The sequence below is a fragment of the Onychostruthus taczanowskii genome, unplaced genomic scaffold, assembly GCF_017590055.1.
Source record: "Onychostruthus taczanowskii isolate IOZ18803 unplaced genomic scaffold, ASM1759005v1 scaffold49, whole genome shotgun sequence".
NCBI lineage: Eukaryota > Metazoa > Chordata > Aves > Passeriformes > Passeridae > Onychostruthus > Onychostruthus taczanowskii.
The window spans coordinates 5747924-6195867 of record NW_024502458.1 but is presented as its reverse complement, the minus strand read 5'-3'; the positions used below and the strand labels follow the sequence as shown (position 1 = coordinate 6195867).

General features: G+C 40.6%; 7 protein-coding genes and 1 long non-coding RNA gene across 21 annotated transcripts; 4 read left to right on the top strand and 4 right to left on the bottom strand.

Annotated features, from left to right (window-relative positions):
• The first annotated feature begins 2883 nt into the window (after positions 1–2883).
• LYVE1 (lymphatic vessel endothelial hyaluronan receptor 1) lies at positions 2884–11758 on the top strand. The gene is made up of 6 exons (XM_041415237.1): positions 2884–3012; positions 6288–6447; positions 6554–6693; positions 8924–9229; positions 9994–10072; positions 10773–11758. Exons 1-6 carry the CDS (start codon positions 2931–2933, stop codon positions 10957–10959), a joined length of 954 nt encoding a protein of 317 aa, XP_041271171.1. The 5' UTR covers positions 2884–2930; the 3' UTR covers positions 10960–11758.
• A 2991-nt stretch (positions 11759–14749) lies between these two features.
• On the top strand, positions 14750–26881 carry RNF141 (ring finger protein 141). 3 transcript variants are annotated; one of them, XM_041415239.1, is made up of 6 exons: positions 14750–16028; positions 16458–16657; positions 18154–18262; positions 19232–19413; positions 22406–22513; positions 24091–26881. In XM_041415239.1, exons 2-6 carry the CDS (start codon positions 16473–16475, stop codon positions 24239–24241), a joined length of 735 nt encoding a protein of 244 aa, XP_041271173.1. In that variant the 5' UTR covers positions 14750–16028; positions 16458–16472; the 3' UTR covers positions 24242–26881. The 3 variants fall into 3 exon arrangements, with proteins under 3 accessions (XP_041271173.1, XP_041271174.1, XP_041271172.1); XM_041415240.1 differs by having other exon boundaries at positions 14832–14850; XM_041415238.1 differs by having other exon boundaries at positions 15916–16039.
• Positions 26882–29549: 2668 nt separating this feature from the next.
• AMPD3 (adenosine monophosphate deaminase 3) lies at positions 29550–62474 on the bottom strand. Of its 4 annotated transcripts, none has more exons than XM_041415234.1 (15): positions 62349–62474; positions 59070–59295; positions 56406–56601; positions 55844–56009; positions 53570–53789; positions 50975–51104; positions 42985–43179; positions 42607–42738; positions 41567–41730; positions 40286–40412; positions 39315–39478; positions 37143–37263; positions 35074–35247; positions 33946–34056; positions 29550–33007 (listed from the first exon to the last, which is right to left on the bottom strand). In XM_041415234.1, the coding sequence occupies exons 2-15, from the start codon at positions 59288–59290 to the stop codon at positions 32831–32833; spliced, it is 2298 nt and encodes a 765-aa protein (XP_041271168.1). In that variant the 5' UTR covers positions 59291–59295; positions 62349–62474; the 3' UTR covers positions 29550–32830. The 4 variants fall into 4 exon arrangements, with proteins under 4 accessions (XP_041271168.1, XP_041271167.1, XP_041271166.1 ...); XM_041415233.1 differs by lacking the exon at positions 62349–62474 and adding an exon at positions 62126–62338; XM_041415232.1 differs by lacking the exon at positions 62349–62474 and adding an exon at positions 61968–62083.
• Positions 62475–94701: 32227 nt separating this feature from the next.
• Positions 94702–97611, bottom strand: ADM (adrenomedullin). 2 transcript variants are annotated; one of them, XM_041415241.1, is made up of 4 exons: positions 97491–97611; positions 96796–96906; positions 96358–96498; positions 94702–95860 (listed from the first exon to the last, which is right to left on the bottom strand). In XM_041415241.1, the coding sequence occupies exons 2-4, from the start codon at positions 96891–96893 to the stop codon at positions 95557–95559; spliced, it is 543 nt and encodes a 180-aa protein (XP_041271175.1). In that variant the 5' UTR covers positions 96894–96906; positions 97491–97611; the 3' UTR covers positions 94702–95556. The 2 variants fall into 2 exon arrangements, with proteins under 2 accessions (XP_041271175.1, XP_041271176.1); XM_041415242.1 differs by having other exon boundaries at positions 96796–96909; positions 97491–97600.
• Positions 97612–103515: 5904 nt separating this feature from the next.
• On the top strand, positions 103516–335795 carry SBF2 (SET binding factor 2). 7 transcript variants are annotated; one of them, XM_041415217.1, is made up of 42 exons: positions 103516–103649; positions 148433–148518; positions 202589–202726; positions 215312–215425; positions 217000–217110; positions 219411–219516; positions 236741–236873; positions 237867–237975; positions 238695–238808; positions 239595–239672; positions 241368–241481; positions 242011–242139; positions 242877–242975; positions 245219–245423; positions 247614–247723; positions 249223–249372; positions 270583–270651; positions 285937–286107; positions 287054–287310; positions 288548–288720; positions 288974–289047; positions 289419–289614; positions 290278–290405; positions 292582–292757; positions 293665–293810; positions 297593–297791; positions 299363–299559; positions 303489–303626; positions 304563–304658; positions 307996–308067; positions 310494–310678; positions 312478–312654; positions 315521–315622; positions 316766–316951; positions 323424–323550; positions 324406–324533; positions 325053–325286; positions 329467–329571; positions 330633–330826; positions 331324–331411; positions 332796–332927; positions 333197–335795. In XM_041415217.1, exons 1-42 carry the CDS (start codon positions 103595–103597, stop codon positions 333293–333295), a joined length of 5700 nt encoding a protein of 1899 aa, XP_041271151.1. In that variant the 5' UTR covers positions 103516–103594; the 3' UTR covers positions 333296–335795. The 7 variants fall into 7 exon arrangements, with proteins under 7 accessions (XP_041271151.1, XP_041271155.1, XP_041271152.1 ...); XM_041415218.1 differs by having other exon boundaries at positions 103528–103649; positions 148430–148518; positions 297599–297791; XM_041415216.1 differs by having other exon boundaries at positions 103528–103649; positions 148430–148518.
• A 53732-nt stretch (positions 335796–389527) lies between these two features.
• SWAP70 (switching B cell complex subunit SWAP70) lies at positions 389528–424461 on the bottom strand. Its single transcript, XM_041415049.1, has 12 exons — positions 424289–424461; positions 415359–415499; positions 411579–411752; positions 403665–403892; positions 401000–401146; positions 400638–400746; positions 399146–399327; positions 395644–395751; positions 394346–394512; positions 393394–393592; positions 391864–391960; positions 389528–391541 (listed from the first exon to the last, which is right to left on the bottom strand). The coding sequence occupies exons 1-12, from the start codon at positions 424385–424387 to the stop codon at positions 391432–391434; spliced, it is 1761 nt and encodes a 586-aa protein (XP_041270983.1). The 5' UTR covers positions 424388–424461; the 3' UTR covers positions 389528–391431.
• A 24-nt stretch (positions 424462–424485) lies between these two features.
• LOC121341512 lies at positions 424486–441644 on the top strand. The gene is made up of 4 exons (XR_005953439.1): positions 424486–424556; positions 431861–432014; positions 432210–432346; positions 441524–441644. It is a non-coding gene; the product is annotated as an uncharacterized LOC121341512 (long non-coding RNA).
• WEE1 (WEE1 G2 checkpoint kinase) lies at positions 434809–445283 on the bottom strand. 2 transcript variants are annotated; one of them, XM_041415047.1, is made up of 11 exons: positions 444583–445283; positions 442411–442619; positions 441846–441912; positions 441590–441762; positions 440559–440680; positions 439837–439983; positions 439350–439445; positions 439183–439268; positions 438916–439086; positions 438683–438828; positions 434809–436227 (listed from the first exon to the last, which is right to left on the bottom strand). In XM_041415047.1, exons 1-11 carry the CDS (start codon positions 445141–445143, stop codon positions 436077–436079), a joined length of 1929 nt encoding a protein of 642 aa, XP_041270981.1. In that variant the 5' UTR covers positions 445144–445283; the 3' UTR covers positions 434809–436076. The 2 variants fall into 2 exon arrangements, with proteins under 2 accessions (XP_041270981.1, XP_041270982.1); XM_041415048.1 differs by lacking the exon at positions 444583–445283 and adding an exon at positions 444243–444330.
• Positions 445284–447944: the final 2661 nt, after the last annotated feature.

The following is a 447944-nucleotide window of genomic DNA, read 5'->3' as shown; positions in this document are numbered from 1 at the left end:
GTGTCAATGGATAAAGTGTTTGGAAACAGGCTCATCCCTGCCATGCCCTACAAACCAGCTGAGAGAGGAAGCTGAAACATCCTGGGAAGAGTTTAACTCCTGCTTTGGAGGGAGGCCACGTGTGCCGGAGGAGGCCGAACATGGGAGTCACAAGGGAGATCTGTAACCCAAGGATTTGGGGTGAAAGGTCAGGAGTCTTTATTTGCTTTGTGCACTTGGGAGCTCTGGGAAGCCTGGGTCTAGTGGGGAGCAGACTTGCCTGACCAGCAGGTAGGAGTCAATCCTCAAGTTCTGAATCTCTGACGGTCTCTGCAAGGGGACAAACTCTAGGACATCAGCAACCTGGAAAGGAATTACTGTTTCCATGGAAAACCCTGATATTTGTTTTTTCTACGTGAACATTTTTTTTTTTTTTGTTTCCTCTACTCTTGTTCAGGTTTCAAGGTTCCTTTTGAAATTATTGTAGAGAACAGTTACATGTATTCTGCCTTAACAATAGTTTTCTGTTTAGTAATCCTCATCAGCATTTTAAAACATGCTGACATAAAAGGTTGGGAATTTTTCATATATGTTACAATAAGTACTTAGGTCAAAGACTAATTAATCATTCAGTACAGGTCTGTTTTTTTTTACCACACTGATTATGAAGAGGACACCAAAAGGTTAAAGACCTTTTGTACTGTTACAGTCCAGATAAGTGATCTTCCATGCAATTTTGGAGCAGCTGAACTATAAAAAGGAAGAAACACACAAAAAACAAAGTTATTTCAGTCTTGCCTTGTCATTCTAAAATTCTGTTCTCTCTCTCCTAATCTGTAAGACCTTGTGAAGTAGCTCATATTGTTTGGTGTTGCAAAGGTGTTTATCTCATTTTTACAGCTAAAAGTCCCACTAAACATCAAGAGTTTGACTAAAGGAACTTGACCAAGGCACAAAATGTTAAGATCTGGCAGGACAAGTAGCACGCAATTTTAAAATGTCAGAAACCCAGCTATTTATTAGTCTTCATGGTAGGAAATATTTAGCAGTTCAAGGTAAGCATTTTCAATGGAAAGATTTTGTTTGATGTTCTCAGTATTTTACAGCCACAGTCTATAGTCCATGAGAGTTACAGAATAGCTAATAATTAGTTTCTGCTTCCACCTTGTAAATGCCAGTGAATCCTCTTACAACCTTCAAGTGAGAGCTAAATCTGATTGCAGTATCTGACTTTGCCGTGGCTTTGCAGGGGCAGGTAAGTAGAGCACAAGAAGGGAGGGAACAGAAATTGGGGCTAGAACTTTGTCTAAAGATCTCATTGAGTTTTACCAAATTCATTTCCAAACTACAACCCAAACACAACACAATTTTCGTTTCATCACTGCTGATGGAGACATGATCTCACTGACCCCCAGCATTCTCTTCAGGCCCTGTCTGTGTTACAGAGCAGCATCTAATAACCCTGTCACATGCTGCTGCAGGAGATGTGCTTGTGCCCCATTAAAAGTTAATGCTATCTCATATATTAACTGGGGACTTTCTAAATGCAAACCACAGTTTAAAGAGGTAACTTTACTGTTACACTTGAGTTTATAGGACTCTGAAAACAGTCTGGGGACACTGGACATCTAAAAGTTTGCTGAATCACAAGTTGAACATGATGTAAGAAAGTCATACTGTTGCAAAAATAAAAAGACTGACACCATTCTGAACTGTAAAGCAGGTAAAGCAATTTATTAATTAGTCTTGACATTGGCAAGGCATCACATGGAGCAAGAGAGTGAGGCAGCAGGGGTTTCTTAGCTGAAAGAAAACTGAAAGAGACACAACTCTTTAAAACAATATAAAATAGTAACAAAACATAAGGGAGTAAACTATCTTCCATGTCCATTGCCAGCAGGAAAAGCAATGATAGGTTTATACCAGGGAACAGTTGAAGTCAAGTTAGTGCAGGGAACAGCTTTCAACTGTAAAGAATAGTGAGGCACTGAACAAGAGCATTAAAGGAAATGTTAGGAATCTGTCACTGGAAATCTTTGAGGACAGGTTAGACAAACATCTGTCAGGAATAACGCAGATACAGCAGACATGACTGACACTAAAGGAATTAGCCCATCCCTTGAACTCCATTCCTGCTCTGTGTTTATTGGAACCTCTGAAAAAAAAAAATCTGCTAAGACTTCTTGAAGTTTTTTTAAACTATAGCTGTGAGGACCATCTGTGTTTTGAATCAATCCAAAGGAATCACTGTTTTTTGGAATGTCACAAAAGGCAGCAATGATGGCAGTGGCTGCAACCTCTGTACCTATGGTCTCAAAAGGAATCCCATTTACAGTAGTGTATCTGCAAATCTCTTAATATTTAAGTTTCATATTACGTCTGTGTTATAGGAACTAATTTTGCATTGGAACTCTAAGGAAAAAAGTAAAACTACCCCATCAATACTAATAGGACAATGGGGAATAGATGCCCTTCCAGTTCCAATAAAAAAGAACAATTCTGTGTGGCGTATTGTGATACGATAGAAGATTTGTTTTATTTACCAGATGAATAGACAACATGAATAATGATCTGTTCATCAGTAAAACAGGAAAAAACAGCAAAAGAAAACCTTCTTTCGAAGTGTTTACTGACTTAGCAGTGTAACAGCCTTATCTCCCTTCCTCAGCCGTGCTTTGTGAATCAGCAGCAGTGACATTTTCCAGCAATCCCCACATGAAAGCCAGTGGAAAGGGTGATGAGGGATTTCCGCTCCGTGACCTCGCCCTGCAGTGGGACAGTCACCGCACTGGCTCTGCCATTCTTTCTATGAAGCACTGCAGTGACAGCTGAAGTTGCTTTCCAGAAGTCATCTCATCATCTGACAGCATCCAATACCTTAACTTTCCTTAGCCCAGGAGACAAACTACCTTGAATTTCCTACTTTTTCTGAGTTTTCCAAGCTGGTGGCAATGGCAAATTATTTTGGAGTTACCTCAACAGTGTCCTTCATCTGGGTTATGACATTCCTGGCTCAAAATTACTTTGTAACAGGTATGTAAAGTTCCACTTTTTCAAGTCTTGAAAAAAGTAGCTGGATTTACAAAAAAAAGTGGGGAAGGAGCATGTGTAAATGTGTTTCTGGCAGAGGAAGCCACGGGGCTTTAAGAATACAGTGCAACAAAAACTGGCATATTGGGTAAACCGTCGTTGTTGGTCTAATTCAATTGCTGAAAATGCTGAAGTCTTTGAATCTAAATGCCACAAAACTGCTTATTTTAAAGATCTGGTATGGCATGTAGGATTAAATTCAGATCTGTTGAAATGTAACTTCATTTTGTATCATTTTAAATACCAGAGCAAAACATGACACCAGTTCTCTTTCAAATTCCATTATTAACTTGACATAATCCATCCTTACTGCTGCTGGGATATCTGCAGATGCTCAGTGCACACCAAAAGCCTCCAGATGCTTTTCTGTTTTTCAAGGATTTAATGCTTGTTCTATTTATGTTAAAGAACATATACTGTTATTGCAGACAGTTGATTTTCTCACCTACTAAAAGACTTCCGGAGTGAGTGAATTAGATGCTCAAGTCCTGTTGAAATTCCACAGGACTGGAGTACCTAACAGCAGTGTCCTCCAGCAAAACCAACACTGTGCAATTTCCACTGGGGAAAAGGAGAGCTTGAGGAAGTACCCTTCCTTGGAGCACCTTCTCATGCACCCTCATGGCTCCAAGAGCTCCAGTTAAGTTCAGGACTGATCTCCAGCTGTGTCTTGGAGTTGTTTTGTGTAGTGGTTTGCTGTCTGGGCTTCACATACAGGCTCTGGATTTAGGCTGTAGGTAACCTTGTCTCCATGATAGACTTTAGGTATGTGTGGAACCATCTCCTGCTGTTCCCAAATGTACTTTCTCGATGTCTGACTCGTTGTCTTGCTCTTTGGGTGGCAGTGAAACCTGCCACCATCCCCACTGTGCTGCTGTTGAGGTGCTGTGTGTCTGTGCCCTGGCTGGTGAGGACACTTTCCTTGTGGAACAGCCTCATGCTTGCTGCTCCCTGACACCAGCAGCCAAAGGGAACTCTAATAAACCAAAGTGAAGGTTAGACACAAGGCAAAGAGAAAAACAACAGCTGCACCGCCCCCCCCCCCCCCCCAAAAAAAAAAACCCCAACAAAATGGGAACTAATACACAACAGGGCCAACATCCACAGCTTACAAAAACTTAACAATTTTCTTCCTGTTCTATGGCAACTTTGTCTTGCTGTGAGATTCTTCTGTCTAGGTCTTCTCACTCATGTCAGTAAACCCAATTTGTAACCCAAGACTAAAATACTGAGCAGAATGTGCCAGTACTAGGTTGCCTAAATAGAGCAGAGCTTAAAGTACAGCTATGTGCAGCTCGTGGACCAAAAAGGATAAGGTACTTCTAAAGGATTAGTCTGCCTCCTGTACAAACTCAGTCATCTTTAGAACAGAGTTCAGAGGTGATTTAATGAACTACTGTTCTCTTTTTGGATTTCTTCCTCACAGTGTGAAATTCATAACTTTTATAAAATGTATCAATGAATCATTGTTTTGTTTTAAAAGGCCTAGCAAATTTTAAGACACAACTTTGGTCCATATCTTAGAGTCACTTTTCTTATAATTTGCAACCTAAGTATCTGGCACTGAATTTCTATATTATGCTGTCTGTCTATCATGCAAGACACACATGAAAATATTTGTCCTGTAATTGGATAACTAATGAGTGTAGCAGTACCTAGGCAACTTTCTAAGATTTTGTTAAATTCCTTTCAGTCAGCTGCTCAGCTTTATTTGAAATTTGTAAAACTGGTCATTGAGAAGCTTTCTTTCTCAACATTACATTTTTTAAAAGTTGTGTTGGCTCAGATCTGAAGATAGGAAAATAATAGACTAAAGAAGGTAGATTTGAAGTCCTTGCTAACAACACACACCCCTTCATTGAGCACCAGGGCTTCTCTGCATCCCCCTGCAATGTGTTTGGGCCTGACTTGTGTTCAGCTCAGGTCTGGATGCAGCCACAGTTTGTCTGAGGGGACTGCTCAAGGGTTCAGTGGCTTCCCCTCTCTGCTGAGATAAAGCCACCCGATTCAAAGATTACTCTTCCAAATATCTAACTAAATGTAAGGACAGCAGAGATGCTTCATTTTCCAAAAGCCATTTCCAGCCCACCACATCCAGTGGGAGCAGGAGTTAAAAACCTGGTTTCTTAGCACTCCACACAAGCTTAGTCACCTTTATCCCCTTCTCATCACAAAAGGGGCTTGGCTGCCAGTTCTATCTTTTAATTCATAAAATTTAGTTTAATTTGTCTTGTTGAGTGGTCATGGGTGGATTTGGAGGAATTACTTCATCTTGCCTTGAGAGTTTATGGACTGCCTGTATTCTGAAGCACAGATTTTATGAAATGCACATTAGTGTACACACCTAGTGAATTCAGTCTGACAAGCATTGAGCAAGTAAGTAACACCTGTGGCTGGTGATTGTCTGAGATGTCTGTAATGAAATGCTGAAGTGTTTCATTTGACAGGACAATTACTGCATGTAACTCCAAAAGAATTTTTTTTTTCCCAGTAAATGCTCCCAGTAAAATACAAAAGCAAACTAGTAATAGCCTTTCTCCTTATTGTGCCAAGTCCTGAATTTTGTCCCATGTTTTTAACACAGATGAGAAAGAAGAGCAGGTGTAACCTGAGCTATGCACTTGCTGGTGCAGGTGTCACAAAGAGTGTGCCAGCTGTGGCTGTTTAAAAAGCTGGATGAACTGCCTGGAAAAGTGTTAACTTCACCTGGCCTATGTCCTCTTTTCCTGCTCCCTGCCAGACACAGTAAATGGAATACTTGACAGTGGCTGGGGAATGGAACCATCATGCAAAGCTAGGAAAAAAAACCCAGGAGGAATAAGGAACATCAGAAATGATAAAATATGTTTATTTTCTTATTGGTATATTAAGTCAATGAAAAATTATGTGTAACTCCTTTGTTGTTATATAACTTACCATCTCAATAAGAAGGGTGTAATAACAAAATCAATGCTTTGGTGCAACAACTAGCTTTAATTTATTTTTAAAAAGAAAAGAAAGAAAAAATGCTGTATATGCATTTAGTCTAATGACAGTCAAGCCTCTTGAAATCTCAGACTATTGTGTTTAAAAAATACATTCTATTTTTAAAATGTCTTTTGTGCTAGAAATTAGTTTTCTGCTAACTTTTAAAAATGTTCAGTTATCTTAAATTCTTCATGAGGAATAAATGTTAATATTCAAATACTAACCTTGGCTATTATATGGCTTAATTACAGGTTCCATTAATTCACCTTGCAGGATCAAGGGTATAGGAATTTATCTTGATCAGAAAGCGAATTTCTCAGAAGCAAGTAATGGATGTAATCAATTCAACCTAGAGTTGGCAAGTAAAATACAAGTTGAAGAGGCTTTGAAACATGGCTTTGAAACATGCAAGTAAGTGCCATCACTTGGTGACCCACTATCTTTAGTAGACACCTTCACCTACTGCTGAGGCTGGTGACAAATCTCATACTAAAAGCACTGATCCTTTTTATTGTAGCTATGGATGGGTGAAAGATGGATTTGCTGTTATTCCTCGGATAACATCCAACCAGAAATGTGGTCAGGGAAAAACTGGAATAGCACAATGGAATGCTGGCAAGGATAAAAAATTTCATATCTACTGCTTCAATTCCTCAGGTAAGTAAGCATGACAACTGCATTTTCTGTGTGTTTTGGATTATATTAGATTTTTTAAAATCTGCATGAAAAAAATCATAAAAGAGAGTAATTTCCTATAATTTGTTGACCCTTTCCCTCAGTCTTAAACATTGTGAAGCTGTTCTTAGCTCAGAAACTTCCAAGAAATGCAAAAGGTAAATTCAGTTAATCCCAATTAATAATGTGGTGCTACCATTAAAGCTCTTGAGGAAGAGTTGTTTTTACCATTACTTAATCCTGACACAATGCTTTTAATATGTTTTGATTATTTGGGCATGATAATTTAAAAGAGAGTGACTGAATCTTTAACCAGGGTGTCTGTGTTTAGTGTGTCTGCTCTTGCAAAAAAGGCTAAGAGTGGGGTACTTCAGAAAAATTTGATTTTTTTTTTTTTTTTAATAAAAGGAGGTCTATCCGTTAAGTCAAATTAAATTATAAGCCAGAACTGCCAAGAGACCATAAACTTAATTAGATTCCTAATCAGTAAAATCCAACAGCTCTTTTAAATTTAAATCACCCTAAGTGTGAAAAGACCTGCCCTTCCCCTCACTGGCTATTTATAGACTGAAGTCCAACAGTAGAACTTGATATAAGTTAGATCTCAGCACAACAGATGAATATTGTTTCTTAATGGCTTCTACTAAAAATAAGTAGCTAGAGATGTTGTGCTTCTACTTGTGTCCTATCTCTATGGTTATTACATTATAAATATCCCAATAATTAGACCAAATAAAGGGTCATTTCATTATTTATCATCAGTTGTAGACTTTGCCAATGAGTTTTAGATAACAAGAGGATATGTTAAAAAACCCTGAAAGTTTTCAGCAACACTGTGTGAACAAGGGTTGGAAAGCAGGAGAAATATGGAGATGCAAAGATGTAAAGACCTGACACCCTGCCTGGTGACTGTGAACATTGGAGGCTCCAAAGAGACTGAGGATAAAGCTGTAGAGAGAAGGCCTGTGCCACATGGTGATTCACTCCGTGAAATGTGTTATTCTGCATCAAAAGTGTTGTGTAGATTGGGTAATGCTACAGAGGCAGCAAGTAGCTCCAAATTATTTGCTTTGTTTTGCTTGAATTAAAAGAAAGTAAATACATATATGCTGTTAGAGTGTGTGAAGGAAGTTAAGCTTGCTCAATGGTTAGAAAACCATTTAATGTATATTTCATATTGGGATGATTCTGCAGTCCTTTATCTTAATTTCCAAACTGTTGCCTGTTCTAGGCATTTCTATCCATTTAATTCTGAAATATTTGTCAGAAGCTCATTTTGTCAATTTTCTTGTGCCAAAAAACTTGCCAAAAGCTCTTGAAAAACCATAGTGGAAAAAGTGTCAAGCCCCTGCTCTTTGGCATTTCATTCTGTGAAGGTGACTGCGTCATCAGACTCCCCACAGGGATTCACTTGGAAAACAGCACACACATCTTTTCCCCGTTATTTATGTTAACCTGGTTGTTACTTCAGTGAAATTTTTATAGCTTTACAAAATACAGAATTTCACTAGCAAAGTAGAATTTTCACATTTTCACAGGAGCCCGATTCAGTGCTCAGCTTCTCCAATTCCATATAAAAACTTCACTTGCACCTACATTTTTATATACACAACACCTACTTCTATTAAATTACTTAATTTCTGGAAATTACTTATTTTTCTTCAAACCTGAAGTTTTTTACTTCCCATCCTCTCCTCCCCACTTACAATCAAATATTTTTATTATCTCACACTGGTGCCTGATTTATTTGAAACTTTTGTGGGCTACATTATTTTACCGGAAATCAAATTATTTTTTCAAGTATCAACAGCACATGCATGTATTTTGAACATATATAGAATGTAATTGAAATATTTTTGAATAATGGGTACTCTGCTCTGTGGGAGGTTATACTGTTGGGTTTTATGTGCAGCATTACTCCAAGTGGTGTTCATGAGGGATATAGTCATTGGTATGGAATCATAAAATGAGTACCATGGTTGCTCAAAGGAGTGTGTAACTGTGTGAGTAATGATAAAAGCTGTATAATCTAGGTTGTAACCACATATTTGAAATAGGATATATTTGCCAGGTTTGGGTAAAACTTTTGTGAACAAAAAAAAAAAAAATTCCAGAAAGGAAAGACTGAGGAACAATTTCAATAATTGTGTGTGCAGTAAGTACAAAACTGGCATCCAACATAAAAGTTATGTATTTATTTTCCCTGCTGCAGATGTCCGGATTAATTCCTGTCAACCAGACCCAGCTACAACCACACTTCCTTTATCAACTGCATCAAGAGACTTAGCTTCATATTCAGCCTCTGATTTGACTGAGAACATCACAGCAGTGTCTGCTGTGACTGAGACTGAGTCAGAACAGCTCCCGAGAAAGAGATTTCGTGTGGTGTGCGTGACTGAAACACTCTCACCAACAGAGGGGCCCACCACCACCCCAGTGCCAGAGGAGCACTCGGCCACTGACTCTCCCAAGCACACTCCCCACCTGGCCTTTAAGAATGATGCTGTTGTTTTTGGAGGTAAAGGCCTTATGTAGCTGTTATTTAATGAAAAGAGCTATTTATGTAGAAATCAGTAGTCAAATTGTTCACTGCTATTTTTGTTTGCTTCTCCGGTGTCCATTTTGATATAGCTGAACCCAGAGGCAGAATAGGAGTGTTTTGGTTTTGCAGAACAAGGCTTATGGAGCAGAGGATTTTAAAATAGTTTTTAAGAAGAACTAAGATCTGCTTTTATACTTTATGATAAATTTTAATGTGAAACTGTGTAAGTTCATTCTGGGTAATGTGAATTGGAGTAAAAAAAATTCTGAAAAAATCTTGGCAAACACTCTCAGTGTAATGGTAAACTCACCAGGCTCTTCAAACTTTCTTGGCTTCTTTTGGTTTTAAGGAGAATTGCTCTTGAGATACGAGGTGTGAGTAAGCAATCCTAACACACAGCAGTGGAGAAACAGAGAAATATGAGGCAAGGCATGCCAACTGTAAGGATAGTTAATAACAAGAATGTGCTCTCCAAGCAGCTTGTAAAAACTCTCCAATGAGCAGATTAGACAAATATCTCTCAAGGATTGCCTAAATACCAGTTTTAGGCTATCCTGAAAGAAATGAACAGGAGTAACTCACCTTTTGATCTTCCTAATATTCTATTCTTCAGTTCACGTGTATGTACTCTCATAATAGGTTGGTTTTAGAAGAATGTGTATTTTTGCTCTTAAGCCTTCAGGACATCAGCTTTAAGTACATAAATAAAAACCCTGTGCTTGTATCACTTTTATCTCCAGGTATCCCCACTGCACTTCTTGTACTGGCAATCATCTTCTTCATTATTTCTGTTGTTCTAGCCGTCTGTTATATCAAAAAGTAAGTTGCCTTTTTTTTTTTTTTCCCTTTCTTGGAGTGAATTAACTAAAGAACAGAGAAGTAGCAATGATGACATAATAGTGTTGCACAAATTTAAAAAATCTTGAACCTTGTTTTTATGCAGATCAGTTTGTTGTTGCTGTTGCCACTCCCTGCTTTAGAAAAGAAACACAAAATAATATTGCCTACTTTTAATTGGTCAGTCATGCCTAGTGTGAAACATTTCCAATTGTGTCAAAATAGCAACACTGAAATGTGCATCTGTTCATACATAAACCAGTTTTATCCTTTCTTTTTCCTATGTCACACTCAAGGTGAAAGTTTTTATTATTGCACCATGATTTTGCTCAGAAAAAAATAATTGTTGAACTCATTTGTCAAACTGAAAGACCTTCAATACAGTGCATCATTAAATGCTACTAAAAAGTGTGCAGTTCTCCCACCCCAGCCCAGACAGCTGTATCTTTGTGTACCACAAATCCTGAACATACATTGTCCGTTTAAAAAAAAAACAAAAAAAACCAACAACAACCAAAATATTTCTTTAGAAAGCACACTGTTGGAAAAAGCACAATGATGTAGCATGCCACTATCCTCTGAGAGACTTCTGCTTGAGTATGGTAATTTCATTCTAGCTGTTTGAGTGATGCTACCAAACTATGTCACTATTTCTGCTTTACTATCTTTTTTCTTTTTAAAGGTACAAGAAAACCTTACCATTTTTAAACAAGAATCAGCAAAAAGAAACAGTTGTAACTACTGCTCTCAAAGAGACAAAATCAAATGACCAAACACCTGAGAAGGAAACACAGAATAATGGAAATAAGGTAGAAGAGTGTAAAACTAAGCCTGAGCCAACAGTAAAATGTCTAGAAGCAGAAGTTTAAAGGAAAGAATGTACAGTTCTTGATGGAAGTATAAAATAAAGCACACAGAGCTTAGTAGTGGTTTTAAACATAAGTGATTTGTAAATACTTTTATTTTCTCTACCTTTAACATATGAAACCTTGGTTTTTTAATAATTACTTCTTTGGCAACAAATATTCTTGCAGAAGAATATGATATCCTATTTACTTGAAATAAATTCTACAAATCCATATTACAGCTCATCTTTCATCTTTAATAAAGAAGCAATTTGGAATATGCTATTAACAACATGCACTACATTAACTATTTGCATGGAATTTAGATCAGTATATAATGAAAAGGTTTTTATATCTTGCTGGAGGATGTCTGCTAGCCTAATGCCTAAAATAAAAACTGGCACTGTAGTTCTTCCTCATGTAGATTAGCTTATTTCCATTCAGTAGTTGCATGCTGCTTTAAAAAATGTCTGTTTACAAACAGAAGAAACAGTTCTGTTTACAAGAGAGTGAAAACTCAAAGGATTAACCCACTGTCATTCAAATGCCCAAAGCAGGGTACAAAAATGCTGAGATGTGTGTGTGTATATACACAGCAATGAATAACTTACTTTGATACATTCATTGTATCATAATTTACTGTTTTATTTATTGAAACCATTATCATTCTTCTGCATGAGATATTTGACAGAGTGGGACAAAAAAAATCCTTGAACAAGACTTATACTGGAGATCTTCTGTGTGCATTTAAGTGTGGCTTTCATAATAAAGGTGATATGGGATGTCTGTGGTGCTCCCTAAAAAATAAACTGTGGTGAATATATTTGGACAATTTATTCTCATGAAAACTGTCTCATGGTAAAAAGAATTCATGTAACCATAACATTACAGAAGTAATTAGTTGTCATAACAACGCTAGGAGTTTATCAAATATTTTCCTGAATAAAGAATTTAGATAATTTATCTTTAGGTTTGAAGGAGGTTGTTATGCCAAAGGAAGTCTTTTTTCCTCCATCAGGCAGTTTAAAAAACATAGTCTTAGATAATAATAATAATTTTCAAAATAGCAAAATAGCAATACAACTGGTCACCTATATTGTGTTTTCAACAGTGTAGGATACTGGGTTATGAACTTGGATATTTTTCATTCACATAAATTTTAAAATGCCCAGTGTTTATACGTTCCACTAGTAATGATTTATAGTGCATTTCTAGCATTATACTTAAGAGATTTCCTGGGTTGTTTTTTGTTTTCTCTTTTTTCCTTTTTTTTTTTTTTTTGGTAGTTCAGAAATATTTTATGGCTCCAAGTGATTCAGTGCAGCTGTAAAAACTGCTCATTTCAGATGTCCATCAGCAGAATTTTACAGAAAAATGTGCAACAGAGGACAGCACTAGACACAGCTTTCCCAGCCAGTTAAGGTACTCCTCTCCTTGCAAAGCATCACAGGAACACCTTGTGTCCTGAATGGAAGTGCTCTGTGAGGAGTAGACAGCACAAGTCAGGCCATCAGGAAGAGCCACAGCCACCAGTCATGAAGGTGCCAGAGTAGCAAACGGGCCTGAGGACACAGGCAAATGTGGTGGATTCCAGGTAGTTTGGGAAACTTTTTAAATCTCCATTCTGCCTCTCTTTTCCATGTTTTAGAGATTAGAAATTACCTGTTTGTGTTCTTTTCCCTACAGCCAAGAGATAATTATAATGTTTCTTCTGTTTTAGAGCTAAATAAGGGCACTTTTTTCCCCCTGAAGTGTTTACTTGCTTAAAAAAAATTCCTATTTTAATAAGATATTGTCTTAATCTCTAAGTGTCTTATTTTATCATGTACCTTAAAAACTCAGCATTCATCCTGACCTTCCCACTGCTACCTGACCAATGCACATGGTTTGATCTGCCCCTCCATTCCACTACACAATTTATCACAGGGGCTAAAGGAGCTGTTACACTGCTCTGTATGGAACAAAGGCAGCTCTAAGTACTAATCAACAAGTACTCTATTTGATATTGTCTCTAGGTAGTCAGCACAACTCAGTCACATTGGAATTGGAAAGTACAAAACATTCCTGCTCATTGTTTAATGGAATTGCAGGGGATGCACTACTGCAATGCAAACAGGAAACATTTAAGTATGTAGACTAAGAATGTCAAACACCAAACCCTTAACTAGAGGTAGCAGAAACTTAAGAGAAATTCTTCATTATGCTTCAGATTTTTCCTTAAGTGTTGTGCTTTTTTTTTTTTTTTAACAAGACCTTCTCAACAGTTCTGAAGCTCCTTGATGTGCCAGAGCTGCTCAAGCACCTTGGACAAATAACTCATCCCACCGAGCAGGAGAGCACAGTCAGTACTTGTCACTTGGTGCTAACACCGCCCAGATTCCCACACTGAGGCTACAGATGTTTGCTGACCTTAGGCAAAAGGGGTGCTTGGCCTGCAGGAAATACAGCAAAGGTTTCCAGTCCAGCCCAATCCCTGTCTAGAATATGGGAATGCCTTTGGCGTGGGAAGTACGTGTATCCATGTGTGAACAGAAGCAGGCAGGAAGGGGAAGTACTACTCCTTTTCTCCTCTTAAAATTAAGGAAAAAAAAAAGAGTAGAATTAAATATTGCAGCATCAGGATGTGGATGACCCAGAGGATGTTCTGGGATGTCTGTTTCTCAATGACTTTTTGTCGTTTATGGGTGTTGGGGTTTTTTTGTGAAAAGGTCAGTGAGCATTGGCCTTTGCCACTCACATCCACCGCCCACATCCTCCCTGCAGACCAGGATTTGCACCAGCAGCTGTGGCCTGGCATGATCCCCTGAGCCAGGCACTCAGGTCCATTAAGCATCATTTAAAGCACTATTTAATAGAGCTCATAGTTAAGAGTGAAGGCACTATGAGTCCAGGACAGTGCAGCACCAGTGTGTATCTGCTGAGGGTGCAGCAAGGTGAGAAGTGATCCCAGTTTTGTCAGGGTCAAGGTGAAAAGTGTCCCGTTTATTACAGAGTGTTTCTTACACAAACCAGCTCTAGACAGCACTTCTGCTGTGTGTCAGAATGGATAATAGTGTGGCCAGCAGGAGCAGGGCAGGGATTGTCCCCCTTTACTGGGCACTGGTGCAGCCACACCTCGAGTGCTGTGTCCTGTTCTGGGCCCCTTTGGAAGGACATTGAAGGGCTGGAATGAGCCCAGAGAAGGGCAACAGAGCTGGAAAAGGGTCGGGAGCAAAATTATGATAAGGGAACAGGGGCTGTTTAGCCTGTGGAAAAGGAGGCTCAGGGATGACCTTATCACTCCCTACAACTGCCTGAAAAGAGGCTGTAACCAGGAGCGGGTCGGTCTTTTGTCCCAGGAAAGCAGCGACAGGATGAGAGGACATAGGCTGTGCCAGAGGAGATTCAGGTTCGACAGTAGCAGGAGTTTCTTCACTTGAAGGTTGATCAGACATCGAAATGGGCTTCCCAGAGCGGTGCTGGTGTTTAAGGAGCGACTGGACGTGGCACTCCGTGCCATGGTCTAAGAGCCAGGGCGGTGTTCGGTCACAGGCTGGACTCGATGATCTCGGAGGTCTTTTCCAACCTAACCGATCCTGCGCTCCTACGGATGTTCTGGCGGGGCCCGCTCCGCTCAGCGACAACGCCACCGCCGGCTGCCCTGGGTGCAGTGGCCTTGCAGCCGGGATCAGGACGGAGGGAAGGATGCCGAGGGCTGTGAGCGGCGCCGGGGCCGCTGTGAGAGCGGCGGTGAGGGCAGCGCCGCCCGGGCCCCGCTCCGGCCCCGCGTCCGCCGTGTCCCGGCAACGGCGCGAGCCGCGCGCTTGGCCCGTCCCGCGCCCCGCGCTGAGGGCCGGCACCGGGAGAGGGCGGGCGGGGCGCGCCTGGGCCGTGAGGGGCTGAGCTCGGGGCCGTCCGCGCCGCTCGGGGCGCCTCGTGAGTCTGCGGGTGACGCGGGGTGTGGGGGGTCTTGAAGGGTGAACAGTAGGGAACATTCCGTAGAGCCTTGTTGGAGGGGACCCACAGGGATCAAAGTCCAGCACAGCACACCCCAAGAGTCACCCCATGTGCCTGAGAGTGTTGTCCAAACGCCGCTTGAACTCTCTCAGGCTTGGTGCTGGGACCATTCCCTGAGGAGCCTGTTCGGTGCTCGACCATTCTCGGCGTGAAACTTTTCCCGATACCCAGTTGTGCAGACATCCTCGCAGGTGTTTGTCCCCGATCTTTTCAGTGCTGGCTTTAGGCGCTGAGCTCGGCAGGCCCGCAGGAGGCACGGTGCTCCCTGAGAAGCTCGGGGGGGCACCAGCCCGGGAGATCCGGGAGGAGCTGTCTGCAAGGTGACAGGTTGTGCTGTTGACGTGTGTGGCCTGGGCGTGTGCTCACCAAACACTCCCCGGAGAGAGGAGGCGACTGGAGCCTTATCGGGAACGGGAAAAGTGGCTGGAGGGGGAGCATATCTGTGTGGGAGCAGAAATTGGTCACAATTCCAGCCGTACATTGGAAGCTTACTGTGGTGAAATTGCATAGTACTTCAGTATTGTTGCTTGGTGTGCTGTGTTTTTCTGGCACCGTGGCGAGATCTCAACAGCTGTAAATTTTGTTCTGGGTGGGGTTAAGCCCAGGTGCTGCTACAGCTACCTGCAGGGCAAAGTGCTGCTTTCTCTGTGGTGTCTGCCTTCAGGAGTTTGTAACGCAGCTCCTGCCAGACTGCTCCATGTGTGAGTTTAGGTGGATGTTCTGCAGTTCGCTTGCCCTCACACACCTCTAGCTGTAGAAGTCTTAAAAGGACCTGACACAACTGGTTTGTGTGATGAACAATGAGCTCTACAAAGAGGCATTTTGGGGGAAGTCAAATGCAGGGGGATCAAGGGGAGTAAGTAGATAAATACTCAGAGGGCATGGCATTAATCCTTCGGCAGACTTTTGGGGAAAAAGATTTGGGTGTGAAGGAAAGATAAAGTAAGTTGGAGACATTTGAGCAAGTCAGTTCTGTAATACAGCCTCAAGTTGAGCGTTTTGTGCAGATAGGGAGCTCTCTAAATTGGTTTATACTGACATGGATTCCTTGGCTTACCAGTTTCAGCATGCTGTGGGAGTTCTTTTGATCTGCCAGTGTAAGTTTGATGTAAGAAAGCTGATTCCTAATGTGATGTCTATGTATAAACAGACATTGTGTGCTTATTTGCAGACATTCTGATATTCACGTGCATAAATATTTAGAATAAACAAAGATTGTCATAAATTACCATTGTCATCTTAAGATTTTTTTTTGCATTCCTTTGGATGTATTTATATATGTGTGTGTTGGTGCTGAATCTGTGGGGAAAGTTATCTCCATTTAATACAAGTATTGCTGTAAGCAAAATAGTTCATTTTTAGCAAGAGTATAATGCCACATTCCAGACTCTTTGTAGTGTTCTGTGGTGTTTCTGATCTAACTATTCAGATTGTGTTACTTGTGGAATAATTACTGTAGACTAAAAGAAAGTGAGGGAGTAGCCATTCATAAACACACAAATGTAACTCTCAAATATTTTTGGCAGAGACTCTACAAGTGAATGAGAACTTCTCTCTACAGAATTGAGGTGAAGAACTTCACCATGGGTCAACAGATTTCAAACCATACACAAACTGTAATTAACAAGTTGCCAGAAAAAGTAGCAAAGCATGCCTCTTTGGTTCAAGAAAGTGGTTTCCTAACCTATGAAGAGTTTCTGGGAAGAGTAGCTGAACTCAATGATATGTAAGCCTTACTTTGCTTCTTTTTCTTTTCTTTTCTTTTTTTTTGTGTTTTACAGAGACCTTGTATGCAATATATTATCATGTGCTGGCTAAGCCAGAACTGGCCCAATTTTGAAATGGTTTTGAAATGTTTCCTTCATTTCTTTATGTTTTTATAATGGCTGTAATTACACTTCAAAACCAAGGCATTTTCTCCTCCTTAAATGCACTTCTCTGCAGTACTCTTCTTCCAGCAAGTGTTGCTCCCTCTTAGAAGTTCACAAGAGGTGATTTAGAGTCATCTTTTTGTTAGTGTCACCTGTGTCCCTTATTGTTCTCCCTTCCACCTGAAGATGCAATGCTGCTTCCTCTCTGCTTGTCCCTTTGGGTAGGAAGGAGCAGTAGGAGCCTGGTAGGGACAGCAGGTCCACGTGAGGAGGATGGCACCTGAGCCAGAACTCTTGGTGACCATCCCTGCTACCTCTGCAGACATGCCAGGCTGCTCCTCATTAAGGATGAGATGTATCTTACTGTCCCAAACCAGTGACCTAGATAATCCCAAACAGGAGGCTGCTTTTTTGTCAGATTTTTCATAGCCTGCCTTTTGCTAGACCAGTACAATGACAGTAAAAGGAAATGAGAAAAAAAGTAGTGTTGTTATTTTTAGCCTGTATTTATGGTATACAATGAGAGTGATAAAATGAAATGGAAACACACACACACTGAATAAGGGATTTGTAATGTTTGCTGTTTAACTAAAATTTAAATTTGTATTCAGTTTAGAAATTATCTTGGAGAGGGTCATACTTTAATGAATGACCTTGAAAAACACACAGCTGTCTTCTGGGTAGACATATAAATAGATTTTGAATAACCTAACCTGATGTTTTGCCTGAGACTCCAGGCATTTATTAGTATAATTCATTCCAAACTACTGTTAATTAAGTGGTTTCTTTCTTTCTAGTGTTTACTTAAGCCTGAGTGTATTCTGATTCTTATGGAATAGAATGTTGTGTCTGTGTTCCATTAAAGAAACAAATCTTAGGTCACCTGACACGTTCACCTGACTACCTCATTATTAATATATGCTAACAAAAATACATCTCATCAGCATATGCTGGTACTCACAGGCTTTTTTTTACATACCTGTTGAGGAAATAACCTTTCCAGCTTGGAGAAGAGATTGTGTGATTAGTGTAATAAACAGTGAGAGTATATATGAATTTCAGTGACTATACAGTACACATGCTTGCTGATGCTGGATCAGAAGACTTGCACAACATTTCCTGAAGTTTGCTGTGCAGTTTAAAGTGAAATGGATTCAATTCAAATTCAGTGTATTCAATGACATGCTAAGCAAGTCATTACTGTATAATATGATGCTCCTGGGCAGTATTGCTAAAATCTCTTTTAAGGATGAAGAGCAGACAGGTGAACCATAAATAATCCCACTTGGCTGAGGCTGCTGATTTTTGCAGGTCCAGCACATGGCGTTAAACTGATGTTGCTTTGTTTCAGTACTGCAAAATTGGCTTCTGGACAAGACAAACATCTGTTGTTTGAAGTGCAGCCTGGGTCTGATTCTTCTGCTTTCTGGAAGGTGATCGTTAGGATAATATGTACCAAAGTAAGTGTGAACATTTTAATTTGATGGCCAGTTTGTATGCAAAGATTTGAGGACTGTCAGTTTTACTTGTGAAATCCAACCCTGCTACATGTGTTTTGATACAAGTGACATATTCAGAGATGCTGTTGGAGATAAATTAAGTCTAAATTCTAAGTTTCTGCAAAAAGCATGGCAACAAAAACATTTTTATAACTAAGTTTAAAGGTGTGATGCCTTCCATTGGAGCACTTACGGCCCTTTAGTTACAAATGCAGGTGATTTGTGAGGTCAAGTAGTTGAAACTGGCAATTGTAGATTTTGAAATTAGTAGTAGAAATTAGTCAGGTCTTTCAGGCATTATTAGTTGAGTTACTGTGCCTGTACATAGTCTGATCCCTTAGAAAAACAATCTAAAGATTAAATGTTTTAATTTTTAAAAACTTACGAAATTTGCTCTGTCTAATGAGGAGATTTTCCCCTCTCTATCCTATCATTAAAGGTAAAGTCATTTAATGATCCTGAATCCCCTGAGCAATCTTAACATGTGGTTGAACAAGCCAATCCTCAAACTCTGTTTGAAACCAGCAGTAGTTGTAGTTAGTAGTTTTCTGTTTACTCCTAGTTTTCATTAAGGCAGCCATCACTGTAGGCAATTTTAAGTTCAGATATCAGATGACTGATTTTCCTGGGCTTGGTTCTAAGTTCAGCCCATTTCTTTGGGTGTTAGGTCCCTGCTCACACCTGAATCCACTTCAGTAGTGATGGCAATTGCCTTGCCCTAAAATTGTGGTGCTGCCTGTGGTGTTCCTCAGGCTGCAACAGCTGTGGGCAGTCCTGACTCTTGTTGAGCAGATTACAGCTTGTGAATGTGATGAAGGACACTTAGGAAGTGTCATGTACTGCCTTACATGAGAACTGCAGTGCTGTACATTCTGAGCAATGCCAAGTTAAAATCTGATAAGTAATTGTAAACAATTCTCATATCTTAAGATAAATAAAACAAGTGGCATCGTGGAAGCTTCCAGAATCTTGAACTTATATCAGTTCACTCAACTTTATAAAGACATCACCAGTCAAGCAGCAGGAGTTCTTGCACAGAGTGATACTTCTGAAGAAGCTGCTGAGAGTTGGAGGTCTCTGTCTTCGTGTCAGGCCAGCTTGTGGATGGGAAGGTATTTTGATACACAGTTGCAGCATAAGCATTTTGGGCGTTGTGCTTCAAACCTGAGCTACAAATACCTGCTGATGAGAACTGCTTGTGCTTGATAGCTGTAGGCTCTGTACCTTCACAAACAGGGACAGACACCTTCCCTTGCACCAAGGGAGCTGCAGTGCACTTGGGTGAAATCCTGAAATATGGTGCTACCATACCTTAGCTTCAGAGCAACCCTTTTAGAGATCAGTTCTAGTAGAAACATAGTGTATGTTGAATCTCCTGAATAAGGGAACAAGAGGAAACGGAATCAGCTGCAGCTACAAATCCAGGGGGTTTGACAGTGTTTGTTTAAACAGATTTTGTTATTGTTCCACTTAAACTTTCTCTTCCTCTTACATTTTGGCATGTGAAAGTTCCCATCTGTTGCCACTAGAAATCCATCCATTATGGTAATAATTTAACTTGCAAGACTGGAAAAATGTGAATTGTCTCACTCATGTTTGACCTTCTGCTTTGTTAACCAGAGGAAAAACAAAAGACTGAGGTCAACACCTGCAATAACTTGAGTTCAAACTGAATGTAAAAGCAAGAAGCCTGTCACCCTTTCCCTGTGTGGAAGTGTTGCTGCTACCAGTAATTCCTTACTTTTCCTGAATAAGTTCATGGTTCTAACTCGGTTTAAGTGAGGTAGAGCTACATTTTACAAGAAAAGGTAGTAAATGGTAGAGTTCTCTATGTTCACCAGTGAAGAGATGGCAGCCAGGTATTTTCATGAAACAGCCTGAGTGTCACACTTCAGCTGTTGAAATGAAAAAGGGGTCACCCGTGTTGTCACACCACAGAGCCCTCTGGTTTTTTTAAGTCAGTGGATTGCAGAAGGTATTATTTTCATTTCATTTAATTTCCTGTAAATTGTGAACATGTTTGAGACAGAACAGAAAAATTGCTTTCTCAAGGTTATATCAGAACACACATTTTTCTGGAAATGGTCTTTTGCTTCAAACAGACAAAAAACACAGACCCCAGATGCTTAGGCAAAACAACTTTATAAATTGCTAAAGTCAATGAGAAAAATAAAAGATTTTCTATGTGAGTTTCTTTTTCATGTTTTCAGACTTGGAGACAGAGGAGATGAGCATCCTTCTTGTTTGTAAACTGCATTACATGAGGCAGTATCAGTCACAAATAAAAACAGAGTATACTTTGCTAATATGATGCAGTTTGGTGAGCTTGTGTCTTAGCCAAGTTTTTCAAGTTACTAAGGAAAACAAGCTGAAGCACCTTCAAGTATTCTACACCAATGAAATCTTCTGTATATTTTTCTGTGATAACCACCCATTTGCCTCAGTTCTTCTCACCTTCAGACATTTTTCAGCTCTGCAAAGTTAGCCCTCACTGTCTAAAAATAGCAAGGGTTATCTGTTCAATTCTTCTTAACTTTTTCCCCTAGAATAATACCCCATATCTCTACAACATCCACTTCCTATTCAGAGCATTCAAAACATGCCTAAGTGGTTTATGCTTTCTGATAACAAAGAGCTAAGCATTTCCTTTGTCTGTCACTCCTTTATTTTACTGTTTCTTCAGGAACTTAGTGACTAAAGCTGACTTTGCAGGAGCTTTATAAATAGGCCTTTTATAATTGCTTGTATAGACACCTACAAATCTCAAAAATTCAAGTGCTATTAAAGGGTAGTACTCAGAATTGCATGGTGGAGGAAAATGAGAAGGGAACAGGTCTAAAGAGCACAGTGAGCAGGCTTCTTGGAAACTATTGTCCTCATTGTATGGAAACTACCATCTGAAAAAAAAATCTGTCATTTTAAAGTAATTTCTCCAAAAGCAAATTGAAAAGGAATCCCCAAGGACCTACTGAAAGATAAAACAAAGGCATGTTGACTGCTATTCAGTAGGTGGCTATTCTGTGCAGATCAAAAATGAATCTGTATTTGACAAGCTCCCTTAGATGCCTAAGCAAAAATGGTCTGGTCAGTAGTCATTAAGGTGAACTAACTCCTGAAATGCCATTTTTTTCTGGATTGCTATCTGTCCCTCAGGTCAGAACAGGGATTCCCACATTAGGGTTTTTGGAAAACCCAGGCAATTTAGAACACTTCCTTGGTTGTTTTGGAAGTGAGCTGTGACTATAAAATTGCAAACTTTACATATCTGGCTAGGCCAGTGAAAGCTGAGGATTCTCTGCACCTTTTTGCACTTGAGAAGTCTTGATGGTGCCAGTATTTGAGATACTCCTGATAAGAACATTAGATAAAGGTATCTAATATTTGGCAAAAAGATATAAAATGTCAACATCTATCTTGGGTAGTGAGATAATTTGTCAACTTCCCCACCAACAGAAACACCTGGAAGTTTAACTGGAAAAGCTGTGGTAATAGTCATCTTGGGAGTCCTAATTTGAGGAGCACTCATATGGAGCATATTGCAAGCTAAAATCAGCCTTTTCAATCTAGTGAGTAGTTCAGCTTCTGGCATTTTGATGCCATGAGAGATGAGTGAACCTGCATTCTGGTAGTGATCCTCTTGACATGCATGTTTTTGTCTAGGATATAAACCAGCACACAGAAATTTGGCAAAGTTCATTATGACATAGTTCAGCCTAAGGTGCAGTGACAGGAAGGCAGGTTCTTCTCCTGCCTTTAATGTAAACAGTGTTTCTGTTCTTCTGCCCAGTCATGTGAGACAAAGCAGTTACAGCTCCTCATACTTCCTTGTTAATATGAAAAGGGATTTACAGAGCCCTTGACAGCACCAAAAGCACCTGACACAAATACTGACAAAAAAACCTGACACAAAAAATAAATGCACATTCTGGCTTAGTTCACTTCACTGCTGGCATAGGCTGGGATCACATAAGTAGTCCATTCACAGATTAAAAGCACAGGTGTTTCTGGCCATCACTAATTATTATGAACAATGTAGTAACTGGTGTAGTTACTGGGGCATAAATATGAAACATCTGGAAGAAAACAGTGTCTTCTCTTCTGCAGGGTTAAACAGCTGACAGATGAAGAGGAATGTTGCATCTGCATGGATGGGCGTGCTGATCTAATCCTGCCGTGTGCTCACAGTTTCTGCCAGAAATGCATTGATAAATGGTAATATAGATGAAAGGACATTTATTATTTTATAGTATGCATGTTTCAGTTTGATTTGACAGATTCTGTAGTTGCCATATAATTTAAAATTGAGTAAAAGCAGACTGAAGCAGAAGGAAGGCAGGGCATTTTGTAAAAAAGAGATGCGAAAATGCTGTTCAGCATTTGTTTTGTAATTTCTTACCTCTTTTTATTCTTCTAAAATTGAGTTGTTACAGTCTTGCTCAGAAATTTGAGAAGATGGTATATGCAGATGCTGGCATGTTATGCTTCACAAATCTCATTTAAGGCTTGTTAAGACTGTGCAAATATGAAGGCAAATTGGACTGTCTGTCACTTACTTGGGAAATAACTATCAGAGGGTTTTTTTCCCATATGTTGTGCTTTCACTTCAAATAAATGGCATATAATTTACTGATTTAACTATATCAGACTCTTCCAGAAAGATATTTCTTCTCCATGGCAGCACCTTCAAATTTACATATATAACATGTAGTGTACAGTGTTCAGCTTAACAGTAAATTGAACACCTTTTCAGCTTCTGCATCTCTGATACACCAGTTCTTTGAAATGTGGGAGAGAAAAATTCCTTTGTGGAGGAACACAGCTCTTGTCTGGCCATGCATGCCCTCAAGGACTAGGGAAGTGTCCTGGCAGTCTGGCATTAGGGGACACAGACCTGCTCTGTTAAAAAAGGGGTTTTTTTTGGTTAGTTAACTCAAATGGGTTTGCACATGATTTGTGCATAAGTATTTGTTTTGTGGCTGTTTGAAAGACTTATGGAAGAAGTTACTCTTGTAACAAACACCAGCCTTCCACAAGTCAAAAAACACAGTAAAAATCACTGGATCTCAGAATACAGCAAGTCATTCCTCTCTTCTGGGAAAATGTCCTAACATCTATCAGCAGGACAGGGCTTAGTTTAGTGACTGTGCTGGAGAGTGGATTATATGCTGCTTTGGCTGATGAATCAGCTGAACTCCTCACTGACTTCCAGTTGCACCATGCCTTTTTTGCTCTGTAATTTTTAAGGTTGATCTCTTAATATAGGTATAACAGAGGCTCTCAGTTGGAACATAAGTGTTGGGGACCCCCCAGATGGTGGAGTGGGTTGGGACTCCAAGGGACCAGTTCTAAACCTCTGTGAGCTGCATGACCCAGGAAAAGGCTCCTTCTTCTCTTTATCTAGGAAGCCTGCGGAGACTGGTTTCTAAGGAGCTCAGCTGAATTCCTGAAGATAGGAAGAATTAATTTAGACAGTGAATTTCCATTTAAACTTTCTAGCCAGGTAGCCAGATGCATCCTGTCTGACCTGAGCAAAGGACTAGGAGGAACATGATTCCAAATTTTCACTCAAAGAATGGAGCTGCATTCAGAAGTCTTCCTCACAAGAAAAGAAGTTTTTAAACAAACAAAATAGATAGATGGCCTAATCCAGTTAACGTGATCATTCTTGAAGTTCTCACTGGGTTGATTCTTGTTTGGGTTTTGTTCGTCCTTTTGGGGGCTCTTTTGGCTTTGTCTGGCCAGCAAAAGACCATCAGTGAAAACCACTCATTTCTGTGCCTTCCTAACAGGAGTGACCGCCACAGAAACTGTCCCGTGTGCCGCCGGCAGGTGACTGGGGCAGGAGATTCCTGGGTGGTGTCAGAGGCCCCCACAGAAGATGACATTGCCACTTACATCCTTAACATGGTGGATGAGGCGGGGCAGCCGCACAGACCCTGACCCTGCCCACCAGGCTGATTGTGGCAGAACCACTTGAAGCTTTGTTTGCCCCAGCGTCTGGTTTTACCCCTCCTTGTTCTTCCACAGTCTGTCCTTTCCTTCTCCTCTTGGCTGTGAGTCTGCGCTGCTCTCCTAAAGCACAGGGTATCTGAGCAAGTCTCTGTGTGTGCAGTCCTCGTTATTGAACTGTTCTTTCAGCAAACTCTTTGATGATTAACACAGTTTACTTTAACAACAGCGTTTGGTATTAATTAACAGTTCAACTACTCGATGAAGCAACTTGTAACAGCACAACTACAACTACAAACTGCTGTTTGAGCATCACAGCGTACTGCTGCAGAGATGAACCATGGCAGATGGCTTGACCTCACAGTTCCTACCCTTAAAAGCAACTTTATTCACAACTAATGTGAATAAAGATGACGAGTTAGCACTAGTGGGTATTAATTTGAAATTTTGCTGTTGAAACTTGAAGATGTCCCACTGCCTGTTCTTCAGTAGGAAGTTATTGCTGCTCTTAGTGTTTACAGATACTTAATCTGATCTGTTATGACTTTTAGTATTAATTATTTTTAATCCGTTTTCTGTGTAGGCAGGTCTGTAAATGTACTTGTGCATTTCCCCTTATTCTTCTAACAAGAATTTTAGAATATTTTTTTAAATATGATATTTGGCATAGTCTTATTAGCTTGGAAACATTAAACAGTTTCGTACACAATCCTAAAAACAGTAAATCAGCTTCTCAGTAGTTTTTGATAAAGAACAGCTAATATTATTTCTAAACATTGGGCATATCTGAAAAGAATGCCTTTATTTGAATTAGCACTTAAGGTGTAGTTTAGTCTGATGCTGTGGCTTTATCTGCTCCTCTTGAGTTTTTGAAGTGATGAGATCAGAGTTAAAAGGTATACGAAGAGTTACAAGTGATAATCTAAGTAAGGGTGCTCTACTTCATATCTACAAGTGCAATATGCTTTTATGTAGCAGAGGGAAACTTCTTTAACAATAATGTGGCTTGGAGTGAGATGCACATGTGACAGCTTGGAAAAGGGATCTTTCAGCTGGAGTGCAACAGTATTTTGTGTCTAGCAGAATAAAGTCTTTAAGAGCTGAGTTTAGACAGTCTAAAATTGTTAGTATTCAGGAAACCCATCTTAAGCCTCTTGTGCATAAATAGTGTTATGGAAATGAATGGCTACTGTAGAGAATTTTATCTATATATATATATATATATGTATATTAACAAATACTGCTTTTTCTCACTCAGTAACCTCAAGTTAAAATATTCAAGTGTAGCATTTGAGGGAATAACAGCATAAATCTTGCTTACTGTGAGACTGCATTTTTCCTTACCATACCTGTTAAAATTCCATGATGCCATAAGGCTTAAGTCCTTTTGTCACAGACAGGTTCTGAATTAAAAGGCATGTGCACATGTAGATATGCACATTTAGGTTATTTTTCTTAATTGGCTACAAAATAACTTAATTACATCGATTTGTTAAAGAATGTGCACAGAGTATAGCACCTATTTGAGCTTGGCTTGTGACACCATTGTCAAATTTATCATAGGTTATAAGACAGAGAAGCAACATACCCTTCATGTGTCTGTTATCTGAGAGCCAGTGTGGCTGAGTGTGTAAATCTGTATTTAGCTGTGGAAAAATCCTTTTAGGAGTGTATATAGTTGAGAACTCTTTTGGTTTTGGTTTTTTTTTTTTCCCCTTTCTTAAGCCATTGATAGCAATGAGATATTCTTCAGTAAATGTATGGAGTGTTTGGTTGCATAAAGGCAGTTGTTGTTTGGGCTGGAGATTGCTACTGGCCCAGGATTTCCCACTAAAACATGTGCAAATATTCCTGATCATGCACCAGTTTGGTTTCCTTTTGCTTTTTGAGCTTGCATTAGTCCATGTTCAGAACTTGCAGATAATCTTTGAATTTTTTAAACTTTTTATATCACTGGAACAAAAAGAGCATCTAAATGAAAGACTCAAGCTAACTTTATTTTTCAAGTACTTCAAGAAATATACTTCTGAACTGAGATTTTATAAGCTGACTTTCTGCTGAGAACTTACATGAACTTCTTAAAATGTAATTTTATAATGATGCAAACAGGTTGTTAATTGCAGCATAATGACAATTACAATATAAACTAATGCAAAAATTATTTAAATAGTGAAAAAGTAAACTTTGTATTCTGTACAGCTTTTTTTAAATTAAGTTGCTGTAATTCACACTGCTGTGATGTAGATACTGTAATGTGTGCCTTGTAAAATATATGTACTGTATGTTATATGGAGAAATAGACACTTTAACAATGAAAAACTAGTAATTTGGTACTGGTTGGTATTACTTAGTCTGAAGTACAACATTTAGCAAACAATTTTGGAAAAGGAATCCATTGGCATGGACATAGCAATGAGTTCCAGAAGCTAGACCTTGAAAATGTGAATTGCTGCAAATAGCTGTTGGTGGGGGGCATTAGAATAAATTAACTTTCTTGTGTTAAGTGAACATTTCTTACAGGTTTAATGTAAAATTGTAACTTAAACATTAGAGATTGTATTAATGGCTAAGAACATTCCACTATATTAAACTTTGTGTATGAATTGTGCAATAAAGTTACTTTGGAAGAAATGTTAGAGTTCTTTTAAGCTTAAGGAATATCCTGGCTTTAGTACCACAGAAGTCTGAAAACTGAGTTGTGATCCAAATTAAATTGCATTGTACAGGTGGTGTGGTTAAAAGTGTGGCACTGTGAGTCAGAGCTCTCTCAAACTTTGAAGGGTTCTATCAACAAGGTAGCTCAATGCAGCTCTGCAAAAAAAACCCCAAAAACCTGGCTCTGATTTGACCTCTTCTAGGTACTCAAATAAATTGGAATGTTCTGAAGTGATGGGAAAAATTAAACAACTCTAATTCTTAGAGGACAATATTGAGAAGCGTGTTTGTTTGGGGAAAGGACTTTTATTTTCAGAGAACTGTGGTACACTTTTTCTCCAAGTAATTTCATCATGTTTCTGATGATATTTTAAATTTTAAGAATGCTAAGGTTTGGAATATTTTTTCTTGATTTTTCCTTGTTTTAAGTAAGAATTGAAATACGTAATTAATGTAACTCTTTCCTCTGTCTAGTTACTTGGCTTATCTGTTTGGATCTTTCGAAGCCAAGGCAGAAATGGGAGCAGAATTCATTAACAGATCAGGAAATTAGAATGGATAAAATGACCAGTTGACAGGCACAGCAGTTGACAGGCACAGCAGGAGGTAGGTGTACCAGAGCAATTAGCAAACCTTTATATTTACTAGTTTAGACAGCATATCAGTGTGATGGGCATGATTCTTTTTTTCAGTGGGAAATTGTATATTTCCTTATCTTTCCTTTAAAAGAAAATTAGAAAGGTTTTCTAATCCATACTCTTTCCAGTTCTGGAAACCAGGGCAGCCACTGAGATCTCTGTTACAGGTTTGAACTGAGCTGTTCAATCCCACCCCTGTAGAGCTGTATGTGCCAAATGCATTATTTTTGGAAGGGACATACTGGCCATGGTTCTTTGTGCTTTGCATCCAGCTAGATCCTGGAAGAACAGCTCCCTCAGGGAGCCCTAAGGATGTCTGATGTAAGTAGGAGCTGCATGTTAACCTGGCTGGCCTCAATCCTTACACTGCATATACACAATGCTTTAATTTTGTATTCACACACACTCTGTAATGGAAGTAATATGACAGTAATTAAGTATTTTCTTTGGACTTCTGTTGTTAAATCATCCCTGATTATAACTTGCCAGAGCTTTTATCCTCACCTGTTTTAAGTGGTTGAACAGAATTTTCCTTTATGAGTGTGTCTTAAACATCAGTCATTTCAAAACTGAATTTTTGTTAACTGTCTTTTCTTTCAATGCTTGATTCCAAGGCATAGAATTTATCATACAACAATATTCTTTAAGGATTGAAAACTTTTCCTGCTGGGATGTCACTGGAAATTAGCCTGGATGGGGCTGTGTGCTTTCCAGTGACCAGTGTGTGACCACCAGGTAACGTTTCACTCTGAGCCAGCCAATGTTGCAGCCATGAGGGATGGGACAGCACATTCTGCTTTTGTGTCTGAGCTGCCAAGATGTTCATTAGCAGATCTTTACTTACCTCACTAAGCCATCAAAATCCAAATAGTTAACACTGGGCATGGGATTTGTAGGTTTAATATTAGAAGGAATTATCAGTTTTGTGAACTTGGATAGAACTTTGCACTGTGTGTCTGCTGGAATGAAGAATACAATCCAAGAGGTGATTAAATGAGCACTCTTCTTTAGTTCAAAGCACTATTTAAAAATGCTAGGTGTTTTCACAAAGTAAACCTGAAGTATTTGGAAACCTGCACCTCTGAAATTTTTTAAGTGTAAGAAGGTAGGAGTTTGATACAACAATCTGTGCTTCCATGCTGACCCATTTTAACAGAGCTTCAAACACTACTTTTTATGTGAGACGTGTCAGTCACGGTGAATGACTCATGAAGCAGTGGTGTTGGTGTCTCACTGTTACACAGACTGCCTCAGTATTACACAGACTGTGCTGTTTAACAGTGGTGCTTTGAGAGGTGTGGGGGAGAAATGCACATTGCTCAGCTACAGATGAACCTGTACTCCTGTGCTTCAGCAGTGCTACTCGTGTACAGAAATAAAGTTTGTGTACTGAAAGGGATGATGTTTTAATCTTCATCTAAAAATCAAAACACTTCTTACTGAAGTGTTTTGTGTTATGCTATTCCTCAAAAGTCACGGTGACTATAGCAGGATATCTGTGTTGATACTGTTTAGTTAAATCTGTCACTTGTTGGCTTCTTAGTTGGGTTTTATCAGACGAATCTGTTGTGTGTGCTCACAAAATCAGTGCACCTTGAACTGCTCTGCCCTGAGAGTCAGGGCTGCTTTCCTGCTCCCAGGCTGGGTGTCTTGACTCTCAGCTCAATATCCACAAGGCTCCAGGACCAGCAGGAGCTGCTGCGTGCCCTGCCCTGGTGCCCAGCTTGGATGAGCAGGGAAGCAGGGTGGGCACCAAGAGATGGCAGGAGCAGCAATGCAATTTCACTTTCAGAACTTCATGCCAGGTCTGAATGGTTGGTTTGCATTAACACTGAATTGTTTTAAGCCAGATAAGCCTTTAGCCTCTTCTCCTAAATAGTGCTCACTGTCTTCCCTATTTAGGTTTAGTCAATTTAATTGCACATGGTTTTAGTTCTCCTTAAATGTGGAGATTGGGAGGAGCTACTTTTTTTTTGAGAGATATACACACAAAATCCATAACCATATTCTTTTGCAATTCATTCATTAGTGTAATGTTTAATGCTTCCACAAGAGGCAAAAGATAAACATCATGTAACCCAGGCACAGAAAGAAAAAAGCAGTTTTTAGAGACACCTTTTCAGACTTGGATTTTAACTAGGCAAAGAGAACAGAAATGTTTAGCCACACATAAAGAACAATGATACAAGACAATAAGGTGGCTTTGGGCTGTGAAAAAAATATGCATTCTCCAGTAACAGAGCAAATGCTTGAAGTTTGCTAAAGTAACAGAACAGAAAAGAATTGTTCAGGTGGATGGGTTGTAAACATCAAATAACCATAATTAACCATTTCAGGCTGAAAGTATAAAATGCTTTTGAACCAACAGATTTAAGGAAGCCTTGAATAATGTTTGAGCCTCTCTCCTAATGCAGTAAAGAGCAAGTAGGTTGTTCTTCCGTCCTGCAGCGGTTCTTACCCAGTGGCCACCTGCAGTGATGTTCTTCCATCCCCTGAGTCAAACCAGCTGTGCTCTAAGCAGGTTTGACCTCAGCACAGCTGGGGTATCAGCACTGTCCTGCACTGGTGTCTGTGTGCACAGCAGTGACGTGGGCTAGATCTGTCTTTTCATTCCAGCCACAGCCTGAGCCCTCAAGGTTACTCTGAACAGCCTCACGTCAGCATGAAAGTGCAATTTTTAGAAAAACAAATCAAGGCAAAGCTTAAGAACTGAACTTGGGAGTCAGTAACATTTGCCCAATTAAAGGATGACCAGGAGAAATGTAGTGATGGAAGCTTGAAAGGATGTCTGTTTATATTTCCCCAAATATAATACTATAAGCCCAATTTCCCCTTAAATGCAGCACACAAGAAAACACAGAAAGCAGAACTTGTGGTCATGACCACTTATGTGTTACTGTGGTTATTGTCAGAATCCCAGTTACTGTCCATTCACTGAATATGCAAATCCAGTTGGTTTTTTTTTCAATAACAGCTACAGACCTATTAGAACCTGAGGTAAGGAAAGCCGAAAAGGTATTAAACATATACACAAATTTGGTGTAATTTTAAGGAAACTAAAAAAGACATGTAGGTGACAACAAAAGCAGCACTAATAGAGATCTTCAGGTGAAACAACCCAAGTAAATCAGTTGGAATTATTTACCCAATGTTTATTAGGTGGAAATACTTAAAACTGAAATTCTTCATACCAAGCATGTTGCTTATTTAGCCCAGATGCAGATGTTTTTCCCAAATAATGTTATGTTGGTAACAGTTTATTAGGAAGTTGTACTGATGAAAACAGACATTTGCATTTGATGCAGCTTAAACCACTTTCTCAGACTTATCCTAAGCAAATGGCACCAATCCTGAGACTGCATTCTATGAGCTGCTAATGTTCCTAGCAGTGAGGCCAACAGGGGCTGCTAACTGAGAACTTGGGACAATTTTACTCTCATATAGCTGGACAGCATAATGTGGTTTCACATGATTTTAGGGGTACAAGGAATACAAAATCTGGCACATTGCAGACATTAGGCTGGAGCACTGAAGAGCTGAAGTCAAATTCCCACCACCTGTCTGCAGCCCCGGTTTTGGATGAAAAGCCTCTGCAATCACTGCAGTTCTCTCTGCATGACACTGGCTAACTGTGATGGTGAGTGGATGGCCAGAGCTCTCCCTCTTGTGCCTTGGACTCCGTCAGAGCAGCCTTAATTCCAGGCTGCTTCCTGACATCTTTAGGTTTATCTCTCTCGGTGGGTTCTTGCAAGGCTGCACAGCTACAGGAGGTGATAAGGAATTTCTCCTTCCCCTACTTTAGTGCCATTTCCTTGCACAGGAGAAGGGCCTAGCCTAGGAAATAGAAGTGGCACAAGACATCTGACTGAGTGCAACATGCAGGGTTCAAAGTCAGGTGAACCTTGATGGGCCAGTATCACTTACTGGCTTTTTATGCATTAATGCTGAATGCCTGTTTGAAGAAGCCCAGTGTCCCTATGCAGGGTATTAGAGAGCAGTGGTCTATCCCTGGGCTCAGATCCTGCCTCAGGGACTGCAGGCCTTTGAATTGTGGACTCACAGGCAGCCACGCCCTCTGCTTCCCCAGCCTCAAGTCTTTTTTGGTGTGAAACTGTGCAGCTTCTACAATACATAGCTGCCATCATGTTATCAACCTTTAATCCTTTCTGAAGTACTGTATCATAAAGATGATGAAACAGAAAGAAGATTAAAAGTGATAAATACTCCAGTAGCTGTACTTTACTAACCACTTCCTCATAAATAAATAGTTTAACATAATATACCATGATTTGAAATGACAGATTTCAAGTGGGCTGGCTTCTGTATAAATAGACAGCTTGACTTCCTATTCAGCTGTAGTTGACTAAAATACAGACTAAAACAAATGTGTAAAAATATGTCAGAAGTAGGACCAGAACCAGGTCTGGCATTTCTACCACTGATTCATAAGAACACTTCCCTTTTTCAAGTAAAAAATTTCTTTTTATATGCAACCAGAATTATCTGCATAAATTTCTAAGTAATTTGAATGGGCATATCCACATATTCCCATTACAAAGCAATAAAAAATGTTCTCAACTTTCAAGGCAAAATTTTCTTGATGTAATTAGACTCATTACAATGTATAATAGTGATTTTGACACCATGTTTTCCATTCGCTAGATTAAAAACCATTCATCTGCAGTTCTTCCCTGACATCCTACACAACAACAGGAATTAATTAGTCATTGAACAAGATTACCCAATGTTGTTTTTTCTTCTTTTCCAATGTAACTGCCGAAACATTGAGTTAAAAACTGTGTCAGAACACCTTCCAGAATGAAAGGGTGGCCTCAAAATTCTGCACCCCATAAAAACTGCTAACGAAAAAAAGAGTTAAACTTAAAAGTGTTAAAAGCCATGACTGGTACTGAGACTTGCAGGACCAACCCCGGTGGGTGTGTGCTGTCAGCATCTGCGGGATCCTCAGGTGCACAGCACAGCCGCACTACAGATATTCTCTCTGGTTTCCCAGGCTACACAGCAGGGCACAGTTTAGACAGTATGAAACAAATAGTACATGATTCTGAGTTTGCATTTAATATTTACAGCAATCTTAAAAAGCCTAATGTTCGTAGAAACTGAAATCTTTGCAACGAGAATACCGCAGTTTACCTTCCACAGATACTCCCTTTGTCACTGGACTGTTCAGTTATGTCTCTGTAGCATCAAAGACAGGTGATTTGAGGTTAATTAGCATATTATCCTGCTTAAGAGGAACATATTCTGGTTTCGCTTGAGTTTGTAACTACTTGGACAGAGTAGAAATATCTTCTGTTCTCATGGCATCAGCCAGGAAGCTGAGTTCATTGCACAGAGTCTCGTACCTGAAGGCCATCCGGATCTGGGCAACATTTGTCTTTCGAATGTCATTTCCCTCAGGCCCTTCCTTGCAATAATTCACCCCCAAGAATTTCTGCTTTTCCTGTGAACAGGATTAAAAGTCAAAAGGAAGAAGTCAGTTCAACTGCTTTGACTTATTGCAGAAGTAAGTGTTAGCTGAATGAGTCCAGTACAAGTGAAAAGAGCAGTTTCAACCAGCTGGCCGTTGAACTCTTCCTCAGAGTCTTAACCAGTTTAGGAGATTTTAAGTTCAAAGTTTATGCATATAATCACTCAATAGTACACTCAATCTGGCTTGCTAAAATCCCTCTGTGTTAGTGTTCAGCCTTCACTGCCACATCTTGCATGTGAGAGGGTGAAAAGAGGCTTAGGTTTCTTTTGTTGGTTAAATGTCACACAAGAGGAAAATGAGTAGTTGTCAGCAGGGAATATTGGAAGAAACAATAGAATATACTCCTGAAGCCCCTTCAAATACCAGTTCCCTCAGAGAAATGTTCAAAAGTGGCACAGAGTAGAGAATGCTCTAAAGTAAGTCCTAGAGAAAGCCTTGGCTGTATAGAGTTTTGAAGCCAGAAGGGAATTTAATCTAATCTGACAGCCTATCTAAACGAGAATATTTTCTGTAATACTCCCTTTTAAGTAAAAAAAAACACATGTCTTTCTTATGACAGGCAGTTTGTTTTTACTTAATGCTAAGACATGATGCAGAAAATCACTGGCAGAAGGCTATCACCCAAATAATTAGAAGTTTGTAACTGGAAGAAGAACTGAGTATAAACAGACATCTGGTCTCTACATATTTTGAGAATTCCAAAACAAAGCTAATGGGGAAAAGTAATATTAATACTTTACTTGTAATGTAAGACTGCATAGCAGATAGCTTGTGACTATTTATGGAAAAGAGGACAGGGATGTGCACAAATACATCACTAAGCACCTTCTATTCAGTGTTCAGACTATTGATTTCTGGGTTCCTACTTGGGTTAATATTTACAGGAGAGATTTTCCAGCCATACTTGCCTTATCTGACAATCCACTCTGTAGAACACTGTTTCTTGCTATTTCACACAAGTCACACGTGCTTAGTTTCCACACCTGAGCAGCAATAGCATATTCTTCCATGAGAGCTTCCTGCAGCATCAAAATACATTTGATAATAAATTATATGTAAATAAGATATAAATGGGGACACGTACTCATTACTAATTAAGGCTTTTATACATGCTCTTTAGACAGCTGTGAAAAATTAGAAGTTTGAAACTTTAAAATCACAACTCCTATGAAAAGAATTGTTCATTTCAAATTTCCCAAGGACTACTGGTTAATAATTAATAGGCACTGGTTATCCAGTTGGCTTAGTCTAAGAAATTGCAGCCTGCAGTCCAGATCCTTGGAGGCATTTCTTAGGCAATTCCAAAGGAGCCCCCAGGGCACACAACCCCCCTGGAGCAGCCAGTTGTAAAGCCTGAGTGGTTTTGCACGTGGACAGCTACCAGGGCAATTTCTCGCTCGGCGCTCCCACGCGGGGCGGGCGGCTGCGGCCCCGGACCTTGCAGGCTCCGTGTCCCGGGCCGGCCGCCAGCCCGGCCAAGGCTAGCAGGGCTGGGCTTGTCCCGGGACACGGAGCTGAGCGACGGACGGGCCCCTCTGGGCACAGCGTGGCTCACATCGGTGCCAGCTGCACCATCACAGCTAGTGACCAGGCACTACTGTCCTGCCAGGCCACCCAAGGGCAGGAATCTGTTCCAGCTCACTGAGCAAGCAGCTCGTATGTCGTCTTGAGATTGCACATCGTGTTTTTGTAATGTACTTCCCCAGACTTATTAGAGTAAGGAAACTGGACTTTCCTGGCACTCTAGAGGATTGTTTATGAAGGCTCAAACCTCCCTTCAGCCTCATCCTTCATTTTATACTTCAACAGCCAACACTGGAGAGGCAAGAGTACAAAAGAAACATAATTAGGAAATCAGACATTTCCTTCTGAAGCCTAACAGTGAGTGGTAGACAGAATGAGGAGGGAGAATGAATGAAGTGACTGAAAGACATGACACTATGTCCTAAGCAATGAAATAAAACAGCTTTCAGGTCATTCTGGACCCATGTGGTGCTGTTGCCAAATTCAAAGCTGATGCTTTTTGCAATTCCTACCTTTGTGTAATGAAACTGCATAGGATCATCTGTGGAGAGGGAGACGTGCAGGCCCTTATGGAGAAACTCCCGTAGCGGATTTTTGGAGTACTCCAGGAATAGGCTGTTGTTACTAAGTGGGGACATAGCAATGGGTATTTGTGCAAGATAATACAGATACTGGAGGACAGGACTCTGAAAAACAAAACACAGTCAGCATTTAATGGTACTATGGGATAATGAAAAAGAGAACTGTTTCCCTTGGATAAAAGGGAAATAGCAACACAGGGGGAAGACTAAGATCAAAAAAAGAGGTTGACCATGACTTCTCCAGGAAATATTTAAAAGTCTGAATTTTATATCTTACTGATCTTTATAAAAATAATTTATGGTCGTAGTCTGTTTAAAAATACAATGACTAATATTACTGTAGATTAGTAAGTATATATATGACCGTTATGGGCACTGCGTTTCATATCAGCTGCATACCTTCCCCCAAAATCTGAAAGTCACAGAAGACAAATGGTCAAGAACTGCTATGCAATTTTTTATTTCCAAAGCTGCAGACCAATAGATAAAAACTTTTTAGGAAAAAAAAGTTTTAAGTTATGAGAAGTCATGTGTTGCTGTTGTACATAATTTAAATAATCTATGTCCATGTCATCTTTATTACTGTTTGCCTTAGCCAACCTATGAACCTCACAAGTGCCTTTATTACTGTTACTATTATTAGTGCCTGCTATGCCATCTTATCACACCAGGCCATGCAGGAGAGAGGGAAGAGGAGAATGCTTTGGTCACACACTGCTTTAGTGCTACTCTGTCTGGATCTAATTTTATGAATTACTATTCATGAGCATAGTACCAGACATGATTTTAGGTATATTTTTTTCTTTGTTCTTGGTTGTGTTGAAAAGTACAGAGAATTTTCCAGCATTAACCAGAAAAAAACTCACTTATAAGGGAACTCCTGAAAAATTATAGTAAACTCAGTACAAGTCTGCCACCCACTGACCAATTATTTTAATTATGAAACAGTGCCCTAAGGACAGGCTGAGTGATGGTTTTCATTAACTAATGTGCCAGGAATTGCAATATTTGTTCTGTCATAAAACGTTTGTTCTATCTAAAATATTGTTGTGTCAAACAGCTGTGTTGAATTTCTTGTTCAAAATAATCAAATCCTTAAAGAACTTCTGAAAGAACCCTGAAGTACAGAAATGCTAATCAGAGAAAATTACTTTTGTCCCTGTAGAGAAAAAATGAGAACTTTCCTTAACTTCTTCTAGGACTAAACCAGGGAGCAGTAGCAAGTCTAAAGTTTTACATTTTGTTCACATAATTTTAACTCTGCTTGGAGTAACCACATATGGGTGCTGCCCAGTCTTTGACATATCTGAACACTTGATCTTCCTTCCCTGTGAAGACAAAGCTGTCTTTTTGTAGCTTAACAACAGGAAGTTCAGTTGAGCTTATTTATTTCATTGAATCATGAAATAGTTTGGTTTGTAAAGGACCTTAGAGATATCTGGTTCCAACCCCCAGCAATGGGCAGGACACCTCCCACTAGACCAGGTTGCTCAAAGCCCCATCTAACCTTGAACACTTACAGGGATGGGGCAGCCACAGCTTCTGGACAACCTGTGCCACGACCTCACCACCCTCACAGTAAAGAATTTCTTCCCAATATCTAATCTAAACCTACCCTCTTTCAACTCCTGTTTGTCCTATCACTATCTGCCCTTGCAAAAAGTCTCTCTCCAGCTCTCTTGTAACCCCCATTTAGCTACTGAAAGGTGCTAGAAGATCTCCCTGGAGCCTTCACTTTTGCAGGCTGCACAACCCCAATGCCCTCAGCCTTTCCTCCCAGGAGAGGTGCTCCAGCCCTCTGAGCATCTTCATGGCCTCCTCTGGACTCCCCTCCAGCAGGTCCACATGTTCTGGTGTTGTGGGGGTCTGGGTGGAGTTTCTGGGAAGAGTTACTTGTGCCTTGCTAAGGAAGTGAATTAATGAAAAATGTCCATTTGGTTCCTTCTGTTTGAACCAGTGATGGATGTCTGAGCACACAGTGATTAGTTTAGGAGCAATACCTTCTTCAGGAGCAATCCATGAGAGATGTTGTCTGCTGTCAGAAAGGCAGAAACAAGGTGTGTGATAGACCCAGCTTCTCCACAGTGAGGTCGAAACAGGAAGGTGCACATGCCTCTTTCCCTGAAGAGACCAAAAGCAAGTTTCACTTAAAAGAAATCACTGTTCTTTATCTACTTGGTATATAACTGCCAAAAAGAAGAAAATTAAGTTACAGATTCTCATACAGTTTGATGTGACATCTACCCAGGCCTACTTTTGGTGGGCTGCTCAAAAGGGCAGGTCCCTCTACCCAAGCTCCTTCTACCATCAGATGTATTTGTGTCTTCTTACCTTCCCCAGTTACATCTCATTTAGCAATTGTCTACCCACTGGGTGAACAGCTACTGAGTGGATTTCAGCGGAGTGAACTGACAGATGGAAAATTCAGTAAACCCATGCAATCTGTGGCTGCAGAATTCCTGGTTCAAAATCAGGGAAGAAGGGGAAGCACATTGCCAAGAGTTAGCTAACAGTACCTAGGGTGATCAGAGCCTGCCATCTCACCAGGTTAAGTGTAGCATAAAACCACACCTTCAGAAGCAGAGGTGATCTAGGAATGTTAGTTATTACACTAGACTTCCACTATAATTTCTAGAATACTGAATTAAAATTGAATTAAATAAAATTAAATAGATTACTGAATACCTGCATTAAAAGTGATGCTGGGTTTGAGGCTATAATGGACCCTGTTACTCAGTGCAGAAAAATGTCCCACAAGTATTTGGAGATGTTCAAAACACAATTTCAACAAGGAGTGTTAGAATATAAGGCAATTCTAGGGTGGAAGTTAGTAACATTTCTCCTGATGTGAGGATGTAATCCATCCTTGCTGATATTACCAAAAATATGAACAGTCTTGTCAGGGCTGTGTTGACTCAAGCACTCAGATTAATAGGGTGAACAGTTAGTGACTCATTGGTGAATTCTGTCAGTATCTCAGCTGTAAAGAATATTTAATGATTATCTGGGGGCATTTTAATACAATAGTCAAAATGATCTTGAGGTAAAAAAGAAATGCATTAGTTCTGGCAGAATCTTTCTTTGGAAGAGAAAAAGCATGTAGACTACAGAGAATGTAAAGGAAGTCAGGAGAAGGGGATGACTTTCCTGCAGCTATCTGCTGTGTGTCCTTTCCATTATAGAATTAAAACTAACAGCTACACCTGATTGTTGCACATATGAGGTAGTTTAAGGTGGGTGTTTGCATTATGAGTTTTGATCAAATAGGATGATAAAAAAATGCTTGAAGTAGCAGTGGGAGAGAAGAAATAATATTTTGAATGCTAACTTGGATAAAACTGTAAAATGACAAATCTGTGCACCTTCTATAAGAAAATCCCAAAACGTTTTCTAAATAACTAAGATAACCTAAATAACTAAATGAAGTGAACCAAATCCTTTCAGGGCAAATGATGACACTCTCACATTAGTGGATAACCTCACTGTGCCTTGGCTGGAGTTGGTTGTGCAGGGCACTCAATGAGTCAGCTGCAAATTTAGTAATATTACCTCACATTGAATTTCAGGCTTTCCTGAGCCTGATGCCAAAATCTGCTCTGACAGTCTGATGTCACGTAACTCCCTGCATTACTTCCCCAGACATTGGTCCTAAAGTTGTAAAACTGAGCTGAGTCAAGAAGCCTGCTAAAGGAAGTTAGCTGGATGTGCAGTTTGTAATTGTGTCCTACTTGGTTTGTCTCTGAATGCAGCAGCCCCAAAGCCAGCTCAGACACAATATTACTTTGTGTCTCTTAAATTACCAAGAGATAGCCAGACACCAAGAGGCAGTTACATTGTATTTGGGAATCAGCTGCAAAGCCAAGCAAAGGACAGTAAGTGGCTTTGTGGGGTTCCTTCTTTTGTTTTATTTGGTATATGCAGCTTTAAGGAGTTAAAGAAACCCAAAATACACAAAAATATCAAACCAAGGTATTAATCTGATGCCTCTACAATTTCTGAATTTTTTGTTTGAATTAATTCTATCATTAGTATTTTCAAAATATCTCAAGTACTCAAGTCTAAGTAATTCAAAATAACCCTTGCTTCAGAAGATCTGTAATCTAGATGCTGACAGTCTGAGAGAAAGATACTGATTTTCTGGGAGCTTGTAAAATAGAAGAGTGTCTACTTACCTCCTAAGGTTGTTTAGCAACATGATGTTGACATACATGTAATACAAATAATAGCTGTATGGGGGATTCTTCTCACTGGTCCAGAGGTCAGGGTTAAGGCTCTTGTCAGAGAACATATGGCCACTGTGTTTGGATTCATCATCAACACTGTCAAAGCCAGTCACCTGGTGGGAGAAGAAAATCACAGAAATAAGGGGCTTCCAGAAGCAAATTTACTCTTCCTTCAGGACTTGTTTGAACAAGCCTCCAGTCTCTCCTCCTTCATCTCTATCCCTATCCTTGCAGTCCTGCTGCTCTGCATCCTACCATACCATGCACACAGCAGCAATAATAGGTTTTGTCAAAGTTTTACCCATTTTTTTTCTCCTGAGACAAACAGGAAGCCCAGGTGCACAAAAGCCTTCAGGCTCCTGTGGGGGTTTACAGAGCTGCAAAACTCCCTAAGATGCAGACTAGAATCCTTTGAACACATCTGCTGTCTTTGAGAAGCAGCTGAAAGCAAGAGGCTCCCAGCAAACCTCAGAGCTGTGATCTGAGGCACACTCAGAAATGTCTGTGTTAACCTTGTCCCAGCAGCTACATCCCCACTTCTCTCCTGAGATCTATCACAACCTACACAATGCTTCCTTCCAGCTGCCTCCTTCTTGGAGATCAGTTCAGAAGCAGCTCAAAGTACCCATCCTGGATGATGATACAAAAGAGCATGCAGACATTTTTGGTCATTAATGAAAGGACAAATAAATAGCTGCTGAGCTGTTTCTAAGGAAATAAACAGGTTATGTGAGAATAGGACCTCACTCACACTTGTACTAAATTATGTGTCAGGGCTTTGAAACAATAATAATACAAGCAATCTGTGGAGAAGGAAGCTTTTTTAGTGTCTGGGAAGAGCTGTGGACAAAAAAAAAAAAAAAGCAAAAAAGCAGTAGAGGATCCATTTCACGTGAGAAAGAAAACACAAACATACTTACATATTTGAGGAATAGGTGCAATTCTTTGTGGTCTTTGGGATTGATTGTTGCTTCAAACAAAGGTACAAAGATATTCTCCAACATCTTCCCAAAACTAGGCAGAATATTTTTAGACCTAAATATGTCACTGAATGGGAAAAAATAGACACATTCTTTAATAAGCTTGTATTGTCCTTCACTTTCGTATTTTCTGTTATTTGTGTACATTCTAGAGCTTCAGTTCCACCAGGATTCAGAAATTCAAAGTTTATGTCAGGGCAGATTGTCTCTGTGCTCTGTTTCCTGCACTGCTTCATCCAGGCTCTCTGAAGCTCTCAAGTGCTCCAAAAATAGAGACAGCATGCAGGAGGAGATGCTGCCTAAGAGCAGTGGCCGTGTCCTTTACAGACATCCACGTACTACCACGGGAGATAACAAGCTACCTCTCATGAAGGATTCTGCTCTCTGAAGCTCTCAAGTGCTCCAAAAATAGAGACAGCATGCAGGAGCAGATGCTGCCTGAGAGCAGTGGCCCTGTCCTTTACAGACATCCACCTACTACCAGGGGAGATAACTCTCATGAAGGATTCCGTTTCCTAAAGTTGTAACCACTCCAAATGAAAGTAAATGCTGTGCTCTAGTGAGCCTTTCAGAAAAAAGGGATAGTACTTCCATGTGCCACTAAGTGCATGGCTTATTCCAAGTGCTGACTGTGCCATGCACGTCAGAAATTGCTATGTAAGAAATTGAAGGAGAGAAACTTTCTCCCTGGTGAAAAGCACACTCTGGGGGATATATGTGGCTGTGACAGCTCCTTCTCTACTCATACCCCAACTGTGACATTTCAAAACTTAAGGCTCACCATCAACCATCAGTCTGGGTTGCTTCCAAGTTCACTGTCACTTAGTCACTAATCTTGATGGTAACAATTTGACAGCATTTTATACTCCTTCATGGAATTCAAGAGTTGATTTATTCTTATTACTAAATTGTATTTTAATTGGCCTTTGAATGCAGCTTGATTTCACCCAGTTATAATTTTTGGTTTCAATGTCTTCAGACTTACAAATAATTCACAGTAGTTTTGAATAGCTTCATAAAGAGTAGATTCAATCCCCATCTCCTGTCTTCCACCCCCAGACTGTCAGGAAAACTGCACCAGTGGTCAGAAATAAATCTCCCAAGCTATTGCTTATAAATAGAACTACAGGACAGCTAATAAGCCATCTAAATATTATCAGAAATTAAGTCAGTGGTAAGATTTCAAACTATTAAGATTACCAAGAGCTCCTGATTACTTACTAGATTCTGGGAACCTGAATTATCCAGCGCATATTAGGGGAATAAACTTTATGCTTAATGAACCATTTTGCCAAGTTCAGCCATTCATCTGGAGACCGTCCATAAATGGATAAGCGGGGTTCTGTGTACTGGTACTTACTTTCTTCTAGTTCACGGGCTACTTCCTAGTAATAACAAATATATTTGCTTTAATATGGACACTGAGATAATTTACAGCTAGAAATATACTTGTCATTTTCCTCAGAGCAGACATAACTGTATTGGCACCCTTTAAAAATAAAGGGAATCTCTTGTCTTTTAATCCATTATTTTATTTTAGGCATCTAAATACTCTACTGCAAGCTAGCTCAAATATCATGTGAGTATAACTTAACTATACATATAACTGGGAATAACTCTAACACCTCCTTTTGGAGGACAATGTTCTTCTACAGTCATTACTAATACCTTTGTCAGACCTATATTTAAGATAAATAAATCAGAATTAGACTATTTAAACTACAGCAAATGCCTACACAAAATATGCAGGACAATGGAGAATCTGACCCAGAATCTATGGTAGCAAGCAGTTTTACAGCAATTAATTTTAGACAGTACTTCTGTATATTCAAGAAGAGCTGACATCTACATCACAAAAACTACTAATTTTTTTTGTTCTAAGAAATTGATTTGAAGCTGTTGCATGCTTGTGCAGATGCAGATTTATGCAGAGGCACTTCCCTAGCTCCTCCTTCCCTAGCAACCACCACTAGCCAGCTAAATCCTAACTAATTGACCCTTAGTTGCTCTCCCTGTTTAAAACTACCCACAACTCAACTTTCAGCTCATACACAGCTTATGTGTACATTTCTATTTCATAAAACTGTTCAGAAAGCAGCAGGGGCTGGCTTAGCAGAGGTCTTCCTCTAAGGAATTGCTAGAGCAAGCCCAATACTTGGAATCACTTAACCATAGTGTTAGGTCTGTATACAGTTATGACATCACAAATCTATTACAAACTTTCATTTCTCTACAGCTGGAAAAGCTTTAAACTTATTTACCTTGACCATACGAGCAAAATATTCACCACCAATATAGTTCTCAGTCTTCAAATACAAGTCCCTGAGCTCACTGGCACCAACTGGATTGTACTTGGAATTGAATTTGTCAAATCGATGGAATGTTTGACGTCCCTGGAGGAGGAAAAAACCCAAATAACCGTAGTTTTAGGAACACTCAATAGTTCATAAATTAAATTGCCCAGCATTAAAAGGCACAAAAAAGAAAAAACCTGTGATAACTTCTTTCAAACATGCACTGCAGTGCATGAAGTCAAATTCTGATTTAGTACGTTATCATGCAAACATTGTAGGAACTAGAATTTCACAATTGGAAAGCTTAGCTTTTTCCCATTTGTTTTGTCATTTCACTAGACTTACTGCATGGACATCTAAAGAGTCTACAGTGAGGTCATAGGGGTCCATGTGAAGGCTTTCGAAGACTTGCTTTAAAGTCATCTTCTTGCCTTTTTTCTCTGCAACAATCCTGTCAGGCTCCGTTTGATAGGTGTGCTTAATGAACCTCAGTAAGTGCTTCTGGTTCATGCAGGCAGCAGCATGGATATGAGTGTCAACCTGAAATCAAAAGGTTATTTATGCTTATCATCCATCTACGTGGATTTAATTAGCAAAGTGTCTGTCACTGACAACAGTAAAGCCTTCTAAAATATTCCTTAAGCAACAAATGCATTAGTGTCTGAGCAAATCAAAATGTTTCAGAACCCTGAGATTTTGATTTTGGTGGAGTTACTCACTAAGCAGAACTGTAAGTAAAGTAGCCCTCAATTAGTAGTTTCCTTTTTAATTAGGAACACTTTCAACAAGACACATTCTAAGTGCTAATCACTGACCCTGGGTTCAGATTAAACTTGATACTTCCTTAAAGGACCCTCTGACCCCTTAGTATCCTTTTACTTCATTAATGAATCAACAATGCCTCTCTAGTTATACACTGTGGTTATAACTATCCTCACTGACAGAAGGGACTTGGAATTCTCAGCCATTTCCAAAAGCAGAATTCTTTTTTTCAATGGTATTTCAACCATATGAAACATCTTAGGTCACTAGAACTGAAGAATATACATGTGAGATTTTTGTCACCATTTTTTCCAAGTTTAATTATAATACAGCAACTCATAACACTGACAGACTGTTCAGATGTTTTTTCTTAGATCTCTTCACACACTAAGGGAAGTGCAAATTCACAGAAGGGCTGAAAGTACTCCTTCAAGTTTTGTTGAAAAAAAAAAAGTATTGACAAGAAACAAATTATTTCCACAGGTCTTCTTTGTTTTTGCTCAGAAGCTTGCACTGCTACCTGAGCAGCCTCTATTGGAACACAATCCAAAGAAACAACTCACAAGATCTGGGGGTTGGTTGTCATGCAAGTTTTCCCTGTGTAAGACCTTAGTAACACTAAAAGAACTTCTCAAATAAACCAAATACTCCAATAAGCCAGCCATAAGGAGCCACTGAACCGAAATGTCTGAAAGGACTCTCATCCAGGACTCCTCTGCCCAGGAAACTGCAAACATGGACACGAACAAAGTGAGCCCAGCACATTCCCCTTTGTGCAGTAACTCTGCAGTTCCACATTCTGCCAACAGAACTAATCAACATCTTTATCTGCTTTTAAGGATCAGCAGGAAACACATCACAGAGCACATGAATAAGCCACCCTCCTGCAGTGTAAACCTGGGTTTATGCCATGACATCCAGGCCACAGGAATGCCACTGCTTCACTTGGCACCTGGAGTCATTTTATTTGCATGTTACATATACACAAGTTGTTGCAGCTTCTCCCTGTGAATGTCAGTAACATAAATAAAGATCAGGACATAAAACTGAATCCTAAACACTTAATTGTTAATCACTGTCTAATTCAAATATACCAGACACATTAAAGCTAAATGAAAAAGCAAGAAACATATTGCTGTCTCAAAGTACAGAACACAAGTACATTATTAATGCACAGGAAACAATGTGTATAAGCAGTAAATACAACTCCACACAATGTATTCTCACTCCCCTCACAGTACTTGTACAGATATTTGAGCCCAAGTGCATTTTATACATGTGCTTACTCAGGTTAGTAAACATTCTCTGGGTTAGGCACTAATATTATTTACTGTAAACTCTTCCTGGAACAGTGAAACACTACTAGGCTTGGTCAACTTGTACACTGAACAGCAGTGACCAGGCTCTAAACGCTAATGAAAAGCAAGCCATAAACAGAGAATACATGTGTAGGGACCCTGAAGAAGTGTAGTTTATTGAATTTCAGAATGCAGTGGTTCCAGTTGTAGCTCAGCTACTGGAATTAATGAGTCTTGAAAAAAGTCAGAACAAAACAAAACACAGCAGTTCCTCCTTATGTAAATCAGCATGAATTCACTGCTGGTAGGAGCACGAGGATGGAAAGCAAGGAGGCTTTTTGTTTCTTTTGTTTGCCTGTGAGCAAAGATCACATTGCTTTCAAAATCCTGCTTCCTGTTGAGAAATAATTCTCTGGAGTGTGCCTTTGCTGTTGAGTGAGCTCCTGTGACATCTTCTCCAGTCCCCACAAACACATCACACACAGCCCTAGAGCTGAGCTAACCACAGTAGGTTCATTCTGAGAACAAATATCTGCCTTTATGTTTCCTTTTTTTTTTTTTTACCTCTTCCTTCAACCTAAACATACATATCTGCCTAAAGTTAAGAGACCTTTCTGGAATCTCCTTCATACTTTTTCCAGAGAAGATTCACTACTTTAGCTACCTTTTTTTACTATCCAGTATAATTTGACTTTTAAGCAAGCAGCAACTTCAGTAACAAAAAGCTATAAAATACTCAAGTCTAAAGTCATAAGATTATCACACAGCTTTTCTTCTTTACTGTTTTTTAGCATAAATGCAACATTTTGGAAGGTTTTAAGGACTTGAGCTTTGAGCTACCCTAGCATATAGTTAGTGTGTATGCTCTTGTACATTTTTACCATGCAGGGTGCAATCCTACTTAAATGAAGTATCTGAACACAGAATCCTTGGGCAGAGCTTAAGTGGGCTGATTTGGTTAGGCAGGTTATTGTCATTATTGTTGTTATAATTATGTGAAATGTTATAATGTTAAAATATTGTCATTAGTTTTATGATTACATATTATGAAAGGCTTCTACTAAAACAATTTGAACAGACTGAATTCATATAAGGATGACAAATATCCCCTTTGCCACCTTCCTCCCCCCAAAAAAAGACAAAGCCACTCCCAGTTTAAGATGTTACTATTTTGTTTCTCATACAATACATAAACTAAGCTGATACTTTTCTGGACCATGAGTAACACACCCCCACCACAAGGTTTATTTGTTTCTATTTGCAAACATTCTGCTTGCATTTTCAAATTCACTGTAGTGCCATTCCAGCCCAGTTTTTCCTTAGTGGAAAAAAGCCCCGGCTGCATTCCCTTAACCAGATTTCCTATTGCACTGCTTATTGTCCCCTCCCCCAGCAGAAAACCTTTCACTCAAGGTCACATTAATCTTCAATGGAAAGAAAAACAGAATGACTGACAGAAGCCTGTCTTGGAACACAATATTATACCTTCAGTGAACTCACACTTTTAACAAATGGAAACAGTTGTTTACATAAAGGTTACATTCTTGTAAGTCCATCATTCAAGCAATGGTGGGCCTCAGCTTTCTTGCACTTAAAGGATGGTAGAATTCCCTTCACTCATCAATTCTCCATGTAATGAAGCCAGGCTTTCTTTCTCTGCAGATTCCTACTGTGTACAACTTACAGGTTGAAGGAGTTCTCATTGCCCTCCACATCTAACCAGCACCAGCCTCCCTCAACCACTCTGCCTCCTCCCTTTTCTTCCTGCATTCCTTCTCTTTCCTTCCACTGTTGCTCAGAACTCCACAAAACCTCCATCTCAGATGTTTTATGGATGTTTATCTGTGAATATTGCAGGCAGTGCTGCACTGAATTGGGCATATGAGCTAGATTCAGGGTGCTAAGTGATAAATCAAAAGCAAAAAGAAATGCCAGGGCCAGCCCTTTGAATAACACTGAACATTTCCAGGGCATGGATTAGTAGTATCCACAGCTGTAAACTGCCACATTTTCTAGACACATACACTTCCATTTGTAAATACTTCTAACCCAATAGCTGTGGGCTTCAGGAACTTTACACTGAATCCTCTGCAGGCTTTACTTCAGTGCTGAACAGAAGGGAAATCACTCCTCATCCCACTGCTAGATTGCCTGCTCATCAATACATTCATAGTGCATCAGCTTTTCTGATAGGACGGAAAGCTTTATACACTGGGATTGATTTTCTCCTTGCAGTTCTTTGACAGGCATGAGAGGCAGAGACACAAAATACTCTGTCCTCGGGTGGTGCAGGAATGCTCCTGGCAGCAGAAATAGTCCCTAGAGCTGTGCAGAGCTCCTTGGAAGCTTGTCTAATTCATATTTATGCCATGCAGAGCAACCCAGAAACCAGGAGACAAGAGGATCCCTGCATATGCAGCTTCTTGTCTGGCTGCAGAACCCAATCCGAGTGTTTGTATTCACACAAATACAGAAATACACAGCTGTGAAGAGAAAATCTCTTGTTCTGTTCTTTTAATTACTAAAAGAAAGGTGAGAGGAAAAGCTTTCCTTATGGTCTTGACAGAAATGTTGCATTATAATCATTGACGCTTTTATACCTGATTGTATTTTGTGCTCACTTGCAAAACTGAGGGTAGAGACAAGAATTTGCCTCAGCATCTCTGCAAGGCAGGAGAGAGAAGCAGCACTCAGCTCTGAAAGCACAAGAGCCAGCTTTGCTGCCAGCTAACAGTGGCAAGGCACCATTCCATGTCATGCTGAAGGGGCATTCCCTTTGGGTCTGATGCTAACCCCTAAGTCTTCACATTCACTGTCATTTTGGTTTATATGATGAAACTATTTCATCACCAAAGTCAGTTAAGTAGTTACTGAGGGAAACAAAAGAAACATTAAAAAAAGCAAACTTGGAATGAATTAAAGCTCAGAGAAGTTGAGGTATAGGTTCGCCATTCACTCACAAGGCTTGTAATCAAATGTTTAGAAAGCGAACATCTGCTAATTTAATTCAGTATTTTTGAGATCTATAGGATTTAGTAGCATTTAATCCCACTCTAACTTTCCTTCTTACAAGTACAACCAGTGGTATTTCAACTCTGTGGTCATAAAAAACAGCTAGAATTTACTTCCTCTTTGTCTAACCAAGAATTTAAAAAATAAAAAATCAGTTGCAACACCCTCATCCAATGGATGTCACAGCAGTAGCCAGTTTATTGCAGCAGAGCATTCAGCGGGGCTATAAATGCAGAAACTGCATTCTCCCATGCACAGCTCCCCACACAAGGTTGGGGCACCTGCACTAGTGAGCTGCAGGCAGGAAAGTGATGGGTAAAAGTCACTGCTAGGACATATGCTCAGGTCTGGTTTGCTGACACACTGAAATAGTGGCTACAGAAAGAAAGAATATCCAAAGAGGCTTAGGCTGTGATTTTTTTCATCTTTAGAAATTGTATCAAAGCTATTTGCAGTGAAGGACACCTGCCAATGCAATACATTGATAGCCATTACAAAGGTAGCAAATAATGCCAGGCAAAAAAAAATCTCTTGGCTTCACCAAAAAAAAAAAAAAAAAAAAAAAAAAAAAAAAAAAAAAAAAGTGTCTGCTCTGAATTATCTGAGGCTGTTGGGCACAGAGGTCTACAGGAAGCCCTTCTCAAACAAACCCCACATACAGGACAAGACACCCTGGTATACCAAGGTTAAAACTCAGTTCTGAGTTTGTGTACCATAGAGCTAAACTCTTGTTCCTTAATTTCATTCTTCATGCAGGCAGTGTTATGTGGGAAATGTGTGTTGCCTGCATCAGCTGGAGGACGTGAGGAATCCTGCTGATGGCAGACTCAAGAGTCTCCTCTAAAGTTAGTGTTTTCCTCACAGACAGCTGTTGACCTCCTGTGGAGAGCCAAGGGGAGCCAGCCATGCTGTCTCACCACCTGTGGGTTCTTGTCTGTCTACAGAAATACCTGTGTCCTTAGTAAAGGGCAATTTTCCAGGTCCAGCTTGCAAAAGTGTGCAAAACATACCTTGGGCTGCATTCCAGTTAAGTTCAATGTGCAAGATATAAACATGCATGTCCCGTATTTAAGAAGAGCCTTAGCCTGGGTTTTAAGAATAGATGATCTCACTGGAGGAGAACTCCTATTAAATCAGGAAAAAAGTGGGGAAGGGGGCAGGAGGCTGGGTTGTCATGCTAGCAATTAATCCTGGCCAGCTTTCTACTGCACCTTTCTAAATGCAGCAGTACACGTTCACTGACTGACCTTGCCACTCCATTCATATCTGTTCTAATTTTGGCATTTTCCATCCGGTACTTTGGCTCTTTCATATAAGCAGATTGTACCAGGACCTCCACACTTGTGTCAGAGGGCTGTGATACACAACTTCACCAACAGCCTTTGGCAAGGTGAATCCTGTTCCTTGCTTTCCTTGTAAGCAGTAAGCACTTCTTAGGATGGACTTAACAGAGAGACATCCTGAAAACATTGGCTGAGAAGTGTGGCTTTCAAATGTTTCACTGCTATAACTGGTATTAGCAAGGAAGCACTCCAAGGAAGTTGCAGTTCCAAACATTACTGAGGTTAGCAAGACAAAGGGAAAACAAGATTATTTGGAGGCTTACAGGAATTGTGTCAGCAATGCAGTTTACTTTCCAGAGTGCTTCAGAAAAATACTACTTGTGAGCTTGTTTCATAAAAATACTTTAAGCAAGATGAACTTGGAGCAGGATTTTTTCAAGGAGTACCTGGCAGTAGGAATGGTCTCTGGCAGAGCAGAGCAGGCTGGTTCCTGCTCTCTGGAATGTGCTCATTGCCAGAGGGGAAGCAATGCACATTTTGGGTTTTTGAACAATATGAATCATTTTGTAGAGTGGCTTATTAAACAGCAGGTAATTAAAAAATAACTAAGATATGCCCAGAGACACTGAACATTTGCTTTTAGATCAAAAGCTTAACTTAGCAAGAACAATCCTGTTAATTACAACTTCTCACTAATCAAGCTGATTGTGGTAGTTACCTGATCCACACCTCTGCATGTCTCAGTCAGCATGTGTTCTATTATTAAAGTCTCTGTCAGCTACTGAAGCGTTTTCTCTGAACGTGGCACGTAGCAAATGTCTTTCTAGGGTTATGCAGGAAAACTCTCAGGCTGGGAGCTGAGTCTCTGCTGAGTGAATTAGCTGACATCTCCCATCTATATATTTAACAGTCAGAAGGGTGAAATCCATTAGAACTTACATGACAACTCGTCTGCTTCCACCCTTGTGATGGACTCTGGGACAGTTTATTACCACAACAGTAGCCAGCAAACACACTGGGCATTATAGGGAAAAGCCAAGAGGACTTTTTGATGAACTAGTGCTAACCAAAATGTAAAAAGAAGGATAAGTAAACCCTGAAATTACAAAATAAGGATTACCTCTTCCAGTTGTGTAGAGAAACAATGCAAAATGGACCCAAAGTGGTTAAAACCACCAGCAACAATTGTGAAGAAATCTCACCTATCAAAATGAAGCAGTAACTCCAGTAACTTCCTCTCCACTTCAGGAAAGGGAAGCAAACGAAGCAGCCTAACACTGTTGCTTCCATGCTTTGAAGAGAACGCAGCTCCCTTGGGTGTGAATATATCAGGAAATTAAATCAGCTCCTTGATTCCCCTACCTGTCTCCTAATTATAGCCCAGTGTGTCTCACAGGGAGCCACGACTACAACTCAGATAATCTTTTTACTTAATATATTACAGACTTTTTTTACCAGATACTGATGGCAGCACGAACCCTCAGTTTAGTTTCTGTGGGAGGTCTTTTGACATGTATTTAAACATCTATTTTCAATATGAAATTAAATTATCATCTGAAATCTATGCAGCTGTTCCTACTACAGTCTAGTAGGATGTACCTACATGAAAGCACAAAAATGCACTTGAATGTCTTTGAGTTCATTAAAATTAATTAAACCTTCATAAGGATATTTTTATTCATAATCCAAGTGAGCTTCATTTGATTAACTCTGTTTCACTCTTTTAAAGCAATCTACATACAATTAAGCCTCTTTCATTCTGAATAAGTAAACAAATTAGTTTAGCATAATCCAATTAACCCACGCACATTCAAGTTAATTTTCCTAGAGAGCTCCCATGTAGAAAAACATTAACATTCTTAAAATAACTTAATTCAGTTGAGTGGTATGCATATCATTCTACACCTCCCATAAGAAAAGCAAAACTTCTGGAACTCCTACTAAAAACAGTGTCATGCCTTTCATCCTTCTCACACTTACCTTTCTCACATTATAAAAGTCTCGATGGGGATTACTCTTCAGTTCTTTAAATTCTGACATCTCGTTTAACATCTCGTGTAGGCTAAATTTAGATTCTAAAAAGTTAAGCCTCCGATGACAATATGTTTTTCTGTAAAAAGAAAACAAAAAAAAATTAACTGTAACTTAAAACTAGTTGTATTTCAAATTCAAAAAGAACATCAAAGTTTTCACAGTAAAAACAAAGTTGGGGCATTTTACGAGGTCTAAGACAAATCCATTCTTTTTATCCTGCTGGTTAACCAATATGTAAGCAAATTTCAGACCAAAGTTATTAGTGAAATCTTCAACAGAACTCCACATAACCATGTTATGTCCTTCAACTTGTCCAAGTATTCATCACTATATCTGTGCATAAACTGCAGTCCTTTTAGTAATAACAATCAAAGCATGAAACCAATAATGAAATGCATGTAAGTTGCAACTTCTCTAAAATGGTACCTCCAATAGAACAATCTTCTCATATATAACAGAAACAACTTGTCATCCAGCCTTACTTATTATGAATTTTTTTTAAATCCTCCAAATTTATTTGATTTTTCAATTTAATGTGAGAAGTCAAGATAAGATCCAATATTCTTTCATCTTTCATGCCTTGAGAACATATATGTTGTGTGGAATTTTTTTTCCAAAATAATTTCTTGTGCCCTTTATAGAAAATATGCTTTTTTGTTCCTGCTTGCCTACTCAGAGCTCCATCTTCACTTTCATCTTCTGTCATGTTTCTCCTTCTATTTTTAACCAATGACATGGTTTCTCTCTTCACCATCTGTCAATTCTTATTGACTCCACAATATTTTGGTAGCACTGTTAATGTAATAGCCTTCTTTTTCCTGCTTTATTGTTGCCAATCTCTCCTCAATAGAACACAACTCCCGTTATGGTTTTGGAAGCCTGTTTCAAACCCAGTCTCACAGAACCAAATACTAACCAAGACCTGTTTGCCCATTGCAGGAAATCTGTTGGGTCATACTGTTATCCAAAAGACAACAAGCCTGAGGGATGAGATTTCATCAGTTTACAGCAGCAAAGATTAAAGAACAGTGGCTCTTGACCTCTGAGCAGCCCCACATGTGATGGGCATAAATGACAGGAAAGCACTTGTTGCAAACAGGGAAACAATACCAAAAGAAGAGCTTATGCAACAGGATTATGGGAAAGACCTTTTTCTTTTGAGCTGTGCACATTTATTAGAGAGTGTGGATGAGCCTGCAAAAGCTTACTCTGAATTAGTGAAAGGAGCAGGTGACTGACCTACATTCAGCATGGTGTTGAGTGTTCTGACTTATCCTACCACAGCCCCTCTTACTGAGGGCTTGCTGTTACAACTCCAAGGTCTAAGGTTTAAGTGCAAACTGCAAAAGAGCCCTTCAGCATGACTCTTGTTGCTGGTTTTCCTCATCATTTTATCTTCTCACTGTCTGTCTGGGAATATAACACACTGTAACTGGAATGCATTTGCCCACTGCTGACTGTAACCAAAGCCTGCTCAAGCTGGCACTGATTTGGAGCTGATAAGGCTGGCACAGGCACAGGAGGTGGCTCCTGAGAAAGGACTTAGGGAACAGGCCAGGCTTGTTCTGCCACTGTCACTGCACGAGGCAGACAGACTGACACAGCTGTGAGAGACAGACAGGGGAAAGAATGCACCAGGTGGGGCTAACTGGGCACAGTGTCAGTGATGATCTCTCCCAGGCAGGAGGACCAGCAATGCAGTGCTGGCACACAGGGGAAATAGCTCAGAGGAACAGTTCAGGTTCCTGCCTAGTTCCATCCTAGAGTGGATTCTTTTCCTTTCCTGGTGTTGAGGCCATGAGAGATGGTGCTGTTTCCAATCCTCAGCTAGAGAGTAAACTTAAAACTGGATGCACATGCTTTCATCATGCACCAGGCAAGGACATTGCTTTGTCATGAGTATCACTGACTATACTACAGTTGTTACATTTGCAGTTTTTAGAGACTTCACAGGAATTTGGTGGTTCTGGGAAATTTTGGACTTATTTTGATTGTGCATACATGGGTCAGTTTTGCAGCATATGAGCAGTTAATTAACATCTGGAACAAATCAGACTGAATATTTATGTTGCTGAGCTGATCTGTATGCTCTGCACATGCAGGGTTTTTCTTCAAGCAGCCAGAGCAGAACAGACATGAAGGAATTTAGGACAACTGTTCAAAAACCTCAGGATCAGCATAGGCAAAAAAAAAAAAAAAAATTTAAGTTTCAGTTCCCATGCTTCAAGGAGTTTGGGTCAGATTTGACTTAAATGGAAACATTTGGCCAATTCCTTAATATTTTTCTGTTAACCCCCTTTTTTTTTTTTTTTTTTTGCCATGGTTGATGCTAAGAAAGCAAAGAAATGAGAGGTAGTCATAGGTGGCATTGTATTTCTTCCTCTTTAAGATTTTTCATTGTGCATTAATGCCTGAGAAAGGCAAAACAAAACACTACTATAGAATGGGTATGCTGAGGAATTAAACATCACAGAAGCGAGAAGTACTAAGCCACAGGAAAGCAGCAGCCTGAAGGGGCAGAGTAACAAAAGAGGAACATACGTTGGGCCATCTGCAATGAGAGCAAGAACGTGGCTCAGGTCAAGGGTGTAGGTCTGCAGGTCAGGATAGGGCAAACTCCGAGGCTCATTGAGCTCCATCATCTCTTTGCTGTCATAAACAAAGGGAATGCCACCTTTCAGCTTGATAACATAATCCAAATTGTCTGGAGCATCATCCAGATTATAAGGATCTTCATTTTCTTCTGGGGGTGAATGGAAATCTGAAAACAAATTTACATTAGTCAGAAGAAATAACTTACACAAAAGGCAAAATAATTACAAAAAGAACTTCCTGCTTCTGTAAAGCTTAATTTCTAACAGATCTCAGTATTTTCATTAAAATCACATTGAGTTACTATAAAAAAATCTGCTGTTACAACAAAGCTTTTTTCTGACAGGCTTTAGTTGCAGCCTCTCTCTAAATTAAGTGCCTAGCTTAATTCAAATGTTATGTGTTATTAGAGTTCTCTGAACCAATGCATACAGATTTAATACTATTCTTCATTAATGTGTGTTGGAATGAGTTTGAAAATGAGTTTGCAGAAGTATTTAAATTAGGATGGCTGAAGTACAGTTGAGATTTTTGAACAATAAAATAGTTGTTGACTTCATATCCACCTTCATTATTTTCTTTACACCTTTTGACTCACTGTAGCAATTTTGGAAGTTCATATTTAAGCATAGAATCAGTTGGGTTTGTTGTGTTTTGATTGGGAGTTTTTCAGTTTGTGGGGGTTGGTTTGTTTATGTGTGGTTTGCTGTAGTGAGCATTTTGTTTGAGGTTTTTAATTTTTTTTTAAATAAAGCATAGAAACCAAAAATTGTACAACACAAATCCATTTTGTCTCTTGGCCTTCTGATCATAAATAAAATCACAAAGCACCAGAAGCACAATTGGGATTTGTTCAGTGCAGTTTTGTAAAGCCTTTAAAAAGGTGTAAAGCTTTTTCCTAAGAATCAAGTAATCATACACACTTCTAGGAGATTTGGGTAATGTGAACACTCGAATATTGTCACTCCTGTTATGAACAATCATCACTTCTTTTACAATATCTTACTAATGCAACCAGCACACAGTGTCCTGACTGCATTTATGTCAACTTAACTATATTCTTTGGCTCAATATTAAAAGATTTCTTCTTTTACCTGTTCAGTTAAGCCATGACAGAAAAGTAATTACCAGTCCTTTTATTCACCTAGAGCACCTGAATGTATGTTATGAACTGATACCATCCTTTTCTCTAATAGTAATAACTATCTAGCTAAAATTTGTGCTAATTAAGACATTGTGTAACAAGATTTCATTTTTTGTGTCGTAAGTTTAAAATCATAACTGTAAGAAAGTTATTAACCTAATAATAACTTGGAAATAGCTCCCTGGCAGCTGTTCCAAAATATCTTCCCTGTCTTGAATATTCAGTATACTGTCCTCCTTACACTCTTCCTGGAAAACAAACACTTGAAAACATATTTAGTCATCCTCTTTCAACCACTAAGCCAGTAATTGATTTAAAATGTCACTTCAAGGCTGAAAATAAGTTGTCAGCAATGTGGACACATTTACAGTGGCCCATCTGTACAGACTGAAGGTTGCTCCTCACAGCCTAATCCAGAAATGAGCAGTGCAAACAGTTTAATGCACAAGCAAAGCTTTCAAGACACAACCCACCTAAGAGACAAAAATAATTTGTGACACACATAGTGGGGGAATATGCTCAACCTAATAAGCCTTGTTGAGAGATCAGTTTATTTACCCGGGCAGAACGCCCAATAAATATGACTCTACAGCTTGCAGTCTTGACCTGGCAAGTGTAGCCTGCCTGTGAAATTCCTGACTCAGGGCTTGCTAACTGGCATGTCAGTATCATGCTTTACTTTACGATGTAGATGAGCTCATCACCCCTCTTAGTTCCATACGCCAAGATGAGGAGGAATGACTTCACTTTAAACCACAGCCATACAGCTTTTTCCTGGGGGAGCATAAGTATGCTACTTAACATCTCATTTTCTTAGGAAATAAAGTAATCAATGAGTGACTAGTCTTGGTTTTTAGGTTTTGACAGCTTCAAAGCTCCAAATTAGATACAGGATTTATAACTCAGGCCTGTCAGTGATTCTCCACTCAATAACAAAATAAATTACAAAGACAGTCAGAAGAGATCATCACAAAAATACAGATTTCCTTTACTACAGTATTTGTTGGTTTAATTCTGTATTTTAAAATAATGTTTAAATTTTTTAGAATGTAATTGAATATTTTAAAAAGGGTATTCACCTGGGCACACCTCATCTTCAACCTTCCATTTTTGATCCCGCATGCTGCACAGGTACTGAGATGTTGTCCTCGGGAAGCGGTGGTAGGCAAGACGTGAGTACTTCTCTCGGATGAGGAGAGCTTTCACCAGGCTCTTGGCAGCTTGTTCATAGTCATCAACTGTAACCTGGAAGGAAAACCTGGATAAATACTGGGAAAAACAGCAGTTATAGCATAGAAGTGTGTGGGGCTTGACCATAAGGATCTTGCCCAAGGAGTCAGTAAGCCAGTGACAGAAGCAGAATCCAAATACAATACACAAAACACACACAAATGTTTTTGTCCTGCCATCTATTACCTATTTATTGAACATCTGATTATGTTTTGATCCAATTTATTATTAAAAAGAGTATAGAACAACCTGACCTTGACTTCTAACTGTCTAACAAATCACTGTATTCACAAAGCAATTTAGATTTTGTTTCAGAGAGCCATTATATTGGCATTTTACATTTCATGTACATACATGGGACCTTTTTTACACCCTCTAGATACAGAAAGTGGGAAAACAATAGTTTCTTACCCCTGCACAGTAGTCCCCACTAATTGAAACTCTCTGGAATTCTGGTACATCATATGGCACTTGGACTGGCACAAAAGCACTTGGAACAACTGGTGTTGCAGGAGACAGGACAGGATTGGCTGGTGGTGCTTTCCATTCCTGAGGTGGAATTTGTAATGACAAAGACTGGGATCTAATCATCTTGAAACTTTTCTTCCTAAGAATTCACGGTATGAAACATAAAATAAGCCATGGTATAAAAGAATTAATACAATGGAAAACTGATTACAGCAAAGAAATCACCACTAGGAAATTTTACTAATGCAAAATACCACAGAAAAATGCTGTTTCTCTCATACCACAGAAAAAAAACGCTGCTCAGAAAGTACTTGTGCTTTTAGCTTCTCTGTATTGACATTTCACATGATCTACATCACACACAATTGCACTTACCCTCTACATGAGTCCAATATGCCACAATTTATTTACAATCACTCTAAGATGCCCTAAGGTTTTTGTTTCACTTCTCACAACTTCAGTTGCAGCAAGTCACTGTCAGAAGGAAAAGGAGATCACTCTGCTCACTTCAGTAAGGGTCAATTCTTACAGACTGACAGCATCAGAATTTGTGAAGGATCAGACAGAAACAAGTCAATGTTACATATGGAAATTGTTCTAAATTATGCTGTTACACACACTTCCCATTCTTCCCAAAACTTGCAAGACCTAAAACTCATCTAGTTGTCAGACAAGACTCAGCAACAGAATTTCACATACAGTCATTCAGTTCGACTTGTAAGGAAAAGGAGGAGCACCTAGTTATTCCTTAGGCAGTGTTGGATGAGACTTGAGGCTGATGTGGTCATCAGAGTGATATCACAGCATGGCTTTGATACACAAGTCCATTCCTCCCTTCAGGTGGAACTCACCTAAATTTAAAAATACTGCCTTTTCTCATCAAAGCTGTAATAGATGTGCACTTCAGATAAACCAGCTAAAAAAGAATGCTGTGCTTTCCAATGAAGTAATTGTAATACCTCAAGTGGAATATCACTGAAGCTGTAATTAATTTTCCTTACTCAGCTTAAATGTTCTTAAATGTATTTTAAATAGTCATATAATATATAAATAGTATGTTATAAACTACCTGTGATAACAATTTCTTTTGCACTGTGGAAATAGTCTCTACTTTTGTAAGTTAGATACCAAAACCTTAAAATGTTAGTAAGAATCACTAACAAAGAAAAAGGAACACTGGAACATTCTCTGACAGCTGCATATTACTTCTGTGGTTTTCTTAAGAATAAGAACATGCAGTACTGGTACAATTAACACCCAAATTTCATCCTCTGAAGTACTTGTAGCCACCTTGGAAATCAGCATCAGTTCTGAAAGGCAGCGTTTGATCAACTGAAACTGGAAACAGCACGAGCTGTACTTGTGTCACTGTCCCTTCAGTCCTGCAGGACAGGGATGAACACTTGTTCTGTTCCTACATGTAAACAAAATACCTATAATACCCCTTCCTAAACAGTCAGACCTGTACAAAACCTGAGTTTGTTTCTGTGAGACAAACTTTCCAAATTAAAAATGAAACACACTAGTTCAGGAGGAAATATATACCAAACATTTGTTTGACTGGAAACATCTGGTTTTCCCTTCTGTGCCTGTTTATGTCTATGAACATGCCAACTGGGAAATCCACTTGCACAATTCCAAACCCAAAGTCTCAGCTTGTATCATCAGTGAGTCATACCTTAATTTAACTAAATTGACTCTTCTCCCTTCTGTTCCAGAAACATGATTCCAAGTGTTGCCCAACTGCCTTTCTGCAGCTAACCAGGTACATGTGTTTAGCTATCACTTTCAAATGCTTTCTTGCCTGCCTGCTTTTTGAAGAGTCTGTACACGTCCAACCCATTTGGTGTCAGGCTGCTGCTGAGCTCATGTGACTCCAGAAACAGCCCAGCAGTCCTGTGAAGGCAAGACACTGGAACAGCCTGACATCAGGGGAAGGCTGTCTCTCTTACAGAATAAAAAAAAACCCCAAACTCAAACCAAAGCAAGTCTGCCTTCATTACAGCCATGGGTAAACCAAAGGTAGAATGCAACTGTTTTGTTTTGTTTAATGTGCACTTTTGTGGTTGACAGTGGTTAGATTTTATCTCTGTGAGTAAAGGAAACCTACAAATAACCTCATTATGCCAATACCCCTTTTCACCTTACCCCTTGATCTTAAATATAAATTCTTTGCTTTCATCTATTTTTGCAGAGACTAAAGGAAGTATCATGCCACTGTCATTTTCTCTGTGTTAAAATTTTCTGTTTCTCTTAATGAAACTAGAAAAAGAGGGAGCAGTGTTTCTTTTTCTGACTCTTCTTACATTAAAGACTCTTAGAGTTTTGTTCATTTCTACCCAGCTATGCTGTTTATTAAATTTGCATGAGCAATATCTGTGCTATTGCTGGGAACACAGCTGAGACAACCTGCCCAATCCAAGCTCCCTGGGGCCCATCCTGATACCTCCTGCACAGGACAGAAGGACACCGCAGGGGTGGCCCTGGTGCCTGCTGCTGACCTTTCTCCTGGAGTAGTAAGAGGCAGAATGCTGTTTGCCAGGTATTAACTAACTCAAACTCATTTCAAAAACTATTTTCCACTAAGAAAGCAACTACAGAACAAACCTTTTAGCTGTTTCCACAGACTGCTGTTCTGCCAGCTCCTTCTGCAGCTCCCTCTCCTTGGCCTCCTTCTGCCCAATAGGGCAGTCTTCAGGCACGGTGAAGAGCGACAACGCATCCTTGCTGTCTTCTTCTCGCAGAACTTTGGCAAACACCTTCTCTGCCAGGAGCCGCACGTGCTCGTCCACCTCGGAAATGTTCAGCTTGGGAAACTGCCGGGGCATCTCGCCTGATGAGGAGCACAGGTGAGAAAGTTAGAGCTACAGGATGAGTGAAGATGTGCGAGAAACTGGGGGTTTTTCCATGGCATGCCTAGCAAAATTCAGAGCTTGGAGCAAAATCAGAAGAAAGTGGAACAGCTCTGCACAATTTAAACTAGCATGCAGTACACAAGAACCACAAAGCAGCTCTGCTTTTGGAGCCATGCTAATTTGTGCATCAGGAACCTTGTGGTGTACCCACAAAAATTCCTGAGCAATTTGTGTAGAGATTTACCAGGAGATTCCACTTACTTGCAAAGTCAGACAGACAATTATTTGTGATACAATGGATACTCAGGTGTGTGTCCTTGCACTAAACCTGGAAATCACATTCACTCAGTTGCTTGCCTTCTTCCTTGCTCAGTGACTTCAAGCCAAGAGGCAAGTTAGAAAAGAAGGTTGTACATTTCCACCTCACCCCATCCCTTGCACAAATCAGAAAGTCACGGAACTGCTGGGAAGCGGAATAGTTGCACAACAGGAACAAAGGTAGTATAGTTAACTCTGACTTTTTCCATTTGTAATAGTTCATATCACATTTTCGAATGCACGTGGGAAGCAGATAGGTCATGGACTTGCATTTTTACTTGGCATTTAAATATTACTTTTCAAAAAGAATGTTTTATGTTTTAAAATTTTAAGTAGCTAGGCTTTCAGAACAAAATATTTCCATTTAATACTAGCATCACTACTAAAATGCCATCTTTATTGTTTCTTCTGTTGTTTCCTGGCTTTACTTTTATTCCATTTTCATACAATCTAGAATGTGCATTTTAGCACAAGTGGAAGCATTCCAGAGAGGAAAAAACATGATGCTAATAAACTACAGACCAGCATTATTTGTTGTGTAGTATAAAGCTTTCTGAATGCCTTCAGTATGATGGAGTTTATAACAAATAAGATTAAATTCTTATTACATAAGTTAAAAATAGCCGCAAACATGTCACAGCAAATGGATCCAAGCACTGCCAGAATGTGAAGTCAGGGTCCAAAATTGGCATTTCAGAATTTCTTACCATTTTTTGGTTAGAAAAAAGCAAATGTATTTTGTGAGATAGCATTCATTTAAATAACAACATACCCTGGAAGGCAGCATGGAGCGTGGCAGTTTTTTTATCTCTCCAGACACAACTTATCAGGACCCCCATTACAGTTTTTCTGTAGGCATGCTGCAGGTTTCACATGTTGATATGTGATCCTGTTTGTTTCAGCCTAAAAGGCTCTAATTAATGTCCACCTTTTTTCACAGTTGCTTTGAGAATATTTTTGCTTTGATTTTAAAAGCAAATGGAGTATGAAAAGGTGGCGAGAATGAAAATGGACCATAACGCAGCAATTTAGTGTTCCCCTACGTTACTTTGCATTCTTATTTTATAAGAACCCATTCACATCCCAGAAGAAAAGCATCTCTGTTTTTAAAGAACTGTGGTTCTGACTGTGCTGTTTTCTGTACAGGAGAGTATTTGTTTTGCAATTAGCATTAAGTCTTTGTAAAAATACATACATGTTTAGCTGAATAATTCAGTGGCAATGCACTACCATATCTAAGTAGCATCCAAACTTCGGTTTGGTTTCTCAGTGTCAACCCCCAAGGAAGTCATGGGAGTCTGCCCGCTGACCTCAATGAACACAGTTGTCAGCAGCAGAGCCCACCACACATGTGGCTGCCAGCAGCAAGAGCCTTTTGAGCTGCTTCAGCCAGAGAAAAACTCCCTTTATACTTACTCAACTACAGTAAGAGTGCTAACAATACTAGTACAATGTGAAATAATAACATTTTTTCCGCTGAGCAGAAAATGCTGAGCATTTTCCTAGTTTAAATGAACTTTTTCCTAGAGAATTGTGATCAGAAACAGAAGTACAGTAACAAACATGCTGCATGAGAAACCACGCTGTGTTTTAAATCCTTACAATAAGGTAGTGAAGAGACAGAAAGTATAGATGTAAGTACAAGCCTTTACTAACACTAAAGTTTTTTTTCTTTCTTACAGAACCCAAGCTCACGTTCTCCACTTAAGCATGAGATGCTAAGGTACAGAAGAGTTTGAAATGTACATTCACCCACATTACTGCTAGCTCATGGTACCAAAATGAGCCTAACAAACAAAATAGTCATGAGGCACCTCACGCAATACTCGTGTGAGCTGTGCCATCCTGAATTGGAAGAGGCTCTTGTATCCAGTATCCTTCTATTGAACTGCTGTCCTTTGCACAAGGTGAGCAACAACTAGACATTTTAATTGGATGGGGAAGGGTATGAATGCCACCTAGTAAATGCTCTTTTCCTAAATATCTCAATCTAATAGAAAGGTTGCTTGCTCTTTAGTTTTGCACCTTTGCAGAAGAAAAAAAGCTATTTCCCTTGAAACATGCTGCACTAAAAAAAAAATAAAAATAGATGGAATGATTACTTAAAAAGCAATTATCGATCAGGCATTTAAGGGCCTTGAATCTATACCCAGCACATGCCGTGAAAGCCAGAGCCGCCTCCGAGCTCCGCGGATGCCCCGCGGGCAGCGCCGCATCCCAGCGCCGCGAGCAGGTGGGGCCGGGCCCGCGGGCGCTGCCGCCGCAGGAGCCCCGCACGGCTCCGGCCCAAGGTCACCGCCAGCGCCCCGGGCCAGCCCGGCGCGGCACTTACCGAGCGCCCCGGGGAGAGCCATGCTGGGGCAGGGCCGGGCCGCCGCCGGCCGGAGAGACGCTGCCCGGAGCCGCCGGCGCAGGAGGCGGCGGCGGGGGGAGGAGCCGCTCCCGCCCCGGCGCGGGGGGCGAGCGGCGGGCGGGCCGCCCTGTCCGTACCTCTGTGAGGGCCGGCGCTGTCGCTGCGGGCGCCGGCTGCACCTGTGGCGGGGCTCGGGCGGCGCCTCTCCGCGGGGCCGCGGCCTCAGCGGCAGCCGGAGCAGCGGGCAAAGTGTGGCCCCTTCCCCTTCCCCTTCGGCGGCTTGAAGGCAGAAGTCGCGCTGTCACATGGCCCCCGGCCGGCGCGGCAGGCAGGGAAGGAGGGGCGGGAGCCCAGCCCCACCTGGATTCGCCTCAGCGGTGCCGCCTTGCCGAGCGCCTGCTTCAAAACTCCTCGAAAAGCGCTTTAACGTAAAAAACTTGGGTTCGAGACCAGAAAGTCGTGAGGCTAGTACAGAATGACAGCCGGTAAGTGCTGGCGATGTGTCCCAATCAGAAGTGTTTTCAACAGCGTCTGCCCTTCGATGTAGCAAGGTAGTCCAGGTGCTCGTCTATATTGAAATATAAACAAACAAAACCCCAAGAAATTTTCCGGGTAGATAGACGAAGGCTAATAACTAAAGCTCAAACCTAGCGTGACTCAGCAGGAATGAGGATATTGACGTGTAAAATCATTTGACATTATTTTGAGAGATTCTGGGCCCTGAAGCTGAAAGTTCTAGGGATGTTTTTTGTCAGTTTGGGTTACAGTACTTGGAGACTAACCTTGAAAGCATTTAGATATAAAAGTATCTCTACAATGCAGGGAAGCACTGGGAATGCAGTGAGTGAAGGTAGTTGGTGTAAAAAGATGAGCAGAGTTAAAGGTAGCTGTCCCAAAACTGAGGGATCAGGTAGTTCTGTGTCCCCCCATCTTGGTAGGCATAGAGATGCTTCACGTGTAAACCTCAGGGGATTTTGGCTTCAGAGACTCTTTTACTTCACACAGCTAGTGAAGAAATGAAGTGAAAAGAAATGAGTTTTCCATCCCAAGTCCGAGTTGCAAAGAAGAGCAGATGTTTTGACTCTTAGACAAGTGGCAGCATATTCACCCTCATGTGGTCATAAAAAAGGCTAAGAATTATGGCCAAAACTGTTGTATGAGACACGTAGCAATCCAAAGCATTCAAAAATGAGTCAGCCATAAAAGAAATATTTAAAAACAATATTAATACTACAAAAATAGGCATCGTTTCTCAGCCTAGAAAAAGGAGTTATGCTGCGCGTATGTGCTTTTCCCACAGTAACTCTGGATGTCTTCATTAGCTGCTGCTGGCAACACCCTGACAAAATATCTGCCACCCAGAAAACCACATACTGTAGGTGTCTGTGCCTGTGACTCAGAGCTGCCCTGCCCACTGGGGATGTGAGTAAAGCACACCTGTTGCTGCTGGCCATTAATACACCCCTCGATTCCTGACCTGTTAGTTCTGCTTCCTTCCTTTCTCCCAGCCACCTGCCTGAACTTGCTCAGACTTGCTCAAACTGCTATCAGGGCAGTTTGTCTGGAAGTTTAAGCTTGGTGTCAATCATATCATTATTGTGCCCTGCCTGCTGGATTCAGGTGTCCCACAGCCTTTTAGTTTTCTGTCCTCAGCTTGGCACATCAGTCTTGCCTCTGCACTTGATTTAATCTCTTCTGTGGGATGCAAGAGCTTGGCAGAGTTCCCTCTCGTGCTTTGTGCCAACGGCAGTGAAAAATAACGGTGTGGCAGATAACTGTTTCTCAGCTTTCTTACACACAAACGGGCAGCTCCACGTGTCCCCAGTGAAGAGAGAGAACGTTGCAGTGTGAGCTCACATGTTAGAGAAGCCAGAGAATTTGCACGGAAAGGAGAACTTAAAATGTATTAGCAAAGAAAAGGATTCTGTGAGCGCTGTAGAACAAATCCCTAGGTGTATAGGACACAGGGCACTTGTTGTAGGTAATGAGTATTTAAATGAGCTTTCCTTTTGTAAGAAATTGGAAAACTTCAAAAGCAAACTGAGATAATAGCTGAGTAAATGCATCTGCAGTAATTGAGGCATTAAGAAAATACTATTGCAAGATTTGTAACAAGAGCAGGGTGGATTGTAAGGGTAGGGTAATGGTAGCAAATTAACAAGAAAATACTTCAAGTTCCTTCACATTTTGCAGAAGCAATTACTATGGTCAGTTACCTAAGAGCATACATTTGACTGGTGGGTCTAGTTTCCTGTCCTGTCTCTGCTCTCCTAATGAACAGTTCACATGTATCCTTGGGGAATGGCAGTAACACCGAGCTGACAGTGAAATAAACTATTTTCAGTTCTGAAATTTTCTTTTCACAGATGTCGTTGTACTCTTCCATTGGCACCTACAAAACATAAACCACTAAACCTTAGAACACCTCAGTGATGCCAGTCAGCACCTTGTCTGCCCCATGAGGAGCCTGTCTGCCAGCCCTGTTTGTAGGTAGGTTGTACTTTCACACACCACATGCTGAAAGTAGTGCAAGTGTCTCCAGAGTTATTTTAAATGTTGGGATTTCCACTGTAAAATGTCCATACTTTCTGAAGACACCTGGGTGTCTGTTGTGCAGCCAGCACTGGTTCTCTCAGGTAAATTTTGCACTCTGTAAAAATGAATTTGTTTTAATCTTTTTAATCTTGCTATACAAGGAAAAGTTATACACTTCTTACAGTTGATCACATTTATTTATATTATTTTTTAATATGTATTTCCATTAAGTATTCAACTTAGTTTTAGTCTTACTTTAGAGACTATTTTGGTGACAGTAATACACTCATGATTATTTCAGTGCACATGGTATTTTCTCTTCTGCAGTCTGTCTATTTTAACAAGAGGAAATGCAGTAAAAGTTTTAAATGTCAACATTTACAGAGGAATGGAACAAAATAATAAACCTCCCCTAAATTTACATCTGTATTATTAACATTTATTTTTAGAAACAGACAAATCTTGTCTGGGAGATGATTACTGCTGGAATGCATATTCATCAAAATAGTCTCTCATTTTCACTTGTAATTGTTTCAGCTGTTGTAAGAGACTGCTTTCATTTGAGCAGTGCCTTAAAAGCTGAAGGAGTTTGAATTCATTTTGTAAATAGATTCATACAGCTGCCTGTGGTATTGATAACAACAAAACAACTAATGGATCAAATAAATTATTTCCATCTATAATGTACCCATTAGTGGCACCCAAGTGCTATTAGATCTAGTACTTGCTTTCCTGATCTTCAATCAGTTCAGTTAATGATATGCTTGGCACACATGCATTTACTTACTGAAGACTTACTAATATTCCAACAGAAAAAAAATCCCTCACAGTTAAATGAAGTTATCTCCAAAAGCTAGAGGGGAGGTCTTTGCCAAATGTGAAATGCAGTTGAATCGTGTTATCAAATACTCTTCACTGTAAAGGAAGAATGATTCCTTTTTTAAGCCAAATAATATAGAAAATTGTAGTATTTCATAAACTGAGAAAATTGCTCCACTGAATGATTGAATGATACAAAGCCAATCATATCTGTCAGTTTCATGAAGTCAATAAATCAAAAAGCATCATATTTCTTATCCATAGCTTTTCAAAAAGCCTGCTGAAATTAATTTGGCATATGAGTATTCAGTCCTGTAATTGAATTAGAGCAGCTAAGAACTCTTGGTACAGATGATTTGGTCTTTCTCAGTATTGAGTTAAGGAGGAATTTGTAAATCTAGAAGTTTGGCTCCTACTTTAAATAAAAACAACAAATTTTCTGTGTTTTGGAGATTGTTCAAGGCCATTCCAGAAAGTGGGATGTGAGATGAGAACTAAGAGGAGAAATTTTGATTAGACCAAGCTTTTCCATATACTCCATCTTCAGTAGCTGGAATAGGTACATACAAGATACTGCTAGGCTTATATAAAATGCAAAATGTATTTTAAATTATTTGTACTGACATTAGAACTGAGATTTGTAGGTGTGGAATTCACTTCCTGGGAGGCTTTGAGCCAAGTGACATCCTCCCTTCTGAAAGGACACCTGTGAGCATAACTGTCCTGTAGTATATTATTTATAAGATAAAACACATGGAATATGCAAACATAAACCAGTTTGTTTAAAACCAGAAATGGAAGTGAGAACCACAGAAATTGCAAAAGGATGTGACTGTTCAGCCTCTGCTTTAAAAATAAACTGGGAAAGTACCCGTGCAGTTCTAATAATTAGAGTCTGAAGCAGCATAAAAGAAGTTTTCTGTCAGTTTATAAATAGAATACACTGTAATTCTTTGTTGCACAAGAGAGGTTTACAAGCAAGATGGGACTCTGGCGTGTATGGAATTGTAAGTCATCATGTGGATGTTTGGAAAGATTTCTTTCCAGCCACTTGGCAAATTCTTTGCTGGCATCTGCTAACTGCCTTTGGCACAACAGCCATGTGAAATGCTGGTTTAAAACCAGTTTGTCTCAAACCTGCTTAGCTTGGACTTTGCAAGTAGTTACCCCAGATAGAAGGCTGCCTTTCTCTGACTTTATGCATAATTTATCTGAAATTCTGGAACTGTTCAAAGAAGGAGAGATCTGAATGCATCAGACAAACCTGTATGTGTAGCTGAGTGACCTTAAATCTGATTTATAAAACAGAATTTCTGAAAGTTACATTTCAAATCTGTTATGTGCAATGTAGTAGAAATAGTTTTTAAGCACAACTCTAATGTACAATGCCCTTTTACTCAACTTTGTTTTAAGAGAAATTTTATTTGCTCAGAATGAACACAAGATAAAATATTCAGCAAGCAGCAATCTAATAAATTAGATACTGCCAGTACATGATAAATAATAAAACAGTGTAAGTACAGCTCACAGAGGAGAAAAAAATATTCTAAATTAGGTGATTTCTGCAAAAATCAGTACAGAAATCCAACCTGCATGTTTAGAATTAGTTTACATATTATGTTTGTAGGGAAATGCAAATATACAATGCAAAGTGTACAATAATACAAATGCAAAAACTGAGTGCTACTCGGTTCTGCATTTGTGTTGTTATTGGCCATTAAGTTTTCTGTAGTCATTTGTGATAAGGGTTTACATCTGGGCTCTTTGGCCCTCACATCGGAAGTTTCCTTCCCAAAGATCGGGTATCTGTGGGGTGCAGATGGAGCACATAACTGCTCAGGAACTGGGAAATGCAAGAAAGGGTTTAAACATGACTTTACACAAAGGTCACATATTCTTAAATAAACCCTGGCCTAGGTGTTGTTGAACTTTTAGCCTTAAATAAACTCCTGGCTAGGTGTTGCTGAACTGCAGCTTTCCTGTCCCCAAATTATCCCCCGTCTTCTCTTTGTTTTACAAGTGTGTTTTCCAAGTCTCTCCTTTCACAATTGTCAATGAAACTCTGCAACCTCCGGGAGTTCGTTTGTACACGGGGACTCCTAGTGACCATTTACAGCCCAAATCAACTTTTTCTGTGTTCCTTGCCTAGTGCTAAGCAAGCAGAGTTGGCAGAAGTCCAACAGAGAATTTTCTTCTTTTCCTGTAGAAACTTAAACTTTCACTTGGAGTGGGAATTGTTTGATTATTTTTATCCCATCTGCCTGTGTAAAATCGCTGTGGCCAGGCCTGTCTCGTATTTATGTTTTCATTGTTTGGATGGTCAGATGTTGGAATGGGCTGTCCGGGGAGGTGGTGGAATCACCTGGAGGTGTTCCAGGTGTGTCTGGGTCTGGGTGATGTGGATTAGGGGTTACATGGCAGCGCTGTCATGGAGGACCGGATGATCCTCAAGGTTTCTTCCAAACTTGATGCTTCCCTGATTCTATATGAAAAACTACTTCAAAACCGCCTGTCCTCTTCCCATAAAGCCCACCTAAACTATCAGCTATGGGAATCTGCAGTCTGTGACATCGCCCATCTTTTTTATTTCTTTTCCTTTGGGCAGAAACAGCGCTTTTCCTTTGCGGCGGGGCGGGATGTGCCGCTCCGCTCCTCTCCTCTCCTCTCCGCTCCGCCGGTGCCGCCGCTGCCGCTCTCCCCGCTCGGGGGCCGGGGCCGGGGTTATGTAAAGAGCCGAGTTACGCAAGGAATGCAGATTTTCCCTTACGTAACCGCCCGCCCCTGTCGGAGCCTTCCCTGTCCGTGCCGGCGCTGCCTATACATTAACGGAGGGAAAAGCGGTGCTGGCGGGGTGGGAGCATCTCTGGCTCCATCCACACTGAGCTCTTAGCTGCGTGGCTCTTCCCACTCGCGTTTCGTGAAAGTCCCGCCTCTTCCTTAACCTGCAGGACAGTTCCTTCCATTAAGATAATCAGCACGCATACCTAAGTCGTATTTGTGCCCTTTCCTGAGTTTAGGAAAGACTTCATTAATTCCCAGTTATTGCATGGAATGAAGTTAATGCAGTGTGGACAAAGGGAAGTTACAAAGTTCTGCGTGCTTCCAGCTCTATGTTTCAGCTGCTGCCACGATTGAAGGATCTGATTCCAATGCCTGTGTGCAAAGACAGATTTCCAAGTCACTTCAGTGCCAACAGGGCTAGAAAAAAGAGCCCCATAGGTCAGAACTCTGTCTTTAGCTGATATTAGGGAAGATTGCAGAGATGGTGAGGCCTGTTGCTGTTTGCTTGTCCCCTCGTGTGCAGGCAGAGCATCATCAGGTGGGATCATCCCTTGGGATGCTTTCATGGAGCAGTAGATGCTGTCAGGGCTTCTGTGCTTGATGCCTTACTGAGCTCCCTCTATACTGATTTCTGATCCTGCAACTTTACATGCCTTTCCTTTCAGATTTAGTGATCCTGATAAGTTGGGGTGGGTAGTTGGCTCAGGGATTTTTTGGTTGATTTGTTTTATGTTGGTTTCAGGGTTTTTCCCCCTTTTCCTTGCCCTTGTTTCTCTATGGAAAGGCCTTGAATTCCATGGACACCTTGAAGGATTGGTGTAAAGGAGTGCTCTGCTCAGGGCTTTGTTCAGGTTCTCTACTTGGACATTTTTAACCATATACCTTCATACCCCTTTCCTTTTTCATTTGTTCCTAAAGCCCAGGATCTGTGGGGAAGGTCTCTGCATGTAATAAACTCTTTGATGGATCATGTAGTGGAAAAGAAGGGATTTCCACAGGGAGCAGCTCCAACATGGACAAATCTCTTGGGAGTGTCAGGTAGCAATAGAGGTTGGAGCAGATGGCAGAAGGTGTGGAATGGAACGTGACCTGCTGGATTAGTCAGTGTTTGAGTGGCTTGTTCCTTTAATCTCCTGTATAATTAGCTGATGGTAGGGAAACAGACAGGCTTCTCAAATCTAGACTGAAGTGGAAGAAAAGAAGAGGTGTTGAACTCAATGCCTGCCTTCCCTAATATTTAATTTCTGAGTTTCAACAACCTTTTGTTTAAAAAACAGAAATATCAGAGGAATTTAGAACTTAAATGAGTACATAATTAAAAAATAAACCATCATATTAGCATTTCTTCAACTTCGTTTTTTCAGAGTAACTTGTTTTTCTTCAAAACTCATATGAATGAAGTATAAATTTTAAACTTATATGTGCTACCCCAAAACAATGGGGAAAGGTAAATTTGCTGTATGCAAGCATTCATTCAGTAATCTGGTACTGAAACTGGATATTTCCTAAAAGAGCAAGAGTAAACTTCACCATCCCTCAAGATAACTTTTCAGCATTTTGCAGTCAGCAGGAAGAAATGAGTGCTGCCATGACTTTTCCTTGTGCCAGTGTGACACAGACAGCTGCAAAAGGTTGGAAGAGCATATCAACAGCTTAAAACCACTTTTGGGCCAGAACCCTTTGTTTTCCATCCTTAGGCACCTGCAGGCATCCTGTGGATAAAATAACTGTGAAAATTCAGTATAATACAGTGGAAAAACTGAAAGGCTTTTTGCCCCTTGCATGAGCTATCAGTTCCATATTGCTCAAAGGATGAAGACAATTATTTTTTCCTTTTTTTCTTCTTTTTTAAAGTAGTATCTATGACTGTCAGTGGAACACACTCTGAATGGTATTTACTTTTCAAAACTCTGTGCAAGCTTGGGAAATGCTGCATTTAAAAAGCCAGTGGAGCCATCTAGCGTTTAATAATTGGAGTTCCATGGTGTTTGGACTTGTGTGTGCCAGACAACAAGTACAATCCTCATGGTCAGAGAGGGAAAACAACTCATAGAGTTTTGTATTAATCCCTGATAGGCCTTGATTCTTACAAAATGTAGTTACGGGTTCCAGAATTGTCACTGTTAAATTGCATGTGGTGATTTCCATTACTTCACTAGAGACACCCAAGTCTAGACAAAAAGGTTTTCTTATATTTATGCTCAGCCACTTTCATATATCATCATTTTCAGTTACGTTTTCATTTCTGCTTGGCATTTAGAGCCTTCCAATACCTGTGCTGCTCCCTTGCCTGCTGTTTCAGGGCATGCACACAAGACACATTCACACAGCTCACAATTTACATTGATGCTTTTCCTCATAATTTCTTGTGCTGGACTCAGATATAATTGCTCAAGATTTGTCAGCTGCAGTCCTTTCCCCCATTACATGTTCACATGGTCATTTTCTGCATTTGTGGATAACTTCTAGAGACAAAGAAACACAATTTTTGTATGTTTAAATTATTGGGCTGGCTTTATTCTCCTAATGTAACATAGGAAGGTGATTGCAGATCAACTAGTCAACAAAAAGACAGAAGAGAATTTTGCTGCCCTATGGAGAAAAAAATGGGGCCAAAGCAGAGACTGAGCCAACCTATCAGCTTCTGCTGGTGTGGCAGATGTAGGACAGAGGGCAGGAGGTGTCACACCAGGAAGAGCCACTGGTGTTTCTGGGACAAACCATCTCTTCCTGGGTCCATGACAGAAGTCAGTGTCCCATCATAAACCATCTCTTCCTGGGTCCATGACAGAACTTTTTTCTTTTTTTCTTTTTCCCTGTCCAAGTCTAGTCTGATAATACAGATTTGGCAGACATAATTAAGTGATTAATTTAAATTCTAATGTCCATATAGTAATCTTAAATATGTATAATTCAAAGGTAGGGCACACTTTGCTGTGGGAGCTGACCTGATCTAGCTTTGAATGTTTGAAAGATAGTGGCTAAATTTAAGCTGGTGTTCTAAGATTCTTTATAGTCCGTAAGAGGAAACAACAAAAGGGTTTATTCAGATCTCCACATAGGTGCCTAAGAATGCTGGAGCCAATCCCACATGGCCAGCAGTAACTACTGAAAATCAGCTGCTTACCAGGAATCTCAGAGTGAGTCAGAGTTATCGTAGCTCGTTTGGAAGCTACTTCTGGATGGCCATCTTAGGCAGGAGAGGCATGATTCTAAGAATCACTCAACAGATGGATTCCTTTTAGTAGTTGCCCAGTGTGGTCAGGAAAGGAAACTGAGCCTTGTGCATAATAAACCTGTTTTAGTTATTAATGGTGGTTCTTCTGCCCCCTATACATTTTTAAGATTTTAAAACCAGAGTTTCTTCACTGATAATTTTGCCAAAAGTAAAAATTAAGGCCCTGATAATACCAGAGTGCACTACTGCTGTATTGTATTTGCTGAATCCCTTCAAAGGGACTATCATATAATCACTGTGACCTCAAAAAAATGTTAGTCTTGTTTAATCATTAGAACAAAGAGCTGGAGGCCAGAAAGTTTGTAATATCACAATTTAGGACAGAGGAGAGCCAACAGTGTGGTTTATAGAAAGGAGACCAGAAAAGACCTGTCTGAGTCAGTGGAGTGTTCCCATTTTCCCCAGCTGATGTAGTGCACAAACCCATGATTATCCAGTTTCTCCAGACTTTCAGTTTACATTAAAGCAGTCCTGTGCCAGGCTGTCCTGTTTACAAAGCTTCTGTCTACACAAGGAAATCAACTGATAGAGCTCTCATGGCATAAACTGAGATTTTCTAAACGCTGTAACTAGTTATTTAAGAGCAACTATTGTGGAATAGCTTATTCTACAGTGGTTACACCCATCACCTTCCCTGGAGAGAAGAAAATCCATTACAATATTCTAAACATGAACTCATTGTACACTTTTGCAGCATTTTCTTCAGGACTCTACAAATAGGCAACTTGAAATAACATTCTGAATGACATTAGTTATCTTTGAACAGTTAACTCTAAAATCCAATTACATGCCTTGGAATGCTTAGCATAACTTTGATTGGAGGCAATTAGAATTAAGAATGAGAAGAAAGCTGAATTATCAGAGGGAGGAAAGCTCCAAGGGAAAGGGAATGAATAGCATCAAACAGAAAACCGTAAAGGGGAAAATCAAAGCCAGAATTAACAGTCAAAATGAGAATGTTTCCTCAGCTGAGAAATTATGGTGGTTGTAAGCCTGAGTGAGCTACAGCAGCACAAAAGGATAGGGTATCCTCTAGATCTTAATGCCTGTTCCCCACTGATATCAGCGTGCACTCACTGGCTTAAGGGCATCACAGACTCCTAAATTCAGGCAAGCAGTCATTAAACGTGGAATCTGGCCTCCTCTGCAGAATGACTTTTCATACCCCCAAAGCCAAGGCAATATTTTCCCCACATCATGCCCGTGTTTGTTCTGCCAGCCTTTTCACTGCTTGCTTCATTTATTCCCAGTATGTCAGAGCCCAAGTCTGACATTTCACTCTGAGGATCTTTTAAAAGATCTGGGATTTTGCATCTGCTTTGAACAGGGCAGAGCAACTTGCTGGTTGTTCCCCTCCCTGTGGCAAACACTTCTGTCCTCTAAGCAGACTTAAATACTGTGACAGATTAAAGGAAAAGTGTGATATTTCCAGATGTGTGGCAGGGGAAATGACAAGGACCCAAGCTGTGCAACAGGAGCCAACAAGGACAGAACAGGGCAGCAGAGCCTCCTCTCTCAGACCTGCCCTGAGAGACTGTCTGAGCTGGTGTGCATGAGTCTCAGTTTCCCACACAGTCCATGGACAGGATTTTAAATCCTTGAAGGATCAGGAGCTAAAGTGATTTTACAGAAGTGTGGCTTCTTTTATTTTCATCATTCTGGAGCAGATAAAATGTTACCACAATCAAAAAATATAATCGTATTTGTGATGTTTGAGGGAATGTTATCTATGTAATGGAAAGTTTTCTCCCTGTTTTTAATGTTCAGGTGTGTTTTTAATACCTGTGCGTTAATGCGCATCCACATCTGCTAGGAAAGCCTTTCTTTCTGAGATTAGGAATGAAAGGGAGTCCTTTGTTTTAAACCTTAGTTTGACCAAGTTATACAAGGAAATTAGTAAAACAATGAATGTTTTACTCTGTTTCTTCAGGGGAACAAAACTTAAAAGAACTGGAAACATGGGACATAAAGTCTGAATTAGCTGTGGGAAGCTCCACCTGAGCAAGTTGACTGGATAGGAGAGATTCTTCCTGGGGCTTTCAGAGCCAGGTTCTAGATAACTCCAGACAGTGTGGAATGCTAAATGTATCTAGTTGTAACAAGTGACTTAGGAGGTGTCGGGGAAAATACACACTGTATTTCTTGGTTTATCCACATGAAGAGCCCTAAAGTGCTACAAGTGACATGAAATCCAGCACAAAAGTTTGGGGGATGCACCTTGGTGCAGCTTGGACAGGTCTGTGCGCCAAGGGTGAGGAGATTGCTCCACAAAGAATTCCTTTGTGTGAAGTTATCACAATGTAAGCACTCTTTAATATTGTGGAAAAAGGTAAAAATGAGAGCCAAGGGCAGCAGGGGGAAAGCAGAAAATTCAAATGAGAGGCTTGTGTGCTGCTTAACAGTGTGTGTGGTTAATAGGTGTTGAGGAAGGTGCTGATTTTCCACCTCTTGATGTTCCCACTCCAAAGCAGTGTACCTTTCTGGAAGCAGTGCTCCAGCTGAGCAGAGCTGTGGATCTCAGCACAGTAATGAATGGGTAAAATGGAATTAATGCCTTCACAAACAGGAGTCAAACTCAAAGAGCTGTCGTTTCATCCTGCCTTTAAATTCTCTCAATCTGTGAAATTTCTTAGACAGTTTTGACTTCCTCACCCGAGATTTCATATTGCTTCTTTCTGCATGTAGTTGAATGTTCTAAATTTGTGCCTGAAGGCCAGAGGTGCCTTTTTTGTTCTTGTTCCTTAAACACTAACTTGAAGGCTGAAAACATTCCTGTTTTTCCAAGTCTGGAAAAATGCAAAATGGTCATATTACCAAAGGGAGAGAGAGGAGGGGGAAAAAAAGAAAAGGAATACTGTGTACCCAACAAAATAGAGGCAAGAATGCAAGAATGCAGGAATGTAAATGTGTTACAGGCTGTTATTAGGATTTTGGATGCAAAAATAAAACTTAGAAAAGATGAAGATTTGAAAAAGCTTGATACAATCCAATTTATTTCTACTAGAAATTGCCCTCCCTAGATTGCTAAGGTGACAGGAAAAATTATTAAAAGAAGATAATCATATTTGTTTTAAGTCTGGCAGTTTCCACTGAAATCCCTCTCTCTCTATAATATTTTTTTTTGAAGGAAGTGCCTTGGGGAATTACTAGAAAAATGATCTTTATTAAGTGTTCATGGCCATCTGAACTATCCACCCATCCAGTATAAATGTGTTCTGGCAAAACAAGTGTTTGTGTTGCCATGGCCTTTCCCATGATGTTATTTTCTTAAGCAAAAGCATTTTTCTAGCTGAGATCTTAACAAGGACACAGGCAGGGCGCCATGATTCAGTCCTTGAAGAGAAAAATAATGATTTGGAAGGAACGGTGCAGGAAAAAGATGGTCTCAAAGAGGGCAGAACGCAAGACTTAGATATCTGGTGTCTCTTTTGCCCAACAGAAGCAATGATTCCTTTCACTAATCACCTCAGTTGTGCAGGAGAGCAGTGCAGCCTCCACCAGCCCTGCAAAAATGCTGATGAGCCCAGTGCTGAGATTCTCCTGAGGCATCCTCAGGATAGGGAAAATCTTCCTTTAAAATAGCAGCTCAATTATTATTTGCTGAGCAAATCACATGCCTCAGATACAGGCTTCTAAAAATCAGGTCACAGGGCCCTGTGCTGTGCAAAGGTACAGGGATTCTGCACAAAAAATATTTTCCCAAGGTCTGCGTAGGTCTGTGTGTTGTGTTTGCAAGGTTTTAACTGTTCTGTGTGCTTGGGTTTGGGTTTTTTCTGCCTTTGTCCTGCAAAATCTCTTTGGGAAGGTGCTGCCTAAGGGTTTCAAGGGTGCTGCCTAAGGATTTCATTTGCCAAGGTGCTGCCTTGGTTTCTGTTCTCTGGTGAATATCTCTACAAGTGAAAGTGATTGTGAATTTTACTTTGTTTGTGGATTTATGCTCTGGGTTTAGATTAATATCAAAGTGTTTTAGCATAAAAACAGGTGAGCAGATCTCATAAGCATTGAACAACGTTATTATAAAGTCACAGTGATTAAAGCAAAACTAATGGGTGTTTACATAAAGTGAACAAGGAGAAGGCGGGTGTTGAGTCCCCCTTTCTCTGCATATCTTCCCAAATTCCAGTAATCATCACTTTCTGAGGCAGAGGTCATCTCTGAATCCGTCTGCTTCCCATTCACCAAGGGGCCACAAATTCCTTTCAGAAGGAATAAAATCCAAAAAATGAAGAACAGCAGGACCAAAGGCTGAGGCTTAGCTCTCGTGGGGTTTTGATGAGATTTGGGCTTTTTCCTGCCTTCAGCTTCTGTGAGACACCTCTCTCAAACTGCTTTCATAGCCCTGTAGCTCCACAAGTCACATCAGAATATTGATCTCAGTCGAAAATATCAAGGGAATAAGGTCCATGAATGCTGAATGTAGGTCTAAATCCAGTTATGTTTCCATTTGTAGAAGAGAACACATTACAAAAAAAAACCCCAAACCAAATCAAAACAAACAGAAAAAACCTAACAAGTAACAAAAAATAAAAATAGAGTAAGCCTGTAAAAATAGAATAGGAAGGGTCATCATGAGAGGGTGAGTTCACATCTCACTGATACCTGAACACAGCACCATTTTAGCAAACAGGTCAGTTACAGAACTATGGCAAAACAAACAAAGCAACACAGATAATTTTATTTGCCATTAAATGAAATTAATTAGTGTGACACTAAGACAACAAATAGTATTTGATATAAAGAATGGAATATGTTAGAACTTTGCTCCAGTGTGTAATGTGTTCCCCTGACTACTGAGACCCATTCACTCTCATGCTCCTGCACTGAAATTACTTTTCAAAATCCCAGGAGCAGAGCTCTGCTCCATCCTCTGGGAAGCAGTTCCTCAGCCTAGCACCTCACAATAACTTCTTCTTGTTCAACTCACCACTTTCCTGCTATCTCACTGATATTGCTGAAGTATCTTTGATAACATCTACTTGACATCTTTCATATTCATACTCACTGAAAAAAAAATCACAGCATATCTAATCTAAAGCTAAAAATCCACAGAAACAACATGAGGGGCATGAACTAAATCCAGTTTGCTTTATGCAACTAATTCCAATGAAATTAAAAGACTATTTTGGGGGGGAAACAAACTTAGAGCATTACATAACACCAGTCATATCTTTTTTTAATATAACCTTTTGAAATTAGATTAGACAGAAATTTCCAAGTTAAAATTGACTCAAGTAATTCTCCTGCTCTTGCAGTTGGAGAGGGATATGTCTGATGCATGAAGCAATAATGGAGCTGCATGCTGGGATGGATCTGGCTCATGACTAAATCCTAGGTGGATTTAGTTGTCACAGTGTGGTGCAGGGAGCTTGCAAGCCCCATTCAGCAAGAAAAGAGTTGACCTGGGTAGTGATTCTGGAAGAGAGGGAAAGGGAATGAGCTGCAGGAAATGACAAGGCTGCCAGGAGAGCAGCAAAGATCACCCAGAATGTATCACTTAAAGGGAGGCATTCCTAAGTTGATGCTGACAGGAATTCAGAGACATGGGTGCACCAATAAAAATCTATGGGCTGAAGCAGCAAAGATCACCCAGAATGTATCACTTAAAGGGAGGCATTCCTAAGTTGATGTTGACAGGAATTCAGAGACGTGGGTGCACCAAAAAAAATCTATAGGCTGGAGATAGGGCTCTAAATTGAGTTTACTGGTGCTTATCTGCTGCTACAAACATTGACAGTAATTTATAGGTGTGCCTATAATTTATAGTTGTCAGGAAAAATGAGTTAAAATAACCTATGAAAAATGAAAGCTTGTAAATTAGTCCACCTTCAACAAAATGCTGGAGAACACAATGTAATTACAATTTACTTCCAAGTATGTGCTTTATTTCTATGAAAATTAATAATCCATTTAATTAATACAGAATCATTAGGAATGACATGTTTTACTGAGGAAATAATGATGAATTTATGAATATTACATATAAGTTATGTGGTTCCTGTGATAAAATATTTTAGCTGTTTATCTTATGAAAGTATTTAGAATTGTCCCAGTTTCTTTACTGGTAAATAATTTATTTCATGAAATACTTTAAAACTGTTCTTCCATAACTTGTGGAGAGTCCTCAGACTCTCCTCAGACAGTTCTCAGTCCATGTCCCTGTTCACTCCTCCAGTCCCTACTTCCTGAGTTTGCCTGTGAGGATGTTGTGAGAGACAGTGTCCAAAGCCGTTCTGAAATGAAGGCAGACAAATCCACTGCTCTCCCCTCACCCCTCCAGGCAGTTGTTTCATCATCAAAGGCAAACAGGTTGGCCAAACATGAGTAACCCATAGTGAATCCACCTGATTCCACCTTCTTGTGTTCCCTGTGGACAGAGATGGCCTCCAGAATGAGGCTCTGTCTTCTTCCCAGGGACTGAGGTGAGGATGACTGGCTGATAGTTTCCTGGGTCCTCCTTCTTGCCCTTTTTGAAGACAGGGGTGACATTTCTTCCAGCCCTCAGACACCTGTCCTGATCACTGGCACCTTTCAAAGATGATCATGGGCAGCCTCACTATGAGGTCTGCCGGCTCTCAGCACTTGTGGATGCATCCTGTCAGGGCCCATGGATTTGTGGATGTCAAGTTTACCTAGATGTTCTGTAACCCAATCCTCCTTGAGAAAGGGAAGGTCTTCCTTCTAACATTCCTTTACGCTGGTCTCAATATTCTATGAGCTTTGCAATTTAAATTAAAATTTTAAATTTAAATTATTCAGAATTCTCTAATTATACAATGTGTTAGCTTCTTTCCAATATGCATGTAGGACAAATCAGACCCTCAGTTCTCTTCATATTTCCAAATAAGCAATATGATTCAAAATTTAGAGTAACATTTGAGCCAGAACCTTGTTTATTATGTAAATGAACAGTAAGATAACTCTTTTGCTTAGGACTTGAGGATGGGCAGTGGGAGATGTGGATTCTGATTTACAATCTGACTATTACTCCTGAAAAAGCTGTTAAGAACCAACATTTATTTGATGTCTTGATTGTTTGTCTGTCAGTTAATTAGCTGTCCTTTATGGTCTACTATCATGGCCCTTCTGATGCAAGCTGAATGGCAATAGTCCAGTTGTATATCTCTTATGTTTTAGATAAGAATGATCTGGTAATGTATTTCACTTTTAATTAGCAATTGAACAGTAAAGTTCATTTTCCACTGCTTTTTAAATGCCAATGCATGGTGTAAATAGCTTAAGAATAATTGTCATCATTGGTCTGTCACAGGGAGGTATTATTCATGTCCCGAGTCCTTGGAGGAATTAAATTGTCTGGTCAGATTCATGAACAATAAGTTGTTAACTTCTTGGCATGGAAATTAAGACAGCTGTGAACACCCAGTTGACAGTGGGATTCATCTGCAAGGAGAGGCCTTCCCAATGCCTATGGTCACTTCTTCCAAAGATTTTCACCTCTGCTGTAGGGACAGTTGAACTGCATTAAAAACTGGTCCCAAACCACCACACTCTATAGCACAGAATCAGTGCTTTTAGAGTGGAGCAGCTTAGAAACCATAGAATCATAGAATGATTTAAGTTGAAAAGGTACCTTAAAGATCATCTGGTTCCAGCCCCTCCCCATAAGCAGGGACACTTTTCACTAGATCAGGTTGCTCAGAGCTCCACCTAGCCTGGCCTTGAATGCTTGCAGGGATGGATGGATTTATTCTATTTCCCTGTTGTGAGATGGATTATTCCATTTCCCTGTTGTGGGAAAGAGCAAAGGACAATCTTAGAGACAGGCAGCTGAAGGCCACCATCAGTTAATTTTGCCAACTGCTACGTGTACTGAATCCCTGCTTTTCATGAAGCGGCTGGGCATGGCCTGCTGTTGGGAAGTAGAGAATTAATCTTTTCATTTTCCTTTGCACACAGCCTTTGGTTTTGCTTTATTAAGTTGCCTTTACCTTGATCCACAAGTTCTGTCCTGTCTTTATATTCTCCTTCTCTGTTCTGATGACGAGATCAGTAATAGAGCAACTTGGTGGGCACCTGGCTGCCAGACAAGATCAAACTCCTGCATTATCTGATAGATTTTTTGGAAATGTTGTGATGGATTTTATTTTGGTTGGATGCATTTTTTATACCTATAAAGACTGTGATAAGGCCAAGAAATGGAAGTGCATTCTTGTCCAAATTCTGTGTTTATCCTCTGTGTTTGAAGGGCTGAATGACATTTGCCAAACTATTCAGTTGTTGGTCAAAAGTTGGAGGAGCTACTAGAACATGCTCCTCTAATATTTATGAAAAATATGATTTCAAGCATCTTGTTGGCAGGGTTTGAAATAGTGCTAAGGTCTCTAAATCTCTGATATAATCCAGAAATTAACTAATTGTGAATCTAATCAGTTACAGAAGGAGATCAACTACCTTAGAACACTGAGGCCCCTCATTGATGTTACTCAGAAAGATGTTTGTGGCAAGTAGTCTCTGATTTGAGACTCCTAGAAAGGATTTGAGAACAGAGGTCACAGATCTCTAGCACAGTGGTGAAATGGGTGAAGAGGGTGTTTCTTTGCGGGTTTCTTATGTTATTTTTGCCCTAAACCAAGTTAGCTATCAAGGTGTTACCAGTTTTGTGAAACAATGAAACCTCTTGTTCTGGTCTCTGGGATTTCCTGTAACTGCATGAATAGAAGGCAAAGAACAGGGGCTGTGTACATTGGAACCTTCAGGAAGGGGACTGAGGCAGTGGTGGTGTCTCCTCCTTGCAGGAGACTGTGATGTGGTGATGAGACCTGGAGATTGGTTTGAGTTCCCATGCTATCTAAGAGACAGCCATTACGAAATGAAGCCGCTCAGGTCATATCAGTATTGGTGGGCACTAGACAGCCACACTGCTTGGTGCTGGGCCATTCTTCAGAGAGATATCCCAAGGATACCCATGGAGTATGAAAGGAGCAATCAGCCAAGAAAAGCAGGAAAAAGTGTTCTTCTGAAGTGGGGGAAGGGATGCTGTTTGTTTTCTGATTTTAATCTGCAGGAGTCCAAGAAAGGGAACCAAAAAATTACAGAGTGGGAGGACTGAACTGGAGGGGAGGAGAGTAAAAGTATCTTTTTACATCAAGAATAGCCAGACCACTGTTTAAGCCTTGGAACTTCATTATTCTTCATCCAGCTGGCAGCCTGTTAGAAGAATCCTTCTGACTCCTGGGTGTACAGATTTTGGAGAAATGCAGGTTTTCCCATTTCCACTGTTGCAAGAGTAACAATTTCCTTTCCAGAAACACCAACATTGGAAAAGCTATGTATATGGAGCCCTAGGGTAAGGTCAGAGAGAGCTCAGCTGCTGCTTCAGGAGCCCAGAGGGGACATCCAGGACAAGGCCAAGAACAGCCAGTGTTGGTGTTAAAGACAGATAGCCAATTGCACTGTGTCTCTGTGCACAGAGATTCCCTCAAAGTGCTATATTAGCCAAAGCCTCTGCTGTACTGTCCAAGTCAGAATTCCAAAGGTTAACTGCTCTCTGCCAGGAGAAACTGCTTTCTGTCTCCTGGTTTCCTGCAGAGCTTTCAGAAGCAGAACATAAGTGTGTCACCGGAGCCGCAGGAAGCATGTGGTTTGTCCTGCCTGGCAGCCCCTGAAAGCCCACATCTTCCCTGATGCTTTTTGGCCCAAGTGTTTGAAAACATGCCACTGAAAGATGCTTGCAGGCAATGGACATTTCTCTTTACTGCTTCAGTAAAAATGTCCATCCTGGCAAACTGCAATGAGACAAGCTGTGGTGCTGCCTGAAGGAGTACCAGCCAAGGCTTTGTTCAGTGACAAGGGCAGCAGAAATTACAGCTCTCAAGGTAAAGTGTCTGCATCTTCCTTGACACAGCTGATCCAGGCTGAAGTGTGCCTTGATATTGGTGTGAGACCAGGAAGTCTTTCTCTTTATTGTCTGTGTTATTTTCAGTGCCTTGTAGTTACCAAAAAGACAAGTAAGAGACTCATCCAGTGGCATATTATAGAGAGAAAAAGAAGTGTGGGGCAGAAGAAGACTTTTCTGGAGAAAAACTGGGGAGTGGGGGAGGTAAACTGACCTTGATTTTGTTACTTGTGTTGAGTTCAGCAACATAAACCACAAGGCTGTAACTTTAAAATATAATACTCTCTATTGTGATATAAAATAGTCTTTATGAACTCTCTTACCACTTTGTGTTTCAAGACATTTTGAATTTTAAAGTCTTCAGCCCAAGCAAGAGCATGTCCACGTGCACTACCTAACCTATTTGACCATGCATATATGCAACTTTTTAAAGAATTGTATGTAGAGGGGAACTAACCAAAGTAATAAAAACAGATAGTCCTGAAAACTTAACACAATAGATTCAAAATTTATGCATTTCCCATTTTCTTACGTTTCCAACCAGCTTTTTTCCAAAGTAAAAGAGAAACATCTTGACACTGCCATACACATGTAGATTTCATTTGGAATTTTCAAAGGTCAGCGCAGGGCAACTATGTACTTTGGAAATCCCTTTAGGGGCACAGATACTATTCTTAGGTAGTACACAAATGAAGATGGACTTCTATGCCTCTAGCTGAACATTCCACAAACTTACAAAGAAGTCCACACCTAAATATATCTGATACTAAATATTGTGGTATTCTGGGATTCTATATATTTTATCACTTCTTAGATACATTTATTTAATTTTTGTTATCAATAAAAGGTGTCCTTAGTCAGATGTGTCATTTCCCAACTACTCAGATCTTCTAGATTAAGCATTGTTGTTCATAGTGTGTGCTGTTACATGCACTTTTTTTTTTTGACAACTTTTATTGCACAAGGAACCTGTATTGTTGCTCTGTGAAGTGTACACAACACAGGAGTACAAGAAACAGGAAACAATGTCACCGACCACAGTAAGAGTAAGGTTTTGGTAAAAGAAGTAACTTAATTCAGGGACAGAGATGTCCCCACAGACAGGGGCCCCATACCAGCTCATCTGTCTGATTCTGTAGTTTGTGAAATTTTCATCAAATGTAGCTGTGCTGAAGATTGGTACCTCAATTCCTAGGTTATCTGTGTAACCACATTCTTCATAGGTAGCAGTGAGGCAGGAAAGTAATTGTAGTTTAGCATTTGAGAAGTTGGCACTCACTTTTATGTCAGCTTCCCTTTTTAGCTGAATGCTGTTTCAAAACTCTTCCAAGTTAGACATGGATAAAAATAACTCAAAGATTGGAGAAGCTTTTCAGACAAGAGTCAACAAAACAAAAAATCCTGCTCTATCTCTGTCTAGGACAAGCAATATTTGAATATTCCAGGCATTTTCACAACAGTTGGAGTTACAGAAAATCTGTACTGGACACAGACCATAATCCTTCTAATGGCATGTTAAATTTGTTGAGCACTCTGGCAGTGAGCCAGTTGTCTGGTAATGTTAGGAAGGGGTTAGGTCAGAATGACCTGGACACATGCAGAGAAACCATTACCTTCCCAAGGCATTCTGCTTGGGATAATCATTCTGAAACCTCCAACAAGGAATGCCATAGCAGTGAACTTAGGAAGGAACATCTGGGCTAATCAGTGAGAGAGACAAAAGCCCTCTGCTCTGAGGGTTTCTGATATATTTACTTTTTTTCTCTTGTTTCTGTGGCACTAAATATTTGAGAGAAGTCCCAGGAAATCCAGAATAAAACACTAAATGTGTCATGGCAAGCAAAAATATTTTTCCCCTCCTCTTGATTCCAAGGCTGTGAGCTAAATCAGGATATTTGCTTTCCTTTGCCATCCACTTCTAACACATAAATAAAGCAACCACTCCTCTGTTGCAATGTGTCTGAGGTAGCTGTAATCACCCTGTTGACTGACAGCAATTGGTATTTGCTTCGGTCATCTTTAAAGTCATGCTAATTAAAACTGATCTTCCTACTTACATAGTGAAAGAAACCAGTATCTGGAGGCAACATCATCTGGGGAAAATGTTAATAAATCCTCAGGCACCAGTGTCTGCCTCCCTCTGAGCTGGCAGCAGTGGCCTTCCTGTTCCCAAAGAATGCTTTGTCATGGTGCTGTGGTTTCAACCCAGCCAGCCACCAAGCTCCAGGCAGCCGCTCGCTCACTGTCCCATGGGGTCAGGGAGAGAATCAGAAGGGGAAAGGCTGCAAAACTCATGGGGTTGAAATAAAGACAGTTGAATGGAAAAGCAAAAGCTGTATCAAACACAAGCAAAGCGAAATAAGGAATGAATCCCCTCCTTCCTGGGGGCAGGCAGGTGTTCAGCCATCCCCAGGAGAGCAGGGCCCCCTCACGGCACCAGTGACTTGGAGGGGCAGAGGCCATCCCTCCAAATGTCCCCCCACTTCCTTCCTCTTCCCCCACTTTATATACTGAGCGTGATGCCGTACAATATGGGATATCCTTGGGTCACTTGTGGTCACAAGTCCTGGGCTGTGTCCCCCGCCAGCTTCTTGTGCACCTGCAGCTCCCTCACCAGCAAGGCCTACGGGAAGCAGAAAACCCTTGGCTCTGGGCAAGCCCTGCTCAGCAGTAACAAAAACATCTCTATATTTGTGTTCAGCACATCCAAAGCACAGCTCTCTTCCAGCCACTGTGCAGAGAACTACCTCAGCCCCAAAGCAGCACACATCTTCTCTGGGCTCTTGTCCTCTCCATGTGCATCAGTGATTCCTCTGCTAGGAGCAGGAAAGCTTATTATGCTGTGCAGCAAACCAGCACATATTGATGGCCAGGACTATGTGAAAGCCAAAGATGTTCACTATTTTTTCTGAAGTTTCCTTTCTCCAATTCTTCACTGGAGCATTTCTTGACCATCTCCAGAGACTTGTAGAAGAAGGAATAGAAAACACAGAGAGAGGAGGAAGAACTGGGGAATACAGTGTGCAATTCCTCAGGTGTGGGCTTTAGTCAGGACACTGGGATCAGTATGAAATGCCCAATAAACTCTTTAATTATGGCATGGTTTAGCACTGCCTTGAGGTGCCTTCAGCAGTCTGTGGCAATCCTAGTCAAGCTGGTTTGCTATGGAGTCAGCAGGACGTGCTCACCTTGGAGCGCAGCACGCGGCTGTGCTGGTTCAGCTGGTGCTGGCCAGCCGGTCACTCTCTGGCCACTCCTGCTGGCTGAGAGGAGACTGGAGTCAGAGGCTGCCCAGCAATAGCATGTCCTTGTTCTACAACCTCTGTAAAGGCTTCAAGGTGGTTTGAAATCAAGCAAAATAGTTTTCAGAGGATGCCTTGCAGTTTCATAAGATGTTACATGCTTTCCCTTGCAAAAATGTGAAATAGCTGCCAGGAAAAGTGAAATAAAGAACTTGAAAACCAGATTAAATAGATACCAGTGAATTTTCCAGGACTCTTCCATCCTTCTTTTTCTAACTTGTTAATACAAATGCATTGCAAGTAGGTCAGCACTAACAAGAAAGTTATAGTGTTTGCATTTTGTCCAGTTTTAGCTAATGCTATGTTATTTCATCAGTGTTTTTTGTAAACCACTGATAAAACTAAAGATGTACTTGCTTCAACATCCTCCATAAGATGTTGCCAAACTCACATTAAGTATATACAAAGATTTTGTAACTAAATATACATGTGCATCAATTTATGTATGTTATCATTTGACAGCATTGTCATAAAATGCTATTTTTAGAGCCACTGTTGTCTCCCTTAGTAATTTTATTTTTTTGTTATTCTGGCAAATGCAAAACTTGTCAGAAAATATACAAAGAACCACAAAAATTGTAGGTTCCAAATGACAATAAAAGCTACAAGTTGTCATGATTAATCCAGATTTACAGCATGAATGTTAGCTTTTCATTACTCTTAGTAGAAGACCATACAAAGAAAATAAACTTATTATGTTGGTGTCAGACATTTTGACAGCTTAGTAGACATTGCATTCCTATTTTCTTTCCTGTCTCATGTGGCACTGCTGTCTTCCATACCATTTAGCAGTTGCATAATTGTTCCCTTTCAAGCATACAAACAATGAGGTCAACTTGAGTCATGTCAAATAACTGGAGCAAATACCACATATGAAACCATTTAAGATAACAAGTCATGTAATCACATATATTACCCCTTGCCTGGATTTTCTGGATCATGCTAGAAGTGTGTTAGAATGCACAAAAGCAACAGAGCTCACCAGCTGGCTGTTTTGCCTATGATAGGCAACTAGTGAGCAGTTTATTGCAAAGTATTTAATACAGACAAGCTAGAATTAAAAGTTATCTTCTTCTACATCACCATGCTGCTTCTTTGCTCTGACCTTTTCAAGGCAAAACCTGGGTTTTCCTGCAGAAAAAAAAATATATGACAGGGATGAAGGTTTAATTTTATTTTAGTGGTTTTAATAACATTCAGCTATGTTACATTTTAAAGCTGCCTAATTATCAGATGTAACATCTGGGATACAGTATCTATCAGACTGTGTTTTATCCAAACTGGGCACAGATACAAGAAAGTGTTATTTGTATTTATTAACTGGAACACAGAGAGAAAGGTCAACACTTTCCCTATTCATCCTTCATCAGCAGAGAGGCTGGTAAGAAAGCAGGGTAAAAGTAAAACCCTTCATCAACAAAATCTTGTGCCTTCAAAAATATGCAAGACACATGAAAGCAAAGAAGAAGCTTCTTACCTGTGCATTTTTTTTCTTTTATTGAATCATTCAGCTAAGCTATAGGTCATGTCACAGACCTCTTCTGTTCTCAACTGAAGCCAAAAGAAGTGGTTTCTCTCTTGCTACAGAGGTTGACAAGAAGCACTGACACACTGTTCACAAACAAGCAGCAATTAAGAGATAGCAGAACATGGCTAGAATAGTTCCTATTCATATGTTTTATTCCACTCTGCAGCATTTTTGAAGTAGTTAAACAGTTGTTTCTATAATCCTCCCAAATACTTGTGACAGTAGTAACAATTACTGACTCTTCAATGCCAGTTGTTCTGCCTCCAGAGATTTTGAGTCTCTTTTTTTATTTGCACTGCAAGGCCTCACTGAGAACAGGTAACTTTCTTCTAACCTTTCAGTCCTAGAGAGTGTCAGGCTGCTGGTGGAGCACACAGCTTGAGCAGCCCTGTTGGTATCTGTTATGGTGTGTGTGTTTCTAATCCCACACACCCTTGTTAGCCAGTTTCCAGTCATCTGCTACAGCCCAGCCAGTATTCACTCTCTCAGTACAGCACAGCAGAGTGGCTTTTCCTGCATGGAGGGGATGCTCAATACAGGGGCTTTATTCACAACAACAACAAGTGTTGTTAGACACTTCTGACTGGGTTAGAACAGCAGCCTGGCTGGGGCCATGTGTGGTCCAGCCTCCTGCACTGAAAGGAGGTACAGTTCAGGGACACTGTGAGAACCTGGCCCCTTCCTGTGGTCTGTTCTCACACTCTCCCAGCATCACTGCATTAGGAGGAACACCTCTGCCTATTGCTTTGATACTGTTATCTGTGATACCATTCCCCTGCCAGTGTCAGTGCCTTCCCCACCTCCCCAGCCCCGCTGTAATATTGCAGGATTGGATGAGTGACACTTCACTTTCATTCACCTCATCTACCATCTTAATGATTCTCAGTACCTTTTCTGATGATGTCCAGCATACTGACTCCTTGCTGCTGCTGCTGGACACTGAGCTGGAAGGTCACTTCTCTCCCTCAGCATCTCTGATATGACCTAGCACACAACTCTGGTCCCCTTCTCCATCATAGATTTTTTTTTTCTCTCCACCCCATTTACCTTGAATACATGAGAGCTGTCAGAGTTAAAATCCAGTCTAATTTAGCAACTGGTGGCTTTAAAGTTCTGTGGTTTTAGTCAGAAAATAAAATGGAATCCTAACTGGAAAACAAAACAAGACCTAGAACAGAATTTCAAATAGCATTTTGAAACCCTTTCTGGCCATACTTTTATATAAAAGCTACTATTTCAAAATACTAATTTGACTGAAATCTGGAGTCCCCTAGCAACTGGTTTTGCAGTAGAAGGACTGTTTAGACTGGGTTTTGCACAGGCCTTTGTTTCAGGACTGAAGGAAGGGTGCCCTGGCTCCTGAGTGCTGCTCTTTAGGTGCTCAGTGGGCTTTGGGTTCTCACGTGGGGGCCTCCTCCAGTGACCTCCAGGCTTTGATGGAAGAGGTCTGACATATGTGTGGGTTGCGTGGTTATTACTGGAGGTGACAGCAGTCCTGTTTCTCAAGCCTGGGCAGGTGTGTTTACTTGTCTGTGTTTCTGTGCTTCCATGTGAAGTCCATGAAGTAATGTCCTGGCTGAAGGCCCATGGTGTGCCCTAACTAGTGAATCCCTGTGTGTCCAGGAGAGAAAAAAGGTAACCAGCACTGATTTCAAAGTGTTTCAGCTACTTATTTTAAATCCATTATGAAAAAAGGGTTGCATCTTCTATATCAGCATCATACAAAAGATAATTTTTGAAGAAACTCTACAGTCATAGAGATGAAAAAAACTATGTTGATGGAAGGTCCATTTTTCAATGCCTGGTTGAGTTTCTAGGCAGGATTAAAAATAAAATTTAAAAATCCTCATATGAGCCAAGAGATCTTTACAATCTTTTAAAAGCCATTTCTGCTGTCTCTAGCTTCCTCAGGTAGAATTCGAAGCAGCCTTTCATACAGATATGATACTTCCTTCTTGTGTGTTTTTGGATTATATGTTACAATGAAAACATTTTGCAACATGCCATTCATTAAAATAATGGTACTTGTATTATATTAAGTGTGTATAAGTTACATATTGTGTAGAGTAAATACAACTGTGATTTCAATCCAGCATATTTTTTTTTTTTTCTGAAAATAATCCCTTCTGTTTATAACAGTTAGATGTTCTTTGATTGTGGAAGCTGACAGCTCATACCTGACTACTGCTGAGGTGGTGTTGTTTATGCCTGAGGCAGAGAAACAGGTCAGTCTGACTCAGCACACTGTCCTGACTCCTGCCTTTGAAAGAGCTCTGTGTGTAGAAATGAAGAGCATGTGCACATCTCTCCTACCGTGAGTTCTTCTGAAAAGGCACTACTGGTCTTTTCTAACTTCAGCTTTCTTTACTCTTCAATAAATAGGTCCTTCCTGCAGCACAGGAGCCAGTGTTCTCCTTTTATCTCTTCATGCCACACCTTGAAAGCAGTATTTTCTCAAAAAATGCTGCTACTGTTCTCTTGGTAGCCCTGAGTGGCAAAAGTGGTATCAGGATAGTTCCTTTCTCCATCTCCTCAGAATATGTAAAGGTATTGTGCTGTTCCTGTTTTTTCTGAGCAAAGCTCAGGAGGAATGAAAAATCTGAGTCTCTGCCTTACTCAGCATATTGAGTAACCAGCCCAGGGCAGCTATAAAACACTTTTAAAGCCAGGCCTCCCTCCCCACTGGCAGCAGCTCCGTGCCACTGGCATCCAGCTTTCATTTTAGAGTGATTTGTTTGTCTTCAGGAGGCAGCAGATGGCAGCAAAGTTGTACAGATGCACCAGGAGAAGGAAAATATCTTTGTGCACACACTCTGACAACATTCCATGGAAAAAACGTATCATTTGTTTCTGTCTGTCTTGCAGTGTGGTTAAGACAATAAATCAGGTTTATTGGCCCTCATGCACTTGTAACATAAGGGGTTGTTTTTCCCCCATTACCAGGAGTTAATTAAATCAGTTTGGGGTAAGAGGACATGAACTATTTCTCAGTAAATCATCTTCATCTCTGTAGGACTCACTTCTTTGTGCAAATCTCTTTATATCCTTCATTAAACAGATATTGATGGCCTTGTGCAAATATTATAACAAAGTGCTGGTGTGTGCACTTTGATTGACTGCCAGTCTCTGCTGTGAGCTATGGAATTCCTCTCTCACTTGAGCTGTCCAGATACATCCTTTTCCAGCACTTCAAAATAGGTAGCAAGATTTTTTTTAAAACATAAAGAGAAGAAAGAGGAGGAAGGAAATGCTACTGTATAAAGTCTTACTGTTTAAAACACTCCAAAGTCCTACTGCATAAAATAAAAACTGAAGCTTGGGTTTTGGACAAGAGCACTGGAAGTTTGTGGGATTCCATCCCTGCTCATGAACACATTTAGTGACACACTTGACACATGTATGTTTGCTGAAGTTGTCACTGCCAGCAGCACCACATCCACTCAGAGCAGCAGCAATAAACATACATTGCTGAACTAATTTCAGATTAAATGGAGTGTCTGGATTTGTGTTGCTTCTTTTTGACAGGGATCCCATTCCTTACTTGTATCTTTTAGTAGTTTCTTCAGTGTTCAAAACAAGAAATTGGGAGTAAATGAAGTATAAATCAAAATTTACAGTACAGTCTTTTGGTACAAAAATAGACATGTTTTTGAAAGAAAGCTGGGGCTTAGATTTTCTTCTTGCTGAAGTCAGTAGAAGTTTTGTTTCAATTAGATGGGATCAGTCTCAGGTCTGGGATTTGTTGCTAAGATTCCTATCTGGTTCACCAGTTCATCACACCAGCATGTCTGATGTCTGTAGGCAGTAAGGGGACTATTGATATATGCCAGTTGCATATTTTTCATGTTGTTTATCAATAAAGGCCAGACTATGAATGTGTTCCTTATGCAGAATGAGATGCAGGGCTGCACAGCCTCGGGAAAAAAAAAATTACTTAGGAAAAGGGACTTAAAATCCCTCACTTTTTCCTTGTCTCTAAAGAGAACAGACATATTTTTATTTATTATATTTTACAAGGTGCAGCTGTCCTCTTCCAGCGTGCAGTCAGAGCTGCTCCTGAGCCCTCATGGGCAGGCAGGGAAGTGTGGTGGCCTCTGAGAATTTGGTGCTTTCCAGCAGAGAGACACCAGAGCTGGGTCACATCGGGGGAAGCGAGGAGCGCACACACCCTCCTGTGCTGGGCTGTAACAGCAGGGGGATGAATTACACGCTGCCTTTCAGCCTTGGAGTGATTCAGCGTCATGGAACTCCTGTCCCAGTAAGCACCTCTTAAAAGGACAATAAGCATGTTTGTTTGATGAGCTGCTCAGTGTGCTCCTGAACTAACAGATAAGATCCGGTTTGTTTGTTCTCCCATTTCTGCCCATACTGCTGGACATCAGAGATTAAGACCCAGACATCTGTTTGTTTGTTTTTTACACCATGTTAGAAAAGTATGAAGAAAATGAAAACCCTTTTATAACTGATGGAAAAGTTGCATGTAATTTTCAAAGTGACAACTTACAGAAAGTATTGGAAGAATACTTATTTTGCAAACCTCTTCTCAGAGTCAGAATTTATTACAAAATATGTGCCTTCAGTGGGTACAAAAGATCTTTCTTGAATTTGGAAAACCCCAGGATTTTGTAAGTGGATGAGAGACTCAAGGAGGTCTAGTTAAATGTTTTGTAAAAGTTATCACAGAATCAAAAAAAGTTTAAAAATTCATTTGGCATCCTCATTGCTGTTGTGTTTGCTGGGAATGTTGCATGCAAAACACTCCAGTCTTATCAAATCATTAACATTGATTCTAGTCTTAATGGGACCATTTGTTTTTCATTTGGAGACATTACCAAGCATTTTGACTAGTGTACATAGTTTGTAGTAAAAAGGCTTTTACATAGCAAAGTTTTTTACCTCATGAACAAATTATGCTCCTTCTTCTCATGAAGGATACGTGGCCTCACTCCAAAGAATTAAGTATTTAAAGACTAAAACAATTTCAAAGCTGACACAAATTATTTGGGGGGAAAAAGCCCTGTTCCTTAAAAAATATTTGGATAATAAAAGCAAACCCTTGTGAATGTAATAAATAGATTTTAATTAGGCATAATTGGATTTACTTATTGGTTGTACTCAGTCATGCTGGAATTCTTTCTCCTGATGCCTGTGTGCTCCACACTACTTAAGTATGATGTGAGATAATATGAAACGGTGAATTGACGGCACAAGGAAACTATTTGGACGGCTGTCTGGAGTTGCCATTATTGGCTTTAATTATGACTTGCTGTCCTTGGGGTACTCAATGAGCCAGAAAAGGCTTCATATGTGCCAAAGTATTCATTAGTATTCCCCTTTCTGTCATTGTGCTTGCAGAAAGACTTTATATCTGGCACCTGACTGCAGTTCCTCTTAGCATGGACTGAGATGCTTTGCAGATTTTGATAATCATCTGAAAGTACACCAGTGTCTCCACTTTTTGGATGCAGTAGAAGTTGTTCCTAGGTAACAGTGGAAGAACTCACACCACTTTCTGATGTAACTGGAGAACAAACAATTTTTGTGGTTGTTCATGTGACATGGCTGCTTAAAGAAAATGTTGTGGTACCAACTGGAGAACGAAAAATAGTTCCTTGTTTTTCTCTTCCAGGTTAGGGGACCTGCATGAGGGCTTCATGGGGAAGTCCTTGTATATATCAGCATTTTAGGCACCTTGCCATCATTCCATGTAGAACTAATAATGAAGTCCAAAAAACTTTCTGAAATAAAAATAGCCTTTGGAATCCATTTTGGTAATGAAAAATTGTCTGTAGTGAAGAATTTTGGATAGAATAGAATAGATTAATAGAATAGAATAGAATTAGATAGAATAGATTTTTTTTGGCTGCCATAGGGTGTCCCTAGGGTAGGTACAAAACAGAGTAATCACTCCTAAAGAATACTCCGCAAACTCTTCTGACACTTTGCTGTAGAGGCTGTGCTGAGAATGGTGACCACTCCTTTGGCATCTGCTCTTGAACAGACTGGTGGACAAGGATGAATTCCTGCTCCAATACATATTTACCATTGCAAAACTTAATTTTAATTTAGAACCTTGTTTGAACTTCAAGTCATGTTTTTAGCAGCCTTTGAAATACTGTCCTGTGGGACACCAGACTGTTCTTAGAAACTAATATTTTAACTAAGGTGGTGTGTAAACAGATACTCCTGATTTTGGAGGCATTTGATGACATCTTCCACTTCTCATCTGACACATTACAGCATAAGCTGGCTTTGACCTAAGTACAGAGTTCTTCTTGAACTTCTGCTATAATAGGAGGATGCTCTCTTTCATGTGCTGTTTCACAGTCTTGCTCTCCCTGAAACCCCAAATCCTTACACTTGTCTGAGATTTTAATCTAAATCATGGATGAACTTCAGCCACTGTTTAAGCATTCATGCCCAACATTTTGCTTTATGGGATGAAGTGAAAAGATGCGTCCCCAGGGTTTGTCAGTATCATCTCCTGCTTGGGCAGGAGGAAGAGCTTTCACCTGGGCAGCTTACACCTGGGGCTGGTGCAGAAATGGATGAGAAGAGAGGATGCTGTCTTGATATATTCTACCCCTTATAAACCCATTCCCTGAAACCTAGAACTGAGGCTGGGGTGTGGGAAAGAGTCCCTGCCTGCCATTCTCCTGCTCTGCCATTCTCCTCTAGCTTATCTAGCCTAGGTTAGCCAAAATCCTGACATTGTGTTTCCAGGGTTTCCTTGGCTGCTCTTTACACTCAAAGAGTGTGCCATCTTTGGGTGCTCACTACTTTCGGACATCTCTCCTTCAGCAGGGTCTGCTTTAAAACACATGGTTTCAAAGTTTGGGTTCAAAGAATGGAGGGAACTAAAAAAACCCCAATCTTTCTTTTCTTTGGTTGCTGTTTATTGCAGAGAGTTTTGCTTCTCCTTAGAGGCGCGGCAGGTGGTGCTCTTGGTCCTTCCAAACACAAGTTGCACTTCCTAAATTCCAGTCAGGTCAGAATTGTGCCATCCTGCACCAGCTGGCTGGTTTGAGCCCTGTCTGGTTCTGGGCAGGGTCTTTGAGCTTTGAGTGAAGTGTTTTCCATCAGTGAAAAAGAAAGGAGGGAAGAAAAGGTACTCTACGTGGGGTTTTGGCAGGAAATGAAGAAAAGATCGATGCAAACAAAGGAACTAGTTGGCAAGTACATACTTAACCACACTGTAGCCCAATCCAGCCTTCTGTCCCAAATTTAGATGGTAAAAGTACTAACTGTGGAACTTACAGGGAAAACGTTGTAGCTATTAAATGGGATGGTTCTGTTGCCATTGTCTTCTTGTGCTGTGTACATTGAGTAGGATCACACTTTCACCTACACGTTGTAATTTCTCAGTGCAAGCACCACAAAACTTGTAACAGCAACAATTCTAATTTCCAGGTTCCACTTGCTTGTTTCTCAGCTGGCAGCTATACCTTGTCCATGCATTTTGTCATCCCTTACATCTTGCAAAATCTGGATCAGAAGGCCAAGGGCAGGAGACAGCTGTTTTCTTCCAGCTCTTAACAAACAGGTAATTAAAACTGACAAAGTGTCATTATCTTTTATTTTCTTTCTTTTTTAAATAATGTTTCAAGTGGAAAACCCACCTCTCAGGATTTCAAAAATCTTAGTTTAAAGTGTTTAGAAAGTAACTAAAAACAGGCAATTCTGAGCAGAACTTAAAGTTTGGAAAGAAAAATCGTGATTACATGCCAAGTATCTCATCAAAAGATCCCTACCCAAGATTTTTGCCGCGGTTTCCTGGAAAGGTGTCATTGCCAGTTCTTTTCAATTTTTCTTGTAAATATATGTTCTTGAGGAATTTAATATTAGATTTAAAAAAATTAAATCCCCACTTCATTTATTCTAAAGGCATTGAGTTCTGCTGTTCCCCAGTCCTCTCCTCTATATGTTAACCCTGTTCAGAGATATGGTGAAATAGAGGAAATGCTTCATTTCACCCAAGAAGTTATTCAAATACACTTGTTTAGGTTTTTAGGTTTGTTTTCTTGGAGTGCAAGGAGTGACACCAGTAGATGGTGCTGGTGGTGCATTAATAAGGTTCAGTTTCACATTTGTTTTCTGGTCTGTGCTTAGAGAGAACAAAACAAAACAACAAAAAAGAACAAAACAACAAAATCCCTCATGCTAAGCTTTTATCCAAAATGTTCTCCCCACACTGAACCGGTCACCGTTTAACTTTAACCTGAACTGTGGCCCAGGAAATCCTTCAACATAAATAACCTTGGAAGCTGCCATGACCATTTTTGGAACGTGCTGCCTCAATAAATCTGTTACTTTGTTGTGCAATGTTGAAGTGTGCAGTTGTTTCTCTGATTAATTAGGGCAAAAAATAAACTTGCACGATCAATCCAAGCTGTGACACGTTTCAGCCCTGGCTTGAACGTGGGCAGAAAAGAGCCTTAGAGCCTTCTCCACAGACCTGCCCTGGAATTTTAGGATACGTTTCTGGCTCGGAGTTTACTCCATTTGATGAGATAAGGTGGCTGCTAACAAAGTTTGCAAGGGAAGAGTTTTGGTGTGTCCCAGGACTGCCATTCTAGCTTAACATGAGTAGGGCTGAACACAGTGAGAAATGATTCATCTTGACCACTGCCCCCACTAAAGACAACATAACTGAAGTGTTTTATATAATTGTGTTTATTTTATTTCACATATTACCCATGGAGAACAGCTGATACATTCTCTATATCTTTCACCAGTCTGGAATGCAAGATAAAAAAAGGTATGGAAAAAGAGTTTAACGTTTGACATTCATGATATGAAAAATAGAGGGGATACAATGTTTTAAAATGCCCTTATGCTATATATATATATATATATATATATATATATAAACCGTAAAAAAAAAAAAATTATTTTTTAAAAAAAAAAAAAAAAAAAAAAAGACATGGCACAGAACAATCTTAAATACCAATGCATATCTCGTGATCCACACACACCGCACTTATAATTAACAAAAACCACGTACAATTGCACTTTTCCTCTCTGTGACGTTCAAGTATATCGCAGTCCCCGCAGGGACTGAAGAGTGTCCGATTCCCTGCCGGGTGCACATAACGCAGAGGGTAGAGCAGAAGTGGGCGGCCTGTCCTTGCCCGCGGCTGACGCGCACCCTCCAGCCCTCGGGGGCAGAGGGCGAGGCCGGGGCCCGTCGCCCACCGGCGGGTCCCCCCCTGAGCATCCCCTCCTCGGGGCTGCGGGGCGCGGGAGGGCGGCCAGGGCCGCCCGGCCCCCCGGGAGCAGCGGCGGCGCCTTCGCGTCGCGGGCGGCGGCGGCTGCGGGAGCCGGCGGTGCCCGGCCCGGGGAGGGCCAGAGTCCGTGGCGGGCGGGGGGCGCGGCGTCCGCTGCCCTTCTCAGCTCCCCCGGAGGGCGCGCCGGGGTCCCGCCCGGGCAGGCGCTCTCCGCGAATCCTGGCGGATCTCAGCCCGTGCCTCAGTCCATCCGTCGAGGCGGCCTCGGCCGGGTCTTGCGGCGCTTCAGACTCCGAGGAAGGCGGCGAGGGGCTGCGCCCGGCGCGTCCGTGGGCGCCGCCCGGAGCTGGGGGAGCGCGCCGGGCTGCGGCGCTCGGGCAGGGAACGCCGCCGGCGGCCGTAGCCCTGGGGGCTGATCTTGTTTGGGGGGGCGGCATCGTTCCTGTCGTTGACGGCCGCCCTGTGGAGCTCGTCGACCAGCCAATGCACCGTGCACGTCCCGAAGCGGCACGCCTTTGTTTGGAAGTGGGGGAATCTGTTAATGCTCTGGCGGTAGCGCTTGACGCGGATGTGAGCATCCTCCCGGTTGCTGCAGGAAGAGAGAGAGCGGGCATGAGAAGAGCGCAGGGGGGGCCCGGAGGGGGGGACCCGGTGGGCGAGGGAACGGGAGGGTCTGCAGGGCAGGGAGCCCCCAGGCTGGAGAGGGGCTCGTCCCGACGGTGCCCAGCTGCCCCTCAGCAGTCCCGGCTGTGCCCTCCGCGGCAGCGCGGAGCAGAGCCTGCTGCCCATGCGAGGCGAGGCCCCGCCGGTTTACGGCTGTTACTCTTTCCTATGCTTCCAGGGCTCAAGTTACTATTTATATCTGACTTTCGCAGCAAAGGCGCTACTATCTCCCGCCAGCTGAAGAGCGCGGGGAAAGGAAGGCGGGAGGCTGCTTTCAGCGCGATGGGCAGCCCGGGCAGGACCTGCCTGTGGGGCGGGGAGGATCGACAGCGAGAATAACCCTGAACACCCGGAAACCAGGGGACCCCGAAACTTTCCACTGCCCCGAACAAGTGCCCGAGCCCAGGAAGGGCTGGTATTTACCTGGGAGGCGAGACTCGGGAATCCTCCTTCACGTCCTGGGTGCGTATGAGAGGCAGCACGTCGGCGGCTGCCCCCAGCCCTCGGAGCAAGCCCGCAGGCTTCACGTCCCGCTTGGCTCGGCTTAGTGCCCATTTCGTCCATCTGAAAGAGCACAAGGGAAGAAGAGAGCCTGTTATCGCAAGTCTGCAGGGCGGGAGCCAAACCAAATAGATTCGAGGGGCGAAAATCTTTGCCAGCGCCGAGATTTTTTCCCTTTTTTTTTTTTTTTTTTTTCTCTCCTCCCCCCAGTGTTTCCTGAAAGGGCAGAGGCCTTTAAGGAGCTGAGCAATTCCTGCAGGGAATCCAGTGCCTCTGAGCGCTGCCGGAGCCAGGCGCGGGGGCTCGGCAGCTCCACGCGCGGCGCGGGGCGCTGGCAGAAGGGCGCGCTCCGATACTTACTTTCTTTTGAACTCTGTCGCTACGTCCACTCTTGCAGCATCCACCCCGAAGAAGGCCACAGAGCCGAGATAGAGCAGGGCTACGTGAACTAGTTTCATTCTGGCTGGGCTCCTGCTGGAAGGAAAAGAGAACTATAAGCATGCTTGCTAATAAAAGTCAAGTAAGGACTGTCCTTTATTCCTGGTGATTCCAGAGAGCTCCTTCCCTCGCAGAGCCCCCAGGCTACTGGGGACTTTGTGTCTGATATGAACCAGAAGCTAATATTTGCTCAACAACTTATCACAGAGTAAATAACAGAGCCTCCAAAGTTTACGTTTGTCGAGAGTTTAGTTGCAGAGGCGGCTGAAAACCAGCAGGATTTCCAGAATACCCCCAGCGGCTTGCACTAGGATTTAGCAAACCCGTAAGATCAGAGGGAGCTGGCTATCGGACGCATCGTTTCCAAACTCCAGCAAGTGTTTTGCTGCCGGGAAGTTTATTCCCTGATAGCTCCTCTTCCCACTTCACACGCAGAACCAGCTAGTTCTGGATCTTATGTTGTAAACTGCAGCTGATGCCAAGAGCCAGTGCAAGACTCCACAGCATAACTCCAAACTCTTCAAGACAGTCCAAATTTAGTAGAGTTTTACTTGCGTTCCACCTCCCCTGAATCTTTTGTTGCTGCCAAGGACGGAGAAAAAAAAAATAGTTCTTACCTGACAGTGAGGATAATCCACTGAGACAAATGTTTTTGTAGTAGCGATCCGAGCTTGCAGGGTTTCCTGAGGAGCGAGAACTCCTCCTTTGTGTGTGTGTGTGTGTGAAGTAATCACTGCCGAGCTCTGCGCTCCACTGCTCGCTTTTATAGAGCAGCGCTGAGAAGTGGGTGGACCTTGGCGTGGCTGGGCGATCTCTCCTTTGGCACCCCCCCACCCCCACATTTCAAGCACTCCTTAAGCATTCTGACCTGGATTGGGGGCAACATTGGGGGGGGGGCAATAAGAGGATTATTGAAAATTATCTTAAACAACTCCCGTGGTATTTTGTTAATTATAACGGCAGCTTTTGGGATTCTGAGTCATGGCACAACTTTCAAAATCCGATGAGCCCCTCAGCCTGTTTTACTGGGGACAGAGGTTTTAACCGCCGAAATACAATTATATTGATGTTGTCTGTAGGATAATTTCTCCTTCTAGACATATTAGCTTCAGGTGGGTGAAAGCAGGCGAGTGGAAACCAGATTCAATCCATTCCAAAATCCATGAAAACCCATCAAATATCAAAGTTCCAAAAATAAACCCATATTTGGACAACGTGAATTTATAATGAGTAACTGGAATGACAGCCTTCTTTACAAAAGTAATGAGGTGGCAAATCGAGCATCATGAATATTTATGACCTAACTTGGGTGTATTTTTTTATCTAACAAAATGAATTTTATTTACTTGATCGATTCAAGTAGATCACGATTCAAATGGTTTTGGCAAGTGAAGGTCAGAGCCCAGTTCTCTGCCTCGGAACAGAGCAAGTGGCATTGCTTTGGGGCAAACAGGGAGTCACTGGAACGCCCGGGGTTACAAGCGCCGGGAAGATCCGCCGTGCCTTGTGCTGTTCCCAATCCGCAAACCTCACGGGTGTGAGTGCAGTTACTTCCCGGTCAGAAAGCTGAACCAGTGCAGGATCGGGATCTCTAACAGCATTTTCTCGGCTGGCCAGCAGCAAAACCTTAGTCTGACCACCTTGCTGTTGGGTTTTTTACAGTCTTTAACGTCTTTGCTCCGTGGCGCTTCAGAAACGCAGAGGTCCGGCTTCGCGGGGGGTGCTGGAAGCCAGCAGCGGATGCACCGTGTCTCCGCTTACTTGTCGCAGTAAGTAAGCGACGTCACCGAGGGAAATGCCCCAGGAGATCTGCGCCCTGGGGCGCCAGGGTCCCCGGGCCAGCGAGAGACACTCGGCAGGAAGGAATGAGCTGGTGAGATGTTTCTCTCGCATCTTGCCCCAAGCAAAGTGTTTCAAAAGTCAGGTGAGTGAGTGTGTGCTCGTGACTGTGCCTTTCTAGATAACCGCGGTGTATAACAACACCCCGGAGTGGTATGTGCAGGGGGATGACGGAAACTTTCCTGTGCGCGGCTCACTCGGTCTAAGGTGCTCTCTCCCTCCCCCCGCTCTCCAGCAGCGTCCAGACATCTGGAGCCTTCTGTGTCCGGCATCTACCTGTGCGGGACAGGCTGGCCCGGGAGCTGCCACCCCCCGGCCGGCGGGGAGGGCCAGCGCTGCCTGTCGCCGCTCCCCTCTGCCCCGAGCCCCCTGCGCGGCTCCGCGGGGCGAGGCCGTTCCCCCGGGCCGGAGCCGGGGAGGCGGCGGCGGGCCCGGAGCGCCGGCAGCCAGCGGGGCCGCCCCGGGCTCAGCCCCGTCCCTCCCGCCCGCAGCTCCGCCGAGCCGCAGCCCCGCTGCTCCGGAGCACAAACGGGAAAAGCGAGAGGTTGGGGGGGAAACACAGGGAGGAAGAGATGGAAAATAAGTGGTCTAGAACGGGGCCGTATCATGACCGGAGCTGCACGGCTGCATCAGCCCGCGATGGCTGGATTTTAGAGACCTCATGAGGCAGCTCCAGCTCGTGCGAGTTCAAGCATTTCCTTGATTAGCACAAGTTGAAACTGAATCTAACTTTTTCCGAATGAGAAGGCGGGATTTTATGTGATAAGCATTGCTTTGACTCAAATTAAGTCTCCCATTCCAGTAAAAAAAAAAAAAAAAGTAAAAAAAGTCACACATTTCCTCAAATGCTGGAAAATCCCTCATTAAAATCTTTGGCTTAAACGGGAAGTGTGTTTTATACACTCTAAGTCAAACAATGCAGAAAAAAATCCTATGTTGATTTAGAAATAGCAATAACAGTAGTAACACAACTCTCATGTTTCTTCCATACTGACTGTAACTATCATCTCAGTGATACAAAGTTACTTCGTGCAAATTTATGAGGTGGCAAACTCTGACACATAAATGATCAGTTTGTTGCTGATGTGATTTCTGAAAGGGCGTCAGCAGGTAAAGCTGGTTCAAATCTACCACAAAACATCATGTTCTTTGTTCAGATGCTCATTTTGTTCTTTCTATGAACTTGCATTCTCAGGCAGTTTGGGAATGAGCAATAGTCACTGAATTGGTACTGTGATGTAACAGTGACCAATTTTTTTAAAAAAATTATTATTTCCTTTAAAAAGGAAATTGGAATGAGCAATAGTCACTGAATTGGTACTGTGATGTAACAGTGACCAATTTTTTTAAAAAAAATTATTATTTCCTTTAAAAAGTAAATTGTTATTTCCTTAAAAAAAAACAAAAACAAAACAAAAAAAAAAAAAAAAAAAAAAAGATAAAAAAAACCCCAGTTCCACAGAATGTTCCATAGCAATATCATTCACAAGCTGAGTCTGAGGCAATGCCAAGCAGTTCAGCAAGACCAGTGTGTGATGTGAAGTGCAGGGTGTCCTGGATGCTGCCTCATCCATGGTGGGAAGCTGGCCTGGAGGAGCAGCCAGCTCCTTTTTACTGCTTATCCTGGGTGTACCATTCAGCCTCTTGGTGCTCCCATACCAAAGACCCTACAACAAGTATCTGCTCTGGCACGGACATGGTGACGATGAGTAGCTGTTTATAGAGCATTTTATTCAGGCTGAGATTTATTTGAAAAGAAAAGGTCTAAAATCTGTGGGTAGCAATGGGGAATCAGTGTGAGTCAAATATTCGGTGCTGATTATGGAAGAAAACTGTTGTTTGAAGCCAGTGGAAGTGCCTTTGCATGTTTCACTTTGTTTAAACAAATTGTTCTGAATTCATATGCCATGAGTATGAATAGACTTGATTGTATTTCAGGCTGCGTGAAATCAGCAGAAAGATAATACTAATAGAAGAATGGCACCCCCTGAAGGACCTAAAACCTCAGTCAAGCTCCACACAGAAAAACCTCACTGCCAGTGCCTGCTCTCAGCCAGTTCTCTCTGTGCCAAGAGCACAGTGACAAAGGGCTGATTCCATTTCGGTAGTCCTGCTGGAGGTGCTTTGGTGAGCCTTTTGTCTGACAGGTTTGAGTACACCAAACAAAGCCTCCGAAGTGAGTGGGGGATGTCTATTGGTAGGGGAAATCTGGTCAGGGTCATGGCTGCCCCCTGTTCTGGCATGGGTTGGGGTGGCACTGGATAGAGACTGCAGGCAGAGTGTGAATTCCCTGTTTCCTGAAGGAGGAGTGAACTGTAGAAGGTATTGTGGACGTTCACACCTTGTTGTTGGCAAGTGCACAATGTGAGGGTGGCAACATTGTCCCTTGAGTGCTTTCAGGCTCTTGGTGAGGCTGTAGCCTTGCAATTCTTCCCCTGGAGAAAGCACATGACTAGGTGCTTGTGGAGACCTGTGCCTGGTGTCCTATGTGAGCCCCTGCTCCTCCTGTGAGGAGCTAGGCTACCCTGCTGGAAGTGAGGGAATTAAGGATGAGTGATCTGGATGAGCATTCAGTTTCACTCTTCATTAGAATTTAGGTGAACAAACACTGTGTCTGCTCCACTTCTTCATTTGTCTTATAAGAACGTAAGACTGCACTATACTTAAGGGAAGCTGCCCAGAGAAGTTGTGGATGCCACATCCCTGGAAGTGTTTGTGGTGTGGTTGGATGGGTCTGAGCAACCTGGTCTAGTGGCATGTGTCCCTGCCTGTAGCAGGGGGGTTGGAACAGGATGATCTTTAAATCCCTCCTGACCCAAACCATTCTGTGATTCTGTGAAATAAATAAGCTCAACTGAACTCCCTATTTCTTCTTTAAGATGTGCCACTTCTTATGAACTTTATAAACTTTGGCTGTACTGATTTAGATGGCAAAAGGAGCAAGGCTGTAAAGTGAGCACTAGCATTATTAGGAAATCAGTAACTAAACACCTTGCTCTTGAACCAGCATTATAAGTGCTCTGGGAAAGGTGTGAGTGATTCTCTCGTGCTAGAGGAGCTGTGTTACAGGAGCAGTGAGGTTTTGCTATTGAGAATTGTTATTGCATATTGACTCTTTTTATGAGTGCAGATATGATAACTCTAAGGTCCCATTTCAGATCCAAATTAGATAATTTCTTAGTGTCTTTAAATTCTCCCTTCAGGTTTAGCTGTACAGAACATGATCCTTTGCTATTGTGAACTGTTGTTATGTCCTGCAACCAAAACGTCTGTGTACAACTGAACAAAGATATTCCTACCTAACTCTTAAAGTGACTGACCCCTCAGAGTGCATCTCTTTCTCAGAAAGTACGGTCAATCTTTTTGATGTATATATTACACATTTTTCTTTACTCCTAAACAAGGAAATGTATTAGGATTGGATCCTTACACATGTCATTTGCTCCAAAACAGCTAAATCACGAAGCTGATGATTCCGAGGAGATGTCAACCTCTGCCCGCCACTGAGAAGGCACAAGCGGAACACTGCTTGAAGCTTCCTGACCAGTTTGCATCTGGCTTATCAGCAAGACACTGCATCACTATGTCCCAGCAAAGAGGTGTAAGAACGGCGTGTTTGAAGCAGAAATATCTCTGAGACCACTAATGACTGTCTGCTGGGTCCCTCTTCAGGATGGATCGTCAGGAGCGAATCCAGTTTGCTGCATTTCCACACCCAGCTCGATACCCACGACTGCTCCTCGCTGGAATGCAACCCATGTTCTCCACGCTGCTTCTTCTCTCTGCGCTGTCAAACACAGAAGCTTATCAGAGTGATTTCTGCAGGCTCTCCAGCTACCCAAGCGCTGTACTGTCCGCTCGTTTATCCTCAGCATCTCCGTGACTGCTGGCAAAGTCCACCGTGCTTTCGAGGGCCACGGTCCAAAAGGTGCCTGCCTCATCTGCACGTTATAAATAGCACCACGGCAGCGCCCCAGCGGCCACCGCCCGTGCCCGGGCCAGCATGTCCGAGGCCACGCGGGTCACCGCTGGCCAGTGCCCCGCCAGGCTCGGCCCCGGCGCCGCCAGTCGCGGGGAGCAGCAGGGCCGGGCCGGGCCGGGCAGCACAGCCCGCTCCGGGCCGCGGGTGCTGCTGTGAGGGGGCCGGGGCCGAGACCCCCGCGCCGACCCTCGGCACCGCCACAGAGCCCAGCGGGGCCGCGGCACGGCTCCCCCCGCGGCGGCACGTCCCGCACACCCCGGGCAAAACGTGACCGGGATATATGCTGGAAGCGCAATCCCCGATTCCCGGGCCGGGCTGCCGCGGCCGCCGTTATCTCGCCGCCGGCTTCCATTTCCGCGGAGCTCCGGTGAGGGCGATGCCCGGCCCCGGCAGCTCCTCGCGGGAGCGGCGAGGTGCAGCCCCGCTCAAACGCTTGGCTCTCCCCGGGCACGGAGAGCGCTCCGACCCGCCGCGAGTGACTTTTGTGAGGGGAACATGCTCCGGACCCGCTGCCCCCCGGTCGGCCACCGCACAGGGGGAGGCTGCCGGGAGACAAAGCCCCGCTCGGGCGGGGCGCGGACCTCCCCCGCCGGGCCCTCCCCGCCCGCGGGGGCTGCGAAGGGAGGCCGCGGCGCTGGCAGCGGCGTCCCGGCACGGCGGTCGGCCCGGGGCAGCGGCACTGCGGGACAGCCGGGCCGGGCCGCCCCAGCCCCCGCCCAGCCCCGGGGTCACGGCGAGCGGTCCGGGCGGCGCGCAGGCGCACGGCGTGCCCGCGCCTCCAACATGGCTGAGGTGGTGCCGTTCCTCCTGCGGCGGGCGCGGAGCGGAGGATGCTGAGCCTGCCCCGAGCCGCCGCCGCAGCCGCTGGGGTGGTGAGGCCGAGGCGCGCCCCGCGCAGCCATGGCCAGGCTGGCCGACTACTTCATCGTGGTGGGCTATGACCACGAGAAGACAGGTAGGTGTGGCTGCGCGCAGCGCTGCCCCGCCGTGCCTGGCCGCTCCCCGCGCTCCTGCCCGGCCCCGGCCCCCGCCCGCCTCCGGCCGGGCCGCGGGAGGAGGAGACTGCGGCGCACACGGGGCGCGCGTCCGGCCGGGGGAGGAGGGGGTGAGGGCAGCGGGGCGAGCCAAGGGTTAATCCCCCTTTCCCGAGGGGGGAAGCGGAGGGGCTCCTGCACCGCCCGGCCGGGGCAGCCCCGGCCCGCCCCGCCCGCCGGCAGCGGCTGCGGTTCCTCCCCCAGAGCGCGGGCAGGTTCAAACGGGGCCCGCGGCCGTGCCGGGCCCGGCGGCCGGAGCCGCGGGGCAGGGCCGGGGCCGCCGGGTCCCCACCTGTGTCCCGCCGGCTGGGGCGCGACAGCCGCGCCTCCCCGGAGAACAAAGGCTGCGTTGGGCCAGCAGCGGGGTTTGCCCGCCTGGCCGCTCATCCATCCCTGCTGAGCGCTGCCGCGTATCCCCGGGCAGCGCCCCAGCACCGAGTGGGGGAGGAATGGGTGCTCTTCCTAAAGCCTCGGGATGCGTTCTGCCTGCTGGGGGGAAAGGGAAGTGGTGTTATCTGCTGTCGTTTTGTGGGCAAAGAGAGAGTGGTTTGTGTTACATAACTCTCCGTTACGGTACCAGCTTTGTTGCTGCAGAGATCTCAAATCAGTGTTTAAATTGACTGGAAAACGAAGCGATTGTCAACTGGAATGTGTTTGTGCTGCGTATTTCAGAGCGCTCCTTTGAATGTATGCTGTTAATAAACAATATTTTAAACAGTCGAATGTTCCCTAATTTATTTGACTATGCAGAAACCAAACAACACTCAAGTTTGTTACTCAGAGTAATTCTTTGAAGTAGCAGATGCTTGTAGTCTGTATTTGTTCATTCAAAAAGTGCAGTTAATAAACTCGGACTACGGGGTTTTTTAAAAAGAAACATAATTTTTAGGGAAATCATTATATTTGTGTGTTTAAAGGTGCAGTGTCTTGCAAAGTTCTGCTAAGGATGTCTTGGATTTTACTGTTCTGCAATTATTATTCGGTTAATTACATCCTGGTTTCCTCTCCCACCCCATTTGATAATAGGTTGGTTGTAATTGTACTGTCAAAATCCAGCCATGTGAAGTGGGAAGTATTTTATTTAAAAAATAAAGACCTTTCCTTTTGAAACCTCTCTCCTGTTTGGAACATTTTCCCTGACAAAATTAGAGAGAACCCAAATCAAAACAAAAAAGCAACCAAAAAACCCAGATGTGCTTTTAAGAAGACAAAGCAAGTAGGCTGCTTGCTTCATGGCTATGATCAATCTGACCAGAGTATGTGAAGTGAAATTACAGATTGCATTGGAAAGCTTTATGTCTGTAAAATGTCTTCATCTGTAGCATTTAAGTACGTGTTTAACTTCCCATACATAAATTGTTTCATGAAGTTTGGTAGAATTGCTTGCATGGGTGAAATTGAGCAGATTCAGAAATTGAGCAGATTCAGAAATAACTCCTGAACCTTAATTTGAAAAGGTCGTGCCCGTGTTTAGACTTTATTATTTAAATTACTTGTTGCTACTTTAATGCTTCATAAGAAAAATGCTTGAAGGAACAACATTCTGTTGAAGACTAGGCATGCATTGTTTTCCAAATTCCTTTACCCCCACATGCAATCCCATAATACATGGAGTACTGACCTTTATTTTTCTTATAAAACTGTAGTTTTTTGATGTGTTTATTATGCTTCCTTCTATATGAAAAGCAGGGACAAACATTTCTAGGATTATAGACTAGCTACCCTTGAAGCTTTTATATTTTTAAGTATGTTCCATTTTTTTCTTTCCTATTTTTTTTTTTTCATCTCCAGCTACCTTCTGGCTTGGTTTTCATGTGCTTGATTTTAATGCTGAGTGTAATTACATTTTGTAGTGGTTATTTTTCTTTTTTTCCCCAGGCATAATCTGTGGAATAGCTTTGTGTAAACAAGCAAACAAAGATGCTGTACCCTTCCCCCCAACCTGTGTGTCAGCAGCATTTGGATGATAAACACTTGTGGTTTATAGGGAAGGGTGTTTACAGTGGTGACTGCTCTCCCAGGAAAGCCCCACTGGGTCTGCTGGCTCTCCCCTCACTGCTTATATGGATTTATTTACATGTGCCAATATCTTATCCCTGAAAATGTGGTTAAGGTGCTGATTTTTTGGCTTTACTCAAAAAACATTCATTGTAAATATCTAAAATGCAGTGTTTATGCAGTTTAGGAGCAGATCTGTAGATTTTTCTCGTTTTGTAACAATTTTGTTACTGATGCTACAAGTTTTTATCCAGCATAGTCTGCAGGGGAAGTGATTATTGTCCTCGAATAAACCAGATAGTGTCCTTTGGGAATCAAGCATGTGAAAGTCTGTTCCTGTTCTGGTTTAGGCCTGTGTAAATTGATGTTACAGCAGTCCTAGTGCTGCCATTCCTATTGTGTTAAATCTTCCTTTGGATCCAGCTCACTTTAGGATGCTGACCTGTCCAAAAGACTTTTCTTGCTGGCTGTGTTACCTGTGTTGCTGTCCCTGGATTACTTTTCTGCTCATTTTTCAAACAGTGTTGGCTCACCAGGATGTCAGATGAATGCCAGTTTTGGCATGAAGGAGGGTCAGGAGCATGCTGAAAGACACATCAGTGCACCCTGAATTTAGATCAGCCTAAATGGTCCTAGAGCCTTGGGCACAAAGAAGTTAGTGAGGTGCCTTAGTGTCCTGCATGCTCCAGGGAAACTAATGGGAGCCCTTGGGTAATTTGCCTAACAGGCAGCTCATTCATGCTTGGAAGGTTGCACAGAGGCTCAGCCTGAGTGGAGAATGAGCTTTGCTGTTGAGAAGTGTCAGAAGTGTTGCAGGCACTTAGGAGTTGAGGAGCCTGTGTTGTTGAGGATGACCTGATTCACCCAGCTTTTTCTGTCTTTCAGGTACGCTGGTCTGTATTCCCACTTAGGCTGCTCAGTCTGTGTGTTTCTCACCATAAGACAGCTTCCATGGATTGTAGTTTTAATGGCAGTTGTTTATTTTAAGAACTCCTTCTGAGCTACTGCATGTTAAGTGTCCTGACAGATTTAGAGAAGCCAGATTTTTAAATCCCCCAGCTTTACTAACCCCCCTTTTTTTTTGTTCTAACAGTGAAAGCATGAGGGATTTCAGTGATACACAGAGTAAAGCAGTCAACCTTGGTGTATTTTGCCTTCAGCTGAACCTTGGCTGAGGCAGATAACCACCTTTTCCCCCAGCATATCAGCACAGTATAAGGCTGTTACATAACTGGCTACAAAAGGCACTTACAGAAGTCTCTGAAAGGAGCAAAGGTGCTACCAAATGTAGGCATTCTGGGCTAACAGCTAGGAGAAATCCCAGGAGGCCTTACTGTTCATGCATTTTATTTTTTCATGGATTTTGAAGTGTGTTTGATGTGCTTCAGCAAAAAATTCTCATTTAATATGTCTGGATAATGGAATGTGGATGGGATTTAGGAAGAACACAGATGTTTGCAAAGATCACAGAAGAGCATGAGAAAATGCATTTTTTGTTTTGTTTGGTTTTGGTTTTGCTGGTATAAGCCCTAATCATGAATCTATCCCTAGAACCTACATGCAGTGCTCCTTGGAAAAGGTAAAAGAGAGAGCATTCTGTGTCTTCCTTAGCTCAGCAGCTGAAAGGTAAGGATAAAGAAGAGAGGATCCAAAGACTGGATTTGATAATTTCTCATACATCCACAGCAGCTTTCCTGTAGGATGCTGTTTTGTACCCAGAAGTTAAAGGAGAAAACCTGTGAGGTGGAGCAAGATGTTTTCTGTGGGGTTTGGTTGCTCTGGGAGGACAGAGGAATGATTTGTTCTTGATTCTGTGTGCAGTTGCAATGTGTAGGACAGAAGGCTTCCAACAGTATAGCAGTTTTATTTGGCTGTTGTCACAACTGATAAATGGTGGTATAACATGTGTAGGCTCTGTTGTGGTTGTTTCTCTTCTGATTTTTATCAACTCCTCTTCAGGGAAGCCTTTATTGTGTAACATAGCTTTGTATCTCAGAGGATTTTGAACAAGACAAGTGATTGTTGATGGAGTGGGAGAAATTTCTAAATGGAGTTGTCTGATTCTTTTTTGTTTTTCCTGTGAGCAGATTTTGCCTGTGAAGAATACAATATCATGAGGATTTTCTGGTGTATTTGCTGTATATTCATAATTGGGCATTTCACTGAGCTAGTGTGTGTATAAGGAGTGGATGATTGCTTGATGCCATAGCATCCAATCTCTGTAAAACAAAATGCAGAAAAATAAGGGAATAAAGCTGTTACTTCAGTGGCTTTCTTATCTGTGCTGCAGCTTAATTTGATTCAAATGCAATCCAGGGAAATCTCAAAGGGATTAAAAACATGACAAAACCAAAATCCTTCTTGTGGCAGGGGAATTCTTGTAGCTGTATGCAATGAAGCATCAAGTGCAGAGCTGGAAGTGGAGCAGAGTGCAGGATGCCTGTGTGCTGCTAGGAGGTGGCTGCAGTTGGCCATGGCTGGGCAGGGCATGGCAGCCCAAATACTTCTAGACAAATTAGTTGCTTCAGTCAATGAAATGATCTCTTCCTCCAAACCTTGTGCTTTACTTTTCAAATACAACAGATTCCACAATACTTTGCAGAAACAGAGTGAGGAAAAAATATTTCAATAACATGTGATTTTTTTTTTTTTGTTTTGATTGTGGTGGTGTTTGTTTGTTTGATTGGTTTTTTTTTGGTGAGATAAAGCTGTCTTGAAAGTCTGCTTGGAGGACCCCCAGTATTTTTGGTAGCATGTATTCCTAAAAGATATTCAAGCAGTATCTTCTAGTACATAATGTTGACTTAAAAAATTATTTTGATTTCGGTTTATGGATTTGTCATTTTGGAGAAATCATAAAATCAACAGAGATCATGGAGATCTTTCCCTCACATGTCTGTAATGAGTATTTCTAAAGAACTTGGATTTCTGACTCTTTACTCACTGTCTTTCATTATAATAGCAACAACAATAAAAATACCTCTTTCTCAGCCTTTCATTTTAAACTAAAATATTCCTGGAGGCTGATTTTTTTTCTCTGTAGGCTGTCTTCATTTGTTCTGAAATACGAGCACACAGATTATGTTGAGGGAAGTTTAAAGGAACTCTCTCTTCCCTATTCTGTCCTGGATTAACTTTGTGGATTATCTGACAGAAAGACACTTTTCCTGCAGCCTGTTCATGGCAAACAGTTTGTTATGCAAGCCTGAGTACTGTAAGCCCTGGCCTTCTATAACCACAATCATATTTTTCAGTGGAGGGACAATGAGACTGACATTTAACTTCTCCAATGCCCGAAACGTAACAGTCTTGTCTTGTAACAGCGAGGCAGAGAATGACACTGCTGTGGTAGTTCTCTGACATCAATTTAAAGTACCAACTACCTCCCCAGTTACTGGTGCTCACAAAGGAAAACCACAGTCACTGTGGCATCATTTGTAAAATGTGTAACAGCAGACTCACAGTCCAGCCTTGATAACTGTCAGTGAAAGTTGTATCCTGCAAATATCTACTGGTGAGTAGGAGCTTCTCCTTTGGTTCATCTCTCCTCTTACTCCTCTTTGCAGTAGCATGAGACTTTCAGGCTCCTTTCTTCTCTAGTGAAAAAAGTGATTTCTAACAATAGCATTATCGGTATTGATGAAATTAATTTTCTTCTGCTTGGCGTTTTGGGAATTGTGTTCCATTTATATGTGTTTGTTGAAATAAATTACTCCTCTGGTGTCAGTGGTATGTTCTGAAGTCAAGGACAATCCAATTAGTGTTGATTGGGATTTGGCAGCTAAATCCCTGCTCACTGAGCCAAGAACATGCTGGTTATTGCTTATCTGCTAGTGACTAGATAGATCCTGATTTCATGTCTCTAATGTTTACAGTTCTCAGTTTTCAATCTTCTACAGATTGAATACTATGAAAAAATGCAGTCGTTGAACAGAGCTTGAATTCTTTGTTTCCTTTCTGGTAGTGTTGTGTTGTAGGTGTCAAAGTAGCCACAAAATTTCCACTGAGCTGGACGCGGGTGATGGGCTGTCACTGCCGCAGCCAGAACCAGCACTTGATGACAGTACGGTCTGGGGCTGTGTGTAGCTGTTGTGGAGGAAAGCTGAGAGACAGAAAAAACAAACTCATCGTAATTCTGGATACAAATTCAGGATAGTTGCATGAAAAACCCCATTGGACCATGGGAGACCTCACCGGATAAAAAGAGACAAAGCAATGTTACTGGGCTTACAAAATCAATCACTCAGAAAGAAATTCAAGGGGGAAAAATAGAAGGTAGGAATAATGTCCTTATCATGTCCTTTTACCGTGGTTCATGTGTTGTTTTCTAGGATTTAAAACCCCAGAAAATCCATTATCTGGCACTTGGATTGATCTTCAGCAGGACGGAAAATGTCTCTTTTAAATGTTAGAGTGTCGGGTTGGGTCTCTGGAGTAGCAGCTGGAAGGAAGATGAGACATTCTGGCAGAGGAGTTCTCAGATGCTTGTGGGTGAAAAGGGATGACAGCTCTTCCTTCTGGAACCTTGACTTCGGTTGTGGAAGGTTGTGGGTTTTATTGAGCTCCTTTTGCCAGCTGCTGTGGACAGTGATGCCAGGAGTACGGAGCGTTGTCAGACTCTGTAGTGGACTGCCCTTCCTCGTGGCTTAGGAACCCTTCACAAGACATTGGCCACTCCTCCTGCTTACTCTTGGACACATTCTGCTATTTTAGAATGCTTTCTGTCTTCTAGGTTTACTCCAGAAGAATCTCTGCCTTATCATCTTTCTCACTTTCTCCTTCCTTCTCTCACTGTCAGTATCCATTTAACTCTCTTTATCTACTCCGTGGTTTTCTGAGATGAAGTCCTGTTGGCCACTCAGTCTGATTTTTTTATGGTTTTCATCTTTAAATAAACACATTCCAATTCATCACACAAGCATCAGGGCCAGGTTTTGTCCCTTCTGTAAATTTTGGCCCTAAAAGCATGTTTGGTAGAATTTTAGTTTAGGCCAGAAAAAAAAAATCCTTTTCTCCCCAGTCTTATTTCTTGGAAGCAGAAAAAGTATTTGGTGTGAAATTTTGCTGAAATAATTGAGCTGGAAACAGATGTCAACCATTGAGACTTTATATGGCGCATTTAGTTTAAGTAAAAAATAATTGAAAATAGTTAAAGAACAAGATAGAGCACCATTAGTGATGCCTGTAGCTGTTATTTGTGCATCTAAAAAAACATCACACTCTTGTTTCTTAGTTTGTTATAACTGCACCAGTTAAAGCCAGTAAACCTTTTAGCTTGACCACTGTGTTGAAGTCTTCCACAGTTTAAATTTGTACATTTAACATGTGTGTTTTTGGTTTGGACGAAGAAATGCGGACGCTTGTCCTTTTTGTGACTATTGTTCTCTGGACTGTAAATCTAATTCCTGAATGGCAGTAAGAATAAGCTGTATGTGTGACTAACAAAATGCTCAAGACTTGAAAGACAAAAGTTGTGACCTTGTCATAAATTCAGCTATAATGGAATTTTAATTCTTGAAATATTGTTGAATGGGCGTACTGTACTTTTAAAAAAAATAGGAAAGCTGTGTTTTTTTAATTCTATTACACAGACTGCTTTTCATAAACATGCAAATTGCAATTGCATAAAAATAGAAGAAAGCCACATGCTTTGTTCCTGCAGAGCTGTTTCTGCATAATTAATCTATTTTCCCAGAAAAACACATATTAGTTTTATGAAGTTTGTGTGATGACTGGGCTGTTACTGGTCTATATTGTTGGTATATGCTATTTTTAAACTAGGTTTAATACAAAACATTCCAGTAGAACTTACAAGAGGATTTCCATTTTCTTTCTTCTTGTTTTATTGTTCATGAAGAGAGAAGTAGTAGGTTTGATATTTTTAAAGAATATAGAATTTTTTAAAGAAGGTTTCAAAGAAAAATTTGTGATAAAACCAATTTTAAAAGCCTTCCTAAAACATGGATTTAAATCCATATTTCCCCCCGTATTTTTTTGGGTAATTTAATCTATTTAGAGTCTTCCTCTTTTAGGCTGCAAGTTCTTAGGATCTTCAGTCTCTGAGTTTTTTCCTTTGGTGTATTTTGTTCAGTGGGCTGCCAGACAGAATTTGCTTTTTGTCAAGTGTCTTAGCCTGGGGTCTCTGCCTGAGCCATAGGTTGTGCCCAGCTGCAGCTGAGGAACAAGTTGGAATTTCCTGTAAAGGGAGGGAAGAGCTGCTGCCTTGGGATTCACCCTACATTTCTTAGAAGTGCAATTATTGAATTATTCTTATTTTATGCATTTCAGGAGCTGCTTGCTTTTGCAAAATTGGAAACTAATTAGCCTGTGTTTCTCATGAGCAGTAAGTTTCAGCAATGGTAGAAAGCCCAAGGTTTGGAATGGATGCTTTTAGTGGTATTTCCAAAACAAATAAGATAACGAGGTGTACACACAGAATAAAAGGATGTTTTCTGTCATAATAAATATTCAGTTTGTGTTCAGAAATCCATGCAAGTGTTCAAAGCATTGTAGAGTAATGTTTCTTCCCTGGGTAATTTATAGTGACTGAAACTGAAATGCTTGTTTTCAGTGATAAATTCTGGTCCGCTTTGCTGGAGTGAGTTCAGAGAACACCTGTGAAGATCTCAGATTTGCCCTTTAGCTGCAGGCAGTGATTTTAGACCCTGGTGCCAGTTCTGTGCTACTCCCACTCACGGGCTGAGGTTTTGACTCAAGCTACCTGTAAGCATGCTTGAAGCTGAGGCACCTGGCTTTGGAGTGACACTGTGTGCTCCCTTTTCCAGCTCTCAGGGCTTGGTTCTTTCCAGCAGGGAAGCAGCAGAGAGAGCTGGAACATCCCAAAACCCCTCAGCAGGTTGTCCTCAGCCTGCAGCTGTGATGGCACTGCCCTTCAGCAGGACAGCCAAAGCAAGTGGCTGTGTTGTTTCAGCTACAGACAACTGAAAAGAAAACAAAGCCACAGAGAGCCACATGTTTGTGATTTGGAATTGAAAACTCTTCTTTCAAAAGATTCTCTTTCCTGTTTGATTAACGTGCATAAATAATGATACCAGGTTTGTCACTGAGTCAACAGCGTCGGGTCAAGTCGTGACTCTTCTGTTAGGTTGTTGTTTCAGCACCGTGTTTGCCAAATATTTTGTTTATAGTGTTTATTATTAAAAGAGATGAGATCATACATGTTTAGCGAAGTAATCTTGTGGAGGTTGTTTTTTATCATTTTGTTCTCTTTTGCCACATGGCATCTTTTTGGAAGAGGCAAGACTGTCACTCATTTTTTGTGAGAGAGTGGTCTTGAAAAGAACTCAGAAAACATGCTTTCTGCCTTTCTGACCTTGTAAGATGTTTTTGCATTCCTACAGAATTATTTACGTGCTTGTTTATGGGTTTCTTTATTATTTTTGTTTTTAATTTACAAAAATGTGGCCAGTGTTTTATCAAATAACGTTTTTTTGGAAAATTGCAGGTCAAGAACATGTGATTCCCTAGACTTGTCTCTAGACATAGTTATTGATAATCAGAGCTGCTCTCTTGCTGATAGCCTAATAGAAGGCACAAGGTAGCAGTTTGCATCCTACTTAGTTCTAATAAAAATGAGGATTGTTGCTCTTTACAGTGAGGTAGGATTTGAGAGGCCTAACTCAGAAGACTGTTGTTTTCATAATCTGTTGTTTTCTTGAGAAGATGCCTACCATTATTTGAAGTTAGAAAACCCAGAGGTAAGATTCAGATAAAAGTAATAATAATTTTTTTAAACAAAGGCCTTAACTGGTCTGCAACTCATTGTTTCTGTCTTGTGGAAAAAACCTTAGAGATGTTTATTTCCCAAATTTGAGATGGTTAAGGATAGGATGCTGGAAAGTAAAACCTATGGATCTCCTATCTTCCTTTGTAACTGAGTTGTGTGTTCTGCTTATTCTCAGCCAGTGTGCTTAAAGTTATAATAAAGTCAGTGGGTTGTTTCCTATCCCTAATTTCTTTTCTCCTTCTCCTCCCTGACTCCCCAAAAATCAGTAATTCTTCTTGTTTTAGGTTTAATATGAAAACAAGAAGAGTCATGGCTACTAATAAATACTGAAGCAGAAGACTCAGAATATAGTTCTGTTTAAAAATCCCCATATAAAGTCTAGAAATGAGCAGTAGAAAATCCTCATTACTTACTGTCTAAGTCTGGTATGTACTCCCTACCTAGTCTTAACTGTTCTCTTAAAGCTTTGAAAATAGATTTACAGAGACCAAAACATAAATTGTCTGTTTTATTAGATTTGATTTATGGTTTTATGAAAACTCTGGGTTTTTTTTTTATTCTTTTGCATTTGATGGTTACTAAGAGAAGCTTTGGAGTTCAGTGATCTTAATGTAGTTGTATAAAGCACCATATGCTTTCTACAGTTTTCACAGCAGATGGACCAAGGTTTTTGTCAACATGGTCTTGCCAAACTTAATTAGCAGCAAATTTTCGTGTCTGAATCTGAGCTGTTCCTGATTTAATGGTAGGAGTCTCAAGAATTATGTATAGATCAAAGGATCATAGAATGGTTCTGGTTGGAAGGGACCTTAAAGATCCTCTGGTTCCATGGGCAGGGGCACCTTCCACTGGATTGGGTTGTCCTTCCTCTGCTGGGGCCCCCAGAGGTGGTGGAGCGCTCCAGGTGGAGTCTCAGGAGAGCAGAGTAGGGGGAGAGAATCACCTCTCTTGACCTGCTGGTAAAGGATGGGTCCAGGTGGTCACTGTTCTTGGGCAAAATTGGTAGCATGGACTCCCAAAATTAATTTTGCGGACCCTTTTTTGTTCAACCTGTAAATATCAAGTAAAAAAGGAAGTGGAATACTTAATGATTGAGACTTGCAGATGATTAAAAGAAAGTAATTAAAGTAATTCCGAATAGCTGAATCTAAACTTGTGGTGCAGGGCTCCAGAGCTCATGATACTGAGTGATTAGAATGTTCAAATTTTGGATTAAATGCAGTTTTGATAAATACAAGCCAAAGTACATTTAGTGGCAAGAAAGAATTCATAGCAATGGTCTCTAATTTAGCTATTGTCACTTAGTGGAAAAGTTCTTGGAATTTGTTGGGACAGTTCTCTGTAAAACTTCAGCCTAAAGTCTGGTATGACATCAGTAAACTCAGAAATAAACAGTGTGGAATTGTGAAAAAACCCGCCCAAAACCACTGTGGTGTTGGGATTTGCAGCTTAGGGGCCAGGAATGGGTTAGGTGAATCCCAGAGGTCCTGCTCAGCCCTGTGGTCTGTGTCTCTGTGATCCAGAACCCTAAAGACTGCACATGACATCACTCTGAGCTTTTTATTTGTTTTTTTTTTAGCTCTCAACATCACAACACTGAGGGCTACTTTATGGTCTGCATTAACCTCTCCATCCCTTTCACCTAAACCACATTTTGGCCATCCCCTGTATGTGCAGTCAGGTGATCTGACCTAACTCTGCAGCTTTGCAGTTCTCCTTAGTCACACTCTTAACATTTTTTGATAACTTTTTTCCTGGTCTTTCAGAATCACTTTGAATTCTTATCTTGTCCTCAACTATGTTTATTATCTTCATTTTCAGAAAATAAATAATTTCTGTGTATATGTGTATATATATACATATATATATATATATATTTAAAGTATTTTTGTATATATATATGTTTATATATTAAAAGAACAGGTGCAGTTATGTTCTGTGTTTCAGCCTGCAGCAACTTCAATCAAAACCAAACCAAAACCCACTGCAAACCGAAAGCCGAGCGTTGGACCCCACAATGACTCATATCACGTCTGGGAGATAGAATTAATGCTGCTGTAAATATGATTGAGTGTGTGTAGTGAATAAATTTGCAGAAAGCACATTCAGTTGATGTCCCTAGGCATACTAAATTTTGGGTTGTTTGGGGTGCATTTCAGTGGGCTGATATTTTAAGTCAGGGACTTTGAGAACCAAATTGGCCAATTATTTCCTAAACAACAGAACTAGTGACGTATTTCTGCACATTTTGGTCTTTTGTCTGGAGTGGCCCTGGTAGTGCTGCTACAGACAAGGAACAGGGTGTCTTGAATACTAACTTTTCTTCAGATCAGAGTCACTGTGTATTTATTTATTTGGGTTAAAGGCCATTGGTCGCACAGACGTTTCTGTAGGAAACCTCTCTGCAAGGAGCAGCTTTACTTGTGAGAGCACCATTCACTGTCACTTAGGAGAATGTTTGCCTGCCTTTGTGGCAGACACATTATAATATGCTCCAGTTAAGATTCTGGGCCTGCCACAGCTTCAGAAGGGAGAGGTTATGTTCTATTAATTAATTATGGGCCCATAGTCAACTGGCATTTAATTGTTTGCTAGGACGTGGATTTGTCTCTGTTTTCTTTGTTTGTGCTCTCATTTCAAACCACCAGTTCCTTCGGTTTCTTGCAATTGCAAAATATGCATTGAGGAGTTAAAAAAGTACTATTTTTACTGCTAATGGTGCATGCCCTGGAAGTGCATTTGGATGTGCAAAATCTTGGCAGCGTAGCTTATTTATGGGGCAGGAGATGGCAGTAAGGAAATAGGTGATTTAGCACAAGCACAGAACCATACTTTATTCTTACATGATGGTTTTAAGAAAACTCTCAAAACCCTTGAAATACCATAGTAATTATTCAAATTTACACATTTATATTTATTTTGTGCCTTCCTGTTTGATTTTTTTTTTTGGGTTTTTTTCCAGTCAGGTGGGTATTTACCAGAATTTGCATGTTGTTTAGCTGTGTGTGGAGATCAGGTGAGATATTACATGCTGCATGAGCAAAATGCAATTCACATTATGCACAGTTCAGCTTTAGGGAAGACTGCTGGAGTTAGAAGTAATACAAATACACAGTCACACTTGTAATGTTTCAAAGTTTATGTCTGTGGATTTCAAAGAAGTTTGCATACAGCATTATTTTTAAGAATTCTCATTCTTTGTGTTGGTTCCCACTTAATTTAAGTCGCTCTGGCAGCCGTGTTCTGTGGGCAAGGAGGGAATGAAATACTATTAACCTCTGCGAGCCAGAACACAAACAAACAGTGTTTAACTTGTGGACGGCTGAGGGTGTTCCAGACAATGGTGTTAATTTTCATTGCCTGTTTGAAGTAGCCCCTTGCTTTTTGTTCTCGGTTCGGAAGCAAAACATGTTGTTTGGAACTTGTCTACAGCTGTGAAGAACAAAGTTTGTCATGCAGGAGCTGAGCAAGATGACATCAGGAGATGGTGGTGGCTGCTGTTTGCCCCTGTGGAAGCGTGATCCCTGGCATGGATTCCTTTCACTTGGGGTCAGGCAGGCAGGCAGGGCTGGAACTGTGTTCTGTGGGGATTTATGGGACCCTTGTTAATAGGGGCTGCTGTTATTTTGGCCTGGGGGCACTCGGGCTCTGTTGCAGTGTGTTCCCCAGGTAAGAGCTCCTGCAGGGCTGTCGGTGGGCAGCTCAGGGTGTTGGGGTGGTGACACACCAGATTTTGGCAATTCAGGCATGACAGGAGGCCAGTAACTCTGGAGCCTTGCTCACATCCCCAGCTTATGGAGTGCTGAAGAATCTGGAGCAAAATGTGCCTAAACCCTCAGAGCCAAATTCTCTTGAGGGAGAATAGTGCTTTAGAATCGTGGCTTGCACAGTGTGGGGTTAGCTGGTCCCTGGGGTGAGCAGCCCCAGTGTTGGCATTGGTGCCATTCAGGCAGGTGGGTAAGGAGCTGGTTTTTACTAAACACATGGGCTGTAAGATAGGCTCAGCTTACTGGAAGCTCTTTGTTTTTTTGCTCTGTTTTTAGTCTATAGTCAGTCCAGACAAAATATTTGGCCTACCAGGATATGTGAATCATTCTTCTTTGAAAAGCATCATTTATCATCTGTGTTCTGAAAGTGTTTTGTATGAGGAAAACATTGAATACACTCAGAAATTTTTATTGTCAACGTGCGTTTTTACAGCTGTTGTATAAAAATCTTGCTTTGTTGAGATCAAAATATTATTTAATTGTTTTAGCCTATTGGAATCACAGGAAATATACAGGGTGGGAAACTCCCAGATGACTTGTCACTCTCCATCATCTGTAGGTGAGCAGTGGCACGCAGACTTAAATAAACAAATTTTAGCAGCTGGTTAGTTCTGGGAAAAAAAGAGAAAACTTGCTTCCTCATCCTTTATGATTACTTATGTGTTGAGTAGAAGAAAAGCTTTGAAACTTACTCAATCAATGCAAAAATATATATACAGTACAAATCTGTTGTTAAGGATTGAGTGGACAGGTTGAAATCGACTTGTGTTGATTTTTTTGTCCTTTTAGTCTTGTTTTAAATTAAACTAAGCCAGGTTTTGAAAGAAACTAATGCACGTGAGGAGGGTACTGTCTAAAATTCTGCTTGGACTTCCAGTGAGCATCTCAGTACCCAAAGATCTGTGGCAGCTGCTGTGAAGTTGAGGGCAAAATAATGTTGTAGTAGACAGTTGAGACGGCCTTCCAGTCACAAAATTCTGTTTGAACAAATTTTGTGTGATGCAAGGAAGTGTGCTGACATGTGATATATGTGAATTATACCTGCTGGGTGTGAGCATGTATGGATCCATGTTCCAGTTCCTCTCATTAAAGGACTGTGGCTCTGCAAATGCTTAGAGGCAGGAAGCATTATGGAAAAACAGTATATATAGATATATATATACACACACACACACACATATATGGTATTTTAAATAACAAGAAGGAATAGAAAAGGGCAGTGGAAGAGGAACTGTGAGATGACATTGTCTATTAGAGATCAAGAGTGCAGTGTACAGAGGAAGAATCCTGTGAAGGTGGTGGAGAGGGGACAGGGACTTGGAAGTTGAGGCAGCTTCTTATTGCAGAGGATTGGAAAGTAGATCAGGAGGAAGTGAGTTGTAGAGCTAACATCTTGCATGTTGAGATTTGCTAAGTAATATTTACAGGTTGGCCTGAAGATGTGGGTAGCTTGTGCAAGCTCTGGGACAGGAATTTGCAGTGATGTGTGATATGAGACTACAAATACAGACTGCATTTAAGGCTGAAGTGAGGGAGGTGGAGAAATGAGTTGTGTGTTATCTCTGCAGCGCTGTCGCTGCGTGGGCTATCAGAAGGACTCTTATGAGGAGGATTCCTTCTTCACACATTTCAGATTTGAGGAGGATTGTTTTGATCTGAGGCAGATGAAAGAGAGATGTGTGTGAATATACAGCTTTCCAAAGAAGTGAAGACAGAGGGGATTTATCTGTCTCTGCTGCCCGAGTTGTGTTGTTCACAGCCCTCGGTTGAAAATTTCTAATGAGCTGGCTTAGTCATATATTGCAAGAATATCTTGAACTTACCGAGATGTCAACTTTCAACACAGTTGGCAAATAGTATCCAAGAGTAATTTTAAATTTTTGGAGGTCGTGATAATTCCCTCGCTCTAGAGTGACAGTGTGTCCAGTGTAAAACAGCATTAAGTTACACTTATGTTGCAATTTAGCAGGAAATGTGGATCTCTCACGTAAGATCTGGGTCAAGTGTGTATTTCTTTGATTCCAAGCAAGTGCTTTTTACTAAAAATCAATGAGTTTGTTTTTAAATATTATGGAAATATTATTTTTATTGATCAACTCCCCAATCTTGAAATGCTTTTAGAAGTGATGATTGTTTTGCTTCAAAGTGTGTCACACCAACTTTAAGGAGTTACACTCTGCTGTTTATGTGGAGCATCTTTCTGGTATTGAAAACATCAACCCACACCATGTCTAATCTTACAGTAGACTGAGAGCTTTGGAAACCTTCACCTTGAAAATTTCAGAAAGTTCATTGCCTTCTGTATAAAGAATGTTATTTACAAAGGATTTTTGCATGTATTTGAGAGCAAGATGCGTGCTGTAATGCACGCTTACTTTGTTTTCTGCTTTCTTGGCTTCAAGGAGGAGCTGCTTTTCTGCTTCTGTATCTTTTACACAGATGTGTGTTTTGCTTAATTTTACTCTAATCCTTCATGTACTCTTTTGATGACAAAGAAGTAACAGATCCTTCTTTACAAAGTATTTAGATGCTTTACTGTGTACCCAAGCATCACTTTGAACTCTGAAAAATTAGTGTAATGAAACAGCTGAGTTCCAAACATGTCAGAGTTGAGCTTGGGAATAAACATTCTGCATTTTCAGCTGCTGTGTGCAAAGACAGCCTTTCTGAACATGAAATATGTGATTACTATGTGTAAGAAGATATAAAGCACTTTTTATTTGATGTAAACACTGTCCTAATGCTCCGTGTTTTACTTTACTCCAGTGTTTATGATTACACTTTGTATTATTTGGTAAGGAGTCATAAAGAGCTTCTAAAGAAACATCACAAAATAGTCCAAATAATCTCATGGATAAAATTGATTAAAAACCAGAAAAAAGCCTTTTCCTTTTCAGTCATTAAGCAGACATGAAACCCAAATCCTCTGTTGTAGGCCCACAGTGTGTGGGGATTGGGAGTGGGGCTGAGCCTGATCCCCAGTGGGTGCAGCTGTGCAGAGCAGGTGAGCGGTGTTGAAGGCAATGAGCCATGGGGTGCTGAGGTGTTACTGACCAACCACCAAAGGGAGCAGAGGGCACACAGGGGCACTGCATGAGCGTGAGGGCTGTGAAAGGCTGCCCTGGAGGACAAGAAGGGCAGAGCTTGCAGCCTTCTGAGGGGAGATGGTGTTGCTCTGTATGGGCAGGCACCTGAAGCCTTCTGATGTGGTGTGCTGATACTCTGGGTGGGCTGGTGCTTTCTGAAATTGTTTGATGATGCTTTGTGTATTGTGGCTCTCTCAGCTGTGACTTACGCTGTGTGCTGTTGTGACACTCTGTCACATCAGAGCTTGTCATTCTGCTATGGAGGGGTCTGTCGAGCTTGTGGGCGCAGTCCAGGGCAAATCCTGCCCTGTCAGTGGGCTGGTATAGAGGGACAGCTGAAGGAATGTGTCCTGCAGGATATGCCTGCAGAAGGGCTCCACTGTGGGTGTTGCCATGGGGGGATACAGTTTGCTTGTGGAAAGCTCTACAGAAATACCTAGAACATCTGGTGTAAAACCCTGATCAGTTCCTCTCTGCCTATAAAGATGTAGCTCTGAGGTAGCAGATGCATTGGAATTCCTGGGCAGTGCCCAAGAGAGTCCCAGGAGTGTGTTGTGTGTTGCTGTAGGTGAGGGTACTCTGCTGCAGGGGGAGGTTGCTCTGACTGTTGAGAATTGCTCTGGTAGATGTGCTCTACATCTCATCTTATCCTGTAAGTAACGTGGGTTGAACTTTGGGCATTCAGGCTGCTGAATTACAGAATACATTCTAGGCCTTTTATTTTTGTAGGGCTGCCTTGTTAGGTCTTGCAGCACTGAACTGATGTTTTGTCCTAGTGGGGAGCATCAGAGGAGTGGCTTTGGCTATTTCACTTTAAACTGAAGCTCATAATTAAACTTTTTCAATAATTGTTCTGTTTGGTTATGTTCTGGTTTGAGTCATGAAGGAGTTGCTGAGTTGCCTTTTTTATTTATTCTGATGGACACAATAGAGTTGGGGTCTGGTAGGATTAGTAAGACAAGAAAAATTCTTTTTGGAGATACATCCAGAAATGGGAATATTTTTTTTTCCCCCTGGAGGAGAAAGATGCTCTTAAAAATAAATCAGAATCCAGACATTTAGCAGAAGTTCTGTTTTTCCTTCTTTGACATTGAGATTACTTATCCTACTTCAGGTACCTGTATAATAAAAATTGGAAGTTTGCCATTTTAGTTCCAAAGCAATGGCTAAACATTCTAAAGTTTCTCTTAGTGCAAACATTATAGCATTTTTTTTTCCAGATTTTGAATGTCAGTTTTAAACTTTGAAAGTACTGAAGTTTGAGTACTCAGTCTTCAGCAAGTTCTTTTCTCCTCTGCTTTTCTATTGACAATCAATTTAACAAGAAGGTCCATGAGGCTAAGGCTAAATAAGAAAAGACAGGTACAAATCCAGGATAAGGGTAACAGGATGTTGTGTGCAAACCCTGTACCTCTTTTTTTCACATTTCTATTAAAATAAGTAGTTATTAAGTAATACAAGTCCTCAGAGACCTCCTCTGTATGAAATGTGTATTTAGCACTTGAAAGTCATGGTGATGCCAAAGAATATAGGAAGTTGTATTAAAAATTAACACCATTTACTGTATAATAGGGCACAAAATGTACTGTAAAGCCAGGGATACAGTTTCATAATTGCTGAGTTTTCAGTGTATTATCATTTGAGACTTCTGAAAAGCAGCTTTTTACCAGCTGCTAATAAATGATTTCTGTATGACTAAAACAAGAGCATGGCAACAAATTATGAAAGAGAAGATACAGACCTGCTACTGAATGATCTTCAGGTGTTCTCAATAATTGTCAAAATACTTTTATTCTTGTGCAAGTCAAGTACACTTTACTTAGTCAAGTAACTTTCCTATGCTGCCACTTGAACAGAAGTCAACCCCAAAAGCCAGCCCTGCTAAGCTGCACAAAACCAAGAGAGAGACCTTGAAGGCAAACAAGTACACAAATACCACCTCAGAAAATCAACCAAACAACAAACCACCACCACAAAAGACTGGTCAAAACAAAACCAAGAAAAGTCCCCAAACAAAAACCCCCAAACCCCCAGGGAATAACTTCTTTCATTTCCTGCATGTTTTCTATAGAAGTTTAGGGCTGTCAGACCCACAAGTGGGTTCTGTCACTTAATTTGCTGAAGTGATGGGTACAAATAGGTTTGATAGTGTTTGTGTTCAGCCACTTGAGGGGGTAATGCATGGAAAGCATGAGGATGAAAAGGTAACACCTGCTTCTGCCACACAGGAGGGTTTTTACCTCTGCCAGGAAGAATTTTTTGTTAAACACTGTTCAGTGTTGGGGCAGCAACGTGCATTGTCTCGTGTTGAACTGCTCTTCTGCAAGCTGCATAATGAAAGTTTGTGCCTCACTTGGTGATCTGAACTCTGCGTGGAAATTGAAATAGTTCTGTGTTTCCAGGATGGGGGAAGGAGAAAAGCAGTAGAAATTATATATATATATATGTTTGTTTGTTTTTTTTTTCTGGTGTGTGTGCATATGAGCTGCCTTTTAGGGAATGTTTTGGATATTTTCCTGTTTAATTTCATTGTATCTCTGAATTGAAATCTCTCTCACTTCTGTTAATTTCAAGTTAATGTGTTGTATGATTGTATTGTGCGTAAGTAGGGCACAGCCCAAAACCTGGCTGGAGTAAATGGAAAATTACTTCAGTTTAAAGACAAATGATTGCTTTGTAAGGTGCACCTTTGAATATTTGTGCTGCCATATTAATTGTGGTTTTGTCATAGTAATAGATTTGGTGTGACCAAGTAAGTCTGTCAAGGGCCACCTTGACTTGCTATCCACAGCACTTCTAGGATTTAAAGAAAAAAATCCAAGTCATTGGTGGACTTTTTCCTGTCTTACATTCTTTCACAGTTTATAGGAAAGTAACAAATGATGAAGCTAACCTAGAGAGTTTTTTTCCTGATTAATTTATGAATCAGGAATTAATAAAACTAATTAATTTTATTTGGTGCCATACCAGTTAGAGATTAAGAACTGAAAACCAGGTCTGAAATTGTAACTCTGACTTTGCTGTGGCAGGGCAATAATAGTTGCTCTGCCGTGGGGACTGCACGAAGGTAAGGAGATGAGTAATGGGATGGGTTGGGGAAGATTTCCTTGGGTAAAGTTGACACTGGGGTTAAGTGGGAAGCCAAGAGAAGTCAAAAACAGAGATGTGCAGGTAGTGTGTGCCTGGGGGAGCAGGGTAGGTAGAAGCTGTGCTGTTACCTTAATAACAACTGAAATTAAGTGCATTTTGTACTTTCAGGTAGCTCCTTCTGTTTTGTTAGTATTGATGCTCTTCAGGCTCCTCTTTCATTCTGACAGAGAGGTTCTGTTTTCCCCTCAAGTCTCCATGGAGACTTTTGGAGTTGAAGTTAGGAGAGGTTATGTACACACAGCGTTGTCTTGTCATCCATAACTTCTGCCTTCTCTAAACTAATCCCAAGCACTCAAGTGTGTGATGGCTCGAGTGCAGCCCTGTACGTAAGACAAGCCGTGCTGGGGAGGAGAAGGCTGCTTGTCTCAGACAGTGCTTTTCTGCCACGCTCATTTTTTGGTGTCAGGCTTCTGACTGATGACAAATGCTGGCTGGATTAGTAAAAAACCTTGCAGTTTATAAATTCAGAGAGTAGCTTTCGTACGTATTTCAATTATTTGGCATAGTAACCAGAAAATCAGACAAGGAAATTTCGAAGTGCTGGTACTTTGGCTAGTAAGGGAGTGATAAAACTTTTTACTTTGGCAAACAGATTGGTTGCAAGGTAGAAATTTTTCTTTTGCTGACAATATTGATCACGTACATTACCTGTTAATTCTTTGTTGTTGTGGTCCAGGCTTATGTGCAATAATGCCTTTTATACAAGGGCCAGCAGAAACAATTTTCAATGTATTTCCTGAATTCTGAGTCATAAGTTTACAATCATTTATTTCAAAAATAAAACTAAAAATACATATTTCTAAAACATATGCTGTGTATGGATGTATTTTTGAGTAACACCTGAAAATGCTGTTATCCTGAACAAACTAATGGACTGTAGTAATTTTTTTCTTTCCTTTCATGGTGCCTGTATGAGGTATTCCAGTAAAAGAGATGTAGTTTGTGCAGTTTATCTGTGTTGTGAAGGGATTTTTTTCTCCTCCCCCAGTCTTTCCAGTGGCCACTGGTTATGTAGAGAAGGAAAGGATAAACCTGAAAGTGTAGGGCATTTTCCTGACATTGTAAAAATAATTTCCTTAATGAATAAAGCAGTTAAACAAGATCTTGCAGGTCCAGTGAAAAGAAATTCTGGCTTGATGATGATGACTATGGAATTATAAAGCTGGAAGCTTTCACATTACCTCAGAAGTAAATGTGGCATGGAATACCCTGGTTGTCAGTGGATTCATTAACTCAAAAAGGAGAGATTTCACACTGGCTGCTCTTGCTGGTGTGTTTGGTTGTAGTTCAGCGCTGGAAGAGTTCTGTACTCAATTTGTCAGGTTAAGGAAGGCAGAGGGCTGGAATTGTGTTGATGCACAGTAATTTTATAGCTGATGGATCACTGCTGAAAGAAGCTCTTGTGCTGCAGTGCTGTCCTGGCAGCTCTCAGCTCTGTGAGCCACTTGAAGGGCGAGTCTAGGAACTGCCCTTGGGCTTTTTGAGCACAGCACCGAGGCTTGGTCTTATTCCTACCAGGCAAAGGGTAGAGGAAGTGGAAAGGTGGCTCATAACCAACTTCCACTTGCCCTCTGGTCCTGTGCTGCTGCTCTGGGGCTCTGGGCCAAGCATACATAATGTGGAAGACGTGCTAGTAAACCACATCATTGAAGATAGGGAATATATGCAGTCTGCAATTTGCAACAATTTGTACAGATTGTGGAGGAGGCTGCATTTAATATGTAGCTTAGAAACAAAATTATGTTACAGACTTGTTTAACTGTGTCAGTATTTTGTAATAATGGCCAGTTTGCACCTCTGTAGTCTTAAAAAAAAAATCATCCAAGTACTTCCAGACATGTTAGTCTGGTGTGACAGACTCTTCATTCATCAGGAGTTGAAATCTTGCCTTTTACCCTCACTAGAAAGTAGTAGCTGCCTTGTCCAATCCCAAAGGCATTGTGCATTCTAAAGAATGTGGAAGGTATTTCTCAAAGTAAATTCTTTTGTGCTCAGAGAGAGTGTTTACCTTCTCTGTTTAAATGTTTAAGCTTGACTGAAGAATGAAATAATATTTTAGGATGATTTGTAGTTAACTTGGGTTGTGTAATTTTGGTTGTTCTGTACCTCTCACGTGCAGGACTGAGATGGTTACCAGTGGAGTTTTATTTTCAGTGTATCAGGACCTAATTTTGCCTTTATTCATGGTATTAATTTGTGTCCTTTGAAGCCAGTCTTTAAGTGTGTCGTGTCTCTGGCATGCTTAGGTACAGAATTAGCTGTTCTCCTGAATGTAATTAAATGATTGGAATTATTGCTACTAAGGGAAAGAAAACATCTACCGTTCACCCAGAAATAAAACATTATAACAATTCGAGCCAAATAGGATAAATAGCCCCAGGCTATTCTTTTTAATATGTCTAGGTCAAATGCCTGAGCTTTAATCATGAAACTTGTTGGTATGTATGGAGATATTTACAGATATTTCTGTGTTTTTCTCTTCAGACCTGACTTAGGTTTGAAGGTTTTTTTACTGTTACTGAAGACAATAAAACTCCATGTTGGTATGCATTGGTTTAAATGTATAGCATATTTATGTAATAACCCAGCTTTTATGGGTTTGTTTTCTTGCTTTTGTGAAATGCTGTGTGATGTTAAATAATATTCTGATGCTTTTACTCGTGCGGAAGAACTCCAGAAGGGCTGCTGAAGTTGAGTCTGTTGCAGTTACTGTGCAAGCTGGAGTTGAGCCAGTAGAGAAATCCTTGAGGTACTCCATCAAGTTTATCAGAATCCACAAAGTTGCTAAAAAAAAAAAACCTAATAAGGAGTAATTGCATCACCTCTAAAACAAAGAGAGATATAGGTGAGAATTAAAAAAAAAAAAATCAAAGCTTAAAATTTTTGGGAGTTAAGTCCATTCCTTTTTTTGTGAACTGAAAAGAAATGGAAAGTTTCATTTCTGAAGGTAATGTTTGCTTTTAAACCTATGGCAACCTTCCTCTACAGTGTGCATTGTCTACTTCAAAGCAGCATTAGATCATTCATTCTTTCATTAATGAATCACTAGAATTATTTGTTCGACAGTGAATCACAAAGCAGGTTTGAATGAAACTTATTGAGGAGTGTATTATTATCAAATTTGCATCACAATTGCTGCAGCATTTATTTCATTTGGGTTCACTGACTTCCTGATCCTATTTTTCCCAGCTGCTCCTTTCCCCCCACCCTGCCTCATTTTATCTCATTCTCTCAAAGGACAGCTGAAATTCAAACTTATTGCCTTTGATAGCTGTTTGATTTTCTTTTCTATTGGTTTGATGTGATAATTTGCCAGTCCATTACTTCTGTAGATAAGACTCTGTCTTGGCTATGAAGTGCATCATTTACGAACAGTATTTCTTGTAAGTAAGGTTAGAGGTAGGAATGATTACACTGAAATTACCTGGGTGGATGTTCAGAAGTGTATAAAATGCAGAATTTTACAGTATGAAATTAGCCAAGAATGTAGATACAATTTTCTGAATCGCATTAAAGAAAATATGAGGTGCTAGTGCCTGGAAGCAGTCTACACTTCTGTGTAGTTTGTGGAAGTATATTATTCAAGTTCAGTTATTATTAAGAGTGGTTTCTAATACTGCCTTTTTGGGGTTTATTTGTATCATAGGTCAGTTTTAATGTGTGTCAGAGTTGAGTTACAGGTGTGTTTTGACTTTCAGTAAATTCTGTGTTATCTTCACAAGCTTTGTTCTGTTCTCCAAACTTGCAGTAGTGTCCCTGTTGTAGCAGCGTTGTGGGTGGCACTAGCAGCACATCACATCTGTGAGAAGATGACATTCTGAATGTGTTGGTCCACTCAGTAAACCCCCAAAATACATCTGTCCAGTCGGTTCAGCTTCTCTGGCTGTTTCTGAATGCACTTGATTCTTGAATGAAGAACATTGGCCAAGTGGAGTGGTGATTGTGGGGTGTGACCTGGAAGTTCATAACATGCTGAGTTCCTCATTTGTCCTGCTTCATGTAGTGTGGTTCATAATGCCCTGGGTAGTTGGCTGGAGGATGTTCTTGGTGGCGTAGTGGGGATTTAGTCCTAAGGACACATTCACAAGAACTGCACAATCTTTATTTGCTTTGGTATTTGGTTGAGTTTATTCTAGGTTTTGTGCAATTATTTGGTGGTTTTTCCTTTTCAGAAGAGGAAAAACTTTAAAAATCAAAATAACAGAAGACACTCAGCACAATATAGAATTTATGGGTGAACAAAAAACCAAATGTATATGTATTATGCTGATAGGCATTCAGTTTTGATTTACTGTGTGGCAGTATTTGAGTTTGTGTTTGAACAGGAGTTTTTTTTCCCTGAAAACCTGTGAGCTGAACAATGTGTTTTTCCCATGTTCATACCCTCATTTTGTTTCTCCATGCACTTGTCAGGATGTACAGGATGCAGCCCTGGAGATGTAGAGCTGTTTCTGAGTAGGTGTGAGGTTTGAGTTTGCTCCTGCTAGGCAGTGTCGAGGAGCACAGCAGCAGCCTCTGCTGCCCTCTCCTGCTGTGCTTTCTGGCTCGTGTGCTTGGAGCAGCCAGTGTCTCTCAGGATGGAGCCAGGACAAAGTGGGCTTTCAGCTTTGGAAATTGATAGGGTAGAGAGTTCCCTGCACCCTGATGCTCTTCTATGAAACAGAAATATTTATAGCTTAACACAGTTCTCCAGCCTCCTCCTCAGTGTTAATTATGGGCTGGGGAGAAAGTCCTCAAACACATTACTTAAATTACCATGAAGGTAAATAAAAACCATGTGAAATTCTCAAGGTAGTTGTCACAGTGATGTAGTTTCTGACACGTAAAGTAGACTAATCTTGCATGTTCAGGGACTGGTAATATTTCTTTGTGCCCATGGGTCACAGGTATTAAAAAGCTGCCTTAAATATATTAGTGGTACAAGAGAAAAAGGTACTGAGTATATAAGTTTGTAATTTGGGTGATCGAGACAATGTTTGACCAGATGCAGGCTAGATTAGCAGTTTACTTTCCTTTTAAAAAAGCCGTAATCTGTCATTTCATGTTTGCATATCTGGATATGCACCAATAAGGGAATAAGGAAAAATTTATTTATTGAAAGGTTTGAAAATGAAAATTCTATGTAAAAATATATAAGAGATGAAAACCTCTCTGGTAATTCCTTCTCTAGAAATTAATTTCTCTGAGGATAGTTTGTGGGAGCACTAAGGAAGGGATTAAAAGTGTCATGGAATAAGAGCCATGTGGGATTTTGTATGTATGCCATTAAATGGTTTGACAGTATTTTAAGGGCTCCTGTTTTGGATAACATAGAAACACAGTTTGGAGAGAGTGCTTGAAAAGTCATTTAACTGAGCATTGTATATAATAATATATGGACTAAAAACAACTGGGACTTGGATGACATTGCACAGGACAAAGAGTACTTAAAGTACAGAGCTCTGTGGTGGAAGTAGTGTTTACTTCAGAAAGCATGGGCTGCCAGTTTGATAAATAAAGTTTAACTGGTGTAAATTGCTGTTATATAAGTCTCCTTATGTGAAGGTATTACTGGAATTGAACTGTGTAGTGAAATCTTTCTGAGTAGCTGAATCTGAGATGGTGAGTATGTGTTTGGTCCATTTTATGCATTTGTCTTAGCCAGCTATATTACAAAATGTTTTATTTTTCCAGCATACTTTTGGCTTTCAAGTTCTGGTACAAGAGGCTGCAGCACACTTTGCTAATTCAGAAAGCATGTGTCCTATGTGGAAATTGGTCTGACAATCCTGAAAATAAAAATACCTTGTAAGTTGTTATCTCTCCTCTGGGGAACATTGTAGGTGCATTTATGATGTTATCAGTGGCTGTTGGCAGGTGCTTGACTGAGATCACAGGATCATGTTCTTCCCACAGCCAGACAAGTTTGTTTTCCTCTGTGCTGCGGGTGATGAGGACTCCTCCAAGGGATTTGGGAAATCTGAACATTCTACAGTAGGTGTTGAGTCATTAGTTGGGTGCATACTGATTGACACTAATTTTCTGAGTCTGATTTGGGTGAAAACTCATCCTAGAAGAAAAGAGTTTTGATGTTTTAAAAGTAAAGCTGGGTAAAGTCATGTTTGACTCAAGGTGCTTTGCTGAACAGTTTGACAGTGCCTGTTGCTCGGTGTGCTGTGTCCAGTTCTGGGCTCCTCAGGACAAGAGACACAGAGCTCGTGGAGCAGGAAAAGGGAAGGGTGACAAAGCTTATTCAAGGCCTGGAGCATCTCTCCAGTGAGGAGAGGCTGAGGGAGCTGGGTCTGTTCAGCCTGGAGAGGAGACACTGAGAGGGCACCCATCAAAGTCTGTCAGTGTCTGCAGGGAGGGCCAGAGCATGGAGCAGGCTCTGCTCGGTGGTTCTGGGCAATGGGACATGAGGCAAGGGCAGAAACTGATGCAGAGGTTGGTGTTGCCATCTTGTTGCAAAGGTTTCATACCTTTTTGGTGATTTCTCATGGGCAGCTCCTCACAGCACTGACTCCTTCTTCTCAGCACAGCCAACAAACTCCATCCAACCTTCCTGACCAGCCAACCTGCTCTTTTACAATGTCCCTCCTAATTGGATCCAGCTGTGGCCTATTAAGGGCAGGCCTGTTCCTAATTCTTGATAATTAGCACAGCTGTAACTCCTTGGGGGTGAGATTACCTTCACCACTATCTCTATTCTCTTACATTCTATCTGTCCACAGGTTGGTCCATGTGAACATGAGGAAGAACTTCACTGTGCAGTGACCAAGCACTGGGACAGATTGCCCAGAGAGGTTTTGGAATTTCCCTCACTGGAGATGTTCCAGAACCATCTGGACTCAGTCCTGTGCCACATGCTCTGGGATGTCCCTGCTCAAGCAGGGAGGTTAGACCAGGTGATCAGCTGTGGTCCCTTCCAGCCTGCCCCATCCTGTGATTCTGTGACAGCATTTGGTAGGTTTAGGACAACTCTAAAACTGAAAAAAAATCCCCACTGAAGTAAGGTCATAATGTGTGAGGAAGGATATCTTGGAACAGTTCAATGTGGCACTTGCAGCATGCACAGGAATTCTTGCCTCTTTATAGTTGTGTTGATCTGGAAGGATACACTCAAGAGCAGTTGGAAGTAATTTAGCAACTTTGTGCTCAGACTGTACTACACATGCAAATCCCACAGGATTTCAAAGTTTGTAGGGCTTTTGTACTTCAGTATCCTTTTGCATGTGATGGCAGGGCTGGATAATAGCACAGTACTTGACTTTGGAGGTTACATATTAAAGCAGTGGTGCCTGTAGCCCCTGGAGGTCTTCAGTGATAACCTTCTAAAGCAGGAATCTGTGAAACAGCGCCATGCTGGTTTGCTCTGATTTTGATTTTAGTGTTCTAAAAACAGAAGAGCTACTTCTGATTGAGGATTTCTAGTGGAGTTTCAGTTTTGTGATAGAACTCTGATAAAAGCAGTTGAATACCCTCGAATGTATGTGGTTCTGGGAAATGATTTAACATTTCTGTCGAGTGTTATGGTTGTTGTATGTGCTGAATGCAGTTAATTGCAATTATTGTTGACTTGTACACATAGACACTCAGCAATGGCCTAAAGATGAGCTAGAAGGTGTGCTGGAGCCACAGCCAGTAGTGGGATTGGATGTGGTAGTTTGTCTGCAGACATGAATGCTATTTTTTTTTTTTCTTTTTTGTTTGCAGATAGCATAATTTTAATAGTAACAAATCTGGTGTGCCACAGTTCTTCACCATTTTGCAATATGTGCATATGGGTTAGATACAAAAGTGAAGCAATCCTTGCTTTTCCTAGTCATTAATCATTTATAGCACTCTTGTGGTTTTTTTCAGCATGTTTGGATTAACAGTTTAGAGTTTAAGATGATTCTAGCCTAAGTCAGTGCTCTTTATATACAGGTGATTCCTGTTTCTGGAAGAGTTTTATAATAAGTTTTTCCACAGTTGAACTCCTGTCCAGTGATTTTCCTTTGAAACAGTTGCAATTTTCATTTAGGGACATCAGAGTGGAGGCTTGGCTGTGGTTTCTTTCCTAGACTAGCTTTTTTCATCCCCCCCTTTTTTTTAAAATTTTTCTAAAGTGTTCTCTCTAGCGGCTGTGGCTTGTCACTGATAGATAGGTAGCTCTCCCAAATTAAATATTTAAACTTTAGTCATGTTTAGTCATGTAAGGCAGATATTGCTGGAGCATGCCAGAAGGAAAGGACTTACTCTGATACATCTGGTTCTGTTTCAGTATTGAAATTCTTGTAGGGTTCAAAAATAAGAACAAAAGGTAACAGAGAACACCAGTACAGAACAGTTGTCCCTGGTTGTAACTCTTTGTCCTTTGTTCCAGAGGGGTAAAAATCCTTTTGGGCAGAGTTGATAAATTTTTTTTATAGAGTTTGTTTAGAAGGAGGGCTTCCTCAGACTTTGAGTAATAATATTTTTTTTTTAATAATACATTTTTCATTTTAAGTTCTACAGAATTTGTAGTTCTGTATTTGAATGCGGCTCACATGAATTCCAACATGCTGCTTACACTTGCAAACTTGAGAGAGGAGAATATTTTCCCTGTGCAAGCTCTGTAGATGGAACATTCATGCTCCATGCATGGAGAACGAGAAAACACATGGACACATTAGCTGGAATGCATCTGGCACGGCTCTTCCTTGGGGAGATGGAGTGTTCCATAGCTGTGAGTTGTTTTCTTTTCAGAGTGGCAGAAAGTTGTTCCGTATTTGTTCTTTTTCCAAGATGTTCTGGCTTCCCAAATTCTTCTTTTGCGACTTGAGAACTGACTCCATCTTGTACTCCACGTGTTGGATCCCTCTTACCACAGAGATGGAAAGGTCAAGGTACTCCACCATTCATCTTTCATCAAAACAAAAGTGGGTACGATCTTTACCTTGGAAGATTTTGTCCTTGAAGGGGCACTGAAAGACCTATGGATGTCTCAAGTTGACATCACCTAAAGTCAGAGCCTTTAGCAGTGTCTTTAGAGGCAGGCAGGTTTTTGTCAGCCAGCTCCTTGGGTGCTGCTATCCTAACAACTCCAGTATTGAGAATATTCCCTGTCTACATGATGAATTTGACAACTGTTCAGCATTGGGTTATTCAGTAAAATCCAGAAAAACAAAGTTAATGTACGCTCACAATGCTCTGTTCTCATGTCTTGGAGGATGTGGCTGCTTGTGGCACGGACATGGAACTAAGAAGCCAGAATTGTGACAGTAGCAGTTGTCCTCATTCCCTGTGAGTTCTAGATATGCCTCCACAAGACTTGTGTTCCTTTTCTGTGGCTACAGACCAGGCATTCAGCCAGTGCACATTTGTACAATACACTTTCACAGAGAAAAATAGTAAAAATTTACTTGAAGCAGGTTTATCTTTACTTTTGCAACGAGAACTCCCCACTTCCATGGAATTAGTACCTCAGAACCTTTCCAGTGGTCAGTGTCTGTCAGAACCATTATTTTGTATTAGAGAAAGGTGTTCTGCAGTGATGAAACTTGCTTAAATGAGCAGTGGATCCTACTGAGGAGGAGTCCCTCAGTGTGGAAGTGGAGCCATGCTTTGTGGTCAAGTTCTGTTATCTGCCTGCAGCCTGGGTGTCGTTGTCTGCAAAGGAAATCTGAATAAACCTGCTGAATCTTCTGCGGTGGGTTGACCCTGGCCACTTGCTTGCTCCTCTACAGCAGTACTGGGGAGAGACTCAAAAGGACAGAAGTGAGGAAAAGCTTTGTGAGAAACAAAGAAGGCCTTGATGCTGCGCAAGCAGCTCGAAGTTTGGTTTATTATCAGCACTGCTGCAGTCACCTGTCTGAAAGACAGCACCATTCAGGCTGCTTGGGGGGAAATTCACTTCTCTGCAACTATACCCTGGACATTCTGTCCCTGAAAGTCTCCAGATTTTGTTACTTCGCTGCTCCTGGAGTAAGTGGGGAATACCTGTTTCTTAAGGAAGTGAACACTTGCTTTAATCCTTCTTCTCAGCTAAACCCCCCCAGAAGCATTTGCAGCACGAGGCTGATTTCAGCAAAGGCATTTGTTCCTTTGCCTCATTGCAGTTGGGCTGTCAGATTATTTCACACTGCTTTCTTGAAGTGACCAAGCTGTTCCTCTTTGACTTCCTGCCCACTGAAACCAGACAGAATTACTGCTTCTTCCAAATTGTCTCCAGGGCATTTCTTCAGGAGTTGTTAAGAGAGCTAGATGATACTGCTCTGTGAAGTTTGCTGTTGTGCAAAAGCTTGAGCACTGTACCAGTGGAAGTTGTGGAGTAACTGGATGTATTCTTGATTCCTGAGTGGGGAGAGGTCTATTTCCTGTAAAACTGATAGCAGTCTGTAAGTTTGGTTCTGTGATTGCATACTCAGCTAACCACTATGGTAAATCAGAATGTCCTCCTTCTAAAATAGATGACCCATTTATCCTACGTGACTCATTGCACCAAATGTTACCCCAGATGACTTGAAGTATCTGGAATCATTCTGAGTCCTTCTGGCAAGCATTCCTTTGGTGAGTGGGTCAACATTGTTCAGATTTGTTGTAGTAATACTGTTCAGCACTTGAACTTCCCTGAATCCTCCAAAAAAGTGACATCAGATATGTTCGTGACAGTTGGAAGCCCATTTTCAGTGATGTTGTGCAAGGTCTGTGGTCGTGGTTGGAAGAGACATTTTGCATCAGTGCTGTGGGGCTGTGCACTCTTGGAAATGGGTGGGCAACCTCACTGCCTAATTCCAGATTGACAGGTAACATTATGCAATCATTTCTCTTTTAATATGAAAATTGGGGTTTGGGATAGGTACATAGAAATTCACTTGCCAGCAATGCACCCAAGTGAAGCTTCAAACTCTCATGTTTAAATTTGAGATGTCTGGTTCCTAAATCATGAGCAGCAGATTCTAATTAAAATGTAGAAAGTGAGGTATCAATCTGTTTTTCTTCCTACAGCAACTGGAGGCTCTTCTGCTCCTTAATGAGTTTGCAGGCAAATGTTCTTGGATACGCTCCCAATTACATCAGGGTGTCTGGCCATATTTATGTTCTGGTTCCACTGTTGAAAATCCTTCTAGCCCAAGGAAAGACTGTGTATAGCACTGGTTATCCATTTCTTTTTGTATAGGTGAGAAAATGTTGATATTTAGGCCTTCTGCTCTTTTTGTTCAGTGTGAAAGAGTAGAGAAAATTCAAGGCCTTGCAAACCTTTGTGGTCTTTCATGTGTATTTATGTGCCTTATTTTTCAAGACTGGGTGAATGTATTTCTTACTGTATCTTAGAATGTTCTCAGACTCAGGTGACATTCAGCACTGTATGAACACTGCTTGGGTTCTGGTTCTTGATCAGTGAACTTCCTGTAGAGTTATTCCATCTCCGTTTCCTGATATTATGTGTGGAGTGTAGAAGACTGTTTCAGTCCCAATAGTTTGCCTTATTCTGTGTCAGGTAACTGAACTGTGAGGCTTTCTATGATTCATATTAGGATTCATATAATTTACATCCTGGTAGGAATTCAGAGGCATGTAAGAGTGTTCCTGGCTGATGTTTTCTTCAAAACTACTGTATAACCAGGAATGTTATTGGAGAATCACCATGTAGTGCCTGTCGTATCACTGAATTCTTCTGCATCTTCTGTATGTGGCCTACGTAAGAAAACCACAAAACTAAAAAGAATTATGTGTTAAAGAAGCTCTGTTATAGGCCACAGTTGAGAGCAGCTTATGGCAAGAATGGTTTTCTGTATAGTACTAATTAATAAAAATGGCTTTTGTAAGAGTTCCTCTGCGTGGGCACACAGACTTACACCCTTAGTGGAGATATTGCAGTTGGATGTAAGTAGCTGTAGTGCTGTCATTTTTGGTGTTCAATAGTTAATCTTTCACTGAGAATAAAATGGGGATGTCGCTATTTTGACAGGTCATCTGTCTTTGGCTAGAAGTTTTGTGATACTATGATGGAAAGTATTTTATAAGTTCAAACATTAATTTTGTGTTCTGACATCTGGCACAAGGAAAATGTCATTTGAGAGCAGCTGTTAGGTTGAAGAAAAACTAGTAGTCAAAAACTTGAAAATTAAAGTGTCTCTTTAAGTGTGATGGTCCAAGACAATGATGTATTTAGTAGGCAAAAAAAAAAAAAAGTGGGAGTGATTAGGTATTAGCTTCTGTCTCTGTGAGTCACCTATGACAGAGGAGCCTATTGTTATTATTATTATGGACACTTTTTCTTACACCTCATGATGTGGCCACTGCTGGATCATACCCAGTTTTCTGCCCAGAGGTTCAGGGCTGCATCTGCAGTTGGTGTGGGATAGGTACTTTACATCACACTAATGAAGCACCCCAATCAACATGGCAGCTGTCATTGTGAGATCTGGACATGAAGCTTTGTTTTATAGGAACTGTAGTAGATCATACAGATGCTGATCCTTTATATAAAGTTACCAGAAGTAAAATGTTTTGGACCTGAAGCTGATATGATTCTGTTCCTGTAACAAAAAACAAATTCAGTAACCACTGTTGGATCTGTTTGTGCATGTGTTGGTGCAGTTTAACTAAAAGGATCCCACCTGTTATAGTTTGTAAGGTCATGCTAATCTGAGGAAAATGAAAGCTGAGGGATGTTATCTTACAGTTCCTTCCTACTTATGAGTGCTGAAGCACTGCATATTAAATCTGAACCTTACATTTTTGCTTCTGTTACTTTCTAGATTTAAAACGGTGCCTTCTTGCATTCTTTCTCTGTGACTCTCCTTAAGAATCATAGAATCCTGGAATGGTTTGAACAGGAAGAGACCATAAAGGTTGTCTATTTCCCATAGCACCACCATAGACAGGGACACCTTCCACTAGAGCAGGTTTCTCCAAGTCCCATCCAGCCTGGCTTGAACACTTCCAGAAATGAGCCTCCACAGCTTCCCTGGGTAACCTATTTTCACCATCCTCACAGAAAAGAATTTCTTCCTAATACCTAATCTGAACCTGCTCTCTTTCAGCTTAAGGCCATTCCCCCTTGTCCTGTCGCTACATGCCCTTGTGAAAGGTCCCTCTCCAGCTCTCTTGTAGTCCCCTGGGGTACTGGAGGGTGCTGTAAGGTCTCCCTGGAGCCTTCTTTTCTCCAGGCTGACCAGCCCCAACTCTGTCTCCATAGGAGAGGTGTTCCAGCCCTTGGAGCACCTTTGTGGCCACTGGACTCACCCCAACAGGTCCATGTCCTTATGCTGAGAGCCGCAGGGTTGGATGCTGTGTTCCATCTGGGATCTGAGGAGAGCAGAAGAGAGGAGCAGATTCACCCCCTGTCACCTGCTGTCCACTCTCCTTTCAATGCAGCCCAGGACACTTTGGCTCTCTGTGCTGCAAGTGCCCATTGCTGGGTCATGCTGAGCTTCCCACCAACCAGCACTCCCAAGTCCTCTCTCCTCAGGGCTGCTCTCAGTCCGTTCTCTCCTCTGTGTTTGTGCTTGGAATTGTGTGTGTTCAGTTTAAAACAGGAAAAAAGATGTCTGCTGTGTAGCAAAGATTAGTCTTCAAAAATAGAGTCCAGAGCTTCTGTTGCAAATATGTGAACTTGGCATATCTAGAGCTGTCTTCTGGTGCTGTGCTTGCTTTTCCTCGTGGGATGGAAAAATCTTTAGAGAATCATCCTTTTGTCTCTCAAAACTGTCCTCTCTGCTCACTTCTCATGGGTCTGTTGGTGAGCCCTAGGTTGAAATGCAGATATCAGCCAGCTCTGGGAAGTGCTTTGCTTACTCTTTTGCAACATTGCATTCCCTGTTAATTAGATAGATCCGACTCTCTGGTGCCTTTGAAACAAGTCAACGCTTGAGAAGACACATTTGGTCTTGTGCAGTGACAGTTTTTCTCATCAGCAGAATTTTCAGGTGATAGTTCACACTGGTAGTCTAATTTTGTCTTTTTTCAGAGGTAGAATGTGGTAGGGATAAGATTTTTCTTCCAATCTCAGTATTTACTTGAAGTTCTTCTGAAAGGGTCTAAATGATGTTATACAAACTGTTATAATTTTTCAAGCAAAAAATATTTGTGTTCTACTTCATGCTTGTTAACAGGGAAAGTGTGTAATTTCACATAGCTTTTTGAGAACCCATTTGCTTGTCATTCCTTCCACTTTTTATTTTGAGCTACAATAGGCATGAAGACCTTGTCTTTCCTTTCAGAATGATCTTTCCAATCATTTTTTATGAGACATTTCATTTCAGAGCTCTTTACTTTTTGATTGAATTTTAACTCTGTGACCCTCTCCCTCAAATGCAACCACTTGTTCAGACTACTGGATACAAATGTGAGCTTCAGGGGAAGTCTCATTGTTTGCCTCTAGAAAACTGTCTTTGTCCAAGAGTTTACACATCTTTTACAACACAAGATCCAACCCCAAACTTGGTGTATGCTTATTCCACTCTGTACTCCCAACTACTACTAATTTCCTCTCCCAAAGAGACCAAATATAATATTTTTCTGTTAGCATATGCATCAGTTTTGGAAGAACTTGTTGAACTCAAGCCCCTGTCTCTGTAAAATAATTTTTCCTTACTCTAATCTTAGAATAAGCAGTAGAAGAGAAAGTGTGATGATGGGTTGAACTGAACAGCAACTGAGTGATGTATTTCATGGTTTGTATTCCTGCTTTATTGTAGGTGTGTTAGTGGCTGAGAGCTGAAGGGATGGGGAGAAGCTGTGGACTGACCCAGTGTGCGCTACAGAAACCTCATTTCCTTAGGAAAACAGCTGAGGGAGGGTGAAGAGATCCTGTTGGAGCAGAAGAGCTCAGGGTCAGGAGATGAGTTTTTGGGAAGGAGGCAGACCCAGCAGCAGAACTGTGCAAGTACTCAAAGCCTACAGAGCAGTAACACTGGAGCTGCACACCAGGCTGCTGCGGCGCAGGTGCTACAGGGACAGGAAAAATTGATCAGAGCCCCAGACTGAGGTTTTGGGAGGGATCAAGACCTTTAGGAATTTGGGCATCGGTAGCTTGGTGCTCACGGTGTGACTTTTTCTTCCTCCCTTCATCCAGGTTTGGTTTTTTTTCCCCTAGTTTTTTGACTTTTTTAACACCCCCCCCTACCTTTAAATTGTTATTGAGCACTTTTAAAATGCAAATGGAAGCACAATATTAGGAAGCTTCTTCAGGCTTTTTGTGGAGGATTTAGTCTGCAACTTTGCTATATTTTGTAGGCCCCGAAAGGGCTTATTCACATTTTAATTTCCTGATCAGATATATGGGTTTTCCAAATGAATAATTTATGGTGCTGTAGATGGCACTTCAAATGAAATTACTTTGAGCATAATTTAATTTTTCACTTTGTCATGTGACTCTCATTTTCCCCCAGAATGTCATAAGAAGGATCTCTTGTTTATCAGTGTTCACACAAGTGTGAGTGAGGAGGATTTCAAAAAACCCTTAAACCATATTATTAACATTTTCAATAGAGCACAGTAGCATATTTCCATATTCAGTGGAATGTGCCAGAATTTTGTTTAATATTGTAATCTGTATTGTGCCTTGCATAGATCTAATTATGACTTTTTCTGGCTAGCACCAAACATGATTAGACACTTCCAGAAGTTATTTTGTGTATCTGAACACATAGTGTACAGTCAGTAAAATGATAAATGTGGGATTCCCACCCCATGGCCCCAGATTATCTCTGTATGCTCTGCTCCTTGGAGAAAAAATTACTTAATAGGAAAAAAACCCAAACCATAGTGGAAGATAAAACATGACTGTACTTAAATAGTAAACCAAGCGTTTCAACATCTTTAGTGTATGTTTTAAGTGTTGCATTTAGACCTGAATCTTCACATTCAGGAATCCTGTAAATAAATACTGATACAGAAGAACTGTTGCACATAGTTTTCTTTACCTATTATAGTCCTATAAAGTGATTTAGAAAAATAAGTTTTAGCACATGAACAGACTTCTTTAAGATAAAATGTAGAAAGCCTTTTCCTGAAGTTGTTTGCTGAATTTTAGAGTATGAATGACTTTCTTTTATACTCCACAAAATCAGATTACAGTAACAGCTACTTACATCTCTGAAGTGTAAATATCTGAAATCTGATTTTAACCTTGCCACCTATGTTTGGTTAAAAAAAAAAAAAAACATAGAAAAAGTAAAAAAAAGTATAAAAAGTATTTGCACGGGCTGTTTTTTCTGATGTATACAAATTTTTCTATGCTGAAATGGGTGCTGATTAAAATGTTGAAATAACAATATTGAAAGTGTAAAATTGTTTTGGTAAAATTAGAATCTTACTGTTATGTTCAGGAAATTTCAAAGTGGAGCTTTTTTTTTAATCATTTGGTTTATCAGTTAAAATAATACCAAAACATGGTTGTAGAAGGAAGATAACTTATTGAAAACAGTAGTCATATTTAGTAAATAGGACAGGGTTATTTTTAAAGCTGTGCAAGTAAATGTAATTTGTTAGAGCTGAGAAGCTGCCTGAATTTTTTTTTTAAACATTTAAGACATGGATTCAGAGTACAAAGCTGAGTATGGTTTTGGTATCCTGATTTTTCTACCTTCCTTGAAAATAAATAGCAAATATTTTCTCCGAGACAGCTGGGACGCCTTTTTCAATTTGGTGTGTTCAAAAGTCTGTTTGTTTAATATAGAGTGTTTATTTGAAGTCTGATCTTCTCTTCCTATGCAGAAGCTGGCAAAAGTGATTTGTTTGCAGACAAGAAGGGGAGTTGTTGATGGGCAGGAAACTTTCTCCCTGCCACCTGCCCAAGCTTTTTTACAGTTTCTTGAATATTATGCCAACTGTTGGGTAGGGAGTTATTTGAAAATTATTTAACATTCATTGTTGTTTTCTTATCTGTTATTTTTTTAAGGCTTTTGCAAAAGCACTTTACTATCCACCTCGCAAAAATACAGCGTTTGTCCAGGAGTGTGTTACATCCCAAACTTGTGGCTGGAAGGAAGGGTCCTGAGGTGCAGCTGTTCCAGCCAAGCATTCATTGTATCATAGTACTGTGGGAGTTGGAGTCCTGCTGAAAGGTGGGGGATGATGGTATGAGAATGGTTCTTCAGGAGCAGCTGGCACTTCCATAGGTGGAGGCCAGCAAAGCTTTTTAAAGGACAGCTGGTGCCTGTGCAGAAGTTCCCACTCAGGCTCTTGAAGATGAGAGATGCAACGGCAGCAAAGTCCAGTTACTTTTTACAGAACTCTGCCAAGTGCCAGTGAGTTCATTGCCACTGGTCACCGAGGTTTGTTCTCAGAAGTGACTTTCAGCACGAGGCAGCACTTTGCAGGACAGTTTTCCAAGGACAGTTCTGGGTTTGTGGCGTTTGGCATATTTCATCAGAAGGGCTGTCTGCTGGGGGAGGCTTGGCTGACCAAAGCCCTGGTGCAGCCCCAGGCAGGGCTGCTGGGCTCTGTCAGCTGAGCAGCATTACAGGGACACTGCTGCAGCTCAATAGGCCTCCAAACTGTGCTGATGTTGGTAACATCCCTATTCATTCCCTCTTCTTCCTCCTCATTCTGCTTCCCTTTTCTCCATTTCCTTCCTCTTCTGCTTTTTATGATATTTATCTGTTTTCATTTCAGTTGGCACTGATACAGCTTCAGTGGATGGAGTTCATCCCCAAATGTGAATTTCCCCTAGAAGATCTAGTTTAGAGTACCAGTGCCTAACCTCCCTTCAGCAGAAACATCAACTGATTTAGTGGAGTGAGATATGGCATGTTTTGCCATATTCCCACTTTACCTTAATTAAAATACAAGCTAGAATATATTTCCTCCTTTATTTACAAAGCATAGAAGTGATTTCTGATAGCCAGGAGCAAGGCAAATGTTGGCCTGCCTAGAAGAATATATGTTGCAATAGTGGGGAGGATGATCCTGCAAATAAGGTGCCAATCCATGATTTGGGTGTTAATGATTGACCCTATTTCTTGTACATCCCTTTGTTTGTGCTCTCCAAATTACAGAAGTACAAAAATCAAATACCAAGACAATTCAGGATTTTGGACCATCCCAAGTATTTCAGGTAGTCCTGACTGCAATGCCAGTACGTTTGGGGGAAGACTGAAATGCTACTTTTTTTTTTTTCCCCTGTTAAGTTCAACAAATTTGTCCTGTTTACAAAGAAAATGGCCTTAGGGTTGCCTTATCCCATTATTGGCTGTATCCTTGATGGTACTGCCAGCCTCCAGAATGGCTGTTGTTCAGATTCCCAGGATTGTTGGGTTGTTGTGTGCATCTCTTTGACCTGGTTCAGATGAACTGACTGAGCTGTGCCAGTTGTACAAAGAGTGTCCTTGGTCTTGGTGGGAAGCCTGTCTTCATTCCTAAACGTGCCAGCATTTTGTCTGACCTTTTGTGGCCACAGGCTGCAATAGTCTTTACTCTCTTGAATAAATCAGAATTAAATGCTCTTTATGTAAACTTCCATGTCCAGGCTACTTCTGACTTTAAGATGCACATGGCCTGTGATGTGCTGGTGGGGGTTGGACAGATGTTTTCAGAATTTAATGTATTTTAGGCCTATCAAAGAAACATTTTTCTTTCTAGGTGTTTAACATTAGCTCTCCTTTGGCTTCTTGTTCCCTTTTGTTTCAGCACTGACTTCTGTAAGGGACTGAGTTAAAATGGGGATATCTTCTGTAGTATTTTCTGTCTTCTGGCATCCAGATTTCTGTAGTGATGTTTATAAAGGTACAGGGAGGCTTCAGGTCCATTTCTGTTCCCAAGACAGAACAGGAGTTGTCTTCATGCTTCCATGAAAAGCATTTCCCAAACACCTAATGGTGACAAGAATCCTGAATAGTTTAAAACTCCTGCAAGGTTCAAGTTAAGAACCTTGCTGTAAAAAGAATTTTACTTCAGAGCAGATCTTAGTGATGTCTTTAGTACTGGGTCCTGTTTTGAAGAGGATCAGAGGTTCTGTCCTCTGCCACCTGCCTGTGCATCGTTCACACTGACAGTGTGTTCCTAACTCTGAACATGTAAAGCTGTATTTCTGAATACTTGAAATTATTTCTCACCTTTAAATTACCTTTGCATCACCTTTACATCTACAGTGATCATTTTGAACTATTTTCCGTGGCATAACCGCTGATGTTCTTTGTGATCTGTTGTGTGTTTCTTCTTCAGGCCTGAAAATTACACCTTTTTAACAGATCACCAAAGTGCTTCCATTCAAAGCTTTGCATGTTAACAATGCTTAGTGCTCAGATGCATTTTTATCAGGGATTTGTGAGTGAAAAGACAGAGTGTATCACAGTCCTCATTAATTTGGAATGTAAGTTACATGAACAGCTTGCTTCTGGAATTTCAAGGGCGAGCAAGAGATGGCATGTGACCTTTCATGGGGAAAGATTTATATAAGAAGGGAGTTTAGGGGACTAGGGTTCAGGAACCAGCAAATTGTGCCAGAATTTTAATGTGTTACATGTTTGTATTGTTTAAAGAAAAAGATGGGGAAAGGAGAAGGAGAAAGAGGGCAGATCAGAAGAAATTAGCTGGGAAGAAAAGTTGCTTGTTCCTTAGTAGCTTAAAGTATAGGCTGCTTGTTCAGGATTCTTACAGGCTGAAATTTGGGCTTTGGTCTTGGCAATTCACTTGGTGTATGTGCTATACATGGGCAAGAATGTAATGTCTTAAAATTTGAAGCCTAATTTATTTTGTGGTTTATTTGGCCAGTTGTGATTCTTAATGGATTAAGGAGTTAAGCCTTGTTAAAGGTAGCATAACTCTTGGATAAGGATGATAGTGATTATTTTAACTTGATCATTTTAACCTTTAGTGAAAATGAAAATGCAATTCATTGCTGTAGGTGCCAAATTACAGTTTTGAAAAATGGCTGCAATGTTTTCACTTTTGTGCTTCACTTTATGTAACAAAACTTTACAACAAAATGGAAGAAAAAAATTGCAATTCAGTTGAAATACAGGAATAGTTTTGTTTTTGTAGGAATGACTATTAATATAACAATGTGAGTGTTTAATAACAATAATAATAATGGCAGTGGTTTTGTGGAAATATGTCTCTTGTCACTGCCAGGCATATTTTGTATATATAATTAATAATGAGAGCAATTCCTGTTTTACATGGACCATGTTGTTAATGTGCAGTTGTGCTCTGCTCACACACACAAATACTGCATTAAGTAGATTGTCTGAGTGATGTCTGGAGTGTATCTGAGTTGAAGTGGTTTAAAAAAACCTCCAAAAGCTTCTGTCTGACCAGTCTGAATTCAATGAGCAGTGCTGGCCATGTGCTGATGATGGTTTTGGTGATAGTGGTTTTTCCACCCATGGTTTTGGGCAGCTTGCACATTATTTGAAAGGACACCAAAAGACAGACATTATTTCATTGCTGATACAGAGGCTCTTCCTGGTGGCTGTAGTTCTCTGAAGCCATTGACACTGCAATGAAATTGTTTTCCAGTTGAAAAACAAGGTGTCAGTGTTAATGAGTGTTAATGAGTTAATCAGTTCACAGAATCACAGGTTGGAAAAGACCTTTGAGATGATTGAGTCCAACCTCTGACCCAACACCATGGTGCCAAGCAGACCATGGCACTGAGGGCCACATCCAGTCATTCCCTGAGCTCCTCCAGGAATGGTGGCCCCACCACCTCCCTGGGCAGCCCATTCCAGTATCTAACCACCCCTTCCATGAAGAAATTCTTCCAATGTTCTTAAAACCTCTGAAACCTTGGTAGGTCTGTAGAGCAGATACTATCAGGCACAAACTGAGGAGGCTGCTGCTGTTCACTGTGTGCATGTTTTTAATGTGGTTTCACATTCGTTTAATTATCTTCAGTTAACAGGAATTTCATCAGGATACTGAGGGGATGTCCTTTGAGTGTTAAGAATTAATAAAAGGGGCTTGAAAGAAAACTGGATACAGAGTGAAGGGAATGTGGTCAAAATGTGAAGCTATTAATGGGAAAATCTGAATCACCTTTATAATTTTCTTTCCTCATGTGGCTTCAATATTTTTGCCAAGTTGTCAGTAGTTATCAGTAGCATATACTGAAACAAATGATAGTTGTTGAAATCCCATGACCTGATATTTTTCTGTTTCTTCCTGTTGTGCTAAAGCAGTCAAGAATGCAAATTCACTTGGGTGTTGAGTTGCAGCCACCTCTTGAATAATCTGTTATCTTCAGACACAACTGCTCTGCTGAAAGTTGGATGATTTAATAAAAGTCAGCTGAAGGCATATAGTGTCCACACCCCCTCACCCCAAACCATGGGATTTAGGGACTTACTGTAATTCTGCTCTTATTTTGCTGGTTGGATTGAAAAATGTCAACAGAGAATCAACAGTAATTGCAGTATAAAGTATTGGGAAAATGTGGTGAGCATATGGTACTGGATTGGGTTTGTTATTGAAGGAAGTGCAACTGCTGGGCCTTCCCTTGCACAGGAGATCCTTGCAAGTGCTCTGGGTCTAAACTTTTCCCAAAGAAGGCAACTTGCAGTTCAGTAACTTTTGTAATTGAAAGGAATAATTGTATTTATTTTCAAAATTTATCAAATTACAATGAATTCTGCCTTGTGGTTGCAACCATAGAAAACTCTGAGATCATGAAGAATTGCCCTAATTTTGAAGGAGTGTAGATTCATTTAAAAAAGTGAACCCAACAATCCCCCCCCCAAGCCAAACCAAATTTTAGTGGGATGGAAAGAGTGTTTCCTACCTATCTGTATTGTATTTAACTTAAGAAATCATGTGAAATAGTTAAATTTTATGCATTATAAGTAGATTTGTAAATCTGTATCACAGGACTTTTCTGTTGAAGGATTAACAGTGCTCTTTCTCTTGGTGTTTTGTTTTTATTTTTTACTCTTATCTGATTGGTGTGAATACTTTTCTAATGCTCATATCTTGAACACAGAACTATTCACTTCCCCTTTTATCCCCTTTAAAATGTTGCATTTCTGTGATAGATCCTTCATGTACTGTTCCATGAACTTTTGGAGAATTTTAGTCTTTTTCTGTATTTAAGTAGATGATTTCCTGAAGATTCAGCTTTGCTGCTGTTGGCCTTGAGTTTGACTGTTAAACACCTGGAATGTTTGTGAGCTGTTCTGAACAGGATCCTTTTCTCAATTTTTTGAGGACTGGGATACCAAATCAGTTGGGGCTGAACTAGAGGTAGACAGAAAGCATTTTTGGTTTCCAGGTGTTTTCCCACCAGTGGAGACAGGCTGGGTCTGGGGACGTGGTGCTGCACCTCTTGGAGCACATCGTGGGCTGTGGGGAGTGGTTTCTCTCTGATCCCAGAGGTGACCTGCAGTACAAGTTCAGGCAGCATAAGAAGTTTGTGTGGCTTTCAGAAAATGCTCAGCAGAACATAATTTTCTTCAGGGAAGTTCCTGTGGAGGTTTAGAATCCTTCTTGAAAGCAAAATGGAATTAGATGCAGTTAACTCTAACACTGGTGGCCAGCAGTAGTGGCCTACTAAGGAAAGCAACCTAAAAACTTGGTAAGCTTTTGACATAAAGGAGAGAATACTAAAAACTTTTAAAAGAAAGTGAACACCTCTCAATTCTGAATTAAGAGCTTCCTATACTGTAATGTAGGGAGAGTCTTTGTGGCAGTCAAGTAAAAAGAGAACTGGAAGGATTGATAGCTTCAAAACATGATGAAATAGAAGAAATTTTTAGCTGCTTTCCTGGATGTCATTATTTATAATTGTAGTTGGTAGTGTCAGAGGTCTCAGTTTTTTGTAAACTGAATTCAGAGTTTAAAAAAGTCACCTGTGTTCCCACAAGGAAACTTAGGGAGCATACACATAGCAGGGACTGTGTGCTGCTGCAACTCTTTGATCTTCCCTTTCCAGAAGTCTGGATACCTCTGTTCAGCTCGGTCCTTCTGCCCTTTCTTGCAGGCTGAGCTCTGCCCGGAGGGTGTTTGTGCTCACCCCTGCCTTGGGTGCATTTGTTTGATGTCTCTTTTTTGTGCCACCTGCCAGCCCTAGAACAACTGGAGGAGGAAGAGATTTGGCAGAGATACGACTTAGGATAAGCAGATAATGTGGTAATTTGAGACTTGAACTCAATAAGGGGGAAGTTCTGACACTGAGTCAATGAAGGGACAGCCCCTTTGTGCAGTCACCTTCTCCACAGTCACCAGTGCTCTGCTTAAAGGAGTGGAAGTGCCTTGATGGAGTACATGAGGGGAGCACTTAACAGTGGATCAGAGCCTGGTGACCCTGTTGAGTTATTCAGTCTAACAGAGAGCTCCTTTCCCTTACAGAAACTGCAGCTGGAGCCATGTCTGTATTTGTTCCTTGGCTTCTGGTACATCCTGGCTCTGCCTTTGACCATCTCTGCACTCTTCTATAACGTGATATTTCCTTTGGCTTTTACTTGCTGACCTGATGCACAGAGCTCCCAGCTAACCCAGTGTGATTGCAGTGTGTCAGCAGGCTGCCCTTGGCAGTCACACTCTGTGCTACCTTGGGGGTGAGATGGCTTTTGGGAGTTTGTATGGCCATTGTACCAAGAACATCTGTTCTGAGATTATTCCCAAGAGACAGTCACAGAACGTTAAGTGTAAATATGCACAAACTGGAGAAAATTCTTCCTACTAACTCATCAGATTGGTTCTGCCCAAATGTCTTGTAAGCTGTCTTGTGGGTTTTAAGACAACAGCAAACTCAAACTGTAAATTAGCAGGAAGCTATGAGGAAGTCTATTTTTTTCACTGTAACACAGATTTATGCTAGCAGACTTGAGTTGTGTCAGACTGAAAATAGTTTTTCATGGTAAAGCCAGGACAGTAATGTATTCATTGCTGCTGCCTGGGTGTCTGCAGAGGAGGCAACACATATGGACTGCTACTACTAATGCATGAGTTGGACTGCTTCGTATTATCAGAGTGCAGCTTTGAGAAGATGATCTGTGAGAATATTTTCTTTGACAAGAAAATGTTAAACAATTCTAATGCTTAATCTCAAATTTTTTGGATGCAACTTTAGAGAAAAGATGATTCAATTAGATACGATGGGTCAGCTATTAAAAGCTATTTTAAATGGTTGCAAATTTCAGCTTTGCTCTTCATCTATGGACAGACTGAAGAATGAGACCCTGGAGGGCAGCCTTATGAAAGGGACCTGGGACCACTGAATTTCAGCTTCTTCATGAGGAGAGGAGGAGGGGCAGGCACTGATCTCTTTGGTGACCAGGACCTGATGGAATGGCCTCAAGCTGAGTTGGGGAGGTTAGGCTGGATATCAGGGAAAGGTTTTTTCCAGGATTTCAGAAGGTGGAGAACAAAATTCCTGTTTGTACGTGCATTCCTGTTCCATTCAGGATGACACAGCGCTACAATTGTGGGGTATTTGTGGTGTTTCCAAAATTTATCTATAGCGTTGTTGCTTCCAAAAAAAGGAACATGTTAAAAAAGAGGACAGTTGCATCAGAAGAGTTACCAGAAATTACCAGCTTTTCTTCACATCTTTCTGTGTGGAAAACCACTGCTGACTTGTCCAAGGAAATCAGTGAGAAATACTGGCAAAGAGCTACTCTGTCCTGGATTAATCATGTGGAGTTCTAATCTGCAGATTTATTTCAATCTGTAGGCTTCTTTTGGAAGACTGCTTCTTGAGAAACTATTGCTTTATTTTTTAAATATCACATTATCCATTATATTAAACTCAATGCTTTATAGAGAGACGTCTCTCTTTGTAGAGACACCAAAATTATCAATGTCATCTGTCACTTTGAAAACGTGCATGAGAGGCAGAGGCTGGGTGCAGCTCGTAGCTTCATTTCATGTAGTGATTCCTGGTGTTACTGCTGGAAAATGTTAAGATTGTATTTATTATATGACTTGCAAGACACGTTTGAGGAGTGTGTTCTGCCTCTTGTAGTGAAAAACTTGCTAATATTGGGTATATTTTGAAAATATTCTCAAATGTACGGTGATTTCACTTCCACCAGTTTGCCTTTAAGTAATTGAATTTTATCTTTCAGCAGGACCAACAGAAGGTTTGGGGAAAATAATACAAAGATTTCCCCAGAAGGACTGGGAAGACACTCCTTTTCCACAGGGAATAGAGTTGGTAAGTTTGCATGATATTTTGCAATTATTAGCAATTCTTTCACGTGCAGACGGAAGATACATCTGCCTTCGTGAGATGATCTGTATTATTTAACCCAACAGGGCATGGGTAGAAATTAGTGAGCACAGGGGATAGATAATAGGTTTAAGAACAATAATTTTGCTAACAGAAGATAATTTTTTCTGGTATGCACAGCGAAGTAAATATTCCTAGAATATAGAAAATAGTCTGCTGCAAATTTATAAACAGTGTGTTTAAAATTTGTTTGTGCTCCTGTGTTTTTTTGAGCAGCCTTCAGATGGCTGATGACTTCTCATTGTCATGTTCAAATAATTACAAATGCATATTTGTATAATGTAGATTTAAAACAAATTAATATAATATTCCAATAAACTGGATTTATTAAAATGGTCAACAAGGCTGGTGTGCAGGGAGCTGTTTTAAATAGAGAATTCCAAAGGTGCTGCTTCTTTCCCTTCCTTGATCTCTGCTTGTGGGATGCAATGAAAAGATGTCTCTTCCCCCCTCTGGATCAGGGATTCAACATCTTGTCTCTAAAAATCCTGAAGAGAAACGAAGGACTGTGGTCATATTCTGAAATGAGGCTTCTGAGAAGTCAGAGTGAAACTTTTACTGCTGTGAACTGAGCAACCTCTGGGACAGGATGAGCTACAGGAGGAGATGGGCTCTGGGAGATGTCGCAATAGGAGTCCTTGCTGTGGGGCACAATCAGCTGCGGAGGACAAAGACAGCGACTCTTCCGCTGAGTTCATTGCACAGATACAGCCAACAGAGCAGGCTTTTCCCAATCTAACACCTTTCAGGCAGTGTCCAGCTCCTTGCAGTGCTACTGCCACGTGCTGTGGAAGGACAGCGAAGGGGACTGGGGCTGGCCGCTCCCTCCCGAGAGGTGCGTTCGCTCCCTGGGCTGGCGTACGCGCTCGTTTTCTCCTCCTCTGGGCTTTCATTTCTTCACAGAGAGCTCCAGCCTGGGCTTTCAGGGCTTGCCATGCCCTGGTCTTTGGGGTGAGCAGGATTTCTCCCCCCTTGATGGAGAATTGCAGCCTTTCGGGGCACTTGCATAACGCCAGGTTTGGCAATGCCGAGCTCTGCTGAAATGGGGAAGCTCCAAGGTTCAGCCAGGAGGGTTCCTCTTGCCTCAAACAGCCCCAGAGGCTGAGTCATGGTGAGATTTGCTGTGGCCCACAGATCTTCCTGACCTCGTTCAGAGAAAGCAATGGGTGTGACTACCCGTGAAGATGTGAAAAATAAATAAATAAAAGAAATAGGCACACTTTCTCTTGAAGCAGTGACTCTTAATCTGTGCCCAGGTGCTATCCCCCATTTAAGTTCAATTGTAGGATTTTAGCACTGCAAGAAACACCTTTCTCAAGGAAGATTTTTTTTTTTTAAAATGAGACAAAACTATTTCTTGTATCAATTCTCAAATGACTCATTAGGCAAAGCCATTAAGATATTAAACTTTCCAAATAAAACAAAATCTGACAATTTAAGGACATTGATTCAGCCAGTTGGCAAAATCAGTCAAGTTTTGATCTGCTTTCCAAGTGTGGTAAATAAAATTTTAGTTAATGAAGATTGAGGAGTTAGAGATACTGCAAAGATCAAGTACTAAAGTAAATCACTTATGAAAGTCAGATGTTGGCAGGAAGTTTTTTCAAGGTTTTAGATGAGTCTAACAAAAATCAGCATTAATTCATGGAAAGAAAAGAAGAAAAGCTGTGTTACATGTTCTGTTTGTCACCTTAAGGGCAGATGTAATATCAGTAAGGGCAAATGATATTAAATATGTATTTCCTTAGGCAAACCTTAAGGAAAAAGAGATGGGGAAAAAGGTAAGAACAGAATAGTTGACAAATGTATATGAGACTGAAGAGAGACATTTATTAATAGCACTTAGTTCTGTGATAAGTTTGAGCTAATATCTTCTTAAATGTACTTCCTCTTCTTTGAAAGATCTGTTTGAAATTGTATGGTTTCTGTTAAATGGAAAAAAAGCCGTGGTTTGTATCTGAAAAATGTGTCAAGCTCTCTTCACTGTGTTCTCATGAAAGAAAAAGGCCAAGGCTTTTTGTGCTTAATGATAGGATTGAAGGGATATTTGCTGTTCGAATCTTATCTTCTGTCAAAGGTGGTTCTCCTGCTGTGAAAACCTTCAGCTGATTATTGGTGATGATCTCAGTGTGCCACTGACTTCTCCCCACCCCTCTCAGCTCTTTTATGAATTCTTTGCCTGAGAATTTAGACATTTGTGACATTTTTTCAAAGGTGTTTTTTTTTTCCCAGTAAGATAGGTTGAATCGGGTATTTGTATTGACATGTAGTGGGTGATAGATCCACAGATCACAGAACAGTCCAGATTGGAAAGGACTTGGAAAAGTTCTTTGGTCTTTCATGGGAAAGGAGACATAGCTGAGATTGTCCTACCACCTTCCACCCTGTCCAGTCTCACCTCAAAAACCTCCAGCAGTGGGAACTCCACTGTCCCTAAATTGTCTATTAGTTATGTCCTATTCATGTTGTTAATGGCATTTTATGAAACAAGAAAAGGGGGAAACAGTGGAAAAGGCCTATGCACACCCCCACCCCTCAGGCTTTAGTGCTTTAAGATGGAAAATACCTTCTGGGAACCCTTGTGCTCTAAGCAGCTTGTAGAGATGCCATTAATCCAAGCTTTAGCCAAAAACTGATAGATGAAAATCCTCTGAGAGTTTTTTAGAGGGCTCTCCTCTTTGCCAGCCCTCCAGGCCCCACGTCCTTGTGGGCTTGAATAAATGTGGTCAGATTTCTGAGACATAATTAAGGCAATGTAAAGAGTGGAGATGTGTGGGTGATTTTAAAGTTAAATAAGAAAATCACATTGAATTATATTTAACAGTTTCTTTTGAGCCCAGTTTTGATAAACAGGCACCCATGGGACAAACTGGGCCTACTGGACCTGCCCTTGACTGAGTCAAAAGGGATCATTTTGAGAACATCTTCCCTAGGAATGATGACCCAATTTCACCTTTCACTTTGACTGTATTTTGTAATTTTGGTAGTTTGACAAAAATACAGAGAATTGGGTCATTATAAAGCATAATTGCAGTCTGAACATCACTGAAGGGTGTTGTATTTGGTGTGTTACTCAAACTGTGTCTGTTTTTATGTGAGCAGCATCGTAGCTGTCTTCTGGGCATAAACAAATACATGAGCTGGGAGTAAACACATTGTCCAGAATTCAACAGAAATATACTCTATTCAATGTTATTCAAGTCAAGTACTTTAATTTGTCTTGTTTGATGAATTGTGTGTCTTGTGGTTGTCAGTGGTGAGGAAAGCCATGAGTCTCTGCTGAGAGAATGATACTGGCAGGAGGTGTTGTCAGGGTTTTCTTACTCCTCTTACTTGTCTGCATCCCCTGAAATTACCTAAAGAGATTTTTCTTAATCTTTTTGCATTTGCTATTTCACTAAAGACTTCACAGCTCTAAACTTTGTTCTGTTTGTAACTGAACGCAGAAACTTTGATAAGCCACCTGCGAATTGCTGTGAAACATACCTAAAGTCTTTTGCAATGGGTTATTGATAATTACAGTAGCTGCTAAGGGCCTGAAGACTTTTTTATCATTTGTTAAATTGTGCAATGTAACCGTGAATAAGATATGATATTTCTTAATGTTATATATCATATATATTGAGTGTTACTTCAGAAGCAATAAAATGCACTTCTCCCACTTGTTAGAACCTTTTGTGGGCTATTCAAGAGAAATTTAAGGAACAATTTCAGTTCAGAATCTGAGCATCTTCATTTTACTGACAAATAGTAGCCTATGTGTATTTTATTGACAAATGCAAGTCAGAGTGAGTTTCTTTCAGTTCCATGGAAGTAAGCTGTCTTTGAGGGGTAAAGAGAAATTTTTGCTCATTCTTAAAGTTAATAAAATATTTGGCTCAGAAATGTGGATAGATAGAATGTAGGAAAATAGAGATAGTGGTGAAGGTAATCTCACCCCTAAGGAGTTACAGCTGTGCTAATTACCAAGAATTAAGAACAAGCCTGCCCTTAATAGGCCACACCTGGATCCAATTAGGAGGGGCATTGTAAAAGAGCAGGTTGGCTGGTCGAGAGGTAAGATGGAGTTTGTTGGCTGTCCTGAGGAGGAGGAGGAGAAGGAGTCAGTGCTGTGAGGAGCTGCCCATGAGAAGTCACCAAGAAGGTACGAAAGCTTTGCAACAAGATGGCAACACAGAAAAGCATTTCAGTCATTGGTTTTTGAAAGAATGCAGTTAGAACATCCTAATCTGACAGCTGCCCTCCCCATGGTATTTTAAATTATAGTTTTTAGGTATCCTTCTCCATAGTCTGTTTCTGAGAAGTTTTTTCAGATGCAGCTTAAGTGTAAAAATAATCCTGTAAAGTCAGGTGAGACATACAGAGCAGTGTAAGGTTAGGGCAATCAAACTTCTTGATCTTGCTTGTAGAAAGAATGCTGGAGAGTTGTGTTGGTTGAATGAGTTAGCTGTAGATTTCTGCATATTTTTCTTATTTCTAATGCAGTTTTAATTTCACTGTGTAACTTTCTAGACATCATAATTAGTTACACATCAGAGGAAGCTTTGCTATGTAATGTTACACTGTAAAGTCATTTTTGTCCCAGGGCTAAATTAGCTAAACTAATTTATCTGCATTACTCAGTGTTGGGAGGCTGCTCTTAATGAGGCCAGGGGAAGTCATACCTAGGAACAGTTACATTGTCTTGAGTTTGAACTGGATATGATGTGTTTCTGCAGTTTGTGAGTGGCAGGGAAGGAAATTTCCCATTGTAACTGGTGCTGGTGTTAGCAGTAGTGTCATGATTCAGTAATTTGAATTTCAAGTGTGCTCAAGTATAGAAATTAACATGTATTTCTAGACAAGATAATCACCTATCCAAATAATAACTTAAATTGTAAGATTTATTTTTTAATTGGTAAAAAGTACTGTTTAATACAACCATTTGGAGACCACTTACACAAGTTATGAGACTAAGAGAGAAAGAAAGGCTGCATGTTCCCTGGGATCTGGAGGTTTCCCTGCTTCCTTCAAAAGGAGGAGTTGGAGTTGTTGGAATCAGTTTATTCCTCCTTAGTGTACAGCCCTTGCTGTGGAGCTCAGCATTTCTGCACCCTTCTTTTGCTTCAGACATGAACTCGCATGGATGTGGAATATGTCTTTTATGAAAAACTGGATTCAACTTTGAAATTCCAACTAACCTGAGATACAAAAACCCATGAGTTTTGTAAAATGAGAGGAAGAAATGGTATTTTCAAAGTATATTTGTATTCTGACTGAGCTAGTTGGTCTTGTACAAATTTCCACTTCATTTTTACATGCATAATTTATGAGTTACAGCTCTACCTCTGAGATCTTAAATGGTATTTACTTCTGTTGGAGTTTTACAGTTGGAATAGGAAGAAAAAAAATTATCAAAAAAAAAAAAATTATCAAAAAAAAAACAACAACAACAAAAAAAAAACACCCACCAAAACCCAGCTCATTTGTCTTCAAAGTTGCACTCTACTGAAGACATTTAAAAGAAGGCCAGATTTTAAAGTGGAAAAGTTTTTCAGAACTCCTAAACTTCTGAAAATTTCCACTGCAGAGTCTCTGGAAATCATTACACATTCAGTCAAAAGCAATACTTTTAAAATTCAAGTGCTGATCTCTCAGTATTAGTTTTGTTTTGCCACCTTGGTATAAGGCATCTTTTCTGGAAAAAAAAATCTGATGCTTGAACATTTCACTACTTATTTTAAATAAGACATAAGACAACTAGGGTTGCAGATTAGACAGTTAAGGCCTGAAGTGATTAAAGTTTTAAAGGAGTTAATCTTTAAATGCTTCAGTCTTAGCTAGCTGATCTGTAAGCCAATTTTTCTCAAACATTAATGCTTTTAAGGACCTGAATAAGGAGTTGTCTACCACATCCATTTAACTTTCAGTGCACCTGCTCAGCTGCAGAGATTTTTGTTTGGTGGGGGATTTTTTGGTCTTCTTTCCCCTCAAACTTTTTTTACCTCTCAAGAATCATTACATATGTAGTTCTTCAGTGAACAACTGCACAGCAGAGCTCAGCGTAGCACTCAGAAATGTGTTGTGTTGTTTTTATGCTCATATTACAGAGCAGGTGCTTTCAGCACCTAGTAGGAAACAGATGATAGCAAAAGTAGGGTTTTTTTGTTTTTTTTTTTTTTTTTTAATTTTTGTCAGTGTTTGTGGACTCAGCTTATATTCTTTGGACCTATTGGCCTCCACTAGACAACTCAGAATGCCCTTAATGTGATGTGTTTTATAGTTACATTTCTGCTGTGCTGTAAAACAGCTACATTCTGCTTTTAGAATCTGGTCTTACTGAATGGATGTTAGCTTCTGCATTTTGTAGAATAATGCGATAAAATAATTTGATATTTGTACCTAAGGTCTTGCAAGTAGTCCTTGTGTGCCATAACTTTGTCTCACTTGACTAGGTGCTGTCAAAGGGTTCAATTAACATGCTTTATCCACTCTTAGTTTTGAGTTGGAAAAATAACCACATCAGAGCACTCTACAGTCAACAGCTTTGGTAGAAATGGTAAAATATTGAAGGGACACCTGTTTGGAATTTCAGCTCTTTTTCAACTCTCTAATCTTTCAATGGAGTATATTGAAGTGTAACCATTTTTGCATCTATCAGTGTTTTAAGATCCACACACTTCCATTTTAAGTTAAATTCAGATCTTCTGGAGGAGAAAGCCATTTTTACAAGCTTGCTTAAGAAGTGCAGATCTTTTTAGACTCACAGAATGATTTGTGTTTGTTTTCTTTGTTGTTCATTTGTAATCTCCACAGATTATCCTTGATTGTATGAGATGGTCTTGTCCACCCAAGCTTTGTGTGTGATTCAGCATCTTTCTTACCTCTCCATACGTTTTTCTCATCTTGTTTAAAAATTAGAGGAAAGATTGCAATGTGGACTTCTCTCAGAGCCTCTGCTTTGGGGTTTTTGTGTAACAGTCTGTGGAGGAGATTCTGAGACCCCCAGTTCAGCAGTTCTCAGAGTGTCTCGGTATTTACACATTATAACTTACAGTAAGTCTCCTGGGAGACCCTGCTTTTCCTGAAGCTTCTGAATTTTAAATATTGAATATTTATATACAAGTATTTAATAATACAATTTATTATATGAATATATTATAATTCTATTTATATAATTATATTATTATTATAGAAATATAATATCTAAATTTTGGTTTTCCTTGGGTTTTCTTTAAGCTCTTGAAAAACTCTTGGCTAAAAATACATCTCAAACACATGATATGAAAATGGGCTGTATCTCCAGAAACCAAAACTGAAGAGCAGAAATCCTATTGTTTTGTATGTGAGAGTGAAAATTATGAGGAAAAATGATGGTTTAAATTATTTTCAACTTTATGATTAGCCTGGTTACCGATGTGCTTTGTGTTTTTAAAAAGTGTTAGTTTATGCTTGAAAGTTAACTTGGATGAATGCAGCACGTGACTGTGGAGTGACACATGTTCTTTAAAAGCTGAGCATGTCCTTAGGCTAAAGATCCTCCTCTGATGCTAAGTGACCTATTCCACTTTGGACTAATCATCAGTGATTATTTCAGAATAATTCTCTATGAACAGAAATCCATGGAAGTTCTGTTGCTGTACAAAACTCCTGTTTGCAGTTTTTCCTCGTGCCATGTACAGATGACTGTACCTCTCTAAGTTAGTTGTGTACAGTGTCCACATTTCCCCATCTGTTGTCTCCACAAATTACAAAGTTGTGCTCAGCATGAATCAAAGAAGTTTAACTTTTGAATAAAGGTAAGCACTATTCTAAAATGGCCAGAGGTTAGACTTGAGACAACTTCAGATAAAAAAAATGAAGAGGATAAACTGTTCTCCTTGTCCTCTGAGAATATGGTGAGCAAATGGATCCTCTAGCAAAGGAGATCTGGTGTAAACAGGAGTAGATGTTTAAATAGATGGAGCTTGTGCTATTTAGTATGAAAATTTTGAGCAGTCTTATTTGTTTCTGATGGAGTATGACATGTGTGAGGCTAGCAGTATGACATGGAAAGGGGAATTCTTTGGATGATCTCCTGGAGTTGTTCTTAAATCTGTTAATCTGAAAAGCAAAGACCCTGGCTCTCGTGTGTGCCTTCTCATTTGCTTCTCTGCAGAAAGAGCCATGCCAAGGGAGCAGGCTGGGACATCAGAATGGAGATGAATGAAGAAATATTGTGGGTTACCATGGGAGATGAGACCTGATCCCTGGAGGGGATTGTCAGGTGTTTGCCCTCACTGTTAAGTACAGCAAACTTTGTCACCACCGGACCATCTTCCTGTAACTGCCAGACAGGAAGAGAGAGAATTGGACAAATGTAACAATCCTGAAAACCATTGAATTACCTCAGAACCACTTTCCAGTTTGTTGTTTAAAATCCTATGTTTTGTTTCAGCTCCTTATTACAGATTATCTGCCAGCTTTCTGTAAGAAGCTGGAACTTCTTTTACTCTTGAAGTCCTATAATTGAGACAATTTTTGGACTGACGTTTCTGGGGTTTTTTGTTTGGTTGGTTTGGTTTTTCTGTGTGTTTGTGCAGGGAGCTGAGAATTGGTGTGGTTTTGGAGAAGGCCAGCCAGCAGGAGTGTTGTGTGTTGGATTTATAACCATATATCCAGTTGTCACAAAGAGATGCTCTCTGGGGTTGTGCAGAAAGGCAGATGATGTGCAGCTAATCAAACACAGCCTATTGGGCTGGAGACAAGATTGTGAAACTTGAACTGGGTCGTCGAATGTGTTCTGGGAATCCAGAAATAATTTATCTGTGAAGTTGATTCCTATGACTGTAAATCACTTTGGAATGTTTTCCAATAGTTCAAGAAAACAGATTAATGGAAAATAAAGGGTATTTTACTTTTTTCTGAACAAATTTGTTAGTGGTTTGTTAAAGCTGATACTTTTCTTGCTAAGAATTCTAATCAGTAGTACTTGTAAATCATTATGGTCCCCCAACTACCCAATTTGACTGACCTTTTAGATTGTACTCTACATAAATTGTTGTGTTTTGATGCAGGTTTCTTCTGCTGGCTTAAATCATCTTAGTGGTTTCAAAGCTTGGCTTCTTAAACTTGAAAACTTTTTTGAAGCCTTTATACAGTGTAAGTGCTTTGTTCATAATGAATTATAAAAGATGTGTCCTAGTTGTGTTCACCAAAGAACAGAAAAGAACATTAACAAATCTTGTGATGATATTCACAATTCTGTGCATTCTGTGGGCCACAGCTCATTTTGTTGTTGCATTATCCACTTCGAAGCCAAGCAGAAGGATCAGTGCAGAGGCTTTCTGCAGTTCCCAGCTGGTGCAATTTCTGATTTCCAGATTCCAGGAAGGTCAGAGTGGCTCCAGGCATGCACCTGACCCAGCACCTGTGCAGAAAGCAGCTGATTCCAGTGCTTCAGTGCCTGACTGGGGCTGTGCCATGCAAAATTCCTGGGAAAGGACTTGGAGGCTCTTTACCAATTTATTTGATTTCTCCCCCCAAAAGTAGCCTGTTGGCCTCCAGCACCACCACTAACTGAAGTGTCAAACAGAGCTTACTTTATGAACCCTGAGGCTGAGATGATGTTTTGTTTGTTTATAAAGCAAACACTAAATATTGTTTCAATACAGCATGGTGGTGCTGAGTTTTGGGTGACTGCATGGAATTGGCAGAACCACTTTGAAATTTGCAAGTTTTGTTGTACAACCTTTTTGGACTCTTGTCTGTATCCCAGCAACATGTAACCAATTGTTTTCTTTTATACAAAACCTGGCATTTGTGGGTGGAAAAAGAAGTTTATGAATGAACTTCAAGGTTAGAAGATACAAAAGTTGGCTAGGTTCTTTAGATGGCCTTCTTCCTCCTGTATTATTCTTTAGTAATAAAATGGTATTTTATACTTTCTGGTATGGTTCTGATCCTAATTTCAGTATGGATTTGGTAAATGACTATGAGAATTTCACTGAAGAAATCTAATGTTAAGTAGAAATCAATAAGTAATAATTTTCTATATATTTGTTGTAACAGGAGTTTGGGTTTGGTCATAATAAGGTAAAGTAAAGAAATAATGTACTTTTATATGCAAAACACAGTTTGTATTAAGAGGAAGAAAAATATAACTATAGTCAGATGTTATTTGTAAGTGCTGATTTTAGGGCTAGTCACCAAGAAGAATTTTTGCTTTGAACTTCTCCTGAGTGGGGATCTGCCACAGGCATGGCTTCTTGTAATGAGTTCCAAGTGTGGAACCAGTAGTTTGGCCAGCAGTTTACCTGGACTGCTCCTAGCCAAACCTTCCCTTTTTTTCTGTCCTCATTGCTCTGTGCGTGTCAGAATTAAACCAGTGCAGGCCAAAACCCTCAGAAGTGGCGGATTTTTCAGATGAGTGCTCATGGTGCAGCTGATCCATGGAGTGTTAGAACTTTATTAAATGTTGCTAAGAGAGATCTCTGTGGGCTCTCTTGGGTTGCAGTGGCTGTGTTTTTCAAGGACACACTGTCAAAGCATCTCTTGAACAGGTGCTTTTATTTAGCTGTCATGGATACCAGCATAAACTAAAAAGGGGAAAAAAAATCAAAAATAGAGTAATAAATGAGGCATTTCAACTGGCTGCTAATGTGGATCAATGAAGCTCCAGCTTGCAGATTTGGACAGGAGGCACTTCAGACTTTACTTGTGGCTAATGCTGCTTGTATGGTGATCCTTGCAGAGTTTGTAGCTATTGCTCAGCCTGCAATTAATTAAACCTGAGCTGTGGAGTGAACCTGGGCAAAGAGGGGGAACTCTGACACCCAAATCTTCTCTTGGATGGTGTTTGGAACTCGAGCTTCCCTGACTGGATATCACAAGTCTTGCAGGTTTGTATCCTTTAAAATATCACCTGCTCTCAGCATGTTTCCCTAGAAAAAAGCAAATAACCCCTGCTCCCCCTCCTGCCCTTCTTGGATTTATGTTTCTAACATAAAGGTTACTGATGCTCTAAGGTACTACTGATGCTTTTGAAGAAACTTTGATGTCCAGATTTTGTGATAAAGTATCCCCAAACTGCTTGCTCACCTTTCCTTTCTACTGGCTGGTTCCTTCACTTGGATGTGAAATGATCTTTTATTTATGTCAACAAAAGGAGATCAGAAAAGCAGATCATGCCCTGTTACTGACCAGTATTGGTTATCCTCAAGTCAAAAATGTCTTTTTGCTTTTTTTTGAAAGTATATTTCTGATTTGAATCTCTGCCAAGTTACTTGGACAAAAGCAACTAATACATATATAAAATTAGGACTAAAGCAATTTTAATATAATCTATAATATGTAGTCACACCTCTCAATAAAATGATCTGCTGTTTTACTGAGGTGCTAGTATTTCTGTTGTCAGTCTGCCATAAATTGTGGGGAATTTAATATAAGAAATGGCTTTGGCTTTCTGCTCATGTCCCTTTCCTCCTTCTCCCCTGATCTCTGTCTTTCAGAGCTTATTTTCAGCTGTCTATCTAAGTAAAGGCAGTTCAGCACACATGCATTCCAGTGTGTGTGAAACAGACCGGTAGGACAGGGCTGGATTATGTAACTGCTTTGTGTGGATCGGATTATAAGCAACCAAAATATTCTTTTAGTAATAAAATGCCCAGTGCACTTATGATTTTGGTGCTTTTTCTTATGCTTATCTGTGAGCTAGGAGTGCAGGGAGCATTATTCTAAAAAAATGTAAATAAATTCAAAATTTTGATCTGAGAGAGAAGCTCTGTTTTTTAGTTTACTGACAAATCTGTGGTATGATGTAGTATTTTAAAAACAAGCAATACTCCTGTTATGTACATGGCATATGCAGAATCAACCTCACTTCATTTTTTAACTATATTGTTTCCTTTTTGACATGTGTTCTAGCAGTGGACAAGAGAGATGTTCATTAAAATCACGGCTTATAAGCTTAGAATGAAGAATGAATTAGATTTAATGTCAAAATAGTGGGATAAGAAGTGAGTACTAAAGTTACAGCGTGCATTCGTGACCTCGATGTTTTTAACATTCCTGGAATACCAGATTTGTCCAGTTCTCTGCATCACCTCATGATTATTTGCTATAACTGCATACCAGAAAACCTTATTTCACAAAGATTTTCCTGCATTCTGGCCTGGTAATATACTTGTAGAGACTTGTTGGCATTTGCAATTTTGAAGATTTGTTGTTGGACCATTTTCATATCTGGTTCATGTCTTGTATATTGGATTTGAGCTGCTTCTCCCAAAAAGCAAACGAACTGGCAAGAACTCTCAAAAAGTGGGTGGAGAGTACATTCTCCCCCTCCCCCCAATTTAAATATTTTGCTCCCATGACCAGTGTGTGTTCACAGCAGCCACTTCTGCATGAACAGCTTTTCAGCATCCACAGAGAGTTATTGGATTGGCACTGAGGAACAAAAATTACTCTGAAATGTCACTTGCTGCTTTGGGTTATGGCTGAATTAATTTGTATAAGCATGGCTGAAGTCTTCCAGTTTGAAATTCAAGATTTGATTGTTGTTACACTTTCATCAATATTGTTACTTAAAAGGATGTGTTTTGGTCATTTCATGTCTGAATGTCTTTCATCCAAAAGATTAGCAGCATTTCCAGCTGTGTAGTTGGGAAACTGTGACTATTGGAATGAATATATATCTGCAATTTTCTGTGGGTTTGGGTAATACAATTATGAAAAATTCCCATGATTTGGGAAACTTATATAACCAAAGAGTGATGAAGTGAATGGAAATGCATTAAATAGCAATAACTTTGTGAAGTTTGATCAGGCTTGAAAGATTGTTGATATCAGTTTTTTGTACTAGTGTGCCTTAGCTGGAGAAGGTAACTATTTGTGTTGCTATGCCTGAGAAAAACATTTTGCAGTAATAACTTCTGTGGAATCATATGCAGTTAATAAATAATTAAATATATTTTAGCTTGATTTAAAATGAAAGCACACCAGTATTAAATTTAGTTTATTTTGGCTGCTACAAACATAATTATATTTGTATTTTGTGTGGCAAAGGCTAAGTAGATAGTGAAGTGTTCAGTAATACATTTTCCAAAAGGTTTCAGTTTGATCCAAGGTGAACAATTATATAATTAAGGAAAATGTAATCAAATGTCAGATTTTGTGCTGACTTTGGCTTTAGACTGTAAGAAGTATTGTGTGTAAGAGTTCAGCTAAAGGCACCTAACTCCAGCCCCTGAGTTCAGACTGAGAATTAACAGAGATAACCTAAGTGGGGGGATGTTTTAATTGAATTATTTCTTTAGCTGTTGAAATGGAAAGACAGAAGCAGTTTAACAAAAAAAAAAAAAAAAAGAACTTAATTAACTTTCTTTCAAAATTCATCATTAAGATTTCAAGAACACTTCAGAATTACAGAAAATGAGGTTTTCATTGGCTCTCCTTCCTTTTTAACTACTTCTTGCAGATTCTGAATACATTTAATGATGCAAGTATTCTTTAACAGTCTGTATTTGTAGTTTGATAATGAAAAGAAATGGTTGGAGTTACCTGAAAAGGACTATTTGGTGGCATGTTTTATGTGTTGGCTGGGTTTTTTTAAATGAAACATTTTGAGCTTATCAGCCACTAAATAAACATCTTTTCTAAGTATCCTAATTTCTTTTGTTAAATACATAGATGGAATCTATGCTGAAGCATTTTAGGGTGTGTAGTAAGGGATAATAGTTGACATACTTCTTATATTATTAAGGTGTGTCATTATTACAGCATATGCACACCCTCTTATGTCTTATTGCTTAAATATGATAGTGCTTATAAGCTTTCCTTTTAAAGTATGAATTTACTACGGTGAGTTAGGTAACAGCATTTTTATGTGCACTATTTCACCTATTATGGGTAATACCTTACGTGTCTGTTGCAAGAGCCTCACTACAGGGGAAGCAGTATTTAAATGAGGGATTGAATTTAGTGGTGGTTTCTGAAGTTCAAAGAAGGAAATGTAATGACTCCTGTCTCTTCAGATGACTGGCTTTAAGTGTGGCAGAAAAGAATGTGCTGTTTCAGTTTCACAAGATGAGCTCTGTTGCAGTGAATGAGCAAGAAGGGGGTGCTCAGGAGTTGTCTGTCGTTTCCTTTTCCTTTGGGGTACCCCTTCTTTGGGTTTCCCTCTTGGAGAGGCTGCAGTTCTCTGACCAGCCCTGGTCCAGAGGGAGAGGAGAGAGCCAGTTAGCTACTTTGAGATGCCATCTAGAAACGTGTAAATGAGATTTGCCAAGTGCCCCTACGTGTTTCGGAGCCCAGTGAGACACAGGGGAGGTGTGTGCTTTCTGCTGGGACTGCAAAAAGCAGCAGGGGAGGGAGGGAAGGGATTCTTCCCCTCTGCTCTGCCGAGATCCCACCTGGAACACTGCATCCAGCTCTGCTTCCCTAGCACAGGAAGGACATGGAGCTGTTGGAGGGAGTCCAGAGACCACCAAGATGATCACAGGGTTGGAGCACCTCTCCTGTGAGGAAGGCTGAGAGAGCTGGGGGTGTGCAGCCTGGAGAAGGCTGAGGGAAACCTCCTTCTGGCAGCCTTGTGCTGAAGTGGTGCTACAAGAGAGCTGCAGAGGGACTTTTTACAAGGACAGGTAGTGACAGGACAAGGGGGAATGGCTTCAAACTGAAAGATAGTGGGTTTAGATGAGGTGATAGGAAGATTCACTGTGGGAGTGGTGAGGCACTCCCAAGTTGCCCAGAGCAGTTGTGGATGCTGCATCCCTGGAAGTGTTTAAGGCAAGGCTGGATGTGGCTCTGAGTAACCTGGGATAGTGGAAGGTGTCCCCGTTTCTGTGCAGGGAGTTAGATTTAGAAGATCTTTAAGAGATATTACACTGTTGATAGTTGAGCTAATGTGGTTAAAGTGAACCGTGTTACAGGTTCCCTTTCCCGAGTGCTAACAAGAAGTCTGGTATTGCATGTGCATCTTCAGGATTCTTTCTTCATGTGCTTTAGGTTCCTCTTCTCAGTTAGGGAACTGAGTGCTTACCCAATTGCTTGGTATTGTAAGACCCTCTCATGTACAATTACAGAAGACTTTAGTATTGACTATTCCAGATTCTTTTACTGTCCCCAGACTCGATGAATTTACTGTTGGATGTTTGTGATCTGTTCAGAAATTATCTGTAGAAAACAAACAAAAAACCCCCTAAGTCAATCAGCCCCCTATGGCACATGCACAGAGCCTAGCAGAGATCTAATTTGCATCTCTTGGGGAAAACCAACCATTTAGTCTTACTTTTAAAAATAGGTTATTGCTTCAAAAGAGAACTGTTCTCCTATGCCATGACAATTTAATTTGATTGAGAGTTTTTTTGAATGTTCCTTCTAAAAGACTTTTTACTAAGTGACTATTTTGTTGAGTACATCCATTTACTTTTGTTGAAGAGCTGTTAATAGATGGATGATTTATGATCTAGCTGTAGAGAAGCCTTTCTGATTATTTTCCAGTGTAATTTGCTTTTCTGTAGGGTTACTAGTTCTTTAATTTGTCTTCTGCACATTTGCTACTTGCAAGATGGATTTGGATTCTGGATAATGCTTTTATAAACAGATTAAATATTTTCCTACTTCCAAAAACCCTAACTTGTCTTGTCTTCAGAAACTCACAATTTAGAGTTATCTAATTTTATATTTTGATTACACAGAACACTTGGAATCATGTTCTCTGATGCTTTGATTTTCATTTTCCAAAATCTTTTCTATCTTCCCCTCCAAAATACAGTTTTATTCTGGGAACTTCCCCAGGAACCCCTCTGAGAAACTATAACATAGAAAGACTTCTTAGAGGGTTTTTTTTTCAGTCCTCTTTGAGGGACTTTACTCTTGCTCTTATTTTAGCTGTTGTCATCATCAGTTTTTAGAAGCTTTCTCCTGATGCGTGATGAAACATATCTCAGTAGTAATTGAGGGGATTGTCCTGTTCTGCTCTGCACTGGGGTGGCCTCACCTCGAGTCCTGTGTGCACTTTTGAGATCCACAATATAGAAGAAATATAAAGCTATTAGAGAGTGACCAAAGGAGGGTATGAAGAGGAGGGGCTGGGAGGTGGGAGGGGAGGCTGTTTGAGGTCACTTGGGCTGTTCAGCCTGGAGAAAAGGCTCTGAGGAGAGACCTCACTGCAGTTAAATCTTCCTCACAAGGGTTAAAGTTATTAGAGAGTGACCAAAGGAGGGTATGAAGAGGAGGGGCTGGGAGGGGGGAGGGGAGGCTGTTTGAGGTCACTTGGGCTGTTCAGCCTGGAGAAAAGGCTCTGAGGAGAGACCTCACTGCAGTTAAATCTTCCTCACGAGGGTAAGAGGAGGGGCAGGCACTAGTCTCTTCTCTGTGGTGACAGTGACAGAACTCAAGGTCCTGGCCTGAAGTTGTGTCAGGGAGGTTTAGGTTGGGTATCAGGAAAAGTTTCTTCCCCCAGTGAGTGGCTGGGCACTGGGACAGCTCCCCAGGGCAGCGTCACGGCACCAGCCTGGCAGAGCTCAAGAGTGTTTGGACAATGCCCTCAGGCACATGGTGGGACTCCTGGGGATGGTCCTGTGCAGGGCCAGGAGTTGGATTTTGGTGATCCTGATGGATCCCTTCCAACTCAGAATGTGCTATGATTTGATGATTCTTATCTTCATTCCTTAGCAGATTTCTCTACCACGTTTCTCAATCATTTTCAAATGTGGTTTTATATGTAACTTGCTGGAGTTTTTGTGTGCTTCCATTTTCCTTGTCTTGGACGGGACATTTCTCCCTCTGACAGTTAATTGATTGTTTTCAAAAGATAATTATGACTGCTGAGTGGTGCATTCTGACACCAACAGACTTCAAATTCATCACCACTTCCTAGACCAGAAGCAGTCAAGTCCACGTGAGGTTTATCACACTGACTTCCAGCAAACAAATTGCTACAGGTTCTTGCTGGTATCAGCTATAGTCCTACTCCCCTGCCTTTGGAACTTGCTTTTCCTTCCAAGCTGGGTTCATTCCTACTGTGAGAGTGTCCTCTGTGGAAAGATGGTCAAGGCTACTGGTAGGGAATATCTTGGAATAACGCTGTCTTCATGTGAGACTTTTCTGTACTGAGAAAGAGCCAGGGCTTGGAGCGGGTTAGTGTTGAGTGGCCTGGCTGGCCCAGCACGGTGTGACCTGCTGCTCTTCTGGCAGAGGAACAGCAGCAGCACATTCCAAGGAGCAGAGCCTGGGCACAGCTCCCCAGGGGAACTATGTGGGCCACCACTGGGATGTGGCAGGAGGAGGAGGAGGGAATAGATATTGTGGATGCTGATCTTTCAGTTTTTATGTACTTGCTGTCAATTTTTTTCTTGGCTTTTCAATTTCTGTCTGATGCAGGAACATGTAATTAAAAAGTGTGGAAATGTTGAAAAAAACAAAAGCGTTTTAATGAAGTTTTCCAAGCAGGGATTTTGTCTCTAAACTTTTCAGTCAAGCTGGCAAGAGTGCTTTAAAAGCCTGTGGCCAGCTCGCTTGTGTTCATTTGGAACAGAACTCTGGAGCTTGGGCTGCTTGTCACTGCCTGAATGTTCCTAAGTAGGAAGAGTATTGAAATTCCCATACTAAACCTCCCGTGGTTATCCTTCCTCTTTGAAATTAGTTTGTGGATGTTTTCACTGCATATTGTATATTTGTACTGTGTTTACATTTGGTTCAGGTTTTACTTGAAGATAATGTACCTTTCCTGAAAATACCTGAGGTGATGAAAAGGATGCTAATTTTTTTTTTCCCTCTGATAGGTATTTCAGGTATTTTAGTAAAGGAACATCACAGATATTTTCATAGCAGAGTGGAAGACTGTACATGGTGCTGTCAGATTTGAGTGCTTGTCTGAACTTGTTCATACGTCCTCTTTGGGATGCAGCTGTGCCACACTTATGGTGGGAAAACAAAGAGATTTTACTTTAAAGCTGTGGCAGTATTGGGGCACAAAAGTACTGGTTTTGGGGACTTTGGGGCTTGAGGGGGTTTGTTTCTTCTTTTAAGATTGCAGGCTCTAGTTTCACTGCCACATGCCATAAATTTTGCACAAGACTGCAATTTATGTGCAATGTTTTCAACTACAGTAAACATTATTAATAACCTCATCTAGGAAAGAATTAAAATGCTCTGAGGTCATGAACCTAATCCTTGGAACGCCAAGGGTCGCAGTTAGAGTTGACTTTAGTCAGTGTGACTGAATGAATATGTGTATGAATAGATGTAAAATAAAAGTCTGACAGTTTTTATCCCTTACTTTTTAGAATTCTGGGTTGTGAAAGAGGCAGTGACTTTGAAAGTTTTATTGTGTTTTACCATGGCTTTTAAATTGCATATAAATAAGTAATTGCATGCTTGACATGGAAGCAACGTCAATGCACAGAGTGCTCTTTGCTATTTTTGTCTTACATATCCTGTCTCAGTATGTTGTATTCAATGAATACAGTAATTAATTCACTCTTCAGAACAGTAGCCAATATTTTATATTTAATTTGATTTTATTTTGTAGCAAATCAATCTTGGTCTTGAGCTCTGTTTAAGACAAGTTTGTGTAATACTATGGAGCAGGGGGGAGAAGCTTGTTAAAGGTTGATGTACATTTGATGTAAATGTTGATGTACATTTCCACAGGGCTTTGTGAACACTTTCATGTGGATTCATTGCAAATGACCAGGCAGAGTATTTTTCTTAGGTTTTTTCCTTTCAGTTGGCAGTATTTCCTTCTAACATTTTTTTTTAAAGATTTTCCTTTACTGAGGATACCGTTTATATTACAAATGCAGAAACCTGCTGGCTCTGGAAGCAATTATTTCAGATGAGGCTTTAGAATTATAGATAAATATAAACACTTCAATTTTTTCTCAACTATGAACACTTGATAATTTACTACCTATGTATTTTGAAAGGTAAGTTTACTCATTACACTTGATATTATAATTTGCTCTTTAAAACATCATTATTAGCATCAGTTTTGCAAATAGGTTAACAGGTGTTATGGGAGTCAGTCATGAGTCCCGGGGGCACATTTTTTTGTAGCATGTAGTGCATTCGTGACTATAAAATTCTCTTGTGCTTTTTCTGTTTCTGGTGTTGGCATTAAAGGCATGCATTTAGTCAGGTATTTACCATCTAAGTTTTATTGTTTTCACTGTCTCATTTCAAATATCCGACTGGTTGGTGCTCCAAGCCATGTCTTGGTTGAAGGGAATTGACATTTAAGAAGGTCCCTGCTGCAGGAGCCAGCAGAAGTTGGTTAGCACTGGTTACAGGAAGAAACCACAAGGCTCTGGCTTCCAGCAGATACTGGAATCTGGTGCTAGAGGATGTTTGAGTCGATACACTCAGGGGCAGGGATCCCGTACAGAGAGCTTGTACAGGCTGGAGGAGTGAGCCAGGGAAAGCATTATGAAATGAATCAGGGAAAAATGCAAAGCCCGTGTTTGGGAGGGAAGAACCACGTGTCGTGTTTCATGTTGGAGACTGGCTGGCTGGGAAGGCTCTCTGCTGAAAATGACCTCGAGGTCCTGCTAGACAGCAAGCTAGACGTGAGCCAGAGTGTGCCCTGGCAGCAGAGATCTCCAGCAGCATCCCAAATGGCATTCAGAGCATCACAGCCAGGAGCCTGAGGGAGCTGAAGTCCTTTACTCAGCACTTTACAGAGCCCATCCAAAAAGCTGCATCTGGTTTTGGCTCCCCAGTACAAGAAGGATGTCCATGAAATGGAGCTGTTCTGCAGGAGGGCAGACAAGAGGGTCTGGTCAAGGCCAGAAGACTTGAGGAGAGGCTGCAGGAGCTGGGAGAGTCTGCAAACTGGAGGAGAGACATCTTTGGATGACTGAACAACAGTTTTCCAATGCCTACATGGATGCTGTTGAGGTGCAGCTAGGTTCTGCTCAGTGCCATGTGATGGCAGAACAAGAGGGAATGGATATAAATTAAAATTATAAAGTAAGAGGGATTGTAAGCCAAGCAAGGGAAAAGCTTGCATCATAAGGAGAGTCAAGCATCGGGTTAAGTTGTCCAAGAGACTTCATGGTCTTCATCCTTGGAGGTTTTCAAGACTGATTTTATGAATCCCTGAGCAATCTGGTCTGAATTTTGTGTTTATCATACTTAGAGCAAGAGGTTGGACTGTACAGCTTCTGAAGTGCCATCCCTAGGACCTCCAGCTGTCAGCAACCTTACGTATCACAGTGTGCAGAGGTTGATGAGGAGAAGGAAGATCTGCAGTGAGATCACATCTCAGTTCAAGCAGCTTCTGCTGCCGGGCAGGAGGGGCGGAGCTGCATCCCAGCCACGTCACACACATCCTGCACAACTTTGTTGTACAAACACAAACAACTTTGTAGTTGATTTCTTACAGCTAACTGAAGAGTGGTTTTCCACCTCTCTGCCCAACATCCTAAGGCTGCTTAATCTGGGAAGTAGTTCTGGATGTTGTTGTCTGGCCCCTGGTAGCAGGAGATGTTCTTCAGCTGCTGCATTCGCTGATAAAAAAACCAAAGTGTGCATTCCACCTCTTAAAAGACTTTGTTGGAAATAATTACTTTTTAAAAATGTAGGAGACAGACCTGTTTATTGCAAGATCTCCAGTGTTTTGATCTAACTGGTGGCTTAACTGACAGCTCTGCATTTGAAAAAACATGGAGAAGAAAGTGACTAATTTTAAAATATGTTTTTTCATCTTGATATTTAAATTATTGATGGGCTGTGGTATGGTTTTCATTATTCCATCCAGTCACTTGGTTTCTGTCACTTTCTTATGTGTAGAGCCAGATATGCAAGATGTTTTCATTGTAATTTAGTGCCTTGATTCTGTGGTATTCGTCAACAGCATCTGTTTTATAGCAATGTGCAAGTTCCTAGAAACCTGTAGAAGCAGAAAAGCCACTTCTGACTTGTCAGATCTCTTGATCAAAAGTTATTAAAGGCCTGGAAGTTCTTCCCAGTAGATCAGCTATCAGCTCTATCTGGAAACAGTATATATGCTTCATTAACTCAATGTAGCTGTTCTTCTGATAAATCATTCTGATTAGCTGGTAGATGGTGTTTGTTGGGTGAGCATCGTTGTCTACTGAAAAGGCAAAGGTGAACATGGCAAAGTTAATGAACAATTGGTCTGAATATGTTTTCACATTTTGCTCTAGAAGGAGTGCATGTTTTCCATGGAAGGGGTGAGGGAGGTGGTCGTGTACAGCGTGGCCTTTCTGTGCATCACATGTGTATTGCTTTTAGCACTTGGAATGTGAGAAACAGCAGCTGCAATGAATGGAAAAATAAATTTGTCTGCTTTATCACACAATCATTTTATTTTTCAGGAAAAGAAATCCTAAGCAGAAATTTGTTTCAATGTCAGCGTGTCAGTTGGCTCATTTTCTTTACCCCTTCTTTGACAGTTTTTTTTCTCTATAAAAATATTAAACGATTGCTGTGTTCATCCTTCATAACAGTATGTTTGGCCTTCACTAAATGCCTATGTAAAGTCCTGTGGGAATTGTTTTGAAAGATATCTAGATACCTTAGAGATGTAAATTGTGAAAATGTCTTCTTGAGTCCTAGAGTGGAAATCTAATTAAACTCATGTTTTCTTCGAGTTGAAAAGTAGTAGTTTTTTAATATGCTATCCTGAAAAAGTGTAATTAAAAGTGAAAGTACTTCAATGAAAACATCTCAATATTCCATTTGTTAGTACTAAAAGATTTCTTTTACCACAGAAAGGAAGTGCTCAGCTTCAGGCAAGACTATTCCAGGCTTAATTTGTGTTTCAAGAATTTCAGTGAATTAAAAGTTCCATGAGGGAAATGAAAATGAAACTCAGACTTGCACCCCCTTGCCTCAGACTGTGATTTAGATAAAGGCAACGTTACGGGTAATCTGCAGTTCATGGAAATTTTTTTTTTAAATCCGCTGTGTCTCTGTTTTATTCCATGTGAGGTTTGCAGGGCAAACCTGGCTGGGGGTTCAGCAGATAGTTCTGAGTGGAGGTATTTATCTGACAGAGACTGCTTGACTTTTTAAACTCTCCTCATTGTTCCAGCTCAGTCCCAGCTGTAATGTGGAATGCAGCAGGAGCTTCCGGGAAGTGCTGGAACTCTGCTCCAGCACAGCCTCGATGGGAGGGAGCATCATCACTGGTGACTAAGGGCAGCTGAGCTCAGCTTAGCAATTCCTCAGTTCTTTTTTGGTTTCCTGTGGTCTTGGCAATGGCTGTGGTGATAAAGGAAAGGAAAGGTGAAGCAGCTCCTGGAGCAGGAACTGCGGGAGGCTGTGTTTGTTTCTCTTTCTTGTTTGGTAATGAAATCTGTTGTTGCAGTGAATAAGCACGAGGCAATGACATGCAGAATCGCACGTTCTAGTGAGACACTGACCTGCCAAGATTCCTCTCATTTACAACACATTCCAGAAAAAACTTTAGGCCAGAAGCATCGTGTTACTGCTTAGAAAGCTCATCTTAGAACACGACAGCCCAGCATTTCTGAAACTGTGGTTTTACATCTTAGTGTAAGAAGCTGGTGTGATGGTTATAATCAGAAGAGCTGGTTTGTTTATGTACTGTTGTAAAAGTCAGTATTTTACATGTTGTTTTAGTTACTACACTATGTACTACTTATAGTTGTAATATTTGATCACATTGTAGTAAACCTGTGAAAGTTTTGATTATTCCACTACTTTAGCATCTTTCACGTGACAAATGGTACCTTTTATTTTTCTTTGCACCTTGAAAGGGGTTATTTTGGTGCTGTTTTTACTGATGATTCATTAGAGTTGGAATTCATTTTACTTGATAGATGTATCTTGCAGATGGTGAATTAAGTCTTTTATTTATGTGAGTAGTAATGCTTTCATGACACAAAAGAATTTATGGCTATGTGTACTAGCTGCTTACTTTCTCCTAGTAATACACTTACTGCTTACATATTTCTAGTAATTAAGAACACAAAATCATGCAGGAAGGACATCATTACATAAAATACACGGAATGATTTAATAAGTACTGTACATGTCAGGCCTTAATTGCACAGGTGATTAGAGCTCTGGATGGAGACTGAAATGGGCACTTTTCCTCAGAGACCACTTAGTGCATTCCTTTTGTGTTAATAAAAAGCTTCAAATCTTTGAAGTGTGCGCACTGAAAAGATGGTAGAACTTAACCAGAACAACTAATGAAACTGATCAAACAGCAGATTATTTTTTTTTTTAAAATAAAAATAAAGAAGATATCAAAGAAGAAGTTAATTGTTTCAGAAAGGAAAACTCCCTGTGAATCTGTTCCTGTTTTAGTGCACATTCAGAACTGGATCCAGCTGCACTATGGATGGAGAGACTGCTCAGTCCGTGCAGCTGATCCCTTTATCTTGTGACCTGGAGTGTGACACATAGGATAAGGGATTCATTCCTCTGTCCTGCATTCCATTTTAGTAAATCCTTCCATGTCCAGCACCTCATCCAAAGCACTTTTTTTTTTTTTTTTTTTTTTTTCCTTTTTGTCGGTTTGAAGTTATTTAGGGAAAGCCCAGAAACAACGTAGGCATAAAGGAGGATGCATCCTGCTGACATGTTCTTCCTCTTCCAGGAACTGACGTTCTCCTCACTTTGAGTGACACACACAGGGGATATTGAGTTTTTAATAATCCTGTGAAATAAAATCAAAAGGGGCAGAGGTGGTGGTGGGGGGGGGACTGCAGTATTTGGGAATTTGAAGGGGAACTTCAGTTCCAGTCTCAGAAGTTGTTCCATTTTTCAATCAGCCTGCCAATTAAAATATGCAGTTTTAGAGAACTGTACTGAACAAAATTCTCTTGGTTTCACGAAGCAAAACTATGCCTTGCTAATCTATTAATATTCTCTGAGTGCATAAGCAAACAGTGAATACAGCTGAATCATTGACATAGTTTATTTGAAGATTCCACGTCCTTTGCCAAACCCCTTCAAAATAGGTCAAGGAAATGACAAGGCAAGGGCCAGTCAGGAATCAGGTGCTGACCAGGAGAGCTGAAAGAAATCAAAAGGTGCAAAACCGAAGTGTTCATCACAGCAGAAGTGTTCCTTGCCAGAGATGAGAATGTTTATATGTAATAAATTTCATTTACAGGATTAACAAAATTGCTGGTATTACAACTATTTATCCAGTTGGGATCAGAGGAAACCCTTGGGACAATTTTGTGAGTGCAGATTAGTTGGATGAGTAGCAAGATGGCAGATGAAATTCAGTGCTGATGAATGCAAACCCATGCATAGTAAAGAAAGTAATATGAAGTGTGCATAAGGTTTGCTGTGTTAGGAATTAATTTGACAAATTTAGAATACATCTGAGCAATGTTTTGGACAGCAGAGTTGGAGATCTCTGGCTCAGTAAGCAGCAGTTTATGAAAAAAAGCAAAAGCTAAGATTTGTGAAATGTAGAATTGTGGAAATAAAATGCATAAACAAATAGTTCCCCTCTTGTGTGGAACTGCACAAACAAGAAATTGGGAATGATTACTGGAATGACAAGGTAGATGAAAAGCTTGTGGAGATGTATAATAAATATGCTGGATATGTCTTTCTTCATCTTCTGGGACCTGGTATATTTTTCTCTCTTGTAGAACACAAAAATCAGAAAACAAAAATTGTAAGCAATGTTAAATGCTCAGAGAAACTTTTTTTGGACAAGATGTTTGTAGGAGAAGAATAAGTTCCTTCTTTTCACCAACAGATTCTTGCATTTCCATTTTCATATACAAAGCATTCACAGTAGTTTAAGGATTTGCAGGTTAATGAACGAAACCTTTTTAGTTCAGCAGTAGTAAATATTTCCAAATCCTTTAACTCTGATAAATTTATTTTTGGAGAAATTCCACATGTAGGGGAATGACTTTTTTTTTTTTTGGTATATGCTGTACTTTTGTGAGAATATGTATTTGCAGTGAGGCACCTGTTTGTCACTCAGGCTGGAGCTGAACTTTGTTTTCATACACTGCCTCCTCAATCTCTTATTTAGTTCTCATCCTTTAGACTGCTGGTGGCCTCTTAATTTATAAGTTGCAGTTTATTAGAGGAATTGTATCTGAGCATCTCAGGCAAACATTAATAAATGTTTTTCCTGCTTGGAAAAACTAAAGCAGAAATCCTTTTACAAAATTACACTGCTAATCAATGAATGGGGTGCTTTTGATTTAAATCATGCCTATATGTAAATCCTTTTTAATACTAATCAGTCTTGGTAGATGCATGCAATTAAATTTGGGATTCACAGTGAATTTTAGGAAACAGCAAGATGCAGCAAATACATTAAATTCATTTCTGAGCAGCAGAAGAACTAGTTTAAAAGGCTTTCTGGCTCAAGTGAATTTCTGCCAACAGGTGTTTTCTGGTTGCCTTCTCAATGCTGAGAATGCTTGTTATTAAAAAATACACTGAGTGCCATGGCTATTGCTTGTCCTTCTGATTCAAGAGTCACACTTGGCATCAATGCCAAAAAAAGCAAAGCATTGTGAAGATGCACATGATACTGTCTTGAGGTAATTCTGAGATGCAGATATCTCTTACTGATGACTCTGTTGTATGCATTTCTGTGGCATAGATGAATTAAGCATTGTTTCTTAGAAGTTTTCTGGTTTGGAGCAGAAAAGGGATTTACAGCTGTGTCTGTAGGAAATTACTCTGGGATTAGTGTGACTCTGTGATACATTAGATAAGTACTAGTGACTGAGTTTTTCAGAATAATTTCTCATTATTAAAAATAAATGTTATTTGTATGTTTCTAGTGGATACAGGATTTCACCATTTGGATTTCTAAAAATTTGTATCCTAAATGGAAAGTTCATTTTTGGTGTGTATCTTGGTGACATTTTTACACAAAGGTATAACTAGTAAATTAAAAGTTTGGAAAAGCCATTGCTGCTTGATTTTGGCCCAAGGTTAACATAATGTCTGCCAACCTTTGTTTCTTAATAGATTTTTTTTCATCTAGTGTCTACCTTTGCTAGTTAATTTCAATTTTAATGATGACAGTACTTCTTCTATGTGTATCTCTTCTAAAGAAGCTGTAGGAACTCAAAACCTTTGGTTCTGGGAATTGCTGGGAGTGTAGCTCTTGCACACCTAGCTTTAAGGATGGCCTTCATTACTCAAATCCTTTTGTAATAATGAGTAGATTTGTAAGGAGAGAGAGACTGCTTCAGTTTTACCAGCAATTAACCTAGCAGGGTGTGATAGACAAAAAAAGCATTTCACATAAAACTGGATGGAATGAAAGTATCATCCTAAAACACAGACCAAGGTGTTGTAGACCTTTCTGTTCTGAAACTGTGGAAAGGAACAAGGAGGAACACATCAGGGAACATTAAGTCAATCATCAGATGATTCTGATAATTACAGGATACCATTGCTCTATGTTTGGCAAGTGAAGGGAACTGGTGATTGCAAGATACTGTTGTACAAGACATTGTGGCTGGGAAAGAAGAGAGATGGTATCTGTGTGGTTCTGATCACTGGTTGCTCCTTCAGTTCCAGTATCCTCAAATTACCCTAAAAAACCCAGGATGCGGTTCACAGAATCACAGATTGACCAGGTTGGAAGAGACCAAGATCATCGAGTCCAATCCATGCCCCAACACCTCAACTAAACCATGGCACTGAGGGCCACATCCAGTCTTTTGTTAAACACATCCGGGGATGGTGACTGCATGACCTCCCCAGGCAGGCCGTTCCAGAATTTTATCACTCTTTCCATGAAAAACTTTTTCCTAATATCCAACCCATACTTCCCTTGATGCAGCTTAAGGCTGTGTCCTCTGGTTCTGTCAGTGCTGCTTGGAGGAAGAGCCCAACCCCACCTGAGCACAGCCACCTTTCAGGGAGCTGTAGAGAGTGTAGAGAGTGATGTAGAGTGAGTCTCCTTTGCTCCAGGCTGTGCACCCTCAGCCGTTCCTCATAGGATTTGTGTTCCCAGCCCCTCTCCAGCCTCGTTGCCTCCTCTGGATGTGCTCCAGCATCTCAACATCCTTCCTAAACTGAGGGCCCAGAACTGGACACAGCATTCAGGGCAAGTGCAGGGGAAGAATGACCTCCCTGCTCCTGCTGGCCACACCATTCCTGATCCAGGCCAGGAGCCATTGGCCTTCTCGGCCCCCAGGGCACACTGCTGGCTCATGTCCAGCCGGCTGTCCAGCAGCACACCCAGGTCCCTTTCTGCCTGGGCACTGTCCAGCCACACCGTCCCCAGCCTATAATGCTGCAGGGGGTTATTGTGGCCAAAATGCAGGACTGGGCACTTGGACTCATTAAACTTCATGCTATTGGACTCTGCCCCCATCCAACCTTTCCAGGTCTGTCTGCAGAGCCCTCCTACCTTCCAACAGATGGACACACGCTCCCAGCTTAGTGTCGTCTGCAAATTTACCGATGAAAGGCTCAATCCCCTCATCCATGTCATCAATAAAGATATTGAACAGAGCTGGCCCCAGCACAGAGCCCTGAGGGACACCCCTGGTGCCTGGCCCCAGCTGAATGCAGCACTGTTCACCATCACCCTCTGGGCCATGCAGCCAGTTCCTAACCCAGCCCAGAGTGCTCCTGTCTAAGCTGTGGGCTGCAGCCTTTCCAGGAGTGTTCTGGCGGAGACAGTGTCAAAGGCCTTGCTGAAGTCCAGGTACACATCCACAGCCTTTCCTGCATCCACCAGCCAGCTCACCTGCTCGTAAAAGGAGACCAGGCTGGTCCAACATGACCTACGCTTCCGAAACCTGTGCTGGCTGGGTGTGATACCCTGGCCATCCAGGGGGTAATGGACAAAACTCTGAGTTCTCAAGCTCAATGAATCCCTCTATTTGGTGCTGTAAAACTGCTTTTGATATCCCCAAAGTCAGGTTACTTTTCAGAGTGTCTTTTCTGCATTTCACAGCATGGATTTAACGTATGGAATACTGGAACATGTTTTTGAGAAAAGCAAAGCCTGCTTATCCTGGATAAAAACTACAAAAGCAGTAGCAAGTGCAGAGATTTGCAGTTATTAATAATGCTCCCAGTGGTTTGCTCAGCAGGTGCAGGGTGTCACCTTCCCTCTGCAGGGGCTGGGGACTGAGAGCTCTGTGAGTGCCCCATCACTCAGCTCAGCTCTTCAGTCTGCAGCAGAGCTCTGACACTTCTGTCCCAAGGAAGCAACTGCTCTGAGCAGCCTCCTGTGCTCCTCACTGGAGAGCTCCCCCTGCTTAGGTTGTCAGCAGTTTCCTAAAGAAGGTACTGGCTCTGCCTCTGTGCCTAAAGCTGGATGTCCCTAAACACCAATCTCTTTTAACATTGGTAATAACTATAGTAAGGGAAGTTTTTCTGCAGGAAGGGAGGAAGTTATGTCAGCATGTTACTGTCTCAGAGGCTACAAGTTAAAAATGCAACAAACCAGGAAAGCCTACCAGCAGCAGCCAGAAAACCCTTAAAAATCCTCAAGGCTTTCCCAAGCCTCATTAGGCATGGCATCAGTAGGAGAACTTAAGGGTGTGCATGCAGTGTGTGTGCCAGAAAAGGAACTCATATGCACAGGTACGTGTGGAATATTTAACATCTCAGTTGGGCAGCACAAAAGCGTTGGTAAGCAATGGGTGGCAAGTTAGCTCAGGATTTTGGTGTTGGTTAAATGCATTTGGCTAGGAGTGCACAGGGAGCTGTTTGTTTGTGTGATAAAGAAATTCTTTGGCTTATAAAGCTGAATTCAATCTATATATGCTTGTGTGTGTTTAAGTCATGCAGAAATGATCAGTCTTTGTGACTTGCCACCTGTTTTGAGTTAGAGGAAATCTAAGGTTGTCTGAAGGCACATATTTCAGGCCTCATTTTCTTTGGCAAAAATGCAGGCAGGAGATGCGTGTTCTGTTGTAAGAATACTGCCTGCTTACATTTAGGCATTTTCTTAAATTCTTGTATACACTGTATTTAACTACATAGCAAAACTTTTCAGTCTTTTCTAGAAGACTAAATACTTTCCTCTGCAGAGCTGAAAAATGTCTTTATCCTTTTGTGAATGTATGAATTTCAGTTCTGCCATCTAGAACATTTATTTGTGAATCATGTTCAGATGAGAGTATCACATTCTAACTTTGACTTAATTGACAAATTTAGGATATGAGAATACATCTGTATGTGTAATTTCACATATGTCTGTCTCTCTAATGCACACTGTTATCAACCTTTATTAGTGACAATATTTTTAAATATTATAATTACATTTTAAAAACCCAATCCTCCTTTCTGTCTTACGTCAGTTTCAGGCAAGAGTGACTGCTACTAAAAGTGCTCTGCTAATTAAAAATAACTTCTCTCTTTAAATGCTTACAGTGCTTCATCTTGTACAGATTGGTGATTTGCACTGAGGTGATCATACCAACATTTTCATGCTAGTGGTATATTTTAAACACCTACATTGCTTGGAGGATTAAGTGTTCCTTATATCATGAAGCTCTTCATAAAACAAACAAATAAACTTCAAGGCTTGGAATGCAGTCTCTAGTATCACATTGCCTGTTTGTCTCTGTACTTCTTATGCAACTGCTTATGCATTGTGCTTTTTTAGTCAGAGGAATGTATGGTGGTTAATTTCAACTTTTGTTTTCAATTTATTTGTTTTATAAGTCTAACCCAGTTATTTGTCCTTTTGAAAGAGGAGAAACTAAAGATACATATACAAAAATTAGAACTATGCTTTTAATGTACTGTACATTAATGTACATGGCAGAACCTACTAATAAATTGTAATTTACTGAATTATCCCATATGTCTCTGTTTTTCATACTGAAACTTGTCCCTGTTGCCTAGAAAGAGATATATGTTATGTCCATCATCAAAAACTGTGAAAAGCAATGTCTGGGGAAGGCAGACTGCAGCACAGTCAGATTTTTAGATGATGCAAAACTGAGGGGTGCTGTTGAATGCAGAGATGTCATTCAGATCAACCTGGACAGGCTGAAGGAATGTACTGACAGGAACCCCAGGAAATTCAGCAAACATTTTTGTATGGGTCATCTCTGTAAGTTTATAGAGCTAAAGGAAGCCACCCTTCATGTCCAAAACCTCTCAGTGTTACGCTCTGACACCTGGTTCAGTTACCAATTCCATGATAAAGTTTTTGGGGCAGCTCATCTTGGTTTCTTTATTTTGGGGTATAGAAACCTGTAAAAGTGTCCTGCCGAGTTGCTGTCCTTTTTCAGAACAGCCCCACTTCACTGATCAGCAGCTCCCACAGCGTAGGCAAACAGCTGAAGGTGCCAAACCCTTTGGCTTTTCTGGGACTGTTCAAAGCCAGACTGGATGGGGCTCTGAGCCACCTGGTCTAGAGGAAGGTGTTCCTACCCATGGCTGGGATTTCAACCTAGATGATCTTCAGGGTCCCTTCCAACCAAAACTATTCTATTTTCCTATGAAATTTTATAAACTGTTGGCTGATAGGTGTGCAGTGTCCCTGTGTAATTCTTCATAGAGACCCAGTTTCACCTTTTCCTCTCTTGGGTCTGAGTTTATTCTGTCCCTTCAGCAGCTGGAGACCCAGAGAGCAGCATGCCTGGTGTTGCATGCTTCATCACTGATAGAAGGCACTGTTGATGCTAATAAGTAGAGATTTCTGTAGCTGTGGATGGTTCCCATTAAACAGAAGGACTTTTGGTTTGACTGACTGTCTGATGTGCAGAATTTATGGTCACGGTGTAATTTTTGAATTTATAATGCATTTCTGTTGATACTAAAAAAAGGAAGTTAATTTTTCATCTAGATATACTGACCTTGAAAGTTGCGGAATGTAGTAAAGATTACAGCAAGATTATGACATTCTTAGTCAGGATAAATATGCACCATGATGGTTTTATGCTTTAGTAAAGTCTGCTAAACCTTCAGCAGCACATTGACAACCATCCAGAGTGAATTTTCATTACACTTATCCAAACAATTTTTATAATCTTAGCAAGCATACTCCATCTCGAGGTTTATTTAGATGAATAATGTTTCAGATTTAGCTGATCAAGATAAGTGCTTGGGAAAAAAATAGCTCTTTATGTGGAAAGATTGCTGTCCTTTTCACTGCTTGTCTTGTTGTTTGCTGGTACTGGGCTCAATAAAAATAACCTTCTTCACCACTCCTCACAGGGTAGGTGTGCGTTTCAGAGACCTGCAAGCCCAGCTCCCACTGAGTGCAGAGCCAGTTGTAAGGATGCACGTTCTTCCAGCTCAGGGAAAATTTCCAGAGCAAACTGGAAATCTCTCTGTTGTCTCTTCACAGAATGACTAGGTTGGAAGAGATCATCGAGTCCAACTCAGCCCCAACACCTCAACTAAACCATGGCACTGAGGGCCACATCCAGTCTTTTGTTAAACACATCCACACTGGGGTGGTGACTGCATGACCTCCCCAGGCAGGCCATTCCAGAATTTTATCACTCTTTCCATGAAAAACTTTTTCCTAATATCCAGCCTGTGTTACCCTTGCTGCAGCTTAAGACTGTGACCTCTGGTTCTGCCAGTTGCTGCCTGGAGAAAGAGCCCAACCCCACCTGAGCACAGCCACCTTTCAGGGAGCTGTAGAGAGTGATAAGGTCATCCCTGAGTCTCCTTTTCTCCAGGCTAAACAACCCCAGCTCCCTCAGTTGTTCCTCATAGGGCTTCTGTTCCAGGAGCTCTTCAGCTCTTCTGGCTGTTTGGACTTTTCTAAATTTTCACAGGAAACTTCCCCATTGCTGCCAGTTTTCCAGAATTAATCTGTGGGCTGCCCCTGGTAGAGCACTTTAGGATTTTTACCAGGGAAGATAGCTTTAGCCTCTCTGGCAGACTCTAAACTTCAATGTGTGGTTCAGGAGATTATTTTTCTACAGACATTTTCTCAGTTTGAAAAGAGAAGCATATTCTTGGGAAATGCTGTTGTTTTCAGGACTTGTGCCTAGAGGACTTTGCTGTCTAGGATCACTTGGGAGGATGGGAGGTGGCAGAGCTGAATGATTTTGGCAAATTGGACCGTGTTGGAATGGTTCTTCTTTCAGACTGGCTTGCTGTCCTCTGTTGTCCAACAGAGATTGGGGTTGTGACAGGGAGAGTGCTTGTTCCTGAGGTCACTTCTGTTCAGGACTCCAGATATTAGGGTATTCCTGCTCTTCCCGCTGGTGTGCCTGCTGGGCCACCAGGAACCCTGTTGTCAGCTTTGGTGCTGCACAGGGCTGTTTGTATTGCCAAAGATAGATGGCTTTCCAAAATTGCAATTTGAATAATCAACAGGAGGCAGGTAGTGAAATGGTAGATTTCAACTGTGCTGGGGACCTGAAAAATAAGGCATGGCAATTTTATTCTGCATTCCATAAAAATGGAAAAGATTCTGGTAAAGTGGCCTGATTTGCATCTCCAGAGATCTTGTCCTGTTTACATTTTATTCACAACAGAAGAGATTCTAATTCCTGTACTGTGAGTGAAGTTAAACTACCTTGCTGAGAAGCTGAGATTCTTTTTCTTTGTGTTCTTATATCCATGTTTTATTTCTTAGAGTTTTATGCCACAGCTGTACTGCTTTGCAGAGCTTTAGTGATTGGTGGTACATTTCTGAAGGAACAGAATTGTTGCATTTGCCAGAGAAAAGCAATTTAGGACTAAAAAGGATTCAATGCAAATAATGTGGAAGGTTCCATATGATAAGCTTTTTCCAGAAGGGAAGTCACTAATTAAAAATACAGCTGTTAAAAGCAGATTTATATTCAAGGAAACTTGACAATGCTACCTCAGATTTATCAAAAAGATATGTACCTCTCTCTTTGCATACCGGTTTCTTGTTATGGCAGGATCTTGGATGTGCTTCCAAGGAAAGCAGAGTGAAAATGCTTTCCTGAGCTGCACAGGTGCTCTGACACTGGACAGTCATATCCCTGCACAGAGCTGTCCAGGCCTTGAGCATCGAGTTACTCATTACCTGTGCCCTTGCAGTTCCTCTGAAGTGGTCACTTCAATGTTTGCCTGCTTTAGGAAGCAGTCCCAGCCCTTTCTGCCTGTGGAAAGGGGAAGTGATGCTGCCCTGGGGCTGATTCTGCCTCAAATCTCTTGGGAAGTCTGTGTTGTGTTTCTAAATCCGGAGCAGTGGCACGTGCAGCCTGGAAATGATTGCAGCGGTTTCTGCGTTGTCAGCTGCAGCCTCTCTGGGGTTGCTACGTTCAGATATGAGCTCAATCCCTGAGAGACTACTCCCACAAAATTCACTTCCCAATGTTCAGACTCAGTCAAGCTGCCTGGAATTGGGGTTTGCTCTTGAGTGAAATGAGTAAGTCCCACCCTGGGGACAATGTGAAAGTTCTCCCCAAATGGCAATGGTGTTATGAGGCTTATTGATCTGTAAGAAATTTTGTCATCAGTTTGTAACCTAACAGGGTGAAAACCAGAAAACTTGAGTCTCTGAGTGAAGCTGAGGGAAGGTTGTTGTTTTGTTGGTTTGTTTTTTTTCTCTTTTGTTTCTGGGCTTAGAAAGGAACGTAGTCGATTGAATTCACATCTGGTTGGCTGATTTTCTGTGTGGAAAAACTCCAAATTCATTGTGAAGATTAGAGTAAGCGTTTATGGGTTTTCAGGATTTTGAATGGAATTTGAAGTATTGTGTTTTCAAGCAGTGGACAAATCAGTTTTCTCATAGGTATTTGTTCATGTTCTAATTTTGGCATTTCTTTGTCTATTTTCTAATTCTAAAAATTGTTTTATGCTTCGTGTTGTGTCTTGGGATTTCATAATGTGCTTGCTCTTTTTGCAAAAATGCACACAAATTCATTGAAGTTCCTCATGACAAAAAGTTCCTCATCTAAAAATTGTTGCCAAGTTAGTTGGAATCAACATATTTATCGAAAATAAGCTGCTTGTTAATGAAAGTGGAATTTGCAAATAATAAAAATTGATGAGTGTGTTAATATGCAAGATTTGCTTTAAAAGAGTACAAACACGCTCTCGTACTGTTGCCTTATTTTCTTCATAATAATGGTTAACAAATGTATCTCAAAGAGGTCTCGTGAGCAAGATAAAGAAAAATTGGTTAGCCTGTGAAAAGTACTTGGCAGCTAAAAATGTCTTTTCTCTCAAGCTTTATCAATCCCCTCTTTTGCATTTAAATGCATAAATTGTATTATATAGGTTTGGGGAGTTTTTTGTGCAAATTCCTCTGGAATTTTAAATGTCTAGCATTGCAAAACTTCAGAGTTTTTTTGTAGTTTTGGGTGGATGTTATTGAGTAGTTTCTGCCATATCTCTACATCTTTATTCATATTTATTTCCTATAATTGTACTGTTTTCCAAGAAGCTCAGATACTGGAATCTCCTGGTAGAGTCTTCTTGATCTTCTCTGAAAACTGAAATTTTTCCTTGATTACAATTATTTCAAAGTATCACCTCACTTAGATTCTTGTGCTTTGTGTTTCAGATATTTGTTGTTTTAAAGTATAAGACTATGTAGAAGTTGTTGTCTGGTCCACGCATCTCTCTGCTTATACTGTAGCCAAAAATTGTGTTTGACCCTTGCTGCCGTTTTATGCAGGCAGACCAGTTAGGCTACATTATTTCATTTCAAAACCCAACCATTTGAGCCATCAGACTGATAAAAATCATAAATATCTTTATAAAACAAAGCACTTGTGTGTTAAGGATGTACAAGAGTGGAATGCAGGTATTACTAATGTACCTAATTACTCATTTTAATAATTGTGGAGCAAATGGCAGCCACGTAAAATGATTATGTGGTCTCTTTTGAGATTATAATTGGTTGATTGAAGACATGTTGTTTATTTTGGCTAAAGAATCACAGAATCACAGGATGGGGCAGGATGGCAAGGACCACAGGGGTCATCTGGTGCAACCTCCCCGCTCAAGCAGGGTCATTCCAGAGCACATGGCACAGGATTGCATCCAGATGGTTCTGGAATATCTCCAGGAGGGAGACTCCACAACCCCTCTGGGCAGCCCCGTTAAATGCTTGGTCACTGCACAGTGAAGAAGTTCTTCCTCATCTTCAGGTGGAACTTCCTTGTGGATCAGTTTCTGCCCATTGCCTCTTGTCCTATTAAAGAGGATACATCTTTGATTGGAAGTTAATTTCCTAAAGAGCCCTGACAACTTTCTGGCTTTTTTTCAGACTATGTTGTCTCTGGTTTCAACAGGAACTTGAATATTGTCAACAGCTTGTTGCAAAACATCTGTGCACCTGAAATCTGAAGACTTAACTGCAGTTTAAAAGTCTGACTTTTGTCATCTTTATATTCCATCTGAATTCCCTATTTTCTATAAAATGTTTCTAGTAAAATCATTAGCAAGTGGTAGTCATTTGTTCAGGGAGTTGAGTAATTTTCCACTCCCAGCTTTCTATTACCGGGAAGTAGTAGTAGTATCAGCTCATACCCTACTTTCTGGAGTTTGGAAAAGTTTCCAAATCACTGTGGAAATATTGGGTTTGAAATAGTTCCCTGGTTTTGTATGGCTTTCTGATATGCTGAAAGATGCAAAGTATGTAGCTGAACATCTTCTTGTCTCCTTAAACTTGTTTTGAACTGTAGTTGTAAAATATTTAATAAAAAAAAACAAAAGAAAAAAGAAAAGGGGGGGAAGACATTTTATAATTCTATAATGGTTTTAGAGTAGTGCAAGGCGTTAGAGCAATTGAAAACAGTTATTGTTGCATTTAAGTAGTGCAGGAGGTTGATGACACTTTGCATGCAAAGTTGATTATTGAAAATATTAAGTAAAGGGGAAGTATTACAGTGCAACTTTTAAATGTATACTGAAGATACATTTAATATTACTTGAAGATTCATAGCTTTTTAATCCTAAGAATATTGGCATCAAATCACAAAGTGCATCATTAAATCTGCATTTCACTCATGAAATGTGTCTGGTAATTACACAGCTGTTAGCAAGTCATGGGGTTTACAGAAACAAGGATATGATCCAGGCTTTCTGTTTAGCTTTTTTTTTTTCCTTCTAGTAACTTGTTTTGTGAAATGTTGAGTTGCAAGCTGTCATTAATACTGGACACTTTTTTAAGGTCCGTACGTAACTCAGATCTATAATTTTATACATCATTTACTCCCTCAGCTATTAAATTTCTACTTCACTGTGGACAGAATGTAAACTGTTAGAAACTTGGAAGAGTACCAGTCAGTGTAAAGATTCCCAATTTTTTTGTTTCTTTCCTAATTTAAATGCTTTGTAAACCAAAGTATCTACTTTTGCAATTTTCTCCTTTTCTACTCTATTATAAACAAGATGTTGTTCTTGATCTTTGTTTTCTGCTGTACTTTTTACTTTATCCCTCAAGCACAGCTTGATTTGCTGTGTAAGCTGTCTTGGTGGCTGGTGCTGAGCAGCTGGAAGCAAAAGGAGAAAAAGGGCAGTAGAGTGGTAGTTTTGAGGAAAAAGTGGACTTGAAGAATATTGAGATTGGAAGAGCAACTCTAGTTTTAATTGTAACCACATTTATTGGCTGTCATGCTTTAAACATCACTGTGTCTGGGGATTTCAATTAAATCATGTAGAAATAGATTCATTTTAGTTTAGAGAACAAGACCTATTTGTTTTTTTTGGTGTGTTTTAAGACACGAGCTGCTGCCATTGCACTGGTAGCTGTGAATACACTATAGAATATGCCACATTCTCTTTGCTATGTTTCGACAACCAAGGAAATCAAATAATTAAGGAAAAGCCTTTAACAATGGAAATTAAAGATGTTAGTGAAGATCTGACTTATTTCATGCAAGAATATTAAGCAAGTGTTCCTAAAATAGAAAAGCCTTGAAGCATTTAGCTGAGCACAAATGCACCTCACTGAGAGCAGAGTCACCAGGGCAGGGAAGGACGCCCGGATTGTTCAAATCCCCTCCTGTCATTCCAGAAGTTGGAATCATTGTTGTTCTGGTTACAGGGTGCGGTCGGTGCTTCAGGCACAAGGTCACGAGTCACACTGTGCTGTGCCAGTTTGATGGAGAAGATGGGTTTGCATATGTGTCCAGCATCAGGCAGTTTAAATTGAACATAATTTTGTTATTAATGTGTGTTGGAAGATCAGTGTCTCGTGTTCTACAGCTAAAGAAGTACAAAATGTGATGGCGTTCGTTGCTTATTGTTAAGATTTTGTGTTTAGATTTTCTGGTTTTCTTTCTGCAGCACACCAATTTCGCCTTTACAAGATGAGAATTCTATTAAGGAATTGTTAATCTCTGAGACTCTTTGAGGTAGGGTACTCAATATATGCAAAGAAACATAAAATAAAATTTACAATAGTAGAGGGAAAAGGTGACAATTCCCTCAGGACTGAGTTATAGCTACAGCATTGCTGTCTCTTTGTGCTTTTGGGGGAATATTTTTGGAATGGCAGCTTTCATTGAGACAAAAAAATTGCGATATGTCCATTTTAGGCACTCAAGACCTGTCCATGCAAAACTAGGGGTCTTATCCAATTTTTTTCCTTGTATTTCTTTCTCGAATAATGACGTTCTGCCTACATTTTCCCAGCTGCTTTCCTGTGAAGTGTGTTGTGTCCAGCTTTAAAACAGTTTTGAAATTCCTGAATTGAGGAAAAGATTTCAACAAGGGCATATTAGTTGCTCCTCATAAATGGGATGCCACCAAAGTCTCTGATCAAAGTGAGCTGTGTTGAAACTCAAGCTGAATTGAATTGGAGAAGGTTGTGAAGAGAGTTCTTAAGCTTTCCAGATAGTTACAAAAGAAGAAAATTAAGAACATTAATACCTGCATCAAAAAATGGGTTATTCTTAAGTGTAAGGGTTTGTGAAAGGGGTAAGTAAATTCTTGATCTAGGTTTTAAAGTCTTAGCATGGCTGTCCAAAAGATAACACAAGAAAGAGGTCTGCAAAGGAGCTGATGTAATTGAAGCAAAGAAAGTTGCTGAGCGGGATTTTTAAGAGAATCAGTTCAAATGATAGTGCTTTAGTTCCTCAGCCTAGTGAAGAACTTATGTAATTATAAATAGAATATAGAAGAAAGACATTTATTAGAGGTTATAAAGGAAATGGTACAAGATAAAGAAATTTTAGTGTCAGAGGTAAGTGAAGAATGGGTCAAAAATATGTGAGTCAGCGGTGACAGGAAGAGTAGGTGGGCAGCTATGGCAGAAAACTACATTTTCTTGGATGAGGGTGAGAATACCAACTGAAAGACTGTGGATGGTGACTCAAGGTTTGGTCTGCCACTCAGTCTGTACACATGTTTACATATCCAGCTCTCACTCCAAAGTGTTGATAGATCTTTGTACATTGCTTTTGGGTTGTTGGTTTTTTTTTTGATTAAAGGTAATGAAATAGATTACATGTCTTTGACCTTTCCCTTTTCCCTTAGTGTTGCTTTTTATCTCACTGGTTTTGAAGGGTAAGTTGTCTGAATCCATTGGTGCATGGAGAGCAGGGAATGTCAGTTCTGTGCCTGGCAGAGTGGAGGGGGCTGTGTCACTGCCTTGCTGTTCCATGTGACACTTGATGGCAACTTCTGTGACTCAGAGGTGCTGCTTAGGTGTGATTTACAAATGAAGAGCACCAGCCTGTGAGCTCTCCCATAACCTACAGTTCCAGAAAATGTTGTCTAGATCCTGGTAGAACTGACCTCTCTGTTCCCTCTGCCTCATTTTGTTCTGGTATTGTGGTATGTTTTTCTTTCCTGTATCCGGTGCTCATCCGCTTAAGTCACTTTTCTTGTGCTTCACTGGTAATTTTAATTTTTTTTTGAAAAACGGATATATGGAGGAATGTTTTTAAAATGTGTCAGTTGTTCCATGGTAATAGCAATGAAATATTTTCTCGTTTCATTATGAGAAGTGATGAGAGTTCAGAACTTTGATAATGTAGTAGATTGCAGTAACTTCTTAGGGAAGGCTACAAGGATTTTGAGTAGGCTCATGTGTCAGTCAGTCTTTGTTTGCTGTAATGGATTCCTTTCCAAATCTGCAGGGAACACAAAGTAAAACTAGGTCTTTAAAAATCACTGCACAGCAACAAGAAAGTCAATGTACTTGTGTGGTTTTCTATTGAAAAATCCTTCCCCAGGCGAAGGACTTTGCATTTCCTTTGTTGAAGCTGATGAGAACTTCTTTATATATGAATTGATTCTGGTCACTTTTTAAACATCACCTCCTAAAGGGCAATGGAGCAGCAATTCCCAAATGTCACAAGTCAAGCTGATGAGGCAGAAAACTGGCTTGGCTGAGCAGAATCTTCTCTTGGAAATAAGGCGGAAAAAGGGAGATGTGTGCAGAGTGGAAGCAAGGTCAGGTGACCTGGGAAGAATACAATGGTACTGCTTGCCACTGTAGGGAGAAAATTCTTGTGGCCAAAGCTCAGCTGGAGTTGAAGCTGGCCAGAGCTGTGGGGGACAATAAGAAGAGTTTTTAAAAATGCATTAACAGCAATAGGCAAAATAACTGACCCATTACAGGATGAGGATGATCACTGCAAACAGGGCCATGGGCAAGGCTGAAGTGTTTAATGCATTCTTTGCCTGTGGCTTCAGCCAGGATGATGGACCAGGGAGTGTGGTGAAGGGTCTGAAGGGGAAGCTGCATGAGGAGTGCTTGAGGTCGTTTGGGCTGTTCATCCTGGAGGAGACTGAGGGGAGACGTCACTGCAGTTACAAATTCCTCCTTAGGGAAAGAGGAAGGGCAGGCACTGACCTCTGCTCTCTGGTGACCAGCGACAGGACCTGAGGGAATGCCCAGAAGTTGATTCAGGAGAGGTTTAGGAAAAGTTTCTTCCCCCAGAGGGTGTTTGGGCACTGGGACAGCTCCCCAGGGCAGTGGTCACAGCTCTGGCCTGGCAGAGCTCAGGAGTGTTGAAGGATGCCCTCAGGCACATGATGGGACTCCTGGGGATGGCCTGTGCAGGGCCATGAGCTGGACTCGATGGTCCCTGCGCGTCCCTTCCAGCTCAGCATATTCTGTGATTCTGTGACATATTCATGAATTGAGCTCAATTAAAAAGAAATTAACACGTAGTTCTGGCTTTACATAACGAACGAACAGAATTCTGTTTGTTCTGGGTGAGCTGTAGTTTGCAAAATGAAGTGCAGTGACTTTCTGACCATTGCAGAAATGTGTAGGCCGGTGTTTATGACTCGAGCTCTACACCAGTGTTTTCAAGCTGTAGCAGCTGAGATTTTCAAGGACATAGTATCCTAAATACCTGGGGGGTAGGAAATACTCTTTTGCGAAGAAACAGCCTGTTGGTTTCTATTTTGGTGCAAATCTGTGCATAATCAAAAAACCATGCTGGCAATCTACTCTGAGTTCATCTGTGTGGGCCAAAACTGTTTGATAAAGTATCTACTGCCTGCTGCACCTTCTTGTAAGAAAATGAACGAGTTTCTTAGGTCGCATGGTGTTGACTAGGAAGAATAGGAATAGCAGGAAATTTTTGTAATGTTTTACAGGGTCCTTGAATCCCTAATTACTCTGAAAGATTCCTTCTTTTCTGTGCTGCTGGAGGTTGTGCGTAGGACACTGTTGTTTGCTGTTCAAGTGTCGTAGGTCAACACATGTTTCCTGGTATGCAACTGTTGAAAAGGGGGGGATGTTTTCTTGTTTTTTGGTTATTTTTTTTTTCTAATGTAACCCATACACACATTGTCAAAGCTCATCTATTATTCTTTTAATGTTTGTCCAGTACTACATAGTTATTTTCAAATTTTCACTTAATTTGTTTGGAGTTTACAGCGAATACTTTTCGTATTATTTTTCTTTCGTATGATCTGTTTCATATTTGGGAGACTCAGGAATGTAGGAAACATTGATGCACCAGGAAGTGCTGCCTGCACTAGGGTATTTCTGCTCATCTTGTATCATTTCTCCTGAGACAAATGAATGACTGTGCTAATATTTGTAGGCAGCCCTGCAGCCCTTGCTGCTCAGACAAGACCATCATGTCTGCGATGTTGTCATTGTCGGCGCTCACGCCGTGCTCGCCATCCTACCGCCTGTGTCTCAGACTTCCAGCCTTCCTCATAAACCAAATTTTTGTTTTACTAGCCTGAATTTTAGTGTTACTCTGAGTGCATTGCTAAGCTGTATGTTATTGTTTCTCTACTGAAATGTTACCAGCCATTTTCTGTTGTGTAAAGCAAAGGCTTCAAACTTCTTGTGGCCTTGTAGGTGTCCATGTTGAACTCCTAATGCATTTTAGACCTCGGGTTTCAGTCTCCTTTCAAGCCAGACCCGAGCAGCAGTGGTCTGCTTGGCTCTGGATAACTTCTGACAGTTTTAGAGTCTTTTAAAGATGGCTTTTGCCAATATATTAATATTTTATTTTAGATGAGGAGAACAATAAAAGAGCCAAAAGTAGCTCAGTGTTTCACTGAACCAGTGTAGAATTTATTTTTAGTAGTTAAGAAAAATCCCAAACGTTTTCAGGTGATTTTTGTGTTGCCTGTATCATGAAGGAATAAGTAGTCATTCTTTTAAAAGAACATGCTGTCCTTTTGGATAGCTGTATTGCACAAGTGATGTCTGAGGCAAAAGAGTGGGGTTTTTTTCTTGTTTTACTTTTTATTTTTCCTGCAGATGGCTTCCTCTTGGGTATAATTTGGAATAAATTTCAGTACTGTTAAGTGTTTTGGCTCTTTATTTTATTCAAAGTATGTAAGACATTACAGATGCCTTGAAATATTTCTATTTCCTCTGTATGCTTGTGGGACAATAGAAGGGAACCCCCCATGGTTGACTGGTGTTTCTATTTTTATATATAAAAGTACCACTAACATTTGATTAATTTGGGGAAGGAAACATGTCAGTTATTTAATTTTTTTCAAAGAGATTGTGATATTTACAATGTAATTTTCCATGTATTAATTCCTACTATTCAATAGTGTCTTGTATTGTGTAGTAATTATTTGGTAATAATTTGACATGCATAGTAATAACAACAATAATGTATTTTCCCCACCTCTTGTGCAATTTAGATGATAAAGATGTGGTTTCTATTTCTGCTCCTTGTATTTTATGAGAGGATCTGTAATTGTTGATGTTCAGTAATGTTTAGTTTCAAAGAACAGTAAGGGCAGCCCAGGTCCCTTTGGATATAAGGGACTGGAATTCTCCCACCAGTAAAGAAGTAAAGAGAAGGCCCTTTTTGGGCATCTTGTCCCGGCAGAGGGCACTTTGATGCAGCTGAAGTGCAGTTCTTATATTTTGTCTGCACTTGTTGACGCACTTGGGACAAAGGGGGAAATGCATGGTTTTTCTAAACAGTGAAATTACCTGCTTATATTTTTCAATTCTCTTAACATGGCATTGTTTTAATTAATTACCAATAAGTGGTGTTTATAAGCAGTAAACCCTTTTGCAAGTATAATTTGCAAGTATAATTTGACCAGTTATTTTGCATTAAATTATGAGGACAAGATAGAATTATCTAATCCCTACCTAATTCATTTGAAAAATATTTATTCCTTCATATGCAATCCTACTCAAATCTTTCCAAGAACTAAATTGTGTGATATGAAATGATATAATGTTTTGGATATGTTGCACACAAGCAGTGAAGTTTGCTTTCTTTTTAAAACATTTCAGTTTATTTTTAAAAACTAAAAAACCCCCCCCCCCCCCCCCTTTTTGGCTTCATGGAGAAGACCATATGTGATACATCAGCTTATTTAGTCTGACCAGAGTCTATTAATTAGCACCACTGATTTCTGATACAATGTCCAGGAATTCTAGTTATTCCAGCTAGTTTCAGTCCTGTCCAGTTTGATAGTGTTCTTGAGATTAGGATGAAACCAGAGCATCTCCTGAGCTTAAGGGAATTGATTACACTGATGATGCTAACGTGCCATATGCTGCAAAGGAAAACAAACAAGTAAAATAAATCCCTGAATCCCTCTCAGCTTGATTTGGTAGAAAATTCCATCTCAGCCCTTGATTTGGCATGCAGTTTATAGTCACATAAGCAAGACAGGCCAGCCAGACTTCTCTGCAAGTACCTGCCAGCCCCATGAAGTGCTGGATGGCTGCCACTGGCTCTCTTGCAAAAACTCGGATGTCCAATTAGGTATCCAGGTGGAAGTGCTGTCTAAATCTCCATGCTTGAGTGGTTGAAGCTCTGAAGTATGAGATCTGATTATAGCTGTATAATGATGGAAAGCTTCAAGTGTTACGAGCACGTTCAGCCCATGAAGGTTTCAGAACAAGAGGTTTCATGTACAGATTCCCAAGTCCCTCACGGGTCTGAACTGACTTGTGCTGACACACATGGACAAAATAATTTCTTCCAAAAGCTGTTCAATTTTACTTGAAGGACTCCAGCTCCAGCTGAGGAGAGCATAATGATTACCCTGATAACCTGACTCTATTTTCCATACCCTTCACTGACTAGAGTATGAGATCTTATTTTGAGATTTGAATTTTTATGATAATGAATTCTGAACCCTTATCTGAAATCCTCTTACTAGCAAACACCTTATCTACAAATAACCACTGTAGAATGTGTTTCTCAACTCTCTGCAGTGAACTCCAAAAGCTGAGCTCTTTTAAACTCATGGTATGACACTTGTTTTCCAGCACAAGTGTTGGGGCTTTTTTTTTGTCTTACTTGGAAAACTCTCTTTGTATTCTCTACACCATGTTCCAAAGTGATTTTTTTGGCAGGTCTGTGCCTGCCCAGTTAGGACACATGGGACAGGATGAGGCTTTTTAGCTGGGAGCAGGGCTGGGTATTAGATAATGCCTCTTCAGTAGAGGTGTCTTCACTGATGTGTGTCTCTGGTAACAAAGATGGGTTATCTTTTCCAGTCCCTCAGCAGGCTTGTCTTTAATCTATGGAATGTATTTTTAAAACATAATTGCCACAAAGCATAAAATAATTTTTAAGAAAGAAAGAAATCCAGGTATACTTATGTGATTATGATTGTATTTATTAGCTGCATTGTATTGCTATTACCCTACCCTGAAAAACCATTTTAATGCCTTGTTTTTTACAGAAACATATCAGTCATCATTCTGTTTGTATCTTCATTTTGGCTCTGATGCAGCTTTAGATTACTTCTGCTAATTTACATGAGTTGACTGTTGTGCTGTACTAGTCAGTAATTTCCTATGGACATTCTTTTTTACCCTCTTAAAGCATAAAAATTATGCCTTTGGTGTCTGGGCCTCTGGAAATTCCTCCTTTTGGAATACTGAGTTTAGTGGTGAAGAACTCCTCAGTCCTTTTCTGCTGCATGCAAGTTGCTTGAGCCTTGCTTGAAAATACTGACTTTTATCAGAGGTGCTCACATTCTCTCTACTAATTTTTTGTTGTTGCTGTTCCAGTAACTTCTTGCGACAGAAATCTGTTCCCCCATAAAAACTTGTGATGCTCAGTTTTAATTGCCATGTAGTGGAGATCAGAGCACATGCAAGCTGCAGTCTTGTGGTGATTGTGCAAAGCTCCAGTTTAGCATGTTGTCCAAACGTGGAGTGCTCTGGAGAGCTGCCAGAAGGGAGGAAAAGTGGCTGCCATGAATAGATGGGGACTTAGAAGCACAAACTTCCTCAGTGCCAAACCTCTCTCAAGCTTCATTCTGATGAGTTTTGGAATCTCAGAGTGCAGAAACTGCTAAATTCAGCAAGCCTACCTGGAGGAAATAGTCTCTTGCTCCAAGTAGCTGTTTCCTGGCATGCCAGCTGTGCACATGGAAGCATCTGCAGTGGCACAAAGGCTTTTTGTTTACTCTGGGGCTTTTGGCAGGCACGCTCTCCTACCACAGCCCTGAGAGATATCCTGTAGTGCAGGCCAGCACTAATGCCCACTGCTTATGGGACAATAATAATAGAGACCCCAGTGTTGTGGGAAGAGAGGACGAGTATGTCTCATGTTGTCGATCCCAGTTCTCTGCACAGGAAACTGAAACTCAGTGGAAAGCACCAAACTTTTCAGCTGTCTTTTCATGCTACATATTTTGCTTTGTTCCTGGTGAGAATGCTGACAGGAAATACATTCCATATTTTTCTTCATTAGCACTGTGGAAATGCAGAATTCAGTAGTAGCAACCAGTGTACAGAACTTCATTGGTGGAATATGTTCATATTGCAATCCAGTTGTTTGGTATTTTTTTATTTTAGCTCCCAGCCTAGTCTTTCACTTATATAACATGTTTCTTTGTGAGATTTTTAGTCACATTTAATTTTTCTGTGTTTATGTATGTACTCTTCTGTTTCCTTGTAGAATCTCACACCTGCAAAAGGGGAAATCAATTGTGACCTTAAGTGGGAAACAATAATATGACTCATGTAAGAAGTATTGTTAAATTCCCAAAATTAACAGACCAGCAATGTACTGCCTTTCTATAGTTTCCTTTGTTTATTTTTAATTTAACTTCTCCTGGCTGAGTCAAGCTTTTGGTGCAGGGAGCTGCTGTAGTTCTGTGTGTCCTTTGCATCCCTGTGGATCTGAGGTTGATGGAGCAGTGTCAGGTGTGGTGCTGCTGGGAATGGCTGCATGTGACAAGGTGGAGGTTTTAGGAGTGTCCTCCCTTCAGACCTTCCACCCCTGACATGGCTACAGAGCTCCTGCTGGCCTAGGCCAGTGCCAAACGTTTTAAACTTCCCCAGTTGTGTCATGAAGGGATATATTTCAAAAAGAAATCAGTTATCACTTTGCGCTGAACACTTTTTTTTAGGGAGTTTTAGGTATGTATTACCCTTTTTGTGGTTTCCTCCACAAGTATTTGTTCCAGTTGAATTTCTGCTGTTTTCAGGGCAAATTCTGACATTGAATTAATTTGCCTGTTTCAAGACTTCCTGTTCTGTATTCTGTCATCTTGAGGCTGTTGGCCTCTCTTTTGAATCTCCTAAGTCCATTTTGCTGCAGCAGTCCCAGGCCTTTTGGTGGTTGGGTCTCTCAGGTCGCATCCGTGTTCTTTCCAGAGTACACAGCAGCGCCGTGTGCTTACACACACTGCCCCCAACTCCCACATGCTTTTTCTGAGTGTTGAAACTTGAATCCATCTCTGGCATATTGTTCTAAGGAGTTTTAAAATGATGGATACAAAAATCCTATCATATATTAGCACAAAGCTGCTTGTGCTTTTTTATGATTGCTAGAGAGCAACAGACTATCTCCAAACTCTAGCATGGTATTATCAGGGTGGTTTAATGTCTGATTGTGCAGGTGTGAGTGATAAAAATGAGATAATGAGGACTTTGTGTATTATGGTAGTATTTTATAGAACATTTACCTGGAGTAGTATTAATCATTAACATAAAGCAAAATTTATGTCCATGTAAATTGCTTGCTGGGTGCCAGTTGTAATTGTTGAGTGATATGTGTTCATTACCTTGCTATATATTTATTTTTTTGACATTCAACCAATGCAATTATTGCACATGCTGTATGTATTTTAAAGCTAGGTTACTCTTTATCTAGTAAATGAGTTGGGAATCACTGAAGACTGGGGAATGTTTATGGCTGCTGTTGTAACACAGTGCTACTACTGCCAAAAGAGAACAAGAAAGAAGGAAGAAGAGAGATAAAGGAGCAAAAAGAGTGCAATAGGCAAGGTTAATATTTCGTGCTTCACTGATATTGTGCATAAAATACTCGATTGTGTTTGTAAATAAAAACTGTATTTCTAGGCTTGTCTATCTCAGATGACTACTGATCTTATAAAATGTCAGGGGTCATTAAAAGTAGGAATAAAACCAAGCCCCAAAGCAAAAAAGCAAGCAAAAAACCCTTCCCAAATGAATTAACTATTAATATAATGTCACAATGCATTTTCAAAACCACTTCTGAGAAACAGTTGTTGAAAAGGTTAAGAGGGACACAGATGCTTCTTTATCTACTTTGTGATGAAAATTAAAACACAAGCACTGAATATAAGGAATCAGTTTCTTTGATAGTGTTATTCTTTTATAGTCCTTCTTTAAGTATTCTAAATATCAGAAATCCTCCTTCCACACTCTCTTTTTGTCTATGACAATCACAGCGCACACTAGAACTGTATTATTCTGTATTCACTAACCTGTGACTGAAGTATCAATTGCTAAAGTCATGTCTTACTCGGATTTATTGCTGTGTTGTAATTGTCTTTTCTGCTTTCATGTTGAACAATTAATTTCCATACTTCTTTTATTCCTTTGACCTGTGCTACCCTGGGCAGCAGTTACTGCTGACCAGCCAGGATAGCTTTGTAAAAAGAATTCTGAAGGCAGGCCCTGTGTTCCTGAATTTCAGGTGTGAGACCCAAGTTTAAATTTATGACTTCTTAACTGTTTGATGAAGTTTAAAATGTATGTTTTTTTTTTAAAAAAAAAGTACCTGAAATTCTCTGGTGTAAAGTATGTGCTTTAAAAACCAATGTATGGATAATTGGGTTGCCATGCTGATGTACATCTGAGAATTCCTGGTTGTTGTCCACAGCTGTCTTGCTCACTTCACCTGAGATAGCTCAAAGCAGTGTTGGGTTTTACTCTGGGTGGGTGTGGTAAGAAAAGATTCTGGGTCCAAGGTTCTCAGAATTTTTTAATTTCCATAAGATTATTGTGATAACACTTGACTGAAAACAACAGGATGGACCAATGTTTAAATAGGTTAAAAAAATAAAAAATTATTTGCGCAAGCCTGCCAATTCCACATTCTTACTAAACTTCAATAGAATGGAGATGTTGGAAGTTTGTTTTGTGAAGAAAACCCATTCAATGCCATTATTAGTGCTGTACTATTTCTGAAATAAAGGCTTTAGCTTGCAGTACTTACTCACAAATCACCATTTCTGTAGACTAGCCTGGTTTTGTTCAGAAATGGTCAGAAGAGTATTTGACAGCTTTTTGTTGTTGTTGTTTTAAATAAGCCACTGGAATGGCAATACTAAGTGTTCTGAAAACACAAGAAGGAACTGTTTTCCCAGTGGGTGTAGTTTTCTTTCTAAAAGCCAGTTCAGTTTGTTTTATTTTTTCAGAAGATAAAACAGGAGTACAGTTGCTGCACAAATGATTTTTACAAATTTGAGTTTTCATTGTAGCAGCTCATTCAGGAAAGGTGTTTAGAATTACACAATGTTACAAGGTTTTAAAAAGGCAAAGCAATGAATTTGAAACTGATGTTTTTTCCCAAGTGCATGTGTAGATGTGCACCCAGAATTATTTATTTGCTGGTGTATGGGGGAGGTTAACCTTGGTGAATTTCAGAAAAAGACTGCTCTGTCTTTGACTTGGGAGGATGAATTGACTGGTTCTAATTGAGATGTTCCTGCATATTTTAAGTTTTCTGGCTTTGTGGAACTTTGCTGCAAGTGACAAGCTTAAGCAGCTGCTTATTGAGGATCGCTTTAATGTGCAGCTCCAATGGGAGAATTCCTGGTCTGTCCCTTATGCAGGATTATTGCCACTGAGAGATCTTTCAGCCTTGGGAAGCTCAATAATGTGGTTGTGGATCTTCCCTCTGAAGGGAAATGTTTCTTAGTGTCTGTTTTTACGTGGCTTTAAGGGTTTGAGTGAGGAGCTGGTGAGGAAATGTTCCCAGCACCTGGGCAGAGGGGGAAGGATTACTCACCTGTAATATATATAATTCACAGGCAGCACAGGTCACAGGTGCCTCAAGGTGGTTATGTAAAGGGTCCTCTTGGAGAATGCTGCATTTCAGTTCATTCCAAGGTAGAAATTTTAAAAAGGCCTTTATTTTCTATTCCTTTAGAGTTTTAGGATTGAAAACTATTGTTTTGTTTGTGGGTGAGTTTGTTTACAGTTGATCACCAGAATATTCTGCAACACTGCAAATGGGCTTTTACCTGGAAATAATTCGGACTGTGTTTTAAGTGCCCTGGTTTTATTTTAGACCAGGATAAGGATAAATACATGGTTTCTTGGATACAAGATATTGAAAGGCAGGAAGCTGTTACAAAATTCAGTCTATATTTTGTGTTCTGTTTACATCCAGAGTTATCCAAAAGCTCCAGGCGTTTCTTCATATTTACAGCTTCATAGCATTGCTTTTTTTATCATGCCAATGAGCATTGTAATTGTTTTGTTTTAAGTAGAGGTATGCATCTGAGAGAGAAAATTCCCTTTGCCAAAATTCCGTACATAAGTGAATGGAGAAATGGTGAAATACTCAGCAGCTGGTGCTAGGTCATGCAAGTCCAGATGGAACAAACTTCCTTCACATAATGTCCAGAACATGGTTCTTTATTTTTAGGGAGGTTTGCAGGAAAGATGATGATGATACATGTTAAAAACAAAGCACAATTACTTGAATAGTAAGAGCCTACAGAAGCAGGCTTAATAAAATTAATCTTTGTGCCCAGAGTGATTCAAGGGAGAATTCAATGTTTGGTGAAAGAGTTGAATTAGAAAGGAGAGTGGATATCGCTGTCAGATGTTTTAAATTTTAAAATCATTTTGGGATCTTTTAATTCAAGTTTTGTCAATGGAGTTCAAGTGTTTTCCATTTTATATGCATCCTAGATAGCTTTGGATTTTATTTGATGAGGAACAAGTGCACAAATATATTTTGAAGAAAAAAATAGAGCATGAGAAAACATCTTAAATATAATTATTCAAGTGCAGGATTCTGTCACAGAGCTTGTCTACTGTTCTGTGTAAACCATTCACAAAGTGCTTTCAAAGGATGACTTGCAAAGGATGTTTCATGTTGTAAAACTTTCTGAGCAAGCTTTTTTCCCTTTCTCCCTTGATCATGCCATCAGAGGTGGTAGATTTCTGATGGAAAGCTGACCAGCTGACTGATACAGCAAACAATGTAAAGTGCAGAGGGAGCAGTCTGTGGCTGCACAGACCCAGCTAGAATATTGGTTTGAGTTTTTGTTGTGGACTTGGTTGTGCTTGGGCTGCAAGGCCAGAAGAAAATGATGAATTTCTAATGTGCAGTTCAGCAGCTGGGTCATTTCTGATCTGATTTCTGAGATATGGATAGTTTTGCCATGGTAAGGATTCCAAGGACTGAAATTTTTCTTCAGTGAAACTTGAACACTTTACCATTACTGTTCATTATCATGATATTTAATCTTCATACTCACAGTAACCAACAAGCCTTCTTCCTAGGAATTCTAAATCCTCCAGTGCTTTAATAGACATTGTGACAATTTCAACATTTTTTTCTTCAATTTTTCAACAGACTTTTAAGTGCTCCTTGGGGAAGTTGTCATGACCTCGAACCACTGGGTGTTCAAGCCCATCTTTGGATAAAGTCCAGCATCTCAATGTCCTTTTTCAAGTAAGGGCACTCAGGAGGATCTGCTCCATGACCTGTCCCTTTCCATTCAGGATGTCCTAGGATTCTGGACACCAAAGCTGTAGGGGATATGCTGATTTATGCAAATGATTTATATTAATAGAGAGGGACAAGGCAAGGCAGTAGCAGTACAGCTGTGGCTCTAGGTTAGAGCGAGGGAACAAATCTATGAATCAAGCAAGGATGATATGTTTAGCGTCTAAAAATCAGAAGAAAGAAATGTCACTTTTAAACCGATTAATCATGTCTAGTCTTCAGCAAGAAGGCTTGTGGTGATGACATAAAAATTTTTTGAAGGTAACAAACCCAGTTACACTGGTTTGAAACACCATGCGTCATTTTAAAATCTGTCTGGTTTCTTGTTTAGTCTGAAAACATTTGTGGGAATTATTAAGAGAAAGTTCTTTGCTTCAGTGGGCACCTGCAGTTTCAGACAATGCCTAAAGTGTAATTTCAGCACCTGCAGTATAAGATGTGTTGCATATTCTTCAGTGCAATTTCTGCATATCTGCAGCAAATTTTAGAAGGCAATCACTTCTGACATGGAGTGTGTTGGAAGCACTCGCCCAGCATTAGGGGCTCATTCTTATAAATTGTAAGCTGGACATTCTGCTTCATTCTTATTTTCACTGCCTTTGATAGAAGTTGTAGTCTGCTTCCAAGAATTCTGGCAAATAAGTGAAACAATATGGGAGCGTGTTGGTTCTTAAACTGTTGAGGTTTTTCTTGTTTACTGGAGGAGCCACATGACCTTTGGCTTATATTCACAGTGATGCTTTTGTCTGTTTTGGTAAAGCATCTGGTTTGGTAAGGAAATATTTTCCTATTCTTAGTAGCCAGAGAGTGCTGGTAATCATCCTGGAGGGTAACTTGTATTTATACTGGTTTGGAAAGTTCTTCTCAATGTTGCTTGCATTTCAAATATTGCGCTAATATTTATTACCTTCTTTTAAGGAAACTGAGAAACAGTCATTGTTTAATCTCTTGGGGGAGCCTGTTGTCTTTATCCTCAATCTCTTTATTTATAAATTCCTTCTAGTTTATTCGAAAACATGGATTCTCTGTGTAGCCAGTGGCTGTACTCTACTTCAGCTGTTTTCTTCAGCAATCACTAATTGTTGTTTTCTAGTGAAATAGTTAAATCTAGAAAACATGTTTTGATGCCTGACGAAGGCTGACCTAGGACAGAGGCTATATGGAGTTAAAGAATAAAGTAGGTATTTATTAGAAGGCCTCAATGGACACACCTTGGGCAGCACAAGAGCCCAGCCAGGGCTGCATCTAAGATAAACCCAAAATAGTCAGAAAAAGGACGAACGGTCACGGGGTCTGTCACTTTTGTAAGTTCTGCTCCATTTGCATATTGGAGTTAGTTGTCCAATTATAGCTTCAGCTCATGAAGTCTCATCCTTCTTGTTTTTCTCTATTCAGTCCACTGCTGTTTATGCTCTTGGGTCTGAAATTTGAATCATTTGTCCTTGGTCCCCAGCTAGAGAAGGAATTGTTTTGTCTCCCTGCTCTGTGAAGAGAGATTACCATCCCCTAATAGGAACTACACACCAAAGTATGCAGAACCTGAAAAACATAAAAGCTAAAGCCTGAGGCATCATTTTGTGCACAAGATCACTTGGAAATTGAGGAGAATTCTTACCTGTGACATGAGTAGGTTTTAGACATTAATAGATTGAGAGGTTGCTATTGACAGCAGCATGCCCAGATCCAAAGTCTCCTCTGGTAGTTCAAAGTTTAGCTGTAGGGTTTCCCTTTGCATTTTCCAGTTTACAGGGCAGATGTTGGAATAGGTTTTATGCAGCAGATCTGCTAATAATGCATTTTCCCAATAGAAAGAATTGTTTTCAAACAATACCAAAGCACTTCTGTGCCTTTAGTAAGGTAGGGTTTGGAATGGGCAGAGTGGGGCTTTCTCCAGGAATTCCAGACTATCAGAAATCTGAGATTGTTGTTTCCAGGTGTGAGGTGGGGCATCACCTGTAAAGCTGAAAGGCAGTGGCACCAGCAAGGAGCTCCTGTGATAACTGGGAGATTTGGCAGATCTGAAGGAGTGTTGAGGTTGTAAATTTGAGTGTTTTGGACCTTAAGAAGCCTGAGCTGCATGAACAGCCTTAATTTGACCTACCTTGCAGGAATAATTTGGGTTTAATGGCATATCATGGAAAGGTTTAATTTATTATTAGGCTCTTGCTGCATTATTTGCATTTTGGCTCATATTTGTTGAGCAGAGAGTAATTCACAGTTTTGGGGGTTATCTTGTTGAACTGTGGATTCCAGGCTTCATTTATTACACAGACACCCATCAAACTCTGCAATTCATGGGGAACTCTTAATGATTTTTATTGTCAAACTTTTTAATGGTGTTTTTGTTATAATGTCTGTATATATTTGCCATATTACATTATCTTTATAGCAGTCCTGCAAGATTAATAGCAGTATCTTCTTATTTTTAACTGACATGGGATGAAAAACAAAAGGAGATTAGGCCAGTATTATCAAAATCATGGACTAATACTAGATGCTTAACTTGGAATGACTAGGATGTCTTTTCACAGAGTACTTTTTGATGTTCAGAGCAGTTATTCTCAGATGTAGAAGGGAGTGCTTAGCACTTCTAAGGATACAGACTCACAAGTGTTAAGCTGACTATCTAGAATTTGAAGAATGTAACATGAGAAAACTTTGGTTTTGAAGATTTTCCCAGGATCATAAAAGAAACTGTATATCAGAGGCAGAGTTTTAACTGGGGTTCACCTAAGACTACCCAGGTTTTATGGTAGAGGTTCTAAAGATGAATCTGTAGAAAATGTTTGTTTACAACTTATTCTTCATGCTCTTTCAGTCTTTAACATCTGTCTAGAGGAATGAAGCAATTCTGGAAACTTGAGATTTTGACCTATCTGTTTGGTTCCTTTGGTATCTGCATTGTTTAACAATTCTAGGAATTTATTGTGGGGTTTTATTATTGTTATTACTCTAATACATAAGGGGTTATTGCTTTTTTTGTCTAGATTCTAGGTTTATAATTTTGCTATTAGAAACGTACTTGTGATTTTTTTGTGGATGTGACTTTAGCCTTCAGTAAAAGAAAGGAGGGGTACAGTATTCCATAAAGGCCATCTCAGGTATCTTCAGCAAACTGATCCCTGAATTTCACCACACTCTTGCATTAGAGAGTATTCATTTAAAAAGGGAAAAAAACCTAACAAATTCCACTGTTGAGCTGCAGTTCTCTGTTTATACTGCTTGTGTGTGTAAAATTTCAAATGTCTACAATGACATTTACAGAAGTAATCAATAAATAGGTGAAAAATATTGTTCTGTAATACTCTTTTTAGGAATGAGTATTGAAAAATTTTGCAAGCTGATGCAAGTAATATATATCTGTGCTTGATTAGATAAATTATTGGTGAAATAAGTGAAGAAATTAAAAATGTAGAGATGTTTTAAGACACAAGAATTTTAACTTCAGATTCTAACCTTTAATCCAGATGAAATCTGCTTCATGTGCCAATTTATTCTCGTTATTTCCTGTTCAACACCGCAAAGATGCTCTTGAATGCTGACTGTACTTAAAGGAATACATTTTCTTGTTATAGTGTTTATTCTCTCCCTCGATGTTTATAGAGCTAAATTTATCTCAGTCTTACCAAGTCCAAGACATATTGGGTTTTCCCCATTTTCTTCAAAATTTGCAGCCCTGCATATGTTCACTTTAAACAAAACCATCCTTGATAAGGCTGAAATATTTTCATATTTCTGAAAACAGCTGGTGTCACTGCTTACCTGTGTCTGTTCCTTTGCTCCCTCAGTTTTGCCAGCCTGGAGGATGGCAGCTCTCCAAGGAGAGGAAACAGCCAACGTTCTTCGTGGTGGTTTTGACTGACATCGACTCAGAGCGGCACTACTGCTCCTGCCTGACGTTCTATGAAGCAGAGATCAACCTGCAGGTAAGAGATTTACAGCAGCAAACAGAAATGCAGGAAGAAGTGCCTATAAACAATGGATCAGTGTCACAGAGAGCAACTTGAGAAAATATTTTGCTGTTCCTGCTAAGGGTGCATTTTTCTTTCCTACAGAAATCCTTGTGTTTTTGAAAAAGGCGAGCTTGAGGCACTTTTTTTTGTGTGTTTGGAGTTTTCATCTGCTTTGAAACGAAAAAAACCCAGCCAAAACCATGTCATAGAATTTCCTCCCCCCCGCCCCAACATTTTCCTTTTCAAATGGGATAAGCAATATCGTGTTCCTTTCATTTCCTTTCATGTTTGACATAGCATGGATGAGTCTCAGCCTTGTTCTAGGAAAAGGTTTGTTAACTTCTGCTCCCTCTGCTGGCCTGCTCCATCAGAACAGATGTGCACAAGGATGCTGGAGTGTGCATCCATATTTCTGTAAGGGCATTTATTGGCAAGATTTAAAAATCTGATGGAATAACTATTCAGTTTTTAGTTGGGTCAGATTTGAGATGTCAGCTACTTGGCACTGTTTATTTTTAAACATGTATTTTAATTATTTTTTGGCAACCTCTGTCTTTCAAAAATAGACATTTTGTTCCCCATTTGATGTAAAGTACTTCACAGAATATCTGCTGTGACTTAATACTTGAAATCTTGAGAGTCTAGAACCTAGGGAAAACCTAATCCAATATGTAATTGCAGACTGCCTTTGTTATGTTTTGAAATATCTTCTTTCCTACATGAAAATTAAAGAAATAAGTGAAATCTTGGCACTAGGTATAATGGAATTAGCTAAGATTAAATAAATAGCTGAGTAAAGTAATTTCTTGTTCTTTTAGTGAAGGACTATATCATTATTGATTATTTTAAGAAAATGTTTTTAATAATCCTAGAGCACTATGTTCATTTAATACCAGAGTTGAAAGATTACCCTATTTGTAGAATAATTGAAAGACGTGTTGTAGTAATAATAATAATGGTGTGTTTTTTCTGGGCACAGTTGGAAGCCAGAGAATAATAATTATTCTCATTAGTGCTACAGTTTAGTTGAATGTTTTTGTGGACTTTTACAAGGATTTGAAAGCAGAAATGTACCCCAATATTAGATGTGTTTTAGGCTTAAGCTTTAGTGTAGATCAGCTGACACATTCCTCTTAGAAATGTAATGTCTGTCATATTTCCCTTATTTTATAAGTAGAGAGTGAAATATTCTATAGTAATTCTTTCCCAGCTGATAAAAATTTACAATGGCTGACTCTTCCTCCACTCTATGTATTTCATAACATAAACTAAATTTAGCAAACTTGTTATTTATCCTGTGGTTTCTAGCAGCTGCTTTTGATTCCCTATCCACATCTTTGAAGTAATGCTCATCACAAAACATCCAGTATTAACTAAAACTTTTTTTTTTTCTTATATTGCCTAAGTATTAATACAAATTAACCCAAAGTAAAAAACAATAAAAAACTGAGTGCAGCAGGATGTTGGTTCTCATAATGCCATTCCTGGCTGTGTTGTAAAGAATGCATATTTTTCAGATGAACTTGCTGTGGTGAAATTTATTCTATGACTGCATTGTTTATAGCAAAACTTCCTGTTTCTTTCTGAAACCCAAAGAGAATAATTGAACGTGCCCTGTTTCATGGTCATTAGACAAGAATCCAGCACGTGTACAATCTGTAATGAAACCTAAGCTCAGAGCATTGGGCTCTGACAGTAATATTGATTTAACCATTCAGATGCATGCTTAATGAAATAATCTATGAAACCTTGTGCCCAGGACTTGAAATGAAATCTAGGCGGTACTTTGCACAGATAAATACAGTTCAGTTTTTCCTTAACTGACTGATATAACTTACTGAGGCAAAAGGAAGATTAAATTTCAAAAAAACCCACAAAACCTCTTCTTTCCCAGTAGCCTTCTCCAGGTAAACCTTGGTGATACATGAGGCTGGTCAGAATTCAGCCAGAGCAGCAGATGAGATGTTTGGCTTGGCAGAATCATCGCAAAAAAGAAAAAGAAAATGGAATCAACCACTTGGAAGTTTCTGTGGTTAATTAAACTGGGAATTGAAAACAAACTCATTTCTCAGCCTGTGAATGCTCCAAGAGAACCATCAAACCTTTTTGGAACCTTCTGCATAGTAATGCAAACCCTTTAGACACAGTTGAGTCTGAGAAGACTCAAGGGCAGACTCCAGTCAAGAAGACTTCTGTTGGTTTGGTTTAATCCATCCCTGCTTCAGTTGTTTGTTACAGGATAATTTGCAAATAAATGCTACCAGAAGTGTAAGGAGTTTGTACTCACATGGAATACATAAGTGATACCATGATAACCCAAGGTGCAAGGTTCATATAGCAGCTGTACAAACTACACAGTCTGCAGGAAAAAAGTATCCTCCCTGCTATCCCTGAGAGTCCTGGATTCAGTGTAGTCTCTTGGCAGTTGCATGCCATAACAAGTTTTCCAGAGGAAAGCACAGGCTGTAGTAATCAATCAGCTGATGGCCTATTTTCAACTTCTTACTCCTGGACAGAAAATAGAATGCTGTTTTCTTTGGTGGCATCTATGAATCTTCCTTTGCATTGTTGCAGTTCTGACTGACCCAGAATTCATTACCTGCATGGGTGCTGGTCAATTTGATTAGCAATCAGCTCTGAAAAAGGTGATAATATAAAAAAAGATTGTTGTTAACTTTAGCTGATTAATACTCCATATCTGTCTGTAGGCACAAGTGAGAGAACACACTCCATTAAACAGGGGAATGGAACTCGCTTGGTGCTGTGTGATTTCCGGTGACACAGCTTTGCCATGGAGTCCTTCATGAGGGGTTCTGGTTTAGGATGCTAGTCTCACTTATTTGTGTCAGTAACATTTGCTAAAGCTAAATAAGGATGTGTTCTTCATCTGGGTTTAAAATGACGCATTAGAAAGTTTGACCTTAAGAGCAAAATAAATTGGATTGTGGGTAGACACTTCTAGAGGCAGTTCAATTAACAGTGATAAAGCTGCTGTCATTTAGAGGCATTCTGAGCATGTTGCAGAGCAGTTCTATGCAAGGTTTCTCTCCCACCTCAAGTTCCTACATGAGTGTAAACAAATCTGAGATACTGCTCTGGTTCTTGGTTCTTCCAGCTTCTTGTGTTTCCAGCACGTGCTTGGCTGTATCCACATTTCTGTCTGGCTTAAGGTGCTATTTACATACTCTAGCAAACAGAGCTGGGTGCCTCATTCACTTCCATGCGCCTGCAGCAATTAGGAGGAGGAGAATGAGTCAAAACATCCCTATTTCCCTTCCTCTCAAAGTGCCTTCCAAGTTGGTTGGTTTTTTTAGGGGGACTGGGAGGATGTGGAGGTGTGTGATGTCCCATTGCTGTATTTTGATTGCTTCTGTGGACTTGAAACCTTATAGGTTTGAAATTTGAAATGTCAGTGATTTGGAAAAACCTTGTTTTATCAACCAAAAAAAAAAGTCTACTTAATTTATTTTTCTGGCAGCTGAAGCCAGAAGCTGTTGAGCAGCCAAAGGGTGTTCAGAAGGATCATAACTAACATTCACCCATAAAACTCAATGTCTCTATGTTTGTAGCTTTATTGATCATTAAAAAAATGTATATTTGTATACATATACATGCATGCATTAGCATGTTTAGTTCTGTGTGGTGTACACAGTTTGCTAAAATGAGGTTCTTATTTCTAACAGCAATTTCTGCATGTTACCACTTAGCAGACAAGGACTTGATTTAATACTTTTGACTCAGCAGATACTTCTAGTGACCTCAGTTGTGCTTCTTACCAGTTACACAGTTAGAATTTATATTAACAATGTTTGGAAGAGCACCACTGATAGAATCTTTCTTAAAAAATGTTGACTCAGATAATTTAGGAGCATAATGGTCAATTTGTACATTGCTTTGCACTTGGAAAGAAATTTGCCCTCTCTTCCCAACCCCACCATCAACAAATTAGAGGATGATTTATGCCTGCAATTGAGCCTGTGCAACTGCATTTCTTGCATTACAGAAAATCTGCTCAGTGAGGTCAGCACAACACCCCAAACATTTGTTTATACCAATCTTATTACAAGATTGTCTCATGCTTGTGTGTTGTCTCAAGAGTGTGTGTGTTAAAACATTGCAATCAGAAATGTAGGATTAAATGTATTGCTCTGGAAAATGGACATAAGTAATAATTCACAGCTCTCCTGTTTCCTGCTATTCACATTCTCTTCCTCTCTCTGCCCTCCCCTGTAAAAGGAGGAAAAAGAACTTGTAAAAATCCCAAACCATAAAATGGCAGATTTGCAACAATCACAGATATTTCCTGAGTCAAGGGAAAAACTGCCAACAAAATGATTGTGCTTCAAAAAGTTAGGATTTTTCAGCTGGAGAGTTGGTGATCCTGGTGTGCTCAGGCATATGCTGCTCAGTGAGTCACTGATGTTTGGGTTCTACCAGAGGCTGAGAACACTCAGTTCAGTTGTACCTGTTTTGTGTGGGAAATCTGACCCCTCCCTTGGATATTAAATGAGCATGTTCTTCCTAAAATGAAGTTTAATCATTTTTTGTTAGTATCCCAAATGCTAATTTTATTCTGAAAGTTTCTGCATATAGTCAATGCCCCAAAGCACATTTTGAGTAAAAAAACCTCCCAATTTTAAAAGCAATGTTTAGTATGTTGCATCACCATCTTTCTGAATCTACTGAAAAATGGCTGTTGTGACATTGTATAGAGATTTAAGTGATGCCTTATTTCCTTTCTAGTCTGGTGTAAAGGCCAGATTGCAGATAATTGTCTATATAAGAAACAGATTTGTATTTTAATGTCCTTTTTTACATTTAAGGTCCTCTTTAGACCAGAATTTAAAGTTAAGATGAGAACAGTTGTACAGAGGAAATCATATTTCCATCTTAATAACTCTGGCAATAATTTCTCCTGCCCTGTTCATCCCCTGCCTCGTGCATTTGCACACACATCCCCAAGCTGAACTCATGCTTTTGCAGGGTACAAAAACTTGTGTTGGGTAAAGGTCACCTTGTCCTCTTAACTCCTGTGTTGTTGAACAGAGGCCCCAAGTTCAGCTCACAGGACAAGGAGATGCTATCTTTTAAGCAGAGGCATTTCTTTGTCAGTAGAGATCAGATTCAGCTGACTTTCAAACAGTAGTATAATACTAATTCAGCAGTTCACTGGAGGTCTTTTCAATGCATTTCCCCATATGCAATTCAAAGGGATTAACTGTTTTAATTAACCAAAACAATCTGTGTCTGTAAAATGTTGCCTTGGTGTATGCCTACATATGCTGTTCTATATTCTTTTTCAAAAACATTATAGTGAATTAAAATAGGATATGAATTACAGCATTCTTAGATTTGAGTTTTGCCTTTTGTTCTCCACGTGTTTCGTAGGTGTCTGCAGTTTTCTCACCTTAGTTTTGAGCTGTGTGAATTCATGGATCAGGTTAGCTGCCTTTTGGAAAGTTCAGAAAGGTTTAGTAAACCTGAAGCTCTGAAATGATGTTTGCTTCTGCATAGTTCTTGCTAAGGACCTAGTATTGCAGTTCTTTGCCGTTCCTCAGGGAAAAATTAACACAGTAAAAGCAGTTGCTTAATGCTATTGATTACTGATATTCCAGCAGGGCAACTCAGTGGCATCATCTTGGACTTCCCAGATCCTCTGGAGCTTGCACATCCTATTCCAGACACTTTGGCTGGAAAGCTGCACTGAAATGTGCAAAGTGTAGGTGTGAGGTTACTTTGGTTCCAAAGTGCTTTCAATGTTTTTATGTGACAATCCTTATCAGCGCCTTCTGGAGGTTTTCAAAGTGAGGGCATTAAATGGTAAACATCTCATAGATTGTGGTGGTGTCAGTTGTGTGTAACGCTGGAAGGTGCCTTGCAAACTCTTTCCTATCACATTTGTACTCTGAAGTGTCAGTAGTACATAGGGAGGGAACCAGCTGACCTGTCATAAAACCTCGAGATTACTCTTTTTGATAAGTTTATGATCTTCATTCATTTTCTTTGATCCTTATCTTTTTTTAGTTGATAGGCTCCTTACTGTGCATTACTACATTGCATTATCCCCATTTTGAAATAATTAAATCAAGATAATGGCTTTTATGCTGGTTTAATTTTTTCCAGTATAGGTTTAGCTGCAGTGCACACAGGCAAGCCACAAAGCAGATCTGTTCACCTGTGGTTTTAGCTCACTACTGCAGATTGTAGACGGGCTGCAGATTTGACTTCTGGCAGCAGGCAGCTTAGTTTATTTTAACTTTCCTACATGTGTTAGAATTTATTGGATACATGCATTTATATACTCTGGCAAGTAAATAAAATTAATTGATGCTGAATGTTTTTTGGCCTTTGATTGTTAATAAAGCAGCTAAGCGTGTATTTGGCTGCAAATAAGACAAACAGAGACCAAGTCACATAAGGAGAAAGGGATCTGTCCCAAATGAGTAATTGGCATAAGATTACTAAAGTAAACTCCAAATAATTTTTCCTAAAATAAGAAATTGAACACGGTCTCTAAATCTTTGCTGGGCAGTTAGTAGAAAAACAACAGGCTTGGTCAATTTGGCATCATTTCAATGCAAAACTTTGCATAGGGCAAACTGGTTTTTGACATAATGAAGAACTGGAGAGCAAGTTTTGGAATGAGAGAAGTTCGTTCTCTTTCTAAGGGTGAACGAATTGTTAAAGCACAACTCTAACTCCGGTTTCTGCTCACATTTGATTTCCTCTGAGTTTCAAGTAATGCCTGCCAGCTTCCACCCTCAGAACAGCACAGCTACATCTAAGGCCTCGTGTTTTCTAACTTTCCTATTAGTGCCTCTGTTTAAATTGATTTTCTTCCCTCTGACATGAGGATAAAGCTAATTTTTCTCTGCTTAAGATGAATCAGAGCCAGCATTCCAGATTCTGAGGGACTAGGGTGAAAAGATAGGAGAAGGGTGACTGTGGTTCATGTGTGCTGTAATGCAGTTGCATGTTGATGGAGCAAATGATAATGCTGCACTCTGTAGTAGGGAGAATTTTTTATGACCATATTGGTAGGTCCTTTTGATCTTTCATAATTGACTTTGGTTCCTAATGTTGATTTTGGCTAGATGGTTATCTTTAAGTTAAATGTCAATATTTAGAAGCAGAATTGACATCTTAAAATAATGTGATTGTTATGGCAAAATCAGGTTTATAAAAGTTCAAAGGAAGCCTTAAAGTTTGAAGGCTAGATCATGGCAGTTAATATCTCTGTTTAATAAAAGAAGATAAGGTTAATATGAATAAAGTTGTTTTTTAAAGCTTTTTTTCTTTTTTGGCTGCCACATCTGTTGCCTTTAAATGAGTTACGGTTTTTCACTGAAGTAGCACAAAATCAGTCACCTTTTTCTTCTAGAAGTTCTAACAGAATTTTTTAAGCAGAAGTTGACACTTGCCTGAGAATATCTGGTTTTTTCCTGATTTGCCCCATGCAACATTGAAACCCATCCAGTGTCAGCCAGATGTGGCTTACAGGAAGTGGAATTTCATGGAAGTGAGTGGGAAGCAGAGAGATGTTCCATAGTCCATTGCCACTCGATAGAAAACTTGGAGTGTAAGGTCAGCCTTGACCAGACATCAGGTCACCCACAAATATTCTAACTTGGACATAAATGTACATGAAATGAAAAGAATTCATGGCTGTGAGCACCTATTTTCTTGTTACATGCATGATGGAGTTATTTATTTAGTATTTGTTATATTTAATGTATTTAATATACATTTCACTGTACAGCAAGTATTTTGCTCTTGATTGACTCCAATTTATTTGAGGGAAATATGCAATATTTTATTATCATAATTACCTTTTGTTTAATACTTTTTTTTTCTAATACCAAGCTTTCAAACTCTTATCTCATTACTTGATAAAATGCTGCAAACTTTACACTTTTTCACTTTACACTGCTCAGCTTTACACTTTTTTATAGATGTGGAGGGATTTTTAGAGCAAAAAGACACTGATTAAACAAAGCAATACCTTACTTAATGTGTATAAACCCCACAAGTGTTCAATTTTAATTGCAATGATTGAGAAGGTACTAAACCTTTTTCTAGGATCTGGGACATCATGCCTGATCTGCTGGTGACTGCAGTTGTCAGTTACCTTCCTCATTAAAAAATGTTTAAATAATAAGGCTGAATTTGTCTAGTTTGGGCTTGATGCCATGTACATCCCTTGGCTAATCCAAGGAACAAGTTGTTTTCAGAAAACAAGGAAACAAATAAATAGCAGAGTGATGATGAACAGTGGTGATTACAGTTAATTTTTCTAACTGTTGGTCATCAGTCAGGGTTCAAAGCTGGTTTAATGCATTTATTAATTCAGCTGCTTTTATTGTTATTCATAAACTCTGGAGTGATGCTGTTAGTTCAACTGGTTGGTTATTGCATATTTTAATTTACCCCATCACTTGAGGTCATAATGCTCAGTGGCTGCTTTTCCTATAAAAGAAGAAAGGCCAACAGGTGCACTCTCTAGTTCTGTGCTCTCATTTTTATAAGAACCTGTGAAACTGATTATTGTGTCATTCTGGGAGTTGTGTGTGTGTGTATATATATATATATGTGTGTGTGTGTGTATATATATATATGTGTGTGTGTGTGTATATATATATACACACACGCGCGCATATATTTTAGTGTAGATGTGTATGTGCACATTTGTTAGAATAGATGAAAACACTTGAGTTTAAATATATGTATTGGTGTGCTTTAAGTGTACTGAACACACACACACACACTTTGGCCAGTCTTTTAAGAGACCACTTTATAGCTATTGCAGCCAAGGTAAGCAAAATGAAATTGCATCCTGTGACGTTCAAAAGAAGTTTCACCATTTTCCAAGTTTGTGTAGCAAATATTATTAATGCAGAAAAAGAGAGACGGAAAAAAGAGAGCAAGTAAATAAATCATTTTGTTGTAAAACCAGGTAAGATTTTTCTGTTCAAACTTATGATATATTTTCAACCATGTTCTACCTATACAAGAAATAATTGCATTTTAATTTTTCAAGGATTTAATATTATTTTTAGTTTTAAAATTGGTTCTCTTAATTTTTCCTATACATTTTTTTGATCTCATGTGATATAAATGTTAACATTCAATAGCGTCATGTTGCATGTAAGTTTTTGTGATAGTTTGCAACACCCAGGAAATTTCTGGGGAAAACTTCTCTAAGGACATAAGTGAGCCGTAGTTTACAGATTATATTCTTCTTATAACTTCAGAAACCAAGTCAAGGTGCAGAAGAAAAGAGGATTCTGGGTGTGACAGGCAGGGAAGAGGACCCTGATGGGCTTTGGTCATGTCTAAGTACACAGGACTGAATATTTTAAGCTTGGTGAAATCATCTATAACCACAGCTCATGCAGTTCTGTGATTCAGTTAGATCAGTCTCTGTTACCTACTCTGTAGCCTATGGAAAAGTCTTTTCGAGGACTTTATTAATTGGATGGTAAAAAAGAAAATAATATTCACTTGCCTTCTCAAGGCACAGGTATTTCTGGATTAGATTTTAGATGTTTATCACCTGTTAAATTAAATGGGTTGTTAAGGATCTGGAACACTGGTTTGCTCTCTAGTGGTAAATTTTTCTAAATTCATCTGTTCTCAAAGTTTGCTTATTTCGAATAAATAAAAAGAGAAAAATGGATGGGGAAAAAAAAAAAAAGGAATCTTTTTCAATATTAATTAACCAAGGCAAATTCAGGGAAGGGCAACAGAGCTGGGGAAGGGTCTGGAGCACAGGTGTGATGAGGAGCTGCTGGGGGAGCTGGGGGTGTTTGGCCTGGGGAAAAGGAGGCTCAGAGGGGACTTCAGCACTCTCTATGACTCCATGGCAGGGAGCTGTGGCCAGGTGGGGACCAGTCCCTTCTCTCAGGCAATGAGTGACAGGATGAGAGGACACAGCCTCAAGGGGAGGTTCAGGTTGGACATCAGCAGGAATTTCTTCAGGGAAAGGGTGACCAGACGCTGGAATGGGCTGCCCAGGGAGGTGGTGCTGTCACCATCCCTGGAGGTGCTCCAGAAGAAGCTGGACATGGCACTCAGCGCTGTGGTCTAATTGGCAGGGTGGTGTTCACTCAGAGGCTGAACTCAGAGGTCTTTTCCAACCCAAATGATTCTGTGGCTCTGTGATTCTGTAATTTAAATTAATCTTTCAATCTGTGTATCCTTAGCAAGGTTTTCCATACCATCCATTTATTCTTACTTAACTTGTAAACTAAATGCTGCATATATAAAATAAAAAGTTATTGTAAAAAGCCCCCAACATAACAAACTCTTTCATTTTGTTATTTTTTATTAGACAATATTTTTTCCTTAGATGGAAAAAGGGATAAAGAAAGATAAAATGTGTGTATGTGTGCGTGTGTGACCAGAAGTGTAAATACAATCACATTTGTGGCTTTAGTGCTCTGTAATTACTTTTGGTACAGAATACTTATGCTGTTAATACTTTGCTTGAAAAGTAGGTTAAAAGTCATGTGTTTGAAATGATTATCTACTTAGTCTAGTGACTCCTAATAATGTGCCTGTGTGCCTGTCAGAATGTTGAGCTGGGGAAGAAACACAGCAGTCACATTGCATTTTTCTGTAACTCTTTTATGGAGTAGGAGAGTGGTTTGAGAGTATAAATGCTTTATCAATCAGTATTGTGCTGCTGTCGTGCCCCGAAAGCTTTAAATCTAATTATGAATTAATTCAAGACTTGGTCTGAAGTTGTGTGGATTTTACGAGAAAGGTCTTGCGTGGAAAGCTCCTCCCTGCCTGAGTACCCTGAGGTTTCATTATCTTAGCACCATGTGAATATGGAGGAGCTTCCATGTTCCCTTGCTTTTAGGAATGTGGAATGTGTTTTATTTTCATATTTCCTAATGTCAGAGCCCACCATTTGTCAGATATCCAGAAACTGTTGTCTTTATGCCTAGAACTCATACTTGGTCTTTGGAATGGTTGATACAGTAAACTTCTGCTGATAATTAAAAAATGTGGGGATTTTGGGGGGCAGAGGGAGGGGACTGTAATTCCTGTAAAAGCTCTCCCTGTCAGCATTAAAATGGATGAAAATGAATGAACCTGTGTGGGATGTTGAGTTACTGTGTTTCTCTATTCGTGAAATTTGTGAATCACAATTTTATCTTAGAAATGAGGTGCAGTCTCAGCTAAGCACATACAATGCAAATGCATTGGTTGCCATTTAAGTAAAATTTAATGTACAAAGCCAAGTGTTTGCCCATGTGTGTACATGTACTGTTGAACCAACCGGTTTTATTTTAGTATGAAAGTGTTATACTGTATTAACCAAGGTATTCCGATTAAAACCCAAGTACTCTCTTCTTATATAATTTTATCTTGAATTCTAAATTGTGGGTTAGCATTTTCCTAAAGAAACTCTACATTCTGAATTGAAGTTGTGAAGTAAAGCTCACGAACTTGCAGCATTCCTGGCATTTAAGAGCATTTTTATCAGATTTCGTCCATTTAGGAGAAATGTTGGATTTTTTTTTTAAGGAACTGAAATGATGAGTAGTAATGTGACAGAAATAGAAGGCAGATACTTCATGTTGTCATATGAAAATGGACATAATTTTTCTCGTGTTCCTAATTGAGATAATAGAGTGATTTTTGCTTGGAAGAATGCTTGGTCAGAGGAACAAATAAAAGAAATTTGGTGGGTGGTGCGGGGTTGGAGAGAATTACATCCAGAAATTGGAAAGCAAGGGCATTCTGTCATCTGAAAACTTAATTTGTCAAAGAATGTATGGAATTTTAGAAATGAAAATATTTAGTGACATCTTCAGTTTTGGCTATGAATAATAATAAACTATTTGTGATTGAATAAGTTCTGGCAAGAAGGTTATAGCCACTTGCACAATATCATGAGCAACTACAAGTTTATCTGCACTGTGCTGTTCTCTCTCTTTTTTTTTTTTTTTAAATAACCTTAGTGGTTCCTAAGTGTGAGGAATTTTTTTGAGAATACTTAACCAGTCTTCTGGTGAAGAAATTTCTTTAAATTCCAAATACACTAGGTCAGGCTAGAGATGACATTACAGATAATTTCAGCTGTAATGATAGTGGGAATTCTGTAAGAAATTGAATTGTATTAATATGAGGACGACAACCATTCTTTTGTGAAATGCGTGATCTCTGTATTTGGAGAGATTGTAGATCAGCTAACACTTTGACGTGGAAGGATCCTGTTCTGTGATCCCCTTCACTGTCTAAAATGTGCCACAGGGAGTATTTAATGTGGAACAGTGTCCTGTTAAACTGCTGTCTTAAGAGAACTTTATTTAGGTGCGTTGGTGCTTGACTTCCCAGGGTGAGTTTTAATGAACTGAATTACATCTAGAACCTTGAGGGAGTTGAGGCAGCCATTGGAGTGTGCTCCTGTTACTTGATTTTGTTACCAGTTTCAAAGAATGCAGTGCTTTTCTGAAGCTCTGAGAAATGTTAACTTTTGGTAAAACTGCTAACATTTTGGTTTGAGTTTTCTTCCTGCTTATTAATTGAAGTGTTTCTGTTTTCAAGGGAACCAAAGAAATTGAAGGTGAAGAGGAGTCTGGTTTAATTCAGCCTGCAGAAGTATTTGCTCCTAAAAGTCTGGTGCTGGTGTCCAGACTAGATTATCCCGAAATTTTCAGGGTAAAGAACTTGCAATTGCTATTTACAATGTATCAGCAGAAAAATCTGATTTTAAATGGGTAACAATGACTGTTCTTTTGATCCAAAATATCTCACTCAGGGTTGATTTGGGAATTTAAAAGCAAAAGTAGCTTTAGATTGAACTTAATAAAATTCACCATCTGTGACAGTAAATAGCCCCTTTAGGTTCAAGTAGTGCCTTTTTACCCTCCAAGCAGTTTTAAAACTACACAGAAGGAGTGGTAGAGATTTTTCTGGCCTCAGTGTACTCTGTAATGAAAGAAGTTATTAGGACAAAACCAGACAATATTTGACTAACTATATAATGGTAAATTAATAGTAAAAATCTAGTTCTCCTCCATACATAAAGCAAAATGTCTGAGCCTCTTCCAGACCAAATTAAGATGCATGACCAAGATTCAGGACCTTGGATTACTTTCAGCTGGTGAAATATGACTTATCTGAGATAAATGAAAAGCTTAAATTTCTCCTAAGCTAATACATATTAACAGAAACAAATAAAGTTCAGTTTACAGATGAAGGGAGGAAATCACTCAGCAGTTGTCCTTAGACAATGAGGATGACTGCACCATGTGAGATTAAAAGTCCTTGTAGCCCAGGATTTTGTCTCTCATAGTGGCCCATGGCAAGTGGAAAGCACAGTGGGTAAGAATAGGGCAGGCTGTAGAAATAGTTCTACAAAATGCTTTCCTCATTCAATGTGAATAATGGTTAAATGACATCCTGAACCAGAGGTGTTGTTTCTGTGGATTTTTCTATAATTAGTTCACTTTCTTAACATTCATATTTTACAATCCACAACACAAAGTTTCACTGTTTAACTATGTGTGATATGAAAAGTTACTGTTGGAATTATTTCTAAGAAGAGAACTACTAAAATATTTGCTGATTTATCAAAGTTACAGCAGTTAAAAGGCAAAAGATGCTGTGGAGGAGTTATTTCCTTTTGTCCAAAGGCTTCTTAGAATGTCACGTTGATCTGGATTAAATTATTAGTAAAAACGCTAAAGCTGTATCTGTGATTTCTCAATCAAAATTTGATCCGTTAATAAAACATGCTGAAATATTAATATACCATGAATATAAAATATATTTACATTGATATAACAAGATAAAGAATGTAAGCTAAAAAACATATGGAATTGTTAGTGATTGATGCTGTTCTTAAAATGAGCCTCTGAAGCTCATTGATTAATCAGTGTTCTACCCTGGAAACCAGTCAGGTTTAAGTACTTTAGAGTTCAAAGAACAGATGAAACTGTGTTGATTTTTGTAACTTTTAAGAGTAGCTTATAATAAAGCACTTCTTATATAACAAACAAAGCAAAAACGTTATACCTAGAATTTCGTTTAAAAAAAAACCATACATCCCTTGCAAGTAGCCAAGCTAATTTTATAAAATGAGTTATTGCCTCTGTGGCAAATTACTTTGCTTGGAGGGTACTTCACTGCAGTAGTAACTACTAATAACTATTTTTTTAAAGATTATATACATAGATCTTTGAATAATTTGACCTGTATTGCAGTCTGATATATTTTGTCAACCTTTCTAGGCTTGCCTTGGCTTGATCTACACCGTGTATGTGGACAGTGTGAATGTGTCACTGGAGACTCTCATTGCAAATCTCTGCTCATGCCTTGTCCCTGCTTCTGGAGGGTCTCAGGTAAATGGGGAGGGGGGGCTAGGGGGGAAAAGGGTATTTTTCCAGTTAATTTAATTTATGAAGAAAACAAAAAATAAATTCTTGAGATATTTTTGAAGAAAAAAAGATCATAGTTCAGCTGAGTGCTTTCCCTGTGGCCTGTGAGTGCTTTCCCTGTGGCCTGTCTTCTAAAGACAGCAAAAATTCCTTTCCAGGATAAGGTCAAAGGGTTAATTTTGTCACTGAGTTGGCTTTTACAGGGCACATTAACAAATTAAGCAGTTTGTATAAGTTTAGTTTTTAAATAATAACGTGTTCAGGAATATTTTTGCTTGTTACAGAAATTTTTTAAAGACTTTTTTTTCTTTACCATTTTCTAACATAAGCTTCATATCAGTTCATTTATGCATGTTTTTTCTTTGATGGAGTTCAGGATTCCACTGGTCATTTCTTTGATAACTCATTTAAATTTCTGTTTCCATAATTTGTTTTTTAAATGGTAAAAAGTAACTCAAATGGGGGATTTACTCAGAGGAATTAAATATTGCAAATGGCCCATGCATTCAAAAATTAAAATAAAGTTTTCTAGCAAGTAGACTTCTTTCTGCTTTTCACTTGTGCTTTCTGTGAGCAGAAAAGTCAGGTTTGTTTCTTGATTTACTTTTTATAAATTATTCCTATACATTTGTGGGGTTTTGATAAGCCAGTTGAGTCTTCTGTGTATGGTTGTTACTTTATGCTGTGGCAATGATGGGAAATTATGGTCCTTACTATGAAACATACCAGAAAACTACATGTGCAGGTGGCAACATTTTAAAGTCAATTACACACACAGCTTCCCACTCAACCTATGGATTTTTAACCCTCTTGAAATGCTACAAGTTCCTAATTCTGTTCTGGTTTTGCCATAGCCCAGGCTGCTGTGGGACTTCCCTTAGTGTCAGGGTGTCCTGTCAGCTCAGTCAAGCTCTGCCTTGCTGCTCTCCAGGCTGCCACGTCTCTGGTTTTTCTATCCTTGTTTTTGGTTTTGAGGGGGAGTAATGAGATTTTATCTCCTCATCAGAAACCCTCTTTTCCAGTGATATTTGAGCCTCTTGTATTTGGTTTTGGTGATCCACTTGAGCTTCTGGCTGTGCTTCTCTCCTCTCTTTTTTCTCCCTGTCCAAAAATGCAGCTTTTCTCTGTTTGCTCTGCTAGAAGAGGAAGGAAAAGTCATGCTGTTCTTCCTTCTGCTTTCTCTCTTCAAATAAAATGCTCACTCATTTCCAGCTTAAGTTTGCTACTGTCAAACTGTCATTTAAATCAGAAATTCAGTGTTTGTCTTTTCTTTCTTCAGCCTTATGCTTGCAGGGCTGAAGGTGAATTATAGTGAATTATATCTCTTAGAGTGATTATAAGAAGAGAATTATATCTCTCTTGCAGCATTTCTTTCCAGAAACGGTCAGCTGTGAAATGGGTCACTGACCTGCACCCACTGCTGCTGCAGAGCTGGGGCAGAGCATCTCTGCTACAGCTCAGGCACTTGTTTGGGTTTACTGGGGAGATTTTTAAATACCTGCTGTGCAGCAGCCAGAGCTTGCTGCCTTCCTGCATTCCCCACCTTTGCTGCCATACAGAGTGAGGATTTGCACACAGAAATGCCCCCCAGCCCATGGGAGTCTGCTTAGAGGGAGCTGCTTGGCATCACTCGCTGCCTGAGTGCCATGTGGATTTGCTCACAGCAAAGTGAGGGTGTTTTGCAATTGCAGAGCTGTTTGGGATGCGAGACTCAAGTGCACTCCTTTCACTCCCACTTCCTGCCTCCCTCCAGGGAGGCTTCTTGTGCTGGAAAGGTAGCTGAAGCTGTAATTGTACTTTATTGTGCAGAGCAGGAGCACAGGAATGGCAGAAGTGCCCTCTTCAGTACCCACATGTCACGAGTAGGTTCATACTTAATACATGCCTGGGGATGGGAGACAGCAAAGAAATTCAGTTAGTAATACTGCACATTTTTCTGATTTAAATGGATCTGAAACCTTTTTCGTTCCTGGGAGGTTTTTTATTGTATTAATAGAAATGTTTTTATTGTATTAATAGAAATGTTCTATTAACTGCCTTCAAAGCCTCAACTATTTCACTAAGTCAGTGTAAATGCAAGGGTGACACTACCATGCTGTACATTCAAGCAGACATATCACTGTCCCCAAATTATATTTCAGATCTCTATTTGACTTTAAATTTCTGTATACAAAACAAATAATTTTTGCAGTACGAATCACTTATCTGTATGATGACAGCTTGTTCCTTCTATATAAATTAAAATTTAAAAAATTTTTCTACAGAAGTTGTTTTCTTTGGGAGCTGGAGACCGACAGCTGATACAGACTCCTCTACATGATAGCCTTCCTGTTACAGGCACCAGTGTGGCTCTTCTCTTTCAGCAACTGGGTATGTCTAGACCTGCTTTGAAAAAAATCTATTTTTCTAAATTATAAAATGAGGTCTTTTCTGTTCTAATTCAATTCTAATCATGTGCCAAGAAAGCTGCATGGTAAATATTAATTTCTTTCAAATGAAAGAATGACTGACTGTGCTTTTACCCCCTAATCAGACATTCAGAGCACCTTTTTGTGCAGCCTGCCTGTGGTAAGTTATCTCCAGCATTAGAGAATCATGGAGTTGTTTGGGTTGGAAGGAACCTTTAAAGCTCATCTAGTCCAATCCCACCATGTGGTATCTGTAAGTTCCTGGGGGCAGAAGTGAGTGTGGCCCCTATGTAGTCACAAAAACATTCCTGTAAAAAGATTCCCTGCTCCACTGCCCTAGGATACTGTACAAACTCCAGAGAAAACCAGGGAGGTTTGTAATAAAGGTGGTGTGACCAAAAAGTTTCTATAATGCTGTTGTTATCTGTTACTCCCAGTCTTTCAAGAAGATGCTCCAACACAACCCTCACCAAATGTTTTCTTGCTCATTACAATTACAGTGTTGCATCTCTGTTCCCTGGGTACCTCAGTACTGGTCTTGTCTGCCATTAAATCCTGACACTTCTAGTCTTCATTCCATTGGTTTGTGAAGTGACTTTGAATCATAAACTTGTAGCAGCACTGGATAATGGCACAATTAATAATCTTTTCTGAACCTGTGAATCTCAGTTTTACTCTCGAGCAACCAAATGGCCTCAGGATATGTGTTGTCATCCATTCTTCTCTCAAACAGGCAGTAAAAATGGATGCAAACCAGAAAAACAATAGTGAACAATACTAAGCTTGTGTCACAGAAAGCAGTATCAGATCTGATGAGCTCAATGCCATCTCCTACTAGGATGATTTAATTGTATCCTTCCAAAAAGAATATTATTCCAAAAGGAAGATATTAATTTTTTAAAATAGTAGTTCAAGTAAAAGAAAAATTGTGGCAAACATGGTGTATAGTGCCACTTAACTTCATCACAGTCCTGAGATTTTACTTGGCTTGTTATGTCAAGATTCATTAGGATTGCTCTGATCAGATTGCAGGCATTATTTTGAATGTGGACAGACCTAACATTTTTTCCCCTTTTCTGAAGACATAAAATGTGGTGTGAGGTACCATAAGTGCAGCAGGTTGCACCATGTGGTGTGGTGTGTTGTTCTGTAAGTACAGTGTATGTGATAACTAATTTGAGGTAGTTTTTTAATCAGTTCTAGTGAAGGTAGCTGTAAATGCACAGTTTAGGAAATGTCAAAGAAAGTGAGGCTTTCAGTTAGTTCTTAGGTAATTACCCTGTCTTGTGGCACCTGGCTTTTCTGTGGAAAATTTGGATTGGAGTGTTTTGTCACAGGACCAGGCTGAGGAAAACAATGAGGACAAATCTGAAAAGTCATTGCATGCATCAGATTTATAGAGGGAAGCCATGAAGATGGAATGGGAATGTAAATGTATGGAAGAGAAAACTGAGGCCAGTCTTTTTCTCTTGTCTTACTGAGAGTATATTTTGCAGGGCAAGTTTTTAAAATTCCTCTTGTTGTGTATAGAAAGGAGTAATAAAACTTTCATACGAGAATTTAGCATTTCTTTCCAACACATTCAGTTTAATTTAATATTGTTAACCACATGTTATTGGAGGGTTAATATATACAGATGGATGTCATGTAAATTCCTAAATCTACTGTAGCAGAGTACTGAAGAGTTTGGAGTTTAACCAGGACTAGATTGTTGTGCTAGCAGTCAAAAATCCTTTACCTTTATATTTTGAATTTTTGTCATTTCTTATTAGCTCCCTTACACTTTTCAATAGCTATACCCCCAATTTACTCTTCCTCTACCATCTCATCCTCCTTTCCCCACAGTCCATTAGACTTTTTGCTGTCTGTTTTCTGTGGTTTTGCTGCTCTTCTGCCTTATTTTGTCCTCCTGACTTCCAGTAAATGTTTGGAGATTCTGTATTTCTTGCTTTTCGGTGCCTTGTAAGAAGTGTGAGTCAGTAAGCCCGTGTTCACCAGATGTCCTTTCCAGGGCACATAAGGATATGAAGATCACCAGAAGGAGGGGGAGAGAAAGGGAGATAAGGAAGGAAAACTCGGTGCTCAGATTTCTAGTTAGTGATGCCTCAACTGGCCTGAAGAAGGGAGAGACTGAAGAAAGTGCATGGTTATAAAACTTGGCAGATCTTGTCACGAGAAGTTTATAGGCTTACATCCTGTTTCCCTGAAGGGGATCATGCAAGCTCATGGGCAAAAAGAAGAGTTGTCTCCCTTCTTTTTTGTTGCAGCAGAACTTTGTCTTTTACAAGACTATAAGAACAATCAGAATAGTTGGTCTAATGGCCTTGTGTGGGCCCTCTTGTTGTGTCTCCCTATTTTTTGGTGTGGCAAGAGTGGTACAGCTGCCTGGGAAGGGGCCTGGTGCTAGTTAAGGAATGTGCAATTAAGTTGACAGGTAGATTTTTTTAAAGCAAGTACTTGAACACTTTATAAAGGGCTGCTTTTCCCACCTCCTATTTCTGATCACAGATTTTTTTTTGTTTGTTTCTTTGTGTTTTGGGGGGGTTGTTTGGGATTTTTTCCCATGTGTGCCTCAATTTCCAGCTGATGTATCTAAGCATCTGGGGATACAGCACAATGGTAGAATTGTCTTGTGTCTCAAAGGACACAGATTAGAAAATGTTTGTGTTTTCATAGTCTACCTCACTTTCCAGAACAGCACAAAATTCCATTCCCATGTAGGTGGTGGGCTGTCATCATGTTCTTAGTGCCAAGGCTTGTTAATTCCAAGTTTCTGTCTGGATTTACTAAAAAAGAGTTGTTAATACAGCTACACGTGCCTGTTTGCAATGGTTGTTAACTGCAAAAGGAGGACCAGGAAATATCAACAGACTGTTTTAAATAAATTCTCATTTATTCTCGCCTTTCATGTAGTCTTACGAAGAGTTAAAGGCAGCGAATCCAGAAGAGTGTGGTAGAACCTACTGGCTCATCCTTTTGAGAAAGTTTATTTTCCTAAGATAAGGCCTAATTCTTTCTGCTGGAGATCACAGCTGAACTTGTCAGAAGTTTTTGTGCTTCTTGGAACAATAGTCACCCTTGCTTTGTTTCTCTTGCCTGGTTGGAACAGGAGCTTAATGTGTATTTGTCTCTACAACCTGGACTAAAGCTTTCTAATACTTTTTTTTTCAGTACTTCAGTGGCAGCTGTTTTCCCATCCAGTCTCAGGACACAAATATTGACCAGAGCCTTTGTCCAATAACGACACGTTCAGTTATTTCTCTGCTGGCACAAGGCACTTCATCCTATCTCAATTATTAATAGAAAATTGAAGAGTAGCTAGAAAAATATTTGTGCACTGCATAAATCACCTTTTTAAAAATAGCTCTTTCTTGGAGGAAGGTGGGCAGCAAGACAACGTGTATCACTATGAATAGATACAAAAGTAATTTCAACATTTATTTTGAGAAATATTGTGCAATAGTAGCCTCATCAAGCTTTTTCTGCTTGGCAGGATAACAGCATGTCAGCAGATGACCCTCCCTGTATTACCAAGTGCACAGCATATCTGGAAACAGACCTTATTTGTGCTTAGGCGTTAAACTACAGTTGGGAAAAATATCCCCAAAGGTTTTAAGCTTAGTAATAAGGAACAGCAGTCTTTGACATTTTAAATCATACCTTCTTTTTTTATTTTAAAAAGCCTAATATATAGAAATAGTGTGACAAAAACCAGGCCTGTAGCTGGATCACTAGAAATTATTCAATCAATAAAGGATTAGGTAGAAAAACAGCAATCATAAAGTTACTTTTGGAAATAATGTGTGGTAGCAAGAAGACTTTCAGTGCTCTTCTATTTCTTATTGTGTGTTATATGTCTATATATATATAGCTTATATACATATATATATATATATATAAGCTTCTATGGTATCTATAGAAGCTTCAAAATGTAGTAGCTTTCTTCAGGCTCAAAGGAGATTTAGGTTATGTTTAAGTTATATTTAGGTTATATTTCTCTCCTGTCTCACTGCATTAACTGTACATTCCTAAGTTTCTGCCTTAAGCTCTTTTCTCCAGACTCCAACCCTACTTGCCTTCTCCATGTGGGTATTCAGCAGGGATGCATTCATTTGTTTGAGTCTGAGACATACACCTCCATCTCCCCAAGAGGCAGCTTTTTTTCCAGAATAAGTCAGGACAAAAAAATTAGTGACCTAAGGAGCAAAACAAAAACCTAAGGTTTAGCCATCACTTTTCATTTTTGTACATTTCAAGGCCTGGTAGCATGAATCACACTGCTAAGCTGAGCAGAAATTATGAAAACTTTTTTTCTGAAAATTTTTTCTCCTTTCCAAATACTTAATCAGAGATGAAAGAGTTTTCCTTCCTTTCCTTCCTGTTTAGTCTCATATCAGGTCTGTTTTCCTATGTCCTTATTTCTCCTGTTCTGCTTTGTTTGCCTGTGCTTGTTTTCCTCCTATCTTAAATTCACCACTCAAGTATTTTCAGTAAAATCATGCAGACTTTGTTCTAAAAAGAAATTTTTTAAGTGCTGAAAATGACACTTGGAAGTAAATTCTGCTTTGAATCTTCTGGACAAAGACACAAGGCAAGGATGCTTCGGAATCCAGGGCTGTGTAGAGTAGAGATTAAAAAAGTGGAATGACACAAACATGAATGGTCATGGTAGGTGGAAGTTTGCTTGGCAAACTTGTCTTTGATTTGTCCAACTTTGTCTTTGATTTGAAAGTGTTAAACATGATTATCCTTCAGCCTTTTTATGTGTCTTAAAATATTTTAAACTAGAAATTATGTGTTTACCATTAGACAGTATATGGAGCCTCTAAAAAAGAGTCCTCAAAAATAATACAGTATAATTGAAAACTGCAGTGTCATTAAATATCTTTAATTCCAGATCTCAAAAGTGATTGATTGATTAAACTTCTAAAGATCATTACAATTGCACAAAATATAAATACTAGGGCAGATGTTTGTGGTGATGGGGGGGTTGCTAAGCAGGGAAGTACTTCAGTACAAGCACTTTAAATGCTCCGCTCCAGCATTGATGTATTTTCTTAATGTGACTATTCAATTCCAAATTTCAACACTGTGACTTGGGACTCAGGAGTTCAGAGTGTTCTCTGTCCTTTTGTCCTGCTTGCATGTTCTTGCCCTTCTTTTGCATCAGAGCAGATATTTCTCTGATACCACAGAGAGCTGCTTAAAATTAAATAATTAAACAACAAGAAGCAAGCAGGAAGAAGTGAATTATTTTCCATGTGTCCATGGAGTGACACCAACAGAGATGAGTTTTGTTGGTTTAAACAGTCATGGAGCCAAACCCTTTTACTGTTACATGGTGATAAATCCAGTCAAAACATAATGATTGGATTGTATATTATTTGTCATACCTGTTTAGAATTTTTTGGACTTGTGTATTCAAGTGTGCAGAAGTAAAAGAAATTATGTATTTTCTATTTTTCAGATTTGCTAAAAATTGATGAAGAATGGTGGAGATTTGGGTGTTTTTTTAAAATATAATGAATATACTGTAATTATGTTCAAAAATTTGTTTGGACAATATCTTAATTGCAGCAACATTATTTTAATTATTTTTTAATTGAGATGTGCTGCTCCAACTCTGTTTGGAAGTAGATATTTGTATGTGCCAAGGGATTTTAAACTGACAATCTTGCACTTTACAGCTTTGGCTAACTCATGAAAACCACATTTTTAGGATGGTTCTGTAGTTGTGCCAGTATCGTAACGCAGATGTTCTGCTCTCTGAAGAAATCTGTGCATAGGCTGGGAGCTGAGCAGGCTCTGTCCTTGGTTCTTACAAGTCCCATTTCCTTTGGAGCTAATGTCATGGCACTGGGCAGCCCCAGGGCCCTCCTGGCAGGGCTGGGCTGTGCTGTGCTGGGGGCAGCACAGCTGGGCACAGCTGCACAGCTTTGGCTCAGCTGTGGGGGAAGAGCTCTGTGAGACATGGCAAAAGGAGGGGCTGCTTGGCCTCTTGGCTTGGCTGTCGTCCTTAAACTCAGCCCATGTCCCCAGGGCCAGCCCAAGCCATGATTGTTGTGCCCTCTCTGAGCAGGATCCTCTCCCCTGGGCTGCTCCTTCTGCCCTGCTCCTGGCCCGTCCTCACCCTGGCCTGGCCACTGTCACTGGCCTTACCCTGGCCTGGCCACTGTCCCTGGCCCCCACACTGACCTGGCCACTGTCCCTGGCCTCACCCATGCCAGCCTGGCTCCCTGACTGTGCCTCCTCATCTCTGTGCCCCTGTCTGGCTGTCTGAGCTTCTGGCTGGCTGTCACCAGCCCCACCCAACTCATCTCTCTGGGGGCATGTTGGTCAGGGCACTGACCCTTCCCCCTTGCTCCATGCTTTGCCTTCTCTTTGCCTTCTCAGGGAGATGCTGATCCCTGGCACCTGGTGGTTCTTCAATTTTCAGTGCTTACCTTTGAAAAGTCTTGAGCTGGCACTTTGGTGTTAGTTCTTCACAGTAAGTTTTGTTCCCTTTGGTGCTAAAAATCAAGCTTTATAAGTCCTACCAGAGAGGAAATCATGCACCACAACTTCCTGGTACAGTTTGATTCTGGGGAAGAGAATAAGATTTTAAAATTATATTATTTTCTTGATCTTAAAATATGAACACTGATCAATTTCTGAATTCTGCACTGAAAATGACTTCATCTGTTAACTATCTTTCCAATGTTTTATTGCTTCCCAACACCCTGTCTCAGAAATTATGATGTGAGCTACTGGGGCTGTTTGAAAGTGTCCAGCCTATAGAGTAACGTAGACAGTATAACTTTACTGTGATAATTAGATAATAACCTATCAAATCAAAAGGAGAAAAACTGAATTTAGGTGTGCCTCAAATGAGTTTATTTTTGTGGTAGCTAATTTTTAAACTCACAATATTTGTAGGACATGCTAGCTTTACATTTTTATTTCGAATGAAAGGAGAAGTAGCCCTACTGCTTAAAAAGTGTAGATTCCTTTAGAAAACATAAATCGCAAAAGAAGGTAGAGTCTGAAATGAGTATTTAAATTGTTGGTCATGTTATAGCTCATACTGGCTTCTAGAAGCTGCTTTTTGAGCAGTGTTTGGGTTTTCTGCTGTACTCTTTTTAGTTTACTCTGTATCATAGACCATATGTATTTACCATTTGCTGATTTTTACGTCAGTATTGTTCAGGGAGAAGTCACAAGTTAAGAGAAACAGGTGAGCACCAAGAACAGGCTCATACGAAAAGGTCATGAGTTATTTAAGGTTGGAAGTTAAAAGGTAATTTCTAACTGTAGGACAAGAAACATCCTGAAACACCTCCTGTTGGGAATAGTAATACAAAGCATTATCAGTATTTAAGATGAAGCTTGATCAGTTTGGGGTTGTCTGATATAGCCGTGATGGGAAAAGGCTGGACTCTTTCACTGTTTATAGACCCTTCAGTCCCATATATTCTAAATCCAGGACATATTAAAATACCCAGAATTTTTGCCTTTGGCTTCATTTGTTGACACTTTGAGTAATGTTTTCTGTAATGAAATAACTTCTCATTATTTTAATTCTGGTTTAGGGGAGATAAAATGTTCAGCCTCTCATGTAATGTATTTTATGCCAACAGATGACAATACCAAATTACTGTATAAACGGGAAAAGACATTCCTGATGAATATATATGTGTATTTGTATGGCTGGGAGACATTATGAAAGGGTCACTGCACAGTCAGCATGTGAGCTGGCTTATACTTGTTGACTAAGAAAATCCTGGTGTCTTTGACACACAGCAAGGATATTTTAATATTTCATTATGTAGGGCAGCAAAGCAATGAGAGATGTAATCTGCAGAGCATATGAAGAATCCCAATGCAGGCATTTTCAGTACATTAATACCTATAACAGTGAAATGCACTAAGGGTCGATGTGGTGCCCTTTCCACATCTTATCTTTATGAGATTTCAGGGATATGAACCAGAACTTTTTTTACTGTCAGGTTGTTTACAAACTTCTCACCCAACTCATTCAATTTCTTTCTTTTCCATGAAACATCATGTATCCTGTGATGGGAACATGTGTAACGTTTGTCAGTCTTTATCAGCATGTGTAAAATGCTAAAAACATGTTAAATGTTCAACATACTAAAGCATGTTAAATGAGGACTGCTTTATTTAAGTGTATACACTTCTAATCAGTGTTTGATCTTAATAAATTGTATACTCTCCAGCCTATGGACCTGGTATCACATGAGTGGATGCTGTTGGCTCATGTTCTAGTTTCAGTTTAAATCCCACTGGCTGGTGAGCTGCAATTAGCTCCATAACCCAGCCAGAGAGAATTTACCATTCAAGCTTTCCAAGTAGATTTGTGTAGTCCATCAAAGAACAAGTAGATTATGAAGGGATTTGATGTGGCATTTACTGCTAATGGGGCCTTACTGCTGCAAGAGCAGAACAAAAGGAAAGTGTTCTTTTAGATGCTGTTGGAAATAAAGGGACATTGTCATAGTGAATTTTATACAGACTCTTGTACAGACTTTTATACAGACTCTTTTATACAGGGACTCTTCTGCAGTTTCCAGTAAAGGCACTTTGTGGACAGTCTGAGGCTTCATTTCCCCAGCAGCCAAGCAGATGATCCTGTCTGGAACCTCCACTTCCAGTTGCACAGTGCTGCCCCATCTCCTTTGCTAAAGCGGTGCTTGACTCAGCTGTGCTGAGCAGTTTCAGCTCACCAAGTTATCAGAAAATATTTGGAAGGTGGAAGGAGGAAGGGTCCCATCAGTTCTGTGTCAGCAGTCTCAGGTTGTGGTTGGATGCTGTGGTTAAATCCTGGTGGCCAAGGGCTGCAGTGGGAACAGACCCATCCCTCTGCCAGCGTGAGCTCCCTCACTCCTGTGAGCTTTGCTGCAGGTGCAAGGGAAGCAGCAGCAGCAGCATCCCTGCCAGGGAGAGCCAGAGATTCCAGTCAGGAAATGCCAAACCATTCCTTCAGTTCATCCTGCTCTGGTTCTGCCTGTTTGACGCGTGGGAATGCCCTGGGAGCTTGGTCAGCACCCCCTGAGATGCTGCTGCTGTGGTGGCAGGAGTCTGAAATGAGTTGGAGGCACTGTAGTTCTTATAATCAATATTTCTTGCAGTGTTCCTTGTTTTTCAGCACAGCAAAGCACACGACATAAGATGCTCACTTATATCCACTCTGAACTTGTATTACTCTTTTACTGAGACAGACTGTGCAGTAGTATATTTTAAGCAAATTATAAATCTGAGTAAGAAAAGTTATCTGGCATAAGTAAATCAACTTGAAGCTGTGTATTTGATTAAGTGCTGTAGTTAATGAGCTTTTTTTAAAAGAAAACATTTCAAATAAGAGAAAAAAATTACAGACCACAGTTTGCTGTATAACTGTAATTCAATGAAATTTATTTAAACTATTAGGTGAAAATTTGTTTTGAGACATTTGAGAAGAGAGTTAATTTCTGTTCACAGCAGGACTTCACTTTTGTTTCAGAAAACACATTTTAGAAGAGTGTAAACAAATTACTGTTTTTCAGAGATGAGCAAAATGTAAGCTCCAACAAGCAAATGTCAATAAATAGACAAAGTTCAAAAAGATGCGAAAGAAGCTTGTCTGTGCTTATAGAAAATACTGAAAGGGATTCTCCTAGGAACAGATGGCTTTTCTTTCTATTTTTGCTGGTCTGAGTGCAGGCAGAACTTTTCTCACTATTCCAAAGCAGGCTTGGTAGCTGTCAAATCATAAGAACTTGCAAAACTGCAATTTCCAAACTTCAGTGTTAATACTTGTGGTGACAGGAAAAGAAAAACAGTTCTGTAGACGTTTGCTTCCATATATTCACTCTTATAAATTCACATTTAAAGTTTTGCTCTTGAGTTGCATTTTGGGCTGAAGTATCACTGTGTCAGGAGATCAGGGAAATCTCAGAGAATTTGACAAAGAATTTTTAAAATTTTGGAAATGTTTTGAAGATAATCCAAGCATGATCTTTAGAAAAAATAAAGTTATTTTTAAAAATTCTAATGGTTACACTGTTTCACAGTTTCTTCAGTTGAATATTTGTCCTTTTATGCTGGTATAAAAGGACAAATAGAAGATTGCTCTTACAGAATATCCTGGTTGCTCTTACAGAAGATTGCTCTTACAGAATATCCTGATCACCCACATCTGTTCTTGTTGGCTTTGCATTTATTTGGTTATGTTCATATAATGCCTCTGTAGTAATGTTCCTTGAGAAAGACTTTGTAGTCCTTAGACAGGAAGCAGGTATGTTTGCAGTTCCTTGTGTATCCTTGACCATTTTTCCTGTGTACAGTTCAAGAAAGACAATACTCTTCTCATTCTTAGATATTTACTTTCTAAGGATCCTACTGGTATTACCCTCACTCCGAATTGATATGTTAAAGAACACTTCTTCTGCTTTAAGTGAATCCAGACGAAATTATAAAATCTTAGAAACAAATCAGGTTTCTCAAAAAATTTTAATGCTCCTTCTGAATTTTAAAATGTCTGTTGGTGGCTGAACAGAATCCTCCTTTACTTACTACCATCTATGAATCAATTTGGAGGGATGGTAAGCTGCTCTGGTTTTGATTACTTAAATACAGCAGCAATTGCAAATAATTTCTCAAATCTCAATTTTAGATTTGCTATCAGGATGCAAAGAGATAATTTTGGCGGTATCAAACTGATATAAATAATTTTTATAGCATGTGCTTATTTTTTTGACACATCTTTTGATGTACGTGGGAAAAAAGGTTTCACAAAATATTTGGTTCAAACAATGAAATCATCATTCTTGAAAGGGCAGTTCTAAAGAATGAAATGAAAGAAATTCCCCTGTAAAAATTTCTGGAAATGTGAGAATCTTTCGGTAGCATTCTCCCACCTCTAGTCATGGAAACTGGGCAGCATTTCAATTCATTAGTGGGTATTCATTATCCCAGTCCACTCAAAATTCTTTTACAGAATTTCATTGAGTTTCTGTTAGTGTGGACCTGTGAGGGTTACACAGAAATTCTGTATCCTGATATTAGTAATTATCCAGGTAATTAACAGTTAGTACACAGATTACTAATAATTATACAGGATTACTGTTTACCTTTATTTATGATTTTGGAATAATTGATATTTATGGGATTAATATCCAAAACAAATAGCATCCTATTTTAATTGCCTTCCTAGATAACTAAGTAAGCAGAAGATGAGATGTGAAATCAGACAAGAAATTAAACCATATTTCAGCAGAATAGACTATTACTCAAATCTTAACATTTGAATGCATATGGAGACACAGTAAGAGAACAAAACCTTCTGGTTTAATTTGATATCTAACAATTCAGTTAACAATTCAATATTTAGAAATAGTGCTTCCCACCCTCCCTCTAAGAAGAAATGTTAGTCTTATATCTGATTTCTGTGAAGATTCTTCCCCTTAAATTAGTCTATTTTTTGTAGCATCTCTCAAACATAACCTGTTTATATGGGCCAGACATACAGTCAGTAGCAAACTTCTAACTGGTAATGCAGGTTATGTTTGTATATTTGTGTAATTCAGCTTACTGCCTTCACATGAAATTGGCATTTACCTTCCTGCCACGTGAATACTTTCTGTATATTAAAGGGCTATTTGTCTGGCTTACCTTCCTATGTCTTTTCTGCTTTGTCAAGAAAATTCACTTAGCACAGTCATATTCATCTTGAGCTTGTCAATCTCCCTTTGGGTATGTAAAGATTTAAAATACATGTAAGAAATGGTATTGCACATACTTTTTTCAGGGATGAAAACCTTATTATCTAAATCTTCTGTTAAAAAATGTATTTAGCTTTATCATTGTCTCTGGAAAATAAAAAATTAGTGATCATGTTCACTCAATGTATTGGCAGAGTTGTATTTGGAGGCTCAAGAAAGCCAAAGGGCTTTTGCTGCTTCTTTAAGTAAGTCTGCAGAGGGATTTAAGGAAACTGGCAATAATGGAGTGATATCAACATGCAAATGACAGACAGACTGACTGTTTTCTGGGCAGATCATATACTGTGCTTAATCCCTGTTTCTTTGTGCCTGTGTGATTTAGGGTCTGGAGAACAACCATCTGCTTGGCTCAGTGTAGACAGCACAGAGTGGGTACTGTTGAACTTTGGGGGAGTGATAGCTGGAGGAATATTTATCCACCAGGTGAAGACATCTTTTTTATATATATCTCCTCATTTTCACAGTCTTTTTGATAGCTTTTAATGGTCAGTTGGCTTCTGTGGTGTTTATACCAGAATGTCTCTGTACGGTTCCCCTGTTTCCTCTTCCCACCCTCCCCAGACTCAGGTTTGTAGGGAAGCCTTCATTCCACCCTTCCTACAAAGAACATGCAGAATTCATGGTTCAGATTCTGAATTGCCTTCAGTTCAGTTCCCAAATCAGAAATGCATCTCTAAAAATGGAGGTTGGCTTCAGTAGTGCATGTCTCACCCATGTTTCCTTCTGTGGGCTCAGAATTGGGGGTGAATTCATGAAATGCTGGATTCTTTGAGCGAGTCTCAGCTGAAGGCTCCATGCTGTAGGGATTGCTTCTCTTCCTCCTGAGTCTCACAAAGCCCAAATAAGTGAATCTCTTGGGGTTCTCATCTGACTCATGTCCTCTGTTTCCCAGCCAAAAGCAGGATAAATTAACCCTCCCAAAGCTCTCTGCTGGCACAGCCAGATTGCTCCCCACTTGTGAGCCAGCTTGGCTGGGGTTCAGCCATGGAGTGTGCAGTCCTGCTCTGACAGCAGACCTGCATGCTTTCTGAAATGCAGGCTGATCCTGAGCTGAGTGACACAGCAGTCATTTGGGTTGCACTCTGTGTAGCTGATTGCAGATACTGTGTGATTTTTGGGTGGACAAATCAATGCAATTTGGCACGGATTACCTATGTGAGTATTGAGTACAGTTGTTGCCTCTTATTTACTAGTTAAGCTTGTATTTTGGTCATTAGCAGAGTTATGCAGCCACATCTAAAAATAAATATGAAAAGAGTTTTGTTTTTCTCTACTCTTTTCCTAGTTATCTTTAGAGCTTGACGCTGCCTGGCACAGAACTTGTACTATGCAGTCTCCAGTGGCCTTTCAGAAAGGCTTTTCAGGCTTTGTTGACCCATTTCCTGGATTAGTCTGGCTAAGTTATGGATTATTTTGTCTATTAAGCTTTTTCTTGTGTCCAGTAATTCAAGAATGGCATATTGGCATAATAATGTATTCAATTAGTTGAGTTTCTGAATCCCTGTTTATAACTCTTTACAAAAGTCTGAAGAAGTAAGTGGTAATACTTTGATTTCATGCAATAGAGAAGACAGTAACTTGTCAAGTAGACTTTGTGTTTGGTGGGGTTTTTTTAATCATGCTTAAATAAGTACTTAAATTCTAGAACAACAGGAAGCAGGCAGAATGATACATTTGTTGATGTAGGATGTCAGATAATTTAGTACAAATTACAGATTCTTTAAATACTTGAAAACAGTGAAGGTCAGGAAGCCTCCATTCAAAATTTTCCAGCGTATGTATAATATTTTACAGGATGTCTGTCTGTAGACTGCAAAGGAGTAATCTGTAAAAATCAACTTGTTTGTTGTTTTTCATGTTGTCTATTTATGCCCTGACAAATGAGCATCGGATGTAGTGTGGAGTCTGCAGAGCAGCAGAGGGTTCAAGGTTACAGCCAGCCTCGATTGTGTCCTGCAGCACGAGGAAACTGGGCTCAGGCTGTGCTTTGGAATGGTTTGTTTTCAGTAAACAACTGTGAAGGCTTGGAACAACACCTTGGTGGCTTCCTCAAATGATTTAATCAATGGATTCAATGGTTTAGAAAAGGAAAGTAATCAAAAGTCCTACTGTTTATAAGTTGTTTGATTCTATCAGACAAAAGTTTTCCTCACAGTCATTTTACTGCTGATATTCCTGAAAAGATGCATTTCAAAGTACATGTGGAGCAATAATTTTGTATTGAGTTAGTGGCTGTCGTCTTGAAAATAAGAAAGTTCCAGATGAGCTATCTGTATTGCGCACTTAATTTTATTTATATCATGTATTTTATATTCTTCTGTATTGCACACAGAGCATTTAGAGAAAGAAGGAAGGAAAGAAAGAGGGAAAGAGAAGGAAAACACTGGTTCAAAGAAGCTGTGTGGGCTCTGCAAGCTTTTCAGTCCGTGGAAGCGGTTAGCCTGGGCTTTATTGCCCAAGTGTGTTAGATGCTCTCAAGTTTGGTCTCTTCCATAGGTTCTGCAAGTAAAGCAGTGTTTTTCTCTAGCTCAGCACAGCTGGGGCTACATCAGGTGCATTCATATCCCAGTAAACATTGCAAATTCACCTTCCATGGCCAGTTAGAGTGTAGTGAACATCTGGGAGACCAACTCCCATAAGGCAGTGAAAACATGTTTGCAGTTTGTGTTCTGCTATGGGGCATCAAGTAAAGCTGTGGGGAATAGTTGCTGAAAGCAGTCATTTAAATATCAACTTACAGTGGTGCTGATTAAGATGCACTGACAAATGTCTTTGTGGAGTACAAACTGAAGCTTTTATCTGTGGCCACTAAAATGCAGCAAAACCAGACTTAATTTCCCTAGTGAAACTTTGAAAGCCTCACAAACCATACCATCACTGCTGAGTAATTTAAATAAACTTTGTGTTCCATTGACTGACATCCAGAACCTTCTGTAAAAGATGCTGACAAAATCCATTTCTTGCAGTGGTAAAAGCAGATAATAATCAGACAGATATACACTTTAACACTATGCAGGAACATGAAGATTGCCTTTATTATTTATACAAAAGTGTATCATTTTACTAGTCCCTAGGAAAGACACTGATCTACAACCACTGTGTTCAAATACTGTGAAGTACTTGCAGGTGTCCTCTTTATACATAAGAAAAATTCTGCTTTCCCCTTCATTTATGCTTTTTGTTAGTAAAATTTTTGCAGAAGTGTTCAGTTATTATGTACTCTGGAGAATTGAGTATTGTTTTGGTGTCTGATGAGGAAGCCTGTATTCAGAAGAGATTTGAAATTGAAAATGCTGATACTGGATAAGTTTTATGACTTTCAAAGGTGTTAGAATTAAAATACTCCTTCTAGACTCTTGAATCATCATAATTCACAGCATAATAATATCATACAGCTAAAAAGGCTGGATTTTTTTCACAGCTTGGTTTCAATTGAGTCTTCTACATCAGTAAATGAATGTTCAAATTCTTTCCAAAAGAAAGTTTGAAGTCAGTGACATCCAGAAAATATTTTAGAACTCTCACCTTTCAGAACTCAGGTTTGGGTTTTAAGATGTGCAGACTGAAAACCATACCTTTCAAAAATTTTCAATTATATTGGAAGTGTTTTGATGACAGGAAGGGCTTTTTTAGAGCATCTCATTGTACCAAATATTTTGAATATTTGTGAGGTATTTGGTATTATTTTTCTCAGTAATACCTGCCAAAACCTTATAGGTTTTTAGGGCACTGTTTGAGAATCTTTCTCTCTGATTGTAGGAAAAAATTGTCAGATGTTTAAAAAAAAAAGAGTATTCCTAGATGTCTTAAGACGTTTGGTGTGGAATGAAAGGGAGTGAGAAGCCCAGCTGAAAACAAAAACTTAGTTTAAAACAAAAAGTATACTCCAAAATTTTTTTTTAAATTTTCTGGGAAAGGAACAATGGTGGTTTTGCATAAAAGGGGCGGTTTGACTTTCTAACTTTTTACTGAGATTTTTTTCAAGCAGGCAGCAGTTTCTAACCTTGCGTTCAAAGGACACAATTTCCAGTTCCCTTCTAACCATTCACTGCTGTTTCATTCACATGAGGGAACAAATTGGACTTTTTATCATCATCCTTACCTTGTGTATTACAAAGCAGTTTGTTTTCTACCAGCACAATATTAATTATGCCACTGACAATAATACCAAACATTTGCAGCAGTAATTCACTGAGCCTTGTAGCAAAGCCCTCTATCCTCAGTCCTCTCAAGCCTCTGCCTTTGGTTGTGTGAGTTCTGGGGGACTCTTGGAGAATGGAGTTTGGAAGCACAAGCTGTTATTTTGTGGTTTGACTTTTTTGTCCTAAGAATGAGTTCTTCTTTTCCTAAACAACCCTCTCCAAATCTTTGTCCCACTGTGTTTATGAGCTGAGTTTTACTCCAGCCAAGAAAATCTGCATACATTATGGAAGAAAAAAATGTGTCAAAACGTAACAAAAAAATTACTTAAAAAACCGAAGTGTTAATTGTCATGTGAATATAGTGGCTCTCCACAGTCACACTTCTTTTTGGGGACATTATTGCTAGATAAGCAGTAGCTTTGGGAAGGTAATACAGGCTGTCTTACTGATAACACAAGCCATGTCCTCAGGGAAACATCATACATTCCAGCATATTTCAGGAAATTTCATAAATTTCAGCATATCTCACATGTGTCAGGCATGTCTGCTTCTCAGGATGGGACTTTTTTTCTAAAGGAAATATATTTTTGGTTTTCCCTGAAAGCACATGGCTTTGTCTCTTAGGTAAATTACACTGTCTTAAAAAAACTCCAAAATCATCCCATCGTCTGATTCATGAGTCTTCCCCTAAATCTAGTGGGACTTTTTAAAACATTCAGATCTTCCTTACCTTAGAAAGTATCTTTCTAATGATGAATACTCTCTTACTGCCCTCTGTTAACCTCTTGACTCCTAGAATGGATAAGGTATGAATGTGTTCACTAGGAATCTTTTCATTTTCTTTGGAACTTGGCAGTATGATTTTTTTTTTTCCCCCTACTTGGAGTTACAAAGAGGTTTAGAAGTTAAGCCTGGATCAGTGACCAGAATTGAGTGCTGGATACACAGAAGGCCGAGCAGAAGATGCACATTGAATACTGTTTGAAGCCATTATTAAGCATTGCTGGGATTTGTGCTGAGATGTGGACATCCTTGCAAGTGGTATTGAAAGGGAGATATAGTACAGTGTATCTGAAATGTAGAAATACATTCAGATAGTTTTATAGCAAACTGAAAAACAGAAGCTGCACTAGTCAAATAAAAGGTAGAAAAACTTGGAGCTTGGCAATTTATGTGTTTGTCATATGCTTTTTGAAAATCCCTCCAGAAAATGGTACATTTTAATGTAATTTTGAAATTTTTGGGATGTTTTTACAGTTCTTTCTTATTATTTTATTTTTTTCAGGAATACAAAATGTACTCAGCTTATTCTGTGCCGTGCTTACAGAAAATAAAGTTCTCTTTCACTCAGCAAGTTTTCAAAGGCTCAGTGATGCCTGTAGGGCTCTGGAGTCTTTGATGTTTCCCCTCAAATACAGGTGAGTTAAGTTTGGATTCTTTAAACTCATGAAATAATTTTATAACTCATTCTGTAACTTTTATTACAAATACAATTTCTTACGACAACAAATTACTTTTATTTTTCATTTGTCCCAAACAAAAGGAGTTGTGCTGTAGTTAGTAAAATAAGCAAAGCTATTATTGATGCAAATCCTGGTGTGTACACATCATTAATAAAAATCTGGTTGCATTGTGGCAGTGAAAACGATAAAGGGAGAAATTCCACCTGCAAATGTAGGGTAGAAACCCTACTCACAACGCAGAAGATTCTGTGGCTCAAAGGTAGCAGCTACATTAGTGTGTATCAGTTTTAAGTCACTGACGAATGTCCACCAGAGAATGAATTTAAGTCAACAAACTGATCCTCTCTAAAATGCCACAGGTGGATCTAGAATGCTGAAATGGAAAACTTAATGTCAGGCAATTTTATTAGGAAGAATACATCTAATTCTGACTCATCTGTTTCAAACTATGCTTGTATTTTAATAGCTTGTTTTATTTAAAATATTTCAGAGATTGGTTTCATTATAATATACAATAAGAAGAAAGAACTGGAAATTGAGTTTGAGAATATGTTTCTTAATGTGTAACTAATAATGAGTGTAAACTTTTATTAGGTGTAGAAATTCATTGATCAGTTTAGATCCAGCTCTTGATGTTGTTTTGATGAACACAGAGTTTTTTAAATTGTCAAACCAAGTAAACAATGCCTGAAATAGTGTTGTTTAGTTGTCATTTCAACATGAAAACAAAATATTTCCTTTAGAGACTTCTTATAAAATGATATTTTGCAAAAAGCTGAAGTGTAGGTATATGGCCACAAACGAATCATGCTTTTAAAATGAATGTATTGTTTATAACTTTAGTGTCCCTGATTAACAGGAAGATTTTTTTTTTTTTTAAGAAAAAAGTTGGCTTATTTGAAAGGATACTCAGAAGCTTTTACTCTATTTAATTTATTCTTTTCACAGTTATCCCTATATCCCAATTCTTCCCGCCCAGCTGCTGGAGGTTCTCAGCTCCCCGACGCCTTTCATCATTGGGGTGCACTCCGTCTTTCGCAATGACATCCACGAGCTGGTGAGTGTTGCTGCCCCTCCCAGCCCAGAGCCTGCCCCTGGGTGCTTGGGAGCTGTTTGTGTGAATAATTCACATATCTTCAAAATATTCCTGTAAGAAGGCAGGGCAAGACGGTCCGGGGCAAGAAAAAACAGAAAAAGCTTTTTTTTTTTTTTTTTTTTTTTGTGACTACATCAAGACTGTAAAGTAGAGGGAAATTATTTGATTCCAGTGCAGGAGGAGAAGGAATGGATCCATTTCTGGCTTTGTCATCTATTTGTCCTGAGTTTGAGCAATTCACTTAGGATTTTCAAGTATTCTCAATTGTTTTATTTTACCCTTTTAAAGTATGTGTTTGGAGGAACTGAACCAGGGTTGCAAAAGGTGCTTTGAAACATGAAATTTTAGTTCTAGCTGCCCTCACTGTGGTCCTTTGCAAACAGCCTATTAGATATCTCGTGTCTCTGAACACAGACCTGGAACATCCAGAAACAAAAGTCATTTTTGAAAGTTTAGCCTAATTTCATTTTCTTTGGTTTAATTTCATTTTTCAGGGCTCGATTCAGTAATAGAAAGTATTTGGAGTATTTCCTCTATCAAAAACATTCTATACATTAAAGCTGGTACTGTTTTAATTTGGTTTTTTAAACTTATGCGCAGATCACTGTGCAGAAATTTGAACTGTTGTGTTTTTTTAAGCTATGCTCACTGTATGTACTTTTACTATTTGTCCATTACAGTTAGATGTAATCATAGCAGACCTGGATGGGGGCACAATTAAAATTCCTGAATGTATTCATCTGTCCCAGCTGCCAGAACCACTGCTACACCAGACTCAAATGGCACTTTCTCTGGTAGGTTTAGATAAAATCCCCACTTTTCAGCCTCTCACCTATTTGTAAAGAATGAAAAATTTCAATATTAAGCTTTCAAGCACACTGGAAATGAGATTTAATAGAATGATTCATGCATCATTCCTGTTTTTAGAAGAGTTAATTCTCTTTAGTTCAAGTTAATACCATCAGTAATGGAAATTTAAAATGTCTTTTCATTGTTCAAGAGGTAGACATTTTTCCTTTATAATGATTTTTAATAAGAGTATTTGAGCAGCATTATTACTACTCATTTCTGCTGCCTGTCTGTGTTTATAAATTCGTTTCAACTGTACATTTTCTTGAAATTTAGCAAATTAATCACCCTTTAAAGTTTATTTGTGTGATGCCCCTGTTTCAGAATTTAGGAATGGTGAATTCTATATTAGCCATAAAAAGTACTTCAGTTTGTCTTTTTGCTATCATTGTAATAAAATAGAAATCACCTTATTTGGAGGCTTCTGAGCAAATCTTGTCTTCAACAGAAAAAAATTTTAGTCTGTTAATCTGTTTCAGCTGAATTGTCTCTAGAATCCCTAATGGTATTGATCATTTTCATGGACTGTGGTAGGAGTTTTTGATAACTAACTCCCATATAGAAACCTGAAGCTGAGAAGTTAATTCCATCTTTATTTCCATACAGTCTTGACAATTTAATTTAATTTGTTACTTGAGGTACTCAATGTCAGTGAATTTGAGAAAGGAAAGAAAAAATTTTTTTTCTCAGCAAAATGAAGGAAAAAATATCATGTTTTCAAAATTCTCTAGGTTTTGCATCCTGATTTGGAAACAGCAGATTATGCATTCCCTCCCCCACGAACAGCTTTATCACACTCCAAAATGCTGGTAAGATTTCTGTGTTATTTTCTGTGTCTGACTTTCATAAGTAGAAAACTGTTGCAATTTTAGACTAGCTTTCTTTTAAGAATTTGTGTTTGCTTTTCCACATATTTATAGTATTACTGGTGGAGCTAAGAAATACATTTTCCCCTCTGATGGCATTCTGATGGGTCAGAAGTGTTACAAAATCCAAAAGCCAGTTCAATTTAACAACACACATTGGGGCTTTTTGCGTAGATAATCTTGAAAATGTGAAATTCTTAGGTGGTACAATATATTTGTTGTACTTATTTCTGGCTTTAAGATTGAGATTTTTCATTGGTGAAGACGGGGAATGTCATCCAGACTTTATCTATACTAGTGGAAGAATTCAGCTAAGATCTCCCTTTGATTAGGGAAGTTTCAAATTTATATAATTTTGTATCAAAGTAAGAATTTTGTTAAATCTGAAAAAAATAATCATGTTTCAAGTAGTCAAAAAAGTCAGGGTACAAATGTACCCTGTTAAAATCCTAGACAGCAGCAGAAAATGAGCATATCTGTCAGTAAAGTGAGCCATACAAAATTTAAGTTAAAAATAGAGCAAAATGGCTCATGTTCCAGTGCAGAATAAACAGACATCTAGTAAAATACTCCAGTAATATATTCCAGCTTTATATAATCTTATATATTTCTTTTCTCTTCAAAAATAAATTCAGGCTGTAATTTACTTAATTTGGCTGTTACTTAACTGATCAGCTGGTTATCTGATAGTAAATATTGTGCGTAACATTTAAAATTAGAGTTTGTAATATAACACCATAAAACCTGAGGTAATAAAGGAATTTTTGGGACATCAGATTTTTTGAGATGCCTGCTAGGATAAAATAATAGGGTGGCCCAGGATTTGGTGTCAGTCTTTAGTGGCATCTGGGCCAGGTAGAGATGTCACTGCCCCAGTTGCTCACATCATTTCCATTAATCTGGTGGTGTGTGTGTAAGCACTCTCTTAAATAAATAATCCAGGACTTTAAAGCCCTACTATTTTAAACTTTTTTTAAGTAACTCTGGCTTGTTTTGGTGGCAGAAAGTTGGCAGGTGAAGATGTGAGTTGGAAGAGTCCCAGACAGGTGGCTGGGCTGACCTGGAGCAGTCTGGCACAGCTGCAGCTGCAGGCTGGGGTGGGATGCTCCAAGCCTGGCTCCTCCAGGAGCAGCAGCAGCAGCTGTGCCACCTCAGGCTCCTGTTCTTCCCTGCTGCCCCTGCCCACCCAGAAGACACTGCCTGCATAGTGCTTCAAAGCCACACTTATTTTAGGGAATGAAGCCAGGCTAAAATAGCCTTTTTCCTTTATTTCACATCAGGTTTCTCTCATGGCAACTCATTTGTGTGGTTCAGGACATGACCATCCCTCAGCCCCCCTGGCTTTGCCCAGAGCCTGTGCTGCAGGCACAGCAAAGACCAGCAGGGCTGGAGGGTGGCTGTGCACACCATCTGCCATGGCCAGCTGGGGACAGGCAGGGCAACCTGGTGGCCTTTAAGGTCCCTTCCAGCCCCAGCCATGCTATGAGACAACCTTACCCCTGTACAAATATCTCTGCTTCATGTGCTGCACTGCTGCACTCATGGAGCTGTAGGCATTTCTCGTATGGATTCCTACAAAGTGTGGAGAAATTCAGGATACTAGGACATTTTGACAGTATATTCAATTACTGCTTGCAGGACAAAGAAGTGCGAGCAATCTTCCTCAGGCTCTTTGCACAGCTCTTCCAAGGATACAGGTCGTGTCTTCAGCTGATCAGAATTCATGCTGAACCTGTCATTCACTTCCACAAGGTAAAGGAGGAGCAGTTCTGTGTGTTTATGGTGTTCCTTTGTGCCATGTTGTTCCCACAAGCCTGCCTTTTGAACAAGTGGTGAAGTTTAAAAATGTAAATAAAATTATCTCCACGTGATAAGCACATTGTTTTGGCATAGCACAGTATCAGTGTGTTTTAGTGGGACTAATTGCAGGGACAGGACAGAAATGTACAACAAAGTTAACATTGAAATTTAATACAAATAAACATTTGAGGAATTACTGTGGAATTTTGAAAACCTCCGTATGTAATAACACATTGCTTGAAGGTACTAGTTTTCTCTTTTATTACCTGTGAGATTTGAAAAATGTGTGCATCAAATTTCCAGTTCTGAATTTGGGTATAAAAAGATACTATGTGTAGTAAAAAATTTAATTAGAAAGTACCACTTACTAGTATAAGCTGATAGGCTGGTGAAAATGTTTAACTAATATGTAACAGTTGCTTGTAATTGCAAGTTTGGTGCTAATTAAAAAAGGTGAAATTTTTTTCTGCCTTTGTTGCAGGCAGCCTTCTTGGGCCAGCGAGGCTTAATTGAGAATGACTTTCTGACCAAAGTCCTCAATGGAATGGCATTTGCTGGCTTTGTGTCAGAGAGAGGTCCTCCCTTCAGAACCTGTGATCTTTTTGATGAGGTGAAAACTGTTTCTGTATTCCCAAGTAAATTGCAATTTACTGTGATATTTCAGCATGGGAAAAACTACTGGAATGCTTCTGAATCCCCAATGTTTATTATATCAAGTTTATACTAATCATCTCAACTCTTATTTTCTGCTAAGGAGATATTTCTATATAACTTCCATAAAATTATGCCCCCTCATATGTATGAAATTAAATAATTGTATAAACTTAGGTAATGCTGTTCCTGTTGTCAGATCTGTAGCTTCAAAATACATTGCATGTGCTAGTACAGAATTATTTTCAATAATTTAATTATATTCTCTGAAATGTTAACAACCTCATAGAGAAATATTACATTAAATAATACCCAACAATGTAAACTGAGACAAAAAAAAATTTATTTTAAAAAGCAATGCTGTCATTTTACTGTGTTAGTTTTGAGTTGAATCTAGAGTAAAAATAGAGTGTGATATTAATTCTGTGTTGTAGTAGTAGTACCTGTAAGAAATTTGGATTGAGGTGTAGAAATGTGAAAGGATTGGTTTAGGTATGTAGGACTTTGTCTGGTAACAAATGCTGCACATGGAACTGAAAATGTCTCATGTTCCAGAGCAACGTGGCCTCACACATTCTTCAGTGTTCAGCTTTCTTTCTTTGGTTTCAGTTTCAGATTAACATTTCATAACTTAAATAGGAAATGATTTTTTTGTTGAATTATCAACATTTTTATTCTTTCTTCTTTTAAAAAAAGTTGGTGGCCTTTGAAGTTGAAAGAATTAAAGCTGAAGAGGGCAACCCACCAAAAATGATAAAGCACGTTAGAGAACTTGCAGAACAGCTCTTCAAAAATGTAAGTTGACTGTACCTGCTGCATCTGGAGAGTTGAGATGGTAACATTGAAAAGTCTGATTTCTCAGATGAATCCAGTGTCCAGAAAATGGAAGTGACTGCTTGTGGAAGTCATCATCTGCATTATGGCAAAATTTAAAGATCATTAAATTTGTACATGCGAAGGAAATTCAATATAATACCATTGGTTTATTAATGCTAATAGTGATTTAAATATAGGTACAACTACTTATCTATTTTTAGTGTGTATTTACATAAGGTCTATAAACTGCTGTTTTCCCTGCTACAACCCATCTATGCCAAATACATCTCTTTTCTTGCCTCTTAACAGTTTTCCATATGAAAATTACACATTTATAATGTCATACAATGTGGCATAATGTGTGCTTTCAGCATTTCTTTCCTGACCCAGTCAGCCTGGTTTGCATGCTCAGCAGGCATTATTTCATTTTTTACAGCCTGTTTCTTGTACAATTCCATTTCCAGTTTAATTTTTGCCTTCATATCATGTTTATTTTACCTAATGCTTTTATAAAGTCTCTTACCATTCCATTATCTGGTTCTGGGATGGGGTTTTTTTGTTTGTAGGCTTTAGATTTTTTTGTTTGCTTTGAGGTTTGTGGGCTTTTTTGGCATAGACTGATCTCCCTCCCCCTCACACTTCTGTGGTTATTCAGACTCCAGAGAGCATTATCTGTTACACCATCAGCTGACACCTTCGTCACCTTTTCTTTTCTACATCCCACTTCCCCGGAACTGTGGTTTACATCTACAGTTCTGGAGAAAAAAACCCACAAGAATTACCAAATGCTGCTACGCTCTGGGTTTTCTTTTCTGTCCTGTGTGTCTTTTCTGATGATGATATTTATTTATATCATTGTGACTGACCTGCTCCTTCACTACCACTAAGTCAGTGACTTCACAGGAGCACACACTGATGATATTCACTAAATCTATGACTTTGTGCATTGAGAAGTCAGATCTGTGGGAGCTGTGCATGCACCTGTCTTTGGCTAAATAAAGGTGATGAGTAACACTGCTTAAGCTGTGCCTAGAGCTTCCTGATTTTAAACAGACTGCTCGATGTATTTTGACATCTAGTTTCACAGTTTTAATGATCACAATATTGTAGCTGTGATAGTTTAGATACCAGGGAGAGACAAGGTCTCTCTTAGGGAGAGATAATGTTTGCAAGAGTCTTGCTGGCACAGGCGGGCAATCCAAGGATTAGACTTTTAATATCCCAATAGCATGTACACCTGACATGACATTTGTGATGTCCAAGATAAAAGTAACTTTTCCTGTGTATTTCCTCTGAATTTTTCCTCTCACTGAAATGGATTTTGGAGCAGTTACTCTCCTTTTCTGGAGTGTTCTGCCCTCTGCCTTCTGTTACCCCCTCATGACTCTGTGTTCCCTTTGTCTTCCTTGCTTCCCCTCGCATCTGCTGCTCTCATGCCCCTGAATTTTTGGCTTGTTCCATAAAATTTTCCTTTGCAGAGAATGCATGTGGCTAAGTAGCTGTTCTGTTTTGTCTGCTGTTTCTCAAGTTGATGCACTTGATCTCCTTGTTGCCTTTTGCTCCTGTAAACAACAGTATTAAGCTCCTGTTTACAAGTTTTCTTCCAAACTTATTGTGCATTTACAAGAGAGCCCTCATTGATGGATAGCACTCTTTGGCAGTGGTATGTAGCCAGTAATGAGTAACAGCATAGAGTCAAATTGGACAGCAGCAAATTCAGATGTGATTAATGGTAACCTCAGAATAAATGAATGAAGAGATGAAAATAACCCATTTTGTTTGATTACTGCAGCCCTGGAAATGTGAGCTGTGATCCTGTGCATGGTGGTAGATGGTTTCTCTAATGAAGAGCTTGACTGTCACACCAGTTTATATTCAAGTCCTTAATTAGTTAGTTTGCCTCAAATCAGCCTAAGTTAAGCAGGAATTTTCCTTTGCACTTGTTTTGAATTTTGCACATTGACAAAAATAATTTTATAAAAGCCTTTAAGAATGTGGGAAATATTAAAGTTAATGAGTCAAGGGCGATATGAATATGAAACATTTTATTAATCATCTGCATTAAATATTTGACTTAATATTTTAATTAACCTTCGGGTTAAGATATTTTGACTTCATCCTTTGGGTATGGGAGACTCTCCAAACAACAGCAAAATTCCATGAGGCAGATGGTGACACTGCCTGATTGATTTGGTGTGTGCCCTTTTGCTCTTGCCCTGCAGGAGAACCCCAATCCCCACATGGCGTTCCAGAAGGTGCCGCGGCCCACGGAGGGCTCTCACCTGCGCGTGCACGTCCTGCCCTTCCCGCGCATCAACGAGGGCCGCGTGCACCAGCTGCTCCAGGAGGGGCTGGCCAGGAGCCAGGGAGCCCCCCCTGCCACCCGTGGGGACAAGAAGTGCGTGGTTCCAGCAGGTCCCCCTGTGGGTATGTTCGTTCTGCAATGTGTTGCTCCCAATTTTGTGTTAATATTGTGTTTTTAGTGATCGTGGCAAACTCTGGTGCGTAGGCTCCAGTGTTTGCCTTTGCAGTTTTGAAAGCCCTTTTTTATCTGCCTTTACTGAGAAGTCAGACATCCAGAAAGTCAGGATAACAACAAAAGTGGATTTGATCTGAATTAGATTTTTGAGTTGAACAATTAAACTAGATACTGTCTATTCAGCCAGGCCTGCTAAATATCACCATAGGTCACTTGTAGCACTGGCTGAACCAAGCTTTGAACGTTTTTTGACTTCCTCCTTTGATACCAGTGAAAGACATGTAAATTACTGGAAAAAGGCAAAGAGCAAAGCTAGCATCTGTCTCAAAATAAATATACCTATATTTTAGCATAAAGAGCAGATGTGGACATTGTAGACCTGCCATTTTAATTTTAATGCCAGAAAGTTTTATTACTCGTAGTCATACTCATTGATGTGAATGGTGGCATAAACCAGTATGGTTAGTAAACTTGCACATGAAGAGCTTGCAAAACTTTTGAAGGATGGGCTAAGAATTCAAATCCATCTTTAAAAATTAGATATCTATCCACAAGATTCCGTTGAATCCTTCTCTACTGCTTTTCTTCAAATAAGGTATGGCATTGCATAGGCAGGCTCGCCTGACTAGGCAGCAGCTCTTCAGAAATTAATTTGGGAACTTTAATGACTGTAGGGCAAACATGACCCAACTATATCAAGCTACTGCAAAAAAGCCAAACATCTTAGTAGGATGTATAAACAGGAGTGCAGTCAGTGAACCCCATGGAGAAATCTTTTCATTGTGCTCAGTAAGACCTCAGCTGGATGTTTGTCCATGTTTGGACACTGGAAGACTGTCTCCATTTTTGGTTCTGTTGGAGGGAGTCCATAAGAAAGCAACAGGAATGACCAGTGGTCCAGAGAATGTGACCTACAAGGAAAGATGGGGAGTTGTTTAGACTGAAAACTAGGAGACTGAGGGGACACATAATAGCAGGCTTCAATTATACAAGAGACAGTGAGAAAAAGAAGGGGAATAATCTGTAATGATAAGAAATAATGGGTTTAATTGCAGCACAAAAATAGAGTTATTTGTCAGCAAGACATGGTAAAATGAGGATGGTGAGGCAGTTGAGTGGATTTCTTGTGCAGCCATGGAGTCTCTCTTATCACAGAACATTGGGAACATATTAGACAAACATGAGAAATAACATAAATAGAGTTGATCCTGTCTAGGGACAGCAGGGTGAACTAGATGGCCCCTTGAGGCCCTGCCCAGGCCTGTTTCTCTTTGAGTTTATGCAAGAAGAGGATGAACTCTCTTCACCTGCCTTTGCTGTTGACTGTATCATTGAATCTGGTACTTAGAGAAAATTTCAAGGATATGTGGTTGTGTCCTGTTGTGTTTCTTCAAAAGGCTAGTTGCAAGAGAAGGGGTTTTTTAATAAGTTAATTTCTGTGTCAAAGCAGGGGGATTGCTGGTTTTTTTTTCTGAAGAACAGCTTTTACACTTACACTCCCTGCTAAACTGTATCTCAGAATCCTTGGATATAAGTAGCTCTTTATTATCTACTAGAAAGGCATATCCTGAATTTAGATACCATTTATTTGATATTATAGAGAAAAAGAGAATGTTAGTTCTTGCTTTCTGAATTTTGTTGAAAAATCGGGGCGAAACATTGCATTAAGAAAATAAGATCTCAACAATTTGAAATCTAGATAAGAGAACAGGTTTGTCAGGTTTTATTCCATGTTGCAGAATTCTTGTCATGGCCATCTAAAAATAGTTATCTATTGCTACAAAATATGCAAGGCTATGTAACTCACTGCAGAACACACACATTTATTATTAATTTATGTTTGTTTATGTATTTAATCAGTATGTTAGAGGTTATAATCTCTTTGTGCCTGTATGAGAAAACAAGACCAAACAGTTAAAAGAATCAACTAATCCAGTTACAATTTAGAGCACTCTCCTTTTCAGATGGAATAGGAAAACCAGAGATTTGGGATCTTGTGTTCCCATCTGCCTAGAAATGGCATTTACTTAACAGAATAAAAGGGAGGACACAGTAATTATTTTTTAAAGAAATTTGTGGTATTCTTTGTGGTTATTGCAGACATTTCACAGATGTATATTCTTCTTTTTCTTTGTTAGTTTCCATAATGGAAAAAGGAAACACAGTTTTCAACAGTGCTCAAAGGCTGGAAGTTGTTAGAAACTGCATCTCGTTCATTTTTGAAAACAAATTTCTGGAGACTGAAAAGGTAATAAAATGAAATTTTAATTCTCCCAAATTACTCTCTGTTTTGTTAATGAGCAAATGGAGACTGGCCTAATCACAAAGTACATTTTGAAGTCTTGTTACAAATGCTAAGGATTATTTTGGCCATTTAAATGAATGAACTGAGCAATAAAAACCATCGTCTAAATACAATATTGTGTGTAATGTGAGGCTAATGCATTTGAAAACCTGTTTCTAATCCTACGTGGGTGAGTTGAAAACCCTTTTTGCAAAAGTTATTACTGTTATAAGTAGCATTGTCCACATAACTTTTTTTTTTTAAAAAAGAAGTGGTGTATATTGGTCTAGCAGCATTAATTAGAAGGAATGCAAACAAAAGGCATACATATGTGCTTTGGTGTTTAACAGCCAATGCTCTTTGGAAATTTTCAGTGCAGTCAATTTTTGCTGGTTTTAAAAACCAGTAATTTGATAGAACTCAGAGATTAATATAAATATTTGGCATGTCTGCCTTCACTGAAGTGTGCTAGTGAGTTGTTATCCTTGACATTTTTATTTTCTCTTCATTAAGAAGTTGCCAGGTTTTGTAGATTCTGTCCATAGAGTGTTCTGTTATTGATTGTAGAACAATCACTCAAACTTACAATCAAATCTAATTCTACATATGAAAATGACTGTAGAGTTATTTTAAGGTTTTTTTTTATTTCTCAGGGAAAGTATCACCTGTACATCTCTGACACTGTGCAGATCAAGATAGAAAATGAGCTTTGCTTGAATTAGTTATGATGTCAAAATGCACATGGGAAAAGTCCTAGTCAAGTGTGTAACTCTTTAAAAAAAGAGTTTTCATCCAAGCAGAGCACAGTAGTTTTTAACCTCATTCAACTTCCAGGCACTTGGGAAATTCAGTGGGTTTTTTGTCCCTCTATATGTTAAATTTTTCCTTAGCCAGTAGTCTGCCTTTTCTTACTTACCTGTTACCTCCAGCCTAAAGGGCCACAGCTGGTAATCACTGTTGTTGCATTTGCTGCATCTTTAAAACTTTGGTAAAAATATTTTGGTGTCATGCAGTTTAGGATAAACTGCATGACAATCTAGTGGCCTCACTGCTATGAGAGCTATGCCACTTCTAAACCCATTTGTCATTCCTTGCTTATCCCAAAACATGTTGCTCAGCCTTGACAGCCAAACTCCAGTCCTGGCCTGCCTGTACAGAGCAGAGCACTAGCTTTCATCTACAATAATCCATTTCTGATTTCACATCTAGCCTGTCCACAATAAAGGATTTCTATTTACAGATGTAGGTGAGAAATGCTGTTTAATGCATTTGGGAAAAAGAAGAGAAAAATTTAGTACTTGGTAACTCAGGCTAAATCACCCATTATATGAAAGTTTGATAGTCAAGCTAATGGATCATTTCTAGAGTTGTTTTCTAGTGCAGTTTCTTAGTAAAAAATGAATGCTATTCAGTATGAGTAGTGCCATTTCCATTTCCATAGAGTGAGATGTTGTTCTCTGCAGACCCTGCCTGCAGCCCTGAGAGCCCTGAAGGGCAAGGCAGCTCGGCACTGCCTGACCCAGGAGCTGGGCCAGCACGTCAAGGAAAACCGAGCAATCCTGGACCACCAGCAGTTTGACTACATTGTGAGAATGATGAACTGTGCTTTGCAGGTACAGTATGGCAGGGCTTTGGCCTTGGTTGTCTTTCTCTTGTTTAGGATTAGGATAAGCAAAATTCCTTAGAGGGTTGTGGAGAAGCAAAATAATTAAATTACTTGACCGTGTCCTGTGGTGATGTAGCAGATACTACTTGATGGTGGATTGAAGATACTTTGTTGTTGAAAGAATAAAACACTCAGGTCTGTACAGATCTGCCTGATATGGCAGGGAGAAAGAAAACTGTTCCCATTATTAATAATATAGATACAATTTAGTTTTGGTAGATACTGAAATGATTTAACTTGAAGTGCTTTTTTTTAAATGAGTGGGTCTTGCCTTTTCCAGGTCATTTTCAACTCAGAGTTCCTAAAATGTGTATCAACCACTGCTCACTTAAAAATCCCAGAAGTCTGTCCTCCTTGTTTAAACAGAGTTTAAGAAAGCATACTTTCTGCTTCTGTGGCTCATGGTGGCAGTTCTGCTTGTCACAGTTTGTCAGAAACTCACTGCAAGTGTTTGCAGTTCATCTCCAAAGTTAATTCTACTGACAAATTATTATGTGCTGAATGAACATCAACATATAGTGGCAGCTGCCTATGAAAGCAAAATATGTGGGTGACTTCTTTTGACTTTCATTTCAATATTTGGTCTGTTTTACCTTCACTTGTTCTCAATTCATCATCTGAAATATTTTATAGACTTACATGTTTTCTTACATGTTTCTTGTCTGAGAATGTAGTAGTATTTTTATTAATTTGTAATGTGGTCACAATTGGTTATAAGTTATCTTTTGTTGACTCTAAGTTATTGTATCAAATGAAGGACTTGATGGAGGCCTTAGTATTTTAATCCCACTCTCCTCTAACCTAAAACCCACTGAAATTATTCTGCAACAATTTATAAAAGGTTGACCCACATTTTTTAAAAGGTGAGTGCTAAATGCCACTTTCACTGAAGTGTAGAAATAAATTAACATTGACTGAGCAAATGCTACCTCAGGTCACCATCAAATGTGAGTTTTGCTTTCTGTTACATTTCTTGTTTGTTCAGAGCAAGGTATTTTTCTTCTGTTGTGAAAGAAGTTCATCTTTGTCTGAGCCGTGGTCTTAAAAGCAAAACTACCTGCAGTCACCAGATGAAAAAGGAAGCTGACTGTTTAAAATTACACAGCACCTAGAATCTGCTTTTTGACACAGTTCTTCACCTTTTCCAAGCCCTAAATTTAACCTTAGAGTTGGAAGAAGAATTGAATGCATCTGTGAAACTCTATTTCTCTGTCCAAAATAATGACTAATGGAATATTGCACCTGCTGTGTATTCCAGAATTAGAAATTTTCTTTCAAACCAGAAAGCAGGATTGTCTAGATGTGTCACAGGTTTTGCTTGCACTTTTTCGATCATTCCTTGATTAAAAAAACATCCAGATGTTTTTAAACAATAGGAACAAAATGCAAATCTCCTTAATTTCTGTATCTCAGAAAAATGATAGCAGAATCAAATGAAATTTGCTTTTCTGAGGAAAAAAATACTGACATCCCCTTTTAATAAAATACTAAAAGCCAGTTTTGCTCTGGAAGAAAAGCTTTTTTCCCACCTCAGTGATTTGAAGGTCTAAGAAGGAGCTCAAGTTCAAGGAAATGAATGTGTCTGAAGAGTTACTGAAATTTAAATAGGTTCGTTTTTCTTCAATAAAAATTACGCTTATTTTTCTCCAATAAAACTAGCAAATATAATTCAAATCATACAAGGGAAAGAGATCAAATAAGGAGGAACAGTTTTTCGGCCCCCCCAACAGTGTTTTCATATCTTTGAAAACATGAAATGAAAGTTTTTGTTTCTCAGAAGTAAGCACGGCCAACATGGAAACATCTGAACTCCTGACACTGGGCAGTGAGTTGTAAGCAAGTATTTTTCACATCTACTTTTATGACATAAGAAGTTATTTATTAAGATAAAAACATGATTTATAATTTGTCTGTGCACTTTGCTCGTGTGTTATTTGAAACAATTTGTAAATTGTGACATTTTGGAGCTTCCCTGTATCAATTCAAGAAAAAAGCACGTTATCAAGAACTTAAATGAGTTTGCCCTTGCTGCAGTAGGACACAGTCAGCATTTAGCTGTAGACACATGAATTCTGTTAGCTGCAGGTCATAAGACCAAGTAATTTAAGCAGTGTCTGTTAAAAGACACAAAAATGTAATTTAAGAAACGTGGTCTTAACTGGAGATGTAGTGAAGCTTTAGGGAAATACCACATTAATTATTGATGGGGTTTTTGGGCAGAGTTAGGTTGCAGTAGGGCTTTCAGACCTCACTGAACTGCTGGAATTGTAGAAACTGCCTCAGTCTTACCACCAGGATTTTCTGTTAATGATATTGCACATTCCCATTGGCTTCTGCAAGATGCAAACTGAAATCCTGCTGAGGCTGGAGCATGGAGAGGGTGATCCACCAGCTGAGAGGAGGGGAAGGGCATGCCCTGGCAGGGTGGCAGAGCCCTGGCTCCCTGCTGGGCACACTGGGTGAGTGGGGACCTGTGTGCAGCCAGCTCCAGTCCCATGGCTTGCCCTGGGACACTCCAGTTTCACCTGCTCATCCAGGTGGCAATCTGATGCTCTCCAGCCAACAAACCTGTGTTGATGATAAGGGGAATTGTTGCAAACTCAGCAAGTCAACATTTTGCTGTAGATTCATGAATTCTGTTAGCTGCAGGTCGTAGGACCAAGTGATTTAAACAGTGTCTGTTAAAAAAACCACGAAAAATGAACAGTTTCAAGAGATGCAGGTTGGCAATTTCTGGGAAGTCTTTTGGACTGAATTCTTTGTCTTGCTGTGAAGTGCCAGGTGTTACAAAATCAGGAAGATTGCACTCTGCAAGTCTAATGCAGAGCCCTCCATAGCTAGTCAAGATTTTTCTGATTGTCTAGTGGCAGGTTTTTTCATTTAATAGAATCTATTTTCTGGTTTTTACTAGAGTCCACAAAAATAAAGGTCAGATACTTTCTCAGAGCTTTTGTATACTTGTTCTGTGCATGAAGAGAAGTGTGTTAACAAAGTGCTTGTGGTAATCCCACCATGTGTATTTTTCCTGGTCTCATGTATGTCTGCTACCAGAGGACTTCAGAGATTAAAGAACTGGAATAAAAACTCCTACTATTGCTTCAAGTGAATGGCTGTTTGATTTTAGTGAGCAGTTCCATAGGCTGTATTTCCCCAAGGATCTGATCTAGCCATTTGGCACCTGGGAGGAAGTGAGGGTGATATTTTACCAATTTCTCTAGAGATGGCAAAACTTGGATTTGCCACATCTCTGGTGGTTGTCAGCTTGAGTTCTCTCAGTCCAACAGGAGCATTGTTTGAAACTGTTGTTCTTTCAGCTGATAACAGGTAGAACCTGCAGATTTTAATAGGCTTATGATTTGTGGAATACTACTTTAGAGCTTTGTGTTCATCTGCCTTTTTTTCTTTAGTACCTATGGTGGACTGTAAGAGCCTTTCAAATAAAGTTAAAGTGAGGTATGATGCAGCAAGTCAGTACTCAAGTGTTACATATGCTCTTCTGTGTCTGAGAAGTATTGACAATTACTACTGCTAAAATAGAAATGAGAGAAGTATTTCTGATAGAGTTTAGTAGTAGGAAAATCAAAACTACATAGAGATTGTAATGGTTATGGATTAAAGCAGGCATCTTCTGATGAGGCCAATTAAATCCCCAGTTACTTTATTTTATCTCTGCTAGGAGGTGTCACTGACCACTTGCTGAAAACTTTGTTGTCATGCCCTGAGTAAGACTTTTTCCCCTGACAAATCATCTACTGTGGCAAACATTTAAATCAGCCTGTCTTACCAGAGTGATGAATACCTTTGATGGAGGAGCAGGAGCATTATGTTCCGTTCCATATGTTGTATGACTAAACAGCTGTTAAAAAACACCTGCAGTGTTGTGAAAGCTTAATATATTGTTGATTGACAATTCAGTTTATTCAAACAGATACTATTGCAGACAAAAATGTGAAATTATAGCTCTAAACACTATTTCAGTCATACTTGTTTTCCTTTGCTGTGGTTACCTCAGAAAAATTTGCAGTTCCACATAAATTGCTATTTCAAGCATTTTTCTTTCTGTTTTAATTTTCTATAATAACATTTGCTGACATCTCAGAAATAAATACTTAACTTTTTTTGCAACTAAAAAGCCTTTTTTTTTAGCAGGGAAACACTTCTATGTAATTATGTTTCCAACAACACATTGTACTTTTAATACTTGCTCAGAATTTGTGGCAGAAAGCATCTCAAGGCTCAATTTGCAAATTTCTCCCTTCATTTATTGCAGTCATAACTTGCCCAGAATTTCATTTGTCTCTCTAGCTTTCCTCTGGCAGCAACAAGTGAACACTGTATTTTGAAATGTAGTTGCACTTAATTTGATAAATTAAATGGTAGTAAAATCAAGAATAGTCCTGAATACACTGTGGGGATGGTATTTGATAACCTGAAACAATTTTCATATTAAAAAGACATTCAAAGCAATTTGCATAAAATATTTAACAGTAACAATAAGTCTTCCTAAGAAAATTTATTTCTGGGGAAAGTTTCCCTTCAGTTAATGCAGGACTGTGAGACACCTTTGTTGGAGCAGATAAAACTTTTTTGTTTCAAAGGAAGAGCTCCAGGATGCTGCAGTACAACACTGCCTCTCTAAGATGTTGGTCAGTAATATTGCCTAACTGCATATTAATGCTTTTGTTTGGCAAATGTGAGTCAAATTGGAAAACACATCTGCCCCAGACATCTGGATTCTTAATCTAAATGTGGTTTGAGTGGAAAAATTGTGCATAAAACTGATAAATATGTAAATACTCCAAATTCTGGTCTTAAGCTGCGGGGAAGGAGTGAGGTTTTCTTGTGATGTGATTTAATGTGACAGTTGCACAGTCACCAGTGCTGGCTTAGGGTCTGCTCCAGTGTCACATCTGTGTCAGTAGACACGAGTTGTACCACTGTAACCGGGAGAATATCTTTAATTGTAAACTAATTAGTCATTGTTTTAGTGCTTTAGGTCGTTTCTGATGGATCACTGTAGCTTTCCATAGTGGCAACAACCTGGTGTTTATCTTTGAAATGGATTACACTGAATATTCTAGAAGTATACTTGTAGTGTAGATTATGAAACACAACTTAGTAGCAGCCAGGACAAAATTAAAAATGTAACCTGTATTAAGTTACAGCAAAGGCACATCTGGGCCATCATCTGTTCTCCAACGTTGGCCAGAAGCAGATGGAAGATAATACTGATTTATTTTGCCTCTAGAACTTTGCTTGTGATTCTTCTCTATCACTTAAGTGTAATAAGGGCCTCTTTGTAGCACTTGCTATGCAGTCGGTTGTGAAAGAAACTTTGATGAGCAAAATTAAAACCAGTGGCATTCTATAAATAATATTAAATTTATTTTTCCAAGGCAAGTAACTTTTGTATTGTATTTTGCCACCAGATAAAGTTTGCAAACCTATCAGTCAGTTCTCAGAATTCAGAGGTTTGCAAATACTGTCCAATAACAAGAAAGATTTTATTATTCCTGAGAGAAAATCAGCTTGGTGTGTGTGTGTCATATGATTCAAATTCTTGGCAACATGAAGGTTACATGAGATAGCATTTCTCATATTTTATGTTGAAAACTATGTTGCTAAACATCTTTATTTTGGAGGATTACAGTAGATTTCTCTCCTTTTGGATTTTTATTTCGTGACCTGTCTTTTGTTTCTCAGTGTGACTTGCATTCCTGGAAACAGAGTCTCAGAATTCACGTTTGAAAAACAGCATTATTTAAAAATATTTAAAGGTATTTTAAATCATAGAAGGTCAGACATGAAGAGAAATCATGAGAATTTAACAGTTTCACACTTAATTCTACTAATTAATCAGTTATTACCAGTTTGAACTTTCTCATCATGTTAGACATAGTAATGGTATTATTTAAGTGAGGGAAAAAGGAGATTCCAGTGTTTAAGGCTTGGGCTTCAAGCTTTCAGATTTAATTCTGTGTTGTGCTGAACATAATTTTGGTAGGGATTTTTTGGTCACATCATATGGCTTCTCTGATACATGATTTCCAAAAGGTAGAAATTACAGCATTATCATCCTGTTGACTTTTTAAGGGGTCCACCTATAAAATTCTGGACTTAGTAAAAGAAGTTGCTATTCCTGAATCTTTCTGATAATGTCTTTTTCCCAAGAGATTGCACAGTACCAGAATATCATTGCACTGACATTGAACTCAATAGTTCTTACATAATTTCTCTAGGAAAAAAAAAAAAATGGAAGCACTCTGTAAAAGATTGAGTTGTTGATCAGTTTTCATTTTTCCTTTCTTTGCTGAGGAGCATATTGTTTGTTATACTCATCATAGGATGGCTGCAGAGTCCTGGGAGGTTGCAGTCAAGGGTGTCTCTTTGTCCAATCCAGAAAGCAGAGTTGCTTTCTTTGCAGGGCTGCCTCTATCCGTGTCATGGAGTGGGGGTGTGTGTGCTGCTGTCATGGCACTGCCAGCTTCCCTACCCCTGCTGGAGGGACAGTCAGCATTCCCCACCCTGCAGGTGTCAAGGCAGGTGTCCCCTCTGGCATGGCAGCAACCACTCCTTGGGCCAGGACTCTCCCTGTGTGACAGTGTCCAGGTAATTCCTTGTGGCATCCTCGGGGACATTAATGAGTGCAGTGGTGTGCCCAGCGAGGTCTGGCTGATTCTGCATGTGTGCCCATGCCCCAGGGGTGTTGTCTCCAGCTCTGTTAAACTGCCTCTGTGGTTTTAGCAAGGATGGGTTTTTGATGACCAGGCAGCAGAAAACCAAGGCTGCTTTTCACACTGGGGCTGTGCCAGCAGTGCTGTTCAGGAATGAGCTCGTGTGTGGCAGGGAAATTCCTAAATTGCTGTTTCCTGCAGACTTCCGAGACCCCGCTTCTGTTAATCCTGACTTCTGCATGGACCTGCCCTGCGCAGCTATTGCACAAGACTGTTACTTAAGGAAAGGAAAAGAGAGGGATTAGCAGAAATGAGAGTCCCATGGCATGCTGTCCACTCCTGCATCTGCCTTCAACTTCCCTCCCTTCTCTCCAGGCTTCTGCCCACAACACGTGGTGTTCACACACTTCCTCCTGCCCTTGATGTGTGCACACATGTGCACAGGCATGCCAGAGCAGGGCCAGCCTTGTTTTCAGAGTCTTTGCTTAATATTATATCAAAATATCAAATGATAGGGGGGTGTTGGGTTTAATACAAGAACAAGCAGAACTGCACATGAGCAGTGAGTGGCCCCAGCAGCTGCTCTGGCAGGATGCAGCTTTGGGGCTCACAGGGGAATTTCCCTGAGCAGCTCCCTGGCACAGGTGAGGAGGGTGGTACAAACCCATCCATCCCAGAGGGGTCTCTGTGCTGTTGGGCAGCTGGAGCAGGCTTTACTCAAGCTTTACTCTTCATGGATGTCTCCTTGTTGCTGGCCTTCTGTTCAACCCTCTGACATTTGCTGCTGGTGCAGGATGTGCTCCCCTGTGTTTGCTCACACCCGGGTACCTCACTGAAGCCATGCAGCTCCTTGGAGTGTTGGCATGGTAAGCTCTGACTGCTCTGAAGTGATCATTACTGTTAATTGTGGCCTTGTGGTTGCCAAGTGTTCCTAATAACTCCATGTTCTGAATATTTTTGGTCGTCGTGATGAAAAGCAGACATGTGTTTGTACTGCTGCTCACTGCTGTAAATAAAACAAGTCTGGCTTAGGAATTGTGTTGTGCTGCTGTGGAGTTGTTCTCCAGCCTGGCTGGGAAAGAGGTTAGCTGGTGGAAGGTGGTAAAGAACATACCCAAAACCAAAAGTCTTTCACGTTGGAAAGAATAGGCACTTTGCTAATATAACAAGCTATGTGAAATCAGTGACTTCTGTTTTTACAGGTTTTATATTTATATAAATAAGGAAGTAGCACATGAAATTTTTGTTTTAGCTAAGATGTTAGGTAGGTTTATAAAGTGTATGGCAGTACAGGTCCATCCATTCCCTGTAGATATGTGTATAAAACACTGTTAATTATGTGTACATGCTCTTCATCTGCTCTGAGTGCCATTCAGTGTGTGCAGTAAGTGGCAGAATATTGCATGGTATTGATTTGCTGTACCCATGCAGTGACTGTACCACATGTGCACAGTCTATTTTTAGGAAAAGGAATTCCTGTGTATTGTGGTGTCTGCTCCTCCTTCCCCTGCACTTCACGCTTCAAGAACCTGGTAAGCCCAGGCAGAGAAGCTGCAGTGAGACGTTTCTGCAAGGTGTGCTGCCTTGGCCACCAGGAGAAACATGCCAGATGGACAACTGCTTTGTTGTTTCTGTAGGGAATTTTATGAAGCTTCTAAGTGCTTGATTTTACAGGAATTTGCATAAAAATTCCTAATGGGTGGCTGTAAGAGCCTCATTATTTTTCACACGTGGTCATTTCTGAAGCAGACAGAAAATGGAATACCCAAAGCCTTCTAATCATTTGGCTGCTGTCATGTTTGCATAACCTTTGGTTTAAACCAAAGAGATCTCAGCAGCTTGCATTCAAAAACTGAAGTGTGGTGCTGAGATAAGTACCATAAAACACAGGCCAGTTCTGGGGTTTGTCAGTATTTTGTGTAAACTTTGACAAATGCATTAATATGACAAACAAACAGTAGTGAACTGTGTGACATTAGAATGATTTCTGAGGAAAAAAGCATAAGGATCAATTTCTTTACAGTATAAGATCTGCCTCCTCTGCTTTTACATTAAAAGTATGTGCTATTCTAGAACAAGAACACAAAATAAAGGTGTAAACAGAAGAACATTTGACAATCTGCATATGTTGTAAAAAATTCTTGCAGCTGTTGACATTCTTTTTCAATATTACAGCCCAGAATTATGACTTAAATTAATTGGCTTTTAGGATTCATGGAAAATGCCATGTAAACATGCTTTAATGAGGCTTATTTTTAGTAATTCCCTCCCTGTACTCAGTCACGGGGGCAGGCTTTGGTATCTAGTGATCCAGCAAAGTATTTAAAAATTACTTTACCTAATGTCTATAGATAAACAAACAAATCCCATAACCCCCTTTCCCTACCTCTCCCCTAATTCTTGAACTCTGAAGTCCAAAACTCCACTTGGGAGCTAAGAATTGGAATTGGAAGTGCATGTTTAGCAGTCTAAAGTCCTACAATGTTTGTAAATAAACAAATTTATTTTATGTTCTATACAGATTATTTGACTTTTGAGGACAAAACCAGCTTCTTTTGATTAAATTGAGTCCTTTAGTCAGTTGAACACCTTGTAAAATCTTTACTTGGAATGTTAATTGGTTAAACATCACTTTAGAGAATAAAAATCCTTTGTTATATGTAAGTAAATTCCATACAATTGGCACCTAATATTCTCTATGTCTCTCAGGTATATGGAATGAAATATCTTATTACTCTAACTGTAGTAATAATAATAATGTACTTAAAATCAACTCAGATTATGGGAGTGCCATGATTTTCAGCACTTCTTCTGTAGAAACTTCATGTTTTTCCTTGCCTGCATTATAATACACTGTTTGTAATATTCTCATTTCCAAATTCAAGGTACAACCTGCACATGAAAACAGTAGGCGTCAGAACTGATGAATTTAAAATCAGTCTAGCAGATCATAATTAATTATTCCAACCCGTTTAATAAGGTATTTTGTAGAGATTTTCATCAAAATCAGGTATGTAGCACCTCTGTTGTTGTTAAAGCGGTGGTGAATTTTGGCTGCATCATCACAGTCACGTCTCGTTGCACAAATGGGCTCCAGCACATGACCCAGCAGCATCATGCTGATGCACCCAGCTCTCACGCTGTGTATTCATTTAGAAAATGCATTATTTTAGTTTCTGTGCATAAGAGAAGATCTGAAGAAGGAGAAGGGTGGTAAGTAAGAGTATTTGAAATTTTTAATAAGTTGTCGACTAGCAGCACCTGGCAAGATGTCTCACAGGATTGAACTAAAAGCTACGCTCCTAAGTGTCCTTGAAAAACAGGAAAGAACAAGATCTAAAACTTTAGCAGCATAAGGAACTTGGACAAAAAGTTGCCATCAACACGAGTGTGGTACTGAAAGAAAAGGAAGGGGATACTGTGGGATTCATGTCAGCTGTGATAGTGAAGCTTTCTGGAAGCTTGGGGATTTCTTTGCTACTTAGAACTGCACCTAAGATAAAAGGAATGAGAAGATGGTCAAATGCATCAGGCCATCTACTCATATTACTTGTTAGGAAGAGACACAGATAAGAAATCTGTGAGTCATCACATCACACATTTATTGTACATGGCTGATAGTTCTTGCTGATACAGTGTGTTTCATTGAGCATGTGCACTAAATAATGCCATGCTGTCCAAAAATTATCTGTTGATTTTCAGAATTGTGTTCTGCACTCATTTGGTGATTTGCTTGTGTGTTCTCTGGAATTGGAGTCATGCTGGTTTCAGGATGCCAAAGCCATTGCTAATGCTTGAACTTCTCAGTTTTTGTTTTCACTACCCGTTCTTTTTTATCCGGCCATTGCAATCTGGCACATCCTTCTGAAAGCTCCAAATATGAATTGTGAGGAAAGAAGCAGTATGACTATAGTTGGGCTTGGGACTTAGAACTTCACCAATATTTCATTGTACCCCAAGGTACAGAAGTTTTATTAAACTTCTTGCCGTGTTCTGTGATTACATGGCAGAACTACCCTTTCTGCACTTTTTTCTTGAAATGCCAGTGAAATAAGAAGAAAACGGGTGTTTGGAACAAAACCTTCTGGAAGCAAGATCAGATAGCCTAGGAGAAGATTTGTCAGGGTTTTAAAATGGATTAGCTGGCAATCCAAAATCTGGCAAAGAAGGCTTTCTCTGTGTCTAGTTAGCTGGATGTTGCTACTAGCTGTGGTTTAGAAGGCTGTGGAACAGAAAGGGATCATACCAAGATTTCCTAGAATTTGTACCAAAGAAAGAATTTTGCTGGAAGGCAGTGCTAGTACACTTCTGCTTCTTTGGTCCACACAGCAAGCTCAAGGATGTCTTCTTTCCTCTGGTTGTGTTTACCCTGCCAAACAGTTCTTACAGAGAACAGGAATTTTTTTAAGGACATCCAAACATGCCTCTTCAGCTAGATGACCAGCTAGCATGTTTTGGGAGTTTACTTTTTCACTTTTGTAACCAAAGTTGGAGAAATTACATCCTGGAATTCTAACCTTCTTATTTCCTGAAGCCATTTAAAAATCCTAGAGAAAAGTATCGATTCAGCAAGCTTTAAGACAGAAGGATTTTGAGGGGAGTTCTACAAATTTAAAATTGGTTTACTGTTTCTCCATTGTCTTTATCTCTTACTAAAAATGCTTCATGCTTATTTTCACTTGGATTCTTAGAAAAGCAAACATTTCATTAATTATCAAGAAATTAATTTTTAATAAATGTTTCATAATAAACAGTTCCCGCATTTCCGGTTCCACAGTTCCTGTGCATTGAACCACTAAAAAGTGTAAGATTTCAAACAAAATGTGTATCTATATGAAAGAGGTGGCTGCTGTCAGTGCACTGAATAGTACAATCAGAAAGTTTAAAATACTTAATATTAAGTGAAATGAAAATACTGCATTTTCTGTGTTTTCCTTTTTCATAGTTTAAATATTTGTATTAGAATATTCCGTTGATGGATGCTGTCTTGGAGGAAGCACTTTACTAAATCAAGCAGGCTTGAAATCTCAGAATCTCTTGGGCTTTTCAGGCTTTGTAGCAACATTCTTCCTTGATCACACAGATTTGATGTGTTAATCAAGGTGGGCACTGCTCTACATGCTACTGAATCATGCATGACATATGTCTTTCAGTTTCTCAAATTTGCTTCAAGTATTCTTTTCTATGAACTGCTTATCCTTGAAATTACTTTATCACTTTATTTTTTTTCTCCAGCTAAATGGGATATTTCTGACTGCTCTAGTAACATGATTTTTTTCATGATGTGCAGTGTGCCTAATTCTGGTTGTTGTTTCAAGGTTGGTTTTTGGATTAAGCAACTTCTACAACAGCTTCCATTAATGCTGTTAAAACTGCACTACTCTTTGAAACATAACTGAAGATTTACATTCCAGCCTATTAAGGAGCAGAGAGGTCTGGCAGTGGAGTTGGCAGCGAGGGATTTTCGGTTCTGTCAAGTTCACCAGCACAGCTAACACAGTGCGTCATCTGTGCCTGAGCGTGGAAAAGCCCTCGCTGGCTGAATTCGAGATTCAGAACCTTTTAATCACAATTTCCTCAGAAAAACCCACAAAACACCGCTTGTCATCCTTGAAATTCTGCAGCCATTGCAGGTCATCCCAGAAATATCCTCTTCCAGCAGCTGACACTTGTTTCATGGATCCAGAAATGGGGCTGCACCAATAAAACTGATCCAAGAAAACTTCTTCCAGGAGCAGCTGGTCAGTGTCGGTCGTGTTGTCCTTTGGTGCAGCTGTGCACAGACCATCTGGTGCCCCTGCCAAAAGTGTAGGAAAGCTTTTCAGTAATATCAAGGTTGGCTTAAAAAGCCCAAAGCGGTCCTGTAATAAGATGTCAAGTAGGTATTGAAGAGACCCTATTTTGGGCAGTTGGTGGAAAATGCCTCTGCCAGGGGCAGTGCTACAGCCAGGCAAACTTGGGCTTGGGTTCACCTGCCAGAACCCTGTGGATGCATTGGACATAGGTAGAGATACATAAAATTGGCATCAGCTTTCTTGCCAGTAATTTCTGTCTGTGCTGGTTGAGCACGCTCTTTTCTCTTTATGTATTTATTTAGGTTTTTTGGGATTCTTTCAGTTGTGTTCTATCCTGATATTCTCTTGGTTCATATCCATAAACTTTCTAATTGTTTTGTTATTTTTCCTCTGCTGTAACTCTATAGGATTTTTGACTTGGTTTGACATGTCTAGCACAGCATATGGCTCCTGGTGCTGTCTGTGTGTAGTTCATGTTTCCACATGGAGTTAACCCTGTCCCTTGTACAGAACTTTCTCTTTGGGAGGCTCAGGAGGCTCTTACAGTCTGTGTCTGCCAGGCTGTGATGCCAGTCAGCAGCAGTCCTGCCCTCCAGCGTATTTACCTCTCCCAAATTTGATGTCAGTCAGAGATGTGATGAGGATGCATTTCATGCCATTTTCCGTGTTGTTAATGAAAACATTCACCGCAGTATCAGGCCCTGAAAACAGGATTCAGAACCACCTGCCTGCTAAAGCTTGAGCCTGACAGTGCAGTCAGTTTCCCACTCTTTCCTCCAGACTTTCTCTCCCAGCTTGTGCCCCAAGGGTACCAAAGGAGCCTGCAAAAGACAGGCTGCTCTTTCCTCAGATACAGAGCTTGGTATTTCATTGATGACAGTGATCCTGTTTTCCTTGGTCAGTTGGTTTTTTGTGTTCTAAATCACTTTTGTGTTCTTCCTGTGTCTGGAAATGCTCTCTATGAGGACTTGCTCCCTACTGTCCAGCCTGTAGCTCCCCCAAACCTGTTCCTTGCCTTCTTTGAATTCGTGTCAAAGGTTTTATTTCTGGTTCCCCAGAAAATCAGTCGGCAAGAGACTGAGTCTCCCAAGGGGAGAGCCTTGAGGATTGGAAGTTCTCTTTCCTAAGATGATGTCATTGAGGGTTCTTAGCATAAATAAAAAATTATTTTGCTATCACGTGCTATTCAGTGGAAAATTTTCAGTGAGCCCTACTTCCAAGTTACATTTCATCAGACACTGTTCAATTTCTCCGTGGTGAACTAGACCCAAAATCTTTTGGTATCTGCTCTGAACTGAGCGTCGGCTCATTACGTGACAGAAGATGGATGTAAAATTCCATTTCTATCCAAATGTTTTTCTTCTAAAGTGAAAAACTGGTTTTTCAGTGAATCACTTTACATACCCTTATAAATCTGATTAATTTTTTTTAGGAGTTCATTCCTGTTAAGTTGTAAAAATTGTATAGAATGTGCTCTGATGATGTGATGCATTTTTATTAAAAGTATGTGAAATTGTAAAATCACATGAAACTTAGAAAAGAACAGTAAAAGTTAAGCAAGGTGAATGTTTTTGTGCATATTTGAAAGTTTATGAAAGTATATATATTTGAAAGTCTCCTTTAAAATTTAGGAGAGGAGATGCTGCTGGGAGTAAGGATGTGTCCTGTGTACTTGTGAACTGATTTGTTAATGTGTAACTGGACTGTACTGTAATATGGCATCTATTTTAATAGTTCTTTTAATGTCTTAAGCATTTCTCTGTTGTTCCCTAACTCAAGTAAACAGGCTGTCTGTACAACAGTTTACAGAGTATCCTATGTTAATGTTTTGCAGGGGCTGCAGAAGTGTTTTGGTCTACCAAGGCTCCAGGAGTACACTGCAGTTCCTAGATATATTATCAATTAATCACTCCCTCCAGCTGAGCAGTTAATGGATATTGATCACTTTTTTATCATGAATTGCAATATATTCTATCATTTGAGTGTTGTTTGTCAAAACTTTTTACAAATTGCTGTGCAGGACCTTGTATCACAGCTGGTGTAGTTTAAGGTTTGGACAGAGTCACTGTGAATGAAGCCCTGCTGTGAAATAAAAGTCAAAAGGCATCTTGGCATCCCAACCATTTCCTTGGGAGAAGATTACAGCCTGAGTATGTTGAACTTTATTGCCATGGGCCTCATGACAGTATTCAGAAACATGCATGGCATTTCTGTTAAAGAAACTCAGATGTGCTGAGACGCGAGGGATGGCATTCTTGTTTTTATCAGTATCTTGCAAAAAAAGTTACATGTTTTTAGGCTTCTAGGGTACAGAAAACTACAGTGACAAATGTGTAATTTATGCACATAAAAACTGAGGTTCCTGATCTCCTAGATGTAATTTGTAAAGAGGAGGAGGAAATTACTAACCTCAAGCCTAGACGGAAATGTGTTTATTGAGAAAGCGTGGGGGCTGGGGGGGCTCGACAGCTCTTCTTTGAGTGAAATGTTGTTTCTTGTTTTCACTTGCTGTGAGATCAGGAGTGGGATGGGGCTGCACAGAGAAAATCTGTTGCATTTGCTAGCTTGTGAATATGTGGAGTAAAGCAAAAGGAAACTTAAAAATCATTGAGCACTATGTGCTTGTGTAATTGCATCTGAGCTGCCTTGATTGAATCCTGTTCCTTATACCACTATGCTTCAAGAACAGGCAAACTTCTGATGATTCAGGGCCAGGTGAAGACAAACATGAAGTTCCTCAGGAAGTAAAATACCTCTAAAATAAAACTGGATCTCTTGCCTAGAATGGCAGCTCTACAGTATCTTGCATCCTGTTGCTGACAGGATAGGTTGCTTAACTAAATGGTCATTGCAAAGGCTCTTGGTCAGGCAGAAAGACCACAAAATCAAAGCAAATCAGTGAGGATTCTCCTGGGCTGAGTGCTGTTCCTTTGTCTTCTGCACTAGCATCACTCTGTGCTGGCCATAGAGGGTGAAGAGACTGTTCCATGTGGCAAAATTCAGAGCACGGGTCAAGCCTGTGCTCTGGACTTTGTGTTCAATTATTGCTGTCAGCCCAGGCAGCAGTATGAGAAGCTGCTCATTAAAAGCCTGGAGATCTGATCAATTTTAAACCTGGAAACCACAGACAATAAGAGTGTCCTTGTCTTGGTTTTATTAACTGTCAATCCCTGCAGCAGTGTTTAGGCAGAACAAAAAATAAAATTAAAATCTTGTGTTAAAGAGCGACACATAAAACATATTAGGGTCATTTATGAAGGCAGAGTTGGTTTTTGCAAATTAATACTTTTGAAAAGCTCTTTATATTCTTATCAAGACAAGAAGTTTTAAAAATAATGAGAATTTTGTAAGGCAGTATCTCCCAAGCTTTGAGTTTGTTCTTATAGTTGTCAAAAGATAAGGCAGTAGGTAGTCAGCTCTGTGGGCTTTCTCAGTATGTCTACTTTTCATCCTGTTTCTCAGGTCCCAGAAGAGTTACACTTAATAAAATGTAGCTGGTCCAATAAAGTTTTATTTCACCTTTGTCAACAACAAACAAACAAACAAACAAACAAAAAAAACCAAAAAACAAAAAACAAAACAAAAAAAAAGCAGCAGCTGGCATTGGTGGTAACTTTGCTAGACGAAGCTTTGTATGAATATTAGCAAGAAAGTAAATGCACATGAATTTACTGAAAAAAAGCAATTTTGCTTATGATTCTAATAATAAGATTTAAACTTTCTTGTGAAGTTAATTATGTGATGCTAGTAAAGGTAATGTAAGTGATTACTGTCATATCGGCATTTATTTCAACAAACTCTGTAATTTTAGCTATGGCTTTATCTGTGAAGTTGAAACTTGTAAGTTGAATACTTTTTAAAGTTGTTTTGGAAGTTCCAGGTAGGACTGTGGTTTTTCAAGATGGCATATAATTATATTGGTTATAATCAGATATTGTTAAATTGTCAGTTTATTTACTTGCATTTTTGATTCTGCAAAGATTGAATATAAAGGACATTGATGGTATCATCAATTTACATAAGACAGGCTTTCTTTGATGAAAACTCAATTGTAATAGTTCAATTGCATTAATATTGTATTTGTGTATGAATGAGTAAAATCTATGCAGTTCATCTAAAAAAAATGAAAAATAACCTCATTAATATTAAGGTATAGTTATGACTTAACACTGCAGTTCTACCTGAATCTCTATTCCTTTTAGCATGCAAAACATTTTTCTAAGCTGGGCTGTTGAATTCTCTTCCTGCTTTAGACAAAAGTAGTAGCTTGTGCATTAGGATTGATAGTTCATGTTTCCAAAATATAAACTGCATCAATAATAAAAATTCTGTGATTTAGTAAAACCCTGCCCACTGTAAGAATTGGGATTAAAACCTCACACCAGTGAAGTAATCTGTTGAATTTATAACTAATGTTTCACCTGTAATTTGTAGCTGATGTTCTGCACATAGTTACGTATGCTGATTTAACAGTTCTTGGGTTAGTGCTTTAAAAACACATCTGATCCTAAAGTTTCTGGCTTTTTTTTTTTTCTGGATTCATTTTGAGCTTAGTCCTGCAGGGTGATGAATGCTCTCCGTATGCCTGAAAATTGACTTCAGTTATTCTCAAGAGGGACAGTGCAGTGTTGAGCAGCATTTTTAACAGAGCATGCACGCATCCTCCTGTGCTGCCAAAAAGGTGTGGATCAAGTGCTGCCATATTCAGCTTTTTAGTTTGGATGCATTCACTGCATGCTACAGTGATTTCACGTGATAGCCAGGCCTGTGGGGAATTCCATGTATTTGTGGTGTTCCTGATTGTAAGGCAAAATTGGATCCCAAGTTTTTGGCATACTCAGATTTCTGTAGATTATTAAAAATGTGGTGTCTGTTTGAAAAGCTTAGTGCCTAAAGCAGAATGGGTTTTAATGCAGGAAGACACTGTATCAGGTAGCAGTTAATGAGAGAGACTATCAAGATGAATTTAAGAAAATTCCATCTTAAATGTTATCTCGATGTTCCTTACATATAGTCTAAATTTTTATCATGTGACTAAGAGAAAGCAGAAATCCCTAAGTGTAAGTTGTTTAATGCAGGAAGAGGTCATTTTCCTGCACTGTCATGGTGCTTCACTGGCTTGGGCTTGCTCTTGTGGGATATCAGAGGGGACTTAACAGCCTTCTTGAGCCTGCATGTCCAGGAGCAGATCAGGGAAGGTCTTTTCCTGGGGTGACTTTTCCCAGCTGTTCATCACACGGCAGAGGGCATCTCTGCTTCATGATGGTGCACAGTTCATGATGGTGTACAATTCCTGATGATGTACAGTTCACAATGATGTACAGTTCACAATGATGTGCAATTCCTGATGATGTACAGTTCGTGATGATGTACAGTTCCTGATGATGTACAATTCGTGGTGGTGTACAGTTCATGATGGTGTACAGTTCCTGATGATGTACAATACCTTGTTTTCCAAGCAAGCGCTCCAGGCAGTACCCATTCTGAAGTCAAGAGTGAGGAGCAGAGTTGACTCTCTCCTCCAGCACCAGAAGCCTAAGCCACCTACCAGATTCCAAAAGCCATCAGTGCTCCCCCATATCAGCCGCACGTGTCCAGCCAGGCAGCCAAAATCTGTAACTTCCAGGCTCTCAGCTCTGCAATCTAATGGCAATATGGAACCACCAAAGTTTTGCTGCATATTTAAACTGACTGGAGTATAAAAGTAATTCATATGTCAAAGTAAGTGATGTAAGGAAAAGCATTCTCTTTTTATTATTCACTTGTCAATTCAGTGTAGCAAAGCTATTTTAAGTGTACATGAATTCCTGTAACCTATCCAATCTGCTACAGAGTTCAGCAACTGTCTGGATATAGGATCAGTATGGCCAGAACAATGTGCCAGGTTTTCACTCAATTCGGCATGCATTCAAAGCAGTACTCTGCATATGTCATGGTGGAAGTCTGTATTTCACTGTCAAATGACATTGGTTTTTTGGTGATTAATTTGCTGAAAATAATTTTTGTTCCCCAGATGTGTTTCAGCTTCATTTTGTGCAAATTAGGTGGAAAAACTTTGATTATTTTATGGTATTTGATTTTTGTCTACTTCTGTAGCAGCAGTATTTTTCACAATTGGTAAAGACATTATATATTAGGCAGCTGGATTGCATTGTTTCAGGGGTCTAAATTAATTGCCTACAGCACACATATGACATTTCCAGTGCTTTGGTTTGGCTGTAAAATTCAGAAGCTGAGATTTCAGTGCAGCATCTCTTTTAACTATGGCATTCTGTCTTGCAGCTACAATGCAAGTAAACAATTAATTAGTTCCATTCATCTTAAAACAACAGTGTTGTAATTTATTCCTAATTCTGATAATTTTGTATTCCTTGTCATATACAGAAGAAGAAAAAAAAATATAGAGAGATAATACTACCACACTACAAGTCCATGTACTGCTGACATGGAATATGTGGAGAATTTCATACTTGAAGGAAGGAATGGAAAAATAATCTAATGTGTTGTTTATATGGTGATGATATATATCTTTGAGACATATGTTAGCTCTTGGAGTATTGAATGCTCTCTAGGTGAAGATACATTGCTCAGTTTTTATAAAGATATTTTTATGTATATTTTGGATAAAAGCCCGAACTCCTTCAAATAATTTGAGCTAAGGGATTAAGTAGGTAACCTGAAATTGAGGATGGATTATTTTATACCTGGTTATAAATAATCATGTACAGAAATAAGATATGTATTTCTTTGAAAGCTGTTGCACATTTCTAAAGATTGGAAAGTCAAATTTTAAGTGGGAAGTGTTCTTGTTAAGTGAAAAAGTACTAAGAATATTTATCATATATTGAACTAAAAATATGTATGCTAACTTCCAAATGGGGATTAAGGATATGGATAACAATAGGGAATAATGCAGAAATGGAAAATTGAAAGCAGCTGAGGCTGTGTCCTTTAACCTTGTGCTCTGAGATCTTACGAACTAATTTGGGTTTGCTGTATACATATTGCAATACCAAGAGGCATCATTGAAACATTTATTGAGTTTTTCAGTGTCCATTTTTGTTAGTTTTCCTCTACCAGGTTGGAAGTGTGTTATGAAGTGTGAGCACTTGCCAAACTCGTGTTGTCCATGCACAGTTAGCATTCTTGCATTTGTGCAGTGTTAGACACACTGGAACCCTCTGTGCAGAAATAAACCTTCACAACTGTGAACTTGTTGTGTCCCTTTTCAGAATTTATGTGTAAGCATTTTCTAAATGCTGCTGTATTTAACTATAATGGACATTGCTATTCCATTTAGGTGAGCTTGATTAAAGTAATAGAAGAGGAAGGATTTGTTAAAATTGATTGTGAAATCACAAAGGTTGAAATAGAATTTACAATGATGAGAAGCAAAATTGTCTTGTGATGAGTTTTTTTGGTCTGTTGTTTTAAACCTGCAATCCACAGTCACTCTGCAGCCATTTAAGAACAAAAAATGAGATGGATACAAATAACATCCTAATAATCCATAACATTGTTGGTTTTGTAATGCAGATTTCATATTTCTGCTATCACAATTGGCTGGTGCCAAGTTTTTCTACTTGCTCTGTTTTAGATAACTCTGATATGTTGAAGGCATAAATGTAAAGTCTGGCAGAGGAACACTTGAGATATTTTAATTTTGGCATTTGGTCAGTTGTTACAGTTAATAGGAGTGGTTTGAGTTGCAGGGTGCCCAGTGTAACAAAGATATTAAAAATTTTTAAATGAAGCGTTCAGCTGGAAATGTTGGTTGTCCATTGGTCATCCAGGGGCACAATGGTGATGCATTTTTCTAGTACAATTATGTGCATTATTGTGCTCTTTAGTGGTGGCAAAAAGAGCTGCTGAAAAAACTCCTGAAAATGTATCATTTTTAACTCTTGTTGGGTATTTTTTGTTCTTTTTTTTTTTTAATGGTAATAAAAATTCAAGTAGTTTGTTTTTTAAATATCAAGTTACATTCCAATTCTGCTTTCTTTTAAAAGACTTCCGTAATAAAATCACGACTTTCATCAGCACAATTACTAGTTGATTTACTTTGGCATACCCTTCTCTGCCTAGAGAGACATGAATGACACACTTGACTGTTAAATGAGGCATTCAGAGACTTGAAGAGAATAGGTTTTCATCTTCTTTTAAAGTTAACCTTGTGCCAAACTTTTGTAGAGACTGTGGAGGTGATTATTTCATATTGCATAAATGTCACTTCCTTCACGTAGACGTTTTGAAAGGGCATTCTTTGGTCATCACATCACTTCCATTTTAGTCAGGTTTGCTCTTGACCCAAATGGAAGCAAGCTACCTTTTTATTGTTTCCTAAATGAGGAAAACTTTCCTTATTGTTTATAAACTAGGTCAGTGAATTTGTATGTCAGACATATGAATGAGAAATTGGCTAATAAATGTCTAAAGTGGGAAGAATCACAGCATTACTTCTGTAGTCGAAATCATGAGAAGATAGATAGATAGATATAGAGATAGATCTGTATATAGTGTATATATTTATACTCACATACTCATAAATATGTGTTGTTTTTACATGATATTGAATTATTAAAGATTACCTTGTGTGTCAGAAGGATGCCAGAGGGACTCCATAAGGCAGAAATGAAATTACAGTGCATAAAATGGTTTTGCTTACTTTCTTCTTTGTTTTTCTTGCAGGATTGTTCATCTTCAGAAGAATACAGCATTGCTGCAGCATTGCTGCCCCTAACAACTGCCTTCTATAGGGTGAGTTTCTATTGCAACCACTGCTATTTTGTATTTTTTTTACATCACATACATTGTTAAAATGGAAAAAGAGATGACAGGAGATACCTGACAGGCGGGAATATTAATTCTAAAATTTATTAATGTCAATGGAAATCATCAAATAGACTGGTATGGACATTACTCCAGAAGGACACTTATTAATGTTGGGTCGTTAAGATTATGAGACATACACCCAGAACTAAATGCAGGCTATAGGATGGGTTAGAGAATTATCATTGCATTATATTTAGTCACTAAAATTATAGAAAAGGATAATTTCTGATGTTACTCTGTAGAAACTGTTTATTGCAGTACCGCTGTGTTTAATTTGGCATGTTAAACATGCACCGGCCAATATAATACAATGGTCACTGTAGTACAGTTGGCCAATAAAGTACTTGGCCAAAAGTACAAGTGAAGTTTTCAGTCTGTGTAGTTGTTAATTTTGGAGGATATCGTGACTGGGATGTTTTAAATGTGTATTTGTTTTCAATTTCTTGTTTTGGTTTCTCTTTGGGGGAAAGTACATAATGATTGATCGTGGCAAAATACAGTGTGAAAGTAATTGCAAAAATGTAAACAATGCACATTTTGTAAGTAATTATTTCAGAAGGAGAAGTCTTGTAGTTTGACTGTACTTTTTTCAATGTCCCAGTACAGTAGTGTTTTCACCAATTCTGGGTAGCTCCAGTCCTGCTTTTTAGGATACACATACCTGAGGAGATAAGTTCAGAATGTGGACTGGCTTACAGTATTAAATAAACTTTGTTTAATGTGAATGTTGTTATATAACCCAGTTTGGGAAATAAGTGCTTGGTCATTGGTAATTGGTACACTGTGATATTGCAAAACAGTAATTGCTTTGACAGCTTATCTACACATTAATAATATAGCAGTTGAAAAATGCAACCTTCCACCTTCAGTCAGTAGTTTTTAGTTTAAATTATATATTGTAATCAATTTCTGGGTTTTTTAAACTAGAAAAAGATTCTGTCGTGTTGTTTTTAGAATAAAAAAATCTCAAACTTTAGCAATCATAGAATCCAGAATCATCTGTTGAAGGCAAGAGCCATTTTGTCAAACTTAAATGTGTAGAAGATTCCTGACATTTCGTGTTTAAACTAGTATTTAACAATGTGTATGGAGCGTGAAGTAGCAGGGTTTTTCCTCTTCTAATTATTTGAACTGTAAAAAAAATTTTTAAAAATGTGTTTTAGTTTATAGCTGAACATACTACCCCACAACTGCTTTTAGGGAAGAGTGTACAGAGTATTTTCATTCTCTTATGTAAAGTAGCATGGTGAGATGTTAAATTTTTCAATCCCAGCAAATTGATTTTCTCCCATCTTTAGATCCAAGTTTATCTTTCTCTGTTCCCTCTGTTTTGAGTCCTTCAGTAGCAGAATTGTTTCACATTTGCTGCTGCCACAAATACTTAATTTGAGGGAAGAGATAATGAGCTATAGAAATTTCCCTCTTCCCTATTTTACTCTTACTTATTTTCTGCATGAATTCTACATTTTTAAGAAACTTCTTCTTTCTTTTATTTTCTGGTTTTTAGTTTTGCTTATAAGAATAGCCAAGAGAGTCCACATAGCTCTTTTCCTTGAGAGGTACAGGGAGTATTTTGGGGTATTGGTGCAGTTTGGTTAGATTCCTACCTTGGTAAAGTTTGATCAAGTAGGCCAAAAAAAAAAAAAAAAAAAAAAAAAAAAAAAAAAAAAAAAAAGAAGAAAGACAATAGAAAGATAATTTTTAATGTAGTATCAGGAGTTTTGAAAAAAGCTTAAACAAGTTTGGATTTCACCATCAAGCAGAGCAAAAATGTAAAATATATTTAAGTAATTTCATCTACACACTTGTAGTTTTTGGTAGAGTTACCAAGATCTCACACCATTTCTCTCACAGAAAGTTCTCTGAAATCTTTTTTTAATAGCCTGGACTATTTAACTCTAAAAATACTCTCAGGAAACTGTGAGTCCCTTGATGGAAGAAGCATGATGAGTTTTTTAATGTGCTTGACCTGAATTAAAAATTAAAATAACCTGACTATTAACTTGCAAAAGCCAGCTGTTAATGCATAATAGAAAAAGAATTTTGTTTTTCCCAGATCTAATCCTCAGGTTCAGTGATGGTCCCCTTTGGTATGTCCCATTAGATACAATTCTTTGGCAAAAGTACTTATTTTGGCATACAACTGTTCATACTAAACACAAACTGACACGCTGTTCGGAACATAAGATTATTACATGAACTTTGCAGTGATTAGTTAAAAGTCAGATTAACAGTTTAAGGTTCAGAGTAAAACTTACACTTTTGAGTAAACTGATTATTTTTCAGTAAAAATTTATACTTTTTAGGGGGTCTTTCAGCTTCTACAGAGGTTTTCAAAATTGTGTCATAGACTGGAGTGAATATGTTGTACCTGGCTTGAGCCTGTGCTTCAACATGAAGAATTGTCATTTATAGTTCTAATTATCATTTATAATTATAATCGCTTTATTATATGGCCTGTGCCACATGACTGTGTTGATGCTTCCCAAGGATGAAGCGGTGCTTGGCCGGGTGCAGTTGTTTTGTTGGTGTTTCTGTTCTCAGAATACCATGTTTAATGCCAGCAGCCTGTTAAATCTCATTTCACCCACCCCTTTTGAGACTGGACAATGTTCCTAGTAGCCAGGAATAGAGAGGAATTGTGCATCTGACAGTGGCACAGGGTTCCATTTGTCCTTGTGCATTGCACATCCATGTCATTGCACAGGCAGTGCTCCAAATCAAGTTATCAGTGACAAAACTAGTAAATCTAAAAGATGGTAGAGTTCTACAAGTCTTCAGAGTTCAGTCCAGTCTGATATTTTACCACCTATGGTTGCTGTAGGATTTTGATGGGAAATTGTGATGGGATTTCATGTTGCAGCATTTCATTGTTCGTGTCATTCCTGTGGCTTCCAATGAAGCAGCATAAAGAAGTTACACTACTTCACAGTTCCTTTATGGAAGTACTGTTGTGTTCATGAAATGTTAGGTTTCATTTTGTTTATCCAAGACAAAGCAGAGCACAAATGAAACAATTACCTGTTCTTCCTAAATAACTTCGCTGTGTTTTACTGAACACAGTGCAGTCACCCAGTGTTTGAGATGTATAAATCATGAGAAGGACGTGGTTTTGTTTGAGTCCAGCAAATAAGCCAAGAAACTGAGCAGTAACACAACTTAAGAGTTGGAGGTGTTGTTGGTAATATTCTGGAAGGGTTGTGTCATGCGTTAGCCTTCAGGGATTTTTAAATATTTTTGGTAAAACGGCAGAAAATTTAAAGAAGGGAGCAAGCTGGCATGATGTAACCCATCTTGTCTTAATGCCTTTGCTTATTTAAAACCTAGTCTAGGTTATTTCTACACAGATCCAATTAAAATTACAAGAAACATCACGCTGTGTACAGCGTGCTAGGAGCTCTTGGGATGTCTGGTGAAATTTCAGAATTCTCCCTGAAGTCTGGTGAGTGATCTATTGTGAAACTTGATCAGGCAGGATTTGATCACACTCTAAGTCAGAGCTGATGGGATTAAAGTCATAGACAGGAAGTCAGCACTGGTTGCATATTTGTGGCCTGGAGTAATAATTGAATTTTTCTAGAAAAAATAGTCCCAATGCTTTTTAAAATTTTTAAATATTGGACACAAGCTGTTAGCAAAATGTGACTCATCAGTGACAGTGGACTTTGGTGTGTACTCTTAATGTCACAAAAACAAACAAATTTTTGCTTCTGGGTTAGAAAAAGGTTTTAGTTTACCATTAGTAATACCGTTGGAATTCTGTTTAAAATTGAAACAATATAAATAAAATGTATTTATATGTGAAGATAAAAGAATTTTTCCATGTTTTCATGGTACCAATGACCCATGCTTATTTGGTATTTGCTCACTTCTTCTGTGTATAAAGTGGAAATGTAGTATTCCTTGGTGCTGTGGAAAAGAGGTCTTGTTCCACGTGGGGGAAGAGAGGAGGAGAGGAAAGGTATCTATTTTAATCATGTTTTCCTTGCATTAACTCATGGAGGAGCAGTTTGGTGCTTGCACAACCAGCATTGTCCCATCCCCAGGCTTTGGGTGCCCTGTTTGTCCCAGGCTCCCTGCCAGGCTGGCAGGATGTGGTGAGCCCCACGCTGCCTTTCTGGCAGGCTCCAGTTCCAGCCTGTCCTGGACAGTGACGATGACAATGACACGGCAGCAGAGCTGCCACCCCAAGGTCCCCAGTGCTGCCCCAGGCAGGGGCCACCTCTCCATCTGCCCTCGCTGGCAGCTCAGCTGGTCTCTGGCACTCTGCTCAGTCCCTCTTGCATCCCTCACCCACTGAATGTTGGGTTCCCCTCTCAACCTGATTGTGCAGATTATAGTAACATTTTCTACCCCTCAGGGATCTTTTTCAGAATTTTACAGCTAAAATGTTGTGGTTAAACTGGGTATGATCATCTGTGTTCCCATACCTTTCTGCCGCATCGCACAGTCCGCAGTAACACTTGCGAATTTTCTGTTGTTTGGCATCCAGAAGTGTTTAAATAAAGGAAATGTCATAATAAAAATACACTAGTCTAAGAGTAAAGTTTTCTCTGTGTAGATATTATTAATGGGATTCCATATTTATAGACAAGCATTTCTTTAAATGGCTGTATTCAGGGCAGTATTATTTTTTCAGAATCACGCATTAATTAGAAAATTAGAAATTAATTTAAATTTCTTAGTTTTTAATGTTGTGCTCTATGCTTGGAGAGTGCTGATGTGGTTTAGGCAAAAAATAACCCAAATGCAACAAAATTTTTTACAGTTTGGATGTATTACATTCAAATTGACATTTGTCTTTTAGCAAGATGCACTGGAGACTGCTTTTGAATTTTTATGTGACTAAATTATGTAATTCTTGGGAGAGAGAGAGGGAAAAACTGATTTTTTAAATTGATTTTTTTTTTAATGCTTCTAAGCCACAAAATTTCAAATAAAATTTCATTGGATACTGATGTGAATTTTTTTGTAGAGCTTGAAATGGAATGAGAGAAATGAGTCTGCAGCTTTGCAGACTGGGGCTGGCTGAAATCCTTAGGATATGGCATCATTGGGTTGTTCATCTGCATGGCTGCCCAGTTTTCATTTGTACTCCATGTTCTTGTACTTTTTTGAGAATGAAAGAGAATTACATAAAGTATTAGACTTTTTTCAGAGTTTTTAAAAGAACATTTGGTGTTAATAATTTAACTTAAAATCTTTGAATATCATACAGAACATTTGTTCAGGTCATCTTAAGAATTATCCTGGCAGCATTTTTTTGAAGAAAAGGATTTTAGTCCAAGGGCTTTTTTTATAATCTTCCAGGACAATACAAAATTATGAGTTAAGAAAGAATTGAATGAATAAAAAAAATGTGCAACTGGATGTATTTCATGTTAATGCACCATTCAAATAGAAATAATTTGAATGTCTTCCATAGTGAATTATATCTGGTGTTTTGTATAGCACAACAGTAAAATGAAAGCACTTTGAGTGTGTAATTTCCTAGCTGAAATGGATTACCAAGTTTCAGTAACAGTTGTGGCAGATACTCAGTGGAAGAAAGTCTTTACTCCTTGAAATGCCTGAATAAATGAGTGCTTAACTCCAGAGCTCGTTGGGTGTAGGAGGGATTCCCGGTTTCATGGATGAAGGGTTTCTCTGAAGATTGGAGGCAATACTAGTGAAATTCAGAATAGTTTATAATATTCTAATCATTATCATGAACTCCCCCTTCTAAGAAATTGGGTCTTCTAAGAAAGACCCAATTCAAGGTTAATTATGTAACAGAAGCTTCATAATTTGAATTGTGCTCTTTGTTGTGTAGCAGCAGCTGTGAAGACACCCCATGAAAGGGTGATGTGGAAAATCTGTGATGATGGGTGAAGAGTTGATTGCATTTTTTTGTCTTTGTCAGGCAGATTTTACAGTTAGTGTCAGCTGGAATCAGTGGAATGTTGGTCCACCTACTGTGGAAAACAGTGGAATAATTTGGTACTAACATTATCTCTGTTACTTAATGACAATATTGTATTAGTGTTTATTTTAGAATTTGTGTAAATACCAGGGAATTGCATAAAGCTACTGGATGATGCAGTTAATTTTAAAAAAGCAAAATTAGTTGGGTTTTTTACATTTAACGTGACTTTTGATTTTTAACTTTAATTTCTGCACAACTGTGATTGTCCCAAGTGATTCTCATAATCAGCAACATGCTTTTAGCCTCCTGGAAAGCTAGGAAGACTTTCTGTAAAGTGCTAGCTCTACACTAAAATATTTTCATTCTTGCACCTAGTTATTATACTTCCTTCTAAAACTTTCTGTCCTACTCTGGTGTGCTTGGATTAAAATCACTTCTACTTTAAAATTCTTCACTCTTGAATTGCTGGCTTTAATTTAGGAAACTCCCATCGTGAAAGACTTCCTTTATTGTCTTGGCAAGGAGTTTTGTCTGCTTCCATTAATTTTCTTTTTTGTATCTCTATCCTGCCAGTTCTGATACTATCTTAGTCTATGGAAATGTTTTTGTGACTGAAATAGTATTAAGTAACATTATTTTTAGTACTGAAATTATTTTATTTATCCATTCTCAGAATGCTAATCCCTTTAATATAAAAACACATATAAGTTGCCATGCTTAAAAAAAGCATGGCTGTATCATGTAATGGATAATAGAGAAGAAGCTGAACCACAAAGGAACATTTACAACATTACCAAGTGTCTATATGAGCATTATTTGCATTCCTGGAAAATCCAGGAGCCTTAATTGTGTTGCTTTTGTACAAAAGAACAGAAAAATGAAGATACTTACCCTCAAGAGCATACAGCATGTATTTGAAAGAAGTAATAATACTTGAAACCAGACAGTTTGAAGCATTGGAAGGAAGCTGTGGAGTCATCATTATTGCTCATGATTCATGACAGTCATCATTATTCATAATAGTAATCATTACTGTTGGTGATGCTGTGCACCAGTAGGGCTGAAGTTTTAATAGACATGACCTAAAAGCAGGGTTTTATTGACTTTTGAGGGAGAATAATGTGGTTACTTGGCAGGTGCTTATGAATATGAGTGGGGTCATGGAAGAGCATTTTTAAGGCAATGGTCAAAGTTCTGTCAATATTTCCAAACGCTCCTCCAGTCAAAAGATTTTATGACATCCATTAAAAGATATTTTCATATAAATATTGTAGTTCAGTAAATTATTTTTGTAAAAGCAAACATACTTCTCATGTTAAGACAGGAATCTGAGGATTCTTGTTACTTATGATTGAGTGCTTTCGCAGTATCCCTTACAAACACAGGCACCCAAATGTCATCTCTGATCCTTAAGATTTTAACTTGTGCACTTTGCCTCTGAATGGGCACATAATACATGCCTGTAGAATACATTTTGTCTTTGCAGTACAGAATATCTAACTTCCAAAACTATTTTTAGGTGGGGGAAAAAGAAATTAAACAAGAAAGTATAATACAACAGGTTAGCATGGAGAGACTAAGGGAAGAATGTTTTTAACACGTGTCTTTACAAGGAATTTAGGAAATCAATTAATGAGGTAACTTTGCTCTGTTGAAGAAGCTGGCTTTCCCAGAATGGTAACATAATGGAAAACATAGTTTAGCAATCTCTAGTTCCTTTCCTTAGTGGTTTGTGGGCGGAAGTACTTGGTTGGGAAGAGAAAACAGGAAATTTCCCCCAATTAAAATGGAGGTAATGATAAATTTTGTAGTAAATATGTGTTACTGAGGAACTGACTCACTATTGCGTAGAATATGGAAAAATCTTTCTGTTGCATTTCCTCTATATTGGATCACATAATTTGTAACTGATTTCCCTTTAGCTTGTTTTCTAGAAATGATATGTAACTCTGGCTTAAGAATTTTAATTTCCTTGTTGCCCATCTCTTTACGTTGTTCCTTCTAGGGGGGATTACAGTGTTACAGAAATTCTGATTCACTTAGAATTTTCACCATGAAAGAATTTCTGGTGGCTTAATTAAAATCTAGTAAAGCTTCTGAGCTTAATGTGAAGGAATGTAAATGAAGTAACAGAGTCCCCCATGCGTTTTCCATATGTGTAAGTTCGGCTTTGCCTCCTCATCACCACGTCCTTATCCCAGTAGAATGGAACTTTCTGCATGAAAGCACAATTTCCTTCATTGAGTTCCATTTCATTGTAGCATTATTATCTGATTTGAGCAGCGTTATTTTATGTTTCCATGAGAGAGCAAGTGCTTACAGATGGTAAGGGAGGGAAACTGCTGATACATTTGTGAGTATTGCCTGTTTCTCTGTGAATGTCTCAGTTGCCATCCTAGATAGCTCATTAACAATTTAAAGTGAGTGTGACCAAAGAATTGAGATGTCACAAACGCTTTTCTTCCTTACCCAGCCAAGTGATTTAAGCCCATAATGGGGGTTCATGTCTCCTACTCTTGTTTTCATCCATATCCCTGCATTTTTTTTCCATTTGCTGCTTCTCTACCTTCATGACAATACCTACAGTTGGAATTCTTGGTAGGATGTTCTTCTTGACTTCCTCTGATTAATCACAGCTCTGAACTTGTGAATACCATATCAGCTCATTGTCATGAGTTCATAACATGGTGCCAGTAAGAATTCACAGGGCAGGTGTGTGGCTTCCCTCTTCCTCGTGCACTGCATGTGCCAAAACTCACCTTACCATTTGGCAGAACTGTTCCTGACAATATCCTGCTCTGTAAGGCACTTCCATTCAGCACCTCCACAATAATTTTCTTTGTTGGTCAAACTGGAATTTGTTTGATCTCTCAAATGACTTAGCTCAGAGTGCAAGTTCAGTTTTCTTTTCCTTACTTTCAGAATTCTTCATAATGTTGCGGTTGCTGATTTTGCCCATCCTCTTTCTTTCACCTGAACCATGTAGTATATATATAAAATTTGTATTGCCAAGATCAGATCTACTAGTGTTAAAATGTTACGAATTTGCAATTTATATTCTGTATTGTACCATTACATCTTTCAAATTTGCTCATCCTGTTCCTGAGGACTATTGTTTTAATAGTTTCTTCAGATAAGGAAATGCTGCATATTGAGAGAAATTCAGAAATAATTTGACCATTGAAGACAGAGAAAGCTCCCATAGAAGAAGGGAAATAGTAATTAAAGAATGAAGTGACAGAAGAACTTAAAGTAGTTATTTTACTACCCCCTTGGGGGATTACTTAGATGTTCTGTTTAGCTGGGCTTTAAGTTACGTATCAGATCACCAATAATTCTAAGTGCCATTATTTGAATATAGATAAAAGCCGTGAACTTGTGAGATTTACAGGGTTTATTTATTTCTGAGCACAGACCTGGATAACGACTTTATTGCTGTGGGTTATTTTTGTGGGTAGAGCCAATGCCACCGTTCCAGGGCACTCACAGGTGCACACTCATGGCTGAACCACCTGATCCAAAGGGATTCAGTGATGTTTTAGATTTTCAAAATAACTGTGTCAAAGCTTGAAAAACTCTTCAGGTGGATTCAACACTTCAACTGAGGATTTGTAAAATCTGTATCTTAACTAATGGATTTAACCCACCAAAACTTCATTGTGATGTATAGAGAGAGAAAAATCAAACTATTTCTTATCCACTTTGTGGAGTTTAACCTTCTTTAGTACTGTGAAGTTCTGGTATGAAAATGTCTTCTCTCTGTTTTGTGGGGTCTGAACATATGTTGTTCTAGATGATTTTAGTTTCCTTTCTTTCTTTGTATAACAGAACTATTTAAATCTCTTTTTATCTCTTTGGAGAAAGAAGTATGTTATTATGTGTATTATTTAATGTTGCAGAGAACTGTGTATTAGCATCTATCCATCTTGATAAATCTGTGTAGAAATCTGAGGTATTGTACATGGCTTTAAGTAATGTCTAGTAAATTACACATGACCTTCAGGAATCTAGGATTAGAGATCATGAGTAATTAGATGTTTAAATGACTTTTGCCAGAAAATGTATACAGTAAATAAAGCTCCGTCCAGAATTACATCCCATTTTTGCAAAATTCTAGAATTCTATTGCCCTCTGCTGGTTTAGTGTACCTGGCTGTGATTTGGTAGCGCTGAATTATGAGTAAATTTACCTTCCTTTTATTTTTCATGGTAAAATAATAGTAGATAAACAGTGTAATGGACCACTTTACTGCTCATTTTATTTTAAAATAGAAGTCAATCTTGAGTCTGGCTTGGTGGCAGGAAAGGGGGCAAATTGTTTTCTTTTTTGTTGCCAAGGTTTTCAGGTTGGAGAAGAAGATCATTTTAGTATTTCACCATTTTTTTCTAAAGCAGTAAAATAGAAAGAAACAGAAGCTTTGCAGTTCTTCCTTCATGCTTTTATGACATTTCCTCACATTTGTGTGCATAATATGTGTGGGTATAGTTTTATATTTTAGACCAAATAGGAAAGCCATCCACTGAATTGAATTTTTTGACAGATGTTGTCCGTGCAGCACACAGTCAGACTTGAAAACATGTTCATATACAATTATCCCTGTTGGAGTATGTGTGTGTAATGGCTTTAAAGTGAAAGAGAGTAGATTTAGAATAGATGATAAGAATAAATTGTTAATTGCAAGGGTGATGAGAAGTGAGGGAAGGTTGTCCAGAGAAGCTGTGGGTGCCCCATCCCTGGGAGTGTCCAGGGCCAGGTTGGATGGGGCTCGGAGCCACCTGGGATAGTGGAGGTGTCCCTCCCTTGGCAGGGGTGTTGGAGCTGGATGATCTTCAAGGTCAGTCAGTGAGGTTGATCCTGGGGGACAGCTTTGAAGTTTTTTGGGTTTAGCAGGATCTGTGTGGGCACAGCATGGATGTGCCTGCAGGGCTGGCTGGTAGAATGGCTGGTACATGCAGAGTTTGGTTTGCATCACTTGGGCAGGGGTGGCTGCACTAACTGGTACCTGCTCCTGCTGTGCTGCAGGTGCTGCCTGACTGGATGTTTGGCTGAGCAGGGACAGGGAGCAGCTCTTTAAGTTAACAGTGCCACTGTGTCCTGATGATCTCTAAGCCTACAGATTCCAGGGATAACTGTAACCAGCAGAGGAGAGGAGGAGCTTTGGCAGGCAAAGGTGCTGCAGTAGCTTCCTCAGAGGGGTCAGATGATGACCCACAGCCAGTGATGCCTCGAGGAGCTGAGGAGGAGGCTGCTCTTTGCCTTCAGCAGCATCCTCCTTCTCACTTGTTCTGCTTCATTTTCCCAGCAAATATATCCTAACAAATAACTCAAGCTGTCAGCTGGAGACAGAAATACGCTTTATTTCTGTAGTAAACTGGATTTCTCTAAAAAACTAACACTAAAACTAACGCTAAAGGTGTGCTGTTGAGTTTGCCCCTTCATTTCCATAACTGAGAGACATGCAGCAAAATCCTGTGAGGAAAGAGCAGTTAGGTGTATTCGTACTTGGGGTTTTATTCTTTTTGGTTTTAAAATCCCTTTTCAACTTCACAATCAATAGCTGATCCTCTGCTTTGCTATAATAAAGTTCCTTCTTTAAGCTTTTATGGTGTAAAGGGTAGTAACTGCTGAGTGACCAGCACAACACATGCTTTTCTTTATCAGAAACAAGCAGTCTAGATAATTTAGTGTTACAGAGACATTCTTTGAGGGCCTGGACCCCACAGCAAGTTTGGGAGTCTTGGAACTGGTGCATATTTCTTACTGAGTTGCAAATATCATTTTCACAATCAGGAGTATCCAGTGTAGGGAAACAGGGAAAAATTCCAGGCAGGTGTTATCCAGTACCTCTCAGTAAGGTGGAAATAATGGCAAGATAATTCCTGAATTCAGGAAGTTGCCTGTATAGTCTTACATAGCAAGTCCCAAACCTACCTTGTTTTCTCACAAACTGAGTATGTAATTAATTATTTTGATAGGGGTAAGGTTTGTTTCATACAGAATTTGGGAAGGGAGCGTTTGGGGGTTCTTAAGTTTCATTAATCTGTTTAAAGGACTCAGTGTCCTTTGCAGAAGTTAACTGATTTTCTGTTGGTTGTTACAATTTACACCTCAATGCTCTTTCTGTCATACTGACAGCTTTAGAATAAGGACTTCATCAGTTCAGAACTATTTTTATTATTTTCTTCTGGGGTCTCTTTTAAGCTGTCAGTCCCTAAATCCTCCCTTATAAGTAGGAAATTCTTTTGCTGCCTCCTGCATTCATTCTGTCTGGCAGGAGTGAGTTACTGGGACAGAGAGAGAGCACAAATATCAGTGTAGTTTAGCTGTCCTGGGTGAAGATATGTTTCATATATGTAGTATTTCATGATGGAAAACACCAAACTACTGTTCTGCTTAAACTGGAGAAATTCTGAGCAAATTCTTTTGAGTGCAGCAGTGAACATTGGGGCTCTTTTGATGTGTTAGGTGAGTTTCCATTGTAGGGAAATGGGCTGACTAAACACTCTCAGCATAGAGAATATAGACACTGCAAACTTCGTGGAATGCTTATGTTTGTCCCAGGAGTATTTTTAGTCCATGGGTTGAGGCTGCACAGGAACAGCAGTGTGCTTCTTGAGGTTGGTATTGTTACTGGTTTTTTTACAAACAAAGTAACCCAAACAAGCAGAGAATCCAAAGTGATTTTGCCCACAATAACTGGCAGAGCCAGGAACTGCAAGTCCTGATTTTGATGCTGTGCTCTGGCCACTATCAGGTTTTGCCATTTGTTTCAACACATGCGGGTGATGAGAAGGATAATATTTATGATCACTGAGCTTATTTTAATGTGTTTTCTTTCATGCTTTTGTAAACAAACTTTTTTTATTTGGTCTAGGAGTTATTGTCAGTGTTGATTTATGTTGTTATATGTGAACATAAATCTCCATTGTTTAAAAATTATGTTTTGTACACGGCTGTTCATGATTTTAAATTACGAGCATAGGAAGAGCTTCTAAAAGCCCCTCAGCTTTCCTGTCATGTTTGTCCCCATGTGAAAATAATTTATCTCATTTTTATTTCTTTAAACCCACTTTTAGGAGCTTAAACTTCCTTTTGAGTTTGTTTCAAAGATCGTCCCTTTTCTACCCAGTTTACCCAATTACCTGGTGTGGGTTGAGTTGTCAAAGGCAACTGAAGATGCTGATAGCCAACTCACTCCTTTGTGTGCATTTACTGCACAAACTGACATGAGTTAACCCTACCAACTAGCTAGGCTTGAACAGACTTTTTTTTCCTTCCTCTTTTGTTTTTCCTTCCCCTTTTTCTTTTCTTTTCTGTCCTTTCCCCTTTTTCCTTCCCCCTCTTCTTGACATTCATACTCCCTTTTTGCAGACCTTTTGTGACTGGGAATTCAGGCCCAGTGAAAAAAACAAATAATAAATCAAAGTAAAAGTCATTCTATGGCTTTAGCACTAACCTTTGCTTTCAACCTATGTTGTCCATATTTTTATTCCATGATTTACCCATCATTCCTGTTCCTCTGTAACACAGGTTTTGTGCATCTGGATTTTGAGGTAGGTCAGTGATTGGGCCGGATCAATCTGTGAGCCCCTTGTGTATGATCAGGTTTTTTCAAGGGAATGTCCAGCAGTTCCTACAAAGATGAGTAGGACACTGTGCTGACCTTTTCTGGGATTTAACAGCTGGATCAGGCATGGGAGATCAGTTATCATTTCCTGTCATCTGCCGTAAGCTGCACCACAATTGAAACTTGGGCATCTGTTAAGCAAACCAGATATCTGCTCTCTCAGTCTGCATTGAATAAACAAAGTCACATTGAGCGTTATTTGAGTAGATATAGATTTCTTAACAGGTTACCAAGAAATTCCGATTAAATTCTGCATGATAAAATCAGAATTACACTGCTCACTTTTAGATGGCTAAGCATGAGAAGGCACTTCAGTGGGGTAAATTCTCGTAGCATATCACACAGAATTTCCTCAGCTATAGAATTTTCAAGAACCTTTGATAGGGAATAAGTACATGGCACATGATCAGAACTTTGAGTTCATGCTGTACTTGGAGGAGCCCAGTGAGGAAAACACAGTTTGAAGAATTGCAAAACCGGAAATCTGTAAACCAGACTGCAACATTTTTGGTTGTAATTTCCTACCCTTCCACTTGAATGCCCAAGTGCCAGCTGGGGAAATATTGTAAGTACTGGCTGTTCTGTGCAATTCTACAATTAAAAATATTAAATGGAGTAGTATTCATGCTCTCCAGGAAAGTGCTTCAGAACATAGTCACTGCAGTAAAATCTAAGTTCCAGATACTGTGTGTTTCAGGTGATGGGTAGTATTGTGAGTGATAGACATTAGATGAGGCGCCCAGTAATGTACTTCATTCTTCAGGTCTGCTGCAGAAATAAGCACAAATTTAGATTACCTGCTTCTTTGCTACATGCAGTATACAACATTGTTTTGTGGCTTTATTTCTTTCCAAAAGTAAGAACATATGATGAAGGATTTAATTCTTCATTATTTGGGTCATTGAAATAAATTTCCTTCCTTTGTATGTGGTTATGAAGAATATTAAACAATTCCCTGGGAGACTAGTGCAACCTAAATAAATAGATGTACTTGAAAAAAATGGTTCATTCATAATGACTAATGCTGTAACAATTCTGGGTTTGTTTGAGACTTTACAGTGATCCAGACCCTTGTGACTTCAAAGAACATACCCAAATTAGCACTCTTTCAGGAACTGGATTGGGGTCATTCATTTCAGTAAATAACACTGAAGATAACGATTTATCTAATCTTCTGCTGTTGCAACAAATGCTATTTATTGGAAGGACTCAGCTGACACTTACTGTTACTTTAATTTTCATTACTACGGCTCTAATTAAAAGGAGAAATAATTTTCATCTGTTTGAATACTGATTTCTATGTTGTACACCTAGGTTATTGAAAATACTGTGGTTTGTTGGCAAGGAAGATGTTTTATATTACATATGTGTACTGTACTGTTATCACCGAATTCTTACCTCAATTCTCATTTTTCTACTCTGAATCAAGAAGACCATGCCTGGCACTGGCATTAGACTTGTATACAACCTCCCTGTGTGTTAATTTCTTGAATGGCACAAAACTGGAGATAATTTCTCTAGCCTATATTGCAGTACAAAAGTTGATATATTTCATATTTCAGTCTGTACTACTAATCATATATATACACATATGTGTGTGTCAGTTCTGAAGTCATAGCCTTTAAAAGAAATTGAATAATAGGACTGATTGGTCAACTTTGCATATTTTTGCTTTCAGAAATTAGCACCTGGGGTTAGTCAGTTTGCTTACACCTGTGTACAAGATCATCCTATCTGGACTAACCAGCAGTTCTGGGAAACAACCTTCTATAGCAACGTGCAAAATCAAGTTCGCTCCCTCTACCTTACAGCCAAAGATGACAACCATGCAGTGCAGTTGAAACAAAAGGTAGAGGACTCTATTAAAATATTAAAAATTGTTAAATATTAAATAATTAATTTAATTAATCATTTATTTATTATTTACTAATATTAAAATATTAAAATATTAATATTTTTATCACATATTAATTGTCTCCTGGGTTACAGAGAGTTAAGTTATGGCTTTTCCAATTTTATGTGTTTTTCTTTCATTTTCTCCTGTATTACACAGTATACAATAACATGAGAAATAATAGGAATTTGCATTTATCTGCAAAGCATTATAATTTAATGTTAGCTCAACTTAGTGTGGAAAAAGCTTTTGCAAGATGCCTAGTCATTATTAATTTAACATCAGGATTTAGGTCACTAATATCAGCTGCCAGATTCCTTTATTCTACTTTGACTGTGTGCCATCTACCTAGTTTGCTTAAAGCTAATGCTAGAATTGGACTCCAACATATAAAAACATGAATGTTTCAGCTGGTCTGGAAGCTATTTATATACAAGCTTCCCTCACCTGAACATCCTAGGAATTTGGAGGATATTGCCAGCATCGAGCCATGAGCTGCGTGTTATTTCTCAATCTGATTTATGCTTGTTCTTATTTGAGCTAAGTGGATAAGCTGAGGAGAACAGCTGTGTTAAAATCAGTTAAAATCACCTCTCCAAAGAAACATGGAAGAGTGGATGGCATAAAAAAGACCTTAAAAGTAATGATGTTATTTAGATCTGCCCATGTTTTGCTGCTGGTGCATTTCAGTAAACTGCTCTCAAAGCTCAGTTCTCATAATCATAACTCTCCTGTTAAGGGTAATTATTTGCTCTTTATTTTTAAATGAATATATAATTTAAATATCTGAAGAAATTTAATTAGCAATTTAACAAATAAAGCTTTGGCCAAGCATTGTTTTTTCAGTTGTAGCTTTCTCTTTTCTTCTATGTCTTTATATTTCTTTCTCTGTGTCTTCTAGGACAAACCTCCTGCAGACCAGGAGAAGACAGCAATGGACCTGGCTGCTGAGCAGCTGAGGTTATGGCCAACCCTCAATAAACAGACACAGCAGGAGCTGGTCCAGAATGAGGAAAGCACAGTTTTCAGCCAGGCCATTCATTTTGCCAACCTCATGGTCTACCTGCTGGTACCACTGGATACAAGTAAGAACAAGCTGCTGAGGACATCAGCCACTGGGGACTGGGAGAGTGGAAGCAACAGCATTGTCACAAACAGGTGGGTACCCAAGGCCAGGGCTCATCCAGCAGGATGGGCCACAGCTTGCACAGTGGCTGTGCTCTAAATACCAGATTGTTTCAGCATCCTCACTTCCTTTCAAGTTTAGTAGTTGAGTAGAAGTCTAACATGATTCCTCTCAAATAGCAGAATTTTGTCTGGAGTGATTCCATTTAAAGAAACATTGTATTGTCCCAGTAAGAATTTTTAATCTAGTAATGCAGATGTTGAAGGCAAACATGAGGTTTGGTGAGAAAGAAAACAGCAGCCCCAAACCCACTCTGTTAGTTTTTATATAACTTGAAAAAACCACTGTATGAACCTAAAATCAAGAAAGCATTTGTATAGCATCTATAAAATCATCATTTCTGTGCAACAGCTGCAAAGGAGGAAAGGCAGTGAGGTCACAAAAAAGTTGAGGGCTAAACCACAAAGGCAAAGGTTAAATTACTAAGGAAGCAGTAGGAGTATAACACCAGTTCCATTCATTCCCTAGCATGCAAATCCAGGACATTTCATAACCAGCCTTCCTCCCTCTTTGTTTATTGTCTTCATTATCACCTCTCTGTACAAATTCTCACTTGATAAAATTATAGAACACTATGTGAGTACATTGGCACCAAGAAAAAGACTATCAGGATGAAGCTCCCCATGGAGTTAGTAATTTCTGCTGACTACACACCTCTAATCTCAGGCATTAGGATGTGCTCAGTAGACTGCTTGTGGTGTATGTTGCAATCTATGAATTTGGCCCCTAATGTTATTATGGGAGGCATTTTTAGGCATTCAAAGTACATCTCCCACTGACTTGCTTGCTTATCTAATGCACAAAAAAATTTCCTTATGATCTTTTTCGCTTTTGATTGCTTTGCTCTGCAACCTAAATATACAATTAATGATTTTCTCTATATAACTGGATGTTTGCTTGCCATGGGTTGCAAATACTTTACTTGACTTTATGAAGGGAAGACATAGAGCTCACTTCCCAAAAGCTGTTTTTTCTCTTCTGGGCCTATCTGTGCTGGACTCATGGAGAGAAAATTGTCCAGTGTCATCATTCATGAAGTTTTGACAATGAAAGTTCAGTGTGATTGTGGTACCACCATATGCTTTTAGCACGGTTTGCAAATTGTAGCTAGGAAAAACCCCCACAGCTTGTCAGTGTCTGTTCCAGTGTCACATGTGCATCACCAGCTGAATTGTTCATGCTTGTTACTGCTTTTATTTCTGCCTTTAGCATTGCAGGCAGTGTTGCAGAGAGTTATGACACTGAGAGTGGGTTTGAGGACTCAGAGAACAATGATGTTGCAAACGCAGTCGTGCGCTTCATCACCAGATTTATTGACAAGGTTTGCACAGAAAGTGGGGTCACACAGGATCACATCAAGGGTCTGCACTGCATGATACCAGGTAGGAATTGTTACAAAAAGGTGCTTTATAGTCTTTTTTCCTAATTAAACAAATGCATTATCTAATTTGAGTTACCTTCAGATAAGTTAGAGTGTTAGATTTCTTTTCCAGACTGTAATTGCTGTTGAATGTCAGATAATTATTTCCTTGGTGCCAAAATTTGAGAATTTCAGAATTACCAGAGTTCTATTTTCAGGGCAGCTTTCTCTTTCCCATTGTGTGAGACTTCATTTATGGTGTTCCTGCTTTTCAGGCATTGTAGCAATGCACATAGAGACTCTGGAGGCTGTCCATCGTGAGAGTAGGAGGCTTCCACCAATACAGAAGGCAAGTGTTATGAAACATGTTTGTATTCTTCACAAGTATTAGAATCATTAAATCTAGTAATCTTTTTTTTTTCCTCTCATAATGTTATGAGGAAATATCAAAACGTTAAAAGAAAATTTCCACCAGTGATAAATAAAGTGCTTGGCTTTGGTCTCATGAAATATGAAACCAGTAGAGCCAGACTTCTGATCATAAACAAGCTGTTGCATGCCCACTGCTTTTTGTGACCCATTTCTCCTCCTTGAGTCCAAGCTCTATCTCCCTTATTTGGACTAAGTGTCATAATAATTTTGTTTTTAAGCTTTTAAAACCAAATATTATTACTAGCCTGAAGTATAACACTCATTTACACTTCCATTTATTTGCATCAGCCCAAAATTCTACGGCCAACTTTACTGCCAGGAGAAGAATTTGTTTGTGAAGGTCTCCGTGTGCTGCTGGATCCTGATGGCAGAGAGGAAGCCACAGGAGGACTGCTTGGAGGTCCTCATATCCTCCCTGCTGAAGGAGCTTTGTTCCTTACCACTTACAGAATTATATTTAAAGGCACTCCTCATGATCAACTGGGTAAGAAAATCCAAACAGTAACCAACAGGTAGTTGTGGTCCTTCAGATAGGCAGGATTTTGAGCTGGCCTGTCCACCTATTCAAGCATCACCACCATTAAACAGTTTTTTTCAGACACTGGAAGCAAGTGAAAGGAAAAATATTCATGAGTTGGTGTTCTACCTAAAATTATTGCTTGGAAAGAACAGTATTTTCTTAATATTTCAGCTCTTCTGAATGATATTTTTTCATAGTTTAACATGTGCTATTTCTAAGCAGATTGTCATTCAGAAGAATAAATGTATTGGGGAAAGTTTGTGGTCATATGTAAAGATATCAAAGTATATAATTTCTGTTTATAAGTTATATATTGCATTATGAAATATGAATAAACTTGAAATTGTTTCTTTGTCCCCTACCAACATAGGTTTTGGGGATGCATTTCCATTATGTAGACTCAGAAGGAAGGAGAATATTTTCCTAATCATCACGGCTGAAATAGAGTAGAAATTCAGAGTAGAAAATCAGCTTTAGAAATTTGCTAACTTTTCTGGTATTTTGCCTGAAATTGATCCCGTGCCATCATGTTCATGTTACTTTGTACTTATTCACCCTTGTTTATTCCAGTGGCAGTGTGAGCAGAGGTTGTGTGGTCTGACAAGTGTCTGTGTGTTGTATCCTCAGTTGGGGAGCAGACCGTGATCCGGAGCTTTCCTATCGCCTCCATGACCAAGGAGAAGAAGATCAGCATCCAGAACCAGCTGCAGCAGAGCATGCAGGAAGGGCTGCAGATCAGTTCAGCCACTTTTCAGGTAAAAGGAAGTTTTGTGAAAATTTATGTGGCTGCAGGCAGCTCAAAATATTCACAAGCAGCAGTTTGCCCTGGTGTTAGTGAGGAGTCTGGTTCTCTGCCCTGTAAGGTCAATAGACAAGGCAGAACTCATAGAAACCCTGGCATTTCTTGGCCCTCGTGGTATTTACAGAGGGTTGCTATTTTCACATTGGATTTCTTTAACTGCTTTCCTCACCTATTTTGGAACCAGAAAAGGGCTGGTTTTGGTCCAGAATCCCTGCATGTACGTAGAGGCCTGGGGATGCTAGTGAGAACCTGCTTCCTCTCTCCTCCAGCTACATGGAATCAATATGGAAAAGCTCTGAGTGTTGCTTTCTTCTGAAGGTTTGTCACTTCACCAGCTTTCTGTTAAAATCCATGGCAGAAAGTCATGGCATGTTGCACATGGAAGCTGCACTTCCAGGAATCTTTAGGGTAGAACCAATGAGCTTCTGTATGACACACAGATCTAGGAATTTTCTGTAGGATCCCCATCAGTGTGTTCAACAAAAGTATGTATGGCAGGGCAATTGATAGAGAAATAATTAGAAATCCTGAAGTCTTTCCTGAGTCTTCCATCTTGGTTTTGATCTTAACTGTGGTCAAACCCTGAGAGATCAAAAGCTGCAAGCAAAGAATTCTGTATCATGGACTGAAAGTAGACTGCAGTGCTTCAGATATGAAATATTTTGCTGGGTTGACTGACTGCAGAAGCGTATTTTCATTGAGAACAATAACTCCAACATTTGAAACCATAAGAAAATAGCATTTTACTAATTCCTTACGATAATGAACATCATTTAGCTAATCATCCTTCAGTATGCTCTTCAAAAACAAAAAATTAGGAATGCAAATGAGTAAAACAAACAAAAAAAAGTTGTTCTTGTGGGCTTTTGAGAGGACTTTTATTTTCCAGAAGTCTTTTTAACAGAATACTTAGCATGCTTCAATGATGTGATAAATACAGACACAGCTCAGTGTTTTCAGAGCTGGATTCAGGTCAAACATCATCTTTGCTTTTGTTTAGCATAGTTTTGTATTAGGTTCTGAGAACAAAAACAAGCCACAAACAGTTTATTCCTTGTCCCCTATGTAACAGCCAGGGTTCAACACAGGATGAAATAGCCCCTCCCCTTTGTTTATTAATTATGATTTTCAGATGGGTTTGTGTGCAGCTATGCTGTTTGGTATCTTTAAAACTTCTGATCTGTGTAACCCCAAAAGACTGAAGAGCTCCTTTCAAGGAGGTCCTAGAACAACAGAGCCATTAGTCATTTGGAAAGTATTTACAAAACAAGTGAAATTGGAAAAGCAAGGATGAAATCCACCTCCTAGATGGCAAGCAAAGGAATTTAAAAGGTGTCTAGGTATGTGCTCAGAAATAGAGCTCTAGGATATTTCTTTGTTTGCTTTCTCCACATTCTTAGAGTTCTTCTGGGCCTTTTTATGGATTCCGTATTTTCTGTCTCTTATTTGTTTTCCCCGAATTGTTGACTTGCTTTCAGCAGAGGATGATTGGATGGGAGGTTTTTTTTCCCCAGAACCTTTCAAAAAAACATTTTTAGTCAAGTGAATGGATCAGTATTGAATAGCACAAGGTTATTTCCTTTTTAAGGAGCAGATTGCACTATCACCTTTTTGTTACTAGCAGTTTTCTATACTTTGCAAGGTGAGGCCAAAATTGGAACATCTTAGTAATAGAAACATAATGGTTGTGACATACGAATGCTGAAATTGCTGAGTCTTTGAAGTGCATTACCAACCTCAGTTCCTAGTGTAGGGGCAGAGCTGGCAGACTATTTCCCAGCTAAGCTGTCCCATGTGACCAGAATTTGAACTGCTGTAGATGTCTTAGTGCCAGCAGTACGACTTGGATTTACCAAAATATTTTGTATTTGACCTTATGAGAATTCCAGATGCTGCCTAGTGAAGATACCTTAGTATTAGGACATAAATTTAAAATAGGAAATAAAAAATTCTTGAAACGTATGAAAGCCTTCAAAATAAATGAGGCATATGTACATACATCTGTATTTTCTGAAAGGCATAATACCATGAAAGTGTGGGAATTTTGCTGCTGTATTTTAGAATCTTTCAATTTCTGAAATTCTCAGATTGTTTTCCAGTTTCTAACATGTCATGTCTTTAATACACAGTTAATTAAAGTAGCATTTGATGAAGAAGTCAGTCCTGAAGTGGTGGAAATATTTAAGAAGCAGTTGATGAAGTTCCGTTACCCTCAGTCCATCTTCAGCACTTTTGCCTTTGCAGCTGGGCAAACAGCACCACAGATAATTCTCCCAAAACAGAAAGAAAAGAACACTTCATTCCGGTACAACCTTTCTTCTTTTCTTTTCTTTTCTTCCTGATGTTCTTGTCTTGTATTGTCCAAATGCACTGAACAACCTGAAAGCTCTGCAAAAGTGGAGATCATGTCAAAATCAGTGATTGCTATTTTGCATCTCTTTGTATTTCCTGAGTAAGAGATAGATTAGTAGGATACAGATGTTTATTTGGGATAGGAATTATATTATTTACCTAAACTTCTGGCTGCAGTAGATTTGAAGGAGCACCTTATTGCATTTTGAAACACACAAAATAGAAGTAGCATCTTGAGCTATGCAACCTCAACATGGAAAGAAGATTAATTGTGTATTACTTTATAATTAGTAGCCTAGCCACTTAAAGCCTGGTGTGAATTCGGATTAATTTTACCCTGTGCATTTGCCCTACTGGTTTTTAATTTAGAGTTTGAGCTTTGGGTCCTCTTCCGAATTTTGTTACACATAAATTTTTACTGGACCAGCTGCATCATTAGTTTATTCCAGAGTGGTAGCTCCTGTGATTCTCTGTTGTTTAGTGCATTGTTGACACAGGAAATAGAATCCCAAGCCATGAAATCCTAAAACTCAAATGTAATTTCTATCTTTCCTGCCTTTACTTTGGCAACTTTCTAGGTTTATCACATTACTAGCAAAATAAAAAATCTACAGAAAGATGACCTCTTTAATGATGATATTTATTACCAGTAGAAAAAAAGGACACAAATTTATCTTTAAGTAATACAATTTCTGTTTAAAAATTAACACAGGAAGCAATTTTTCTGAAGTTTATAGTTGTTGTATTAAGTGAAAAACTATTAAATCCATTTTATTTGCGTTCCTTCTAGAAATCTGTAAATGCTATCAGGCAGAATCAGATGAATCTTTCCAAATGCTTTTATTGTTTTGGATTTACAGTACCTTCTCCAAAAGCATTGTGAAGGGAGCAAAACGTGCTGGGAAGATGACAATTGGGCGCCAGTACTTACTGAAGAAGAAAACAGGAACGATAGTGGAGGAGAGAGGGAGCCGGCCTGGCTGGAATGAAGAGGATGATGTCTCTGGTGAGAGTGTGACTTCTTTGTCCATGTTGGTGAATAAATCTGTCCTGTTGTGCTTCCATTCTGGTGTACTGAATGAGAAATGCCTTCAACAAGAAATGGAAGGGTTTTCCTAGACAGGAAAGAGAAGGGTTTTAAATCTGTGCATTTAGTGGGTGTTTTCTTTTGCAATGAGAAGAGGAAGTTGGCTTAATTCAGTGGTACAGCAAAGTACTAGATTGCTTTTTAATTATCAAACTATTTAGATATGTTATCTTTTAGATCATTTTTACATCATGCTAGTGGAGATGAAACAGCACAGAAGCATGCTGCAGCTTCCATTTCTCTCTCGACATCTGACATCTGCAGCTAGTCTGTGATGAGGAAGCTGTAACTGGTGAGGTGCAAGAATGAGCAAATTGGAGACTTTTGTGGATGTGGAACTGACAAATGATTTCTGAAAGCAGTAGAGCTAGTTACTGCTGAAAATACCACTTCCCATATTTTTGGTTGAAATTATTTTGGGGTAGAAGGTAGAAAGAGGTTTGGGCACTTTGTGCAGTTTGTGTGATGGTGTGGAGTTTGGCTTTTCCCCAAAAAAGCCTCTTTTCCTCCCATATGCTGCTGTCTGTATATCCTTATCTGTCTCTATATCCTTATCTGGACCACTGCTAATTTGTAATAAACCACTAGAGGGAACCAGATTCTCCTGTACATAAACAGGTGTTGTTTTGTCAAAGCATTCTTTCTTTAAAAAAAAACATAGGCATCTCAGATAATGAAGTGTTCTTCAAACACTGATAATTTCTTCCAAACATCAAACAAGCCGAATTTTCCTTTTGAATATTTGGTCACTGAGCAAGGCAGCTCATGTGACTTAGGAACAGATGTATGAGTTGTCTAAAGCAGGAATGAAGCCTCTGTTCTCTCTGAAATGGAAGAAAGCCATTCCAGGCAAGCTTAAAAATACTGTTTCTCTTCTTTTATTCCAGATAAACTGATGAGAAATAGACAAAAATAAAGCTTTGGAAAACACAGAGTGTCTTTAGAGTGCTGAAAAATTACATTCTTGAATTCTTAATTGAATTTCCAGCATCTTCCTGAAGTGCTGAGTTAGCACGTGCTCTGACGTTACGTGTTCTTTGGGTCAGAAACAATTCTGCAGGCTGGACCTGGGTGATTTTGGGGTGATTTTGTGTCATTCACCCAGAGACACCAAGCACAGTCATACCTGTGTATTCACAGTCTCTTGATGAAGAAGAAGTTTGCAGAGTTTTTGCATTGCTGATACATAAAACAACAATACTCTTCCATGAACACAGGTGCTGTATAAGATTAGTGACAGTCACTTTTTTCCTTCCCTAAAAAAAACTATCTAAAATTATAACTTGTGAGTCTCTAGACCTGCTGCTTTCCAGGTGTCTTGGCTGGGAAGGTGTTCAGGTGACCAAAGGCTGAGTTTACTGTTCTCTCCATGCAGCACTGGCACATCAGGGACAGGGAGCTGTCAGCAGCAGTGGCTCTGCTCCAGACAGAGTGCAGAGAGCAGAGGCAGTAATCACTGCCATTCCTTTTCTGTTGACTGCTGTGGCTTTGGCTTTGTTTTTGACTTGTTTGCAAGTCTCAAAAACTGAAGTATAGGAAACTATGCAGCTCTGCCAACAATGAACTGTCTACAGCAGGTGATGCATTGTCTTGGAAAAGAAATGTTAAAGATAGGGCTGGAAGGAACTTCATGAGATCAAACAGTCCAACTCTCTGCCCCAAGGCAAGATCATCTTCATCTCTTCCCCACAGGTGTTTGCCTGACTTCTTCTTAAAAGCTTTCAAAGGTGAAGGTTCCACAACTCTAGGAAGCTCTTACCAATACTGAAACCATCCTTTATGCTGGAGAAAACAAGCAATTTTCTGAGATTCAGGACTAAACATCTTCTTGCTGCAATTTAAACCCTTCATTTCTTACTCTGCCACTATATACAGATAGAAGAGATGATTCCTCTCATTCTGATTGCAATACATAATGTATTTGTGATCTATTGTAGTATTTTTCTGTTGTCTTCTCAATGTTATATCTATGCAGCTCTTTCAGTTCTTTGTTTATTAGTCTTGATGGACTTCTGATCCTCTTCACTGCTCTCTTCTCAGGCTTCTTTAGGTACTCCACATATAACTTGCACTGTGACTTTGAAAACTGGGCACAGTACTGTAGTTATGAGTTGTTGCCAATGAACATCTGATTTCCCTCGAATTCCTCCTCATCTCTTTGTTTTCAGAGTTTAGAATATCTCAATCATTAGTAAATTCTTTTTCTTATACTGGTCATATGGGTGTGTTCAATAAAACAAGAGACTGAAACCTTCTTTTGAAAACAGTCATATTTCAAGAACAGTAAAACAGAGGGATTATTCCTTAGTTTTTCAAAATCAAATAAATCATGTTAAACTTGAGGCAGCAAAATATCTTCATCTCCCTCTTCAGCTCAAGCACATGAATAGGAGCTCTTATGTTTAGTTTTTTATGCACAGGAGATTGTTTTGCAAAGTCTGATCACCAATGTACCTGCCTTCATGGGAGAAAAATCCATTTAGGAAAAAATATTTCACAAAATGCACCCTCATCTTGAATCAGTTATAGCTTTCCATTCAAAACTGTTGAATACCAAGATTTTGTATGACCCAAAAGAATTATTTCTAAAGCTAATTTAAATTTGTTTCTCATTAGTGCACTTCATACTTCAGCTGTTGTGTGACTTCTTTTTACCATGAAAAATATTAAAAAAGAGGAAAAAGAGGAGACATCCAGAGTGTTCAACTTTATTATTTAGATCAAATACAGAATATTTTTTTTAGCTGAAAGGGCAAAGAAAATTTTTCATTTAGCTTTTATGCAAAAGATGCACAGAAAAAAAAATCATAGAGGTACTACTTCTGTAAATACTGAATGTTGTCTACTGCCAGTAAAATGTTAATTATTGCATAATTTTTATTTTCTAAATAAGTTTAAATTCCAGTTTTATGAAGTCCTGTTTTATGTTTAAATCCTCATATACTTTTCAGTGCCTCATCCATGAAGAAATAGGTCTCATATGCACATATTTCAATGCTTGAGGTGGTAGCAAGTAACTGATACATGCTGTGAGCAGTAAATCTGCTCTCAGAAGTATTTGGAAATGGTTGAAAGTGTCACTAATAGGCAGGTGGCAGGTTTTGTACAAAGACCTTGCTTGACTTGAATTTCAGAGTAGTTTGAACTTGTGACATAGTTTTTTATCTCTCATGGTTGAAGTTTTTTCTGCTTTGGAAAGGGCAGCTGATATGCTCGGCTGAAGAAAGCTGCTGCCTGATACTGAAACTGAGACATTCAGAACCCAACAGTCATCTCTTGTGAAATTACAACACTGAAACATTTAAAGCCTTAAAAAGATTGATACCTCTTCTGAAGATAGCTTTTTAAAAATTGTGCAGTTCATTTTTATCTTGAATGGGTAATGAATCTGTAAAGAATTTGTAAATTGGTAAAGAAATTATCAGTTTTCAGTCCAGTTCAAATGAATATATGAGATAACTTTTTCCAGGATTTTAGCTAGAGAGATGTTAGTCATGCCAGTCACAAGTTTAGGTAATTTGGTGCTATAATCAGGTTTGCTGACTAAAATACTGGTTTAGTGTTTATAAATTCAGTAAGCTGTGGTTTGCATGTCCTGGACCTTGCCATTCATCACTGGGAGCAGCACAAACTTGTTTGGAAGAAAGTAGCAGTGTTTGCTGTGGAACTGCTGGCCTCCCCAGCAAGATTATTGCCTTTAGTTTCAGATGACAGCGAGCTGCACACCAGTGGTACCCTGAAAGCATCAGAAAAATCAACCATGGAGCAATTAGTGGAAAGAGCCTGCTTCAGGGACTACCAGCGCTTGGGGCTGGGCACCATCAGCACCAACTCCTCTCGCTCCAAAACAGAATACTTGAGAATAACTGCACTGAACAGGATGTACTCCCTTTGCAGGAGGTGAGTTTGTCAGTTCACTGAAGTAGCTGAAACTAGAGACACATGTCTGTATATCTGCATTAATGTGTTTGCATTTAGCATCTCTGCTGTTCCTGAATAAAAAAGCAAGCTTCAGAAGCTATTATAAATATAAATGACTATTTTCTTCAAATTAAAAAGTATGTGTTAGAGTTCACTTCATGAAAGTATTTGCTTTAAAAGTTTGTCATGTGCTGAAAGTCACATGCTGTTTTTTCGCACATCAGTGTTACTAAGTCCTTTCTTTTTATTGTGAAAGCTGATGTAGTTTGCTGACGCTGCCCACAAAAATTCCTTTTAATACAAAAGCCTATCTGCATGAGTCATATCAGAAGACATTTGCATTCTCTAGAGCCAGTTTAGGCTGGTCATTGCTTTCATTATGGACAATGGAATTGCCAGGAAGAAGGGCATAGAAGGAAAATACTAGATCCTTTCTTGTTTTCTAACTTGTCTAGTTAGAATCAATGCAGATGAAGGCATGAAATCTGTCCATTTTCATTATGCTTTGAACATTATGCAGACAACCCTTTTCTCCCCTAAAACCATGAGGTTTTAATACTCTCTAGGCTTTTTTTGAAAATATAATTAGTATCTGAAAGAATTACAAATCTGATGATATAAATACTTACCTACTGCTGTATTACTGTGGTTGCTGTGTAGACTGTAAATACCATGTACATTTATTTTGCCTGAAGGCAGTTGAATAGATGTCCAAGAACTGAATTTGCAGAAATAGTGTATATTGTAGAGGGAATAAAAGTTATTTAGTAAGCAGCAGATGTTTCTTGTTCCTCATCTTAGTTTCTTCATAACACATGAAATTGGCACTTAAGTTGATTTTTGATTTTTTGGAGGCGATAGAAAATCATATTTCATATTGCTTGAATCCTTCGTTCACTAACATGAACAAAACTGCCATCTTACTGTGTTTTCCATCTTTAAAGGTACTATATCAGTGAATATTCTAATCTCTCAGTGCACTGCAATGTTTTAACAGAGCACAAAAATGCAGTGTCAAGCACTCTGTTCCAAGGACTCCAACTGTAAAATTTAAATATATTTTTCCATAAACGAAAGACTATTGTTTTCATTGTGATACTTTAGGCAATCTAACATTCTTTCCTTTCAATTCTCATATTTCATATACAATTGTCAAAATGGAACTACTGCATCATTTTTGTACCTCAAAAATCTGTTTTCTGCCATGCTTAAAAATATGGCTTCATTCTAGAGATAGATAAGAGATGTGCTAAGAAGAAAAATACAACCAAATAACACGTACCTTAAATGGAAAGTGATTAGTGATGAGAGTATTACAATTTTTTCATAAATCACTTTCTATTTAAAATTCTGTTTGCTTAAATTAATATATCTGCTAGGCTTGGACTAAAAATTACTTTAAAAATAAAAGTCATTCTATCAGTTAAGGTGTATTTCATTAAGAAGTGTTTTCAGCTTGTAATTGCAGCAATTTGTTTTTGCATTGCTGAGTGTTTTGAAAGCAATTTTAATAGTTTAATTTTTTTTTTCCCCCTTTGCTGCCACTGCAGCTATCCTGGGCTGCTGGTGGTCCCTCAGTCTGTGCAGGACAGCAGCCTGCAGAGAGTGGCTCGCTGCTACCGCCACAACCGCCTGCCCGTTGTGTGCTGGAAGAACACCAAAAACAGCACTCTGCTCCTCAGGGCTGGGGGCTTCCATGGAAAAAGCGTGGTGGGCCTCTTCAAATCCCAGAACACACATCCCACGGGTGAGTTGGTGCAGCCAGGCTCTCTGGAGAAGGAATTTTGCCAGAGGAAAAGCAGTGATTGGGTTGAACCAGAAGTCTTAGTATAAGTGGTTATCTGATGTTATTAGTTACTGTGTGTCAAAATCCTGAATGGTATGAAAGCAGGTCAAAAAATGTGAATGAAGCATTTGGGCAGAGACTGGACCAGCACAAGATTTATCAGAATACTTAGTTTTTCAGAAGAGTGTAATATTAGAGTAACATTAATTTTGGAACTAACATTCATTGACTTCCATAGTTCACAGGCAGTGTTTAGGATACTTGTGATTGCCTGGATTTCCATCTCATGCCAATAGCTTTATCAGAGTTAACTTCATGCCAAGAATGAGTCAGTATTTTCTTTAATCAAACTGATAGTTGTTTAGAAATTATTCCAGAATTAGGCCATAATTTTTCTTGTTGGAGGAAAAGGAAACGTGAGGTCGAATTGGAGTACCAGAAACTTGTTAAGGTATCAAAGAGATTCTTATGTCCTGTTTATATTTGCACTTCTCCCCAGTAATGGCTAAAATGCAACTAAAAGTTTTGACTCTATTCAAGTGTGTTCTATAGAATTTTCCAAAACCTATAAGAAGGATACTGTACACTTATGTACAAGTGCCATAAAAGTAATTTGAAGATTATTATTTAAATACTTTTTACATAGCCTTCCATAATTTTTCCTTCACAGAATACCTTTATGAAAATCATGTTTTTCTTATGTTTAAGAGCAACTTTATCAGACATAATGAGGGTTTTTTTGCATATCAAATGCACCTTTAAAATCTCATTATTTCTAAGATTTTAGAGTTAGTGTCTGGACTGACTAATTTGTGAATCACTAATTATCTGCTGAATATTTATTGCTGCAACATTTATTGAATGTATCTCTGCAGTGTTTTGTGGGAGCTTTTTTTAGTTGGAGTGATGAGCAGTGAAGGCAATGAACTGAAATTTATATAATGTGTTTTTGTTGAAAGGATTAATGAAATGAATCAATGAAGTACTACCAATAGTTGACACAGCAGCTGCCAAAGCTTATGGATACACCAGTTTTTCCACATCCTTGTGGTGTGAATCCCAGGCATGGCAATTCAAATATTAGTCTTCAACTGATTTAATACTGATTGTCTTGGCTGAAATACAGATGAGGCATTTTAACCTGGTACAAATAGAGAATAAATTGAAAAAAAATCTGCAGGACTAATCTCAAAATTATGTAAAGACAAACACTTTGATGTTTTCTGTAGAAGTTTTCTGATGGTTTCTTTTCTTAATTTTATATAAAAGGCTATATATAGACTTTTATATTGCCGTTGCCATATGCCCACCAGAATATTATGGAGTAGATAAATGGATTGACAATAACTGTGTCTGACAGATACCTGCTTCTGGAGTTACTGCTTCTTTTAAAATGTGAAGAAAATGGAGACATCCCTCAGGAAGGAAAATGGAGACTATTTCTAGGGTGTTTATCTTACTTTTAATGGAGCTGAAGCTTGTTGAAGCAAAAGTGACCAGCAAAGGTGGTTGTACACGGCTGCCTCAGCAGGAGCTGTGTGCAGTAAAGAAATGTCTATAATGGAAAATGCATTGTGAAGCAAACTAAGAGGACAAAGAGAATCTGAAGTTAAATTCAAGTTGACAAATTCATTCTTTCCTAAATAGGAGTAGATTTTTGTTGCTCAGCTCTGGGTTGATACAGAGAAACAAGGAGAGCCTGCTGGAACTTAGTGAACATTTTTGTGACTTCCTGTTACGTGGGGTATTACGCAAGTTTTCAGAGCATAGTTGGAGGTCAGTGTGTTATATAAGAAGAACAGAACATATTTTTAGAGAAATTATGCACCGTACTTAATTTCTGTGTGGAACCAAACTGCATGTGCAACAGAGTTGTATTTTCTAACGTCTGTCCAAAGAAAAGATTATTAACAGATGTTCAGATATGAGATGGAGAGTATATGGGTCTTTTGAAATGTTCCTTTGAAACCTGCAAGTTGGTTTCTGAATTACTTTGACCTCTCTGGGAATTGTGTTGCAGAGCACTGTATTTCTAAATATGACATTCTACACCTAAATTAGCATTTATTGGTCAGCTACCCTATGGAAAGAACATTTAGGTTTCTTGGATGTAGTAACACTATCCAAGAGAACAGTTATCTTGGTTCAGGCTGAATTACTCATTGTATTAGGGCTTGTAAGATAAAGATGGAGCAACCTGTGACCAGGCATATAAAGCACACATTAGCATTGCAGGACTAAGCAATGCATTTCTTTTCTGAGACAAAAACAAAATTAAATGGGATAAAATTGCTACTGGGATCCCCATCCCCCATTTTTTATTAAATCCATGTTTCTGTGGTGACCTTCACATGGGATACAGCACATGAAAGGTGGTGATTTCATGGAAATCCCAGTTCACCTGTGCTGGTAGGGGCAATGCTTTGAGTCACCTCTGTATGCTGCTGTGATCGGATGAGCTGTGGTGAGGATGAAGGGGCACATTTTCCATCTCTAAACCATCACAAGGGCATTTTTGTCCTCAGTCTTTAATTCTGATTTCTGCTTGGTCCAATGACAAACTTTGATGTAAGTCAAGGTTTTTTTCTAAAACACACACAATACTCTTCACAAAATAAACCTGTGCAAGTGGTATAGACATTATCCTGTCATTTAGACAGCTTTTAGTTTAACTAAACTGTTAAGACCTAAATTGACTTTTTATAATATTATTTCTAGGGCTAGGGGACCCAGAGATCATTCCAGTAGATTTCAGGATATGTAAATCCTGCTTAGGAGTAGAAGAGAAAATAATGTTCCTGCTCAGGCTTTTTCCACTTGGCCAGAAAGAAACAGCATGATGTATCCTGCAGGAAACATCATTACTTCCTAATTGTACTTTCAATTCAGATACTAATTTCTATCTTGAAATTTCTTTTGCCACCTCTAGCTAATTAGCTCACTGTCTATTAGTCTCCAGCATAGAACCTGATTGGATCATCATTGGAGAAGATTGTTTACAAATTAGCATTGTGTTTTGTCACAATGTGCTCAATCAAATTCCTTGACTCTGTCTCTTCTTCTAAATGTTGGCTCTTGTGAGAAAGATATCAAATCCTGGTTTAAGCAGCTATGAAACTTTTGCCCTATAGTAAGTCCAAAGATGGCTGCAATAAACTGTAATTCCAACAATTTTGTTTGGCATTTGAAAAAATATAAACTGATTCATTGATATTGAACACTATTTTGTCATCATGGCCCAGGACCTGAGCTTCATCTCCTGTCCTTAGGTCCTTGCACCTGGACACAATGGGTGGACTTTATGGTTGGGATCCCACAATGATTAGGATTATTTGTTTGTCTTATTTTTGAGGGTTTTTTCCCTTGGTTCTGTGTTTTGTTAATGATTTCTGAACTTTTTAAATGGGCACTGTATCCTAAGGAACCTCCAAGTACAGGTGAGTAACCTTCCTTTTCTGGAATGAGGAAGAGCTGATTGAGTATGGTTTTAACTTACTTTTGTTAAAGAAACAGTTCTCTCTGTTCTCTGCGCATTTTGCTGACAAGCAGCACAAACGTAGAAATGTTACTTTTCATTTGGAGACTGAAGGGAAAGCTGCATGACCTTCACTCAGTTTGTGCTGATGTTATGGCTAGTGATGAATGGTTTAAGTAGTGACCATGAGGTGAAAGTTTCAGAAGTTCAGCTTTGTGTGGAATACAGGAGGACATTGCTGGATCCTGCTGTGCAGCCAGGTGATGCTTGTCATCAAAGGAGAGGCTTTTTGAACCTTTGACAGACAAACTAGGACATTTTCAATGCTCTGCTTTACACAGTAAGCCTTTTATTCTGTGTATTTACAAATTGTATTTTTCTCTTTTATTGCATTCCATTCTTGTTGTGACTCTAGCCCCCACTTCTCTAGAATCTTCAAGCAGTATAGAGCAGGAGAAATACCTTCAAGCCTTGCTGAATGTGATATCCGTCCACTGCAAAAGGAATGGCGGCAATACCCTCACTGTCAGCCCAACCATTGCTCTGTCTCCAGGTAAAACTCCTTTGTACAGTGCTTTTCTCTGGCTAAGCTGAGACTTTTCTCTGACTTAGTGATAGTTCAGTGTTCCATATGAATTCTGTTGTTTCTTTATTGTTAGGCTTTCCAGGTAGCCTGTTCACTCTTAGTTTCAGTGAATATGTTTCTGTGTAAAGGATGTTTATAATCTCTCCTGAAATACTTTTCAATATTAATCTGGCAGTAAAGTCTTTTATAACTAATAAACTGCATATTGAATAAAAGACTACCAGATTTGAAAGGATGCAAAATCTGTTCTGTTTTATATAATAAGACAAAATCTGCTGTTTTGTGTAATGAGGAAGTGTGAGGTTGCAAGATCAGAACAGATGACATTGTTTAGCTGCAGCAGCAATGGAAGGCATAGAGGCCTCTTTATGTTTTACATACTCATAATAGGTTTCTACTAATGTAATTCCCAAATAGAGCTCTTTTTTGCAGTGAAAAAATCTTTCAAAACACCCTATTTGAGTTATGCCTAGGTGGAGCCATGAAGAAATTAATCCATGTTTTTTTTCAGTTATTTTATGATGAAAAATGGTGAGGTTTAGGTGAGGGTAACCCCAACATGTCAGGAAGGACTGTGTGACTTGAAATTGTGTCTGTCTTGTCTTACTCAGTTGTAATTGACCTAATACTGCCAAACAGTGGCTTTTCTTGTAAAGTAACACTATCCAAAGTGTGTGTGCCTTGTTTCATTTATTGTAAAATATGTTGATTGCTTAGCTGTATCTAACACCTCCATACTGTTGCCAATGTACACATTTGTGTTAAAAACTAAATCTGAAGTACAAAATTGGCAAGAATTAGCTGTATTGGGTGAAAAGGGGCATTTTATCAGTCATATTAAGTATTAGTCTGGTTAACACTGTAGCTTTTTTAATCTTCTATTCTTTTTTTGGCTGACTTTAGGCACTGAAACGAGGGCTTCAAGAATGTCCACTGTGTTTAAGCAGGTAGTGCCAGGACATTTGGATGTAAATCTATCCAATAGCTTTGCTCGAGGAGGTTAGTAAGACTAGCTCAAAGTCTATTATTTGAAGTAATAAATGATGAAAACTGTTAGTGAAATAAAAATAATTGTACTCTTTATTGATTTGTTGCTCCGTGAAACAACAAAACAGAAATTAGATTGGCCTCAGTCTACAACATTATCTAATTTCTGTTCAAATCCTTTACTTACCACTGAAATAAAGTTGGTTTCATGTCGCAATTAGTGAAAAAATAAGCACACAGATAGGGATTATGTTTCTAAATAATTTGGGATTCATCCATATTTTTGTCTATGTATGGCCTGAAAATGCATATTTTTATAGAAGAATTTTATAGACTCTAGAATCTGCAATTACAAATCATTCCAATATATGTCTGAAGCTTTGCTGATGCTTCATAATGTTACAAGAAATCTGTGAATAACTTTACTCTAAGTAGTAGGGAGTTATGTGGCTAGGTGTAGTAGGGAGGGAGATACAGTGCATTTTTTGGAAATAGTTATTCCTAGATACAGGGGCTCATCAGTGCCATTTCTGCAAGAACATTTCTTTCTGTTAGAGGGATTCCATCTACTTCTACACTTCTAGTTTGATGAAGTTGTGATTTCTTTTTTTAATGTGCAACATGTGCATAAATTAGTGCACCAAATGTCTTAAACATAGGTTTATTAAAATAGGGATTAATCTGTTCCATAAAGGAGAGCGTTTTATATTTGATTCATTACCTTTCAGCCATGAGGACTCCTTTGACAGATATTTCTAAGCATCTAAATGCTGGTTTTCTTCTCATTAGATACTTTTAGCATCTGAAGTTAGTTAGGTTTACATTCACCTGCTGAAGTCCATTGCAACCTAAATCTACTTGTGGGATGCAAAACCTACAGCTCATATGAGGAAGGATAAAAATGTTTTATAGAGAAAAAATTCCAGAAGAGATGGGATGGGATTATGGAAATAAAGGAAGGAATAACAGAGAGGGAGGGAGAAAGGAAAATGTTCAGGGATGTGTAGGGAAGTGATGAGAGAATTGTGGCAGAAGGGAAGAGAGGAAGGGCAGGAGAGGACACAAGGGATCACCAAAGACTGGGGAATTTCCATCAATCTTAGGAATTGTGTGCATTTTCATTAATCATAGTCAATGCATATTTCTTATGTGAGAGTTTTGTTTGTGTTCTGTGCCCACTGTGCTGCTCCTGTGCTGGAGGTGAACACAGCTGGTGATGTGGGTGAGGAGGGCAGCAGGGACAGGAGGCTGCGGCTGTTGGGTGAGTGGGGCTGTGCCCAGCCTGGCTGAGCCCTGCAGCACAAAAACACCAACAGCCCGGTGCTGCTGAGGGCAGGGAAGGGGCTGCAGATAAGTCAGGGAAAGCTCTCTGGTTGCTGGGTGGAAGTTGTCCTTTGAAGATAAAGGGGTTACTGAAATAACTGCTGCTGGTTTCTAGGATTAGAGTTGGTGCTAAGTGTGATGGGATGAGTTTGTTGCTACTCAAAGAAGAAAAAAGGAGCCTGAAGGCAGTGTTAGGTCACAGACATGGTGTTTTATTGGACATTGGAGTCCCTTGGCTGAATTTCAGCAGTAATCAGGAGGAGGGCAGGGAAGTTATCTTGTGTCTTGCTGGATCTCTGCCACACCTGCCCTGTGTATCTGAAAGGTGTCTGCTCACAGCTCAGCAGGACACAGGAGGACTTGGCTGAAACATGAGAATGTTTGACAAGTACAGTGGGAACCCTAGGGAAGGTGAGAAGTTGACAGGGGAAGAGGGAACAGAGAAAGGGAATATCTCCCTGGAGAGAAGTAAACACTAGGGGTTTTGTAGATTAGCAGATACAATTCTTTTAGAAGAAATTTAAAAATACACAGAGTATATAAAATCTCTAAAATTGTTCTCAAATCCATTATCACAGAGTTCCTCACTGCTTTGTCTCAGCTAGATGTATTTCACATGTGGAGCAGCAAACAGCTATGGATTATACACTGTGCAAAATACAATAGCAGTGGTTTTGTGGTTTGGATTCTGGACCACTCTTTCCTTTCCTTGTGTTTATTATCACACATACCAAAGCTCAAAAACCAGGTTCAGCTATGATACACCAGTAAAAAATTACATTTTCTATTTTTTTGTGCCAGACAATGTATTTGTAATACATATAATCTTAAAATATAAGTTGGAATAAATGTTCCAGTGCATGAACGGTATTTCTAATTTTTTTAAACCATCATTGTTCTGAACACTCATCAGTTGTTCTGAATATTTGTGTCTGTGTCAAGTATGATTTTTTACTGTATCTGGAACATTGTCACGAAGCATCTGCCCAAAGCTCAGTCAAGTTGGTTTTGATCTGAAATATTTGGTCAAATACTTATGTTTCATAATATATTTTTATTCTTTGACCTTTTCTTGGTCGATACTTTTCATGAGAATTGTAAGTTCACTCAAAAGCCGTAGCTTTTCCTCTTCCTTCCTTTGTAAGTATAATGTGGTTCTGCAGAGCAGAACTTCTTACCTGCCATTGCTGTGTAATTTAGCAGAATAAGAAGTTTCCTGAGTATGTTTTGCCACTATTGGAGAAATACTAGGATATTTATAATTAAAAAATACAGACCCAGCTCAGAGAATTACTTCCAAATCAGGAAACATTACCATTTTGAGTATGATTTAATAGAATATTTGTATTAAAAGGACTCAGTTATGTTGATGTGGGTTTTGAGCCAAAGATAAATGCACTGATAAACACATAAGGCTCCCACAGAAAAAGATGATTTTTGCAAGGAGAGAGAAGATCTCTTTCTGTGGTAGATATTACGTTTTCTAAATTCTATACTTGTACACAGGCTTTTAAAGATGTTTGTGGGTGTACAGAACTAATACCTTGCCTTCTGCTTTAATTTTGAGGTCCATCGAATTCTACACTTAATGTCCCTAGACTAAACCATCTTTTTATAACAAGCATTAATGTTGGGATTTTTAATTAAACTGACTTTCAGCTGGATAGAAACTTTCAATAAATTATTCAACAGAATGATTTAATTACATTTCCTTTGGTATTATAATTATGGAAACACATGGTGGCTTTGCAACATGTCTGAAGCTATTGCAATGACAATGGAAATTATTCCTGTTTGATAAATGGGTGCCTCCTTCCCATTTTATATTGGTTTTGTGGCTTGATTGATGTTTTGTCTTGTGATGCCTGAGATTCGTGCTGTCTGATAAATCATGTACTATAAAGAAATGCAATATATACCAGATCTTTGGAAATTAATAAGTAACCCTTTTCTTCTCTCCTGCAATGTGTTTCGCTGCAATGTGCATTCCATTCCTCCTCCTTCTGTCTTAACTGTTATCTGCCAGTGCTTGGGCACAGGGATAAATGTTTCACTCATTCCAATTCCAAACCAGCAACTAAGGAAAGAGTCCACCAAGGTACTGTATTCTGTGTCCTGAAAGCCCATTCTTTTCTACCATCTTCTGCTACTATGTCTTAATTCATTCTAAAGTGATACTGACAGAAAGCCTTGTTCCTGCATTAACAAAATTTTAGCTCAGTGTTGTGGATTTTTTGTGTTTGGAGGTTTTTTGCCCATTGAATGTATGCACAGTGACTGTGATGTAACCCCAGAGTGATATGTAGAAAATTTTCTGCGTGAAAATTTTAAACAGCTAAAAATCAGTTCTGGAAAAGAGTTTAGTATTCCTACTGCTTTCAGAAAATAGCTAAGAAACACTTACCTAGTCAATGTATTTCTTTCCATAGTTATTAATGTTAATGAACAAGGGGAAATGGATTACTGTCAAATCAGAAAGTCATAATACAGTAATACACAAGATACTGCTAACAAAAATAAAGTAGTAAACAAAAGTACAGTAGAAACACAATTGTGCCTTTTAATCACTGCTGTCCATGCTGGCAGGAATGTATTTGTAGCCAGTTTTGTTGCTTTTGATGTGCCACAAGTGCTGATGATGAGTGCATTTGTGAAATGCTCCAGAGCGTCACTGTGCATTTTTGTACTCTTCATCTTTGGGGACAGCAGTTTGTGTTGGAAATTTTTCATACCAAATGAATGAGAACTTCTTCCTCTTATTAAGTATTTGCTGTGATTTCTGCTTGCTAAAGTCTCTATTATTTCATGTGTGGTAGCTGAGACTTGGAATAAGACTTTGTACTAAACACACTCCTTTACTGCTTGAGGTGTTTATAGAAGTGGCTGGCTGTGAAGTGGGAGTTTTTGAGAGGTGTTACTGCCCAGAACTCCTTGCCAGCCACTCTGAGTTGCTGCAGTTCATCTCCTCACATCTCAGACTAGCAGCCAGACAGGCAGACAAGCTAAGCTGTACAGACAAGTCCCTGTTGAGAGTTACTGTACAGAATTATTTTTTAATAGAAACACAATCCTGCTTCTAAAAAAATAAGAGTAAAATTATTTTGCTGGTTGAGCTATCTCAGTGGGATTTATTGTTATCTGCATCTTTTTTCTTCTGTGCAAGAAATGTTAACTATGCACATTGTTGGATTTTCCTGAAGAGGGCTGGGTGTTGGTCCTATGGTATCTAAATTTCTAGTACTATGAGGTATTTCTGGTGCCTCTTTTGGATATCTTGCTTCACAGATTTATGGACAAGAGACTCTTCTGATAATCTGATTTACTGCATATTGGGATAAGGAATTTCACACTGCCATTTGGACGCCAAATTTAGTGTACTTTAAGGGATTTGATTTTCAAGTAGTGCTATTCATACTCTGAGAATCCAATACCTTTCACATGCCTCACATTGCACACACAAAAACAATCCCACAATATCCTGGTTATTAATTGAGGTAGAAGAAACAGAAAAATATTTACTGCTTGTCTTTTCTTCTAGCACTAAACAGCACTTGGCAATCTGATTTTAAAAATCAGATTAAAAATCACTACTTCCTTATGTTAAAATCAAGCATGAGATGAGAGCATGGCTGTGTGCTGCAGAATTCCTCTCCCTGGCAGTGCCAGTGGAGCTGTGGACACTGTGCAGACTCAGTGCTGCTGGGCTGTTGCTGTGATGCCATTCTGCAGTAAAACAGGCGAGCATGGAATGATTGGCTCTGACTCCGCTGCTTCAGAATGATGTACAATTGCTTTATTAAAACTATATTAGATTACATTATACTATGCTATATTAAAGAGATGCATACTACACCATACTGAATTACATACTAAAGAAAAACCTGTGACTGGCTTGAGGCTGCCGGGACACAGCTTTGACCCAAGAGGCCAATTAATATAAACAACCTTCACCAGAATCCAATTAAGAACTCCCTTCAGGTAAACGACCTTCTTAACACATTCTACATGTGCAGAAACAACAGGAGCAGCAAGTAGAGATAAGAATAGTTTTCTTCTCTCTGTGCTTCTCCAGGAAAAAACCCTGAGAGAGAATTATGTCTCTCTGTTCAGAGAGTGTGGATGCCACACCATCCAAGGATTGCTGCTTCCACATCCCACTGCACTGCATGTTGTTGCCAGCTTTGGGATTTCTGCACTTTCCTGGCTTCTGTCCCTCTAGGAATTTCATTTCCATGCACTTACACAGACATTGGTGTTTGCAAATTGTGGTTTATCACTGTGTCACTGATATCACAGCAACTCTTTTCTCTACAGTAGAAAGCAGAGTCAGATGAGAGTCTGAGGTTAAACAATGCAGTAGGATGGTTTTGACAATTTTTGTTACAAATCTCTTTCTTTCCAGTTCATGCTGTTAATTATGTCCTGTGAGGGATGCATGTGACATGTTTAAGCATATGTCTCAGTAATTATGATCTCCAGTGCCTCACACAAAATGTTTTTTACATATTCTTCATCCTTATGAAGGTGTATGGGCGAGTCTTCGTTCAAGCAACCGATTTATCAACACCCAGACTCCGTTCATTGATGTTGGTGCAAGGCTTGCAGGGAAGGATAACCCCCCTCCCTACAGCAGCAGCTCCTTTCTGCAAAGTCAGCTGCTGAGAAGACAAGCTGCCCTCTACATATTTGGAGAAAAATCTCAGTTACGGGTAATGGCGGTTTAATTTTTTTCATGTGTGATGTAGTTTTAATTTAGTTGAGTTTAATTATTCTCATGTTGTTACAAACAGTAAATGGTATTCAAGATAAGATGGAAATATGTTATGAAGGAAACAAAAATGTTGTTAGCTGGGAAAGCAATTGACAGAGAAGGAAACCTTCATGACTGTGGGCAGCACTAAACTCACATAAAGCCAAATTGATGAGAATAAGGCCAGCCCAGAACTCCTGATTTGATTACCTGGAGAGGACCATGATGTCTACAGTTATGTACATATTATTTCAGAGAATTTAATGTTTTAGGTGCAATTGTTTGAAAAACAGGTATCTTCTAATTCTTAGTGGTCTTATTTGTTTTCTGAAAATGTTTTCAGAATTTTTTTTAATCTCTGCATTCAAAGATTAAGAAACCATTTTTTTCATATTTTCTTATTTGAAATGTGAACACACATAAAACATTAATGTATTTTTTGAAATACGAAAGGTCCAAAACCCATTACTGGTAGTAGGAAAACACATCACTATCCATTTTTTTCTGAAGTTATGTTCTATCAGGAGGTGGAGGAAACATGCTGTACCAGATTAATGCATCAATTACATAGAATTAAATTACTATATTCCACTAAAAATAACTGTTTCTATTTGTTTGATTTCTTAATGAATGATAAGTGAAGAGTTCAATCATGCATCTACAGCTGTGTAGCAGAAACTACTGCTTTATTCTGTTAAATATCACGTCACATAAATTGATGAGGCAAACAGAAATATACAGCATTTTAAAGAAATGGTGCTACTTTCCTCAGTTGCTTTTGTCATGCGTTATTACAATTTGCCATTGTTGAGTTATTGAATTTATTTTTGAACCATGCAAAATATAAACAGAATTAAAACCAGGCTTTCACTTTCCTACATTTTCAATTGGCATTCTATGAAGAAGCTTAATGAAGATTATTTGCAGGCCAAGTTTAATTCAATGAAAGCAATTTCTGAAGAAAACTCAAAAAGTTTGGCGTGAACATCTTCAGTGATGCTTCATACATGAGAATTGTTTTTCCTAATAATGTTCTCCATATTATCCTTTTCATCATAATCCATTGGGTTTTGGTGGGGGTTTTTTCAGTCAGCTAACTTGTTCTTTTAATTCAGTCCTCCTCTCTTATTGCTAAATGCAGTAAGTTAAATAAAACATGAGGAATTCTGCTAGGAAAACCATCCAGCTGCTACTCTGTGCTGAACAAGGTACTTCAGCCAAACAACCCCCTCAATGCCCAGTGATGGTTTAGATGACTCAGCTGGTTTGCACTCATGGGGCTTCTTTTTGGGTGTGGGAGTTACTTTTTTCTGCTTTATTGAAATCCCAAAATGTGTCCTGCACTCTTCATATGTCATCCATACAGAAATTTTCATTTTTATTTGTTTGTTGTTGCTTAGCTTTAAAAATGTTAAAGGAAGTACACTATGTTGTGTATAAGGAACTGAGCAGATTGCCATTCAACTTTGGGTTTTCATTACTATTACTGCTAGAATAATTCTGATTATTATTGAAAATATGGCTGCTGTGCAGTACATTCTGCTGTTATGGTTATAGTTGGGTACTTTCCTGTGGTACATTTTGCAAGGATTTTATTATATTTTTTATTATCCTGGGCAGGTGTTTAACTACACCAATTTTTCATGAGGAATTAATTACTTAGCAATAAAGCAGGCAAGACTTTGGGATTTAAGGAGACTGTCAGCAAAAAATATGCTTCCCTTTTAAATTACATCTGCTGTTGTCCTTTCCATACAGGGGTTCAAACTAGATTTTGCTTTGAATTGTGAATTTGTTCCTGTTGAATTCAGTGACATCCGGCAGACAAAGGCGAGCTTTAAGAAGCTGATGAGAGCTTGTGTTCCCAGCACTATTCCTACTGACTCTGAGGCAACATTCCTCAAAGCTCTTGGGGAGTCAGAGTGGTTCCCACAGGTAATTGATCTGACAGGTACTTCTGATAATCTATATGTAGTACTGCTCACACAAAATAAATTCCAAGCTCTTGTGACAGAGGACTATTGTGTTCTAACCAGCTGTTCTTTGCTCATTGTAAGCACTTTGCATGCTCTCTGTTCTGGCATTCCATAGGCATTACTATTATTTTAATGCCATCATAATATTTACAAATATGGGAGGCATTTTTATAACAAAATTTATGTTTTATGACATGGAACACACTCTCAAGGAGGGGTGACTGGGTTTTCTGTCTATATAAGTTCATGGGTCTTGGTTTTAAATTATTTTTCTTATTTTATATATTTTAAAAATCAGAAAAAGAAAGTGTGGGACAATAAATGAGCTTTTTTATTTTAAAACAAATATTTGACTCTTCTTATGTGTGCCCACCCTGGATTTTGATAGGCACAAGTTAAAGAACAAGCAAATATCTGTTGTGGGATATGGAAAAGTGTTTGTGGGGAAGAGAGGATTCTATGTGTGTCACTCTCTTCTCTCTGAATCTGTACCTTTATTTCCCTATCTCATCTTCCTTTACATAAATTATTTATTTATTTATTTGTTATTTAACCAAACAAAGGCAAGACTGGAGCAAACTTTGCAAGATTCAAATTAAGAAGGATGTGGGAAAGCCAGCTCTTTGTAAATCTAAAAGCACTTTAATTACAGTGAATGGTTTTTAACAGCTGCTTGTTATGTTTGGAAACCCCTGCAGAATATACTTTTCTCAAGTGCAATTAATCACAGAAAGCAGAATAGAATTATGCTGATTTCTTAAGGAGGAAATACTTGTGAGTAACTTGTCAGTTATGACACCTCAGGAACTGCATTCCTGGTTGAAATGTGCTGCAAGGAGGGCTCAGCTTCTTCCCTGGGGTGAGAGCAGGAGCTGCTCGTGGCTGGGGCTGGCCAGGAAGGTTTTCAGGAAGAGGAAAAGCTGGGAGAGCATGAAAAACACCTGACTTTCTCATCATGTGAACATTTTCCATCACAGAGTGCTTGAGCAAGTTCATAAGTGTAGATAAATGAATCTAATGTCATTTCATCATTGAATTAATGAAATAAACTTGTCCCCTGCAGCAGCCCAGGGATGCAGGGCAGATAACACTGCAATTCTCTTTTTTGGCATATTTCAGGGGATCATTCCTTGCTTTGAGTACATCACTCTGCTGAGGGCTAGGACATCATGTCACACACTAGCTTTATTATATTTAAACCACATTTCTGTGGTTTAAATCATGTCATATCTGACTTATGTGATAAAGCTAATTTATGAGTGATAAAGTTAATTTATGACTGATTTGGCACATTTTCTACTATTCCCATGAAAGAACATAGATCTGTCATCTCAGAAATGTTTTCATTGTATTATGCTTTCCTCTTCTGGGCAATAGAAGTTTAACTGATTAAATTACAGATTTTAACACTGTATGGACTATCTCTTTATAAGAATGTGAATACATAGAAGAAAATTGAACACTGCCCTGTGTTCTGAACACTAATTAAAAAAACAGTGCTTTGCATTTTTAACAATGAATCTGTAAAACCAGATTGCATATCAGTTTCCTCATTAAAGATGGAAGAAACAGCCTTTCTTCTAGTCAATTGCCTAAGAAAGCATAGAAGAATAAACAAGCTTTGTTTTAAAAGTGGTTCTCTTTTCAGTCTTTACTTATAAAAATTGCAGGAAAATTAGTCTGTTTGGGTTGGGGTTTTTTCCTAAATAATGGCTATGTGAATGCTCAGAGGAGTCCAGGTTTTTCTGTCACAATTTCCATAGCAATATTCATTAGATTTTTAAGAGGAAGAAAGCGGACTGCCATGAATAAGGATGAATTTTCTAGCGTTTAACTGTTGTTTGGTTGATCTTTCTTCCTCTTATATTTTTCAGTTTAATTTTTTCTCACTTTCCTGTGCCTTGTGTACTTTCTGAACTTACTTTCTTTCCTTGCATAAATGATCTTAGATGATTCTTACCATCTTTTGTTTGTTTCCCTGTACTGTTTTCTTCCTTCTTTCAGACTTTCATCTTTCCCATTGCTTCTGTTGGTTGGATTGTATTCAGTGCTGCACAAAGAACAGTTTCACTCTGCTGTAAAAAACTGAATTTTTTATATATTACCTATTATGTTGTTTACCAAGAGTGCTGTCATAGTATACAAAATGGTAAAATCATCATACAGATTTTTCTTTTTAGTAATAATGATGTGAAGTCTCATAGTAAGATAAAATTGCCCAGATTCACCTGAACTTCTTTAACCTGCTTATTTTAGCAACATTGTGTAATGAATATTAAAGTGCAAATCATTAAAGTGTCCTCTTTTCATATATTTTAGCCTGTCTGCCCAACTATCTAAAGTGTTCCTCTGTTGTTGTTATTATTCACTTCATTAGTTTCCAACTTCCGTGGTACTGAATATTAGTAATATTACCTTGTAAATATCCTGCGTGGATTCTCCCATTAAAGTACTTAGTGACTTTATGGAATCTTAGCATTTCACAGGAAATTATTTTAGTGTTAAGCCCAGGATGGAATTTCTCTCCAGTAAATCTGTCAACTGTGTTGTTCCCATTCTCCTTTTTATGACAGCTAGTTTATTACAGTACTCATTGGCTTTAATACTTTAAGTTCCTATCTTCAAAACTTCCCTTAGTTTTATTGTAGTGCAGATGGAAATCCTTAGACTGTTACATTTAATTGTTGCCTAATCAGTTGCACCAATGTATTTCTTTGTGCTATATGTGGATCCAGGAATGTATTTTTAAATATGAAAATATTCTATTTATTTATATTATCTAAAGATGTATCTAGAGTGTGTTACTCATTCATAATATTTTATAGCTTCACAGGATAATGCAACTGGGGGTGATCATCTCTGAACTCTTGGAAAATGGTTCTTCTGTTATGGTTTGTTTGGAAGATGGCTGGGATATAACTGCTCAAGTAAGCTGCTATAAAAACCTTGAAATAGTTCAATATTAATAAAAAACACCAGGCAATACTTTTTTACACAGATGACAGATAATTTGGTATGACATTAATAAATTTGTGTTGTGGCAGAAGAAAAGAAATCAGAATGCATGAATCCCTGCATTCATTTGCAATTTATTTCATGACATAGTTCCTTAGATTGAATTCATTCCAAAGGTCCTGATGGTCTTAACAGTTCTAAGGCTTAGATGTAAGATCTGCATTCCTGCACCTAACCATGTGTAAGAATGAAAGCTAGAAGTTGCCACAACTGTTCATTTATCATTTTAAACACTGTATATTTTAAACACAGGAGAAATTTATCTTCCATTCAATTTCCATAAGTAATGTTAGGAGACCACACAGGGAGAAAACTGAATTTGTGCCAGAGTGCCTGTAACACCTGCTGCAAGGGCAGATCATCCCAAACTATAAATTAGGTGAATCAAGACCTGCTGCCTGATTTAATAGATGCATTGTGTCCATGCTGCTGCTTCATAATTCAGAAGAGAAGCACAGATATCCATAATTCTAGTAAATAAAACCTTCATGTGCAGCCAGCATCGTAACACCAGGTAAACAAGCACACAAAAGAGTGTGACCATAATTACTGGAATCATTGACAAACGATGAAGAGTAGAGAGGGGATATACATAGCTGGAAGTGCAAGAAGGCTGTGCTGCATTTTAAAGTCTCCTGAGATGCTGTGTATAAAAACAGACTGCAGTTGGCTGGGACAAAAACTCTGAAGTCGCCCTGAGGACCAATTCTTTAATGCTTTTTCTGCTGAGGTAGTAGATACTATCTTTTAAATGTTTATTATAAAAGGGGTTTTATTTCAAACATAATTTAAATGTAGTAGGCATCATAATCACCTCCCAAGTCTGCAGGTGCTTAGGTTCTACTTCTACAGATACCATAAAGTGTCAGTGTAATTGGAGCTTTTTCATATGGAGTATTATTTGGCTTGTTTCATAAAAATGTGTGTGATAAAACGCTTGTCATTAAGTTTATACGAAAGATTTTGTTTTCTTGAACAGTGAACAGATTACTGAATGCTTACATTAAGGTTTCTCCTAAGTTGTGTAACACAGAATATCCTGTCCTGTGATCCAGGTGGTGTCTCTGGTGCAGTTACTCAGTGACCCCTTCTACAGGACCCTGGAAGGCTTCCGAATGCTGGTGGAGAAGGAGTGGCTCTCCTTTGGCCATAAATTCAGCCAGCGCAGCAATCTCACCCTCAACTGCCAGGGCAGTGGATTTGCTCCTGTTTTCTTGCAGTTCTTAGACTGTGTGCATCAGGTGAGCCAGTCTCTAACTGCCATTTACAAGAAGGTTTCATGAAGAAATGTGTGCATTCCAGTATTTCAAGTGTTATAGGTACAGGTTTGGGAGAAGATTAGTAACATCATTCCCTAGGTGTTAATAAAGTGGATGGATTTCACCCCAGGAAGAGCTGGAATGGTTGTCTAGATGGCAGATAGCACTGGAGTTACTCTCTTTTGGCATACATAGAGGAGACTGACCCAAAGCAGACACTCAGAGGGATGGGAGTACTTCTCTATTGAGGTTGTTTATGTAGAGGTTTCTATTAGAAGGTTTTTAAGCTATGAGTGGCTTTTAGAGTCCTTTATTCAGAAGGAAGAAGGGACTGGTTTCTAGCACCTTGACTAGACAGTTTTTAATTCCTTGTGCCTGATGATGAGCCTTGAAGAGGCCTTGTACTGCACCAGTTCTGGAAACAATGACAGCTACAAACCAGGCGTTCTGAGATGTTCTGATTTTTATGTCTAGTACATGTTCAGAAGAAGATGAACACCAACAATTGTGTTGTGTAGGAGGAAATTAGGTTAAGAAGATTATATTCATTTTGGGTTAATTCTGAAGTATGTCCTTGTGTTCATCTCAAAGCACTAAATGTAAATTCTTTGCAGAGATTCTGTGTATGCAAACTTAAGAGGGATTCTTGCATAGTTCCTCTTGTACATATGTCCTTCTTTTCCCACTTCTCTGATTTTTCTCGCTGAAAAAGCTGAAAGTTTCCTTGACATTATTCACCTGTGTTAAAAGTATGGATGACTGTGTATCACAGAAAATTAACTGTTAAGGCACCAGCCTTTTTACTGGGAACACACATTCATAGTGAATACTTGCATGAAACAGGAGTCTGTGAGTAGGTCCTGCTCTGGTACCTGAAGAAAACTCCACTGATTAAATAATTTGCTAAACCAATGGAAAGCAATCTTCAGATATATCTGTGTGAGATTGATAATGAATGAGCATAGAAGAAGAGGAGTGAAAAACATGTTATGGAAAATATCCCCAGCTTTGTTTGTGTCCCAGTAGTAAACACAAACAACCATCATTATTGCTGTCTCAGGAGTTAATAAATCATATTCTTGGAATGTGCATTAATTCCTACAGCATTCCCCTTATGAAAACTTTAGTAATATTTGTCATCTGTTTCATCCATTTCCCAGTGGTTGTAGTCGTAAGGTTATTTTTTATTTGAAATTGGGAGATTTCTCTAAAGAGAATCAATACTGCATTTTTTGTTCAAATAAGTGGATCTGCCCAAGTGTCACACTTTATCTTACAATAGGGTTATTGCTCCTTTTCTGCAGTAGAAAAAAAGACATATTCTTGGTTTCAATGAATACAGCAGGACAAAATTTCCATGTGCTCTAATACTGAAACCTATGTGCCTGGTGGTTCATTCAGTTCTGTTAATTAATAATTTGTCTTGGTCATGGTGCTGTGTTCTCTCTGCTTTCAGGTGTCTGCTCTAAGCTTAAATTGGCTGATTGGATAACACCATCCATAGTAGAATGGAGTAACCCTACCTCTGATTTTAAGCAGTAGTGCAAATTTGGAGTTGGAATCCTCCCAGCATCTCCCCTTGCCATTTTTTGATGCTGGTCTCGTGCATGTGCACTAAATTTTTTTGGGAAGAATTTGAACTTGCACCAATGATTTTTTCACCTAGCCATTGGGGTCATCAATGTAAAGTTCAGTCATCCACTCACCTGGACTAAATGCAGTCCAGGTAAAACCACAGATGTGTGGTATGGCTGCAGGGACCTCAGCAGCAGCTGCTTCAGTCTGTTTGTCTCCTCTGGGTTCCTTCTGATTTCTCGCTAATGTAGACATAGCCTGCATCCTGTTTGTGCCCCTGGAAACACTTTGCTTCAGTTTTACTGTAATAAATCTTAGAAAGTTGTCATTACAAGTGAATTATCCTCACATGCCCATACAGTATTTCCTTCTCAAGTGATTCAGAAATGACACAGGTGGTGGAAACAAATGGGTTATCAAGAAGAAAGTTAAAAATTAAATTCAAGGATTTGGGGTTATTGTCGTGAAATAGAATGGACCATGTTTTCTTCATGGTTTTTCTTTAAGTTATGTTTAATGAAATCTGCAGTTCTAAGGACATGGAATAGTGGATTATAGTCATCCCATCTTTAAAAGTTAGAATGAAGTGCAAAGTGGGACAAATCCCTGCTGTTGACAACTGTCAGGTGCAGTTTAGCCTCAAGCTGCACACATGTGAACATGTCAAGGAGATACAGGAACATCACCTTTGTCATTCACCTCAGGGAGCAGCTTCAGTGCCTGTCACTTGTTGGAATCCAGAATGCAAGGAGCTCTCAGAACTCTGAGCCTGGAAGCCAAAGCTTAGAATTAAACACAGGATTTGATCTGAGACCTTGGAAAAGGCTTCCAAACTTAGCTGCTAGAAGTGAGAATGTGGATTTATAGTTTAAAACAGAGATACGTGAGTTTAAGATATAGAAAATATAAAAGTAGTTACAGAGGTAAACAAGGAGTTTAGAATGCAGTAGGTTTTATAAGATGAACACATTGTAGGTTTGTGTGTTATGATTGGCTAAGAAAGCTTATACTGTAGCATGGGTCTGTAAGATGAAATATTTATTGATTGGGTCAAAAACATGAATGTCCTTCTGGCAGTATTTTATTGGTCAATAACTCCTTAAAAGGTCTTGTAACTAAGGGTCTTGGGACCTTCCGAACCATGCTGTAACAATGTGAGCCAAATTCACCCTTCCTGCCTGTGTAGAAGATAAAAAAAATAAACTGCATCATCAAAAACAACTCAGAGCTCTCGAATTCCTTCCAAAATTCCCCCCAAGTGAATTATCACAGTCACTCAGCAGGTATCTGCCTCTGTCTTATGACATACACAGGTTATTAGCAGATTCATTTTGCAGAGAGAAGAGCATTTTCTGTTTGAGTTTGAGCTGTGTGCCCTGGGTGCAGCTGTGCCAGTAGGACTGGTACCTCCTGCTGCCCGCCAGGAGCTGCTCACTGCTGCTCTGGTGGAAACAGCACCTCCAGTCCCTTAGCTCAGGGCTTCTTGGCAGCCTGCCTGCTTTTCCAGCCAAAATGATGGGGAAATTTGGTAGAAAAGATCATTAGAAGCAGTTCAGCTTGTCCGTCTGAAGGAGACAGTGACTTCTTCTGAGGAAAGATAAGGCTGTGAAGGGGTTATAAATATTTTACCCAGTGTTATCTTCATCCAAGACAGGGCATGGGAAGCACAATCAGTCTAATATTGACAATAATACAGACTGTAAGCTAAATGACCTACAGTCCCATGGAGAATGCAGTTATGAGTAGCTTTTCTAGAACTAGATTGTCCTTCTAACTCACAATAACTCTTCTAACTCATACTATTGAGTTACCAAATTCTAACAGTGTGATTGTAATTTCCAGGGAAATTGATTTTGAAGTCAAATTATTGGTTGAAATTTCATATGAATTTACCATAAAAAAATAAGTTTTCTCAACATCTCTACTTGAAAATTTTTGTGAATTTTTATTGGTTTCTGTGCAAATTGTTACACAACTACAGAATCCAATTAGATTGCAACTTAACCCTGTAGTGTAATATATTATGATGAGTTTTTTAAAATTACCCATTCACTGGAAGCAAACATTTGGTCCTTTCAAAGTACTTTTAATCTTTAGAATCCATATACTGGGTGCAGTAAGATTACCACAGAGCCAGTACATGCATTAAATATCAGGGGTTAAACTAAAGATACAGAGAAAACAAATGAAGCAGTGATTCCTAAATTAGAACTGCATCATCTTATAAAAAGTCATTGTTTATGCCAATATCTCCAGGTGTCAGCTGAATTATTAATGCAAAATCAGTCTTTCACAATAGCAGCATCTGGCAGATACTTTCCCTGCTTCTAAGGAGACGCAGTTTATGCAAGTGATGTCAGTGAGGAAGCTTTTCTTATTTTTCTTCTGAATCTGTTTGGTAATTTATTAGCTATAATTAAAACAGGATGATTTTCTAGAGCTGACTTCTTTTAAGCCCAGTGAAGAACTCTGTCACAGCACCCTGTGTGAGAGGAGGTGAGTGCTGCTCCCATGGGAGGTGTGCTCAGTTATTCCAGGGTTTGCAGGAAAACCTTGTAGTCCTTACCAGCACAGGACCTTTGGAGTGCTGTATTCCTCATTCATGCTAAGTAAAAATTTGATTTAAAAAACCAAAAATGTATTAGAAAACTAAGGAAAGCTGATAGGTCTATAAGATTATTAAATTCACTTAGGAGTTACTTCAGTGGGAACATGGTAATTTTAAAAACAACTCCAAGATACTGAGTTTCTCTAATCATGATATTAGAAACACGTACAGGTTTAATCAGGTTTTAAATGTTCATGTATTATGGAGATTTAGACAACAACAATTACTACATTGTTTACCTCTATCAGAGAAATGTTTTATAGATGTTTTCTCTTTAAATGGAAATTATAATAACTTACCGTTATTACAATATTTCTGCATCCAGAAATCTCAGAAATGGAATGGCCCACAACATTTAAAGCCATGACAGGATTTTATCAGCAGCTTGTTCTTGTAACTCTTACATGTATTAAAATAATTGTTGGACCATAAGTAGAAGTTAAGACCCTGTATATATTTCATGTCAAATAGCAGAATGTTCCCTCTCCTTCTTACAGTATCTTAAAAAAACCTTCTCTGAACACAAGGAGAAAATATGTACTAAAGATGATATGGAAAAAGATCTATTTTTTATAAATAGAGCTGAATTTTTAATTTGCCTATAAAATTGAAGTCCTGTATTTATCATAGAAAAAAAATTGCTTATTCTTACTTCTTTTATTCTTACAAATCTGTGCAGGAATGTAGTATTTGTATCAGGGGAAAAATGGGGATTAAATAAGAGTGGGTATTTTGAACTGACATGTCTTAAACTATCTGAGCATTTAAAATGCCCAGCCCCACGATAATATTGAGATACAATAACAGCAAATTCTGTGGCTGAAACGCTGTGTGGTGTTTGTGGGTCCTTTCAAGGGATTTTCCTTTCACTGTTGTATGTGCAGTAGAAAACCTCTCCTTGCTAAACACTTATTTCCCCCTTTATCTAACTGGTCTATGTGGAAATATAAATGTAAGGAGCTTCAAGTAATGTTAGTAACAGTTCCCATCATTTCTGCAAAAACCCCATCGAGTAATTGACAGGTTGAGAGAAACTGATAAGAGATTTGAGAGAAAATATGGAACAGAAAAATGAGTGATGGGAATGCAAAAGACAAGGCAGGGGTAATTTGCAGAACAAAAGGTATGTTAGAGGTTTGATGTGGAGCTAGACAGAGAACACTGGGATTTACTTTGAATGTGAAATTCACTCAGCAGTTTCTTTTTCAGTTGCCTACTGTACTTATTTCCAGTGCAATTAGGAATCTTCAATTAACTGCTGTGTTTATTCTGAAAATAAAGAACATGAGTCATAAACTTACTTGAAGAGTAAATTTTAAATTAACACATAAAATTTCTCCAAGCACTATCTTATCAAGATTTTTAGAATCTTTCATTTTGTATGGATATCAAGTATAAATATCAGTAACTAATGCTAATATTTTGCCCTGCATATTAAACTTTGTGCTTAAAATCTTACATCAGGCTCTTTATGATAATGTTAAAGAGAAGCTGCTGTGAAGAACCAGCAATTTCACAGTGCTGTACTCTGATAATTTAATATAGTTTTCTTAAATAAATATACTCCTCACTCATGTTGGAGTCATTCACTGAATCAGACAGACCCACAGCCTAATGAGAGTAACAATTTAAGGAATGACATGGTTTTATTGTTTTAAAAGAATAATGGCAAGACACCTCCTCAGTGTGGGGTTTTTTTCATACTCTAATATTTTTGGTCATATTTTGAAAAGGAGGAAATATATGTAGACTAGTAAGTACTTGAGTAATTGGCTGTTTCAGAAGTGGTACGTGGAATATCATTTTCAGCATTGTCTCTGTACTTTTCTGCTTTGTGGGGTTCTGAGCAATAGCCAGAAATCCAGTGTGAAACCTTTCAGTTAAAGTTTGAATTCCAGCCACATCCAGGAATAGCATCTTTACCTGTGAAGTTATGTGGTCACTCAAGAATTATCATAGAAGATTTATATCCAGTTGGATTTCCTGGAAGAATCATGGAATCACTTGTGCAGAGTATGATACTGCTATTACACAGTTCACTCTATCTGCTCTGAAATGTTCTTGCAGCATAGACAATACACGAATTTATTTAGCCAAAAAATATTCTAGGACAAAATGTTAGAAGGATTTTTGTGACACTTGCAATTTGTTTTCAGCATTCATGGGGAAATTGTTTTGCTGTCATTTCACTTTATTATTTCTTACATATCTATTTGTATTATCCTCAATATCCACTTTTTTCCTTTTATTTTTTTAAATTTTATTTTTTAGATTCATAACCAATACCCGACAGAGTTTGAGTTCAATCAATATTATCTGAAGTTTCTGGCTTTTCATCACATATCAAATCGATTTAAAACATTTCTTCTGGATTCAGATTATGAGAGACTAGAACATGGTATGTGTGATCTTTGTGTCTTGCATACTGCTTGTGTAGTTGTTGATATTTTTCTCCTCAATATTTGGTCTACAAAGATTTCCCTGGGTTAAGATGGTCCAGTAGCTGTGTGGTGACCACATAATGAATTTCCATGTCATGGAATTACATTTAAGGTGTAGAAAGAAAAAGGAGATGAAGAACATGTAGTATTTCCTGCATCAGTGATTCCTGAGCCATGCCTCTGATGGCCCTAAGAGAAAGTAGAAGAAATTAGTGCCATACCTCAGGGTTTTTAGCAATTTTCCCACATAGTTCCATTTTCCCTACTAAATACCTTCTTTTAACAGAAACAAAGTCTCTGTGAGTCCATCAGAGCGTGCACAAAGTTTCAAGAAAGAAAACCCTTTCCATTGATTACCTCCCACTTCTTCCTCTTGCATTATCCTCAGTGTTTCTCCTTTTATATTTTCTGTTTTACTCCATCTGTCATGTGCAACCTGACTGGTTCCAAGGCCTTAGCTGCCCTCAGAGCCATCTTACTGGGATGCATAACCCCAGCTGAGGCTGTTCATGGGACTTGTCCACTCAAACATGCTCCAAATTTCTCTGCTTTGTGGGCTGCTTCTCATGGCATATGATCAATTGTAATGCTTTCTTTAAAACTGTTGTAGCTGTGGGGCAGATTAGGCTTGAACAACCATTTTATTAAAAAAAAAAGTCTATTACTTAACTTCATTATTTATTTCCTCTTGCAGTGGCATTTGATAGTAGAGTGTGCTATACCTTCAATCTGTGGAATTCCTTTAGGCTGTGCTTTAGCATTTGTTGAGCATTATCCCAAAGCCGTCTTTTTGCTGCTCCTCTTTTTCCCAGGGACATTGTTTGAAGATAAAGGAGATAAACATGCCAAGAAAGGAATTTGTATTTGGGAATGTATTGAAAAGATGCACAAAAGGAGCCCTATTTTCTTCAATTACCTCTACGCCCCTGCTGAAAACGAGGTATGATTTTTCTTAAAATAGAGGTGGTTTGTTATTCTGAGTGATTCCTTGAGTACATTCTGATATCTTAATTGTTCAGAACTGAATGAAGTATTTGGTGGACAAAATTGACCTTACCTGATTGATTGGAGCAGTGTCTGAAAGGCATGGAAATGTAATTTAAAGGGCCAAGTTCTGGAACATGTGTTCTTGCATCCTGGTGAACTAAATGAGGCTCCCTGTTTGATTTCTTTAAATTATATGAATCATTATTAAAATTGTCTTTAAAGGGGAACTGAGTTTGGAGTCATAATGGGATACATTTCACAACAATCTGATTGAATCATATTATCTTCATCTCTGTCTTACATGACCATGCCTGTCCCCTAGTCTGGGCTTGAATAATTCTAGAAAATTCACAGTACACTCACCACTGTAGAATTCAATTTAGAATAATCTGGAAAATACAGGTATTGTGTTGTAAATCTTAAATTCAAAGGCTTCCTTCATGTCATTATACTAACACTTTGTTTCAAATAGGCACTGAAGCCAAATGTAAATATGTCCAGCCTCAAAAAGTGGGATTATTACGTAGAAGAGATTTTGGCTACAGGTCCTTCCTATGATTGGAGCATGGTACCTGCGAAATGCAGTGTTTCAGAAGAAAATGACCAAGCAGATGCTTCAGTCTCTCAGACTAAGAGGAAAATAGTGTGGCCATGTTATGATGATGTAAAAAAAATACAGCCTGATGCCATCACCAGCCTTTTAAATGTGAGTACTTGTGTTGCACAGAGCAGTGAGTTCTCTTAGGCCCATGAAATTCATTTTTACTTTTTATTGAAGTTATGGCCTTACAGATGTACTATTCTTGAAGGATCATGATAGATGTCAAAACAGGTCTTTAGTAAGACTGACTGGTTGGTCTGGAGATGTGGTGGAGGTTCTGGGAATCAACCAGACTTCCTGCAAAGCTGATATTGTTCTGAATGCAGCCTTCCCTGGGAGTGTTCTTTAACTGTAGCCAACAGCTACTCCTGGATTCATTTTTTCACTGTTTTAAAGAATTAATAAAATTTAGGTTGCCTTTCATAGGGAATGCAGGAGCAGCTATTTTGATTTGGGCAAATGGTGAATCTTGCTTTCTTGACCTCTTTTTCCTCATTTTAAAGTAGGTGTGTGGTAAAATAACGACCCAGATTCTTGGACAAATCAGAAAATACAATCTGACACTTGTTGATTTTAACAATTGGGAAGCATATGCACAAACATAAACTGAACATCTTGGCCCACATTTCTCAAAAAAGCTTGCCATGATTGCTCTTAGTTTATTCGTGTTTACTAGAAGCAAACTGATAAATTTAGATTTCTTCAAAATATTTTGGTACTTGAAATAGATGCTTGATTTTGGCTTTTTCTTATTTGGGCTCACTTAGGCTGCTTAGGTTTTGTCCTTCATTAGAAGATGAAAAATGATCCCATTATCATCATTGTTGTAGTTATTTAGAGTGATTTAACATCTGTCTTCTCTTAAAGATGAAGATGCTTGTTGATTATAATTAATTAACAGCCTAACATTTGGTTATCATCATAATTGACAGTGCAGGAAAATGACAAGGGCACTCTTCACTTCCATTGTTTTGAGCCACTTGTGTGTCCAGATACCCATTCCTGTGTGCAGTGTTTTATTTTGAAAATTCTTTGCAAACTTTACCTTAAATTAAAGCTGGGATTATGGAGCCCACTATTGCAATGCTTGGAAAATCAGGGTATGCTCTAGGCCCCCAGTGCTCCTGATTAAAAGATGGTTTTTAGCAAGTCTTAAAGCAGGAAGCTTCTGAATGGATGTGAGTCCTTGAAGATTTCGATAGAGAGTTAGCTTTATTCTGGCACATTCCTGGAATTCCTTTTGGTCTGCTCCTTCCAAATCTGATTGATGGAACTCAGGAACAAAGCCTGTTTAAAAAAAAAAAAAAAAAAAAAAAAAAAAGACAATCTCACATAAAACCCCCCCTTAACTCAGAATAAGAGAGTCAGAGCTTCTCAGAGCTTCTAACTTCCCAGAGGCAAAGGAAGAGCAGCCTGCCAGCAGGGAACATTTGGGGGTTGTTCAGCAAAGCACAGAGAGTTTTGTGTCAGGTAACCGAGGCCAGGAGCACATCAGGAACACAACAATGTTCTCCTGCTTTTCTTCCCGGGGTAGGTGCCAGAATATCCATGTCCACAACTGTGAGAAGCTGCCATGTAACAGGGAAATTAGCCACATTATAGGCTAAAGAAATGTGGGTCAGGTTTTATAGAGTTTAAATGCTATTTGTGAATTAGATTATAGTAATAAAAGATAGCAATGGAGAGAACATTTGGAAAACTTTGGAGAGGTTGTATAAAGGTTACAAAAATATTCTTCTAAGTTTAAAAAGCAAAGTGAATGTTCTTTTAAAACCAGTTGTTAATTTAGGGCTATTGCTGATATAGGAGAAAGGCCTCCTTTAATCATAAATCCACTGAGAATGTGTTGGTATCCAAAAAATGTTTCAACTGAGACCATATTTAGCATCGTAAATTACTGGGGAAGATTGAGTCTTGCTTAGTTTATAATGATAAGCCCAAATTTGTTTGTTCTAAAGATATTTTTCAATTGAAAACTAGATAGTGCACTTCAGGATGTAAAGCTGGAACATAGAAGTCATTGAGTGCCTTAATTCAGAATTTTCAGGGTAGAAGTGATGCTCTTCTTTTAAGAGTGGATCAGATCCTGGTATTTGTCAGAATTGTGAGAAATGAACCTGTGTGCATTCACAGACATACTGTGGGTGCAAAGGATCAGCATCCACAGTTCTGGAGTTGCTGCAGATGTAACTCTTGTCTCTACCATTCAAATATTCCAAAGCTGGTTATTTAGCAGATCTTCTGGAAGGCACAGTAATGCTAATTGCTGCTTATTAATTGCAGGAAATGGATCATCTCATAATTTAATTTGTTATAACCTTTCTTTTTTTATATATATATATTTCTGCTCTTGTAAGCCTGGACAACAGCAGATCAACCAGAGAGATCAGTTTAAAGATATTTTTTTCTTTCAAGGAAATGCATCTACTCGGAATCCATTCCACACATGGAAAGGGAAACAAAAAATCTGCTGCTTTCCATAAAATTTAAAACTGAAGAGGCAAGAGTAAATCTCAGTGATTTATTGCCATATATGTTTTTTTACATGTGGTCTATTAAAGGAGAATTTAGTCCTAACTTTTCAAGTTATATACAGGAGATTGTTGAAAGTTTTTTGTGAAAGTTTTTCATTTTAAGTTCTGGAAGCACTACTCACTGTGGAGCCAAAAAAGAAGGAATGTGACCCAGTTGCTAAGTAACAAGTTTCAGTTACTTCCAGATTCTGCAGAGAAGGACTCATACTCAGAAGTCAAGAATAGGGCAGAAAGAGAATGATCAGATTGAACTGCCTAACTTAGGGCAATAAAGAGCTTATATCCTTTACAGCAATTTGGAAAGGATTTTACTTTAAAAAGTGTCTGGTAAATTGATTCAGTTTTATGCCTCCAGAAGTGTTTTCCATTCAGCTCTTTCAAAGACAAACAAGTCATCTAGAGAAGGCTTCAGTCTGGCTTGTGTTCATCGTCCCTTATTTTTTTATCTACCTGAAGATACTCCAAACAAAAGTATTCTGGTTTTATTTCTTAGCAGAAGGAGAGCATATGTGACTTTCAGCTACCTTCAGTATTTAAAGCTTCTCATTTGATTCTTGCTGTTAAGCCACATTTCTTATATTTAGTTTCACTTTGGGGTTTTCTAATTTGTCTTCAGCAAGGAAAAGTTTGTAGAAATATGTTGTTCCTGTTACATTGTCAAATGCTGGCTTTTTATTTTCACCTAAGAGTTCAAAATTTAGTTCAGAAGTTAATTTCCTTATCAAAGTATTTTCTTACTTTAAAAGTATAATAATTTTCTGTCTTTCAAATAATAGCAATTTACTGAAAAAAAAAACAATCAAAAGATCAATAGGAATTGGACAATATCATAAAATCTACTTTAATTATTAAGTATGGCAGAAGTAAGTAGAGACTCACTGTCTCTACTTCGAAAATAAATGTTTTGGGTGTTTAGTTGGCTTCTATATAGCATGAGAAGCCTATATCCTATGGCAAATTTTTATTCCATCATTAATTCTTAATTGAATTTGCAAAATTGAGGTTTTAATTTTATTTAATTAATAAAAAATATTCATAACAATATAGCTGTTGAAAGTAAAAATGGAGAAAGGAAGCATGGCAAGGAATATGGACCACACTTCAAAGTCTTGACAAATGTATGAATGAGTGTTCACAAGTAAACATAAACTCATAAAATTGCCTCTTCTTACTTAACTTTGCACTGTCTTATTAACAGGAAATAACCCTAACTGGAGGTTATCAACGCAGGTCATATTCCCAAGTTCCACAACAAGAACATGTTGTTACAGTTTGGCATCCAGATTGAATAAATCTTTCTGTTTCATTTCCTTCTTTTATTACAGCTTTGTATCACATTTTATAAACCAGGGTAAATGTTAATATTGGCAGTGTACAATGTTGGTGTCGCAGCACAGAATTTGTTCTTTGTAAATATTTTCATAAAATACAGCCTGTCCTTATCAGTGTTGTGTTTCTGTTATGGCAGTGGGTGTCGAATTTTGTGTGTTCAGGGGAACTGGGGGAGAATTGAAAGCCTGGTGGCTCCTCCTACCTGGGACATGCAGGAAGAACAAAATGTGGCTGGTGCTGTCCTTGGGTGCCTTTGACTCCTGATTCTGATGGCTCTCAGTTTATAGCTCGTGTGACAGAGGGGCTTGTACTTCACTGGCTGAAAACACTGACTGGAGAATGGCTGTATAAAAATGATGGCCAGGGAATGATCAGTTGGAAATGTTTGTTCTTAAGGAAACCCTTGTTACTCTTTTCAGGAAATCGAAAGGTTGGAAAGTAAATTAAATCAGAGCCCAGAGAGGTGGCAGCTTTTGTGGGAAAGGGTCAAAATGAATCTCAAGGATGACACCAGACAAGACAATGTAAGTAGAAAAGAGCTTATCCAGTGGAATAATTCCATTCCTGCCATATAGGCTACCTGAGGCACTGTCAAAATCACTGTATTTCTTGGAGCAAAATCCTGCTTTTGAAAAACTGAATATGTTGTTCTAACCCATGATATTGGCTTTTTATTTCTTCATGTTGAAAAATGTATTTTTACTGGTGCTGCTTATCTAGTTGATTTTCCAAAGGCATACAAGGCATGCAGATAAAATGAGCATTTTATTAATGCGCAAATGTATGATTTATACATTTAAAGATCATTGAAGTACTAAAAAAGCTCAATTCGTGAAAGTATCCAAAAGGATATCATGGATTCTCAGAGATGAGTAAAGACATTTCCATGGCTAAATGGAGTTGCTAAGTAGAGATAAGGAATATTCATGCTTGTGTTTCCAGTTCCTGAGTGTGGTAACAAGAAGAGCTGACAGTATAGATGCTTTCTAAGTCAAAGGCTGCCCCTTTGCTCTCTGTGCACCAGGAATAAAGCTAGATACTGCTTTTTGGGAGCTTGGCCTCTGAACTCTGCACACTGAGTTACCAGTTCAGGACTGTATCTGCAGAGTGTTGTCATTTAGATTAGGACCAAATACAGGATCCCTCTTGTTCCAGGTTGTTGAGATTCTACTGAAATGATATGGATCTGTAAAGTAGCTCTTGGAAGCCATAGTTTTTCATTTCCCCCCTTCCTTCCCTTTGAAATCAGGGAAATTGTATCCAAATGTCTGTTCAGTTTTAGATGCTTCTGAGAAAGCAAGGCAAACACTGTTCAGTATTATGTCACTGGAATATATGAAGCTTTTCTGAAATACTGATTTCTCACACCTTGTGAACCCTTCTGCCTAAGAAATGCAAGGAATTGCCATCCCTCTGGCTTCTCTGAGGCAGCACTGACTTGCATTAGGAAGATTTTATTTTGGCCTCACAGTAGTTCCCAACTTACATGTTGTACCATGTATTTATTATCAGTACAGCACTGAGACCATCTCACAATGCAAGACACATTCCATTACCTTTTTTCTTCCATTTCCCTCTGTTTCAGCTCCGGAGACATCCTTCTGGCTCCTCAGGGATGATGTCACCTAATCTGCATTCCTATCAGAAGAGGTCTTTGTTGGAAATACCTGACAGTGGGCTGGGTGAGGAGCAGAGTTCAAGCATCTCTCCCTCCAATGGAATAGACAGAAGAACAACCACGCTGTACAATCATTTCACATCAAAGAATGATGAAAACAGGTAAACTGAACAATCAGACAGTAGTTAGTGATAATAATCAGATAGTATATCTGAATATCATTGAATAATCAGACAGTAGTTAGTAATATTTTATTAGATTGGTAAAAGTCTCTGCCTTAGGAAGAAGTCAAACTTTCATGTGCACAGAACATTTTGTGGCAACCTTAATCCTTTTTGGATTTGATTACATTTAGTTGTCTCAGTATGTGGGCCTCTATCTCCTACCAGCATCCTTCACCCTTCCCTTTCATTAGATGCACAAGCAAATTGTAGTTGTGCATTTGATGCATCCAAAGTACTAAAAGAGTGTTTAGTCGGTGTGTCACAGTTACCAATAGCTAAACTATTGGTTTAAGTCTTGCTAGTTTTCCTGCAGGAAAATAAGTGTTTCATATATATGTAGTAAGAGTTTAATATATATCATTTTGGGGCTTTTATTTCTTCAGCAGTATCCATACTATGGGATCACATGCCACTGTGTTTTCTGTCCCTCCCAGATCTTTTGAAGGTACGCTGTACAAAAGAGGAGCTTTGCTAAAAGGTTGGAAACCTCGCTGGTTTGTGCTGGATGTGACAAAACACCAGGTAAACTTCTTTAGATAATGGATTTCTGTTATATTATTATGTTGCTCCTTTTTTTATTGACTGGGTTTGTATAGATTGGCCTTACAAAGAATATTAGTAATTATGATTTTCAGATGTGATGTGTCCTACATCATTCATGACCTATCAATGTTTGTCTTGTGTGTCTTGTAGCTGATACAGAATTCTGAGTGGACAGAGGGATTTTGGTATTATGCCTTTTATCTTTTAGAAAGAAACATATAGGAGTATTTTATAAAAATGTATTATTGTATTTTAAAAATATATAGGAGTATTTTAGATTAGTCAGAGTCATGTAAATTTAGTAGCAAAATTATTCATAAGTGTCTACCTAATCCTTGTATGAAAAGAAGCACCAAAGATAGACGTCTGTTGGTCTAAACTTTTTATCCAATTTACAATGTATGCTGGAATTCTGCAGTAAAATATTCTGAGCCCAATATTCCACAAAGTGGTGGTTATAACTTCTCAGGCTCATGTATGCTTTTGTTTAAAAAAAATTTAATTTATTGTAGTCCATACACTTCAGAACATGTAATATAGATAAAGACAGGCATCTTTTGAAATGTTAACTGAGTACTTTGAGATCAGTGTGGTAAATACCAACAAATGTGCTGTTTATAATTATTCTTCCTAATGTATCCTATATATCTTATATATAGGAGAAAAGGTTCATTTTGCAGGAGAAAAGGAAACTTTTACATTTTTTGTATAACCAAATAACCGTCTGAGTATGATAGATGCAGGAGTAATACAGGTCAATCCTAGCTGGAATTCTGTTGTTTGACTTTTGCTGTGAAAGTTTCTGTTGCTATTTTGCATTGTCTTATGGGAATTCATTGGGGTTTTGTTGTGGGGGCTTTTTTTGGAACTTGTTTGCTTGTTGGAACTCACTTTACAGAGTGATTAATATCCATATCAAAGTATCTTTGCAAGGACAAAAAAAAAGCACAGACTTCACTCAACCTCTATAGGAAAATGTGAGCTTTCTGTGTGGTTTATAATTACCTAAAATTACACTTAAATTTATGCTGATCACTTTAAATTCTTGAAATGCAGAGAATAAGTGTTCTGTCAATGACTCAGTGAAGTAAACTTTTTCTGTTGGTTTTATGTAATGACCAGTGAAGAAATGGTTCTGCTTTCCTGCCTCAAGTGCCCTCTGCCCAGAGCAATCCATGACTATTTGCTTCTCTGCTCTGGAGCTCTGTGGACAAAATACTCTTCCACACCTCCTCAGCTCCTAGTAATCTTTGTGGGTCCCACCCTTAGCAGTCAATGCCCCCAGGCTGTATCCGGGAAAAGGGAATTGATCTGAAAGGTCCATCTAAAAGCACGTCTGGGTTTTCTTTTCTCTCTGTTCCAGCTGCGATACTACGACTCTGGGGAGGATACGAGCTGTAAGGGACACATAGACCTGGCAGAAGTGGAAACTGTGATTCCTGCTTCTCCAACCATTGGAGCTCCAAAACATGCCAGTGAAAAGGCGTTTTTTGATGTAAGTATATCTGGTTTTTACTTGATCTTTATGTGAAACCTCCTTCCCTTGGTGTGTTTAAGCTCCTGCTTCCAGTCCTGCCGGAAGGTGTGAGCTAGGAAAGAGCTGTTGTGCCATCTCAACATCAAAAAAAATTATGTAGCTGGCATCACTCTCAGCAGGAATAGTTCAAAAATGTTACATTCAGACCCACTTGAGTATTGCACTTTAAAGTCTGCAGGTTTTCTTTTCCATGTGCTGACATCTGTGCCCTTGTTTTTCCTTTGCAGCTGAAGACAAATAAACGTGTGTATAACTTTTGTGCCCAAGATGCACAGAGTGCTCAACAATGGATGGACAGGATCCAGAGCTGCATTTCAGATGCATAGAAAGGAGAAAAATGTTCCATGATAAAGTCCCATTTAAAGCACCTCATCCTGGAAGAAACTGAGTTCTGGAACGTTACTGACACACAACATGCCTTCCTTACATTTCAGCCATTAAAGTTCATAATAAGTTCTTTTCTGTTTAATAATTATAACCACTGTAACTGCTATTTTTTTTTCTGCAGGGAGGACTTGAAAAAATAATAATCCATTTATCCTGAATTTCCTCTTTCTTCAGTACAACTCCTAGCACGAAAAGTGGGCTGTATTTGCACTAGCATCTGATCCCGGTTTTCTCATTTCAGAGCTGTTCTGTTAGGAAACCTGTCCAAAGGAAAGTACAGAAATTTTCCCTTTCAACAAGAAGTGTATTTCCACTTTATTTAGATTTTTAAGCAGAATGGTCTTATTTCTAAGCTAGTCATAAATAAGAGGGAACATGTCTACAATTCCTAAAAACAGATAAACAAGTGAAGCTTGTGAGTCCAGTGACATACACACGAGGTTGCCAATGTTTATAGACAGTCAATATTTTTAAAGACCAAAAAAGTGAAATTGCCTGATGCCAGACTTTCAAGTGTCTTCTCAGTGTGCAGGTCATTCTCTAATTTCATACTCTGCTGAGTGCTTCTGCAGTGTTGTTATGGAATTTCAAAATCTAGGGATTACCTGAAGATCATAGCACTTTTATTTTAGATTCTGTTTGCAGTTCCAATGGGATAAACGGGAGCAAACTGGCTGACACTACCCTGGAGCAATGGAAAACAACAAACTAGGAATTCAGTAGATGAAGGATCTCTTGTGTGTGAGTTGTATGTGTTAATTTATATGCTGTTCTGCTCACTGTAAAATAAAAAATAACGAACATGATAATGCACTAAACAATGAAGCAAGCACTTGCACTGAAATCTTTACAATGCAGACATTTTGCAGGACAGAGGTAAGTTATTTGTAGCAGAACAAAACAAAACTAGCTAGTTAACAGCATTTACAGATATTAGCTATGTACATAATGAAGTTTGAGGTGTCGTGATTTGATACTTTTTAAACTTTTTTTGCACATTAATTGGGAGACTGTTTATAGGTTTTTACTTTTGATGAACTTGTGTTTGTTCTGCTTAAAATCCTGGCAAAACATTTTTAATAGCCCCAAATTAGTTGAAATTTTACAGTCTACAAATAATGAGGACTTTGAGTAGAATATGTAGGTAATTAAGCCATTGTTTCTACTTTGAAATGTTAATATGTTAAATAGCACACTAATATTACAAAAGGTCTGTAAATATGATTCACTATTTTCTCATTTTTCCAGACATTCTGCTTGTAATTTAATGTCAGGCTAACCAAACTGACTATACTTACAAGATTTTTCAGTTATTAAACTTTGTGGGTTTTTTTATAACTAATGTATTTTGTCAGAAAGGAACATAGATTTCTCACCACACACAATAGGAAATGCAACTGTTTTTAATGCAATTGCAATTTCAAAACAAAAATATGAAGGATTTTTCTAGCATTTTTCAATTGACAAATTTCCACCTGTGACAATGGTGTTTGCACATTTGTATTTTTCTTTGTATATGAAGTACTTTTATATGTACTTTGTAAAATACTGATCCTGTTCTTAGGTTACATGAGGATATACATACCACTGCTTATTTTGTAACTGGTCAATTTTAATGCTTGTATGTTATGTGATATATGTATGCTAACCATCTTGTAATAAATACACTCCTTAAGGAAAAGTAAAAACTTTCCTTTTACTGTAAAAGAGAGAGAAAAAAAAGCAAGACCCACCAGTTGAAATATTCCACAAGGGCACAAGACAAATCCTTATTTCCTCTGTATTAAGAATAGTGGGTGTATTCAAAACTATGTGGTCTTTTGTATACTTGTAAATATTCTTACCTAAAAGTTGCACTTGGGCATCCCTAACTCAAACACTTGTCAACAGTAACACTAAAGAAATCAGAATTTAAAGCAAAATTATCATTCTAACAAGTCTCAATGTATAGCCTCTACCAAAAGGAAGGCTAAATACACATAATGTTCATACTAAAGTCATTGAATACTGATGGTAAATATATTTTTAAAAAAAAACTTTCTGTATGGTATCGCCAGCATAAGTCAACTGCATTATTTCACCCTGAGACGTGTCTCACTCATATCACCTTATGCAAAAATGATCTAGTTCCTAAAAAAGAAACTATTAAAAAAAAAAAAAAAAAAAAAGGCAAGGTCTTACTTGAGACTGTGCATGTAAATGGAATTGCTGAGCGTGGCGTGGGACAGCAGAGTCCAAGTGGGAAGGGAAGGTGTGACAGGGAGGAGCCGTGGCAGGGCCGGGGTGCTGCGGTGCTTTGGGGACGTGGTTTGCGTATTGAGCTTGGCACGGATGCTAATGTTGCCTTAAATGTTGATCTCGGTTTTTAGTGTCTGTATTGATGGAAAATGGACTTGAGCAACTTAACTTAAAAATACCCAAATAAAAGCTGAAATGTGAGACGTGGTGTTCGCCGTGTCTGTGTGAGGAATGTACAAGGGAACGGTAGAAAAGGCTCTCGGCGTGAGGACACAAAGTTTGCTGTGTCCCTGGAGGGCTCTCCTCTGCAAAATGAAGATTCCAACAGAGACTTGGAGAAAATGTGGACAAGTCAGCATAGCTTAAGCTACGGGGTTTGCCACTGTGTTTGAGTTGTAGCAGCAGCAGCAGAGAATTAGGAACCGAGGATTTGTTTGGGAAAAATGCTGTGTGCAAAGGGATTCAACTTCATATTTGAACATTTTCTAGAAAAATCCACCCAGGAGTTGGGGATGAGCAGACGTACTCCCTCTGCTGTGTCACATCACTATTCCTCCTCTGTGTATCAACATTCCTACTGTAGAAAAGAGAATTGCAACATTACAGGTGGTACAGAAGGGGAGAGGATTGTTTGTCCTTCCCGTGTTCAGTAACAAAACATCCACGGTGTAGGTGGAGGAATGAGGCGAGTTTAGCCTTTGAAGGGTTGTTACTGGGGTCTTTTATCAGTGATTTCTCTTTCCTATCTAACAAGTGTTTTCTATAAAAGCCCTTTCTTTTGATGGAGCCTTAGAATTACTACACTAAAAAATAAAATACTTAGCATGCCACACATGTGGGTCACTGGTTATGTAATGGCACACAAACAGCTAACAGACCCAAGAACAAATGTTCAAAATTTTGTGTCACATCCCACACACATTATTTGTATCTGATATTTTGTGAATTTCAGACATAACAAAAATGCAGTGATCTTGTCCAAATACTGTCATTTTGCCTTTTCATCCTGTAATATTCTTGGAGAATATTGAAGTGGCTGTACCACATTTCTCATTTTTCATATTTGTGATCATCCAAATATTTTGTCTGTTCATGATTATCCTGTGGTTGCTTTGGAGAGTCAGAAAACTGGAATTAATCTACCCGTTCCCCAGTTATGCTGAAGTTCATGCTGAGCATCACTGTTGCACCTACTTTTTGGGGTTTGTCTGTATTTGATCCGTTTCTTCCCCAATTTTGGCTACTGTGCAAGCCAAGGGCAGTGGTAGCATCCACATTCTTGTTTAGGAAATTTTCGTCTTTTCGTCTTTCCAGTTTTTCATTAATTGACTGTCCAAGGGCAGTGGTAGCATCCACATTCTTGTTTAGGAAATTTTCGTCTTTGCGTTTTTCCACATCCAGTTTTTCATTAATTGACTGTCAGTATGGATCTGCAAGTTCAGTATTGTTTCCTCTCTTCACTTACCAGTCAACCTCCAGTGGGAAATTACATTTTGTCCAGTTTCAGCTTGCATCGTACACTTCAAGATTCCTCCTCCCTCTTCAAATTTTGCTTAGAAGTCAGAATCTGCCCACTTAGAATAGGAAATGTTGATAATTTTAGCCTGTTTTCAGTTTTTCCATTGTCTGTTCTTTGGTGAGGATGTGTTTTTCTTTTGGGAGACTCACAGAGAGCTGATACTTTTACCTGTAAAACAGGCAATAGCAGGAGATGTTAATAATTAGGCTAAAAGCACCACAAGTACTGTCCTGGAAGGAGATACAAAGGTAGCAGTTCTTTCAGGTATTAAATAGTGCTCCTTCTTGCCCCTTTGCTCACCTAGAAAAACATAAGGCATAGTCTTTATTTATTTCATTTATGGATGCCTTGTTTGTCAGTGTATATTCAGCAAGTATCAATGAATATTGTGTTGTTTAGTTAATTTCTCTCACTGTTCAACTCAGAATTCTTGGAATCCAAACCTGTCATCAAACAGGAGCTCCAAAATTCCATAGTGTCCATCTGAATTCTATTAACTGTCCAAGAGTTATACAAGGTGCAACATCCCTGTTCATGTCAAGACCTCCAGTAAATTCAAACTGATAATATCATAAAATTGCATGTAATTATGAGAGAAGCTCAATATAATGAGCAATAGTGCAGGTAGAACGCTCTCAAGTTTAATTAATTGCATGCACAGGCTTTGCTTGTGTTGCATTGCTTTTGAGCCATCACAATAGTTAAAACTTAGTTTTACTTCTGCTGTGTTCACATTATCCCTCTCATTAAATATTTTGATGCAGTAGTTGGAGCAAGTGCTTACACTAAGTTTTCAATCAAAAATACTTTGACTATTCAGTATAAAGCATGTAAATCTTTGTGCTATGCTATGTGGTCAAATGATTTGGAATTTAAACAAAATACTGTTGAAGGACTGGTCCTGGAATAGCCATTGATTTTTGATAAAGTTGGGCAGCCTGTTACTCTGGGATGCTGGTAAGATTCTTTTTTTATTCTTTTTAATTTTCAAAGAGCTCTCATTTTCAGTGCTTCCTGAATTAGGGTAAATCATGTATTTGCTTCAAAGCAAAATTAAGTTCAAAAATCTCTCCTATTTTTCTACTTAAAACAACTAGTTTTCTTCACCTTTAAAACTGTTTTCCTACCAGAAACCAGTCAAAATTTAAGTCAAAATTAACTTGATTTCTTCCACTTTGGACCCCTGACTGAAATGAAAGCTTGCAGAAAGTCTTTTTCTGGTATGAGTATGAAAAGCTGGAAAATATCCCATCAAGTGCTAATGAGCCAGAGCCAGGAATAAGCTGGGGAGCTGCTTTTGGTGTGAGGGATGGTGTCACTGACCACCGAGTGTGTGATGTGTGTGGCAGTGGCAGGGCAGGCTCTAGGTCTTCTGACACTCCCAGAAAGTGTCAATCTGTTGCTACAGCAATCAGACACCTGGTTTTAACCAGAAATCTACATTTTGCATGCCCTTCCTCATGCATAGGCCTTTGAGACTTTGTTTCTTCAGTGACACAAATTTCTGGAGAGCAACATAATTTTTCCAGATAAGCTGGTTTTATCAGTTATTATTTCAGTCATTAAAGCCACACAGCTGACCACACAGTGGCAGGTGTGACAAGTTTCTCAGCCTAGCAACAAAACCCAAGCACTTAGATATTTCCTGTGGTGCTGAATGTGTTTTACTTCAAAGACTACTGCACACAGGTTTTTGTCATGCAAGCAGATTTTCTGTCTTTGCTATCAGAGCTAAATGTTGCTGTCACTAAGGTCATGCATACCCCAGCAACTTGCTATGGACTGCCACTAAATTCTTTTAGCTGTTGTCTGAAAGGCCTCCATTGAAAAGTATTTCTCCCCTGGTCTAGGTCACTGCATGCCTGTTGCCTTTTGGTGTTCAGGTATTTCCTGGAAACAGGGTTCTGTGCAACTTCCCCACTTTATCCTTCCTCAGACCTGCTCCCCATTTCACAGTGAAACATTATGCATATTTAATTCTTTTAAATTAAATTCATACAATACTTGAGATAAGGAGGGCTTTCCTTATTTCATGATAGTATCTCAAGAAAGCTGATAGCTTTATTTGAAAAATATGTATGTGCAACCCAAACAGACAGAGTTCCTTCAGTTTACATTGGGATTGCAGCCCAGCAATTTCTTTTAATTTTCATTATCAGTTTGAGTTACATGAGAGTGTGATGAGGCCTCCAGTGACACTCCAAATTACAAGTGACTGGATTACTGCTCTCACATTAGAAGCTGGGATTTCAGATAAAACTCTTCTCACGGAGCCATGGTGAGCTGAGATGATGAAAACTGCACGTCAGGAAGTGGAGAAGGACGCAGGAAAAGCGAGCCCTGGCTGGTTGCTGGTGCCTGGCAAAGCAAGGAGCTGATGCCAGGGTACAGCAGAGAGGAAAACAGCAGATGGGAGCAGCTCAGTGCATGTCCTGGTAGACAGAGGATCAGGGCAGGGACAGGAAAAAGGCCCTGCCTGGGACACAGTGGGGTGGGGGAAAGCTCCCAGTGCAAATGGGAAGAGCTGCAGGTGAGCAGCCCTGGAAGGGGATCCCATCCAGCCACACCTTCACGGCACAGGAAGGCTTCCCATCTCCTTTGCTCCTGCTTTATCTGTTCCCCAAAATCCCTCTCCAAACTTGTCTCACTCTCTGGTTTGTTTTTGACCTTTACTTGTCCGATCAGGTCTAAATTTAGCTGAGAAATTTTGGAGAAGCAAAGATGATCCATGTTAGCTCTTTGCCTTGAATACTTGCAGGTGCTCTGATACGCTGCAAGCCAAAAGGGAAAAGGTCTTTGTTTCTCTAAGTGCTCTGAAACCAGTGGCTAGTTCAAGTTGTTCATGTGTATTTTGGAATTTTGGGGAGCTGAGTATGCTCTGCTGGGCTGCCATGAGGGATAACACTGGATCTGAGCCTGGATTTCAAACACCCTCAGCATCTGACATGTGATTATCACTCTTTGCAATTAGATTTAACAGCGCTGAGGAAAGAGGTCAACGCGAAGCCAGCATCAAGAATGCTGAACTCTGGTCTTTGGAAATACCATTGCTAATGTTGCTATCAGTGTCTTTCCAGGAGAACATCACAGCTTTGTTTATCAAGAGCCCACTGGGCCAAATTATTATCAGCTGCTGGAGAGGGTACAAAGGGTGCACTGTCAAGTCTCTTCTTGAATTTCCTAATTTGGGCCATTCTTTCCATGATGTAACACACTTATCTGCTGTGTGGGTACTCTCAAATGTGGAATAACCTATAATACAGGATTTTGTCCATACAGTAAAATATGGCTGCCTTTGCCTTCTGTTTATTGCTTTAACCAAACCAATTTGTTAATAAATTTTCTTGGCTTTCTTCAGTGTAGCTGAGCTGCCTGAAGATTGCTACTATATTGCTGTGTCCTATTGCTAATTATTGCTAATGCTATTTTGAGATATTATGTAATCAATATTGTTATTTTCTGTAGGACAAAATTCCTAGCAGTTTGAAACACCAACACCACTCCAAAAAAAAAAGTCTCCCTTGGTACATCCACTGAATGTTTTTTCAACCAGGAACCACATAGCAAACATGCCTGTTCCATTTCATCTGCACAGGGAAAAAGAAAAATATATGATATGGCAGTAAAAGTGGGCTCAAATATCAGTGCTAATAAATACTTGAGGAAAGAAATGCTACTTAGGACTCTTACCTTTGCTGCTCTTAAAGGAACTTGGTAACACAAACACTTAATATTTGGATTGCTAATATGTGGTTAAAACAAATCTGATCTTCTGCTGCTTTAGGTAAAGCTGTTCTTTTTAAAGACAAAAGCCCAGTGGCACTGTGCACTTCAACAAGAAACAGTGACAGAGCCCTTGAAAAAGAGGACAGTTAATATGCAGGATTTCTTGCCAAATCAGAAATTAATGTCCTCAAACTCTGGTTTGCAAGCCTAAAAGAGAACGGGAGAGGAGAGAGGAAGCTGCAGTCATTTTTGAGACCAAACATGAATAGCAGTTACAAAGAGAGGTGAGTTCTTGGGAAAGAAACCCTCATAGCAGCCAGCATCTGAATTTTTTCACTGCTGGATTAATACTACTATGGTACAAAATACTTTTAAATCAGGAGTGTTATCCTGCATTTCTCTATCAAATGCAAAGTCCAGGCCTTTATGAGAAAGTGTTTACAGACACAGCACATGCAAAATAAGAAAAGTCTAAAGCAGATCCTAAAACTCTTTGCCTTTGCCTTGTTACACGAGGTGGCATTGAATGAGGAGAGTGGGCAGGGCAGCAGCCAGGCAAATGGAGAAAATGGGAAAATTGTTCTTTATTACAGAACTTGGAAAGGCTGCCATGCTGCTTGGAATTGCACAGGTTGGCAGAGACCCTGGGAGAATGGAAAACTAAAAATCTCCAACCCAGGAAGGATAGAAATTACAAACTGTGTTTTTTATCTGCTGTCAGTGCCTTTGAGTTGTGTTTCAGGTGCATGGCAGCATTTTCTTCTGAAGAGAAAGACTGAGAACGAAATTGGGGTAGAAAAAGATGCAATTTGCATTAATTTGATCATTTTAGTATATGTTATTTAAGTTGATATTTTGAAGGGGAGAAGAGGATTGCCATGAGATGCACAGGTGACCAATGCCCTTGCCAGGAGCACTTTCTGGGTGGATGAAATGGCAGGAATGAATGGCTGGAGCCACCAAGAGCCACCAGAGCTCTCAATGGGATTCTGGTGCTCCAAAGGGTAATTGTAGAGTTTGGAGGGAAGTGCTGGAAGTTTGGATTGCTGGCAATTCCAGGAATTGCAGTCCTCTAGAAACTGCTAAAATATGGAAAGCTTTTGAACAGCAATAACAAGTTTGCAGCAGTGTTTTAGCATGATATTTTGGGAATATGTTGGGAATATGTGCTTGAGGCTGTGTTCTGCTCTGGATGGTTTGTTGCAGCCTGCATTAGGAAGATGTTCACAGATGTCTCTTGTGCCAAAGGATTCCTGTATGTGGAATGAGAGATTCCCTGGTGGTTTTTTGTGTGCCATTAACATGTCACCTTCAGCCAGCTTCACAGGGAGCTCTGAAGGGTGTGGGGTAAGACTGAGATCCAGGATCCAGGTGCTGAGCTCCGCCCTGAGAAGGGAAGCTCCTATGAAGTACTCAAATCCTTGTCCCAAGAGCAGCTGGAGGACTCATGGAGTGTTTGGGATGTGTTGCACTGGTCTCTCACAGTACATTTTATGGAGTTTGTGGATGCTGCATCCTGCTGGAGCTGATCTCTGCCAGCTCTGAGGTAAACTCAGAGGTGCTTTCCCTTCCCTTTGAGTGGTAACACCTGGAGCTTTGCCAAGCCCTAGCAAAAGCTGCTAACATGCTCTAGAAATAGAAACAAGCCCAAAGGTGGCTGCAGCTGTTGTTTACTGCATCATCGCACAGTTTTGTTCCATATGTGCCTCTGGAAAAGAAGCACTTCAGAATCAGCAAATAAAAATTAAACTAACTGGAGAAGATAAGTGAAGCTAAGCCACCTTCAGCATCTCATTTGTACTTTACACCAGAGCCTTTCTGTATCCAATCCCAGCTTCCCAAAGGATTTGGTGCAGTTCAGAAATACCTCTGAGGCTAATCACGTCAGTGGAATTCTTCCACATTAAAATAAAATACCAAATCTGCACATATGCTGAACGTGTTGAAGTTGTGTGGAATAAAAGGCAGTTTGGACATTCTGTTAATGTGATGGAGAATATTTTGATGTTGTAATTTGCTCTAAAAGCATGTGTAAGTAATTGCTGCATGAGGCACTGAAGTCAGACTGACTCTTCACAGATGCAAACACTTCCATCTCCCAACAAAGGAGTCTTGGCTCATTTTGCAGCACAGTGTGTTAGAAAGCATTGATAGGTTTGCCCCATGTTAACTACGTTTTATATTTTATCTGAAAAAAAAATCATACTTCTGCTATGTCATAAAATATTTTATTTCTTTAAATTCTGTTACAATTTATGAGCAACAAGAAATCTCCTGTGCTCAGAAGAAGAGAGAAGATTCCTCTATTCTGATCCAGGGAGTGTATATTTCCACTTTGCATTTTGTCCATTACACATGTCATTGACATGCCAGTTGAGGCAGAATCTTTTTTACATGATGCTAAACAGCTCATGCTAGAAACCATGGCAAGACTTAGTGTGTGGCAAACTGGAGAATTTACCTGTGAGCTGCAGGTGAATTCCATTTAGATGGCTGGTTTGGGAGGCATGGAATAGGATGGAACCTGCAGCCAGCTCTTTCTCTGTGCAATAGGATGGATACATCATCTTAAAGCACTTTTTTTTTTAAAGATCCCTCAGCTACTGTGTTTTAATGGCTGTAGCAGTAACTTCAGACAAGCCAAGCATCTTCCATGAGCTGGATCTTTCCTTGCTTTGCTGCAGCACTTCTGGATTTAGCTGAGTCTCAGAAGGGATCAATTGCTCTGCTCTTGAGTGATACCGTGGCCAGCTAGAGCATTTCTCAGTGATTACATGAATATAAACAGCATATATTGCATGCTGCAGCCCTTAGTTTGACTTATAACTAACTTCCTGAATAGCATTGTCAACGATAAAAATATTTGGATCTCTCCATTGTCTTGGCACGTTGTTTGACAGGCCCATTCCTTTGCTGTCATAGGTAGCAAAATTCAGGAAATCGTGCAGCTGAACAGCTGTCACATATGTGGGACCAGGAAAAGGGCTATTCTTAGTTCCCTTGTTTCTTTGCTGTTACTCCTGAAGTCTTTTTTGGGGGATGAAATTATGGCCTGCTTGGCCATTATGGCCTAACTATTTGGCAAAGCTCACCCTGAGTTCAGCAAAGCAGAGGTTCCATCCCTCATGAAGGTTATCATATCTGTTAAATTGAGTTTGAGCTCTGGTCACATGGAAACCAGCATTTGCTGTTATTATTAAAGCTGCTTTTCTTTCAGCAGAGTACTTTGGAACCATGTTTCTGTCCTCTCTGGATTTACCATCATAATTTCCAAAATACTGCGTTCTGGAAAAAGAACAAAAATAATACATGTTAATAACCATGGGATGCTGGGAAACTTCACAAGGGTTTGGAAGTGACACCATAAATTGCTTTTAATTCTGTGGATTTAAGGTTTCACAGAAGAAATGATGAGATTGTGTTTGTTACAAGCAGTAATCAAGATGAATATATGATTCAGGAATTATTTTATTGCAGAGTCAGCTGGCTGGACTGTAGCTCTTCAGTAATACAGCAACTATGGAAACTGGTCAGTGCTTCCTATGCACTGTGGTCTGCAAAATAATGGAAAACTTTCATGCCACAGCATTCAGCAGCCTGAGAGCACAGCCCTAGGAGAGATCTGCCTTGGGCTGGTTATGTTTGCTCTGTTAAACAGGGCTCAGTCCTTCAACATTCACTTTAAAGACACAGCTCAGAATAAGCTGGTGTAGAGCCATCATTTATAGTACTGGCTACAGAATTTTCCCAATTATCTCTGGAATTATTCATAAGTAAAGCACATGCCATACAAAGCACTGGCTGCCAGGTATGGTATGGGGTGTATGAGATTCATTGCTGTGTGTGATGAGCAACTGGCCCTGGGTCAGCAGAGCCTCAAACTGCCTGCAGACCTCTAATTCTTTTCTTTTCTTTTCTTTTCTTTTCTTTTCTTTTCTTTTCTTTTCTTTTCTTTTCTTTTCTTTTTAATTTCTTTTTTCTTTTCTTTCTTTCCCAAGTTACAGGCATATAAATAAATGTCCGGTGGTGCTGGCTTCCTTCAACAAGCACCAGGGTGTTGTTGGTGCCTCTCTCAGTGTCACTGCACACTTTAGGATGGACAGCTCCAGTACTGGGAAATGGAATTAGGACGGGAAGCTGCTCCTGAAGGGAAGGGCAGGGCAGCTCTTTGCTCCTGTGCAGCCTCTTAGAGTGAGCACAATCACTCACAGCTAAAGAGGAACTGCAGCAGGGCTGTTTGCTCTCCATGCTGTGAGAGATCCACCTGGAGAAGAAACTCAGAGACATTTCCTCATGTCATGACTCAAGGCCAAGCTTGATAGCTCCCTCCTGCTGAGCTGCAGGCCAAGGAATTCTTCAAAAGCGCAGGAAACGCAGATCTGTTGTTCTGGTTCAAACCAAGCTTCAGTGAAGTCACCTGATGTTGGAACCCTGGATGCTGAAAATTCTAGACTTTCTGTGCTGAAAGGCACAGACCCACAGGAGAACACTGCATTTTACCTGAGGCTGCAGAGAAGGCTTCCAAAATTGATTGATAGCACTGGGATCACGGGTGTGGAGTTGGTTAGAAGTGTGTAATATCACAGGATGGAAAACCTAGAGTTTGGGGTTTTAGAATATAGTAATAAATATGAAGCAAGATGGAGGTTTTAGAGTGGAAACAAGTTGTGCTTCTTTACCTTCTTCTTCCTTCTTTTTCATGGGTTTGGGTGGTGTTTTGTAATTGGGCAGAAAAGTCCACATTGCAGACTTTGAGCGATGAGTTATTGCTTAAAAAGGAAAATAATGTAGGTATCATTTCTTAATTGGATAGTTTAGCCTTAAAAGACCTTGTGACAAGAGCTAGTTAGCCATTTTGTGCCTGCTAATGAAAGAACTCACTGCTGTGGGGCTGCAGCCTTGACAAGCAACAACAAACACCTGAGTCTGAACACGAACCATGGTCTCAAGTGCCTTCAATCCCAGCCCTGAGAGAGGCAGAAGAAGGAAGCAGAGCGCCCACAGCGTGCTGTACCTCGGTGTTTTGGCACAGAAGGCAGCACTGCAGACACTCAGTGAAGCTGGCTGGTGTGTGCCGGTGCCGTGCCCTGCTCCAGCCCTGCTCCAGCCCTGCTCCAGCGTGGTTTGCCAGCGACGCTTTCGCTACGGGACGGGGACGTGCAGAATTTCGGACTCGGTGTTGCCACTGCTTCTCCGCCTCAGAGCCTTCAGATGGAGGCTTTTCACACGGTTAGCACTGGAAAATTATTTGCATTGCATTTCGTATGGTTTGCCATGCGCATCCTGCTTTGCTCTCTGTTTGGACGTGGCTTTGCATTGGCCAGTGCCAGGGTTCCAGTCAAGTTTTCTGGACTATTGTTACAGTGTGTCACAGACAAAACTGCTTTGTCAAAACACCACAAAAATGCTACTGTGTCTTTGGCATCTGTGCTCAGCATTCTGGAACCGTTTATTTAATTTACATTTTTTTCCTTTTTCCCACTATCCACTATTTATAATGTAGAAACAGTAGCACATCCTCCTTTTAACTCTGGTTTTGGTAAAATTATAAGCATTCCTTCTGTAGGGTCTGTGGCTCTGTTCATTGGAAAGAGTCCTAGAATGGGTTGGGAGGGACCTTAAAGATCAGCCAGTTCCATCCCCTCTACCACAGACAGGGACACCTTCCACTCTCCCAGGTTGCTCAGCTCCCCATCCAAGCTGGCTCTGAACACTTCCAGGGATGGGGCATCCACAGCTTCTGTGGGCAGGACCTCAGCACCCTCACAGTAAAGAATTTCTTCCCAATATCTAATTTAACCCTGCCCTCCTTCAGTTTGAAGCCATTCCCCTGTCACATGTGCTGTCACTACCTGCACTTGGAAAAGTCCCTTTCCAGCTCTCCTGAAGCCCCTTTAGGCACTAGAAGGTGCTCTGAGGGCTCCCAGAGTGTTCTTTTCTCCAAGGCTGGACAACCCCAACTCTCAGGTTTGATATTTCTTTCATTTTTCCAAAGACACAAATTCATAAACATCATGAGGTCAACTTTATGATTTAAAACAAAACCAAACCAAAACAGGGACACATAGCAAAATATAAGTGTTATCTTCTATAAAAAAATTTTCTCAAGCCTACAAAACCTGGAGGTTAATATTAATTATTTGTGTTTTTAACCCATGTTAAAAGTTAACACCAGTTAGTTCTGGAAGTGCTAACTGAAACCACTGCTTTGGAGTGGGACAAATGGAAGGTCTTGGGAACTGGGAGGCGGAAACAGCAGAGAATTGTAACTTTATCTTTTTTTCTGTCCTCTTTATCTTCTTTTTATCTTAGCAGTCAATTATCTCAGGAACCAACCACATCTGTGTCCAGCATGAGATCTGAGGGAGCTGGAGCAGTGCAGGGAATTCTGAGGAACATGACATGGAGGCTGCAACTGTGCATGGGCACAGAGCAATCTCAGGGGGAGCATCCCACGCCTGCGGCTCAGCAATAGCAGCAAATACTCTGTCCTTCTGCCTTTTCCATAACAAAATGGTGTTGTCCATAATACCAGAGAGCATTTGCAGTCTCTAAAGTCCTACAAAATTATACACCAGGGTCAGGCTTTCACTCTTGCAATGTGATAGTTTACTCCTACATTTTTTTCGTAGTTATCCAGATGTTCTACTTATTCTGATTATCCTGAGTTTCTCATCTTGTTGTCATTATCTGGGGAAGTTCTTGGCTTGACTAAAGCAAAAATTTACACTCTGTCTAGTTTTTCTGGGTGGGCATTTCCAAAGTTTTGGCATATTTCTAAATTATTTATGTCTCCTTGTTCTAGATCTTTTGGTCCTTTGTGTAGTAAGACCAGGAGGACAAACAGTGTAGGATGTTTTTTCCCTCTGTGCACACTTATCTTTTTGCATACTTTAGTTTAAAATACAGAGGAGGTCGCCTAATTTACAGTGAAGGTGGCTGCCACTTTGGGGTTGTGATTATTTTTCTTCTTGAGACTTCTTTTAATTTCTAAATGCAGAACAACTTATGGACTGTAAATATGACCTTATAGGATCTGAGTGCTTGGATGAGAAGGATTTAAGAGTAATTTTTCTTGTTTTCATTGATGTGGGGGGTTTTGTCTTTAGGAATCTTATTAGAGAGATACTCTTGACCTAAAAATTCCTCTTGCTGTTAATAATACCTCTGCTGTAATAATATCTCTGCTTTTGAGCATTTGTGACATTATGCTGCAATGTTTGCTTCGCAACCAAACTCCTGCTCTTTGGAAGATGAACATTCTATTGAAATACTGCTGGAAGTTTTCGTTTTACTACGCTGTCCTTGGGTGTAACAAGTACTGTTTAGATGGGAAGTTAAAAGCAAAAGGTTTGAGAGATTAGTTTATGGATGCCTTCCTAAATGAATACTATGACTACAGAGTATGTCTCTTAATGCTTTCACGAGAATTCCTAGAAATTATTTCAGATTGTTGGACAATGTCCTTCAGAAACTTTTGCTAAATATTCAGATACAATATAACTTCCTACTAGTGAGGAAAATCACTGCATGCTGTTCAATAGAAACAACTAATCCTAAATTCTACCTTTGTAATTCCTAAAAAAAAATAGGTTTTCTGAAGACTCAAACCAATTCCTATTTAACTTGCTCCTCAAGTTTCCCAGATGCCTTATTCCAGATGACAGCTATTTGTTTTTATGCCAAACCTTGAGGTATCTGTAAGACTGGATTCCAAAATGTCAATGCTGTTGTAGAGTATGCACTGAATTTGGGCAGGGAGAAGGGAGGGAGAGGGACTACATGAACCAAGTTTGTTTCTGAAGGGCTTCACACACTCCCGTGGCCTTTGGTAATAAATTGAGTTTAGCTCTCACTGATAATATTAAATAAGGCTGATCTAACCTTGTCTAGACCTGTGAGGGTTTTTTCCTCCCCACTCCGTGCCCCACCCCCAAAGATAAATGTATTGTTACACTGGGTATGGATATTGATGCTTCAGCAGTGCCTTGTGGTGTCTTCCACAGCAAAGTTTATTCAGGAGCAGACCATCTGCACCTAATTCAGTTTCTTGTTTTCAATTTGCTTGGGAGCTGTTATTCTAAACTCTCCAATGTAGAAATAGTCATTGGCTTTTGCAGTGCTCCAACCTTGTCCTCTTTTTGCCTCTTTTGGTAACCCCCTTTAATGAACTATGTTTCTTGCTGGGATACGTGATTAGCTGTAGCTCCCTCCTTCTCCAGTGATTATCCCCTGCAATTCCCTTAATGTTCATGACAGAAACAATCTTCTTTCAAAGCCTCCACCTGCAGCCCAGCTTCCTCTCAGCTCTCTGGGCAGCTGGCATCCGCTCTGCCCAAGAGCAGGAGGGACAGGAGCACAGCCATGCTCCACTTCCTTTCCCCTATTTTTGGGACTCAGTGACTCCTGTGGGTCCCTTCCAACTCAGCATATTCTGAGTGAGGCAGCCTTTAAATTTCAATCACCCTGCATATATTGCTAGTTTAATTTAGCTCTGTGAGGCTCCTTCCTATGATGGTCAGCCAGAACAAGCAAGCCCCAAAGATGTCCCTGCAGAGTTCCAGGGTGTTACAAAGCTGTTCCTGCACCGTTCTCTGGTGATTGCTAACAAACCCAGCTCTAACTGGGCCTCCCCAGCTGTAACACTTCCTTGAAAGCTGCTAAGCAAGAAAACAGCTTTCAAGCAAAAAAGTTGCTTGAAAAAAAAACCAGCAAAAACCAAATTATCAATTTCACAAAAATCTCTTGCATCGCTTCCCGAAATTCCTCCCATGTCAAGCTATGGCATTAGTAAAAAAGGATGTCAAATTAATCATACTGGTGCAGGACTGCCTAGGCATGGGGAAAGCCTTGTTGGTGTTGGTTCAGGTCAGTGCCCAGCTCTGTGCTGGCCCCCTGAGCCATCTGTGCTCCTGTCCTCAGCTCTGCCCCTTGCTCGGGGCTCACTTGTGCCTTCAGGTCTGAAAAGGGCTGAGCCTGTGAGCCGGTACCAGAGGATGAAACACCTCCCAAAAAAATCACCCAATACAGCCCGGTGGCTTGCAAGAACGTTTTCCGCTACAATCTGAAATGCATCTGCAGTACAGAGTCTGCTTCTAGTTTTATTCTGATATCCTTTTTTCTAGGGTAAACTTCACATATCTTGTGCTTTATTGAGCATAAATGCCTTGGCCATATCATCACAGGGAAGTGCTGCTCTGATTTATTTATACTTTGATAATGAATTTGGAATTGTTTTTAGCTCTCCACAGGGCCCTAATTGTAAGAATAGATGAAAATGCAAATGTTCTCATTCAAAACAGCAGTAAATATGTTTTTAACTTGTTAACCCAAGTGGAACTTTATTAGGGTAGACATGTATTTACTGCTGTCCTGGACTGAGGTCAGTGAGACCTGGCACTGTCAAGTTTAGTTTTTGATTTGGTTGCAACAAAATGATTTATATAAGTGAAAGAAAAACTTGTTTTTGTCTGAGTCCTAGGCCTCTTGATGCTCTGTGATTAGTATCTTGGGAGCATGGTTTTCAGCACATTCTACAGGATTTGGTTATAAATCTCTGTCCTTGTACACTTCTTCAGACTACCCCAATAGGTACAAACTTCTGCTTGTGCACACCTCCTCTGTCGAGAGAGGCTACAGCTACTCTTAATTTATTGCAGTCAAGTGAACGCTGGAAATGTGCCCCAGGTGCATCCAACCTTTTCAAAGTGCAGGAATACTCCTGAACACAGCTAGGGCTTCATGGGGAAGAACCTGAGAAGCTCAAGTTCAGACCCAAATGCTTGGGAAGAGCAGCCAGCAGTTGAGAGCCCTGCAATAAACACTGGGAACAAAGAGATTCCCAGTCAGAGCCCACAGGTAAAGGCTGTAGCTGCTCATCAGGCTGCTTCCATAGGTGGGAATCCCACCTTGATCCATGAAACAGAGCTTTCTTTGCTTTCAGGAAAGAAGCCTGTGAGGAGAAAGCAGAGTCTGGCTGTGCCCTGGATGAGGGAGCTGATCTTGTTACGCTGTGGTTTGTGCAGAGGAGCTCAAGCCTTCTTCTCCCAGGGTGGCATTTTCCTCATTTATTTGTTCTCTGTTTAGCCCTGCATTTTTACGTGCTGGCTGCAGGTCAGCCCCTGCTCAGCCAGCAGCTGCCCTGGCCAGTTCAGAGTCACTGAGCTCAACTAAAATGTTAGCTGCTCTCTTCATCCCTAGGTTTCCCAGATTTTCAGCAGTAAATCTGGAAAACACATCTAATCCCGCTGAAGCATTCTCCAGCCTTTCTGACATGAAGGATTGCGTGGTGGCCATTGTGATTTGTGAGCAGCACTGGAGGCCCTGGGACACAAACCAGTGATCAGGAGCTCTGTGATTTGGGGGAAAGAGGAGAGGTTGTTTGCTATTTCTGGGTTAGGGAGGGAAGGCAGTTAAACTTTGTATTAATGAACTGACTAGAGGAAACAGACCCAAATCCAAAAATCCTGCCAAATATTAACTTTTTGTTGACGGTAGAATTTGTTCAGTTTATACACCTGCTATGGAAGTGCTATTTATCAGAGGCTGGATCATTTCCAGAAATGAATATAAGCCTCTGGCCAATAATAGACAGAATAATACAGAAACGCAAACAAAATCACAAGCAAGCCTGTCCGTAATGATTTATTCACATTTTCACCCACATGGAAAGCAAATGTTTTGATTAATTTGCTGAAAGTTTACTCTCTTGCTTTCCTTAACATTTTTCCTTATTATTGGATTTACATCTTAATACAAATAGTCTGCTATATATTTAGATATGTTGTTTAGTTTATAACGGCATAATTGGAAAGGAAGATGAAATTGAAGATAGCTACTGAGATACAAAAAAAATAAAGATCAAAAAATACTGAGATACAAAAAATTCAGGTCCCTGCTGCCTCTTAACTCTGAAATGCGGGAAAACCAAACTTTCATGATAATATTTGTTTCTTTGCTGTAGAGGTGGAGGTGCTGACAGAAAGGTTGATGATGGCTGAGCAAATTTTTAAAAAAAGGAAAAAAGAGAAAGAGAGAAATACTGGTGATTCCTTAAGATGGAAGGAAAGGGGATGTGTCCTGGTGTTGAACAATACCTTTCTGTCCACAGATATGGTACAGGATGGAAGAATCTGGCTCCAGAATGGTCTTGCCAAATAAACCCAAAAGGCATTTGAGGTGTTTGCCGTGACTCCTTGTGAAACCAAACGCCCTCGCAGAGCCGGTGCAGAAAACTGGGAAGGTTCTGTGCAGAAGCAACTGGATAGGTATTCCTTGCTAAGCTCTTTTAATTTATGTGTTCTGAGCTGCTGGATCCACTTTGGAACAGAGGAAGATCTTAGAGTGGTATTACTCGAGATCTTAAGAGGTGTTTCCACAGAATCCGTGCAGCTGTGTGCTTCCCATACTGGAATGAGCACGGTGACTGCTGGGTGCTCGCCTTTGGGAAGAGGCACAGGGCATCCACGCTTCCCTCTGCTGCCCAGGACACCTGGGCCATCCCCACCACCTGCTCCCATCCCCGGGAGGCAGCGCTAATTTCAATAAACGAGGCACATCTGACTCTGCTGTTTGCCGTCGGAAAAGCTGGATCCCATTTTCCATGGCCTCGCTCCTCCTTCCACCCCCGCTCCCTCCTCCTTCCCCAGAGGAGGACAGCGCTGCCATCCGGCACAGCAATCGCTGGAAGTGGCCAGTTCAGGACAACTGGAAAGGAATTTGAGCCATTACTGGAATTCTAATCTCAGACTCTTCTAGAAAAGAGCTTAACAGCTTTTTGCTTGTCCTCTTGGGCCTGAGGTTTGACAGGAAATGAGTTTGGAGGGTTCAGGAGCAGGTCACAGAACTCGCCTTGCTGCCAGCTGCTCTGCCGACCTTAACAGTGTGTTTGCAGAAATCTGATACACTTGCTTGTTATTAAAGCCTTTTCTCTGAGAAAAGTTGCTTCCAAAGCCAGGTCCTACCAGACGTATTTCTAGAATATTGCATCCTCGCCTCTCTGAATTCTTCTCCACTGACACTTGCTATGACCTAAGACTCCAGCCATGTAAAAAATGCTGTTTTGTAATTCAAGGCAGAGTGAACAATTGTGTTTGCAGGCATGTTTATGTTTGTCTTTTGGAGTACTTACTTTGTTTGTCCTTTACGTGCCCATCTGTGGGATCTCAAAGCAACTCAGTTCCCCAATCTTGCATAATTAATCAAATATACCTCATAGACTTCATAAAATACCTCAAATCTGGTCTCAGGAAAGCAATTGTAATGGATGGGCTGACTGTTTCCTGTGTAGCAGCTGAGAAGTATATTCCCAAGCAAATTTAAAAATAAGGCAGCCTCCATGCATTCTTGGAATCCTATTGGCAAGTCAGAGTTGTTCAGACTAGTCCGAAGTTCAAACAGGCCACGGAGACTGATGGCATGTCCCTCTTTCTTCACTTTGTTTCTGATTTAGAAATCACTTTCCAAATTAAAAATATCAGAGCAGACAGACCAGATCAGGACAGCGGGGAAGCTCAATAACAGGGCTGTGCTGGCAGGAATATTGCCAATAAAAAGCTGTGGCAGAAGCACACCACATCAGTCTTGACCACCTGCTTTGAGAGTGCTGCATCTTCCCAAGGGAGCAGCTCAGCAGCTCTGTGTGTTTCCTTCCAGGAGGGCATGTCTAGGGAATAATCCTTGCACAGAGCCTCTACTTCCAACCCAGCAGGTTTGCTTTTCCCCTCCTCTTCCTTCTGCCCAAGAAGGTTCTTGCAAAAATACTTAAGGAGATGCAACCAAAACAACCCAAAATAGGTAAGACTAACTGGCTACATCACTGCATTTTTTATTCTCTTTATTTCTCTCTTATGTCTTCACTTCTGTAGGACCTTGGCTCCTCTGCAGCTTCTGCTGCTTTAATATATTGGTCAGTTTGCACTTCAGTTCAGCCTTCTCAAATGTCTGCTGTCTCTCCAGAACCAGCGTGTCCTGGAAAACAAAATGTGTGCAAACACATTGACAAAAAACAGACACATGGAATACACAAATGTACCATTATTTGACTCAGTTCAACTGGTGAAAAGTCTTCCAGAAATCTTGAACAACAACTGAAAATGGACTTGGAAGCTCCAAAGACCTATCATTCATGGCTAACAACTACTTCAGCCCTAATCATTTGTGGTTTCTGCCTTAGTTTGAAAATTAATGTGCAGGCCAGCCCACTATTAATGCAGAGCTAAATAGTAAACCTCTGATTCCATGGTGTGATTGCCAGGCCTGGTAGCACTGAGCAAAAATCAGATATACTGTTTGCTCCAGTGCTACCTATGCGCAGCACTCTCCAGAATGGAATTAATAACAAGTAAAATTCTGACTCAAAATGTTTCTGGTCTCCTTGTCTTCCTTAGGGGTTCTTGAGAGTCCTGCTGCCTCTCCTTAGCTGCACTATTTGAGAGGAGCTACTTCTGTCTTAAGAGGAGCTCTCACTTAAAGAAAGAGTGGGAACACAGCAAAACTTTTCTATTACTCTCTAGTGCAGTGACTGCTGTGAGAATGGCCAAGTAGAAGGGGTCATGAATGCAGAAATAATGCCAGTGGAAGGAGCTGACACTCATTGCTCAGGACACAGTCAGGGTTTGCTGGGCAAGAGCTGGCAAGGGGCAGGGGGGAAGAAACCCACTGTGTTAAAGCAGCAGCAAAACCCATCAAAGCTGCAGCACTCTGTGAGTTCATCCTCCCCTGAAACCAGAGTCAGTTCCCTTGCTGTCCATGGAGGAGCTGGAACTGCATAGCCTTCCATAAGAGCACTTGTATTTAAAACCAGGGAAGAGACGCCTTAGCAGGAGCACCCTGTGTCCCCCTGCTCCTCATGCAGGCCATGCTGCATCACCCCTCAGGTCAAACCCCAACTCCAGCAGGGCCAAGAGCAGCTCAGAATTCCCTGGGATCCCAGCACTCACTGCCATGGCACAAGTGAGCTTTTGGAGCACAGGACATGTGGGCACAAAGAACCACTTGTCTTTTGGATATTTATGAGCTGCTGTCCTTCTCTGTGGTGTAACAATACGTGGGATGCTGTCGGTGCATCAGGAGAGGTGTGTTTAGAATGTGCAAGATGAGAAGATTTTGGGCAGGGTGGGTAGGGATTAGGCTCCCTGATGGTGGAGTAAGTGCACACATGACATGCCTCAAGAAACCAGCTCTGTTAATTGTTTTTCTGGATGAGATGGAACCTGAGACTGACCTTAGCAGCAGGAGTCAGTACTAACTTTAGAGTTAGAACAGAACATAGATTTTTTTTCTTTTTTCCCCCTTTTATAATTGCTGAAAGAGACCTTGTTGGGATAGGCCTAATTAAATTATTTCCTTCTATAAGCATTACTATTTCTAAGACCTGTTTTGAGTACAGACATGGGAGGCAGTTTGTGCTCCACATTCATTATGAATATTTCAGGTTTGAAGAAATTAACATGTCTGTTAGTACAGCAGTGATGGAGTTGTACAATATCTCTGTTGTAGGGCTGGTTATATCTGGAAGAGCACCTGTTCCAAAGAAGAGAAATGTTTATTTTCCAAAATAACAAAATCATCAAAATTATCTTAATTCATTTTAATGACAACAAGAAGTTAGTTCAATCCTGGAAAGGTTAAAGCCAGGAATGTTTGTCAAGGAGCTTCAGAGCACAGGCAGCTGCTGACCCAGTGAAGTCACCTGCATGAACTGCTGAACATTTCTTCACTGTGCACACTGTGGCTCTGGGGGATCCTTTTGCTTATGATTTTGTGTCTTTGTTTTCTTAAAGAAGAACATTCCATTTTACCCTAATGGAAGCTGAAAAACCAGTCTTTTTCTTGACTCAGCCTTTGTTTCAGAAAGTTCCTATCAGAAAAAAAAAAAAAAAAGCCAAACAAACAAACAAAAAAAAACACAAAAAAAAACCAAAAAACGTGACCCAAAAGATAATGACTGCAAGAACCATTAATTTCCCCCTTCTGGACAGAGGCCTGAATAAAATCTTAAAAACTTGCTTGTAAAATCAGAATTTCAGGGGAAACTCCAATTTAAAGAGTCATCATTCACTCACAAGCCAAAACAACTGTAAATGATGAATTAAGAGCAGTTTAAGTCAAATCTACACATGGATTCTCGGGGGTTTTTTTGTCATGTGCTATCAGCTTTTCTCAGTTGCAGGTTTTCCTCACAAGAAATAACAGAAAAATTCAAGGAAAGAATGAGCCTGAGTGCACACAGTGAAGGTTCAAATGTGCAAGTTCAAATGGGCAAGTTCAAATGTGCAGGTTCACTGGGCTGGAGAGAAGGAGCAGAGAGCAACACTATTTTCTTTTATCACCTCTAGTCATCCTGGGCATGCTAGCAGTAAATGGGTGGAAAAAATGTTGAAAACAAATGTTGCTTTCTTAAATTGATGCTACTCACAGCAATTCACCTTTGTCTGCTGTGGCTAGATGCATTGAGTTTTAGCTGTCTCGTGGGCTCTGTGATTACCTTAAAGGAAAGTGATGATTAAATATATTTTTCTGAAATAAATTTGATGCTTCATGTTCAGCCACTTTAGGAATCATCTCATGTGGCCTGATTGAAAAAATCCAGTGAGCCTGGAGTAGGATTCATTTAATTGACTTCAATAAGCTCTGGATCAGACTCATGGGGAATGAAGAGTGACTTTCCCTTAATCTCTTAAATTCTTCTCCTCTCCTGTTCCAAAGCAATTACAAAACTGGTGAAATGGAAGGAATGGTTTCTCTTGGTCTTGTGTTCTCCATCAGTCTTCAGGTTTATTTTAGGCTATAAATTGCCCTAATCATGGATGCTTTCTTGTTTTTGTCTTACAATGTTTAGCTGCAGAAGGCCATGTTTACTGCCTTTCTGCAGCTGCTCTTGTGCTGAGATTGTTTATCTGCATAGTGCCTGTCTGCTGTGGCTTCTTAGGTATTTCACAATCTGAAAACCTCCAAACTCTTCAGTAGTTGATAAGAGAACTGAAGCATGATGTTCTCAGAAACAAAATCTATCAGACTGAAAAAAACTGAGGTTTTTTTTTTTCTCCTTTTGTGAAAGCATCTCCGAGGGCCAGCATAATAAAAGCCATTTTTTGTGGCTGTGCTCTCTTGTGGTGCTGCATGTCCCACTTCCCTGCTGCCAGAGCACAGCTGTGCGTAGCCAACATTTTGCTGAAGGGTTTGCATGAGGCTGGCAGCAAGATACAGTGGTTTTGTGGAGTTGACTTGTACATCCACAGCCATTGTGCAGGAAATGCTGCCATTCTGCAGCCAAAGTAGACTTAGCTGCAAATCACTACAAATGTCCAGCATTGCAGTGAAACCAAAGAAGTGTTGGGCTCTTGAGCCAGGCTTTCCCAGCGTTGCCACCATTGTGTAAAATCCTGGGACTTTACATACTGTGTGTTGTGGCATCCAACTGGAAGAAGATGGAACTTAGAGGCTTGGAGTGAAATTTAAATTCCCATGATTCTTCTTGTCCTCACATCTATCTTGTTTTTTGCAGCCGAGCCAGCACCAGTTTGAAAACATTGGCGAGCACCGAGATGTTCGTGGGGATGAATATAAACAGGCTGTTGCAAGCATGTCTGAAGACATGCAAAGCTGTCAGGAGCAGGGCAGCAAGGGCAGCCAAGGAGGAGCCTGGCAGCAGGCACACAGGATGTCACCTCTGCCCCCAGCAGACAGCCTTGCTCCATGGAGCGTGGTCTGTCTGGGCAGCCAGGGATGCCTGGCAGCAGCTTGGTTTTGTAGATCTGGGACTGCAAATGGGTAAAATCCCCTGTGACCAAAGCCCTCTGCAGGGCTGAACAAGGTACTTGTGAACAGGTACTTGTGAGTCTGTGCATTTGGGAGCCCTCAGGTGTTTGATTTAGGTGATTCTGTTGCTTACACTTGCAGCCCCTGGAGCAATCCATAAAGAAGAGCCCACCGAGCTGAAGGGTGCCCTGTTAAGGCATGAAAAGGCACGAAAAGCCCCTTGTGCCAGACTTCCCCCAGCCTCTCTTGCGACTCTTGGTCTTGCAGGCTCTGGCCATGTCCCTCAGTGCCACTGCAGAGGAGAGACTCCTTTGTGTGCCTGCTGTCCCCATGTCACCAGCGAGCTCTGGTGTGACTGCAGGAGCTCTTCTGCTCAACTTGTCGTGAAAGGAAGGGCTACAGCCCTGTGGGACATGTGGGAGGAGGAGGCTGATAACCTTGAAGGCAGACTTGCCCTTATTCCAACCACTAAACAAATGCTGCCACATCTGGGCTGTAGTCATTCGTGCCCCTGCTTTGAGGATTAGGAGTGCTCATGGAAAAATGTGTGCTGTGCTTTGTTTGGAAGCCATCCTGCATGTTAAGGTTGTGATGTATAGCCCCCATCCTCCCCTGAAATGAGTGGCTGGAGCGGTGAACATGCAGAAATGCTTTGTATGGGGGAGAGTTCAGGCTCTGTACTGAAAGAGGAGATTTCTAACAATAAACACATTTTGTGTGGGAGTGTGGTGACTTGTTTGTTTGCTTGATTCTTCACTGGTTTTTAAAACAATTTTTGGTGAAAGATTCTAAGTATGCGTCCTCAGTGCACGCTGCTCATTGAATGCTTGAGATAAGCTGTCCTGTGGGTAGGATTCAGGAAAAGGGACTCTCCCAGTGCTCAGAACTGTCCTTGCCATCACTTCATGCAGAAATGAATGCTGATGAGTGCAGTGTGCCCCAGAAAAGTGTGGTTGCAGAAGCAGGGGCTTGCAGAGGATGACGACAGCCTGGCATCTGTGGCGACCCTCGGAGCCTGGGTCCCTGTCTGGGTCAAGCAATCTGACCCTTCCACTTCTGCAGCAGCTGCATCTGCAAGGCCACTTCTCTGTCCCCTGTTTTCACTTCAGGAACCCTTTCCTCCACTGCTCTGTCTCTTTATTTGCCTCCTGGGATGCCCTTGCGAGCATTTTGAGCATTTTGAACATGTCGTCATCTCTGGAGCTCTTCTTTTTCCTACGTAGATTGGACAAGTATTTGCTTAACGACAATAGCAGCCCTGTCCTTAGTTGCCATGAGTTGTCAGCTGTTGGGGGGAAGGAGAAAATGAGCTATTGTAAGAATGATTCTTTCATGCCAACTGGAACAAAGAGCTTGGGTTGCTCCCCCTTCCCCCTTTGTTTTAGCTTTCTGGTTCTTCCCAGTCTTGGAGACAGCAAGACATTTTCCAAATGTTTTTTGCCTTTAAAGAATGAGGGCCATCAGTCTACCTTAAGGAGAGGAATTTGGTAAAATTCAGCACAAATCAGACTAATGTCTTCATCTGTTCTTCAGAGCTTGTTGTGGCAAAGGGAAACAGTTTTGCCTGCAGAGGCATGGTGGTGTTTGCTTGCACTTTGGTACTGGCTGTCCTCACTTAAGCAGGTATCTCTTTTCCAAAAGACATGGGACAAACAGAGTCTTGCACTGGAGTGGAAGGACACCACTGGCTCCGAATGGTACTGCCTGTTATGAGTCACTTTGAGAACTGCACTGCTGTGCAATTCTCTTCCCTAAATTAGATTTCCTTAAGGTTGCTTTTGCTGTTTGGTTCTCTTACCTTTCCCAACCACTGCAGTCAGCACGAATTGCAAAACAGTGAAGTGACCCAACAGCCCAGGGAGCGGTATGTGAAACCCTACTTGTGCCTTGAATCATTTGTGTTTTTGCAGTCTCTGGCTGGTTTTTTGTAATCCTCATCTGCTGCTTTGCCACTGCAGTTAGAGCTTGTCCTGCTGCCTGGTGACTGCAGCGCTCCAGCCCTCAGCTGGGCGGCTGTGCAGGGTGGGGGCAGAGGAGGTGTTGGAACGAAGGAGGTGTGAGCAGCTGGATTGTACTGGGTGAGAGCAAGTGAAGTGGTCGTTCCCATCATTAGGAGGAATCCAGAGAGCCTGAACGTTTTCCAGTCTGGCCTCCACTTGGAGCAAGTCAGAGATACCACTTTTAGTGAAAGCAGAGGGTGGGGAATGGTGTAGATGAACACCTGCAACAAAGCTGCTTTAATGATACAGCTGGTAAGGCAAGAGAGCTCTGACACAGCTGAAACATTCTCATTTTCAGCTCTGTGTGCATCCCGTTCCACTGCTCAGCACCTCTGCTCTGGCTGAACGTGCTGAGGCTTTCACTGCTACCTTGGTCCTGTTTGCTCCCTAATCCCCTGCAGCAGGGACACAGGTGCCCACAAAGGGCTTTACTGGAGGTGTATCCCGGTTCAGGAAGCAGGAAGGTCTGGGTTTCTGTGAGCACTGGGGTCACCTGAGGTTCTGTTCCTCCTGCTGGCACTGTCATCAGGGTGTCTGCTTTTGTGCATTGGTTCCTCACAGTGGTTGGTGCCCAGCAAAAATCACGCAGGCTTGTGGGGTGGGAACCAGCCTCCAGCTTCACTGCAAGAAAACTGAACTCCCATCTCCTTGTGCACAACTGTGAGAAAGCTCCTCAGCAGCAGCAACAGAATTTGAATTCACAAACAACTTTTGGGTGTTTGAGGTATTTGTTATATTTCTTTGGGGTTGGTTTTTAATCTAAAGAGAAAGCATGGTAAATTACAGCTACAGGTAAGTCCTAACACATGATACAGTGTAGGTTATGCAGTCTGCTGATAGAATCCTGGCATGGGGTTATGCTGAGGATTTGTCAGAGACTCATCATGGTTTAGACTTTATCCACTACAGGTTTAGGTCTGATTCCTAAAACTGTAACATGTACATGTCATCCTTTCCCTCCCTGAAGCCTCATTAAATGTATGCTTTGGTAAATTGCTTTATGTTTCTGATACAGTTGACTGACCCCTAGTGCTTAATGGAATTTAACAGGAGAGCTGGAGCTGCAGAGGGGTGATGGATATCATCAAACTCTAGGACAGCTTGAGAGATGCATCCAACGTGAACTCAAAATGTGTGCACGTATGAGGGACAAATGGACTCCAGCAACAGAAACAGCTCCCTAATGCCACATGAGTTACTATGTCACAAGAGCATTCAGCAGTAAGCTTACTCCAGGAATTATTCTGAGGCTGAAGGGCAATCCAATCAACAGCAGAAGGATATTGCTGCTGCCAGAAACAAAGCTGCAAACAGCATAGGAATTCGAGAAAATGCATTCAATGCTGTATTTGTAATGGATTTACATATTTATATAACTGCAGAGTGAATTTCTTTTATTCCCACTGCTTACGATACAAGGAAATCTGGGAAGATAATATTTTCCACTGATGGTGATAATAAATGTGATCTGTATTAAGTAGTTAAAAATTATTTGAGCCAAAATTCCATTAAAATTGGCAAGTCATGTATGGGCAGTTTTTCCTGAAAACTGGCAAGAAAGTGAGCTCAAGGAGTGTTGATGGAAATCTGCATGTTTATCTATGCTTCTAATGCTGTTGGAAAAAGCCAAGAGGTTTTATACTGGCTTATGTAAAAATATGTAAAATGATGAAACCCTACAGGAAACAGAAATTATTTCCCCACCACCTTTACATTGCTCAATGCAGCTGCTGTGCCACCCAGCTCGTCACTGGGGCCAGAGGGCACGGCCACTTTGTCACCGCGGGGTTCCTCTGTGCCAGGGCTGGGCAGCAGGCTCTGGTTGCCTCTGCTCTGCCCTGCCAGCCCCTGGCACCTGGGAAAACCTCCTTAAGGACTGTCTGGATGCTTTTGAGTTGGGAGGCAGGGACATTTCTTCCAAACTCCTGTGAGAATTTTTCTATGTCCAAAACAAGGTGTTTCTCCCTCATTGTTTGAGAGGGAAGCTTTCAAAACCTTGTGTGTATTTATTTGGATATATAATCAAAAGTATCTCTTAATATATATATCTATATTTAAAGCAATATGTATTTGTAAAACAAAGATGTCTCTGACCATACATATTTAGAGATGAGACTGAAGCCAAATCTACCTTTTAAGCCCCAGATTGGCCCTGTCCCTTTGCAGTCAGCAGACAGGCAGCAGAGCCAGCTGCAGAGATAAGAGGCAGGGTGATTAAACCCTCCTGATCCGGACTCCCACCGACTCCCAGTACTTCTGCTCCAGATCTGAGCCTGGTGGCACAGGCAGTCTGCAGCAGCAGTGCAGATAGCTGAACCACTCCAGCAATCACAGCTGAGCCCTGGAAAATAGAAGGGGTGAGTCACATGAGGGAGATGAAAGTCAACACTAAGTGCTGTGATTATTCTATCAAAACGAGTGCTATAAACATGCAGTTAAAAAAAATACATATATATCCCTAGCTAAACAATGCCATCAGGTGACATTAACTGGTGACACTTTCTAATCTGGGATTCTGAGCTGGCTGGCTTTGTGTAAGCTTTGCCTTGCTTTGCTTTGCAGCCCGTGGGAGTAGAGGGGAAGCTGTGCTCGCCAGGCTGGGCCACTCAGCCCAAAACAGGGTGGTTTTGGGGCTTGATGGGCTCGTTTCTGCGACGCTTGGGATGGTAGCTTGAAACCTGTTGGTGCGTTCCTGCACGCACTGCGCTGCATGGCTCCAGCTGTGCTGTCGCTGTCACAGGCTAACCCAGGGTCCTGCGTGGTTTGGGTCAGCAGCCGTGGCTCGCACAGTTACAGCCAAAGCCAAAAAGTCCAATTGCTGCAGGGCTGCTTTGATGGGTGGAGGAAACCCCCGGTCCTTCGCTGTGTGGCTGCACTTGCAGCTGCTGCGCAGCTCTCCTGGCAGCCGGGAGCCCTCCCCTGCAGGAAAGGTCTGTCTGTAACCAGAGACCCCGGCTGTGCCTTTCAAAGAGCTCCAGAAGAGGAAAGGAGAGGTTTTGCTCACACCACTGACTCTCTTCAGGAGACCAGGAGAGTTAAACCACAAAAAGTCCTTTTAAATGTCAGGATGATGTAAGGTACCTGTGTCCCACCCTTCTTGGGTGTTCTTGGCTCCACTGTCCTTGACCCCAGTAATTTCAGTACTATTTGTTTTGAGTAATTTTGGTTTTGCTGCTGCATGTCCCTGTGAATAAGAGACAATGTTTCTATTGGCAGCAGCCAGTTCTCCATCCACCCATGTCTCCTCCTCAAGTACAATAAAAGTGCAGCACAGGCTCTCAGCCCCTGACCTTTCCAGGGAGTGTGCACTTTGTCACCCAAGTGGACTGAGAGCAGCATTCCCTCCTTTGAATGTTTCCATGCCAATGGCAGAAGGTGCAAGGTTTGTGTCTAGCCTTTGAAGCTACCTCAGGACCTGGATTTGGAGGTTTGGTTGGTGCCACTTGTAAATCCAGCTCCAGCTTCTGTAACTTGAGAGCTGACTGTGTGAAGTCACTGGGAGCTCTGCCATGCTTATTTGGGCATGACAGCTTCACACTCATAATTTCCTGGGTTTGGGATTCAGTGTTTCTATCCCAACCAACTTCAAGCAGGGAGAAGCGGATTATTAATAAGGTTAGCTCTCCAGGGCTTGGTGTTTTTTTTCTTTGCATGTTGCCATTTCTGGGAACTCCACAGTGCAAAGCTTTGGACCAAAGGTCTTCTCAGGTTTTAAAAAGCAGGAAGGGTTCCTGCAAGTCTGTGGGAGGCATCTTTCTGGCATCCTCATGTGCTTGGCTGCAGTCTTCGAGCCTCCTGGGAAATGAGTGAGAGCCCAGCCTTCTGCATGCAGTGTCAGAATGCCTGCTAGCTTTAAGGTTAAGGGTTTATAAATGGCTAAATGTTTTCTGCTTAAGAGGAATGAATCTCCCAAGAAGAATGTCTGCTGCAAATGAGAGGACTGCACTTCCCATAAGCTCCTCCAAAGTCTGGTGTAAGTTCCCTGCTAGATCTGTAAGCACACCCTATCAAGTTCTAAGAAAATATCTCTGAGTTCAGATTTCAGGACCATTTGTTCACCATAATTTGTTTACGCTTCACTGAAATGCTGGATTGCTAAATTCATAACATCTGCTGATGCCACTGGCTGCAAAAGGTAGAAGCTGTCACTTACTAGGAGTGTGAATAGACATGTTGGATGACTCTGTGGGATGCCTAGTTTATTTTTCTTTGGTACTGCTCAACAGGCATGGTTTTCATCTTGCAATGCTCCTAGAACCAAAAGCAAGACCAGCCCTTGCACCTCCCTCCCTCCTCCTTCCTGGCCTGGAAAGGGAAAAGTAGTGCTGCTGTTCACAGGGGAGCACAGCTCTGTGGTAACAGGGGTGCAGGGGAATTAAAGGTCATTCTGGACTGGGTGTCTGCCCCATGGCATCTTCAATCCCAAGCTCTGGTTTCCTTCTCCTAGATGGGATACTCCCAGTCCATGCTGGAGTAGCTGCTTCTTGGTGCACAACTACAGCAAGATAATTATCTTCTAATGTGAGATTCTTGCTTGGGCTGTGCCCTGAACAGAGATTATTATTTATTATTCCAGAACAGAGAAGTATGTATGAAGTATATACAAAAAAACATACATACCTGACCAGAAAAGTAGTGATGCTGTTTGCAAGTGCAATGAAGTGAGGCTGGAGGAATTGCTTTGTTGTTGTACTAGTACCTGGGTCTTGTTTCCTTTTTTCTTCCTCCCCTTAAGAAAGGCAGTAAGAGCCTACACTAGAGAAAAGAACCCTCTGAACTTCTTGTCAGGGTCACATAGTGGTTACACGATAAAAAAGGAATGTATATCCTTGAGCAGACCACGACTTGCTTGACCTGGTGAAATGTTAGGGCCTGTGATCCCATGAGAATCAGACAAATTTTGGAATTTGGACTTTTTCCTATGCATCCACATTATTTCAGTCAGATGTTCCCTTCACAGTGCTGCTGCTTCTATGTGATCCTGCACAAATCCCTAAATTTGTCTAGTTCTTCACCCTTCTGCTCAGTGAAATGCAGCAAAGGTTCATTAATTGCTGCCTTGCGGGGTTACAGAGTGGCTGGTTTGCACCGTGTGCTGGGATGCCCTGATGAAAGCTGTCGTGTAAACTCTGATAGTGCAGCATGCCCACACTGAAAAGCATGCAGTCTGGAGAGTCAGACTTACTTTCTTCCCACTTGCAGAGAAGACAAGTCTTTCAACATGTTTTGGTTGTGGATTTTGATCTTTAACCTTGATACTTACGATGGTTGGAAGAGGGAGAGGGTTGGCAAGTGTCTTTCTGGTGGAGATTAACCAGACCAGGAGCAGTGGAGCAGCTGGGGGGGATCCCAGCTCCTTCCTGCACAGCACACCTAGCCCAAGAGTAAAGCCTGTGTCATGTCAGCAAGAAAAGATCTGCCTCCACTTGGCAACAAAGGCTGTAACACTCAACTTGCTTTCTTGCTGTTCTTTCTCTCAGCACTGCTGGTATTTTCCTCACCTTCCTATGACAGCTTTCTTCTCCAGGCACACAGGGGGGGTCACCACTGTGTTCTCTTAACAAACTGGAGATGAGAAAGTGATGCTAAAAGTTCATCCTTTAACAGCACTTAGAAATCCTTCTTTACCCCCTTGTGAGAGGGGAGAAAATGCGGAGACATTTTGGGGTTTTGTTTTGACCTGGATTTGCCAAGGTGTAGAAACTACATGAAACATCCCAGGGTTTTAGTTTCATTTGTTCTGTCCTCTGGTTTCATCATTTTGGAAATGTAAACAATGCACAGAGGATCTTGTTGCAACATCTTCCAATAAGAGCATAAAATCACCCCGGCTACGTGACTCTCTTAGATCTGCCTGTAATATTCCTTCTGATGAAGTAATTCAAAAGTGTATGGGCAAATCAAGAGGTTCCTGATCTCTGCTGGTGCCATAGTGGCATCTACTGTAGGAAAGGCCAAGCCTTGCCCCTTTCTGCAGTGGTCACCTGCACTCCTGCAGCTGGAATGTCCACGCAGAGGTTTGGAAGCAGCTGATGCCTTTGTAACCCTGGGGGAAGGGCTGCTCCTCTCCTTGGCTGGCCCCAGGGCAGGGACAGGGTGCACAGGCAGGGTCCATCCCTCCCAGGCTGGCTCCCGGATGTGCAGAGGAATGCTCCCCTGGCATGCTGTGAATGATTCACACCTACATCCCCCAAAGGCTTTTTCTGGTGAGGTTTTGCCTGTGTCTGAGCAATTTCCTGGGCAAAGCCCTTCAACAGTAAATCTGGTACATTGTCTTTGCACCGACAGTGCCACAGTCATAAACCAGTGACAGCTCTCACAATTAATGCCAGCACATGACTGGCCTCCTTCTGTCTAAAATAAGTAATTCCATGGTCTTGTGAGGGTGAATATGAGGAAAGAGATTCCGAAATACTGAATACTTGAGGGGATTAGCAAAAAATGCAAACGTTTGTCTTTCAGGTTAATAGCCTGTGTGGATGCTGTCATCCTGCCCCTGGGAACCTGTGGGTTGGCATCAAGGCTGTCTCTGAGCGTGTTGAGAGCAGTTAAAGTATTATTAATACAGGCCACATTCCATGGATGTGCAGTTCTGAGGTGCTGAGGACACCCTTGTTAAAATCCTGGCAGATCATCACAAGCATCTCCCGTGCTTTTGGCCTGAGGGAGGTGTTCCTTTATGAGCTGCATTAGTCAGGGAAAAAAAATGGGAAGGTTTCAAAACAAAACCATAGTTCAAACTATGGAAAAAAAAAAAAACAAAAAAACAAAACTTTTTAAACTAGGATCTTGTTCTGGGGCATGTAGTTGCAGGCATGTGCAAAGGCACAGTGATGGTGAGGAAGGTGTAAGCTTTGCTGAGAAGGGAGCTCTCGAGCTTCCAGCATGGTTGACAAGAACTGACTCCTCTGTTAAAGACCTGCACTCTGCCAGGAAGTTTTCCAGCTGAAGTAGACATGTTCCTACCACTGAGATAAAACAGCATACTGAACTTCAATGAACTTGCAGAAAGTATCTGAATTTTTTTGCTCTAAAAGCCTTTTCACCATGCAAGTGAATGGAATGCGTGGGACTTATGACTAATGGCAAGAAACTTCAGAGCAAAATGAGGCCATCACACTGTCCGAAGTCACAGTTCTGTTCCTCAGCACCTGGCCTGCCCAGAAGGCTGCTCAGGGGCTATCCTGTGGCTGAGGAACCTGCTGAGAAGTGTTCCTGTAACAGGTACCAGTTCTGCCCTTGGGGGCTGCAGGAACACATCAGGAGCAGTGTCCTGTGCAGTCTTCCTCTCCCTGTCCCCTCCTCCCAGCACAGGTGGATGTTAATCCTCTGGAAAGGGTACAGACAGGACAGCAATTTAGAAAGCATTGTCCAGTTACACTAAAACTTTATCTCTGTTGTGTATTTATTTTGAGCAAGAGTGATGGAGGCTGGTTTAAATAAGAGCATGCTTTAAGTTCCTCTATGCTTTGTAATAAGTGCTTTCAAACCCAGCTCTCTTGTAGGGAAAAAGAAATCTAAATAAATTGTAATTATAGCATAAAGTTAGCTTTTCTCCCCACTTCAAAGCTTGGAATACGGTTGTTTTTACAGTTTGTAAAAATTCATAATGTTGTCAGGCTTGGTGAAGCAATATTCACTTCTGTGTAGCTGAGGACCTTCATTCCACACTGTTTTTTTCAGAGGACAGAATTCCTGACCACTGCCAGAACTGTAAAGACTCAAGGGGTCCTTGGAGTGCTCACCAGTTCAGGCAGGGCTGAAATTTGAATATTGGTGTGGGTTTTATGCCAAAACTGCCTGGTGGTGACTGGGACAGCAGCAGAACCTGAGCAGGAGGCTCAGTGGCACCCACTGGAGCTGTGCTTTGGGGCAGCCCATGGAGGCCACCCTGAGGTTCTGCAAAATGCAAAACCAAGCAGGCAAGGTGCAGAAACAGAAGGAATAATTGCAACAGCACCAGGCCACGAAGGGGTGTTGAGGGCTGGACTTGGGTTCACGTGCCTGTGCAGATGCTGGGGTTTGCCTGCTTCCACCATGCTAAGCTGGAAGTGAAAAGATGTAATGCTCCATCTCAGGAGATATCCAGCCTCCTGGAAATATTTATAGCTGTTAAAGAGCAAGCCAAAAATATTGGTGTGCTTTGCATGAGTGTATTTCTATTAATATTTCCAAAAATGCCTACCTCTTGATGGACCTTCTGCAGGCTGCTAGAAAGTGCCAGGGAAGGGCCTTTATTCATTTGTATAAATTACATATTATATATATGTAATAGAAATACATATAAACACAACATTGCTGATGCTGTATCTGCCATCTGATTTTGAAAAAAACAGCACAAACAGAGGAGAAAATGTTTCCTATTTTAAATCTCTTTGATTACTTGCCTGTGTACAGTTGATGAATCCAGTTGGCCTGCTGTAAATCTGGGAGGGATTCTTTGGACAAAGTACCTAGTGTATTTTTTACTGTTTTAGCTGAAAACAACTCATCTTTTTAAATTATCTCTTTGAAAAGATGTCCACTGGCTAAATTCAGCAAAATTTCACATGCATGTTGGGAGGTGTTAAGAGCAGCCTGAAAACAGAGCTGTTTGCTCTGAAAACTTTCATTGGGGTAAAGGGAAATAATTTGGGATTGATATTGACCTGTTAGTTATTTCTGGAGGGCAAATAAAGTGGGGAAAATCAATTCTGCCCCACAGCCTGTGCTGTTGAGTAGGGGATGGTCATGCTCAGAAAAAGCACAGAACAGGGTAGTTCTTGTTCTCTCTGATGCATGTGCAGGGGAGCTTGGTGGCTCACCACGTGAAGTCTGAAAATCTTGGTCATCACCCCCATTCTCTCCCCTGGCCCTCCGGGTGGGTGGAATGCTGTGCTCCCAACCATTGTCCAGCACCCCGTGAACGTCCTGGGCCTGGGGGAAGGTGAGAGCTGCCCTGCATGGCAGGCAGTGCCACATTTGCAGCTCTCCAGCCTGCCAGGGCAGTCAGTGGCAGCACAAGGGTGTCCCCAGCAGCTGTGCTGGCTGCAGGCCACCACTTTGGCAGGGCAGGAAGCCACAGCTCAGACAAGCCTGGCTGAAGGGAAGACCCTGGGCTGGCAGGAATGGATGTGCAAGGAGCAGTTGTCCAACCAAGGCAGTGTCCTACAGGAAGTCTGGGGCACACTCAGAGTGGATTTTTCCAGCCTCTGCCAAAGGCAGGCTCCAGGGACCTCGCTGTGTCCCCCCGGGCTTTGCTCAGACGGTGGAGTGGATTTTCAGGGCTCTGCTGGAGCAGAGCTAAGCCCAACAGCTCACAGCTGTTTGACCATCGTAGAAAGCCTAACTACGGAGAGGAATTTTTCCTTGTTGATTTGTATGATTTTCTTTGGAGAGCAATGGTCCTCTGGGCTCTCTGCTTTTTCACTCATCTCTTTAAAAAGCCCCATTTTGGGACATCCCAACCCCTTCAGCCAAGAAAAGCTGGATTCTGCTCCTGGCTTGCTCAGAAATGGTTGCTCAAGAGCAAAATGAAGCATTCCTGTCAGGAGTTGGATGCACAACATCCAATGTGCTCCTGGGGTCAGAAGAATAGGTCCTAGGCTCGTGGAGAAATCCTCCTCATGGCAGTGCATGACGTCAGTGCAGAAAGGGCCCATCCAGCTCTGCATTCCGACAGCAAACACAGCAGCCAGGTGATATGTCCAGCCACAGGCCAGCTTAATAAACTTCCTGCTCAGCTGGAGGACAGGAGAAATAGTTCCATGATGTCTGCTTAACAAAGCCAAATTGCACACCTCTCTGTAATGCAGAGCTGCTCTGGTTAAGGGACTGTCAACATTTCCCATCTGGATGGATGATTTAGCTGCTTCCCTTCTCATCAGAGAATTTGACTTACCCAGTGCTGCTACAAGACTGTTTTTACGGAATATAATTTTCATCCACTGGCTATGTCATCCTTGGGCTTGAAAAAGGAGTTTAAGCAGCATTAGAGTAGAAGGATAATGAATATTTAAACACATAATTTTGCAAACCCCTGGAGAATAAGAGGAAACTTAGAGGCATACAAACACAGTCTGGAGATGGCAAACACTCTCCTCCTAGTTTTAGAAGGATCCATGGGGTTGAACTATTACTCATTAGGGTCTGCCCCCCCAGCTTTGTGCTCCACGCCGGATGCGCCAGTGTTTGTAAAGAAAGCAAACTTATTGCACTGTGTAATAAGATTTGAATGCAAACATTTAATTAACATTATCTGTTCAGAAGCATTGTTTAAACACCAGTTAACCTTTCTGTGCCAAAGCTGAATGAAACTTTGAAACTGGAGGCTGGGTTTTCTGTTCTGCTGACCAGTGCCATGGATTGATGTGCTGTTGATACAACCGCTTTCTCAGGTTTCATGTATGGAAGTCTGTGATGGAGCAGTAACTTCATTAATTTGGCCCTTACTGGTTCAGTTGAATGCTAATATTTTGACCTTATTCCCTAGGAAATATTCTTCCTGCTGCACAGACTTGGAAAGCGTGGCCATCCCTACATTCTGAGCCACATTCATGACAAACTTTCAGAAAGATAATATTTCACACGTGAGTGTTGGTTGTTAACACTTTCTGTATTACCAGAAAAAGGTGAGTCCTCATTGCTCTGTAGCTTTTGAGTGTTCCTTTGTATTTTTCAGCATCCTGAGGTGTACACTTCTGCCTGCCCTCTAACCCAGGGGGGACAAGAATGTAAGTCCTGTGTGTAGCTGACCTCACCTGGGCTTGACACAGTCATGAACCTCACCCCCCAGCACAGAGAACAAAAATGCAGAGGTACTTACAAAAAAAACCCTTAAATACCAAGGTGTTTAAGCAAAGAGCTCCTTTGATGGCTCTGTGCATCTAAAGCCTGGTGGTGGATCCAGCAGGCTCTGTTAAGGAGTATGGAGAAGCTGAACATTGGTTATGCATTGGCTGACCCACATAGTCTAACTCAGTGATCACTGAGGTGGAATCTGCCTGGTTATCTCAAGGAGGAGGAAGAAACTGAGCTAGGAATTATGTTTTGTGAAAATACAATACAAATTCCTAACCCAGTTTTCAGCTGGGAGAACATGTTATTGTTCAACAATTGATACCACTTCATTGAAGCTTATTTTCTGTGCCTTAAGGGAAATTCAATTAAGTGAACTTCTATTTTAGAACACTGCTCTTTCCTGTCACTGATGAAGCAATAACAGTTGCAGAACATGGGATTTTCTGGGAGTATTGGTTGTTACTCTCATTTATATTAATTTTTCAGCCTCTATTTGAATCTTATCTGTAATACCCTCTGAGAAAACCCACTAGAGACCTAACTGATTTCACTGGTTCCTCCAGGCTGCTGAGTGCTTGCTGCCACAAGGCAAGGAGAAAGGCATGTCCCACAGCTGCAGGAGGCAGTGCTAGAGGTGCTGTGGCCCCAGTGAATAGGGCTATACATAACAGCAGCTGAGGTTTGTGGCATGCTCTACCCATAGGCTCTTGCTGACATCCAGAGCAGCCTGTTCCTCCGCATAGTGAACTGCTTCTGTCACTGTCCAGCCCAGAAACCAAAATGTTCACAAGTGGTGCAAGTCCATTGTCTAGTCTTTGCCTTTGCTGAGCTGTAATGAGCATGGAAAGGCAGAGATTTGAATCTCCCATGACAAGAAGTGTCAGGATTGGGGATTAATTCTCTGTGAAATAATTTCGGTGATGGGATGCCACCAGGACGCCTGACTCTGCATTCCTTAGACACCCCAGATTCCCACAAACTGCAAGGAGAGGACTGTGTAGGCAAAGAACTTGTACACTTTCCAGAGATATCTTAGCACCTTAGTGGGATGGTCTCAAGAGCCTGCTGTGCCAAAAAGGTGACCTTTCTAGGACTGGGGCCATTTCTAGAATGCTGGGCTTTCATGAAGGACACATTTTTATAACTGTCTGCTATAAAAGGCTAAATACCAGGTTAATTAGGCTTGACCATGCTGACAGACTCTTAATTAAATCACTGAACAATATCAGTGTTGCATAACTCTATTTCCATCAAGATCGCCAGAAATGAAGATATTTTCTTTGTTCCTTGTGAGATGAAGGTCTGACAGCTTATTGCCATTTCCAGTACTGCTGGTTCATTAATTTGTCCATAATTCTGAGCTTTCTACTCCATTCCCATCTCTCTTTGGTTCTATGCTCTGCTTGCTTAGCACTGGCATTTTGGCTCATTCCGTATCGTGCTGTACCGTGCCTTTCCTGTATCCTTCTGTCCCTCCATCCAGCCACAGGTACAAATGTGCAGTCCATCAGCAGGGATGGCTCCTGCAAAACATCACCTACCATGAGCTTGTATCTGGTGTGTCTCGTGTCCATCACCTGTTTTTTGGGGTTTTTTTGGAGACTGAGTCCCTGGGCTGAAGTCATGTAAGCAGAGTGGAAATCCAGCCTGAGCCAGGGCCGCTCAGGGATGTTGGCAATCCATGTGATTCCTGGGCGCTGATTAATTGCTGGGTCTGTAAGGGTTAAAGGGAATGCAATGCCTGGTCTTGCTGCCAGTCTCCTGCCTGTCTGTCTGTAAAAGGGGGGGCCACTCCATGCCAGCCTTTGAGTCATGCCAGGAGCACAAGCCAGGGCAAAGCCCTCTGCTTGCTGCACAAACCCTAGGAGCAGCTCCTTGCTCTCTCCTTTTCGGTTCCTGTGCTTCAAACCACACTGCAGCAGCTCTTAGCAGAGCTGAAGGCAAGAAATGCCCATGTGAGTTTAGGAACTTCAGCCTGCTGAGCTCCTAGCCAGGGGACAGCAGCAGTGGATGCCTGTGGTCGCCTCCTGTCACCTCCTGTCACCAGGTGTCTGGGGAGCCCCTGCTTTCTCAGCAGCCAGCAGGCAGCACAAGCCTGGCTTCGTCTGGCCTTGTGCCACCTGTGGGGCACCTCAGGAACAGGAAATTCCCAGCTGCTCCCCAAGACGGGGGAGCAAATCTGGAAATGGTGCAAGGGGAACTTAACCTGGATGTGATAACTGGGATCTGGCCTGAAATCTCCTCTTCAACTCCAGAAAGAGCTTGCTGTCTCTGTCTAAATGTTTTTGTCTATCTCTGCTTAAAAGCTTTAAATAACGTCACGAAACTACTCACACATCCCACACTGCAAAACATATAAACAGTGAGAGGAGCTGAGCGTGTTTAACAAGCTGGAGCACAACCAAAAAGGACTTAAAGCCTGTGATCAACTTGGTAGCACACAGGAGCCACCAGAGGGTGATCACAAGGGTTAACTCAAGTTCTGCTCCCTCTTCTGGTTTCCTATCCCATTGTGATCTTCAAGTTATTCATTCTCTGATGACTTTAGGCTTGATCAAGCCTTCAGCTCTTGTTGCTGCCATTTCAGGGAACACGTGGATCAAGTTCTCAGGATCTTGAAAGAGCCACCATGTCTTGGAATCCCATTTCGTAGGCTGCAGTTCATCTTGTCTCTTCTCTCCCTCTTGCCCTCTTGCTTTGTGCTCATACTCAGCCCTTGCGATGTAGAATGCAAATAAAGGGGTTTTGTGGGAGACTACCAGAAGATTGCAATCTTCTTATCTCTCATTCCAGACTTATCCTGAAATGACTCCTTCTTTCTTCTCTTTTTATTTCACAATATAAGCATTTCACAGAGGAGGTGACATCTTTCAGTGCTTTAGCATTTCATCTCCCTATGTCTTCACATTTTTTTCCACTTTCTCATCTGCATGTTACCAGTTAATTATGCTGCACAATGACTTTAAAAAGGCAAACTCTAACAAAGGCTAGCAAGGATGTTTCTTGGCAGATGGTCATTGTTTTGCCTTGGGCCCATAACTTTGCTTGCCACTCTCCACTGGGCACTGAAGCTGTTCTTGTGTTTAAAGATAATTGCTCTGAGCAAGATTATATCATATTTTCTGTCTATGCTTTCAGGAGGGTTTAGTGCTGTATAATCTGCTCATTATAACCACATCTCCAGACAATAGCAGGCTGCAGAATACAGTGTGATAAAGTGTTAGCAAATCTTGTTCTTGTTCACTCCCTGTCATAATATTTAGGTTCTAATGGTTCAAGAGCACACAGAAATTTTATAAAAATGGGGCTCAAATTAATGGCTGCAGATGTACCCAGTTTTCTTCACCCACAGCCAAAGATGACGTGGACTTTAGAAGAGGTGCATGATGTTTTTCTGAATCAGTCTGTCAAAGCAGCATAACCTTAAGATCTTGCTGTTTAATAATGCATATTGATGAATCATGTTGATGTGACTGAACCGACCTTCAGTAAAGGCATTGGAGAACAGCTGCAGCAGCTACCATCTTCTCCAGGGAATTCCAGGTAAATTTCTGAAGCTCAGCATGTCCTGTCATTTTATGGCCCGTTTTCCACAAGAAGTACCATGATGCTCATTCCTTTTGCAGCAGAGCAATTTCTTGTGATTTATTTGCTTTTCTCAGAGCATGGCTGGTAGCTGAAGTAGTCAAATTCCATTCAAGACTGAGGAGAAGTGACTTTGCCTCAGTTTCCTGTCTTATTAAAGATATATCCAATGCTTAAAGACTTGGAAAGTTGTGTTTCTTGAAAGACCAGTTCCTTTGAATTCCTGCATACATATTTAATTTCTGAGTGCCACATGTCAGTTAAGTCCTGAAAACATGGTGAAGACACATGATTTCCACATGGGTCAGAACCATCTTTTGCAAGACTAGAAAGGATCTGATCTTGTCTCAAATTGTGCTCCTGGTTCCTAGAAATACTCTTGCTAGGAGATAAGGAATATGATGTAACCATGGATGTCCCCTGGGTATTCTGGATTGAATGAAATCCTCCTTCTCGACCATGAGAGTGGTCGTAGAATAAAAATTCCAGATGGGCTAATCATAACACAAACATTTACTGAGGTTTCAAGCTGGGACATCTGGAAGAACAACTATGGAGCAAAATGCTGAAAAGAAAAGGTGCATTCACCCTAACTGGGACAGCTTTTACCCCAGAGTGGGCAGGGGAAGTGTTGTCTTCATTTGGCCAGCAATAATTAATGGCAGGAATTCCCAGCCAGGCTGCCCTTGGACTTAAAGGTGAGCTCATGAAGGTACTTACTGGGAGTGAGGAGGGGTCTCTTGGGATGCCTTGTCCCTGGAGAAGGGCACTGTGGAAATATCTGGTGCTTGGGTGAGGCTTTATAGTGACGTTCCTGTTTGTCTTCATTAACGTTTAAATTTGTCATGTGGGGATGGAGCCGGCTTTGAGTTTGCTCTATGTGCCATCTACAGGTAGGGGGGTGAGAGAGGCTTCTCCTCCTGCTGAAACCATCCTCATGCTTTGTGTTTAATGTAAACAGTGTGTTTAGAAATGTATTGTCTCTGGCAGACCTGACATCACAACCAAATTCTTTAACATAAAATGTTTAGGGGGAATCGTGTGTCAGCTGCCTAGCGCTGAAATGTATGGAATGGAATTAAGCAAACCTTTTCTTAATTAAAAAAATGAAAACGGATTCTGAACTTTATCTAAGGGTCACTTTGGGATGATTTTTAGACAGAAAAAATCTTGGCTTTCTGGCAGGACAGCTGTGAGGGAGTGTTCTATTCATTAGAACACAATTTGTCCAAGAAAATACGTTCCAAGTCCTAATCAATTTAGATGAAAACTTGCTGGACAGGGTTCAAGCAGGCCAGTTATGAGTCTTATAAAGCCAAACCCACATGTCTCAGTGGGCAGGAGGCAAGATAATCTTAGCTTACAATGGAATGTTTAAATGTATACAGCTAAGACACTGACATAGGCACAAGGGTTGGTTCTTTTGTGATGGGTTTTTTTTTAACCCATCACAAAGATGGGTTAGAATTTTTAAGAAGAATTGGAGATTTTAAAGAGAGGGAATATCCCTTTAAGATATAATCACTCATGCTGAATGGACTGTGGCCAGATCCATCCTTTCTTGAGCATCTATAGAAAAATGTTTGGAAAAAACCAGCTTCCAAAGCACTGGGAACAGAGGTGTGCCTCCAAATAAAGGTCCTTGGCATCACAGGCTCCTGAGGACTGTTATAATTCCCAACTGTATGTGGATATTTTTTTTTTAATGAGCTGCTTCAGCAGTAGAAATGGAGCAGTTTGGAGAAGCTGTTGCACAGTGAGCCCCTGGGAAGGTGACAGCATGCACAGCATTGTGCTGCTGTTAAATGCAGGCTCTTTATGATGACACATCGCTACCGAGCACAGAAAACCACAGCTCAACACACCCCCCGCCCTCCTGGGGTTAATGGTGACTATTTTAGGGTTTGATTTTCTGTCATTCAGTTAATTTCTCCATTCTCGCAGCTGGTAGCTTTAAAACAATGTATTTGCAGATCCTTGCAGATTCCCACAGGGTTGAGATATATAGCCTGAGCAGTCTTTAGTGTGGGGAATATTTCGTTTCTTAATCTGAAATGGTTTTCTAACTTGCAGAGTCTTAGCTAAGGTTAATCTCCATCACAAACATGAATCAAGGGTGCCTTTCACAGTAACTTTCAATGCCTGGTAGAAAGCCACAGTAACAAGTTGGTCTCTGAAGTGCCAGTTCACATTCACCTCTTGGCTAGTGCATCCTCTGCTCTCCTGCATCCGTCGCTGGGAAGGGACAAACACAACATTTCTCTTCTCTCCTGACTCTCTTCTGGCACTGGAAGGCCTTCACTGACTTCAGGGGGGAAGAAAATTCTTTCTAGCTGTACGTGGCCCTGTCTATACCACAGGGCAGCCCCTCAATCCCAAACTTGTTACTCACCAGCCTTCTCCTATCCAGGGCCTGAGACCTGAGCCAGGAGCTGTCTTTTCTCATCATGACTCCTGTAATTTCAGCGGGCAGTGAAACATCCCTTCTGCCAGTCCTCCTCCTGCTCCTTTGTCCAACACCACCACCCTGCACCTGCATCCCCCTCTTGACTCAGAGGGATTTACCAGCGTGGCTGGGGCTGGATGTGAAGGAGAAGGATCATACAGTATTGTTAAGCAACTTGTGGTTAAAGTCACAAGCTCTGGGGACTTCTTGACTACTGTAAACGCCAGCGGCTCGTTGTCCCACAGCCTCTTCCTTCCTTCACGCCCCGCTCTGCCAAGTCGGCCACCTGAGACTCTGCTTATTGCTCTTGTTTTCCCTGGCTCTTCTCACTTGTTTACTTTAAAATCTCTTTCCCTCCCCTTCCCTTCATTTGAATTTCTTGCAGGAGGGTCTTGTAAGGACACCTACTTTAATCAGAATTTCCTGTGAATTAATAGGCAGCACTTTTTTTGAGTTTTACATGTTTTGAAATAAAAATGCGATTATTTCTTCATTGCCCCTTCCCCGAACTCTGATTTCAACAAACCCTCTTCTTACAGAAAGCCATGGTTTTAGAAGCCCAGATTAAAAGGCAGACTCTGTCTCACAGAGGAGGAGGAGGAGGGGTACTTTGGATGCAGCAGGACAGCCTGTCACCCAGGGGGAAACAGCCGACACGCTGCTGAGGCTGGCCGCATATTTTTGTTTCAGAAAGCACTCCAGACTCAAACCACCTGTGAGTGAGTCTGGCTGGCTGATTTAGTAGGGCCTAGTGCAGGGTGTCCTGTCAAAAGCCACGCTTATTTTCACAAAGGCAAATGAATCAGGTTTTATGTGGCAGGGCGACAGCTCGCCGGGGCAGGCTCATTAAAGCTTTGTAAAACAAACCGTAAGCGAGAGGTGCAACATTTCCTTCTCCAAACCGGGAGAATAGACAGGCGTCCTATGGAAAAGTGAGTCATAATCTCTGCGGTACATTCTGTTCATTCTGTTATAATAAACATGAGTGTTTGTTTGCTGAGTCCATCAGCATGCAGACCCAAACTTGATTAGGAGGACGAGCTCCTCGGCCGCTGCCGGGCTCGCGTGTGCGCTGCTGTTTGCTCGCTTCATTGTATAACAGCACCAGTCATGTCAGCCTGCCATTCCAAGAGGAAATAACAGCACTTCCCTCATTTCTTTCAAATCCATCCCAAATTTCTATAAAAGACATCAAAGCAATTACTCTGATGCTTCCCGTGCTTTCCAAATGACTCATCTTCTAAAGAAACTGCTGGAAAATAAGGCGCAACCAAGGTTCCTTAATTCCAGGGTTTGTGACTTTTAAGAATCTCATGGAAACAAGTCAAAATAGGAAGCCACAAACCCACCTTCTCGCAAAACCCTTCTCCATGTTTTATATATTTCTCTGCTACCAGTTGGAGTTGGTTTTACGAGCTACACTGCCAGGAGATAAAGCAGGTTGTGAGTCCAGCTCCGTGACTGCAGAAGGTGAATTAGCTGGCCAAGTGTGCTCATTGCTACTGCTGTTGGAAGATGACTTTCAAACAGGATGATGCTTGGCTGCATGTAGAGCTAGCAGCGAAATAAGGGATTGTCTGCTGGAAAGAAGGGGACTTCTGGGGAGGAATTTTCTATGCAGCATGAGGAGCATTTTGGAAATCTGACTCTTGCCCTGTTATAAGAACGGGCAAGGTGTCCAAAATTTTAAATGCTCACTGCATTTCTAAGAACTGTAGATGGGATGGGAGGGATTGCTTCTGACTTCAGTGGGAAGACACTTGGAGATTGGACATGGGTTAAAAATCTGTTGGGCTATAGCTTGAAGCATTTCAGCTATTTCCATGTAATCACTTGCTAATTACAATTGTTTGTCTAATGCAGTGCCAGGAAGTGAGGTTACTGTCCTACAAAATCTGAGAGGAAGGGCTGGGGTCAATGAGCATCCTCTGCCTGGTTCTGACAGGTAGGCATTCCCAGCTTCGGGAGTGCATGGAGGTACCCTTTAGAGTGCTCATTTTGCTGACTCTTTTCTTCCACCTTTATCCACATGTGGAAGGAACAGTGGTACTCCCATTGCAGACTCTCTCATGCAAGAGGACCACACACCAAAAAGCTTTGGGGTACCAAACAGCATAAAACTGCAGGTAAAATGGCCACTTCACTCCTCAGCCTGAACCTACCAGGGGCACTCATGTTGGAAATAAAACTCTTTTGTCTTTTAGCTTTGGCAAATATCTGGTGATTCTTTTTAGGATGTTTTCTGCCATTAATTTTTTTTTTTTAAATTCTCTGCAAGTTATCCAATCACTGAAGTCCATTCATCCTTTCCAGTCCTGTATTACAGGTATTTTTAGCAGTTGAGGAAAACCCTGCATCGTCCCTCCTCAAAGTCTCCTCGTGCCATTGTTGAGGTGGGGAAGTGCTTCAGAGGCATGTGAGATGCTCTCAGCATGCACAAGCCAGCTTCAGGAGCCACTACAGTTTTCCAGAAAGAACCCAGAGATGTCTCCCATCCCACAGGGAAGCAGCATCCAAAGGCTCTCCTCACCCACTGCAGTGTCCCAGCTTCTCTCCGTGAGTCATACATCACAGGAGGGCTTCTCCTGACCATAAGTGGGATGTTTAGTAAACCTGAGGTTTTTAATCTTTAGCTGTTCACAAAAACATGACATACACAGTCCAGCATGAGCAGCTACATGCTGGGAGAAAAAATACACAGCACTGTACTTGGTCAGGGGTCAGGATGTCTCCGTGGGCTCTCTGGCAGGACTGAGTGGTTGGCACTGTATTTTTCTAGGTAAAGAGGTTTACCCAGTAATAGACCTGTTGAGTCTAGAGCAGCCTGACTTCTTGTAACACCCCCTGCATGTCCATGCCTGTGTTGCAGGTGGAAACACCACGTTTAAGAAGTGAGGAATGACTTCGAGGTCTTCACAACCTAAACTACTTTATGATTCTGAGATCGATGAGTTGAGCTGACTTGATTTCTGCTTTCTATCCCTAACAGTGACTGTCTTCTTTCTGTTGGGGAAATTGTCACTCTGTGATCACACCACTGAAGGGATTTTAATTTTTTTTTAAACCTGCTGGTTAGGAGTTTTTAACAGTATTTTTTAATATTTTATGTGTGTGTGTGCTTGGACAAAAGCAGGGGCTGTTGGAAGCTGCAGGTCTTTGCTGTGCTGGCTCCTGGTGAGGCATGGATGCATAAAGCTTTTTGGTATGTGCTGCTGCAAGAAATACATGTGCAAGCACGATGAGGTATCTGTGGGTGCAGGAGCATCTCCCCGGGAATTCTCATGTTTGCTTTGCTGACAGTATCATTCCACTGAAGCAGCTCTCAGTTGCTTTCTACCTCAGCTTGTTTATCTGTAAAATGGAAATGGGGAACTTCCTAGAGAACCCAGAGCCATATTTTTAATTATTCATAGCTTTTGCATACCCTTGAGGCGAGTATAAGCTGTAAATCTCTGAAGCTGCATACCAACATTTCTGTGGTTTGAGCATCAGGGGAGCCCCTTTTCCACAGACACTGCTGTATTCTCCTGGCTATGTGTTTCATGGCTAGCCTGTGTTCAGCCCTTGGCATGCAGACCAAGCACTGGGACCCCTGACCCCTTTCTGTGTGCAGAGCCAGGTGTTTTCCTGCAGAGCCTGTCCTGCTGGGGCTGAGGGCTGGAGCTGGGAAGGTTCCTGTGGTGTGCACTGTGCATTTGAGGTGTGTGGCACTCCTGGGCTCCGCAATTTGTGGGGGCATGGGGCAGTGGCCCCCTCCCAGCACCAGCACGGCCCTTCCCCAAGCCCCAGCCACACTCTGCACCCAGAGCCAAGCCTTTCCAGGGCTGTGGGCACACACGGTTCATCCCAAACAGGATGGAAGGTTGCTCAGGTCGCCCTGTGCCTCTTGGTAAGCGGCCCCGTGCTTTACCATCAGCTCCCTGGAGGCTGTACAGTGCAAGACATTTGAGCTTGCACTGGCTGCCCCAGCAAGGGGAGGTCAAACAAATTGAATTTCTCTTCTAATTAGCTGTCTATGGCTTTGATCCATTGGAGACCTTGTGTGTTTTAGCTGGAAGAAGGCACGCCACGTTCCAGCCCCCTCCCGCAGCCGGGGAAGCGGCGATGCCCCGGCGAACGCGTGCGCTCGGAGCGGCGCTCAGCTGGAGAGCCACCACTGCAGCCTGGCCTCTGCGGAGAAGGATCCCAGCTTCCCTGGGCCTCCCCCTCACAGAAGTGAAATCCTTCCTATTGCCTTTGCGAGTCCTAACAGAACGGTAAGCTGCAGTAAAGAGAGGGGATATGTTCAATTTGAGCGGCGAGATTACGATGTTGCGAATAAAGCCGTATTTATTAATAATTACCTCTCTGCCATGACTTTAAATTCAAGCAGCTGGACAGCCTCTGCTCTTTATTAATTTCCTTGGATCCTTGGCACGAAGCCCTCAATTCCTGTGATGTAATGGTATAAAAAGTTGGCTCCTGACCGAGCTCCCACCCACAAGTTCTAAATTTGGAGCATGGCAAATTTCTGCAGATTCCAGAGACAGGCTATGCTCAAGACGTGCTGATGCCTTCAGTCCCATCCTATTGCACCAAACAACAAGGTTGTGTGCTTTTTATAACGGGGATCATAAATATGACTCAGATGCACATGTTGTCTATGTAAGCACTTGGGGTTGGCTATCACTTTATGGCACTGGGAAGAAGCCAAGCCAAATAAAAATTGTTTTGAGTAAATATTACATTTCTAGAGCATGAATAAGTTTTCTCTGCAGCCAGCGTGTCACTAATGGGAATAAAGAAGAAGACGGGGTGGGGGGAAAGCAGTAACTAAATCACCCCTCTGAACACAGACAGTCTGCAGCAAGACCTGTTGTTTGGCCTCGTCTGGGGTGTGATATCCCAGATAATTCGTAGCAGGTCTCAGCAAGGCCACAAGAGATGGAAATAAAAATAGCTGTATAGCTCAGCGCCGTCCTGCTGAGCGGCTCTCCTTTGGGTGGGATCTCCAGGAGTGGTATGTAAAAGAGGCAAGCAGAGAACCCAGTGTCCTCCTCTCCCCTGCTCCCAAGTGTGCAGGGGCTCAAGCATGTGGATTGCTCCATGGAGATCGGTGTTGCTACTCACATGCTCAGCACTAAGCGTGTGCACATGTCTGCCCAGGATCCGGGCCAGAAGGAAGGATGAGTTTTTCATGCTGCAGTTTTGGGACCCCGGGGGATGTCTGCACTGCAGAACAGGGGGAAGCAGAAAATGAGCCCACGTGCAGCTCTGCATCCAGATGGAAGCAGCTCCCTGGCAGCTCTGTGGGGCAGGGATGTGCCATCCCACCACAGGCACAGGGCTGGTTCCTCACAGCTGCTGGCTCTGCTCCAGCTCCTCCAGCAAGTTGATAGGTCTCAGCATCCCCCAAAATCCCAATTACTCCGGCCCTTGAGCAGTACTCAGGGAATAGCTTATGAAGTGCTTCATGTACCTGAGATGCTAAGGGATTAAAAAAAAAAAAAAAAGCAGCTCTTTCTGCAAGAACTTTTCAGGAAACATTCCCTGATAAAAGGAATGCTCAAGTCTTTAAAAAATAATTGCCAGAGAGAAATAACACGTGAGAGTCTAGCTTTGAAAATCATTAATGTCTTTCCCATTTTCCTGATGGACATGTGCACTCCTTCCTGTTGCACCTGTGAGCTTCTACATGTCAGATAAATTTCTGAGCTTTGCTGTCTTCTCCTTTTTTATAGGCTTCTTTCGGATAGCAGGCAGAAAACCTGGCTTTAAAAGAGAAGCTCAGACAGGAAGCAGCAATGTTCCAGGAGGATTTCTGAGTCAAGCAGGAGAGCAACTGGCTTCTTGAAGTGTGAATTTCAAAGATCCCTAAAACCCTTGGCTGCCCAGTTGGAGCAGGTGAGTGGGAGGAGTCCAGAGCCCTCGACATTCCCATGTCCCAGCCGTCCCTATCAGAAGCTTTTGAAGAGCTTCTCTGCGCAGTGGGCTGGACTGGGGCTTGCATCTAGAATGTTTGAAGGGCTGTGAGCCCTGCAATAACCACAGCAGCCCTGACGTCAGCAGACCTGTACCTCCAGGGATTAGTGCTGAGAAATCAGGGCCGGTTTGCCCAGCTAGGGCGGTTTTGACTGTTTGAAGGATCTGGGTGATAAGTCCTTTTTCCATGCCTTGAATGCTGCCAGTGGTCATTTTCTGCCAGAAGAGCAGCCCAAACATTGTACATGGGGCTGGCTCCCTCCCCTTTGTAATGCATTTTACAATTTGGAGAAACTTTTGTAACACAAGAAAGTGTTTTTACATATTAGAGCTTCTAAATTGTTAGAACAGTTGGAAAATCCTAAATGCCTTTAAAAATCAAGGAAAAAAAAAATCCAGCAAAGAAAATATTTTGGATTGCAGAATTAACAAAACTGAGAGCTGAAGTTCAGTTTCCTGGACCAAAAATTTATTCAGAGAGTCCTGTCGTACTTGTGACTTTAAAACAAATACTTGAACCTTCAACAAAGGATTTGCACCTACCCCCAAACTTGCTCTGAGATGCAGAGCTTAAGCTTTGAAAAGTCTCCAGAGATGCATTGTTGAGGCTGGTCATGTTTAGATTTACCCCAGCATGTTGTCAGGGCTCCACATGCACAGGCGAGGGGAAAACCTACCTGGAATTGATTCAGAAGCTTGAATGAGAGATGACAAAAGCGGGCTTGGCTGGAGCGCTGGCCTAATTTCCATGAAACTTTGGGGGTAGCTGAGTGGTGATTTAACTCCAGTTAATTAGAGGCTAAAGGCTGCTTCAATTTGTGGCTGTTACCAAAGAGCTCCAAGGAGGTTTTCTGGCTGCCAGGGATCAGGAATAAAGATGGAGGAACTGGAGGTGACATTGCAGGGGCTGGTGCCACAGAGCTTGGGTCGTGCCCTGGTACAAGTTGGGCTTTCCAGGCCTCACTTAGCAATCTCTGATTTGCACCTGGTGAACACAGGTTCAGAGTGTCCCTTGAAGAACCCTCCTTTCAGGGACAGTTTACTGTTTCACAGATGTCTGTGTGCTTTTTTTAATGGGTAAAGATCACCCATCTTTCATCAGTGCCCAGCAGAGGCACAAGGAGGTTAAGGGACCTGACAAAGGTGATAGCAAGTCAAATTGTTTGGAATTTTGTAGCTCTGAAAGATCATCTTTCTAAAACAGGAAACCCTCTCAGGAGTAGTAGGTTTTCATTAAAACAACAGTTCGAACCTGTCGATCTTGATCTATCAGGAAAAAGAGGAATGTAGAAAATGTGAGAGTTAGCTGAGCCTCCCTTAAACTAAACCACCAGATTCACGTTCCTATGGAGAAACAAATACCCTGCAGGCATCGTGGTGTCTGATTTATTTTTGGAAGCTGAAAACTCCCCCTCTTAGTGTCTGAGCTAAGAAAAAAACAAGGATTTTTTGAGCTAACAAAAGGTTTCTGGAGGAAAAAACCCTTCAGTCCCACTTCTCAAGGGCTTATGACACGAGCAGTTGAGCTAAGGTAATCCAGCTTAGCCTCCCCTACATTTCAAAAGTGGGTTAAAGTTCCTAAGTCATTGAGGGAAAATTAGAGAGTCATTACTCAACAGAGTAATGACTCTCTAATTGGTAGACTCTCTAACTCGACAAAGGCGGGTGCAGACCCTGCTTTCAGTCCCCCGAGCAGCTCGGGGTGACCAGCGTGTCCCCAGGAGGGAGGGGGCATGGCGGCTGCCCGGCCTGGGGTGAATCCCCGGGCTGCGGCGCCCGGCTGCGCTGACAGCCCTGCTCAGCATGTGCCCGCTCCTCTCCCTCCTTCCTCCGGAGGCCAGGGCAGCCCCGGGCAGAGGTTTTGGCCGCTGCCGGCTGTGGGTTTGTGGCGCAGCAGCGGCGCTGAGGCGCTGCACGTACGCGGGTGACGCGGCTGGGAGCGTGGGGCCGGCCCGCGGTGAAAGCCCCGCGCCGTGCCGCATCCCCGGCTCTGCCCGCCGGGCGGCACCGCACATGTCACTCATTAGGAGCCTGCCGAGCAGGGCCGTGCTCCCCGGCTCTCCGGGGCCGAGCGGCGGTGTCCGGCTGCCATCTGCTGTCCGGCGCCCGGGGGGGCCCGCGCATCCCCCGCGCATCCCCCGCCACCGCGGCCGGCGACAGCGCGGCCTGAGTGCCATCCCCTGGGCTGCGGCCAAGCCGTGAGCAAATGCTGCCCAGACTCTCAGGGCCCCCCGCCACGGTATCTCCCGCATTCCTGCGGCAGATCTGGTATTCCTTATTGTTCTCCCCGTCTCTGGGGAGCAGCTGCCGCTGCCTGGCCGGCCTGCCGGGGCAGGAGCTGGCGGAGCCCTGGGCTGCGGGTCCCACGGCTCGCCGGGGCTTTGGAAAAATCGTGTCAGTCTTCTCACCCTGCTTCGGCACGTAGGGACTTGGGGCTCATCAGGAGGGGCGAGATGAAAATGAGAAAAGAATGGAAAGCTGGAAGAGCAGCGAGTGGTTGTGCAGCTCCGCTGCCCCGGAGGTGCTGTGGGCTCAGCAATGCTCCCCGGGACCCGGCCCAGGCTGCCCGGGCTCAGCCTCAGCCGGGAGCTCTCCGTGCCAGCCGGCAGCACACAGCGCCTGGAGCTTGCTGGCAGCCCCAGGAATGCTCGGAGTGGAGCCAGGGGCAGAGGCAGAGCTGCCTTGGAGCTGGGCAGGGCTGGTCCCTGCTCTGCACCCAGGGCCCGGCTGGTCCTGAGCAGCTGGGCCCAGCCTGGCCCTATCCAGCACCTGGTGGTGTTTCCCTGTCCCCTTCCCCTCTGACTGGTTCTCATACCCCGTGCCTGCGCCCTTCCTTGAAGTATGATTTCAAGGAATGCACCCTCTGGATTTTCTCCTGCTGGCAGGAAGGGTTTGCTGGCTGGAGCTGGCTGAGGGCTGCTGTAGGCTTGGCCCTTGCTGTCTGCAGTGGTGACGGCGAGGAGCGCGTGCTGGAGCACAGGTGGGCCACTCTCTTTTGCCAGAGTGGCCATGCACAGCTACCCTGTGAGACCAGGCTGGGGGAGTTGGTTATTTTGGGCAAGCCATCTCCCCAGGAAGTTCCCTGGGCCAACAGAGACCCCCTTGGACATCGTGCAGCCCCCACAGGCAGGCAGTGGCCATGCTAAACAAACCAGCGAACACAGAAGGTGCCACCTGCATCCCCACAGGGAGCAGTGCCACAACACTCAGCTTTTGGGAGGGTGAGCAGGCTGTGCCCTGTATTCATCATTTCCCACCTCCTGCCTGGGAATAAGCACTCCATGGCCATACGGATCTTCCTGGCAGGGAGGAAAGCCTGGCTGGAAAATGGGGCATGCTCCACCCTCACAGAGAGAGGTGGTGGTTCACTTCATGGCTTGGAGAGAGTAAATGGCCCAAACCATCACTGGCAAAGGAGATGGTTCACAGAACAGCACCTTGCACTGCTCCAAATGCAAAAATTCAGCTCCAGTGTGAGAAGGACTTTCTGAAAATGTCTAAGCAAAGCATGACCATAAATAAGGGGTTTTTTAAGTGTGATTTGTTTTGGGGTTTTTTTGGTTTTTTTTCTTTTTTTCACTCAGGACTGAAGAACCAGCACCCCAGAGGACCTGCATGTCCCCAGCATGTCCCCTTGAGTCATGGCTGAGCTGCACAAGACTCTTCAGAGTGAGAAGAGAAATCTCCATGCTGGGGTAGGCATTGAAACAACTAATTTGCGTCAACACCAAGTCCAGGCTGCTTTTGAAACTGTCTCATGTTTGTGCCTGAGCTTTCAATCCCATCTGAGATGGGATCTCAGGCATCAAGGTGTGCTCAGAAATAAAGTAACAACAGGAGTGACAGCAGGTGAGTGTTTGCATGAGGACATCGTTGTGCCTGGATCCTGTTAAAGGCCTTCGTGTGTTGCAGCCACAGCAAGCAGATCTATTAATTAGCAATTACTTTAACGACTGTGTGCAAAGCGGGTGCTGGATCAAGCCCGTTGGTAGGCAGAAGAGTGATGTGAGCTATGAGCAGGCTGAGTAGGGTAGACAGAGGGGTTTTTGTGGTTTTATTCATTGAGGGATTGATAGCCTATTCAGTAAAGGCTTGTGGGGGAAAGTGAGTGCATTTGTGCTGTGATTTCTTTTTTCCTTGATATCAATATTCTGTCCAGTCTGCCCTGGGCTTTCCTCTGACCCTGCTGCTCATATACTTTTACATTTCCTCTGTCAATTAGGCTAAAATATGAGAAAAAAGGCCAGAGAAGGGCTCTTGTCAAGTGGTTCTTCCAGGGCTGTGCACACAGGTGTTAAAAACTGCCTCATTAAATCCCCCTCTCAAGGCCTGTCAGGATGTTTCCCATTTAACTGTTTTGCATCATACCATTCCAATCTTAATTTCTTCTGGAGGTGAGATGCAGCTACCTTTGCCAAATACCATTTCACTTTATTTGTTAAATAAAATGGCCTTTCCCTTTTTTCGAAGGATGGTACTTTTGGCACACCCAGGAAGCCAGTCCATAAGACTTTTTTCTGCACTTTTTAATCCTTCCATTTCCAGGTAGCTGGAGTTCACAGGGAGAGTAAATGTGTCGAAGCCACAGTAATCTCTAAATTCACAAAGTTTCTGTTTGCATTTAGTTATATATATATATATATATATATATATAGTTATATATATATATATATACACACACACATTTATTTATTTTTATTTATATTTCTATTATTTATATATTATATATGTATATAATTTATTAGATCTAGATATAGATAGAATTTATTTTGCATTTATATTTATTTTATTTTATGTTTATTTTGCCCCTCACGGCCACATGAGCTGATATCCTCTCCTCACACACGCCCACCCCGCTCGGGGCTGGAAGGGGCGAGCCGCAGTCCTGCTCCCAAAAGAGGAGTACGTGATGCTGAGCACGTCCTCGGCTCGGCCCCGCTCCTGCAGCCTCGGGGCGGTACACAGCACCTGGGCAAAGGCTGTGCAGGGAAATAACCTCCCTCGAGCATTTTTCCTTGTTCTGCTTTTAGGAAAGCCGCATGGCAGCCCCAGCTGTGCCTGCAGATGCGAGATTGCGGGATGCTGTGTCCCACTGCACACATTGTCCTCCTGCGGTGCGCCGCGGTTTGTTCGGGAAATACGCCTGAATTAGCTCACAGGCCCGTGGTAACAAAGCAAATCCATTTTTCCTAGGCTGACGGGATGTCTGTGGGCACACTGAGCTAGCAGAGGAGCGGGCCGGGCTCCTGGAGCAGGGGCGGGGAGGTGCTGGCGGTGCCGCACAGCGCTTTTCCCTGGCACCCGCGGCTGGCAGCGCAGGAGCGGCAGGGCGGCTGTCCCGGGACAGCCGGGAACGCCGCAGGATCAGCGGCGAGGGCTGGCTCACCACGAGGTGGCAGCCGGAGCCCGGCCATGAGGCAGCCCCGGTCCGGCCCGGAGCGCTCCTGCCCCGTCGTCCCGAGCTCGGTGTCCCGGCTTTTGGGGCTGCCACAGTGACCCCAAAAGATTGTTAAACAAACAAACAAAAAAACCCAACAAACAACAAAACCACAAAAAACAAAACAAAGGCAGAGAGAGCCACAATTATCAAGTAAGCAGCAAGTAATGGCAGACTAGGAAAGCCTGTAAAAATCTTGTTAAGCGTGGAAGGAATTTGCCATTCTCAGAGGACAAGTGTACGGCACACCTGCCGCCCTTCAGCACCCCTTCCTTTGGGAACAAATCATGACCTCTCGTCCCGAAGCAGCTGAAAGGCCTTGTGGATATCCCCTTTCCTGGCCCTGCACCGGTTTGCTCAAAAATTGTTTATGTAACTGCTTCGCATATTTGAGATAAAAATCAGAGCAGTTATTTTCTGTTCACTCCCACTGACAGGAATGGTGCAGCTCCCGCTCCAGGTGTCCTGCATGACTGAGACACAGCATCTTAGGATGGTTAGGGTTGGAAGGGACCTTCAGGATCACCTGCTTCCAATCCCCCTGCCATTAACAGGGCCAAACAGGTGCTTTTTTTGGACCTTAATGATCACCTGCTTCCAATTCCCCACCTGCCCCAGGATACAGATTCTGTCCTAAGACACTGTTCCTTTCCCCTCAGAGGCTTTGCTTTTGTGGCTGCTCATGCAGGACGGTGAAACAGGAGTAACATGAGCTGCTGGAAGCCAGCCTGTTACAGTTTGGGAATGTGTGATCCAGTGAGCACGGCTCATAAATCAGCTCCGTAGGTGCGTCACAGGGAAAAGAAAACAAAAACAAACAAAACCCCTAAACCAAACTCCATCCTGTTTTTTAGAGGGAACAGCATGGTACTGGGGTTGTGGTTTGCAGGACTGTTCCAGCAGCAGCAGGTAAATGAAACCTCAAAAAACAAGTGGGCTGAGCCCTCCAGTGCATCCGCCGAGGGTTCAGGAACAGCAGGCACAGCTTTCCCCGGCCTCTGTGTAAGCCTGAGGTGTAGTTAGGGCTTCTTGGGCAGGCTAGTGACATCCCCAATCCCACAGTTCAGCGGGGATATCCTGACCATGAGCAGGCTGTTGGTTTGTGGGAACAGGAGAGCAGTACCCCCGGCCCCACCGGAGATGATGGCACAGCAGGATGCAGATTTCCATGCTCCGGGGTGACTCATGGCCCTGTGCTCCCTTGGGATACTGCTCAGTGGCGCTCGAAGGGGCTCATGCTCTGGTGGTATTTTTGCTCAGCATGCAAATAGTTTAATTTTTAAACCAACCACTCCCCCCAGCTTTACTGAGCAAGGCTTCACACAAAGATTTTTTTAATTTGCCAGAGCAAGCAGCGACGACAAAACTAAAAGGAACGTTATCTCATTTCCTCTTTTGCCAGCCAGCCAGACAGACAGACAGATAGGGCTGACACATGGTGAGGGGCTGCTATGTCTCTGCCCCAACAGCTCCCTGCTGAGCCTGCTCTGCCCTTGCCCCATCCTGCAGCAAGGAGTACTGAATATGAACATTTAAGAGCAGGAATGCTGCTAAAACAAAGTCTATTTGTGTTACCATGTGACCTCTGCCTTTATTATGCCTTTAACATCCCATCAATACCACCACTGAACTTCTCCCACACAACAGTCACTGGATTTTGAATTTCAACAGGCCAAAAGAAACCAGGCAATAAGACATCCATTAATTCCAAAATGTAAATGACTTTATATTACTTTATTAAACAGCCATTTCTAAAGAACAGTAAAAAATACGAAAACATGCATCATTTGGTGTTCTTATAAAAATGTTGTCCAAAACAGACTGTTAGAAAAATTAAACAAGTTTAGCCCCAATACCCCTTCTGCTCTCCACATAAGATGTTTGGTAGTTACAAATACTGTTCCAGCTCCTTTAGCAAAGTTTAACCTTGTGTACATTAGTAATTCTATTACAGGTGGTTGGGTTTTTTATTCACATTGCTTCTGTAAAAGTGATCAATTTAAAAAATGCACTGTTATCAAGTTTAAGGAACTACTGTTTTCCTGAACAGTGAGTATAAATAGGAAGATCCTGGATTTTCCTGCCATTCTAATCAGCATTCCATTTACTGAAACATTAAAGATTTCAATTAGTATAAAAATATAACCAGAGAATAAATGTCTGAGAAGATTCAGTATTTGAGTGAGTCTTAGTTAATAGGCAAATAAAATGCTATTTATGACTTCCAAATCTGGACACCACTTCTGTACAGCTTCTGCTCTTCCAAGACCCAAGTATCACAGTGCTGCACACCAAGGCACTGCTTATCCTCCTCAAAAATTCACTTCTTATTTACTACAAATAATTTAACATGTAGCTGAACTGACAAGCAGGTGAGGGATGGATGGCCAGGGTACAGTCAAAGCTGCTCACAAGCCACACCAGCAGGCACCTGCTCCTTGAGGGGGCATCTCAAAATGTCTGTACAAGTTGGCAGGAATCCTGTTTTACTGAGCAATGCTGGTGTGGGAGATCTGCAAAGCAAAGTCACAGCCTTGTTCCTTTTCCCTACAGAAACAGAAATACCTGGCTTTGTCCCAGGAGAGAATGGTAAGGCACAACAGCAGGCTCTTTGGGAAGCCTTGGCACTAGAAACTCTCAAGTTATTTTATTGACAGGAATTACTTCTTTTTTTTTTTAAAGCAGTGTCACTACACATTTACCATTTTTATTTTTTAAAAAAATTACTTCTTACATTTTTTGAATCTGGCCTCCAATTACAAGTAAGTCAGAAGTGCTGCATCTAAAAATGGTGGGATGTTATAATCAGATTTCTGGCACAAACACAGCCTTGACACAGAGGCTATTTGCCCTGTGTGTGCTACCACCTTCCATTGATCTGCATCAGAAATCTGTGAGTCAAAACTTCATCTTTTATACTATGAGGAGAATTCTCAAGGCTTAATTTAGCACTTCTCAAGTATGAGACAGTACAAAACCAGTCTTGCACGACTTCTTTTTTCAAATGTCTTACAGCAGCGTTTTCTACATGCCTATCTCCAGTTCTTTTGTTTGGATTCCTGCAAAGAGAGGGAAACAGGACACCACATCCAAGCAGGCAGCAGGCATCCACTGATGGCAGCCCCCCCTTGCCAAGGGAATGTGTCTGAGCATTAAGCACTGTGCAGAGAGCAACAGAGGGACAGCAAAAGTAAAAGGAGGAAGCAAAGGTAATGCTCCATCTCAGAGTTGGACACAGCCTCCAGGACTGATTTATCCCGGGCTGAAATGATACTAAACTGAAGCAGCAGAACAACTGCTTCCCTCACCTTCTGGAATGAAGGTGATGCTGCCGGATTGGTTAGCTGCTGTCAGATTGTTACAGCTAGTACAGGAACAACTCTGTCACAAGCTATGTTTCAATACAAACTTTCAGTTGCAAAGTCTTGGAAAAGTGAGGGAAAACAGCACATCCTGCCAGACTCCACCCACTGGAATGGCTGAGCTCTGAGCAGACCCTCCAGCATGGCAAACAGCATTTCATGAGCAGAAAGGCCCAACTTGCTGAGCAAACTAAACTTTGTAAGCAAGAGGCTGCTCTGTGCAAAGCAGAACGAGGGAGGTGGGCTCCTGTTCTGCCACTGTCACTCCGAAGTGGCTTTCTTCCCTTTCCAGCTCCTTTGTCTCTCCTCCAGTTCAGCTTCAGTGAAGGCGGCTGGGCCCCAGTTTGTGATTAAGTGAGGATTCTTGGAGCCTGGAAGACAGAGAGCAAGACCTGAGACAAGCAGTTCTGACAGGAATGTCACACTCCTACAATGCAGTGTTCAGGCTGATCCTTGCTTTGGTTTAAACATAAAAGAAACAAACAATAATGATAATAAAATCATTATAGTAGGGCCAATAGAGGGAAAGACTTGGAAGCTCCCATCAGCAGTTGTCACAAAGGGTGATATTTATAGGCTGCTGTGAAACCAGTAAACTACAGGAAAAGGTAGACTTCAGTAAGCTACCAAGTGATATAAGTGCATGAGACAGAATAAATACATATTTTTGCAACTCTTCTGTTGATAACTCACCTGGCTCTATTAGTCGAATCAATCCCTCATGATGAGCTACTTTATCTTTCCAACTCTTGGTGTTGTTAGCTGCTGTTTCCAACTTCTTCTTCACCTCCTGAAATAAGACAGAGCCCACTTGAAAACAACAGCTTTATTCTGTTTTTATATAAAGATACAACACTTTTTAAACCAAAAGCCAGAACCATGCTAATTCCCCCAGCCCTCTATTTAATATGGAACCATCCTAAGTAATTTAGTCACCACCGCCAACCACCCCCCCCTCCCAAAAAAAAGCTGTCAAACCAGAATCCCAAAATAACAAGGCTTTACAATATTCTGTAGCTGTGTAATGAAGCTAGTCTTCATTCTTCAGCCTAGACTGGTCTTTTGGGCAATTCCAAATGGAAGGCTAGAATATTTAATTATTTCTAAAATAATTGGTTTGTGGGTTTGTGGTTTTTTTTGGTTTTTTTTTTTTTTTTTTTTGTTTTTGTTTTTGTTTTTTTGGTTTTTTTTGTTGTTGTTTTTTGTTTTTGGTTTTTTTTGTGGTTTTATATGTCTATTGTATTCAGCAATTCCTTTGGAATAGTAAATTATGCTTCCCATACAAAAAGCCTGAGATGTCACCTAAAAAAAGAGTCAAGTACTGGCCAGAAGCAATCTTGTGATGATGTGAGATGTAACACCACCCTGGGAAGTTGTAAAGTGGCCACAACTACCCCAGCTGGGCCCTTGCTTGCAGTGAGTGCAGCATTTGTGTTCTGTGCCAGGCGAGACAGGCTTGTCCTTCAGAGCTCACCCCATAAACACCCTCCCCTGCTGAACACAAACCCAGCCAGGCTTTCTTTCCTGACCTAAATAAATGCAGGATTAACACCTCTCTAGCCCTGGAAAGTGTGCAGCACTTCAGCCTCTACTTGCTGGATTCTGGCTCTTATTTCTTCCATGAACAGTTACTGACCTTCCCCGAAAACACTCAGTAGAGCAGAGAGCACACCTGGCTTTTGGGACACAAGGCTCTGCTGCACACTGAGGATCTGAGCTGATTCCTACCTATCCTTAACTTCCATTCAGTGCTTAAATACATTTTTGAGGAGTAGGTGCCTACCTACACACTGACTTTTCATCTGTAGAAGACAATACAGTGCCATGACATCACCAAACCACTGCAAGAATTACTACCTCAGAAGCAAAATGCACCCAGTTATGGCAGCAGTGGGACTACACATGAAGTGAGACTGCAGTAGGAAACAAATGTACACAGAGTATTTCAGGATGTGACTGAGCTGGCCTACATGCAAATTGTGACAAAAACAAATAAAAGAGGTTCAGAGGTGTGTCTGAAACAGATCCTCTTCTTCAAATATATCTTCTGGTCCAGAAACAGTAAAACTAGAAAAAAAAAACCCAAACAAAACCACAACCAACCCAACTATCCTACTTCTTATAACTTTTGTGCCATACTAACCCTTAAAGAAGCATAACATAGAAGAACTTCAAATTCACTCTATGGATAAGGATGAGAGGTTGATGACCAGAGCAGCTCACCTCATACTGCTCAAGGGCCTCCTTCCTTTCCAGCTCAAGTTGTTTCAGTTGCTCCATGGCCACTTGAAGAGCCTGTTCCTTCATCATTCTCTGGTTTTCCAGCTCTTGCTTCTCTGCTTCTGTCATCTGAATGGTCTGTTGCTGCTGCAAATGCCATTTTTCCAGTTCAGCTCTCTTTGCTGTCTCCTCTTCCAGCAATCTGCAATGGGGATTGTGATGTTAACTGCACTTTAACGTAAGTCGCACCCATGCAGGGAAGCCTAAATAATTAAGTTTTTCTTTCCTCTTTTTTTTAAGGAGAAAAAGAATATTGTTTTTAAAAAAGCTTGGGAAGCAGGGAAAAAGTTATTGTTTGTTGGCTTGCCTTCAGTGTCATGCCAGCAGTGCAAGCAGTCTGACTGTTACAAAGGGCTATTCAGAAAACGTAGTCAATAATGCAAATACACAACACAGAGGCTCAGAAGAAACAGGCATGCATAAGTTATCTTCATTGTCTTAGGAGGACTGAGTATATGAAGGGAAAAAAACACATTCCACATAGCCCCTGTAAGAGGAAATTTAACCCTTTATCATTACAGTTTAAACCTGTGATAAAATACAGCAGAAAGTCATTTTTACATATATTGCTTTATAAAATAAACAGCTGAAAAGCTTGTACAGAGTGATCTCAGTTTTTCACATGCTGACATGCACAACATCTGATGGAAAAATAACTACACCTGATTTTCCAAAACTGCTGAGCTTGCCCTCTGCTAAAGGCTAATCAGACATATTTTAAAAATCATAAACAGCAGATTCAGCCTTCATATCTTAAGGAAAGACAAAATCTATCCTGTGTTTGGACTTGAAGGTAGTTCCCCATTCCAAGAGGCAAGCAGTCACTGTAGCAGGGCACAGGTACTCACTATGGGCAGGGGGACTGAAACACTTTTCCACCTGGTCAAAGCCATACCTGGCCTGAAGTTTCCTCACAGTCTCTTCATCCTGACGTGCCTGTTTCTCATCCTCCAGTGCCTCCTGTAGCTGTTTATACATTTCTTCCAGTTCACGTACTCTTTGTAAATATTGTTCCAGTTCAGATGATTTCTGAGCAACCTGCTCTTCCATTTTTTGTCTTACCTAGCAGCATAAATTTGGGACACATGAGCTACCATTCAACTCAGGTTTCCAATTTTTAAAGAACTTCCAGCTTTCCCTCCTGCCATGTTTTCAGAGGCAAACCTTTTCCTGCTGACTGCAGAGCAGAACTGATAAAATTGAGGCTAGACCTGCAGATGTGGAACTAAGAGCATTTAAAAAATAAATAGTAACACAGGCTACTTATATTGACCTACTTCCTGCAGCACAGGGTTTCTACAGGGGTTCAAACCTCATTTCAGTCAGCTTGATCTTGTTGCTTAGTTTACAGACACACAACTCAAGGTTGTAGAGAGGCCAGGCACGAAGGTCAGGCTGTTTAAAGGCACTGTTTTCACTCCCTCCTTGGCAGCAGTGTATCTCACACACTTATGTCTCTGGATGATGGCACAGGATGGATAAAGGGGGTTGGAATGTACTGCCCCATTGGTCTGCAGGCTGCTCCCCTCAGCTGACCCAAATCCCAGTGACCCAGAAAGGGATTGTATTCAGGAATTCATGCTCAGTCCATAAAGCAGCACTGTGTGCATTAATGTCCTGAGATGTTCCACCACATCACTTTTTCTACTTCTTTTCCCCAACTAACAGAACGGCCCTGGAAGACTGAAAATCAGTTCTTTGGGGAATCCTCAGTGCAGCTGAATAGTAACAGTATTGTAAAGCAACAATATTTCTTTATTTTTATATTTGTCTGTGTGTATAACTGTAAAGGAACACACAGCATAAAAAAGCTGTTCTAGGAACACATAAAATGCATTTTGATTATGCCTGATTCATTTTGTTTATTCATACAGCAAGTACTGGCCTCAGGTTCTCCATCTCTGAAAACTGCAAGGAGAACTTCAGTCTGCATTTATGCTTCAGTCTATTTTTCTCCCAATTTTCCAATCATATTTAAACTTTGAATACTGCATGAATTGTAACCAAGCTGTTCCAGCATTTGAATTCACCACTAAAAATACTTTAATCCTACATCTCAAACAAATGCAACACAGATTCCAACCTCCTGCAAAACCTGTGGAATTCTTTCAGTGGCTGCTTGTGAGGGAAGCCCTTGCTGAACACATGGCTCCCTATCTGTAATAGCAGCAAAACCCCTCGTGCACTTCTTACCATTTTTTCTCTCTCCAGCTCTACACTGAAGCGATCTTGTAATTCAACTTGAGTCTGAAGCCTTTTCTTCTCCTCCTCAGCAGCACGAGCAGCTGCTGCTTCCAGTTGCTGGAAGAGAAGGGTGGGGGGTAGGGGGAAGAAAAGGAGGAAGAAAACAATTTGTCAAAATTAAATTATTTTGAGGGAATGGAACTTTATTTGATAATTTTTGGTTTAAAAAAAAAATTGAAGAAGCCTTCAAAAGCATTAAAACACCAGTTTGGATTTTTTAATGCCTGAGATTATTCACAGCCTTTAAATATAATTTACTATCTTGACTGTTTGCAAGACAATTTTAAATTTACCAATGAAAAGGCAATTACCTGACTATCTCCAAGCTTCCTCTGAGTCCTGCTTTGCTCAAGTGATAGAAATCACTGTATTTCCCCCTCTACCTCAATAGGATAGAAAACTATCATGAAAAAACAAATTTCAGGCAGGATTGCATAGGACTTCCAATAGGGAAAACATGCTAGCAAGCAGAGAGTTCATACAGAAACAGAAATGAGAAGCACTGAATTGCCATGGGAAAGCAGAAGTGTCAGGAACTTGGACTAGAATAAGTGATTGTGCTATTGTGAATCGTCCCTCTAACATCCCCTAAACTGCCAAGTAAGGTAAATAAAATCCTGGTCCATAATCATCACTTGAATTTAGGAGGAACATTAGCTAGGGCCTGGGAAACAGCTGCTGATACCTTTCCACCTCTTGCATTTTATTTTACTTTTGTTGCATCTTGATTTTACAAATAAAGACAATGGTCACAGTTTTTCCTTTTGTCAGGATTTCAATCGTCACAAGGTTAGAAATCTTCAGGCACCAGCCTAAACTTTACCAGGAGTGAAAACAAAAGCATTTTTTCAAAAAATTGTTCTAAGAAACTTATCTGATGCTTTTTTTTTTAAAATATGCTGGGCTGTGGCAATTGCTTCCACAGACCTTTAGTAAGAGCAGGGCACAACATAAAGATGCCAGGGACCTGTTGGAGCAAGCCCAGAGAAGGTGACACTGGGGACAGGCTGTGCAGAGAAGCTGTGGATGCCTCATTCCTGAAAGTATTCAAGGCCAGGCTGGATGGGCTTTGGAGCAACCTGGTATAGTGGAAGGTGTCCCTGCCCAGAGCAGGAGGACTGGGACTGGATGATCTTTAAGGTCCCTTCCAAACCAAACGTTTCTGTGATTCTGTCATGCTCCTAAAGGTACCACATTTAAACCATGCTCCCTCACCAACCTAAATGAACTAAAGAGATGCCCCAATGATTAAAGCTGCCAAGCTACAACTTTCACTCTTTTACATGCTTGCAGTACCACTCTGCTCTCAAACAGATGGGAAGAAGTGAAGGAGAAGGTTCAGGTTTCTGGGTTTAAGTTGCAGAACACAGCACAGAACTGCTCTCCTTTGCAAGGCTTAAATGATGCCAGTGTTTTAGAAGCAGCATTCTTCCTCTGCCGGGACATTCAAAAGCATTGTAGTCAAATCCAAGATGCCTATTTAAGTGAAATCTCCTCTAGATTTCCTTCCCCACTCTGAAATTAAACAAACATTGCCAATACTGAGCTGAGAGGGTGAAAGTGCAGAGTCACAGGCAAGGGTGGGTACCAGGCCATGGCCAGAGACCTCAACAAGAAAATTATCTTTGTCCACTCAGTATCAGCAACTTCCTGCTTCATCCACCAAAGCTGCTCCTAGCAGGTAAGGTTACTGGGAACTGTACACTTCAGGGAAAAGCCACAAGTGTTGGAGGGAGGAGAGAACAGGAACACACCATTCCAGCAGGCACAGACAGCACAGAGTCTCCAAAGCCCATGCAAGACCCCAATTGAAACAGAAAGGGTGCACACGTCCTGTGCATGCTCTCACACAAGAAAAAACTTACCTTCCTGTCTGTTCAATGTGCACATGTCAAAATTCCAGTAAAAAATATGAAAAAAATCGATTTTAGAGAAAGCATTTATTCTTTTGGAATACTCTACTGCAGGAGCTACCAGAATAGAAACCAGTCCCAGAGTGCACTTTGGCAGATGCTGCATAAATGGTGGCTCACTGCCATCAGTAGCAACTCAACCTTGGAGCTTCCCAGAACAATCCAGTTTCCTGAAGCATTTACAAAGCCTTTTCCTTGAAGAACAGTTTTCTAACTAATCAAACCCTTTCAGTTCCTCCAACAATGTACCTCCTCCCTAGTTCCACCTAGGCAAAGTGCAGTAGTTCATGTCAGAGCCTAAGACACCTTCCTTGAGAAATTATTTTAATCCAGCCCACTTCAAAAGATGCTTCTGGCCACAACTCTCTTTAGTTTACCCACTGTGATTTTTATGAAACTCCCTGGAGCCTGCCAAGATCCTACTGCTCCTTTGGGGTTGCTCTCATGCTGTCTTCCCCCCTAAATATTTTTCCATACAGTAAACTTTATGGTTTCTGTTAATGGGTACATTACTTACCAGCAGAAGTAACATAGGCTATCCTTTATTGTCTATTTTGAATTCTGAATCTTAAACACATGGTAGACTTAAACACACGCAGACATGGTGTGTATACACATGGTAGACAAATGTAATTGCCAAAATTAAATTTAAAAATTGTTTTCCACTGTCATACTCCATTTAAGGCAAACAATAATACCTACATCAGGACTGTCAGTGCAAGACTGATTTAAAAAAAGACAAATTTCTCCTTGCCACAAATTGTGACAACGACAAGACTTTAAAAACTGTGTGTTTTTAAAATTTTATTTGCTTTCTAGACTCAAAACCTTAAATGCCCTCACAATATTTATAGCTGCGAAGATCACTGAAGTTTTTTTCTAAGGGCTAAAACTGGTGGGTTTTATTTACGAAAAACTCAAGCAATGATGCAATTTGTCCTAAATGGGAATGCAAAAAACTTACATTAATTTAGGGAGGTAGTGGAGACATGTAGAGTAAACAAAGGAAGACCTGGACTGCTTTAGCAGCAAGGACTCAGCAGCCAAAATGTAAGGCAGCAAGTGGGGAGGGTTTGAATTTGAATATTGGGTTCTAAGGTGTTCTCAAGGCACACTGCACACTAAAAGTAAGAAAAGCCACATATTTTGTTTTTAAAGATAGAAATTATAGAAATTAATCTGTGGGCAGAGAAGAGTTCCCATAAACATACAAATAACATAACAAAACTTGGGTAACTTTCGGAAGAAAATCTTCATGGAAACCCTAGGTTTGACAGACGTGTCTGACAGAAAAGGAAAACAAAAAGCCCAAAAGCAACTGAAAATATTGGTCTCTCCTGTCCCCAGACACCATCCACACAGCTGGCAGGCTCTTCTCCACCAGCCTGACAATCCCTGCTCAGCACAAGGGTTTGAAACAAGTGCAGCTCCTCTGGAGGAGTCTGCTCCGTGTGCCTGCAGAGCACAGAGACGCCCAGCTCAGGCACAGGCACTGCAGCTCAGGCACAGGCACTCTGCTCCGGGCTGGAAGCTCCCACCTTGCGCACGGCCTCCAGCTCCTTCTGCTTGTTCTCGTTGGCCGCCTGCAGCTCCTTCATCTGCCGCTCCAGCTCCTCCTGCTCCGCCAGCAGCTTCTGCCGCAGCTCCTTCCGCTTCTGCCGCGCCTCCTTGTGCGGAGGAGCGCTGCCCGCCCGCAGCAGGCTCACCGTGCTCTGGATGGCTGCAGGGACAGGAGGGGACACCGTGAAGGGGAGTGCTGAACTTTCTGGGTAGGCTTTGTGAAGAGACTTGCAGCCCTGGGCTGTGCTGGCTGTCGGGTCGGGGATTTTTGAATGTATTTTTAGATCAGAAAGCGCTGTTGTCAGTTGTCCTGATTGTCATCAGGCTGGCTGCCAACACAAAGTTGTGTTGACAGAAGTGAAAGACACTAAGAATAAGTGATTATAAGCCAACTGTCAGTACTGGCTGCGTGCCACAAGGATAAGGTCTAATGCAATTGACATAATGCAATTCCACTGCATGATGTAAATTCCAGTGTCGATTTATAACAGGCTATGGACATATGAGTTACTCATACACCCAGCTGCAACAAAAAACCCCAACACTTGAGGATTTCTTACTACCTAGACTCAGTGACTAACCAAGGAGTAGGTGTTACCTATCTTCCCTAGAGCCAACCTTAAACTCTAAATTCTTACAGATACTCCAAGGGAATATCTGTAAACTCTTCTGTTTACTGGAAAAAGTTTCTCCCAGTAAGACAGTCGCTCTCATTCACTTACATGCAGTGCCAAAATATTTAAGACAGCAAAGCTGAGGAGTGACAGATGATTTTGGTATTTTATTCACACACCACAACCATGAAAAAAAAGTCTCCTTTTGAATCATTCATCATACTTTGGTACAATGAACACACGCTGCAGGTAAAGAGGGAAGTGCAAATGAAAGCTCACAGCTTTAAATATTTAATTGCTGCACATTCTTCAATGGCATTGGCAACAACAGCTTTGCAAGGGCTTCTACCTCACTCTGCAGATGGATGTACCCATCACATATCTGGGAAGGTCTCACAGGAGGAACACCTTTACCATGGGAATAGAAAAGCAAGCCCTAATTCCCAGCTTTATGCTCAGCTCACCAAACCACACTACTTTAAGCAGAACTGTACAACCAAAGTCAGTATTTTACAGTGCCACAATGCACAAGCTTTCCCTTTCTCCCCAAAAGCAATGGTTTACAAGGTTGTTTCCCTTCCCCATCCCTAGAAGTACAGTCAATATAAAAAGCAACAATAGTAACCATTTCATTTTGGTTATGGCTGCCTGAATTGAGGCACCTACATGACAAAAACTGATTTCCCTAATGTGGATCATTAGTTCTTCCTGAGTATCAGACCCCTTAAACATCCATGTGCCCAAAACAGAGATATCCAAAAATCAGAAGACTAAGAATTTCAAATTTGAGCAAAGCACTGCTGTAAGAATTCCACTAACCTTAACTTTCACATAACTAGCGTTTTTAAAGCCTCACCTTGAATCCATTCCTGCTTCTTCTTTTTATCAGAGGCACTGATCTCAAACGTTTTATCAAGACATTTTATGAGAAAAAGGCATTTCTTTCCATCTTTGTCAGGCAAGGCCTAGAATGGGTAACAATAAAGATTAGCTTTGCAAACACTGAAATCTAAGTTATAAAGTCAAGCAGCATCTATACACTTATGGGTCACAGAGGTACAAACACCAGCACTAAGAGCCTTTATTACAAGGTGTTTATGAACTGGTGTCATATGAAGTAAAAAAGCTCTCTTAAAAGACACCAGGAGTCAATCCCACACACACAAAAGGATTAATTCTGATCTTTAGAGACATACATAGTTTTTGGAGCGGTTTTACCTCTACACAACAGTTGCCATCCAGTATGATGTCTCCCTTCTTGTCTTTTAAATCTTCACTTACATAGTAGGAAATAATATTGGGTTTCAGCACAAACCATCGTTCCATCCAATTTTTCCGTTTGTGACCTTTTTTCAGCATGTAGCCCTGTTAAAAGCAACAGAGCAGCTGAAATGCCTGTCCACTGCTGAACCACCTGGTCTTTTGGTTATGTAAAGGTGTAAAGACCCAACAGAGCACACAAAAGTTACCTCACAGCCCCAAATACTTTTAAAGTTAGCCAGTACTTCAGCTGTACCTTCCATTTCTGTAATCATATTCCCCAAATACTTACATATTTTTGTCTGACATTTAACTTCCAAAAAAAATCAAATCACAGATGAAACTGAAACACCAACATCAATAAGCTATGAACAAGCCATACAGAAAGTATACTCTATCCAGAGTATTCCAGATTAAGAAGATGAAGAAGTTGGAAAGAAAACCACAGAACATTTTTCTGTAATGGCTTTCATCTATAACTGTTTTTGATACATGCAAATGTGCTTGTATTAAATATATATATATATATATATATATATATATAGAAATGTGCTGTGGCATATTGAATCCAAAGATACCTTTCTCTACAAGTCTGAGGGGAAAGAAAACATTCAGAACAGTTGAAGAAGCTTTTTTTATTTAAAAAAAAAACCAAACCAAACTAGAACCCAAGCCACCCCCTACACATACAGCTTATCTGTGCTCAGCTTTTCCAGTCCAGAGCCAAGGCCGTGCCTATTCCCAGGTGCCATCCCACTCCCTTGCTCCAAAGCAGGAATGCACAGCTTTGTTTGCCGCCCCCATGCTCGGGGCTGAGCTCTGGGCGCTTGCAAGGCCATGTGAAGGACTCCTGCAGCTTCAATCTTTCATGCTTTGCACAATCTAAGTCATAGCCAGGGTTTTTTTTTTCCTTCCTGACTTACCAAATTTGCTTTCAAAGACAAGTCAGACTAATACTTTCCCCTCAAATTTCTGCAACATCTTTACCTGTTACTTCAGTATCAGCTGCCTCTCACCTTCCAAGAACCCACTGAAAGCTCTTGAAAAGCAGGAGCTTTTTCACACCAACCATCACACAAAGGACACATCTTTCAGAACACTAAATATCACAAATTTAACTATTGCTGCTACCCTCTGTAAGCCTTACAGATCCAGGATGTGTTCAATAAAAAGGGTAGCATGATGCTTGGTTATGTGACCATGTGCCATTAATTAATACCTTGAAGCAATTATGTGATTACTGCAATAAACAGGACAATTCTGTCAATCAACAAGGTATCAGGATACTGAAATCACACAGATCTCTGCTCTCCACTAGCCCAATAACTGTCCAAACTGCCCAGGAGGCACAGGGCCAAATCTTGACACAAACTATTTTTAAGTGTCTAGGAACCATTCAAAGGCACTCAGACATCCTTGAGAAAGAAGCCCAGGCACCAAGAGAGGAAAGAAAGGAGACACAAAACAAACCAAAACAAAAAAGGTGTGGGGGAAGACACACAATGCAATGTCAAAACTGAAAAGAAATCAGATTTCCTCACAAGTTTCAAGGTGGATTGAACTGACACTGGTTAATTTATTTTCATGGTATCAAACAGCAGAATTACTTCATTTTGCCCTCAACTGGCTTTGTGTATGTGTGTGTCCCCAGCCCTCACCTCCAACAGGCAACCAGCAGTTAACAAAAATAGACTTATGCATTGTTCTGTGGGTATTCTGAAAGAATTTCCTGTGCCAAGACCTTCTGATGGTTTCTTCAGAACAGCACAGGAAAGCCTGCCAAGAAAACCTTTTTTTCCTCTCCTCACCAAGAAATCAAAGATGAAAAAAATTCTCTTGTCAGGTAAAAGTCAATTTTAAAGAACTCTCTAGGCAAACTCTGCTGTGACCCCTCAGGTCCCTGTGGTACTTCCAGTTCCCATGAAAGAAAATGCAGTTTTTAAAGGTATTTTTAAAAATATCAGTTTATTCCTAAACAGATAATCCAGTCACTGGAAATCTGAAAAAGTTTGCTAAGAATACAAAGGCCAGTGTGATTTATGGAGTCTGAGTGCAGGTAAATAAGTTGTCAGACATGTAGCCTGCTAAGCAGAACAAGAAGAGACAGCTCTCTGGAGGCTCTTCCACACCCCCACCTTTTTTCCCTGTTGCAGTGGGGCACTTGAGAAGCCAAAATAGCCTGGTCCAGACCCCCTTTCTGAATACAGAGGTGGTGCCCAGCACAGCTGCATTTCCTACAGCATAACTGAAACTACAGAAAAGCATTTCCAAAGACTGAAGAGCTGTCACCAGAACTGAGAGCACGATGCAGCTATTCTGTGAACTAACAAACAGCTGGTACTAGTGTAAAAAAGGCCATATTTCAAGTCAGAGCCCACTTCTTTCTCTTTCTAAAAGCAAGCTCTCCCATTCATAATACTGCTACAATTACAACAATCTGAATAGCAGCACAATTTCTTTTATAAAAATAAACTCATATTAAAGAACCCTCACAGACAATTTACCTGATTTCCTCCTGCTCATCATTCAATAGGGTAAAGAAAATTGAGCACAAATTGAACATTTTCTAATTAAAGCAATAAAACATTCTACTTTTAAAACATTAGTTCTCTGTGGTTCTTACCTGCTTGAGTACATCTAGAATGAGCTCATTAAAGACTTCATTGATTGCCATGGACACAGTCTGCCTGTCCATTCCTTTACTGAACTGCCCACTCCCGATGAGGTCGATGAGCTCCCACGCAGAAAGACCCTCTCGGCTGGTGTTGAGAGCAATCTTGTAATGGTCAAACTGCTCCTGCTGCCAGCCTGCTCCCATTGCTTCCGTGATTTTTTTAAGTAAATATTCAATCTGTGCAGAAACACAAGCAGAAATCCATCATTTGCAGCAGACATGGAAATTAAGCGTTTCAGAGCTGTAAAGGAAGTTTCTCCAGAGACTCCCATTACAGCGAGTTTCCTATGCTCACATGGAGGCCCCTAAACGTAGGTGGTTCAATTAACAAAGGTTTTAAGCTCCTGTCTCAGCTGAGCTCTTCACTGCCAAGCCTGTCCCTCAGCTACTCTCTTCACATGAAAACAAAGAATTGAACCTGACAGCCTCATTTAGCATTTCAGATTCCTACAGAACACATGGGACCCTCCCTGCAACGGCATCCAAATTGTGAATGACTGAAGCGTGAGAAAGCAAGAAGTTCCAGAAAGTATTTTGTAAGCAAAAATCAAACAAATAACAAAAAAAAATAAAGAAAGAAGGCTGTTTGGACTAGAAGTGAAACAAAAAACGACCAAGGTATGATCTACACCTGAGCCCTCTTCTCTAGCTCTCAAGCACTCCATCCTTGGACACAATCCTGACAGCTGTATCAAAAGAAATAAAAGAACAAATCTGTCACATCTGCTTTTGTTTCCCAAATAAATTCTCCTTGTCCTTTAATCTTTCATCACTCTGTAAACATTACCATGCACAGGACAGCAACACAGTAACATTAGTCAAAACAAACACAAGAATGAAAAAGAAACAAAGAAGGCTGAGGCTCTTTAGTCTGGTTTTTTATGTTAGTTTTAAATTCATCAATGTTAATTTGCAGTATTTTAAAGTAAACCCATCTATACTATCTACATCTGCAGTATTTTAAAGTAAACCCAGCTTTGAGGACATGCTAAATGCTTTTAATGACTCTCTAAACAAATAATAGGTGAGGGCCTTCCTGCTACAGCTCAGAGCCACCTTTTAGCTGGTCTAATAGGCTTTTGAGTCTCTATGCAAGAGATTTGGGAGTAAAAAGAAATAAAGAAGTGGTTTTGTCCCCCACAAGGACTCCCAGGCCTCAGTATATTGTGGCTGCTGTTTCTCTCTCCTACAACAGGCACAGCCACATCCCTTCCTTTCCCCCATGTCTATGGTCAGGACACACAAGTGTGCAGTAGAACAGTAAATCCTAAATTCCCCCTGTAGAGGGGTGTGCTTTTCCCACTATTTCAGCTCAGTGACTCTTGGTGTCACAGCCCCTACTCCAGGGCCGCGTGGGCAGTGCTGCAGAAAAAGGAGAAGATGCAAAGAAGCAGCGCCAGGAGGAAAGTTCCTGTTCCCCTGAATGAACTGGAAGTGCACACACCTGCAAGTTTTGGCTGTCACATCCTCCTCAAGTCTCTCTTAGGAGAAGACAGCCCAGCCAGGCACAGAATATGCCTCCAGAAATTGCAGAGAGCATTGTTTTTCATGTCAGCTTTACCAAGTAAGACACTTCAGTAAGATTTAGCTCCTTGTGCAGTTTTCACTAGCAAAGATATGGTCTAACAGGCATTCAAATTCACAGTCTTTAAAATAAGCTTTGCTGATTTTCACTCTCCAAAATCCTTAAGTTAAAAAGACAATTCAAGGCTTTCAAGCATTGACTACCATAAATCCTCAGTATTCAGTTAAGGGCAGGAAGCAGCTTACTTCCTACTCCAGGCATGTTTTATAGAAAAAAAAACCAAACCAAAAAAAAGCCTTCACAGAGTGCAAGAACAGGAGCACTGAAAAGCTGTTTCAAACCTCCCAAAACCTTGATTTTTTTAGCTATGTTCAAAACACATTCTGCCACTCTGCTCATTCCCTTTGAACAGCATCAGTTCTGAACTATGATCCTGGACTTCAACTGGAAGGAAAGCTAAAATAACTCAGGCTTAATTAGGTAGATAATATATCTGCCAAAATGCTACAAAGTAATAGTAATTTAAAAAAAAAAAATGAACTCTAACTATAAAATTCATTGTTGCAAAATTTCACAACCTCTCACACTGCTTGAGGCATGGCAACTTAAAGCATCAAGCTCTCAAATTCCTTTGGTTAATTATCTAAAAGTACCAGGTCTCACTTGCAGACAAAGGAACACACACACAAAGAGCACAACTGAATCAATCTTTTTCCCATTTTTGCTCAAGCCATATAAATAAAATGTGGATCAAACTAATGGTCTGGAAATGATGCAATGCAAAACTCTTGGCTAGTACATATTATCATAGAATACACTAAAAATAAGTCAAAACAATGTTTCCTTTAGTGTCATTTGTACACATTTTATCTTATTTTGGTTCATAGATTAGATTTAACCATTTAAGTCTGCCAACCCCCATCTACAAGTCACTTCTATGACTACAAATATCCTACAACCTTCCTAAAGTACATAAAATACTCATTATTTTAAACTACATTAACTCTTCTTAATTGAAAAATGACCTGTGCATGTTACAATTCAATTTCTAAAGTTAAAAAAAAATTAAAGGTTTATCTTGAATTCAGTCACATACATGGCTAACCAAAGTTCCCAGAAAAAGTTTATCTGATCTATCTGCTCAACAGCAACAGTGACTTTTGCACAGCATGAATATGGAAGTATGAGGTAAATACAAAGAAATAAGTTGCACCAGTGTGAAAGCAAATAGCAACCACTCCTTAGGTACTCAAATGAGGAACCCCTGAGAGCAAATGACATTTCCCCTCCTCCACAGAGACATGTCAACCCAGCAAATAACTGACAAATGAAGTCTCCTGTCTCAAATATAAACTACTCCTGTAGCTAAAAAGCAAAAGTGAAACGATGTTTGCTGCTATTCTGACAGGACCTTGCTTTTAGGTCAAAAGTATGCAAAACACAGGTGCAAAAATACCAGGGAGTTGTTAACATTGCATACAAGAGCAGGGACCAGTGGCTCCACACTACCAAAACCAGCTTCCATCTCAAACTTTTCAGCCAGAATTTTGCCAAGAGACATCAAAAATAAAAACAAAGCACAGAGCTCTAACATGAGTCTGTTTGGGAGCTTCTTTCAGAGGGCACTTTCTTTTCTCCATGTTCCAGTGTCTATTTGTTTTCCTCTTCCAGGTATTCCTGCTTCCATGGGGAATGAAGCATCATAGATTTTTCACAAATATTTCTGATGTACTAGTGGGTCTCTTAGATGAGAAAAATAACGCCAAGGAGGCCTTCATGCCCAGCAGAGCACAGCAGACAAGGCTATTCTGGTTCACACTATTCAAATAAGGTTTGTGATATTAACAGAGCAGATGTTAAAAGTCTACTCACATTATACAAAATTCTGTGGGAGTAGATGTTACTGGGCCACAGCCATGAGAGCAGTCATAGCATATCCCCTCTCACAGTCATCATCAACTCCTTTTCTTCATCCCATCAGAACATCACTTACATTTAAGTAAAATATTTGTTTCTTCCTTTCCACCAGCAAAACCAGGCTAATTATCCAGTGTAAGCCACCACCTTGTTTCTTTTTTTTTTTTTCAAAATTAAATCAGAGCTAAGTGAAGTGTAGTAAAGGTCAACTCAAGAAACAACCCTGCTGTGTGAGCTGAAAACCATTTCATGCAGCAGCCAAGGAAGAAGGCAGTGAAATGGGAAGAACTGGTGCAAGACTCCCTAACCAAGAGACTAAAACTCTTCCTAACCACTGTCATCAACTTTTAGAGATCATGGGTCAATTAAAAGCCTACACAAGCAGCTTTCATTCTCTTTATATCAGTTTCAATGTCATTTCTGAAGGGCCAAGGGTCAATTCCCAGTATTTCATTCACTGTTTCAGTTTCTGGTACTAGAATGCAGAACAAGGAAGCGAACATGGTCATAAAAACACACTCCAGAAGAATCACCACTGGACCAGATTCTCACCTCCCCAGGCTAAGAAAACATCACCTCATTCTGACATGCACAAAAAGCCACACAAGGCTTAGTCCTCTTAGGAGGATTAGAAATGCCGTCTGTTAATAATTTTGAAGACTAGAGGACAAGTGAAAAATTACTGTACAAATCTTTCCTCATGAAGCCAAAAGCAGAAAATATGTTTGGCTTACTTGAAACAAACTGTGAAGATGGGATTACAACATGAGTATGCAGCTTGCAGTGTGTGTATCTCTGAGTTTCACCACATAGAACAGCCCAGAAACACAACTAACCACACACCACAGCTCTCAGGCGATAAAGCATTCCCAAGGCTGCAGTCACATGTCCAGAAATAAGAAAGGAGAAGTGCTTGAAAACCTTTTTATAAAACAGAAAACGTCTGGTTAAAAAATACCAAGACACACAAATGAGTCTGTAACAACTGAGAGGTGACTTGGAAGGAAAGCTCATGACAAAACAGAAATATTTTTCCTCTTATGGATTCAGTTCTCACCACCTTTTTTCCTTCATTTCCTTCTCATGGAAGAGGTAATGCCTGCAAGAGCTGAAGGAAATATACACTCGGATGTCTGCATCTCAGATGATCTAATGGAAAATCTGGTTGTGGGGAAGGGAAGGAGCTCCCAGCCAGTCCCTGCTTTCTGCCTTGGCACATGAGCACCTTTGCAAAATAAACATTTATGGATCTCTGTTCCTTCCCAGCTCTTCCAAGGGCTCTCAGCTGCCCACCAGTAGGCAGCAGAAGGAACACGAGCGCAAGGCCATCCCCAGCTGTGGGGAGCACTCCCTGTAACCCTGTCTTTGTGTCTGTGTCTCCTGTCTCTGTGTCACTTTGAGAGGGATCCTCTCAAGCTTGAAGTCACATTCCAAAACTGCACACCCCAACCCAACCCCTTCCCCACACTGGACTTTACAAACCTTATCCCCCTCACGTGCAGGGCTGGCATCCCTCCTTCCTGGGCAGGTGAGGAGCACAGGCCAGTCACTGCCTCTGACTTTCAGCCTGGCCTGTGCTGAACAAGCAACTTCTGGCCCTTGCATCACCTCTCCACTGCTTTCAGATTCTCTCCTGGTAACTCCTTTCCTCACGTTGCTCCTTCTAAAGCTCTTCTCAGCCTGCATCTCTGAATCCTTTCCAAAGCAGCCTCTTTTCCCTTCTCTGGATGAGCTGCAGCCATTTGCTGCCCATTGAACCCTTGGGCAGGGAATCAAGACTTCCACTTTGTAGCTGGGGGTAACAGCCCTGCCACATTCAGCTGTCCAAAAGGAAAGGCGCAGCACAGCAGCACCAGTGCAAAAGTACATGGCACAGGCAAGAAGGAAAGACAGCAGCTTCAATATTTAGTCAGCACAGTGCAAATAAGGTGAAACTGCACTCAAGCAGGAGGCTTTTCCAGATATGAGATATGAAATCTATGAAATGACTGCAGAAACCACTTATCTCATTTTAAAAACTGCAAAAAGAAAAAAAAAAGAGGAAATTCAGACTCCCAAGCATGTCTCAAAGAGCAGCTGCTCCAAGGAGGAAGAAAAGGCATCCTTACAGCCACATCAAGTTGTGTTAATCCATTCACTAGAGACCAAAGAAGTCTTGCAATTTTCAAGAAAGGATGCAAAAATCTTCAAGGGATCACCCTTCCAAACTGAAAGCATGTGGCAAGTTTCTCGGTTACTTATAAAGTGGATAATAAACAAACAAAAAAAAACCAAAACAAAAGGCAACAATGTGGAAGGGAGGGAGGAGGGGGAACAGCTGGATCCCACACAAACAGCTGGATCTCTGAGCCAGAACTGCAGTAGATGGTGTGTTGCAATACTCTCAGCCAAGGATTAGAGCAGCAGTCAGGCAGGGCAGGAGAGCCTGCTCCCTGGGTGGGAAGTGTAGTCACACATGAGAGGTTTACACTGCTCTCAGCAAATCAGCAACAGCACAAACAGCAGGGCTTCCATCCCCCTTCTCCTCTCCTTCACTTTGTAAAAATCCCCTCACTGTACACATGACCTGCAAGGCATTTTGTAAAAAAGGCAAAAGAGAAAAAGCAAAACTGGCTGAAACTGAGACTTTGCATTTTTACTTTGGGAATTTTGTGCAGAGAGTAGATGAGTAAATGGGAATTTTTCCAGAAATACAGAGAACCTGATGCAGGACCAGTGCAAAGCAGAAAGGAGGGTGTTCAGCAGACAGCATTCCTCCAGTGCCTGATTACATTACCTGTGTGGTCTGAGGGAAGGTGGAGTGAATACAGGCATTGTATATGATAAGAACAGAGCAGCCTTTCTTTGTCAGTCAGGCTCTGTAAGCTTTCTTTAAACAAATTGCACAATTTAAATCTTGCTGTAATCAAGGAGATGCAGACACAGATCCACAATCAGAATTTTTAAAATAAACCGAGTAGAAGAGCAGTACAAGCTAACCTGGACATTAAGGATGGGAAGGAAAGCAAACAACAGCACATGCAAAATACGGAAATCAGGAAATTCTCAATTCAGTGCTGACTCTGCAGCACATCTGCCAACACTCAGACATCTTGCCATTATCTGGCAGCAGCCACAAAAGGCAGCACCAATCTGGGGCTTCCTTGGTGGAGAAGGAGTGGGGAGCAATGCCCCAGAGCTGGCAGGGCTGAAGCTTTTAACCATGCCAGCAATTCAGGAGATGGGAAATGTCTGCCCACAGGTAAGCCAGGCTGCACAGCAGGGAACACACTGACAAACCAGAGATGTGGATTCGTGTCCCAGTTTTGGCATTTTTTTAGTGGCTCTGACCTACCAAGCCAAATATAGCACCACTAAGAAAGGAGCTGTCTTAGCTTTTATAGCCATGATCCCTGTTTCCCAGAACCAACAGAAACAAATGGGACAGCAAGCAAGAGGACTTTCTCATTTCTCACGGGAATACAGCATTCCAAGTAGGGCCCTGGCATGGGCCAGTCTGGCAAAACCAGAAATGTGCAGAATGAAAGTGTCCTGCTAAAAAGAGAGTGGGAATGCAAAACTGAGGAGTTTATTTTGATAGGAGAGCTATCTGTACTTGAGGGTTTGGCACAACACCTCGGAGTCCAACAGTTATGTTGTTAATGGCATGTTAATCAGGCTGTTTTGATCCCTGGCTGTTCAACAACTTGCAAATATTTATTATTCCATCCTCCAGTACTGAACTGCAAACCACTGGGATTTGCATGCACAGTTTTGCAAGGGATTATTTATGCTGACAGTTCTGATCTTTCTGCTTCCTTCCCCACTCATCCCAAAGGGGAGAACAGTGGAGATACCAAAATCTTCCTTTAAGGTTAAAATACCTGTTTGAGTGCTGCCAATACTTGTTCACGAACTGAAAGTATAAAGAGACCTCTCTGGTATTATTCCTTCAGACGTTTCAAGCAAGTGTTCAGGGGCTGGCTGGTCTTATCAGAAACAGAAAATTTTGTACTGTCCTTTCCATCAGGAGGGTGACATGACACTGAAGAGTCATCTTGCAAGTCACAGTAACACAGAACAGATGAGGGCATTTTTTTTTCAGAATCACATAGACCTTGTAAAATTGTAACCACCTATAAGCAAGTGCAGTGATTAAAGTTCACATCCATGCATGTCCTGTTTGTCCTGTTTAGTCCAGGCTGTTTAAATGACAGTCACACAGAGCTATCAATATCTCAAGTATCCTGTGGAAATCCCCATATATCCACCCTGGAAGACATAGAAATGCATCTGAGGCCTTACAATACTAAAAGAGGGGAATAAAAGTTTAAAATTAAACAATATTTCCTCTTAAATCTCTAGAGAGTACCACACTTTACACAATTCAACTGAGACATTAGGCAAACTGGTGTTAAAGAGCTTAAGTTTTTGTTTCTTACCTCCTCAGGTACAATGATTAAAGGGTATTTGTCCTCTGACAAGAAGTTAAAAATAACCCACACTTTAAATGCATCTTCATCGCTAATCAGCAAAGGACTTTTAGAGAGGTTCTTTTTAGCACAGAGAGTCCAGCACATCCTGTTGAATTCAACTTTGTCAAAGTTCCCTTGAACCTAAAGAGAAGAAATTGAAGAACAACAAAGAAATTGATATGCACAAATGGCACAGAATAGCAGATAAACAATGTTTGTCAGGTTTCATCATACAAAAAGCAGCAAGAAAATTGTAATTTGCACAAAACACCAAAGCCCAAAAAGAGCACTGTAACAACCTAGTCTGACTTCCTGCATGGGGTAAAATAAGGAATTCCTCCTAGCAAAACTGACATCCAACCCCCAATTTCTGGTTGAGGTAATTACACTCTGACTCCATGGAAAGGAGGTTTCAGTGCACTCTGTGTTTCCTCTACCACATCAGCTTCCAAACCACCTCCACAACTTAGTTCCAGCTGCCCTCCTACTGCACTGACTTACTGAGATTTTATATAGCAAATCTGGAAACCAGCATAGCCAAATCCACATGTGGATATGCTAAAAGCAATACTGGAGCAGCAGCTGGGAAGGACCTTCAGTGTGTTTTTTACCTCACATTACTCAAACTAACTCTTGCAGAGTATTCATAAACACGGAATAATTTTTTTCCTCAAATACTAATTCACTTAAAATCTTTGCTTTTTCTCAGGTTTGCAAACCTTCACCTCATTGATACCAAAATTCCTCTTGTTTTCATTATCCTTTATCATATCTACCAGCTGCATCTACAGATCTGTGAATTATTTATATAGGCAAGACCTCTAATTCACAGTTTTGTTTTTAAACCCTTGTTTAAGTTACACATTAAACCTATTTATTATCTTCCCATAACTTAGCAGTGCTATTTCTTTACCAATGTGTTACTGATTAAGGCATGTTTGACACTGCAATGGAAGCCCCTTTGAGATTTTGGAAAACACATCTAAGGAACAAGTTCTTGTACCTCTTGTGGTAGTGAGACCAGTAATGGTCAATGATTTTTTAATGATAAGCCAAACCACAGATCTCAGGTGCTTGAAGAACACCAGTGCAAACTGTCGGATTTCCTACCCAGTCTGGTAAGCAGTCAAATACAGTGACCACACCACACTGGCCCAGCCAGTGACAGACACAGGAAGCTGATGAATTGATGTGGGTGGAGGGGAAAAAGAGGGGGAAAAAGATAAAAAAAGAAAGACAGAAGTAAACAAGAAACAAACCTGATGACAAGAACAGTCTCCAGGCATAAGAGTGAGACTATCAACAAAAATCATAGACTTTGCATGCTTGCAGAGGCCACCAACGTGAGTGGAGATGCAAGAGGCTACAGCTGTCCTTTGAATGAGGTGGCAGCTGTAGGAGCCAGAGCTACCCCAGCCACAAGTTCAGCATCTGTCTTGTTTGCACAAAAAACACGGATCTTGAATGAAACACTGACCGAATGAACAAACACCCTCTGGAAAAGGGCTAGAAGTCAGGATTCCTTCATTCTATTCATCAGCACTTCACTCCTTGGCTACCCTTGCCTGTGCTTTTTCTGTGTCCTCTCCACCTTACCCAATAAACTTGTTTTCTAAAAGTGTTTTTCCCACCCTGACAGTGAGGAGTTCCACCTTGGAAATGTCCTGGTGGTGCATAGGTCCTGCTACTACAGCAAAGCAGGACTGCAGCCCCTCAGACACTCCTGTCAAAGCCCAGGTCACCTGCAGCACATTCCTGCCACCAGGACTGTGCACCAGTTGAGCAGGAGGTTTCAGAACCATTTTACCACAGGGGAAAAGGTGCCACAGTGCCAGCAATCCCACTTTAGACATGTAAGCACTTTTCTCAGAATCCAGACTTGGTTCTGAAATGGACTTTGTGGGGCCCACATGGCATCCAGAATAGAGACACTGTTTAGGAATTATTCAGGACAATAATTACATCAGCACTTGAGCCCTGGCTCTCCAAAATAACAGTTCCAAAAATATAACAAGCATTGGTAGTGTAACTTGCATTCATGAAGTTGCCTGGAAGATGAGATAACCTGAGGTTTGAACAATGTCCTTCTTTGTCTCTGCCCACCAGGAGTCTTCCCTGCTCTAAATAAGGCCACCTGTAAAATACCACCACTGCCATCACTGAAAGGGAAACATTTCCAATTGGTATTTGAAGATAGACATTGTAAATAAAAGAACATGCTAAAATATGGTTAAGGAACCAAGTAAAACAAAGGATGAAGACACTATATTGGCAAATCACAGCTCCCTCCTGAAAGAGACATTTACAGAACAAGACAGGTTTTGTTGCAGATGCAAGAAAATTCTATCTGCTGAGTAACAAGATGCATAACACCGGAAATCATCAATCAGACAATACTAATTATTCAAATCATTTCTTGAAATTACCTATGTGGATAAAGGAAATTAGTTGTAGCAGATGTATCTCACTTAACTACCTTGTCTTTCTTCACAATTGTCCCTTTCTTGATGATTCCTTGGTTCTACATAAGGAAGCTTTATTGCAGGGTAAGTCAGCACGAGAAAAAATACAAAAAGTTACAACTGCATTTAAGAGTACAGCACAAGTTATTTCCAAAGGTTACAAAGTCCTCTCAATGAAATTCTAAGTCATAGCTATATAATTATTTTAAAAGAAATTTAAGAAATCGTTCATAAAATATTTATTAATGTCTTAAAGCACAATATCTTAAGATCAAAAAACCTTTCTTGAGCCAGTGGCTCTTGCTCAAATCAATTAATTTGCTGTAAGATGCATGACTGGAGATTGAGAGAACTTCCTGTGTATCTGGGGTATAAAGCATCAGTCCTCCTTTAGTAGCTTTGCTTACCAGAATATACTAACAGCAATTTTTCTACCATCACCCCATAAAATAACAGATTACGCCTTGGAAAAATAAAGAAGGAGTTTCAAAAGAGAGCAAACAGCTCTCTATCTCTGCAGCCACAACATCAAAGTTTGAGGGTTTCTGGGGCTGGCCCTCAAGTGTACAAGAAATCAGTGGTGTTGAAGCTGATGTTTCCAGTATCACATGAGCTGCTTTCGCTGTCCAGCCCAGTATATGAACAGAAGACAGAAAAAAAGCAGTAAGATCATTGTTTGGGGCTTTCTAACTTTCCAACCCAGTGATCTTAGAATATGATGGAGAGGAGAGAAAAGGGCAAAGCCCTGCTGGCTTTCCAGAGTTTCTCCTGAAACAAGGCATAACAGAAGACTGAAAAATGCTCAGACACAAAAGAAAAGAACTTACAAGACAAAACTTCACAACACTCCCTAATGTCACCCACTGTAACTCTCTGAAGGGATCTGTAACACCTCAGCACCCCATGGCTCACTGCCTTCAACACCGCTCACCTGCTCTGCACAGCTGCACCCACTGGGGATCAGGCTCAGCCCCACTCCCAATCCCCACACACTTTGTAGCTACACTTTATTAATATGAGCACAGCTCTGCATGAACACAGCTTAGGCAAGGGCCAGATGTAACAGGAAATAGAAACCAAGGACAGAAGATGTAGAGAGCAGTGCACCCTCCCATTTTTAGGCACAGGCTCTCCAGAGTAGCCACGCTGTGAGGACCCCACAGACGCATTCCCAACCAGTGTCTTCATACCAGCAGCAGCCTCCTGCAGGCACAGGTACCACAAAGACAAAAAAAAAACAAAAGCTGATACAAGAAAGCACAGAACATGAGAATTCAAAACTTACCTTTTCCAAGATGAATTTGTTTAGATAAGGCATGTAACCCTGATTGGAAACTGGTCCTTCGTCATCGTCCCTGAAGTGCTCTTCCAAGGCCACTGGATCATGGGGAACGTTTAACACTGTGCACAAGTTGTGAGAAAGGACCTAAGGACAGAAGAGAAACCAGTGACACTGCTGTCAGCCTTAACCATGGTGTGTTCCCTCCAGACCAGACCTGTGACTCCAAAACCATGTGCAAAGTGACACTTTGATGTCACCACAAGTTCTGCCCCACAAAGTTTTGCAACACATAACTAAAAAAATCCTGATTTGATGGTTTCAGAGAGTTGATTGTTACAGAAGCAGCGTGAGCACAGAAAGGTCCAGCCTCAGAGAGCTACAAATGCAGCCACACAAGCTCCCCTTTGTACATATATCCCCATGCAGCTGAAAACCAGGAGAGGCATGCAGGAACACCAGAATAATATTTGCAGAGTGAAGTCAGATAGCTATCAAAACAACCACAAACACCTAGCCTTTGAAAGTGTAAATATTTATATCTAGTGAAAATGAGTAACAGAGAAAACAACTCAATATGTAGCTTTAGTTTACAAAGAAAAGACTATTCAGATTAAAGCATTAACTATGGATTTCTCTCATCTGCCTGCTTTTGGGCTGCTTCTCAACACTGACCCCATGTTTCAGTTGGCAAAGGAAAGTAATGTTACAGAAAGAGGAAGGGTTTAGGTGTGCTTCTCAAATTTTTATTTTAAAAAGCTATTTGCATGAAGTATGTCACGAACTTGACAACCACTAACACTCGTGTCTGTTCTTGAGAAATGACCTTCAAGAAGAGACTACACACTTGACTAATTTTAAGGAAGTACTGAATTACTAAAAACTAACTAGCCAGCACATCTCAATTTCTTCAGCTGAGCTTTGCAAACACAAACCAACACCTCAGTACCAACAGGAAGGCAAAGCCTGGGCAGGAGTGACTCCTGTGCCGCCAGCACTTCCCAAAAAACAGCAAAACAATTTAAAAAACCATCCCTTCCTCTGGCTGTTCACACTGTCTGGGGTCAGGTCAGACCTGTAACAGGCTGCCCACATCACCCCTCGGCATGATGCAGAGCTGAGTCTCTGAAGATTATGTACTACCAGCATCAGCTGGGTTAAGGATTTAATACTACACGCCCTGCCACAGTTTGTGTGGAAAAAAATGTTAAAAAGGCAAAAAATACAGCTAAAAAAAAATTACACAAAGGTAAAACAGATCACATCTTTTCAAAAGGTATGCTGCCAGTGCTATTATTTTTTTTTTTTAATCAACAACTACGTGGGACAAAGTGCAACTGAATTTTGCGGTTTTTATGTAGAATTTTAAAAAACAGACCAAAATGATGCAAAGAGAAAACAGTAAAAAAAACAAATGTGCAGAAAACTTACAAGCATGTCTATTTAGGTGAGTAGACATGAAAGATGGTCAAAGATGAAGTAGTTGTAAAAGAAGAAGTGAAAGTCTGAAGTTGTCAAAGCCTAGGAAATCAAACCAAAGCTACACACTTAAAATGTCTGGGCTTTCCCCCACCCACCTACCCCCATGAAAAAAGAAAATGTACATTTACTATTCTGATGCATGATAAGGAAACAGCAAAATCTCTGTGTTAGTTAGCAGAAAATATTACAAAGATAGCACAAGATGTATATTCAGTTCAGAGAATTCCTCTCTACAAACTGCCAAAGTTAAACTTGCTTTCAGAAAAGGAGACATTTCCATGAGAAATATGTATTTTCACAGGTGTATGCTAACACTAAGGCATTAGTGCTAATAAGGTCTAGAAATTCATAAAGAGTTAAACCACAGCATCAGTCATAGCACAACATTTCCCAAAGCAGCAAAAGAGCATTTACAAGTTATCACATTTCACACCACTATCAACAGTATATTTCACTTCAATCCATCCTTGTCTCTAACCAGATCAAGTATTTGAGTCCACGTGATTTACATGTGGGGTTGGGGGAATGTACTATCATGTGTGTTTCCCCTTCTATTTAAGGCTTCTGCTGTTATTTATAGAAGCCTGAGGGATTCTTGAATTTCTGAGAGAGAGAGATGATCACTGTTTTCCAACCACACTGGAATTGCTAATACTATAACTAAAAAAATACTCAGTTAATACAAATATTCTGAAAGCATGACTGATTTCAGCTACTATCAAAGTAAATTAAAAAGTCTTGATAAAATACTTTCTTATCATGTGCTTTCTACATATTTGTCTTCTCCTTTTTTTGGTGTACTTGCTGTGCTTGGGCTGTCAGAAACCTAGGTGCTTTCCACATCAAGTGACCCAACTTACCAGGAAAGAATTCCACTTTCAATGATTTTCTAAGATCTGCCTTATCTGTGATCTCTCTGGTGCCCAGTGCTCTCCTTTCATAACTCAGGAAATTCCTCGGCGCCTGCCAAGGCCTGCCGTTCTCAAACGCGGCCAAGCGCCAGCTCAATTCCTCACGTGCAGGGTGAGCAAGAAAAACTCTGCCCTGAGGTCTCGTTTGGTTTGGTTTTGTTCTCTCAAATCACATTATCTGGACCAGGAGATACTCTGTGTTAATTAACAATTTAAAAAAAAAACCCAACAAGTATCTGAGCACTAGACTAACTGGGCTACAAAAGAATCACCTCGCCTTGCAGAAGCTACACCAACCATGAGGAAGTTTTGCAGCAGTCAGGATTATTCCCCCAGTGCCCACAGGGCTGCCAGGCAGCTTTCTCCTTCCTTATTTATCACGCTCTGTATGCCACATTTAATAATTTACCTTCATGCCAAAGCCAACTCCTGCCCCAGCCCAGAGACTCATCTCTGCTGCAGCACATGGGCACAGTGGGGGTCCCCAAATTGGGGTCTGAGACAGCACAGGCAGCCTGCAGCAGGGGGTTCACAACACCAATGCACTCCAGGTACAACAATCCTTCACTCTCAAGGAACAGTTTTGTAAGAAAGATCCCATCTTTCCCTAGGAACAGTGAAGGTGTTCTGTTCCAAACAGAAACACAAGCAAGCTGAAGGCCAAAGGTCATCGCAGACTTTGGATTTACTTTATTTATGCCCTGTTTCATGCTGCTTTATCTTCAGGTCTACTCTGCCAGAGCTGCTCCCTTCTTGAGTTCCCATTTTCCAAAACTTTCAGCACGTGTTGAATTATTACCATCTGAGTAGTTTCATTTAACCATGTCCCATAAGAGGGATCTGCATTTCTACAGGGAGAGGGAGGAACTGCTAGACTACTTACTGCTCAGTGACAAAAATTTGGCCCAGATGACAGTGGGAGCATTACCAGGGCAGACTAATCCTGCAGTAGTTATTGTCAGCTTCTTGGTAGCTTTCTCTTTTTCTTTTCCATCTTTCAGGGGGGTCTTCCCACTCCCAGTCTCTTTTTCAGATTTTAAAATTTTGGCATCCCAGATCCCGACAGCTCTATTCAGTGGCTTCGTGTGAATTCATTCCAAGACATTCTTGGCTCGTCTCTCCCTAACATCCATGTCAGCAGCCAGCCAGCCAGCCAGCCAGCCAAAATAAGGCTACTCACAAGCACTTTCCCTTTTTCTTTTACGACCAGTGTTAAAAGTAGCATCATATAGCCCTTGTCACAAGAACCAGGGCTTTTCATCAGGGTACACCGTACGTACACCATATCCTGCATCATCACACCCCCAAGGTCCAGCTTCCTTACACTCAGGTAGCACATACCCCATCTGGAGCCTCATTATTTAATATCAGGGTTACTGCAGCAGCCTCTTTCCCAGCTGGATGAGTGTATTCCAGCCCAGCCTCCACCAGCCCAGGTTCCTGACACTTGTGCCCTTTGCCCACATCAGCTCCCATCCCTTCATTCGCTCCTTTCACCCCTGGGCACTTGCACACCCCTCATCACCATTTTCAATAACCTCACCCTTCCTTTTGCCTTCATTATCTGCATAATCCCCCCAGCCTCCAGTCACATCCTGGTGTCAGCCCACATCTGCCCAGGTAGCCAAGGGAATTGCCTTTCTGTCCTGGGGCTGCCAGCCCTTAAGAAGAGCTCTTTGTAAACATACTCCATGTACTGCACCTTTCTTCGACATGTGCCCTGAAATCAGTTGATAAAACAGAATCACAGAATGCATTAGGCTGAAAAAGACCTCTGAGATCAAGTCCAACCTATGACTGAACACCACCATGTCAACCAGACCAACCATGTCCAGTCGTTCCTTAAATACCTCCAGAGACTCCATCACCTTCCTGGGCAGCCTATTTCAACATCTAAATCACAGAATGCATTAGGCTGAAGACCTCTAAGATCATCAAGTCCAGCCTATGACTGAACACCACCATGTCAACCAGACCAACCATGTCCAGTCTTTCCTTAAACACCTCCAGAGACTCCATCACCTCCCTGGGCAGCCTATTCCAACATCTAGTCAGCCCCTCTGTGAAAAGATTCTTCCTAATGTCCAACCTGAACCTCTCCTGTGGTGCAGCTTAAGCTTTTGTCCTCTTGCTGACTGCCTGGAAGAAGAGACCTATCCCCACCTGGCTACAAGCTCTCTTCAGGCAGTTGTGCGGTGGTAAGGCCACCGCTGAGCCTCCTTTTCTCCAGGCTAAACACCCCCAGATCCCTCAGCTGCTCCTCACAGGACTTGTGCTCCAGACACTTCACCACCTTTGCTGCCCCTCTCTGGACTTGCTCCAGCACCTCAATTTCCCTCCTAAACTGAGGGGTCCAGAACTGGACACAGCACTCGAGGTGTGCTGTACAGTGCCCAGTACAGGGGACAATCCCTGCCCTGGTCCTGCCAGCCACATTATTGCTGATCCAGGCCAGGATGCCACTGGCTGCCTTGGCCACCTGGGCACAGGCTGGCTCAAGGTTAAACAGGCTGCTGATCCACTGGGAGCTGCTCCTGTCATGACAGCCTCATGGCCCTGTCATTTCCTCACGCTCCCTGTTTCAGTCTACAGGCTGCCTGGGCTTTCCTGGCACAACAGCATCCCTCCCTCACACCTCACCGACAGCACTGCTCATGGCTACCCTAATACACACACTGTGAGCCCCACTGACTGCCCCAGAGCAGGACCCTGTCCCCCACTGTGAGTCACAGTGACTAATTTCCTACTGCTCGGCACGGCTGCACAAAGCCGATTGTCCGGCCAGGGTCCTGCCCACTCGGCGCAGGCTCCCACCCCTGCCCCTGCCTCACTGCATTGTTCAAGGTCTTCCTCTGTGGTCAGACCATCCCTCTCACCCCTGATTACACCATTCTTCCTCTTCCCACAGGCCACCAACTTCTCATCTAGGTGAAAAGCAAAGCAAAGGCAAGAGGTATGACAAGCCTCTAACACCCCAGATATGGGAACAGACCGGTATGAATTTTCTAAGCCTGACAAGTAGTTTTGGTCACCCAAAGTTACAACACACGCCTGAGTGAGACAGTATTTGCACATGTGGCTCACCATCCACATTCTGCAGATAGCATCCAGGAGTCCATGACCTCAAGACTTAAAAAATGCACCGCAGTGCAGCATGGAAAACAAGAACACCAAAATAAACCCACTGCCTAAGCACGGACAAGTCACAAAGCAACAAGTGGAAGAGCTTCCAGAGCGAGTGTAAAAACTAATTGGTGGATTTTTCCAAGATCCAATCATACACACACTACAAGCAATTTTGCTGGCTGTCAAGTGGAACCATATGTAAAACTACAGCGTTTCAAGATCCAGTTAAAAACTGGATTTAATGCTGGTACCCTTACAGAAACTTCTAAAACAAATTATTTTAAAAATTGCAGATGGTAAGAAAGATGAAATTGGTTCTAAGTACAGGAAAGGAAACAATTTGGATGTAGCTCGTGCTGGAATCACAGCAGCAGCTGTAACTGTGTACACAGAACTTACACCTGAGCCTTGCTGTATCAGTGTTTGAAGGTGCCAAAAAACACACTGGCAAAACAATGACTGTGTGCCGCTTTAAAGCTGTAATTTAAGAACAGAATACACAAATGTTTCTGCTGATGTAGAAAAAGAGACTAAGAGCTGCAGACAGCATGCCAGTAGAACTTCTGAAGACTACCAGTTGAAAAAAAAAAAAATGGAAAAATCCAAACAAACAAAGAAAAAAATCAGTACATACTGGAAGAAGACAACATTCAAAATTACACTGAGGACTGATTTGACTGTCTCCTCTCTCAGCAGCTCAGAACATATGCAAAAGATACAAATGGATAAGACATCTCATAACATCCTTACTATTCCAAGCAAGTCCCATTTTTGCCCTCAAGCATTTGCTGTTTCTCCAGACTACAAAACAGACCAAACTGACTCACCTCCATCCATCTGCTCTAGATCTACTGAAAACAAATGTGTGATGCAAACCCTTTACAGTAGGCCCTCAACTACAGAACACACAAACATACACACATATTTATTTTTCTCACAGTATTTACGTATTTATTTTTATGGAAGGATCAAAGGTCACTTCTAGGCAGAGTAACTAAAAATCACTTCCTTTAACAACCAAACGTATTATCCTTAGGAACTTCCCTGCAATGTGATGGCACCACCTTACACTGGATCACACAAACCAAAGACACATGGCCAGTAGGTTTTCTTACTGAGAAGGGAACAGTTCAGCAGGTTACAACACTGTCATTCTCACAAAACAAAAAGGCTTTTAGCAGTTTTAAAAACAGCCATTCCACTCAATTATTAAGCACATTTTTCTAATGTCACAGATCTCTACTAACCTGTTGGTCTGCAAGCATCAGCACTCCATTTTACAGGAGTGCTGTATCTTCCTCATGATGATGAGAAACACTTCATTGGGAAAGACCTTCTAAGGACAACACAGTCCTATCTCTGTCATACTGGAACTTCTCTTTTGCTGTCCTGCCTGCCCTTTTTAACTATGCAGGGCTACTGCCACCCTGCACACCTTTTCTCCCCAGCAGGACCATCAGTTTGACACCACATTCAGCATTTGCCACAAAAAGTCTATGCAAGAACACCCTCTACTCCCTCCTGAAAACTAATTCTTGGTGGCCACAGGAGAAGGTGGCAACCTCATGACACTTCCCACAGGAGCCTTTATGTCACAGACAGAACTGCACAAACACACAAAGCCCTGCTTTTCTTGATGACACTGTACCAGCACACTGGCAGCTTCTGCAGCCATTTCATTCAGCCCAGAATCTGAGTGTAAGAATGTGCCCTTTCCTGATGGAGTGACAAAATTATGTTTTTGTCTCCTTAAAAAGGAACAAAAAGCTCAAAAGTTTCCTCAATTAGGTAAAATGACACCTCATAGGACCTTAGGGACTTCACCTCAAACTTAAGGATAGCCAATTACACAGAAGCCAAAAAGTCCTGCCTAAGCAATTTACTAGAAAAAGAGGACAACAAAGGAACTAATCACTTTTGCGAGGTGTTTTACCAGGAGCAAGAGCCTCTTACACTTAGCTCGGCTTTTCTCTGAGCTTTGTTATTATTATTCGTAAAGAGCTTTGTTATTTTGCCTTTTATTAAAACTTTTCTGTTTCCAACACTGCCACAGAAGCCATCCTGCTGATTTTATACTATCTGAAGTAGCTGGGCTATCTCAAGTGTGATATAGATCTCCAAGAGCTTATAAGACCTGGCTCGAAGAGACCATTAAATCACCTCAGCCCCACCTGAGGTTTTGCACTGGCCTGCACGATGACATCTGCAGACACCCTCGGGCGAGTGCATGGAGCTCACCAGGTGTGGTAGGCAGCATGACAGGAAAACAAGATTCCTATAAAAAGTAGGATGATTTTTAAAAAACCTTCTCTGCAACCTGCTTCAGTTCGTCCTGCAAGGTTGGAAGACAAAGACTCACTTTCATTGACACTCCCTGTGAAAAACCTGCACACATTTTCAGCTCGAGTTCACAGCCAGGTCTGGCGCCTGGCCCGAATCCTGCCCCGCAGTCACTTCTGGCCGAGCTCGGCCCTATCTCACAGCCCCATCACCCCAGCAGAAGAAAAGGAGAAGAGGAACAGGCTGCTTGCAGCACGCTGCCAGGTCCGGACCCTCATTACATAATGCTAAAAATAAAGTCCACGAGCGACCAGTCACGCTTGCAAACAGCACCCACAGCACGGCCAGCGTCGCTGGTGGAGTTAATCCCACAAAAGGCGCAAACCTCGCCGATTGCTGCTGCCCACGCAGCCCCAGCACCGAGCACAAGGACCCACAGTCTCGAATGTCAACAGGTGTTGCGTTCTCATTCAAAATATTTAGTTAGCCAGATTCCTGCTATTATTCCCAGGCCAAGACGGTCCCATAAAGCACGGCCAAGATGGGACTGGATTCAGCGAGCTGCCTGAGAGCTCTTTTAAGAGCACAAACACTACTTCAGCGTATAAGCTAAGGAAAGAATGGCACAGTTGGAGCCTCTTGACTAATTCTCCTGTTTATATCCAAATAAGAGGGCACTGTGGAACCTCTCTCTCCCCTTGGCAAGCTGTGAATTTCACTTGGACGCAGCCAAGCCCTATAGATGGGACCTTGTGGCTACCCCACAAAAGATTTCGGCCAGAAAGGGTAGCAAGGACATGTGGTTGAAAGCGGACCAGAAGCACAACAAGGGTTTGTGCGCTGACATCTCGGGGAGGACGGAGCGGAATGAAAATCAGCCCGCCCGCCTCCAGGACGGGTCCGCGCCAGCCCCCGCGGGACGGAGGTGGCCGGGGCCCGCGGGGATTGCGATGCCGCGGGACGAACGCTGGGGAGAACGCGATTTACAGCGCCAGGAGAGCCCCGAAAGCGAGCGCCCGTGTGCCCCCAGAGGCGGCCGCCGCAGGCAGGTCCCAGCCCGCGCCCCGTGCCCGCCGTGCCAGCGCTCGGCGGGGATCGACCCCTCGCACCCCACCGGGCTGGCCGCCCCCCGCTTGCCTTGAGCTGGGACTTGGAGACCTTCCCGCTGCGGTCGAGGTCGAGGGCGGTGAAGGCGTGCCAGATGGACTTGAGCAGCTCCTCCTTGAGCCCCACCATGGCCGGCCCGCTCCCGGCCCGCGCCCGCCGCCACCGCTGTGCCCCAGCCTGCGCCGGCCCCGGGGGCGCNAGCCGCGGCCCTCCCCGGCGGCCGCGCTGCGCGGCAGGGGCGGCCCGCGGCCCTCAGCGCCCCGTTCTCCGGCCTGCCCGGCTTCCTCTCCTGCCGCAGGTCTGCCTTTTATTCTTATTAGGAAATGCACACGGTTAAGTGGACAAGTGCTCGATCTTGTCCCTTTCAGTTTGTTTCTGATGGCTCGCTGTAACATGGGTGGATAAATTGACATTTGTCGCTTTAGTGTTCTTCAGCACGGTTAAGACACTGTTCAGGGTTTTCCCCTCAGATGAGATAGTAAACAAAATAGGCTTGTCGTTGTGTGCTACTGGATAGATAAAATAAGCACTGCGGTAATTCAGGCTGTTGTGAATATATCAGTGAGCTTGATACTGTTCTGTCTTTCCAAATAATTCCCCCCTAGAATGTTGTGGGTTTTTAAGAACAGGAATACAGCTGAGTCTGTGAATGTAGTTTACGAAAGCGTCAGGTCCAGTGTTCCCAGCAGGATAAGTAAGGAGCGCAGCTTTCCTCTTGGAATTTTTCTACGCCACAAAGCTTGGAAGGAAGGCTGCACACAGCTGGAGAGAGTGCAGTGCAATCCCAATGCAGGGGGAAGAGCTAAAAAACCTCCTGCTCCACTACCTCCAGGGCAGAAACCTGACAAAGAGGAAAGAATTGTGCTGTTGGAAGGTTTTTTTGGGTGTTTGGGGTGGTTTTTTTGTGCTAAGTCTTTTTTAATGTTGTGGGTTGGGAATAAGCACTGGTAAGGGCAGCAGCTGTGCAAGGACATCAACAGAGATTATTAAAACAAAATTAATTTCTGCTTAATTTCTTCTGCATGTTGTAGGGAAAGAAAACTGTTATTTATGATGTATGTGCTGTGATCTCAATGGTCTTTTTTCCATGTATGAGTCCCTGGTTTTTGGCTAAGTGCTGTGTTGGTTGGTCTACTTAGCCAAAAATACCTCTTCAGACCGGCTTTGGGGAGAGAAATGGAATGGCCTCTTTGTACCTCTTGATGGATGTCTTCAGCATTTCAGTCTGAACAGCAAATACCATAAATCATGTCAGCAGCACAGGCAGGATCCAAACCCCAAATGCACTGAAGCCCTAGGCCCAAACAGGAGCCATGCACTGAGAGCATCTCTGTGTGCTTATTGTGCAGAAATGGGGGAGAAGAAGTGAAGGGTGATGGGTGTGGTCTTAGAAGGTACAAAACTCTCTAACACTTACTGACAGAGGGTGAGAAATAGGACTCCTGCATGCAGTATTTCCTGCAACTGATAGAAAAGTTCACACATTTGTGTCTCCCTGTAACCCACATACATTGCTCTGAACACTGAGACTGTCATTCACATAACACAGCCCATGATCACTTGAAGGCTTTATTTTCATAGATTTCACGCAGAACCATTAGGATCCCAAACTCAAGACACATAATAAACATCAGGGGGAAAAAATTAGGTTTTGCCCAATTTTAGTCTTCAGTCAATTGCATCATCAGAACAAAAATAGCACTCAAAGTGTTCTGGCAGTACAGTTTGACAACTCTTTTGTACCAGGTGGTGCTGATTTATTGTTATTCCAGTAAAAAGGCACTCAGATTCTAAAGTGTCAGTTAAAATACCATTTATTGCAGCCAACATTATAATGGAGAGAACAGTGTAGATAACCTTAAATTCCTTCAGGAACCCTGGGCTGCCCAGCATCAACCAGGTGCAGCACGTCACACAGATCCTGCCCATGGAAAATTTACACCATTTTGGTCATTCAAGCTATTAGAGGATTTTTGAACAAGGAGATAACTCTGTACATTGTTTCTATGGCCAACATAAAACATGTTCACACCAGAACCCTTTGCTGCCATTTTCAGACGAAGCACAGGGCATGCAGGGGTTGTCATTGCAGGCACCACATGGGACCTGCCCAAAAAATCCTGTGGGGAAATTTATCCCCTGTGGGCCCGGAGGCCAGGCTGGACAGGCAGCACAGCTCAGCACAAGCTGGGAAGTCACAGGCCTAAATTGCCTGGACCACTGATCCGCCAGATACAGGAGCAAAGCCCCCTGTAGGAAGTCATTCTAATTCTCATAGGTGATAAATCATAAGATTGGTTTTCTGTATGTGATGGAGGCTAGAATCATCCACAGATTTTTGTTCTTTAGAGATCTTATAGTCTCCAAGTAGCACAGTCAGTTCCCAAACACAATCTGCCTTATTCACTGAGCATACTCTATCAGCCTTTTTCCCCTGCTTTTTCCTAACCTTTTGCTCCATAATTTATTCAGGACTTTGGAATCCACAAATAATTATTTATGCTCTTTCCTCAAGATGGATACTCTGAAATACATGATTAACATATAAAATTATTTTGATAAAATTTCCTAATGAATCTTATTTGCTAACATTACAGCTGCTATTATTATCAGAAACATCTGCCATTGTAAAACATATTAGCATTTCTCCAATTAGAAGACAGCTATTCCACTTAAGAAGGCAAGAGACAACTTTTATACATGCAGATAGGTTGGTAGCTGAGCACCCACAAGGTCACCAGTAAACACAGAAGACCCTTCCTAAAGTGCCTTAAAATACAGTTAGATTCTGTGAAAAGTCACTAAAGAAAAGCAATTAATGTAGTTCACACATGAATCTTCTAACGGCAGGGACTTAATCTCTGCTTTGAACAGAGTTCAGTGATTTTTTGGCAGTTTGGATTTTTGGTAAAAACAATAGAGTGGAAAAACAAAATCCAAACTAAATGCTCCACAAATTGTAAAAAAACAATGAAAACCCACCACACCCACACATCTAAAAACCAACCAACAACAAAGAAACAACCAACCAATCAAACAAACAAAAAACTTCCAGAAAACAACCCACTAAAACCCTGTGTGCTGCTTTTCATTTTCTCTTCATTCTTTATGCTGGCTTCTGTTACTCCTGATTTAAATGACATGCTAAAATCCTTTGCCAGAACAGGATTTGTTTTCTACTCAGAATATAAATAGTCCCATTCAGGTCACTAGGTTAGCAGCCCATACTTAAATGTTTCATTAAAATGAGTGGTTTATACAAGTCTCAGCTGCTCCAGCACTTGGTAGGTTAATCAAGAGGATACTTAGAAGTTGTGCATAAACCTAGCACATTATTTTATATAGCCATACTCATATTTAAATCCTCAGTGTTTTTATAGGATTGAACTAACTGAGAAAAACCAATTAAAGTGAAGATTATATTCAGGCAAACTTACTTGTGGAATGAAACCTTTGTTTTTTTATGGTTACCCAAAATAGCTTTAACAAAGTTACAGGACTAACTGCATCCACACCCAAAGTGTGAGTTATTTTAAGGAACCTTTCTATTTTGATATGCTAATCTGGATCTTTGCTTATCAAAGACTTTACATTCTGAACCTTTGAAAATAAGATTGACATGTAATCCACTAACCATTAATTAACAGCAATCACACTTAACCAAGAAACCCTTGATAGCACTACATAAACTCTAAATTGCTTGCCTGGTACAAAAGCAAGTTCTGATGCAACTTCACATGCTTCTGCTTTTCCTGAAAGTTATCTGAGAGCTCAGCAACTTCATTTAAAATCTGTGCTTATTCTAATTTTGTTTCCTCACCACAGTTAAAAACATGACTGAGGGGAGGGAAGACTGGCTCGGTCTCACAGAGTGACTCACAGTTTCAGGAAGGAGCTTTAGTTAGACCCTGCTGAGGCTCAGCCTTGAGGGGTCAATCACTTTTCTCTTGGTCCTCTTTGCAGAAACTTAATTACTCCTTGTTAGCCAAATAATAAGTATTTGTCAGGGAAGGTCTAACCAGAGGAAAGATTACGCACTTGAACCGTTACTAATTTTGTTTTATGCCACTGAGTCAGTTAAACTGACATCAAGGAAAGAATTCCGGCACTTCAGTTCTCTGCTCATTGTTAGCCCAGGGAAAATCTTCCCAGCCTTGGCTAGAACAGTCATTTTCATTCTCCACAGGAAAACGAAATGGAAGCAAAGAGAAATTGAAGACCGTTAAGGCAACTTTGCAGCAAACTGTGTTTCCAGTATCTGCCACTTCACAGCAATGTTTCAGGAGAAAATAAAACTGAGGCAAATGCTGGGGTTTATTATCTATGTGTTAGTTTCTGAATAGACTACTCCTGCCACAGAATATCTCAAGGAAACAGTGGGGGAGAGTGTAAAAATCAGTAAGTATATTTGACATAATAGCATGACCCAATCCTCAAGCCATCTGAGGAATTTGTCTTTTCTGTTATTTTAAAACACTTCAGTAGTTTTAGGTGAAACAGGAAGCAGCATTAGATGCTGAATCAGAATGCCAGTTTAGTCTCTCCTAGGAAAAAAAAAAAAAAAAAAGGAAGAATTTTCCATTCACTTCTAAGGCTTTCAGAGCCATCTTTAAAGGGATTACAGCAAGGCACACCTATTTCACTGTTGTTTTTTATTTATACACATGTGCCCAATACATGCATTTTTATTTAAACTTCAGAAAACAAACATAATGTAGGGGTAAAACAGCAGGTTACCTTTCAGTTCCTCCCTGGTAACACACTTCTTACTCTACACTTTCAGCTGATAAGGTATTTCTCACCAAGTTACAGGATTCACCATAGAGAGCAAAATACCACAGACACCTTACCTGCAGAGAGGAAGAGGAAATTCAATCCCATGTGTGCTGCAGTACCCATCTTTTGGGGTGGAAACTGGAAGGAGAAATAACCAATGGAAAAAGGCACTTAAGCAGGGTTAATGTAGAAGAAAATCAGTCAGAATCGAGGAATCTTCAGTGTTGGAAAAGACCTCTAGTATCATTGGGCACTCCTGTTAACCCAGCACTGCCAGGTTCACTACTAAACCATTTCCCTCATGCCACATCCATATATTTTTTGACTTCCAGGGATGATGCTTCCACCACTTCTGTGGACAGCCTGTTCCAATGCCTAAAAACCTTTTCAGTGAAGAAATTTTTGCTGATGTCCCATCCAAACCTCTCCTGGAGCAGCTTGAGGTCGTTTCCTGTTGTCCTGTTGCTGTTACCTGGGGGAAGAGACCTGGCTGCAGCCTCCTTTTCAGCAGTTGCAGAGAGCAGCCAGGTCCCCCCTGAGCCTCTTTTTCTCCAGGATGAACACCCCCAGCTCCCTCAGCTGCTCCTCACAGCACTGGAGGTGAAGCCTCACCAGTGCCCAGCACAGGGGCACAATCAGTGCCCTGGCTCTGCTGGCCACCTATTAATGACACAAACCGGGATGCCCTTGGCCTTCTTGGCCACCTGGGCCCACTCTGGCTCGTGCTCAGCCGCTGTGGACCAGCAGCCCAGGTCCTGTTCCCCCGAGCAGCTTTCAGCCGCTCTGCCCACAGCCTGCAGCGCTGCCCGGGGTTGCTGTGACCCAAGGGCAGGACCTGTCACTTCGCCTTGTTGAACCTCATACAATGGCCTTGGCCCGTCAATCCAGCCTGGACCCAATGCCTACAGGATCAAAAGGAGTTTAAAATCCCATGTTCTAAGGTATGGATCAAATATATGGGGAGATTCTGTCCTGAATCTAAGTAGATGAGAATGAAAAGAGGCAAGAGGAAGGAGCTGCAGAGGCAGAAACATCACTTAAGGTTGGTGAGACTACTAAAGGTTGGGAATAGCAGGTGTTTCTCCTGTCCCCCCCCATCCCTATCCTGTGAAACACCTTGCCTAAAGTGCTTTCATTAGTGGTGCCTTCTGCTGTCTGTAAATCAATAGATGAACAAGATCTCCATCAGGATGCAGGCTGAACACGTAGAATCTTCCTGTGTATAAATTCAGCAACAGCATCAGGTTTTATGTCCATTAGCTCCCTTGCCTGGCAGCAATCTGAGGAATACACAGGAGGTCATTAATCAGAGTCAGGCCACTTAGTCTGCTTTCATCTTGACTCAAAGAGAAATCAGTTTAGACCAGCATGATAATTCAGATGTCATGCTAAATGCTCATATTGTGTATTGTAAGGGAGTCAAATGGCAGGCAAAAGGAAGATCTTTGAAGCCAATGCTTCAGCTTTTTCAAGACTATCCAGAATCTCAGGTTCATTTTTAGGCGTGTACAACCTCAGATCTCTGAGCAACATGTTAAACAATAATAAATTGCTTCCTGTTTAATTAGGCTCAGCAATATTCTCTCCTCGGGGCGCCTCCCTTTCCCCTAGCCCAATCCTATTATACTTTGGGAAGATAGAATCTCCATCCAGTTCCAGCTCTCAGACAGAAGCTGTTTCCTGAGTGCTGTCCTGCCCAGTTTCCTCCTGCTTTCTCGTTTCTGGAGCTGAGATTGGCCGCTCCCTCCGGGGGTTCCAGGCTTCACTGGAGGAAGGGAGGGCTCAGCAGGGCACAGCCCTGATTTGACTCCACTGGCCGTGTTTAGTCCCGGCTCCTCGAGCCCAGTTACAGCAGGGATATTTGCAGGTAGCACACACAGGGGTTTATCAAACACATGCACACATTACACCCCAAACCACGTATACAGACACATGGTGAGGGTGCCCTTTCCAAGCCTACACAGCCAAAGGGGGATGGGGATGGACAAATGAAAACACTTTACCTGAGCTACTGCTGGCAAGAGTGCTCAGTCACTGCTGCAGAACAAGACAGTGCCTCCTAGCAATCAGGGTTGAGTGTCACACCAGCACACAAATACTTCAAAGACAAAATTCAGTGCACAGTTAACAATTTTGTCCAGCAGGTGTTGCTGGAGACTACAGAACACATTCAGGCAAGGTCCAGCTAGCCAGCTTTTGGGAGGGTGTCAAACACACGGTGCTCCCCTGCCCCAGATCAGCAAGGACAGGGTGTCTAAGTATACTTCTATTCATGAAACTTTTCAGTGTTATAAAATAATGCAAGCTGTGACATTGAAATCCTACTTTGGAATTTACAAGCAGTGCCTAACTCCATTTCTAAGTGGAGGGAAAACTTGTCTGTGACTTCTAAAATAAGCCAATTTGACAGAAAGATTTCAGGTTCTACATTTTAGTAATTCAGATCCATTCCAGCTGATAGGGCAACAGGATACTTGGAAACTGAAAAATGAATCCAATAAAAACTAGAAAAAACCCTAGACAACTGCTGTGTAGGGATTACAAAAAACAAACCAAAAAACCATACTAAAATGTTTGACCTCCAATTGTATTTTGACAATAATGGCACAAACAGAATTTCATGTAGTACTTGAACACCAGCTGTGATTCAATATTTTTTTAAGTATACCATTTATGATTCAATTCAATGGTTTAGCCTGCAAGCCCATCAGTATTTCTACGGACAATGGAAAGGTTTGAATTGCAAGATGAATTATCCAAACAGTGAATCAGTCCTTGATACTTGAAATTCATTTTTCTGTGTTAAATGGTGTTGTGTCTTTACAGGAAACTGAATCTGTAGGAGCTTTAATCCATCACACTACCCACTGTTTGGCCAGAAGCTGCAGAAAGACTGAGCAAGACCAAGCAGGTGGTGTTGTCTAGTAATGCATCATTAGAAGATGGAGAAGGCAGAGCAGCAGACAAATACCTAGAGGAGGTGGGGGTATGACATACCTGCTTTCAAGTATTTTTACATTCACTTTGAGTTCTTCATGAAGTCATGTAGTCTGGTCAAAAAAGTTAAGCTTGGGAAATTTAAGCTAGATGAATTCAGGAGAAATATGGTTAAACGTGAAATGTAGTTATTTTGAAGAACATGTTTGCCACCCAACTCTAATGCTTGCTTCTTAAGTTCAGCTGAAGCTTTCCTCTCCAAGTGCTGAAGCTCATCCTGTTACACCATGCTTGGTTGAATCTCAAATAACACCCAACTCTACATTTTTGCGAGAGGTGAGAAGTTCCTCCTTCCACCTGCAAAGGCAACTACAGGTAAGTTCTGCTCAACTACAGATAAGTTTGGCCCAAGTCTTCTTTTTTGCAATAATTTTTAAGCTGCCAAAATTCATGTAAGATTGTTTCCATTAAAAAAAGAAACCCCCTTCAATGTCAGTAAAAATAGATACCACTTCTTACTCAGTAAACATCTGAATCATGAATCACTGGATGCTGGGAATATTCATGGGAAGCATTAACACACACTTCCCAAATTCTCTGCTCCTTCCCACACTAGCCATTGTTGCAGCCAGGATTTACTGCCTCACCACCTGCATCAGAAAGGCTCACGAAAACTCGAGGTAAAATTCCGTGATTCTTACTGCTCCTATAAACTACTTTAGCACTCTGAAACACCTTTTTAAATACTGTCCTTGGCACACAGGAAAGTGTGCTAATTAAAACATCTAAAGTCACTTCAGTCCTGTGGTTTAAGCAGGGCACCCCTTCAATGTGACCAGCACTAAATAGACCCACTGAATTTTTTAGGTGGAAAATACCCTTAAGATCATGGAATCCAACTGTTAACCTGGCACTGCTGAGTCCACCACTCAACCACGTCCCTAAGTGCCACATTCACACAGCTTTTAAATAACCCCAGGGGTGGTGACACCACCCACCACTTCCCTGGGCAGCCTGTTCCAATGCTTGATAACTGTTTCAGTGAAGGAATAGTTCCTAATATCCCATCTAAACCCTCCCTGGCACAACTTGAGGCTGTTTCCTCTATCTTATATCTTATATATCTGTCCTATATCTTGTTACTTGGGAAAAGAAGCCAACCCCCACGTGGCTATTATCTCTCTTCATGCAGTTGTAGAGTGGTAAGGTCCCTCTTGATCCTCCTTTTCTCCAGGCTGAACACCCCCAGCTCCCTCAGCTGCTCCTCACAGGCCTCTCCAGACCCTGCCCCAGCTTCATTGCCCTCTCTGGACTCTCTCCAATCTCTCAATGTCCGTCTTGCAGTGAGGGGCCCAGAACTGGACCCAGCACTCGAGGTGTGCCCTCAGCAGTGCCCAGCACAGGGGACAATCCCTGCCCTGCTCCTGCCAGACTCGCTGTTGCTGATCCAGTCCAGGATGCCATTGGCCACCTTGGCCACTTGCAGCACTCCCAGGTCCTTTTCCTGGCAATTTTCCAGCCACTCCTTCTCCAGCTGCAGCACTGCCTGGGGTTGTTGTGGCCCAGGGGAAGGATCTGGCACTTGGCCTTGTTGGACCTCCTGCAGCTGTGTCCTCAGCCCATTGATCCAGCCTACCCAGAGCCCTCTGCAGAGCCTTCCAACAGATCAGCACTCCTGCACACCTTGGTGTCAAACTGAGGGAGCCTTCTGTCCTCTCACCCAGATCATTGATAAAGACATTACACAGGACTGGCCCCACTCTGACCCCTGAGGAACAGCACTGGTGACTGGCCTCCAGCAGGATACAGCTCCATCACCTCCTCCCTGGGCCCAGCAATCCAGGCCATTCTTTCCCCAGCCACAAGCACAGCACTCCAAGCCCCCAGCACAGCTTGTTTGCACAGCAATGCCTCTACTGATGGTACAGGCCTCTGAAAATGGGGGATGAGAACTGTACACAGAACTGTAATAGGTATAAACAACTTCTTTACACTGTAGAAAGGCTTAAGTTCACTGACCACTCACCAACTGGTATTTCTGACTGTTCAGAAGTATGCTTAAAGGTCTCACTTAATGTAGATGAACATTAAAACACTGCAACAAACCCATGTAATTTAAATTCTCTCACAAACAAGACAGGGCTACCTTATAAAGTAAAAACCTAAAGGTATTTCAGCATATACATTTTTTAGTTATCAGTAAAATATCAGTATTCATATACCTTAAACCAATACTCTGAATTTCACTGTCATACGACTAGAATTGAGAACTCTTACTTAGTTATTTTCTGCTAATTGCAAAGCTGAATTTTGAGTCCACAGAATTCAGGCACAGCTTCTCTGAGTCACCTGTGACTCTAACATAAGGAAAAACTTCCACAAGAGACTGATCTATTAAGCCTTTGTTTACTATGTCTCTTTTTACATGTACCTCCATGCCACAGGGCATGCCATTATTGTGTTCCTGAAATATTCTAACTCCTCCCAGTTTTCTTCCCAACTTCTAAATCAGCAGCTCTCTTCCCTTCTCAGCAGTTCCTGCATTTTTCCCTTACCCCAAGACCCAGCTATTTCTTCACATAGTTTCTATTCCTGCAGCATCAGTCATGAGTTCCACTTCTTCCAGGGGTTTCATCTTTCCCAATGTAATACCATTCCTGAGGCTGCAGAGACAGACTGCCGTGGACACTAACACATGGAGTAGGATCCTTCTCTCCTAACTATCAGCAAGTCTCTTATCTCCCTCAGTCCCACTCTCAAGGAGAGGGAATCACAAGCATTAGGCATGAGTGGGAAGCAGATCTCATCAGGACTTGCCATAGTATATTCCCAACTCAGTATTTTATTTCTGTAACCTACAAAGTTAAATAAGTGTTACACAATATTAAACAAACAGAACTTTTAACTTTAATGTTCAAATTCAACACTAGTAAGAACAAATAGAGCACAAAAGGGAAACATTGTTTTAAGTAAAATGAATGAAGAGACAAGCCAGTAATCAGAAAAGTTCTTCTGTCAGCCTAGGTTCAATATCAGCACTGGTTCCATGGCCACATTCTGCTCCACATATTGGAACTTCAAACTGAATAGTTAAGCTGTGTCTGCTGGCATCCCAGACTGCAGTTTCTGTATAGTACACTATAAGCATGATCAAACTTATGTACATAAACAATGAAAAACAACCTGAACACACTAAACAACTATTTACAAGTATTCCAACATAAAAAACCAAACATACAAGAGCCTCAAGAATGGGCAACTGAAGAAAATATGAACATTCAGAGAACCTTATTAGAAAGTAGAACAAAACATGAATAGCAAAGACATTAACAATTGCACTACACTAATACAGAGTCCAAATATTAAATTGGTGCATTTTTTCACAATGCACTAGCTTTGAGAGAAAAATGCTGCCTTCACTAAAATGCAGCTTACATTTGTTTCACTTAATTGCTTTAACAAGAAGCCTATTAACACAATAATGATTGTTTTAATGCTACAGTTTACAGCAAGGACATCGAACTAAAAATAGCAGCAGTTCCACATGGCACTTAATTCCACAGGTTCCTAAGCTGTGGTTTATGCAATGCCTACAAAGTGCTCCCAGTTGAATACACAAATAAAATTCACAACAAAAGTCTACCTGACATCAGGTACATTGACTGTAGGTGGCCTTAAAGCCTGTCTTTTAAAATTTAATCCCCCTCTGCTCCAAAAAAAAAAAAAATTAATTATCAAAGTAAGGCCCCCTCCCCTCCTTCGTAAAAGATTAGGGATATTGCTTCTTATTACAATGCTGTAACACTACAAAGCAGCACACCACTATAGTGGTTAACCCTGGGACAAGATAACATCTAACAGTGTAACCGAAAGGCTTGTGGAATAACATCCAGGATCCTCTACGGACAGGAGAGTAACCGAGTCCATCAACCCAAATGGTTAATACAGAACCAGCCACGGAGTACAAGTAAAAACCAGAAGCAATAGCTGTAAACTGGTGATACTGACTACAGGACAGGAAACAGGCACTGAAGGCTTCCTTCAGTCCCTTAGGCCTGGGTGCGGCAGAGAAGCTGCGGCCGTCTCTGCGGTGCCCTGGCCCCGGTCAGTAGATGGTGAGGCTCAGGGAGCGGTTCATCTTCTTCCCGATGAGCCGCGACGGGCGGCTCTGCGTCGTGGAGCGCGTGGTCATCCTGTCCGTGAACAGCGCGCGCTCCTCGGCCGCCGCCTTCGCCAGCTGGGCCTTCTTCAGCTCCCTGCGACACAGGACAACACGGTCACACCAGCAGTGCCCACAGGGATACAGCTCATCACAGCAAGAGATGCCAAACCAGCTACAGCAGGTCACAGACCAACGCTTTACGTCAGTTTTGGGTCATACTGACGGCATTATGATTTGCATCCGCCTGTTTCCAAGCAGAGGGCAGAGGTGGGATCTCATTACTTGTCTAGATGTTCTTTCTTTTGAAAAGCGAGGGAAGGAAGTGAAAAATTTACACTCAGATTCTGAAATCCAGCCTGTTATGAGCAGCTCAGCACTTCAATTACCAGGACACAGGAGGGTGCTTTTACTTCCTAGCACAAGGCACGTGTTAAGTCAGAGTTCATTACTGAGGCTTGCCCAAAGGAAGAAAATTCAGCCACACCTGAACTTCTGTGGGAGACTCAGATACTTAGAAGAGCACAGGTGTGGGTAACTGGCAACAGACATCTCAGGAAGCATCCCTTTCCTTTTGCATACCCACATCAAAAGCTGATCACCGCCTCCACGTTTTTTGCCTAACAAAAATGGGAGCCTGCAAGGCAGAGTCACTGAAGGCAGCGCGGGCCATTGCCCCTGTGCAACATTCTGCCAACTGTTCTGTATCAGAGAATTACTAATACCCAGCCTGAGGACAAACTTAAATCAAACTCAGGATAAAATTATAAAATAGTCCAACTACAGAGCACAGCTACCTTTATAAAGATTCCCCCCATACACTGCTTTTCTCCTTTCTTCAAATACTGACATATGGCTAAACCTCAGCCTTCCCCCATACTTTCTCCCTTCCACAATCCATTAAAGAACTTTCTCTACTGTAAGAGTATTTGTAATCTCACTTCACACCTGGCTTCCAAGCAAAATCAAATTTTACAAGCTTGCTGCACATTGGTGTAGGTGTATTCAGTTTTAAGCTACATGTTTTAGTTTAATAAGCAATTCCCGTTCTTGTAAGTCAGAGTATTATTCATTAACACCCGTGCCCCATCTAATCACCCCCACATTATCACTGTGCCAGTTCACTGGAAGAGAATGCAACCAATTTTCATTCCTCTTCCTTGTGAGCATCCATCACAAATGCACAATTGTGTGCTCGCCCAACCACCACACGACATTACCAGAAAATTTAGTTTTACAATATCCTTCCACTCTTCCCTAGAAGTCTTGAGTTCTTGCCTAGAAATCTGGAGTTCTTCCTTCCTCTGAAGAGGACAACACAGTAGAAAAGCTGAGTTGCCTTAAAAGGATTATTTTCACTGAAGATTACTTATACACAAAAGTGGTATTATAAATGGTTCAAATATAGAAATTTAAGAAAAAACAAATCCAAAACAAAAAAACCCTGTCCTCCCCAAACTACCTGAAGTATTTTATGGAGCACTATGCCAGACAACATTAAAAATTACTGTGGCTAAGTGTTGTTTTTAAATCATTTTTGGATTTACAAGGATGTATCCTTGTTGCCAGGCCAGAAGGAATCTTCACAAAACACTGGCTTTGCCATTTTTCTCTTTCAAGTGATGCAAAAAGATGTTGTCTTCATACAAGCAAGCAACTTACCTCAGCAAATCTGCCCTTTAGCAACCTGCACAAGTTGTCTAATTATTCTTTCAATGTAATTGATAACATTATAAAGATAACCACCTAATCTAGTACATCTGGCTGTGGTCAGACTAGCAATGGCAAGATAAGCAGGTAACATGGAGTGAACCTGAACATGAAATTAACATCTTCATTCAAGACATACCACTCAAAAAGAAATCAGTGATCTATATTCCCTCATAAAAGCCTGCCCATTACGTATAACACATGCAAAGATAACTGTAGCGAAAGAGTCAGATGGCTGCTTATTAATTTACTAACTCTTTCCCTGAAACTTCAGCAGAAATCAGACTTTCCTAAAGGCAATCTCTTTTTCCAAGCTTTAATTCAGAGTGAGTGTTTGAGCAAGGGATAGGACAAGACCTCTGGATACAAATGATTCTCTGGTGACCCAGTAACACTGCTGTGTACAGGTCAAATTAGTCCAATAACACTCCTGATGTGCCATTCCATTTAGGTTCAAAACAAGTAATTTAAGTAGTTTGCCAAAATTTCAATGTACAAATGACCTAGGAAAACACAGACTCAAATCACACAGATGCAAGCTAGGCTATACCTGTCACAAAAGTGTGCACTGTCCTGAAACAGTTGTTTAAAATCATGTTTTGTATGCCTTGAATACTAATAGTGCTGTTGAGATTCCCCTAGAGTGTTCAAGCAGTTCTTTCTGTGGAGAAAGTTCCTTTTAAAGTTCCATGACCCACTTTGTACTCTCAGGTATGCACATGCATACAGATTCGTGGATCTCATCCACAAACAAGGACACTCCTGTTTTGTCATCACTTCACTGTCAGGTGAGAGCCTGTTAGAAATGAAGTCCTGTTGAAGGACCCCAAGGACCTACTTACTTTTGCAAGAGGGAGTTCTTGAACTTTTCAGCGTTCAGCTCTATCCGGAGCTGCTCCGCGCTCTTTTTTGCGGCAGAGAGAAGCACTGAATGCTTCACTAGTGCCACAGCCGAAGGCCTTTTCTCAGGGTCGGGATTAATCATAACCTTGGGGAAAAAAGAAAACATCTTTGTTAAGGCCAGCAAAACAATAAATTACACTTATCAGCGAGCCACTACTACAGGAGTTCTTACTTTTAGTAAATCTAATAATTCTTGAGAAAGCACTTGTGGTAGTCTGGGCAGTTTTCCTTGCCGAATTTCGTGCCACTGGTCCCCATTGGTTGGAAGTGGTTCGGCGCCAGCGGCACAGACAACAGTCAGAGCGAGAGCAAAAATATCCGCTTTCGGCAAGTGAGTGTAGTTCTGGAAAAGAAAACAGGAAAAATAAATTCACCATTTTTTCCTAAAGGAAACAGCATGCAGGCCTAACATCACTGCTTCCCCAAACAGAAGAGTTACCTCTTGTAGGACTTCATTGGCAAGGAAACGGCTGTCACCTTCTTCCACTTGAGGACTAGAGACTCGAGTTACATGGCCCAGGTCACCTGCAAGGAGAAAAAAAATTTACTTTTCAGAAGACAACGAGATGATGCAATTATTTTACATGCAAGTGTGCTGTTTCTCACCTATTTTAAATATGACTCTATCAGATGACCAGTCATCATCATCGCCTTCCTCTAGAGTTATACTCGGGACTGATGTTCTAGATATGAAAATGTTACCTGAAAAAGAGCAGAATTGTTAAAAGAAACATTTCTGTACCATTTCTACTTGACCTAGTTTCAGTACAGTTTGCTTTAGCTACGCAGACATTTTATTTGTATATAAACCCTGTTCAAAGAGTGAGAAGCTGAAACTGATTTGCTGTGGCCCCTCTGCTGGGAAGGCAGCCAAGTGTTATGCAAGGAGAGTCAATTACACAAAAAGGACCCAAGATAAACTCAACAGTTTAGGTCTGCTGGCCAATTTTATAACTGACATCTTTGTGCTCCTATTCAGAGCTTCAGGGAAGAATTTACAGTTAGTAAGGTGGGGCTAACTGTTCATTTTTCTACAGCAGATTAAATGAACTGAGCAAGTTGTCAATAGAGAGTAAAGTAGTTACAAACTTACTAGGTTTGATATCCATGTGTACCAGGGACATTGAATGAATGTACTTTAAACCTCGAGCCACTTGAAGCAGCAAGTCCTTCAGTTCTGGTTCAGTAAAATAACGCATGTTCCTGTAATTTTCACTTATGGCATCTGCTAAACTGCCACCTGAAACACCATTAAGAAAACAAGTTATATTTTTGCATCAAACAGCTGACAAAGTAATGACAACTAGCTCCCAAAATTAAGTGAATATATCACAAAGAATTTGCTGGCAATATGCAGTAAATGTAAAATATAGTGCTGTATCCTCTTTTTAGCCATGTAACAATAAAATGAAATTTTCTCCTATAATTGTCACACTAACAGGATATCAACACAAGGGAAAGGGCTCACTCTCTCTTCCAAATCTCTGTCAGGGCATCAACAATAGCAAAATGCTTCAGAATCAAGTTTAATCTCCTTTTTAATGGAAACTCTAGCAATTTCCTCTATTCCAGCTTGTACTACTGTACAGAAGAAAGAACAGTTCTTCTGCTCACGAACTCCTAAGAGTACTTCCAGTATGCTTGAACATGCATGACTTGGTCTGCAACTTTGTACAGTTTTTGTTTCATCCATCTGATATGCCTTTTCCAGAAAGGAATATCAATCACTTGAGAGAAAGACAGCATGAGCTATGAGTAGGGTACAGTTCCTAACTAGTGTTAAGAGCTTGTAGATACCTGTACATCTTTGCTTACCATTGCAATATTCATTCTGTATAAGCATGTGATCATCTTCTGCCCATGCAGAGTAGTACCTCACTACATGAGAATGCTGTCCCAGAACTGCATGTGCATAGACCTCTCTTAAAGCATTCTGCCTGTTAGACACAAAAAAACAACAGCACACGTGAGTATTGTGAGGTGAAATTAGTGTAATTTCTTATTACAGTAGGTATTTCTAATTAAAATCCTCCTATTCAATTCTGTGGCACCCTAAGCTGCATTTGTACTTATGTCCAAACAGCTAAAATCATTTACATTATATTAAAAGACTTAATATATGGAACATCAAAAAAACAGTTTGGTGTGGGAGCCATGCTTCCATTACATACTTATTAGTAGAAATAGCAAACTTTGAGATGAACTACTGAAGTTCTAGGCAAAAAATAGAAGTGTTCATAAGCCAAGGGTTTGACTGAACTCAACATTCCCTAGATTGTAAGTCTGGTATGCAATTTTGTGCAACTCAGACTTGTGGGGTTTATACTGTAACTATTTGAACACACTGTTGTGTGTTCAAGTACTTTCAATATAAACTATTTGAACAACTATTCCCCACACTATTGAAGTGTGGGGAGAAGTCCTGAATCACAGGTTCATTCACAAATGCCAAAAAATACCCCCAAACTGACTTAACTCATCTGCATGCCACTCAAGCTGACAAGGATGAGGACTGAGTTGGGAATAGTGCCTTCCTTCCATCTCTCAAAGAAACACCCTTGCAAGGAAGTGTTATTCTCACTTTGAGAACAGTCTGTTTCCACACAGAATACTGGGACAAACATCTGGCAGGAGAGAGGCCAATCAGCCTCTTCTCCCCAGTATTGCACAGTACCTGGGGAGTGGGTGGGGAAGAAAAAAATCAAGTGGCTTCAAAATTGTATCTATTTTATATTGAATTCATGTTTGTTTTATACTTTTCTCTTAAATGCCTTCTCTAGACACCAAGACAAAGAGCCATGTGAAGAAGAAACACCAAGAGACTTTTAAGAGCAGGAAGTACTCACTCGTCCACTGAGCCAGCCAGGGGTTTCTTGGATCGTTTTATTGCATAGATGCAGCCATCCAGCCTCTTCACACACTTAAACACAGAGCCAAATTCACCAGACCCAATCTTCTCCAATTCATGGAATTCAGTTGCATACCGTGACTTCATGTTGCTTTCTGTTATTGTTATCCTCTGCAAAGATTACCAAGGAAAATATTTAGATCTGCAGATACACAAACTGCTGAAATTAGTATCAAGGCTGAAAGATGAAGTACCTTAGCAGGTCTCATGGTTTCCTCTTCAGGCTCTCCATCACTTGGTTCCATGTCCTCTCCACAAGAGCTGAAATTCACACCAGAAATAACATGGTTTAAGTAAACTTTAAACTGAAGTCCAGAAGCTGTTAAATTTTTTCTGAGATCTAGTTCTCCTATTCTATCTAATTTTTGTTAGCTAACTGAACATTAGACATCTATAAACACAAACTCATAAAATTGCCATGCGAATATCTTTATAATTTCTTTCTTCATGTTTCACACTTGTGTTTAATACATTTTTTTTTCCTCCTTAAGAGAAGACTGTGCATGGCTGATTTCATGATAGAAAAAAGACCAGCACACAGCCCAGTCTATCCTCTCTGTACAGCAATCAAAAGATCTAGTGCTAAATTATTATTTCATGATACCATGCCTCTTGAAGCACATACTTTAAGAGCTGTATTATACATTACTAACAATCTGCAAGCAAAAATACTTTCTTAGAAGCAATTTGTAACGAAATGTTTGCAGCCAAAAGTAGCTCTAAATACAAGTTTTACAAAGGAAGCTACAAGCCACTTACTCATTCCAGTGTATCCTCTTCCTCCTACGACATTTGCCTTCGGAGTTGTGAAGGAACATGGAGTCAGGAGTGAAGGGATTGATGTTCACATGAGGTGTTTGTCTAAAATCTTCTTCTTGCTTCTCTGATTTCCCAACATTCATAAACAGTGAGCCCCCTCGAAGTTTGACTGAGCTGGAGCCTAAGCCTTGTGCTTTAGAAAGCAAACTCTGTATTTAAAAAAAAGAAACAAAACCAAAATATTTATAGTCATTTCTAGCCTTGGTATTGCCTTAGACATTAAACAGTCAGGTCATGCCTGAAGCCATCATTACGGTATTGTCTAATTAAAGTTAGCATCAGTTGTTGAAATATCTGCATTTGCATCAAAAAGACTTTCTAAGAAACTATAATGCTTTGTACTCTACACAGAAACAGTTCAAGCAAACAAGTATTAAAATTATTTTAAAAAGATAGCAAAGATCATGATGAGAGTAACCTTTTTCTGTCTTTAATCATTTCATCACCTAAACTTCTTGGACAAATCTTTGTCAATTAAGTGAACACAGATGAAACTCGAGGACAATCCTGTACTGTATCACTATGATTTGCACATGCATGATGTGGAAGCTAGATCAGACAAGAAATGATCTTTGGTTTCTACAAATTTAAGTGACAATCTTAAAAAATTAATACAACAAATGCAACATTTAATATTGATGCACTGGTCCATTTTCTGAGCCTACAAAAACGGTTCAAGAATTGGCAGCATGGCTGCACTGTCAAATATCCAAAACTCATCTTCTGGGTGGTAATTTGCCAGACCAGGCATCTTCCAGGCACACAACAAAACTTCTCCCAGTAACACTGAAAAATGTGCACCCGAGTCTCCTTCATCCTGGTGAGGATGCATGGATGACTGGATCACAAGCAGGAGCATCACCTTATCCTAACAACAAAATAAAAATTTGACAGGACTAAAGCCTAAACCACCACAGGGAAGAACACTCAGTACATGGGAATCTCAACTGCAATCCTCAAATCTGCCCTAGATGAAGATCCGTGCGTCTCAGGACACATTTCTGTACTTCCACTGGATACCTGAACCAACTGATTCTTCTAAAGATAACCTATGTAAAATTTGGCCACCCAATTTAAGAATCCCACTGAGCTGCTGTGTTAAGAACTTGGTTTTTTAGTATCACATTCCACAAAACTTTTACAGCTCTGAAGCGTCTGCTCCTGACAAGGTGTAAAATCATCATCAATTTTACTTTTACAAACTTGTACCACTGATTTTTAGCAATGAACCCTCGCTGGAGATGGAAGCTGTAGAAAACCAATTAAGAAGGAAGCCTTCCTCGCACCTTAAGTCAGTTGTTTTCCATCTATAGTCTATAGACCCCTGGGAGATTATCCCAGGGGATTATCCCAGGATTACTTCTAAAGGGCTATATGAAAAGTAATGAAGAAAGGAAGCCAATTATCACTAGATTTAAATTCGCCATACGGGATTCTACACAGCGTCGAGTTCAAAAGTTGAAATGCCTTCCAAAAGTCTGCTATTGACAGAGTTAAGAGCCACTCATCTCTCCCTCTAAACTCTGGGCTCCATCATTTCCCAGCACAGCCTCTCACGTCTGCTGCAGGGGCGCAGAGCTGCAGCAGCGCTGGCACACGGCAGCAGAGCCCTGCCCGTGACCCAGCACCGCCGTGCCACCGCACCGAGCGTCCAGGCTTTCCTTAAACACCTCCAGGGACGGTGACTCCACCACCTCCCTCCCAGGGCACTCCATTCCGATGACCAATCACCCTTCCTGTGAAGAAATTCCTCCGAGGACACGCCAGCTCACCGAGAGACGCTCAGGATCACACCCCAAGCCGAGCTTTAACTTTCCGGCTACACCCCTACCAACGCCCATCGACACTCCAGCACGCGCTTCAGGAATTTTAATACTCTGCGCTCGCTCTTTTCACGTATGCTTTCCACAAAACACTGCCAAACTCGGAAAGCTTTGTTGTTTCTCCATGACTAACACCGAAGTGACCTAAGCAAGCGGCTCGCCCCGTGCCCGTGTCCCGTCGGGAGGCGGCGCCGCCCGGCCCCGCCCCGCCCCGGCCGGAGCCCCCGGCGTTCCGAGCGCTGCCCCCGCCGTTACTTAACGGACCGGCCGGGCCCGACCCCCGGCTCACCTTGGGCGTGTGCGGCGTGTCGAACAGGCGCAGCTTGCGCAGGGTCTTGTGCGGCGGCGTGCCCGGGTAGTCGGGCAGCGGCGAGCCGGGCTCCTCGCCCCGCGCCCCCCGGTACCCGCCGGCCGCCGGGTGCGGCGGGGAGCGCTCGCAGCAGCGCCGGCCCTTGTGCGGGGCCAGCGGCGAGGGCGAGTCGAGCAGGAAATAGGCTCCGGGCGACTTGACCGGCGAGGAGCCGAAGCCCTCCTCCTCCCACGAGTCCCCCTCGTCCGGCAGCGGCGCCGCCGCCGGCTCCATCTCCTCCTCCTCCTCCAGCAGGGGCGGGTCGCTCCGCGCCGGGGTGCGCGCGGCCGAGAGCGGCGAGTCCGCCTCCTGGAACGCCGAGTCCTCGCCGGTGCTGTTGGCGCTGCTGCTGCCGCAGCCTTCCTCCTCCTCCTCTTCCTCCTCCTCCTCGCAGTCGCTGTGGCCGCTCAGGAACAGCAGCTTCTGCCGGATCGGGGCCGCCGCCCGCCGGGCCGAGACGCGCCGCGGCGGCGCCGCCCGCTGCAGGCTGAGGAAGCTCATGGCGGCCGCTCCGCCCGTGCGGCTCCCGCTGCGCTGCCCGCGCTCCGCCCGCGTGCGGTGCCGGTTCGGCTCGCGCTGCCCAGGAACGGAACCGCCGCGCGCCGTTCGGACTCCGCGGCTTTCCCGCGACCGTTGGTCACGTGTCGCGCACGCCGGCCAATCGCGCCCGCCCACCGGGTTTGAAAACACGGCGCGCGGGGGCGGGGCCGCGCGCGGCCGCGTCACGGGCCGCTTTGGCGCGAGCGGAGGGGCCGGGCCAGGCCGGGGCCCCGCCCCGAAGCGGCCGCGCGGACGTGTCCGCCCGTGAGGCGCGCGCCCGGCGCCATTTTAGCCCCGGGGCGGCCCCGCCCGGGCAGCGGGAACCGCCTGGAGACGGCGTTCGGGGAGCGCCGGGAACACCGCGGGCACGGCGCCTGCCCGGCACAGCCAACTCCCGGGACAGCGCCCGGCGAGCTCCGGGACAGCGCGCCGCCCTGCGGGACTGCCGCTCCCCGCTCCTCTGCAACGTGGTCTTGCTCCCGTAGAGTTGCTGGAACTGAGCGTGCAGAAATGTCCATAATAATAATAATACTACTACAGTATTTACTATATAATAATAACAGCACCTCCTGCGGCATTAAAGGCCCTTTCTCCTCCGCTGAGCGCAGCCAGGCCCGTTACTGTATTTCCACGACGGACGCACGTGGTTTAAAGGGCCGCGGGAGCCGCAGCCCGTGCCCCGTGCCCTTCCCTGCCGTGGGACACTTCCCGACGGACTCGGTCCCAGCACAGCGAAGGCCACGGACGGTGGATGCTGTCATCAGACAGTGTCTCCCTACAGGTGCCACCACTTCGCCTCTTGGCTTCCTTTTCTGTCTGGTTACACCCAACCGATAAACCTGCCCCTCTCTCCTGACTGGACCAAATCCCCTTAACACGAGCCCCTTGGGTAACAAAGCACATGAAAAAACAGGGTTTTCCAGCCACGGGAGCCCGGAGAGCCCAAAGCCCAGCTGGGTATGCGGGTTGAGCGGCTCTCCGATGCTGCGGGCTCCCCGGACACGCAGAGCATTCCCTGGACACGCAGAGCATCCCCGGGATTCGGTCACCTCTGGGCTGAGCGCGCTGGGTGCTCGAGGCTGCAGCACAGCCCCTCCTCCGCAGGGCTCCCCTCCTCGCCCGGCAGACATTCCTCACGTGCTGCCCCTGGCACACTCCTAGAGAGCAGGACCACGGACCCACAGGGATGTCAGTGTTCCCTGTTCCACCAATTCCTCCTTCTTTAACCTCTTCTGCATGAAAACACCCATTTCTCTGCAGAGAGCTGTCCTGGTTTTAGGATAAGCGGTGATGAGCCACAAGTGATGGAACGCAAGTTTTGAGATTTGCATTTTGGAGAAAACTGAAAACGGGTTTCAGAAAACCGAAAGTAGCCAACAGAACCTGTGAAAGTGGGTCAGAGATAAGGTTACATCAAGTCAAGTAAAAGCACACTTGGTGTGCAATAATTTAGAACCACACTAACATCCCATTAAAAAATACTCATTTTTTAAAATGAGGTGTCCTGTATAGTAAGTACTAACTGAAGCATTCAAGTTTTAGAACGGATGATGTAAGAGAAGGTTATTTAAAAATAGAATCTCCACCACCTCTTTCTCCATTCAGAGCTCACAGAGATGCAAAGCAATTCTTACAAAGTGACTCAAAACTTCCCAGCCACTATGTGTGGCTTGCTTCAGTCATAGATGGAGTTTCCTTTTCTTTGAAAAAGTTTAGACTGAAAGCTTTCAATAAATCCCTCCCCCAGTAAATGCCAAAGCTTGCAGTTTCCTTCCCAAACTCAACCTAATATAACTCATGCTTTCTGGAGTCTACAGACACAGGTATTTGGTGACAGCAAGTGACAAACTGAAGTTCAGAAGCCCTGTTGTAATTGAGTTTAACCAATGAATTACTGGAACAGTTTAGTTTGGGGACAAAATCAAGTGGTACAATTCAGAGTTGTACAGAGAAAAAAGTATTTCTGAAGAGAAGACAGGAAAGGAAAAAAGGAATAGAAAAATAAGGAGACAACAGTAACACAGTGGTTTTAAAAGAAAGTTTATTTGCAATCTGAAAGCAATTAGGGAAGTAGTGAATAAATACGTAGCTAACAAAATGCACAGCTGTATGTAAGAGCTCACAGGCTCTGTGTCTGTGCTGCTCTGAATGTGCACCCACTGTTGTGCTGCTGTAGGTGCTGTAGTCTGACAGGACCATGAACAGCTGTGTTGAGACTTTTGCCCAGACTGAGAGTGGAACTCTGCTCCGCTGTCCCCTGTGACACCTGTGATTATCATGAGGAGCCTGGCTGAAGAGCCCCACAGAGCCAATTCCCTCCCAGAGAGCACCTGAGCAATGGACATCAGCAGAGGAGGAGGAAGCTGAGTGAGGAGGAGCTCTGCAGGCTTCCACTGTGCCACACCCTTCCAGTCAAATCATCCCAAATTCTCTGAAGCTGATTAAATTGCACCTCTGAACTGCTACAGATCTTGCAGACTCAAGCCCTGATTCTTCCAACAGATGTAACAGCACACAGACTGATGGCTAGGCAGTGCCTGGCTGATATTCCCACAAATTTGAGTGGTTTAACGGTTTTCAGGATATATATTTACAAAATTGGTTCTTTTCCTTTTTATAATACTTGTTTTTAAGGTGCATTGAAGATTTTGCTACTAGAAATATTTATCTGGAGCAGTACGCACTCACAGGCAAACAGCTGCTTTTGACTAGGAGTTTTCAAGTTCAAGGAAACCATTGTTTCCAACTTTTGTGGCTAGCAG

Excerpts from the sequence above, each read along its gene's own strand:
- LYVE1 (XM_041415237.1), top strand. The coding sequence starts at position 2,931 with ATGGCAAATTATTTTGGAGTTACCTCAACAGTGTCCTTCATCTGGGTT. Across the intron at positions 9,230-9,993 it reads TGATGCTGTTGTTTTTGGAG|GTATCCCCACTGCACTTCTT; the intron begins GTAAAGGCCTTA and ends TTTTATCTCCAG. Across the intron at positions 10,073-10,772 it reads GCCGTCTGTTATATCAAAAA|GTACAAGAAAACCTTACCAT; the intron begins GTAAGTTGCCTT and ends TTCTTTTTAAAG.
- RNF141 (XM_041415239.1), top strand. The coding sequence starts at position 16,473 with ATGAGAACTTCTCTCTACAGAATTGAGGTGAAGAACTTCACCATGGGT. Across the intron at positions 18,263-19,231 it reads TTAGGATAATATGTACCAAA|ATAAATAAAACAAGTGGCAT; the intron begins GTAAGTGTGAAC and ends TCATATCTTAAG. Across the intron at positions 19,414-22,405 it reads GCCAGCTTGTGGATGGGAAG|GGTTAAACAGCTGACAGATG; the intron begins GTATTTTGATAC and ends TCTCTTCTGCAG.
- AMPD3 (XM_041415232.1), bottom strand. The coding sequence starts at position 61,989 with ATGGCTCTCCCCGGGGCGCTCG. Across the intron at positions 40,413-41,566 it reads ATTCAGGTTCCCAGAATCTA|TGACATATTTAGGTCTAAAA; the intron begins GTAAGTAATCAG and ends TTTCCCATTCAG. Across the intron at positions 34,057-35,073 it reads TGCAGTTTCATTACACAAAG|GAAGCTCTCATGGAAGAATA; the intron begins GTAGGAATTGCA and ends TTGATGCTGCAG.
- ADM (XM_041415241.1), bottom strand. The coding sequence starts at position 96,893 with ATGAAACTAGTTCACGTAGCCCTGCTCTATCTCGGCTCTGTGGCCTTC. Across the intron at positions 96,499-96,795 it reads GCGACAGAGTTCAAAAGAAA|ATGGACGAAATGGGCACTAA; the intron begins GTAAGTATCGGA and ends GTGCTCTTTCAG. Across the intron at positions 95,861-96,357 it reads TCCCGAGTCTCGCCTCCCAG|CAACCGGGAGGATGCTCACA; the intron begins GTAAATACCAGC and ends CTCTTCCTGCAG.
- SBF2 (XM_041415216.1), top strand. The coding sequence starts at position 103,595 with ATGGCCAGGCTGGCCGACTACTTCATCGTGGTGGGCTATGACCACGAG. Across the intron at positions 304,659-307,995 it reads CAATAGCTTTGCTCGAGGAG|TGCTTGGGCACAGGGATAAA; the intron begins GTTAGTAAGACT and ends GTTATCTGCCAG. Across the intron at positions 323,551-324,405 it reads TTATGAGAGACTAGAACATG|GGACATTGTTTGAAGATAAA; the intron begins GTATGTGTGATC and ends TCTTTTTCCCAG.
- SWAP70 (XM_041415049.1), bottom strand. The coding sequence starts at position 424,387 with ATGGTGGGGCTCAAGGAGGAGCTGCTCAAGTCCATCTGGCACGCCTTC. Across the intron at positions 395,752-399,145 it reads AGCTGGAGGCCGTGCGCAAG|CAACTGGAAGCAGCAGCTGC; the intron begins GTGGGAGCTTCC and ends CTTCTCTTCCAG. Across the intron at positions 393,593-394,345 it reads GTGAGGAAACTTCAGGCCAG|ATTGCTGGAAGAGGAGACAG; the intron begins GTATGGCTTTGA and ends TCCCCATTGCAG.
- WEE1 (XM_041415047.1), bottom strand. The coding sequence starts at position 445,143 with ATGAGCTTCCTCAGCCTGCAGCGGGCGGCGCCGCCGCGGCGCGTCTCG. Across the intron at positions 440,681-441,589 it reads CTGGCTGGCTCAGTGGACGA|GCAGAATGCTTTAAGAGAGG; the intron begins GTGAGTACTTCC and ends TGTGTCTAACAG. Across the intron at positions 438,829-438,915 it reads AATTATTAGATTTACTAAAA|GTTATGATTAATCCCGACCC; the intron begins GTAAGAACTCCT and ends TTTTTCCCCAAG.